Source organism: Mobula hypostoma, chromosome 14 (assembly GCF_963921235.1).
Source record: "Mobula hypostoma chromosome 14, sMobHyp1.1, whole genome shotgun sequence".
NCBI lineage: Eukaryota > Metazoa > Chordata > Chondrichthyes > Myliobatiformes > Myliobatidae > Mobula > Mobula hypostoma.
The window spans coordinates 47,942,433-48,519,148 of record NC_086110.1 but is presented as its reverse complement, the minus strand read 5'-3'; the positions used below and the strand labels follow the sequence as shown (position 1 = coordinate 48,519,148).

At 39.8% G+C, this 576,716-nt stretch overlaps 6 protein-coding genes and 1 long non-coding RNA gene across 13 annotated transcripts; 2 read left to right on the top strand and 5 right to left on the bottom strand.

Moving 5' to 3' along the window:
* Window positions 1–9,143: 9,143 nt before the first annotated feature.
* Window positions 9,144–12,619, bottom strand: LOC134356521 (uncharacterized). Its single transcript, XR_010020378.1, has 3 exons — window positions 12,493–12,619; window positions 9,935–10,281; window positions 9,144–9,525 (listed from the first exon to the last, which is right to left on the bottom strand). It is a non-coding gene; the product is annotated as an uncharacterized LOC134356521 (long non-coding RNA).
* Window positions 12,620–124,005: 111,386 nt separating this feature from the next.
* On the bottom strand, window positions 124,006–221,044 carry dhx38 (DEAH (Asp-Glu-Ala-His) box polypeptide 38). 2 transcript variants are annotated; one of them, XM_063067107.1, is made up of 27 exons: window positions 220,964–221,044; window positions 208,801–209,185; window positions 207,385–207,575; window positions 206,243–206,392; window positions 202,403–202,577; window positions 201,178–201,314; window positions 199,883–199,959; window positions 192,437–192,592; window positions 191,028–191,189; window positions 190,531–190,638; window positions 187,293–187,405; window positions 183,786–183,923; window positions 178,224–178,410; window positions 176,711–176,896; window positions 176,366–176,506; window positions 174,844–174,954; window positions 169,638–169,754; window positions 168,597–168,704; window positions 167,093–167,205; window positions 162,604–162,812; window positions 158,867–159,021; window positions 152,595–152,750; window positions 150,570–150,704; window positions 149,995–150,120; window positions 148,828–148,923; window positions 139,530–139,651; window positions 124,006–128,234 (listed from the first exon to the last, which is right to left on the bottom strand). In XM_063067107.1, the coding sequence occupies exons 2-27, from the start codon at window positions 209,118–209,120 to the stop codon at window positions 128,150–128,152; spliced, it is 3,774 nt and encodes a 1,257-aa protein (XP_062923177.1). In that variant the 5' UTR covers window positions 209,121–209,185; window positions 220,964–221,044; the 3' UTR covers window positions 124,006–128,149. The 2 variants fall into 2 exon arrangements, with proteins under 2 accessions (XP_062923177.1, XP_062923179.1); XM_063067109.1 differs by having other exon boundaries at window positions 201,178–201,296.
* A 39-nt stretch (window positions 221,045–221,083) lies between these two features.
* On the top strand, window positions 221,084–240,882 carry psmd7 (proteasome 26S subunit, non-ATPase 7). The gene is made up of 7 exons (XM_063067487.1): window positions 221,084–221,236; window positions 223,171–223,262; window positions 223,838–223,930; window positions 224,544–224,641; window positions 226,094–226,174; window positions 228,738–228,829; window positions 240,252–240,882. Exons 1-7 carry the CDS (start codon window positions 221,163–221,165, stop codon window positions 240,682–240,684), a joined length of 963 nt encoding a protein of 320 aa, XP_062923557.1. The 5' UTR covers window positions 221,084–221,162; the 3' UTR covers window positions 240,685–240,882.
* A 25,306-nt stretch (window positions 240,883–266,188) lies between these two features.
* wwp2 (WW domain containing E3 ubiquitin protein ligase 2) lies at window positions 266,189–462,591 on the bottom strand. Of its 5 annotated transcripts, none has more exons than XM_063067105.1 (25): window positions 462,526–462,580; window positions 458,641–458,768; window positions 451,602–451,685; window positions 427,535–427,679; window positions 426,437–426,558; window positions 421,312–421,449; window positions 414,442–414,538; window positions 362,713–362,849; window positions 360,494–360,743; window positions 335,197–335,286; window positions 330,530–330,704; window positions 315,981–316,035; window positions 313,269–313,350; window positions 302,152–302,286; window positions 300,696–300,771; window positions 295,526–295,597; window positions 294,483–294,571; window positions 291,124–291,283; window positions 287,607–287,740; window positions 287,181–287,321; window positions 286,520–286,640; window positions 281,014–281,118; window positions 276,181–276,277; window positions 275,742–275,814; window positions 266,189–270,348 (listed from the first exon to the last, which is right to left on the bottom strand). In XM_063067105.1, exons 3-25 carry the CDS (start codon window positions 451,669–451,671, stop codon window positions 270,249–270,251), a joined length of 2,664 nt encoding a protein of 887 aa, XP_062923175.1. In that variant the 5' UTR covers window positions 451,672–451,685; window positions 458,641–458,768; window positions 462,526–462,580; the 3' UTR covers window positions 266,189–270,248. The 5 variants fall into 5 exon arrangements, with proteins under 5 accessions (XP_062923175.1, XP_062923174.1, XP_062923172.1 ...); XM_063067104.1 differs by having other exon boundaries at window positions 462,456–462,576; XM_063067102.1 differs by lacking the exon at window positions 458,641–458,768 and having other exon boundaries at window positions 462,456–462,591.
* A 2,776-nt stretch (window positions 462,592–465,367) lies between these two features.
* Window positions 465,368–473,902, bottom strand: tmed6 (transmembrane p24 trafficking protein 6). The gene is made up of 4 exons (XM_063067485.1): window positions 473,690–473,902; window positions 467,850–467,976; window positions 467,316–467,470; window positions 465,368–465,601 (listed from the first exon to the last, which is right to left on the bottom strand). The coding sequence occupies exons 1-4, from the start codon at window positions 473,900–473,902 to the stop codon at window positions 465,368–465,370; spliced, it is 729 nt and encodes a 242-aa protein (XP_062923555.1).
* A 16,991-nt stretch (window positions 473,903–490,893) lies between these two features.
* On the bottom strand, window positions 490,894–539,040 carry terfa (telomeric repeat binding factor a). 2 transcript variants are annotated; one of them, XM_063067100.1, is made up of 11 exons: window positions 538,787–539,040; window positions 530,188–530,265; window positions 528,823–528,935; window positions 527,388–527,474; window positions 524,500–524,637; window positions 501,592–501,743; window positions 499,326–499,730; window positions 498,510–498,604; window positions 496,362–496,417; window positions 492,750–492,923; window positions 491,501–491,629 (listed from the first exon to the last, which is right to left on the bottom strand). In XM_063067100.1, the coding sequence occupies exons 1-10, from the start codon at window positions 539,025–539,027 to the stop codon at window positions 492,798–492,800; spliced, it is 1,491 nt and encodes a 496-aa protein (XP_062923170.1). In that variant the 5' UTR covers window positions 539,028–539,040; the 3' UTR covers window positions 491,501–491,629; window positions 492,750–492,797. The 2 variants fall into 2 exon arrangements, with proteins under 2 accessions (XP_062923169.1, XP_062923170.1); XM_063067099.1 differs by lacking the exon at window positions 492,750–492,923 and having other exon boundaries at window positions 490,894–491,629.
* A 5,591-nt stretch (window positions 539,041–544,631) lies between these two features.
* On the top strand, window positions 544,632–569,848 carry LOC134356277 (cytochrome b5). Its single transcript, XM_063067101.1, has 5 exons — window positions 544,632–544,849; window positions 556,974–557,102; window positions 558,064–558,087; window positions 559,055–559,089; window positions 566,050–569,848. Exons 1-5 carry the CDS (start codon window positions 544,706–544,708, stop codon window positions 566,141–566,143), a joined length of 426 nt encoding a protein of 141 aa, XP_062923171.1. The 5' UTR covers window positions 544,632–544,705; the 3' UTR covers window positions 566,144–569,848.
* The last annotated feature ends 6,868 nt before the right edge of the window (window positions 569,849–576,716 follow it).

Here is a 576,716-nt window from a genome sequence, read left to right as displayed (position 1 = left end):
GTGCCGGAGACCCTGTCACTGTGGCTCCCTCCTGGTAGGTCGTCCCCCTCAACAGTATCTAAAGTTATTTGCTTATTAATGAGCAGAATGGCCACAGGTATACTCTTCACTGGCTGTACCTTTCCCTTTCTTTCCCTGACATCCACTTACCTGCCTCCTGCATAGAGGTGACTACTCCCCTCTATCACCTCTTCACTCTCCCACATGAGTTGAAGGTCATTGAGCTGCAGCTCCAGTTCCTTAATACGTTCTCAGAGGAGCTGCAGCTCGGTGAACCTGGTGCAGATGTGGTTATCCAGGAGACTGGACGTTTCCCAGAATTCCCACGCCTCACACACAGTGCAGAACACTGTCCCTGGAGCCACTCTCACTGAACTACTAGGCCCTAACAGATGAGGAACGAAGAATTATGAACAAAAGGAGAAACCCACCAGATACTTTACCTCTCCCAGTCCAAGCCTGATGAGACCAAGCCACTCTAATCACTGACCATACTCATGACAATGACTGTTTCGAGAGTGGCCGCTCCGCTTACATTTGCATTATTTTTATTTGCTTATTCTAATGAATCTCGCTCGGTGATTGGTCATAGCCCAACTCTGAAAAACTACCTCCAAGTTCTGCCTTTTTAATCTTGAGTGCGAACCTGATTGAAAGAGTAGATATCTTCACGTACTCCCACTCAGTGATTGCTCGCAGTCCATATATGGAGTGCTCTACATATTTTGTTAAAATGAACTTAAATTTGTTGTTTTAATTGACATTCAAGGTGCTAAGTGACTTGTTATAAATACCCACTGCGTATTGCTCTCAAGGACTTACATACCAGACCTCCTTGAATGTGCTTCCTTTTCTGGGACTTTCTGAGTCCTTCATGTTAAAGTCTAAACCATCGGTAGTAGCCCCCTGTAGAATAAATGACTTTATTTCAGTCTTTCTGCCTTGTCTACCCACATAACCACTAGAATTTTGCTGCTAAAGACCCAATTATATCCAAACCTTCCTTCTGATTATCAGGCAATTTCTGTCTCTCGTGTACCTTTGATGACCATGCTTGCTATAGTGCCATTGAAGTTTCTGCACTCACATTAGTGGCTCTTCCTCACAGCAGGTAATCAGTATTGGAGTATTCCCAAAAGCAGCACAAGGTTGAGGCAGGGCTACATGTGAATAAACAAGTGGAACCCAGACTCTTCCGTACTAAAAGGAAAGATTTATCTCTGGTCACTCGTTCTTGGGTGATTCCCAACGCACTGGGCAACTTACTTCTCTTTCATAGTTTTCTAAGGGAGTGTATTAGGTCTGATGATGGCATTTCCACTCCAGTCTATAGCTACTATGAAAGCTTCGAAGTCTAACACAAAATACTCTGCAGATGCTGGGGTTAAAGCAACACTCACAACACATTGGAGGAACTCAGCAGGTCGGGCAGCATCCGTGGAAATGATCAGTCAACGTTTCGGGCTGGAACCTTTCATTGGGACCTGCTGAGTTCCTCCAGCATGTTGTGAGTGTAGCTTCGAAGTCTAATGGGGGATCCATAGGTGCTGTAGTTGGTGCTTTGCAGGATGGAAGGATAAGTTGTCTGGGATGTCACCCATTCTCTCTGCTATTTGCAGACGACTTCCTCCCTGCCCCACTCTGTTTCAGTCATTATAATTGAGGTATTCTGCACCATCCTTATGGGGCGGTGCAGTGGTGCAGCTAGCAGAGCTGCTGTCTCAAAGTTTCGGTACCCAGGTTCAATCCTGACCATGGCCACCATCTGTGTGGGGTTTGCATACATCCCCATGACCCTGCGGGTTTCCTTACGGTGCTCCAGTTTCCTCCCACCTTCCAAAGGCTTGTTGGTGGGCAGGTTAGTTAGCTGTAATTTACCCTAGTACATAGATGTATGCTAGAATATGGTAGGGAGAACAAAATGGGATTAGCGCAAGATTTTTTGTAAATGGATAATGACTCAGTGGGCTATATGTCATATTCCTGTACTGAGTGACTCTGTGGTTCTAAAACTCATTTTGAACTGTCATCTGCCATAAACTCCAATGAGCTGATGAGATTATCATATTTATTTTGAGTATCAAATGTCAGATATTGTATATCCACGATCTTCCCCCAACTTGAACTACATAGTTGGTACTAAAACTTGAGATCTGTGAAGAAGTAACTAACCAGAAGACAAATGCTATCCTATTAAGAGGTCCGGTGAAATATTCCCTAACAATCAAATATAGTCTTGTATAAGTAGCCTGAGAGCAAATCACTTTCCTGCTCATTTAGTCAGGAAAGTTGCACAAAGGCACCTTTACAAATAGATATGTTATGCACTGTCAGTGATTAACAGCAAAAAAAAAGTAAGATTTGGTTGTCAGATTGTGAAAAATGGTGATAAAACAGACCTCATTGCAATGCAAAGATAATCTGACTGAAAGATCTTTCTTACACTGCAGGCACACATTTATGAGAATCGATTAATGGAGCTCTGTAGTCAGGTGACATTGTCACAGAGAAAGACCCATGAAACCATGAAGGAGCTTACTAGCAAGGAAGAAGAGCTAGTGATGATGAAAGTAGAACTGACTTCACTTCAAGAGAGGTACCACTCCAAAGCAGAAGAGGTAACATTTCTTTCCAGATTATGTAAATTTTAGTGATATCTGGCTAATTTAGAAAGAGGAATCTCAAGAGAATGCTGAAATTTGGGATCATAAAAGGAACAATAGATTCGAGTACTTTTAAAAGGAAAATAACTGTTCACAGACTTTCTGAATGTTGATGAATTTAAAATACAGTGCTCATTGTCCACTGATTTTCAGTGCAGATACAGTGGTGCTGGAAAGTTTGTGAACCCTGTAGAATTTTCTCTGTTTCTGCATAATCATGACCTAAAATGTGATCAGATCTTCATGTAAGTCCTAAAACTAGATAAAGAGATCCCAATTAAATAAATAACACAAAAACGTTATAGTTGTTCGTTTATTTATTGAGAAAAATTATCCAATATTACATGCATTTGTTGGAAAAAGTATGTGAACTTTTGCTTTCAGCAACTGGTGTAATCCCCTTGTACAGCAATAACTTCAACCAAATGTTTCCATTAACAATTGATTGGTCCTGCACATCAGCTTGGAGAAATTTTAGGTCATTCATCCTTACAAAACTGCTTTAACAGTTGGTGGGCTTCCTTGCATGATCTGCTTGCTTCAGGTCCTTCCATAACATTTCTATAGGATTAAGGACAGGACTTTGACTTGGCCATTCCAAAACATGAATTTTCTTTTTTTAAGCCATTCTGTTTTTGATTTTCTCTTGTCTTTCAGATCATTGTCTTGTTGTATTATCCTACTTCTATTAATTTTCAGTTGATGGACTGCTATCCTGACTTTCTCCAGTAAAATGTCTTCATACAATTTTGAACTCATTGTTTCTTCGACGATCGCAAGCTGTCCAGGCCCTGAGGCAGCAAAGCAGCTCCAAACCATAATGCTCCTTCTACCATGCTTCACAGTTGGGATGAGGTTTTGGTGTTAGTGAGCAGCGTCCTTTTCCTTCCAAACATAGCAATGCGCATTTCTGCCAAAAAGTTCAACTTTCATCTCACCTGTCCACAGAACATCGTCCCAGGTCTTTTGCTGTTACCCTTGGGTTCTTTTTCACCTCCTTTAGCATTGCACGTGTGCTGTTGGTGTGATCTTTGCAGGATGCCCACTCCTAGAGAGTGTAGCAAAAGTACTGAGTTTCCTCCATTTGTAGACAATTTCTCTTACTGTGGACTGATGAACACTCAGGTCTTTAGAAATGATTTTGTAGCCTTTTCCAGCTTCATGCATCTCTACAATTCTTCTTCTAAGGTCCTCCGAAAGTTGTTTTTATCGAGACATGGTGCAAATAAACAGAACTTTCTTGAGAAGAGCAGGTTCTGTCGGTAACCAGACTTTGTGTGTCTTTTTTTATAGAGCAGGGCACCTCCAATCTCATCTCATTGATTGCAACACCTAATTCCAAATAGCTTTTGTAGAAGACATTACCTCAGAGGTTCACATACTTTTTCCAACAAATACATGTAATATTGGATCATTTTTCTCAATAAATAAATTAACGTATAATGTTTTGGTGCTATTTAATTAATTAGGTTCTCTTTTCCTAGTTTTAAGAATTACATGAAGATCTGATTACACTTTAGGTCATACTTATGCAGAAATAGAGAAATTCCTACAGGGTTCAGAAACTTTCTAGAACCACTGTAAGTCCTATCCCAAATAGCTTCAGTGGCACCATGAAAGTAGAAGTGCCTCCAAAAGAGCATGAATATGTAGAGATATATTCATCAATACACTCATTTTCTTTATAAACGTCAAGGCAGCTGAAAATATGGGAGATGAACCAATTCCTCTTACCTGCTGCCATCTTGATCCCAGCCTCCAAATCCTAGGTCAACAATTGCTAGCCCAGAGTAAGGATCAGTCTGCCACCTAACATCACCGTGGGTAGATATGGGGTTCAGTGGCATATCATCTCCCATCAAACTGTTGTTGCACTGAAGATTATTATATTAAAGGTATGTGCATTTTAGGAAATTATTTTATATTGTTTTATTAATAAATATGGATTCCTTTAAATTCCTTGAAATCTGCTGATGCTTTTATTAACATGTGTTAATGCTTTAGAACATTATAGGATATATTTATGTTTTTTTGACGGGAGGATTCAGTGTATAGGAGATGGCCTTTATATTATCTACATTTTTGTTTTATATGGGAAGTCAGTGCTCCTATTGTTACACTTATTGAGACAAATAAGCAGCACAGAAACAGCCTGTAGTCCACCGAGTCCACACCAAACAAAAACTTTTACAATAAACCCATTTTATTCTCCATACTTTCCCGATACAAGACCAAAGAGCTGATTAAGGGGTTCAGAAAGGGTAGGACAAGGGAGCAGGAACCAATCCTCATAGAGGAATTAGACATGGAGAGAGTGAGTAATTTCAGATTCCTGGATATCAAGATCTCTGAGGATCTAACCTGGTTCCAAAATATCTATAAAGAAGGCAAGACAGCGTCTACATTTCATTCGGAGTTTGAGGAGATTTGGTTTGTCACCTAAAGCACTCAAAAACTTTGATAGATGTACCATGGAAAGCATTCTGACAGGCTGCATCGCTGTCTGGTGTGGGGAGGGGGGCTACTGCACGGGACTGAAAGAAACTACAGAAAGTTGTAAAATAAGTCAGCTCTAACTTGGGTACTAGACGCCGTAGTATCCAAGACATCCTCAAGGAGCGGTGCCTTAGAAAGGCAGCATCCATCATTAAGGACCCCCATCATCCCATCATTCTCACTGTTACTATCAAGAAGGAGATACAGAAGCCTGAAGGCACAAGCTCAGGGATTCAGGAACAGTTTCTTCCCCTCTGCCGTCCGATTCCTAAATGGATTTTGAACCTTTGGACACTACCTCACTTTGATTAATTCCGTGTTTGCGCTAGCTTAAATTTAACTATTCAATATACATATATACTTACTGTAATTGATTTACGTATTTATTTATTTTTCTATATTAACATTATTGCATTGTACTGCTGTCGCTAAGTTAACAAATTTCACATCAACTGCTGGTGATATTAAACCTGATTCTGATGTTCTTATCATCTTTCCCAGATTCTACCACTCACCTACACAGCATGGCAACTAACAATGGCCAATTAATGTATCGATCAGCAAGTCTTTGAGATGTGGGAGGAAACCCACATGAACATGAAAAATTAACAAAATGCACACAGACAATACCTAAGGTCAGGTGCTACAAGGCAGCAGCTCTCTGAGCTGCATCACATGTCACTGTCAGGGATAATGACTTGGTGTCATAAATCTCTTTCAAAAGGAAAACCACAATCGGACTCAGGAGGGCAAATTTCATAAGGCTTCACATAGTCAGCAGAACCTCCCTGTATTTACACTTCAAAATTGTAGATTTTAGTCTTTTTTGTCAATTTAAATTAATTTCTTTCTGGCATAGGTAGAACACTGAAAGTATATGGGGCACATCCATAATTCAGTTCTATAAACATGTATTTAAAATGAGACTTGGTTTGGCTTCCACTTCACTTCTAAGCAATCACAGATCAAAACAAGAAGCTAGAGGAGTGAGAGAGCTGTGGAACATTTGTGAGCAAGTAATGGTGCTTTCTAAACATAAAAATGCAAGTGCATAGTTTGTCCTTAGGGTGCAATGCACCAGAAGGAGACCACCATTGAAAGAATGAAGGCATTTGTATATGAGGTAAACAGTATTCCTCATTAGCACCCCCAGTTAAATAACAATCTAGGTAAACCAGCCAGTTTTGTTTTAGCATAATAACTTCTTTCCATCTTGATTAAATAGGGTGTCATTTGGATTAACCAGCATCCCTTAAACACAATTCACCTTAAGAGCCTTTTTGGTTTGTTCTCAAATATACTGCTTAATATAATTTACCTTGTAAGAAATATAGATTACAGTTCAATCTAATTTCCATTGCATGAAGATTTCTATTAAAACAAGCTGCTGAATTCCTTTTCCAGCTGTCTGTTCATTGACACTCCAAAGGAGATGTGCATCAGTTGGGCAAAAAGTGAATTCAGAATGTTGTCAACCATGACAGCTTTTATATAGCATGCTATCTGCAGTGGCTGAAATTGCCATATTCATTACACCACATCATGACCACACAGCCACACTTTAAATTGATGTTGAAAAGTGTGTTGGTCTGCACTTCAATGCTTCATTGACGCCAGAGAGTGGTTATTTCCATCTTATTTTTTATCAGGTTTTGTTTCAGTACAGATTCTTGATATTGAAATATTTTGTTGGGTAATTAAGTGCAATGGGAAATTGAGACTGCAGTGTCTCTATTTCAGGAGGGCTCTTCTGGTAATAATTGACTGTGGAAATGTTGTTTGATCTCATTTTATATGGATACTACATTTTCTGCCAATCCAGACTTTTCAACATGAATGTGATTTGTAATAGTGAGATCTAGAACGAGGAGTTAAAATACAGAACTCAATCTTCACTAAGTTTGTAATAAAGGCTGCTTGTACTAAATACAAAACTTGTGTACTAGTGTTGTGTATTTACTATAATTTTATGTGGCTTTCAAAATTAAGAATTCCCAGACTAGTCGACACTTGTTTTATCTGCTGGCATCAGTCATTCCTGATTTGGTTTATGGACCTGTTAATCGTTTTGACATAATCTGTGAGCTACTTAGAAAAAAACTGTTTTGCCAAGGAAATATTGTATATGCTGTCAAATGCTCCAAAGGGGCATTCTACACAGCCTTGGACCACATTTAACCACTACTGGTCAATTGCCTTCATGTGCTTTGCCTTGCAGTTTTAGGGGATGGGAAGTAATTAATGTGTGTGGAATCAGACTTTGAGGTCCCAGTTGCAATCTGATGATGGGAGAGTTACAGCTGAATGAACTAGAAACAGCTAGTGATGAGGAGAAAGGAAAAGATAATGGTGGGAAAATTAGTGTTGATGGGGCAGTGGGGGTAAGGACCAGTTTCAGGTTTGGGGCCAGCGCTGATTAAAGACCCTGGGGCAAATGAAGGCTGGGTGGATGCATGGAAGGAAAAACCACCACTAGACAAGTGAACTGGTATACAATCCATGTCCATGAGCTGTTCTTTTCTGGGAATTCTGCACTTTTTAATTTTCAACCTCGGGGTATTCAGTAGCCACAGTGTTTCTCCATTTACTGATCCTTTGTACCAAACCCTTCCCTCCAGTTTTGACAGCTTAATTTCCATTATGATTATTATTTTCTTCTTTTATCCATCCACATCTGCTGTGTCATTCCTTGGCTTGCACTTTCCTGTTTTTCCTTTAGTTGCATGGCTCATTGGACTGCCAGTATTTTTACTATGTTGTTTGAGTTTTAAGTATATTGCAATCAGTTTATTTTAACTTAGAGTTTTGGATGGGTTGTTTCAGCTTGAGACCTTACGAAAATCCTTGCATGGTGCAAGGTCAGACAGTTCAAGGTTACATCGAGAAAGTGAACTGGTTGTGGCAAATGTTAATCAGTGGGTAAAAGACCAAAAGTAAGTACCCTTGAGATTTTTCATTGGTATTAATGTTTAATAAATGCATAGCTGTTAAAGCAGGTAATTGTTTAATATTCTGATTGCTAGAACAGAGATGAGGAGAGATTTCTTTTGCCAGAGGGGTGGTGGATCTGTGGAATTCATTGCTAAAGACAGCTGTGGCGGCCAAGTCATTGGGTATATTTAAAGCGAATGTTGATAGATCCTTGATTAGTAAGGTGTCAAAGGTCATGGCAAAAGGCAGGAGAATGAGGTTGAAAGGAAATGTAAAGCAGCCATGATTGTATTTTAGAGCAGACTCGATGGGCCAAATGGCCTAATTCTGCTCCTATGTCTTAACGGTATTAAACAGGTTTCCCTTTAACATTACATCGTAAAGAAAAGATGAACGTTTGAATATTAATATAAAACCAGAAAACATTGGCAGAATATACAGGATGTAAGTTATTATTTAATAGAGAATGAGATAGTATTGATATAGCAGACTAGAGTAATCTATGCCTAATTCAATATGGTTATTATGTTTCCTGTCTCTCTTGTATTCACAAGTAATTAAAAAGTTATGCTTTCATTTACAAAAAAACACAGGCAAACCAATGAAAAACTTGGAAATAAGATCAAAGAGCAAACTAAACAAATTCTCCAACTATCAACTGAAAAAGAGTAAGTGCTGTTGTTGGGAACTAAAGATATAAACGTCAGATTTCCCGGTATTGTTATCAGAGTCATTAGTATCATACCAGATCTGTGCTGACTGGTAATACTCCTTCATTTATAAAGTGGAAACAGCCAATTCCTTTATGATCGTTGTTGTTTATTGACTTACAGAGACAAATATGAGAAAATTATTTTTAGCAATTGACTAGATTGATCAAAAGCAGACAGGGCAAACATTACTCTAACTATTAAGAAGTGGAATCGTATTTCTAAGCAAGTAAATATTTTTCCAGGAAGCCAAGGTCAATGATGAGTTTGTGCAAATGTGTTCTTAGAATCACTTTCTCTTTCTTCCTCACATCATATTTTCCTTGTCTTCCCTGCCTTATGATCCACTTGACCTGTGGGCATCTTGGTGACTGTCCTCTACTTAAGGACATATAATGTAATAGCCTCTTAATTACTTTAAATTGAGGTGCACTTAAAATAGTGAGTTCCTCCAGCAGATTATTTGTTGCTCCAGATTCCAGCATTTACAGTCTCTTGAGTTTCTATGGTTACGTCATTCATGGGCAAAAGTAAAGGAGTGGTTTAAGATCAACCATCTTTGCATTATTGGCACTGTGTTAAATGAAGTAACAGAATAAAGCTGTTTACTTTCTGTGTTTTAATATTAGAACTCACTTTATGGTTTGCTTTTACAATTTTGGTATTATTCCAATGTGTATATCAAAGTAGGACATGCTGTAACCATTCAAGAAATCAGGAAGTATCTGTAGAGAGAAAGAACAAAGGCACGTGAGGTTGTCAATCTTTCATCAGAAGCAGGAAAAATTAGGAGATAAAGTTTTTAAATTGCAGAAAAAATGGAATGGGGAGCTTTGTGATTGGGTGGACACCAGGTGAGACTGAAGGCATGTGTGCTGGAACTGGATAGGAGAGTGGATACAGGTCAGGGAAATTCAGAAGGTATGTGTGAGAACATGCAAGCAGAGAAGACAAATGAAATTAGATTATGAAGGCATGCAGTCCTCTTTTATTGTCATTTAGTAATTCATGCATTAAGAAATGATACAATATTTCCTCCGGTGTGATATCACAAAACACAGGACAGACCAAGACTGAAAAAAAACTAACAAAACCACATAATTATAACATATAGTTACAACAGTGCAACAATACCATAACTTGATGAATAAGTCCATAAGCACAGTAAAAGTTCAAAGTCTCTCAAATGTCCCACATCTCACGCAGACGGAGAGAAGGAAGAAAAACTCTCCCTGCCATATCCGACCACAATCCGACTCTGAGTCATCCAAAAACTTCGGGCTCTGATCAGCTCTCCGACGCTGAGTACTGAGCGCCATCACTATCCGAACAATTCAACCTCCTTCTTGGTCGCCAACAGCAGGCAAGGCTGGGGATTTTGAGGCCTAACGACAGCAGCGAACGAGCGTTTCAGAAATTTTTCCAGATGTTCCTCTGTGCTTTCACATCCATCTTCATCAAATCAGAATTGTCCACGGCCCCTATTTAACAGATACAATATCATTTTTCATCGGAGGGCTGCGCACGCGCGGTATGAAATTGAAAATCACCAGGAGAGAAAGAGACTGACTACTGAAAATATGAGCTAAAAGGCAGAAATTACACTGAGCTTTGATGAAACAGTGCAAAGGATTGAAGATGGAGAGTCTAGGGTGGGAATGGGATGGAGAATTAAAGTAACAAGCACCAGGAATAGATTTTCACCCTCGCAGATTGAATGGATGTGTTCTACAAAAAAATCATCCAACCTGGAATTGTTTTCCTGAAAGTAGTAGAGACCAAATGTTATATATTAAATGGGAAGAAATTTAAGTGGTTCATGCTTCATCTGGAAAGAATATTATGGTCACTGGACAATGAGAAGACAGGAAGTATCATATCACTCATGCCTCTGAAATGGAGACTGCATTTAGTGGGAATAGAAGAATTAACCAGATTACCCCAAAGGCAAATGTACATTGTGCTCTTGAAAGGAGTAATTGTATCAATTTTTGGAGGTGTCAGAAACTATGGATAATAATACTTTGATTGTGCAGGCTCATGGAGTGGGAGCCAGAGATGGGAACTCTATCCTTATTCTGGGTGGAAGGAGAGGTGTGAGAAATGGAATTAAGGCATTGCTAACCACGGTGGAAAGTCTGGCTGAAGAGAAAAAAAGACATCTTGAAAGCACTACTGTGGAAGAATGCACAGTAAGAACAGATGTGAGAGAGACAGAAGATCGGGAAATGGAATGGAGGTTCTGCAGAACGCAGGGTGGATGGTAGTCAAAGGAATTATAGGAGTCTGGGCCTTTCCGTGAATAGCAGTCACCCCTGAAATGGAGATGGTGATGTCAAGAAAGGGAAGGAAAGAATTGTAGAAAAGGACATTTTAAAACTGATTATACGTTTGTAAATTACTAGTAAGGATGACAAAAGCTTTGTTTTTTCAAGGGCTAGGTGTGACACTGATGTGTGACTTAAAGTATCAGAAAAGGCTAGCTCACTCACTACCCAGTCTCTCTCTGTCCATACTTCTCTCTGTCTCTTCACTTTTGTGGGTTGCTGAAACATTTCAACATCTACATCATTATGCTTTTGAATCATTTATAGTAGAGTCTTCATTTTTTTATTTTACAAAATGTGTTTTGATAATATAACATGTTTAGATATAATGTGTAATTAGGGATTATTCATAAGAGTTGATCAACTGCTGTAACCATGCTGTAAGTAAAGCTAATAGTATATTACTTGGTGTGGAGATACATCTCTACCAAAGAAGGAGTAAGGTGCTCCTTCCCTCCGCTAGCCCGCAGGGCACCATTGAGCAAGGTGTAGCATCTGCTTAGTCCCCCTATCAGGATCACGTGAAGCCACAGGAGCAGGAGGTGGATGGTTTAATGAGCAGCTGATGCATATCACAAATTCTGGTTATGTGACCACTGATGCCAGGCTGACAATCTCTGAGGAGTATTGATAAAGGCTGGAGTCACCCCTCTTGTAAGGTCACTGCCCAGAAGAAGGCAATGGCAAACCACTTCCAAGATTGCCAAGAACTATCATGGTCATGGAAAGACTATGATCACTTATGTCATATGACAAGGCACATAACGAACAAATGATATTACTTGAGAATTAGTGTAGATAATCATTTATTCCAGTGGCCATGTCATTCAAATTAAAGACAAAACAATGGTCAGTTAAAAATAATCACATTTTCTTGTTAAATATTGGAATTTGAAACTTTGAGCTAAAGTTCTTAACAAGCTGAGATCTTTACATAACACCTTAGTATGAAAATAAAGCAGCTCTGTTGCTCACTCTAAGACCTTAAGCATTTAAAATAGTTTTTTTACACCATAAAGTAATAATGCAAAAGTAAATAAATCCAGCAAAAAACATGAAACACCCTGGTTTCCTTGGCTGCCTAAGTCTAGGAAAGACAACCTTTGGCCCCACCAAACTCATGAGATTGAGGCATTCTTGATCCACCCCAAACCCCGGTTTGTGTGGAGGCTGTGTAATTTGCTACCCTGTTACAAATTAATGCCACAAAATAACAGACATTACACTGCATACGATTAAAGGAATTATATTTATGAATCTTAACTAAAGGGTTAGTAAAGAATAACAAAAAGAAAAGGGCCCATTCTAATTAAACAGTCAAATGTGCACAAGTTGGAGCTCATCTTGAATTTCTCGGTCACTCACACGCTGGGTCTCGGTCAACATGAAAGCACACCCCGCCTTCCAAATGTCTCTCACGATCCTTCTCAAACAAACAGGTCTTCCACTGGAAGGTATGCTACAACCGGTTCTACCCAGCGTCTTCTCTCTCCATCTTCTCTCAAACAAAAGCCCCAAGGCCAACCTTCGTGTCCCTCACTAGAGAAACCTCCCCTTAATTTGACCATCCTAATTGGATGGCACACATTTCTCCTATCTCTTATCTTCAACAATAACCCAAACAAGCATGAAAACAGAACAGAGTGCTCTTAATGAACTGCCAAAATGAAATACATACAGGATAACAGTAAAAATATGAACCAGGGCATTACACTCTCCCCCCACCAAAATAGTCATGTCCTCATGACTTTGAAATAATTTGTCATCTCATATTAATAACACCACTTTCAAAGGAATTTTGTGATGTTAGCACCTCCAATCCATTGTAAATGGTAGTGACATATCTCACTAGGGGGATAGTCGTAGCACTCTGGCCGGCTACATAGGCCAGCCTATCTGGGGGTCTCCTGACTCTTTGAGACCTCTGTATCCCATCATCTATGTCTTCAGTTTCAGATATTTCTTGGGATACATGGCAAGGCCTCCTCCTGTCTATTACTTGTGCCTTCCAGCCGCTCAGGTCCCTCTGATTTCAGCTTCATTCCTAGTTACTCTAGAGCCCGGCCCCCTTCGTAGTCCAGCTGCAAACCTGCTTGTCCACAGATAGTCCTCCACCCCGATTTCACCTGCCTCAGTGTGAGAAGGGTTGGGAATCTCTTCCTCAATTAATGGGGAGTTAGCAAAAGGCAGCATATACTACACCTCCATTTCCTCATCCTCCGAGTCCATATCCCATTCAGGGGCGGGAGCTGGTCTAATCTTTCCTGCTGCTGATGATTCAGTCTCTCCACGTCGCCGCAGAGTCCTCTGACTAGGTGTAGGGTCCAGGTCAGGCTCTGCGTCAATATTCACCTCTTGTCCCAGAGGTAGAAGATGGTTCCAATGGAAAATCTTGACAGGCCCATTCCCATCCTCTGGTTTCACCTAGAAAACTGGTACATTTGGCACCTGACTCTCCACCACATAGGGAGTAGCCATTATGCTTCCCAGGTAGCCCGAAATTCCTTATGAGGACTCGGTCTCCAGGTATTGTTGGGAGAACCTAAATTTTGATCATACCTTCTCTTATTTCCTTGATTCTGCTTGGCAGCCAAGACCTCAGCTAATTCATAAGCCCTTTCAGCTCCATTTTCGTATCAGACACATACTTCAGATAAGTCTATTTATCAGCCTCACTCATGAGGATCTGGTAATACCCACACCTCAACTCCAGCACACTGAACCACGTCACATCACTAGGGCAGGCCAGCGCATCCTCGATTCTCGGGTCTGTATGCTGGTCGGGGACTGTATGCCCGTTCAGAGTCCAATAGTCCACACACATCCATACCTTCCCATTCTTCTTCCTGGCCACCACTATTGGAGACACATAAGGGCTTCTGGACTCAGTGATGATCCCAGCTTCCTTCAACTTCCGCAGATGCTGCCGAACGTCCTCCACCTCTGCAGGTGCCAGTCACCGCGACCTTTCTCTGTACGGGGTGTCCTCTGTCACCCAGATGGTGTGGCAGGTATTCTTGGAACAATCCACATCAAACTCGTCAGTAGAAACTAGCTTCAACGTTTTCTCTATCAACCTCTCTTCCAGCCTCTAGCAACCAGGGAGTCCCCTAAATTGATTGACTCAGCAGTTAACTTCCCTCTTTTCAGAGAGAGTTTCTCCCCGGCTTGTCTCACAGGGACACTAAACATTACCATCACCGGGAAGAGGTGCTCCATTGGCATCCCCCACATGAGGGTGACATTCCGCTCTGAAGTGTTCCTGACCCTCACTGTCATCCTGTTCACCTGTACAACTGAGGGCTTCTGCCATTCGGGCCTCACCAGTACCCCAGGAGGTAAGCATGAGTCCTCTTCGTGGTCTTCCGGAACATCCACCAAGAGGGCCTCGGCCTCAGGCATTCCAGTAAGTTTGGGGGTTTCCCATCACCCTCGCTGCTTCCCCAGGCCGCAACATGACTGGTTTTGACTGGGTGAACAACACAGTCCCTTATTTATGCTCATTATTTAGCCCAGTGTGGCCATGCACTTGCTCAAAAGCAGCTCGGACCACAGGGTGATTGAACAACGTTTTCAGAAAGTTCGCTCCAACTTTCTCCTTGCAGGCTCCCCCTAGTGTCCTCGCAATGGGAGTATTTGTCCCCACAAGAATTGAAGCTTCGCCCTTCTCGACCGGGTCCAGACAAACCAGCATTAATGTATCAAGGAGCTCAGCTACTCACACATCTGCCTCCAAAAACTCCAGCTTCAATGATAAGTAAACATCCGTACTAAGACCCCAGATCTCTAGTGCACTGGGTGGCTTCAGTGGTAAATGTGTCAAATACTAGTGGCAAAATGAGTGGTACAGCAAAGTGACCTGTGACCCTGTGTGAAGTACGGTTCTGGCATAAATACCCTCTAACCGTAGCAATACACTGGAGCTTGGCCCCACTGAGCCTTCAGGAATAGGGTTTTTTGCTTTATGGTGTTCCTCGATACATTGCTGGGAATGTGTTCCCCCTGAGATGCCAGGCCATTCCCTCACTAGGTCTCTTCTAAGTTTCCCAATGGGTCTCTCTGCTTAGATACGCGGGGGCTCACTCTCCAAGGGGTTTCCCGTCGTTCACACTCCTGCCTGACGTGTCTCTCTTCACCACTGTTATAACAGAAAATACCGGCTGCTCCCCTTCTTGCTGGACCAATTCACTTGCACCCCTCTTCTTAGTCCATCCCCTCAGGGTGTCTGACTCCATGTCAGCTTTCTTGTGCGGGGTGGCCGCACCTGTCAATAACAACCGGAACATCTCAGTCTGTGCACTGGGCCATTTACTCGCCAGAGAGGTAAGGGCTGATACCAACTCAGAACTCTCACTCCTCGCTAGGGGACTCATTAGACATTTCAAATCAGACCACACCTTCCTTGGTTGCATAAGTCTAGAGAAGACAACCTGTGGCCTCGCCAAACTCATGAGATTGAGGTGTGAGCCCACCCCAAACCCCGGCTTGTGTGGAGGCTGTGTAATTTGCTACCCTGTTACAAATTAATGCCACAAAATAACAGATATTACACTGCATACGATTAAAGGAATTATATTTATGAATCTTAACTAAAAGGTTAGTAAAGAATACAAAAAGAAAGGGGCCATTCTACAACATTTGTAATTAAACAGTCAAATGTGCACAAGTTGGAGCTCATCAGGAACTTCTCTGTCACTCACACACTAAGCCCTCAGTCAACATGAAAACACACCCCACCTTCCAAATGTCCCTCGCAATCCATCTCGAATAAACAGATCTCCCACTGGATGGTATGCTATGACCGGTTCTTGCCAGCATCTTCTTTCTCCATCTCCTCTCGAACAGAAGTCCCAAACCCAACCTTAGTGTCCTTCACCAGAGAAATCTCTCTTTAATTTGACCATCCTAATTGGATAGCACACATTTCTCCTCATCTCTTATCTTCAAAAATAACCCAAACAAGCATGAAAACAGAACAGACTGCCGGAATGAAATGCATATAGCAAAACAGTAAAAATATGAACTAGGGCATTATAAACAAATATAAGGTAATTGATAAGCTATGGAATATGTTACCTCATATGAAACATCAAGTGAAGATAGGACGAGGCACTTTCAGTATATTATATTTGCACTAAGACTGTTATGTAATTTATAGTAACAATTATTATACAAGAACGAAAATTAAAGTGAACTTTGAGAGGATTAAAGAATAGTTAGTTTTTTTCAGGACACACTTAGGTTCTATATTTGGAATCTGGAGAAAATTAGAAGTAACCTTTATGATTCTTCATTTAAATTTGAACAGATTTGGGGACCTTTTATTCGATATTTTCATTTAATGTAATATATACCCTTCTTGTTTTTTTTTCACTGTTTTTAATGGAGGTCGGGATTGAGGACGTGATTTTAAGTTTAACTCTGTTTGGTTTCAAGTTAGCCCATTGCTTTGCTTTGCTTTTAGTTAGTTGCACGGTGGGTTTTTTTGGGGTTTTTTTTTTCTTTTTTTTCCATTGATATATATAAAATTTAGTATACTATTATGTTATCTTGGTTTCTTATGTTTAAATTACATTGTTTGTAGTATTTTTTTTGGTATTGATACCTTCTGGAATTTTATTATATTTTAACATTGTATTAATGTTTATATGGTTTACCTTTTTGTATACTTATTCAATAAAAAGATTTAAAAAGAAAAAAAGGTTCTATATTTGGCTACTATTTGATATAAACAAGGTGAATGGCTGACGCAAGATACACAGACCTATGATCAAAAAAGAGCAACTGAAACACTGCAGTCAACAAACTACTGAATAACAGAGGATCTCTTCAAAGTAGTCCTAGGTTAGAAGAATAATCTTATTCAGAAAGAGAATTACTATCCTGGAAGAAGTATAGAAACTCGCCACCAGCCATTTAGTCAGATCTAGTTTGTGAATGTTGTACTACCTTGAATCATTGATGTCATCAACAATTGAATAGATTGGTTCTAAAGCCTTCTTTCACCGATTCGATTGAACAACGAATCATTTTAGAATTTAATACTATTCAATGTCCCTAGTACTTATTCAGATCTTCTTGTTTCACAAATGATGAGAGTTACTACCTGGCACAAATTCCATCAGATACAGCATGAGCAGTTTTAGTTTCCACGATCTACAGAAAAACTAAGTTAATCTAACAAGTGGATGACTATACTTACAAACCTTGTATATCTGAAGGTTGCAATGTGTCAAGCTGGAAGCAGGAGGTTTATTCCTCAAGATTATGCCTCATTGAAACATTGTTCAGCTCTTGGGATCCAATATTGTCAATTTTTCTCTCTCCATGAATGCTACTCTAGTTCATCGGTGAAAAAGATGGCACTGAATGCATCACATCATTTGGATAACTTTTGTGATCTTTCTCGATTTCCTTTGCTTGCAGCACTAGTCCTCTGCTTTCCAGTTCTGAGTTATTGAACTGAAATATCAACCATTGTTACTTGACAGCCTGAATCTTTACATCATATTCAGTTTTTATTATATTTCAAGTATTGCCTTTGCACTAATATCTAGAGAGTTTTTCTTATGGGCAGTAAAAGACGCAGTTCGGATTCAAGATCCATTTTATTCTGACAATGGATGCAAGTCTTTTCTTGATCACATATGATATGTATTTAACTTGAATAAATGAAAAGTTTGGCGTGCACAGGAATGTAGCATTCATGCTCTGTGGATTGTAAATTACTTTCATAGTAGCACCATCTAAGTGGAAAAATCAATATGTGGACTCTTTAGCTTTTGATTTTCTGACAAGAGCTATAAAAATGTAATAGCATGAATCAGTTTTCTAAAGATCTTGTAGTATATTTTCACCTAATATAATAACCACAAGATGCTTATTTTTGGTTCTTTGCTTTTAGTTTTCATTGTCTTTGTTTTCTTTATCTTTGCTGTAGTAATGACATTTGCTGTTGAAATCTTTATCACAACACAGCCATCTACAGGAAACAAATGAACGACTGCAGCAGGAGAACAAGAAATTGAGAGTTGAAATGAATGAGAAGAGGATAACAAATGAGAGGCTAAAGGTGAGCTTCATAATTACATAAAGGAACTTCATGAGAATGGTGATGTAGCAGCAGGTCCATGTGAGTGTCAGCTCAAGTCCCAGATGATGTCATTGGAATGCAAAGGTGACACAACATTTATTAACGTTTGAATTGATTGTTTCATAAATAAATGTTGGCTGCAACATTTTCACTATTTTTTGACAACTGCACAGGCCAACCATTTCTCTGAGCAGCAAATTTTTGCACAGCCTGAAAACTATTTGGCACTTTAAATTCTTTTTTAGTCATATCCCTGCTATGAATACTTAGAATGAAAATTGAAAAGTTATATTCTTTTTATTTTATTTATTAATTGAAGGGTATAATGAAATACAGTATAACAAAGAAAACCTTCCACGTTTTGTAAGCTTTTTCTCTTCTGTCTTTATCACAAATCCATTGTCTAGAAACACTGTCTAAATTAATTTTGCATCCAGAAAAAAGATACATCTAAATCTTCATTAGATCATCCAAATGTTCCACTTTAGTCTGTATCTGGATTTATATTTGATTGAATTCATAAGACTGAATCCACATCGGCAGGCAGCTCTAGAAGATAGAAATGTTCCAATGATGTCAACAAGAATTGACAGTTTTTCAAATTCTTTGTTTCTAAGCACATAGTTCAACATGTCAGTAAACATCTTAATTCTTTCTTTTCAAATCTTTTTATTGTTATATTATACAGGAAAAATAACATGAGTACATTGAAGTAACAACACTTACAATGTCTCAAAAAAGACATTATCTTAAAGATTGAAAAACAAATGTCTTAATTGAATCAATCTTAACTTTAACAGAAATGACAAATTTGAAATCACATTATCACTGCGATATTTTTGAGGCAACACTCCCATGGAAGTTTGTAATAGTAGCTGAATTTCTTTTTGTCAGTTATACAACATTCTCCTTTCCAAATTCAAAATCGGTTGTATTTTCGATAGCAACAGGGTCAAAAGCTTGCCATTCTCTTAAGTCACCATCAGGATGTCTATTAATCAAGTAATTACACACATTAAATGAATCAAATAATGGGCATAGTATTGACATCAGAACTTTGAGATGCATGCAGATCTTTCACTTTGTCACTCCAATAAATGATATCGCCAAGATACTGTGACCATAAGTTTTTAATTTTCCTTTTGCATACTGCAGTGCTTCAGTTGTATTCAAACAGGTTTTCTGAAGGAATTTGCAAAGAGATGCTAGATCTTCTAAAACATCGTTAAGGACAGTTAATGCTGCTCAATATGGTGACAGGTCAAAACCTTCAGGCAGTAGTTACTGGTTGGATCATTACCTTCATTAACTTGCTTTTTACAATACTGGATCAAAACTTCGCAATTCCTTCAAGTACCTGGGGGTGCACCTGGATGATAGACTTGAGTGGAGCACCAACTCAGAGGCTGTGTACAAGAAGGGCCAGAATCGCCTCTACTTCCTGAGGAGACTGAGGTCATATAACCATATATCAATTACAGCACGGAAACAGGCCATCTCGGCCCTTCTAGTCCGTGCCGAACTCTTACTCTCACCTAGTCCCACCGACCTGCACTCACCCCATAACCCTCCATTCCTTTCCTGCCCATATAGCTGTCAAGATTAACTTTAAACGACAACATCGAACCTGCCTCAACCACTTCTGCTGGAAGCTCATTCCACACAGCTACCACTCTCTGAGTAAAGAAGTTCCCCCTCATGTTACCCCTAAACTTTTGCCCTTTAACTCTCAACTCATGTCTTCTTGTTTGAATCGCCCCCACTTTCAATGGAAAAAGCCTATGCACGTCAACTCTATCTATCCCTCTCATAATTTTAAATACCTCTATCAAGTGCCCCCTCAACCTTCTACGTTCCAAAGAATAAAGGCCCAACTTGTTCAACCTTTCTCTGTAACTTAGGTGATGAAACCCTGGTAACATTCTTGTAAACCTTCTCTGTACTCTCTCTATTTTGTTGACATCTTTCCTATAATTCGGCGACCAAAACTGTACACAATACTCCAAATACTGTACACAATACTCCTTTGGAGTATGCAGGCCTCTCCTTCACATATTCTACCAGTCTGTTGTCGCCAGTATAATCTTCTATGCAGTAGTGTGCTGGGCCAATGGCATCAACACGGGTGACGCTAACAGGCTCAATAAGTGATTAGAAAGGCTGACTCTGTTATATGAGTCAAACTGGATATACTGTAGGCTGTGGTAGAACAAAGGACCCTACAGAAAATCCTACCAATCCTGGACAATGTTACTCACCCTCTGCATGTCACCTTGGCTGAACAGAGGAGCACTTTTAGTAATAGACTAAGGCAACTGTGCTGCTCCAAAGAGTGCCATACGGGGTCATTCTTACCCTTGGCCATTAGGCTCTATAATGAGTCAACCTGTAGCTGGGGAAGTGGTGACCCCGCCTCCTGTTAGACTGTTTGAGGTAACTTACTTTTTATTCTTTCTATACTTCTCTTATAATATTTGTATATCTCTGCACTTGTAATGCTACTATGACACTGTAATTTCCTTTGGGATCAATAAAGTATCTATCTATCTATCTAAGCATTAACGGCAAAATGCCATTGACAGCTATCTTACTTCATTTAGTGGTCTAAATGATACAGTTTCACATTCTGTGACATTAGCTAATTCTTCTAGCTTTCCTTTTTTAACCAATGACCTGCTGAATTTTGTATACACAGTTCATAGCAGTGTTTCTATATACTGCATAATTGACACTTTTTTCAGTGTGTTGTCTAATCCCAGATCTTCTCTGTTTGCAACGTAAAGTTGCTCAGAAAGATGCTTTATTTCTCTTCGAAGAATTGCTGCCACACCATTATTCTTTTTAAGCATAACATTTGCCCCATCTGACATAAACATCACTACCTTTTGAATATCAGGACGGTTGTTGATATAATTTTTTTATTGCTCCAACAATAGTGGTACTTCTATCATGTTAGTGACTTTCAAAGTACCTATAAACACAGCCTTATAAGAAGTTTCATTTGCCGGTTGAAACTTAAATTAAGGTTGTGGTACATTTACTATTTCAGAAAAGTATGGATTATATTCATTAACACAATTAATTACAGGGTATTTCACAATTATATTAACAGATTTTTAAATTGTATTAGCGTAATTTCAAAATGATATTAAAATTGTATTTAAAAATTCCAGCTGCGCGGCAACAAAGGCTATGTGTGCAGGGACATTTCAGTGAGAGTGCAGCCATGTAGCTTAGAAGGAACAGTGGTTGGGTATAAACCTTTACTGCTTACTAAGGTTGCTATATCACAGTAGAGTCAGACAAGGTTTGAAACTGGACTCTCTTCCGTCTCAGTGTAGTAATTGATCTCATAATTCCTGGAAAAATAACTGTCCCATTTGTCCTCAATTATTGAACCTTGCTAATTTATGTCTGTCATACAGGCATTGCACAGTTACTCAACGGAAGACCCCAGGGTCATGCTTCAGCTCCAGAGGCAACCTCAGGATGAAGAGTAAGTACTTTACTCTGAATATTACCATGTTTCATTTTTTTAAAGCTCAGTTACACATTGAACTTGGCTCAATTAACAAGAGCACTGACATTCAACAGCTAATTGAAGTCCGTTCACTGATGTAATTTCTGAATCTTTACATTGATACCTTCCATATGGCACAGCAAATTCATTTCATAAATAACCCAAGGCTTACAGGCCAAAGAAGCAATCTACTAACAATGAATTAACACAAATAGATTTGGTCTCATAAACACAAGAGATTCTGCAGATGCTGGATATCTAGAGTAACACATACAAAATGCCGGAGGAACTCAGCAGGTCTGGTAGCATCCATGGAATGGATTAAGCATTTGACGTTTCAGGCTGAGGCCTTTCATCAGGACTGGAAAGGAAGGGGGAAGAAGTCAAAGTAAGAAGGTGAGGGAGGGGGAGGAGTACAAGATGGAATTTTGGGCAGATGTTATCTGACTTAATTGTTCAAAATCCAAATTCTAATCTCCTCAAACATGTTAAGACCATAAGACATAGGAGCAGAATTAGGCCATTTGGTCATCAAGTCTGCTCCACCCTTCCATTATGGCTGATTTATTAACCCTCTCAACCCTATTCTACTGCCTTCTCCCTGTAACCTTTGACACCCTTACTAATCAAGAACTGATCAACCACCATTACAAATATACCCAATGATGAATTCCATACATCTACCACCCTCTGGCTAAAGAAATTCCTCCTCATTTCTGTAGAACAGGCCCTCTATTCTGAGGCTGTGCCCTCTGATCCTAGGCTCCCCCACATCCTTTTCACATCCACTATATCAAGGCATTTTAATATTACATAAGTTTCAATGTGATGCCCCCTCATTCTTCTAAACTCCAGCGAGTACATGTCCAGAGCCATCAAATTCCTCTTGATTCCCATAACCACATCCCCATCGTCCTCCTCTCCCTTTCCAGCTATAAAGAATTTTGATTTCCAATGCACAGTGAAAGAAAAGAAAAACTGCAATTTCATAGTGACAAATAATTGTAAAAATTATTCAAATCTCTTCAAAGCTACAAATAAAATTATTTTTTATTTAATTACAGTTAAAAACAATATTAGTGCATACATTCGTACTCTATTTTATTGCTCTGTAAGAAGTTGGATGACTTCTCTAAATATGATGTTGGAAAGGCAACAAAGAACATCTTGAAACAACACACATCAAAGTTGCTGGTGAACGCAGTAGGCCAGGCAGCATCTCTAGGAAGAGGTACAGTTGACGTTTCGGGCTGAGACCCTTCGTCAGGACTAACTGAAGGAAGAGCTAGTAAGAGATTTAAAAGTGGGGGGGGGAGGGGGAGATCCAAAATGATAGGAGAAGATAGGAGGGGGAGGGATGGAGCCAAGAGCTGGACAGGTGATTGGCAAAAGGGGTATGAGAGGATCATGGGACAGGAGGCTCAGGGAGAAGGAAAAGGGGGAGGGGAGGAAAAATCCAGAGGATGGGCAAGGGGTATAGTCAGAGGGACAGAGGGAGAAAAAGGAGAGTGAGAGAAAGAATGTGTGTATATAAATAAATAACAGATGGGGTACGAGGGGGAGGTGGGGCATTAGCGGAAGTTAGAGAAGTCAATGTTCATGCCATCAGGTTGGAGGCTACCCAGACGGAATATAAGGTGTTGTTCCTCTAACCTTTACAGTAGAGGAGGCTGTGGATAGACATATCAGAATGGGAATGGGATGTGGAATTAAAATGTGTGGCCACTGGGAGATCCTGCTTTCTCTGGCGGACAGATCATAGGTGTTCAGCAAAACGATCTCCCAGTCTACGTCAGGTCTCGCCAATATATAGAAGGACACATCTCTCTCTCTCCTTTTTCTCCCTCTGACTATAGCCCCTGCCCATCCTCTGGGTTTCCCCCCCTCCCTCATTCTTTCTCCCTGGGCCTCCTGTCCCATGATCCTCTCATATCCCTTTTGCCAATCAACTGTCCAGCTCTTGGCTCCATCCCTCCCCCTCCTGTCTTCTCCTATCATTTTGGATCTCCCCCTCCCCCTCCCACTTTCAAATCTCTTACTAGCTGTTCCTTCCGTTAGTCCTGACGAAGGGTCTCGGCCTGAAACGTCGACTGTACCTCTTCCTGGAGATGCTGCCTGGCCTTCTGTGTTCACCAGCAAATTTGATGTGTGTTGCTTGAATTTCCAGCATCTGCAGAATTCCTCGTGTTTACGTTAAAGAACATCTTGTCTTTTTTCTGCAGTGCAGGATAGCATTCAGAGATTTCTTTCTGCAACCAAAAGTCTTGATATGATTTTTTGAACCGAGGCTTCAGTTCACAGTCATTTTATAGCAAGATCAGTTCTTCCTCTATCCTTCCTGTAAATTCCTCATTACAACAGTTAAGAAATAGATTTATTAGCCAATCTGAAAATCGGATCAAGAGAAGATCCTGAAATTACTCTGACATGTCTTTATGCAGCTCATCCAAGTGGAAACAGTATACTTGAAGATCATCATCTGATATCTTTTCTTTCTCTTCCACCTCAGAGAGGCTCGAAAATTGGAAAACGTAACAATGCCCAATGTTGCACTTAAATAGGGTTAATTTGGACAGAAGTATCGAAACAACTGATTTGCCCTTGTTAAGATTCATATTATTTCCTTGCAATTGAAGATTGATTTCATTAAACTTTGTGAATAAGTCTGACAAATAAGCAATGTAATGCCTAATATTCTTGAGTTGATTATTGAATGAAGCATTCGAGTATTCAAAGGATTTTATCACAGTTTCAAAAAGAGCATAAAAGTGACTCAGGCAGTTTCCTTTAGAGAGCCATCTGACTTCTGTGTGCACCAGTAAGTCTTCAAACTGTTCATCATCCTCAATACAAAGATCTGGAAATAGTTGAGAGTTGAGAGAATAGGGCTTAATTTTATTTACTGCTGTGATAACAATATTTAATGATTTATGACAAGGTGTTGTCTGTGAATTACACAGTGAATGGTAAATACTTTAGGTGCAGCTTTTTTCAAGAAAGTAATAAGTCTACAGTGGAGTTCTATTATTGATGGTGTCTCTCTGTTGGACAAGGAAGAACGTTGGAGGACAGAATACCTTTCTCTCAGAAACTTGCTCAACAACCCAAAATATTGACTCACCCTTAGTATCTGTTTCTAGTGCCCTTGCAAATAACAATTCTTGAACCACGTTTTCCTCATTTATGAAGTGAGTATAACCAAGAAGCAAAGATTTGTTGACTGGCAAAGTTGATTCATCCAACTGCAGAACAATTTCTGTTGTCCTAAGTAAGTTGCACAATGTGTCTTCCACATTCTCAGACATTTCATCTATTCGTCTTTGAAAAGAGTTATCACTGAGTGGAATTGTGTTAATTATTTGATCTGGTGATTTATGTAATCCATACTCAGAACCTCCATTACTGCTGGCAGAATCAGTTCTTCTCCATTTGTATGGGGCTTTTCAGATTTAGCAATGAAATGTTGTATGAAGCACACAAACCATCACTGTTTTGTTGTGAAGGGCTGGCAAACTTGTTTTGAAGTATTGACCATTTCTGAAAGTTTCACAAAGTGACTGAAAATAAGCTCTTTTTTTGCTTTATCACTGTGTATTCTCTTCAAATATTCAAGCAGCCTGGACAGGTTCATCGCTTTACTTAAAAAAATACATAATTTTTTACACAGCAGACACACTGGTTGGTTGCTTGCTGCTGGCACAAATCCGTATTTCAGATACTTCAAAACATACTGTCTACACTTCTCTATTATTTAATCTGCTTCTGCCATTTTTGTTATGGATTAATAACCATGGTCAATCACCATTTGTTTAAGTCCAGTCTCAGGTGCTGCAATCAATAAGCAGGAAAGTTATGGCATCATGAAAGCTCAGGCAAAAGTTGACTCTCTGCCTGAAGGTACATAAAGTGGGACAGCGATATCTCAGTGAGCTGTGGGCTAGAGAAATGCACTCAAGACTATCTGAAAGGCTGGATTCTGAACTTTACTCCATTGAATACCATAACCTAATTCACAGGAATTATGTCATTATGTGATTAGAGTATGAGAATAGTACTAGCTAACACTGTACTACAGTAGTAAACGACAATAATACGAGGGCCGGGCCCAGAATTAACATGATTATTTCAGTACAGATTTCTCATGATATGCCAAATACAGAAGTGTCACATTGCTTTTCAATGACTATAATGTGCTCCGAGCAAAGTCCAAGAGAGCAGTGAGTTAGCAAGAGATGAAGTGATTACATGATCATTGTAATCAATTATGAGGCACTGAGGATCAAATGCTTATTATAAGTAATTAATTTCTTAAACTAAGCCTTTGATCCCTCACTTGCCCTCCTTGCTAACGGTCCAAGACCAAATGGACAATCAGTGTGATTGCATCTGCTGTAGACCTATTGTGCCAATAGGCAAATTGCAGCAGGTCCAGGTTCTTGCTTAGGCAGGAGTTGATCCTAGCAATGATCAACCTCTCTAAGCACCTCATTCACGGTAGATGTGAGTGCCACTGGGCAATAGTCACTGAGCCACTCTCCCTGCTCTTCTCGGGCACTGATATGATTAAACCAGGTGGGAACTTCTGCCGGGACCAGTGAGAGACTGAAGATCTCCTTGAACACTCCCACCAGTTGATTGGCACAGGTTTTCAGAGCCCTTCCAGGTGCATCATCGAGGCCTGACGCCTTGCAAGGGTTCACCCTCTTGAATGACTTTGGCCTTGGAGACAGAGATCACAGGGGTCACCAGATGCTGTAGGGATTTGCACAGGTGTCATTTTAATCTCCCTTTCTAAGCATGCGTAAAAGGCATTGAGCTCAGCTCATCTGGGAGTGAAATAGCACAGCCATTCATGGTGTCAGGTTTCACTCTGTAGGAAGTAATGGCCTGCAAACCCTGCCAGAGCTGACATGCATCCAATTCTGTCTCTTATCTCAATCAAAATTGGTTGTTCGCTCTTAAAATAGGCTTTGGTAGGTTATGCCTGGACTTCTTGTATAGTTCTGGATCAACCGGTTTGAATGCCACATATCTAGCCCTCAGCAGATTATGAATCTCCTCATTCATCCATGGCTTTTGGTTTGAGTTGTCTGGTATTTTCTCAAAAGCACACACTCATCTACACAAGTCTGATGAAATTGGTGACAACTGTGGCGTGTTCATTCACAAGCCATAGTCACCACAATAGTAGTTTGATATTGAAGACATTTTAAACTTATATGAATAGCTATTATTTTTCACCTCCTCCGCATAATACATAAAAGAAATTCAAATCAGTATGATTACAGAAAAAATAAATCAAATATATCAGTAAACATAAAAGGAACAGGTTGAAACCACAGAGATCCATTCACGTTCTTCAAGACTCGCCTTTGCTTTGTTCTAAGTGCTTAGTTTTTGAGTCTGCCCTCAACTGGAGTAAACTTTTTAAGAGCTATATGTCTAACAAAGCCCAGGATGTAATGACAAAAAACTGCTCACATCCTTTGGTAGAATAAATGCTTAACAGCGGTCTGTAACACAGTTTGCTTGTTTTGAACTTTAACTATGGAGACTGCAGATCCTTTAAACTTTGTATATTCCAAGATGTTAACTTCAACTTAAGAGTGTTGCGTTGCTTGGTTACCAAGAATATAATAATAGAAAATTAGCAAAATAAAAATATTACCACACAATATAGTATCCAGGCATATTCTTTGGAGATAACAGAAAAAGTTTAGGGAATGAAGAGATCAGTTACCTGCTACAGGATATCTCTTAACTCCTCTTATGGACGCAGCGTTAAAGTAGCTGGTCTAGTTAAGTCTTAGGTCAGTGGCAAACCCTTAAATCTTGCAATGTTTCGTGATTGTAACACATCTGAATGGAAAAATAATGTGGTTAGATTTTCTTGTTAGGCACTCGTGGAATTTGTGTTGTATGAATTTTTTTGCACTTAATAATCCAGACCCAAATGTTCTTCAATCTTGCTGCACTTTGCATGATTACTTCATTAATATACCTTCTCATTTCTGAAAAAATAAGGGGAAGTTCAAAGACAAAACTGCTGAAAATGACTGGACGAGAATGCTTGTTTGTAATAATCTTGCACTGGTATCCTAGGAATGAGATTTGACCTCCAATAACCATAATCACCTTCACTTACCGATTTGTTTTTGGGGTGGGGAGTGGGAATAGTGCCTGGCTAAGAGAACCAAGTAAAAAACAATTTGGAGCCTGGAGAAAATTAGAAATGGAGTCATGAAACAAGGTAGTCACAATAACTATTTTCATTCACCCTGCATCCCTATTTTTATTTACTTTACTTGGTCTTGTCTGTGCATATGCCATTCCTTATTCATAAGCCAACTGTTTTCAACTACACACTGTGATCGGCCACCACACTGTTCACCCTCTTTTGTTATTTCTATTTCTGCTGCCTTATTTCTGAAGAATTAGTTGAAGCTGAAGAATCCATGTCAATGACATTTTCATCACAGAAATATTCACTTATGGGTATCAATAGACATTATGGTCAGCCTGGCCCATCTCAACCATGCTGGCCATAAAGTCTCTCCAAACTCCATCCCTTTTGCCCTCCTATCTGAGTACCTTTTAAATGTCCAAACATCCTTTCAAATGTTGCAACAGTGTCTTAACCCTCCAATATCTCTTCTGGCAGCTTATTTCAATTATTCACCACCCTGTCTGTGTGTAAGAACAAAAGTACCCTTCAACTCTCCTTTGAAAATTTCTTCCCTCTCAGCTTAAACATGTGTGCTCTCATTCTAGACTCCTATCTTTAACCCTCAATTTTGTAAACCTCTATAAGATTCCTACATCCCTACCCCACGGCTTCCTACATTACAGTGAGATATAACTCAGCCTATCTAATCTCTCCTCATAACTACATCCCTCCAGGCATCATCTTGTTGAATTTCTTCTGACCTGTCTTTATTTCTACCATGACCTTCCTGTACTGTGGTGACCAGAACAGTTCTGGTCTCTAAATGTGATCAAACCAAAGTTTTATACATGAAGTCCCAACTCTTATACTTAGTGCCTTGGTTTCATACCTTTTCACTACCGTCTCCATTCATATCCCTACTTTCAGTGAGCTATGGGACCCCAAGCAACACACGCAAAATGCTGGAGGAATTCAGCAGGCCAGGAAGCATCTATGAGAAAAAAAGTAGTCGACATTTTGGGCCGAGACCTTTCAACAGGACTAAAGAAGAAAAGATGAGTAGATTTAAAAGGTGGAGGAGGGGACGGAGAAATACAAGGTGATAGGTGAAACCGGGAGGGGGAGGGATGAAGTAAAGAGCTGTGAAGTTTGTTGGTGAAAGTGATACAGGGCTGGAGGGGGGGAATCCGATAGGAGGGAACAGAGGCCATGGAAGAAAGAAAAGGGGGGAGGAGCACCAGAGGGAGGTAATGGGCAAGCAAGGAGATAAGGCGCGAGAGGGGAAAGGGGATGGGGAATGGTGGGGGGGGGCTATTACCAGAAGTTTGAGAAATCAATGTTCATGCCTCAGGTTGGAGGCTACCCAGATGGAATATAAGGTGTTGTTCCTCCACCCCTGAGAGTGGCCTCATGTTGACAGTAGAGGAGGCCGTGGATAGACATGTCAGAATGGGAATGGGACGTGGAAATAAATGGGTGGCCACTGGGAGATCCTGCTTTCTCTGGCAGATGGAGTGTAGGTGCTCGGCGAGACAGTCTCCCAATCTACGTCGGGTCTCTCCGATATACAGGAGGCCACACCGGGAGCACCGGATACAGTAGATGACCCCAACAGACTCACAGGTGAAGTGTCGCCTCACCTGGAAGGACTATTTGGGCCACTGAATGATAGTGAGGGAGGAGGTGTAGGGGCAGGTGTAGCACTTGTTCCACTTGCAAGGATAAATGTCAGGAGGGAGATCAGTGGGGAAAGACAAATGGACAAGGGAGTCACATAGGGAGCAATCCCTGTGAAAAGCAGAAAGTTGGTGGGGCGGGGGAGTAAAAGATGTGCTTGGTGATGGGATCCCGTCAGAGAATTATGTCCTGGAAGGGTCCTGCTGAAGGGTCTCTGCCTGAAACGTTGACTGTACTTTTTTCCACTGATGCTGCCTGGCCTGCTGAGTTCCTCCAGCATTTTGTGTGTGTTGCTTGGATTTCCAGCATCTGCAGAATTTCTCTTGTATAGGACCCCAAGGTTTATCTGGACAACAATGCTCCCAAAGTCCCTGCAATTTACTCTGTATATCCTATTAGGATTTAACCTTCTAAATATATTACTTTACATTTGTCTGGCTTATGTTCCATCAGCCATCACTCTACAGGACAGAGGAAATCAATGTCCAGCTCTATCTTTAAACAACAGTCTTCAATATTTTTGTATCATCTGCAAAAATACTAATCATATCCCATATATTCTCATTCAAGTCACATATATATAACAAACAACAAAGCTTCTAGCACTGATCGCTGCAGTACATGATTTATTCTAGATTTTCAGTCAAAAAATTATCATCCATCGGAACCTCTGCACCAACTTACCTGGCGGAACCTGATCAAAAGCCTTACATCCCTATCTTCATCAACCTTTTTGTCACCTCTTCAAAAAACTTCCTCATATGTGTAAGACATGATCTCCCCTGCACAAAACTCCACTGGCTTCTCCTCATCAGTCCCTGCATTTACAGGTGAACCTTGTCCCTCACAACCTTCTCCAGAAACTGTCCTAACACTGATGTAAGGCTCATTGGCCTATTCTTTCTAGATTTATTTATACTGTCTTGCTGGAACAAGGGAGTAATATTAGCTGTCCTCCTGTCTCCTGGTGTCACAGACATGGCTGACTAATATGTAAAATATTCTGTCAGAACATTCTGTTTCTTTGCTATTCTTAGTGTCCTGGCTGGCCCTGGGAATTTAACCACCTGAATGTGCTCTATAATTTCTAGCACTTTCTCATTCCTGATGCGGATTTTCACTAAACTGCATTTGGTATAAAGGCACTGCTGCTGAGTGACTCACCAAATTATTTCCTCGATAGAGTGTAACTTATCCAAGCTCCCACGTGATAAACAAAACCTCTAGAACAGGGGTTCCCAACCTTGAGTCCAAGGACACCTTGCTTAATGGTGTTGGTCCGTGGCATCAAAAAAGGTCTAGAAGAAGTTGCCAAATGACAGAGGATGTCATGATGAAAGAAATAGGTAGTGAGTGACAGTTCTACTTCTTTTGTAACAGCATGAGTATCTTTGTCTTGTAAATATAGGCAATGTTTAGGGCAAATTTTTTAAGTTGCAAACTTCGCAAAGTAACTAATGACACTAGATCAGTTAATCTCTTTAAGTTGAAAGGATCAGTGCAGAGTTTCCATTCAATAGTGATCTTTTGCTTGGCTGTCTTTTTCAGAGTCCTGAGAGCTAAAAGTATTTGTGAAAGCATTTACCTGAAATGTAGCTGCTTAATAAAGCGGCAGGATTTGTCATTGACTGGTAATTACACCACAGAAAATCAATTCAACTGCTTCTTACTTAAAGGAAATCTAGAGTTTTCCATTATCCAGCTTAAAGGGAAAAATTTAATGCATGACTGACATCCGAAAGGTCACTCACCCTCCACAATGAAATACTTATCAAAGAAAAAAGCCAATTAACCCTATCTCTACTTGTAGCATACAATTATTTTCCATATACCATTTAAATTATTTAGCTGGTGCACAGCGAGAATGGTGTTTGGCAATTTAATTCCAACGGGAAAGCAAAGACATAATTTAGTCACAAAAGATTATGACTGGGAACAGAGCACAAGAACCTTTTTTCTAATAAAGGTTCAGTTCCATAGAAGGCAACAGCTTAACCTATATTATACATTTCAACATTATTTTTGGAGCATAAAAAATAAGCAACATTTTTCTTAAAACCTGCACATACAGATGAGTACACAGAGCCAAAAATGTCCAAGAGTGGCCATTGATTTGTGTGCCATAGACAGAAAAAATCCTTTGCCTTTAACAGCTTTTCATCTGTTTATATTTGCAAGGCCTGGGAAAACATTCAGTTTTTTGAGAAAGCCTCCATGGAGCAACTCTATTGAGTTGCTTGCATTTTACCTGGTTCATATTTATCTCCTTAACAATGAAGCGTTGATATCTTTTCCAACGAACCGCACTGATAAACCATGTAGTTAAAAAAAAAACAGCTCTGACTGATATGGGAAACAGTCTCTGTCATTTTTAGAAGCTCTGCATTATTAGTCCCTTTCAGCCCTGGGATGATATTATATAAAAGCAATAATATTATTGTCAGGCTGTTAATTGTAATGTAACTTGTACACATTTTTAGACATAATTGTGAGTATTTTTTTCCTTTTACTCAATGACGCAGTAAGAGGCCAAAGAAGCAATCCCATTGGTCCCTTACTCTCATGTATCCCTGCAGCTTACTTATTGTCTCTCACACTGGCCCTTCAGCAACCCTTTGATTCTTTGTGCCATTAAGAGAGAAGCTAAAGTAGCCTTTTAATTTATGTGTTTGGGAGGTGTGGGGTAACTACATCACCCAGAGGAAATCCACACAGTCAATGAGGAAGCATGCAGACTCCACACAGACAGCGCCTGAGGCCAGGATGAAATCCACGCCCTGGAGCAATGAGCAGCAGCACCATTTTGCCACAGAGTAAAATTGGATTTGAATATAATCCACTGTTATTCCTGAAAAGATTAAACCAAAGTATCATCCGTGTGAATAAAATCATTTAATTACTGCTTTAGACACATTTCTTAACAATCATTAATACTTTTCTAAATTTAAGACAAAATAATATATATCAGAAGATATAGTCACATAAGTTGCTGCCTAAGAGTCATCTGGTAAAGAATGGAATTGAATAGCCAATCAGCTTCAAAAATTTGATAGACGTCACATTGCCGAAGATCATCCATCTGAAACTTCTGGTAGATACGTTGCCTACGCAAACAAGGACCCTAGTCATTTTTTGCAACAGATTGCTATGGCCAATTTCCTCAGGTGGACTGTACCCACAACAGAGGCATAGCCAGTAGCCACAACAGAGGATATAATATCTAGTCCGTCTATTTTGCTTGCTACCTACCAGAAAAATAACAAAGGCTTTCCGGAGATCTCTTCAATTAAGAAGGATAGGAGACTCATATACTTTGGTTGGTTAGCAGAAAAGCCCTGAGAGACATTCTGACTATTGTCACCAGTCACCAAGATAAGATGTCTTAGATTTACCTAAAGATACAATTTCTGAAATACATCTTATGGAAATATTTGTTTGATGATGAACTTCAATTTTAAAAAATTACAGAAATAAGAGATTTACCTTAAGATTTTTTTCAATAGCCCATGATTAAAATGAGAGGCACAGGGAGAAGGGATGAGCTAAATATCCGGCATTGTACAGACCAATAGCATATTTTCTGTATAAAATACTAAAAACTTCCTCATTTAGGCTTCCTTCAGCCTTGACTCATCATCATGTTACGTTGAATGTACCAACAACCAAAAGTGGTGTCACAAAAAAACCTTGCATTCAACATTAGTAAGACCAAATGATTGATCGTGGACTTCAGGAAGGAGGTCAAGGCAACACACACCAGTCCCCATCAAGGGATCAGCGGTGGAAAGGGTGAGCAGTTTCAAGTGCCTGAGTGAAGAAGGCGAATGCAATGTTGGCATTCATTTCTAGAGGAATAGAGTATAGGAGCAGGGATGTGATGTTGAGGCTCTATAAGGTGCTGGTGAGACCTCACTTGGAGTACTGTGGGCAGTTTTGGTCTCCTTATTTAAGAAAGGATGTGCTGACATTGGAGAGGGTACAGAGAAGATTCACTAGAATGATTCCGGAAATGAGAGGGTTAACATATGAGGAACGTTTGTCCGCTCTTGGACTGTATTCCTTGGAGTTTAGAAGAATGAGGGGAGACCTCATAGAAACATTTTGAATGTTAAAAGGCATGGACAGAGTGGATGTGGAAAAGTTGTTTCCCATGATGGGGGAGTCTAGTACGAGAGGGCATGACTTCAGGATTGAAGGGCGCCCTTTCGGAACAGAAATGCAAAAAAATTTTTTTAGTCAGAGGGTGGTGAATCTATGGAATTTGTTGCCACGGGCAGCAGTGGAGGCCAAGTCATTGGGTGTATTTAAGGCAGAGATTGATAGGTATCTGAGTAGCCAGGGCATCAAAGGTTATGGTGAGAAGGCGGGGCAGTGGGACTAAATAGGATAAAATGGATCAGCTCATGATAAAATGGCGGAGCAGACTCGATGGGCCAAATGGCCTACTTCTGCTCCTTTGTCTTATGGTCTTATGAAAACATCTTTGAGGATTTATACTGGGCTCAACAGATCCGTGCAGTTACAAAGAACGCACAACAGTGGCTATATTGCATTTGGAGCTTGAGAAGATTTGGCAAGTCACCAAAGACGTTCACAATTTTCTGCAGAAATACCGTGGAGACAGACTGTATCACCATCTGGCATGGTGCAACTACTGCACAGGATCAGAAAAAACTGCAAACACGGGGAAACCTGCAGATGCTGGAATTTCAAGCAACACACATAAAAGTTGCAGGTGAACGCAGCAGGCCAGGCAGCATCTCTAGGAAGAGGTACAGTCGACGTTTTGGGCCGAGACCCTTCGTCAGGACTGACTGAAAGAAGAGCTAGTAAGAGATTTGAAAGTGGGAGGGGGAGGGGGAGGGGGAGATCCAAAATGATAGGAGAAGACAAGAGGGGGAAGGATGGAGCCAAGAGCTGGACAGGTGATTGGCAAAGGGGATATGAGAGGATCATGGGACAGGAGGCCTGGGACAAAGATGGGGGGGGGGGGAAGCCGAGAGGACAGGCAAGGAGTATAGTGAGAGGGACAGAGGGAGAAAAAGGAGAGAGAAAAAGAATATATATATATAAAATAAATAACAGATGGGGTACGAGGGGGAGGTGGGATCCGACGCAGACTGGGGGACTGTTTCACTGAACACTTACGCTCTGTCCGCCAGAGAAAGCAGGATCTCCCAGTGGCCACACATTTTAATTCCACGTTCCATTCCCATTCTGATATGTCTATCCACGGCCTCCTCTACTGTCAAGATGAAGCCACAGTCAGGTTGGAGGAACAACACCTACTTCTGGGTAGCCTCCAACCTGATGGCATGAACACTGACTTCTCTAACTTCCATTAATGCCCCACCCCCCCCCATATCCCATTCGTTATTTATTTATTTATTCATTTCTCTCTCTCTCTCTCACTCTCCTTTTTCTCCCTCTGTCCCTCTCACTATACTCCTTGCCCATTCTCTGGGCTTCCCCCCTCCCCCTTTTCCTTCTCCTTGGACCTCCTGTCCCATGATCCTCTCATATCCCGTTTGCCAATCACCTGTCCAGCTCTTGGCTCCATCCCTTCCCCTCCTGTCTTCTCCTATCATTTTGGATCTCCCCCTCACCCTCCCCCTCCCACTTTCAAATCTCTTACTAGCTCTTCTTTCAGTTAGTCCTGACGAAGGGTCTCGGCCCGAAACATTGACTGTACCTCTTCCCAGAGGCGCTGCCTGGCCTGCTGCGTTTACCAAAAAAACCGCAAACTCAGCCAACTCCATCACAAGCACTAGTCTCCCCATCATCGAGGGCATCTTCAATAGGCAATGCATCAAAAAAGCTTCATCCATTATTAAGGACCCCCATTACCCAGGACATGCCCTCTTCTCATTACCACCATCAAGGAGAACATATAGGAGCCTGAAGACACACACCCAACAGCTTCTTCCCCTCGGCCATCAGATTTCTGAATGAACAATGAACCCATGTACACTAGCTCACCATTCTTTTTTCTCTGCTCTCTTTTTAATTTTAGTTATTTGATTTAATTTTTAATATATTTTCTTTAGTAATTTATAGTTTGTTTTGTTATTATGTATTGCCTGTACTGATGCCGCAAATCAACAAATTTCACAACATATGCCAGTGATATTAGACATGATTCTGATTCTGATTCGGACTCCATGTCCCTCCTGAGTCTAGCGGTTAAAGCAGCGGTCAGGGCAACATGATATCATTAGAGCCTGCGCAGGTTAAAATTGCAGACTCCAGGACAAAGGGTGGCAAGCTCCCTCACAATTTATATCGCATCCCTCCAAACCCAAGGCAACCAAGGACGAAGTCAAAATTATCTCTCACAATATATCAGTAATCCACGTCTTTACATGTACATTAATCCCAATAAAGTCCCAGTTTTCATTCCAAAAATAAACAGACTCATGTGTAACCATTAAGAATCAGTTCTGATTTCTCTCTGTACCCCTTATTTTAAACACCAGTTACCAGAGTCAAGAATAAGCCGTAAGGTCAAAGCCTCTATTCATCAAGACATCTGTACTCAATAACCGGCAATAAGATTATCAGAGCCATAGATAGAGCTTACAGGGAGTACCTGCTTCCCAGTTTGAAATGTCTAATACCAGAGGGCATGCGTTGAAGGTGAAAGGGGGAAGGTTTAAGGGGGATGTGAGGGGTAAGGTTCTTACTTAGTTGTGGATGCCTGGAATGCACTGCCTGGTATGGTGGTAGGGGCAAATACATTAGAGGCTTTTAAGAGATGTTTGGATATGTACTTGGATATAAGGAAGATGGAGGCATATGGACATGGTATAGGTAGAAGGGATTAGTGTTTGGGTGGTTTTGATTTGCTTTTTAGCTTGTTTAGCCCGAATGGCCTGTTCCTGTGCTGTACTGTTCTACGTAACAGTCAAAATAACTCCTAGGGATCAAAGGGATTTGATCCCGAATAGGGTAATAAGAAAGCATTAATTAATAATGATGGATGATGAGAGGTGACCTGATAGAGGTGTATAAGGTGATGAGTGGCTTTGATTGTGTGGATAGCCAGAAGCTCTATTCCAGGGCTGAAGTGGCTAACACAGGGGGGCATAGTTTTAAGGTGCTTGGAAATAGGTACTGAGGGGATGTCAGGGGAAATTTTTTCACACAGAGAGTGGCGGGTGCGTGGTGAGTAGTGGAAGTGGGTACAGTAGGGTCTGTTAAGAGCCTCTTAGATAGGTACATGGAGCTTAGAAAAATAAGGGGCTATACGCTAAGGAAATTCTAGGGAGTTTCTAGAGTAGGTTACATGGTCAGCACAACATTGTGGGCTGAAGGGCCTGTAATGTGCTGTAGATTTCTATTTTCTAATAATTTAATAGTTACTATGTCTCTAGAGATTCAGTTCAATCAAACAAAGCAAATTACAAAGATCCAAGGTAAGAGTTGATCATGGTAAATCAGGACAATTCATTTACAGGTATAGTAGTGGACAAACGATAGCTGACATTTAAAGATTTAGTACAACATACACTTTAATCCAATAACAACACAGAGGGATGCGACTTGGCACCTTGGTTCCAGGACAACTCCTAGGGAAGCATCCCTTGATTCTCATGCCCCCTCCTTCTTTTTCCTTGTACCCCTGAAACTTGTTCGCTCTCACACATTCTCATGCATTCTCCTTTGATTCTCCTTGTCATAAACTTATAACAACAGACGTCAATTAATCTACCAAATTTCCCTGTAGGCACAAACCCTATAAAAATTGGCTCAAATGTCACAAATAATGCTGAAGGCACATTGGATCAAAAGAAAATTTTTATAATAAATCTGAAAAGTGCTCTCAACCTCAGTATTTGGGAAATTTTAGAAAACAAAGAAATGAATAGCAAAAGGGAAAGTAGAAAATAGTATTCAATAAGATATACAATAAACTATATATATATATCACCATCATTATGTGCTGTGTCGTATGACATGAGCAATCATGGTCCTCCAGCTGTCTTTAATCTGTCTTTCCATCTGTTGTTCTTATTCTTTTCTCGATCCATGACCATGATTGCTCTTGCAAATTTTTTTTCTACAGAAGTAGTTTGCCATTGCCTTCTTCTGGGCAGTGTCTTTACAAGATAAGTAATCCAGCCATTAGCAATACTCTTCAGAGATTGTCAGGACTTGTGATATGCTTCAGCTGCTCATATGACCACCAACTACCAGCTCCCATGGCTTCACATGACCCTGATCGGGGGTGAGGGGCTAAGCAGATGCTACACCTTGCTCAAGGGTGACCTGCAAGGTCTCGGGGAATGAGGAGCTGGAAGAAATTGGGGATGAGTTGAGAAAGGCATTGGAAAAATAAATTGGAGTAAAAGCTGCTGAATTCTATGATCTGATGACCTAAGTATCAAGGTTTTGGAAAAAATGGTAGTATATACAAATATTTATCATCTTCCACAATAGTAAAACAACTCTGGAATGATTCTGACAAATTGGAAGGTTGCATATTTAGCCTCATGGTTCAAGAAATAGGAATGAAAATTTACAGGGAACTACAAACAAGAGAAAATCTGCAAATGCTGGAAATCCAAGCAACACACACAAAATGCTGAAGGAACTCAGCAGGCTAGGCAGCATCTATGGAAAAAAATACAGTCGACATTTCCGGCCGAGACCCCTCAGCAGGACTGGAGAAAACAGGGTGAGGAGTAAATTTAAGATTTGGAGGGAGGGGAGGGGGAAACACAAGGTGACAGGTGAAACTGGGAGAGAGAGGGGTGAAGTAAAGAGCTGGGAAGGTGATTGGTGAAAGAGATACAGGGCTGGAGAACAGGGAATATCATAGGACAGGACAGAAGGTCATGGAAGAAAGAAAAGGGAGGAGGTTCCAGAGGTAGGCAATGGGCAGGCAAGGAGATAGGTGGGAGAGGGAAAAGGGGGTGGGGAATGGTGAACGTGGGGGCGGGGGGCATTACTGGAAGTTTGAGAAATCAATGTTCATGCCATCTGGTTGGAGGCTACCCAGACAGTACATAAGGTGTTGTTCCTCCAACCTGAGTGTGGCCTCATCATGACAGTAGAGGAGGCCATGGATTGACATATTGGAGTGGGAATGGGAAGTGGAAATAAAATGGGTGGGCACTGGGAGATCCTGCTTCTTCTAGCAGATGGAGCATAGATGCTCAGTGAAGTGGTCTCCCAATCTATGTTGGGTCTCACCAATAAACAGAAAGCCACACTGGGAGCACCAAGCACAGTAAATGACCCCAACAGACTGACAGGTGAAGTGTCAGCTCACCTGGAAGGACTATTTGGGGCACTGAATGGCAGCGAGGGAGGAGGTGTAGGGTCAGGTGTACCATTTGTTCCGCTTGCAAGGATAAGTGCCAGGAGGGAGATCGATGGGGTGGGATGAGTGGACAAGGGAGTCACGTAGGGAGCGATCCCTGCAGAAAGCAGAAAGTGGGTGGAGATAGAGATGGCCAAAGTTACAGAGAATTACATACTGGATGTGGAGGCTGGTAGGGTGGTAGATGACAACAAGAGGAACCCTATCCCTGATAGGGTAACGGGAGGATGGGATGAGAGCAGACGTGTGTGAAATGGAAGTGATGCGGTTGAGGGCAGCATTGATGGTGGAGGACAGGAAGCCCCTTTCTTTGAAGAAGAAGGACATCTCCTTCGTCCTGGAATGAAAAACCTCATCCTGAGAGCAGATGCCCTTTTCTTTCACCTTATCTCCTCACCTGCCCATCACCTCCCTCTGGTGCTCCTTCCCCCCTTTTCTTCCTTCCACGGCCTTCTACCCTCTCCTATCAGATTCCCCCTTCTCCAGCCCTGTATCTCATTCACCAATCAACTTTACAGCTCTTCACTTCACCCTTCTCCCTCCCGGTTTCACCTGTCACCTTGCATTTCTCCCTCTCCTCCCCCCCCCCCACCTTTTAAATCTACTCCTCGTCTTTTTTTCTCCAGCCCTGCTGAAGGGTCTCGACCTGAAACGTCGTCAGAACTCTTTTCCATAAATGCTGCCTGGCCTGCTGAGTTCCGCCAGAATTTTGTGTGTGTTACAGGGAAATACAGGCCACTTGCATGAATGCATTATTACATAAATTATAACAGGCTGTTAGAAATAATAGTGTGGGGACCTACAACAGGGAAATTATATTTCTGTGCTCTGTTAGAGTTTATTTCTGAGGTTGTAACCAGGACAGAAAAGTACTGTACAACCCCTGAGAAAGTGTTGTATTTAGACTTTAAGAATGCCTTTAATTAGATAGCATACAGTTTGTTAAACAGAAGGACAGCACAGGCATTTGGGAATAATATATTGACAATTGGCTAATAGACAGAAAGAAATTTTTTTTGGATTTAGATTATGCAAGATGTGGTGAACCATAGGGATTGTGTAGCAATGCTAGCAGTTCACAATCTGTATCAACTGTGCACCTGTGTGGGGCAGATCAGCCCATGCGAAGAAAATAGACCCGTTGCTTAACGAAGCCTGCCGAATAATCACGGGCACACTACGCCCCACACCCACTAACATCATTTACAGACTTGCAGACATTGCTCCCCCAGTGATCCGAAAACACACTACAACAAAAATTGAGGAAGGTAAACAGAACTTGAATCCACAGCACCCACTACATCATCATGTGCCAGTTTCCAACCGCCTAAAATCGAGGAAAAGCTTTGCTACAGTGGAGGAACTACCACACGGAACATCCCCCCAAACATACAGGATTGACCTCTGGCAACAAACAGAAGCCAGACAATGCAGTGCAAGACCCCACAGAAATGTAACCAGACGGGGCACTGCTTGACAGACGGAAGTGGTGCACTCTCAACAGAGCAAGAGCGGAGTTCGTAGGACAGGAGACAATATGGTGAAGTGGGTTTTAAAGACCAGCAAATCCTGGGTGTGGCGAAAGGGTGCAGAACATAGAGCACATTCTGCACGACTGCCCACTCTCACATGGTTTAGCTGACACTGACCTGCTCAACATCAACCAAACAACACTAGAGTGACGGCTGTCTGGTGTAATAAGCTATGAATGAAATGTTTGGTTGAGCAGACCATGTGTTTTATATTCATGCATTGCCAGGTGGCAGTCTCCTGAACGAGGAGAATACAAAGAGGCTTCAAGGGAATATACGGTAGAAAGGCTGAGCAAATGGACAAGGACATGAGCTTCTGAGTTCCATCAACATTTCGTGTGTTTTGCTTTGGATTTCCAGCATCTGCAGAATTTTATGTGTTTGGGATATCCTTCCTTTCCATTGTGGTAAGTAGTACATCCGACAGGCAGCCAAGCTGCAAAATGCAAATTACTGCCACAGATCTTTAAATATGGCCCAGCAGAATGTTCAAAAGCTTGCAAAAACAGGCAGGTCGGACCTCCTTTTAATATATTGTCTTATTATTTAAAATTAAGAGTTATAGATATTCTATTGTCTCACATACTTGGTTGGAAACATCAGAAGGGTAGCACTGAGTGCAATTTTAATCCTTTGTTCTGTAATTGATGCAGTTTTATTAACTGTCATTATAATCCTCAGATCTGTGTGAAACTAATGCAACAGAGTATTTCATCTCATCTGAATTAAGCCTCTTTGAAGTTAAAATCGAGGCAATTTTCTTGGTCAGAAAACCACACCTGCTTTGCCAAATTACCATATTTTAATAGAAATTTGTAGACTTTGCAATATAAAGAGAAAGCTGCACTGTCCCCAGATGTTTGGCTTAAAGAGTTGTCCTCATTAATTTTAGCCCATACAGATGGGGTTCTTAACGATTGAATGCTCTATTTATTTGGGATTAAAATGAAATATTTATTTGATATGCTTATTCAAGCATGTTTTTTATGTTGGTTATTTTTATTTTGTCTTTTTGTTTGTAATGTGTCGGTTAACCAGAATGACACTGGTGAGGCTCTGTTTCAAACTGCCATGCTGAAAAACTGGAAAAGCTCCTTAGGATATTAGGTTTACAGTGATGAATGAGTGGAACATAATGCAGCATGGCAAAAGTGCTTTGGACTGCAGGCTTTCATGTTGGACCATGTTAAATTGCTGAATATTTAGACATGGTAGCAGATTCACATTACAGTGAAATGTTTGATGAATTTGTGGGATCAAAACCACAGTAAAGTCAAACTGGTTTGAAAATAAAATTCATGATCCAAACCTATTTCTATTTTAGCAGCATCCCCATCACTAGATACCTTTTCCAAAAAAGCAAACAATGGCCACTGCTAACTCATTTAAAATATTTAGGAAAAGAAATTAGTAAGAAATATTACATTTCTTTAGGATCTCCTACATGTCTTTCCCAGGCTAAGGTAGTTGGTTTGTAGTGATGCTTTTGAACTGAAACTTTGTGTGCCTTATGTCCAAATGAAATAACCAGATACTCAACAGTTAGTCACATTTTATAATTCCTTGGCACTATATATTGCATCCCCAATACATGGAATCATTTCTGATAGCCATCAAAATTGAATCTCAATCATGAATAGACTTCTCCATCTCATCAGGGTAGCTGGCTAGAATTGTGCAATTATTATGAAGAATATAACCCTGCGGGTTTCTCAGCTAGTAGTTGGCTCAAGAATATGTTAGAAGCTATCTTTTGACTTCATCTGCTCATGATTTGCTTCAGTGTAGTAGCTAGAAGGAACTATATTCTTCATTAGAATTTTTTTTTTAATTTAGACCTTCCAACTTCCGTAGTTGCTTACCTTTGCAAATGCTATTGAAGGAGTATTCCTGCAATTCAAATATCTAATAGTGAAAAACATTATAATTATATCTTGTGTACAGTTTGCCCATGAATCAGCGGCCATCCATATCTTAACTCTTTCGTACTTTGCAGCTTGTCTTAGAAATAGCACATTAAGAGCAAGCCAAGTAGCAATTAAGCAAATTAGCCTTTGCTGGCACTTTTAGCTCAGAAGTAGATCTTAAATGTAGTTTTATTACTCCGCCTCATCTTAATCTAAACTGATGTTAATTATTTTATGGAATTAGTTTAAGTGCCTTCACTTGGCAAAAAGTTGTAAACTCAGCCAGCTCCATCCTGGGCACTGGCTTCTGCAGCATCCAGGACACCTTCAAAAGGAGATGCTCAAAAAAGACCTCCATCACCCAGAACATGCTCTCTTCTCATTGCCACCATCAAGGAGGAGGTACAGGAGCCTGAAAACACTCATTCAACATTTCAGAGACAGCTTCCTCCCCTCCGCCATCAGATTTCTGAATAACAACACAACCATGAACACTACCTCAGTCCTTTACTCCATCTCTCTTTCTTTTTTTATATATACTTAATATTGTAATTTATCATTTATAATTATTATGTATTGTAATGTACTACTGGCTGCAAAACAACAAATTTCACGAAATATGCCAGCGATGGCAAACCTGATTCTGATTGGGTGAAACATTAAACTAATATTGCCTGCCTGTTCAGGTATACCTAAACAATCACAAAGTGCTATTTGAAGAATTTATCCCTCAGTCAACATCATTAAAACATATTGACCCAGAATCTTCTGCCAGCATCAACTTCCTTACATTCTCTGCCTTCCTGGCCAGATATTCAGACCTGAGGCTATTGGATGGCTGTTTTAGTTGGGGAAGGAATAAGGGTTACAGCCATACTGAGCCAGTAACATTTGGATCAATATGCCTGCCCTATTTCATCCTGGTGCCTAATAGAGATATTGATTCTATGGCAGGAGTAAGCTGCTGCATGTATTTCAGGCTGGGTAATTACCACAACCTTGTATTTTACCCGAGTCAAATATTCAAATGCTACTAGGTCCAGTGAAGGAAAAGCTCATGATCCACTTTGGGACTTCTGCAGTTTATGTACACTCTCTGAATCCAGAGCTTCGTGGTACCTACCAAGATATTGGCTCAGGTTTTGCAAATCAAAAAAAGTACTGACTATAGTCTCACTACGATTCTGGGACAATACCTAGTAATCCATTTCATTGTTTTGTGTAGAACCCTGCTAGATGCAAAGTGTCTATGTGGTTACATGATAACTTTAACAGCATTTCAAAAGAATTCATTAAGAATGAATCCTCGATGATTGCAAGCTAATCTGTCATGATTTTATTAAATGGCAGAACAATTTTGAGGGGCCAAGTGGTCTTCTTCTCCTAATTTCTATGTACTTAGGATGCTGCACACACAAGCAAACCTTTCTAAAGGTTTAGCTACATGAAGGGTAATCATAGAGGTAAAATATTGTTGCAGCTGAAGCTTAACGCAATTATTGGAAGAAACAGAAAGCGAAACCTGGAGCAGTATCCGAAATCTGTTCTTGTAGATCTTGACAACATGATGGCTTGTGAGAATAACTTTCACGTTATGGAAGTAAGATAATAGAAGCCTTTGGAACCCATATCTTTTTAAGTCATTTGGGAATAATGGAACTTTATTTAGTTTCACAGCTTTTCTTTACTAAAATCACCCAGCTTTATGTTGCTGTCTCCTTTATCTGCAGGCTAATGCTTCTCTTGTTCTGCTTTATCTTGTCCTGTATAACCTTGCCCTGCCTTGAGACAAGAGGGTCTCCTCCCTCTTCTTCATAGTCTGCTTTGAAATAAATTAGTTTAAATCCATTCTGCTTGACAATATTTTATAGAAAATGTAAGCAGTGATGATAATGGAAACTTTTGCTTCTTTTAGAAGCTCCTAAAAAATGAGAGTTCAGAATATCTGTGGTTTGTTCTACTTTCATCATGACCCCTACAGAGGATTTTCACTTTACTATCAAGGAAGCTTCCACAGTGGTAGGCTTTAACATTTGTGATTGGCATCAACTTAGTATTTCCCATTAACACCTAGGGGTTGCATGTACTGTACAAAATTACATCCTTTCTTTAAAAACACTCTTTTGTTGCCTTATTGTAAAACAAAGATCTATGGCTAGTAAGTTAATTGGTCACATAGGTGTAATTGGGCAGCCTGGGCTCGTTGGGCCGGAAGAGTCTGTTGTCGTGCTGATCTCTAAATCAAATGAATAAACTAAGCCTTTCCCATTATACCTCTTCTGCATCCTTATCCTTTATGTCAAAGCACATAAGTAGAAATATTTATCTTGTGGAATCCAATATAGAAATATGTTTTCTGCAATATTTTCAGAAACACTGAAAGGGTCTAGGAGCAAAAATAACTAAATTAAATCTATTCAAGTTGGATTAGGTGAGGAAATCTATTTTATCCAGTGCCTACTTCAAGATAATTGCTTGGTGAACATCTTTGCTTAATAATTATCTGGAAGGCAGATGAATGGCAAAAATTACTCTAAATAGGGCAGGCACATTGATACAAATGTGGTTGACCCAGTAATGCTCTGACATACCCTTTCCCAACTGAAATAGCCACCCAGTGTTCTCAGGCCTATAATCCTTCCTTCCTTGCACCCTTAACTCCTGGTGGAGTCGTCGGGGCGCCATCATGACAAGCTTTGCATCAGTCTGTTCCATCTGTCACGGTTGTGTGCCAGAGCCTGGGTCACCACAGATGTTTTCCCTGTCCATTCTTTAATGTTGTCCGTCCATCTTTTCCTCAGTCTACCTCCCTTCTTTTCCCCTCCACAGTTCCTTGTAGAACGGTCTTTGCAAGGCCACTGGATCTTGTTATGTGGCCGTACCAACTCAGCTTTCTTTACTTCACCGTTGTGAGAAGGTCTTCATGGGGGCCAATGTGGTGCTGGATGGTCTTGCGGACCTGCTCGTTTGTGATGCTGTCCAAGTATGAGATGCCCAAGGTGTTGCGATAGCATCTCATTTCCAATGCCTGTATCTTCCTCTGTAGCTCTGCTGTGAGGGTCCATGTCTCACATGCGTACAGGAAGATGGAGAATACCAATGCATGCAGGAGTCTGATCTTGTACTTCATGCTGATGTTGCTGTCCCCCCATATTGTCTTGAGTTTGGATAGTGCAGTCATTGTCTGTGCGGTTCTTGCCAGGACTTCTGGTCTTGATCCTTCATCACTGATGATTACCCTCAGGTATTTGAACTGCTGCACTGTCTCAAGTTTCTGACCATGGACTGAGATGTCTGTTGTGATGGCACCACTGGCATTTGCCATGAGCTTTGTTTTCTCGGCACTTATTTCCATTCCAAACTTTGTGGAGGCTCTGTCAAGATGGCTGACCAGTTTAGCCAGTCCGTCCTCTTTTCCTGCAAGTCCATCAGTGTCGTTCAGTAAATCTTAGGTTTGTGATGTTCCTCCCTCCGATGCTGACTGTGCCCACGTGATCTTCAAGGACAACACTCATGATTCGTTCCAGGAAGACATTGAAGAGAGTTGGGGAGAGGAGGCAGCCCTGACGGACTTCTACAGAGGTATGGAACCACTCCCTGATGGTGCCCTGAGTGAGTACTGCACTGGTTGCCTTGGTGTAAAGCTGATGGATTGTATGAATCAGCTTCTGCCCCATGTTGAATTTCTTCATGGTGGTCCATAAGGCATCATGCCAGACTCTGTCAAATGCCTTCTTGAAGTCTATGAAGATGTGGTAGAACTCTCTCTGGTGCTGAAGGTGTTTCTCACAAAGGGTGCGGAGGTTGAAAATCTGCTCAGTGGTGCTTCTGCCCTTACGGAAGCCTGCTTGTTCCTCGGCAATGATATCTTCTGCCTGAGGTCTCAGTCTGTTCAAGATAATTCTGAGCATTACCCTGCTTATATGGCTGATCAAACTGATGGTACGGTAATTCTGGCAAAGTTGGAGATTGCCTTTCTTGGGAAGCACAGTGATCAGCGACTGAGTCCAAGGTGTCGGCCATTCACCTGTCCGCCAGATCTTATTGCAGATGGTGGTAAGCATGTCTATCGTGGCCTCTCCTCCATGCTTCAGCAGTTCAGCAGGGATGTTGTCAACTCCTGCTGACTTCCCGCACGTCAGTAATCGTACTGCGGCTTCAACTTCTTCACACATGATTGGATAGTCTTCCTCATTGGAAGATTCCTGTATATTCAGCACACTTGGATCCCCTTTGTTCTGGTAGTTGTATAGTTCTGAACAGTACTCTGCCCACCTTTCCATTATTTCCTTTCCTTCTGTGAGAATTTTGCCATTTTTGTCTTAGATGGTGGTCACTTTGGCCTGTTTTCCTTTGGTAAGATCTTTCACTGGTTGTAATGCCTTCTTTGTGTTGTTGTTGGAGAGGCTGTCTTCAATATCCACACATTGTTTGGCTATCCATCTTTGCTTTGCTTCCTTCATTTCCCTCCTGATTTCCTTGTTGATTTTCCTGTATTCTGTTCTTCCCTCTGCTGTGTTTTAATCTTTAATTTCCATAAGACCATAAGACCATAAGACAAAGGAGCAGAAGTAGGCCATTCGGCCCATCGAGTCTGCTCCGCCATTTTATCATGAGCTGATCCATTTTATCCTATTTAGTCCCACTGCCCTGCCTTCTCGCCATAACTTTTGATGCCCTGACTACTCAGATACCTATCAATCTCTGCCTTAAATACACCCAATGACTTGGCCTCCACTGCTGCCCGTGGCAACAAATTCCATAGATTCACCACCCTCTGACTAAAAAAATTTCTTCGCATTTCTGTACTGAAAGGGCGCCCTTCAATCCTGAAGTCATGCCCTCTCGTACTAGACTCCCCCATCATGGGAAACAACTTTGCCACATCCCCTCTGTCCATGCCTTTTAACATTCAAAATGTTTCTATGAGGTCTCCCCTCATTCTTCAAAACTCCAAGGAATACAGTCCAAGAGCGGACAAACGTTCCTCAGATGTTAACCCTCTCATTCCCGGAATCATTCTCGTGAATCTTCTCTGTACCCTCTCCAATGTCAGCACATCCTTTCTTAAATAAGGAGACCAAAACTGCCCACAGTACTCCAAGTGAGGTCTCACCAGCGCCTTATAGAGCCTCAACATCACATCCCTGCTCCTATACTCTATTCCTCTAGAAATGAATGCCAACATTGCATTCGCCTTCTTCACTACTGACTCAACCTGGAGGTTGACTTTAAGGGAATCCTGTACGAGGACTCCCAAGTCCCGTTGCATCTCAGAACTTTGAATTCTTTCCCCATTTAAATAGTAGTCTGCCCGTTTATTTTTTCTGCCAAAGTGCATAACCATACACTTTCCAACATTGTACTTCATTTGCCACTTCTCTGCCCATTCTTCCAATCTATCCAAGTCTCTCTGCAGACTCTCCGTTTCCTCAGCACTACCGGCCCCTCCACCTATCTTCGTATCGTCAGCAAACTTAGCCACAAAGCCATCTATTCCATAATCCAGATCGTTGATGTACAATGTAAAAAGAAGCGGCCCCAACACTGATCCCTGTGGAATACCACTGGTAACCGGCAGCCAACCAGAATAGGATCCCTTTATTCCCACTCTCTGTTTCCTGCAATCAGCCAACGCTCTATCCACGTATGTAACTTTCCCGTAATTCCATGGGCTCTTAGCTTGTTAAGTAGCCTCATGTGTGGCACCTTGTCAAACGCCTTCTGAAAATCCAAATATACAACATACACTGCATCTCCCTTGTCTAGCCTACTGGTAATTTCCTCAAAAAATTGTAATAGGTTTGTCAGGCAGGATTTTCCTTTAAGGAATCCATGCTGAGTTCTGCCTATCTTGTCATATGCCTCCAGGTACTCTGTAACCTCATCCTTGACAATCGACTCCAACAACTTCCCAACCACCGACGTCAAGCTAACAGGTCTATAATTTCCTTTTTGCTTCCTTGCCCCCTTCTTAAATAGCGGAGTGACATTTGCAATCTTCCAGTCTTCCGGAGCCATGCCAGAATCTATCGACTTTTGAAAGATCATCGCTAGTGCCTCCGCAATCTCCACAGCTACTTCCTTCAGAACAGGAGGGTGCATTCCATCTGGTCCAGGAGATTTATCGACCTTTAGCCTATTCAGCTTCCTGAGTACTTTCTCTGTCGTAATTGTGACTGCGCACACTTCTCTTCCCTGCCACCCTTGAGTGTCCGATATCCTGCTGTCTTCCTCAGTGAAGACTGATGCAAAATACTTGTTCAGTTCCTCTGCCATCTCCTCATCTCCCATTACAATTTCTCCCGTATCATTTTCTATCGGTCCTATATCTACTCTCACCTGTCTTTTACTCTTTATATACTTGAAAAAGCTTTTAGCATCCTCTTTGATATTATTTGCTAGTTTCCTTTCATAGTTAATCTTTTCTCTCTTAATGACCTTCTTGGTTTCCTTTTGTAAGGTTTTAAAAACTTCCCAATCTTCTGTCTTCCCACTAATTTTTGCTTCCTGGTATGCCCTCTCCTTTGCTTTAACTTTGGCTTTGACTTCTCTTGTCAACCATGGTTGCATCCTTTTTCCACTCGAAAATGTCTTCTTTTTTGGAATATACCTGTCTTGCACATTCCTCATTTTTCGCATAAACTCCAGCCACTGTTGCTCTGCCGTCTTTCCCGCCAGTGTCTCTTTCCAGTCAACTTTGGCCAGTTCCTCTCTCATGCCACTGTAGTTTCCTTTACTCCACTGAAACACCGACACATCTGATTTCAGCTTCTCATTTTCTAATTTCACAGTGAACTCAATCATGTAATGATCACTGCCTCCTAAGGGTTCCTTCACCTCAATCTCTCCAATCACCTCTGGTTCATTACACGATACCCAATCCAGTACAGCCGATCCCCTAGTGGGCTCAACAACAAGCTGTTCTAAAAAGCCATCTCGCAGACATTCTACAAATTCTTTCTCTTGAGATCCAGTGCCGACCTGATTTTTCCAATCTACTCGCATGTTAAAATCCCCCACAATTATCATAACACTGCCCTCCTGACAAGCCTTTTCTATTTCCAGTTGTAATTTGTAGTCCACATCCCTGCAGCTGTTTGGAGGCCTATAAATAACTGCCATCAGGGTCTTCTTACCCCTGCTATTCCTTAGCTCAACCCATAAAGATTCTGCACCTTCCGATCCTATATCACCTCTTTCTAACGATTTAATATCATTTCTTACCAATAAAGCCACGCCTCCCCCTCTGCCTACCTTCCTATCCTTCCGATACACCGTGTATCCATGGACGTTCAGCTCCCAGAGACATGCATCCTCTAGCCAGGTCTCAGTGATGGCCACAATATCATACCTGCCAATCTGTAGCTGTACAGCAAGATCATCCACCTTATTCCTTATGCTGCGTGCATTTAAGTACAACACCTTAAGACCAGTATTTGATACTTTTTGCTTTGATTTCACTGCAACTTTATTGCACTTCAACTCATCCCAATGGCTACACATTTGCCCCATCACCTGCCTGTCTTTCCTGACATCTTTACTGCTCACTATCTTAGATTTATTTCTGTTATCCCCTTCCTCTGCTCTATCATTCCGGTTCCCATCCCCCTGCCAAATTAATTTAAACCCTCCCTAACAGCTCTATTAAACTTTCCCGCCAGGATATTGGTCCCCTTTGGGTTCAGGTGTAACCTGTCCTTTTTGAATAGGTCATACTTTCCCCAGAAGAGATCCCAATTATCCAAGAATCTGAAGCCCTGTCCCCTATACCGGTCTCTCAGCCAGGCATTCATCTGCCTGATCCGACGACTCTTGCCCTCGCTAGCACGTGGCACAGGTAGCAATCCCGAGATTACTACCCTGGAGATCCTGCTTCTCAGCTTCCTTCCTAACTCCTGGAAATCTCTCTTCAGGACCTCCTCCTTTGTCCTATCTATGTCATTGGTACCAACATGTACCAAGACAACTGGCTGCTCACCCTCCCCCTTTAGAATATTCAGGACCCGATCCGAGACATCCCGTAACCTGGCACCTTCTTGTTTCGCACATATCCAGTATCTTGTTAGTGACCCATGGTTTAGGCTTATGGCAGCTTTTCCCCAGTATCATGCTTGCTGTTTCCGTCATCACTGTGTTAAAGTTATTTGTGGTGGTCTCCAGGTCTTCATCAAGGAGGAGTATTGGTGCAAACTTCCCCCCAACTGCTGCCTGAAATTCTTCAGAGATGGCGGGGTCTTTCAGTTTTTCAAGGTCGAATCTCAGCTGGCGATTTTTTGGCTTGTTGATTCTCCTCAAGCGCACTCTGTTGTTCATCATGACAAGGTCATGGTCACTGCCCACGTCTGCTCCTGGGAATGTTCTGGTCTTCGGTCTGTTCACACCAGATTTGTGCCGTCTTTGCCCCAGGATGTAGTCAATCTGGTGATGTTGACCACTGGGGGCATGCCAGGTCCATCTTCAGGATGCTTTGTGCTCTCCAAGTGGGTTCGAAGGCACCATGTTGTTATAACTGACAAATTCCAGCCGGTGTAGTCCCCTCTCATTGGAGGTGTCATTGCAAGAGGGGCTGATGAGATCCCCCCCCAACTCATCTTGTGCGTCTCTGCCCACCTTGGCATTCCGGTCACCCTGAATGATCAAAATATCTTTTTTTGTCCACCTTGTTGATGACATCTTGTAGTTTCTTATAGAATTCTTCAATGTGTTCATTGTTGTAGTCTATTGTTGGGGCGTAGACTTGTGCCACTGTGATGTTGAATGGTTTTACTCGCAGGCGGATGGTCATGAGCCTGCTTGACACTGGTTGGCATCCAAGGACAGCGTTCTTAATGGATTTGTGACTAGGAACCCTACGCCATTTTCCTGTCTGTTCTCTTCACCACTATAATAGAGTACATGTCCTTCCTCGGTAGGCACTTCTCCAGCGTTCTTCCATCTGGCTTCACACAGCCCGAGGAGGGGCCAGTTGTATCTTTCCATCTCATGCGTGAGTTCCCTGAGTTTCCCTGCTTGGTTCAGCGTTCTTACATTCCTACAGGAACAGGCCTATATATCTTGCATTAAAAACTATAATGCCAGATATTTTCTGCAAGGTGGGGATGAAGCAGGATATTCAGTGGCACAGTGATTAGGTCCTGGCCCTAGAACAACTATGAAGGCTGCAACGGCTGGCAAAACCCTGCCCTTAGTTTTACCAGTTATAAAAGTTGAGGCATTTTTATAGTTTTTGGTGGCTCCAGCATTCAGAAATATCTATTAAGATTGAAGTAATTAAAACATTATATTAATATTTCAGAAATCATAGTCAACTAAAATACTAAAATATTTATGAATAATTAGCAGTAAACTAAAGAAAATTGTGTTGGTGCATGGCCAAGTGGTTAAGGTGTCGGTCTAGTGATCTGAAGGTCGCTAGTTCGAGCCTCAGCTGAGGCAGCGTGTTGTGTCCTTGAGCAAGGCACTTAACCACACATTGCTCTGCAACGACACCAGTGCCAAGCTGTATCGGCCCTAGTGCCCTTCCCTTGGACAACATCGGTGGTGTGGAGAGGGGAGACTTGCAGCATGGGCAACTGCCGGTCTTCCAATCAACCTTGCCCAGGCCTGCACCCTGGAAACCTTCCAAGGCGCAAATCCATGGTCTCACAAGACTAACTGATGCCTATAAATATATAGAAAGAAAATTAAATTTTAAAGTGTAATTTTGCCTCCAAATTTCAAACCTTCAATCAATGGAATCTGTTTTTGTGTCACATCTAATATTACACATGCAAAGTTTGAGTCCAAGCTCAGTTGTAATGTCCTCTGCCACTAGATTTAATGTGGAATCTGGCAGAGGAATTAAGTATCAGACACAAAGTACTGAATGAAATCAGGTCCAAAGTTTCTATATTTGTGTGTATGTATAGGATTAATTACCATCTCAATGCTGAGGTTCACCACCATTAGTCAATGAGATCTGGCCCATTAACTATGTCTCATTTATATGGAGTGTTGTGAGTGATTATATTGACAAACAGGTTTAATTGCAGAAAAAACTTGGGACTATTTTTCTGACACAAGGTTATGGTATTTAACTACACTTCTACTTTTCCTTCATTATCGATCAAAAATGAGTAGTGTTTTCACAGATAAAACAGATTATACAACCATTCCCCGTCTACTGTTTCTTTTTGTGAGGTTTTCTATATTTCTCCAGAAATGTGTCCTCCCTTGTCTCGTTTCTTTCTCATTGTCCATTATTCTTATGTTTCTCGTGTATTTTTAGCTCACTTAACATTCACAATTAATTGCTTTAAAAATTACAATTATTTACTGCAAACCAATTGGAACTGAAAATCCCTGGTTTATTATTGACAGATGAATTTATTGAAATAATACTATTTACATAATGCTTTTTCTTCAACTTTAAGTCTTACATTCGGTAATGTCCCACTTGCAACAATTACAAGCTGAAGGGACTGATGTCATTGCTGTGTAGAAATTGCAACACAGAGCTCCATTTTACTTTGAGATATATCATCCATTTTCAATGAAAAATGAACATGCTTTTAAAAATCAAGGACTTACCATCAAATCCACAATTTTTGCTTTTATCATGATGCACCTCATGCACTGACATTCGGAGGACTGCAGACATATGCAGTGGCATCCAGTGACGTCCATTGCACATTTAGACATCAGGTCTATAAGCTTCAGCCACCCGCATGACACCCTCGGGCCATTCATACAGAAATAAGCTTTTACCACAGCTGAAAAGCCTGCTGAAGTACACCCCAAAAGGGACCTCACTGATCAAGTCTCAGAATGGCCCTGTGAATAACTTATTAGTACTCCTCTCTGATGGGCTGTGCACTCTTCAGTAACTGTAATGGACCCACTCTGCCACACCTCAAAACTTCACAGCCCTCACCTAAACCTAATGTTAATTATCTTCTGCTTGATGCAACAATCCCAACGTCCTCTCCCAATTTCTGAAACATTAACTAACAAACACATCATTCCCTAAGTATTAATGTTTCCAACTTGACAGTCAACTACTGCCTACCCTAGTCTCTCTTTCATATAGTATCAGTACCACTCCACCTTCAAATAAACCCCATTTCTACCCCTAGATCTTAACTTTTTGATTGTGCTGTATTGATAGAAAAATCTTGTGGAAAAAATGAGCTTGCACCTTTCTAGGACTCCCATGAAGATAATGTATGTGGTTCATCACATTGCTATAGTTTCATGAGTGCCAACCAAGTTCTTGGTCCATGTGTGAATGCAGTCCAGATTATCATTTCATATGGTTGACTATATTTGATTAAAAAACAAAATGAACTCAAGTCAGTCTGCTCGAATCAGCAAGGATAATTGTTGGTGCCCATTGTAGTGATCCCATCACTCTTGTTTATCAGTGACAGAGGTGCACTTGAAGGAAAAGAGGCCGTTGCTGGTAAGGCTCTAACCTCGCATGGACAGATAAGGATGCAACCAGGAGAATACGGTCTCATCTTCATCATCAAGCTAGTTGGATTACAAAAATTGCATAGACAGAATTACAGACAGAATTAAAATTTATAAATGTAATCACAGCATGTGTTTTAAAAAATAGTATTGAATAGTTTGAGGAGATTTCTGTTCTTCTGTGTTGGAACCTCCAAAGAAAAATAAAGTGCTGGAGGAACTCAGCAGGTCAAGCAGCATCTGAGCAAAAGGAATTGTCGATATTTCACGTTAAGACTCTATATCAGGACTCAACAGTTTGCTTTTGCTCCACATTCCATATCCTCTTGTGTCTCCATTAGAAATTGTACAGTTCAGCAATATAGAGACAATGGAAGGTCCAAAATTACATTGGCGAGATGAAGCTGTCTGCGTAGAGAAACTGGTACCTTGTCTTAGGGAGCAGTTGCCAAGAAGTAGCATTAAGAAGGAGGGGACTGAGGGCAAATCCTCTGGAAAAACCAGCAGCAGAGGTGTACTTGAAGGAAAAGGGGTCATTGCTGGTAACACTCTGCCTCCAATGGACAGATAAGAATGCAACCAGGAAAATATGGTCTCATCATCATCAAGCTGGTTGGAGGAGGACCACATAGTTAGTTGTATCAAAGACTGCCGATAGATCTAGAGGACAGAAAATGATATATTAACATTTAAATAATCAAGTAGGATAACATTACTCAAACAATTCTGACAAGACACCCAATTAGAATGATTTAAACCAGGAATTCCAACAAAGATGGACAAGGATTGTGTTAAAACTTTAGAGGAAATGAAGATGGAATGAAACACAAATTAGAAGCATTAACCTCTTATTGACATTGTGGAATCCCAAAGGAGCCAAAGACTGGGAAGAATTGCATAGGAAAGGGATCCTCCTCCATATGCTAGAAACCTGAAATAGAAACAGGAATTCTGAGAAACATATAGCAGCAGACAGTGTTTGCAGAGAATGAAAATGGATCTAAATTCAATTTAACTGCTTACCTCTTATTTCCATATATATAAGATACTGCTGCTGATATCTTTAAAAAACATTTTGGTCTGTGTTGAGTTTATTGATCTCATTTAAGAATAATATTGGTCATTGCAAAATCAAACAGAATTTATTTCTTTATCATTATCCAATAATTCTTAATGGAGGCTACATGAATATCTTTTCATTAGCGTTAATAACAGGTACAAATTGTGTATGGGAAGAAAGAGCAAGCAGGTTACTTGAAATGGAAGGTGAAGAAAAGGATTGACATAATGATCACAGAAGTTAAGTTGAACACTTAAAATACAGAATAAAAAAAATAAAGAATTTATTTTCTAGTCTGTAAACATAAAATTGAATTAACTGGGCCAAAAATGTTTTTAAAAAATCAAAAATAATTTATCCATCTGATAATAACTGATTTATCATGCATTTGCTTAGAAGAATGAATTATATTTATAGGTTTAGTGTCAATGTGTTTATCCATCCTTAAAAGCAACTTTGATGAAGTGGTATTATGTATATGGAATATTTGAATAATTCTCAATTATCAGGTGCAATTTTTAAATGCAAGTTAACTAAAGCAGAATGGTTCACAACAAGTATGAATGGGTTCTCAAATCTAAAAACATAGCAATATTTATTTTCTTATTCTTATGGTTTCTGCTTGCTTTATTTCACAGCACAGCCACATTCATTTTATCAACTATCTAATTCAAAGTGACAGGAATCTCCTATCCTACTGCAGCCAGTCCTCCTGCTGTGAGACTGTACTCAAAGATTCTTCTTTCCTCCTATTTTTGCAATTGAGTGCCTTTCCATCTTAACTCTTTCCACAGGGATTGAGCAGCAGTGGAAGACTAATTCTATCTTCTTCAGTTACACAAGTATCATTGTAGCACTTAAGGGGTTAATCTGGGTTGCTCTGCATGATTGTCATCAGTAAGTAATTAAGTTCATTGGACTGTGACCTTCAAAGTCACAGCAGAAAAGTGAAAGACAATTAGAATAGTCTTTTGTCATGGACTCCACTATAAATTAAAGCAAGGCAAACATGACACTGATTTATGGTCTGTAGTTATTTCTTTTAGATTTTCAGAAGTGGATGGTTCTGAAGGAAGTATGAAGAATTCATGTTTTCTCTTCCACTATCACTCTCAACCTTCTAATTATCTTACATTTAACATAGAAGGAGCATTTCACCTTTCTCTATGAATAGCAAAATTTCTTCTGCTTAGTAGGAAACATCAATTTGATGTGTACTTCTAGTTTTGATTGTATACATTTGAAACTATGCAGCATATTTTATTGAACAGAAGTGGACCCTTAAATGTAGTCAGAGCTTCAGTTATTATCAAGGTCAGAGGAATCAAAGGAAGTTGCCTTTAATACTGCCGCTTCCGATTTAAACAATTGCAGTTTTATCTTTGATGCTGCCTTTCATATTTTTATTTAGTTCGTTTGATGTCACTTTGTGATAACTGCATCTCATATCTTCTTCTTTTGAAAATATTCTTCGTGCTTTCAACTTAAATATCTAATTTTTGTAATGGAAACAAATGATGTAATAATGGTAATAAAATATTTATAAAGAAATATGGAAACATTAAGTAAATTCACAGGTTGTGTTGTGTTGGAGAGAAGATGCGGGTTTGCAAGATGTTTTTCTCCTCACGGTAAATTTAGCTTGTGGGCATTAGCGACATGAAGTACTGGAATGGACTTTCAAAGAAAAAATACTTTAAAAGCTGTAAAGTGAATGTAAACTTTAAAATTTTCCATACTAATAGGGGATTGGAAAGTAGGATTCTGTCCATACGATGGTTAATAGAACAGAGTAGTGGAAACAACTGTAGTTAATTACAGATGTCATTTTACATGTTCATATAGCATTTGATTTTAACATATTTGAAGTATTGCTACAATTCTCAACAGTAATTTCTCATCTAATCATTACAGGAAAAGTATCTTGTGTTCCAATGAGAACATTTGAAATTTATAGCAGTACAAGATTATCTGATTAACAAAATCACATACTCTTCACTTTCAATTAAAACAAGATTATTGTCCTGTACTATAATTATAATGGCATCCTTCTTTCACTTCATTTTAACAATGGTATTATATTCAGGAATACCAACAACCATAAAGAACAGTATTGCAAAACTAGTAATTACTGGAATTATAAGCAGCTTTTGAAAAAGTGTTTGAACATTTCCTAGGCTGCTTCAGGAACCCGGATAACATGACAGATTTGTATGATGGTTGGCAATGATCATTGCTGACTTAAATAAAAATATTAATTAAGGATATCCTGTTGAAGTTTTAAAAGGCATTGATCAGATGCACTTGGAATATCGCGAGCAATTTTGGGCTCTATGTCTAAGGAATGACGGAGGGAGTCCAGAAGAGGTTCACAAAAATGATCCCAGGAATGAAAGGCTTTTTTTTTGTCTCAGGAGTTTAGAAAAATGAAGGTGAATCTCATTGAAACCTACAAATATGGAAAGGCCTGGATAGAGTGGATGTGGACAGGATGTTTCCGTTAGTAAGGGAATTTAGCATGCAGAGGCACAACCTCAGAATAAAGGGATGTTCCTTTAAAACTGAGATGAGAAGGAATTACTTCAGCCAAAGAGTGGTGAATCTGTAGAATTTGTTGCTACAGAGGGCCGTGGAGACCTAGTCATTGGGGTACTTAAGGTAGAAATTGATAGGCTCTAGATTGGTAAGGGGGTTAAAGGTTATTGGAAGAAAGTAGGAGAATGGGCTTGAGAAAGAAATCACCCATGATTGAAAGCTGGAGCAGACTCACTGAACTGAATGGCCTAATTCTGTTCCAATATCTATGGACTTAAACTGGAACATTGATTACCAAAAAACAAATTGACAAGCTTTGTTGCTTCTTGTACGTGATGAACGTTTCTAGTCAAAGTACTTGTCTTCGATTGAAATGTTATTACAAAATTATTTGTTTCCTCAGTTCTTAACAAGTGTTTCTCTCTCTACGTTGTAGCACTGAAAGGGAGAAGGTATGGTGATGGGGGAAACTGACAGCTGTGCTGTGATTCTTAGTCTCTGGATTCAATGCAAGATTTTGATATAAAAATGGAAATTGATTTCTCAATATCAGAATCTCAGTAAAAATATATTTACAACCAAGACTGTGTTCCCCAACTACAATCAGGCATAGAATGAAAAGTACTGAAGATTCAGAATTAATATGATAATGAATACTTAACCATGGTTTTGAATAAGGGCCAGAGCTGATTAAAGCACATGATACATCTGAGTGCTTTCATGAGCTCTATACTATTTAACATAAAAGATAATTGAATATTTATTATGGCCACAAGTAAATCATAAAATATCAAAGCTTTTTTTAAGAACAGAGAGAAAAGAATTATATTTATTATTGTTATATTTGGAGCACCAGATTTTTTTCCCATTCCAAAATGCTATTTGGTGAGATTCTGAAATGGAAATGAGCTCAAACTGTAATGGAATCAGGTGATGTATTCCCTGGTCTAAGTGCATTGTCCTGCATACTGTCTGTATTCTGTACAGAAGCTCATCCAATCTGACAATATCTTGACTATAATGCAACCACTTTACATCAACACAAGTAATTGTGCATTTAAAGAGAGACAGTGGATCACATTCGATTTTTAATTAGCAAATCATCCAGTAAACAATGATATAAGTACCTTAGAACTAAAGCAACTGAATGAGCTTGCACTGTAATATCAATAGGCGGTCATCTTTACTCCATTTAATGAATCTTTCCGGTCACTATTAGAATGTATATTCCAGTTTGTGGAAGCTGTAATTGGAAATAGAGACTTGATCATAGTATGATGCACACCCAAATACTGGCATTTATATTTGATACTTTCCTCCCAACATATTAAACAATAACTTCACTAAAATTAGCAGCTTGGTTGAAATTATCCTAATTATTTATGTATATATTGGGGTGCCTAAACTCTATCTCAGTCTTCAATTAAATAAAAATTACTTGTATAATCATATATGCACTTCTTTCCCTGTATCTCTTCCAGTAACATCAATCATATCCATCTTTTGCTGTCTTCACACTCAGAGAGCTGTTGTGCATTCTTTCACCTATATTTATACAACACATCTGCCAGCTCTTACCCACTGGTTCCTCCTTCAGCATTATCAACGGTGGCTCTGCTGAATGTCCATGAGACCATAAGATATAGGAGCAGAATTAGGCCATTCAGCCCTTCGAGTCTGCTCCACCATTCCATCATGACTGATCCCAGATCCCATTCAACCCCATACATCAGCCTTCCTGCCATATCCTTTGATGTCCTGACCGATCAGGAAGCGATCAACTTCCACCTTAAATATACCCATGGACTTGACCTTCACCTCAGACTGTGGCAGAACATTCCAAGGATTCACTACTGTCTGGCCAAAAAAGTTCTCCTTACGACTGTTCTAAAAGATTGCCCCTCAATTTTGAGGCTGTGCCCTATAGTTCTGGATAGCCACCATAGCAAACATCCTCTCCACACCCACCCTCTCTAGTCCTTCCAACATTCAGTAGGTTTCAATGATATCCTCACACATTCTTCTAAATTCCAGTGAATACATCACCATTCCAACTGGTTAATGATTATTTTACTTACTTGGGTGTCAAAATTACGAAGAAACATAAGGATTTATTCAAGAATAATATTTTACCTTTAATTGATCAAATTAATCAAACTTTTATTAAATGGCCCCCATTGTTTCGATCAATGCTTGGTCGAATTAAGGCTATTAAGGTGATTCTCCTACCAAAATTTTTATACTTGTTTCAAGCATTACCAATTTTTATTTCTAAATCCTTTTTTGATATTTTAGATTCTAAAATCTCTTCATATATATGGCAGAACAAAAATCCTAGATTAAGTAAAAAAAATATTTACAGAAGTCTAAAAAGGATGGTGGTTTGGCTTTACCAAATTTTAGATTTTATTATTGGGCAATTAATATCCGATATTTAGTATTTTGGACACAAGGTTTGGATATAACTTTACGCCCACAATGGGTAAACCTGGAATGTAAATCTTTACAAGGATTTTCTTTGACTTCCATTTTAGGGACTTCTTTACCATTTGTTATTTCTAAATTAAATAAACAAATGGCTAATCCAATAATTAAACATACAATACGAATATGGTTTCAATTTCATAAATTTTTTGGCTTGACCCAGTTTATTTTATCAAGCCCTATCAGGTCTAATTTTTTTTTTCAATCTTCTATTATAGATCAAGTTTTTTCGATACGGAAAAGGAAGGGTATATTAAGCTTTCGTGATTTATTATTGGATAACTGTTTCATGTCTTTTGAACAGTTATCTAATAAATATAATTTGCCTAGATCTCACTTTTTCAGATATTTACAAATTAGAAACATTAAATATTAATTTACCCACATTTCCAACCACATCCAATTGATATTATGTAAAAAATTCTAAGTTTAAATCCTTTTCAGTTTAATAGTATTCATTTATGATTTGATTATGAAAATAAATTCGGGTATATTTGATAAAATTAAGATTAAATGGGAAAGAGAACAACTTCATTTACCTAGAGAAAAGGGGGAAAAAATTTCAATTAGTTAACATGTCCTCTTTATGTGCTAAACATACATTGATACAATTTAAGGTGGTGCATAGGGCACATATGTCTAAAGACAAATTAGCTCATTTCTATTCACGTTTGTGATAGATGCCCAATTTGTGATAGATACCACTCTGAAGTTGCTTCCTTGGCTCATATATTTTGGTCTTGCCCTTTCTTGCATAAATATTGAAAAGATATCTTTGATATTATTTCTACTGTTTTGCATATTAATTTACAAACACACCCTATTACTGCAATTTTTGAGTTACCAATGATGGAAGATGGTTACTTCTCCCCATCAGCCTGTCAGATGATTGTTTTTTTAACATTAATGGCTAGAAAATTTACCTTATTGAACTGGAAAGAGGTCAATCCCCCTACTGCATTTCAATGGTTTTCTCAAACTATATCTTGTTTAAATTTAGAGAAAATTAGAGGTGGCACCTCCGACCCTTCAATTAAATTTGAAGAAACTTGGAGACCATTTATTCAACATTTCCATACGATGTAGTTTGACCTTTTCGAATCCTTTTTTTTAAACTTAAAATACACGGATAGAGGAGTGGAGTTAACGACATTAATGATTCTGTCCAATGTAATATGTTAGCCTGTCTTTTTTTTCTATAGTTCTGGGTTTTTTTAGTTTTATTTATCTTAGGTTACTATCACTTAGCTAATTAATGTCTTTTTTTCTTTTCTAATTTGGGGTTTTTTTTTAGATTTTTTTCTCATTTATCCCTCTATCATGTTTAATTATATGTAGAGTTTGGAAAATTTATACATCTGTATTATTACCAATGCTGTATTTGTAATGTCAATTATTAATAATGTAATCCCAATCTCTGTTCATTAATATTGTTGTTATGTTTATAATTTTGAAAATTAATAAAAAGATTGGAGAAGAAAGAAGTTCCAGTGAGTACAGGTCCAAATCTGCCAAATGCTCCTCATAAGTTCATGCCTCCATTCCCAGAATCATCCTCGTGAAACTTCTCTGGACTCCCTGCAACGGCAACACATTCTTTCTAAAATATGGGTCCCAAAGCTGTTGACAATACTCCAAGTGCGGCCTGACTAGTGTCTTATAAAGGTTCAGCATTATCTCCTTGCTTTTATATTCTATTCCTCCTGAAATAAATGCCAACATTGCATTGGCCTTCTTTAATCACAGACACAACTGTAAATTAACCTTCTGGGAGTCTTGCACGAGGACTTCTAAGTCCCTCTGCACCTCTGATGCTCAAACCTTCTCCCCATTTAGATAATAGCCCACACTATTGTTCCTTTTACCAAAATGCATTATCATACATTTCCCAACACTGCATTCCATCTACCACTTTTTTGCCTATTCTTCCAATCTGTCTAAGTCCTGCTGCAATCACATTGCTTCCTCTGTACTATCTACCCCTCCACCTCTCTTCATATCATCCGCAAACAGTGCCACAAAACTATCAATTCCATTATCCAAATCATTTACAAACAATGTGGAAAGTAGCGGTCCTAATACTGACCCCAGAGGAACACCACTAGTCACTGGCCAGCCAACCAGAAAAGGCCCCCTTTATTCCCACTCAGTGCCTCCTGCCTGTCAGCCATTCCTCTATGCCAGTGATATTTCCTGTGACCCCATAGGAGTTTATCTTGTTAATCAGCCTCAGGTATGGCATCTTATCAAATGCCTTCTGAAAATCAAAGTAAATATTATCCACTGCCTCTCTTTTGTCCACCCTGCTTGTTACTTCCTCGAAGAACTCCAACAGATTTGTCAAGCAAGATTTCCCTTTACAGAAACCATGCTGACTTTAACTCATTTTATCATTAGTCTCCAAGTACCTCAAAACGTCATCCTTAATAATAGACTCCAACAGTTCCCGACCACTGAGGTTAGGCTAACTGGCCTATAGTTTCCTTTCTTTTGCCTTCCTCTCTTCTTAAAGAGTGGCGTGACATTTTTCAATCTTCCAGTCCATGGGACCAGGCCAGAATCAAATGATTCTTGAAGGATCATGACCAATGCATCCATTATCTCTTCAGCAACCTCCCTCAGAACTCTGGGATGTTGTCCATCTGGTCCAGGTGACTTATCCACCTTAACACCTTCCAGTTTGCCTAGCACTTTTTCCTTTGTAATAGCAATGGCACTTACTCCTGCTCCCTGACACTCATGGACCTGTGGCACACTACTAGTGTCTTCCACAGTGATGAAAAGTACCCATTAAGTTCGTCTGCCATTTCTTTGTCCCCCATTACTACTTCACCAGCTTCATTTTCCAGTGGTCCAATATCAACTCTCATCTCCCTTTTATTTTTTTATATAACTGAAAAAACATCTAGTATCCTGCTTTATATTATTGGTTTGTTTGCCCTCATATTTCATCTTTTCTCTTCTTATAGCTTTGTTAGTTGCCTTTTGTTGGATTTTAAAAGCTCCCAATCATCCAACCTCCCATTCACTTTTGCTATCATATATGTCCATGGCTTTTATGCAGTCCTTAACTTCCCTTAAATGTCCTTGCTCTTTGTCAGTTCTCTCATCTTCTTTGTCTTGGCTCTTTTTTCCACACTCTTAGCCAATAATACTAGCAATTGTCTCTATTCAGCTCTCAATTCTCTTACTTAATTGACCATGGCTCTTGCAACTTCGTCAAAATCGCCAATTTTCAATTTTACCCGGCTACCTCTGCATTTCTCAATTTCTTCCTTACCAGAAAATCTTTCTAGATATTAATTATTATTGTTCAGAGTAAAACAGTTCACACCATTTATAGCTATGTATATTCGATGGCAATTATAAAGGAACCAGCATATTAAAAAGCAACATAAACCTCCAACAAATGTCTTTCTTAATTGCTAATTTTTGAGTACACCTATTTGCAATTACTAAGGTAAATGCATTTTAAACAAATAGTTGTTTGAAACAGCTTGAAGACTCAAACTGGCTCAAACTAGTGTATAAGATGATGAGAGGCATTGATCATGTGGATAGCCAGAGGCTTTTTCCTGGGGCTGAAATGGCTAACACGAGAGGGCACAATTTTCACGGTGCGTGGAAGTAGGTTCAGGGGAGATGTCAGGGGTAAGTTTTCTATGCAGAGAGGGTGAGTACGTGGAATGGGCTGCCAGCAATGGTGGTGGAGGTAGGTACAATAGGGTCTTATACAAGACTCCTGGGTAGGTACATGGAGCTTAGAAAAATAGGGGGCTATGGGTGACCCTAGGTAATTTCTAAAGTAAGCACATGTTTGGCACAGCATTGTGGGCCGAAGGGCCTGTATTGTGCTGTAGGTTTTCTATGTTTCTAAACTATAAGACACCGTACAGCAATAGAGTACAACATAGAATTGTTTGTTGAACTGAATACAATTGCGTGCCTAATGTATTAAAAATGATGTCCTTGACTATTCTGAAATATAAACTCATTTGTCTGGCGTTAGTATCCTTTTGTTAAATATGGAAGTAGCATAGACTGAAACACATTGTGTTCACCATGTTCTTCAAAATAATAAGCACATGATCTCATGGGGCCAAAGCACTGAACCTTTTCTTAACAATCCCAACCCTCCAGGAGTTAATTCAGTTCCAAAATCACAGTTGGCAATTTTCTTTAAAAATTGGTATAAAATATCGATACAATCTGGCTATATGTAACAATTATGTCTTTACCATTCCATTCTCAGACTGATAAACAATATTTTAGGCAATTACACCTGGTTAGAAAACAATATTGACATCCATCTGGGTTTGCATTGGCTTTCCAAATTATTGAGAACAATCTGATAAATATGTTGCCAAAGAAATACTTCGAAAACACATATTATTCTAATATTTTTCTAATAAAATTCTGTGTAAAATTATTCTAATAATCCAATAGATCTCTGGATGTACCAAAGTCATTAAGAAGGGAAATGGCCCGGTGTCTAGCAATGTAATCAAGAAGAGAACTGCCTATTGGTTTTAACCAGAAACCACATTTCATCTGCTATTGTGGGCCAGGGCTGTCAGAATAAAAGTACAAATCTTGCATCCAACAATATTTGCTGTGTTCTGTTAAGTATATAAATTTGTTAAGAATGACTGCCATGCACAGGTTAATGTCAGGATATAATCTAAACATAGTTTATTCAAAAAAAAACTTGAATGTAACATATAATCTGCAATGTCGTAATTATTTACCTTATTTCTCAAACCATACTCAATCGTCACCTCCTAAAACAAAATCGGATTTATTATTACTGACGTGTGGCGTGAAGTTTATTATTTTGCAGCAGCAGTACAATGCAAAGGCATAAAAATCTATGAATTACAAAATAAAGAGATGGTGGGAGGGGATGGAATAATGAGGAGGCGTTCATGGACAGTTTAGAAATCTGATGGTGGAAGGGAAAAAAGCTGTTCCTACGTTACTGAGTATGGGTCTTCAGTTTCCTGTACCTCCTTCCTGATGTAGTAACGAAAAAGGGGCATGTACCAGATGGTGAGGGTCCTTAACATCAGGATAGATCTACAGAGTCTCTCAAAAGCAGAGGTGGCGGAGTATGCCTCATGATCAACTCTTCTTGGTGCACAAATATATCAATGCTGTCCCAATCCTGCACAACGGACCTGGAATATCTTGCAGTTAAGTGCCGTCCTTTTTACCTACCATAAAGGTTCTCCGGGGTCATTTTGGTAGCGGTATGCATTCCACCTCAGGCTGATGTCAATCAGGCTTTAGATGATCTGAGCACAAAACAGCTCATCCTTATGCCTTCACCATCGTTTTGGGAGATTTTAACCAGGCCGGTCTGAAAAAAATCACGAAGCATTACCATCAACAAATCACTAGCATGCCAGAGGAAACAACACACTGGATCATTCCTATACCATCAGCAAGTATGCCTACCGTACTATTCCACATTCTCACTTTGGGATGCCTGATCCCCTGGCTGTGCTTCTACTCCCTGAGTATAGGCAGAGACTGAAGACTGCAGCACTAGTAGTGAGGACCAAGAAGGTATGGACAAGGGAAGCACGGGAGTACCTACAGGACTGCTTTGAATCGGTGGTCTGGACCGTATTCAGGGATTCGTCTTCGAACCTGGATGAGTATGCTGCAGTTGTTACTGACTTCATTAAAACCTGTGTGGATGAGTGTGTGCCTACAAAGACTTACTGTACATTCCCAAACCAAAAGCTGTGGATGAACCAGGAGGTACGTCATCTGCTGAAGGCTAGATCTGTGGCATTCAAGTCTGGTGATCCAGGCCTGTATCAGAAAACTAGGTATGATTTATGGAGGGCTATTTCAAGGGTGAAGAGACAATTTTGAACGAGGTTGGAGGCAACATCGGAGGCACAACAACTCTGGCAGGGTTTGCAAGACATTTCTTCCTACAAAGTGAAACCCAATAGCATGAATGGCAGTGATACTTCACTACCAGACAAACTCAATGCCTTCTATGCCCACTTTGAAAGGGAGAATACAACTAAAGTTGTGCAGATCCCTGCTGCATCTGATGACCTTGTGATCTCTGTCTCAGAGGCCAACGTTAGGCTTTCTTTTAAGAGAGTGAACCCTCGCAAGGCAGGAAGTCCTGATGGAGTACCTGGTAAGGCTCTGAAAACCTGTGCCAACCAACTGGCAGGAGTATTCAAGGACATTTTCAACCTCTCACTGCTATGGGCAGAAGTTCCCACTTGCTTCAAAAAGGCAACAATTATACCAGTGCCTAAGAAGAATAATGTGAGCTGCCTTAATGACTATCGCCCGGTAGCACTCACATCGACAGTGATGAAATGCTTCGAGAGGTTGGTCATGACTAGGTGAACTCCTGCCTCAGCAAGGACCTGCACCCATTGCAATTTGCCTATCGCCACAATAAGTCAATGGCAGATACAATCTGAATGGTTCTTCATACAGCTTTAGACCACCTGGACAACACTAACACCTATGTCAGTATGCTGTTTATCGACTATAGCTCAGCATTTAATACCATCATTCCCACAATCCTGATTGAGAAGTTGCAGAACCTGGGCTTCTGTACCTCCCTCTGCAATTGGATCCTTGACTTCCTAACTGGAAAACCACAATCTGTGTGGATTAGTGATAACATCTCCTCCTCGCTGATGATCAACACTGGTGCACCTCAGGGGTATGTGCTTAGCCCACTGGTCTACTCTTTATATACCCATGACTGTGTGGCTAGGGATAGCTCAAATACCATCTATAAATTTGCTGATGATACAACCATTGATGGTAGAATCTCAGGTGGTGATGAGGGGGTGAGGAGTGAGATGTGCCAACTAGTGGAGTGGTGCCGCAGCAACAACCTGGCACTGAACGTCTGTAAGACAAAAGAGCTGATTGTGGACTTCTGGAAGGGTAAGACAAAGGAACACATACCAACCCTCATAGAGGGATCGGAAATGGAGAGAGTGTGCAGTTTCAAGTCCCTGGGTGTCAAGATCTCTGAGGATTAAACCTGGTCCCAACATATCAATGCAGTTACAAAGAAGGCAAGACAGCGGCTATACTTCATTAGGAGTTTGAAGAGATTTGGTATGTCAACAAATACACTCTAAAACTTCTATAGATGTACCGTAGTGAGCATTCTGATAGGCTGCTGGAATGGTGGTGGGGGGGGTGTTGCTGCTGCACAGGACCAAAAGAAGCTGCAGAGGATTGTAAATTTAGTCGGCTCCATCTTGGGTACTAGCCTGCAAAGTACCCAGGACATCTTCAAGGAGCGGTTTCTCTGAAAGGCAATGTCCATTATTAAGGACCTCCAACACCCAGGGCATGTCCTTTTCTCACTGTTACCATCAGGTAGGAGGTACAGAAGCCTGAAGGCACACACTCAGCAATTCAGGAACAGTTTCTTCCCCTCTGCCATCTGATTCCTAAATGGACATTAAACCCTTGGACACTACCTCACTTTTTTAAAATATAGTATATCTGTTTTTTGCACAATTTTTAATCTATTCAATATAGGTATCTTGTAATTGATTTAGTTATTTATTATTATTATTGTTATTATTATTTTATTTTATTTTGTTTTTTTTTTCTTCTAGATTATGTATTGCATTGTACTGCTGCTGCTAAGTTAACAAATTTCACATCACATGCCGGTGATAATAAACCTGATGGTGATTATGAAGGATGCCTTTTCAAGACATCCTCAAAGGTGGGGAGGGAGGACTATATCCATGGTGCAGCCTGCATACCAGGCAAAAAAAGAATATCAGGATTGTATGAGGTGACATGTATGTACTCTGATAGTAAATTTTACTTTGGACTTTGATGCCACCAGTCAGATGCCCTCCACTATACATACATCTTAGAAATTTGTTGACATAGCAAATCTCCTCAAGCTCTGAACAAAGTATAGCTGCTGGTGTGCCTTCTTCATGATCGCATCAATATATTTGGGCCCCAGATATTGAAACCCAGGAACTTAAAGATATTAACTCTTTTCACCCCACTGACCCATCAATGAGCACTGGTGTCTGTTCTCCCAACTTCTCCTTCTTGAAGTCTACAATTCTTTGGTCTTGCTGACATTGAATGTCAGGTTGTTATTGCAACGTAACTCAACCAGCTGATATATCTTGCTCCTGTATACCTCCTCGTTGCCATCAGAGGTTCTACCAAGGACAGTGGTGCCATTGGTTAATTTACAGATGGCATTTGAGCTGTGCTTAGCCACACAGTCATGAGTGTAGAGAGAATAGAGCAGTGGGCTAAGCACACATCCTTGGGGTGCATCTATATTGATCGACAGCAAGGAGGAAACATTACTATCTATCTGCACTGACTAGTCTCCCAATAAGGAAGTTAAAGATCAAATTCAAATTCAAGTTCAAGTTCAGTTTATTGTCACTCAACTGTACACATGTATACTGCCAAATGAAACAATGCTCCTTCAGACAACGATTCAAAATACAGTATATATACACACTAGTGTAAAGGCATCCATCAGTCTTGCAAGACCATGGATCTGCGCCTGGAAAATCTTCACTCTCCAGGGCGCAGGCCTGGGCAAGGTTGCATGGAAGACCAGCAGTTGCCCATGCTGCAAGTCTCCCCTCTCCACGACACCAATGTTGTCCAAGGGAAGGGCATTAGGTCCCATACAGCTTGGCACCAGTGTCATTGCAGAGCACTGTGTGATTAAGTGCCTTGCTCAAGGACACAACACGTTGCCTCAGCTGGGGCTCGAACTCACGACCTTCAGGTCACTAGTCCAATGCCTTAACCACTTGGCCACGTGCCCAAGTACATATAACTCACACACATTACACATAAAGTAATATTACCAGACATAAAGTAACAAATAAAAAGGTGCATTTACAACACAAGTTATAAAGTAAACAATTGTAGACATGGGTATAGAGGCCCAGGTTTTGAAGGTTGTTGATTAGTAATGAGGAAATGATGGTGTTGAATGGTGAGCTGTAACGAGTATGTCTTGGTGATCCACAGCAGAGTAGAGAGCCAGTGAGATTGCATCTATGTAGACCTGTTGTGTAGTAGGTGCATTTCAGCAAGTCCGGGTCCTTGCTCAGGAAAGAGTTAATTCGAGCCATAACCAACCTCTGGAAGCATTTCATTATGGTCAACTGGGGAAGAGTCAGTGAGGCAGTTCACTCTGCATTTCTTGGGCACTGAAATGATTTTCTGGCTTTTGAAGCACATAGGAACCTCAGACCAAAGCAGTGAGAGATTGAAGACGTCCTTGAATATATTAGCCAGTTGGTCAGCATGGGTTTCCAGTACCCAGACAGGTACACCGTCAGGATCCTCTCGAAGCATGGTCAGATATCGGCCTCTAAGGTAGAGATCATAGGGTCAGTGGATACTGGAAAGATTCACACAGGTGTCGTATTATTTTCCCATTCAAAAGACACGTAAAGGCATTGAGCTCATCAAGGAGTGGATCATCACTGTCATTTAAGCTGTTAGGTTTCACCTTCTAGAAAGTAATGGCCTGCAAACTTTGCCACATCTGTCATGCGTCCAATTTTATCTCTAGTTTCACTTGTAGTTGCCTTTTCGCTCTTACAATGGCTTCCATAGGTCATGAATGGATTTTTTTTGTAGGATTCTAGATCACCGCTTTTTTAAAGCCACAGGTTGAACCCTCGGCAAACTGTGAATCTCCTGGTTCATCCAGACCTTCTGATTTGGGATGTCCTTCAAGGCACACACAGTTCTCGATGAAATCAGTGACGGCCTCAGCATTTTCACTCAGATCCAAGACAAATCATCGAATATGGTCCAGTCCACCAATTCATAGTAGCCCTATAAACGTTTCTCCACCCTCCTTGACCAAATCTTTGCCATCCTCACCACTAGTGCTGTGGTTCGTAGTCTCTGCCTGCATGCTCAGAGTAGAAGTACAGCCAGGTGATCGCACTTGCCATAGTGTGAGTGTGGGATGGCATGGCAAGCATTCTTGTTGGTGACACAACAGTGGTCAAATGTGTTGGTTCATCTGGTCCTGCAGGTGATATGTTGGTTGTAGTATGTCAGAGACTTCTTCAAGCTGGCTGGCTGAATACCACCCGATGATCGGGAAGGCATCAGAGTGCGTTGGCTCGTGACTGTTGATTACAGTGCTCAGCTCTTCCAGAGGCAGGCTGATGTTGCCCAAGAGTAGAATGTGCAACAGCACTAGAATGATAGCAGAGAACTCACTCAGAACATAGAACACTTGAACATAGATGACACTTAGCTGTCAGATGATCCAAGTTGGGGAAACAGGACCGAGACTGAACCGTCACATCTGTGAACCACGAAGAGTTAATCATGAAGCAAAGCCGCCTCCTCTGCCTTAACCTGGTGCTACTGTCTGGTTCACGCTGTGGACAGTGAACCCCTCAGGATGGATCGCTGTGTCTGGATAGCTGGGGGTGTGCCAGCTCTCCCTGATGTCCCTCTGTTACCGCAGTCTTACTCTGAGGTCTGCAGTTTTATTTTCCAGACATTGTACATTAGCGAACATATTTACAATAATAAATTCATGTTTAGACATACACAAGAGATTCTGCAAAAGCTGGAAATCCAGAATAACACGTACAAACTGCCCGATGAGTGTGAAGTGGTTCATTCTGGTAGATCCAATTTGAAGACAGAATATAATATAAATGGTAAGACTCTTGACTCTTAGAGGAACTGAGAGATCTTGAGGTCCATGTTGAGGACACTCAAAGCTGCTGCACGGGTTGACAGTGTTGTTAAGAAGGCATTTGGTGTGTTGGCATTCATCAACCATGGGACTGAGTTCAAGAGCCGAGAGGTGATTTTACAGCTATATAAGACCTTGGAGTACTGTGTTCAGTTCTGGTCACCTCACTACAGGAAGGATGTGGATGCTACAGTGAGAGAGAGAAGAGGAGACTTACAAGGATGTTGCCTGGATTGGAGGGCATACCTTATGAGAATAGGTTGAGTGTACTAAGCCTTTTCTCCTCGGAGCGACAGAGGATGAGAGGTGACCTGATAGAGGTGTATTAAGATGATGAGGGGCATTGATCGTCTAGATAGCCAAAGACTTTTTCCCCAGGGCAGAAATGGCTAGCATGAGGGGGCATGGTTTTAAGGTGGTTGGAAATAGGTACCAAGGGGATGTCAGGGGTATGTTTTTCACACAGAGAGTGGTGGGTGCATGGAATACACTGCCAACAGCAGTGGTGGAAGCGGATACAATAGGGTCTTTTTCAAACCTCTTAGATAGGTACGTGGAGCTTAGAAAAATGGAGGGCTATGCGCTAGGGAAATTCTTGGCGGTTTCTAGAGTAGGGTACACGGTCGGCACAACATTGTGGGCTGAAGGGCCTGTAATGTGCTGTAAATTTCTATGTTCTATGTTCTAATGCTGGAGGTACTCAGCAGGTCAGGGAGAATCAATGGAAAAGAATAAAGAATCAATGTTTCGGGCCTGGACCCTTCATCTGGACCCACTGATTTATGCTGTGATTTTGAACCTTCAACCCATGTATACTTTATTGATATATTAAATCCTTGAATCCCTAATATTATATGGAACAAAACACTCATTATGTGGTGTTACAGGTAGACAGCATGGTGACGGCTGGCCTTCATCAGTCAAAACATTTGTGTTCTGCTATAGGAGAGAGGCCGTTAGGTTGAAAATACTGCAAAAAGATTTACAAGGGTCTTGCCAGGAATCAGGGGACTGAGTTATAGGGAGAGGTAAAGTAGGCTAGGGCAGAATCAGGATTATTATCACTGACATATGTCATGAAATTTGTTGTTTTGCGGCGGCAGTACAGTTCAAGATATTAAAAATTACTATACCATATGTTATGATAAATAGATAATCATATCTCCCTGATGGTAGCGTTGAGATGGTGAGGGTCTTCAATGATGCATGATGCCTTCTCGAGGCACCGCTTCTTGAAGATGCCCTTGACGGTGGTAAGGATTGCGTCAGTGATAGAGCTAGCTGATTCTACAGCTGTCTGCAGCCTCCATACCAAACGGTGATGTAACCTGTCACAGTACTCCCCACCACACATCTGCAGAAATTTACAAGTCGTTGGTGACATACTAAATCTTCTTAAATTCCTACGAAATACAGCCACAGGCATATCTTCTTTGTGACTACATCGAAGCATTGGGCCCAGGATAGATTTTCTGAGATATTGATGCCCAGGAACTTGAAGCCCCTTGTCCTTTCCACTGCTGACCCCTCAAAAAGGACTACCATGTTTTCTCCTGACTTTTCCTTCCTGAGTCCTCAACCTGTTCCTCAGTCTAGCTGATATTAAGTGCAAAGTTGTGGCGATACCATTCAACTAGCTGATCTGTCTCACTCTATCCATTTCCTCATTCTGTCTAAATTTCTGTCACCAACAGTGGTGTTATGGGTGAATTTAATCATTGGGTGTAGGAGAGATGTATAAAATCCTAAGTGACTAAGTTATTTTAGGATACAATAATGAGGTTACTGCACACAGTCATTTTCAAAGGATTGGGTAATCACAAACTAGAGGACAGGTTGAAGGTGAGAGGGGAAGATTTAATAGGAACCTGAGGGGCAACATTTCACTCAGAGTAAGGTCCATATATGGAATGAACAGCCAAAGGAAGCAGCTGAGGCAGGTATATTAAAAATACTTAAAAGGTATTTAGATTTTTTAAATTAATTATCAGAGATACAGCATGGAACAGGCACACGGCCCTGCAACCCACCTATTCAACCCTAGCCTAATCACGGGACAATGACTTAATCCCTCCACTTTAATTCACTGTTAGATTGAGGCTTCTATTTTCATCCTTTGAATTTTGCTAAGGAACAGTGAGATTTCAGTTTTCTCCAATATTGTCTAATGATTTAAAGATATTTTCTGGCTTTAGTAAGAACACTGAATAAACTTTAATAAAGAAAGGCCAATGGGCAAATATTCAGAACACAAAAAACAAAACCTTGGCTGTATTGACAGAACCCTGCTATTTGTCCTTTTATCAGAACTGTTACATTGCATGACATCTAAACATAATATAAGCACATCACTGAATTCCTGGAAAAGCATTCATCTTCCATCGTAGCTGCTCTCATCCTCTTCCCCAACTCTCCAGTAATAAAAATTGGGATTTGTTTGTAATTCTAGTGCAGGTATTGGATCATGCATATTCAATATTTTGATTATTATTTCTCTTAATCTCAATCTTGGTACCTATTATATGCTGAAACTTCTGTTTTACAAGTGATGAATTTCCTAATTTTCTTGTCAATATTAATTTTTTAATCAAGATTTAATCCCTACTGGTTCAACAGCATATCTAACCATTCTATTCTGCTAAATTGGCTTTGACATCTAATAAATTTTGACATTTTGATTGAGAATGATTGAAGCACAAATATTCAAGATTCCATTTTAGTTAGTTTGGTTCATAAATGAGTAAGCCTTATAAAGAAAGTACCGCATTTGTGGATTGGTGAAGCCACTGAGATTCTGTATTAGATATTCTGGGCATTGGTGCATTTCCTATGGAGATCTTTAGGTAGTCCTCAAGACTCCAGATGCAAATGCACCTGAAAGTGCAGAACTGAATTCTATTCCATGTATTACAACAAGAATTTAGTCATGGGAAAAGAAGCAAAGATAATTTACTATGATTATGCCAGAATGAGTGACTATATCCTAAGGAAAACTGTATAAGATTTTTTTTTGCTGAAGGGAAGACCTGATAAAATTATTTAAAATACGGAAGGGGTTTGATAGAATAAACATAGTGTAGATGTTTTCATTCGTAAGAGAGCCCCAAAAAGGATTCATAAATATTAGAATCTCCATAAAACCAGAAGTGAATTAAAAGGGAAACTACACTTACAGAGTTGAGGCAAATGGAATAGGTACATTTAAAATGCGGGTAGTAATACACAAGTGTTAAACAAATAGAAGGACATAATGATAGGATGAAATAAAAAGGTAGCAGAAGGCTGGTTTAGAGCATGTTTGACCAAATTTCCTGCTTCTCACTTCTGTAATGATATATAACTGTCAGATCTTCAATTCTCTAATCATTCAGGAGTAATATCTGACCCAATTCTGCACTTAATAAAGAATTTTAGAGTCATGCTAGAAAGCAGATTGAGAAGTACTAATTCATAATCTAGGAACTCAATTCTGGTTTGCATCTTTCAAGAGTAATTGGATTTCATACCACTTTATATCATTCCTGTCTACCGTATGTGCTCAACAGTCATGTGTTACACACAAAATTAGATCTATAAGTAATAACCTATATCACAGCTCACCCACAGAATATTACAGAGAAAATTTGAATGTAATTGGAATATATTCAACTTCAGGAGTAGAAGATTAAGATATGGACATCTGTCTCTTGAGAATTTTCTGGAAACCTCAGTTGCACTCTGATTCCAATGTAGGGAGATTCATGCTGTAACATATTCATGTCATAACTAACCCACAGATATTAATACTGTCAGCAAAACCAAACGCATTCTATTTTTCGAGCTCACACTCACTTTGATGATCACAAACCATGAAAAAAAACAATTAGATTTCACAAAAACTGTGACATTTTCTAAATGTTTCATTTGAATATTGCTGCAATTATACCATCTCAGAAAGTGCTCGCATTTTAGAACTGGTGACTTATCTATGCTGTCTATTTTAAACTCAACAAATGATGCTTTCACCATGTTGAGCACTTTAATATCAAACGCCTGCATACATTATAATAATGATGGGCACTTAGACAAGCTGTTAAACAAATCTGTCTGAGTTAATAGCACTCCTCTTATTTGCGACTGCCTTTCATAATTTACATCAAATTCATCCAAAAGCAATAAAGCATCATTTACCTGTAACAAACACTGGTGCAAATCACTTGTAGTTCTATTTAGTGCTGAACATATTATGCAAACAAATCCTGAGCTTTTAAAAGAAACTAATTGTCATACAGCTCTTTCTGTATTATATGATAGCTTTACCTGAACAGTATAAGATATTCATGATTATTCGTGAAATATCAATTACAGAAATATTTTTATCATCATGGACAATTTATAACAGCATAGTGTCAGATATAAGAGAAAGTATGAGGAAGATAAGACCATAAAACATGAGCATAATTAGGCCAGTCGGCCCATCGAGCCTGCTCTGCCTTTCCACCACGGTTGACTTGTTATCCCTCTCAAACCTATTCTTCTGCCTTCTCCCTTTTGACTCCCTTACTAGCTAAGAACCTATCAACCTCCACTTTAAATATATCTAGGCCTTTCAATGCTCGATAACCTTCCATGAAAGGCCTTGATCGAGTGGACGTGCAGAGGATGTACACTGTCTCTTTCCAGATACAATTTTTCATCGGCATTAAAGATATAGACTGTGACTGAGAGCCAAGATTGGATTCGTAAGCCACTTGAGAGCCCATAAGTAGATCAACAGAATGAAGACCATCATCCTCGACCTCAAGGGATAGCCACGACGATGTTTTAGCTGCACAGATAACTAAGTCACTTTATTTTCATACTCTGCACCAAACACAGAAACAGAAAAATAATACCAGCTGGAGTAGGGCACCATGTCCCTCAAACCTGTCTCATAATTCATTATGACCATGGCTGATCTATCCAGCCCTCAAACTCCATCTTTGTGTGTGTGTGCCAGGTTTACATAGACCTCAAACTCATGATCTTTCAAAAAATTAACTACCTCAACTTAGTTATGGATCCAGCTTCCATAATCCACTGGGGTACAGAATTCGAGAGATTTACCACCTCTCTGCATGAAGAAATTTCTACATATCTTGGAATTACCTGTTCACTGTTATAAGCAAAAAAAAAGTTTTTATTTCTGCGTCTGCTCTTTCTATCATAAACTCAGTATAAGAGTTGTTCAGCATGGAAACAAGGCTTTTCAGCCCACCATGATCATTCTGACCATACGCCTAAATCCCAATTACCGCATTAATTTCATTTTCCTCTCTGCCTCGTTCATTCAAATACTTGATTTGATGCCTATTATAGTGCCAGCCTTCAACATCTCCTCTTACAGCTCATTCCAGATACCAATCACTCTGAAAGTAAAATGTTTACCCCTGAAATTACCTTTAAATCTCTTCCCTCTCTCTTTAAACCGATGCTCTCTAGTTTTAGACATCTGTACCATGGGCAAAAAATCTCTTGACTGTCTCCCCTGTGTATGCCTCCAGTAATTGTATATAGCTTTTATCATCTCAGCCCTCAGGCATCTTTGCTCCAGTGAAAATAGAGCCAGCCTATCCAACCCCTGCTTATAACTCAAGCCCACCAAAACGGGCGATATCCTGTGATTCTTTCTGCACCATCTCTACTAACTCACATCTTTCCTGTAACAAATTGACCAGAGCTGCACACAAAACTCCAATCACGGCCTAATCAGCATCTTGTACAACTATAACATGATATCCTAACTGTTGTACTCACTGTCTCAGCTAATGAAGCCAGCATGCCTTCTTCATCATCCTGCTTACCCATGTGTCACCACTTTTGGAGAACTAGGTACTTGTATTCCTAGGCCTCTCTGTTCAGCAACACTTCCCAAGGTCTTGTCATTCACCGTTTAACTTGCCAAATGCATCACTTTGCACTTCCATAAGCTAAATTCCATCTGCCATTCCTTTGCCCATTTTTATAACTGATCAATATTGTGTTACTATCATCGACAATGTTCTTTATTATCCACTATACCATCAATTCGTTATTATGCGCAGACTTACTGATCTACCTACATGAAGACATAGGAAACAGCAGATGCCGGAATCATAAGCAACATACAATATGCTGAAGGAACTCAGCAGGTCAGGCAGCATCTATGGAGGTGGGTGAACCATCAGCATTTCAGATCGAGACTTCTTCATCTGGATCAGTCCGGATGACAAATCTTGACTGAAATATCAACTATCTACTTCCCTCGATGGATTCTGCCTGACCTGCTGATTTCCTCCAGTGCTTGGTGTGTTATTCGACCTTCTCAACTAAATCATTACCATATATGACAAACAACAGATGACCCAGCACAGATCCCTGCACCATACTACAGTTGGCACAAATCTCCAATCTGAAAATCAACTAAATCAATTTTGTATCCAATTGGCTAGCACACTCAGGATCCCGCGTGTACTTTCTACACCAGCCTACCAAGCATGACTTTGTCAAAGGACCCACTTAAGTCCACATGCACAACATTTATTGTCTTGCCCTCATTCGTCCTCTTGGTACATTCTTCAAAAAACTCAATCAAATTCATGAGATGTCATTTCCCATGCACAAAGGCAGTAACAAATTATGTTTAAATCCTTCAAATTAGGTTTGTGTATTTGTACATTACAATCCTTAAACTCAGCAAAACAAAATGAGGGAATACATTAGGGAAAATTGATTTGATTAACTTTGGCATCGCTGAGTCATGGCTGAAAGAAGATCATAGTTAGGAACTTAACATCCAAGAATACACATTGTATCAAAAGGACAGGTAGGTAGGCAGAGGGGGCAGGGTAGCTCTGTGGTAAAAAAAAATGAAATCAAATCCTTAGAGGTGACATAGGATTGGAAGATTCACAATCTTTGTGGGCAGAATTAAGAAGCTGCAAGGGCAAAATGACCGTGCTGGGAGTAAAATACAGCCTCTGAACAGTAGCTAGGATGTTTGGTACAACTTACAACAAGAGATGGGAAAGGCATGCAAAAAGGGCAATGTCATAATTGTAATGGGGGGCTTCAATATGCAGGTAGATTGGGAAAATCAGGTTGGTGTTGGAATCCAAAAGAAGGAATTTGTAGAATACCTATAAGATGGTTTTTTAAAAGCAGCTTGTTGTTAAGCCCACTAGAGAAAAGGCAATCCTAAATTGGGTGTTGTGTAATGAACCAGATTTGATTAGTGAGCTTAAGATAAAGGAACCCTTAGGAAGCAGTGATCATAATATGATAGAATTCACCCTGCAATTTGAGAGAGAGAGAAACTACATGATTTACATAAAACTACATATATACTACAATACTACACTGTATTATTACAGTGGAGTAAAGGGAATTACAGAGGCATGAGAGAAGAGTGGCCAAAGCTGATTGGAAGGGGACGTTAGTAGGGATGATAACAGACAACAATGGCTTGAGGTTTAGGGAGCAATTTGGAAGGCACAGGATAGATACATCCCAAAGAGAAGTATTCTAAAGGAAGGATGAGGCAACTGTGGCTGACAAGGGAAGTCAAAGACAGCATAAAATGAAAAGAGAGGGTATATAATAAGACCATAAAATATAGGTGCAGAATTAGGCCATTTGGCCCATCGAGTCTGTTCCACCATTTCATCATGGCTGACCCAATTTTCCTCAGCCCCAATCTCCTGCCTTCTCCCTGTATTCCTTCATGCCCTGAACAACCAAGAATCTATCAACCTCTGCCTTAAATATACATAAAGACTTGGCCTCCATGACTGCCTGTGGCAAAGAATTCCACCCTCTGGATAAAGAAATTCCTCCTCATCTCCATTCTAGAAGGACACCCCTCTATTATGAGGCTGTGTCCTCTGGTCTTAGACTCTCCCACCATAGGAAATATAAACATAAGCTACCCAATAATATAAAAGAATATACAATTTTTTTCAGATATACGTATAAAGAGTAAAAGGGAAGTGAATGTGGATATCAGACTGTTGGAAAATGAAAATGGAGAAGTAGTCACTGGGGACAAAGAAATGGTAGATGAACTGAATAAGTATTTTGCATTTGTCTTCACTGTAGAAGACAGTAACAGTACGCCAGGAATTCGAAAGTGTCGGGGGGGGCAGAAGTGAGGATAGTTGCTATTACTAAGGAGAAGGTGCTTGGATGCCGCAAGGTCTGAAAGTAGGTAAGTCACCTGGGTCAGATGGACTATGTCCCAGGGTTCTGAAAGAGGTAGCCGAAAAATTTGTGGAGGCATTAGTAGTGATCTTTCAAGAATCCCTAGAATTTGGAATGGATCCAGAGGACTGAGAACTTGCAAATGCCACACCACTCTTTAAAAAGTGAAGAAGGCAGAAAAAAGGGAATCATAGGCCAGTTAGCCTATCTTCAATGGTTGGGATGATGTTAGAGTTCATTATTAAAAATGAGATTTCAGGGTATTTGGAGGCGCTTGATAAATAGGCCAAAGTCAGCACGGTTTCCTTAAGGCGAAATCATGCCTGACAAATCCATTAAGAGTTCTTTGAGGAAATAACGGGCAGGATAGACAAAGGAGAGTCAGTTGATCTTGTTTATTTGAATTTTCAGAAGGCCTTTGACAAGGTGTTGCAAATGAGGCTGCTTAACAAGATAAGAGCCCATGGTAATACAGGAAAGATACTAGGATGAATAGAAGTTTTATGCTCCCTTGTTTAATCCCTTCCTACCAATGTTCGTGATACTTCTCACACTCTTAAACTTTTCGATGATTTTAAGTTCCCTGGCCCCCACCGCTTTATTTTCACCATGGATGTCCGGTCCCTATATACTACATAAACACAAGGAATTCTGCAGATGCTGGAAATTCAAGCAACACACATCAAATTTGCTGGTGAACGCAGCAGGCCAGGCAGCATCTCTAGGAAGAGGTACAGTTGACGTTTCGGGCCGAGACCCTTCGTCAGGACTAACTGAAGGAAGAGCTAGTAAGAGATTCTCTTACTAAGACTAGTCCTGACGAAGGGTCTCGGCCTGAAACGTCGACTGCGCCTCTTCCTATAGATGCTGCTTGGCCTGCTGCGTTCACCAGCAACTTTGATGTGTGTTGTCTGGTATCTGTCCCCCACTTTTCCTTTGCTAAATCGACGACTGCATTGGCACTGCTTCCTGCACGCATGCTGACCTCATTGACTTCATTAACTTTGCCTCCAACTTTCACCCTGCTCTCAAGTTTACCTGGTCCATTTCCGACACCTCCCTCCCCTTTCTAGATCTTTCTGTCTCTGTCTCTGGAGACAGCTTATCTACTGATGTCTACTATAAGCCTACTGACTCTCACAGCTATCTGGACTATTCCTCTTCTCACCCCGTCTCTTGCAAAAATGCCATCCCCTTCTCGCGATTCCTCCGTCTCCGTTGCATCTGCTCTCAGGATGAGGTTTTTCATTCCAGGACGAGGGAGATGTCCTCCTTTTTTAAAGAAAGGGGCTTCCCTTCCTCCACCATCAACTCTACTCTCAAACGCATCTCCCCCATTTCACGCACATCTGCTCTCACTCCATCCTCCCGTCACCCCACTAGGAATAGGGTTCCCCTGGTCCTCACCTACCACCCCACCAGCCTCCGGGTCCAACATATTATTCTCTGTAACTTCCGCCACCTCCAACAGGATCACACCACTAAGTACATCTTTCCCTCTCCCGCCTCTCTGCTTTCCGCAGGGATCGCTCCCTACGCGACTCCATTGTCCATTCATCCCCCCCATCTCTCCCCACTGATCTCTCTCCTGGCACTTATCCTTGTAAGCGGAACAAGTGCTACACATGCCCTTACACTTCCTCCCTCACCACCATTCAGGGCGCCAAACAGTCCTTCCAGGTGAGGCGACACTTCACCTGTGAGTTGGCTGAGGTGATATACTGCGTCCGGTGCTCCCGATGTGGCCTTTTATATATTGGCGAGACCCGACGCAGACTGGGAGATCGTTTTACTGAACACCTTTCTCCGCCAGAGAAAGTAGGATCTCCCAGTGGCCACACATATTAATTCCACATCCCATTCCCATTCTGATATGTCTATCCACGGCCTCCTCTACTGTAAAGATGAAGCCACACTCAGGTTGGAGGAACAACACCCTATATTCCGTCTAGGTAGCCTCCAACCTGATGGCATGAACATTGACTTCTCTAACTTCCGCTAATGCCCCACCTCCCCCTCGTACCCCATCCATTATTTATTTATATACACACATTCTTTCTCTCTCTCTCCTTTTTCTCCCTCCTTTTTCTCCCTCTGTCCCTCTGACTATACCCCTTGCCCATCCTCTGGGTTCCCCCCCCCTTTTTCTTCTCCCTGGGCCTCCTGTCCCATGATCCTCTCGTATCCCTTTTGCCAATCACCTGTCCAGCTCTTGGCTCCATCCCTCCCCCTCCTGTCTTCTCCTATCATTTTGGATCTCCCCCTCCTCCTCCCACTTTCAAATCTCTTACTAGCTCTTCCTTCAGTTAGTCCTGACAAAGGGTCTCGGCCCGAATCGTCGACTGTACCTCTTCCTAGAGATGCTGCCTGGTCTGCTGCGTTCACCAGCAACTTTGATGTGTGTAGCATGAATAGAAGATTGGCTGACTGGCAGGAAGCAAGGAGTGGGAATAAAGGGTTGGATGCTGGTGACCAGTGGTGTTCCACAGGGTTCGGTGTTGGGATCGCTTCTTTTCATATTATATATCATGTTATATAATTTGAAAAATACAGATTGTTCACAGCCTGACTGCAGAAATTCTAATGGTTCGACATCTGACTCACTAAATGATGTTTCAAGATTCAAGATTTTTTTATTGTCATTCTTTAGTACATATGTAAAAGAGAACAAAATGATTGTCACTCTGGATCTGATCAGTAAAAAACACTAATCATAAAAAATACAATGTTTTAAAAATGTTTGCCACTCTTTCTGGAAACTTAACTAGACAGGTTCCTGTGAACTCTTTCAATTCACCATATCCTCAGAGTCCATGCTCCCTTTTTACTTATAGGTTGTCTCAGAGTAACAAACTGGTTCCATTTTTACAGACATCCTTGTCTATTTTGTCCATAAATCAGAAAAAATGTAAAAATCACTTCATATGGTAACCATACCGCCACAGTATTGTAAGGAACGGCATGAGAAGTACATAACACTGATAAGAAAGAACAATTCGTGAAAGTGAAGAGAGATAAAAGGAACTAGTTCTGCTGTTTTTTGGAATAAGCAAGTGAGATTGTTCCTGTGTATGGGTGTCTGTAACCTGGAGATAGTCGGGGGCTGGGAAATGTATTATCGTACTGTGTAACATCTAAAAAACGGGGTTAATAACGGGATGACTGCAACTAGGGGCTTGATGATTGGTATGGACTCAGTGGTCCAGGGGGGCCATTTCTATGCTGACTCTCTCTATAACTCTTAAAATATGCAGAGAAGCCTCCAGTAATATCATCTGAGCTCCACTACTTTTACTCCAGGCTTGAGCAAAATCTAAGGGATCTAGATCCAAGCCTTTAACTGACCCACTAGGGTGTACATTTTTTATGTTCTCCTGACCAAAAGGAACAGGAGTGCCTCCCTGCCTGTGGCTTCCTCCCCTCTCCCAAATGATCAAAAAAATCATTCCAATGAATTTCTGTAGACACCCTCTAACGCTCCCAAATTTAACTGCTGGAGCAGCAACCACACCACCTCTCCAGGATGGAACACAGATACTCAATGGCCAGAGATAATAATCAACACTTGTATTTCAAGGTGCCAAATGTTCCTTACCTGGAGCTAGAAATTGACACCATCGCCTGAGCTACAAGCTACTTTGCTATGGCAATTTACTGCTTATTGATCTCAGAATGCTCTGCAGAGATAGCAGCGAGATTAGTTAAAGGGCAGGCCACATTACACACTGATGCTACTTCAGTATCATGCATTTCATCTTGTCCAGCTTACGATTTGAATAACTGATCGAAAGTAATCTTCTGCAACAAGAAATTTGTTTTTTCTTAGTAAGATGCATTTTCTGTTCACTATCTGGAAAATTCAGTTTGTTTTTATTGTCCTCAGCTCATTTCGCACAATGAGAAGAACCTACAGCAGCACAGGAAACACGAGAAAACCCAAATCTCTTGCTGCCAACTGGACCTGCAATTAGATGCTCGAGAAGAAATACAGACTGGGCCTCAGTGTGGGCACACTTAACCTGTTCAGGCACCAGATCAATTCCATGGAATGGGGTGTATCAAAATGTTGTCTTCTATTCTGAGACAGTATGGTTTGGTGGTTCACAATTCAGAATGATATACATGCAAAACAAGTTTGTATTTTGGTGCAATGTTTTGTGAAATGAAGACAATGACCTTTTTTTCTGTAGGGTTTATGTGTGCAGCAATAAGTCTTGTTCATTATCTAATCTTTATATATTGAATACATGTCCAAGTCAGATTTCAAATGAATAAGAACTCATTTATTAGCAATTAGCTATTTATTAATAATTGGCACCAAGATGTCTACCTGTTTGGAGACCAATTTGATCCGCTCATCATCTATGTTTTAAAATTAGTTTTCAGTTAAAAAAATCTTATTGACTAGGAAGATAGAAAGTATGTTACTATGCTTTGTAGTTGGCATTAAGTGTGGAGATAAAATTGGAACTTTTTTCATTGTAAACAATGCTGTTTTGCACAGTACTGACTTCATGTAAAATGTTTACATCTTTTTCTTGAATGCCCTGTTTGTAGGGCCTACAAACTACAGAAGTTAACTTAAAATATTATATTTTTTCATGCACTGATTGTGTAATAATGAACTAACAATCATAAAAAAACTTGGACCGTTAATAAACAGCTCATAATTTTGTGTGTTTTGTAATTAGATAAATAAAGCATATTTGATCAACTCTACAGATGAATGTTCCCATTTACTATGGTGTAATTCATTGTGTTTGATAAATACTCTTTGCAATAATATAGTTATGAGCCTACTACTGAAAGCAAAACCTAACATTGTGAATGGCTGTGACGCTTCACTCCCAGGTGAGCTCAATGCCATTTATGCTTGCTTTAAAAGAAGAACAAAACTACAGCTATGAGGATCCCAGCATCACCCACTGACTCTGTGATCTCTGTCTTGGAGGTCAACATCAGGCTGTCTTTCAAGAGGGTGAACCCTCGCAAGGCAACAGACCTCAATGGAGTACCTGATAGGGCTCTGAAAACCTGCGTCAACCAACTAGCAGGGGTGTTCAAAGGCATTTTCAATCCCTTATCGCTACAGTCGGAAGTACTCACCTGCTTCAAAAGGGCAACAGTTAAACCAGGGAGAGATGCCTTAATGACTTTCACACAGTACCAGTCACACCTACGATGATGGAGTGCTTTGAGAAGTTGGTCATAGCTAGAATTAACTCCTGTCTCAGCAAGAACCTGGATCCATTGCAATTTGCCTATCACACAATAGGTCTACAGCAGATGTCATCTCATTGGCTTTTCACCCGGCCTTGGATTACCTGGACAATACAAATATCTATGTCAGGATGCTTTTTATTGACTGCAGTTCAGCATTTAACACAATAATTCCTACAGTTCTGACCAAAAAGCTCCAGCAACCAGGCCTCTGTACCTCCCTCTGCAACTAGATCCCTGACTTCCTAACCAAAAGACCACAGTCTGTGTGGATCAGGAATAACATCGCCACCTCAGTGACAATCAACACTGGTGCACCTCAGGGATGTGTGCTCAGTCCACTGCTCTGCGCTCTCTACACTCATGACTATTGGCCAGGCACACCTCAAATGGCAACTATAACTTTGCTGATGATACAACTATTGTTGGCAGAATTTCAGATGGTGACGAAAAGGGTGTACAAGAGCAAGATATATCAGCTAGTTGAGTGGTGTCACAGCAACAACCTTACACTCAGCATCAGTAAGACCGAAGAACTGATTGTGGCCTTCAGAAAGGGTAAGACGAGGGAACACACAAGTCCTCATAGAGGGATCAGAAGTGGAAGTGAGTAATTTCAGGTTCCTGAATATCAATATCTCTGAGGATCTATCCTGGGCCAAACTACAAAGAGGCACAATACAGGCTATATTTCATTAGGAGTTTGGGGAGATTTGGTTTGTCACCAATGACGCAAATTTCTACAGATGTACCATGAAGAGCGTTCTATAACTGGTTGCATCATCATCTGGTGTGTGGCGGGGTGGGGGTGGCTACTGCACAGGATCGAAATAAGCTGCAGAGAGCTGTAAACTTAGTCAGCTTCATCATGGGCAACAGCCTCCATACTATCCAGGACATCTTCAAGAAGTGATGCCTCGAAAAGATGGTGTCCATCACCAAGGACCCCCCTGTCACCCAGGTCATGCCTTATTCTCATTGCTACCATCACCCAGGTCATGCCTTATTCTCATTGCCACCATCACCCAGGTAATGCCTTATTCTCATTGCCACCATCACCCAGGTCATGCCTTATTCTCATTGCCACCATCACCCAGGTCATGCCTTATTCTCATTGCTACCATCACCCAGGTCATGCCTTATTCTCATTGCTACCATCACCCAGGTCATGCCTTATTCTCATTGCCACCATCACCCAGGTCATGCCTTATTCTCATTGCTACCATCACCCAGGTCATGCCTTATTCTCATTGCTACCATCACCCAGGTCATGCCTTATTCTCATTGCTACCATCACCCAGGTCATGCCTTATTCTCATTGCTACCATCACCCAGGTCATGCCTTATTCTCATTGCTACCATCAGGGAGGAGGTACTCACTCAATGATTCAGAAACAGCTTCTTTCTTTCCCTCTGGATGAACATTGAACCCATGAACACTGCCTCTCTACTTTTTTTTAAACTTCTTAAATTTTTTAACTATATATATATATATATTTACCGTAGTTCACATTTTTTCTATTATTATGTATTGCATTGTACTGCTACTGCAAAGACAACAAATTTCAAGACATATGCCAGTGATAATTAAACCCAATTCTGATCCTGAAAGCCACCTTGACATATCTTTATGTTCTGTATCAAAAGCAATAACCTAACATTTCCACTGTTCTTCTTGTATATGGATGTATCACCTTAAAATGCAAATGAAAAATACATGGAATATCATGGGGAGATAGGATGGGGTAGCATGAAATAAATGTAACAATAGTCAAAGAAAATTGTCTTTTGACATGGGAAAGAGCTAACAAGACAAAACTGCACAAGTGAAAGATCACGGAGGTTGAAAGATACAGACCATTACTCTAAACCTGGGAGATGAGGTCTGATGGTATTTATGGCAGATAAATAAAGGTTATCCTGGAAAATGCAGTTGTTCAATTTTGGTGGAAATTTCACATCACAATTTTTCCTGAAGAGAGAGACCAGAATAGACAACCCCATGAATTTTATCCACCTCTTCTTATTCACAAAAAAAGAGAATAGGAAGCATGATATTTACTTTGTCTGCCTTAATTATGTTTTGTAGATGGTGTGCTGACTTAAAATTCAGCTTGTGAACTTACTCCACTGCTTGTTTCTTTCAGCTATACAACTGTGATTCTTTTAACTTCAACAACCACCTAGATCAAAGAAAGATATTATGCCACAATTGTAACTGATTAAAAAGACCAAATCCTCAGGCAGTTCAACAACTCTACTGGTTGTTGAAGCTTTTAAGTATTTTCCTTTACTTTCTGGAAGCTAATCAACTGAGGCCAATTATTTGAATCTAAAGTGGATAGGATGATAAAAATTTGATTTAACCAACTCAGGGTACCTTGAAACTTAAGTAGGAGCCCATTTATTCCGATGACACTGCAACTTCCCTAAAGCATTTTTAGTGAACTGTTATGCCTTTGTTACTGCCAATTTGGCACCAAAATGTAATGCATCAACTTTGATATTAGCAGACAGAATACATGGATGTAATTGAATAACATTTAGGCAACCAATAGCCATGTGCAAACACATATGTACTCTTATAATGCATGGAAGGCTGCACGACAATGCAGTGATGCTAAAACGGGCTAGAGCAGCTAGCCACATAGCTTACCAGTTCATTGTCTCTTGACATTACGAGTCAGATTCACATTGGAGGTAAGATATGAAGACAGACTTCTTACAATGCATTCAGGATCATCAAATTTACCGTGTTTGGTATACATATTTATTAAGACATCACCTTGAAGTAAGCAATATATTAGAAGACACTTCAGATTTGTCAGTTTTATGTACTGTGGACCTCCAATAGACCTAACTGGGCAATCAAACCTACTTATTAAAATGTCAAATGTATTTCTATTTGATGAGTGAATTATTTTTATTGGGGTTAAAATGCAAACTGATGATGGTGAGGAAAGGAGACATGATCTGTTTTGAGTGGCAGATGATATACTGAAAATAATGCTCATATTCCAATTGTTGAATTTGTTGTAAATTAAATGTAACTTTTCTTGAAAGTTATGAGGAAATAAATAGAAAATACCTGAAAACTGAATATAACTTGTAATTATTCTGCAGCACTATTAGGAAATAAAGCTGTATTACTTACCACGTCATACCTATGTTTAAGTTTAAAGGAACACCAAAAGCAAGAAGCAATTAAGTTTAAAGGGAGCACAGAAATCAAAGTCCTGGTGAGTAGACAGAGTACAATGGGAACCTTGACACCTGGTGAGTGGATGAGCATTGTGAAAACCCAGAGACCTGGAGGGTGGACAGAGAAACATGGAGACCCTGAGACCTAGTGGGTGGATGGAGAAACGTGGAGACCTTGAGACTTGTTGGGTGAATGGAGAAGTGTGGAGACCTTGAGACTTGTTGGGTGAATGGAGAAACGTGGAGACCCTGAGACCTGGTGGGTGGACAGAGAAGTGTGGAGACCCTGAGACCTGGTGGGTGGATGGAGAACCGTGGAGACCCTGAGACCTGGTGGGTGGATGGAGAAACGTGGAGACCCTGAGACCTGGTGGGTGGACAGAGAAGTGTGGAGACCCTGAGACCTGGTGGGTGGATGGAGAACCGTGCAGACCCTGAGATCAGGTGGGTGGATGGAGAAACGTGGAGACCCTGAGACCTGTTGAGTGAATGGAGAAGTGTGGAGACCCTGAGACCTGGTGGGTGGATGGAGAAATGTGGAGACCCTGAGACCCGGTGAGTGGACAGAGAAGTGTGGAGACCCTGAGACTTGTTGAATGGATGGAGAAGTGTGGAGACGCTGAGATCAGGTGGGTGGATGGAGAAACGTGGAGACCCTGAGACCTGGTGGGTGGACAGAGAAGTGTGGAGACCCTGAGACCTGGTGGGTGGATGGAGAACCGTGCAGACCCTGAGATCAGGTGGGTGGATGGAGAAACGTGGAGACCCTGAGACCTGTTGAGTGAATGGAGAAGTGTGGAGACCCTGAGACCTGGTGGGTGGATGGAGAAATGTGGAGACCCTGAGACCCGGTGAGTGGACAGAGAAGTGTGGAGACCCTGAGACTTGTTGAATGGATGGAGAAGTGTGGAGACGCTGAGATCAGGTGGGTGGATGGAGAAACGTGGAGACCCTGAGACCTGGTGGGTGGACAGAGAAGTGTGGAGACCTTGAGATCAGGTGGGTGGACAGAGAAGTGTGGAGACCCTGAGACCTGGTGGGTGGACAGAGAAGTGTGGAGACCTTGAGATCAGGTGGGTGGACAGAGAAGTGTGGAGACCCTGAGACCTGGTGGGTGGATGGAGAAACGTGGAGACCCTGAGACCTGGTGGGTGGACAGAGAACTGTGGAGACCCTGAGACCTGGTGGGTGGACAGAGAAGTGTGGAGACCTTGAGATCAGGTGGGTGGACAGAGAAGTGTGGAGACCCTGAGACCTGGTGGGTGGATGGAGAAACGTGGAGACCCTGAGACCTGGTGGGTGGATGGAGAAACGTGGAGACCCTGAGACCTGGTGGGTGGACAGAGACGTGTGGAGACCCTGAGACCTGTTGAGTGGATGGAGGAGCATGGAGACCCTGAGATCATGTGGGTGGATGGAGAAGTGTGGAGACCCTGAGACCTGTTGAGTGGATGGAGAAACGTGGAGACCCTGAGACCTGTTGAGTGAATGGAGAAGTGTGGAGACCCTGAGACCGTGTGGGTGGATGGAAAAGTGTGGAGACGCTGAGACCGTGTGGGTGGATGGAGAAGTGTGAAAACCCTGAGACCTGGGGGGGGGGGTGGGGGAGGTGGTTGGAAGGAGAAGCGTGGAGACCCTGAGACCTGGTGGGTGGGCAGAAGAGTATGAAAACACCAAGACCTGGTGAGTGGATGGAGAAACATGGAGACCTTGAGATTAGGTGGGTGGGTGGAGGTGTGGAGACCCTGAGACCTGGTGGGTGGGTGGAGGAGTGGGTAATCTCTGAGACCTGGTGGGTGGGCGGAAGAATGTGGAGATTCTGAGACCTGTCGAGTGGACGGAGAACCATGGGAACTGTAGTCCCAGTTCTAAAATTACCTAGTGAGCCAGATGCCAACCATCAGGATTTACTGTATTACCTTGGTGATACGGTTGGTGGATTGTTACAACTTTAGGAGACTGTGGCACATGGTTATCTCTTGCTACATTGTTGGTGCCACACTTGCAATTGCCGCAAGTGACTCAAGTTTTCTTGATGCTCAAAGCCATTGCAATTTTATATCATTCTCAAATACAAAACACAAACACCTTCACTACTTTACACTGCTGCTGAGGAAGGAATTATTGGAAGTCCCAGAATGCAAAATGTGAGTTTGCAAATCTGCAATGCATGACGGAACTGAAGACAATCCTCAAAACAAAAAGCCAATTAGTTGAAGCAGAAAAGAATTCTATGATGAGCTGGCAGAAGCAGTACAAACATGCCAAATGTAGCACGTCCCCGAACCAACAGTGCCTTCAATATTTGCTTGGAGTACGTAGGCATTGTTAAGGTTAACAATATTGCAGAGGCTGCAGATGACATCTGAAGAGCAAAATGTGGTGATTCCCATCAGATCCCAAGGATACAAGACGCAAATACCAAAGAGTGTAATAGCTGCCCCATTTTGGTGAAATTGTTGAGAACCCGAAGGGACAGGCCAGCAGAGGTCCAAAATATTTTGAGAGTAAAATATTCACAGTTTTTATTCACTAGACTGCAAACAGATGTCAGAAAAGATAATTGGGGTTTTCACTGGCAGTCTGAGAGATTTGGCAAAACAATGTAAATTAGTGTATGTTCTAGAACAGAATGAAGAGGAGCAGAGGAATAAATGAGATAGTGATGAAAGGATAGAGGTTAAACTCTGTAAGACACACAATCTTACTTTTGAGAAAACATCAATTCCAATTTAAATGGAAAATAGTACTTGGAAACATGATACTTCAGTCAGTTCAACATGCACACAGATATCTTGGGCAAAGCTACAGTAACAACAACTGCTGCATCAGATGACTATTCACCATCAGGACCTGGTTACATGGACATGTTCAACAGCAACCCAGCTACAGCTGGGAAATGAACAGGCAGGAAAAGCACACATCATAATATAATTGCAAAAGGCTGAGGGACCTCTTACTGAAGTCATAGAAATGTTATAGTTTCAGCCTAACCACTGTTTTATATGTACTATAGTTGGCAAGCACACATCAGTTGACAGTTGACAGCCATATATGATTGCAATGAGCACAGGGCGCGAGGAGAGCAGGAGAGGCGGGGTGATGGCGTGGTGATTGGGCATGAGCATGGGGCGCAAGGGGAGCAGGGAGCGCGAGGTGATGGAGTAGCAGTGGGCATGAGCAGGGTGGCGCGAGGGGAGCAGGGGGATGCGAGGAGAGCAGGAGAGGCGGGGTGATGCCGTGGTGAGGAAGTGCAAGAGAGTGAGTGGGTAAGAGAGGGCAAGGGCAGAGGAGAGGAAATGAGAGGGGGGCAGAAGGAGGAATGAGAGGGCATTGAGGGAGGTGTGCGTGGGAGTGCTGAGGGGTTGAGGGGTTTTCGAGTTGAGGTGTTGGGGCAAGGGGGCAAGAGCAGGACAAGGGGGTTAATGAGAGAGGTGAGGAAGGGTGTGAAGAATAGCCAGAGAGAGAGGGGGGGATAAGAGACAGAGGATGAGAGAGAGATGGCTAGAGAGTGGTTGTGCAAGAGAGAGCGGTTGAGCGGGAGAAAGGGTGTGGGAGCAAGAAGGTGAGAGCGAGAGAAGGAGGGCAAGAGCGAGAGAGAGAGAGCGAGAGAAAGAAGGTGAGAATGACAGAGGGAGGGCGAGAGAGAGAGAGCAAGAGGGATTCAGATTAAGAGAGCAAGAGAGAGTGGGTGAGGGTGAAAGAGCAAGAGAAAGCATGAAAGGGGGCAAGAGCAAGAGTGCAAGAGGGGCTCTGGTTAAGGGGGAGGGGGAGAGGGAGAGGGAGATCCTTCCTCATTGCTGCCGCATAAGGCAGAAATCATGCTATAAAAATTCAAACAAATTACTTTTTCTGGGGCCAAATGTAACTGCAGCTGTTTTCGGCTCATACTGCGTCATTCTGGAATTTTGCCTGAAAAGCGATGGAAACACAAATCATGCTTACAATAATGATGTATTTACTGCATCAGGCAGTGCTGGTATGGTCTGACCACTTTATTCTGAAGCAGGCTAAGTGATTGACCACTCTCAGAACAAAAGATCCAGAAAATCTGATGTATGGGATGCACAGGGACTTTAGGTTCAGAGCTGGCTTTCACAGCAGTGAATGCAGCAGGATATAGATGGGTGGCAGGTGAGGTCTAACCCGAGCAAGTGAGAGGAAATGTGAGGGTTTTGCTGATTGAGTGATCAAATTCAAGGGAAAGGACCCTTAACAGTATTGATGTCCCTGAAAGAGCCATGTAGGCAGGGTGGGAGAGAGGTTGTATGATATGCTTGCCTGCTGTGGTCAGGGGATTGAGTATAGGAGTGAGAAAGTGATATTGCATCTGCATAAAACTTTGGTTAGGCTGCACCGAGTACTGTATTGTGTGCGATTCTGATCACCCCATTACAGGAAGGATGCAGAGTCTTTGGAAAGGGTACGAAAGAGGTTTACCTGGATGCTGGCTGGAGTTGAGGGTAAGAGTTTCAAGAAGAAACTGGACAAACTTAGGTTGTTTTCTCTGGAGTATCAGAGGACGTGGGGAGATCCGATAGAAGTTTATAAAATTGTGAGAGGCACAGATAGGATAGACAGTCAGAATCTTTTTCCAGTGGTGGAAATGAGAGGAGGAAGGTTTAAAGGGGGTGTGCAGGGCGAGTTTTTACACAGTGTGGTAAGTGCCTGGTAGGGTGAGTAGTGGAAGCAGATATGAATGTGGGGTTTAAGAAATGTTTAAATAGAGATATGAATATGCAGAAAATGGAGGAATATGGATCATGTGCAGGCAGAAGAGTTTTAGTTTAATTTGGAATTGTGTTTAGCACAGACATCATGGGGGTTGATGGGCTGATTTCTCTGCTGTGTTGTTCTATGTTCTGTGTAATATACTTGCAACAGAACTGCTTAATGTGCAGCAAAGCAATTTAAAAGATCACTTCCTGACTGGTATCCCAACTCACTAATCACTTACCTTCACTCTTCAGACTTCCCACTCACCTGTGATAAACCCAATCTATTCACTACATCTGTTCACAACCCCCACCACCAATCCTCCAAAGTGAATCAATGTCCCAGTCCTTGAGCCACAACCTCTCTCTATTCTAAGATCAGCCTAATCTTTGTTGCTGATCTTGGATGTCAAACCTCTCTAGTGACACCTCACCCCTAGATTTTCCTGTTCTTCTTTGCAATGAATTATCTCATGGGGGCTGCCCTGGATTTTTAAGTAGAAGACTCATGATTAGAACAGTCATTAGTGCAATGTGCTGCAACAAAACTGCTTAATCTACAGCAAAGAGGACTCCCTGATCAGTTTCCAAACTAGGAATTGCAGATTAATGGGGCACTGTGTTCATCGAAGAGCTTTAGGATGAAGATTTAACCTTTTGCAGCACTGGAGACAGATCTAATGATTAGCTTCTGTGTTCTCGACTCCAACTTGGAGACATATTCAGCCAACGTTACTTGGAACACTTTGGAGCACCACATGCCAGTAACAGCATTAGCAATTTTTTTTAAAACAGAGTCACATAGTGTTCCTTAAAAACTTGAATTATTGAGGAACAGAGTCAGATGTTAGGCTCTTTGCCAATTGCTAGATTATTAAACCATGTTATAGTAGAGCAGAATTAGGCCATTTGGTGCATGGAGTCTGCTCTGCCATTCCATCGTGGCTGACTTATTATCCTTCTTAACCCCGTTCTCCAGCCTTTGATGTCCTTACAAATTAAAAACCTATCAACTTCCGCTTTAAGTATATCCAATGACTTGGCCTCTGCAGCTATTTGTGACAATAAATTCCACAGATTCACCACCCTCTGGCTAAAGAAATTCTTCCTCATCTCTGTTCTAAAGGGACATCCATCTACTCTTAGGCTGTGCCCCTGGTCCTAGCCTCTCTGACTATAGGAAACATCCTCTCCATATCCACTTGATCTAAGTCTTTCAATATTTGATAGACTTCAATGAGATCCCTCCTTATTCCTCTAAGCTCCACTGAATACACATTCAGAGCCACTCCTCATGTATTAACCCTTTCATTTCCTGGATCATTCTGAGTTGAATTGAATTGACTCTATTTCTTACATCCTTCACGTACATGAGGAGTAAAAATCTTTACGCTACGTCTCCGTCTAAATGTGCAATGTGCAATTTATAGCAATTTGTAATAAATAGTATGTACCACAGGACAGTCAATACAGCATAGATATACAATTGTGTTAACATGAATTAATCAGTCTGATGGCCTGGTGGAAGAAGCTGTCCCGGAGCCTGTTGGTTGGTCCTGACTTTTATGCTGTGGTACCGTTTCCTGGACAGTAGCAGCTGGGACAGTTTGTGGTTGGGGTGACTCGGGCCCCAATGATTTTATGCACCTATCTTCGTAAATGTCCTGAATCATGGGAAGTTCACATCTACAGATGTGCTGAGCTGTAAAGTCCTACGATTGAGGGAAGTACAGTTCCCATACCAGGCCGTGATGCAGCCAGTCAGGATGCTCTCACTTGTGCCCCTGTAGAAAGTCCTTAGGATTTGGGGACTGGTCTTTTAAGAGACTTTTGGATAGGTACATGGAGCTTAGAAAGATAGAGGGCTATAGGTAAGCCTAGTAATTTCTAAGGTAGGGACATGTTCGGCACAACTTTGTGGGCTGAAGGGCCTGTATTGTGCTGTAGGTTTTCTATGTTTCTATGTTTCTGTAACTGTCTGAGGTGACAGAGGCGCAATTGTGCCTTTTTCATTACACAGCCTGTACGTACAGCCGACATGAGGTCCTCGGTGATGTGGATGCCGAGGAACTTAAAGCTGTTCACCCTCTCAACCCCAGATCCATTGATGTCAATAGGGGTTAGCCTGTCTCCATTCCCCCTGAAATCGACAAGCTCCTTTGTTTTTTGTGACATTGAGGGAGAGGTTGTTTTCTTGACACCACTGTGTCAGGATGATGATTTCTTCTCTGTAGGCTGCCTCATTACTATTTGAGATAAGGCCAATTGATGTAGTATTGTCAGCAAATTTAATTAGCAGATTGGAGCTGTGGGTGGTGACACAGCCATGGGTATACAGAGAGTAAAGGAGGAGGCTTGGGACACAACCCTGAGGGACACCTGTGTTGAGGGTCAGAGGGGCAGAGGTGAGGGAGCCCACTCTTACCACCTGCTGGCAATCTGACAGAAAGCCCAGGATCCAGTTGCACAAGGTGGGGTGAAGACCGAGGTCTCTGAGTTTCTTGTCAAGCTTGGAAGAAATAATGGTGTTGAATACTGAACTGTAGTCCAAGAACAGCATTCTCACATAAGCATCCTTCTTCTCCAGATGTGTAAACCTTCTCTGGACCTTCTCCAAGGCCAGCACATCTTTTCTTAGATAAGAGGCCCACAGTATTCCATGCAGTCTGACTAATGTCTTAAAAAGCCTTGGTGTTACATCCTCACTTTTATATTCGAGTTCTCCTGAAATGAATGTTAACATTGTATTTGCCTTCCTTACCACTGACTCAACTTTTAGGGAATTCTGCACAAGGACTCCCAAGTCAGTTTGCACCTCTGATTTTTGAATGTTCTCCCCATTTAGAAAATAGTCCATGCCTTTATTCTTTCCACCAAAGTGCATGGCCATTCATTCCTCTACACTGTATTCCATCTTGGCACTCCTTGGCCCATTTTCATTATCTGTCCAAGACTCTTTGCAGACTCCCTTCTATATTAAAACTCTATACATCCAGTTACTTTGATTCCCTTATAGGTCTTGAAGAAGCAATTCTAAATTTCTACTACCTTTCTAATAACAAAAACTTTTTTTTAAAGTTTCACTCTGAAATCTTTCAATTTCATATTATGCCCATTTGGCTTCAATTCTCCCACCAGATGAAATATTCATTGAATGTATCTTAATAATTCCTTCAATAATTAAAAACATATCTTCTAAACTCATTGGAATAAATAAGGTTTATGTGATCTATCCACATAAAAACAAACCAAGGATTAAATCAGATGAACATATGCAGCACCTCTTCCATGGTCAATATACCAACTGAGAGTTGGTGCTGATGGTATTCCTGATAGGGTTAGAACAAACATCTGTGTAGCTGAAATTTCAATTGCTCACTTTCAAATTGCTACTCACTGAAGATAAAGGCAACACTTGATAAGCTTTGTTGGTTATTCTGCACCTCCGCCCTTATTTATTTCTGGAATGTCCACAGGAATTCAAATTTATCAGCTTTTAGAGGGGCAACTCAATGTGTCCTTAATGCTAAGGGTAAACACGTTTGCTAATGGTAAACATGCATATGTGTCCAGATCGTCAGATTGCACGTATCTACTCAGATGATTATTGACGCTGGGAGTTGTTTACAATGCTTGCTCCACCTTGCACACAGCCCAGCTTAAAATGTTACAGAAGAACTTCAATGGTAAACAATCTATTACAGCTGGTGAGAGTACTTAAACCTTTATAAACTGATCCTCTGATAGGACTAACTACTGTGTCTGTCCATTACAGTTTGCAACATTGGATCAACCTCTAAGGAAACTATTTATAACTTGTACATTATGAGAGAAGTCACACAAATTATTTGCCACTAACTGCAAGTGTTTCCCTGCTCAGGCATTTGCTGTGTCTCTTTTAACTGCAAGCAGTCAAGGTTAATACATACTAGTTCAGAGCAACACCCCATCACTTTCAGCCTTACAGCTAAATCAATAGCTAACATTTTTCGAGAGCACTTTAGTCAATATACAACACTTAAGTTGTCTGAAAGAAATGGAAGATGCCAATAATCACTACTAATGCGGTTTTATTTCTCAGCTGTCTCCTGTGACACCTTGTTACTGCAGGTGATGGTTACTTATTATAGCAAGCCTCAAAGTAGAACTGAATAAGAGTTATCTTCATTTATTTGATGGTGCATTGAGGACAATGATTTTTTTTAAATCTCCAGCAAGCTTTACTGATTGTACTATCCTCCTGGCCGGCTGGTGACGCAGTGGCATCAGCGCAGGACTTCGGAGCGAAAGCTCCCGAGTTCAAATCCAAGTCGGGTCACCCCCGAGCACGTTTCCCATCTGTGCCGGGTTGAGTGTCGAGCTAGCCACTCGGCCTTGTAAAGAACAAGGGTCGAGTCAGGAACGTTCATATCGTGACCCAGTTAATCCAAAAGGAGACCAATCCTGACACTACACGCCAGACAAGAATGGCTGACTGTCTGATGTGACACACCAGGAAGGTACTATTCTCCCATTTCTAAAAGAAAATCTTAATCTGAAGTTTCTGCTTACAATATTTGATATCAGATACTTATTACAAAAATCAGGAAAATCCATTCCCATTCTGATATCCACGGCCTCCTCTGCTGTAAAGATGAAGGTTGGAGGAACAACACCTTATATTCTGTCTGGGTAGCCTCCAACCTGATGGCATGAACATTGACTTCTCAAACTTCCGCTAATGCCCCACCTCCCCCTCGTACCTCATCCGTTATTTATTTATATACACACATTTTTTTTCTCTCTCTCCTTTTTCTCCCTCTGTCCCTCTCACTATACCCCTTGCCCATCCTCTGGGATTTCTGCCCCTCCCCCTTTTCCTTCTCCCTGGGCCTCCTGTCCCATGATCCTCTCATATCCCTTTTGCCAATCAACTGTCCAGCTCTTGGCTCCATCCCTTCCCCTCCTGTCTTCTCCTATCATTTTGGATCTCCCCCTCCCCCTCCAGCTTTCAAATCTCTTGCTCACTCTTCCTTCAGTTAGTCCTGACGAAGGGTCTCGGCCTGAAACATCGACTGTACCTCTTCCTAGAGATGCTGCCTGGCCTGCTGCGTTCACCAGCAACTTTGATGTGTGTTGCTTGGAAATCCTATTGCTTGAGATTCTGGTGATGCCTTGGGGATTAATGAGTCGCCCACTGCGGTAGTAGAGGTTTACATTACGGATCTTCCCATGTTATAGTGCTATTTGGTTCCTGATAACCATTTGTAACCCAGACGTCAAATAGGCAGCCACAAATCCATCTCGCAGTCACCAAGTGCTTCTCCATGTGTACATAATTCAGGTGTTCTTAACCTTGGGAGGAACTGTATTAGAATTTTCGACAAGCCTTGTGTCCATTTAGAACACATCAAGAGCACAAAATGCAATAGACCAGGTTGCAGGAGGTGCAGGTACATTTTCAGATAACCCACACCCCCAGTGTTCTCTTCACTCACACACTCATCCATCCACTTAATTTCTTCTCCACTTGTTCATCCATCCCATCCCCTCCCCAACCTAATTTCACTTGTGATTTAGCAGCTTCTCACTTCCACCGATTTCACCTGCCCATCATTCCCTCCTCACCTGGTTCAACCTGTCAGCGACCACTCTCTATCCCACCCCCTCCCTGTACACTGTCTTCCTTCCCTCTCCGTCCTGCTGTAGGGTCTGAGATGTCAAATCACACCTCTTGCCCCCATAAACACTGATGGGGGTCATTGGGTTCTTCCAGTGTCCTGTTTTTGCTCCATTCTGTATGCTTTCTTGTTACTCGGAACCAGAATAGATCTCACTTGCAAAAAAAACACTTTGATCTACGAGTACAAATATGCAGCTGAACTCTAGCCTACCCTCTGCCTCTTCCATTCACTATTGTGCACATTTAGACCATGAGACCATAAGGCAGAGGAGCAGATTTAGGCCATTTGTCCCATCGAGTCTGCTCCGTCATTTCATCATGACTGATCCATTTTTCCTCTCAGCCCCAATCTCCTGCCTCCTCCACCACCCTCCCCATATCTCTTCATGCCCTGACCAATTTACTGGCACATCAGAATAGAAACAATGGAAAGTACAGAGCAGAAAAAAACATTGTGCCTGATCCAACTCTTTAAAATTATCCAGTTAATCCAAGCCTATAATTATAGTTAAATCTGCATTCAGTGTCTCATCTGACAACGCTCTGCAAATCTTAACAATTCAGTGCATACATTTAGCTTTCTCAAGTAACCTTTACCTTCTACCTCCATCTCCTGAATCTGTCTCTTCTGCCGCTCGAAATAATTTGAAGATGCTCGAACTTTCCTTTAAACCATAAGTGGCTTCAAACCCTTTCAGGCTGATGCTCATTTAAAGTCCATTTGGTATGGTCCAAGCATACATACATAAAATTTAGGTGAATTGGTACTTCCCAATTTACTGCTACAAATTTAATTATGAATCCACACTAATTACCAACTGATGTTTATTTTTAAACTGTTTTACCTACCCTTACCATTGTTTAATGTTGAACTGATTCAACCAATAGAACTTTCAACATGCTTGAGAGCAGTTAAAACAACACAGTGAAGATCACTAAAGGTGAGCCTACAAGAAATAGCAGCTTTGTATTTTCACTATGAAAACTTCTATGTATGTTAAAACATTTATTGTGAAATTTTGTCCAGCACTAATTGCAGAGAAACATAATTAGAGGAAAGTTAAAACAGATATTCAATACAGCAATTTCAGTTACCACAAATCAGATTAGAACTCAGTCTTTGCACAACCTGAACAATAAAGGAAATCTCTAATTGTTTAACAGTTTAATTGAGAATGCTGTCAATATCAGCTTTGCTGGAGTTCTAGTCAAAATGCAAAGAAGAAATTCATCCTTCCATGAGATGTTAATAATGCCAAATTTAATTTAAAAACCTGTAGAACGTTTAGCTCAACTCCGTTCGAAATATAATGGCAAGAAATGTTTGCAGTACAAGTTTCCACCACACTAGTTGGTGAACTAAATTTGTAATTCTTCACTGTAATATTTGATTGTCATCATTTGTTTTCCGTTTTATAAATTGCGACACAAGGGAGAGAGGTGAGAGTGTGGTGGAGGCAGGAGAAAGAACAAGTATGGATGGGGTGGTATGAAGATAAGACTTGAGCCTTGGGGAGATAAAGGCATAAGTATGAGGGGCTAAGCCAGAGTAAAATTATACCAGGATATGATTTACACACAGACATTCTTTATTATACTAAATTACTAAATATTAAAAAAACTATCATTGTTATGGAATCAGATTGGTTTAGATTGTCACATTATCATTGAAAAATTAATTATGATTATGAAGACACGTAGTCCTCTTTTATTGTCATTTAGTAATGCATGCATTAAGAAATGATACATTATTTCCTCCAGTGTGATATCACAAAACACAGGACAAACCAAGACTGAAAAAACTGACAAAACCACATAATTATAACATATAGTTACAAACAGTGTAACAATACCATAACTTGATGAAGAAGTCCATGAGCACAGTAAAGTTCAAAGTTTCTCAAATGTCCCACATCTCACGCAGACGGGAGAAGGAAGAAAAACTCTCCCTGCCATGCCAACCACAATCCGACTCTGAGCCATCCGAAAACTCCAAGCTCTGATCAGCTCTCCGACACCGAGTACTGAGCGCCATCTCTGTCCGAACGATTCGACCTCCTTCTCCGTCACCAAAAGCAGGCAAGGCCGGGGATTTTGAGGCCTACCTTCTGAAAGATTCACACCACACAGTAACAACAGCAGCGAAACGGGCATTTTAGAAATTTCTCCAGATGTTCTTCTGTGCTTTCACGTCCATTCTCCATCAAATCAGAATTGTCCACGGCCCCTATTTAACGGATACGATATCATTTTCACCGGAGAGCTGCGCACGCGCAGTGCGCTGCCATCTTCTCCTCCCGCCGAATATTAAACAATAATTTAAGAGACAGAAACTAAACCTCTTGCCCCAGAACATTACTCAAAAGTTAATTGGTTCAAGTCCCAGGCTGATGCTCCAGTGCAGTAACAAGGGACTGCTATGCTGTCGGGGATACCACCACCCATTCAGCTCAAGTTGATGAAATAGTACTAAGGGAACTTGTGTAAAGAAGAATGACAGAATTATCCACAGTATCCCAGATAATATTTATCTTCAGCCACCATCACTAAAGCAGATTATGTACGCAAGATTACATCACTGCTTGTGAGTTTGCAGTGTGAAAACTAGCTTATACTCTTCCCATGTTTAATCAGTAATTTTATTTGGACACCGAGGTCTTGGAAGACAGTCTATAGCTACAAGTCTCTTTCTTTCCATGACTCAGGATATGATTATATGAGATCCTAATTCCTGTTACCTATTAAATAGTTAAACTGTATAAACCAAAAGACCAAAATGGTAGTTTAAGGGTGCTTAACATATTTGTACCAAGTTATTCTTTTATTTAATACAACATAAACCTATTGTCTAATGTTCACATAACATGGTAATGTACAGTTGATGGTTTTTGATTTATAAGAACGTGCTGCTACTGGAATCAACTGTTGTTTAATTGGTAAAACAACAGTAAGCACCATGCTTCCATGCAATCAACATCAAATACAATTTTCTGACGCCTACTGATAAATTTAGAAGGCCAAATCTATCCATTCACTCCTTGAACTACCTTGCATAACGCTGGGGAAATGGCCTCTCGGATTCTGATCGGGGTTAGACCTGGTACAGGATCTAAGACGTCACAGATTCCGATAGGAACTGTAGGAAAAAGGAGGAGTTGAATTATCTTTTCAAAAAAATAAAATCACTTTAACAGTGAAGCTGGGCCAGGGCTCCACCTCCAGAGACTGCCACTTCTGTGACTGTATTGCTGCCTATCTGGAAGATAGAGACAGGATTACACACAGGTGACCATTGTGCATTCGGTTCACTCGACGAGAAGGATCTGGACTGAGGCCTGCCATGATCATACTATTAAAAAATACTTTACAAATTAACAGGTTTATTTAGAAACACTTCAACGTTTTACTCATCTCCCTTTGGGGAAATAGTGTATTACTCGGCCTAGAGTCATTGAGTTATATGTCACGGCTACCTTCAACCCAATGAGTCTGTGCCAACCACAGTGCCCCTCCCATCTGGTCCCAGTTTCCTGCATTCCCTCTAAACCCTACCCATCCATGTGCCTATCCAAGTACTTCTTAAATGACACAATTGCACCTGCCTGAAACACTTCCTCTGGCAACTATACATTTCAAGGATAAAGGCCTAGCCTGGCCAACCTCTCCTTATAACTCAGGGCTACTAGACCTGGCTCCATTCTCGTAAATCTTTTTTCCACTCTTTCCAGGTCAACCATGTCTTTCTATTGTACACAGTATTCCAAGCACAGCCTCACAAGTGACTTACGCAACTGCAACATAATGTCCCAACCACTATACTCGGCGCCTTGATTGATAAGGCTATGCTAAACAACGTTTTCACCATCCTATCAATCTGTGATGCCACTTTCAATGAACTTGTGCGTTTGTATACCTAGGTCCCCTGTTCAATTACACTCCCTAATGCCCTCCTATTCACAACGTAAATCCTATGTTGCTCTAATTTTCCAAATTGCATCACCTCATACTTATCTGTAGAGAAATCTATCTTTTACTCGTCAGCACACTTCCTTAACTGATTCCTCTTGTAATCTCTAACAACACTGTCAACAACACCTTCTAATTTCATATCATCCACCAACATTCTGATCAAGCCTTGTGCATTCACATCCAAATCACCTAATAACAAACAACAAGAGCCCCCAACACTGACCCCTGCAGCACACCACGAGTCAACTGCCTCCATTCCCAGAAATAACTCTCAAACATTACCCTCCGTTTTCCGCCTTCCAACTAATTTGGAATCCAACTAATTAGCTCTCTCTCGATTCCATGGGATCTGACCTCCCAAACCAGCCTACTTTGCAGGACCTTGTCAAAGGCCTGCTGAAGTCCAAAATAGACAACATCCATAGCAGCTCATTTATCTTGTTGGTTACCCCATCAAGCACTTTACACTCAAAGCCATGCTGAAACCTCCTCATCAAATGCTAGTAGACCCTGACCCCCAGAATTCTTCCAGTAACTTTGCCACCACTGATAGCCTAGCCTGTAGATCCCTTTGCCTTTATTTCTTAAATCTCATCTTACTTTCTCCTCTCTATTCTTCTTTAGGCAGATCAGCTGTTTTTTAAATAAGTAACATTTCTCTCACCTGTTCATGTTACAGTTTATTTAGCGTCCACCATAACACATCCACCCTCTGCATCTTCCACCTCTTCCATTTCTCAATAACTTAAAACACGATTGCTTTCTAACTTTTCGTGGTTCCGCTGAAAGATCTTCAAACTGAAGCATTTCTCACTCCAGTGAAGCTTTCAATGCGGCAATTTGCTTTATACTGTAAGTTACCAGTAGATTGACTTATCTCAAAAACGGGCTGCACTTCCAAGCACCAGCTGAGAACAAATAAAACATTTAAAGCATTGAGTCACAGCAGTACTAATTGCTTAGAATGGCAATTACATGTATATAGAGAGTCTAGGTTAGGGAATTTACCATTTTAACAATAGTTCATTACCATGCACATTTCAATTTGCATTCTGCATTACTGCATTCTGCTCACAAGGAAGAACACACTTGGAGGTACTGTTGAATTATTGCAAAATAAATTTACCAGTGTACGTTACAAGGAAAATATTCCCCATTTCACTTGCTTGGTAAATTTTAAGAGAAATACATTCAATAAAGATACAAATACATCTAAGAAATTAATACAAATACAGAGCTACAGTAGACCATTTGTTAGATATTCCATATGCTGGAGTTGAGCAACACACACAAAATGCTGGAGGAACTCAGCAGGCCAGGCAGCATCTATGGAAAACAGTACAGTCGACGTTTCAGATCGAGACCCTTCAGCAGGATTCAATGCTGGAGCTGTTACCTTTTAGCCCCAAAGTTTTCGCATGGCAAATTTCCAGTTTTAATCTAACTGCTAAAAATTACAAGGAATTTCACTCAGTGGCCACTTTATTATGTACAGGAGTGGAACCCAGTGTGGTTTTCTTTATTGCAGCCCATTTGGTTCAAGGTTCGACATAGTGTGCATTTGGAGATACTCCTCTGCACACCACTTGTAACACCTAGTTACTTGAGTTACTGTCACCTTCCTGTCAGCTTGAAATATTCTGGACACTCTCCTCTGACCTCTCTCATTAACATAGCATTTTTGCCCACAGAAACGTCGCTCACTCTTTGTTTTTTGCCTCATCCTCTGTAAATTCTAGAAACTGTTGTGCATGAAAATACCAGGACATCGGCAATTTCTGATTTACTCAAACCACCATGGCCAAAGTTACTTAGATCACATTTCTTCCCCATTCTGATGTTTCATCTGAACCTGATGAGTTGCTGCCACACGGCTGACTGATTGGATATTTTGTATTAATGAGTAGGTGCACAGGTGTACCTAATAAAGTGGCCACTAGGCGTATCTTTAGGCAGTAAAATTCTGGCACTCTTGCCTATTTTCATACACCTCCTTCCTAGGAATTATGTCATGCAGCAAGAATAAGTATAATGAAATTGTTGTCATCTGTATAATAACAGTAACTGGTAACTGACCCATGCAGAAAATTTTGAACTTTGCTGTTGTATTTAAACATAAAACTATTTTCCTTATAAAGATAACTTTTCCTATTAATTGCCCTATAATAATTACTAGCTGAGACTTTGATGGGAGAATTTATATAACAATGCAAAGTCTACTCATATGTGCAGTACTATTTACATAAAACAGGACTAGGCCAATTGGGCCTGTCCTAACATGCATTTAGCTTTATGGCTGGTCTGCAGCTCAGGTCAATTCACCAGTTTAAATCTGTATCTATCAATACCCTTAAGCAACAAAAATTTGATAATAGTACTCTTCAATATTTAAACTGAACCAGTGCTCAAACTATATAACAGTGAACTAGCTCCAGATATTGACTATTCTTTGTTTGAAAAATTGATTCTTGATTCTTAAATAGGTTTTGCTTTAATTTTATAACCGATTATTGATTGATCATTTTCCATTATTATTCCATCTTGCTCTCTTTTCCCCAGTGGATGTACTTTATGTACAAGCCTGACATTCCTTTTCAACAACTGCCTTCTTGTTCTTTCCCTCTATTTCTAGGACATAATGAATGGGACAGGGCTCAAACAAGAAAATGTGTATGTGATGCTGTAGCCTCTAAACAGACCAGGAACCCTTGGACAAAACAATGTTCCACAGTAAAGTGAGGATAGTCATTATCTAGGATATTGCAGTCGCCATTCATTCAGCAAGCTCCATAACATTGATGAAGATTTTAACTTCTTAGTGCCATCCCAACTTTGCACATTTCTCTAAACCCTTCATTTTACCTGGACCTGCAGAAGATAACATTTCCAAGGGTGTATGGTCATGTGCTCCATCTCTCCTATGCTTCATCAGCACTCACATGCTTTGGATACCAACTGATATATATGAGAGTTCTAACTGTTAAAATGTATTTCATTAGGTGCAATACTTGTTGCCGGCAGTCGGGAAACAATTAATGGAAAAGTCTCAAAAGCAGAAAAAAAATGCGTAATCAGGAATTTCATCAATATCTCTAAAGATAACAAAAGAAAGTTATCATCCTATCAGAGTGAAATGCCTTCTTTAGAATGGTCAATTTCAGACTTCTAGACATCCATAATATTTCTGTTTAACAAAACATTTTTTTCAGAAACAGACTTTTCCAAGATGTATTTTATTAAATTTTATATCAATTCCCACAACAAATTACATAGGACTTTGGAATCAATCATGCAAAGGTAACTTGAAAACCACAAGACACAGTAAGAATCAAGCAGGATTTACAATTTCCACCTCTTAATCAAGTTTGGATAAGACCTTTCTTAATCATGGGATCAGGGGATTACCAGAATATCCTTAGCAACAGAAGTGGAGAACGACAAGATAACATTTGATGTACTTGGTACTTACTTTGTGCATTTTTACTCTAAATTCCATGTGTTCCTGTGCTGGTCCAAAATTAATAAACCAATTGCAGCTAGTAATTATTATAGGACAATTAATAGGAAAAGTTATCTTTATAAGGAAGATAGTTTTATGTTTAAATACAACAGCAAAGATAAGAATTACAGGTAATTGCTAAAAAAAAGATAAATTCCGTTAAGAATGACTTCCAACGAACAGATTGAAAACCAGAACTCTTGCAGTTGCTGAAATGCACTATGGCTTTGGAAGTCCCCTGCTTTAGGAAAGTGGCTGCACCATTTAGGGTTTTCATTAATACTTCAGCCTGCTCTGAATGAAAATTGAGAATTGACAGTTTTGTGGCTATTATATCCAAAAAGTCAAACCCAAAACTGTAACAAATAAAATAATGTTTCGGACTGGTCACTTTGAGCATGTTCTTTTAAATGGATGAAGTGCAAAATCTATAGTGTGATGGCTCATCACTTCATTAAGCGAATTAAAGGAGCATTTGCTCTGTTGTTAGAATTGGCATAAAACAAATTAATCTGATACACATGCAGATGGGAAAATGGAAAAGGCAAAGGTCACATCAGCATCTTCAACATAAAACAGCTGAATTTTTTTTGTTTCCTCATGATTTAAAATGCCACCCTGGAGAAAGAGGACCATCCATCATGATTATGGAAAATGTCAAATCACCTTTCTGGTTGATCGAGCACTAATTAAATATTCTTTTTCTGTATCTACATAATTTAATTATTGGTAGCACGGGTCCCTGTACAGAATGTAATTAACCAGTGTTAACATCAACTGGTGCCTATGATTTCTCATAAGTAAATGGCAGTTTTCATTGTTAATAATTGGACACAGTTTTACAGGAATGACTAAATAATCCATCTTGCTATCCTCGGGAAAAGAGATTGAAAACTATTAAAAGTTGCATTAGATCAGAAGTACCTAATTGTATATTAATACTGGAATATAAATCACAATTTAGCAAAATTTGAAACACAAGGAATTTTAAGACTGAAACATTCATAATCCTGTTCTATCATTGTCTAATATGCATACAAAATTGTTATCATGCCAGTCACATGAGAAATTAGTTATCGCTTATTAGCAATTAAATGTTAATTATCAATCTTAAAAAAATGTCAACAACTGCCAAAGAATTGCGTGTACATTTTAAAGAGGTCATCAAAGAGTGCACCTTAAGAGAATTTATTTTAAATTATGATAAGATTAACAGCCTGTTCCAGATTGTGCTGGTATGATTCACGAAACCACAGTCTTTTAAAGGTGGCTGGAAGTGATTGTTTAGGTCAAGTGTTTGTTCGACTGACTCCTCTAAGCCAACTATTGCTAAAATCAACCCGGCTGCCAATGTTTCATAATGACCCTCAATCCTATCTCCCTAGAAAGCAATGACACTTTTTCATCTTTTGAAATTGGTTCTTCCTATCAGTATTACACAGATTGCACCAGGTGTATGAATGCTCATTCATTTATTAGAAACAAGACCTGGACTTAGATCATAAAACAGGTAATTTTACCTCAATAATGACTAATAGCGCAATCACTTCCTGCACCATTACTATGATAATTCTATTAATTACCTATGATTTTACTTAATACATTCAAACTCAGATTTTTACAACCTCACTTTTGTATCACAGGTTCCTTATCAAAATAACACCTGGCAAAATCCTAAAGAATTAGTAAGTTAGAACAGTGTTCGAAGCTGCTTACCAAAACAGCCAATAAACACCAAAAAGATTTTCTTATTGACAATAGCATTTCCATAAAGACGTTGCACACTTAATCAAGAAGCATGAACTTCGTTTGGCACACTTAAGGACAGCAGAGGAAAGAAGGGTTCCAAGCTGGAAGTTGAGAGATTTTGAAAATGACACAGTCAAAGGTGTAGCTCCGAAGGAGGAGATGCCACATGACCAGGAAGTTTGAGAAATATTTCCAGATCATTTTGATGTAACAGTAGAAAGGACATGTTAATTATGATTGGAATCCAGATAGGCTGTCATCAGAAGCTCAAGACCCTGGGATTCAGATCAAAAAGGATGGTTAGAAAAGAATAATAATGACACACAAATTCATTCATGAGAGAAGCAAGTTCTATGAAGTTATTTTGAGCTCAAGATTTGGGGAGGAAGGCTCATGAATGGGTAAAGTAAAAGAAAAGGCAAGATTTCATGTGCAAGCATATAACTCATGCCACGATACAAAGATAGGTGGAAGGGCAGGTAGTGTTGAGGTAGCAGGATATCTGCAGAAGGTCTTGGACACAAAAGAAAAATAGGTCAAGAAGTTACAGATGGAAATCGATGAAGGGAATGCACATTGGTAGAAGGAATAAGGGTGTTGACTATTTTCTAAAAGGGGGTGAATTTGGAAATCAGAGCTGTAGACGGACCTGGGAGTCCTAGAGCAGGATTTCCTAAAGGCTAACTTGCAGGTAGAATTGGTAGTGAGGAAGGGAAAAGCAATATTAGCATTCATTTCAAGAGGACGAGAATATAAAAGCTGGGATCCTTTTGGAGTACTGGGGTTACTTTTGGGCCCCATATGTAGGAAAGGATGTGCTGGCATTGGAAAGAGTCCACAGCAGGTTTACGAGAATAGTCCCAGAATGAAAGACCGTATGATATAAGAGCAGAATTAGGCCATTTGGCCCATTGAACTGCTCTGCCATTTCATCAGGGCTGATCCAACTTTCCTTTCGGCCACAAGCTCCTGCCTTCTCCTTGTATCCCTTCATGCCCTGAACAATCAAGAATCTATCAATCTCTCCTTAAATATACATAAAGACTTGGCCTCCAAACCTGCCTGTGGCAGAGTTCCACAGATTCAACATCCTCTGGCTAAAGAAATTCCTCCTTTTCTCCATTCTAAAAGGACATCCCTCTATTGAGGCTGTGTCCTCAGGTCTTAGACTCTCCCACCACAGGAAACATCCTATCCACATCCACACCATCAAAGCCTTTCACCATTCAATAGGTTTCAATGAGATCACCCCTCATTCTTCTGAATTCTAGTGCATACAGGCACAGAGCCATCAAACACTCTTCATATGACAAGCCATTTAATCCTGGAATCATTTTCATGAACCTCCTTTGAACCCTCTCTACTTTCAGCATATCCTTTCCAAGGTAATAGGCCCAAACCTGCACACGTACACCAAGTGAGGCCTCACCAGTGCTTTATAAACTCTCAACATTACACCTTTGCTTTGATATTCTAGTCCTCTTGAAATGAATGCTAACACTGCATTTGCCTTCCTCACCACAGACTCAATCTGAAAATTAACCTTTAGGGAATCCTGCAAGAGAACTCCCAAGTTCCTTTGCACCTCAGTTTTTTTGTATTTTCTCTCCATTTAGAAAATAGTCCACCCTTTCATTTCTTCTACCAAAGTGCATGACCATACACTTCCCAGCACTGTGTACAATCTGCCATTTCTTTGCCCATTCTCCTAATCTGTTTAAGTCCTTCTATAGCTTTTCTACTTCTTCAAAACTGCCTGCCCCTACACCTACCATCATGTCGTCTGCAAACTTTGCAACAAAGTCATCAATTCCATCATCCAAATCATTGACACATAATGAAAAAAAAATCGGTCCCAAAACAGACCCCTGTGGAACACCACTAGTCACCGGCAGCCAGTCAGAAAAGGCTCCCTTTATTCCCACTCTTTGCCTCCTGCCAATCAGCCACTGCTTTATTTATGCTAGAATCTTTCCTGTAATACCTTGGTCTCATAGCTTGTTAAGCAGCCTCGTGTGTGGCACTTGTCAAAGGCTTCCTGAAAATCCAAGTACACCACATCAACTGATTCTCACTTGTCTATCCTGATTGTTACTTCTTCAAAGAATTCCAACAGATTTTCCAAGTAAGATTTTCCCTTGAGGAAACCATGCTGACTACAGCCTATTTTATCATGTGTCTCCAAGTACCCTGAGACCTCACCCTTAACAACCAACTCCAATCTCTTCCCAACCACTACGGTCAGACTAACTGGCCTAGAGATTCAATTACTCTGTCTCCCTCCCTTCTTGAAGAGTGGACTGACATTTGCAACATTCCAGTCTTCCTGAACCATTCCAGAATAGAGAGATTCATGAAAGACCATTACTAATGCCTCCACGATCTCTTCAGCCACCCCTTTCAGAAATCTGGGTGTACACCGTCTGGTCCAGGTGACTTATCTACCTTCAGACCTTTCAGTTTCCCAAGAACCTTCTCTCTTGTAGTGGTAACTTCATACACTTCATGCCCCCTGTCACCTGGAACTTCCGCCATACTGCTAGTGTCTTCCATAGTGAAGACTGATGCAAAATACTTATTTGGTTCATCCACGATTTTGCTGTCCCTCATTACTACGTCTCCAGCATCATTTTCCAGTGGTCCAATATCCACTCTCACCTCTCTTTTACACTTTATATATCTGAAGAAGCTTCTGATATCCTCTTTAATATTATTGGCTAGCTTACTTTCATATTCCATCTTTACCTGCTTAATTGCTTTTTTTAGTTAGAAAGGATTAATGTATGAGGAGGTTATGGTGGGTCTGGGCATGTACTCACTGGAGTTTAGAAGAATGGTGGGGGGGTCTCTCATTGGAAACAACTGAATACAGTATTGAAAGGTCTAAAAGTAGACATGGAGAAGATATTTCCAAAAATGAGAGATGTCAGGACCAGAATAGAAGGGCATCCTTTCAAAAGAAAGTTGAGGAGAAATTTTTTAGCTAGAGAGTGGTGAATCTGTGGAATTCATTGCCAGAGATATCTATGGAGGCCAAGTCATTGGGTATCTTTAAAGTGGAGGTTGATAGGTTTTTGATTAGTAAGGCCATCAAAGGTTACAGGGAGAAAACATTACAATAAGATTGAGACAGAAAGTAGATCAGCTTTGATGAAATTATAGAGCAGACTTGATGGGTTGAATGGCTTAATTCTGCTCTTTTGTTTTACAAAGCAAATTTTGGATTGGTATTTACAAACACTGATTAAAAAATAGATTATCAGATATTGAATGCAAGTTCAAGATTTCCACATAAGCAAGAACACAATGTGATCCCAAGTCAACCATATATCCACCCATGCTACTGCAGTACAACACTGATATTACGCTCAACAAAATGCAGGTTTCATCAGATAGGTTTTCTATAACAGATTCAATTTACCCAATTACTGTCCAGCCAGTCTACTCTCAAACAAGTCAACAGAAGGTGGTACCAATGGTGCTAATAGGCAGCGCCTACTCACTTTTTGTACAGACTAACAACTCCAGACCTCATTCCAGTCTTGACTTCAGACGTGGAAAGCTATTACTTTCCAGAGGCAAGGTGAAGGTGTCTGACTTTAAACTGATACATAAATGTAGCATAGATAAAGTGAAGCTGTTCCCATTAACAGATGACTTAAAAACCAAGTAATCATTTTTTAAAAAATTAACAACATACAAGCTGCATGGGAGGTTCTATTTTCCTCTCACAATAGTAATGATTTGACTGTACTGCTAATGGAAAGACTCAGTCCCTTCAAAATAAGAATTGGATAGCCACTTAGAAGGAAGTGTTTTTCATGCCTGTAGGAAGCAGCAGAACAACAGGATTGAAAGATTTGAAAAGCCAAACAGTCTCCCTCTGTGCTGTAACAGTATTGATTCTAAGGTTATGGCAGCAGGCATACAGTCATGGCTCAGATAGGTCTCAAGCTTCACGTCACATGTCATTCTTACTTGAAAATATATCGTCAGTTCAAAATATTGGAGCACCCTACCTCATGCAGGGTAGGAGCTCAAGATGACAATTTGTCAGCAGCAGTTTAAGGTCCCATTACCTTCCCTGGGACAATTAGGGAAGGACAATAAAAGCCAATTGTAGCAGACGCATCACATCCCAAAGAAAAATGAAAACATAACGGGGATGAAACTAAGTCTGTGATCTATTTGAAGCTAATAATTAATTTTTTGATCCTTTACTGATCAAATTGTATCACTCCAAAGACCTTCCTTCGTCATAAGGTCAGAAGTGAGGACGTTCGCAGATGACTGCACAACGTTCTGCACCATTCGTGCCTCCTCAGAGAGTGAAGCAGTTCATACCCAAATGCAGCCGGACCTGGAGAATAGCCAGGCTTGGGCTGACAAGTGTCAAACAACATTTGAGCCAGGCAATTACCATCTCCAACAAGAGAGGCTGTAACCATCATCCCTTGACATTCAGTGGCATCACCATCACTAAATCTCCTACTATCAACATCTTGGGGGCTAACATTGATGGGAAACTGAACTGGTCTAGCCGTATAAACACTGTGGTTACCAGAGCAGGTCAAAGGCTAGGAATCCTGTGGCATGTAACCTGTCCACCATCTACAAGGCTCAGGTCAGGAGTGTAATGGAATACTCACCACTCACCTAGATGAATGCAGCTCCATCAGCACTCAAGAGCTTGACGCCATCCAGTACAAGGCAGCCTACTTGATTGGTACCCCTTCCACAAGCATCCAATTCCTCCACCATTGAGAAACAGTTGCAGCAGTGTGTACAATCTACAAGATGCACTGCAACAACACACCAAAGCTCCTAAGGCAGCACCTTCCAGACCCATGACCACTACCACCTAGAAGGTCGAGAACAGCAGTTACCTGGGAACACCACCACTTGGAAATCCCCCTCCAAGTCACTCACCATCTTGACTTGGAAATATATCACTGTTCCTTCATTGATCAAAATCATGGAATTCCCTTCCTAACAGCACTGTGGGTGCACCTACACCTCAGGGACTGCAGCGGTTCAAGAAGGCAGCTCATCACCATCTTCCCAAGGGCAACTAGGGATGGGCAATAAATGCTGGTTTAGCTGGCAACGCTCACATGTTGCAAATGAATAAATTAAAAAACAACTCCATAAAGTAAAAAACATCTCTAATGTGAAGCTTTTAAAAATGAGCTAGGATTACACCCTTCAGGATATTCTTTCATTAAGCAACTTGTCCAGATGGATAGCAAGAGAATTAGAGTGAAGTTAATGAGTAATCGAGCAAACAAGCTACATGGGAATAAACGGAGGAATGGGACTGAGGGCTATTGTTAACACCATAGACAAAATGGCCACCTTCTGCATCATAATAAAAAATGTTACCAATGCTAAAGCTTAAGGGCATAATCTAGCCTTCTGATGAGGACTGCGGAAATGATGAAGAAGCTTGATGGTTTTTACAAGGAAGGTTTTTTTAATATCTAACAAAGCTGACACCTCTTCATGAGCAGGGATTGCAAGAAAATAACTTTGCTGAACATTCTGGAGAAAAAAAAATATCCTAGATGTCTAGAAATTTGTCCTTCATAAGGAGAATTCTAGTTAACACTATTTGTAATCTAAGTATCGAAAGTATGGATGGATGTTGAGTTGGTGAGCACTGAAATCAAATACCAGGAATCCTCATGGTCTGCAGGCCCTGAGGATGAGGGCTGGTGATTCTCGGGGTCAGAGGTCTGTTGCGAGTCCGATGGTCGAGGCCAGGAGTTCAAGGTCCCGTGATTGGTGAGTCCTGGGGTTGATACCCAGAGGACAACAAAGTCCAGAAGTTGAAGCCAGAGCTCAAAATCCAGAGATTAACGAGCTTGGGGGACAAAGCCTGAGGGTCAATGCCCCTGAGTTGGTGTGTCCAGGGGTCAAGAGGTCTGCAAGTCTGTGACAGGGACTGAATATCTTAGTTTAAGTAGAATCTGATTGGAGGCCGAATATCTGTAATTCTTTCAGTCCGGGGCCAAGGATTGGAGGTCAGTAGCCTGGAGGTGGTCTGTCCTGGCGTTGGAGGCCTATGTCTGTGTGAGTGGCTGAGTGGGTGAGAGGACATTGTTTAGCTTTGTTGATGTTGTTGCTTGTGTTGTTCTGCTGGACATGGCTGGATCCGGAATGCATGGTAACACTTGCAGGCTGCCCAGCACATCCTTCACTTGTGTTGGTTGTTAACAAAAATGATGCATTTCACTGTATGCTTTGACGTACATTTGATAAGTAAATGAATCTGAATAAATGAAGCCCACAAGGGTTGGCATTGCGGCATTTCAGCGGTAGTAGAGAAGGTAATTGAAAACAACTCTGTCTACATAACACCATTTAATTAAAAGACCGAATCTAAATTGGGAGCTCAAAGTAGGAATAGATCTGTAATTTTTAAAAGTAGTTATACACTGCAAGCATGATGTTGCATTCCATCATGGCAGTACAAATATTTTTTATCAATGAAGTTAGTGGTTTGGTGGCAAAGCAGTGGGCCGGTACTCAAAATGTTCAATGACAGGTGAAGAAAACCTATAACACACAGAAAGAATAAACAAAATATTTATATGTTTGAAAAATACATGGCCATTTATTGATAAATTTACATTGGTTGGATAGATTACTAACTGAACCAATTTGGTTCAATTTAAACAACTGAGTACCCCCTCATAAGATTCTACTTAAACTAAAATATTGCCTTTATAAAGCATCCCAAACCAAGTTACTGCCAATGAAGTACATTTGAAGTTTAGTCACTGTTGCAAAATAGAAGAGGGATAAAATAAAACCTATGAAATGAGAACAATGAGAGAGTGTGAACATAAAGGAACTTGAAAAAGATGTGAAATGCTAGGCCGGAAAATACACCTAGCAAGTCAGGCTGTGTTAATGCAGAGAGAAACGCTGAGACAACATCACAGATGGAGCAGGAATTACCAGTTCTGGCAAAGTGCTTCTGAAGTCAGAGAGTTCAGTTCAAGTTTGCAAGGCTGCAATGTGACCAAACAGAATACAAGATGTTGTTTATCAAGCTTATTTTTATAACATCACAAGAGGCCACAGAATGAGAAGAGGATGGTGGAGGGGTCTCACTGAAGATTGTGAAAGTGGGCACATTTCAGCCTTCCAGCTTCAAAACGAAATGTCTACTTCTATTTCCACAGACGGTGTCTGACCTTCTAAGTGCTACCCAAATTTTCTGTTTTGACATCCATTTCAGAAATTGAACTGAGTTTGAGTTACTTCAGTAAAAAGTCTCTTAAGATTACATTATACTTTTGAGACCAGAATTTTTAGAGCACTTGATAACTTTTAGTTAATTCTATAATAACTTCATCAACCAAAGTAGACCTTCTGACAGGATGGGATTGTTTCATGTTACAGGAACACAGCATTTTATTTTAATAATGAGCTGGAATTAGTTAATCATCTAACTAATTGACCATTATGTAGTAGAAGTTTATGGTGGTTCTAAAAAAAAGGATGAGCAGGCATCAAGATTTAAATCTGAATCTGAATCTGATGATATTTACACTCAGTGGCCACTTTAGTAGGTGCCTCCTGTACATTACAAAGTGGCCACTGAGAGCATGTCATGGTCTTCCGCTGCTGCAGCCCATCCATTTAAACGTTCGACCTGTTGTGCATTCAGAGATGCTCTTCTGCATACCAAAGCTGAAACACGCAGTTATTTGAGCTACTGTCACCTTCCTGTCAGCTTGAACCATTCTGGCTATTCTCCTCATTAACGAAGTATTTTCACCTACAAAACTGTCATTTACTGGATTTTTTTTTGTTTGTTTTTTTTTGCACCATTCTCTGTAAATTCTAGAAATGGCTATACATGAAAATCCCAGGAGATCAACAGTTTCTGAGATACTCAATCCACCCCATCTGGCACAACAATCACTCCACGATGAAGTCACTTAGATCACTTCTCTTCCCCATTCTGATGTTTGGTCTGAACAACAACTGAACCTCTTGACTACGTCTGTCTGCTTTAATGCATTGAGTTGCTGCCACAAGATTGGCTGATTAGATATTTATATTAATGAGCAGGTGTGCAGGTGTAGCTAATAAACTGCCCACCTACTGTAGGCTGAGGGAAATCAGTTTTATAAACTACAAATGAAAAATAGTTCAAATAATATTTCATGACATCTAGATTGATCTACACCTATTGAAATATTTTGAATTGTAATTTTACCACCTATTTGTACACAACATGGTTTTAGACAACAATGTCACCATTATCAGCTTATCTACAATTGAAGCATAAGTAACAGCCACTAGGGAGGCACAGGAGTGCTTACAGGACTGCTTTAAGTCAGTAGATGGGGCTGTATTCAGGGAGTCATCTTCGAGTCTGGATGAGTATGCACAGTTGTCACCAACTTCATTAAAATCTGTGTGGATGAGTGTGTGCCTATGAAAACTTATTGTTTTCAAACTAAAAGACATGGATGAACCAGAAGGGTCATAGTCTGCTGAAGGCTAATTATGTGGCATTTAAATCTGGCAATCCAGGTCTGTATAAGAAAACTATGTATGACTTGTAGAGAGCTTTTTCAAGAGCCAAGACATAATTCCAAGAGAGGTTGGAGGCGAAATTGGAAGCACGTCAACTCTGACAGTGTTTGCAGGCCATTACTTCCTACGGAACAAAATCCAGCATCATGAACTGCAGCAATGCCTCATTACCAGACGAGCTCAATGTCGTTTATGCTTGCTTTGAAAGGGAGAGTAAAACCACAGCTGTGAGGATCTGGTGACCTTTCGATCTCTGTCTCGGAGACAGACATCAGGCTGTCTTTCAAGAGGGTGACCCCTCACAAGGCGGTAGGGCCCGATGGAGTACCTGGTAAGGCTCTAAAAACCTTTGTTAAACAACTGGCGAGGGTACTCATCTTCAATCTCTTATTGCTACGGTTGGAAGATGCCACCTGCTTCAAAAGGGCAACAATTACACCAGTGCCCAAGAGCAGCGTGAGCTGCCTCAACGACTATCGTCCACTCACATCTACGAAGATGAAAGGGTTCGAGAGGTTGGTCATGGCTAAAATCAACACTAATCTCAGGAAGGACCTGGACCCACTGCAATTTGCCTATCGCCACAATAGGTCTACAGCGGATGCGATCTCAATGGCTCTTCGCTTTGCCTTGGATCACCTGGACAACACAAATACCTATGTCAGGATGCTGTTTATTGACTGTAACTCAGCATTAAACACCATCATTCCCACAGTCCTAATTGGAAAGCTACAGAACCTAGGTCTGTGTACCTCCCTCTGCACTAGATCCTTGGCTTCCTAACTGGAAGACCACAATCTGTGCGAATCAGAAATATAATCTCCACCTCGCTGATAATCAACACTGGTGCACCACAGGTGTGTGTGTGTGCTTAGCCCACTGCTCTACACTCTCTAATCCCATGACTCTGTGGCTATGTACAGCCCAAATGCCATCTATAGATTTTCTGATACAACCATTGTTGGCAGAATCTCAAACAGAGATGTGTGAGCGTACAAGAGCAACGTATACCAGTTAGTAGAGTGCTGTCACAGCAACAACCCTGCACTCAATGTCAGCAAGACCAAAGAGCTGACTGTAGACTTCGGAAAAGGTAGGATGAGGGAAAACAAATTAATCCACATAGATGGAACACAAGTGAATAGAGTGAATAATGTCAAGTTCCTGTGTGTCAGTGTCGCTGAGGACCTTACCTGGGTGCAAAATATTGATGCACTATAAAGAAGGCAAGACAGCAGCTATACTTCATTTGGAGTTTACAGAGATTTGGTTTGTCAACTAAAATACTCGGGCACATCTATAAATGTACTGTGGAGAGCATTATCACCCTCTGGTGTGGTGGGGGTGGGGGTGGGGGAGGGGTTGAAGAGACCACTGCACAAGATCGACATAAGTTGTAGAAACTTGTAAAATCAGTCAGCTCCATCATGGTTACTAGCCTCCATAGTATCCAAGACATCCTCAAGGAACAGTGCCTTAGGAAGGTGGTGTCCATCATTAAGAACCCCCACCACCCTGGACATGGCCTCTTCTCATTGTTACCATTAGGAAGGAGGTACAGAATCCTGAAGGCACACACTCAGCAACTCAAGAACAGCCTCTGCCAATTTCGAAATGGGCATTGAACCCAAGAAAACTACCTCACCACTTTATTTTAAATTTCTGTTTATTTTTTGCATATGTATTTTAACTTAACTGTTTAATAGTCATATATAGTTGAAGGGTGAGTTAGTAAGTTTACAGATGACACAAACAATGCTAGTGCTATGAAGGGTGTAGAATGCTGTCGTAGGTTACAATGAGACATTGATAGGATGTACAGCTGGGTCGAGAAGTAGCGTATTTGAGTTCTATCTGGAAAAATGTGAACTGATACACTTTGGAAAGTTGACTGTGAAGGCAAGGTGCAGGATTAAAGGTAGTATTCTTTGCAGTGTGGAAGAACAGAGATATCTTGGGGAGCACGTCCACAAACCTCCCAAAGTTGTTTCGCAAGTTGATAGGGTGGTTAAGAAGGCATATGGTTATTGCAAACACAAGGAAATCTGCAGATGCTGGAAATTCAAGCAACACACATGAAGTTTGCTGGTGAACGCAGCAGGCCAGGCAGCATCTATAGGAAGAGGTACAGTCGACGTTTCGGGCTGAGACCCTTCGTCATGACAGTCCTGACGAAGGGTCTCGGCCCGAAACGTCAACTGTACCTCTTCCTATAGATGCAGCCTGGCCTGCTGTGTTCACCAGCAATTTTTATATGCTATATTGGCCTTCTTTGATGGGGCATTGAATTCAAGAGCTTTGAGGCAATTTTGCAGGTCTATAAAAATCCGTATTGTGTTCTGTTCTAGTTCCCTCATTATAGGAAGGACGTGGAAGATTCTGAGAGGCTGTAAAGAAGCTATAACAGGATGCCGCCTAGATTAGAGAGCATGCCTTATGAGGATTGGTTGAGCAAGCAAGGACTTTTCTGTTTGGAGTGAAAGTTAGAAGTGACTTGACAGCGATGTATAAGATGATGATGCACAGATAAAGCGGACAGCCAGAAACTTTTTCCCAGGGCGGTAGTGGTTAATGTGTGGTGCATAATTTTAAGGTGAATGGTGTAAAGTACGTGTGGGATGTCATCTAACCTCAATCAACTTCCATTGTTCACTCAACTCTCAGCACATTTTCCAAATCTTTCCCCTTAAATGTATTTGTACCATTAGTCTCAATTATCCCCCATGGGAGTGAATTTCATGAAGATTGTACTATTCACTGTATAAATTTCTTCTTAACTCCTATTTAACTCCTTGATTAGTTTTATATACTTGAGACCTCTTGATTTCCTATTTCTCACAAACAGACTGTGTGTTTATCATTAATTTTAAGTCTTTACAATGTCACCCCAAGTTTCCGCCAACCCATTTGATCATTTGCCCTCTCCTGATAGCTTTCACGTTAAGGACAAAATTGGAAACAATAGCTTCTTATGCAATGTAAAATATGTTAAAGTGAATGAACGCTTTTAATTTTCAGTAAGAAGGTTACTGCATTGGATTCCTAACTCATTACTGAGCACAGATGAAGATTAACACAGATGAGAACCCGAGCGGACCATGCACACAAAGATCAAGTCAATGTATAAATAGTCATGAGAAAAGCAATTGAACCATGACCTAGAACAGATATAAATTCATTATGTATTATGTAAATAAATATGTTAAGTTATAAATATGCTAATTAATTTAGAAGTCAGGGACAGGGTGAGGTAGCTAACACAAGGAAATCTGCAGATGCTGGAATTTCAAGCAACACACATAAAAATTGCTGGTGAACGCAGCAGGCCAGGCAGCATCTATAGGAAGAGGTACAGTCGACATTTTGGGGCGAGACCCTTCGTCAGGACTAACCGAAAGAAGAGATAGTAAGAGATTTGAAAGTGGGAGGGAGGGGGAGATCCGAAATGATAGAGGAAGACAGGAGGGGTAAGGGATGGAGCTAAGAGCTGGAAAGTTGATTGGCAAAAGGGATATGAGAGGATCATGGGATGGATGGGAGGCCTACGGAGAAAGAAAGGGGGAGGGGGGAAGCCCAGAGACAGGATATGTAGTAATGATTGAAGACATAAATTAAGTTAGAATCCAGACATAAATTCTTCCTAAACTTCAGTTAGTATCTCAATCAACAAACTGAAGCAAAAGAATTAAAGAAATAAAATCTGTAACTGGTCAAAACCATGTACAAAGGAGGATGTAATTCCCATTTTAAAGCATCCAACAACTCCACAAATGGCAACATTATTTGCATTTAATGTCCTCATAATGATACAGCCTGAGAAATTAAGGTTCATTTAATACATTTCAAATAATGGTAAATAAAGAGAGTAACACAATTCATGCCGGAAGTTATCAAAGAAAACTATGGATAAACAAAAAGACAAAGCTTTGATGGATCTCATGACTGAAAGCCTTGTGTCTATATATTGTGCACTAATTTGTTGACTTCAGTATTGCATGGTTACAAAGATGTTCCTTGTAACTGGTCTACTATAATGAAGACTTAGGATACTGATGGACTTTTACTGCTGTACCATTGAGAGCATACTCACCAACTGCATCTCAGTGTGGTATGGCAGTTGTCCTGTATTGGACTGCAAAGCACTCCAGCGGGTGGTGAAAACTGCCCAGCGGATTATCGGCACCAAATTGCCCACCATTGAGAACATCTACCATAAACGCTGCCTGGGCAGGGCGAAAAGCATTATCAAGGATTCATCTCACTCTAACCATGGACCTTTTACTCTCCTCCCATCCGGTAGGCACTACAGGAGCCTCCGCTCCCGCACCAGCAGGCTCAGGGACAGCTTCTTCCCTGAGGCTGTGACACTGCTGAACCTCACATCACAGCCCTAAGCTGTATTGCACCCATACTGTACTATCTCAGTACTTTTATATTTGTGTGCTGTAGCACTTACTTTTTATTCGCAGTTATTTTTTAAGTAACACTATTCTTTGCGTTTCTGGTTAGATGCTAACTGCATTTCATTGGCTTTGTATCTGTACTCCACACAATGACAATAAAGTGGAATCTAATCTAATCTAATATTGAATCTAATCTAATTTATATTGGTAGCTAACTTTCCAGTCACTGAGGGTCTGACACGGAATTAATTCTGACTTATGTTAAGAGGAAAAGTTACTCAAATTTTCCAGTTCTCCTTTCAACATTTGATTTCCATTGATCAACACTCTAGCTTCATCTGAGCTACCTTATATTGCTGCATTCGGTGAAATACACCAATATGTAGTATCTTCCAAGGACCTGCATAATTGCAATATTTGTCAATTTAGAGATCAGCACTGTTTTTATTTCAGAATTATGCATTGCTGGTGAATTTCTTAAAAAGCAATTTTGTTAAGGATGAACTTCAGAGGTTACAGTTTGAACAGTATCTCAAACAAGCTCCAGCTGAAAGTGTTACTTGACAAATTTGTCAGCCTCCATAACTCCTTACTCCTTTGTGGCATTGACCCAAATCTTACTTACAATTACTGATAAAAGTGAGATTTTATTAGGCTCAGAGTTTGGTGACAATGTCTCATTTCTTTTACATTAAAGCTATATACTCACCTTGTTTGCACCTGTACGAATAAACTTATTGCTGAAGCTAAACCCCGGTGGCATGATGGCCTCAGACCACGTAATCAAGTCAGAATGAAACACTCTCAGGAAACTCCCCTAACGTGCTGACAACAGCGAAGATGCACCACCAGCTCCAGAAACCTTAAAAAAAAACGACTGGAAGTGAAATAGACAATTAAAATTGTAAATGTAAATTTAACAATTCACTTTAAAAATCATAACAAAAACATTATTATAGCCGTAATAACAAAAACGCAACAGCTTATTCTTACTCTCTTCCTTGCAGCTCCAAAATCTCTTTTGAAATGAACAGACTTGGAAACCCTTCTCCAACCACAAACTTGTCCAAATTCCACAGTGCAATTGCAAGGAAATTCCTGCACGCTCCTCTTGCTCCTTCAACTTTAAGATTTCAATGATTAATTATTATGAAACGAAGTGTAGCCTGGCAAGTTCAGAACTTAAATTCACAAGGATGCAAACTTTGCAGCATTAATAGCAAAACTCAGCAAAATCCATACCATTAAGATCCAGTGTTGGCAGGGTCCGATCCATTCTGTAGCCCAATTTTATAAACCTAAATTAAACCTCACCTCAACCTCATTTATGCTAAAGAAATCGATTCTTCATGGCCTTTCTCCAAGATTCTTCTACTGCAGTGAAGCATTGCAGAGACCTTGCCATCTTTCAATTTCTCCCTCAATCCTGGCTTTAGTTCTGAAGAAAATACTTCTTCAAATTAAATTCATTTTACTGACACAAGCTAGTGTTCAAAAGCCAAGACCCAAAATTGATCAACAACCTCAATACGGTGTAGCTAATAATTCTGAACTCAAAAATGCTGTTTTGGTAATCTCAGCCAACCACTCCAGATAACCCGTTCCCTGTGGTTAAGAATAGTTAATAGTTAAGAAAGCACAGCAACTCTTGTTGTTCCTCAGGACGCTGAAGAAAGCTGGTCTACCTGAACAGATGCTGGTGACCTTTTACCGCAGCACCATAGAGAGCATCTTAACATACTGCATCTCTGTGTGGTATCTCAGTTGTACAGCAGCTGATAGGAAAGCACTTCAGCGGGTCATCTCTAGCGCACAGAAGATCATCGGGACACAGCTCCTAGCCCTGGAGGACACCTACAGCTCTCGCTGCCTAAGGAAAGCTACAATAATCTGTAAGGACAATACACACTCATGCAATCATCTGTTTGAACTTCTTCCATCTGGCAGACGTTATAAGATTTTCTATGCCCGCTCTTCCAGACTGAAAAATAGCTTTTTCCCCAGAGCTATAATTGCTCTGAACCAATCGATCAAGCATCATCCATAAATTTGTTATATCGCTACTTTAATACTGGTTTTATGGCTGTCATGCATCTGAGTTGTGCTTTTTTACTGCTGGACGTTGCTTGTACTGGCTGTTTACTTGATTTTATTTATTGTTTATTTATTTTATTTGTTGTTTTATAGCATTGAGTATGAGAGTTGCAAACTCATTGGTGCATGACAAATTGTACTATGCAATGACAATAAAGATACTTCATTTCATTTCATTTCTGATAATTTCATTCCCAAAGCATCCCAAATAAAGCAGTAAGTATACGTAGCAACACCTTGGCCACGATTATTCTAAACACCGGTGCTCCACAAGGTTGCATCCTCCACACACACACCCCCACTCTAATCTCTGTACATTCATGATATATGGTCAGATTCTGCTCTATCTACGAGTTTGCAGATACCAACATATGCAGCTGAATATCAAATAACAATGAGTCAAAGTACAGGAAAGTACAGAGTACAGAGCTTAGTAACAAGGTGTAATGACAACCTTTCCCTCAAGGGCAACAAAAGAGCAGGTCACTGCCTTCAGAAAGAGGGGCAACACACATGGTCCTGTCTACGTCAATGCTATTGAGATTGATAGGGCAAAGAGCTTCAAGTTCTTAGGGATGAACATCACTAATATGCTGTCCTAGTCCAACTACATTGATGTCTTGGCCAAGAAAACTCCTCAATGCTTCTAATTCCTCAGGAGGCTAAAAGAATTTGGCATTCCCTTATCCACCCTTAGCAATTTTTATTGATGCACCATAGAAAGCATTCTGTCTGAATGGATAATGGCTTGGTATAGCAACTATTCTGCACATGACCACAAGACACTGCAGAGAGTTGTTGACTTAGTACATCACAGGAAGCAGCTTCCCCTCTATGGACTCTATCTATGCTTCCCACTGCCTCAATAAAGCAGCCAGCATAATCAAAGACCCTACCCACCCTGGGCATTCTTTCTTTTCCCCTCTCCCATCAGGAAGAAGATTTAAGACTGAAAGCACATTCTACCAGTCACAGGACAGCTTCTATCCCACTGTTAAGACTCTTGAATGGCGCTCTTGTACAATACTCTTGACCTCATGATCTACCTTGTTCTGATTCTCACTTTATTATTTACCTGCACCGCACTTTTTGGTAACTTTTACACTTTATTCTGCTTTGTTATTGTTTCACCTTATTCTACCTCAAAGCACAGCATAGTTGTTTTGATCAGTATGAACAGTATGCAAGACAAGCTTTTCATTGTATAGTGGTACACGTAACACTAATAAACCAATATACTAGACATCAGCCTTCAACAGAAATGCTACCAGATACAAGCCACATCCTCATTCACCTGGTTTCCTCAGGCGCACCAGCATCAGTTCCCTCAATCATTTTTCCATTCTGATCATTTCCAGATCACATGACATAGACCAGGTCACTGGCTTAGATCTCTGGAGCAAAACCACATTATTCCAAGAATGACAATAAAGATGAGTTCTTTAAAATTTGTCACATGTATAATGAAACATTGAAACATTGAAATACATAGTTTGCATCAATAATCAACACCATCCAAGGATGTGCTGGAGGCAGCCTGCAAATTCCAGGTGCTTCCAGCACCAACGTAGCATGCCAACAATTTATTAACTCCAAACTTAACCTGTACATCTTTGGAACATGGGAGGAAAGCGAAGCACCAGGAGGAAACCCATGCACGACAGGGAGAATGCACACTCCTTACAGAGAGCAGCAGGGAGGAAATCCATGCATTACAGTGAGAATGCAAATTCTGTCGGACAGCAGTGGGAATTGAACCCCAATCGGTGATCTCTGGCTATGCTACCATACCACCTAAATATGGAATAGATCAACACAGCAAAGGGAATTTAGAAGATAAACTACCTACCAAACAGAAATGCAGAGAGAAGGCTTAAAGTCTTGGAGAGGAAACATGGAGGTAGAATAGATTTCATTGACAATGGTCCACTATCAAAGTCAAGAGATTTATAAATGCCTATTTATTATTGTCCATTTACGTAATATTAGTGACTATGGCAATCAGTAAGCCATTTGTTAAAAAATACTTGTAGTGCAATTCTGACTTAACATAAGGTACAACACAGATATATTTGTTTTCAGTAAACCAATTCTACATTTATTGGATAAACACATCCACATATTTTCACAATCTCAGTTTCTGAATACAGGATTTGGAATTTATTTTACAATAAAATATTTTTACATTTATTCAAGAATGGCTTCACACAAACATACACAAAATTTCTGATACGGATATGCAAAAAGCTGTACTTTTTATACACAAGAAACTGGCAGCATATTGATGCACTCCACTGTCTCTTTGCATAGTCATCACTCTCCACTACTTGAAATGATGCCTATTTTTACAGCTAATTGTTATTCCTATTGGCCAACTTATACTATAACTATCAATTCTGCTTACTATGACTATGGTACAGCCATATGCTCTTTTTCACCTCTTCCAAATTCTCTTAAAACTGTTTTTGCTTTCACAGTTAGGTTCAGCTTATGATTTTTTTAGGAATGGAAGATTAATAAAGTTTAGTTAAATATAGATTGACTGGCTGCCAGTGACTAGTGGTGTTCCCCGGGGGGGGGGGGGGTCTGTGTTGTTTGCGATTCTTTTTACATTATATGTCAATGATTTGGATGATGGAATTGCAAAATTTGCAGACAATATAAAGATAGGTGGAGGGACAGGTAGTTTTGACGAAGTAGAAAAGCTAAAGAAAGATTTAGACAGATTAGGAGAATGGGCAAAGAATGGCAGATGAAATATGGTATTGGAAAGTGTATGGCCACATACTTTTGTAGAACAAGTGAAAGAGTTGACTATTTTCTAAATGGAGAAAAAATACAAAAAACTGAGGTGCAAAGAAACTTGGGAGTTCTCTTGCAGGATTCCCTAAAGGTTAATTTGCAGGTTGAGTCTGTGGTGAGAAAGGCAAATGCAATGTTAGCATTCATTACAAAAGGACTGAAATATAAAAGCAAGGATGTAATGTTGAGACTTTATAAAGCACTGGTGAGGCCTCACTTGGAGTATTGTGAGCAGGTTTGGGCCTGTTATCTCAGAAAGGATGTGCTGAAAGTGGAGAGGGTTCAGAGGAGTTTTATGAAAATTATTCCAGGATTAAATGGCTTGTCATATGAAGAGTATCTGATGGCTCTGGGCCTATATTCAATAGAATTCAGAAGTATGAGGGGTGACCTCATTGAAACCTATCAAATGGTGAGAGGCTTTAATAGGGTGGATGTGGAGGGGATGTTTCCTATGGTGGGAGAGTCTAAGACCACAAAACACTCAGAATAGAGGGACGTCCTTTTAGAATGGAGATGAGAAATTTCTTTAGCCAGAGTGGTGAATCTGTGCAATTGTTTGCCACAGGCAGCTGTGGAAGCCAAGTCTTTTAAAGCAGAGGTTGATAGATTCTTGCTTGGTCGAGGCATGAAGGGATGTGGGGAGAAGGCAGGAGGTTGGGGCTGCGAGGAAAATTGGATCAGCCATGATGAAATGGCAGAACAGACACGATGGGTCAAGTGGCCTAATTCTGCTCCAATAACTTATGGTCTTATAAGAGTCATACATCATGGAATCAGGCTTTTTGGTTCACTTATCCAAGCCAACAGCCAACCACCAACCATCCACCTAAACTAATCCCATTTTCCCTCTAGCATCAAAATCATGCTCCCACCCCAATTATCTTGCCACCCAGCTGCACTAATGGCAATTTCTGGAAGCCAATTAACCAAATGTCGTTGATATGTGGACGGAAACAAAAGAACCTTGGGCTTTTTTTTGTGACTGTATATATTTCTGCTATCATAAATATATGCACTACAGTATATGTGCTATGTGCTGTCTGTGACTGTTGGTACTGTTTTACATCTTGAGGAACATTGTTTCATTTAGCTGAATGATAATTAAACTTGAACTTGAAAACTCCATACAGACTGCATCCAAAATCAGGATCACACAGAGTTCTCCAGACCTTTGAGCCATATGCAGGAACTGCTGCACCATCATACAACTTCAGTAGTGATTTTTATTAATCCTTAGTAACACATAGAATGCTGGAGGAACTCAGCAAGTCAGGCATTATCCATGGAAAGGAATAAACAGTAGACATTCCAGGTAGTGATCCTTCCTGACCTGCTTTATTCACCGTTGCTGTTTGTGAAATACTGTACAACAGTGATGAGGCCAAGGGCAGTACAAATGGAAGCTAAATGCCATGGAATTTCAATGGGATTTTGCAGACAATTACAGTCAGAGTTCATTTCTTAAGTCACCCCTGCAATACCTGTTGAGATTCCAGTCAAGTACAAATACTCAACTTCAGATTTCTACTATAAAATACCATATACTCCTTATTTCATTTAAGGCAGTGTTACAAGAGATGCACAAAACCAAAACTCTATTGGATGAGAACAGTTGGATGGAAGAACCTCAGCAAAGTTAAAATTTGATGGCAGAGTCAAGTAAATTTAATCTTCTCTCAGTTAACTGTGGCATTCAGACTCCATGCTTATGAAGAGAGGTTCAGAGAAATAGGAATGTTAGAGGAGGATGCAATCCAGTTTACGGCTAAAATTGTGTAATAAATATCAGAATAAAATAAAAATTGCAAATTGAATATTTAAAAAAACTAAATTTAATTTTTTGGGAGTAAAAATTAAAAGCTGGAAAGTGTTTTGAGATATTATTGAATGTAGCTTTAGGAATATACAAGTAGTTTTAAAAAATTAAAAAGTTAACCAAAACATTTGCAAATTTTTAGCTGTCTTTTTTAAAATCACAAGCATTTTGAATTTCAGTTTCAGAACAATCCATCAGAAGACGTTTTGAAAGTACTGTATATAATTAGAGAGCAAACTCTCAAAAGCAAAATGAACTGCATGAAATCTGAAATAAAAGCAGAAAACTCAAGTAACACTCACCAGATAGGCAGCTATCAATGCAAAGAAAAAATAGAATTAACATTTCAGTTCTGCTCTATGCTTCTGTTATCTTGTCTTATTGTTATTTATCCATTATACATTTTTATATACAGTATTGCTCTAGCCTTCTATTCTATTTTTCTTCTAGTTAGTCTTTTCCTCCCTACCTTTTTCTTATCTTAAAACCATTTTTATCTCTTCTGGAATCCCTGTTCCAATAAAAAGTTGATGATTTAAAGAAAAGGGGAGGGCTTTGTGGGAGGGAAGCATTAGATTTATTTTGGTGCAAGTTAAAACGTCAGCACAACAATGTGGGTCAGAGGGACTGTGCTGTCTATGTTCCTCTCTCCAGGTATGTTACCTAACCTGCTGAGTGTTTTCAGCATTTTCTGTTTTTGTTAAATCATCCAAATAACAAATTGAAAACTGGCATAATTCTGTCAATAAAGCATGAAGCTGTATCTCTGCTGCAAAACTATATTTAAAGAACATTCCACATAAAACCTGCCTGGCTTGACAAAGTTAAGAGTAGGAAAGAAAAAAAATAATTGGAATGCAAGTAAATTTTGCTTGCTTAAACAAAAGTTGTCTAATAATAATAGGATACCTAATCGATTCTATTGCCTTTGCAATAGGTTTCAACTACATGAATTTGGAAATTACCATTTATCTCAACCTTCAAATCCAGGATTGATCCGGTATTCTGCCTCATGTTTTTTTTTTGAAGTTCATTCTAATGTACTGAGGACTGTTCATTTTGTTTCCTTTAACAAAACTTGTTTGGATCAGAAGCTCTCTTGTAGATGAAGATGCATTAAAAGACAGTGCAGATAGAAATCTCTTGTACACTAATTCCCCTTGCAAAAGGTAATGTTTTAGATTATTACAATTTGTAATACCTTGCATTGTGTCATTACACATATTTTAATCTGGAAGTAAAATTTCAAGGACTTCTTTAAAAAATTACAAATCGAAGCAACGGGATAAAGAAATAACAGCAGCATAAAAATTAGTAACTCAAGTATCCATTCGAAGTTTCTTCTGTACATCACAAAAAAAGTTAAGTTGCCTCTATTCCCTGGGCACAGATCAACTGCTCAAATCACATGATGACTGCAAAGAGACTACTGTTGTACCAACATCAGTGCACTCCATGGTGATGATAAATATATTCATCATTAATACTTCACTGTAACAAAATGAAAAACCTACACCACATCAAAATTTGTTTTGCTAAAGAAATAGAAAAATCTTGATGTTTTATCTCCCACGGATAATATACAAATATAAATTTAAAGATATGAATATTTGGACAGTTTTTATACAAAAGTTTTAAAAAAATCAAAGTCCAAAGCGTGCTGGTGTATGACGTGGTGTCAGTGGTGTTCCTGGTTCCCTCCGCCCAGGGGTATATATCTTGACTGACCTATAAAACAATTACAAAATCATTATGAATATTTCTTCATTTCAAATTGAAACAGAAAGGTAGATAGAAAAGGTATAAATTAGACAAGGCAAGTCACCTTTAATTACTGGGTTCAAAGTGTTTATAATAATACCTATTTACATGAATGGTTACATAAGGCAATCTTCATTTTCAGTTTGCAGTTCCTGTTCAAAACACAATTCAGGCTGCTCTTTTTATTTCTATTAAATAATCTTGTCTATCAAGTGTCTTTTTGCAGCTTTTCTTTTTGCTTTCCTGCTCAATTTCAATATGCTGTAGGTAACAACATTAAATAAATGGCTAGCATAATACGAAGATAAGAAAACAGATGGGCAGCAAATATCGTTCGTACAAACAATCTCAGCCATCAAAATAGTTATAGTCCAAGACTGATGAGAGAATTAAAAGAGAAATTATTGAGAAGATTTTCTTAACGCAATGCTGTATAATCACATGCCAGCTTCCATATATAAAAGGAACAGGGTAATGGCAATCTTTTCTCTGCTACGGCTCATGGGCATACTTCATTAGGAGTTTGAGGAGATTTACTATGTCACTGAAGACTCTTTCAAATTTTTACAGATGCACCATGGAGAGCATTCTGAGTGGTTGCACCACTGCCTGGCGTGGATGCTCCAATGTGCAGGATTGAAAAGAGACTGCAGAGGGTTGCGTACTCAGCCAGCTCCATTGTAGGTACAATTATCCCCACCACTGAGAACATCTTTAAAAACGGTGCCACAAGGCAGCAGCGTCCATCATTAACGACCCTCACCAACCGGGACATGCTCTCATCACATTACTACCATCAGGAAGGAGGTACAGGAGCCTGAAAACTCACATTCAACCTTTTAAGTACATCTTCCCCTCTGCCATCAGGCTTCTGAACAGTCCATGAACACTTCCTTGTTATTCTTTTTATTTTATTGTAACATAGTCACTTTTTAAAAATATCTTGCACTATACAGCTGCCAAAAAATAACAATTTTCATGACATTTGTGCCCTCCATTGGCTGGGGTTGACCATGGATACTGGGTCCTAGTTGTTGACCTGATACACTAATCAAGGCAGTACAATACAGAGAGTAAGCTGTTGCCCATTCACGTAGCTGATGAATCCAAAGGAACAGCAGAGGCTGATACAGTTCTGCACTAGAGGTATCGCAGGAGCTGCCAATATTGAGCTCAACGCTGGACTTCCTTAGGGACTCCAGCTCCGAAATTTTCCTCAGGATTTACACCCAAAGCCTTCTCTGTGAATGGGTACAGCCACAAGGTAGTGGAGATTTGAGATCAGAGCTTTCCTTCTCCCAGATGAGCTGCTAACCACGTTTGATGAACCTCACCTGCCCAACGTGACATGTCAGCGATAATAAACCTGATTCCAATTCTGATAAAATCTCGTAATACAAGTATTATCTCAAACGAAAGTTCTGTGCAGTACACATTCAGAAGGTGTTCCAGCAGTATCGCTGGCTGAAAGGTGTAATTACAGCACAGCAGTTTACATAGCCAGTTTCCATTATCAATGTGGACACAGGAATTTATAATGAAATTGCTAACAAAGGGTATGCATGCTGACAAGATTTTTATATATTGCTTGTTTGTAAAAATGTGTTTGTAGGCATTGTTCAAATAATTAGAAAATTAGATTGCATCACAATCTAGACGTTTGCTTTGCACTAGCATCAAGCCCTGGATAAACGCTGTGTACAAACAATTCTGTTGTTCTTCCTCCTCCTCTCTACTAAAGATGCTTATAACCTTCAGAACATACAACTTGTGGGGTGTCCCATTTGCAACACTGTTGGTAAAGCGAATCAATGGGGATAATAACCACTTCCGTGCATCTGAGTGTTAAAACAGGAAAAATAGGAAATGTCGAAAATATTCAGCAGCTCAGATCAGTCAGAGTCCAGGATCTATCACCTGAACTGAGAATTAACTTTGCTCTTTTCTTCACAGGTGTTGCTTAACTTGTTGAGTACTTCTAGTATTTTATATTTTGATTTCTAGTATTCACAGTATTTTGCCTCATCTTACATAATGTCTAATTTAAGATTTTTAGCTTCATTATGTTTCTTCATATGTTGGATTGCATATTGTGGTTGCAACATACCTGATGTTTTCCAAGGTTATATTTTATGTTATTTGTGCACTATTTAGTTTATTTCTCAGAATTAAAAATACACTTGGACTAACATCTTAGTCCAAGTGTATTTTTAACTCTGAGAAATAAACTAAATAGTGCACTAATAACATTATAACTTATAGTCTTGCAATGTACTGCTGCCACAAAACAACAAATTTCACAACATACACCAGTGATAATAACCTGATTCAGGTTCTCTATGCTCATCAAGACAAACGACGAAGAGCTTTCAATTGATCTAGCCTATCATTCCCATTACAATCTCCTCCAAAATATTTCCCTACTTCCTTAAGTACTCAGATATTTTTGCCTTCAGAACTCTTCCCCATCCACAATTGCATCCGGGCATCAATCCCGAACCTGACATCAGTTCTGAGCTTGTCGTTTACCAGCTAATAGCTTAACACAACAATGTCCAACAGTGTCATTCAGATGAATCAATATGCTTCTGTGTAAGTTTTCTAATTCATGTAATTTTTCTGCAGGAATTCATACTCATATCATAACTTTTTTGAAAAATATAACCAAAAATTTTATTAGTCTCACAAGAGAACCGATTACATATAATTGGAACATTTGCAGATTACTTATTTTGTGATACTTGTGTGTCTGGATTTCATTACTGGGCTTGCATAGTTGATAATATTTTATTTTACATGCCAAAGATAAGAATAGTCAGCTGGTGAATTGTCAGACACTTCACTGCACATTCTTTTTCTTATTGTTCTTGTGTAGGCATTAACCCATTCGATAATTATAATCAGATGTGAAAGTATATTACACAAGTATTACATTGGATATTCTATCTTATTCATTACCTTATTCAATATCCCCAAATCTGCTGAGGAATGCAATCATCATTCTACCTAAACAAATTATCCATAGAGGAAACTGGTTAGGTTATTTGTCAATTAAGTGATAGGCTCTCATCTAGTTGAAACTTTGACAATGCTGGTGGTGTTTATGTTTATAGCTCTCTTAGCCCTCATGACAAATTTCTCGTTTCTAGTTCTATTCTCTCCTGGAAGTGAAAATGGAAGGATATAGTACTGAGGAAGTGCAATATTGTCAAAAGTGGCATTTTCTTTTGAATGAGAGATGAGTGACTTTATCAGGTCCTGCTGAAGGGTCTCGGACCAAAACGTCGAATGTTTACTCTTTTCCGTCGACGCTTCCTGTTCTGCTGAGTTCCTTCAGCATTTTGTATGTAATTACTGTGGGGCGACTAGCACTAACAGGGCTACACCAATAAAATGTGGCCCATTAACTAATAAGATAGGAGAATAAAAGATACAAAGACATGCTAACCATCAGAAGTAACAGGAAATAATGTGCTAACTTCACATCACTATTATTTCATTTCATTTTATCAGACATTAAACGTTTTCAATTTTGGGTTTCTCAAAGTATTAAGAAGATTTTAAAAAGAAGCATGTTACTTTCCTATGTTTAAAAGTGAACAAAAATATATTGTGAAAGTTATAAACAAATATGACTAGATACAGTATGATACATGTGGCACATGGCCAAGTGGTTAGGGCATTGGGCTCACAATCTGAAGGTCGTGGGTTCGAATTTCGGCCAAGGCAACGTGTTGTGTCTTTGAGCAAGGCACTTAACCACACACTGCTCCAGTCCACCCAGCTGAAAATGGGTACCGGCAAAAATGCTGGGGGTTAACCTCACAGCGTCCTATCCAGGGGCGGGGGGGGGGGGGAGTCTCGTACTCTCAGTTGCTTCACGCCACAGAAACCAGCATAAGCACCAGCCTGATGGGCCACAAGGCTCGGGACAGACTTTAACAGTGTGAAACTCCACAACTGAATTCAAAATGCATTTTAGAATCTTTCAAGAACATATTAAATAAAGGTAGTTAAAGATCAACATACCTAATAGTTGCTCAATGAATATTGACACCAAGATATATGTAGTTTCAAAAAAGATTTTGGGGTTGATTATTGGTCTTATTAAGTCATGATTTCACATAAGGGATAAGAGAGGAATGTGCAGTCAAATAAAACATACTCAGATGGTGATAGCAAGGTAAACATGCAACTTGTAATGCCCACTTATTCTCACAAATAAGATTACAGAGTGAAGAAAATGGAAAACGAAGCAGAAACAGAAACAGAAACAAAGAATACAGCCTCAACTAGGTTCAAATTACTTTGTACAACAGGCTCCATGAAAAGAATAAGTTCCTATGAAGAAACCCACCAACCCCACTCCTACTCATTGTCAGCTACAAATCATAAAAGGAATGGCATCTAATCATGCAATGACACCACCTTTTTGAATAAGAAAGGCCTGCATATTTTTCAAATTATCAGTCAATACTATGTGCTCTAAATTACTGCTAAGTGAAGGAAAAGTGAAAATCTAGAACACCTTTCTTTTCTAATTCACAACTGTTGACTTATTAGCAGATGACCTGGAATAATTTGCCTCACAATTTACAGTAATTACAATTCACCCATTTTCAACACTTGCACAATACTCTGCAATACATTTTGCTCAATTTTTTTATTATATCGGCACTGATAACTGCATAATAAAATCATTTTTCTTTTCACGCATACATGTGAAATATTTCTGCAAAATATAGATATTGTATCCTTATTTGTGTGAATGCCTGGTTAACTGAAAATGCTTGCAAATCCACAAAATGCATTGGGCATGCAATGATTTCACATTTTTTATGCATCATAATTTGGTATTGCATCAATGACCCCTAAAGGTGACCTTTCGCAAAAGAGAGTTCAAAAAGGGACCACAGTGTTTTATATTCAATATTGGGTGACTATGGAATCAGAGAATATTGCTCTTATCTCTCGTGCCAGAAATGGCAGGCTATTATTTCATTCACTTGAGAGAGGGGGGAAAAAGAGGGGAGGAGGTACTGCATTAAAGGAATCTATCAAAACCAAGATGAAAGTCAGTGGAACAATTGTGTTCTCTAAGAAAAAGACAGACAGATCCCCCAGCAATTTTTGTGCTAGATATTGTTTCTATTCAATTTGCTAAATCAAAGTGTCTCTCTCTCATATATATATATACACACACACACACACATATATATATATTTTTTTTTAGGAGTACAACCACAGATGGCCTCCTGACAATAGTAGATAGCCACAATATTACACAAAAATATGCACAAATCCCTCTAATGTTTTTGATTAATAAATTAACAACAGCTTTGTCTCAAGAATGCCACAGAACGTCATAAAATATAATCACAATTTCCAAAGACTGACGAGATTAAAGCAACATAGGGATGAACATTTAAAATATTTACATTAAATTGTGTTAAAACCATACTTCAAACATTAACTCTGCATGCATAATTAATTATATCTTAAGTACATTTTGAATTTTTTTTCATAAGGGTCATGGTCAGAATGATGTGCTTAAAATTTACATCCGAATCAGGAGATTAATATGTTTACATCAAAGCTAAATCAAATTTTATCATTAAGTTTAATCTATTTTTGTTATTTTTTTTATTCCGTTACATTTCCACAAAGAACAAAATGTTTGCTTCCAGACACAATGGGGGATGTTTTGGTAGGAAGCATTAACAGTATTGCTTAAAATGCTTCAAGAGAACTGCAAAATATACCAAATTCCCTGGCTGGCAGTTAGACTATCATTTCTCCAATGTAACTCAGTTTCACAGCTTTATTAAAGTATTTAAAAGCTATTGCTCTCTTCATAGTAATAAACATGAAAATATGAGCCTAATTACCAGAAGGAAAAGCAAGTAAAAATATGGCTATGCCAACCTTTGCTGGGAATCATAGATTGCACATCTGTGCAATTTACCTACTCTGATTACTTTAAATGTACAATAGTGAGGGAAAATTGTAGAGAAAATTGAATATTAAGAATGCTTTATATCTCTCAATTTTAAAAAGAACTGAAGTTATTGGTTTTATCTATAAAGGTATATAGGCTGCTGCCAGCAGAGAACTCCATTTAAACAGATGTCCATAAAACTAATTTTTTTTAAGAGATGTCCTTAAGCTAATTTTAAAGTAACAATAAATTTAGAATTTGTTAATATTGATTTAGTTAATACTCCTCAATAAAACCATTGTTAAGAGCCACAAAAATATTGGTTATGCATGGTGATGGTGGTAGTGGTGGTGTTTGGGGGTGGGGGGTGGAAAAGGAATGATTTGAGTGCCATGGGAATGAAGGAAATCCCTAAATTTGTAATTTTTCATGTTTCATATGTGTCTTAAAGTCACCCTCTTTTCTATCAAAATAGAGAGGTAATTATTCAAGGAAATGGGGTTTTTGAATCCAAAATACAGATAATATTCGTGATTTCAGAAAGAATTGCGAAAACAATCTTGGATGCAAGACTGTTAGAAAGTTACATTTACTGCTTCAACACATTTCATTTAAACCAGAAGTTAAAATAAAAAAAGTTCCATTGGATTCTGTAGACTGGATAACTTTAAAGTATATGCAATAAATTTTCAAAAAATTCACTGGAAAACCAAGAACAATGATTTTAAACAACATCAGCTACCTAAATCAGAAAATCCAAAACAAACATTGTTTTATACAACTAAATTCAATTTGATTAGTTTTTTGAGAAATGTACAAGTGCCTCTACAATATAAATTTTGGAAGTGATGAAACAGCAATAATTAAGTCATTCTTTTCTTTGTTAGGTTCATACGGTAGTCTGCATAACTTGAAGTAATCAGGTTACTCCATATTACATGGTGAAAATGAAATCAGCTCACCTGACATTAACAATATTTGCATTTGAATGTGGGATCATTGGGAAACAACTGAAGGCACAGATTTTTGATTACGTTATTCCAGATGAAGAAATTCCAATCAACATTACTGTCAGCACTCAAATGTCTGAAATTTTTTGGCTCACTGACATATAGCTCTAAGATGCAAATAAATTATTTGATTAATTAGGCTGTATACTGAGTTATTACTATTGATCTTTTTTAATCAAAAATATATCATACAAATCTATGTATTTAGTTGCTATATTAAGGTCACAGGCAGTTCGCATACACATTAAAGAGGATTAATATCTGCCTTTAATTTCAAAATAAGGACATACATAATGTGCAAAACACTAAGTACATTTGCCTTAAGTACAAAGGAAGATTATTGATAGATTAATGTCAGTTAAGTCTTAATTCAATGTGTGTTAAAAAGTTAATTTAATTCCATATCAATGTAAGATGCACTTGTCAAAGAACCGGAAAAAGTATTGTGCTGAATTCGGGCACAAACTCTGCCTAGAGTAACAGTCACAAGAGAGAGTTATATGACCTCAATTAGATTAGCAATGTATTAAGTATAAAAAACAAATCTCAGGACAGTAGAACATTTAAGTGTTCCGGTGTATTTTTACTAGGCAGAGCATGTGATACACCTGTAACAGAATTAGAAAAAGTAATTGGTTGGATCAATATTTATGGTCAGCAAAAATCTTGGTTACTCTGCCAATAGAAAATTATGCTCTGGGTACAAAAATTGTTTTCCTCTATAAATGAATGGCAAATGATGTAAAAAATTATAAAAACAAATATTAAAAAATTGCTGATGCAGTGGTAGATGCAAGTTCATTTGAACATTTAAGAGAAGTTTGAATAGGTACATGGATGAGAGAGATATGGAGGGCTATGGTCCAGGAGCAGGTAGAATAAACTAGGCAGAAGACCAGGCTGATATGAAATAGATGGGCTGAAGAGCCTGTTTCTGTGCTGTAGAGTTCTATAACTCCTTGACATTACACTTTCAGTTGGATGATTATTATTCTTCTCATAAACTATATAACAATTCTCCATATGTAATATATGTTTCTGCAGGTTGAAAAACTTAGATGTCACATTAGCTTACTTCAATTACTATTTTATTTGTGTCAAGTATTTCAGCAGATTCTGGTTTAAGGTTCAATTTCATTGATTTCCTAACATACTGGTTCTCCAACTAGACCAGGGGTCCCCACCCTTTTTTGCACTGCGGACCAGTTTAATACTGACAATATTCTTGCGGACCAGCCGACCCGGGGGGGGGGGGGGCGCGGTAGGGTTGCCAATGGACAAGAGTAGCAGTCAAATACAGTGCGTTGTGTTTACCCAGAGAAAGACTACAATGACCATGAAGCCTTGCGCAGGCACCAGTGCGCATGCATGTACCTGCCGATTTTTTTCTGCAAATCGTTTTGGCAATTCTGTTCGGTGGGGGAGGGGGTATTAATCACAACCAGAATATCGGTGATAAGTGGCTAATACACTCAATTTCGTTTCTAAAAGGGATTATCTAACAAATTTAATATTAAACACCCAGTGCATATTTTCCTCGCATGAATATAGTGATAAGTCAATTATCAGGGGAGGGCGGGGAGCTTTAAGTGTTGAACGAACTTCCAGCTGAAGTGGCAGAAGCAGGTTCGATATTATTGTTCAAAGAAAAATTGGATCGGTATATGGACAGGAAAGGTATGGAGGGTTATGGGCTGAGTGCAGGTCGATGGGACTAGGTGAGAGTAGCTTTCGGCACGGACTAGAAGGGCAGAGATGGCCTGTTTCCGTGCTGTAATTGTTATATAAGTCAATAGCATCATAACATTTTAAGTAACGTTTGGATATTAAACACACAGCACATATTTTCCCCGTATGAACATATAAAATCATTGCAACACACCAATATCGGTGAATCGGTGGGAGCCCTGGGCTTGTTTCCCTGCAACAAGATGGTCCCATCGAGGGGTGATGGGAGACAGCGATACTCGAACGGGGTTCCCTATGTCCAGTCTATTCCGCAATTTAGTTTTCGTTGCATTCATTGCAGAAAACTCCGCTTCGCAGAGATATGATGTTGGAAATGGAAGCAACGTTTTCAGTGCTTTCGTGGCTATCTCAGGATATTTAGCCTTGACTTTGATCCAGAATGCCAGCAGAGATGTTATGTCAAACATACTGAACCGTCGTCATTTGCAAGCTTAAGGAGTTGATCTCCTTCCCGCGCTGACACGGATGATGCGGGGGTAACAACCTCACATGCGTAATGGCTCAACAGAACGTGACAGGGAACGAGAAAAGGTGCAGCTGACTCATCTCGCCAAATCATATCATTTCTCACGGCCCGGTAGCACATGCTTTGCGGCCCGGTACCGGCCCGCGGCCTGGTGGTTGGGGACCGCTGAACTAGACTATCCACTTCCTTGGAGTTTGTAGGAAAATCTGAGTGTGGTGTGAGTGTGAATGAACTGCTAGCAATAGTTGTAGAAGTGGGTTCAATTGTAACATTCAAGAGAAGTTTGGATAGATACATAAATGTGATCCAGATGCAGATAGATGTGACCAGGCAGAAAACCAGGTCGGCATGGACTAAGTGGACCGAAGGACCTGTTTCTGTGTTGTGGGGCTTTTTGACTCTGTGAGTACCAGTGCAGCATTTACTACAGTAGATTTCAGGCTTTGTGCCAAGGCTGCAAATACCAATACCAGAGAACAACTGTTCAAGGTGAGTGAAGGAAGGTTTAGGGGAGATATCAGAGATAGTTTTTTTTGTTTTACAGAGAGTGTTATGTGCCTAGAATACACTACCAGGGGTGGCAGAGGATGATACAACAGGGACATTTAACAGACTCTTAGACAAGCACATGGATGTAAGAAAAATGGAGGGGTTATGGGCTGTGTAGAAGGGAAGGGTTAGATTGAGTGTTGATTAGATTTATATAGGTCAGCACAGCATCGTGGGCTGAAGGCCCTGTTCCAAATAAAACTAAATCTTCTGTTCCCTGGGTTTTTCCGTACAAATAAATTCAGATGGTACAATCAAGTTAATTTATTTAAGAAAAATCAGCTAGGAAATACAAACTTAACTCTAAAATAAGAGATTATATCCTAACATGTTTTTAAAGACGATAGTGCTTCCTACTTCAGAGTGTTCATTCTATTTTCACCTGCAAAATAATAACAAGTATATCTTTAAAAATACTCCTGTGGAAGAATGAGAAATAATGCATCCAGGAAATCCAGTAAGGATATCCTTGTAGGATCTCTACAGCTCCTATTATTGGTTGCAATGCATCTGTAGTTCTGCCCCCTTGCTTGCCTGAAGAACTATCTGTCAAATAAGAAGTTAACTTGAAGTCCTGAGTATCCAAATGGAAGATTCCACAAAGTCTGCTTAAAAAAGGATTTTCCCCAATACATCCTACTAAAATAACAAAAATATCTCCAAAAGGAAAATTAATCACATCTCATTTTGAAGGATCTTGCTCTGGACTAAATAGCTGCTGGAATGATACCTGCAGTTAAAAGTGTCTCTTGTGAAGTACTTTGTGAAACATTCTACACAATAAAGGTGTTAATTGAAACCAATATTACCCCCCCCCCCATGCATTGTTTTTAGAAGCACATTCAATCCCAAACAATTGTTAGGGATTCTGAAAATTACATGTGTACTAGTGAAACTGTGGCGCCCTCTGTAGATAATAGATGGAAAAGATGGCAACAAATAAGAATGTTTTCCAATAGGTGCATTAAGACTAAAAATAAAATTCAATATTTTTCCCCCAAAATCAAGAAAATTTGCAATATGCTGAACATCATGTATAAAAATCTATTGCAAATATTAATTTACTGCAAGCTCTCTGTTCAAATCCTGAAGCCTGTACATGAAATCTCAACTTGACATTTATCTTCTCAAACTATTCTGAAAATTTTGATAAGTCAAAGCAGCAATTTTATGACAACAGATTAGAGTGGAAGAGGATTACGGGAACTGGCGTGTATATGTTTTAAAAAAAACACACCATGTAAGATTTAATCCTCTATTTGAAAATAAAGCTATCAAATGCATTTTGATTGCCTGACATTTTATTTTAAATACTAAATGCTGTTGAGTTGATAAACAGATTACAGAGAAAAATGAAACATACTAAGCAAAAGCAATGTTGTTACATCACTAACACAGGTGAATTCATTTGCAATTGAGGCTGTAATGAAATTTCCATCCATAGCTTACATTTTAAGCATATATGCACATTCAATATTATAAATCTGCTAACAAAACCGCAAAACAACATCAAGAGAATGATTTAGGGGTAAATATAAAATAAACCTTACCTCACACTGTTCAGACTGTTCTTTTTTTCCTGTTCTTCCTTCCGTGCCCGAAGCTGTTCCTGTGCCACAGCCATTTCCTCTTCCATGGATGACAATTCCTCTTTGGCACGTCGACGATTCTCCTTTTTGATTATCATTAAAATGCATAATAATTCAAGGATCATTTTAAAGCACAAAACAGCCATTGCAATATCATATACTGATCTCTGGAGAATAAATATTCAGTGTCTCCCACTTCAATACTTTGCTGACTACAGCACAACTTGTGCATCATGACAGGAACAAGATTGTGATTTTTGAATTTAGTTTAGACATGTAATAAATCAATGCTACATGCTTCTACAATTTACCCAATTTTATTTCATCAAATTTTCTAATATATTGGTTTTAGAAGTGGGGAGAGATTTACCATCATTAAGGATCCAAACCCACAATTAAAAATTATAGATTTTACTCCATTCCAAAATATATGAAACTATTGGTTTAAAGAAATAACAGCAGCCTGCCTGCAAATCATATTCTGCTTTACTTCTTTAACTTGATTTCTCTCCTTTCTATCTCAATGTAACTAGTCCACATCCTATACTGGTTTCACTCCTGCCTGATGGTGAAGAAAGGTAGAACCTATATTCTTAAATTTGAATTCCTTTTCAAATATTGTTCACTAAGAATAGTAGAATAGTTCACATGAACATAAGACATAAGCTGTCGGCCATCTGGCCATTTCAACCTGTTCCAACATTCAACAAGTTTGTTCATCTTTACCTCAGTACTAGTTTATTGCACTATCCACAACTGGATTGTTCTCATACTATATTATTGTCTCTCATTGATATCAATTAAATTACAATCAATGACTTTGGTTCCACAGCCTTTCTAGGATAAAAGAAAAATTCAAAGGGTAGCGAATCTTCGGAAAAAGACACTCCAGATTTCAGTCTTAAATAGCTCATTGAGATCACTGTGAGCCTCAGGAAATGTTCACTCCATTCCAAGATAAAAACAAAGCTGAATGAGAAAATCTGCAGTTGCTGGAAAACAAAGCAACACACCTAAAATGCTGGAGGAATTCAGCAGGCTAGGCAGCATCTATGTAAAAGAGTAAACAGCCAAAAGTTCTGGCTGTCCTGATGAAGGATCACAGCCCGAATCAACGACTATTTTTTCCATAGATGCTGCCTGGCCAGCTGAGTTCCTCCAGCATCTTATGATGTAAAGTAAATGCTGAGCAGGTCAGGTAAAAGATGCGGGAAAGTAAGACATTTCACATTTTAGTCAAAGATCCATTAGTAGAACTATTTCAGTTCTGATGATGGGTATTTAACAAAAAACATCAATTCAGTTTTCTTTTCAGAGATGTCACCTGACTTGCTGAGTATTTCTAGTGCTCTGTTTTAGTTCAGATTTCAATCATATGCATTTTTGTTTCATTTTCGTTCCTCCTGTTACTTATCTGGTTAAACTCCAATGTCAAATTACTATGATATGTCATTGATCTACACAAAGTCATCAAGGCAGCGAAACAACAATGCAGGGACAAGATCCAGACACAAATCTTCACCAACAACACACACAACTTATGGCAAGGCCTGCACACCATTACAGACTTCAAAGATAAGCACAATGGTGCTCCCTACATCGCTGCCTCTCTCCCAGATGAGCTAAATCTTTTTTACACTCGGTTTGATGTCGCCAACACGGAGCCCCCGAAGCGACCTGCACCTTAGTCAGCTCTGAGGCTGAAGTACGCAGGTGTTTCCAAAGAGTGGACAGTTGCAAGGTAGATGTGGAAAGGATGTTTCCCATGGTGGGGGAGTCTAGGACAAGAGGGCACAAACTCAGGATAGAGGGATGCCCATTTAAAATAGAGATGCAGAGAAACTTCTTTAGCTAGAGGGTAGTGAATTTGTAGAATTTGTTACCACAGGCAGCTGTGGAGGCCAGGTCATTGGGTATATTGAAGGTGGAGATTGATAGGTTCTTGATTGGCCACAGCATCAAAGGTTACGGGGAGAATGCCAACGAGTGGAGCTGGGGGGGGGGGGGCGGAGGGAAGAGATCAGCCATGATTGAATGGCAGCGCAGACTCATGGGCCAAATAGCCTAAACCTGCTCCTATGCTTTTTGGTTATGGTCTTATATCAGAATCAGGTTTATCACTCACATATGTCATGAAGTCAGTTGTTTTTTTTTGCAATAGCAGTACAGTGCAATACACTGTCCTCGTTATACACGTCTTCAGACTATGCGGATTGACAGTTATGCAAGGAACCTATTTCTACCAATGTCTCGTTATATGCGTCCAAAACTCACAGCTATGTGAGGAGCACTGCCTTCTCGCCAATACAAGTCACGTGCGCACACCTCAGTCTCACTGTTGGGATGAGAAGCACCACTTTCCCGCCAATACGAGCCAGGTGCGCGCGCCTCACAATCTCTCTCCCGCCACTGTCGCATTGGTTTTGGCAAGGTGTGGATGCGCGATCTTAAACTTCTGTTGGTTTTATATACAGTGCAGTGATATTGCACTTGAAATATTTAACTATGCCTCCTAAGCGTCCGATGTCATGTCCTGGGCCGTCAGCCAACCGGCAGAGAACCGCTTTAACACTTGAAAAAGTGTTGGAAATTATAAACAGCGCAGCATCAGCTGAAGGTAACATAGCTCTGGGACGCTACTGCCAGGAACAGAATCTTGTCTTTGAAGTTCTTTTGTTGCTTGACAATGCGCCAACCCATCCTAAACATTTGGACAGCATTCATCCTAACATAACAGTACGTTTCCTGCCGCTTAACACAACATCGCTGATTCAACCACTCGACTGGTGTGATCCACATTCAAGGCGTACATAATTTTTTTTTATGGCGAACTATCTCTCAGATGCTGCAAGCAACAGACGATTTTGAAAATCCCGGGAATTTACCAACGGTGAGGGAATGGTGGAAAACGGAACACTTGGCACAAATGGTGATGGACATGGACCCACATTTAGAACAGAGTCAGCATTTCAGTTGTTCCCTGCTGTCAACCCTTCTTCCCTACAAGCAAAATTAAAACAAAATGCTGCCAAGCAAACAACCCTCACCACTTTATTCAAATCGGTAACACCTGCCGGCAGTTTAAGAGTTCTGTGAGTCTTCCCCTTGCTGTGCTTGATATGATCCTGACGACCACAACCATCCGTGTAAAGCTGCCCGACACCACAACAACCACTCATTGAATATTACCTTAAATTGATGAAATATAATACAAATGTTGTCTTGTAGTACAGCTTTTGTGTCGTATTGGTACGAAAATGTGAATAAATTACAGATAAAACATACTTAGGAAGCCCTCTGGGACACATCCCTATTTTTCCTATTTAAATAATTATTCACATTATGCAATTTCACATTATGCGTCAACTTCAAGGAACATATCCCCCGCATATAACGAGGATAGGGTGTACATAAAATTACTACAGTAGCACCCTAGCCATATACATGTGGCTAAGACTTTTGTACAGTACTGTATTTCAGTAATGACATGTAGAACCATATAATCTAACATCTGATCTCCTGTCCAAATCAAATTATCTTCATTAAACTTGTTTGTCATCCTGCCTATACAACTTCCCTCCCATCTTCTCAGATGAAGTCAAGACTTAAAACGGGTGATTTATGGAAATAGCTGGGCAGCCCAGTGGAAGACAAAACCACATTCTCTGTAGAGAAGGGATTGAAAAGGAAACTAAGATAGACCGTGAGGGATGGAAGTTGCATACTGCTACACTGATCCCAACAGACACGGTTATAAACATCAGAGGATATTTCCCAGGTTCAACAGATTAGTTAGCTCTGGAAGCCCATAAAAAAGTAATTCAGGTATTGCAGGAACTGGTGCTACTCACAGGATAGGAAGGTAAATTGCAAAATCAGTAGCCCTATAATAAAAATATTCAAAATGGTCCAAGTCGCTTCACAGAGAACAAAAAGTGGCACTGGCATAAATAATCAGGTTTACATGTGCCTCAAAAAAATTAAAATGCACAATAAAAAATTCCTGAAAAAAAGAACTACATTCCAAACAGGGTAGGGCAAAGTACCAGAAATTAATGGTCTGTAAGTGTAGCTTAGCCATATCTCCACCTAGTGGCTAGAAGCCCTGTAAGTACAATGTTAACCCCACCCCCTCCCATTTTTATGTTACCATGTTTATATCTCATTATGGATAAGGATATGAAAGGACTATCAAAATAAGTGATTAAACAAAATGAGATTCAAACAAATCTTACAGAAACTGGATCTACATGTCATAATCAGAAATTTCAGTTCACCAGAATAGCATTGACAATCATAAACCTCCTTCTGTATGCAATATTTCTGAGATATTTTTCATTAAATGGAGCACTTTGAGCACACCTGTCCAAAATGTCAATAATTATATCTGGCAGTGATCCTAACCCCAGTTCCTAGGAACATCTTCCATCTAAAAACAGCAAGCAACACAACACTGATGATTTCTGTCATTAGAACATAAGAAACAGGCGCCAGAGTCCGCTATACCACCCTTCAAGCCTCATCCACTATTTAACAGGATTGTGATTGATCTTATTTTTGGTCTTGATTCCATTTTCTTGTCCAGTCCCCACATCTTCCATTCCTATCATGCCCACAATTTTCACCCAGCCTTAAAATATACAGGGATTCAGAATCCACTACTCTCTGGGAGGCAGCATTCCAAAGAACCACAAACATACAACAGAACACAAGAAAACAGAAGCCATCAGGCCAAGTCTGCCCATGCTTTTAGTATGATTACGGTTGATCCATGCTGGCCTTGACTCCTCTTCTGTACCATTTCGTTAGTCAGAGGGTGGTAAATCTGTGGAATTTGTGGCCACAAACAGCTGTGGAGGCCAGGTCACTAGGTGCATTTAAGGCAGAGATAGACAGGTTCTTGATTAACCAGGGTATCAAAGGATATAGGGTGAAAGCAGGGGAGTAGGGATGACTGGAAGAATTGGATCAGCCCATGATTGAATGACAGAGCAAACTTGATGGGCCAAATGGCCTACTTCCACTCCTATATCTTATGGTCTTGTGGTCTTATTTTACCACACCCATCTATTCCCTAATACATCAAATATTTATCCACCTCCACTTCAAATACTACTAATGATTCAACTTGCGCCACTCGCTAAGGCAAAGAATTCCAGAGAGACACCACCTTCTGCAAGAAAAAATGTCAATGCACCTCAGTTTTAAATGACTGGTCTCTTGTAGTTATGTCTCACCAATGGAAACATCACATAGTGTACACTAGTGGACGCCAACTTTTTTAAGCCCAAGATCCCCTACCTCGGCCTTCGTGAAAGGCAAAATCTACCTACTAAATCGTTTAGAGAAAAAACAACTCAGATTGTACTTCCAACTTGAGGCCTTTTATTTGGGCTAATTGTATTTGAAATACATAAAATGCTTTTGTCAAACTTTCAAATTAATTCAACCAAGAATACACTGTAACTAGCATATCAAACAGGCCATAGCTGTCTTTCTTTAAGAATATTACAACACTTCATACCTTTTGTAGTAACTTCTACTTTGAAAAAGGACCACTGGACAACTTCATGTCCAAAGGAACAACTTTATCTGGGATGGCAAAACCAATACGGCGGAGGGGCTTATACATATATGAACAGAAAAGACAGTAAGTAAAACCCTGCAACCCCAGGGCCCCTCCACCGAATTGGTTTTGCTGTCCCAGATAAAGTTGTTCCTTTGGACATGAAGTTGTCGAGTGGTCCTTTTTCAAAGTAGAAGTTACTACATATGGCCAACTGGTGGCACAATGACATCAGTGCCAGGTTCTGGAACAAAAGTTCCTGGGTTCAAATCCAGTCGGAGCTGCTCCCGAGTATGCTTTCCATTCGTGCTGGGTTGAGTGTCGAGATCACAACTTGACCTCATAAAATAAAGGGAAAAATACTGTGAAAATGTCTGTGTGAGGAGTTGCTCACTCATTCAATCTACATCCCATCGCAGAGTCACAGTATCGTCAGCACAACATGCCCTTCCACTTCAGTTTGTATCATTGGTAAATATGGAAGCCTTATATATGGTTCCTTCCTCCATGTCATTAATGTATATAGTAAAAAAATTGCAGGCCAAAATCAGATCCCTGCAATACTCCACTAATTATTTCCAATCTGAAGAAAGTCTATTCTTAAACATCCAGTTTTTAAGCCATTCTAACTCGCTTCTTCCATTTTATGCACTAGCCTCTTATAGGGCACCTTGTCAACTGCTTTTTGAAATCTAAATACACTACATCCTTTATTGACTCTCCACAAGAAGCCCAGCAAATCTGTCAAACACAATTTACCTTTCGTGAAATATTGTTGACCAGGTGTAATGACATTTGGCTTTCCCAAACGGTTAGCTACTTCCTGTTTGATTTTGACTCTAGCATCTTCCCAATAATAGCTGTTAAATTAACTTGCCTGTAATTCCATCTTCTACTTTCTCCTCTTTTGAAAAAGGTTGTCAGATTGGTTTCCAATTTTCTGTTATCCTCTTGTAGTTAGCAAGTTATGAAAATTTTCAACCAATGGATCCACTATCTCTGCAGCCACTTCCCTTGAAACACCAGTCTGTTGCCCAACAAGTTCTAAAGACTTCCCAATCCTTAACCAACCCCTATCATGCTGCCCAAGTTTCACTCTTGTAATTGGGACTTTTGAAAGTTCTGCCTCATTATTTGACATTAGTCCGCCTGATATCTTATTACAGCAGACCCCAAACACCAGGCAGCGGACCAGTTCCGGGCCGCAAAGCATGTGCTACCGGGCCGCGAGGAAACGATATGATTTGGTGATATGAGTCAGCTGCAACTTTCCTCATTCCCTGTCATGGCCACCGTTGAGCTTGAATGCACGCGAGGTCATTACCCGCGTCATCCATGTCAGCACGGGAAGGAGATCAACTCCTCCAGCTTGCAAATGACGGCGGGCTGAAAAGTATGTTTGACATAACATCTCTGCCGGCATTCTGGATCAAAGTCAAGGCTAAATATCCTGAGATAGCCATGAAAGCAATGAAAACGTTGCTTCCATTTCCAGCATCATATCGCTGCAAAGCGGAGTTTTCTGCAATGAATGCAACGAAAACTAAATTGCGGAATAGACTGGACATAAGAAACCCCCTTCGAGTATCGCTGTCTCCCATCACCCTTCGATAGGAACGTCTTGTTGCAGGGAAACAAGCCCAGGGCTCCCACTGGTTCAGCGATATTGGTGTGTTGCAATGATTTTATATGTTCATACGGGGAAAATATGTGCTGTGTGTTTAATATCCAAACGTTACTTAAAATGTTATGATGCTATTGACTTATAAGTGACTTATATAACCATATAACAATTACAGCACAGAAACAGGACATCTCTGCCCTTCTAGTCCGTGCCGAACGCTACTCTCACCTAGTCCCACCGACCTGCACTCAGCCTACAACCCTCCATTCCTTTCCTGTCCATATAGCTGTCCAATTTTTCTTTAAATGATAATATCGAACCTGCCTCAACCACTTCTACTGGAAGTTCGTTCAACACTTACTTCAAGCTCCCCTGTCCTCCCCTGATAATTGACTTATCACTATATTCATGCGAGGAAAATATGCGCTGTGTGTTTAATATTACATTTGTTAGATAAACCCTTTAAGAAACGAAATTGAGTGTCTCAGCCACTTATCACCTATATTTCGGTTGTGATTAACACCCACCCCCCACCCGAACAGAATCGCCAAAAACGATTTGTGGGAAAAAAATCGGCACCTACACACATGCACAAGCCACGTATGCGCACTGGCGCCCGCGCAAGGCTTCATGGTCATTGTAGTCTTTCACAACATATTTGACTGCTACTCTTGTCCATTGGCAACCCTACCTCCCCCCGCCGACCCTAGTCGGCCGGTCCGCAAGAATATTGTCAATATTAAACCGGCCCGCAGTACAAAAAAGGTTGGGGACCCTGTCTTATGAAACTGGTATTATCTTCCAAGGTGAAGACTGACGTAAAAAAGTTATTCTGTTGTTTCTTTTCTGCTGTTATTAATTCACCAGCCTCATTCTCCAGAGATCCCACACTTACCCTCGCTGCCCTTCTGCCCTCTTGCTGCTTATAAATCATAAAAATCTTTTCTGTTTGTTTTTAAACACTATGGGCGAGTTTTCGCCCAAAATCCATTGTTCTCCTTCTTCTGAGACTTTCAGTCTTCTGCTACTGGATCCTAAAGAGTTCACAACCCACTGGTCTAGCACTTACCCTTGCCACTTTGGACATATCTAGTCTCGAATTCAACATTATCCTTTACCTCATTAACTATGGATTGGGCCTCTTTCTTCATGGAATCTCGCTAATCGATTAGGATAACCCTTGTTGAGCATTATAAACAAGGTGTTTGAATATCTTCCAATATCTTTCAACTATTCCTTGTCTGACCTCTCTCTAAGCTTGTTTATTCAGTCCACCTTAGACATCTCTTCCCTTATGCCATTGTAATTACCTTTACTTAAATTGAAAACACTTGTTCTGACCTAATGGTGTTCATCCTCAAATTGTACTTGGAATTATAACGTACTCACTACATCTTAGAGAATATTTAACCACAAGATCACATATTAATCCTTCATGGTTATACAAGACCAATTTTGAATTAGTCCTCTGCTGAGTTCTAAATGGCTGGTCCCTTCACCTAAATTCATTTTTCCCTGATTTGGAGCCCCTGCTTGGGGGAAATATCTTCATTGCATTCACCCATACAAGATGACTCTTCTTGACCATGTGAACCTTAGCTAAACCACTTCCAAGTAAATCTTTCATTAAAACAGGAGACAAAATTTATGTGTACGGCACTTATTCAATTTTATATCCAAGCTGTTACTGTCTTTTTAATGCATATTAAGTGAAGGTTGGCCAAAAGCCTTTAAAAGTCCATAAAACATAACATCAACTGCAGCTTCTTCTCCTACACTCTCAATTATTTCAGTGAAATCAAACAAGATAGCAAAAAATAATATGTCTTTATACATCTGTGCTGTCTTTCATTATCCCATACTTTTCCACGTCAACTAACTTTTTCTTCGTGCCTCTTAAAGGTTTCATATTTTAACACCATTCCTCTATCATCACAGCCATTTTAATTATTTTTATGAAAATGCATGAATCTTCTTTTATACAGGTAATCAAAAAAAGAACAAATCAATATACAAAACATTTCAAAACATTAAATTGACTGTAAGCCATTAAATTTACCCCAACATACCTGTCGCGTTTTACCAGCCTGCTTAACGCTATAAAACATTGGCCCAAGTTCAGCTAACCACTCTCCATCCACTGCAGTAACGCACTGCATGTACTCCTAGAAAACAGAATTGAATTCATCACATATGAAGTCAAAGTTCAAATATTTTCTGGCAAAAATATATTGCTGAGGAAAAGCACAGATTATATATTCAACAAAGTAGTTGGTACAAGTAAAGCCATCCTACTGTATTCATTCAAACAACCTTGGTGATTAGCATTCCTCAGGTCTTCTATGCACAGCCAACAAGATAGATACCCTGCCAAAGTGGAGATTTAATGTACCAAATTATATGCTGCACTCTTTCTTTGTAAACTGGGAGCAGATTTCCCCTGAAAGTGGCAAAACCTCATGCAGCTGCGGATCTTGTGTGCTTAAATGCCATCATCTGAATGGGCAGATCAAGCCTCACCCATAAAGCTACAGGGATAAACAACTAACATCATGCTAAGCCACACCCCACCATCTTGACCAGTTGCTAAAACAATTAATATTTCTATCACACAGAAACATTCCAAAACTACTTAAGACATAAAAATTATTTCTTTTATGAATTAGCAAGATATCAAAATGCACTTAAAACAATAAAATAAGAAAAAGATTACAAATGAACTTGTTTACTTAATGAAACTTAGCTTGTCCTTGCAGCTGCTCCTGCACTACCTGATTGCATTTTCCAGCATAGATGCTAGGCTATTGCTGCAATGCTGAACTTTGACACTGACGTGCATTCCCAAAAACAAGCCCTCAACAGCAACTAGTAAATTCAGCAATCATGTAGAAATTCTAAACTTGTTGCTGGTTTTGTGAAGAAATATAGAAAATTCTACAAGTAGGTCTTGTTATTTTCCCATAAAATTAAAGCATAGTATCAAAAACAGGACCCTATTTAAAAAAAAAACAAGTATTTACGTAAAAATATAAATTTACTGGGAGATTTATACAGCTTTGCAAATCTTCAGGGTAGCCACAAGATGATATGATGAGATATGTATACATTTCCCTACTGAAATCCCATTCATTTTCCACTGAAATTCACCCAAACCATGAAGGGCGTTACATATAATTTACAGTATTTAAAAATAATTTGTTACTTTTATTCAACAGAAACTGTTATCTTAAGCTTACCTTTGAAGTCATCACCAGTTCATGGTACACAATATAATCTGGTGTGTATCCCATGCCAAAAAGTGAACTAGTTGGATGCAAATGGCAAGGCATGCCTGTTCTCACATTCACATACTCTCCTATACCCTGCAAAGCAAATAATAAGATAGTTACTTCTCATAGAATAGAACAAAAAAATGTAAAACTGGAACAAAATTATCCAAAAAATTATGACATATACAATGAAATGAAAGTAAGAAATAATGAATTTTAGCACCTATCCATTGGCAGATAAATAAGGCATGATTTTTTCATGTCAAAAACTCACACAGTAGATTATTTTGAAGTGACTATACAACAAGCACATCACTTGAGAACAATCATTACCCATAAAGGAGATGTAACTCACAAAATTCTATACTTCCTCCTTATACAGTGCACAAGAGGCCAAAATAAGAAGCAGGTAATGACAATAGTAATAATGCCAAAAATATTACACTGACAAAAGTAAAGTAAAAGAACCAATTGGAGGGATGTGAGGACACAGTCAATCAAAAACTACAAACAGCATACTCCATATCACATAGCTTTCTGACCTTAAGTTTTGCAGCCTGATGAAAGTAAGCTGCACAGATACATTTTCTGATGATATCCCAGTCAGTACCACAGCTTACAATATTCATACGTTGCTGCACCATGATATCCTTTAATTGAGATCGAACTTCTCGAACCTTTGATAAAAGAGAGAGGTAAGTTACCAAATCCAATACAACTTTCAAGACATATTTTTTCCTTTAACTTCCTCTCATGCTTCTTGGCATTCGTTTGTCAACCCCAACAAGCTATCCAATACAAAAATCGCTCCCTGCTGAATCTAAAGGGGCTTTCTCCAGACAGTTACGGGGAACGTACAATTGACCACATACTTTAGATCTCATATCCTTCCGAAAGAATTTCAGTTTTCATTCAGCTTTTCAAGGTAAACAGTAATACTTGGAAATAGATTTTATATAACTAACTTAAATTTTTATTATTTCTGACCATTGCATAAATTAATGGCCAATCAGGTCACTAGCAAGAGTTTAAATATTCAGTACTTTCCACTTGTTTCATTCATAAATTAAGTGCCCAAAGACTCAACTGTAATCTGTCCATTTAGAATTTGGAAAAGTGCCATTTCGCATAGTAGAATAACACTGTGTCCAAGGAAAAGTGATTTCTGCAATGGAAGAGAACCAACAGGGCCGGCTGGTGGCGCAACAACATCGGCGCCAGACCTGGGAGCGGAGGTCCCCGAGTTCGAAACTAGTCGGGTCTGCCCCTGAGTACGCTTTCCATCCGTGCCAGGTTGAGTGTCGAGATCGCAACTCGACCTCGTACAAACAAAGGGAAAATACTGTGAAAGGTGTCTGTGTGAGGAGTGGCGTGTCATACAGTCTCCCTCTCACTCCGCGCCTTGTAAAAACGCCGTGAAAAATCCATCATCACGGACACACACACGGACACGCAGACGCACAGACTCACACATACGCAGGCACACGCCAAAAAAAAGGAAGAGAACCAAGAGGGCTCATAAAAATAGGGCAACTTAGAAAAGGAAAAAATATATATTACTTTAATGACATTGATCCATGCCAAGATATTTACAAATAGGTGAATTAGAAACAAGAAGTCAATTTTGGAGTTGGATGTCAAACTTGAGAGATGAAATGACCAAGATGTAAAACATTTTAGGAATAATAGATGATATAGTAAAAGGATGTGTTTTATTCAAAGGAACCTACAATTATAGCACTAGAAGCCAAGGAACAAAGTTACAAAAATCATGGGATTTGATGGATCTCATATCAACAATATCACAAAGAATCTATGGATATGCTTTTTAGAAATTAAAAAAAAACATGGATGGGGATTTTCTGGTTGAACGTAGGTTAGGAAAATACATTAGTACTTATCTAGAAAAAAAATCATCAATGGTAAAGGACACATATAAATGAACTAAGCACAAATTTTATAACATATCCAGGCTGGACTGTACAAGAGCACCTGTACAGTCCAGCCGGGCTTTCTATGATATTTCTCATATTGCAGTAAAAGAACCAGATCCAATATATAAAATTCATCTGGTTACTTCAGTGCACCCAACTTTTTCCAGATTTCCACAAGACATAGGGGACCATTTTAGCCCACTAGGCCCATATCAGTTCTCAATTTACAGAATCAATTAAAGTTGCTGTTGAGGCAGAAAAATCCAGGACAATTATCCACTTTTAAATAATAGTAGTAATTTGTAAAATTTAGTAGGCATATTTGCTTCTGCAGAAGGGAGTTAGAATGTATTTTTTAAAAAACTAAAGAAAAACTCCTTTAATTCTTATGATAACAGTGCTGCTGTGAACCATCATGCTTTAGCAAGGACTAAGGAATAGTCAGATTAGCAGTCAGTGACAACAATTAGGCGGGTGAGGCTGTTTTACTTCTTAAAGAGCTAATAATGTACAACATACAACTTCCAATTTTTAGCTAGGGCCTTACTGTTTCTGATACAAAAAGAAATTAAATCCAATAACCTATTAAAATGTACAAAAATTAATACAGCAGAAAATCAACTATTATATTACCTTCCTCATGGCTTTGGCGTGAATAAAGTGTTCATTACACCAAATAGTAGAATAATTGTTATTTTTCCACTGCAGGTAAACATTAAGATATGTCAAATGGTCACTTTCTGGCACAGCAAACTTCTCTCTCATCTGATCACTCTCTTCTTCTCGGCCCTGTAAATTTTAAATGCATATAGATCATGAGAAGGAAACACAAGTAAGTAAGATACCAGTTTTTGCACAATGGATGTCCTCATTTCAGAGTTTCACCTGTAAAGGTAAATGAACACTAAAATTCACCCATTTCAGTGACCTTAAAATATTTATTTTTCCAGTGTACCTTGTAACAGTACACCAAAATTTTGAAATAGATAATGCAGCCACTGAAGATGGCCAAAAATACAATATCTTGACAAAGAAGAAAAAACACAGCAATTTTAACAGAACAGTTGCCACAATTGTAATATATGAAATGGAAATAAAATAGAAATAAATCATCGTAGCATTTAACAGGTAGTTTGTGGGTTCTGGATGGTGAAAAGGAAAGCAGGTGTCTAAATTTGAATAGGAAGATGGATTCAGAAACTGCAAGGTTACCTCTCACTAAAAATTAAACAAGATTGGGAGAGAGAACTTAATATGACTTTTGTTAATGAGGGCCGGTCGCGAGTTTTGAAAATGGTTAATTCTTCTTCGATATGTGCCAATCATTGTTTAATTCAGTTTAAAATTGTTCACCGCTATTATTTAACAAAGGAGAGGCTATCCAAAATATTTCCTAATATAGATAATTACTGTGATAGGTTCAAAAATGAAGTAGCTACTTTGTCACATATGTTCTGGTCATGTCCCTCATTGAAATCTTTTTGGAAATCTTTATTTTCTACAATTTCTAAAGCTTTGAAAATTAATTTACAACCTAGTACACTGACTGTTCTATTTGGAATAGTTCCGCATCATATTCAGGGTATTTCATTTTCAAACCAACATGCAATTGCATTCGTTACATTGCTGGCAAGAAGACCTATTTTATTGAAGTGGAAAGATACCTCTGCTCCTACACTAACTCAATGGTTTTCCCAAGTAATGTTATGTCTTAGTTGGGAAAAAATTAGAAGTAGAACTTTTGATCCCCGATTTGATTTTGAGAGAAGGTGGAGCTCTGTTGCTAAATATTATCATTTAATTTGAATCAATTTACACGGTTTCCTTCCAATTTTATGTTATGCAAATGTGATTTGGTGGTTGTTGTTTTCTTTTTTTATATTTATAAATGTTTATAAGATGTATTGTTCCGGGAGGCAGTTCCTAATAGGTTTTTTTTTCTCTTTTTTTTTTGTTTTATAGTTGGGTTTTTGTTTTAGTTAGCTGGGGTTCTCTTTTTTCCTTCTTTTTCTTTTATAAATTTTTTTTTCATTAGCATATATATCTTTTTTTCTTCAGCTTTATTAATTATATATAAACTAATTTGTTGAATATCTGTTTTATAGCTGTAGAAGATTATATTAATAAAATTTAAAAATGAAATGAAATGAAACTGCAAGGTTAAAGGTGTGGAGGAAAAGAGATGCTTGTTTGTTGCACCATGCTATAATCTGAAGTCTAACACTCCATTTGCAAGATAACATGGTCTTAGCTTTTCATTAAGAAATATAAAAACACCATTTTGAATTTAACAGAGGAATAAATTTTCTATTATAGTGGCAAAAAATGGTGAAATTAAGCAAGATGGCCATATTTTAATAAGATTTAACAATCAACATTTAAACTACTAAATAGTCAAAGGACATGAGAAGATCAAACACAAATTACAATAAAATCATTATTTATTAATTTTATTTAAATTAATTTATAAAAATAATCCAGGGATTATTGCATATGACACTCAACCTTGAAGCAGAAGCATGGTATATTTTCAAGTGTGGTAGTATTGTAATTAATGGGCTGTCAGCATCTACTTTTATCCAGACCTAAGCAGAAAAATACTGATTATCCTCCAATTACTTTTCAGGCCATCTCGGGCAGCTATAGCCAGGCACTGAGACAGGGATGTCAGAAGTGAATGAGAGGTCAGATTCTCGCTTCATTGCTGAACTCACCGTTCAACTGACCAGTGAAGGACAAATTAGAAAAAGGAGCCAGAGGTATTTGCTTCTACTCCCTTAGATTTACATCTGAGCCAGTTGTTGTAAGGAGTTCGAATTGGCTCACCATCCAAGAACACAAAAAAATAACAGCAGGAGTAGGCAACCTGCCCTCAAGTCTCTTCTGCCTTTCAACACAATCATGGTTGATCTATCTCAGGGCTCTAATCTTCATCTCAATACTCTGATCAATCAAAAAATCATTTTAAATACTTTTAATGATCTGGCCTCCATAAGGCAGAGAATTCCAGAGACAACCACACTGCAAGAGAAGTAGTTTGTATGAACCTCAATTTTAAATAACTCATCGTCCTTAGGTCACATCTGGAATTTCCAGTTGGCGGACGACTTCCCTCCATGCCCCTCTGTTCCGACATTTGTCCACAACATCCCTAGTCTTGTCCAGCTTGGTCCAATCCTTGATGTTATTCAGCCACGTTGTTCTTTGCCTTCCTCTTCCTTGCTTTCCCTCCACCTTTCCATATAGCAAGTCCAACAAGATGTTATCTCTCTGCGTAACGTGTCCACAATAAGCAACATTTAACTTCATGATCTTCTCCAGCAGTATCCATGGTCTATCAACTTCGGACAAAACCCTCTCATTTGAAACTTTCTCTACCCAGCTGATCTTCAACATTTGTCGATAGTACCACATTTCAAAAGCATTAATTCGTTTCATGTCATCCTTCTTCAGGGTCCATATTTCTGATCCACACCTCAGCACTGACCATACATAAGACTCAAGGAAGCTGTTTCTACTTTGGATGTTTACCTTCTGATTTCATAGTAGATCTTTTAGCTTCATGAACTGGGTCTTAGCCATACCTATTCTCCTTCTGATCTCAACTTCATATCTCCCATCATCTGTCAGACAACTGCCAAGATAATCAAACTTTCGCATCTGTTCAATGCCTTGTCCATTCGCTTGTAATGATACCATCATGAATGAGTCTTTAGTGGTTGTTTTGCTTACCACCATCGATTTTGTTTTCTTAGGGTTGATTTTTAGTCCGTAGTCAAGGCTTTTCTCATTCACCTTATTCAGCATAATTTGCAGTTCGCATTCGCTGTCAGCTATCAATGCGGTGTCGTCCACATACCTGATGTTATCCACCTTCCGGCCTCCGATTAGAATACCTGTCTCCTGATGGTTGCATTCCCGAAAAATCCATTCTCCATGGAGGTTGAACAAATCCGGCGAGCCAACACAGCCTTGCCTTATGCCTCGTTTAATACATGCCCATTGGTGATAGCTCATTTTCTACCCTGACCACCGCTTTCTGTTTCCAATACAAGTTCCTTATTATTTGCACATCCTCCCATCCCAGATCGTACTTGTTCAGCACCTCTATTACTTTCTCGTGTCTTACTTTATCAAGTCCTTTCATATTCAATAAAGCATAAGCAGATGGTCCTTTGTGCCTCAATGCATTTCTCCATGATATTTCCCAACGCAAATATTCCTTCCCTTGTTCCTGAGCCTTTACGAAAACCGAACTGTGTTTCTCCAATTTCATCGCTGATTGTACCTTTCATTCTGCCAAACACTATTTTCAACAGTAACTTGACGCAGTGAGACATTATGCTTATCGTCCTGTGTTCGTTACGTTTTATCGCACTTGGCTTTTCTGGTAAGGCGATAAATACCGATTTGAGAAAGTCCTCTGGAAGATTTCCTGTCATATAACTGTTGCTTAGTAGCGCTAAAAGGTTCAGTAAAAAACCAAATTGACTATATTTTAGTACCCAGTTGGTTCTATAAAATAAGATATAGACTTTGATTTACTCATTACAGATGATGCAAAAAAGATCAAATATTTGGTCGAAATGGAGAATAGATTTTCAGTCTTAGATGACGAGGGTAGCGACATGGCAGTGGAGAACATCTGGGAAGAGTTCAAAACAACAGTGACAGAAGTTGCAGAAAAGACCTTGGGTTATCGGAAAAGGAGCAAAAGACATAAACCTTGGTTCACCAAAAAGTTGAGAAAGTTAACTGAAGAAAGATAAAACATCGGGATAATGAACTCTACAAGGCCCAACACCACTTGATTCAAAAAAAATTTAAGGAAGCGAAAGAGAATTGGATGAATGAACAGTGTGAAGAAATTGAGCAGTATGAACGAAGTCATGATTATAGAGGCCTTCACCAAAAGGTAAAAGATATGATGAAATTAAAGAGGACCATGCCATCAGCTGGGTATATTAAAGACGGTAGTGGTAATCCATGCTATGAAAAAGAAGAGATCACGGACAGATGGGTCTCGGAATTATTTAAAGATAGCAGGATTGAGGATTTACCAGTATTAAATCAAATGACTAATCAACCTAAAATACTGATGTCAGAGATGGAAAGTGCAATTTGGAGTCTAAAAGTCAGAAAGGCAGCCGGTGAAGATAAGATTTCCAATGAAATTCTGAAATCATTTGGTCCGAAGGGAAAAGCGAACCTTTTAAACAACTAGCCCTTTATAATTTTGTTCTCTCTTTAAAGACTATACAACTAATGAAACATTGTCCAAAAAAAGGAAAGGTAACTTGCTTTTTAATGTTTTAATTAGTTTCCAGTACAATTAGGAATATTACAATAATTTCTAAAACTATTGAATAAAGTCTATTTAAACTGTTTTGATGTGGGACGAATATAAAATGGATTCTGACATTGATGAACTGTCATCAAAAGGTTGTCAGAGTTGCCTGGGTGTATGGGCTCTGGGACATTGCCAAGGTCTAATTGTATTTATAGGATGACCCTCGGATAAGGAGGGTCAGCTTGGCTTAGGAGCAAGGACCACACACTTAATGACTTGGGACAGCAGATCAGATTCAGATTTCGTCACCAACTAAAATTCAAACCAAGACCTTGTTGAAGTTTACTTCAAGTAGTTTTGCAATCCACAGAACCTTTAAACAATACAAACAAATACCAGATCCAACAACCGGCTCCTAATTGCAAAGATAACATTATAGAATCATAGTCTTCAAGTCCTTCTCATCACATCTATGTTGACATTCTTGCCCATCTATACTAGTCCACTTTCTTATATTAGGCCCACATCCTTCTATGCCTTACCTTTATAAATGCCAGTCTAAATATCTCTTGATGATTGCATTCAATATCAGTTATTCTCCATAAAGAAAGACACCCCCTCAAATCCCCTTTAAAAATCCTCATTTTAAACCTGTGTCCTCTGGTTTCTGATACCAACGGTAAAACATTCTAATTACCTGCCCTGTCTATGCCCCAAGTAATATTATACCTCTCCATCTAGTTATCCCTCAGTCTCCTTCAAGAAAACAAATTTAACCTATCCAATTTCTCCCCATAAATCAAGCCTTTCCACCCTGGCAACCTCCTGGTGAATCTCTTTTGCACTCTTTCCAGCACAACCATATCCTTACTGTAGTGCAGCAACCAGAAATGCACACAATATTCTTGGTGTCTAACAAGTGTTTTGTGAAGTTGTAATACTTTTACAATCTCCTGATCTATGAAGGCAAGCATGCCATATAACTTCTTCATCACTCTATCTATCTCTATTGCCACTTTCAGGGAAATTGAACTTAAACCCCAAGTTCCCTCTGCTCATGATTATGAAAATTCGATATTAATTCTATATAGTTTATCTAAAAGAAGAGGGTTAAAATAACATGCAGCAAAAAGCAAACAGCTGGAGGAATTCAATAGGTCAAGCTGTTTGATTATTGTTTCAGATTACAGCCTCTGCAGTTTCATGTATTAGATACTACTACTTGAATTCAGGGCGGCATGGTAGCCTAGCAGTTAGCATAATGCAATTAACAGCGCCAGCGACATAGGTTCAATTCTGCCGCTGTCTGTATGGAATTTGTACATTATCCCCGTGACCGTGCGGTTTTCCACAGGGTACTCCAGTTTCTTCCCACCTTCCAAAGATAGTAGGTTAATTGGTCACATGGGTGTAATTGGTCAGTGTGAGCTCGTTGGGCTAGAAGGGCCTGTTACATGCTGCTTCTCCAAATTAAAATAAATAAAAATGTTAATGCAGCCTGTTTAATAAAGACAACGTGAAGAGTAAGCAGAGGATGGTCAATATTGCACCTTTTGGGTAAAAGTAGGTTTTAGCTCTCTCTAAAAGAGTACTGATTTTAGATTCTCTCACATACCTTTGGTCGATAAAAGATAGCGGGCACCGATAGCATTGACACAATGATGAGGACATCAGCACTACAGCTCATGTCACACGACACTATCAACATCTTTGACAGAGCAGGATCAAGTGGGAATTCAACCATCATCCTTCCAGTTGGAGTCAGGCTGCCTAGAACGGTAAAAAAAAACTACATAAAATAGCAGATTAATAAGACTAGTTGGCCCAGTGTCTGGATCACCAGCTGTGATTTCCACAAGCCTGCATCATCTAGGCAAGATGCAGAAAACCAGCATTGTTGGCCCTCTGTAACCAGCAGTCAGTGAGCAAGTGTCATTGCATGGAGGTTTATATCCAGAGCCTTGTCCTCAGAACACAGGAAAATTTTACAGTTAGTAAATCAACTGAAGTGTAGAGCTATGAAAATAATATTAACAATAAATTGTCTGATATTCAGGGACATTTAAAAATAGTTAAAATTAATGTAAACAATTAATAATCTAACAAAGTAATTAAACTTGTACATCTTCATGAAAAGGCAATGAAAATTATAAATAATTTGATATATAATTGGAAATAATAATCATCTTCTCCATTCCTCAGGCTGACACATGCAGTGAAATGAATGAGATCTCTAATTTTAGCCTTCCAGAGAGGCTTCTCCCCTCCAAAATGTTATCAAGTCTCTGCAAGACCAGGTTCTGTTGCTGGACTACAAATGGAGTCAACCAACTGAAAATAGTGGTCAATTTGCTGCCATCTGTTACTGACAGTAATAAAATGGGTCCCTGCAAGTCTATGAGTTGTTTCTGAGCAAATAGTCTAATAAAAGCAATTGCATTCAAAAACACCAATCACTGTCAAGATATGGCCTAGTGCATGATGTAGCTGCTTCCCGTTATCAAAATTAAATGGATAAGATGAAAAAATTGGCAGAGTACTTCCAAAGTGAACACATCTACTTTCTGAGTAATCAAAATACTCAAAAGAAAGCTTGACTGGACATTGTAGTGTCACTCACACAAGAGATTCTGTACATGCTGGAAATCTTAAGCAACACACAATAAATTCTGCAGAAAATTGTGAACACAACCTTGTCCATCACACAAACCAGTCGCCCTCCATCTACACTGACAACATAATCAAAGACTACACAAAGCTTTTCCACTGTATCTCAGTATGCAAAACATTAATAAACTAACAGCAACTCAGCAAGCTCAAAATGCTTTATTTGTACTACTGCTCACTTTTCCATCTTCTTTATCACTGGACTGAGGGAATGTATTTGCTACAGAGTTTTTTAATACATTTCAAGAATTTAGGACCTTTTGTCTCCAAGTCATCTTTCAAATCAAACGTATTCAATTACCAGTAGTGGGAGAGTCTAGCACCAGAGGGCACAGCCTCAAATTAAAAGATGTCCTTTTAAAACAGTGAAGGAATTTCTTTAGCTAGATGATGGTCACTCTGCAGAATTCATTGCCACAGATGGCTCTACAGGTCAAGTAATTGGGAATACTAAAGTGAAGGTTGATAGGTTCTTGATTAGTAAGAGTGTCAAAGATACGGAGAGAAGGCAGCAGAATGGGGTTGAGGGGGAATAGTAAATCAGCCACGATCGAATTGTGGAGCAGACTCAATGAGCTGTATGACCTCATTCTGTTTCTATGTCTTGTGGTCTTATCTTCAGACACACCATTAGGGTAAGAAAGATGAAGTTAGCACTAAGCCAACTCATGATTTCAGAAGTCAGCAATCTTAAGAATCATCTCCTGCACGCAAATACATTGACAGTCGTGGCTTGTAAATCTTACTTGATAGTAAAAGCAAGAACAATGGCTCTTTCATCCACGTGCCGATTAATTTAACTCCTTTACTCACTCAGCTGTCTTAATCCACTGTGATTCAGAATAGTGGCTTGAAAACTGAAGTGTCTCCATTGGGATTACAACAATAGCTCCTTCATTCTAAAACCATACAACTTAGCTCTCACTAGCATTTCAGTTTGAAAGAGATTGGGGAATTCATGCATCCAAGGTTAAATCCTGGAACTCCAATTACATTTGTACTTAAAATCTTCCATAGAGATTTCCTAAACACCAACTGACACATCTAGGTTAAATACAGATCTGGCAGGTTAATGTCACATTTCCAGATCTGCACACCCTTGGCAAAATCCATAATTCTTTAGTTAAACTCTATTTTCCCAAAGAAGTATTAAACGATGCATTCTATTCTTCCGGTAAGATGGCGGTGCGTTTGGTCGCAGGAGCTTCTCCAGGGACAGCAAATGGTGCAAATTTTTATCTTAAACATTTTTCTTGTGATTGCAAGACCCTGTTAGACAATGATAATACAAAATACTGCAACATACATCAAAGTTGCTGGTGAACGCAGCAGGCCAAGCAGCATCTATAGGAAGAGGCGCAGTCGACGTTTCAGGCCGAGACCCTTCGTCAGGACTAACTGAAGGAAGAGTGAGTAAGGGATTTGAAAGTTGGAGGGGGAGGGGGAGATGCAAAATGATAGGAGAAGACAGGAGGGGGAGGGATAGAGCCGAGAGCTGGATAGGTGATAGGCAAAAGGGGATACGAGAGGATCATGGGACAGGAGGTCCGGGAAGAAAGACAAGGGGGGGGGTGACCCAGAGGATGGGCAAGAGGTATATTCAGAGGGACAGAGGGAGAAAAAGGAGAGTGAGAGAAAGAATGTGTGCATAAAAATGAGTAACAGGTGGGGTACGAGGGGGAGGTGGGGCCTAGCGGAAGTTAGAGAAGTCAATGTTCATGCCATCAGGTTGGAGGCTACCCAGACGGAATATAAGGTGTTGTTCCTCCAACCTGAGTGTGGCTTCATCTTTACAGTAGAGGAGGCCGTGGATAGACATGTCAGAATGGGAATGGGATGTGGAATCAAAATGTGTGGCCACTGGGAGATCCTGCTTTCTCTGGCGGACAGAGCGTGGATGTTCAGCAAAGCGGTCTCCCAGTCTGCGTCGGGTCTCACCAATATATAAAAGGCCACATCGAGAGCAGCGGACGCAGTATATCACCCCAGTCGACTCACAGGTGAAGTGATGCCTCACCTGGAAGGACTGTTTGGGGCCCTGAATGGTGGTAAGGGAGGAAGTGTAAGGGCATGTGTAGCACTTGTTCCGCTTACACGGATAAGTGCCAGGAGGGAGATCAGTGGGGAAGGATGGGGGGGACGAATGGACAAGGGAGTTGTAAAATACTGCAAGTCTGGTTAATTATTAGTTCATTGGTGATACCAACAGCGGGGGAGTTGCATGGCCTCGGTTGATGTGTGGACAGAGGCACTAAGGGTGCACTGAAATCCGTGCTGGGTTTAGGCCTGGCTCCTGCACAATGGTTCACCCATCAGTGCTGTTCTCCAGTGTTCACTCCCTGGATGACAGGCTGGATTGCCTTCGACTGCGGCTGACCCAGCGCAAGGCAAGCTGATAAGCCTTCATCTGTGGCTGAGTCACTGCTGCGAGCTCGTTCTTGCAGAAACATGGCTCCAGGATAACATCCCATACGCCATCAAACTTCAGGCCACGTCATTCAGGGACTTGTGACTGTATGTGCAGTTGTAACTATATGTGCTATGTGTGGCTCCATGTACTGATTTCGCATCTTGCAAATTACAGAGGCACATTGTTTCATTTAGCTGCATACGTGTGAATGGCTGAATGGCAATTACATTTGAACTTGAAGGTTCAGAAAAATTTCCGCATAATTTTCTAATTACCTGTATTGTCAAGAGCACCTAGGATCCAGAGTTGGTACATAGAATTCAACATATTATCTTCAGGTGGCGGGTCCATGAAATGAAACTGGAGTAAGTCTTGAACACCAAGGGACTTAAGCAACAGGACCACATTAGCCAAATTTGTTCGCTGGATTTCAGGTACAGTGGTGGTCAACATCTCATTTTTATATGCACTTTGTGTGTACAACCTGTGTGGTTGAATAAATAAATCTATCAATTTGAAGAAAATCAAAGTACATGTTTCTTCATTCACTTTTACCATATGTAACTATAGATTATCTTTAGTTAACAGCATACTTGGTCAAACTTAACATTAATCACAAGAATAAATGCACATAAAACTGAATATTTTTAATTTCAGCAATCTATTAATGTAACAGTTTAGGGAAATGTACAAAGATGTTACCGTAATGTTCACCATGCAATATCTCCATTATGATATATGCAGCAACAACATCATGAGTGGAGCGAGGGAAAGAATTAGTTATTATGGGGACCAAAGGAGTAATCTGAGTGTGGATTACCAGGAATTGTAGGCAAGGTTCTAAATGAATACTTCTTACCTGTATTCCCCAAGAACATTTACATTTTGTGTGCCACAGTTCAGAGGAGACACCGGATTGCGTAGAGGGAGAGCGCTTAAAAGAAGCAAGTGGGGGTAGTTGGCACGTTTTGTGTGCCACCGTCCCAAGAAGAGGCCAGATTGTCTGGAGGGAGAGCTTAAAAGAAGCGAGCAAGGGCAGTCTGCACATTTTGCATGCCACAGTTCCCGAAGAGACATTGGATTCCACATAATTAGGTACTTAGCAAGAACCAATAAGAAGTAGTTAGGTTAAACTGAATGCCCATTGCGGGAGCAGCTATTGTGTGAGTGGGCCAATGCTGGAGTGGGGAGTTGAGAGTTTGATTCATCTAGACTTCAGCAAGGAGGGGAGTAGGCCATAGGTAGATTTCTTTTTTATTATTTAGTCTTTCTTTCTTATTGCACATTTAGAGCACTGGGATGCCATACAGGATGCTCGAATGCACCTCTTGCAGGATATGGGAAGACAGGGTCCAGAGTCCGGGTCCAGGATCCAGTGTCCTTGACAACTACACCTGCAGGAAATCCATCCAGCTTCTCACAGACCATATTATGGAGTTGCAGCTGGAACTGGATGAATTCTAGATCTATATTATAATCCCATTAATGTGATCATACCCTTTTTACTCCTCAGTTTACTCCTCAGTCCCATAAAGCCTCATGTGAAATTTTGAGAGCACAGAGTTTGTATATTCCTGTCAAAATAAAAGGCAAGAATAACAGGTTTATGGAACTTTAGTTTTCAAGAGATAATGAGGCCCAGGTTAAGAAAAAGGAGGTGTATAGCAGGTATAGGCAGGCAGGAACATATGAGGTACTTGACGAGAGTAAGAACTACAAGAGAATACTTATGAAGGAAATCAGAAGAGATAAAAGAGGACAATGATGTTGCTCTAGCCGACAAGGTGAAGGAGAACCCCAAAGGCTTCTACCGATGTACAAAGAATAGCAAGGGACAAAATTGGTCCTCTGGACAATCACAGATGTAATCTATTCATGGACCTCAAAGAGATACAGGAAATCTTAAACAGATCTTTTTGCATCTGTATTTATTCAGGAGAAGGTAAAGAAAGCTTTTGGCACATTGGCCATCATAAATCAAAGTACTCAGAACAGGAGATGGGATGTTACCTTGAAGTTGTATAACACATTGGTAAAGCTTAATTTAGAGTATTGATGCAGTTTCAGACACCGACCGTACCTACGGGAAAGATGTAAATAAGTTTGAAAGAGTACAGAGAAAATTTACAGGGATGTTGCTGGGTCTGGAGGACATGATTTATAAGGAAAGATTGAATAGGTTAGGACTTTATTCCTTGGAACGTAGAAGATTGAGAGGCTTGATAGAGGTATACAAAATTATGAGGGGTATAGACAGGGTAAATGTAAGCAGGCTTTCTCTACTGAGGTTAGATTGCACTACAACCAGAGCTCATGGGTTAAGGGTGAAAGGTGAAAAGTTTACGAGGAATATGAGGGGAAACTTCTTCACTCAGAGGGTTGTGAGAGTGTGCAACCAGCGCAAATGGTGCATGCAAGCTCGATTTCAACATTTAAGAGAAGTGTGAATAGTAGGATGATAGGGGAATAAAAGGCTATGGTGCAGGTGCATGTTGATGGGACTAGGCAGATTAATGGTTTGGCCCAGGCTAGGTGGGCCTAAGAGCTTGTTTATATGCTGTAGTGTTCCATGACTCTATGACTCTAACATGGAATGTATCGAATTCAGGAAAAGATATGTGAATAATCTGGAGCAAGTCAGCATAGATCTATATCAGGCTTTCATAAGAAGCAAAGGACAGAGATAGATAGAGCCATGATCGAGATTTGTGCATCTCTATTAGTCATATGTCAGATGCCAGAAGACTGGAGGATAGTTAATGTTGTTCCTTAATTTAAGAATGGCACCATAGGTGAGCCAGGTATCTACAGGCTAGTGAGCCTCAGAGAAATGAGAAGGAAATTACTGGAAAAATCCTACAAGATAGGATTTATGTACATTTGGAAAGACAGGAACTGATCAAGCATGGCTTTGTACAGAGGGAATCCTGCCTCACTTACTATTTTTGATCAAGTTTTTTGAGGAGGTAACTGAGAAGATTAATGAAGACAGGACAGCAGATATACTTTATTTGGACTTTAGTAGGGCATTTGACAGGCTCCTGAATGGTAGGCTGGTCCAGAAAGTTATGGCACATGGGATACAAAATGAACTGGTTAATGGGATCCAAAAATGGCTTGGTGATAGGAGCCAGAGGAGGGTAGTGAAAGGGTGTTTTTTTTTAATTGGAAGGCTGTACCAGTGGTGTTCTGCAGGGCTCATTTCTGGGTCCCTTGCTAGTTGGGTTGTAACAGAATGAGAAGGCTGTCAATGGGGAAGGTATGATTAATAAGTATACAGATTACACCACAGTTGAGGGTGTGTGGCTGGCAAGGAAGGCCACCTACAGCAGGTTATAGATCAGATGAAATTTGGGCAGACCATTGACAGATGGAATTTAATCCCAACAAGTGCAAGGTGATGCATCTTGGGAAGTCAGAGGTTGGGATATATACAGTAAACGGAAGGGCACTGAAAATGCTGATGAATAAAGGAACCTTGGGGTTCACATACCTCGTTCTCTGAAAACAACAAAACTGGTTGGGTGGTGAAGAAGGCACAGAACATAAAAGTTGGAAAATACCATGTTGCAACTTTCCAAAACACTGGTTGGATGGCACTTGGAGTTTTGTGTCCACTTTGGAAAGTATGTTTTTCTGGAGATTGCAGAGGATCCACCAGAATATTGCCTAGATTAGAGCACATTAGTTATAGGGTAAGATTGGATAGGTTGCATTTGTTTTCCCTGAGAGGCTGAGAGATAGAGGTATATAATATTATAAGAGGCATAAATAATCTTTCCACGGTAGAGGTATCAAAAGCAAGAAGGCACAAGTTTATGGTATGAGGAAGGTTTGAGGAGATTTCACAGAGAAAATGTGCTTTACACAAAGTGGCGCTATCTGGAGGTGGTGGTGTCAGATACAATCGTTACATTTAAGAAACCTTTACAGACACTTAAATAATCAAGCCACAGAAGGATAAAGATCAAAAATGCAAGCAAATTACTTTGTATAATTGGGTAATAATATTGGCATAGATGTGATGGGCAAAAGATCTCATTCCTGTGCTGTAGAACTCTCTGACTGTGGACTATTTACTAGAAGCAAGTATCCATTCCAGTCAACACATTTCATAATCCTAGAAGTAAGAGCACCATTCCTTCATTATCACTGAAGCCAATTCCTGGAACAACCTTTTCTCAAACACAGTTACTATCAGCTCAAGAAGGTAGCTAATTATCATTTCATTGAGAACTATTACAGATGGCACTAAATGTTGGTCTTGCCAGCTTTACCTGTACCTGACGAAAGAATAAAACTTCCATTTAAGTTTAAATACTAGGCAAGTCAACAAAAGTTCATAATCTGTGAGTTGGCCAAGTGTATGTTAATTTGGCAGCAAAGACTGATGAAACTTTTGACGATGTTTTCCATTTTCTTTGATTCAGAGCATCTACTTTTGTCACTCCAGAATAATTTAAAAAAGTTATTGCTTTGTAAAGTTAAACAATTTTTTGAAAATTTAGCATGTCTTGACAATGGCTAATATTCAGATGAAGTAATTTTTTTACCTGCAAAACAATTCTATCATGGGACTGGTACCTAACGTATCCCTATTTAAGAATGGATACCAGTAGACGGCACAATTCAGATTAGGCACAATACTATAATCACAGGAATGTAAATTCCAAATATTATGCAAAGAGAAAATGAAATATTATCTTAAGAACTGGAAATACAGCATATCTGTAAAATTGTACCCAGGGAAAGATTATTTGTTACCGAAAACACTGGCCTGGACCTGTTCTCCCAGCTCGACCTGCGCGCTGATTGGCATTGGCTTGGCTGATTGGATAAATCTGAAGAGCATCCATACCCATTCTTGGGTTAAAGACCTGGATAAGAAGTCAAACATTAAATTAGTGCAATGTATCTTTGAACACCAAGTCATTTAATTTTCTTACATTGTTTTTTTTATATTGTTTCTTCTCCTAACCAGATGCCAGATGGAAAAATATTAAATTTTGACCTGCCAAAACCATAGGAATTCAACTCCAAGTATTACAGAAATATTCCACTGATTATAAAACACAACTCAAATCAGTTTCACATTAGCCAGTTAAGTCAGCCTTTTCTTTCTCCACATACACTGCCCAATCTGCTGCAGGTTTCCAAAACTTCCCTTTTTGTCTCAGTTCTCTGTGATAGCTGGCCTTGTTTCACAGCTTTTACATGTTTCTTTGTTTTTTCTTAACTGCCCTCATTAATCTAACAACCAGATTGCTTCATATTTAGAGCTTCAGCATGGCAACTTCACCTCATTCAGTTACAGATATTCCCTTTCTCCTGTCCATTCCCTTTCCACCCTCTTTGCAACATTGAACTACAGTCGGCCCTCCTTATCCGTGAGGGATTGGTTCCGGGACCCCTCGCGAATACCAAAGAACGCAGATGCTCAAGTCCCTTATTCAACCTGTCTAAATGCGGTGGACCTTAGGACCCAGTGGAACCCCAGACCTTATTTAACCTGTCTCAGTGCGGTGGACATTAGGACCTGGCGGCGGAGCTCTGAATCTGAAATGTTTCTGTTCATGAAAATAATCACGTTCACGATTGAAAATAAAGTGGAAATAATAAAGCGATCGGAAAGAGGTGAAACCCCATCGGTCATTGGAAAAGTGTTAGGCTACAGTCGGTCAACGATCGGAACAATTTTAAAGGATAAAGTGAGAAAGGCCCTGCCCCGATGAAAGCTACAATTATTACTAAGCAAAGCAATGGTTTAATTATTGGGTTTTGGGTTTTTGATCCTCCACATCAACCCGGCACAAATGGAGAGCACGCTTGGTAGTGATCTGTCACTGGATCGAACTCGGCGCTGAAACATACATTTCTTAAGTGTTTTATATACATAGAAAGGTAAAATATATACAATATACTAAGACAAACGTTTGACTAACTGACGCCAAGTAATACTGGATGTACCTGTTCCGAATTACTTAGTAAGAGAACTTGGGGTTTTTTTTTATCCCGATCCACGATAACCTATGCACATCCTCCCGTGTACTTTAAATCATCTCTAGATTACTTATAATACCTAATACAATGTAAATGCTATGTAAAATGGTTGTTACACTGCACTGTTTAGGGAATAATAACAAGAAAAAAAAGTCTGTACATGCTCGAACAACAAGTGCTGGAAGAGCACTTCCGGGTTTTCTCAATTCGCAGTTGGTTGAATTTGCGCATGCGGAACTCGCTGATAAGGAGGGCTGACTGTACTTACTTTTAATTTGCAGTATCCTGAATCAACAACAAACATGATGCCATCCACCGTGAGTGATGTCTCTGCAATGTTTGTAGCAACAATACACTTGCGGATTCCATCTGGAGCCTTTACAGAGAAACATGTTACAGAAATGAGTATCTTCACTAGTCCCAGACATAGTGAAATAATCAGTATTATTTTTAACTTTTGATTTGATGTTGTGGGGAAATTAACCTGCTGTTTTTCAGTCAAACCACAAAGAGAGTTCAAGGGTTGTTTGTCCTTAGTGATTCATAGGCTGTTCGGTACATTAAGAGAAACATACATATTTACATACAACAAACTTTTCTCATAAGTGGATGATTGTGAAATCTTCAAGGCTTCAATTGAATATAATATGGAATAAAATCCAATTATAACTGTTAAGACGTAATTGGACAGTATTTGAAAATCTAACGGTAAAATATATTATAGGGAAGAGGGGGAAAGATCATTGAAATGAACTGACTAAAATGTTTATAAAGAGCTCAAGCAGATTCAATAAGCCAAACAGTTTCTACTTTTTGCCATAACAATTCCATGCTTCAAAACAAAAACACATGTGCAGAAGTCCTCCACATCACAGCATCATCTGACCATAACTTGGTTATTCAGATAGAGATGAGGGTAAATTTAGTCCAGTAAACTGAAAGTTATAAGTCAGGGAGTTACAGTACCTACATTGAATCCTGTTATGAATGTGAGATCACCAAAAGCTGATCTCAATATGGCAGCCCAGAAATATGCTGGCAGGTTGATAGGCTACTGCAAATTAACACAAGGGCAAAAGGAAGCCAAGGGGACTGCTAGGCATTTATAAAAAATCTTAAGTTGTAAGGGTACAGCAAAACAAAGAGAGGAGGAAAAGGGATCTGAATGGCTTTCTTCAGCAACACCGTATCAAATTCAATTGAACTAATGGTGACACCTGCAACACATTTCTAAGATTTTGACAATACAGAGAAACTGAAACCTCATGTACTTTCAGCTCACTTCATGAGCAAAAATACTTATTTGTACCTTTTGAAAAATCTTCGCCTGAAGATCAGAAGGCAGCTGGGAATATATTGGTAACACTGCCAGTTGAGGAGCATTTTCCAGTTCTTCCAGACGTTCAACTATCTGATCACAAGTCACCTACATGCAGAAGGCACATTTTCATTAAAACAAAGCAACTATTTTTGTCATTAACAAATAATCCTCACACCCATTCTCAGATATTAATCATTGAAGTTTAGTGGTTTCATTCATTTCTATTTAGTCACTGCTATTGTAACCCTCACTACACTACTGCCCTCCATTCTCAGCATTAATCCATTTCTGGCCTCTTATGCATCCTCAGGTTTATCATTTAATCTATTAGAGAGAGAATGACTGAGAATTTGGGCAACTGGGCTGATCAGAGACCTTGTTTCTATAGCTTACAAGATTGAGAGTACCCAATTCTGGTTCATCTTTTCCAAGGCAGAATTTTTGTTCCCTCAACTAAACTAACTATCCTAGCCAAAACAATTGTTCTATATGTTCCCTTCCCTCAAAACTTGGGGCTGCTGAAAGACATCAGAAGTAATAAGACATCAAGCGAGCAAGAAGAAACAAATGTTCAGAATAATACCATGATTAGAAAGAAAATACATTCTGTTCAATATAAAATCTGAACTTACTTTTACTTATTTAGAGATTTCACAAAGTAACAAGTCCTTCTGGTTCAACAAGCCCGCAGTGCCGAATTACACCCATGTGATCGATTAACCTCCTTAACCAATACATCGTTGGAGTGTGGGAGGATACCACAGTACCCAGAAGAAACCCACACAGTTACAGGGAGAACGTATAAACTCCTTACAGGCAGCAGACCCAGATCACTGGCGCTGTAATGGCATAACGCTAACCGCCATGCTTCTCTGCCTCCCGAGCTTATACAAAACAATATAGCAACACACATAAAATGCTGGAGGAGCTCAGCAAATCAGCAGCATCTATGGAGGAGAATAAACAGAAAACATTTCATGCCAAGACCCTTCTTCAGGAACGGAAAGGATGGGAGATGCCAGACTAACAACTTGGGGTGAGGGGAAGGAGGGGAAGAAGGAGGAGGTGATAGGTAAAACCGGGTAGGTGGCAAAGGTAAAAGGCTGGACAGGAAGGAATCTGGTGGGAGAGGAGAGTGGACCATGGTAGAAAGGAAAGAAGGAGCAGCAGCAGGGGAAGATGTGTGATAGCAAGTCTAGGTGAATTCATGGTCAAAGAGCTGGAAGGCAGCAGGGATCACAGAGAGGGTCTCACTGAACTCCCAACAAAAAGCAGATTTAAACTTCTTCAGGGTAGTCATCCCTCAAAGAGATCGCAATAGTGCAGCAAATCATAAGCAGAAGAAATTCTGCAGATCCTGGAATTTCAAAGCAATGCACCCGAAATGCTAAAGGAACTCAGCAGGTCAGGCAACATCTAGGAATATGAATAAATAGTCAATGTATCAGGCTAAGACCCTTCCTCCGGACCGGAGAGGAAGGGCAAAGACAGCAGAATAAGAAAGTGGAGCAAGTACAAGCTAAAAAGTGATAGGTGAAGCCAGATGCGTAGGAAAAGTAAAAGACTGGCGAGGAAGGAAACTGTTAGGAGAGGAAAGCGGACCATGGGAGAAAGGGAAGAAGGATGGGCATCAAGGATGAAATGGGAGAAAGGGAAGAGTGAGTCTGGGTGAGTATATGGTCGAAGAGTTGGAGGGCAGCAGAGACCACAGAGCAGAAGCAGTGAGAAAGCGTCTCACTGAACACCCGCCAAAGAGAAGATTTAAACTTCTCAAGGGATATTGGAACTCTGATAAAGAAGAAGAGAGAGATGTATGACATGTATAGGAAACAGGGAGCAAATAAGGTGCTTGACGACTATAAAAAGTGCAAAAAAAACTTAAGAAGGAAATCAGAAGGGCTAAAAGAAGACATAAGGTTACTTTGGCAGTCAAGGTGAAGGATAATCCAAAGAGCTTCTACAGGTATATCAAGAGCAAAAGGATAGTAAGGGATACAATTGGTCCTCTTGAAGATCAGAGTGGTTGGCTATGCATGGAACCGAAAGAAATGGGGGAGATCGTAAATGGTTTTTTTGCATCTGTATTTACTAAGGAAACTGGCATGGAGTCAATGGAAATAAGGCAAACAAGTAGTGAGGTCATGGAACCTATACAGATTGATGAGGAGGAGGTGCTTGTTATTTTGAGGCAAATCAGAGTAGGTAAATCCCCAGGACCTGACAGGGTATTCCCTCGGACCCTGAAGGAGACTAGTCTTGAAATTGCAGGGGCCCTGGCAGATATATTTAAAATGTCGACATCTATGGGTGAGGTGCCGGAGGATTGGAGGATAGCTCATGTTGTTCCATTACTTAAAAAAGGCTCTAAAAGTAATCCGGGAAATTATAGGCCAGTAAGTTTGACGTCGGTAGTAAATTATTGGAAGGAGTACTGAGAGATAGGATCTACAAGTATTTGGATAGACGGGGACTTATTAGGGAGAGTCGACATGGCTTTGTGCGTGGTAGGTCATGTTTAACCAATCTATTAAGAGTTTTTCGAGGAGGTTACCAGGGAAGTAGATGAAGGGAAGGCAGTGGATGTTGTCTACATGGACTTCAGTAAGGCCTTTGACAAGGTCCCGCATGGGAGGTTAGTTAGAAGATTCAGTCGCTAGGTATACATAGAGAGGTAGTAAATTGGATTAGACATTGGCTCAGTGGAAGAAGCCAGAGAGTGGTAGTAGAGGATTGCTTCTCTGAGTGGAGGCCTGTGACTAGTGGTGTACCACAGGGATCAGTGCTGGGTCCATTGTTATTTGTCATCTATATCAATGATCTGGATGATAATGTGGTAAATTGGATCAGCAAATTTGCTGATGATACAAAGATTGGAGGTATAGTGGACAGTGAGAAAGGTTTTCAAAGCTTGCAGAAGGCTTTGGACCAGCTGGAAAAATGGGCCGAAAAATGGCCGATGGAGTTCAATACAGACAGGTGTGAGGGACTGCACTTTGGAAGGACAAACCAAGGTAGAACATACATGGTAAATGGTAGGGCACTAAGGAGTGCGGTAGAACAGAGAGATCTGGGATTACAGATACAAAATTCCCTAAAAGTGGCGTCACAGGTATATAGGGTCGTAAACAGAGCTTTTGGTACATTGGCCTTTATAAATCAAAGTACTGAGTATCAGAGTTGGAATGTTATGGTGGGGAGAAAACACCAGAGGACATCGGTTAAGGGTGAAGGGAGAAAAGTTTAAAGGGAACATTGGAGGGGTTTCTTCACACAGAGAGTGGTGGGAGTGTGGAATGAGTTGCCAGATGAAGTGGTAAATGCGGGCTCACTTTTAACATTTAAGAAAAACTTGGACAGGTACATGGATGAGAGGTGTATGGAGGGATATGGTCCAGGTGCAGGTCAGTGGGACTAGGCAGAAAAATGGTTCGGCACAGCTAAAAAGGGCCAAGAGGCCTGTTTCTGTGCTGTAATGTTCTATGGTTCTTCAGGGTAGGCACTCCTCAAAGAGACTACAAGGAAGACCTGCATTTATGTAGTGGTTTCACAACCTCAGTAAGACCCAAATCAATTTACAGCTGATTAAACCCTTTGAACTGCAGCTACTGGAATCATGTGAGAATTGATTTGCCGACTCATAGGATGTGATAATTATCAGATAACGTGCTTATTTTTCAAGCCATTTTGACTAAAGGATAAATATTAAGGAAGACCCTGCAGATAACTCACTTGTTCTTCAGAATGGATTCTTTCTGTCCTGAGGGCACAGAAAGGATGCCAGTTTAATATGCCTTCTGAAAATCCTGCACTGAAATATCAGACTAGATTTTTTTCTGCTCGACGTTAAACTTTCAAGTGCATCTTAATTTCACAACGTTCTAATTAAAAGTCAACATTAGCACCAGATGACACACAGATAAGGTAGCAAAGGAAGCTTCAGTTTTCACATATCTAGCTCCTAATGCAGGCTTCTGGGAATTCCTTACTGAGTTGATCCTGCACTAATTAGCTCTCTTCACTGATAAATGAAGAATCTATGACATCACATTTAAGGTGCAAGCTATCATTGCAACTTGCATTAAATTGGTGAGGTTAGAATTAAGTCATAGAGCACAAAACATTGTTCTTCATTGGCCAGTTAAGAAGCCTATCAACACTGACATCCTGGTGAATCTCTTCAGCACTTGTTCACATTCTATCGCATCTTTTCTACACTGTGAGTGACCAGAACTCCAAACAATATTCCAAGTGTGATCTAACCAACATCTTGTACAACTGCAACAGGATGCCTCACACTGGTTGTCCAACTTCAATTTAGTCAATGGTTACACTTGAAATATAGTCAGTAAAAAGAACTGCAACCTCTTTGTCCTTCATCAAAGAGGAAGATGAATTGTGTGCGTTGCAGAAGAAGAATATGAATTTTTTATTGCCTTTCCAAAGATAGATGCCCAACTTACATCAATGCATGAACCAATAATGTTTTGGGAATTATAAAAAATCTGGGGGACCCAGATAAACACATTACTGTGTACACAGTTAGCTAACACATTGAAAAAAGTGTTTTGACAAAGTCTGATAAAACATCATCAACCTCGTACATTGACTCTTTTTTCTCTCAAAATATATTGCCAAATCTGAACTTTTTCCAGATCTGTATCTGCAGTAAGTACACAATTTTGCAACTGTTTCATCCACACTCATGTCCTAGGTCAAGATGTGCAACAGTGATCTAATAAACATGCCATGCTTTTTTCTCCAGTTTGGAATTATGCCATGATTTGGTCAACAGATTTGCACAAAGATTTAAGTGAAATTTCAGGACCAACGTTACCAAAGCAAATTTGAAAAATAAATCACAGCATATAGCCATTTTGAACAAAAAAAAGCGCAGATTTTCATTGTGACTGTGTTTTGGCGTTGAATGGAAAAATAGACAATTTTCTCATCAGACTGCAACATGGGCATAACAAGGTCAGCAATCAATCCACCCATATGCCAATGTCAATGCTGCTTTCCATAGGTATAGTAGGACAATATCACTTTCTGTAGTGTCGATGTCCTACTAATTCAGAGAGTTACTTATTGTGATTAAAAGACACCATTTTATGACATTATGAATATTGTCAAGGGGTGAAAGAACTGAAAAAGAAGAAATTATACTATTTTGGAACCTTATTGATGGCTCCCTCACCTCAATGTCTTCTTGACCTGGCATAAATATCAGTATGTCACCTGGAATATTTGACAGATGAATTTGAAGAGCCTGCTTAACTCCTCCTTCCACATAATCTTCTGTGGGGGTCTGTAAAATGATACAGAATTAAACACTAAATATACTAATGTAACACATGAACAATTACAGGTAAAAACAGCCTATACTTAACTTTTATATCTATTCAGACCAATAGCAACAAAAGTTTTGTAAAAGTTTGGTTCTTTGTCAAGTCAGTAGCTCAACCATAAAATATCAAAAATAATCATTACTATAAATGCGTTTAAAACCATTTTATTATTCATTACATTTTTCATGGGAAAAGTCTGGGTTCATAGAAGATATGCAAGACTCCAAAAATAATTATTAATTTTATTTGTGAAAGTAATTGACTTATTTTGTAGATTTTTAAAATGCAATAGTGAAACTGAGCAAGTCAAATCTATTGAGTACTTCATGAAAAGGAGTAATTTAAAAATGAACAGCAGAAAACAATTTATTAAATTTGAAAGATAATGGTGTGCAAAGTGAGAACAAAGGAATTCTTAATCTCATTCTTGGTTGAGAGCAGGAGCAGTCCAGTGTGCTGTCAACAATGGTGCAGGAGACTGTACCTTGGAGTAAAGAAGAATTATCAGAAATAATGGCATGAAAGTTAGTACTTTCAGATCAAAAGATACAGGGAAATTGGGAGAAGAGAATGGAGTCCTTGCAGGAAGCAGAATGGAAGACGTCAAATCTCCAGGCATCTGTGGGTTTGCATTGGACACAGGTCACTAGCTGCCTGAAAGAGTGATCAACTTGCACCTTGTATTTACTCTATTGCCTATTCACAATGTGGTCACTTCCACTTGGGGTAATCAAGGATTAAGCGGCCATTTTGCAAAAAGGCTTCAATTAAGTTCACAATTAACTCAAAACTTTCAATCACTAGTCATTTTAATCTTCCATCTCATTCCGCTCTAATTTCTGTCCTCTCCCTCTTTCATTCCTCTAATGAACAACTTCAAGAACAGAACCTCATCTTCTGGACAAGGCACAGGCTAACCAACACTACAATGAGTTCAACAATTTCAGATATTTAGCAGTTCTAACATTTTCACTTCAGGATTTTTCGAATTTCTTTAGAATTTCAGATAAACATTCTGCCTTTAATCTTTCCCCAGAATGTTAGTAACTTTGCACGATCAGCCCTTTTGTCACTTTATCCCTCACCTTCCACTCGATCTCAGAACTTCTATTTTGTTTTATTCTCTCCACCCACTTCAAACCACAAAACCCATTTTCTTTAAGTCTTCCCACTTTTGATGAAAGGTCATAGATGTAAAGAGTGAACAGTTTTGCTTTCCACAAATGCTGGCTAAACCACTACATGAGCACCGCTTGAGAGAGCCAACATCTACAATGTTATGTTTATGCAGTTTAAGACATTGTATGTAGCATATAGAAATTAATAAACTAAACTACCAACTCCAGTCAAAATTTATAACAGGTATTATACCTTACTGAAGAAAATATCCACCGGAAATGTCCGGCCCGGGATATGAAACACAGGAACATTCCCAAAAAATACTGCAAATTTGCCTGCATCCATAGTTGCCGAGGTAACAATTAGCTTTAGATCAGCACGTCGTGCTACAACCTAGAAAAGGATAGAAAAGGACAGTTGAAGAGAAACAATTATTTTACAAATTTCTACGTTACTATCAATGTATTTAAAGTCATTCAACTTAACATAACTAATAAAACAAGGAATAGAAATTGAAAAATATCAAAGTGAGATACTTAATGTACAAAACTGATAGCAATAAATTGCTTTGCTTTATATGAAATACCATATACACACCTCTCGAAGTAAACCAAACAGTACATCAGTGTTTAGAGAACGCTCATGGGCTTCATCCATGATAACAGCACTATAATGATCCAAATCTGCTTCCCTCAGAGATTCTCGAAGTAGAATACCATCTGTCATATATTTGATGACAGTTTTTTCAGAAGTACAATCTTCAAATCGAATAGCGTAACCCACCTAAGAAAATAACAACATACAGAAGTTCTGAAAAATGACAATGAATAATTTAAAGATTTTAAAGGAAGTGTATTTACAAAAATTAATCAACTTTTTTATTCTTTAGACTGAAGCAATTTCATATCCTAGTTAATGATATTTAATCTAAATTGACCCCTGATCACTTCCTCGGGAATAACAACCCTAGATACAAGGTGAAAAAACTTGAATGGGAAAGTAGACATTTAAAAAGTAAAAAGAACAATCAATCTTCAGAAGGAAAGGAATTGTTGACATTTCAGGTCTATGTATGGTGTTTGACCATTTTTTTTGTTTTGGAATTCCAGCATCTTCAGTTTTGCTATCCTTCAATGAGCTACTGCATCTCAGTATATAGACATGGATGATGGAGTACAGTTGGATGAAGCAGTAGAGGGAGAAATATCATAAAGCAGAGTACAGAAAAATTTTGTTAAAACATATTTTTGGCAGAAGTCTAAAAATAATCTTAAAGTTGCACTTCCAAGTTGCTACCCTTTTAAAAAATATCTCCAAATGAATGTTCTCCTGCTCCAAGAAACCTGTACAAAGATTTAACAATTTCCCAATTAGATTTACCTGTTTTATCCCTTCAAATAATCAACTCAATAGTCATCTCAATTTGAAAACCTGCTTACTGAAAAGGTGACTGCCTAAATCAATGTCCAATTTGTAGAGATTTCTCTTCAAAGAATGGAAGATTTGCAAGTAAGTTATAATCCTTCTTGGAATACAGAATGTTATCACTGGGAAATGTCACCTCTCCATCGCAAAGTTGTTCCTTTGGACATACAAATCCTGCTTCAGGTGTGACTTGACATATTTTATTATTGTGCTTTATCATTTGAATATTTTCAATTTATTCAATGCTAGATGTCAACATCATCAAATTCTCTCATTTTATATTATTATTACAATACTAGCAACAATATAAAATCATTGTTTAAAAAATGTTCAAGTATCTGAATGAAGCACTAGTTCATAACTAGTTCACTCTCATTAGCTGACTTTTTCTGAAGATCTGATTCTATGCTATTCTTCAAGTAAATGTAAACTAAGCATATAAATGTCCTTGAATTACAGATAAGCTTTCTTTAATGTAAGGCACAGCTTGCAAGCACAAAATAAACTTTAAAATTTTTTAAATAACTTTACTTAATGATGGTGCTTTCAATTCTCATTGAGAATATAATACATTGAATGTACTTTTTCATAATAAGTACCATTAAAAAGTTATTGCCATGTATCTCAAGTGTGCATATTGGTATTTTTATACCACACAAAATGCAGACCAAAATTATTTCATTACCTCTTCTCCAAGGTTTACATTCATTTCTTCACTAACACGTTTTGCCACAGACATAGCCGCCACACGTCTGGGCTGAGTACATCCAATCATGCCGTAGTTTGAATACCCATCTTCACTAAGGTACTGTGTTAGCTGAGTGGTCTTTCCACTACCAGTTTCTCCAACAACAATGACCACATTATTATCACTGTAGGAATGAAGGAGAAAATATTTAAATAATGCTCCCAATTGCTTACACCTTCACCAGTTAGGTTTCTCCTGTTAGGTCCTTAAACACACAATAAAAGTCGGTCTGACCACTAGGTGCATTGAGTACTTCTTCACAAATTAATATCCCTCTGCTTTCAGAGAATGGAAGGTATACTTTATGTGTGAACAACAGATCTCCTAAATTAAGCCCAAGAAATGCTAGAAACCTCCAGCATTAGGCCAGGTCAGAATGTCGGGTAGGTCGGGTAGAATGTGAGAAAGAAAGACAGTGTTACTACTCTCTTTGGTAAATCTGTGTCTCAATTATTGCAAGAGCAACAATGATCCTTTGGTTGGAAGTCCAAGATTTTACTGTCAGCTATCAAACTGATAGATTTCCCCAAAACATAATGCATTCAGTTGTCACGGTTCATTTGTACCAATTTATAATTTATTAGACTTCCAAAATAAGACCGTAGACTCAGGAGCAGAATTTGGCCATTCAGACCATCGAGTTTATTCCATCATTCCATCATGGCTGATTTATTATTCCTCTGAAACCCACTCTTCTGCCTTCTCCCCATAATCTTTGATACTCTTACTAATCAAAAACCTATCAACCTCTGCTTTAAATATATCCAATGACTTGGCCTCCACAGACATCTGTGGCAATGAATTACACAGATTCCCCACCTTCTAGCTAACAAAATCCTTCCTCATCTCTGTTCTAAAGAGTGTTCTCGTATTCTGAGGCTGTGCTCTTTGGTCCTAAGCTCCTACATTATAGGAAACATTTTCTCCACATCCACTCTATCTAGGCCTTTCAATATTCGACTCGGTTTTCTAAACTCCAACGAGCATGGGCTCAGGGCCATCAAATACTCCCTATACATGCAATCCTTAGGCTCGGCCAGCATGTGTTCATCTAGGGGAAGGCAGCCTCTGGCCCAGCCAAACTGAGAAGTCTCGTTTGTGTAGATGCTGTGTGATGTGTTGCCCGGTTACAAGTCCGTACCGCGAAGTACCAGACAGTACACCATATGCAATTAAGTGAGTGAACTTTATAAATCTTAATCTGGCTATAGGTAAAGAAAATAAAAAGGGCCCATTTTAATGAAACAGTCTAATGTGCACGTTAGAACCCACGATTTTGTCCAGTCATTTCCCATTGACCTCATCCAAGCGTCACCGACCGTCGGACCCTGCTCCTAGTCCACTCTGTCCAATGGTCTACCAACTCACTCCACTCACGTCTTCTCTCTTCATCTCTCACCAACAAAAAAACCACGAAACCCCTGCTCCCAGACCCACAAGAAAGAATAACATGCCTCTCATTGGCTAACATACATGCCAAAGGTCCCGTTATCTCTAGTGATAACCCAAACATTGCTGCTACAGAGAAACCATTACCTTAGCAGTGAAACACTACATAGAGGACATTATATTAGATTAGATTCAACTTTATTGTCATTGTGCCGAGTACAGATACAAAGCCAATGAAATCCATTTAGCATCTGACCAGAAATGCAAAGAATAGTGTTATTTACAAAATAACTGCAAATAAAAAGTGCTACAGCACACAAATATAAAAGTACTGAGACAGTACAATACGGATGCAATACTGCTTTGTGCTGTGATGAGAGGTTCAGCAGTGTCACAGCCTCAGGGAAGAAGCTCTTCCTGTGCCTGCTGGTGCGGGAGCGGAGGCTCCTGTAGCATCTACCGGATGGGAGGAGAGTAAAAAGTCCATGGTTAGGGTGAGATGCATCCTTGATAATGCTTTTCACCCTGCCCAGGCAGCGTTTATGGTAGATGTTCTCAATGGTGGGCAATTAGGTGCCGATAATCCGCTGGGCAGTTTTCATCACATGCTGGAGTGCTTTGCGGTCCGATATGGGACAATTGCCATACCACACTGAGATGCAGTTGGTGAGTATGCTCTCAATGGTACAGCGGTAAAAGTCCATCAGTATCCTGGGACAGAGGAGAGTTTTCATCATGCTCTGCAGGAAATAAAGGCGCTATTGCGCCTTTTTGATCAGGATGGAGGAGTTCAGGGACCAGGTGATATCCTCAGAAATGTGGACACCAAGAATTTGAAGATTGATACACGCTCCTCTACAGTTCCGTTGATGTAGATGGGGACGTGAGTGTGACTCCTGGCATGCCTGAAGACCACAATGATCTCCTTGGTCTTCTGGGTGTTAAGGGCCAGATTGTTGTCGGCACACCACGCAGCCAGGTGCTGGACCTCGTCCCTGTAGACCGTCTCGTCATCCCCTCTGATCAGACCAACCACCGTGGTGTCATCTGAGAACTTGATTATGGAGTTAGAACCATGTATAGGAACGCAGTCATAGGTGAAAAGGGAGTACAAAACAGGGCTCAGCACACAGCCTTGAGGCACGCCGGGGTTCAGGGTGAGAGTGGAGGAGGAGAGGTTGTCTAACTTAACTAATTGGGGTCTGTTATATCAGCAATGAAACCTTACAGAGTGTTACATACATTAATATTTTCATTCCTGTGCATCTCTTGTGGAATGCCAGTACATCTTTACTTAGATAAGGGGCCCAAAACTGCTCACAAATCACCAAGTGCATCCTTATGAAGCTTCAGTCTTACATACTTGTTTTTATATTCTCATCTTCTTGAAATGAATGCTAACATTGTATTAGCCTTCCTTAACACCGACACAACCTGTAGGTTAACTTTTAGAGAATCATGCACAAGGACTCCCAAGTCCCTTTGCATCTCTGCTTTCTGTTTTTGCTACCTATTCAGAAAACAGTCTAAGCCTTTTACCAAAGTGCATGACCATACACTCCCTTACACTGTATTCCATCTGTCACTTCTTTGCCCATTCTCTCAATCTTTCCAAGTCCTTCTTCAGACTGCTTCTTTCATACTATCTGCCCCTCCACCCATCTATGTATAATCCTCAAACTTGGCCACAAATCCATCAATTCTGTCACCCAAATCATTGACATATAACAGGAAAAGAAGCGGTCCCAAAACTGACCCCTGTGGAACACCATTAGTCACTGTCAGCCAACCAGAAATACTTGGGGAAGGGCAATTTTAACTTCTTTATGTGAAGTGGGATGAATGCAGTGGTAAATATTGAAAAACACAACTGATCTTGCATATGACAAATAAATTACTACTTACTTGTGTAATCCAATTGACTGCAAGGTGCTTTGGAATGCACTAATGAGTGTTAATGGTACTCAGTAAATGCAATGCCTTAATTTCCTTCCACCTGCCTCCCCCCGCAAGACCCTCAATTCCATTTCACCATTATGTTTTTGCTTATGTCAGTCACTATTTATATTTTACTATTTCCAAGGGAAACATTTCGATCAATATTTAGACCCTTACACCCAGAGTTATAGAGACGTTCTGTGTCAGGCCTTATTGGGCAACAAATGCTGCCTATCAGCCTCTATGGACCGTTGCTGGACACCTCCGTTTTTATGACAGGTCAAACCTGAAGCAGGATCAGAGAACCCATTCATCTGAAAAACAATTTCTGGTCTATATGAGCTTTAACATTTTCATTTTAGTTTTGCTTTGCAAATGACTTTGGTTTCATAAACAAACTTCTTTCACACAAACAGATAAGAGAGAAGGATAGAATATGACAGGGACTTACTCTGCATGTACCCATTGGGCCAAATGGCCACCTTGAGTGCTGAATTTAGTAAGAAAGTAATAATGCTGTAAGGATTCCAGTGTCTTATTAATAGCACACAGCAAAAGAAACTTGCTGTCCTTAACTGACATGGACAGGCCCACAGTGATATCATTAATGCTCTATGAAATAGCCTTGGAACCACTAGCCTTAACTGCATAAACACAAAACAATTTAAATCCATCTTTTGTAGAAAAAGAAAACCAGAAAGACAGCCTGGTATCAAATTCCGATAAGATCATATAACACAGCATTGTCAACTTTACAGCCTCCTCACTAACACCTGGAGACTATAGCCAAAATTCTGAGTAACCAACTGTGGTACCAAAAACTCTGTTAAAAACAATAAGCAAATAGGAATTACGAGGGATAAGAAAATCTACACTTCCAAGCATCAGGGAAGAAGATGATACTTGCAAGAATTCAATCACCTAGTCTCAACACATCAATGTAGATATTACTCAGGGCAGCAAATTAAACACAGTGTCCAAAGCTGTTTTATTAATGACTGTTTTTGCCAACTAAAAGTGAGGTCAGAACGTACTCTGATAATTACTGTATTTAACTTTCATTTGTAATTCTTCAAATCATGAAACAGTCCCTACGTGCAAGCAACAAAGCCTAAACATTATCCAGGCTTATACCGTTAAGCAGCAAAGATCCTAAAACTTGGTCAGACAAAGGAAAGGGCCATTTCCATTGAAGTACCTTACTATCTGTTGGATTAGGGTCAAGACTGGCGTTTTATTGTGTTCTACTATGTAATTTTAGCTTTTGTTTACGCTTCCTTGATTGTATGCCTGTACACTTTTAGTAACTTGGCTTTCTAATTTATTTGTTTCATAAATTTCCATAGCTTTTGTCTGCATAGTTGAAGTGTAATTCAGTCAGTACCTGCTTCAAAGGTCCCAAATTGGCTTATAGTATAAAAGGAAACCATGTGCTCAAGCTTTGTTGAAACCAGTTAGTTACAATTTGTTATAGGCAGTTACCGTTACAGCCAGTTACAGTTCCTTTGTTACTTCTCTACTTTGTTTGCTACTGCAGGTTGCCTCTGTCTGACATGTACTATGATGAACAGCTATAACAGCAAGATTTGTGCCTGATCCTTGACTTCCGAAGAACCTTCTAGACAACATTACCTCTAGATCTAATTCTACCTCCCTATAACATTAAATTATAGTTATCAAATACCCCACCAGTAATGGGACATTCCTGATTAGAAACTCACTAGACTAACTTAATAAATACAGTGGCTATAAAAGGAGAACGAAGGTTGTATGTTCTACAGGAGTGCTGACTCCCAAAGCCTTCTCACTACATACAGAAACAGATCAGGAAAGTGACTGAGAGCAAAGCCTCAGAATCATGTACTAGCCTTGTAGGACAGAAATTAAGTGAAGTTTTTAGCCAGTTGTAATTTTTTGGAACTCTGACTTGGAAAGCTGCAGATTAAGAATTTCCTAGTCAAAGAACAAGATATTTCAGCACCATGGAAATCAAGTGATATGGAATCAAACAAGAAATATGAGATGTGATTAGGCCTTACAAAATGAAACAACAGACTCTTCTTATTCTGAACCTAAGAAAGCCATGAAACAGAAAAAACAATGAACGGTCACATTGTCATTCAAGCCTTTTACATTTTACTAATGTTAGTAAAGCATAGAATTATTACTTACCGTATTATATTTAGCAACTGCTCCCTGACAGCAAATATTGGTAGATACTGTCTCTGCTCAAGAATCGATTTCTTCTTTGCAAATTCACTGTTTGCAACATTCTTGTCTTTCATATGGTCGGCAAATTTTTGATCAACTCTATACATTAACAACATCAGAGAAGGCAATTTAGTGTATTCAACAGTAATAGGACAATAGCACAACTATGACTTTTGAATCTTGAGACAACATACAGTCCCACACCACTAAGTTAAGGAACAGCCACATTCCTACAATCACCAGGTTCTTGAACTGACTTACACAATCCTATCCCCACCTTAGCAATACAGCACAATGGACCACCCTAACACTACCATGGAGTCTCGTTACTTTTACACAACAAGGTCTTGTTTTTGTGGTCTTTTTTTTTCCTTTCTCTCTTTTCACTGTCCTGTATGATCCATGTATAATTTAGATTCTGTGTGTTGTTTGTAGCTACATGCCTGTGATGCTAGTGCATGCAAGAAAGTTTTTCATTGTACCTGTACCTACTGCATTTTTACACGATAGTAAATTCAACTTAAATATATTATGTATTTATAATTGCAGAGCTCAGAAGATATATTCCGAATATTTTATTTAACTTGCATATATGAAGATACCACAGAGAAAGTAGACTACATAAGGGAGAGTATATTGAAGTACTGTTATCTCACTGCTGAGACCAGTTTCAGTTGCAGATTAGGTTGTTTCTTCTCTTGGCAGTTAAAAAGCCATAAAGCATGATGTGTGTGAGCAACCACACTGCATTTCCCAAAGGATGTCTGCTGCAAATTCAGAATCACAATTATACTATTTAATCTCTAGGCAATAACTTTTAATTTTCATTTGTTATTTGCATGGCCAAATGTACAATTTGTGAACAACTTACAAAAGAATATTCCTTGACCATCTTTCACTTGGCATTTGTTCCCTTCAAGAAATCTGCCATCCACAAATATAATGTGCTCATAATTTCCAAATCCTTTATGCAATTTACTGACCATAGCAGTATTATTCTGAACTTTTCTTCACTACTTTCTCACAGTTGCAGTCTCCTTCTGTTAGCTTTTACAATCTATTATGACTGAGTTGTTCCAGCAATCCCTTCCAAGCTCTCACTCTTCCATGAAAGCAGAGAGTAAAATTAAACAAATGGAGGAAGGATTTAATTCTGGATTCGATGTACCATGACCTGCAGTTCTATCCAAGTGAACCTTCAGTTTTCAACCTAGACCTCAAAATCATCCAGCTTTGGGAGTCTAAACTTTCAGTAGCTTTACAGCAATCACTTCCAAGCTCTCACTAAAGAAATCTCTTCCATTAAAAGCAGAGAACAAGATCAAACATTCAGCTGGATTTCAAGAATCAAGTTATTCTGGCATGGTTCCAGAGAAATGGAAAATTGCAAATGTCACTCCACTCTTCAAGAAAGGAGAGAGGCAGAAAAAAGGAAATTATAGGCCAGTTAGTCTGACCTCAGTGATTGGGAAGACGTTGGAGTCAATTGTTAAGGATGTGGTTTCAGGGTGTTTAGAAGCACATGATAAAATAGGCTGTAGTCAGCATGGTTTCCTTAAGGGAAAAACTTGCCTGACAAATCTGATAGAATTCTTTGAAGAAATAACAAGCAGGATAGACAAAGGAGAATCAGTTGATGTTGTGTACTTGGATTTTCAGGCCTTTGACAAGGTGTCATACATGAGGCTGCTTAAGAAGGGCAAGTTAAGAGCCCATGGTATTACAGGAAATATACCAGCATGGACAGAGCATTGGCTGATTGACAGGAACCAAAGAGTCAGACTAAAGGGAGCCTTTTCTAGTTGGCTGCCGGTGACTAGTAGTGTTCCACAGGAGTCTGTGTTGGGACCACCTCTTTTTACGTTACATGTCAATGACTTGGATGACGGAATTGATAGCTTTGTGGCCAAGTTTTCTGGATGATACGAAGATAGGTGGAGGAGTAGGTGGAAGTAGCGGCTACAGAAGGACTTAAGCAGATTGGGAGAATCGGCAAAAAGGTGGCAGATGGAAAATGGCGTTGGGAAGTATATGGTCATGCACTTCGGTAGAAGAAATAAAAGCGTAGACCAGGGTAAGCAACCTTAAGCACAAATGATCTTCTAGTATGCGTTATTCATTAATTTGAGGAAAAACATAACTAGATGTATTTAAATGGATAATTCCCATATTTCAAGTTTTTTATGGCATTTATCTGGCCCACCCACCATCTGCTCGTTAATACACGATCGGGCCTACAGAGGCAAAAAGGTTGCCGACCCCTGGTGTAGACTCTTTTCTAAATGGAGAGAAAATTCAAAAATCTAAGGTGAAAAGTGACTTGGAGTCCTTGTGCAAGATTCCCTGAAGGTTAATTTGCAAGTTAAGTCAGTAGTTAGGAAGGCAAATGCAATGTGAGCATTCATTTCCAGAGGGCTAGAATTTAAAAGCAAGAATGTAATGTTGAGTCTTCATAAAGCACTGGTGAGGCCTCACTTGGGAGCATTGTGTGCAGTTTTGAACCCCTTATCAAAGAAAGGATGTGCTGACATTGGACAGGGTTCAAAGGAGGTTCATGAAAATGAATCTGGGATTGAAAAGCTTGTCACATGAGGAGCATTTGATAGCTCTGAGCCTCTACTCACTGGAATTCAGAAGAATTAGGGTGACCTCATTGACACCTACCGAATTTGAAAGGCTTTGCGAGAGCGGATGTGCAGAGGATATTTCCTATGGTGGGGGAGTCTAAGACCCGAATACACAGCCTCAGAATAGAGAGGCACCCTTTTAGAATGGAGATGAGGAGGTATTTCTTCAGCCAGAATGGTGAATCTGTGGAATTCGTTGCCACAGGCAACTACCGAGGCCAAGTCATTGGGTATATTTAAGGCAGAGGTTGAGAGATTCTTGATTAGTTTGGCCATGATGGGATACTGGGAGAAGGCAAGAGATTGGGGCCAAAAGGAAAAATGGATCACCCATGATGAAATGGTAGAGCAGACTCGATGGGCCAAATGGCCTAATTCTACTCCTATATCTTATGATCTTATCATATTTAAATTAACACAACTCTTGCTTTAAATTGTACAACCCTGTTTATTCTACCTACCATCGAGAACTTACTTTTTTCATACATCATAGTCTCTCCCAACTTGTTTTCCTGCTACTGTCTGGCAGCCATTTTGTTTTACCAAGTAAAAGGTTACACATATGAAAGTTATTATTTGGGAAGAAAAAGGCAAAAATTAAAGAAATTTTAAAACATTAAAATTGTATGTGACAGCCAGTGGTGTAGCAGCATCAGAACCAGATGTTGAGGCCAATGGTCCCAAGTTCAAATCCGGCAAGCTCCTTGCATACTTACCATCCGTGCTGGGTCAAGTTAGCAACTCAGCCTTGTAAAAAAAAATCAGTCAAGTGCTATGGAAATAGAAAAAAATGCCACCCAATGTGCCAGAAGGCATGAAAAGGAACAACAGTTGTATGTACCTGTAATCCACGTTCCCATCTTCTTCTACATCTTTATCTTTCTCGTCCACTTGTTTTATGCCCATAATGTCTCCCAGCTTAGTTCCAGCAAGTTCCCAATGTTTATGCTGAGCCTAAGAAAGGAACATCTGCATTAATATATTAAAACTTGAGCCCGATCAATATATTGTTGCACCTTCCATCAGAGCAAAACATATTCCATTAAGTACCTTTATTCACTCAATAATCCATATATCTCATTTGCCAAATTAAAAGCAATATATATTATAAATATATGAGTAAATATTTTGTACTTCAATTTCAGCAATATTACATTATAGTTTGAAAATTCTGCTACTTAACGCTGACTAAGTTGCAAAAGTTCACCCTCCGATGGCTATGAAAAACAGTTAGTGAACATGAGAAATGCTTATTGCTCATCTCTGCTTAGGAAGTCCCTTAGGAGTAACTCGGCTGCAATGTCTCACCAATGGCTAGAAGATGACACAACTTTAATTTTATCCAAGGAATATATCAACCCAAACTGACTGGATTTGAATCCAAATATGAACATCCTTGGCAAAATGTTCAAGTTTCCAGTAATGATCCTTAAGAAATGCAGATGCTTATTATCCCATCAATAAGTACTTCTTTCGTTCATCTTCCAAACAAATTGCCGTGAAGTGGCTTCTGAAAGTTCACAAAGACTTCATTTTGTTTTTTTTTCCTGTCCTCTTCTTCCACAGTGAAAGTAGCCACTAAAAACTACTTAGCAAGCAAGTCTGTTGTTCCTTTTATGTCCACTATAGCTTCAACTTTTAGTTTTTACTGAATCCAATTCTTTTAAATGTTTTAATAGAATTTAAAACAGTTAGGCTTAATTTCCATTAAGTGTAGTTATTTTCTGCCTTTGCACATTATTACTTACTGTATATTCCATTATCCTGTTCTTTTTCTTACCCATTTACCAAGATTTACTCTGAATTCTGACTTTGTCAGATGGTGTAAATTTGTTTTTATCTATTATTTTTGCATCCAGAATTGTCATGCAATCAGAAAAACGTTCCAGGCAAATTCATAAAACCTTTATCAAAAATTATGTCAACTTAACACTGTGTTCCATTGCAATTTTGTTCAAGTGCTCCCATCAGCCAACAGCACGGAAGCTTACCTTCAGTCCATCAAGCATTTAAATAGTTTAATTTACTCTACTATGTTTCTCCCTTTTATGTACCATATCAGATAAATGTACACCCAACAGAGGTACAGAGTGGAATTGTGTTGTACTAATGTTGAAACAGAAAACGGATATTGGTAAAAGACTAGAAAAAGTGAAGATCCTAATAAACTTGTAAAGAATTCAACATTGGATCCTCAATAATTTATAACATTAAATCACAAAGATTAAAGAATTCTTCCTGAACCCAAAGAGAGATAAAACCATTGAAAAGCACTATCCAATGCATAAGGTAAAAATTAATGATTGCTTGATCGTGTTTATCTGACTGTTTTTCTTAAGAGATTGGAGGACAGCTCGGTGATAGCACTGGTGGAAAAAAAGCCAAGGGACTCTATATGAAAATATGAAAAAATGAAAAATGAATATCAAGCAACCATGTGCCTTTCCATAGGAATGGTTCACTTGTTGCGAGATTCAGCTTGGATTTGTACAGTAGATGCCGCTGATGAACATCACAAATCCAAAAGAAGCAGAGGCATTTCTAAGACTATTATTGAACATGATCTGACTGCAGAGTAAATCAATAATGCTGATGAAACAGGTGGTGCTGCTTTCCAAACAAATCCTTAGCTGGAGTAAACAGAAAAGATGTGAATGTTTTTAAACAAAACAAAGATCATTGAATTGAATGCTACAGATGTCAAGTAAAATTGCTTGTTATTGTTAAGTATTCACAGCCAAGGTATTTCAAAAGTTATCACTCATCATTGCATTGATTATAAATCTCAAAGTAATGCCTGGATGGATGCACCTATCCCTGCAGTTTCAGGAGATGCAAAACATGCTCTTTTACCTCACTCTTCCCATCACTGAGGAACTTATCTACATTACTTTCACATGAATTTACTTCTACTTCTTGCAATTTAGTGTACTGCAGGAAAGTGCTGGAAGTATTGATCCAGAGAAAGACACAGCCACAAACTAACTTAAGTCCAAGCAACACCAGTCTTTTTATCAGTTATGTGGAAAACTCAAGGTTTTAGTTCTATTCATGTACCGCTCCCTTACATAATTTTTCTAGTATATTGATGACTCTGTCAGTGCTGTTTTCTACACTCATTAAGGAATCCAAAACTTTTAGCTGCTACTTTCTAACCCGTTCTTATCTGAACAAGGTTCACCTTGGACTCTTCACTTCTCTTTCTAATACCTGTCCCCATCACAAAGAATAAGTTAATCTTAAACACATTGCAAATCTAAACCTATCAAGTTTATATTTCATGTCCTCCTAACCCACTCCTCTAAAGACTGCATTCCAATCTCCTAGTTCCTCCATCACTGACATATCTGTTCCAAATGGCAGCATTTTACACTCAGGTTCTTCTGAATATTTCCCTATATTCTTAATTAGTTTGCCCTCTTATAACAGTCAACGGACCTCATCAATTTCACCCTTCCATTCTTGCTATAGCAAGGGTAGAGTGTAACTGGTCTTCACCTGGTCCTGAAAATCAATTCTTCATTAATCAATCTTCATAAATAGCATTTTGTGATGAGGGAAAATTGAAACATAAAGGTTCAACTATGATCATAAAACAACAGTATAAACCTGCTGTTTTTACATAAATTTATAAAGGTGGTAAATCCCATGACGAGTGAAATAATTCAACACTCTAGTGTAAAAAAGTAATATATTCAATGGTAAACCCTTGGACAGCTATACCAGAACGGTAGGCCTATTGTGCATCATAGCATTATTCTAAATTGAATCTAGAGATAATGTATATAAAATGTATACAGTAATCAGAAGTAAATAAGTCACATTGTGTTTGTCAAAGAGTGCCATACAACTATAAGACATTCACGAGTTAATACCGGAGAATATTTATTTAATAATTCGAGGAGAAACATTGGTTTCAAATCTTGAATCAGTGAAAATGCTCTCTAGTCAAAAGGTTTCTTAAGTACAAACTTTATGCTCTCATTCAAATTACACATTTTGAAAGAATCCATTCCTCTCACCTTGTAACAAGTCATCCCTGCAATTAAAATTACAAAACATTGTTTTGATCCATTTACCTTTTTGCGCTCCTTCTGCTCACGGTGTCTACGCACTAGCTGGCTTCCTTTTCGAGAGATTATTGCCATATCTGATGTAGCATCTTTTACTGGAATCACTGGCTCAGGCTGCACAAAAAAAAACAGAATATGAATTAGGAACACAAGTAGACCATTTGATCCTTCAAGCCTGCTTTACCATTCATCAAGTTCATGGCTGCTCTGCCATTTTCCTCCATGATACTAACATCTCTGGATTTCCTCATATCCAGAAATCAATTGCTCTGCTTAGAATAAAATCAATGGCTGACAACTCATAATTCCAAAAATTCATCACCCTATGGTTGAAGAGGTTTTTTTTCTCTCAGTCCAAAATTCTAACATGGTGACCTCTATTTCTAGACTCTGTAGCCAGTGGAAACATAATCCAAGTTGTCAAACTATGTAGGATTTTGCAAGTATCTGAATCCTGGAGAATACAGCTTTGTCTACTCAATCTAACTTCAAATCAGACTTACCTGTTTGGTAAAGACAATCCGTCCATCCAAGAAGGGTGGCACTAAATTGTGCACCAATAAATGAACTCTCGTTGCATTGTCCTCCTCAAAATCTTCATCCACTTCTAGACGCTGAACCACACCACTGGTTAACATTCTATTTGTTTCCCATCGTTCATTATCCTGCAAAACAGCAATTTGACAACAGGAATTAAATTCTGACATGATCTTAAGTCATCAGTACAATAACAGGCTAATGTAATTAAATGTAAAGGTGCAAACTACTATTCTTGTTTACAAAATATATCTCAACCTAAGTAGGAACCAAACTTGCAATAGATTCCGGTTAATCAGGACCAGTACATTTTGGTCCAATTAAGTGGCTGTTCTCGTTAACCAAAGTTTCATGGAGTAGTTAAAAAGGTACAAAAAAGATAAACTAACTGGGTAACAATTTATATATTTACATGAAATACAGAACAAATTAGAACACCACCAATACCTCTGCAAGACTATGAAATTGTGTATTAGTTCCTAATAGTTATCAAGGAATTCATCCAGAGTATGCTGCAATGTTCTTTTGATTGACTGCAGATGAACAAAATCAGTACAGATACTTAGTGCAGATAATGGACTGCAGTCACACTCCAAACATTCGTTTTCATTGTAAAATTCAAGACGATTGTCGGTACCTTCAAGTTCTTCGTAGTCCCTAACTTATTGAAGTAGTGAAACCATTTCATTTTTACCTCTGGCCTTTTCTGGCATCTCCAAGCCTAAATGCTTGAAACCATGATGAACAAAACAGTTCCAAATTGTCTTACTGCTTTTTTCTTGCCAACTATCACTGCTTTTTGAACACAACACACTCAATAGACACTGTTTAAAAACTGTCCGCTCCAAGCACAGTGCAGTGTCCAACCACACAAGTGAACATGACTGACACTTGTTAGAAGCTGCTCAGCAACAGTCTCCTGCCTCAATTAAGTGGCATAATGTCCCAAATAAACTAATGTAATCCCGGCTATTTTCTCGATTAATTTTTTTTCTCAATCAACTTGTTATCCAAAGTTAGCAACTGCCCTGAATAAACGATGGCCCAATAACCAGAATCGATTGTACTTAAATGAAATGTGAAAGAAAATGGGAAGCAGTTGTCCAAATATTTTACATGTTCCTGGTGATTATCTATAATTTTTCACAAATGTGAATTCTAAAGCAAAGCAAACAGAGAATTCAGCTAACGTCACATGTTAATACCAATGGGATTCTTAAAATATAATCTTAAGCGAGTTTTTGGTTGTTTTATGCATCTTAAAATGGCATATTCTAGAAATCTCCTGGATTAGGACATTTATACATTGTATGATTTTTTTTCTAGATGCTTTCAACAAACTAGGGTGATAGATAAATTAAAATATTATCTGTACCTCATTAATTTGTCTTCTCTGAGCAGATATTCTCTTCTGCGTCTGTTTTTGCAGTAATTGTTCCCGTTTCCTCACATATTCTTCTGAAGTGTATGCCAGAGGATTATGGAAGTCATCATGTCCTTCATCCATCATGTACCAATCTCTATCTGCTTGCTACGGAAATTTCAAACATACATAGAACAATATTAAGATCATTTGTCAAATAAAACTGAAAATTATGCACCTTCCCAATCATCTACTCATCCCCAATCTTTTAAAAGGATTCTGTAAATGGTCTATAATTTCTGTAAATGCAAATTGTGTTGCTTTAAACTTCACAACCACAGGTGGACTATGATCAAAATATGCAAAATTACCAATGGAAAATCACATTTGAAAAACTTTCCAGAAAGACTTGGCAATTTATAATGCACCAATAATTATATGTCCACTGCCAGTTTTTTTGGGTTCCTACAGTTATACTACACTTGATCTTGCATTCAAATCCACTAAGAACATAATTTAAGTGGCATTAAAGCTCTGAGAATCTGGCATCAGGCTTTGATTTTTCAGACTGGTGAATATTACTCACAATCATACTTAATTCACTTCTTTTTTTAAGATGCTGTGCAGCAGTATTATAAATTTTCACAATAAACCCCACATGTTTAAAGTGAGCAAGGTAAAGGGGTGCCACTAAGTCAGAAGCTGAATCATTGAACAATTGGAGAGCAGATTACTAAATATTTACTTTATCAGACCTGCATGATCACAGTGTTGTCTTTCTAAACCTTTCTAATTGCCCGTCTTGAAGAAATCTCTGGCATTATTCAAAAGAAGTATCCTATCCAAAAGCAACCCACAACTGCTTTTTTCTTTGTGTGACATTGCTGACCAAAATATTCAGTAGGTTATTTACTTCAATTATAATTGTGTGAAACTTAAAAATACAATGTTCTCAGTGAGAGACTCGGGCTATCTTGAGGATGTATCATACATAGGCAATTCTTTCTTAAGTCCATAATTTAAAATAATTCTACATACCTAATTTTACCAAGTAATTTTCAGATATACTTTGTTTAAAACTCCTCTCTTTCCATTGAGAAAAAAATTACAGCACAATGAAAGGGGATTAACCCAAAATGCAGCAAATTATACAGACTGATCTGTTGAGCGCTTCCTAGATTTTGTGATTTTGATTTCAGATTTCCAGCATCCATAGTATTTTCTTTGGATTCATGGCATATATTTTTATGCATTGATCTTGCAAGGGCCCCAGTAAAAACAGTTAGCAACTGGTGTTTAAAATGGGAGAGCTGTCCCATGGACTAGTCAATCAATTGTTTTACATATGTATTAGACTATAAGAGAAGCAGAATTGGGCCACTTGGCCCATCGAGTCTGCTCTTTTATTCTATCATTGCAGATCTATTATCCCTCACAACCCCATTCTCCTGCTCTCTCCCAATAACCTTTGATGCCCTGATTAACCAAGAACCTATCAATATCTGCTTTAAATATGCTCAATGGCTGGGCCATCACAGCCATCCATGGCAATGAACGGCACAGATTCACCACCCTCTGGCTAAAGAAATTCCTTTTCATCTCTATTTAAAATAGACTACTCTCTATCTTGAGGTCGTGCCCTCTGATCCAAGACTCCCCCACCATAGGAAATGCCCTCTCCACATCCACTCTGTCTAGGCCTTTCAATATTTGATAGGATTCAATTAGATCCATCCTCATTCTTCTAAACTTCAGTGAAACAGGCTCAAAATCATCAAATGCTCCTTATACGTTAACCCTTTCATTCCCAGATTCATTCTAGTAAACCTCCTCCGATGCTAGCACATCTTTACTTAGATAAGGAGCCTGTGTGGTCTGACCAATGCCTTATAAAGCCTCAAAAACACATCTTTGCTCTTATATTCTAGTCCTCTCGAAATGAATGCTAACATTGCATTTGTCTTCCTTATCACAGACTCAACCTGCAAGTTTAGAGACTCCTGCACAAGGACTCCCAAGTCCCTTTGCATCTCTGATTTTTTAATTTTCTCTCTGTTTAGAAAATAGTCTACACCTTTAACTTACCATAAGATGGCGATGTGTTGAATTGCAGTGGCTTCTACAGAATCAACCCAAGATGTTATTGTCCTTTTTAAACATATATTTTACGATCACAAAACCCTGTTGGACATTAAGAACTTAAGGTATTGCAGGTCTACCCCATCACTGAGTTGCTCATTGGCAGAGAAACTGAAGGAGTTGGACTTGGTGTGGATTGTGCTGCTACCTGCATCAGAGAGGCAGGAGTAGTCGGTGCATGAAAGCTGTGGGGGCTCTAACAGCAAGTGATTGTCTTAGTTGCTTTTCTTATGACTGCAAGACCCTGTTGGACATTGTTAACATAGAATGATGCAAGTCTGAGTCACTGATTTATTGGCAGATGACGGGAGAGCTGCGTAGCCTCAGTCATAGTGAGCACTAAGTCTCAAGCTGCGGTGTTGCCTGTTTAGAGTTGCACATGAGAGGCAGTGAAGTTGGTGCACTCCGTCAAAGGCGGTATGGTGCGGCATCCAAACTAGAGTCTGTGCTGCCACCCAGTGGTCAATTAGAAGACAACAAGCTGTATTATTGTTTGGCTGCAGACCACTCCCAACATTCAAAGACACAGGGTCCTGGACTATATTTTATTTTGTATGACTGTACTTTACTGTTATCTTATATGTGCTATATGTGCCTTGTGCTGTGTGCGACTGTTAGTAATATGTTTTGCACCTTGGTCTGCGAATAATGCTGTTTAATTTGGCTATATTCATGGGTATTCTTGTCTGGTTGAATGGCAATTAAACTTGAACTTTGAACTTTACTTCTTCTATCAAAGTGCATGACCACTACACTATACTCCATCTTTACCCATTCTTTGGAACTTCTTTGCCCATTCTTCAGACTTCTTTGTCATTCTCCCAATCTGTTGTTGTCCTTCTGCAGACATCCAACTTCCTCAACGGTACCTGACCCTCCACCCATCTCAGAATCAGAATCAGAATCAGGTTTATTATCACCGGCATGTGTGCCTTCAGGCTTCTGTACCTCCCACCTGATGGTAACAGTGAGAAAAGGGCATGCCCTGAGTGCTGGAGGTCCTTAATAATACAGTGCCTTTCTGAGACACCGTTCCCTAAAGATGTCCTGGGTACTTTGTAGGCTAGTACCCAAGATGGAGCTGACTAGATTTACAACCTTCTGCAGATTTGTATCATGATCTTCGTATCATCTGCAAACTTGGGCACAAAGCCATTAATTCTGTCATCCAAATTGTTGACACATAACAGCCCAACAGCAATCCCTGCAGATCACCATTTGTCACCAGCAACCAACCAAAAAAGGCTTCCTTTATTCTCACTCTGTCTCCAGCCAATCAGCCAATCTACCATCCATACTGGTATCTTTCTATGGATTTTAATCTTGTTAAGCAGTCTCATGTGCAGCACCTTGTTAAAGGCCTTCTGAAAATCCAAATAAATAACATCAACTGACTCTCGTTTGTCTATCCTGCCTGTTGTTTCTTCAAAGAATTACAATAGATTTGTCAGGCAAGATATCCACTTAAGGAAACTATGCTGACTTTGGCCTGCTTTATCAAGCACCTCCAAGTACACTGAAACCTCATCCTTAAAAACATCTTCCCATCTACTAAAGTCACGTTATTTAGCCATCATTTCTTTTCTTCTGCCTTCCTCCCTTCTTAAACACTGAAGTGACATTTGCAATTTTTCAGTCCTCCAGAACCATTCCAGAATGGTAGACAGAATATAGTGTAGGGAAGTGTATGGTCATTCTAGTATTCTTGAAAGATCATTACTAATGCTTCCACAATCTATTCAGCTACCTCTTTCAGAACCCTCGGGTGTAGTCCAGGTTACTTATCTACCTTCAGACCTTTTAGCCTCTGAAGCACCTTCTCCCTTGTTATAGCAATTGCACTCATTTCTGCCCCTGACACTCGTGAACTTCCAACATATTAATAGAGTCTTCCACAGTGAAGACTGAAGCAATTTATTAAGTTCATCTGCCATTTCTTTGGCCCCCATTACTATCTCTCCGGCATCATTTTCCAGCGGTCCAATATCCACTCTCATCTCTCTTTACTCTTCATATTCTGATAAAAACATTTGACATTCTCTTTGATGTTTTCGGCTAGATTATCGTCATACTTCATCTTTTCTCTCCTTATGTTTTTTTTAGTTGTCTTCTGTGGGTTTTTAAAACCTTCCCAATCCTCCAACTTTTTTGCAACATTATATGCCCTCTCTTTTCCTTTTATGCAGTATTTACTTCCCTTGTCAGCTGATGTTGCCTCATCCTCCTTTTAGAATTTTACTTCATCTCTGGGATCTATCCATCCTGCACCTTCCAAATTTCCCCCAGAAACTCCACCCATTGCTGTTCTGCCATCATCCCTACTAGTGTCCCCTTTCAATCAACTTTGGTCAGCTCCTCTCTCATGCCTCTGCAATTCCCTTTACTCCACTGTAATACTGATACATCTGACTTTATCTTCTCCCTCTCAAGCTGCAGGGTGAATTCCATCATATTATGATCTCTGCCTCCCAAGGGTTCCTGTACCTTAAGTACCTGAATCAAATCTGGCTCATTACACAACACCCAATCCAGAATTGCCTTTCCCCTAGTGGGCTCAATCACAAGCTGCTCGAAAAATCCATCACATAGGCATTCTACAAAGTCCCTCTCTTAGAATCCAAAACCAATCTGATTTGCCCAATCCACCAGCATATTGAAATCCCCCATGGCTATCGTATTGATATCTTATAGCCAATATCTCAAATGCATATGTCAAATTCCCTGGATATACCAGGGATATACCATGGTTGTTAAATGCCCATCATTGAAAGTTGCTCATGAACGTTATTACTAACTGATTTGGCCTAGTCATAAAGGACATGGATGCCCGGCTTTGTATGTGGTAGGTAATAAATCAATCAATGCAAAGAACAATCCTAATTGAATGTATTCCCAATCTACCTTTTGTAAGTCCATCTCTTCTTGACTTGAGAAGACAAATTCCCATCTTCACAGAAAGGATACCCTCCATAGTGTTGTGTAGCACTACCACTGTGTTCAGATCAAAGCAATTATTAAGTAGCAATTCGCATCTGGAAATATGGGACATTGTGGGTAATCCTAACACACTTGTCACAATCTACAACCTTAAGGACCAATATATCCCTGAGACTACCATTCTTATTAAGCCAGAGAACCAAAGCTGATACAAAAGGGCATCCTGAGAACAAGACAAGGCTTGCATAATGACTAAGTACTAAGCTGAAGTTCCAGTACTGACTCTTACATGCACACTAAACAGCACAAGTAGTTGCACAATCCACTAGTTAGATCAAAACTCTGTTGTCCTACATGCAGTCTTGAAGTCTGGTGGACAAGTAAAAGCTGATCAAATAAGTTTGCTGACAATGCAATGGTAGATGGGAAACCAAATTCACATTGTCTCTGTGATGAGTCTGCCCCAGGTGCACTGGTTTCCTCCCACATTCCAAAGATGCACAAGTTAATAGGAAAATTGGCCACTGAAAATTACCCCGTGTCTATCCGAATGGTAGGATCTAATGTGAGTTGGTGAAAATGGAGAGAGAATTCTGTGCTGTATTTCTATGATTTTAAATTAGAAATGGAACAGAAAGTATAAAAGACAAATTGAGCATGTGTGAAATTTGAGGCGGTTCCGTATGGGAAGAATAATAAAAAATATAACTCAAATTGTGCATGACTATAGTATCTTAAGTGTTCAAAGAGATTTGTATATCCCTGTGCAAGAAAAACAAAAGCAATGACTTGCTTGCCTCCAATGCCAAAATGACAAATTCTGACCTTCATTGTAGGGGGAATAGAACAGTCTTGCTTCAACTCTACAGGGCAGTGGTGATATCTCAACTGTGCATAGTTTTGGTGTCCATATTCAAGGACAGATATACATGCATTAAAGGCAATAGACACATATTTACGGAACTGCATGGGATTAAGATTGCATTGGATATTCTCTAGCACAGAGGTTCCCAACCTGGGGTCCACAGAGCCCTCAGTTAATAATAGGGGTCCATGGCATAAAAAAGGTTGGGAACCCCTGCTCTATTGTTTGCAATAAAGAAGCAGCCTTTTTGAAACATTGCAAAACGCCAGGGTAGATGCTGAAAGAGGTTTCCTCTAGCAAGAGTGTCTTGAACTTGAAGAACAAATTGTCAGGAAATGGGATCAACCACATAAGAATGAAATGAGGAGGAACTGCTATTCCCAGAAAATTGTGATTTCTTTTTAAAATGTTCAAACCTAAGAATTGTGGATGTTGAGATATTAAGCATAATTTAAGGCTGAAATAGAATTTGGGACTATAGAGAGAATCAAGGGCATGAAAACCAAGCAGAAAAATTATACTGAGGTCACAGATCAATCACTCATCACTGAAGTTGTTCATAGAATCCAAGAACAGTCCTATTTTCAACCAACAACTTGGGTGCCTAAGGCAAAGCTAAGGAATTCAAAATTATGTTTATTGAAATCCGTATGAGCATTGTTCTGAGTTCCTTCCCATCTCACAAGCTATCTTCAGCAATGTTTTATACACAGAGTGTGTTAGGTGCCTGGATCATGCTGCTAAGGGAGACGGCAGAAGCAGATACAATAGCAATGTTTAACATTTGGGTTGACACGTGGTCACATGCAGGCAGTTCATATTAGTTACAATGGCATTATAGTTGGTGCAGACATGGTGATCCTGAGACTAGGCTGTACTGCACTATGCTGCATTTGACTTTTTTAAAATGAAGCACCCTGTTTCTAAATGCAGTATAAGACCCTTGACCATCTTCAAACATGTAATGAATAAACGGCAGTAAGCATTTACACAATATGAGTGCTGGACAATATTCATTTCTAACAAGAAAATCCAACTATCCAGAGTTAAATTTTCAATGGTATTACCTTTGCCAAGATCTACACTGTCACCATCCTATCACCACTAACTAGGAAATTAGTTGGACAGGCCACATAAATATTGATGCTATAAAAGCATCAGAAATGCTATCTGATTGTAAACGACTCACCTCCTGACTCTACAAAGCCTTTCCTCTGGAAAAGCCTCTGGAAAGCAAAGTCAGGAGTATCTGCACATGTCCAAGTCCAGCATTATTCAAGATCATCCACAACAAAGCTGCCTGCCTTAACGTCATTTTCTAAAGAACAATTAGGTATGGACAATAAAAAAAATACTTTGCCAGTGATTCTATATACCATGTAGCAAAAGATACTTTCTCTCATCATACAAAGAGCATAAGTGGCAGATAGAAAAGTCATCCAGCACAGAAATTAAAAAATAAACAAGTGCTCAATATTTTGTGCAAGTTTTTATTTTAAATTAAAAATGAACCTTACCCTTTGATCTTCTTCCCACTGCCTTTGCTCATCTTCATTCTCAAAATAAATGCCATCTTTACTTTCTTCCCTTCTACCTAAATTGATTTAAGATATTTACAGTTTAATCTAACACAGCAAAACAACAATCAAAGTTGCAAGGCAGGGATTTTTTTTTTTAGCCATTAGTTGATTATATTAAACTTCCAATTCATATTTTCTCAAATTTTCTGCATGCTCTGCACAAAATTCTGTATCTTGATAAGGAAGCATTTCAGATCACTAATTTGGTTGTCTGTTGAACTTAATATCTGCCTTCATTTTTCCATTGAGAAATTCAATTTTTATGATAGTTTATCTTTGTCACCTCACAAGGGATGTTACTGCTCTGAAGAGGGTGCCGAGGACTCACCAGAATGTTACGTTGGACAGAGTGTTTCAAGTATGAGGAGTGACTGGCTTTATTTTCTTGGTGTGAAGAAAGCTGATAGGGACACACAAAGGTGTATAAAATTATGTAAGGCATAGACAGTAGTAAACTTCTCCCTATAATAGAGGTGTCTATAATCAAGGGGCTGCTTTAATGTAAAGAGCAAGAGATTACAGAACATTCAATCATTTTCTTTTAACCTGGAAGTGTTTGAAGTTTGGAATGTACTATCTGAGAGGGTGGTGGAGGCAGAAACTCTCACATGCTTAATATCTAGATTAGTACTTGATAACAAGGCAAAAAAGACTAACTGCTGGCAAATGGACAAATAATAGATGATACTTGATGGTCAGCACGTACGAGGTAGGCTAAAGGGACTGTTTGTGCTGTATGACTCTGTGACTCAGTTAAGTCTCTTGGTTGACCAGCCTTCAGAAATAAATAGTTTGGATCAGTTTCCTTGAGCTTAGAAGAATGAGGGGTGAGAGAGTTTCCACCAGCAGGAAAGTCTTGGACAAGGGGACAAAATTACAAGGGACTGTTCATTTAAAACTGAGGCACGAAGGAATATCTTTTTGCAGAGGGTAGTGAATCTCTGGCATTTTAACCATCCACAATGAGTATTTAAAGTATTTGATAGATCAAAGAAAAGGGGTATTGAGAAATGGCAAACAAGTTGAGGCCAGCATAGATCAGCCACAATCATATTAAATGGCTTGAAGGGCCTAATGGCCTATCCCTACTCCTATTGTGGTGTGTTCTAAAGCCATCAAGGTAAAGATCTCCATTACTGAGACCTAGTTCCAACACAGCTAAAAGTCTGTGAAAAATTAATAAGCTTTTAAAATAACTATTTCAATAACCAGACAAACTCCTGGAAATATACCTTTGCCTTTAGAAAGTCGAGGTGTTGCTCCCAGATGTCTTCTGTCATCAGCCCATTCATTGTATTTATATGATGGCGTCGGTAAGGGTGTATCCTCTTCATAATGGTTCCTTCTAGATCTGAACCAATTAAGACATCTGAATCCAATTACTCAATATTTTTTCTTCACATTCAACTACTTAGCTAAAATTTTTATCTGACAAGGCAGTAAGCTTCTAAACTACATAATAAAGTCTAAGGATGGCATATATATACAAAACATTGTATTTTTGATTTGTTAGGCATTGTAATTATTTGATTAATTAATATATAAGCATTATACTAGATATAGATATTGCAGCAAGTCTCTAACAATGTGAGTCTTTTTAGCTCCAAGAAGTAACCAACAAGCATCTTTAAATCATTAAATTTTTGTATGTCACAGATAAGCATAATCTACACTATCTCAAATAGTTTACAATAAATATCTTTCACCATACCCATGTTTACACCTACGCCAAGGTATCATACAATAAATACTGCATTGAGGAATCCAAAGCTACTGTACATGCAATTCCTCCCAAAGATCCAATGTGTATTTGTGTGATCCTTCCATTGTACTTCCTACTCCCTAACAGCCAAATGAGCCAGCGCTGCCCAGTTGCACCCATCTGCCCAATTAACGTACTAACCCGTACAACTTTAGAATATGGGAGGAAACCAGAGCACCCGTTGGAAACCCATGCGGTCACAAAGAGAACGTACAAACTCCTTACTGATAGCAGTGGAAATGAACACAGGTCACTGAATACGACTATAATATTAATAAAATTCAATAAAAACATCTTATATAGATTTTGTATTAAGCTACACTCCAACTTCACCAATTAACAATGAGTTAGATAAATAGTTACTATATGAGTTGGATTTGAGATCAGTTCGCAAAACACACGATGTACACAGGCTCAAATATTGCTGGTCTATTTGCCTCATCTACCCATAGGGATGTGTTTACTATCATTGATATAACTATTTAAATTGTTAGTTCCTCAACAGTAAATCATTGCTGCAGTCATTACCAGTGTCAGATGCTTTATCAACAGCACCAGTCATAAACAGTAGTATCTCCCCACCACCGCCCCTCCCGCTCTCCCCATCACCCAAGAGGTCCTTCTGGAAAGCTGAAACAGCAGCAGAATCATAGTATTAGAACTTACACTTAAAAGTAGCTTTCTTTTTTACATACCTTTCCTTATCACGCCTATCTGTGTCCCGACCTGAACTTCGATAACTTCTTTCACTTTTATCCAAATCCCTTTGTGAGGGAGTAGGAGATGGAGATTCCCACTGAGATCGATGTGAATAACTTCCATACCCACTGTCATCATCATCCCAGCTAGATCGGGAAGGAGTAAGAGCATCTATAAAACAAGGCAATTTCAAGTGACACAAAACATTAAAATCAGGCCTGTTTCATTTTAGTCTAAGCCACCAAAGTATCCTCTGCTCACATTCACTCTTTCCATATCTTCTAGATGAAAGAGCTGGAGCCAAAGAGCTTATTGTAGCTTTGGCAATGCTGGTGGTAAATATGAAAATGTTTAACAATTTTCCTCTATTTTCCTTTTCTCCCCCAAAGCAAAAGAAAAACTGTTAAATGAACTATTCGAATGCAGAAGGTAAAATCCCTGAACTAGAGCCCTTATGTCCACAGATGTTAAGTTAATCTAAAATACAGGAGGCACCATTAATATATTAGAAAGAGAGCAGAGCTAGCAGTCTGCTGCAAAACTAAAGATTTCTCAATATTTAAGAAAGTCACTGGAATACATCCAGGGAACTAAGAACATTATTAAGCAAAAGTAAACTAAAAGGCCCTTCAATTCATATTTTCCAGTTAACAAGATCATGACTAATCCTGTGCTTCAAATCCACTTTCTAACTTCATCCCCATATCATCTGATAATCTTTGCCCAAATATATCACTGACTAAACAACGGGGTGACCTGTTGGGGCACCCTTTGACAGAAGGGTAGTGCAGTCTGATGTGACCAGAATGAACATTAAATTTTCCTGAATGCTATTGGTATCGCTTTGCTTTGGAAACTGAAGGAGAAAACCTCAGTTTATTAAAGAAGAACAACACATAGCAAAGCATATATAGCTGCTCCTCATTTAACGAACAACATTTTTGATGGCATTATTTCTGGTTTATCTGCCACCCTGTGCCTCTCGTTGTCATTCTGGAGACGTGCAGCCCTTTCATCCCCCGTCTCTTCATCTCTTCTGTTGTTTGTTGTTTGTCTCTGATCCTGGAGTCGTGCAGCCCTGGCCTCATCAGATTCTTGTTCTCTCCCTTTCCTTGCCGCTTCCTGACAACATTTGGCGTCATCTTTTGACCATAATGTCCCCCGTCCCTTTCCACACAGCATAATTAGGCTGACCTTTTTTTTTAACCCTGATGCTGGATGGAAGATACGAAGCAGTAACACCAAAGGATGCTGATTATTCTTGATGATGTGGTTGGCGCTCTCCTAAATGGACGTGATATAGTCACCGCTGTCCTTTGACTGCAGCAAAGGGTCTTATGGGTGTCTCGAAGTATGTCATTACAATAAGATTTAATTATCACTTATTGATGGGTGGCAGTTAGATCTGTCCCAATCCTGCACATGCTGATGGTGGTGAATAGCAGAATGTGACCCTGCGAAATAGAGCTGCCCTGCCCTTTTGCTCCGGTAGGTGTCGCTGTGAGACTGGCCATGCGCATGTGTCGGGCTGTCGCATCCCGATTTCCATTATGGCCAATTAGGTCTCGGGTTAAAAGGGAGCCTGTTCATTTTGGTGAATGAGCAATTTTATACGAATATATAACCCTAAACTTTGCCTGCATTCTGTAAGTTAGCACATTTTAATTCGACATAGCCAAAAAAAGTGCCACTGTAATACACCGTTTACACTATTTGCAGTTCACAAACAAACAGACAGACACAGCATGAGAGTTTTAGTAGTATATCACTGATTTCAGCCTTCAATACATTCAATGACTGAGAGTCTACCACAGTTTGCGAGTTAGAGAATTTCACACACTTACAAACCTTTATCTCATTAGTTCAATCCTAAATGGCAAACTGCTCGTCTCATATTTTATTTACAGGCCCTTCAAGCCGTACCTCCAATTTAACCCTAACCTAATCACAGGAGAATTTACAATGACCAATTAACCTATTGACTAGTACATCTTTGGACTGTGGGAGGAAACCAGAGGACCCAGAGAAAACCCACGCTTTGCAAAGGAAGGATGACATCAGAATTGAACTCCAAGCTCCGACACCCTAGGCTGTAATAATGTTGCACTAATTGCCACACTACCATGGCATCCATCACACCTTTGCCACCTAATTTACCTTCCAATTTTTCTCACAACCTTTTATGACAAAACAAGATCATCTCTCAAATTTTTTGCAAAACTCCAGTGAACAAGGGGCAAGTTTATTCATTCTCTTCCTGGAGTGCAAACCCCCTCAACCCTAGGTAAGTTAGCTTAACTTCTATGTTAGGAAAAATATTAGAGAAAGAGAAAATGTAGATCTCATAGCAACAATTAGGATTTCAAAGAGATAGTCATTATTCAATGTTATTAAATTTCCCCCCTTGGTGATAGCATACAATGGTATTGTAATATAAATAATTTACTTAGGATATAATAATCTACCTTAGGATAAGGCAGTACATAATAGACTGGAAAGGTCAATCACCTGGAATTAAAAGGCAGACCTTAAGAGTCAAAAATGCAATATCTAAATTGGAGGTGGTAAACATCAAAACAAAGGAATAATCTGAACCTTGAACTGGGATACACAGTGTAAGGATAAAGAGCTAGCCAATTAATACTGAGATACCAGGAAACTATTTACCTAAAGAAGTCATGAAACATTAAAATTCTCAACTACAGAGAAATGCAGAACTCAAGTCATTAAAGATATACAAGGCCCAAGACAGGTTTTTAGGTGTGAAGAAAATAACAGATTTAGTGTAGCAGGAAAGAAAATGGAATTGACATCAATGTTACATAAAATAAATAGCGATCAGGCTCAAGGCTTACTGACCTACCCTTACTACATACTTAAATTCTTTTTGCGTCAATACTTCGCATTATTGACAATAGAAAATAGAAATAAACAAATCTGGAGAACAGGCAAATCAACTTCACATGGATATTTGAGAGCTTTTATATTTGTTAAGAATAATAGATTATTTGGAAAATCAGAGTAAAGTAGCAAAAGATCTCGATGTGAAAATATATTAATCATCCTGTCGAATAAGGTCATTTAAAAGGATTTATTCCCAGAGGGCAAAATCTGAAAATAATTAAGTTAAATTTGCATTAAACTTGAGTCTTCAGTTTTCACCATTATTAAAACATTGGATTGGCCACAACTGGAATATTGCACTCATTTCGGGAGATTTCAGTTATCTACAAAAGTGGAGCTTGTTCTAATTGGAATAGAATAAATTTTAAGGGAATTTAATGAGGTATTTAAAAGCCTTGAAAGGTATAGACGAAACAGGAAGAAAAAAAATAAATAAGCTAATTGACAGAAGGGCCAACGCCCTTCAGAGATAGAAAGAGGGTGACAGGCAGAAGAAACCAAGTTGACATGATTGAAAAATTTTTGACTTACATATTCACTGATTAGGGTCTGGAATGCACTTCCAGGGGCAGTATTAGAGGCAGATTTAACTGTAATGTTCAAAAGTATCTGAAGGGAAAGCATTTGCACAGCTATGAAGAAATAGCAGGAAAGTGGAACCAACTGTATTACTCCTACATACAGCCAGAATGAACTCAATAAGCCAAATGGTCTCCTTTGATGGTGTAACCATTCTGTGATCTGTGAATATGGCAGTAAAATCAGACATTAATTACATGAATCATCACTAATGTCTCTTTTCCTAGCCACTCTCATAAGAACATGGAATCTCAAGAAACAGGTCATCTGTTCAACGATACTCGCACTGCATGAAAACTGCACTCACTTCCATATAAAACTGAGACACATCTTTCATTCTGAATATTGCTCACCTTTCAATCTGTGCCTGGGCGTGTCTGGTTCATCCCTTCTGCTGCTTCTGCCTCGATCAGAGCAGCTGTCTCTATAACCCCTCTCACTTCGCTCTGACCTATCTTTGTCCTTTAGTCTAGAGGAATTGGACCTGCTGCACTCGCGATCATCTAGAAAGAACAAAACAAATGTTACCTGGATGAAACTATATCACATTTTTTCCCCATATAAAACCAAACTACTTATGAAACTTGTATTTTGCAGAGGTAACAAAGTAGCAAAGGCTCACAAATGGTTGAAGCAACTGATTATAAATCATCTCCAAATCCAATATACTACAGTACATCACTTATTGGACTGATTGATGAAATGGAACATCCAACATTCAGAATTAAACAACATTGTATAACAGCAAAGTTAGAACATAGTCCAAGCAACACACACAAAATGCTGGAGGAACTCAGCAGGCCAGGCAGCATCTATAGAAAAGAGTGCAGTCGATGTTATGGGCCAAGACCATCCTGTCTCAACCCGAACATCGACTTTACTCTTTTCCATAGATGATACCTAGCCTGCTGAGTTCCTCCAGCATTTTGTGTGTGTTGCTTGGATTTCCAGCACCTATAGATTTTTTCTTGTTTATGATTAGATCACAGTCCATATGATTAGCTGAATTAAGACACTTTGAAATGAGAGGAATTCATAAACTTCAATATAATCGAATTGAAAAAATAAAATGGTACTTGCTACTTAACTTAAATATTCTCAGTCCATACCAGCATATCACCCCAATCCCATCTTGTTTAATTTTGCACATTCACCACTTATGTTGGACTTTAAAGAGCCTCCTGAAAGTCAATAGTTTCCCTCATCCATCCTACCAGTTAAACCTGTTCATAAGAGCAAGTTGACTTCGTCCAGTCCCATTAATGCTACTGGGTATCGAGGTAGACAGTCAACCATCACCTTTCTGAGTGACTGTGCAGTCAAGAGGGGACAAATGGCTATATCCAGTTTTTAAGCACTTAAGTTGAGAGATAGGTTAACATAAATGTTATCAAAGTCCCTAAATGGTAGCAGCAAAATTAGGTAAAATGATGCCGAAAATTTAATCCACCATGACAAATGTACTCACAACACCAATAAAAAGTTAAAAGTTTACCTCTGTCCCTCCTTGATTCTCTATCATGGTCCCTACTTCGATCCCTTTTCTTTTCCTTATCATTGCCTTTTGAAGAAGCATAAACTCCATGTTCTCTGCGATCCCGCTCTCTTTGTCGATGCCTTTCCTTGAATTCTTCACTAACCCCACCTGTGTGTGAGGGTGTCTCCGCACCAGAAGTACGATAATATCTACATGAAAAAGTTCACTTTTTGACAATGCTCACGCGAGTACACTGCAACAATTTCTATTTAAAATTAACTTAAATAATAACCATACAATTATTCTAGCCAAATTTTGAAGTTGAGACAGGATTTGGACTCAATTTTTCTGCCAACAAATACCCAGCTATTATGCATTAATTTTGGCAGTAAGTTTTGGAAAATTTTGTTTATATTTATGCTAAAGATTAAGCACAATCCACTTATTAAGTTAAACCAGAACTAGGTACCAGCAATAAACTACTCACACATAATAGTTAGCAACTGTACACATGCCATATGAAGTTGTCCTGGTCCTAAATGCCAGAGACACTGAGGCAATAGGGGCTTCTGCAATACATGTGGAAATTGACAAAGGTTTTAAGGGTGCGAAGTATGAAGGTGGTCAGACCTGCAAATGAAAAAGCTAAAAAGAACACAACAGTTTGCTAAACTACATGCACTGGATTCAACACCTTTCAAACTTGTCATAGAGTTGTACAGCATTGTTACTGTTCTTGCCTCCATCATCTCCTCTGGCAGCTCATTCCAAATACTAACTACTCCACATATGAAAAAAATTACCCCTCAATCCTTTTGAGCTTCCTCCCTTTTACACTATGCTCTTGGGTTTACCTGCTGTGGGAAACAGGCTCAGGCTATCTACTCTTACCTAACTTCTCATAATTTTATACATTTCTGTCATTCGCTTTCGTTTCCATTGCTCCAGGGAAAAGAGACCAAGTTTATCCAATCTCTCCTTATAACTAAAGCCATTTAATCCAAGCAACATCCTCTTCTGCACCCTCTCTAGCTTAATCACATCTTCCCTGTAAATCGACGACTACAGTGGAACACAAAAGTGCGGCCTAACCAACACTGTACAACTGGCATTCTAACTCTTGCACTCAACACATCAGCCAATGAAGACAAGCAAGCCACACGACATCTTCACCATCTGGTCTCATTATGTTGCCACTTTCAAGGAACTCATATGTACTCCATTGATTCTGAAAGGCAATATGCTATCAAGGTTTCTTCAAGCATTCTGAAAATTTCACATCTTCTTATTCCAGACCACATATCAATTGTGTTACGTTACCATGCTCAAAATCGGAAGGACAGATGCTTTGTGTAAATGTGGACATATAATGAAGCAGAAAACAAAACAATATTGTGAACATTAATTGTATTATATGTAACTGAAGAGTCTTACCTCTCCTTTTTACCAGCTTTGCCAGCTTTGCTATCACTGTCATCAACAGGGGCAAAGTCTTCCTTTCCCTCTTCCCAATCTTTGTATGATGACACTTTGGATTTCTTCTTTTCCTCCTTTTCTTCTTTTTCTTCTTTCTCTTCCCGCTCTTTTCTCTTCTGGGCAGCCAATTTATCAAGCCCCAGTAATGAGGTCTTTGGTGCTGGGGCACGGAAGATATGCTGATCAACGGTGGCACTCTTCTTTTTTATTATCAATCCCCCAATCTGACTGCCAGGGTCACAGCCCTCCAACCTATGAATGGCATCATCATCATTCATGCCGGAAAGTAACAACACGTAAAATCCACTATGGTCTCGTCTTGATGGGATTCAATTAAAGGCCTCTAAAAACAGATTATAAAGATCATTAATGCATAGATACACAAAATTAGTTACAAGATTGCTGCTTTTATTCTACATGAGCACAACTACTATTAAAACTTCAACACTGCATGCTTAGAGATGATAACTGCACTGATTCATTAATCAGTAAAATGGGTTATCCTATATTTTGGAGTGTATCTAAATGCAGATGTACAGAAGATCACATGTTTGCCAGTAATCTAACCTTTTATTCAGGTGTAAGGTCATCAAAGCTTCCCTTTATTAAACTTGACACATTTTATGATACAAAACATTAGCAGTTAATGTAACGCTTTACAGCACCAGCAATCTGCAATCAGGGTTCAATTCCCACTGCTGCCTATAAGGAGCTTGTAGATTTTCCCCATGACCACGTGGGTTTTCTCAGAGTGCTCCGGTTTCCTCCCACATTCTGAAAAGACATACAGGCTAGGGTTGGTAAGTTGTGGGCATGTTTGCGTCAGAAGTGTGGCAACACTTGCAGGCTGTTCTCAGCACGTCCTCGGGCTGTGTTGGTCATTGATGCAAATGACATTTTCACTGTATATTTTGATGTACACACAACAAATAAAACTCAGCCATAAAATATAGGCAGGAGAAAATTAAGGTTCCTTTATAAACTTATGACCCTCAAAAATCATTTTAGCAGTTCAGAATTTGTATGTTTGTTGAACATTTCTCAACAATTTCAGTATATCAAATATATTGTTATGTGATATAGAATGCAACAGTAGAAGTCAAGCTATAAGTGTATAAAATCTGACAGAAATTACAGCCAGAGATCTGAGCCCAGTGATGGTCATCGGATCACTGGAAGGTGTAATTGTACCAGAATGAATGCAATGATATTGCTAGGAATTAATAATTATAGCTAGGCCACATGGTTTTCTTTGAACAATTGAGAATTAAATAAAGCAATCAAAATTGTTGTAAGCCTACGCAATTTCCCCTTGCACAGAATACAATGACTAAGGGAAAATCGACAGATCAAGTCTGAAAACTTCAGGTCAATTAAAAAGATTAATGCAAAGTTGAAAAAAAATTACAACATACAAGTAATAAGAGTCTAGAATTCACGATCTTAGAGTCAGAAATTCTCTTTATATTTAAATATTATCCAGATGAAAATTTCAAGAGATATAAGCTAGAAAGCAATGGGTCAAATTTTAACCTCCTTGATTTTTAATTTGGTAAATAAATTGCTAAATTCGTTAAAAACTTGCCTTGCATACCATTCATACAGATCAACTCATTACATAATACATTGAGGTAATGCAAGGTAAAATCAGAGTGCAGAGTAAAATGCTACAGCACAGAGTAAGTGCAGAGCAGGTAAACAGGAAGTGCAAGGTTAAAATGAGGCTGATTGTGACGTCAAGCGTCCATCTTATCATACTAAGGAAGCATTCAGTAGATTCATAACAGCAGAATAGAAGTTGTACTTGAGCCTGTGATAAACACTTTCAGACTTTTGTAACTCGCTTGATGGGAGGGGGGAATGGGCAAATGTATAGGGGGGATCTTTGATTGATACTGACTGCTTTACCAAGGCAGCATGAAGTACAGACATGGTCCATGGAGGGTAGGGTGACTTCCGTGATATGCTAAGTTGTGGTAAGTTGTGTCCCTTACTCTCTGCAGTTTATGGGCAGATCATTGCCATGATGGATCTGGATAGTTGCTTCCTACAGTGTGTAGATAAAAACTGGTGAGCATCATGTTGTGAATACAGGTGGTCTTTCCTGTCTTGATGCTCCAGAGACGAATGTAGGGCCACGGAGGTTATGTCTGGTGTAGATCTGTTTTGACAGTAAGTGAACTGCAGTAGTTTGAGGTCATTTGGGATGCTGGAGTTAATGCATTTAGAACAATTTAATGTTTAAAAGGTGATGTGGATAAAACATAAACCATATATTATATGTTACGTTCTTCCTGTTTTTGTAATTACCCGAGAAGAATGCTGCAGAACTGAGACAATGATAAAGTAACCTTTCTGTGCTGCACTATAACTGTGTTATTGCATTTTTGCTCCTTAGATTAACTACGACCAACAAGCCAGACAAAAATTATATCATTAGATAAGGTGCAACAAGTCAATACAGTAATTGTGCACAGAGAATGGGATGAAAATGGGATCATTTGAAACATCAATGATCTAGCACTTTGTATGCATTTTCTTTGTATAGCTTAAAGTAACGTTTTTCACATGACCTATTTTAAACCAGAAGACTGAGGCTACGTCCACACTACACCGGATAATTTTGAAAACGCCGGTTTCGAGTAAAAATGACAGGTGTCCATACTAAGCGTTTTTCAAAATATCCCTGCCCACATTAGACAGATATTTGGGCGAATCTCCTCCTACTGGGCATGCGCAGGACACACAGAAAACAAGCGAAGACCAAACGATATACTTGGTGCGCGTTTGTCCAGTTACAGAGTAGAAAAACTTAAAAGGAATTGTTCTTGGCTCTCGCGCAGGAGGACTTAAAACTAAAAAAAAACAAATACTGGAGCGTATGGAGGCAACTGACAGGGAGTTCACGGACAGTATGACCCAGCTGACGAGGAACATTGAAAAGCTGACTAACTCTGTTGCATTAATAAAGCACCTTATTAAATGTATAAAACATGTCTGCATCAGTGTTATCTTGTATTTCCATACAATGTTACATTAGGCTGTTACACATCTATTATCAGAGAAGTACTTGCATAAATAGGTAAACCATCTTCATACAAGCAAGGACAGAAAACAGGGCTAAGTGAGTATACTTATTTATTCAGTAAGCTATGGGTCAAAGTATTTGGTGTGTACATTTCTAACTCTTCTGGCTTCAGTCTCGTTGCCGTCTGTTCTGAAATTGTTAGGTTCTGCGAAGCGCAGAATCAAATATCGCTGTGATGATTGAAGCAACACACATCAAAGTTGCTGGTGAACGCAGCAGGCCAGGCAGCATCTCTAGGAAGAGGTACAGTCGACGTTTCAGGCCGAGACCCTTCGTCAGGACTCTTTGTGTTGTTTGTTGTTCGTTGTGATGATTGTACGCTCTGGTATCAATTGTTTGGCGACAATAAAGTAGTAATAAGAATAAGTAGAAAACAATGAAATGCCGCGCTGTCGCCATCTGTTCCGGCACGTCATGACAGCGGTTTTAAAAAGCTCCAGTTACCCCGTACACACTGCAACGAATGTTAGGTGTTTTCAGACTTATTCACTCTGGAGACCGTTTCTGAAAGTCTCCGTATTCCGGGGCTGAAAACGCCGCTTCAGTGTGGACAGAAGGTCAAAACAAAGAGAAAAAGCTTTGTTTTCAAAATTATCCGGTGCAGTGTGGGCATAGCCTCAGTAATAACTGTAAAACTAATTAAAAGTACAATCAAATTATTTGGTTAAACCCTGAAAGGCAGTCATAAAGAAAATGTCAGGTAAATTTCACTGCCACATGCTATCAGCGTGATGTAGGCAGAGCATTCAGATAAGCTCCAGTAACTCAAGTTCAATCCTCACCTCCCATACTGTCTGTGCAGAATGTGCAGGTTCTGCTTTTGCCTGTGTGACTTATCTCTGCTATCTCAAAGACAATACTGATCAACACATTAATAACCAGAAGCTGTAAATTGTCCTTTGAGCATGGTGGGTGGAAAAATCTGGGAAGAGTTTATGGAATACAGGCATACATTTACTGAGTATGCCACAAGAAAACAAATCTCACGCTTGTATATGGTGGCATGTATGTTCTTGGATATTAAATTTACTTTGTACAAGGAGATGATTAATGTCTGATTAGTGTATGTGGATGCTTGAAGATCAGCATAGACTAGGTGGGCTGAATGGCCTGTTTCTCAGCTGTATGACTCTAAAAAGGAATTCACGGAGGAACCATCACAAACTCCCACAGCCTCCTGTGATTTTTCGACTCTGAGGCTGATGTGAGAGCATCCTTCAGGAGTGTGAAGGCACAGCAAGCACCCGGCCCAGATGGGGTACCTGGCTGAGTACTAAAAACCTGTTCTGATCAACAGGCTGGAGTGTTCACTCAGATCTTTAACCTCTCACTTCAGCAGGCTGAGGTGCTACTCATCTGCTTCAAGGAGGCTTCAATTATCCCGGTGACTAGGAAGAACATGTCACCTACCTCAATAACCATCGCCCACTAGCACTTACATCCATAGTGATAAAGTGTTTTGACAAGTTGATGAAACATTTCAACTCCTGCCTGAGAAGTGTCTTGGATCAGCTCCAATTTGCCTACCAGCACAACAGGTCCACAGAGAATGCCATTTCATTGGCTCTTCACTCAACCTTGGAACATCCAAGATGCATTCATCAGGATGCTCTTTATCAACCACAGATCAGCATTCAATTTTAGTATCACCTCAAAACTAATCAATAAGCTTCAACTCCTAGGGCTCATATCCTTGTGCAACTGGATCCTTGATTTCTTCACTTCAGACCCCAGTCAGTTCGAATTGGAAAGAACATCTCTTCCACAATCTCCATCAGCACAGGTACACCACAAAGCTGTGTGCTTAACTGTGCTCTACTCGCTTTATACCTATGACTGTGTGGCTAAGTACAGCTCCAATACTATATTCAAGTTTGCTGATGACATTACTGTCACAGGCCAAATCAAAGGTGGTGGTGAATCAGCACATACCAGGCAGACTGAAAATCTGGCTGAGCAGTGCCAGAACAACAACCTCTGACACAATGTCAGCAAGACCAAAGAGCTGGTTATGACTTCAGGAGGGGGAACCCAGAAGTCCATGAGCCAGTCCTCATCAGAGGGATCAGAGGTGGAAAGTGTCAGCGACTTTTAATTCCTCAACATTATCGTTTCAGAGGACACAAGTACAATTACGAAGAAAACACAGCAGTAACTCTACTTCCTTAGAAGTTTGTGAAGATTCAGCTTAAGATCTAGAACTTTAACAAGCTTCTTTAGAGGTGAGATGGAGAGTATATTGACTGGTTGCATCAGTGCCTGATATGGAAACACCAATGCCTTTGGATGGAAAATCCTACAAAAAGCAGTGGATACGGCAAAGTCCATCAAGGAATAACACCCTCCACATCACTGAGCACATTTACACGGAGCATTGTCAGAGACAAGCAGCATCCTCACCATGACATGCTCTTCTCATTACTGCCAACACAGGGTAGAAGGTAACAGGATCCTCAGGACTCACACCACCATGTTCAGAAACCATTACCCCTCAATCATCAGGCTCTTGAACCAAAGAGAATAACTTCACTGAACTTCCTTTGCCCATCACTGAACTGTTCCCTGAACCTATGGACTCACTTTCAAGGACTCTTCATCGCCTGTTCTCAATATTTATTGCTTCTTTATTTATTACTATTATTACGTCTTTTACTTTTCTTCCTTTGTATACTTGCATAGTTTGTTGTCTCTTACACACTGGTCATCTACCCTGTTGGGTGTGGTCTTTCATTGTTTCTATTATGGTTGTTGGATTTATTGAGTATACCTGCAAGAAAAAGAATCTTAGGGTTGTATATGGTAAAATATATGTACTTTGGTAATAAAATTACTTTGAACTTTGAAGTTTTAAGCATTTGTTAGGCAACTAATGGCGATGATTAGTGCTAAGCAGGGAAGGGATCTAAAAGAGGATTTTTCTTAAATTCCTAAAATAGAAGAAATAAAGTGCAAGGAACACAGTAATTCTGGGTCAGATTGAAGAAGAATTGATAAGGATGATGAACAAGTTTGCAGGGATGTTTAAATTCATGTAGCCATTTAAAATTGTGACTAAGGATAATTATAGTACAAATCTGTAAACAAATCATTTATTGCTACCGTAAATACCATGTCGTCTTCTTGAACGCTTGTGTAATATTCCTTTTGGAATATTTTAAGCCTAAAATTTCTTTTTGTCTTATTATTTCTCTTATTCATTGCCACAGAGGTCTGTGGAGGCCAAGTCATTGAGAATATTTAAAACAGAGGTTAACAGGTTCTTGATTAGTAAGGGTGTTCAAAGGTTATGGGGACAAGGCAGGAGAATGGGATTGAGACGGGTAATAGATCAGCCATGATGGAATGGCAGAACGGATTTGATGGGTTGAATGACCTAATTCTACTCCTATGTCTTATCATAGAGTCAGAGTTGTACAGCACAGAGATGGACATTCAACCCAACATGACTATGCCAACTTTTTTGCCCATCTACACTAATGCCCTTTGCCCATAATAGATCTGTGTCCTTCAATGCCTTGCCATGCAGTTCTTTAGACTGCAGAACCATGTTTTTTACAGCTCACTCTCCCACAAATGCACTGGACTTCTCTCTATTACACTCTCCTCAAGCACTTCACCACTGGCCTCCCTCCCTCAGGTTATGAAGACTCTCTGGGCTCACTTGACTGATCACGAGCTTCCCATGAATGTTTTTGTAAAAGCAGTGCAACAAGTATTCATCCTGCTCCATAGAGTAGAATCCAGACTGGAAATTGAAGACTCTGCAGCATAGAACTAGGCTCTCTGTCTCTTTACATCTTTCACCCTTCTTTCACTGCGATAAGCTCATACACATTATTACTGCAAACCATGAAGGCACATTATTCACCTTTAATTCAATAATGTCCTTCAGGTGAGGAAATATGCTGTCCTTAGCTGACCTGGCCTCCATGTGAATTCAATGAAGTTGACTTTGTTTTCTGAAATGGGAAACCTACTTTGCCATATGATAATAGTTATGTTGACAACAAGAAAATATAAAACCAGACAGACCGCTTGGCATGAATCTAGGCACCAAATAAAATCATAGTAAAGTTGCTCCCGGCCCAGTCAACCTTGCAAATTTCTTCTCATACACACCTGGGGACTGGTGTCTAAATTAGGAAAGCTGCCCCACAGACTAGTCAAAGCAAGCTTAAAATAGTTACTGTTACTATTCCCCTCAATAAATGCTGCCTGACTTGCTGAGTTCCTCCAGCATTTTGAATGTGCTGTTTTAAACAGTCATCCTCAGAATCATAACTCAGGGATAACATGCCAGGCTCATTCATCACAATAATGGAGTACATTTCATCCCAAGCATACCCACCAGAAACAGTGTCACAGTAACACATAGGCATAAAAGCAACTGGGCCCCTTTAACTCCCAAAGCATTAGATCATCAAACAAGTTCCTGACTCTCACTGACTGAACAGATATATCAGTGCTCCAATACATCGACAACACTTGGAGAAAATACTGAAAGTAGCATGGATAAGTGAGGGACTTCAAAGTCAATCACAAGATGTGGCCCTGTTGCACCAAAACTGGTCAATTTAGTACTGAAGGATGTACAGTAACTCTTATGGATTGGAACTACAGAAGGATGCAAAAAACCAAAAACAGAAACATACATACTTGAACATTCTCACCTATCGTACTGTGGCAGATGCATCTATTCATGACAGCAGTGGTAGAAGGACTAATGTACCTTGCCTGTGGAGCCATAGATTGATTTGTCTCACAAGTACACCTCTACTAAGATGTGTGAACTACAACTGTACTAAATCACAATGGATTTGGAGACATCCAAGGGTGCTGTAAACCATCAGTAACAGCAGAAAAAAAATCAAACAAAATGCTGGAGTAACTTAGCAAATCAGGTAGCATCTATGAAAATGAATAAACAGTCGACATTTCGGCCAAGATTCTTCACCAGGACTGAAAGGAAGTGGAAAGACGCCAGAATAAAAAGGTGAGGGGGTGGAGGACAAGCTAGCACATGGTCGAAGAGTCAGAGGGCAGCAGAGATCACAGAGGAGGAGCTATGAGAGAGGGTCTCAATGAATTCTGGTCTAAGAGGGGATTTAAACTTCTTCAGTGTAGGCACTCCTCAGAGATTACAGAATGGAGCACCAAATTACCTCAAAGAGACTTCACAGGAGTTCAGTGCGAATCGTCTCTTCGACAGGAGTTCAGTGCGAATCGTCTCTTCGACAGGAGTTCAGTGCGAATCGTCTCTTCGACAGGTGTTCATTGAGAATCGTCTCTAACTGCTCCCTCTGATCTCTGCTGCCCTCTGACTCGTAACCATATGCTAGCTTCACCACCCACTGAAAATTTTTCTCTCATTTTAGTCCTAAATATCTCACTGCTTATTTTGAGGCAATGACTCCTAATTCTAAGCGACACATCTGGCGAGCCACCTGCTCTTTACCTACCCTGTTGACTTTAATAAGTTAGTATATTTTAATTATGCATGACAGAGCATTCCACTACTATCGAGCCAGTGGTAGAGTGAGAATATCAAACCTGGTTCAATGAGAGCGTACTTGCCCATTCAGCTGTTAATTACTTTCAAAATTACAAGCAAGCTAATCAATCCAACAACCAATGGATCAGATCGAGACTCAGTAGTTTTGACACATCAGTTGAGGATAGTAGTGGGCAGTCAACAGGAGTCAGCGACAGCTTCAAGAATCCGGGTCGTATTACGATCGAGGAACGTGTTTGTAGACCGGATATTGAACTTTTTACTGTTGGACTTTGGCCATATTCCACCGAGATACAACACTGGGTGGCATGGGAGGTCGTTCCTGCCTGCGGCCATCGAACTTGCAGCTCCTCCCGTGGAGGGTCGGACACCCTGTGCCAATAGGCTGGTCCTGGACTTATTTTCCATCTGGCATAGTTTGCATTTTGTTGTTTGATTGTTTGTGGTTTTTGTATTGCTATATTTATGCTCTATTCTTGCTTGGAGTGGCTGTAATGAAACCCAATTTCCCCCAGGATCAATAAAGTATATCTATCTATCTATCTAACACTCCGAAGAATATTCCCTCCCTCTGGCCCCAGTATGCTAGTGCTAGACTAGACTGAAAGATCAGCAAACCCATTTAGCCAGAACTGCAGAGTCAATGATTCAACTCAGTGTCCTCCAGAGATCCCCACCACCACAGACATCAGTCTGATTCATTTCACATGTGTCACGTACCCCGTGACAGGGATAAAGAAACCAGCAGAAATAGAAAGCACTTTGGAGTCCAGTATTGCTATAAACTAGTAATATTTATTAGTAACTACACAATACAGTAATATCAATGTAAATAAATCACACAGGTTAGCAATGATTATATATAAAAGTAAGTGTGGAATATATATGTATGAAAACCAAGCTTCTTTAAGTCTAGGGGTAAAAAGATACAGTCTTACGATGTTGAGTAAAGTTCAGTTCATGGTATTTAGTTGAGGGGGGAGAGGGAGAGGGTGTGTGTGTGTGTGTGTGTGTGTGTGTGTGTGTGTGTGTGTGTGTGTTTTGAGTCTTCAGGTGAGCTGATGCCATTGATCTTCTCATCGTCCTCCGAAATCCTTTACAAGTCACTGACTGTGAGTTTAACCGGGGGACCAGTTTTCCTGTGGTGGAGCTATCACCCCGGCAAGGGTGGACACATAGACAACTCCCCACCAGTCAACCCCTTCTTCACCGCTGGAATAGCACTTTGGATCGATCCGCCTGATCGATCCTCCAAAACCTACTTTCTCTGCGGGCACAACAATGCTCATTCAGAGTCCAGATCATGTGTCTGAGGTCTGTATCATCTGACCTCCCATTTATTTCACCAGGCTGAGCATCACCTGTCATTCAAAGAGTCCCTCCTTCCTTTGTCAGCAAAGAAGTGCACTAGCAGGCAACCTGTCCTTGAAAGTAACATCAACAATCTGCCTTTGGTCACCACAGCAACCTTCGAGCTGCTCGGTGCTGACTCCAACTCCAAACTCAGTAAAAATCCAGAGTTACTTCCAATGCCATAAAGTGACAGTCCAACCGTTAATCTTCGTCTCTCTCTCTCTCTCTCTTCAAAAGCAACATATCGGTGGTAAATAACTCTCTCTCTCTTCAAAAGCACAGTTAATAGGAGTACTCCAGGATCTCCTCACACATAACACGAGAAATAGTTGAAAGCACTGGCTTATGCAAAGTCTAGGGGACCAAAGGACATTCTGGCTGCAGTGCTAAAGACCCCTATTCCATATAAGATGTGCCTCTATCCTAAACACAATTTGCCCAAAATGAATTTAATCTTGGTTTGCCATGTCATAAAAAGCAGGACAGATGCACCTGGCTAATTGCCCCTCAATCACCAGTAAAGTGATGGACGGTATAATAAATACAACTAGCAAATAGCACTCAAGTGACACTTCAATGGTCAAATATGGACCTAACAGCTGAATTAAGGTGAGAGTAATTGACACCAAAACAGCATTTGGGCAAGTGTGTTGTCAAGGAATGCTGGTAAAACTGAAGCTGGTGCACAGTAGGAAGAAATGCATGTACAGTGCATGTCATAGCTTGCATGAAAGAAGATATTTGTGACTCTTGAAGAACAATCATCCTGGTCCCAGGATATGACTGTAGAAAGTTTTCAGGGAAATGTTGTTAGCCCATCCATCTTTTGCTGCTTTACCAGTGAGAGGTGAGAGGTGGAGAAGTTCGCTAATCATTTCACTATGTTTAATTTTATTCATAACTCCTCAGTAAATGCTTCTATGCAGCAAAATCTAAATCATATTCAGGCTTGAAAGTGGCAAAAAACATTAGCACCATGAAACTGCCAAACAATGATCATCTCCAAAAGTGGAAGTTTAAGATCACCAATCCTTGACATTTAATAGCAACTTTACACACTGTCAGAATTTTGGCGGTATCTTAACTGGATCACCAACATTAAAAACTGACAACTATCTCAGATTAGAAACTGGATATTTTGAAGCAAATGAATTTGACATGAGTGCGATGGAATAGTCTTCATTTAGATACACAGTAGCAAGTATCTTGACTGTTGACTGGATACAGGTCCATCACATGAAAAGCCTTCCACACCTTTGAGCCCATATACAGGCAGCACTGCCAGATGAAAGCAGCATCCATCAGCAAGGATCCACATGATCCAGGCCTGCTACTACTACTACATCGAGGAGGTAGTACAGGAGTTTTAGGTCCCAGATCATCAGGTTCAGGAACAGTTACGACCTTTCAACCACACAGGCTTCTAAATCAGAGAGGTTAACTTCACTCACCACAACACTGATTCCACAATCAATGGGCTCAATTTCAAGGACTCTACAACACATGTTCTCAGTATTATTTATTACTTATTTGTTTATTAATTTACTATGTGCATTACTATTGTTTTTCTTTTGCAGGTTATCTTTAACACGTTTATTGCTTGCCCGTCTTTATGTGTAGCTCTTCATTGATTTGATTGTGATTCTTTGTATCTACTGTGAATGCCCACAAGAAAATGAATCTCAGGGTAGCATATGGTGACAAATCCGTACTTTGAACTTGAACATGTCTGGATGAGTGCAACTCTAAAATCACTGAATACTATCTAAATCAAAGTCCTTTGCTCAAACCACCATTGCAATACAATGGCACAGTCTTGTTCACGCAGACTGCTTTGATAACACCCATCCGTATAGGCCAACACCAATAAGGAGTTCAGGTGTATGTCAATATCACACCTCGCAGGTCGTCCCCACCACCAAATTGTACACATTTCTGACTTGGTTCCTTCATTACCAGTGGATCTAAACTGTAGAACTCCCTCTTCAAGAGCACTGTCGGAGTATCCTCCTCAGAAGGACCAAAAAGGATTTAAAAAGCCGTTCACCATGACCTTCTCCAGGACAACTGACAAATGGCAAATGAATTTAAAACACCAAGCACTAAAGCATCACCTGTACTTGGCTGTTATGTCACAGCCTCCAGGAACAAAAAACCTAATAACATACCCCGATTCCTGTCACGCAGCTTCACATCCCGCATCCGACCGACAGTACAGCCGCCATGACGCTGGGACCGCGGTGGTTGCCGGGGCATCACCGGAAGGGAGGTCACGGCCGCCGGGACTATTTCCGGTGTGTGTGTGTGCGTACGTGTTTTCTCTCCCCTCTCCGCGGCGGCGTTTAATTTGAAAGCAAGTCGGACACAATGCCGGATTCTGTGGTGGAGAAAGTAGTTGTACACCCGTTAGTGCTCCTGAGTGTGGTGGATCATTTCAATCGGTAAGACGGAAAGGAGGGGCGGTCTGGGCCATGTGGTGGTTTGTGCAGCGGCAGTGTAGGGGCTTTTGTTGCTTTTATTGAGCCGCGGTAGGGCGGGATCAAGGCCTTACCCTGCTGAGTCACATTGACAGCACTTGCGCAAAATCCGCTCCCAAATCTCAGTTGGCACTTTACATTGGTAACTATTTTTCTTCGTAAGTACAGACTTTGTTATCATGTACCCAATTGTGCACTGGGTCCTGTACCGGTGGTTAATTTTCAATGTTTGTAAGTTAACTGTTATCCTTTATTTCGGTGCTGGTTTGTGATCCAGCTATTAAAGCCATAGCAAAAGAAATGGTAATTTCTGTATTTATTCTTAAAATGAGGATCTGCCACAGTGCAGTTTGTGGACACTTTTGTGAATCTGCCAGAGTATAATTTTGGGAGCTTAGAAGAGAAATGGGCAATTTTATTGAAACGTACAAGATTAAGATGGTTTGACGGTAAATGTTAAGACAATAAGGAATTGGCCATTTAAGATGGTGACAAGGAGGACATCTTCCCTACAAGGGTTATGAACTTTCACCCAGGGAGTCATCAGGGAAGTGCAGTAGAAGCCAAAATTATATCAGCCAGGATGTTAATGAATGGTAGTAAAGGTTCAAATCCGTATGACCTACCTGTACTCTTCTGACACTCATTGACAGTGCTGAACCTTATATATATTGTGCATAGACTTCACTTTTGCCTCCTACTGAAAACATTAGTTAGTGTTCAAAAGGTAATCAGATGTCTTTGAGGAAATGTCAAAAAAATCCAAGGTTTTCTTTTCAAATTGACTAGGAAAATCACCTTACCTACACGTCACACATGAATTAAAATGAGATGCTATAAATTGATATAACTTTTGAGCGGGATGCAAGTGATAAATAAAATCTTAAGTGCAGATGGCAACTACTCGTTCGTTCATTCGTTATTGACTAGTGCTATAGTGGTCTTTCCGTGACCGTGATTGTTCTAGGCAAATTTTTCTACAGAAGTGGTTTGCCATTGCTGCCTTCTGGGCAAGATGAGTGCCCAGCAATTATTAATACTCTTCAGAGATTGTCTGCCTGGTATCAGTGGTCTTGTAATCAAAACTTGTGACATGTGACTTGTGGCTTCACGTGACTCTGATTGGGAGGCTAAGCAGGTGCTACACCTTGCCCAAGGATGACCAGCAGGCTAGCGAAGGGAAGGAGCGTCTTACACCTCCTTTGGTAGAGACGTATCTCTACCCCACCACCACAAACTGCTAGGTACACCATTTCGAATTTTGCTTTTTGCGTGTGAGTATTAATGTCAGCAAATAAAGTGTATTAGACAAAAACTCTTACAGAAAAATATCTTTTGTATATTATAGGTTTCATTGGAAACTGATTTAACCAATTTGAAGTTTTATTTAAAGATAAGACATGGTAATCAGGCCAATGAACCTGCTGACTTGTACGTTATTGTCTATGGGAGGAAACCCACTCGGTCATGGGTGAACGACGTACCTCTACAGACAGTAGTGAAAGTGAACCCGGATTGCTGCTGCTCACTGCACTACGCAATGTTAAACTGCTGCCACAAATCTTGCCCTATTGCTTTTCCTAAATCAAAGCAAATATAGTAATGTTCAAAATGAATCAAAAATAAATGTTTTGTTTTTTCACCAGTTAAACTTGACAGTAATTTACAGAGCTAAATGAAAGCACTAACAAACTCAATTTCCCATGCATTGTTTTGCATTTAATTCCTAAGCAAGAAAAGTACAAAGTAAGTGCTGTTATTTTCACCATAATGTAGGAACTGGTGATTGTTGATGCTGTGAATAGTATTTATTTTTTATTCTAATAGTATGTTTCAGAGGAATCTTTCAAGATTACAATTGTTTAACTATTTTTATGTTGATTTATTTTAATGCTCAGAATAGGAAAAGTTGGAAATCAAAAACGAGTGGTTGGAGTGCTGCTGGGTTCATGGCACAAAAAGATACTTGATGTTTCAAACAGTTTTGCAGGTAAGAATCAAAGCTAGTGATGAATGAGATTAATTATTACAGATTGACAATCTTCCATTATACCTGTAACTTAATTGAAACAATTTCTTGGGATTAAATTGACATTGTTCTATTTGAGTCTGAATGCCAATAGTACAGTTCCTAAACTGAAGGAGTTGGTTTTTTCTATTGAATACAAAAATACATAAAATTAATCCCAACTTTGAACAATAGGTGACGTACCTCTGTTGTTCAACTGTTTGTATGGTTTGGTACGCATTCACAAGCCAGTAATCATTAATCCAGTTTTTTGAGTGGAAAATTTTTGATTTTAAATTTGTTTGAAGTTTATTTGATAAGCACACGTGAGCCAGTCATTACACTTCCAACAAAAGCAGTTGAAGTAAATTTTGATCATTAGCAATAATGCACATTTGAAATAATTTAAATTTTTGTTGCTTTGAGTTATGAAATTAAAGCACAATTATCTTTGCAGCATTCACTTACTAATGTGGAAAGCAACTCCATAAACAATATGACACAAACAGGAGTGTTTAGGATTTCAAAACATCTTTATTTATTTATTTCCACTCAAGTTCCGTTCGATGAAGATGAGAAGGATGATACAGTGTGGTTCTTGGATCATGATTATTTGGAGAATATGTATGGGATGTTTAAGAAAGTAAATGGTAAGATTTCTGACTTACATGGAAGATAAAGTTTAAACTTTGCAAGCTTTGAACATATTTAAGTTTGCACTAAAAACAACATATTTCAGGCAGCATGGGTTTGCATATTGATATGTAAAATACAAATTATACAGGGATTTTCCCTGAAAACAAGCTTGTCACTTTCTCCTCTCTTAACACTGAAAACTTTTTGCCTTGGTGTAAGCAATATTGAAATATGGAACAGATTATATGTTTCATCAAAAACGAACTGAGCAGCATAGGACAAGGTGGCTTTCAAAAATATGGGTGTCAAATTTGGAGGGAAAATATATTTTAAAAAGAATTCGGTAAAATCTGTTTCAAACCTTCACTCAACCTTGGCTTAGAAAACTAATCAATTAAAATAATTTTAAATATTTTAGTTTATGGAATGTTTTGTTACAAGATTCATTAATATTGTTGCTCAATTTGCAAAAATATAATCAGTTATGCTTTGTGTTCTTCATAAAAGAAATAGATTTTGTTAAGGTATTCTCATTCCCTGTGCTGTTTAATCAATGTTAAGTGTGATGGCTGTTGTTTTAACATCTACTGAACTACATTTTAACGGATGATTATGTACCTGTCTTAGCCAGGGAAAGGATCGTTGGATGGTATCACACTGGACCCAAGTTGCACAAAAATGACATAGCCATCAATGAACTCATGAAACGATACTGTTCTAATTCCGTAAGCTTTTAGGTTTTCCATCTTTTAAATAACTTCAATGTTTGGTGGTAAATTGTATTCATTTGTAAGGCATTTTCTATTATTTAACCAGTTGTTCCAACACGTTTATTATTTTTCTGTGGCTTTGTTGCTTTCCTCTACCTGTGGTGATTTTGTTTTTACCCTATTAAATAACGAAATGCAGCATCCCGGATGTTATTGTACAAATCCAATGTTTAAGGGTGTGTGTGTGTGCTTGCCGCATATGTGGTACTTTGACATTTCAGTTTGAAAGAAAATAATTTCCTATACAATGTTTCACCCACATTTTCTCAATCTGGTGTTCAGTCAGATAAACAATCCTGTGGTATGTCCACCAGATTAACTGATTATCAAACATTCAAAGCCTTAAAGTGCAAGGATTGAAAAGTGTGTTCAAAAATTTATGGATCAGAATAAAAGACTGGCTTAAATTTTTGTTTTAAGTGAGTGTGAAATCAAAATGATCTGATTTAAAAATTGAGATCCTAGTTCATAACTAGGATAACTAATTCAGAACTAGGGAACAGAGATTTAGAGTAAGAAGGGAAAGATTTAAAAGGGATCTGAAGGGCAGCACGCAGAAGGTGGTGAGCATATGGACATGGTTGAAACAGGTGCAAGAGTATTATTTAAGAAACACTTGGATAGGTTCAGGGAATGGTTAGGTTTTTAGGGATATTGGCCAAACACAGGAGATTAGATATAGTTGGGTAGACTACATGGTACAGACTACCTGGGCACAGGCCTTTTATTTGTATTCTGCTTTTCTATGACTGAATGATAATCGCTGGAACATACAACAGAGTCAACACAATTTCACTGAGTTAGTCTATGGACCTGGTTCAATCCTTACTTCAGCTGCTGTTGGTGTAGAGCTTGTACGTTCTCCCTGAGGGATTTCCCTGAAGGTTCAGGTTTCCTTCTGCGTCCCAAAGACTTGAAGGCAGGTTAATTGGCTCTTGGCTCCTGTAAACCACCCTCTTATTGTGGATAAATGGCAAAAGATTCAAGATGGAGTGGATGGGAATATGACAGAATACTTTTTGCTACAGGGCAAATAAGACTAAAGGAAATGGAATAACCTTATCGGCTACTTTCTGTACCTTTAGCAAGATGGAAACAAATTGAAAAAGATCGATTACCAAAAACAATATTGAATTTTAGCCCAGTGCTGCAAATAGTTCTTTCTTTTAATTCAATCTGATTAGAAAAAAAGAATCTAAAATACTTTTTCCTAAGTGTCCTTTCTGAGATTAGTTTGTAACACTTGTAAGTAACATGAAACATGGCCATAGAATAAGCTGTTGACCTAAATTCTGGTATTTCCAACATGACTGATAGTGATAAAAGAAAAATAAAATTGATGTTCTTTAATTGGACTATAAGTTTCAAAGCATTGAGATTGAAACTATTGATTTTGTATTTTTTAAGGTTTTAGTCATCATTGATGTCAAGCCAAAAGATCTGGGGCTCCCTACAGAAGCTTACATTTCGGTAGAAGAAGTTCATGATGTAAGTGCTGCTTCGTGGCTTCTTTAAATATTGTCAGTCATTTTTGTCTCTTCAAAAGGTGAAACCAACTCAAATTTAGGATGTATTCTGTTCAATACCTATGAAAAATTTCCTCATTGATTTCAAAATCCATTCCAATGATTTTTTTTAAACTCTTTGAATCTCTTCACTCAGAGAACAATGAGCCTGTGTGTTCTGATTCCAGATGGAAGTGGATGCCAAATCAGTGAATAATCCTTGATCCAGTGTGAACTGGCATGGATGATTTCACTCTCTACACCCCTACAATCTACAGACTCACTCTTAAAGGCTCTTTACGACTTGTATTCTCAGTATTTTATTTTCTCTGCAGAATGTCTTTTGCACAGTGGTTGTCAGTTTTTGTGTATAGTTTATAGTAAATTTTATTGTATTTCTTTGTTTTTCTATTAATGTCTGCAAGAGAATGAATCTCAAGGTAGTGTATAGTAATATATATGGATTTTGATAATTTTACTTTGGTTGGGGAAATCAGTAGTGCAGAAGGGATACGTGATTTAGACAGACTGTTTTGTAAACCATGTTAAAATCCTTCTGTACATTTATCACCTAGGCTTACACCTAGTGGTTCTTAATGTGGGCCATAGGGGGCCATGCCAGAATTCATAGGGCCACAGGAGTTTATGAATGGGCCGTGATAAGTTTACTGTTTGCATGAAGTGTTACTAAAATATATAAATAAAAAATAAATATTTAATTTAATTGGAGCATTGAATGAAATGAATGGGAAAAGCCATCCCCTTGAGCAACTCATTAGTATCAAGGCATATTGCTGAAATGTCAGTGATGTGGAAAAACAGCTAGTTGCACAATTTCAGGTTAAGTTTGCCCTGCAAATCGATGAGAGCATATTATGTAATAATGAAGCCCATCTGATGACTTGTGTTAGGTTTTTGAATAATGATCAGGCCATTGAGGAAATGCTTTTCTGCCCAAAAGCTTAAGACAGATATTAAAGGTGAAATGAATTTTTTCAAGAAATCAAGAGATGGTCTTTGGAAAACAATATTCCACTGGAAAATATAATGGCTTGTGCAACTGTTGGTGATGCTTCGATGGTAGGAAGATATAGAGGATTCACTGCTCATTTTCAAAATGATGTGCCTGATGTTTTTTTGCATACGCTGTGTGAACCACCATCAGCATTTGATTGGGGAAATAATTGGGAAGACGTTTGCATGACATCCTTGCTGCTGTAATAATGGCTGTCAATTTCATCAAATCAAATGCACTTCAAGATTGCCTTTTTCAACAACTTTGTGAGATAAAACGAATGTATACAGATGGTTTCTGGATAATAGTCATACTTTATTAATCCCGGGGGAAATTGGTTTTCGTTACAGTTGCTCCATAAATAATAAATAGTAATAGAACCATAAATAATTAAATAGTAATATGTAAATTAAGGCAGTAAATTATGAAGTAAGTCCAGGACCAGCCTATTGGCTCAGGATGTCTGACCCTCCAAGGGAGGAGTTGTAAAGTTTGATGGCCACAGGCAGGAATGACTTCCTATGAAGCTCTGTGCTGCATCTCGGTGGGATGAGTCTCTGGCTGAATGTACTCCTGTGCCCACCCGGTACATTATGTAGTGGATGGGAGACATTGTCCAAGGTGGCATGCAACTTAGACAGCACCCTCTTTTCAGACACCACCGTGAGAGAGTCCAGTTCCATCCCCACAACATCACTGGCCTTACGAATGAGTTTGTTGATTTTGTTGCTGTCTGCCACCCTCAGCCTACTGCCCCAGCACACAACAGCAAACATGATAACACTGGCCACCACAGACTTGTAGAACATCCTCAGCATCGTCTGGCAGATGTTAAGGGACCTCAGTCTCCTCAGGAAATAGAGACGGCTCTGACCCTTCTTGTAGACAGCCTCAGTTTCTTTGACCAGTCCAGTCCAACTAATGTTTAAAATAAGTTTCCACAGCTCTGGGAGAAAGCAAGGTTGTTTTTAATTGGATTTTCCACCACTTATCTAGTTGAATGTGGTTTTAGTCAAGCTCTTCACCTGCTATCAAGTTTGTAGCCGTCTTGATGTTGTGCAAAGAGGTGATCTTCAATTATTTTTAACCAAGCTGCAACCAGATAGTCAAACACTTGCTAGTTTGTATCAGTATTTAGGATCTCACTAAATACCCAAAGTAGCAAGATTCAGAGCTTTGAAATAGTTTTATTTTTCATATACACCTGTTCACTGAATATTAGGACAGTTAGTAGTCGACCAAAACAAAACTTTAGCATCTAACGGAGACTATGGGGGGGTGGAGACCACAGAGGTAAATGAAAGTCACAGGTGGACCATGAACAGAAAAAGCTTGAGAACCACTCATGTAAACAACACATCTTTGTGCAGAACTCTGGCTGAATGCTGGTAAATGTATCAGGACAATAATTAGGGCTTTATAAATAAGAAGGGAAATTTTGAAAAAGGTAAATAAGAACATTGAGTGTGCTCACCTGAACCCTCTCTGAATGGCTGTAAAGTTCATTGTTTACTGTGTGGTCTGTCTTCAGGATGGAACTCCAACTTCCAAAACATTTGAACACGTAACCAGTGAAATAGGGGCAGAAGAAGCTGAAGAAGTTGGAGTAGAGCATTTGCTACGGTAAGCTGACATTGTCTGAGCAAGTCTCTTGCTGTTGGGCCAGATTATGGAAATTTTATGTTTTTCTTTCATAGAAATACAAGGCACAGAGGAGGGTCATTTGGCCTGTGTATTCATGCCATTTTGCATCCTAGCTCTTGATCAGTGGACATATGGCTATGAAACATGAAATACTTTTTAAATGTAATGTGGTCTATAAATTATTCCCCTTTTGGGCAATAATTTATAGACCACAATACTTTTTTCTCAGCACTCTGTTATTGTACAACCAATCTTTAATCAATGATCCATTTCCGAGGGACTAAAAGCTGGTCACTGTGAGACAGCCCCTCACATTTTACCCACTTTATCAAATTTGCCTGCAGTATCTTTGGGTCCAAAGAAAGCAACCCCAGTCTGGCTAATTTCTCCACCCAGCTGAAACGATCTATCCTGGTCAAGGTCGGAGTATTTTTTATTTATATTTTATCTGGTGCAATTACATCCTTCCTGTGATATGATCAGAATTGCTTCTGTAATTCTACAATGACCTTCCAGTGGATGCTAAATTAACCTGTTCTTTTTAGACTGTTGTTGCATGAATGAAATCGCCAGAGAAAGTTACTGGTAGATACAAAGCAGCTTCTTTATTCAACAAAACAAGGTACAGCAGGCATCATATGGAGATGCTTTTGGTGGAAAGGTCTGCTGCCCAACATGGGGCTCAATATATATGTGCTAAACACAAAGGACTATTCCACATATACAAAGTATATACTACGTTTCTTTTGAAACTACATACAAACTTCACACCTTCTGATTCGCATCCATCCCACAGACGCCAGCATCGTCTGGACTGGGGTTCACAGCTTTTTAGAAATGCATTGTTTCAAATTAAATCCACAGTCCATTTTCAAGGAACAGAAGACTGGTAACCAAAGCCATCTGCTAAATGTAAATGACCTAAACCCAAAAATCACTAACAGTCCCTCCTCTTGGCCCTCCTGGACAAATATAAATTTGTACCAGCAAAGGCCAACCTAGGAGGATCTACTCAAATAGGGCAGCAAAAATGCCCTGCCTCGAAATTCCCCCCAATTTTGTGTGCCTCAATATCTACCCTAGCACCCTCTAATCTCTAACTACCAAATACTAAGCAGAGAGGTTGTTCCAAAAATTTCAACAATTCTTTAGAAATGCAGCTTCTTTCCTGTGCCTGTTGGCGCTTTCCCTGCAGGCCAATTGCAGCTTAATCACATGCCTTATCTTCACCCTTTCATTCTCAGGTTGCTAAAACTCTCTCTTTTCATGGGCACCAGCAGGGTAAGTGCATGAGGCTCACAGGCCCTCTCATCGACGTACAGGAAGGGCTTGGGGTGGTCTCTATGTCAATGACTACAAGGACCTCTCCCCAGTGGCACCCCCTTCCGAACTGTCCAGTTGATCACTGGCCTGACTGCTGAAAGGGCTCAGCTCATTTGGGTTTACCCCTCATTCATCCTGGGGGTGACTGCCTTCAGATGCTGTGTGCAGTCTGAAATGCCATGGAAGTTATGGAACTTGCTATCTCTGCTTTAACTTAAAATCCCTCCCCACCTATTTTCCAATATCTTTTCTGTTCTATGCTATTAAAATATTCATCTACTTTCAGCAACCAGCCTTCATTACAGAGTACCATCACACTTCAGCATGCTATTCACGGTTTTCCATCATGCTCTCGGTGTCTTCTGCCTTTGCGTTTCCTCCGGGTATGTTTTCGTCAGCTGTGGTCGGGTCTAGTGTGGTCGGCTGGTGTTCCTCTCTTATGTTCTCTGTAATTACGTGGTTACTGGGTACATTTGATCCCCTGCTTTGTCTGTGAGAGCAACAAGAGGATGAGTCATTGCTTTAACCTTAATCCAGTGTTTCCACTGGCTGCCTTGCAGACACAGGTATCATTTGTTAAGAGTACCACCTGGGGGTAAACCCTGGCCTTTCTGGCAGCACCCTCACCGTGACTTGGTTGCCAGGCTGTGGAAGGACTATCTCCTTTCCCCGTGGCTCTCTCTGATCAGCGATGCGCTGCTGTTGTTTCACCCGGTCCTTCAACACTTTAAGTTGGTTACAGAAGTTTTTCACATACTGTGTCATTCTATCCCTGTAAGCCCCAGGCTCCCCGCAGCCCATAATTACCCCATAAGAGAGTCACATTGCTCGCCCCATCAGGGTTGCGCGCAATCTCATCAGGATTCCTGGTAATACATCAACCCGTCTTTCCCGTCTCAGCTATAGCTTTGTTCGGTTCATCCTTTCTTCCATCCCTGAACTCTTGAGGGTGGTAGGGTACGTGGAACCGTTGTCAAATCTCTAGCAGTCAGCACATTTCCTCCATCACTTTCCCCATGAAATGTGCTCCCTGATCCAAGCCCACCTGAATTGGGGTTCCCCACCTTGGAAGGAATTCCTAAACTAGAATCTATTCAGCGGTGCTGGTGGTGCCTGTTGGATTGAGCTTTTCCAAAGTCAGCACCACGCCTTTATGAATAATGGCTGGACTATTGTGGAATACCTGGCAGAATCTGGCCCATGCATATTGCTGCCCACCTAAGGTGAAGGCAAATTGGTCTTGGGACTCAGGTGCTAAGGGGAGCCCCCAAAATCCATTAGCCATATCCACGACTGGAGAAACTTTATGTTCTGGAGTCAGGCTATTCAGGATTGTTGCAGGACCCACCACTATGGGATGCAATCTCGGCACGGTCCTAAGGGCGGTATAGTCTATTGTTAATGGATATGGTCCACTGGGCTTCTTTATTAGCCGTATAGGCAAGTTGTTAGTTGTCGCAGTCTCTCTGAGTATCACCAGGTGTTTTAGTTCCTTCACTTTACCCCGAACAACAGTCAGTGCATCAGTTTTTATAGGGTACTGCTACTGCTTATGGGGTTTACACAGGCCCCCCTCTATTTTAAGTGGGTTCATCTTTACTCAACCACAGTCTTGCTTGTGTCTACCCCACTCTGCTGGGAACTGCTGGCTCCAGTTTCTAATGATTGGGGCAGCTGTGACTATGCTAGCCAGTTTGTGTATTCTATTGGTTGTACATGTTCACTGCCCCTGACTTGTCCATAATTATTTCTCCCTTTCCCAAATCGATAATGGCCCCGACTTCCCTTAGGATGTCTATTTCAAGGACGATACCCTCATTATTTGGACAGACCCAGAAATACACTGGAACTGCACTCCCCCGATTGCGAGTATTTGTGACTCACTCCTTTCTGCCTTCATTGTTCATCCCCCTACACCCCGAATATAAATGGCCTGTCCGGTTGTTGGCAAGGGTAGGTCAGTTATTGATACCGGCCCCTATGTTCACTAATATATTACATTGCCGTCCCCCAACAATGCTGTTGTGTACATCCGCAGGTCACCAGCGCTGGCAGTGGGCCTGCCGCCACATCTTTTTCTGACCTAGGAGCTGTCTTTACTAGCTCTGTGATCTGATTGACAGTCAGATTGGTCAGACTGGGCAGTAATGGGGTGAGAGATTTCGTGTCTGCTGTGACATTCACCTGTTTTTCTTTCCCTTTTTTTTGGGACTCTGCTCCAACCATGTCCCAACAGGCTGCACCTGTAGCATATCAACTCCTTTACCCTCCCATGTCTATTCCAGCAGTTCTTTGCTTCATGCCTTTGTCGCTGGCAAACAAAACAAACTCTCTGGGACATCACAGCAGCTGCATCCACTATAGCCACTTTACAATTTCTCTTGCACTTTCTTTGGTCTATCTCACTGGCCCACGAAACTATTGCAGAGTAGGTCAAACCCACCATTATCCCTAAATCTAAAACTTCCTGGTGGGTTTCGCTCAGGCCTTCCTTCATCATTTTCAGAAAGACTTGGTCGTCCCTCCCTAGATTATCCAACGCGGAATACTCCTCATACACGCAATATTTACATTCTGTATAACCTATAGCTATCTCGTCAGCTCTCTTGAATCACTGCCATTATCGCTCACCAGTCACTCTCGCCTCCCCCCAGTCGCTGCCTCACTTCCACTTTAAAAGAGCGACATCTTTCTTCATTGCGGGTGCTCCCGGTAGTTGCCCATGTAACACCTCACACCTCCTGGGCCATACCGTCCCATATATTCCTCAGGCACTTCACTTTGACCAAAACATGTATATCTTTAGAGTGCATCTGGTGAAATTCAACCATTTCCTCGAGCTTACGCCAGAATTCCGAATTCCCACTTCCCACATGCGACTTTAAGTGAGGGCAACTTAGACAAAATGCTCTGTTTCTCCCCGGGGGTGAAGGACTTATGAATGGTCACAATCAAGGTCAAGGGCTGGCTTGAATCATCAGGATTCTTGACCTGATGTAGCCTGACCTCAGTAGGTGCCATCCTGGTAGATGTATCTGGGTAAAACCTCTCCCTGAGAAACCCCACACTACACAAAATATAAAAGGCAGGTACCAGTTAAACAGCACATACTTAAAATCACAGGGTATGTACTCTGCAATCTGCCCCATTTGAGCACTTGAACCCATGATGCCTGCTGTATTCCTTTGCATCACACTTGCAAAACATATACACTTAAAATGCAGCTCTCTGCCCCCACTCTGGTTGTCCCGAACCATCAGTAACCACCCTTCGCAATTGGTGGCCCCATCTCACCAAATTCACACGCAAAGTTTCATCACTTACATAAACACACATGCATACGCGCACGCTATTTTTATATCTACCAGTTCATCTCCCTGCATTCGTGATACCTCGTGTTCCCGTGCACCATCGACCCGAACATTTCCAAGTGTGAGCGCTAATTTTTAAAAATACTCACCCACTTAGAGTGCTAAGATGGCTGACCACACGATGGTTCACGAAGGCATCCCACTCCTGACACCAAATGTTGCGTGAATGAACTCGCTGGAGAAGGTTACTGGGTAGATACAAAGCAGCTTCTTTATTTGATGAAACAAGGTACAGCAGGCATCATATGGAGACGTTTTTGGTGGAAAGGGCTGCTGGCCCAGAGTGGGGCTCAATATTTATGTGCTAAACACAAAGGACAACTCCATATTTACGAAGTATGTACAATGCTTTCTTCCTCTCACTGCTACGGGCGGAAGTTCCTACTTGCTTCAGAAAGGCAACAATTATACCAGTGCCTAAGGAGAATAATGTGAGCTGCCTAATGACTATCGCCCAGTAGCACTCACATCAACAGTGATGAAATGCTTTAAGAGACTGGTCATGATGACTGAACTCCTGCCTCAGCAAGAACCTGGACCCATTGCAATTTGCCTATCGCCATAATAGGTCAACAGCAAATGCAATCTCAATGGCTCTCCACACGGCTTTACACCACCTGGACAACACAAACAGCTATGTCAGGATGCTGTTCATTGACTATAGCTCAGCATTTAATACCATTATTCCCACTATCCTGATTGAGAAGTTGCAGAACCTGGGCCTCTGTACCTCCCTCTGCAATTGGATCCTTGACTTACTAACCGGAAGACCCCAATCTGTGCAGATTGGTGATAACATCTCCTCCTCGCTGATGATCAACACTGGTGAACCTCGGGTGTGTGCTTAGCCCACTGCTCTACTCTTTATATACACATAACTGTGTGGCTAGGCACAGCTCAAATACCATCTATAAATTTGCTGACAATACAGCTGTTGTTGGTGAATCTCAGATGGTGACAAGAGGGTGTACAGGAGTAAGATAAGCCAACTAGTGGAATGGTGCCGCAGCAACAACCTGGTACTCAACGTTAGTAAGATGAAAGAGCTGATTGTGGACTTCCAGAAGGGTAAGATGAAGGAATACATACCAATTCTCATAGAGGGATCAGAAGTGGAGAGAGTGAGCAGTTTCCAAGTTGCTGGATGTCAGGATCTCTGAGGATCTAACCTGGTCCCAACATATTGATATAGTTATGCAGAAAGCAAGACGGTGGCCATACTTCATTAGGAATTTGAAGAGATTTGGCATGTCAATAAATACACTCAAGAACTTCTATAGATATACCATGGAGAGCATTCTGACAGGCTGTCTCACTGTCTGGTGTGGGGGAGGGGGGTGCTACTGCACAGGACCAAAAGAAGCTGCCGAGGGTTGTAAATCTAGTCAGCTCCATCTTGGGTACTAGCCTGCAAAGTACCCAGGACATCTTCAGGGAGTGGTGTCTGGTGTCTCAGAATGTCAGTGTCTATTATTAAGGACCTCCAGCACCCAGGGCGTGCCCTTTACTTACTGTTACCATCAGGTAGGAGATACAGAAGCCTGAAGGCACACACTCAGTGATTCAGGAACAGCTTCTTCCCCTCTGCCATCTGATTCCTAAATGGACATTAAACCCTGGGACACTACCTCACTTTTTTTAATATACAGTATTTCTGTTATTTGCATGTTTATAATCTATTCAATATACATATACTGTAATTGATTTGTTTATTATTATGTTTTTTTTTCCTCTCTGCTAGATTATGTATTGCATTCAACTGCTGCTGCTAAGTTAACAAATTTCATGTCACATGCCGGTGATACTAAACCTGATACTGATTCTGAAACAACATACAAACTTCACACCTTCTGATTCGCGTCCATCCCACAGACGCCAGCATCGTCTGGACTGGGATTCACAGCTTTTTAGGAATGCATTGTTCCAAATTAAATCCACAATACATTTTCAAGGAACAAAAGACTGGTAGCCAAAGACATTTGCTAAATGTAAATGACCTAAACCCAAAAATCACTCTAACAAGACCATAAAACCATAAGGAATACAAGCAGAATTAGGCCATTTGGCCCATTTAGTCTGCTCTGCCATTTTATCATGACTGATCCGTTTCCCCTTCGACCCCTTTCTTTTACCTTCTCCCCAGGATCTTTCACGCCCTGTCTAATCAAGAACCTATCGATCTCCACCTTATATACACCTAATGACTTGGCCTGTGGCAACGAATTCCACAGATTTGCCACCCTATGGCGAAAGAAATCGTGCTCATCTCCATTCTAAATGGATATCCCTCTATTCTGAGACTATGCCCTTTGGTCCTAGACTCCATAGGAAACATCCTCTCCACGTCCACTCTATCTGTCTTTCAACAGTAAATAGGTTTTAATTAACCCCCCCCATTCTTCTAAATTCCTGCGAGTAAAGGGCCAGAGCAATCAATCGCTCCTCATACATTAAGTCTTTCATTCCCAGAACTATTCTCGTGAACCTGCTCTGAACCCTCTCTGATGTCAGCACATCCTTTCTTAAATAATGGGCACAAATCTGCTTAGAATATTCCAAGTGAGGCCTCATAAGTGCAAAATAAAGTCTCAGCATTGTATTTTATATTCAGAATCAGAATCAGGTTTATTATTACTGGCATATGATGTGAAATTTGTTAACTCAGCAGCAGTTCAATGCAGTGCATAATACCGAAGAGTAAAAAAAAATTTTTTTTAAATAATTAAATAAATTACTGTATACGTATGTTGAATAGATTAAAAAAACAATACTGTATATTTTAAAAACTGAGGTAGTGTCCAAAGGTTCAATGTCCATTTAGGAATCAGAAGGCAGAGGCGAAGAAGCTGTTCTTGCTGTTACCGTCAGGGAGGAGGTACAGAAGCCTGAAGGCACACACTCAGCGATTCAGGAACAGCTAAACACCCTATCAAGTTGTGTGACAACTTCGAACCCTAGCGCAAACTTTCTCAGTGTTTAAGACAACAAAGCCACATTCCCCAGATTAACATAACAAAGACGCCATTTTAATTAGCCTCTGCAGTAACATAAAAATCGAAACCCCCCTTACATTATTTTTTCTGTTCTATATTATGTATTGCATTGAACTGCTAAGTTTTCAAATTTTTTTTTATTGTGAAGCAACATCAGCTTAACCGCAACCAACAATGTCCTAAAGTAAAATGCTTCTTTTTTCTCTCTTATAACAACATAATGAAAGTCAAATGAATGTATGTATAGTAAACAAGCAAAAAGCAAAGGAAACCCTACCACCCCGTCTCCTTTCCCCTTCCCAGCCCTACCCTCCCCTCACCTCTCCCCTCCTGTATGTGCTGTTTAGGTCCTACCACCCCTATATACATGTACATACACATACATACATACATACATACACACACACACACACACACACACACACACACACACACACACACACTCTTAGTCACTTAGTTCAGCTGTCGGTCTCTTCTAAATACAACAGTAATGGTTGCCAGATTTTTTCAAATTCCTTGAGTCTATCCTTGATAACGTATCTTATCCTCTCTAGATGCAAAGTATCCATTAATGCAGCCAACCATTGTCTGAGTGATGGAGTTTCCTCCTTTTTCTAGAACATAAGTATGAGCTTCTTTCCATTAAGTATGCCATAGGTCAGGAGTTGTTGCTGGGTAGCCTGGAATTTATTTGACCTCGCAGAAGTTCCAAAAATTAAAATGGGGTCTGGTATTATCTGAACCTTTAGTACCTTCAATAGGACCTCAGATATTTGCTTCCAATACACTTGTATCCTGGAACATAAAGCATAACTATGTAACAAATTTGCCCGAGGACTTGCACTTCTCACACATTGGGGACACCTCTGTGAATATTTTATGAATCCTTACTTTTGAGTAATGTAGTCTATGTAGGATTTTAAATTGCATTCAACAATGCCTGGCATTGATGGAACAGGAGTTAACATACTCCAAAGCCTCATTCCATATAACCTCCTCTATCTCCGTACCCAACCCCTTTTCCCACTTTTTTAATACTATCCATTGTTGTATGACACTTGTTTTGCATGGCATCATACAGATAGGCGATGGTGTGTTCTGTCCCTAAACATGATCTTAAATGATTATCTAATTTATCATGTTCTGCCATCTCAAAACCGGAAAGATGTGATCTTATATAGTGTCTTAGCTGGAGATACCTGAAAAAAATGACTCTTTTTGCAATCCGAATTTGTCCTGGAGCTGCCAAATGACGCAAAAATCCCTTGTATGTATAGGTCTCCAATGCTGCGTATCCCTAATTCTTGCCATGCATCAAAGGCCCCATCTATACATGGGGGGATAAAAGAGGGGTTGGCTGATACAGGTTCAAGAAAAGATAATGTTCTGAGTTTCAAATGCTTCCCCATTTGTCTCCACATCTTTTTAGTGCTATGGATAATGGGATTGCCTCTATATTTAACCAAATAGGGGACATAATGATTGCCCCTATGGAATATAGTAGGCAGTCCTCACGCTCCATCTACAGCCATCCGGGAGGTACAACTGTATCATCTAACTGCTGCTAAATCAACAAATTTCACATCACATGCTGGTGATAATAAACCTGATTCTGATTCTGCTTCTGAATCCTCTCAGAATGACTGCTAACTTTGCATTTGCCTTCCTCTTCACTGATTCAACCTGCAAATTAGCCTTTAGGGAATCTTACATGAGGACTCCCGAATCCCCTTACGCCTCTTATTTTTGAATTTTCTTCTCTGTTAGGAAATAGTTCATGCTTTTATTCCTTCAACCAAATGCATGAACATACACTTTCCAACACATTCCTTCTACCACTTCTTCGCCATTCTCCTAATCTGTATGAGTCCTTCTGCAGCCTCCCTGCTTCCTCAGCACTACCTGCCCCTCTACCTGTCTTCGTATCGTCTGTAATCGTGGCCACAAAGCCATCAATTCCATCATCCAAATCATTGACATAGAACATACACAGTCCCAACACCAACTAACGGCCAACATCCACCAATTGTCTGTCAATCCTGCTTGTTATTTCCTCAAAGAATTCCAACAGATTTGCGTGGCAATTTTTTTTCCTCACGGAAACCCTGCTGAATTTGCCTATTTTATCGTGTGCCTCTAAGTGCCTTGGAACCAAACCCTTAACAATCGACTCAACTACTGAGATCTGTGTTAACTGACCTGTAATTTCTATTCTTCTGCCTTCCTCCCTTCTTAAAGAGTGAAGTGACATTTGCAATTTTCCAGTCTTCCAGAACTGTGCTAGAAATGGAAGATCATTATCAATGCCTCTACAATCTCTTCAGCTACCTCTTTCAGAACCCTGGGGTGCAGTCCATCTTGGCCAGGTGACTTGTCTCCCTTCGGACCTTCGTTTCCCAAGCACCTTCTCCCTGGTAATAGCAACTGTACTAAATTCTGCTCCCTGACACTCCAGAACTTACAGCCAGTGTCTTCCACAGTGAAGACTGATGAAGAATACTTATTCAGTTCGTCTCCCATTTCTTTGCTTTCTTCTACCCCCTCCCCCCTTTACTACCTCTCCATTGTCATTTTCCAGCAGTCTAATATCTACTCTCACCTATCTTTTATTCTTTATATATCTGAAACAAACTTTTGGTATCTTCTTTGATATTATCCTCTTGCTCTATTATGTGGCCTCTCTTTTGCTTTTATGTTGGCTTTGACTTCCCTTGTCAGCCACAATTGCGTCACCTACCTTTAGAATACTTATTTGGGCTGTATCTATCCTGTGCCTTCTGAATTGCCCTAGAAACTCCAGCAATTGTTGCACTGGTGTCACTCCTGCTAGTGTCCCTTTGCAATCAACTTTGGCCAGCTTCTTTCTCGTGCCTCTGTAATTCCCTTTACTTCACTGTAATACTGATACATCTGAATTTAGCTTCACCCTCTCGAATTCCAGGATGAATTCTATCATGATCACTGTCTCCTTGGGGTTCCTCTACCTTAAACTCCCTAATCAAATGGTTCATACCCAGTCCAGAATAGCTGATCCCCTAGTGGACTTAACCAGAAGCTGCTCTAAAATAGCCATCTTACAGGCATTCTACAAATTCGCTCTTGGGATCCAGCACCAGCTAGATTTTCCCAATCTACCTGCATATTGAAATCCTCCATGACTATTGTAACATTGTCCTTTTGACATGGCTTTTCTATCTCCTGTTGTAATTTCTAGCCCATATCATGGCAACTGTTTGGAGACCTGTATTTAACTTCCACCGGGTTCTATCTATCTCTGTAGTTTCTTAACTCTACCCACAAGGACTCCACATATTCTGATACTATGTCACCTCTTTCAAAGGATTTGATTTCATTTTTTACCAACAGAGCCACGCCACCCCCTCTGCCTCCTTGCCTGAACTTTTGATACAATGTGTATCCTTGTTCGTTAAGCTCCCAACTATAATCCTCTTTCAGGATGATATGCAGCTATTTTATTGATTGACAGAATAGGATCATAATATATTTTGATTTCAGTAATTGCAGCAAGAAGAAAAATTACCTGTGCTTTGAGGATATTATAAAATAGTCTGTAGTTAAAGACCAATTTGTATTTGTGCTCCGCACAGCTGTACTTTCAGTGAATAAAACTCGTGATGCGCCTGCTATTACGATTGGCCAAAAACGGACTCTAAAGTAAAGGTCTTTTTTTCTTTGCTTATGTTGCCATTACAGAGATATTAAAGATACCACAGTGGGAACACTGTCACAGCGAATCACAAACCAAGTGCATGGTCTCAAAGGGCTGAACTCAAAGATTTTAGAGATAAGGAATTACTTGGAGAAAGTAGCCACGGGGAAATTGCCCATCAACCATCAGATTATCTACCAGCTGCAAGATGTCTTCAATCTTCTACCTGATGTTAATTTGCAAGAGTTTGTGAAAGCTTTTTACCTGAAGACAAACGACCAGATGTTGGTGGTGTATCTTGCATCACTCATTCGATCAGTGGTTGCTCTACACAATTTAATCAATAATAAAATTGCCAACAGAGATGCAGAAAAGAAGGAAGGGCAAGAAAAAGAAGAGGGGAAAAAAGAAAAGAAAGATGAGAAAGAAAAAGAAAAATGTGAATCAAAGAAGGAAGAAAAGAAAGACAGAAAATAAATTGTGCCGTGTTTTTTTAAAGAAAAACAGAACTTCAGCAATACTTGGCATCGAGTGGGAATGTTAATACTTCGGCTTTCTGCAATAAAAGGGCCAAAATATTCAGCCGTTGATGTGTTTGCATGGGGCAGTTTTCTGTATCTGTACAATGTACATGTTTAAAATCTTGAAACATTATAAATATTACTTTACTAATAATGTTATTCTAGGTTGTTTCATTTCCATTTGCCTTAAGATACTGAGATGAGTTAGTTCGAAGCTTTTCATATGTTGCCTGTTTCTGGCTGGATACATGTGTCTAAGCAACTTCAGAATGAGAATGAACAAGCCTGTATCAGAATCCTACAACCCCGCTCCTGCACTAAAAATGCATTCATCATTAATTTACTCAGGTTCTTTGAAGATGGTACATGAGTTTTGATAGCAGGGTACCTACATATGTGGTGTACTTAGATTTCCAAAAGGCATTTGACTAAGTGCCACCTGAAAGCCCAAATGTTGCAGAAAATTTGTTAGAATGGTTTGAAAACTGACTGTATGATGAAAATCAGATTTGGAATAAATAGTCCTCTTCAGACTGGGAGGAGGTAACAAATGGAGTCCTGCAGGGATCAGTTCTTGGTCTGCAACTAATTATTTGCATTAAAAACTAAAGTTTACAAGTTTGCAGATTGTATGGATTTAGGCGGAGGGTCACGTGGTAAGGATACTGTGATTCTGCAATGGAATAGCGATAGGTTGAGTAAGTAGGCAAAATACTAGCAGATGGAGTTCAATGTAGGTCAGGCACATCAGTCTGAGAACTCAAGATAGATTATCCAAAAGGAGAGAGACTTCAAATGATAGACTGGCAAATGACACTTAAAGGATTGACGGTGGATATGCAATGGCAAGCATTTAAAGGTTGCATGGATGAACTACAACAATTGTTCATCCCAGTTTGGCAAAAGAATAAATCAAGGAAGGTAGTGCACCCGTGGCTGACAAGAGAAATTAGGGATAGTATCAATTTCAAAGAAGAAGCATACAAATTAGCCGGAGAAAGTGGCTCACCTGAGGACTGGGAGAAATTCAAAGTTCAGCAGAGGAGGACAAAGGGCTTAATTAAGAAGGGGAAAAAAGATTATGAGAGAAAACTGGCAGGGAACATAAAAACGGACTGTAAAAGCTTTTATAGATATGTAAAAAGGAAAAGACTGGTTAAGACAAATGTAGGTCCCCTGTAGACAGAAACAGGTGAATTGATTATGGGGAGCAAGGACATGGCAGACCAATTGAATAATTACTTTGGTTCTGTCTTCACTAAGGAGGACATAAATAATCTTCCAGAAATAGTAAGGGACAGAGGGTCCAGTGAGATGGATGAACTGAGCAAAATACATGTTAGTAGGGAAATGGTGTTAGGTAAATTGAAGGGATTGAAGGCAGATAAATCCCCAGGGCCAGATGGTCTGCATCCTAGAGTGCTTAAGGAAGTAGCCCAAGAAATAGTGGATGCATTAGTGATAATTTTTCAAAACTCGTTAGATTCTGGACTAGTTCCTGAGGATTGGAGGGTGGCTAATGTAACCCCACTTTTTAAAAAAGGAGGGAGAGAGAAACCAGGGAATTATAGACCAGTTAGCCTAACGTCGGTGGTGGGGAAACTGCTGGAGTCAGTTATCAAGGATGTGATAACAGCACATTTGGAAAGCGGTGAAATGATCGGACAAAGTCAGCATGGTTTTGTGAAAGGAAAGTCATGTCTGACGAATCTCAGAATTTTTTGAGGATGTAACTAGTAGAGTGGATAGGGGAGAACCAGTGGATGTGGTATATTTGGATTTTCAAAAGGCTTTTGACAAGGTCCCACACAGGAGATTAGTGTGCAAACTTAAAGCACACGGTATTGGGGGTAAGGTATTGGTGTGGGTGGAGAATTGGTTAGCAGACAGGAAGCAAAGAGTGGGAATAAACGGGACCTTTTCAGAATGGCAGGCGGTGACTAGTGGGGTACCGCAAGGCTCAGTGCTGGGACCCCAGTTGTTCACAATATATATTAATGACTTGGATGAGGGAATTAAATGCAGCATCTCCAAGTTTGCAGATGACACGAAGCTGGGTGGCAGTGTTAGCAGTGAGGAGGATGCTAAGAGGATGCAGGGTGACTTGGATAGGTTGGGTGAGTGGGCAAATTCATGGCAGATGCAATTTAATGTGGATAAATGTGAAGTTATCCACTTTGGTGGCAAAAATAGGAAAACAGATTATTATCTGAATGGTGGCCGATTAGGAAAAGGGGAGGTGCAACGAGACCTGGGTGTCATTATGCACCAGTCATTGAAAGTGGGCATGCAGGTACAGCAGGCGGTGAAAAAGGCGAATGGTATGCTGGCATTTATAGCGAGGGGATTCGAGTACAGGAGCAGGGAGGTACTACTGCAGTTGTACAAGGCCTTGGTGAGACCACACCTGGAGTATTGTGTGCAGTTTTGGTCCCCTAATCTGAGGAAAGACATCTTTGCCATAGAGGGAGTACAAAGAAGGTTCACCAGATTGATTCCTGGGATGGCAGGACTTTCATATGAAGAAAGACTGGATGAACTGGGCTTGTACTCATTGGAATTTAGAAGATTGAGGGGGGATCTGATTGAAACGTATAAGATCCTAAAGGGATTGGACAGGCTAGATGCAGGAAGATTGTTCCCGATGTTGGGGAAGTCCAGAACGAGGGGCCACAGTTTGAGGATAGAGGGGAAGCCTTTTAGGACTGAGATTAGGAAAAACTTCTTCACACAGAGAGTGGTGAATCTGTGGAATTCTCTGCCACAGGAAACTGTTGAGGCCAGTTCATTGGCTATATTTAAGAGGGAGTTAGATATGGCCCTTGTGGCTACGGGGGTCAGGGGGTATGGAGGGAAGGCTGGGGTGGGGTTCTGAGTTGGATGATCAGCCATGATCATAATAAATGGCGGTGCAGGCCCGAAGGGCCGAATGGCCTACTCCACCTATTTTCTATGTTTCTATGTTTCATGTTAGTGAAGTAAAGAGATGGAAGAGTCCTTGAGCATTAATCACAAAAGTCTAGCGGTCAGGTCCAATAAGTAGTAGAAGGCAGCAACTGGCATTTTGTCCTTCATTGCAAAAGAATTGGTGGTTGTGTTGAAGTTATCTGGGTGTTGGTGAGACCTCATCTGGAATTCAGCATACAATTTTTGTACCTTGTACTGAAGGCAGTATGAATGAGAATCAGCAGGCTAATACCTGGGATGAAAGCGAAGAGAGACTGGATAGTTTTGGGCTGTGATCTTAATCAAGCATTTGAGGTTCTAGGGAGTGGAAAATCACAAACACAAGATTCTGCAATGCTCTGTGTATTGCTCAAGATCCAAAGGAGGCTTGACAGAGTAGGCACTGGGACACTCATTATTGAGAGTGTGTGGAACAAGGGGACATAACAAGATGATGAGCTGTCAATTAAACCTAGGTACATAGAAATTGCTTCTTCAAGAGGGTGGTGAGTCACTGGAATTATTTGCTGTGGTGGAAGGTGGATCATCAGGAATATTTAAAGTGGAAGTGGACAAACATTTGATACATTAAGGAAAAGATAATATGGAGAAACAGCACAAAGGAATTGAAGCTAGCGTACATTAGTTTTGGTCACATTAAATGATGGGGTGGGTATGAAGGGCTTGATAGCTACCAGATTCTTATAGTACACTTACTGACTGAATAAAATTAAAGATGGACACAGATCTTAGCTATATTTGACATGTTGACTTTGCAATTAATTGATGATAATGGAGGAAGTAGGATCTTTGGTAAAGAGTCTTTAGCTTGTCCTGCCTTAATCCTTCAATGAAATTGATCTGCACAAAACTTCACAACAGGAAACCAGTTAGCAGCTTCTGATGGTTTCAGTGAGAATGGCTGCACTGGAAAATGATAAATCTCACTCTATCGCAACAGAAGCTAAACTATAGAATAGAAGCTCTGGAATCCGAATTACTTTAACCAAGGAATCGCTGAGACCAATTATGGATACTCTAAATTAAAACTTGCCATAAAAGCTACTCTGAAGAAAATGTTTTGCTACATATCAGTTCTCTGAAGAATGGCAATGTGTACAGTATTAGCATTTACAGAGTTGTGAATGATTGACCACTAGATGAAGAGAGATTGGGTAACAAAGGCCACATATTAAATACATACCCTCACTGTGTGCACCTAGCCATTTACAAACCAAAGTGGTAAATTACAGTGGGATCATGGAGGGAATTAATACAACGTTAACATGTGTTGAAAGAGAGAGCCTTTAGTCACCTGCTGCCTGTAGCTATTCAGTAAGGGGCAATGGACTCAATATTTAAAACTTGTTGCAGTGCCATTTCTGTAAAAGTATCTAATACAAAATAACTCAATGGACATATTCCGCAACAGCAAAGTGGACCCAGAGACATCACAGATCTACAGGAACACGGTAGGAGATACCTTGACCACAGAAAATGTGGTATGTTTTTTGCTCTACAACTTTGATGCAACTTTGTATAATATTTTTTAGTAAAACTGCTCATCCTTGTGCAGAGCTTAATATTATGAAATAAAGTAAATTGGCAAAATGCTGTCATCTATTAATGCGATGAATTTAACTAAACAATTTGCTGGTTATTCATTTCACCTTAGAGAAAGCATATGCTTCTGAAGCCCCTGAATCAGATGGTTAGCCAGCATTTTAAGATGTTATCTGGCTTTGCACTTTAGCACTCAGAGACTGCTGTTCTTTGGATATTTGGTCCTTTGAATGTCATGTTGGAAGGCTACTATCTCAATGAAACAAAATAGCCCATGAAATTATGTGATGAATAGAAGCAATTCTGGAATTCTACCCAATATATACATCTCCTCCAACATCACTTGAAAGCATATATTCAGTGCTATTTCTGAAATCTTGCTATTCACTAAATGACTTGCTTTTCCTTGCAAAACCAAAGTAGTTGTAATTCAGAAATATTTTATTGGCTGTGAAGTGCAGTTTTTGGAAAATCTAGAGTTTGAAAGAGGCACTGTGTAATTGCAAATTTGTTCTCTGTACATGTGTTGCCTTAGCAAGGCACTGCAAAGTATTTCCAGATCTGATGTAGAATGTGATAGTTCAATTTCTTCATTGGAAACCATGGTGTCTTCAATTGCATTCACTGTGGAAGTCTAAAACAGAAATGGAATCACTCAGCAGAAACTCAAATGTTGTCCAATTTTTGTGTGTCCTTTGAAGGTAGACTATATTGTGCATTAATGAAGCAGAATTCAGAATTATTCCAAAAATTCCACCAAAAAATAAGTAGGTTGTAGTATCTTTTATCATATTTTAAGTACTTTGCAAATCATTGGTTCCTATTGCTGTGAAGTGTAGGTATTTTTGTGAATTCTTAACAATATACTATAACTACTTAACTTCCCTATATTACAGAGAATCATAATGCAGCTGACACCCATAGTGAAGTTAACATAAATATGCCCTTCTTCTTCCTACTGGAAGGAAGATGGAGATACATACCTACAAAATGCTGGAGGAACTCAGCAGGTCAGTCATCATCAACGGAAATTAATAAACAGTCGATATTTCTGGCCAAGACCCTTCATCAGGACTGGAAAGAAGCCAGAACAAGAAGGCGGGGAGGAGAGTTAAAAGCAAGAAGATGATAGGTGAAACTAGCTGAGTGGGATGGCGTATTGAAGTAAGAAGCTAGGTGGAAATATTGCAGGACTGGAGAAGAAGGAATCTGACAGGAGAGGAGAGTGGACCATGGGAGAAAGGGCACCAGGGGAAGGTGATAGGTGAAAAGGTTATGGAGAGACAGGTGAGGAATTTAAGAGAAAAAAATTACTGGAAATTAGAGAAATCAATGTTCATGCCAACAAGTTGGGTGGTACCCAGACAGAATAAGGCACAAAATGCTGGAGAAACTCAGCAGGCCAGGCAGCACTTATGAAAAAAAAAGTGGAGTTGAATAAGAGGTGTTACTTCATCAGCCTGAGAGGGGGCTCAATGTAGAGGTAGAGGAGGCCATGGACCAAAATGTTGGGATGGGAACAGGGTTTGGAATTAAAATGGTTGACCAACAGGAAATCCTACCTTTTATGAATGGAGTGATGGTGTCCGACAAAGCAGACCTCCGATCTATGTGGGGTCTCACCAATGCAAAGGAGATCGCATTGGGAGCACCAGATACAGTAAAGGACCCCAACAGAGACACAGGCGAAGCGTTGGCTCACCTGGAGTGACTGTTCGGGGCTCTGAATGGGGGTGAATGAGCAGGTGTAGCACTTCTTCCACTGCAGGGCTGTCCCAGGAGAGAGATAGTGGGAAGGGATGACAGCTACAACGGGTTTCAATTTGTTCATCAAGTAATACGGCCTTTGCATAGAAAAGAATAATTTTGCTTCCAAACTACCCTTTGCTTTAATTTTATACAGGAATATCAAATATTGACTGCTGCATCTGGACATTGTGCAGAAAAAAACTTCAGCTGTTTGCTTTGAAGTCAAATTCTTTTTTCTCTTAATTTTCCCCTTAATATCCTACATACCCCACTCGTTGTATTTGAAAACTTCAAAAATATACTGGAAATCTGAAATTATAAACAAATTCTGGAAGCACGTGGCCTATCAGCGGCGTCAACAGAGCTCTACCAAGAGGGATTTCTGGCAGGTCGGCGGTGGTTTTTAAAAAGAGAGCTTTTGAGAATGTTTGTCCATTGTACGTGGCCTATTAGCGGCATCTACAGAGCTTGAACTAAATAAGAGTACAGAAGGGAAAAGTACAGAGTGGCCATTGTTGGGAGCAGGCCAGTGGCAAGAGTAGAAGCGGCAGGCTTTGGTTCAAAAGAGGCTTCAGCTCAGAAGAGGCATCGGCTCTGTGTAAAGAGTCTGTTAAGGTTTGCTTTTTGTTTTTTTTTCCCCTCTCTTACTGTACCATTTAAATGGCTGTGGTGTGCTCTTTGTGCCGGATGTTGGAGAACTGGGAGACCCAGAGTTTCCTGGGGAACTACATCTGCATGAAGTGCATCCAGCTGCAGCTCTTTGAAGATCTGGAGCAGCAACTGGATGACCTTCAGCTTGTACGGGAGAGCGAGGATATAATTGATCAAAGTTACAGGGAAGTAGTCACCCTGAAGTTGCAGGAGGCAAGTAGCTGGGTGACCGTCAGGAGAAATGGAAATAGGCAAGTAGAGCAGAGCACCCCTCTGGCCATTCCCCTCAAAAACAAGTATACCACTTTGGATACTTTTGTGGGGGTTGACCTTCCGGGAGAATGCCACGGCGACTGGGTTACAGGCACCGAGCATGGGTCCATTGTGCAGAAGGGAAAGAGGGAGCAGTAGTGATAGGGGCCTTGATAGTTGGGAACAGACAGGAGATCTGTGGATGTGAACAGGACACACTGATAGTATGTAGCCTCCTGAGTTCCAGGGTCAGGGATGTCTCAGATCGTGTCCACAACATTTTGGAGAGGGAGGGGGAGCAGCCAGATGTCTTGGTACATATTGGTATCAATGACATAGGAAGGCAAAGTAATGAGGTCCTGAAAAGAGAATTTAGAGAGCTAGGTAGAAAGCTGAGGAGCAGGACCTCCCGGGTAGTAATTTCTGGATTGCTGCCTGTGCCACTTGCCAGTGAGGGTAGAAACAGGATGATTTGGCAGATAAATGCGTGGCTGAGAAGCTGGTGCAGGGGGCAGGGGTTCATATTCTTGGATAATTGGGATCTCTTCTGGCACAGGTATGACCTGTTCAAAAGTGACAGGTTGCACCTGAACCCGAGGGGGACCAATATTCTCATGGGCAGGTTTGTTAGAGCTGTTGGGGAGGGTTTAAACTGACTTGGCGGGGGGTGGAAACCAGAGTGAAGGGACTCAGGAAAAGATGGATGATAAAAAAGTAAAGATAGAGTGCAGTCAGATTGTCAGGAAGGACAGGCAGGTGATGGGACTTAGTTGCAGCCAACAGGCTGAGTGTCCTGAGGATTGGGAAGTTTTTAAAAACCTACAGAAAACAACTAAAAAGATCATTGGGAAGGGAAAAATGAAATATAAAAGTGGATAGTATAAGTTTTTCAAGTATGTTAAAAATAAAAGAGAAATGAGAGTGGATATAGGACCGCTAGAAAATGAGGCGAGAGAAATAGTAACGGAAAATGCATGGTCATGCACTTTGGTAGTAGGAATATGCGGACTATTTTCTAAAGGGGAAGAAAATACAGGAATCTGAGATGCAGAGGGACTTGGGGGCCCTTGTGCACAACACTGAAGGTTAGCTTGCAGGTTGAGCTGGTGGTGAGGAAGATAAAGGCCATGTTAGCATTCATTTCAAGAGGTCTAGAATACAAGAGCTGGCATGTGATGCTGAGGCTTTATAAGGCACTGGTGAGGCCTCACCTTGAGAATTGTGAACAGTTTTGGGCCCCTCATCTTAGAAAAGATGTGCTGGCATTGGACAGGGTCCGAAGGAGGTTCACAAAGATGATTCCAAGAATGAAAGGGTTATCATATGAAGAATGTTTGATGGCTCTGGGTCTGTACTCGCTGGAATTTAGAAGGATGAGGGGGTGATCTCATTGAAACCTTTCGAATGTTGAAAGGCCTAGAGATTAGGTGTGAAAAGGATGTTTCCTAGGGTGGGAGAGTCTAGGACAAGAAGGCACAGCCTCAGGATAGAGGGGCGCCCTTTCAAAACAGATGCAGAGAAATTTCTTTAGCCAAAGGGTGGTGAATTTGTGGAATCTGTTGCCACATGCAGCTGTGGAGGCCAGGCCGTTGGGTGGATTTAAGTAGAGATTGATATATTCTTGATTGGACATGGCATCTAAGGTTACAGGGAGAAGGCCGGGTACTGGGGTTGAGAAGGAGATAGAAAAATAGGATCAGCTACGATTGAATGGTGAAGCAGACTCGATGGGCCAGATGGCTTAATTCTGCTCCTATTTCTCATGGTCTTATGGTCTTAACATCATCTTCCCCAAGATGAACTATTTATTGAGGCACCTTTTGCTCAGTTCTTGGGACTTTACCTACACTGAGGAATCGTGATTAATAACTAGAATGGACCCAGGGTGATTTCATGAGTCGGAATGTGGAGCTCCCCTGACAACAGTGGCAATTATGTCCCCTGTTGACAGCAACAATCAAATGCAGACTAAGAATTGTGAGTCCTGAAATCTTTGTAAATTACTAGTATTTAGTGTGGTTTATTTATATTTTCTGTTTTATGGTAATAAGTTAGGCTTAAGGTACTTTGTTGTGCTTGTATGCTTATTACCACAATTTCCTGGACACTCGAACCGGTTTGGATCTTCTGGGTCGGATCAACCCAGCCCATTACATTTGGGTAAAGAAAACAAACCTTTTTTTAATGTTTATAATATTTGTGCAGCAACATTCACATTCCTGGAGGATTTCAAATCACCTCACATCCAGCTTGTCACATTTGAAGTTGTCAAAGGCATTTTAATGAAAAGTTACGGCCTATTTATACACAGTTGGTTTCAAACAGCAACAAAATAATATCTAGCTAACCATTCTTAATTTATTTGGTTTGAGAATGAATTACAACACCTTTTCTCTTTGAACAGTAACATAATATTGTATATATTTACCAAAGCATACCACTTTGATTTAAGACAAAAGCAAAACCCTGCAGATGTTCAGACAGGATCTGTGGGAAAAAGTAACAGCTGATTTTTTTGTTAATTATATATTTTGTACTTTATTATATATTATCAAAATGGGAAAATGTTACAGATTCCAACCATATACAGGAAAAGGGGGAATAGGTGGGAAATTTACAGAAGAAAAGCCAGAAAGATTTGAATGCATGTAATATATAGAATAAGGTAGATGATCTTCACAAGATCACAAGACAAAGGAGCAGAAGTAGGCCATTCGGCCCATCTAGTCTGCTCCACAGCTCCCCCATGAGCTAAACTATTCACCCATCTAGTTCCAATTTCCGGCTTTTTCCCCATATCCCTTGATACCCTGACTAATAAGATATCTGTCAATCTCCTCATTAAACACCCTCAATGATCGGGCCTCCACAGCCATATGTGGCAACGAATTCCACAAATCCATGACCCTCTGGCTAAAAAAATTTCTCCTTATCTCTGTTTTAACTGGGTACCCTCTAATTCTAAGACCATGGCCTCTTGTCCTGGACTCACCCACCAAGGGAAACAACCTTTCCACATCTACTCTGTCCAACCCTTTCAACATTCAAAACGTTTCTATGAGATCCCCTCTCACTCTTCTATACTCTAATGAATACAATCCAAGAGCCGACAGACGCTCCTCATATGTTAGCCCCTGCATTCTAGGAATTATCCTCGTAAATCTTCTCTGAACTCTCTCCAACATCAGTACATCCCTTCTAAGATAGGGGGCCCAAAACTGCACACAGTATTCCAAATGAGGTCTCACTAATGCCCCATAGAGCCTCATCAACACTTCCTTACTCTTATACACTATTCCTCTTGAAATGAATGCCAACATAGCATTCGCTTTCCTTACCGCCAATCCAACTTGATGGTTAACCTTTAGGGTATCCTGCACGACGACCCCTAAGTCCCTTTGCACTTCCGATTTTTGAATTTTCTCCCCATCTAAATAATAATCTGCCCGATTATTTCTTCTTCCGAAATGTACAACCGTACATTTGTCAACGTTGTATCTCATCTGCCATTTCTTTGCCCACTCTCCTAAACTGACTTAAGTCTCCCTGCAACCTTTCCGTTTCTTCAACATTTCCTGCTCCTCCACCTATCTTGGTGTCATCCGCAAACTTGGCCACAAAACCATTTAATCCATAATCCAAATCATCGATATACATCGTAAAAAGAAGCGGCCCCAACACCGACCCCTGCGGAACACCACTAGTAACCGGCAAGTAATCAGAATAGGATCCCGTTATTCCCACCCTTTGCTCTCTGCCTATCAGCCAATGCTCCACCCATTTCAATATCTTTCCTATAATTCCATGAGCTCTCATCTTATTAAGCAGCCTCATATGCGGCACCTTATCGAAGGCCTTTTGAAAATCCAAATACACAACATCCACAGCCTCTCCCTTGTCAATCTTATTTGAGATTACCTCAAAAAATTCCAATAAGTTGGTAAGGCAGGATCTTCCCTTCATGAAACCATGCTGGCTTCGGCCTATCTTGTCATGCACCTCGTGGTATTTCATAACCTCATCCTTGAGGATTGACTCCAATATCTTTCCAACCACCGATGTCAGACTAATAGGTCTGTAATTTTCTTTTTGCTGCCTCCTTCCTTTCTTAAATAGCGGAACTACATTTGTGACCTTCCAGCCCTCTGGAACCATGCCAGAGTCTATTGATTCCTGGAAGATCATTTCCAATGCTTCCACAATCTCCAAAGCCACCTTCTTCAGAACCCTTGGGTGCACCTCATCCGGGCCGGGAGACTTATCTATTCTTAGTCCACTTAGCTTCCCAAGCACTTTCTCTCTAGTTATCTTGACTGTACCTAATTCTATTCCCTGATACCTCTGGCTATCAGGTATATTGCTCATGTCTTCCACAGTGAAGACTGATGCAAAATACTCATTCAGTTCCTCCGCCATCTCTTTGTTATCCATTATAATTACTCCAGCATCATTTTCAATCAGTCCCATATGTACCCTTGTCACTCTTTTACTCTTCATATATTTAAAACACAGTAGCACAGTTAGAGATTGGTAGGTACGGTATTGTGGGCATCACAAAGTTGTGGCGATTAAAAGATCATACTTGGGAGCTTAGCATCCAAGCAGACACATTGCATCGAATGGACGGGCAGGTAGGCAGAGGGGATGGGGTAACTCTGTTGGTAAAACATGAAATCAAATTCTTAAAAAGAGGTGAAGTAGGATCAGAAGCTGTAGAATCCTTGTGGGTAGAATTAAGAAGCTGCAAGGGTAAAAAGAACCTGACGGGAGTTATACAGCATATAGGCCATCGAACACTTACCAGGAGGTGGCGCACAAATTACAGTGGGAGATAGAAAAGGCATGTAAAGAGAAAAATGTTACAATAGTCATGGGGGATTTCAATTTGCATGTAGATTGGGAAAATGAGAGAGGGAATTTGTAGAATGCCTATGAAATGCCCTTTTAGAGCAGCTTGTGGTTGAGCCCACTATGGGATTAGCTATTCTGGATAGGGTGTTGTGTTATGAATTAGATTAGGGAGCATAAGGTAAAGGAACTCCTGGGAGGCAGTGATAATAATGTGATAGAATTCACCCTGCAGCTTGAGAGGAAGAAGCTTAAAGTCAGATGTATCAGCATTACAGTAGAGTAAAAGGAACTACAGATGATGAGAGAGGAGCTGACCAAAGTTGATTGGAAACGGACACTCGCAGGGATGACTGAAGAACAGCAATGGCTGGAGTTTCTGGAAGCAATTCAGAAGGTGCAGGATAGATAGATCTTGAAGAATAAGTATTCTAAAGGGAGGATAACACAACTATACCTGAAAAGGGAAGTCAAAGACAGCATAAAAGCAAAAGAGAAGGCATATAATATAGCAAAAATTAGTGTGGTTAGCACTTTTAAAATCCATCAGGTGGCATTGAAAAAAGCCATAAGGAGAGAAATGACAAAATACGAAGGCAACATAGCCAATAATATAAAGGAGGATACTAGTTTTTCAGATATATAAAGAGTAAACAAGAGGAGAAGGATGATATCAGGCTGTAGGAAAATAATGCTGGAGAGGTTGTTATTGGGGACAAAAAAAATGGCAGATGAGCTTAATAAGTATTTTGCATCGGTCTTCACTGTGGAAGACACCACTAGCAGTATGCCAGAAATTCAAAAGTGTTAGGGCGCAGAAGTGAATATAGTTGCTATTACTAAGGAGAAGGTACTTGAGGAGCTGAAAGGCCCAAGATGGACTACAACCCTGGGTTCTAAAAGAGGTAGCTGACAGATTGTGGAGGCATTAGTAATAATCTTTTAAAAATCACTAGAAAATTGCAAATGTCACTCCACTCTTTAAGAAGGGGGGTAGGGCAGAAGAGAGGAAATTATAGCCACTTACTCTGACTTCAGTGGTTGGGAAGATGTTGGAGTCCATTATTAAGGATGAGGTTTCAGGGTATTTGGAGGCACATGATAAATTAGGCCAAAGTCAGCATAGCTTCCTTAAGGGGAAAATCTTGCCTGACATTCTTTGAGGAAATAATAGGCGACATAAACTAAGACAAATCAATGGATGTTGTTTGCTTGGATTTTCAGAAGGCCTTTGACGAGGTGCCGCATATGAGACTACTTAACAAGGTAAAAGCCCGAGGTATTACAGGAAAGATATTAGCAAGATAGAAGATTGGCTGGCTGGCAGGAGGCAGAGAATGGGAATAAAAGGGACCTTTTCTGGTTGGCTGCCAGTGACTAGTGGTGTTCCGAAGGGGTCAGCGTTGGAACCACTTCTTTTCACATTATATGTCAATGATTCAAATAGTGGAATTGATGGTTATGTGGCCTAATTTGCAGAAGGAAAAAAGGCATCAACCATTTTCTAAACAGGGAGAAAATTCAAAATTCAGAGAGGTAAGGGGACATTGGAGTCTTCATGCAGGTTGAATTGGTGGTAAGAAATGCAAATGCAATGTTAGCATTCATTTTGAGAGGACTAGAATGTAAAAGTAAGTGTGTAATTCTAAGGCTTTATAAGGCATTGATCAGACCACATTGTGAGTATTTTGAGCAGTTTGGGGCCCCTTATCTAAGCAAAGATGTTCTGGCATTGGAGAGGGTTCAGAGAGGGTTACAAGAATGATTCCAGGAATGAAAGGGTTAACTGTGAGGCACATGAGATGGCTTTGGGTCTGTACTTACTGGAGTTTAGAAGAATGAGGGAAGGGGGGAAGGATCTTATTGAAATCTATAAAATATTGAAAGGCCTAAATAGAATAGATGTGGAAAAATGTTTCCTATAATGTGGGAGTCTAGGACCAGAGGGCAGTCTCAGTATAGAGGGATGTTAAATTAGAACAGAGATGAGGCAAATTTCTTTAGCCAGAGGGAATAAATCTATGGAATTTCATTGCCACAGACAGCTGTGGAGGCCAAGTCACTAGGTATATTTAAAGCAGAGTTGATAGGTTCTTGCTAAGTCAAGGCGTCATAAGTTAGAGAAAGAAGGCAGGAGAATGGGGTGAATAGGGTAAATACGGGGTCTCACGACTGGCCACTATTTGATATGCCAAGGACGAGGCCTAGAAGACTAGTGCACCTTCAGGGTGCCGGCTTTTCGTGGTTCTGGAGGCAGGAGGACTCGAGGTCGGTGCCGCCGCCTGGTGCATTGTGGGAGATGGAAGATCGAAAGCAGCAAGCTGGCTATGTGGCCAGAGACCCAAGTTCTCTGGGCACAGAGCTCAGAAGAAGTAATGCAACAGACTTTTAACATTGTAAATCAGTGAGTTGTTTTTGTTATGTCTCCCCTCTCGCTGTGAAACGGGGTCACCTCTTTTCCCTTATTAGGGAGAGAGAGAGAACCTGTGGTATGTTGAATTGCCGGGTGAACAAGTAGCCTTTGGGGTACTGCAAGTCTGTGTCTTTTTTGATGCTTTGCTGCACGCTTGAGTGCTCGCTGGAGAGTGCCGATGCTTTTTTGTTGGTGGGTGGAGGCCGTTGCCTTGCTGCTGCTTATGCGTGGGAGGGAGGGGCTGAGGGGTGGGGGCTTTGGGGTTCTAACATTCAACATCTCTGACAATAAATGTACCTTTGAAACCTATTGAAATCAGCCTCTATAGAATGGAGGAGCAGACTTAATGAGCCAAATAGCCTAATTCTGCTCCTATGTCTTATAGTTAAGTCATTCAATACGGCATCTGAAGGCAACATTAGACAAACTAACACTTGCTGCATATTGTACTGACCTTGGTGTACAAACGTTTATATATTGTACTGAGCTTGGATTATATATTCCGATCCCAGAATTGATGTTGAACTCATAACATAGGCAGCAATAGAAGGATAAGAGGGAAGAGGGGTGGGTGGGTGTGTGTGTGTGTGTGTGTGTGTATGGGAAGGGGGAGGGGTTTAAATGAAGAGAACCAAAATAACTTAGTAAACTGGGAGAGACTGTTCACTCTATCTCACTATCCTACACCAGGCACTAAAATTGAGCCTTAAATCATAAACACAACTTTTGTCTAATGGGCCCCAACAGTAAAATTCTACCCTACTCCTCAGCACAAGAATCTAGTCCTCTAGTCCTGTAGATTTGGAGACAAGAGTTCAACTTCACAAGTAAGAGCTGATAACACTAAATTTAATGTTTGATGAAATCGTTAAAAGAACCGAAAACATAGACTTTAAGAGATTTTTGTTCAGTAAACAGTCAAGCTGAAGTTTCAAGCATTTTCATGCTACTTATATAGGTTAACAGCAGATGGCAGCATTGTTGTGGTTATCCACATACTTGCAACTAATGAAATACAGAAAATGCTGTGAACACCATCATTCCAGTTAATGCATTCTGGAGAGAGCAGACAGAAGCCTGTCTGACCTGCTCAGTGTTTCCATCTTCTTCTGGCTTTACTTCAAGTTGTCCTGTAGTTTTGGGCTTCACTGCTTTCTGTTTCAGCTGTGGAATATGATTGTGCACACAACTCTTTCATAACTACATGTCAAATTCCCATTGGCTACAAACAATTTCAGTTTAAATAGTGGCTTATTCATTACAAAAACTCTTCATTGGTATTGTGAAGATGTACAAGACCCTTCAGAAGAGATTAAATTGCTTTCATTCAGCTTGTATCTGAAATACCCTTTCTTGTATGATCATTAGAGCCCTATCTAAAGGCTCTAATATGCAATCCAGTAAAACTAACCTACAATGGCAAGATTCCACTGTGATGAAGATACTTGCTTCAGCATTATTAGTTTTACCTGAACCATATTGTCAATTTTCTCATAAAGAAATCAGCAACAAGTAACTTGCCAGCTTCTTAACTGATGCCTCCTCTTGGGGCAAGACTCTTGCTACATTTAGAAGGAAGTAAACTTCACTGAACTCTTTCCAATAGCATTTTCACATAGGTGGAGTAAGGTAACATTCTGAACAAGGACAGAGCAAGATGTGCAAGGACAACTTACAATATAGCACTTTGAAGTACAGTGCCTAAGCCTTAGCTTTGATCGAAATCCTGCAGAGAAACATGCCTTCTGATTCATTAACACAAAATTCTAAGGGACAAAAAAACAAAGAAAAAGGGCAAACACGAGGAATTCTGCAGATGCTGGAAATTCAAGCAACACACATCAAAGTTGCTGGTGAACGCAGCAGGCCAGGCAGCATCTCTAGGAAGAGGTACAGTCGACGTTTCGGGCCGAGACCCTTCGTCAGGACTAACTGAAAGAAGAGTTAGTAAGCGATATCCATTAGCACACTGCAAGCAGGAATGTAGTAACGATTAGGTAGCCTGATAACTGAGAGGGAGAAGCTGGTCAGGTCGTAGGAGATAACTCCCTAACTTGTCTTCAAAGTAATGCCATGACGTCTTTTACATCCATCCAGAAAACCGAAGGGAGCAGCGGCAGCACACCCTCACTGCTGAGTGAAGTGCCACATCTTTCTGGCTCCGGTGCAGAAGGAGTAACAACACAGTAAGAGTTGAGGCAGGTGAAGCCAGTATAAATATCCTATTTTTACAGGAAGGGCATCGGCACCTAGCTCCTTTATTTGATCACAGTTCATTACCTTCACTGTTTCACTTGGTTTTGCTGCTTTCTGCCTTAATACATTTGCTGAACAAAAATACTGTATATCTGTCCTAGCCTTGAAAATTTCAACTGGCCCAGCATTTACAGCGTTTCAGGCAAGGGAATTCCAGATTTCTGTGAAACAATGTTTGCAACTTATTTCCAGATCTCATTTCTAAACAGCCAAGCTCCAATTTTAAGATTATACTCGCTTTTTCACCATCATCATCCCGCTTCCCCATACCATGTGCTTCTGTGTGTGCATGCGTGCGTCTGTGATGTCTTTTTCATGGCTTATACAAGGCGCGGAGCGAGAGAGTGACTGGAGACTGTGTGGCGCGCCACTCCTCACACGGACATTTTCGCGTATTTTTCCCTTTATTTTACGAGGTCGAGCTGCGATCTCAACACTCAAGCCCGCACGGATGGAAAGCATACTTGGGAGCGGACCCAACTGGTTTCGAACTTGGGAACATACGCTCCCGGGTCCGGCGCCGATGTCATTGCGCCGCCAGCCGGCCCGAATTTCAATTTTTAACAACAGTATGACGGGGCTGACTTCTTTCCACCTAAAAACCCATAATTTTAATTTATTTGACTTCATTGTGAAAACCAGACAGGTTCCATGGATATCTGTCTCACCAAAGGCCAAGTATGAAAATTTTATTTGCAAAATATTTAGTAAAGTGGCAGAATATTACTCACGTATATTACCCAGCAAGGGAGATGAGGCTGAGTACAGGGCTACGGTAGGAAACATTGTCACATGGTGTGAGCAGAATACAGTAGAAAACTTTGTCACATGGTGTGAGCAGAATTATCTGCAGTTTAATGTGAAAAAGACTAAGGAGCTGGTGGTAGACCTGAGGAGAACTAAGGTACCGATGGCCACTGTTTCCATCCAGGGGGTCAGTGTGGACATGGTGGAGGATTACAAATACCTGGGGATACGAGTTGACAATAAACTGGACTGGTCAAAGAACACTGAGACTGTCTACAAGAAGGGTCAGAGCCGTCTCTATTTCCTGAGGAGACTGAGGTCCTTTAACATCTGCCGGACGATGCTGAGGATGTTCTACGAGTCTGTGGTGGCCAGTGCTATCATGTTTGCTGCTGTGTGCTGGGGCAGCAGGCTGAGGGTAACAGACACCAACAGAATCAGCAAACTCATTCGTAAGGCCAGTGATGTTGTGGGGATGGAACTGGTCTCTCTGACAGTGGTGTCTGAAAAGAGGATGCTGTCCCAAGTTGCATGCCATCTTGGACAATGTCTCCCATCCACTACATAATGTACTAGTTGGGCACAGGAGTACATTCAGCCAGAGACTCATTCCACCGAGATGCAGCACAGAGTGTCATAGGAAGTCATTCCTGCCGGTGGCCATCAGACTTTACAACTCCTCCCTTGGAGGGTTAGACACCCTGTGCCGATAGGCTGGTCCTGGACTTATTTCATAATTCACTGGCATAATTTACATATTACTATTTAACTATTTATGGTTCTATTACTATTACTTATGGTGCAACTGTAACGAAAACCAATTTCCCCCGGGATCAATAAAGTATGACTATGACTGTGACTTCATTCAACAAAGAGGTCAGATGTAGGGTATATTGTTGTAAAACACTTGTTGAAACATCGCTCAAACTAAAGATGTAATTGAGAATTATCAAAGTGTAAAACAATGGGATATCATCTGATTGACCAGCTTCAGAGGTCCAGAGTTAGAATAACTACGTAATGATCCATTAAATAATGATCTAAACCTTCACTTGGGAATGCTGCAACTCAGCAGTTCTTTTCTGAAAAGAAAGTCTATGCTTGTTTCGGATTTACGGGGTTAGAAAAGATAGAATTCAAATCTCTTGTAACAAACCACATTCTTATCCAACTTACAATAGTGGTGATGTACTGTATATTCATGATAATAACAAAAAAAATCTGAAATAAAAACAAAACTACTGGAAAAGCAGATAAGCAAACCACTTTAGAAAGGAAAATGGTTAATATTTCAGATCTGGGACCCTTCTCCAGAACTGCGAAAGAGAGAAAAATTATAAACACAAGCGATTCTGCAGAAATCCAGAGTAACAAACACAAAATGCTGGTCAGGCAGCATCTATGGAGCGGAGTAAGAAACAAATCAGGCTAGCTCACAGAAAAGATATGGGAAGACAATGGGAACAAAAGAAATTTCTCTGATAGGATGAATGTGGCTGTTTGGGAGCTGGTAGGGAGGGGGAAGAGTTGGGCTCCTTTGTTTAAGTAGTGTGCTGCTAACGTTTTTGAGGGTGGAAAATCTTGTTTGGTCCAGCCTACTGGGTTACTCAGGAGGCCAGAATGTATGAATGAAAGACGGAGCATTATCGTGGGCAAAATGTAATTTAAGGATTACATTAAAGATTTAAACTTAGAGAAAAGCAAATTACTAAAACTGAGATATTACCTTTGCTGGGTTTTAATATTGAAACTCTTCTCATTTCAGCATTTGGTTATCAGAAATAACGTACATCCAATTAGTTGCAATAAAAACCTTCTAGTCACCTTAACTTTATTTTTTTGTTTCTCTGTATTACCTCCGCAATTCACTTGCTGTCTGACACTCTGCTTCACCTTGGTTCAATCTACTCTGGAACAACATCACCATTACTCAGTGACTGATGGAACATGATGTATATTTGCAATTCAGAACTCAACTCTAGGACATGGTTCTGAAGGCACTACACAGGTGCCCAGAATTTTATCAGCACAGCTACCAGCCAACCATAACAGAATTACTTCGAACTCCAGTATAGAAACAGTATATTTTTTAATGCGATAGAGTTAGTCAGAATAAACCAACCACAGTAAATTGTGAAATATTTGAAAACGCAGACATGTGAGTCGTCAGTAAGATTATCTTATGCTATAAGATTGAGCACCCCTTACCTGAAAATCCAAAATCCAAGATTTTTTGAATACTGACATGACGTCACAAATAGAAAATTCCACAAGGCACTGGGCCGGTTCCCAGGCGATGCACAGGTCTGCGCACCGCAGACAGTTCTGAGAATTGACCTCACGTATGTAATGAACAGAAGTTATTGGAAAATAGAAACACTGTATAAAGTGAAAAATAAAGATCTCAAGCATGTATTGAAAGTGTGGATTTATCAGCGTTGGAGAGAACACATGCTACTTCATGGTCTCTCGATCACGAGACAAAGAAAGATCAATCATGACGAACTGAAAATCGAAAGTAATTGTTAATATTCAGCAGGCTGGTTGTAGAATTTTAAGAAAATGCATGGCATTACATTTCTGAAGATTTAAAAAAATTTTAAAGATAAAATGTCTACTGATCATGAAACAGCAGAGAAATGATGAGTTTGTCAAGATCGTCACTGATGAAAGTCTAACACACAAAACAAGACAACATGCTAATTGTTTTTATATCTTTACATAAAATCTTAAAAAAGTCAAATACAAATACTGTACTAATAAGTCAAAACCTGGCATTGTAGGTGGAAAATGAAAGCCTGACATTGTTTGTTGTTTTTCAACAGATTGGAGAATTCATCTGGTGAGGCTTTAGATCATAAGACCATAAAACATTGGAGCAGAATTAGGCCATTTGACCCATCGAGTCTGCTTCGCCATTTGATCATGGCTGATCCAGTTCCCTCTCCTGCCTTCTCCCCACAGCCTTTCACACACTGACATCAAAAATCTATCAACCTCCTCTTTACACTCAAAGACCTGGCCACCACAGCCATCTCTAGCAACATATTTAACAGATTCACTACCCTTTGGCTAAAGAGGTCCCTCCTCTTCTCCATTCTAAATGGATGTCCCTCTATTCTGTGGTTGTGCCCTCTGGTTCTAGACCCCTCCACTATAGGAAACGTCCTCGCCACATCTACTCTATTGAGGCTTTTTAACGTTCGATAGGTTTCAATGAGATCCCCCTTCATACTTCTAAATTCCAGTGAGTACAGGCTCAGACTCATCAAACACTCCTCAAATGATAAGCCTTTCAATCCCAGGATCATTTTTGTGCACCTCCTTGTGAACCCACTCCCATCTCAGCACACCCTTTCTTAGATTAAGGGTCCAAAACCACTCACAATATTCCAAGTGAGGCCTTACCAATGCCTTATAAAGCTTCAGCATTACGTCCCTGTTTGTATATTCTAGTCCTCTCAAAATGAATGCTAACGTTACATTCGCCTTCCTCACCATCGACTCAATCTGCAAGTTAACCCTTAGGAAATCCTGCACAAGGACTCCAAAGTCCCTTTGCACCTCAGTTTTTTGTGTTTTCTCCATGTTTAGAAAATACTCTATGCTTTTATTCCTTCTACAAAAGTGCATGACTGTATTCCATCTGCCACTCTCTAACCATTCTCCTCATCTGTCTGAGTCCTTCTGCAGCCTCTTTTCTTCCTCAACACTACCTGCCCCTCAACCTATCTTTGTATTGTTTGCTAGCTTGGCCACAGTGCCATCAAATTCCATCATCAAAATCATTGACATATAACGTAACAAGAATACCAACTGTGGAAAACACGAGTCACTGGCAGTGAATCAGAAAAAGTTCCCTTTAATCCCACTCTTTGCCTCCTGGCAATCAGCCAATACTCTATCTATGGTAGTATCTTCCCTGTGATACCATGCTGACTACGGCTTATTTTATCATGTGCCTCCATGTATCCCAAAACCTCATCCTTAACAATCAACTCCAACGTCTTCCCAACCACTGAGGTTAAGCTAACTGGTCTATAATTTCCTTTCTTCTGCATCCTTCCTTTCTTAAAGAGTGGAGTGACATTCTTAAAGAGTGGAGGAAGACAATCTGTACTGTTTTCTCCAATACAGGTATAGAATCACAAAGATTAATTCTATTTGTCCTGTCTACATTGAAACATTCAGTGAATTGTGATGTTTACGTCAACAACCAACACAATCAGAGGATCGTGCTGGAGGCAGCCTGCAAGTGTCACCAAGCTTTGGGTTCCATTATAGCATACTCACCCCAACCCCAAAGTTTTGGGAATGTGGGAGGAAACCAGAGCACCCTGAGGAAACCCACACGATCATGGAGGGAGCGTACAAATTCCTTATACACAGTGGTGGGTATTGAACCCAAAGAATGTCCGTGGCACTGTAAAGCAATTATGCCAACCACTACTCAATTGGGCCTCACACACATTCTCTCTCTTTTTAACTCCCTGTATCTCTCTCTTTTCTTCCCTCCCCCTCTGACTCTCCCTTACTCTTTCTGATATCCTTTCCCCAGTCTGATAACATCTAATTTTCCAGGGCCTTTACCGCATTAAAGGTGTAACACTGGGAAGGAAGGAATATTTCTTGAAAGGTTAAGTTCCTGTTGCTGTGGGAACCAGGCTGCCAACTTTCCACGGAGGATCCAAAACTGCAGGCCCCTGGAGGAAGCCAAAAACAGCAGCTGGAAAGACAAAGGCAGCAAATGGAAGTTTGAATGCAACTTCCTTGGAAGATTCTTCTTTCCCTCCTGGCACAAAGAATCCATGGACACTACTCACTAGAAGTCAGTGACACACAGTTCTGTTCATTATCTGATTTCTTCGTTGGCTGTTTTGCTTCTTGGGACAACCTGAAATTGTCCCACTTTCTCAGATGGAGTGATTAAGGAGTGTCTGAGAGTCCATTTTGTTTTTCTTTTATTTTTAAAAATAATTTTTTAAATTCAATTTTCAAATTTGATTACATGAAATAATAATAACTTCCCTCCCCCTTCCCCCAATACATACCCCTACCTAAAAGAAAAGGAAGAAAAAGAGAAAAAAAAAGACTGCCTGGATATAGGAAGGTCTCCACATGCTCCATGGGATTCGAAATAAATTTAATACATGTATTTGTTTCTTTCCCCAAAGGACAGAGTCCATTTTGTTAATCTGCCCCCTCTCACCAATTACTGGAGTTTACCCATATCTCTCAGACCATTCAGCCCAGTTGTTCATACTTGTCCTTTCATAGCAATCATTGAACTCTACTGAATATTGAAAGGCTTAGAAGAGTGGATGTGGAGAGGATGTCTCCTATAGTGGTGTAGTCTATGACCAAAGGCCACATCCTCAGAATGGAGGGACATCCCTCTGGAACAGAGATGAGGAGGAATTTCTTACACCAGAGGTCGGTGAATTCAAGGGATTCATTGCATCAGATGACTGTGGAGACCAGGTCATTGGGTATATTTAGAACAGAGGTTAATAGGTTCTTGTTTAATAATGATGTCAAAGGTTATGGAGAATGGAGTTGAGAGGGATAATAAATCAGTTATGATGGAATGGCAGGGTAGATTTGATGGGCCCAATGGATTAATTCTGTTCCTATCTCTTTTGGTCTTTCATCCACAGGAGTCTTTTCGTTTCCCTCTGTCCCCCTTTCTTCATAATATGTCAACTAAAGCTTCAAATTAATGGATCACAGCAGAGCAATGCAAGGTGTCATCTTTGAAAAATTTAAGAAATTCTGTAGACGCTGGAAACCTGGAGCAACATACATGAAGTACTGGAGGAACTACACAAGTCAGGCAGCATCTATGGAGGGAAATAAGCAGTCAATGTTTCTCTCCTGGCACAAACAATCCAAAGACACTGTTCAGCAGAAGTTGGTGGCACACATTTCTGTTCTTCATGGACACGGCCTGATCTACTGAGTTCCTCCAGCATTTTGTGTGTTGCTCTATTCATTATCAATGCTCTGAGACCCTTATCTCACCTGAAATGTCTCAGTCCAAAACATCAACCGTTTATTCTTCTCCAGAGATGCTTCCTGACTTGCTGAGTTCCTCCGGCATTTTGTATCTCATTATTCATTGCTCTCACCAATCACCCAGCACATCCACAAAGAGAACCACCGAAGTATCCATCAAGGACCTCACCATCCTGGCCATGCTCTCTTCTCGCTACTACTATCAGGGAAGAGATACAGGAGCTTTGGTGCCACAGCACCAGGTTCAGGAATAGTTATTCCCCTTCAAACATAAGGGAAGAGTTACAGGAGCTTTGAATACGTATGTTTCTCATAAATTCTACTGTATTTCTATATTTTCATGTAAATGCCTGCAAGAAATTAATCTCAGGGAAGTATCTTTAAAAATAAATTCACTTTGACTTAATCTCATTACCTACCGAACCTACTGAGGTTGAGGTCCTCTTGGAGGTATATGTGCGTGAGTGAGAGAGAGAGAGAGAGAAATGTGTGCGTATCACAATGAGTGAGAGTGATTGAGACAGAGTGTGTGTGTGTGAGAGAGAGAGAGTGTGTGTGTGTGTGTGTGACAGAGAGAGATGTGTATGTGTGAGAGAGATAGAGGTATAAGAATGTGTGTACGTGAGAGAGGAAAGAAAGAAAAAAATGTGAGAAAGAGAAAACGTATGTGAGTATAAGAATTCTGTATGTGTCTCAGCACATTTTTGCTGCAGTAGAGTGAGATATGGGATAAGATGAAAGAAACTTGGAAGGCCATGTGTGAGGGAAGAATTAGATTGAACTGAGAGTAGTTTGAAAGAGTTGGCACAACATCATGAGCTGAAGGATCTATACTGTACCGCACTGTTATATGTCCTTAAGACTTTTCCTGCTCTCACCTGAGCACGAGGCAGTCTCCTGCTCGAATATAAATCCCTTCTGCTAATCATCGACAAACTCAGTGATCACTTCCAGATTCAAAATACCAGAGCTAAATGAATATCACACCATCTCATGTCTTACTGACTGGCCCAGACTGAGCATGTAATGGATAAACAGGTCTTACCATAATGTGGGGGGCAGAGCAGTCATTCAGTGTCCACTGGGAGAAAGACCTGTGTTTGAGACACAGTAAGTTAGCCCTGCTATTACACAGCAGTACCCCACAATCACAAACACAAGAGATCCTGCAGATGTTGGAAATCCACAGTTACACACACAATTACTGGGGGAACTCAGCAGGGCAGGCAACATCTATGGAAAGGAATAAAGAAATGACATTTCAGGCTGAGATCTTTCAGGACTGGAAAGGAAGGGGGAAGAAGACAGATTACACTCATCCCCCCCCCCCCACACACACTTCTTATTTCGGCTTTCTCCCCCACCTTTTCCAGTCTTTGCCCAAAATTTCAACTGTTTATTCTTTACTAGTTCAAGAACAATGCCAGGTATTCTGAGCGCAGCATAGCAAAATGTTCTGTACAAGTTTAACAAAACCTCTCTGCCTTTTACCTGCCTTCTGAAAATCAATCCAGAAGTAGTTTAGTTACAAGTTAATGGCCATATTAAACTGCATTACTATTTCTATCTATTATGAATTTGTATCCCCAGATCCCTTTGCCCCTCCAACTCACTAGACAATTCCCTGGATTCTGTATGACTCCAACCTTGATTGCAAGTCCAATATGCCGCATTTCACTGAAGGCCTTTTAAACATCCAGAAGTATTAGATCACACCTTTGCTCCCATCTATTGTCTGTTACTTATCAACGAATTTAATACAGTAAGCGTGAAACTCTTGAATACAATCAGTGCCAGCTATTACATTTTTGATAGAGGATGTTTTCCTATTTCATCTTTGATTAAAATACAATTCAAATATAAAATAATTATAATTATATTTTAAAAATATAATTAATATACATAAGCTAAATCCAGAACTGTTTCTATTATAAAATATTGAAATCACAGTAGTTCTCAACCAGTCCAAAAGTGACACTTCGCACTAAAAATACACTAAAATTGAAAACATATATCTGAGATGCAATGTTGAAATCTTTATTTTTTATTAGACAAACTCGCAATATTTCCTCAAAAACTGATTTTACTTTGCAATATTTCAAATCAATTATCATTTATAATTTTAAAAAGCTTCAATTTTTTAATCAATAATCAATTCATTTTGATTCAAAAATAATATTACAATTCTTGCTTAAAATTCAAACTTATATCACAACATCAATTCAAAAGCTAGAGATATTGTGTAAACCTCAAATCAGAAATCATTGTCTCCTGAAAGTCAGTAATTAACTAATATACAGGCTCAGTATAGTGACTCTTGCACCACACTTCATTCTTGTATCGCTAAAAATAGCACGAAACGTCGACCACATATTTGGAACATACATCAACAATTACATTCATAAAACTTTTATGATCTTTGCTATTATTTCAGGAAAACAAATATACACTTTTTTTTACACAATAGTTTCTCTATTTTGATAAAAATAGTCATTTTACAAGAGATTTTATTCTGCTTTATTTGATTATACAATAGATTTAATTAAAATACTGAATTTTTTTTTACTAAAGAGTGCAAAGTTAATCTAGCAGAGCTGAGCCAAAAGGTAAAACTAAGCCAGTCTTTTATTGGCTAATTTTTAATAATATATTAACAAAACACAGTAAGTTTGGAAAAATTAGAAATAAAATTTACTCAGTTTTATCTTTAGATGCCACAGCCATCACATTTCTCAAATGGTTAGAAATGCAGACTAAACATTGAGAATGTTATTAAGTATGAGTCTTAAACTGATCTTAGTAATCCTCTTCTGCCATCACATCTACCACTTCTAATGAAATATAATTTTGAAAAACCATGATTTCAAAATGTGATTGCCCAATAAACAATTTCATGATATGGTTTATTAAATTAACCTTCACCTGTAACTGAAGTCCCACAATTCATTGCTGAAAATAAAAACAATAAAGTATTTTAACTAATTAGTGGAATATTGAGAGAAAATGTCTATCAAGTTCTGCAAGCTGATGCTATAATAAAATGTAATATATGTATTTTTAAAAGGCAACCATGTTGGATAATTGCTTGTATAAGTGTGCTTGTAAAAGTTTCTAAGCACTGTGCCAGAAATACAACATCTGCTGCTGGTCTTCATGAATCATCCTTGTGTGTCAAAGCAAATTACAAACCTGTAATTTATTCTGCACATTGTCTCATAGTTATAAGTACTTACTTTAAAAAAAATACACAAATTAACTAAAAAAAATAGAAAAATCACAATTGCAATTATTGTTGATTCTGAAGAAATGTTTTACATTCATTCTTGTGATAAACAGTTTCTTCATTATTCACACATCTGCTTGAGTTTTAGATTATTTTTCATAACTTGGACATTATCCAGTTAGTCTCTGTGGACTTGTTGAAAACTCAATTAATACATTAATGTGACATTACCTACTAAAAGAGAAAAATGCTTAAGAACAGAAGTCACCTCTGGTTTCTATGGCTTGCTATGGCATGTCCCTAATGATTCCCATGGTCTATGCCTGCAAGATGTTTGTTGTCTCTGTGCCTATTTGCTTTAAAGATAGTCCAGACAAACAAACACCTTGGTCCTCCAGGGTTGTGCAATGGTCAAAGATTTGTCTGATTGCCAGGGATAAAAGTAAAAAGGAAACTACTTGCATGAAGACAGAGCTCTTGACACCCAGAAAAAAATACAAGAGACAATTGTTTTTTTTTCAGGAAAATGTGGATAATGTCCAAAACAGGAAAGATGGCAGATGAGAAATCACACCTAAGGTGTTGGTGACAATACATAACAGAATCAGGAAGGTTAACAACAGCATTGGGAGAAACTCTGCTGCATACCTGATGGGACGATAGACAACATCTCAAAGAAGCAAACGACAAATTCTGTCACATTAATTTTATAAGAATGCCCTGCTTGACCTAAAACTTGTCAAGGTTGCGAAGAACAGCAAAGCAGAGATGGGGGAGTGGGAATGATGAACACTGTCTCTGTACCATGAAATTCTAGTCTACTGTACAAGAGACACACAACATTATGATGTCAACAAACTAATGTTCCCAGAAATACAAAAGCCTTTCGTACTGCTGTAGAACAACAGGTTTTAGCAGCATGCAGTCCATGTTGAAGAGGCAGGACAGTATCGAGAAATGGCACAAAATATCAATGATCAACAAACAGCAGCCAAGCCTGGTCAGACTGCAAACAGAAGAGTAGGTTTCACCAAGTACGAGCCCTGAAGGGAAAGGTTCTTAACATAAAATCCCACAGGTTAAAGGTCAAGTGCATTGAGCAGTACAGCAAGGCATACTGAGAGATCAAACACCATGTAACAGTGGACAAACACTGCATTGATAGCCTGGCAGCACAAACTGTACCTGTACCTAACATGAAACCATCTACTGTCTCAATGTTTTATCAGTGGCAAGCAGCAAACGACACTCCTCAGCAATAGAAAAGATCATATTGTGATAATGTATTCTTTTAAAAACAATGGGGAAACTCCTGATACAGTTAGTAAATTGCTCAAAATAAATGCTTAATAAGCAGTACCTGCCCCTAGGCCCAGCTTTCAAACATCAGTCTGAAAAACTGAAAAGGTGCAAATGAGTGAACCAATGGGATGAAGAAGCAAACATTTAATGTTTACATTAACTGGTATGATATTACACTTTCATCAGTGCCTATTAAGACGACGTATAAGATCACATTCCAGCACATATCAGAAGTAATTGGTATCCAGTAGAGAATGAGCCAGTGTTTAGAAAGAGCACAGACCATATCATTAATCTACAAAATATAACAGATCTAGGCTCAGACAGCAACAGCATCCCTGCATAGGTTCCACAGACTCTGAGAATACTTTAACAACATTTACAGGACTACCATGTGGACCAGGGTAGATGGGATCCTTGGTTGTATAATCAAATTAACTAAGTTAACTTCACATGAGGTGCTGATCAGCTTTGAAGACAAATCAGACCCAGTGCCCGAAATTCTCCTCAATACTGCCAGTGCAGAGTGATATACAACAGAAGATATGTCAAGAGATACTGGATGGACATCCTTCACATTCCTCGAAATCTCCGCAGATCACCTCAGTGTCCCTTCACATGTCCCAACAGCACATGCATGAAAGAAACAACTTACATTCAACCAGCAAATGAGAATAAAAATTAACTGAATAAAATACATTACGACCTTAAGAATGATGCACCATCATCAGTATGGATGTGGAATTGTTACTTGTAATGCAGAAACATTCACATACTTGGACAGTACCATCTGATAGGATGGTGGAACAAGCAAAGATATTCTAGAAAGATCACAAAAATATCGGGAATATCTTCAAAAGCTCAAATGTAGTCTGAAGAGCATCAAACTACAATACCCATTACCAACGACATTTATCAGTACTTCGCTGTGGGGCAGAGTGCTGGGGAATAATGGAGTCTTACATGTCCAAACTGACCCATTTGTAGAGCCTGCCTCCATACCTTTTGGCCCAGTACAATATTAACCAAGACCTGACTTTACAGTGCGGCCAAGATGTCAAAAGAACCATAGTCACTGAGAGAACTGTGAATTATTGGGCTATGTGCTTCAGAAGAAAGATGATTCCACATTAGAATAGCAAAAGATGAGTACCCAAAAACCAGTGAAAATGGAGCCACTCAAGGACAATGTGCTGCAAGTTGTAGAATCTAGTTGAAAAACCTGATGCAAAGCTGGAGAAACCTTGAGAGACTTGCCAGAAACAGACAGAGGTGGAAGAGCTTTGTTGAGCTGTAATGGACAATAAGTCACAGTTCATTTTTACATAAGCCTATGATAGATTCAGAGAAAGGACCATGCATTTCAATTATGAATGCAATGTTATATGTTATTCATTACACTTATTGAGTGCTAACCAATGAAAAAGCATTTTTGAAGATCAATTAAAGGGAAATATGGAAGTAAAGTTAACAAGTCCTTCATGGTACACATGGTCTTCTGAATGTCTAATGAGGCTTCCTTATTCAATGTTTCCTCTGAAGCTGCAAGCATTTATTACTCTTGACCAAAGCCTTCTGTTTCTTCAATAGCATACAGTAACTTCTCCTTTAGTTGCTCATAACTCTTGTAAGGAGGGAGGTCTAGACGATTGAAGCTGCAAAAAAAAAGACAGCACTATTCACTTACTTCAATCATATTTCATTTTTCATTATTAAGACCATAAGACATAGGAGTAGAATTAAGCCATTCAGCCCCTCAAGTCTGCTCTGCTGTTCAATCACAGCTAATTTATTAACTTTCTCAACACCAGTGATGATCTTATATTACACATTCTAAACTTGTACATATTTTTGTGAACAGGAAATTATTTTTTAAACAATATTGTTTTCTTAAAAATTAATTCTCTAGGTCAAATCTTCCTCAAGAACAGGTAAAGAACAAAACAATACAGCTGAACTGTAAAGAACTTGAGGAGTTTGTCAAAATATCAGCTTTCATCAATTCAGCTGCAATTTTGATGATTTTAACAGGAGGTAAAGAAAATAGAAAATTATCACTTGAGTCAAAAATAGTTAAGAGCAATTAATGATTGAGCTGTTTGCATACATCTTGTCAAATAATGAACTAGGGTTACAGTAACAAAGTGAATGCATCACAGTGACTGCACTCAGTAGCTTGGAGAACTGATCTGTAGATATGAAAGCCCACCACATCAACTGAGGAATTTAAATTCAGTTAAATAAATAAATCCAAAATAAAAACTTGTGCCAATAGGTGTGTTCATGAAATCATCAGGCTGTTGCAAAAAAAGGCATCTGGTACACTAATGTCTCTTTGGAAAGGAAATCTGGCACATACGCAATGATAATTCTCACATCCCTGTTTGTTGCTCCAAACTAAACCCTGACACGACAAATTAGTTCAAGGGCAATTAAAGAACGGACAAAAAAAAACAGCTTGCTAATAGTAGCTGGAACCCATAAATAAATAAAACAAAAGAAGGGGAAGAAAATATGATCTTCGTTTTGTGGGAGTTGGAGCTGTGTGATTGTCTAGCGATAATTTTAACAACTTGGCCACGCATGAAGTTCTAAGTCGTACTGCAATTGAAACAGTTTTATAACTTAAGTCTTTATGAACATAACTTCGTCTTTGAAGTCAGTTTTTATCCCTGGCAAACACAGACTTGACAGCTGTTTCCAGCTACAAAATGGGAGTAGCCAGGAAAAAAAAAACCTGCAATAGATATCTGTTCAATTTACTTTGGGAAAGTGGGAATAATGGTTAAAAATAATAAAGGAATCAGATTATGAGGCAAAAAGAAGGTGTTTATTTGTTAATTTTTAAATTGTGCCTAGCAAGAGAGGGTGTTAACATTAAATGAATAAAGCTGCTTCTGACATTTAACAGTTTTATTACTCTAATATTAGTGGTTCTTTTGGCAATCAAGTGAATAAATTGAAAACTCATTACTAACTGTCCAGCTGGGGACATAAACCTACATCTGAAGTGAAGCCAGTTAAAAACATTCAGGAAATTTGGAGAACAGTGAACAATGAGAGCACTGAAGATTCCAGCATTCGTTAGTGTTTCTTTAGAAACACTGTAAAACTGAATATTAAAATTTTAACCATTTTGATCAAACACAGGATTTACTATACTGATGTACTGCACTAGTAATCACTACAAAAACTTGCCATTCCCTGTAATGGCAGAAATATTAATGCAATCAAACATACAAGTCAGGAGCAAGCAAGACCATTCAGCCCTTCCAGTCTTGTCTGGCTGATCTGAATGTCATCTCAAATCTGCATTCCTCTCAACCCCAATAACCTTTCACTTCACTGCTTATCAATTATCTCCCTACATCTGTCTTAAAAGTATTCCAAGACTTTTATTCTATTACCCTTTAAGGAGCAGCTGTACATCAAATGCGTGCACAACTGTGTAAAACATACGACATACTTAGTTTGAAATAACAGCATTTTAGTACAATCTATAGAACTTATAAAAATGAAGCTCACAGTCAGTTTCAATTGAATGACTGGAATATTTCCTTTTAGTCCACACTCTGTGTTGAATATCTAGGCAAGACACTGAAGTGCTGAAATCCTGAACTACAGACCAGTAATTTTCATTGCCACTTGGGCAGTTTGCAGTCTAGTTAAACCGATCTGTGCTTTTCAGTCTATTTCTTTTCCTTCATGAGCTCTATCTGTTTCCATTTCTTAACATAGACCATTTACAGAAACCCTCTGTTTGCATCATCTGCCTCCAAACATAGTCATAGTCATACTTTATTGACCCAGGGGAAATTGGTTTTCATTACAGTTGCACCATAAATAATAAATAGTAATAAAACCATAAATAGTTAAATAGTAATATGTAAATTATGCCGGGAAATAAGTCCAGGACCAGCCTACTGGCTCAGGGTGTCTGACCCTCCAAGGGAGGAGTTGTAAAGTTTGATGGCCACAGGCAGGAATGATTTCCTATGACGTTCTGTGTTGCATCTCGGTGGAATGAGTCTCTGGCTGAATGTACTCCTGTGCCCACCCAGTACATTATGTAGTGGATGGGAGACATTGTCCAAGATGGCATGCAACTTGGACAGCATCCTCTTTTCAGACACCACCGCTGTCTCAAAGTTTTATCAGTCAATTTTCAATTCTAAACTCAATAAACTTCAGCTGATTGAAAACTATATCTCTCATATTGCTCTTTGTATCAAGTTCCACTTAGCATTTACCTATCAGCTCAATGGCCTACCTTAATTCCTTAACCCTGAGAACAGAAGCATCCCTTCTTAACTTGGGAGGGACCAATGCCCTCATGGGCATGTTTGCTAGAGCTACTGGGGAGGCTTTACAGTAAGAGGATGGGAACCAGAGTGTTAGGTCAGATGACGGAGCATTTGGTATAAAGGTAGATGCAATGTGCAGAGTGTGAGGAAGGATTGGCAGTGGGTAGGGTATAAATGCAGTCATTTGGATGGGTTGAACTGTGTTTATTCTAATGCAAGAAGCATTAAGAATAAGATTGGGCACCTCCTTAGTGCAAAAGGTTTAGGTGGGGCAGAATTTTTTTTTTATATATATCCACGAAGTGCTCCTGAAAATGTCTGCAGACAGAACTAGAGAAGAGGCCATAATGGATCTAGTACTAGGCAGTGATCCTGGTCACGTGACTGAACTCTCAATGGATAAATATTTTGGAACCTGTGACCACACTCCCTGACCTTAGCATAGCATTGTACAAGGACAGGACAGGCAATATGGAAAAGTATTTAATTGGGGGCAGGGTTAATCACAATGGTATTACACGAGAACTTGGGAGTGTAAATTGGGAACAGATACACTCAAGGAAATGTACAATGCAAATGTGGAAGTTGTTTAGGGCACATTTGCTTGGGGTTCTGTACAACACTGTCCCAATGACAGAGGGAAAAGATGGGACATTGAAGAAAACATGGTTGACAAAAGAGGTGGAACATTTAGTAAAGAAGAAGAAAGGGGCACACTTAAGGTTTAGGACACAAAAATCAGAAAAGGGAGTCAGGAAGAAGCTTATGAAAGGACTTAGAAGAGCTAGAAGGGTCATGAGAAGGCCCTGGATAGTAGTATTCAGAAAACCACAGGTATTCTACGCATACATGAAGGACAGGAGGATGACTGGAATGAAGGTAGAACCACTCAGGGATAAAGGATAAAGGGGCATTCTGTGTCTGGAGATGGAGGAGATGATGGAGAGGGGTCCTTCAGTGTACATCAAGGAGAAAAACCTTGACCAATAAGAGGTCATCGTAGAATAATCTAATGTGCTGGACTTTGTCAAGGTTAAGAAAGAAGCCGTTTTGGAAGTTTAGGACAGGGAAATCTCCGGGACTGGTTGGAATCCACCCCAGTTACTAAGGGAAGTAAAGGATGAGATTGCTAGGATACTGACAATGATCTCTGCATCCTCCCAGCCACAGCAGTGGTACCAGAGGATTGGAGGATGGCAAATGTATTCCTTTGTTCAAGAAAGGTATTAGGGATAATATTAAGAAATAAAGGCCAGTGAGTCTTACGTCAGTGATGGGCAAACTAATGCAGAAGATTCTTAGTGACAGGAATTGCAAACATTTTGAAAAGCATAGTCTGATTAGGGATAGTCATTATGGCTCTGTGAGGGGCTGATCATGCCCCACAAACCTGATTTGAGTTTTTTGAGAAGGTGATGAAACAAATTGATGAAGTAAGTGTCGTAATTGGTGCATATGGATTTCAGTAAGCTGCTTGACACGGTTCTCAACGATGCATGGAAACTTCGTTGCTTGGATTCAGAATTGCCTTGCCCACAGAAGGCAGAGGGTGAAAGTAGATGAAGTGTAGTATGCCTGGAGGTTGATGTATAATGGTGTTCCACAGGGGCTCTTCTTGACCCCATCTCTTTGTAATTTATATCAATGACTTGAATAAGGAAGTGGAAGGTTAAGGTTAGTTGGCAGATGGCCTGAAGGTTGGTGGTGGTGTGGACTATATAGGTTACATTGGGATATAGAGAGAATGCAAAGGCAGAGTACAAGGTTAATAGAAGCATTTTTAGCAGTGTGGAGGAACATAGAGATTTTGGCGTCTAAAGTCCACAGATCCTTCGAAGTTGTCACACAACTTGATAGGGTGTTTAGGAAGGTGTATGGTGTGCAGGCTTTCATTAGTCAGGGGACTAAGTTCAAGAGCTGTGAGGTAATGCTGCAGCTCTATAAAACTCTGGTTAGACCACAATTATAATATTGTGATCAGTTCTGGTCCCCTCATTATAGGAAGCACATGGAAGCTTTAGAGAGGATTTACCAGGGCGCTGCTTGGATTAGAGAATGTCTTATAAGGAAAGGTTGTGTGAGCCAGTGCTTTTCTCTTTGCAGCAAAGATGGATGAGAGGTAACTTGATAGAGGTGTATATGAGGTATATAAGAGACAGCCAGTACCTTTCTCCCCAGAGTAGCCATGGACAACACCAGAGGACGTCAATTTAAAGTGAGTGGAGGAAAGTTTAGGGAAGATGTCAGAGATCAGTTTTATTTATTTATTTTTACACAGAGAGCGGTAGGTGCCTGGAATACACTGCTGGAAGTGGTGATAGAGGCTGACACAATCAGGACATTTAAAAGATTATTAGATAGGCACATGGATTTAAGGGGAAAGGCTGTGTAGGAGGGAAGGGTTACATTGATTGTGGAGTACAATCGACAATCAATGTACAGTAGGTCAAAGGGCCCTGTACTGTGCTCTACTGTTTTACGATAGTTAACTTGCTAACTGACAGAGGCCAATTCTGGCATTTCTGTTCTTCAAGACTCTGTGAGTTCAGTCAGTGATAGTGTTTCTACTATTGTCGTGGTGAGATATATTAATACCTCCACAAACAGCTCATTGATGGATAAAATTGACACAGTCATCCAGTTCACCAAATAAACTGTAAGCTTCACGTGTTTTAGGATGTGCATTGTCAAACAATCTTATCATCCATAAAAATATTTCTCAAGATCAACTCAATATTACTTACCAAGTGTGACTTCTTGGAAGCCAACTATCCTTCCCAACCTTATCGATGCAGAATTTTTGAGGCCCATTGCTCCCTAAAGTAAAATATATGTTGTTTGAATATCATAATTATATCAATATATTTCAATGTCAGATTATCAAAGACACATCTATTTTGCTTGATTCCTGACTAAGTCTAAATCATGGCTGTACCAACACAAAACACCAGCAGAGATCAAGATAAACTCCAGGTTGTTGGAGTATTAAATGATTAAAGAGTACTAAATGTCTTAATATAATAAAAATTGAGATAAGAAGTCGGATGGTTACAATCTTGATGCAGGGCCACTGGTAACAATGTTTTGTGTTTTTTTTTACCAGTGGCCCTGCATCATTTTTTTTTTTTTTTTTTTTTTTTTAAAACATAAAGTAAAACTGGAAACTGTAACCTAATTTCTTACCTATTAACTCGGCAAAACCCCCAACCGGCAGGCGACATGTGCCAGTGACAAACTGCAACAATCTGATCCTTTTCTCATTGTCCATGTCTTTTACAACCTGATTACAGAGATCAACAGAGGATGGAAGTAACCACACATATTCAATAATGGCTTCATATTCATAGCAAATTATCTGCATAATTATCATCTCTATTTGCATTTTATCACCAGAGGTTTTGAAAGATCTGCTAGCTTTACCTGATGCTGGTCAAGTCCCACTTACTGAAATTTTATCAAGGTCATACAAAAAACAGAAAATGGTACTTTATGCAGCCTGGTCCAGTTAATTTTATTTCAGGTTTTCCAGCATTTGCAGTTTACTTTTTTATTTTAAAAGTCAATTACAAAACTGTGCTTAAGTAACTGAACTGTAATATCTAAATTAGATTTAATACATTTAGCCACAGTTCCAAATACTAAACAGCTGATTGGTCGTATTAATGCAGTTAAGATGTTTTTTTTGCCAAAATTTTTATATGTGTTTCAGGCATTACCAATTTTCGTTCCTAAATCTTTTTTTGATAAAGTCGACTCTAAAATTTCTTCATTTATTTGGCAGAATAAGAATCCGAGACTGGGTAAAATACATTTACAGAAAGCTAAGAGAGATGGAGGTTTAGCATTACCTAACTTTAGATTTTATTATTGGGCTATTAATATTCGACATATGAAATTTTGGTTACTTGACCGGGATATACTATCTATTCCTAAATGGGTAGCATTGGAATTACAATCTGTTCAGGGTTATACACTTGGTTCTATTTTAGGTTCATCTCTTCCTTTTGATTCGAAACGCCTTAAGCAGGTCTCTAACCCGATCGTTAAATATGCTTTGCGTATTTGGTTTCAATTCAGAAAATTTTTTGATATTAATCAATTCGGGTTAGCGATTCCTATTTTAGGTAACATATTTTTTCCTCCCTCTTTTACGGATCGCGCTTTTCAAACTTGGAAGACTAAGGGTATTTTACGGTTTTTGGATTTATTTTTAGATGGTTCCCTTATGTCTTTTGAACAATTATCTAATAAATATAACCTATCAAGAATACATTTTTTTAGATATTTACAAGTTAGAAATTTTCTAAGTACTATACTTCCTTCCTTTCCAATGCTTCCTCCTATATATATTTTAGATTCGATAATTAACCTTAATCCATGTCAGAAAGGTGCATCGGCTATGATTTATAATATTATTATGAAACTCAGGAAAGCTCCATTTGATAAGATTAGGGTAGATTGGGAACAGGAATTGGGGCTTACCATTTCTGTGGATGATTGGGGGCAGATTTTACAATTAGTTAATACTTCCTCTATTTGTGCTAAACATTCCCTAATTCAATTTAAAGTGGTGCATAGAGCACATATGTCCAAAGATAAGTTAGCGCGTTTTTACTCGCATATTAATCCTTTCTGTGATAGATGTTCGGGGCAGATAGCCTCTTTAACTCATATGTTTTGGTCTTGCCCTACTTTGGAAACTTTTTGGAGAGATATTTTCAATATTATTTCTAAGGTATTAAATATAGATATCTCTCCTCACCCTATTACTGCTATCTTTGGACTACCTAAAATTTCTAGTAATCTTTCCCCTTCAGCCCGTAGAATGATTGCATTTCTTACTTTAATGGCGAAAAGATGTATTTTACAACATTGGAAAGAGCTTAATGCTCCAACTACCTTTTTTTGGTTTTCTCAGACGATTTTATGTTTGAATCTGGAGAAAATTAGAAGTAACCTTTATGATTCTTCATTTAAATTTGAACAGATTTGGGGACCTTTTATTCGATATTTTCATTTAATGTAATATTTACCCTTCTTGTTTTTTTTCACTGTTTTAATGGAGGTCGGGATTGAGGACGTGATTTTAAGTTTAACTCTGTTTGGTTTCAAGTTAGCCCATTGCTTTGCTTTGCTTTTAGTTAGTTGCACGGTGGGTTTTTTTTGGGGGTTTTTTTTTCTTTTTTTCCATTGATATATATAAAACCAAATACTAAACAGCGATAGAAAATAGCCATTCTCCTCAATTTATAACTTGTAATTTTCATTATAATTTAATTAGATTAAGAAGCATATAGTTAGAATTATGTTCCCAATCTTATACCTGTTACAACAATTCCTTAATTATTGTATACCAAAGATAATTCTTTGACAACTGTTGAAATGTTCTAGGATTATGAAAATAACCAGGTACATAAACATATAGTGCAATAAATCTAGTTTCCAAAGAAAATTAAAGAAATATTCCCTCTAGAGAATAACATCATTTTATTTTAAAATAAAAGAGAAAAAAAAAACTCTTCCTCAAACTCTTCCTCTTGCAACTTATTCCATATACACACCACGCTCCACTTGAAAAGGTTGCCCCTCAGGACCCTATTAAATATTTTCCCTCTCACCTTAAACCTATACCCCCTAGTTTTAGACTCCCTTACCCTAGGAAAAGGACTGTTAGCTTCCACATTATCCATGCCTCTGCTAATTTTAAACACTTCTATAAGGTCACCACTAACTCTCCTCTATTCCAAGGATTAAAGACTTAACCTGGCCAAACTCTTCCTATAACAGAGACTCTCTAGTCCTGGCAAAATAATCACAATTTTTTTCTGAAATCTGATTAAAAAAAAGTAAACATTTGAATCATTTAGTACGAATCTTTTAGTAAATGCATTGTTCAAATGTAAAAGCAGATCAGCAGCATATTAAGAAAAGATTAAACTCAAATCCTACAGAAGATGTTGTGCGAGACAATGTGCAGTGGATGTGATCTACACGGATTTCAGTAAGGCAGTTGACAAGGTTCCACACGGTAGGCTTATTCAGAAAGTTAGAAGGCATGGGATCCAGGGGAGTTTGGCCAGGTGGATTCAGAATTGGCTTGCCTGCAGAAAGCAGAGGGTCATGGTGGAGGGAGTACATTCAGATTGGAGGATTGTGACTAGTGGTGTTCCACAAGGATCGGTTCTGGGACCTCTACTTTTCGTGATTTTTATTAACGACCTGGATGTGGGGGTAGAAGGGTGGGTTGGCAAGTTTGCAGATGACACAAAGGTTGGTGGTGTTGTGGATAGTGTAGAGGATTGTCGAAGATTGCAGAGAGACATTGACAGGATGCAGAAGTGGGCTGAGAAGTGGCAGATGAAGTTCAACCCGGAGAAGTGTGAGGTGGTACACTTTGGAAGGACAAACTCCAACGCAGAATACAAAGTAAATGGCAGGATACTTGAAAGTGTGGAGGAGCAGAGGTAACTGGGGGTACATGTCCACAGATCCTTGAAAGTTGCCTCACAAGTAGATAGGGTAGTTAAGAAAGTTTATTGAGTGTTAGCTTTCATAAGTCGAGGGATAGAGTTTAAGAGTCGCGGGGTAATTATGCAGCTCTATAAAACTCTGGTTAGGCCACACTGTGTCCAATTCTGGTCGCCTCACTATAGGAAGGATGTGGAAGCATTGGAAAGGGTACAAAGAAGATTTACCAGGATGCTGCCTGGTTTAGAGAGTATGCATTATGATCAGAGATTAAGGAAGCTAGGGCTTTACTCTTTGGAGAGAAGGAGGATGAGAGGTGACATGATAGAGGTGTACAAGATAATAAGAGGAATAGATAGAGTGGGTAGCCAGCGCCTCTTCCCCAGGACACCACTGCTCAATACAAGAGGACATGGCTTTAAGGTAAGGAGTGGGAAGTTCAAGGGGGATATTAGAGGAAGGTTTTTTACTCAGAGAGTGGTTGGTGCGTGGACTGCACTACCTGAGTCAGTGGTGGAGGCAGATACACTAGTGAAATTTAAGAGACTACTAGACAGGTATATGGAGGAATTTAAGGTGGGGGTTATATTGGAGGCAGGGTTTAAGGGTCGGCAAAACATTGTGGGCTGAAGGGCCTGTATTGTGCTGTACTATTCTATGTTCTAAGTTCTATAATTAAGCAACTTATCTGGAACTCTGATCTACACCCCTGCCCTCACAATCCCACTCCACACTGGCATCTGTAATGTCTGGAATTACAATTTTCAAAATGCATTACCTATTGATAAGTGTACTGATATAGGGCGAATGAGTGTAATTTAAAAATTAAGAACAATTTATGCATTAATCATTCTTTCAGAATAGTATTTAGGTTGGCTGTATGCTAAAAACATAAACAACAGACTGTTTAACATTATCCGTGATCTGGGAAGTTATGGACTTGCCAGTTAATACACAAAGCAACCACTCTGTGCAAGGATTCCAAAAAAAATAAGCTTCATTTATGTTTGCAGCTAGTTTCTCCGAAATATAACCATTAGTTGATATTGTGTTTCATGAAGTACAATATTCCTTTTGGGACACATCTTTACATTTTTACTAATTTTTGAGTTGATATTTAATTTGCCCAAATCTCATATTGTACTGCTTTCCTGTAGTCCTCCATAAATGTTGCTGCTCTCAAAGTTTGCAGGTTTTCTGATATTCTGGGTTTAAATTTGCATGCTGCTATTAAACATTTTAAAAGATGTGCCTAACTGGTCAACTTACCTGTGGGGAAAAGAAACAACTAAGGGAAGTTAAATCTGCATGGAATATCTAGACAAGATGCTCAGGAGATGTCAGCTGGTATCACAGGAAAATGGGCAAAATTGTGGAACAATTCAATTCTCTAAATTCCTCAGCAACAAAAGGCACAGACTTAAGTTATGATAGTGTAAGCTTGCTTTGATGATCCTTACAAACAGCTTGCCAGCAGCTGTTCTAACACTGACCTATACAAAATAAATTGTCAGTCCTTTTTGGTCTGACATGGTTAGGATAACTCACCTGCCAGAACCACTGGATTGGCTTGCTATTCTTTGTATAATGACGATAGATGGTGTTCTTCTGCCAGTCAGATAAGTCAATTTCTTGCATTCCACATAGCATTAGCTGTAAGTAGGAAAAAAAAATTACCATCTCTGATGAAACACAATTGTCGAATAATTGGATATTGTTATGGTACAAAGATTTTATGCATTTTAATGCTTTGAGTTTTGTATATTTTATTTATTACAAAATAACTAACAATTTTAATATTACTTGTGCTTAACTACACACATAACTATTTACTCTAACACAACTGAAACTCATTAATCATATCTATTTAATTCAAACAACTTATTAAGCAGTTCAGGACACATGGGGTGGTGTTTCAAATGTGACATGCTGATTTATCTTAAAATCACAATAAGAGGAAATTGTGGATTACAAATCAGCCTTATTGATTAACAATTGCTTTGATGTTGATCTTGAATAGCTAACGATGAAAGAACAGAACTTTTTAAAGAAAGCATATTAAGTAAATTCAACCGTTTATAATAGCAATATGTTATTAAGAACAGTTCTGTTGAGAAATATGGACAGTACATTAAAAGTACTTGGAAATCGATTGTGTTTGGAACACAATATGAAAGTAAATAAAAAACTCTGAATAAGGAGTAAGTGGGAAAGGTAAAAGTGATGGGAATTGAATTTATTCATTAATTGCAAAAAAAAACAGTAGAACAAATAATACATGAGGGGAAAATTCTACAAAATAAAACAGTATTATAATTAAACTGAGGAATGTAAAATTAAAAGGAACTATAATATATGGGATGTAGTAGTGTTACATCTTAACAAGAAATGGACACAGCCAGGAATGAGAGAAAAGATTTAAAATATCATGTAAATCATCTAATTTGAATAACATTTCATACAAATACCTCAGTAAAAGAAACATACAGATTATCTGTGCCAGTAACGGTGAAAACAAGAACAGCTCAGATGTGCACTGTTATTGAGAATTGTGAGGCTTGATTCTGCTCTGCTTTTGCACATAGATACAGATGACAACATGAACCTTGACACTGGTCCAGCTCCTCCAAGCTTTTCTCCAGCTGGAAGATGTCATCTGAAACTGGACACCCAATAATATCAGGTGCCTCAAATTTTCACTTGAAAAGAAAATTATGCATGAATTCAGTGATTTTCAGGGCCTGATTTGTTCACACTAAATATTAAAAGATTTATACGTTTTCTTAGACTATATCAATGAACTTGGAAGAATATCTGTAGATAAATAGGCACTGATAGAACAGGCGTACTACCAGATACAATGTCTAGGTTGTCTCTCTACAGAAAATTCCAGCCTAATGGATCTACACTTAAATAACTTTGCATTGAAATGTTTTAAAACTGTAATATACAGTATATCTGTAACTCTGCCTACACTTTACAGAAACGCAGTATCAATTTTAATTAGTACATGCTTGTTTAAACATGATTGAAAATCTAATAGTGACAGCAAAGTAAGAGAAAAAACCTAATTGACTGGTGTGCAGTTTTTTATTGAGATACAGTGCTAGGTAGGCCCATCGAGCCACACCGCCCAACAATCCCCGGTTTAACCCTGGCCTAATAACTGGATACAATGACCAATTAACCTACCAACCAGTCCGTCTTTAGAATGTGGGAGGAAACCGGAGCACCCTGAGGAAACCCACACCCTCACAGGGAGAACATATAATCTCCTTACAGGCAGCAGTGGGAATTGAACCCTGGTCACTGGTACTGTACATTGTGCTCACCACTACACTACTGTGCCGTTCTTATAAATATATATAAACATATATTACATATTTATATATTACATGTTTATATATAAACACATTAGTGGCTTGATCTTTCATTTTAATATACTGTACAGGAAGTACACTACTTAATAACTACATTATCTTTTTCTATGCACATCATTCACATGGAGAAAAATAAATAAAATTTACCAGAGGGCTAAAATTCTTTATCCCTGGAATGTTATTTCTAGGATTAAAATCATAGCCTTTTAAAGATGGCAAATTAAGATATCAATTGCACTTCATGTATTTATAGCCCCCAGGAAATGCTACACTGAATTCTAAAGCATTAGCGACTATACCCAGCAGAGTCCCAGCTGAAGTGAATTAAGATCTGATGATGCAAAACAAATACAGATCTTAATTGAAAGGTCAACAAGTAATTTATACTTCTGGTGAATGGAAAACTAAGGAGGTGAAAGAAACCAATCTTCGAATGCATTTTTAAACTAACCAGTGTTACATTCGGACTTCCTAGGGTTGCGGTGGCTGTCATTAGCCTTCAGCACCCACTATGTTGAAAGTTCTGGCCTAATCTGGATAAAAATCCAAAATGAAATGAAATATCATCAAATACTAACAAAGTCCTCCAAGTGGACCACAATCTTGTCCGGGGTTTGGGGGTTTGCGTGCCTCAATGACCTGGAGGGCCATGTTGGCTGGAGTCAAGGCTTTATACTTTGGTTCTTGGTAGGGTCACCCATGTCAAAGGGTAGAGGTCAGACTAAGTGATCCACCAGTCCTCCAGGTTCGGGGGTTCAGCTCAGGGTCAACAACCCTAACCAGTAAAACAGCAATTAAGAATCCTTCCACATTTGAGTGCAACTGTTTTCTTGAGTCTCCACCCAAATTATGCATGACTGACAGTGGTGAAAACCGAGAGGAAGCTACTGACATGATGAAGGCAGCCCTGAAAACGGCCAGAGATGGAGGACCAGCATTGCTGCCCTAAACACCAGCAACACAGTGGGCAAATCGAACTGACTAACAAGGTAGACCCTATCTATTTGCTAGTGTAACTGCTTTTTCCGAATGTAATTCTAGGTGAAGGTGAATGAGGGAGAATACCTCAATATCCAAAGAGAATGTTGCACATTTCAAGAGGTAAAAATTGTCTATAATGTATCTGAGACCGTTTCCACCCCTCTACTCCTCCCATCAGGAGCAATTATATATAAACTGGACTATGTTGACCAATTGGACTGACACCAAAAGCTACATACTTCTTATTCCTTTGTGTCAGGATTATTTTTCGCCATGGTTATTCACTCTTAATGTTATTAACACATTATTCATTTTCTGGCACTCATCCTGAACATTTAAGCCAAAGAAAGGCTGAATAAGCAAGGATTGTTTTTTTCCAAACAGAAGAGGTTGAAAGAATACTTAATTATAAGATGTATAAAAATATTAAGGGGCTAGATATCCCTTTAATGGAATAATTTCTGACTGTATTTCTATTAACATAGAACACATAGTATGTCCCACTATTCATATCAATCTTATTCCTCACTCAGCTAATTTATTTATAATAAAAATCAAAAATGTGGAACACACTGCAGGTCAGGTAACATCTGCATAAATAGAAACAAGTATTACAGGTCAAATGCCTTTGTCTGGGACTGGGAAACCAAAAACAAATCTGTGTTAAGTTTCAGAGAAATTGTACAGGGATGGATTAGATAAAGGGAATATAGCAGTTGTGATATGACTATCAAATCTCTCCTCATTCTGTTACGCTCCAGAGATGAAGGGTGATTTGACAGAGGTATACCAAATTATGAGCTGCAGAAATAGGGGAAATGCAAACAGGCTTTTTCCACAGAGTCTGGGTGAGGCGAGAGCGGGAGGCCATGGGTTAAGTGTGAAAGGTGACTTGTTTAAGGGGAATACGAGGGGAAATCTCTTCACTCAGAGGGCAGTGAGAGTGTGGAACGAGCTGCCAGCTGAAATGGTGGATATGGATTCGATTTCAACAAACACTGAAGAGAAATTTGGATAGGTACAAGGATGGGAGGGGTATGGAGGGGTATGGTTCCGGTGCAGGTGGATGGGACAAGGCAGCTTAATGGTTTGGCATGGACTAGATGGGCCAAAGGGCCTGTTTCTGTCCTGTAGTACTCTATGAGGCCAGGTTTATCACGAGTCATCCATTCAATTTAACAGTTTATTCATTTTTTTAAAATACCTTTTCAGGATCAGGGCATTTCTGGCAAGACCATTATTTATTGCCTACCCTAAGTGCCTCTTCGGTGAAGCACTTTAAACAAGCCGCCCTCACATTTAAGGTACTCCCACAGTTCTGCTGGATTGAGAGTTCCTGGATTTAGAGCTAGCAACAATGAAGCACCAGTTATATATTTCCACGTTAGAATGCTTGGAAGGGAACCTGTAAGTAGTGGCTGTTACAGGTGCCCACTGACCTTGCCCTTCTTGGAGGTAGTAGAGATCTGGAGTTTATGAGGTTGTGTCAGAGTAATTTGGGCAAGCAACTACAGTATATTTTGTAAATTATATGCACAGCAACTACTGTGTAATAGTGGTGGAGGGAATTAACGTTTAGTTGGTTGATAGGATGCAAATCAAGGGGTCTGCTTTGTCTAGGGCCGAAACATCAACTCTTTATTCCTCTCCATAGATGTTGCCTGCCCTGCTGAGTTCCTCCAGCACCTTCTGGATAGTTCTGAGTTCCACATGTTTTCTTGACACTGCACTCATCCAGGCGAGAAGAGTATTCCATCAAACTTCTGACTTTTGTCTTGCAAATAGCGGAAGGCCCTTGGGATGTTGGGATGTGTCACTTGTTTAAGAATAGCCAGACTCTGATCTCCTCTTCTCATCACAGTTTTTGCGTGGCCAATCCAGTATACTTCCTGGTCAATGGTGACCCACTTGGATATGCTGCTGAATGTGACTGGTAGGCGGTTTGGCTCTCCTTTTGTTTGGAGACTGTTACTGCCTTGCACTTCTGGAGTGCAAATATTGCCACTACTTACCATCCCATTCCTGACTGTTGTTGTTCCAAGACATTTGAAAACTAATCAAATTAATTAAAACAGATTTATTATTTTCTTTTTCTATAAAACACACAATTAGAAACAACAAATTAAAGTAAATTTGCTTTCTAACCTACAGAGAATCCCCAATGAAATTACTGAGATCTCAGACCTTGGGTCTAACCAAGCACAGGATCTGAATGGTGAGACTGTGTTCTACTCTGACACTCCACATAGAATATCTGTCGCTCTGTAAGTGAACAGTTAATGCATCAAGGCCAGGACTTCCCTCCACTGTATGGCTAAGCACTGGTGGTTACTTTCAGGAAGGCCATCAGCAGCCAGAAAGATTCAGTCCAATACAAAACAATCTGCAAGTATAGGACAACTGCCTGCTTCAGAGGGGAATCCAAATAGCTAAGGCATCCTTTAAATCTTCAAATCTTCAAATATAATAATCTATTGAAGTAAAGGAAATAGAAAGTAGAATTTAATTTTCAAACTGTCAAATGGATTGTTGAGTGAAAAATAAGAGCATCAGCCCCATGGATTTGAGTGCTGCCTTTAAAACTTGTTTGCTACAGAGCTATTGAAACAAGTATTTGTTTCACAGATGGATTAATTGGTTTCCACTGCATTGATCTTACATTAGATTAAGTGAGTATGGCTGCAGACTTTTACCTCTAGTTCCTTTTCATCAAAATACCGCAGCCATTCTAAAGGCACCACCTCATTGAAACCATCCAAGAAAGCTTTGGTTTGTTCCTCAACTCCACGGGTGAATCTCCAGTCGGTCAGCAACCTAACAAGAAAGCAAGCACAAATGAACACGGGTTCCTGTAAATATTTGACAGTGACTAAGGCAAATTATGTCTACTGATGGGTCTTGGCAGCAGTGGATTGAAAAACAGCTTTACATTTACTGGAATCAGCTCCACTGCCAAAGAGAGGAATGGCATAGAGATAGTTGTGATGGAAAATGAAGCAGGCATGATTCTATGAAAATCTTCCAAAATAACACATTGTTTCAAAAAACTGGCATCTAAGACATTGCAGCTGGCTTGCTTCCAATTTGGTGTTCCTAATATTCTTCTCTTTTGTTAATTTATATATTTTTCTTTGGACTAGAATATAGAAAATTGAGTCAAATATATAATGATTAACAGAAAAGCCGGGCAGATAAGAAACCAAACTATATAAAATAATGCTGATTTGATGCAATATGTATTTTTTCAATACAGCATATTTTACATTGTATCTAGTTTAATTCTCCCTGCTGATCTAGAAAAATGAAAAACAAAACTTTCCAAACTAAAATCCAAGATATAGAATTATAGTTAACCTCATATACTCCTCCTTATTTTCTTCAATGACCATAATATTTTCTCCATCTTTCTTCAGCTCATGAGTTGTTACTTTCCCCAATATTTCCATATCCTGTGCAAAATACAGTTCTAAGCCGCACTCTTCTATATTGTTTTCCCTGAAAGAGAAAAGTATTAAACGGATTTTTTTAAAAAAGCACAAGGATTTCCATCCCCTCAATACTGTATTGATTTCCCGTTTCCTGAATCAATTACAAATTTTTGCAATACCCTGCCCTCTGTGAAATTATATCCAGATATATTTTCCTGTAGCAATCAAAATAGAAAAACAATATTCTAATAATTTCTGCAAATTTTATGGTACATGAAAACATAGTATCAATAATTTTGCAATCAGCTGGTCTGTTTGTTCACATAAAAGCTAAATAATATCAAATATTTACTTGATCCACAGCAGAGAGTTGTAGAATTCTGGATCAATTGATTCCAAGTCTTTCATGGTGGGATTCTTATTCAACATTCTTTTATAAAATGGCAAGGTGAATCCTGTATCAATAAATTTACCATGGTAAAGTGCCTAGAACAAAACAAAAACTGTCACTTTTTTAATAATACAGGTCAAAGAAAAGTGCAAAGCATTCAGTTTCCACCAGGGCTTCCAACAAGTGTTCCCAGATCCCTTCTGAGATTCTCTCATGCAGTAGTCAAAGCTGCAATATCATGAGGCTAGAATGATGGCAGATGAAAACATTTAAGATTATGGTAGGGAGACTAAAATCATGGATTTTTAAGAAACCTGAATTGAGGAGATGAAGGTATCATAGAGAGTTGGAGCTTTTAAAGAGATTGAGTTGACAGATAGTATTGGTGAATGTTTTGGTAATAAAGGCATGGATGATGGTTTTGGTGATTTTGGCAATTGGGTGAAGCTGGAGAAGGTATTATTATAGAGGTCGAAATAGAGGTCAAAAGCTCGTTTTCAGATCAGCTATGACAACTAGGTTCTAAAATGCCTGATTCAGGTTTAGATAACAGACAACTGAAGAGAATGTTTGAATCAATGACTATGGAAAAAACTGGTCTTCCCAATATTTATCTGCTAAAATATTCTGCTCATTCAGTAATGCATGTCAAGTAACGAGTCAAGTAGGCTTAGCTCATTGCCGGTAACCAACAGGAACACAAGAAATGCAGCTATGATCTACGGAAAGTCATCAAGGCAGCGAAACAACAATATTCAGACACAACTCTCCACCTACAACACACGCAGCTTATGGCAAGGTCTGCACACCATAGCAAACATCAAAGCTAAGCGCAATGGTGCTGCCAACATCGCTGCCTCTCTCCTAGATGAGCCAAATCTTTTTACGCTCGGTTCGATGTTGCCAACACTGAGCCCCCGAGGAGAGCCGCTGAAGTGACCTGCATCTTGGTCATCTCTGAGGCTGAGGTATGCAGGTGTTTCCAATGAGTGGACAGTCACAAAGCTGCGGGACCGGACGGCATCCCGGGGTGAGTACTCAGGATGTGTGCAGCACAACTGGCAGCTGTGTTTACAGACATTTTAATCTCTCCCTCTCCCAGTGTAGAGTGCCCTCCTGCTTCAAAACATCCACCATTGTCCCTGTACCTAAAAAGACCAAGGTAACATGTCTGAATGGCTGACGTCCTGTCGCACTCACCTCAATAATAAGCAAATGCTTTGAGAGGCTGGTCGAGGACGACATCTGCAGCTTGCTACCACACACACAGGACCCCTGACAATTTGCCTACTTACACAACCGATCGACAGATGACGCAATACCACAGCTCTGCACACTGTCCTTACACATCTGACAGGAAGTCCAGGATCGAGCTGCTCAACGCAGAGACCTCGGCCTTCACCCCGCCTTGTGCAGCTTGATCCTGGACTTCCTGTCAGATTGCCAGCAGGTGCTAAGAGTGGGCTCCCTCACCTCTGCCCCTCTGACGCTCAACACAGGTGCCTCTCAGTGCTGTGTCCTAAGCCACCTCCTTTACTCTCTGTATACCCATGACTCTGTCGCCACCCACAGCTCCAATGTGCTAATTACACTTGCTGACAATACTACATCGATTGGCCTTACCTCAAATAATAATGACGCAGCCTATAGAGAAGAAGTCATCACCCTGACACAGTGGTGTCAAGAAAACAACCTCTCCCTCAATGTCACAAAAATAAAGGAGCTGGTTGTGGACTACAGGAGGAATGGAGACAGGCTAACCCCTATTGACATCAATGGATCTGGGGTTGAGAGGGTAAACAGCTTTAAGTTCCTTGGCATACACATCACCGAGGATCTCACGTGATCTGTACATACTAGCTGTGTGGTGAGAAAAACACAACTGTGCCTCTTTCACCTCAGACGGTTGAAGAAGTTTGGCATAAGTCCCCAAATCCCTAAGAACTTTCTACAGGGGCACAATTGAGAGCACCCTGACTGACTGCATCACTGTCTGGAATGGGAACTGTACTTCCCTCAGTAGCAGGACTCTGCAGAGAGTGGTGTGGATAGCCCAGCACACCTGTAGATGTGTACTTCTCATGATTCAGGACATTTACAGTGACAGGTGTGTAAAAAGGGCCCGGAGGGTCATTGGGGACCCGAGTCACCCCAACTACAATCTATTCCAGCTGCTACCATCCGGGAAATGGTACTAACAGCTCTAGGACAGCTTCTTCAACCAGGCCATCAGACTGATTAATTCGCAATGATACAATTGTATTTCTATGTTCTATTGACTGTCCTGTTATACATACTATTTATTACAAATTACTATAAATTGCACATTGCACATTTAGATGGAGACATAATGTAAAGTTTTTTACTGCTCATGTATGTGAAGGATGTGAGAAATAAAGTCAATTCAATTCAATTCAAGAATATAAACTACCGAGGAAAGAGATGATGGGTAAACTTGTCAAGTTCACTGGTAAATTGAAAACCTGTTGATACAAACATGATGCTTCAGGCTTTTGAACAGTTGACAAACAGATAAAACAAATCAATCACAGTCCCAGGATAAAGAGAACCTCGCCATTCACATAACATTGTGGCAGCCATGAGATGATCATCCAAGCAGTGTTCCCCATAAATAATTTACAAAAGAAATACATTACAATACATAACTTTGTAAAGTAAGGCAAAGTATGTCTAGAGACATATGGTTTGGTATAACAATCAATAAGGCATCAGTAAAGCACTTGAAGAATCAGAGGATTGATTAAAATAATTAGGGATAACCCCAAATGAAATCATTACAGTCTAAGCATACTCTTTAATAGATTTGGTATTTAAGAAACAAATTTAGTGTAGTTCACCATGGAAGACAGTGAAGACAAGTAAAGTGGAAGGCAACATTCACAGTAACTTGCAACTTCAACTTTGCTGCAGGAAGCCTGTCATTGGACACATATTTTTGATGATGGAAAAGCATAGAAAGATCAATCCAGTTCATTTGCAATACAATTATAGTGCTTGTGCTAGAAGGCATGTATGTGATTCACAGCTCCATGGTATTATCTCACCTGAAATAGAAGGATGTGGATTCAAACCTCACTCAGGAATTTGATAAATAATCTATCCTGTTAATCTATACTGTTACTTTGCTAGCTCATTTCTTTGGACCAAAATAATCCTTGGCTTTATCTGAAGACCAAAGAGGTCATTGCAGGATCCCAGTCTACATTCAAACTACTTAATTACTAACAAAATCTATTTCACCAGTGCTGTGCAGTGCAGAAATTGTTACTTAATTTTTAAACATTACAACAGTGCTTATTGGTTGCAATATATTGTGGGGTGTTCTTAAGACATAAACGTCACTACACGGGTTCCACTTTGTTTCCAAACTATCAAAACATACAAGTTCCATGCATAGTATTTTGAGCATAGGCATGTATTTGTGCTAGATTTTAGTTACTTCTTTCACAGGACTTACCATTGCTATGAACCTCCCAATAAAACGGAAATAGGTCAGGTGATCTGGATTAATTGATGACGCAGGGTTTATCTGCAAACAGTAGTTGTTTTTTCCAGCGTATTCAAACAAGCAGTACATTGGATTGAGAACTTCATGGGAAAGCAGGAAAAACCATTCTCTATGGAATAATAATAATAAACTCCAATAATAAATGTTGAAACTTTAACTAAAATTGTGTCAAAAGCAGAACTTATCCTTTGATATTCAAATATTAAAATATATTTGCATGAATTGTTTTTTCACCACACTTCTGCATCCAAAAATTAATAGCTCTTCTCTATTTTTGATGCATATAAACTGCATGTTATCCGTATCTTTACTCAGAAACAATGATTTGTCTAATACTGCAGCAATTCAACTGACAGAGTTCTCTAGTAATTGCTCCAACTTATGTACAATTGCAGAAATAGTAAACAAATTAAAAGCTCAGAAACTCTCCCTCTCCATTATACATAAAGCCACTTTCACAGTTGACAGTGAATAGCAAGCACCACAGATTCCCATGTCAGATACAAATATTTAAATGAACAGCAAAAGTTTTTCTCTGCATTAAGGATAAGTCCGTCTTTATCACAGAACAGTACCCTTGGAACTCGAGAGAGATACAGGATGGAAATTGGTCATCCAGCCCACCAAGACTGCATTGACCATGAGACACCCACTTACACTAACCTTAAATTGGTCCCATTCTCTATACGTTGCATCAACTCCCCAGTGTTGTAATTTCATATTTTGCATATCCTGAGCTATGCCTCAGTTAGGTAAGATTCAATATTAATTTAGAGTGTGTTGGTGCTCTGGCTCCATATTCAAAGGAATAATCTTATGTACATAGGATTACTGAGTAAGTAAATTCTTGTGCTATCGCCTGGCTTGGTATTGACTTTAGAACGCTGTTTTCCACCTTCATGTCACTTCAATACCACTGCATATGTTTTACTTAAACTAATGCAGGTTTAAAGTAGATGATTAAGCTAATTGGTGGAACTGCATATCTGCTCATTTGTGCCGGAGTCTCACACAATTTCCCAATTTAGTCAAGTTTCCAAGCACAGCCAATGGAAGGGAAGACCAGAGATAAGATTGTTCTGTAGGAATATCCATACAGTGGCTCAATCTGAGGCATGGAAGGTAGTCACCGTACAGGCTGTGTTCGGTAAATAGCCTGTTTCAGGCAATATGCAAAGTGAACACAATCACTTTCCATTTCTCAAAGGATTAGCAGAAATTAAAAACTGATTTGATTGCAACAATAATTATTTTTATCTTTGATCTGGTAGAATTGTCAAATATAAAATTTTCCATCCTGCTCATCTCTTGATAGGATGAATTTATATATATATCCACATGCTTCACATTACTGTCAACAGAATAGAGTTACAGCTTATCCGCTGAGCACAGTTAAGTCATGGAGGAACAAGGAACCACAGCATAAAGACAAGTGAATTCCACCGATGCAGGAAGATTCTCAGCAGCCTGTCCGTGGTTCTACCCTGTGGTAGAACAGCATGACGTAACCTACCATAGGGTAAAACCACTGGTAGGTCACAGAGGAAAGAGGCTGCATGAAGAGATGACGGGAGCTCAAAATAGTACAGATACTCCATCCACCAAGAAAGATAGCAACTTTGAAAATATAAGTAAAATAAGCAGTCCCAGAAATGTGGCTCACATTAGAAGCTGCACTGTTAAGGAAAACATACCATATTGAATTCTGCACAATTTCTCTTCTGATGACCAGTTTAAATTAATAAATAACAGAAACAATATATCAAAAGATATTTACTTTTAATATTTTACTTTTAATTGCAGCTTCTAATTATGATTTCATTAGAGTTTCATGCAACAAACCACCAGCAAGAATTCAGTATGCACCTTGGAATTTTAAAATAAAATTAATATACGGTGTATTCAAAAACAAGACACGTAAAATCCATCAGCAATTACTGCAGTTTGGAAAGTAAATTGTTTTTTCATCAGTTGGTATGATGAATCAGAATCAGATTCACTATCACTGACATAATGTATGTTATGAAATGTGTTGTTCTTCAGCAGCAGTACTGTGCAAAGACATTTTGCATGTTATTCAAAAAAAAGTCCTTGAAAATTAGTTTTCTCTCATCAGATTGAAACACCTTATCAGGCACCAGCATTTACCAAATTTCTTGCAATATGTTTTGAGGTAGTGTTCATCAGCTTTCATGTAGGTAAACACTGTAAAACAATGACTTGACTTTAAATATCAAGTGATACTGTAGAGTTACGTATTATTTGACAAGAATTATTAGAAAACTGCCCAACACTAAATGTATGGGAAAAAATTAAAATATAGATGCATAGTTAAGAAAAATGATGCAACACTTACAGTGGAGCAACAAACAACAGTTAATTAGGAGGAAATATTTTAATAAAATAATCATGTCAGTGACTGTAAGCTTACTTTCAGAAATCAAAATGTATGAATCGCAATTAAACATGATATGTAAATATTCCACATCTTATAAGCATTCTTAATTTACTTTGCAATACAGTAGAAATTCAATTATTCGCCCATTGACATATAATTCCTTAAAAAACCAGAATGTACCACCTCATTAATCTGCTTTGGGTTATACCTGCCAGGAAAGGGACACACTTAAATGTTTAAAAGGCAAGGAATGCAGCATCTTGGAGAATTAAAGAGGCATTCATCAGAGCTTAAAAGGAAATGTACACCTTGTTTATGATTGGCTCCTTTAAGTAAGAGCCTTGTGATTGGCAGTAGGTGAACATTTTGTTACGGCGCCAAATAAATAGTTGCAAACAGAATTCAGAAACTGAACTGCAATATGAAATTTATTAATTCTTTACGTGCAAGAGACTAAAGTTAAATATGAGCATTTACACTTAAACTTCATCAATCAGAAGATATTTGAATTGAGTGACGAGTGTGGATTTTACTGAGGACTGTCTGCTGGCTTCACACATCACCTGGGTAGTCCCAATACTATCACTTGACTGTCCAGAAAGAATTTACTGAACAAAAGTCTCCTGGACCCTAAATGGCAAAAGGGAACTTTTGTAAATTCATTGGATCGTATTGGTGGGTCAGAAGCCCCGTCATGAAATTGCTGAGAAAAATTCTGAACAACAGTATCACTTGTCCAATCTGTCATTTTACAATGCACATGAATGACCACAACACTGTTGCCCCCTCTCATTACTACATACTGTACTATACTATACGCTTTAGCCTGTTGTGACTCCAAAGGGAAAGTGATGCCAGCCGTGCCCAGTTGGCAGGAAGCAAATGTTACCCAACTGTGGGAACTACTCACCTTGCTATACCTCCATAATCCAAACCCTCCTCTCCACGCATTATTATGTACAATCGACGGCGCAAGTCATATGGCTTCATATTCATTATCTGCAGAGGAAATTTTTTTTAAATGAAAGATTGCTCAGAAATTAATTTCAGGACCTTTTATCTGTCACCTTATATGTACAATAAATATGCAAAAAGAGTGGCAATTTCATTTCAATTTCTTGTCTAATCTAAATTCAAGAATTCTATTTTCCAATGAAGACCTAAAAGTATAATGTTTCAGAGAACGCACATTTCTGCTTTCTCTGTTATTAAAAGTAACATATAAAGAACTATAATAATGATTATATTGTCATGATTCCACTTATCCACACAATAATGGTATTATTTCTTTCCCTAATAGTTTAAGAGTATTATTGAGCCCAATGAAAAAGGGGAGTAGAATGGCTACAAAGTAAAAATTGTGGATTGTAAGGAGAGTATTAGTTATCTTGGCAAGAGTTAACCAGAACATAAATTTTCAGGCAGTTTTCATCAGTTGAAATCAAGCCATGGCTAAAAGTAAATAGAGATTTTTGATAAGCCAACTTGAACCAGATGTGAGAAAAAGAAAACAGTAAAAGGAACTTCTCTCAGACTATGTATCTGAAGGACCATATCTGAACATTTTACTTTAAAATGCAATTATAGTCACTACCTGATTGACTCCTCAAACATATGTGCTATTCTACTCAGCCTCTCGGTGAGCAAGACAACATTTTCCAATATCAGGTACACAACATGTTTTATTCAATGGCTCTTGATGTAACCTAGCCGTTTCAAGTTTCAAGCTCATCATTGTAATGGTCACCAGATTAGTAGGCGGTGGTGAGATGAGGCTGGTTAAATCTGTTTGTCGATTCTATTCAAGTGTACCTGTGTACTTTCAAATACACAACAATACCTACATGCTAATTTCGAGGTACTTGTAAGAAAATAAGTCCAGATTCAGCTCACATATTTAATTTTGTATGCACCCTTCAATATCAGATTTTGATACTTAAAATAGTTTGTTACCTGTTGAAAGGAATCCTCAAATAAAGTTTGTCTGGAGACACTGATTTTAACATGACTTGGTAATGCATTAGACTGAAAAAAAAACAAATAACACTTATCAAAGATACATTAATTAAACCATAAAAATTCCATGCTGATAGCATACAATAAACTGTTCTGTTTAACCACCACCCTGCGACCAGACATCGTCCTAGTGTCTGAGTCTACTAAGCAAGTGGTGCTGCTGGAGCTGACAGTCCCATGGGAAGATAGCTTGGAAGAGGCCTTTGAAAGGAAGCTCTCCAAGTACGCAGGACTGGTCAGCAACTGTCAGCAGGCTGGATGGAGAGCGAGGTGTCTCCCAGTGGGGGTTGGTTGTAAGGGATTCGTAGCCCGTTCTTTAGTTAGAGCCTTCAGCATTTTGGGCATCGAGGGAGAGAGGAAGAGGAGAGCCATCCACAGTACCACCGATGCGGCAGAGAGGGCCTCAAGATGGCTGTGGCTCAAAAGAGGGGAGCCATGGAGTCATAAGTAACTAGCCATCTGGACACAAGCTGGGGTCTGATCAGCCCCGGCTGGGTCACCTGGAGGAGGTTGTATGATGTTGAAAGACCCGAAACACCCGATGATTCCAGGAACATCACTGAAGTTGTGTCCAGAAGCATCAATAGATGTATGTCCACAGGACCACGCAAATTTTTCTGCAGCACCTCTTTGGGACAGATGATATTTATTAGATTAGATCAGATTAGATTAGATTAGATTCAACTTTATTGTCATTATGCTGAGTACGGATACAAAGCCAATGAAATACAGTTAGCTTCTGACCAGAAATGCAAAGAATAGTGTTATTTACATAATAACTGCAAATAAAAAGTGCTACAGCACACAAATATAAAAGTACTGAGACAATACAATACGGATGCAATACCACTTAGCACTGTGATGTGAGGTTCAGCAGGGTCACAGCCTCATAGCCTCAGGGAAGAAGCTCTTCCTGTGCCTGCTGGTGTGGGAGCGGAGGCTCCTGTAGCGCCTACTGGATGGGAGGAGAATAAAAAGTCCATGGTAAGGACTTGATAATGCTTTTCGCCCCGCCCAGGCAGCGTTTATGGTAGATGTTCCCAATGGTGGGTAATTGGGTGCCGATAATCCGCTGGGCAGTTTTCACCAAACGCTGGAGTGCTTTGCGGTCCGATACGGGACAACTGCCATACCACAATGAGATGCAGTTGGTGAGTATGCTCTCAATGGGACAGTGGTAAAGGTCCGTCAGTCTCCTGGGACAGAGGTGAGCTTTCTTGATGCTCCACAGGAAATAAAGGTGCTGTTGTGCCTTTTTGATCAGGATGGAGGAGTTCAGGGACCAGGTGAGATCATTAGAAATGTGGACACCAAGAATTTGAAGCTTGATACACACTCCACTACAGTTCCGTTGATGTAGATGAGGACGTGAGTGTGACTCCTGGCATGCCTGAAGTCCACAATGATCTCCTTGGTCTTCTGGGTGTTAAGGGCCAGATTGTTGTCGGCACACCACGCAGCCAGGTGTTGGACCTTGTCCCTGTAGGCCGTCTCATCATCCCCTCTGATCAGACTAACCACCATGGTGTCATCTGCGAACTTGGTTATGGAGTTAGAACCATGTAGAGGAACTAGCCAACCTGATACCTCTAGGGCATACTGCTTTTATCCAATGTTCCACTATCTTCTTTTTGAATGCTGATCAGCCCAGAGGCACTGTCTCCAGCTGACAGTAGAGGTGCACGTTAATTGGCGGATATCAGTAACTCAATGTACATGCAGTAATTTATTTATATACCACATAGGGACACTCTGGCCATCCCCGAAGGTGTTGGTCAGAACCTCTAACATACCTTCGTAACAAGCACACCAGATGGGTCCTAACTAGCTGTACAAAACTCTGCTAAAAGTAGCAAGCTCCTTCAGGCCCCGAGGCTCATTTGTTTTCAAAAGTGCCAAAAGACTTTTGAGTTGTCAATTTTGTACCATTGTAGTAAACGATGCCAAAATCTTAACGGTTGAACTCTCTACATATTGGGCTGACAAGGTACAATGTAATCAAAACCACTAAAAAGATTTTAATAAGTTTTATTTATGACAAGTGCACCTTAAAAAATTGGGGTTCGACTTATCTTTAACGATGTAAAGTGACTTGTTTAGCCACGTGACGTTTATCATATCCCTTATAAAGACGTAGAAAAAATAACTATCGCAAAGAAAATTTTTTTAGCATTATACTCGTATTTAAAATGCCACGTACATCGAACATGATCTGTATTTTCAAGTGACACTAATACATTTGTGGTCTCAGTTCCAATGTCAGAGCTGGAAGTGAGTTATTGGCCAAACTAGCAGATGAGGGCAAGCCCATCCCCAACTTGCTCTTTTGCATTACCTAAAACCAAGGTTTTATTTATAAGATAAAATGAACCTGAATATGAAATTCTCAAGTTCCATTTCCATCTCGTGAGCTGTAATACGTGTGTAAATGTAAATAACATATCAAGGAGAGATTGGACAAACTTGGGTTGTTTTCTCTGGAGAACTGGCTGCTGAGGGGCAACCTGATAGGAGTTTATAAAATTATGACACAGATGTAGATAGGGCAGATATTCAGAGTCCTTTAAGCAAGGTGGAAATGTCATACACTAGAGATTGCAAACTTAAAGTGATGGGGTAAAGTTTAAAGGAGACATGAAAGACAGGTTTTGTTTCACACAGGGAGTGGTAGGTATCTGGAACACACTTCCAGAGGAAGTGGTAGAAGCAAATGCAGGTTTAGGAGATATTTAGACAGACATACGAGCAGGCAGGGAAGAGAGGGATACAGACTGCATACAGCTGGATAGGATTAGTTAGAGCAGCATCGTGGTAAGTGCAGACAGTGGGCTGAAGAGCTTGTTGCCTGTTCCTGTGTTGTGCACTGTTATGTTCTCTGGTCTATCTGAGTAGCTTAGAAACATAGAAAAACTACAGCACAATATAAGCCCTTCGGCCCACCATGCTGTGCCGAACATGTACTTACTTTCGGAATTACCTAGGGTTACCCATAGCTCTCTATTTTTCTAAGCTCCATGTACCTATCCAGGAGTTTCTTAAAAGATCCTAATGTTTCCGCCTCCACCACCATTGCCGGCAGTCCATTCCACATGCTCACCACTCTCTGCGTAAAAAACTTACCCCTGACATCTCCTTTGTACCTACTTCCAAGCACCTTAAAACTGTGTCCTCTTGTGATAGCCATTTCAGCCCTGGGAAAAACCCTTTGACTATCCACATGATCAATGCCTCTCATCATCTTATACACCTCTAATCCTCCGTCACTCCAAGGAGAAAAGGCCAAGTTCACTCAACCTATTCTTGTAAGGCATGCTCCCCAATCCAGACAACATCCTCGTAAATCTCCTCTGCACCCTTTCTACAGTTTCCACACCCTTCCTGTAGTGAGGTGACCAGAACTGAGCACAGTACTCCAAGTGGGGTCTGACCAGGTTCCTATATAGCTGTAACATTACCTCTCGGCTCTTAAACTCAATCCCACGATTGATGAAGGCCAATGCACCATATGCCTTCTTAACCACAGAGTCAATCTGCGCAGCTGCTTTGAGTGTCCTATGGACTCGGACCCCAAAATCCCTCTGATCCTCCACATTACCAAGAGTCTTACCATTAATACTATATTCTGCCATCATATTTGACCTACCAAAATGAACCACTTCACACTTATCTGGGTTGAACTCCATCTGCCACTTCTCAGCCCAGTTTTGCATCCTATGAATGTCCCACTGTAAGTTCTGACAGCCCTCCACACTATCCACAACACCCCCAACCTTTGTGTCATCAGCAAATTTACTAACCTATCCCTCCACTTCCTTATCCAGGTCATTTATAAAAATCACGTAGGGAAGGGGTCCCAGAACAGATTCCTGAGGCACACCACTGGTCACCAACCTCCATGCAGAATATGACCCATCTACAACCACTCTTTGCCTTCTGTGGGCAAGCCAATTCTGGATCCACAAAGCAAGGTCCCCTTGGATCCCATGCTTCCTTACTTTCTCAGTAAGTCTTGCATGGGGTACATTATCAAATGCCTTGCTAAAATCCATAAACACTACATCTACCGCTCTACTTTCATCAACGTGTTTAGTCACATCCTCAAAAAATTCAATTAGGCTCATAAGGCACGACCTGCCTCTGACAAAGCTATGGTGACTATTCCTAATTATATTATGCCTCTCCAAATGTTCATAAATCCTGCCTCTCAGGATCTTTTCCATCAGCTTATCAACCACTGGAGTAAGGCTCACTAGTCTATAATTTCCTGGGTTATCCCTACTCCCTTTCTTGAATAAGGAAACAACATCTGCAATCCTCCAATCCTCCGGAATCTCTCCCGTCCCCATTGATGATGCAAAGATCATCGCCAGAGGCTCAGCAATCTCTTCCCTCGCTTCCCACAGTAGCCTGGGGTACACCCCGTCCGGTCTCGGTGACTCATCCAACTTGATGCTTTCCAAAAGCTCCAGCACATCCTCTTTCTTAATATCCACATGCTCAAGCTTTTCAATTTGCTGTAAGTCATCCCTACAATCGCCAACATCCTTAATGGAAGGAAACCATGAAGGTGACACAGATTAGGTATGAAGAATTCAAAGTCTGTTTTTCCCAATATAGTAAAGGAAGGTATGTGTGTATATATTTACATCAAGAGATTAATGTAAAGTAATAGCTTATTTGCTATTACCAATTTTTAAAACTTCTGGCTCTGTACCTTTTCTCAAAACAACATAATTTCAATTTTTTAAAATTTGGCTCCAATTTTGTTTTTATACATAATCTCTTTTCACAACTGTGCTATTCCTTTGCTGAAAAGATTGAATAAATATCTGATTTTGATATTTTTATGGCACATTCTAAACCTGTGTTTAACAGAAGAATGTTTCTCATTGTTTCATCCAGCAAAAGTCTTGGTTTGAGCTGAGTGATCTGATAAGGGCGAGTCTCTATAGAAAAATAAATTAGGAGCAGGGTGTAGTTTAAAATTGTATTACGACAATTATATATTTGCAGCAATTTTCTTCACAATTTATGTGTTGCCCTTCAATTTACAAGTACCAAATTTTTAAAAAAATCTTTTCTATTTCTTAAGAAACTTTGTACTCACATGGCAGAGAAAACGGAATTGGTGATATTTCCATCGAAAGCTTCGGTCGTACGCTGCTGGAGACCCATTTCTTGCACTGTGAAGTTATTAAAAAGCTTATGTTTGCACTGAGGTCAACTTATTTTAACCACAACAAAATTGGATCGCAAGGCAATTAGTGATTCAACAATGTATTTGGAGATTTATTGAAGAAATAGTACCTAACTTTGAACTGTATTTCTAGTGACATAAAATATGATTTATGTAAATACCATTTTTTATGAAGTAAGGAATGGGTGTATTCAAAGTACAAGCACGCAGTATGTTTATTGAAAAATTTGTCAAATATGTCCCTTTCTGATAACTGGTTTTGGAGCACAATGAATTCAGTTATTAATACAAAATAGTCCTGCTTCTTCTTTCCAGCTTGTCTAAATACTAATTGGTAACAAAAATTAAAGGGCTCTCTCAGTAGATAACCGCCACTCTCCCCAAAAAGCTGGGAGTCTCAATTTCAGATACATTATTGTAAGGGACTCAATCACTTGAATCATCTTAAGTTTGCTGACAGGATAATTGACTCCAGCTTCTAAAATGTTTTATCATATCACTACTCAAACAAAAAAGATATTCTTTTGCTACTAGTCTTCATAGCTGGCAGCAGTGAGTAGATATTTCCTTGGGTCCACAGATGAAGGAAATAAAAGACTACCTATTGCAGAAGAAATAAGGAAAATAGGCCACAGGAACCTCAAATTTTTCCTGATGTATGGTGACACTTTTAAAAGCAAAGATATCACCATGATATATAAACAACAATTTGTTGGTAGTATTTTAATAGTTCTTTCTCTGAAAATTGAAATAAAAGCATTGCACAAAGCAGAAGTCGACATCCGAATCATTAGTTTAGAAAACATATAAAAGAAAGGTAGGCTTTGGGACTTCAGTATGTTTTAGTGTTTATTCTCTAATACAACTTGGTATACAAATCAAAACCACAAAAAGCTATTATTTTTTATTTAGCTCATTAAAAGATAAACAATAAATCCAACAGTTTTCAAGTTTGATGATCTGATTAATTCATCAAGGAGAATTCATAAGATCTGAAGTTAACTGGTAACTTCAACGTGAATAAAGATTCTGATGTTCAAAATTGACTTTTCATTGAAGGAGTTATGACCTAAAATTGAATATTCTTCATATGAGTACTGAGGTGACATTAGACCCCAGTCAGTATTAGTCTTTAGATTTCTTCAACACAATTAGATTAATATGACCAAGCAATCCTCAACCACAGCACACTTATCAATTTTATATTAGTTGATATTTGCCATCCGTTGGTCAAATGAAACTATGAAGACAAATGATAAAAAATAGATTAATACAATTTGCGCTAAGTAAAATGTTAGAAACATAACTTCCCATATTTTTGACAAAGTGTAAAATAATGAAAAATCTTAAAGGAAAACATATTTACCTGGAGGTGGAATCAAATCCAGTTCGAGGATCTTTAAAGGTGGTGGAACGAGAGTTATGGTCCACAAAATATCGAACCCCTTCATTTGTGTACTTCATCTCCCAGCCAGGAGGCAGAGGGGATTCTTGGATCATCCTTTGAAAATGCAATTTTAACCCGTGTTATAGGAATATCTCATTTGATAGATGAACTGAAATACTCATAGTGATTATCAATTACTTTCAGGTTTTACGAATGTGCACCGGAGTACTGTAAATTCCTTTCTTTTTGAATGATTCAGTAATATTGTTTTCCCAGAAAGAACTATTGTTCACTGGTAATGATCAAGGATGTGATGTGAACTGAAGACCTGTTCCTCCAGTCTCAAACTATCAAAGATCCTCATTAAGAATTATGGTAATATTTCTGTACTGCTTTAAAAGGTAAAGAAGCTTTTAGAAAATGAAGATTCAAAACTGTCATAAGTACTCTTAATTTTAACTTAAAGCACTTTGGGGAAAATAATTTGAAGCGTTAATATTCATGGAGGCAATTTATTCATAAAAGGTAAGAGAGGGAAAAAGTACATTATGGTGCTTGAAAGAGATGTTCCTGAAGACTTAAAGGAACTATTTTGTTAGGGTTAAGGAGCGAGGAGCTATTGAATTGCTGATAGCATCTATGGGCCACCAAGCAGTGAAAGGAAGACAAAGGAGAAAATTTGCTGAGAAATTAGAGATGGACAAGAACTGCAGAGACTAACAAAGTCAGATTATTCTCTTATTGATTAGGATAATGCTAAAGTAATGAAGAAAAAGGAACTTCTAAAATGTGTAAAGGTGAACTTCTTGGTTTGTATTATTTTGTCGGTTTCAGCCTGAAATATGGACAATCCCTTTCCTCCCACAGAGGTTGCTCAACACACTGAGTTCCTCCAACAGGTTTCTTGTCATTTTTAGTCTAATCCTACACAAATCCTTTTCTGTTTTACTTCTCCCACATTCACTATAGTGTACCAAGTTCCTAATGGACTTAACAGCAGATGACGCTTCCCCTCTCTAAAACCAGGGATTACAAACTTAAAATAAGGTGTCAGTCATTCAGTGCAGAGCTGAGAAAATAGTTCTTCACCCAAAGGGTAATATATCCTTAGAAGAGAACTGCAAAGCATTATATTCATTTTTCTCCAAGATCTTATTAATAGTCAATGATCTAAACATTAACTCCTTTTCTCCCCCAGACTCCACCTGAGCTACTAACTAGTTCCAGCTTTTTCAGTTTTATTTCAGGCATTGACATGGTACACTCTTACAACTGAATACTTTGCATCAATCTTCCCCAAGGGAGAGAATTTTGCTATAAATCCAGTAGAAGGGAGGTAATCATCATAACAGTTGGGTATAAAATTGATTGGAAGGTGTTTGTTAGGTTGGCTATGCCTGAAGTAAATTAGTCAGCATTTTAAGTTTTCAAAGGAAGGGGGAAGAGCTTATAAAATGGCTTGACATCATTTTCTAATATCCCAAGTAAAAGGGGAATAGTTAAGAGCAAAAATGACACTTGTTCGAAACTGGGAGCAAAGATATGCCAGAAAAAAAACACACTATTCAGTTTAGTGATGGCGGTGGAGAACTATTTACAAACAATAACTAAGGAAAATATGACGTGGAAAAGGTGAAGGATCCCAGCCCTGAAACATTAACTGTTTATCTTTTCACTGGCAATGTCTAGCATTTTTTTTATTATGGACAGTTAGATATTTGAAGAAATCTGAGTTACCAGAAAAAAAGCATAGATTTGTGTATTGTCTAAATCCTATCCTCCCACAAATGCTGTCCTACCAAATGAGTTCCTCCAACAGATTGATTGTTGCTCCAGATTCCAGCAACTGCAGTGTCTTACGTATATGTAGATTTCAGAAAAGCACACTGAGTTCAAGTAGAAACAAGAGAAAATCTGCAGATGCTGGAAATCCAAGCAACACACATAAAATGCTGGAGGGACTCAGCAGGCCAGGCAGCATCCATGGAAAAAATTACAGTTCACGTTTCAGGCCAAAACCCTCAGTAGGACTGGAAGGAAAAACGCTGAAGAATAGATTTGAGAGCAGGGAGGAGGGGAGAGAGAAACGCCAGGTGATAGGCGAAACTTGGAGGGGGAAGGATGAAGCAAAGAGCTAGGATCTTGATTGGTGAAAGAGACAGTAGGCCATGGACTGAGATGAGGAAAAACTTCTTCACACAGAGAGTGGTGAACCTGTGGAATTCTCTGCCACAGGAAACAGTTGAGGCCAGTTCATTGGCTATATTTAAGAGGGAGTTAGATATGGCCCTTGTGGCTAAAGGGATCGGGGGTATGGAGAGAAGGCAGGTACAGGGTTCTGAGTTGGATGATCAGCCATGATCATACTGAATGGCGGTGCATGCTTGAAGGGCCAAATGGCCTACTCCTGCACCTATTCTATGTTTCTATGGAAGAAAGAAAGGAGGGGAGGGAGAGGAGCACCAGAGGGAGGCAATGGGCGGCCAAAGAGATAACATGAGAGAGAGACAAGGGGATGGGCAATGGTGAAGGGGAGGGGGGAAGGTTTGGAGGCATTACTGGAAGTTTGAGAAATTGATGTTCATGCCATTAGGTTGGAGGCTACCCATACAGAATATAAGGTGTTGTTCCTTCAACCTGAGTGTGGCCTTATCCTAACAGTGGGGAAGGCCATGGATGGACATATCAGAATGAGAATGGGGAGTGGAATTAAAATGGGTGACCCTTGGGAGATCCCACTAGTTCCGGCAGATGGAGCGTAGATGCTCGGTGAAGCAGTCTCCCAATCTATGTCGGTATCACCAATATACAAGGGGCCACACCGGGAGCACTGAACACAGTATATGACCCTGACCCCAAAAGACTCACAGGTGAAGTGTTGCCTCACCTGGAAGGACTATTTGGGGCCCTGAATTGGAGTGACAGAGGAGGAGTAGAGGCAGGCGAAGCTTACAAGGATAAGTGCCAGTGGGGAGGGACGAACGGACAAGGAAGTCACGTAGGGAGCGATCCCTGCGGAAAGCAGAAAGTTGGGGGGGGGAGAGGGAAAGATGTGTTTGGTGGTGAGATCCAGTTGGAGGTGGTGGAGGTTTCAGAGAATTACGTGCTGGGCGCAGAGGCTGGTGGGGAGATGGGTGAGGACAAGAGTAACCCAATCCCTGGTAGCATGGTGGGAGGATGGGGTAAGAGCAGACGTACATTTAAACTAGCATGGCTTTTCTTTTTTTGATGAGGTAATGATGAAAGATGCTGGAGGAAATGCATTAGATGCCATAAATGTATACTTCAGAAGCAACATTCCCTCTCTCTTTTTTTTAAACAGCTGCACAGACCAACCACAGCCCCGAGCAGGAAATTTTTACACAGGCTGAAAACTGTGTTGCACTTTTTTTTTTGTAATGTGCATTCTATGAACATTTAGAATGGAACCGAAAAATCCACGTACTTTTGATTTCACTTATTAATTGAAGAGTTTAATGAAATAAAGTACAACAAAGCAAGTTTTGTAAACTGTAAACTTAGATGGTGTCGGCATTCAACAGGCTGGTGGTTTATTAACAATGAGCTACCAAATTCTAACCTGTGATTATTATTACAATTTGTAACAGTGCTGTAAATTGAAACATTGACAATATAAATGCTTCAAAGTAAAAATTATGGTATGTTTATTATTTAGAAAATTTATGGATTATATTCAATAACATTAATTATTAACAGGGTATTTCACAATTAATATTAACCTAGATTTCCAAATTATACTAACATTATATAAAAGAAAAAAACAGCTGCATGGCAACAAAGGCTATGTGAGCAGCAGCATTTCAGCTACTGCGTGGCTACACACCTGCTCAGCTTAGAGGGAACAGTGTTCAGGAGGCTTCTAGCTCATGAACAAAAGTGATAACCATGGACTAAAGGGTGGGTAGTGCGGATAAGAAACTGGTTCAATAACAAAGGCACGGTAAAATGACTTTTTTTTCAGTCAGTGCTTCCCAAGACACTAATCTGAATGGTTTAGATTTGAAAATATGACAAGTCACGAGAAAGATAGCGATCAAATACAAAGGACACAGATAGGCTGGCAATATGAGCGACTAGGTTAGACGACATACAATACAGAGAAATGTGAAGTGATGCATATTTTAGAAAGAACAAGGTAAGACGAGCAGGAAGCAAGTATGCATAAGTCTGATCTGCATAAATCAGACATATTCAGAACAGTTAAAAATAGTACTCGACTGCATGAATAACTTTACAGACACTGAATTAAAAAAGCTTGGAGATGGCCTAAAACTTCTATATAAAGAAAACTTGGCCACAATTGAGGTATTGCATCCAATTATAGTCACCACACCTAACAGAAAAATGGAGACTTATGCATAAAAGATTTACTAGAATGGTTCTAGGGATGATTTTGGTTATCAAGAAAACGTGGTTGTTATTCTTGAAACAACGAAGATTAAAAGGAGATATGAAAGAAATGTAAAAGTTTATGAAGGGTTTACATAGGATAAGTAAAGAGGCAATGTTTCACACCGAGCGTAATGCATACATAGAACAAGCTGCCAAAGAAATGTTTGAGGCAGGTATTAAAAGAACATTTAAAATACATTTGGACATATATATGGATAAGAAAGGTTTGGAGGGATATGGACCAAACATGGACCAATAGGATTAGCTTAGACAGACATCTTAGCCTACATGAATGAGTTGAGCCAAAGGGCTATTTTCACATTGTATGATTCTATCCATAGGTTCCTAAAACTGCAAAGCATCATTTACATTTTACTTACCCCATATTTGACAGGTTATGCATTAATATATTTATTATTTCTCACCTTTTAATAATTACCTTCAATTCAAGTGTTATACATTACAGTTTAAGAGGTTCTAATTAAGACATTGTTCAAATACTGCTAATCCCTAACTCCTGAGGGCTCAAGAAAAACAGAATTAACATGGGGGGGTGGGTTGGGAGCATACGCAGAACTAACTTGCTATTAAGTGCATAAAGACATGTTGAGATCAGAAGGCAAGAAAACAAAAGCTCCAATTTGTATCAGGCCTTTTTTTGACTTCAATATGTCTCAAAGCAATTTTCAGTCAATTAAGTACTTGTGAAGTATAATCACTTTTGTAGAAAGGGAATGTGATCACCAGTGTGTGCACAACACACTTACGCAAGCAGGACTAGATATCTAAATTTCATTAATGCTGATTATGGAATAGATTCCTTAAGGTTGTCATGCCCAGGGCTGGTAGTGAGGATAAGCTCTCACTACCTATTAAATACTCCCAAAAGTGTGTATCTCAAATAGCCTTTAACAACCAAGACCAGATCCTGGCTTTCATGTTGCCTTAGCTACTAAGCCCCGGCAGAACCATTTCTATTGACAGGAGAAGGAGCAAAGGCGGTTACTGGCACCTTAAAAAAAATCTCTACGGGCAGATGGGGCTCAATCAGCCATGGTAGGCAGCTGATCTAGGAGAAGGAAAACTCTGATCTCAAATCACCGCTGCCTTGCAACTATACCCGATCATGGGGGAGGCTTCAGGAGTAAACCCTGAGGAAAAATCCAGAGCTGGAGTCCCTAAGACAGTCCGACGTCTGAGTCCAACATTGATTGGCAATTCCTACAATGCCGCTGGTGCCAAAACTGTATCAGTCTCTGCCATTCCTTTGGACTTAACAGCTGTGCGGAGAGCAGAGCCTGCTACATGGGCAACAGTTTGCTCTCCATATTGTACTGTCTGAACTTGTACATCATGTAGACAACTGAGCCACAACATCCATGATCAATCCCAACCAACAGAGGGTCTCAATCATTTACAGAATATATCTATTAGAACATCTGAGAAACTCCCTACACTTCCTGAAAATGGTAACATGGGATCTTCTACATTCACCTGTAAAAAAAAATAAGCAGCTGGACAATAATGGCTAGAAAAAAATATACGCAGTTTCCTTTCAGAAATCTGCACCAAATTAACGCCACAGTGATTAAAATTTATTACTTTGTCAATTTTATTTCATTTGAGAATATTGACTTATGACATAATGTAAATTATGCTGAAAGCCAAAATTAAGAAGAGTTTTAGACAGACTAACTCCATCCAGCAGACTTTCTCTGTGCACTATATTACTGTATGCGTCGTTGTTCAGAATGACATGTTGACTTTATTGCAGTGCTTCCCAGCCAATCACTACATTTCGACTCTGCTCTATATCACTCAATGGTTTGTTTGTTTCGTGACGTACCTGGGCAAACACCTCAGTGGTGCATGCCAACCAGATATTTGATTGTGTAATGCTTTAGGGGCGGAACAATTCTGTACTCACCCAACGTACATACTTCTTATAGGCGCACTGGTAGCAAAATTATCACTCTGCTGTCAAAATGGTGGTGAAGCAATCCCACAACACCTAACTATTTTGATAGTATATTAAATAGTGCCAGTCCCTTTTAAGAAAACAAAAGTGAAAAGAAGACAAAGGAACAAATCTGCTGAGACATTAGAGATGCATGAGAACTGCAGAGACAAATGAAGTCAGATTATTCTGTTATTGATTAGGACAATACTAAAGTAATGAGAAGAGGAACTTCTAAAATGTGTAAAGGTGAACTTCTTGGTTAGTATTATTTTGTCAGTTTCAGCCTGAAATATTGACAATCCCATTCATCCCACAGATGTTTGTCGTCTCTAGTCTAATCTTACACGAGTCCTATTCTGTTTTACTTTTCCCACATTCACTAAAGTGTACCAATTTCTTAATGGGCATAACAGGATATCTAAGCAGTTTCCCTGTGTTTGTAGTGTTCTGACTATAAGAAAGTTACAAATTTTGACTCATTAATAATATTTTTTCTAGATTAAAATGTACATAGAAGAAAAAAAGTAAGTGACTCAAACACCATTAACTTTGTTAACCCAAAATGTTGTTTGACTATTTGCAAATGAGTAGCAATGGCTATGAAATAGTTTTGCCATGCTGTCATAAACTGCTGTTTCTGTTCATGCTGATCCCTGACAGGCAATTTGAGATAACCATGTATTTTTTGTTCATAATTACAGCAAATTGGTCACCATTGGCTGGCTGTCAAATTGAAGTCTTAAACTGACTGAACACACATTAAGAGTATATAGTTTGTTAACTGAGACATTGATCTCATATATACAACTATTTGCTCCAATTGGTTCAACTTTTCTTAGATAATTTCACGAAAATAATTAAAACCAATGAGTATCTGATACTAATTTTGTTTTAAAATTTCACTTCTCTTTAAAAATACTTCTGTTTCCCTCCCAACAAAGATAGACATCATCCATGGCAAACAAGAGTTCCATTTTGTATCCACACAGACTTGTTTTCATTTTCCTATTCATTTTTTCCTCCTCTTTCAGTCACATTAACTCATAACTAAAAAGCCAGAGGAAATACCTGCAGACTGCAGTTACTGAACGTAGCCAGATTCACTAGCATTCAAATCCTATTGGTTTAAATATGAGTTGAATATTCAGCCGCAACTGAACAAATGCCAGTTTACTTCTCCTCCAATTTCTAATTTTCCCCACCCATTAAAGGCTGCGGATCCATCTGGGATATGGATCCAAAGGTATCATTACAACCAAGGCGCCACATACCCACGTCTGATTACATCAATCAATAAATATTAAAAATGTTTAAGTTATTGAATATATAGAACATAAAGGTAGTATTGATTCCTGTTTCTGTTTCAATTTTTTTTCAAACACATATCACAGAAGAAATTAACTATCAATGACAGCACATTTCAAAAAAATGTTAAAAGGTAACCAAATAATTGAGTAAATTAAATCAATTTTCAAATTGAAATATGATATTTTCAAATCTGTCCAGTTGACAGAGCAATGAGGGCAGATAGAAAGCAAATGACATGTAAAAGCTGTGAAAGATAGGTAGGAGCTACAGTAGAGAACTGTAACCAAAAAGAAGCATGTTTAAAATGCTCAACACATCAGACTGTTTGGAACCCGCACATTTATGGCAAAATTGTGGTGTTTGGGATCTGCCAGCAGTTCGCCACCTGCACACAGTCATGTGACTCCACATGGCACCCAGCAGCACAGCACAAGCCTGAGTTCCCTAGCACTTACATCACTTTTATCTATACCTGGCACAGAAACAATAAGTTCTTTCATTTGGTAAAAACAGGAACTGCTGGAAACACTCAACAGGCCAAGCAGCAACTGCAGTGAGAAGGCAGATTGATGTTTCAGATCCATGATCTTTCATCAGAACGAAGAAAAGTCTGAAATTAAATGCATTTTAACTTGCAAAAGATAAGGGGTGAACAGAACAAAAGCCATCTCTATGAAGGGGTACAGACCAAGAAAGATTTGTGAATAGCACCAGTGTTGGTAATGGCTCAGATGAAGTGGTGCCACCTCATTATTCACACCAGATCTGTCTGGAGAAGACATACATAGGAAATGAATGGGAATCAAAGGTGAAGCAGCAACTCACTATATGTTTTACTGAGTCTACTATATGTAGTGTTGACAGTGTGGTCATTTCTACGTTGCAGAAAGCAAAACAAAAATCAGGTGACCACATTGCAGCACACACCTATTCATTCACAAGGGTGACCTCTCACATCTGTCTCTGCCCTCTTACACCTGTAGTATTAACGCCAATTTCGTCTCCGCCCATATTTCCTGCCCAAAATGCAGACTGTTTATTCTCTTTTACTTCACGTTTCCATCAACTGCTGTGTTCTGTATCCCACAAATCAAGTATTTGCTTGTTTTTCTTTCCCCTCTGCTTTTATTTATCTCTTTCTATTTGCATCCCCTCCAAATAGATCAGCTGTGATTAATGAGCGCCTCGGGCAGTACCAAAACCACATGTGATATTCAATCTCTCTTGGCCTCCACCCAATTACATAGATTCTCATTTTCTCACTGTTCCTTCCCACTTCCCTTCCCTTTGGAACATACTTAGTTTCCAACTTTTCATAATTTTGATGAAAGCTTATCAACTTGAAGTGTAACTCTGCTTCTTTCACCCAATATAGATACTGCCTGAGGTGGTGCTTCCAGCATTTGTTGTTATTATGAGGGGTTTTTTTTTTTTGCTTTTGAAGGCCATTAATTTGAGTGGACAGGTAAAGCTGTGTAAGGTGCTTTTCACCTTTTTAATTAATTAGGTTTGCTTGAATGTTATTATTATAATTTAACTGACATCGAAGTTTACCTGATAACAATTGCTAAAATGTTTAAAGTTAAACTGTTTTAAGATCATTTTTAAATGCTACTGAACATTCAGTAACACAAAGCCTGGTAAAGGGGATGTAACTTTACTGGCTGTCAAAGGTCTTTATGGGTGATATTTAATTAGGCCCACCCAAGTGATGTAATTATGTCAAAAAGGCCCACAACTGAGATTCAGTCGAGCAAGCTGACATTGGAGGACCTGCAAAGTTTTCTCTAAATAAGCAGTGATCATAAGCGATGAGCAATGGCAACAAATTCAAGTACTGCAGATTATTAAGAATGTTTAGTGCAGATAATTAGAAGACTTGGCACAGGGTAAATTAAACACATAATATGAGGAATATTAATGTGGCTTTCATTTGCTATGAACACAAGGAGTGAAAATGCAGGAACCAGACAAAATCAGCTTTACTGTAAAAATGCAAAGCATTTTTCAAACAGTACATAGAAACAAGATTAATGTATATCTAATGTAAAAATCTGTAAAAATCTGCTAAACCATACACCAATTCTTTTCTAAAGGAATCTTACTCTGAGCAGGATCTAAATATTTGAGTTTAAAATTAAGAAATCCATTTTACAGCTCATTCCTCATGGATTTGTAGCTGGTTTTCATACAAATCTGAATGAATTTTGCTAATTAGCAGAGACTCTATTAACATAGAAAATAGGTGTAGGAGTAGGCCATTTAGCCCTTCGAGCCTGCACCGCCATTCAGTACAATCATAGCTGATCATCCAACTCAGAACCCTGTACCTGCCTTCTCTCCATACCCCCGATCCCTTTAGCCACAGGGGCCATATCTAACTCCCTCTTAAATATAGCCAATGAACTGGCCTCAACTGTTTGCTGTGGCAGAGAATTCCACAGATTCACCACTCTCTGTGTGAAGAAGTTTTTCCTCATCTCGGTCCTAAAAGGTTTCCCCTTTATCCTCAAACTGTGACCCCTCGTTCTGGACTTCCCCAACATCAGGAACAATCTTCCTGCATCTAGCCTGCCCAATCCCTTTAGAATTTCATACATTTCAATCAGATCCCCCCTCAATCTTCTAAATTCTAAATTATAAGTATAAGCAAACTGGTCTTGGTATGCTTTTCTTACATGCTGATTAAGCTGAAGATCACCACACTTTTATTTTGAAGATCTATTTCTCTGTTCTAGTTTTGCACACAGTTCCTGTGGTTGTCAAGAACGGAACTTGTAACCAATAACCTCCAGTGCTGCTTGAGGCCATGTGCCAGGAGGTGCTCAGGAACAGCCTGGTGAAGGCTATCCAGTTGATTTTCCTTGTCTCTTGCCAGAAGGTGGCTAGTTTAATCATAGTAGTCTACATACGACTCACTAATGCTACAGAATCAGTAAAGCTCACAAATGGTAATGATTGTGAATTAAAGTTGGTATAACAATATACACATAGATGTGCTCCAGTGTGAACTGTTATTGCTGCTCGTTTACATTTCACCTTAATTTGCTCCTACGTTATACTCCAATATCAAGTGTTAACCAGGGAAACGCAACCAAAATATAAACATCTCATTCTTACAAAAGCAGAGGAATGAGAGGAGCTTTAAGAAAGGCAAAGATTAAAGAATGCAAAATGGTTCTTAATTTTCCCCAAAAAGGTATGCTAAAAAACAAGTGAAAGTGTTAAATTTGGCTGTAGTGAACTAAGTATTTCCACATCTGGTCATTAAAATAGAATGCTGAAAATCATAATGAATAATAACAGTTTTGAAATTACTTTGAACAGGAAGAAGTACCAGTTGGCTTCAAAGAGTTCATCAAGTTTCACCACAATGTCCTTCACCCTTATTTTAAAAAAGATTAGCTGCACTTACCCTTGAGTTCGTGGATCCTCCCACTGGGTTGTCCTTGTATTGTGGTTAACAAAATAGACTCGTCCATTATCCTGGCGTTTCTCTGGGGGTAAAGGAGTGAAGATGAAGTTTTTATTAATTCGACATTATAAACAATGCAACTTTTTAATTCTGTTGTTCTTCATTGATTCCAAATTTATCAATTAGATATTTTGATGTGTTCCATTAATTTAAATTGAGAGGATCACATTGTGGTCAATAAAGATGGAGTAATAGTGAAAAGATTTTTTTAACTGATCTGAGGTGAGTAGAATCATATTATTAATGTTATGGATTCACATGCTGACAGTCAGACTTGTCTCTCACTGCAAGATCTGTGTCATAAATGAACAGCAAGTTTGTATGCATACCTTAATAAATGTCTGTCTGTCTCAGTTTCTGAGAAACCAAAACTTTTCCAGCTGTGTCACTGAATACTACAGGCCTTGAAATTCACTGAAGGTTTATAACTGTATTACTTGTGGCCCCTTTTTAAATCACCACCTCCGAGAAATCTTACAAAAAGTACATTTGTTCAGAAACTGCAGATGTTCTCAGCTAACAATAAAACATTTTGTGGCTGTAGAACGTCAATGAACTATTCTTTACCGTGTGAGGAAACAGACATTTTACCTGGTTAAAAAACAAATCTTTTTTTTTGAAAATTAGTTTGAACCATCATAAAAAACTAACAGCTCCTTATAATCTCCAGGCAATGAATGGATTATTGTATATGCAGGAGACCTGCTTCTTGCCACCCACTCTGTGGTTTGTCAGCCTCATGGAACATGTATGTTATTTGTCACTGTGAAAACACTATTGAACTAAATAAACAATTCAGCCCAGTCACCAGTTAGAAAAAAAATTACATTGATTTCAACACACTGTGCAGTCAAAATGTACTTACACAGATAAAAAGATTTACTTTTTAACCTTCATGCTTTTAATTAAAACAAATCAACACCAAATGAAAACCAGTACAGCTACTAGTACTGAGAACCCTTCAATTGGCTGAAATATTTTTGAACTACTGTACTCACTAAGAAAACCAGTTTTTAAAATTACAAATACAAAGGCTTTTTAGAGTCAGGACTTATGAAATCCTGTTAACTTGCAGAAACTTGATGAAGCATATTAATCAGTTTTCAGCAGGGTTGCTGGACATGGCAAAATGAAGTCACCAATGATTTAAGGAAGAGTTGAGGGAAAAATACAATAGACACATGTTATGTAACTTTTCCTAAGGTTGAAACTCTTGCTACTGATTTACGAAGTAGCCCCGTTACTGGCAAATGCGACATCCCCATTTGACCTAAGGGAGAAGCTATACACCTATGCTTCAGATGTAGATCAGGATTAAGTAATTAACTTCCTTTGAAGACAAAACAATACTTTTTGAATTACTGACAAGAAGTTGATGATAAAATTTATATTGCATTGAACTTTTTAAGTCTACTGCATTAGACTTTTTTTGCATTAAAGTAGGCAAAGATCTTTAAATCAAAACTAAGATAAAACCAAGAGTAATATGAGGCCCAAATTAGATATTCTGGAGAGGAACTTAAAGTTTGTTAATAAGGTGGTATCGATGAATTAGATTCATTGGGGTAAATATTTTCAGAATAATTCATCACATCATCATATCATAATGATAATCTGCCAGTTTGCCAAGATCATGTAGATCACTACATCATCATTACAAATAAACATTTAGGTATATACATTCCTGCGTCATGATTAGATAGATCCACATGATTCTCTCACGTGAAGATCATTTGCTTATCATAGATTTTATAAAGTACCCAACTTGAAGTGAGGTACTTCCCAAAGACTGGGAATGGCAACCTTCCTTAAAGTGCTGCTTCTTTTTGAAATTTCAAAACTAACAGAGGATGGAAGCTGAAGCTATCAATGAAAAAAAACACATGACTATTCAAGATTCTAATCTTTTTTTAGTAACTCTAATGCCATTATCTCTGGAACAAGGTAATAAATTTTGCACAAGAGCTGTAAGTTCACCTATTGTCCTACAATACAACAAAATGTAAAAATGTTGGGGAAAACGGTAATCACACAGTTCTTAAACATTAATTCTACTATGGAAAATTCTGGTACTACTTCTCCCGTATATTATGATCAAATTTTCCCCCAAAAATATTCAAGCTCTGTGGTGCTTGACAATTACAATGTTCCTGAACCACCCTCTCCCCACCCCACCCCTCCCTCATGGCATACAAGGTAATGTGGTGGCAGCAGTTATAAAAAGAAATGCTTTTTTTGTTACGGTACCTTTTAATTTTTTATAATATTGTTTACCATATTAGGACAAATATTTAATAATCATTAATACTGCATCCAGTCTATGCAAAGCTAATTACTTCAAATTAGCAGACAATCTAAATCTTAATCTATAATGAAAAGGTTGAAATGAAAAGTAAAATAAGACGTAGCAAAAAATTTAATTAAATAAAACACATTCACTTGTCTTTCTTACACTATTGAATTTGAAATGACAGATTATAATTTTAGTCAAATTCCCTACAGCACAAACATCTATCACTGAACTTTAAAGCATTTTACTGTTTAATGATTAGAACATTCTCCTTGCTAATGACTATACAGCAAATGGATTAATAGTTCATAGAATTGAGAAAGCTCAGCTCAAACTTTCAAGCAACATTAATTTCTTCTTACCCCAACCAGCAGGCAGTGAACCAAGTGCATCATTGTCGGCAGAGACTCCAGAAGGCTATAACAGAAAACAGATAAAAATCCAGCACATTGTTACTTGAGAGAATGGCTAAGATACTTAAGACAACTATATCACGACCTACTGTAGTAATCTGTAGATCTCCCAACTTGTCTCTTCCTTTTTGTTTAATACAACAAACTTAGTAGCTGCTGAAATCTTCATCTTTCAAATATACGTTATGAAAGCTGTTTTCTAAAGCAATTGTGCCCACTGCATATAGTGCATGGAGATCCAACCAGAGAATTTAAAACTTCTTCACAGATCAATTATAAAACACTAACTGTACCAATGCTAGACTGACACTGTTGGCTCAGGCAGCAGAAATTGCACCAGTGCTGCTGTGCGTCTCTCTCTCTCTCTCTCTCTCCAAGTTCTACACACAGAAATCACGGGCTGTTCTAATGAAATCATTACCGCATGGTGTGTACGCCCAAGCTTCCTGCCTGAAGTGTGTGTTCAACCTTTCTCAATGTGGTGTTAATGTAAGCAGTATTCTGCTATGTAAATTAAAACTGAGGGGACATTCATGTTCTTTCCAGACAGACGCCCTTCTCTCCTATGAATGTTTTATTCATACTCACAAAAGCACCTTTATTCAGAATGTAAATGAATGGCAATGAAGTGGCTGCTCTGCCCCAACCAAGCTGAGCCGCTCAGAGTAAAGGAAACTGATCATGACTAATGTTTGGGTATTTACATTACTTGCATAGTGCTGTGCCAAGAGAATTTGGCATATTGTCTGGGATGAGCCATTTTGAACTGCTTTTAGAAGATATTCAGCAGAAAAATCATTAAATTTGTGAATTCTCATCCATCAATTTTCCATTAATTCCCCAACACATGTTAAAAGTCATTATAAACAATGTAGTTCATCGCTGTTTTTTTCTTTATGACTGTGAGGAAAGAATAATGGCACTCATTTTGTTTCTCAGATGTCTGAGTGTCTGTCTGTCATCCAAATTTCCAACTTGGATTTCAAAGAGAAAATGAAGCACATTTATGTCCCTTTCAGGAGTTTGCAAAGAACTTTATAGCAAATTAACTAATTTTGAGACTGATCTCTGTTGTAGTATAGGCAGCCAATTTGTAAAAGTCAAAATGTTGAAACATCCAGAAGAACGGTTTTCGTGATGCTGGTTAAATATTGGCCAAGTAACATGAGATAAATTCATTTGCTATTCTTTGAAATGGTGCCACGTCATCCTTTACATCTACCTAAGGGAGCAGGTGGGTCCTCAGTTAAAGAACTCTTTGAAAGAGGACACTTCCAGCAGTGCAAGATCCCAACAGTTCTGCACAGACATGTCAGCCTGTTCTCTCCGTACTCAAGCCTTCACAATGGTACATGAACCCAGAACACGGGCAGCCTCTACATTACTGGGACGGGTTGGGGAAAGGTCAGTGTTCCTAGCGAACAGTCTGTATCATGACTGTCCATAACATGAAGCTGTGCCACCTTTGCATCCGTCACAAAACACAAGCTGGAATAAATTCCAGAAGAGTAAATTTTATTTTACTTCTCAAACTTTTGAGTAATGACCTGTAAATTCTATGTGGTAAATTTCCATAGCCAAAATCGTCACCTGTCTTCTGATTCAAAAGCAAGTGTGCTACCAATTGTATAAAGGCTGAAACGAGAATCAATCAAACATGCCTGCCTCAGCAGCATGCACATGGTCCGTGCCTCTAGAACAGCAGATCAGATCCATTTTGTTCAACCTGATCTTCCTAATCAATCATGTTCGCATATTCCTACACAGAGGAAAATACAGTACCAACCCAAATTGCAGGAAAAAACCCCGACTCTAACCCAAACATTTCAGCAAAATTATTCTCTTAGTAAAAACTTTCACATCAGGATATTATCCTTCTTTTATATGGAAATTTCACAATTAAGCTGTTGTCATTTTTTTTTACACACACATTCAGAGAAATACTGTTGAAGTAATTTTACCAAGTAAAAGGTTAAAATGCCACCATTTAACTAACTTGGGCAGTTCCTCCATAAATACAAACTGCAAACTATTGCAATAGCTCTGCCTTTGCCAGAATAATGTTGGAGTTGTGTTTTTTTTCTTAAAGGAACTTCCAAAGGATTGCAACTGCCAGTGAATGTGATTCATGGAATATATGACATCTGAGGCACAGCACCTGCTGTTTGTTTTATACAAATATTACAATGAAATTAAAATGTTTTTTCGATGTCAGGCAGAAAAAAATTGTAATAATCATTTCAAATTCAAATTTTAACTATACTACGAACATTTGTCAAGATTTTGATGCTTTGAATTACATGAGAATCATTCAGGGGTTCCCAACCTGGAGTCCATGGACTTTTTGCGTAATGGTATTGGGCCATGGCATAAAAAAAATGGTTGGGAACCCCTGTTCTAAGTGCAGATAATTTGGAAAAATCACTTGGTGAAATATTGTTCTTGCTCTTGCTTTTTATTTCTTCTGAAGCCATGCCAGCACTTAGGGTGTTCAGATAGAGAGCCATTTTTTAAAATGAGGAGCAGGATCAGGTGGCATTTCTGCAGTTAGGTTATGGCAGTCCTCGGCAGCCTGTGGCATGGAGAAGTAATACTTTGTCAGGAACTCTCAAAATCAACACGACCTTAACTTGTTTTGACAGTAGTTCCTTCAGCCAGACACCACAATTTGCTATTCATACTTGCAGAGAGTAGTCATTAAGTAGCTGTTTGCAAGGCAGATCAGCACATGGCTTTCTCAAATGACTTCAACAGAGAACAGAAAAATGATTTGAGACTTCTTGTGACTGGTTTCTCCCAATTCTAGGCTGGTATCTTCACACGCTGGGTTTAGGCTATTAGAACACCTACTTACAGAATTCATTAGTAGCACAGGGCACTCTTCCAATTCATAAAATATGATCAACAATCATAGGATTACATCGATTTCTTGAACTTCTGGTGATTGCACCCCCCTCCCTTCACCATTCCTCATTCCTGTTTTCCTCTCTCATCACATCTCCTGACCTACCCATCACCTCCTTCTAGTGCTCTTCTCTTTCTTCCATGGTCTTCTATCACCTCCTATCAGATTTCCCCTCCTCCAACCCTTCATCTCTTTCACCAATCAATTTCCCTGCTCTTCACCTCACCCCCTACCCTGGTTTCACCAATCACCTTGTACTTCTTCCTCCCCTCCCCCACCTTCTTACTCTACCTTCTTATCTTTGTTCTCCAGTCCTGAAGAAGGACCTCAATCTGAAATGTTGACTGTTTACTCTTTTCCATAGATGCTGCCTGACTTGCTGAGTTCCTCCAGCATTTTGTGTGCGGTGCTTATCATAGGAACAGTATTGTGAATGTTTGTGTATGGTTCCCTTCGAGAAGATAACATTAAGTAATCTGCTAAACCTCAAGCAAAGTAAAATATTCAACTTTTGGTCAAAAATCAGATGGTAGTTACAAGGACAAATGGATATCTTTACTTCCCGGCTTGATGCCCCTAAGAATTCTCCGAGTTACTGGCTGGACCTAAAAGGTCTGCACAAACTTAACACCTGATGGCAGCTGAGATCCAAACACATGAAATACACGTCAAAGAAACAGCTTTCTTCTGGGGTGGTTGCCTGTTCATTGTTTCACTGTTGTTTACAAAACCCTACTAAATATACTGTTGAGGCATGACAACTGACAAAACAATTATTGAGTAGACAACAGAAGTTCTGAAACAGAGTGTCCTGCCATCATGATTATGTGTTTAACATCATTTAATGGATGATAATCCATTTGAAGTATGCAAAGGAACAAATCTGGACCTGTCGCTCTGATAACAGCAGCAGAAGGAGTGAGTTCAACACAACCAGAAATACAAAGGACTAGTTGTTCTAACAATAAATTCAAATTGCACACAGACCCTATGGATATTCAGTTCCTGTCACAATCTTCACCACACCTGCCACTCTGCATTAAACAATTGAGATCAATGAAATATGAATAACATTACTTCCAACCAACCACACCGAACAGAGCAAAATCCTTAGCAATTTCATTTCTCACCAGTGATCAGATTTTATTTTTTAAAAAAACACTTTGGTTTCCAACAATGTTCACCCCTAAAAGGTCTCAATAAAATTGGTTGAAGTCTGGTGTGGCTCATATTGGGATCCTTAAGATTATTCTGTTTAACATTTAAACACCCAGGTATTTGTCAGACCAGTTACTGAGGGCTGTTTATATTAATTTATTTTCTAGGACAATGGCAAAAATTAAATCAGGAGAAGATAAGCAGTGGATAATACTGATAGCTTGAGGGACACAGGCTTATTTTGCACTGGTTGTACCACTACCTGGCCTCAACAATCTGTGGCTAAGCTGCTATTGGAGGGCAAGGACAGAAGGCGTTTCAGACAAGCATCTGACCATCAGAACCTTTCATACCACCATCCTTTCAGTGCCTCACAAGCAAAAATCAAAGCTGGATTCTTTTTTTTAAAAGGTTCACCCCACTTTATATAGGCCTTGTATTCTGTGCAAAATGTTAATACTTATTCAATTCACGAAACAACCAGGTCAGCATTCAGTCACTCAAGTGTAATTAGGTCTAAGAAGGATTGTTGCCAAGCCTAAAAGTGAAGAGATTCTTGAGTTTTCACCACCCATAAGCCTTCTCTACTCACTGTAATTCGGGTGCTCAGAGTTAAAAATTAAGCTAGAAATTTTAAAAGCTGAAAGTCAACAAAAATCTGGCTTAGCTTTTTTGTTTAATAAACTGGCTTTAAATGCGTCAGTTCCATCAGTATCAACTTTTCAATATTTCAGATTTAATAGAAATGTCACCAAAGGAGGTCTGACATTGGCAGTTATTTTTGAACATTTCTTTCCAGAAGCATAAACCAATGTGTTTCAACTTATAGCTGAATAAATGGCTGCTGTCAAAGGACTTCGAATTGCTTTTGAATGTCTCTGACCATCACAGAGATATTTGAAAAATATAAACATACAAATTTTATTATTAAAATAACAAAGGTTCTTAAAACACCTTAAGTGCCAGAAATTAATTTTTAAAAATCTGAATAAGTAAAATATATAAAACTGAAAAACATATCTTTCCACCTGTGGTTGATAATCCTGCAAGCTGTTATCTCACCTCGAGTACGTAACTGACTTCTAGTTTGGACAGACAAGAATGGAAATCAGTAACTTACAGGCTCATTCACTGAAGTTAGTCAGGGGTTCTCTGTAGATCTGGCTAAAAATCAGTGGATTCTATTCAAGTTTCATAAATGATGTTTTCTAAATTCCCACAATTTCTTTTTTAAAATTAAGGCATGGAGGAAATAAAGTCAAAATAGTTTCTTTTGTATTTTGCCAGCATCCTTTATGGTTTACGAGCAGATATTATTTAAAACATTCATGACAAGAGCAGTGAAAGTAAGAACAGATTTTGTTAAAATTCAGATATTTCAATATAATCTTTCCCTTCTCTTGAAACTGTTTTACAGTGAGTTTGATGGGGAAGGAGAGAGAAAATGAAATAGAAAATTAATATAGTTTTCAGCAAGTAGAAAAAATTAAAACCTTCTTATTGAGCTACTTTTAACAAAGTTTAGTACTAAAAAGATAGCATTCGAACTTGGTACAAAAGCACAAGAATGGAATTTTTCACTTGCTTTTGCATATACTACAAGAGGAATACATCCCATGAATATTGTACTTACTAGTGTTTACTAATAATTAGCATTAATTTTCAGCAAAATACCAATCTCAAAAATAAAATGCAACTGAGGGGAAATTAGTTATGTGGAACCTTGGATCTCAAAGAACAATTTTCAAGTTGGTAATAATAGATGATAGCTCTTAAAACCTATCTACTTCAAAATAATATATTCTAGTGTTCCTCCAATTCTTTGAGACATTTTCAGATTTGTTGGCTTTCAGACTTCACATCATCTATTCTTACCTAAAAAGCCATATTACTATGATGATTTTATCAGTGAAGAATCTATTTTGATTTGTGTATCAGAGAAATGGCTGATTTTGAGCCAGAGAAACGAAGTAGAACCCTGGGCTGAATCTCCCATTAAGAAGCTGGGCACATACTAGGTACAGTCATCTCCCCCAACATGGCAAATATTCCATGAGACTAGTAAGTAAACAGTAGAATCTGAATCAGGTTTAATATCACCAGCATATGTTAACTTTGTTAACTTTGCAGCAGCAGTACAATGAAATACATGATAATACAGAGGAAAAATAACTGCAAACTACAGTAAGCGTGCGCATGTAGGTACAGTGGCATGCAAAAGTTTGGGCACCCTGGTCAAAATTTCTGTTACTGTGAATAGCTAAGTGAGTAAAAGATGACCTGATTTTCAAAAGGCATAAAGTTAAAGATGACATTTCTTTAATATTTTAAGCAAGATTACTTTTCTATTTCCATCTTTTACAGTTTCAAAATAACAAAAAAGGAAAAGGGCCCAAAGCAAAAGTTTGGGCACCTTGCATAGTCAGTCCTTAGTAACACCCCCTTTGGCAAGTTTCACAGCTTGTAAACGCTTACTGTAGCTAGCTAAGAGTCTTTTAATTCTTGTTTGGGGGATTTTCGCCCATTCTTCCTTGCAAAAGGCTTCTATTTCTGTGAGATTCTTGGATCGTCTTGCATGCACTGCTCTTTTGAGGTCTATCCACAGATATTCAATGATGTTTAGGTCGAGGGACTGTGAGGGCCATGACAAAACCTTCAGCTTGTGCCTCTTGAGATAGTCCATTGTGGATTTTGAGGTGTGTTTAGGATCATCAGTCATAGTCATACTTTATTGATCCCAGGGGAAATTGGTTTTCGTTACAGTTGCACCATAAATAATTAAATAGTAATAAAACCATAAATAGTTAAATAGTAATACGTAAATTATGCCAGGAAATAAGTCCAGGACGAGCCTATTGGCTCAGGGTGTCTGACCCTCCAAGGGAGGAGTTGTAAAGTTCGATGGCCACAGGCAGGAATGACTTCCTATGACGCTCTGTGTTGCATCTCGGTGGAATGAGTCTCTGGCTGAATGTACTCCTGTGCCCAACTGGTACATTATGTAGTGGATGGGAGACATTGTCCAAGATGGCATGCAACTTGGACAGCATCCTCTTTTCAGACACCACCGTCAGAGAATCATTATCCTGTTGTAGAAGCCATCCTCTTTTCATCTTCAGTATTTTACAGACGGTGTGGTGTTTGCTTCCAGAATTTGCTGGTATTAATTGAATTCATTCTTCCCTCTACCAGTGAAATGTTTCCCATGCCACTGGCTGCAACACAAGCCCAAAACCCCTGTGCTTAACAGTTGGAGAGGTGTTCTTTTCATGAAATTCTGCATCCTTTTTTCTCCAAACATACCATTGCCCATTGCGGCCAAAAAGTTCTATTTTAACTTCATCAGTCCACAGGACTTGTTTCCAAAATGCATCAGGCTTGTTTAGATGTTCCTTTGCAAACTTCTGATGCTGAATTTTGTGGTGAGGACACGGGAAAAGTTTTCTTCTGATGACTCTTCCATGAAGGTCATGTTTGTGCAAGTGTCGCTGCACAGTAGAACAGTGCACCACCCCTCCAGAGTCTGCTAAATCTTCCTGAAGGTCCTTTGCAGTCAAATGGGGGTTTTGATTTGTCTTTCTAGCAATCCTACGAGCAGTTCTCATGAAAAGTTTTCTTGGTCTTCCAGACCTCAACTTGACCTCCACCGTTCCTGTTAACTGCCATTTCTTAACTGCATTACGAACTGAAGAAATAGCTACCTGAAAACACTTTGCTATCTTCTTATGGCCTTCTCCTGCTTTGTGGGCATCATTTATTTCAATTTTCAGAGTGCTAGGCAGCTGCTTAGAGAAGCCCATGGCTGCTGATTGTTGGGACAAGGTTTGAGGAGTCAGGGTATTTATAAAGCTTTGAAATTTGCATCACCTGGCCTTTCCTAACAATGACTGTGAACAAGCCATGGTCTTAACAAGCTAATTAAGGTCTGAGACTTTGGTAAGAGTTATCTGAGAGCTCAAATCTCTTGGGACGCCCAAACTTTTGCATGGTACTCCTTTCCTTTCTTTCACTCTAAAATTGTACAAAACAAAAATATATACACTAACACAAGGAATTCTGCAGATGCTGGAAATTCAAGCAACACCTTGATATATACACTGATCTTGCTTAAAATGTTGAAAAGAATATTTCATCTTTAACTTTATGACTTTTGGAGATCAGTTCATCTTCTACTCACTTAACTATTCACAGTAACAGAAATTTTGACCAGGAGTGCCCTAACTTTTGCATGCCACTGTATATGTGTATGTTTGTGTGTATAATATATAATATAGTTAAATTAAATAAGTAGTGCAAAAAAATAGAAAGCAATGAGGTCGTGTTCATGGGTTCAATGTCCATTTAGAAACCAGATGGCAGAGGGGAAGAAACTGTTCCTGAATCGCTGAGTGTGTGCCTTCCTACCTGATGGTAACATTGAGAAGAAAGCATGTCCTGGGTAATGGGGGTCCTTATTGATATATACTGCCTTTTTTGAGGCACTACTCCTTGAAGGTGTCCTGGATGCTATGGAGGCTGATGCCAATGATGGAGCTGACTAATTTTACTACTCTCTGCAGCTTACTTCAAACCTGTGCAATAGCCCCCTTCCCCATGCCAGAAGCTGATGCACCCATGGTACATTGGTAGAAATTTGAGAGTGTTTTTGATGACATACCAAATCTTCTCAAAATCCTAATGAAATATAGCTGCCATCCTATCTTTTTTATTGCTGCATCAATATGTTAAAATAGCTAATTATAACACTAATATTCAAAAATTTTCTGATTTCTGCTTGTAGATTATGGCTGCCAGCATGAAGTAAAAGAAATATGAAAGTTCAAGTTCAAGAATGTTTCATGTCATTTCCAGTATGGAAGTGTAAAGGAGAATGAAATAATTGTTTCTCTGGATCTAATGCAACATTTTTTAAAAAGCACAAGAAGATAAAGAACACAATAATTAAAAAACACAATAAATATAAATATATAAGATAGGTTATATAGATAGATTGACTGTACATCCATAAAGTGATAGGAGGCACAGGAGTGTCTCTACACAGGGTGACTGACAGGAAATGACAAAAAGGTGGCTGGGGATGTGGAGTTAGCGGACGGAGATGTTGTTCAGTCTTACTGCTTGGGGAAAGTAACCATTTTGGAGTCTAGTGGTCATGTTGTTGATGCTACTTTGCCTCCTCCCTGAGGGGAGTGGGACAAACAATCCATGAGCAGTGTTCTACTGAGCTGGAAGACTCGTATAAAATCAGCTTGACAACTCCACATTTTTCTGTTGGAAGGAAACTGAAAAACCTACAAAACAATTTTAACACAACTTGAACATGGGAATCCAGCATCAAGCTGCAGTCTTCAAATCAGTCATCTCTAAGCTATCACAATTTCCTCTGAATTGTCAGGTAGAAGTACAGCAACAATGAGTCAAACCATTCTTTGGGAGTAAAATTAAACTGTAATCGTTCTTTATTTACTTTTATAATACATCCGCCAGCTGGTGGCGTAGTGGCATCAGCGCTGGACTTCGGAGCGAAGGCTCTCGAGTTCGAATCCAGCCAGCTCCCTTGCATGCTTTCCATCTGTGCTGGGTTGAGTGTTGAGCTAGCAACTCGGCCTCATAAAAATATGAAAACCTGCTATAAAAATGCCATGATGACGGCATCCCGACGATTCCGGCTGGTGTTAAGAGCTTTCTTCTTCTTCTTCTTCTATAATACATCTGTTCATTTTCTCTCAAATACAAAATTGTATTCTTCCCTTTTTTCCTCTGATGCTTCAACAATTTGTCATATGGGATATTTGAAGAAATGCAATATCACAAAATCCTGACACAATTAACTGTTGGGAATACTGAATATAATGAATACAGCTATCTTACATCTTTTAAAAATAGTAAAATGTCTGATGAAATTACTGCATTATTTTATAATGATGGGATTATATAGTGCACAGGAAGCTTCATAAGACATCTGCTCAGTATATTTACACATGAACAGTGACCTCATAAAATGAAGATTAAATTTAAAACAAAATGCATAAAATATGAAACTAAGTGATTAAATTTGATTCTAAATGTTTTTGAACATCTTAAGGAAATAAAATATACCTTGAAAATTCACTTCTATTCTCTTGTATGCTAGAGATTTCCCAACGAGAAACAAAAAACTAGAGGATTTATTTCATTTGTAAATCAAAGAAATTAATATGTTTTAAAAATCTGTGACAATGGTATAGTAGTGAGAAAGTGCAAAGAATCAATAAGTAGAAAAGGAATTAAATTATTACGACTCAATGATTCTATTGAGAAAGCAACAAAAATAAACGATAGATAAATTAAAGACCAGCTAATAGGAGGGGGAGTAAAAGCAGGAAAATTATATTTTTCAAAATACAGTGACATAAAAAGTTTCTATGTTGAAATGCATGTATAAAACTTCATACCATGAAAAATTATATTAGTTTGCTGTAAAAGGCACTGACTTTAAACAAAAAAAAAACAAATCCCCTTTTTAAACTAATTTATAAAAGGAAGGAAAGTTGTGTCAATAGATAAACAGATTCTATGTAGAAAAGAAGAAATTTATTCTTTTCTTCAGCTGAACCTCCTGAAGACTGCGAGGATATTAAGAGCTTTCAATGTCTTTCTAAGTATAACCAACAACCATAGCATTGATGCTTTTGTTGGCTGCCTGTCATAATGACGTGAAGTACAACATCATCTGGATGGTTTAATTTCTCCACACTGAATGTCAGAATAAAATGTCTTCACCAAAAATCTGGAACTATTTTTAAACTGTTGTTATTATACTCACTTAAACCACTTCTTTAAAAAAAGTATATAATACAGTGCAGAGTAGGGCTCTCCGGCCGTTTGAGCCACAACGCCCCAACAATCCCACAACCCAAATTAACCATAATCTAATCATAGAACAATTTACAATGACCAATTAACCTACCTGGTATGTCTTTAGACTGTGGGAGGAAATCGGAGCACCCAGGTGTTCCACAGGGAGAGGTACAGTGACTCCTTACAGAGTGGTGCTGGAATTGAACTCCTAACTCCAGAACGCCCCGCACCTTAATAGCATCGTGATGACTGCCACACTACGGTGGCACTTCGTTATCTTATTCTAAAATAAAACTGTACAGAAACAGGCCCTCGGCCTACCACGCTCACACCAACTCTCAAGTACCTATCTATACTAATCCCATTAGCCAGCATTTGATCCTTGGCCCTCTGGGACTCAAATGCTCGCCACGATACCTCTTAAATGTTGTGAGGATACTAACCTCCCACTGAGGCAGTGTGTTCCAAATTCCAACCTCTTTCTGTAGGGAAAACTGCGTCCCCAGATCCACTCTACCTCACACCCAAAGCCCTTGGACTCTAATTTTATATACCTTTATCAAAAGACTGAATGATATTTTTATAAAAAATCATAATGAATTGCATGGTAGACACAAAAGCCTATTCAGTGGTCAATAAAATAATTTGGGGGATGTTAAGTAGGCTAAATCATGCTGTGTGCTTTCCTGTTGGTGCTAATATCATGCAAGAAGATCCAAGATCCAAAAGGTGTGGTGGAGAAGAAACCATCTTCACAGATTAAATGACATGATGGAACCATCCAAGACAGGTCAAAATATCTATGATCCCTCATAATGGGTCAGATGTGGAGAGAGTGAGCAGTTTCAAGTTCCTGGGTGTCAAGATCTCTGAGGACCTAACCTGGTTCCAACATATTGATGCAGTTATAAAGAAGGCAAGACAGGGACTATACTTCATTAGGAGTTTGAAGAGATTTGGTATGTCAACAAAAACTCATAAACTTCTATAGATGTACTGGGAGAATATTCTGACAGGCCGCATCACTGTCTGGTATGGGGATTGAGGTGGCGGGGGGGGGGGGGCTACAGCACAGGACCAAAAGGAGCCGCAGAGGATTGTAAATTTAGTTGGCTCCATCTTGGGTACTAGCTTACAAAGTACCCAGGACATCTTCAAGGAGTGGTGTCTCAGAAAGGCAGCGTCCATTATTAAGGACCTCCAGCACCCAGGGCATGCCCTTTTCTCACTGTTACCATCGGGTAGGAGGTACAGAAGCCCGAAGGCACACACTTAGCGATTCAGGAACAGCTTCTTCCCCTCTGCCATCCAATTTCTAAATGGAAATTGAACCCTTGAACGCTACTTCACTTTTTTTAATATATATTATTTCTGCTTTTTGCACCATTTTTAATCTATTCAATTTTCATATACTGTAACTGAGTTACTTCTTTATTTATTTTTTTTTCTTCTATATTATGTATTGCATTGAACTTCTGCTGCTAAGTTAACAAATTTCATGACACATGCTGGTGATAATAAACCTGATTCTAATTCTGAAATAAATAAAAACACCAGCAAAAGTTGCAGTGGGGTGACACGGTAAAGCTAAGTGCACAGGATAGGAATAAGACAACTAAAACTAAATGAAGGAAGAGAAGAGCTGAGAAATGTTTTGCCAAAGTAAAATTCATAAGGCATATTGACCAAGAAATGTTCACAAATTAAGGAGCCAGATACAACAAAGAGTGAGGAGACGCTCACTTTGATTAATGATAAAAGTAATGCCATGAAAGGGTTGCATATTGAAGAAAATCAATAGTTGTTTGTTATGTCTCCCCACTCAATGGGAAAACAGAGACACCTTCTTCTCCCTTATTAGGGAGAGAGAGAGCCTGTGGTATGTCATATACCGGGTGAAATGCGAAGTCTTTGGGGTAACTGCAAGTCTGTGTCTCTGCTATGGCTTTGCTCATGCTTCAGTGCTCGGGGGGGGGATGCCGATGCTTTTTTTTGCCGGTGGGAGGGGGATTGTTGCTTGCTGCCGCTTACGCGCAGGAGGGAGGGGAGCTGGGGGGGGGGATTTTGGGGTTGTAACATTCACCTGTAGTTCATTCTTTGGGGCACTCCTCTGTATTTGTGGATGTTTGCGAAGAAAAAGTATTTCAGGATGTATATTGTATACATCTCTCTGACATTAAATTGGATGTTTGAAAATTGATGGAATAAAGATACTGAAAAGGCAAGAGGTTGTAAAGAACACAAGAATGGTACAGAACAGATGGATCTCCTTGCAATCTACCACAGGTAAAGTCTTTGCTCAAGTTGTCCAGACCTGCCCCTTCAAGTGGCCAAAATGTTACTCCATGTCGCAGTCTGGATTCTGCTTATCAAAAGATACAATGGACACGTTCTTCACTCTTTGAGAAGGAAAATGAAAGTAGAACGATTTGAAATCCATCCATAAAGAGGTACTATGAAGAATCTTTTCCAAATTAGCTACCCTCAAAATATTCTCCATTCTATGCCTGCAACATGGAGGCATATAGGCCATGATTCTAACCAGCAGATGTACTACAGACCTAGAACTAGTGCAGCCTGTGATCAAGCAAACTGTATGGCTTCATAATTTTCTTATCCATCTTTCTCAGTGCAATGTTGCACCTCGCTAGAACAAGCTTCCCTCTGAAGTAGAGCTAAATAACAGGTTATATGAGAAACCGTTCAACCCCTGCTATGTCCACACTAGAATCAACTTCACAGCAACCTCAGTCACTAAGCAGCAGTATGCTGATGATGCTTGTGTACGTTCACAGGCAGAGACCAAACTCCAAGTCATTGCCATTTTGCCAACTGAAATACATGGGAATGGGCAATATCCTAAACATACATAAAACAAAAGTCATCTCCCAACCACTTCCCACTGCAAAACATTGCCCAACCATCACTAGCAATACAAGTTGTTTATGAGCTCTGGAACGTGTGACTGCTTTCCAGTATCCTGAAGGTAGAAACGAGTGATAAAATTTCCCCACAACCCCCAATGCACAGCACAGACTTTGGCCAACCGAAAAAATAAATGCTCAAAGGCAAATAGTAAGCAGAATGTATCCCTGTTCTCTTCCCTCCTATATGCCCCCCGAGGTTTGGATAACTTACCGTAGGTAAGCTTTCTTTATCAATAATTATATTATAAAAGGCTAATGTCCACAGTATTACACCAGCAAGGGAAATATTAGGAGATAATATACCTGAGACTATTCTCAATCACCTTTTCATGCCTTGGAGCAACTTTGGTAAAGTCTGCCAGCAAATACTTCTCATGAACTAAAGAGTGTGGGGTAGCAGCCCAAAGGGATTAATGAGTTATAATAGTTTTTTATAACAGAATACATGGTTATATAGTCTATTGTTACATTTCATCAAAATATAAATTATTGTATATAATTATTTATTCTATATAATCATGTTACAATATTATTATAATATAAAAATATTATAAATATACAATAATTTATCAAAATCAATAGATATTTGTAAAGTGATCAAAAATGAAAATAATGTATTTGTTTCATTGAGAAAGGGATTTTAAAACAAAGCGAACATGTCAGCTTACTTGGTATAAAAACCTTTGGTTGAAATGTTGCATAGCTCCCTGCAACTGATTTCTTTGGGATTGCCATTGCTCAAAATTTCGAACAGATTCAGCTGTTGGACGCTGCCACGTCGTTGTCCTAGTGTTGTGGTCCACATAATAAAATCTGCCACGTTGATCTACTCGCTTTTCCCAGCTTGTAAAAACAAAATCAAAGATTAACACAACATTGTCAAACCAAGGTAGAATGCCCTGCAAAGAAAAGACACTGCAGCAGGTCCTACTAACCTGTGTCTTTAGTATCAGAAGCTTTCGCTGCTACTTTCTTTCAAAGTTTGAAGAGTTTGCCAAGGGAACTTTAAATTGGCACATAAATTTTGTAATAATAGCTGATCTTATTAGCAAAATGGAACAAAAAACATCTTGGATATCTGTAATCAGATGGGCTCCAGAGGGAATGCAAGGGTAAAGACTATAATAGGAATGATCATTATTGCATCAAATGAGAACTGCTTGGAGTCTTGTATGGAAAAAGATTCCCATGTTCCTCCAATAGTGTCCTCTTGAGAAACATTGAATTTAATAACTTCATCACTGATGGCTGTGACTTCGGCTGCCAAGGCCTTAATGTCTGCAATTCCTAATCTATATTCCATATTTCTTCCTTCCTCTCCCCCTATAAGATGCTCTTTAAAATTAAACTTTCTGACCAAGTCATATGTCCTAATACCACCAAATGTGGCCCAGTGTCAGTTTACCAGATAATACTTGTTAAGTGCTTTGGGATATTTTGTTACATTAATGGCATTGGAAAGATATGTTGTTTATTGACACAAAAATAGACAGTATCAATTAATATAAATTTTAAGGTGAAGCAGGAAAGCGATTGGTCCTGAGAATCAAAAACCTGCACATGGAAATCTAATACAAAAGCAGAAAATGTTGGAAATGTTCAACAAAAAAAGGCAACATCAGTGGAAGAGTAACAGAAGAGAATTCCAACCTGAAATGTTAACTGTTTCTCTTTCCACAAATGTTGTCTGACCTGGTTAGTGCTTCCTGCATTTTTAGTTTTCATAAGAGACTAGACAATGGGGTGACCCATTGGGGCACCCTTTGAGAGAAGGGTAGTGCAGTCTGATGTGACCAGAATGAACATTAAATTCTCCTGAATGCTATTGCTATCTCTTTGATTTGGAAATTAAAGAAGAAAAACACAGCTTATTAAGAAGAAAGACGCATAGCAAGACAAATATGTAACCAGAATGAACATTAAGTATCCATGAAGTAAATTTGAAGGAATCGGGCTTGCTGGGTTGGGTCTGGAATTAAATGTCTGATATAATGATGGTTTTGGCCTTGAATAATCACAGAAGGATTCCATTAATTCCTAGTTGGAATGACTTCTTTGGCACCAAAGGATGTCATTTGGAAGAGGCAATTGTATTGTCTGATGTTCTTCCTGGACTCGTTTGCAATAGGTTCATCATTGCTGTACAAATCGAGGAGTTCATTAGGTAGAGGCTGCAAATTGCCTATCCTGACCTGTCCCTTCATACAGCAGAAATTTGTGGTTTCTCCAGTGAATAGGAAGGCACGACAGTCAGGGCGTACTGTGGTCATCAAACCAACATCAGCAGAAATGTGACGGCATGCAAGTCGTGCATTTTGCCTTGCCCTTTCTCTGTCGAGGTATTGTTGGCAAAAACAGCCATTGTCATCTTCAGCAACTGCAATAATTACTCTGTGCCGCATATTCTCAAGTTGATCTTTCCTTTTCTCCTCTGTCTCTTCCTCTCTCCTCCTCCTCTGCCTGTTTTTGTCATTCTGGAGACGCGCAGCCCTTTCATCCTTCGTCTCTTCATCTCTTCTACCATTTGTTCTTTCTCTCTGATCCTGGAGTCGTGCGGCCCTGACCTGATCGGATTCTTGTTCTCTCCTCCGTCTGTGCCTATAGTTGTCATTTTGGAGACGTACATGCCTGTCCTCCTCTGTCTCGTCTTCTCTCTTTTTTGTCCTGAGTCTCTGATCCTGGAGTCGTGCGGCCCTGGCCTCATCTGATTGTTGTTCTCTCCCTCTCCTTGCCGCTTCCCGACGACGTTTGGCGTCATCTCTTGACCAGAATGTCCCCCTTCTCTTTCCACACAGCAAAATTAGGCTATCCATATATTTTTAGCCTAATGCTTGATAGAAGATAGGAAGCAGTAACACCAAAGCCTCTAAGCTGCCGGGGCTGGCCGTGCGCATGCGTTGTGGTGTGGCGTCGCGGTCTCCACGGAAGGCGGAAGTGGCTCTGTGAGCATCGTGCTGAGGCTGGCCGTGCGCATGCGTTGTGGTGTGACGTCACAGTCTCCATGAAAGGTGGAAGCGGCTCTGTGGCCATGCGCATGCGTCGGGCTGTGGTGTCCCGATTTCCATGATGGCCGATCGGGTCTCAGGTGAAAGGCAGCCTGTTGATTTTTGGCGAATGAGCAATTTTATACGAATATATAACCCTGAACTTTGCCTGCATTCTGTAAGTTAGCGCATTTTAATTCGATTTAGCCTAAAAAAAGTGCCGCTCTAATGCACTGTTTGCGCTAATTGGAGGTCACAAACAGACAGACAGAGCATGAGAGTTTTAGTAGTATATAGATTACAGCTGCTTGCTAGAGCATGGAAGAGACAAAATCTACATTAATAAAAACTTAATATTGTATGTAATGATACACTTTAAACTTAATTATTATAATGTAATAAATGTGGATTTTTTGCTTTTGCCACATAAGAATATGAAGATCTGCAGATACCAGTAGCTTGAGAAATCTATTTTACTTAATGCTAAAACAAAAGGACGAGGGATCATTTACATTTCTAATTTGCTTTAAAATTCAGTGTATTTCATTCTTTATTGTAAGCAAGATTTTATTTTCAAAACCACTGCAGCACAATCTTAATTTTCAAATCTACTAACTTCTTTTTCTAACCTTTTAATCAATATGTAGGTCATGTTAGCAAAGTAGAGCATACAGTGAAGACTAAGATGCATGGGATCCATGGTCATTTGGATTCAGAATTGTCTTGCCTACAGAAGACAGAGGGTCGTGTTCGATGGGGGCTTATTCTGGCTGGATGTCTGTGACTAGTGACGTTCTGCAGGGATCCATAAAAAACGTGGATGCGTGGTTAGTAAGTTTGTCAATGTTACAAAGATCGCGGCGTTCTGGATAGAAGACTGGCAGCAGGATACAGATGAGTTGTAGTTATGGATGGAGTTTAACCGGCCAAATGTGAAGTGTTGCACTTTGGGAGATCAAATATAAAAGGATCGTATACTGTTAATAGCAAGACCCTGAACTGCATTAACGAGCAGAGGGATCCCATGGTCCATTGCTCCCTGAAAGCATCTACACAGGTTGACAGGATAGTAAAGAAGGCATATGGCATGTTTGTCTTTATTAGTTGATTTCGAGTTGGGAAGCTATGTTGCAGTTTTATAAAACTCAAGTTAGACTACATCTGGTGTATTGAACTTAATTCTAGTCACCCCGTTTTAGGAAGGATGTCAAGGCTTTGGAGAGGGTACAGAAGAGATTCACCAGGATGCTGTATCAGAAGGCAAGTGCTATAAGGAGAGGCTGGACAAACTTGGGTTATGCTCTCTGGAGCTGCAGAGGCCGAGGGGAAATTTAATAGAGGCTTATATAATTATGAGAGGCATAGATAGAGTCAACAACTAGTATCTTTTTCCCCAGAGTTGAAATGTCTTCATATCAGAGCGCAGGCGTTTAATATGAGAGGGGATAGGTTCATGGGCGATGCCCAGGACGAGTTTTTTTTTTACTCTAAGTGGTAGACGCCTGGAATGCATTGGTGGTGCAGGCAAATATGAACAAGGTGTTGAACTAGTACTTCGATAAGTACATGAAAGTGCAGGAAATGGAAGGATATGAAAATTGTGTGTGCAGAAGGGATTAGTTTAGTTGGGCGTTTAGTTAGCTTGGCACAAAATTGCGGGCAGAAGGGCCTGTCCCTGTACTGTATTGTTCTACGTTGAAAGCACAATTACTTCACTCCAATCACACTCAGTCTCAACCATCATCGAGAAAATGCACAGGAAAATGGAGGCCAGCTGGTAACTGATTATTTTGGTTCATTCTGAGAAGATCAGCAACTATGTATTAACCAAAAGCACCCCAAGCAAAATCTGGCAGCTGAAAACAATGTAGCAAATATCTCTGATACTAAACACAGCAAAGAGAAGCAAACCCAGTTATTCTGTAACTTAGAAATGGTGATTAAAACATTCAGTGAAATAAGATGATGGTTGCATTCAATATGTACTCCACTTAAATGAAACGCTTGCATCTAAACAAAGTCAAATTTATTGGGGCTTGGGCATGGGGTACATCAACCATACTTGGGCTGAGCGAGGGTTAAGTTTCTGACAAATGCCAGCATACCGATATTTTTGACCAACGATCAACAATGTGGCTGAAGGAGGTGTGTGTGTGTGTGTGTGTGTGTGTGGTGAGGATTCAGAGAGATGCTCAATTTCCCATTTAATTTGATAATTGTTTTCTAAAACAAGGTTTTATTAATAGATTGATTTTACAGAAGGATTTCAATGGCAAAACAAATCTTGAAGTGAACATTTTTTTTCAAAATAAGACACGTTTTCAATTAAACTCAGTTTAGCTGGAACATACCCTGGAGGCAGAGGTCTCTCCCACGTGGTGGTTTTGGTGTTGTGGTCCACATAATATACTCTTCCAGTCGGAAGCACTCGCTGTTCCCATCTGTAAGAAGAACCACAGGTCAAAAATAATCCAGTGTTAAATGGCTTTCAATAGTTCTTATAACAAATCTATATTATTGCTACAGGAGACAGATCCTGGTCCGAGACAGTATCACTTGTTTAACAGGAGCCCAGAGCTAAAGTAGAATTTTACCCTGCTGAAAAACAGGCACTATATGGAAATATTATATTTTTAAAAATTCAAATTGATTTAGATCAATCACTCATCCCTTTCTCTCTCAGGGAGTAGTTCGTTTGAAGAATAGCAAAAAAAATATATCCTTTCCAAATGAATGGCTGGTTTCTTCCAGCATTTCAAACTTGACAACCTATTACCTTGTCGACCAAAATAAACAAAATTATCATTCATTCTGATATATGAAGATGCTCTAATAGAAGCCACTGCTTGACTTTCACTTAAGTGAACAGTTAAATCAAACCAGTCCTGGAAAAACACAAGGTACATCATCAGAATCAAACACAAAGGAACAGGTCATTCGGCCTCACTCCTCCACGTTCACCAGTAGGGATCCATCACCCAATGCCCAAACAATTCATGTGCTTATCTCATCATTTCTTCGATGCTGCGAATACTCTCTCAGGCAGAATATTCCAGGTACTTATCACCCTCTAGGTGAAGAACATCTCCCTCATAGCTTCCCTAAATCTCTTCCCTCCTACCCTAAATCGATGTCCTCTGGTTTCTTTTACCACTGATGTGAGGAAAAGTTTACTGCAGCCCACCCTATCGATACACCTCATAAGTTAAGATTCCTCAATCACGCCCTTCTTAACATCCTTCTGTATAAATGAACTGTTCCAGTCTATTTATTGTAGTTTAACCTAAAAATGAAGGCTATTATACATTTCACAAAGTTGTAAGCTGCTACTTGATTTGCCAAGTTTCTGCAATTTCCAGCATCTGCAGAATCTTGTGTGTAAAAGCTGTAAGCTGTGTCCTTTCGCGGAAAATTTCTTTTGTGCTAGATCAACCATATTTCTTATTTAGCATCCATTTTATTTCTAGACTTAAACCTAAAATGTAAACTAATTAAAATCAACCTGATAAATTTGAGTAAACTGTGCAGCTGGCTAAAGAAAATGCATCTTGTTGAATATTTCAGCAATCATTTATGAATCTTGTTAAATTTTCTCCACCAAAGTGCTCCAACTAAAATCCATTGGTTTTTACACAATAATGAACTAAAAGATATTCTTAATCTTAATATAGTTTTAATAATCTTAATTATTCTTAATCTAGTTTGTCAATCATATTATGTTAGTTGTTAAATAAATGCCAATATTGTGCATAGATTGTGTATGGTATTTATTCTCAAGCATAAAAAACGAACAATCACACAATATAGCCTCTGATTCCAAGAAATGTCAAATTCTAATTTGCTTTCAAAATCTTTGCACTTAAATTCTTTATTGGACTCAAGAAGAAATTATTTTCAAAACCACGGCAATGCAACTTTAATAATCAAGTCCATTAGCAAAGTGGAATAATCCACAGCCTTTCAAACGGCATCACTAAACAAGATCAAGATCGACTATTTTGGACTGAAACGTCAATTTCCCTACCTACCTCCCTAAGAAGAATCAATTGTCTTCACTACAATAATGGGTTAGAGCAAATATCTCCAATCATCACTCAGGATGTTTTCAAAACATTTTCTCTAACATCCTCTGATTTTTTTTTCTCTCGTCTCACAAGAGCCTTTGATTCCGTCAACTCACAGGAACTATGAAGAATTCGGATGTTCTCAGAAAATCATCTCCATTCTACATCTGCTACATGATGGAACGCAAACTATAATTCCAACTGATATCTACCAATCCTAGTGCACAGCACATCATCATTACAACCTATTGCACCTCAAATTCTACAACTTCCAGCTGGAGATGTGCTAATCCACACGATGAAGTGACTGTTTAATATTCATTTCTTCTGCTGCAGATCTAAGATCATTCCAACCTCATTCAACAAGCTCCAGTGTGCAGAGCTTTCAGAATCTGCAAGTCATTGTTGATTCATTCACAGACATATTCGAGAGAATGTGCATAACACACACAAAACAAGATGCATCCGACAGCATGTCCGTGTTGCAAAACACCTTCCCAGCAAGGGATTAGGAAGAAAGAGGAAATGCTTCAAAGCCTTTTAGGAATCTCTGGCCTATACTAAAGAAAATGACAAAGCATTCGATAAGGCATTCAGAACCTCAGTCTCTTGTCTGCTCTCTTAAATCAATAGAAAATTGCTCTCAAGTGCTTTTTTTTCCCCAGAAAGAACAAGGGAGTTATCCTTGATGACTGCTGTTTGTGGGAGTTGCTTTATCCTAATTGACTGCCACACTTCCTACAAGGCAATCGAGACTGCATTTAAAAAAAACTTCATTGGGTATACGTTGGTGCACAAAGAACACAACAAAAATGCAGGTTTTATCTTCCCCTTTGGTGCTGCATCCCTGAGTTTTCACTATCCGGTTACAACCCCCTTGTTCAGTCAAAACAAACACTATGTGTCTTTAAGATACACATCAAAGTTGCTGGTGAACGCAGCAGGCCAGGCAGCATCTCTAGGAAGAGGTACAGTCGATGTTTCGGGCTGAGACTCTTCGTCAGGACTAACTGAAGGAGGAGCTAGTAAGAGATTTGAAAGTGGGAGGGGGAGGGGGAGATCCAAAATGATAGGAGAAGACAGGGGGAAGAAGTTTAAATCTTCTCCTCGACGGGTGAAGAAGTTTAAATCTTCTCTTCGATGGGAATTCAGTGAAACCATCTCTCACTGCTCCCCATCTGTAATTTCTTCGGCTCGTCAACTTTTCGACCACATTTTGCCAGTTCTTGGCTCTATCCCTCCCCCTCCTGTCTTCCCCTATCATTTTGGATCTCCCCCTCCCACTTTCAAATCTCTTACTAGCTCTTCCTTCAGTTAGTCCTGATGAAGAATCTCGGCCCGAAACGTCGACTGTACCTCTTCCTAGAGATGCTGCCTGGCCTGCTGCATTCACCAGCAACTTTGATGTGTGTTGCTTGAATTTCCAGCATCTGCAGAATTCCTCGTCTCTTTAAGATGTCCCTTTAAAATTCTATCACTGAATTGCTGAATATATTAACTCACTTTACTTAAAGCATTAATAATATAAACCACATATTGATTCATTTTAAGATTACCAAATTTGAGGTCAAAATGTATTCCAGACTGGAAATCCTTCACTGAAAGGCTTCTTGCTTGAAAACCAGCTTTCTAACACTAACAGTTTGTTAATGGTACCATGCATGGAACTGAAAACTTCCTTGTCTGTGAGCATAAAGGACTACTGTACGTCAATCCAAATTCCGAGTACACCAAACACTACTTACTATATACATATTTCTGGGCTGATAAAATTCATTTGATATGGTTTAAGACATACGAAATAATAAATTTGCCCACGATAAACTGAACTAATATTTTTTTCAGAAACTTTATTAATATCATGTCCCAAATTCCAAACAGTTGTGAAAATGAGCTACTTTTAATGAAATACAGGCAAAAATATTGAAAATATTCAGCAGGTCAGGCAGCACCTGTGTTGAGAGAAAGAAAATTAACATATTGGGTTGATCTCCTCCAATCAGAACTCTTCTTCCTCTGATATGAGATAATTACTGGGTAGTATTTTCATTTATTTCAGATTTTGAACATCTGTAATATTTTACTTCGCTTTATAGATATGCTAGCTTGCAAAAAGTTCCAAAACTAAGGTTGCATTGTGTGAAACTTTGTTGCTGAAAAGTTTGTAGCTTCTCACTAAAGATTATTAGCCCAAATAATCATTTATAGGGAGGAACATCAGAAAAGTGTTTCATTTATATATGGATTGATAGCCTATACTGAACTGTGTTTTAATTTAGCTAATACAACTTACAAAAAAAAACACGAGAAAGTCTTGCAGATGCTGGCAATCCAAAGCAACATATACAAAATGCTGGAGGAACTCAGCAGGTCAGGCAGCATCTATGGAAATGAACAGATAGTTGAATAAAAAGATAGGGGGGGGATGGGTGCGAGGCTACTTGGAAGGTGATAGGTGAAGCCAGATGGGTGGGAAACATCAAGAGCTGGAAAGAATAATAGGAGAGGAGAGTGGACCATCGGAGAAAGAGTAGGAAGTAATAGGCGGCTGATAAGAGGTAAAACATCCTTGGCCATGGACCAATATACTGGAATGGGAATCGGAATTAAAAATGTTTGCACACTGAGAAGTATGGGAAATGGAGGTGTGAGGGCAGCATCTATAGTGGAGGGAGGGAAACCCCGTTCATTAAAGAAGGAACAGAAGGCTGCATCCTGGGAACAGATGCAGTGGAGGCAAAGAAACAGAGAAAAGGGAATAGAATTTTTACAGGAGATAGGTTGGGAAGAGGTATAGTCAAGATAACCATGGGTTTGTAAAAGATGTTGGTTGACAGTTTGTCTCCAGAGATGAAGACAGGGAGATCGAGAAAGGGGAGGGAGATGTCAGAGATGGACCAGGTGAAATTAAGGTCAGGGTGGAAGTTAGAGGCAAAGTTGATAAAATTGATGAACTCGGCATGGGTGCACGAAGCAGCACCAATGCAGTTGTTAATGCAGTGGAAGAAGAGTTGGGGAAGATAACCCAGAAGGCTTCGAACAGGCGAGCATAACTAGGACCCATGTGAGTGCCCATGGTTATCCCTTGAGTTTGGAGAAAATGAGAGGAGCCAAAGGAAAAACTGCTCAGTGTGGGGACCAGTTCTGCCAGGCGGAGAGTGGTGATGGAGGGGCATTGGTTGGTACTTTTGTCTTTGAGGCCTCCTTGATGGGGACAGAAGTATAACATACTACTACTACCAAAGGTTCCCATGGTAACTAAAGTGCTGCCAATTAATTAGCAGTATGAAAAAAATATTGCTAATTACATTGGCAGCACTTTAGTTACCATGGGAAATTTTAGGGAAAATAAAACATCTTAATATGGCAATAGAATTTGTCATTTAACTATGTAGCATTACTAATGGGAGATTTAAAGTGCAAGATGACAGTTATGTGACATGAGTATGAATGACTTTCAATGGTTGATAAAGAGATTTGGTTACCTACACTGTTGTAGTCTCAGGACAACTTTCAATAAATCTCATTCAGAAGACCAACCATATTTGTTTAGTCACAGTAACAGTTAATGCATAAGTCACGATTATATAACATTGAACAGCACAACACAGGAACAGTGGCCCTTCACCCCATGAAGTTGTGCTGAATTAATTAAATTAGTAATCAAATGTCCAACTAACCTGACCCCTTCAGCATACAGAGTGACCATATTCTTCCATTTCCTACACATTAATTTAAGTCTCTTGTACACCTTCATCATCTTTGCCAGCCCAGCAATGCATTCCAGGCACCGCTACCGCCTCTCACCTTAAATGCACGCCCTCTGGTTTAGACATTTCAATCCCAGGAAAAAAAAGATACTGGCTGTTTCTTCCATGCCTTTCATAATTTTTTAAACCTCTATGAAATCTCCCCTCAGCTGCTGCTGCTCCAGAGAAAACAACCCAAGTTAGTTCAACCTCCCCTTACAGCAAATTCTCTAATCCAAGCAGCAACCTGTGAAAACTCCCCTGCACCCTCTCAAAAGTTTCCACATCCTTTGTATAAAGGGCAAGCAAAATAGAATGCAATTTTCCAGTAGTGGCCAAACTAGAGCATGATAAACTTGCAAAATTAACTTCCGAACTATTGAATTCAATTCCACGATTACTAAAGATAAGCAGCCATATGCCTCTTTTACAACTCTATCAACCTGTGTAACCACTTCCAGAGAGCTATGGATTTGGACCCCAAGATCCCTCTACAAATCTATCTAATCTGTTACGGGCCTTGCCATTTACAGCGTTTAGTCTCTTTACCTTTAATACACAAGCACAACACTTCGTATTTGACCACATTAGACTCCATTTGCCATTTCTCAGCCAAAATCTCAATAATTATTGCTTGATTTATTATGTTTTTCCTTTTGTTTCCTTTCTGTATTTTCACCGTTCGTTGTCTTTTGCACACTGGTTGCCCTTCTTGTTCTGTTCAGTCTTTCATTGATTTTATTATGTTTCTTTGTGTTTACTGTGAACGCCTGCAACAAAATAAGCCTGAGGGTTTTATATGGTGACATATATGTACTTTGATAACAAACTTACTTTGAACTTTGAATTTTCTTTGATCTTTGAAATCTGTAACTGATCTACATCTCATTGCAGCTTTTGCTAGTCTGCTATGATATTCACAACACCACCTTCTCACCTACCATCTACATTTTCATCCAGATCATATAAAATATATGCATATATATTACAAACAGCAGAGGTTCCAGTAAATTGCCCTGCATAACACCATCAGACATAGATCTTCAGCCAGAATTAGTCCCATCGACCACGATCCCCAATCGTCGACCGACAAGCCAATTTTAAATTCAAACGGGCAATTCACCATGCATCTTAATCTTCTGTTGAACATCCCAGGAGGGGCCCAATGAAATACCTTACAAAAATCCATGCAGGCAATATCTACAGTTCTACCATCACCTATCACCTTCATCACCTCCTCAAAAAACTCAATCAAATAATTAAGACACAAGCTTCCCTGCACAAAGACAGGCTGACTGTCCCAAATAGATTATGATTTTCCGGTATAAAGGAAACAAACATGTGTAGGACAGGACAGTAAGAATGGCCTATCCATCTGTCCATTCCCTCTTTAGATCATTAGTTCAGTAAATACGCTGGCACATTGATCAAAAACCTAGACAAGTCCGCGAACCATACTGGCTAGTCATTATCGGGGCAGATGACCATCTGCAAAAAAAAGTATACAAAAGCCCGAGAATACTGCAGAAAGGGGAAAAGAGATTTAAGTAATCCTGCTAGAATATATGGGGACTGTTTTCCAATCTTTGAAGCACAAATTAAATGATTGTTTTTTACCAGTTAAAAAAATATTGAATGACTTGAGTTTCAAATTCTTCTCATTAAACTCTCCAAGTCAAATGGTCTTTAAAGTATTGTTATGGAATCCATCAAACGGTGCAAATAATTCACTTGAACATTCAAGCTCATTGCACTTACTGTTAATTTCTAACTTTTAAACAATTACTTATTCTTAGCTATTACTACTAATACTGCTGTTAGTATTACCAGTGTGTAAGAGACTCAAGATTCAAAGATTCAAAGTGCCTTTATCATCAAAGAATGTCTGTTATACAATATTGAGATTTATTTGCTTAGAGGTAGCCACAAAGCAACTTCAACTTCCACTTTCTGATGTGAATATTTTCAATAAATGATAGACCTACATAATTCCAAATTCAATAATTTGAACTGACAACAAAAACTAATTTCAATGCCCAAATATGGACACATTCAGCCTTTTACCCTTGCAGCTTTCTTTGATGTATGCCAAGGAGCAGATGTGAAAAGAGAAAATAGAAAGAAAGAACATATATATAGTACAGCATCATTCTAAACATCAGTAATATCTAAAGTTCCACACAGCCAATAAAACATTTTAAATAATGCTCCCATTAATTTATATATGCTGGGGATATAAAGAGATCTGTATTCTATTGCAGTTGGATTTATTTATCGCTGAAGGAAAGAAGAACTTCAAAAAGTACAGGAGCCAGGCTGCTAAAATAGATACATTGTAAAGAAATATCTTTATAAAGCACTTTTCACAACCTCAGAAGTGTGCTCAATTATCAACTAAGATTTTGAATTCACACCACTGCACTGTGACTAGGAATTTTCAATCTTCTAACTCAAGAGACGTGCTACCACTAATATATGACTTACAAAAAAGAATTTAGTAGGCTCCTATTTCTTATGATTATGCCACTGAATTGGCTCCACTTATTTCCGTTATGAAATAAATTTAGTTTAATGTTACTCAGAACTTCAGAGATATAGAATCTGCTGTATATCTACCAATAAATTTCACAACATAGAAGCAAAAAACAGAAGGTTTCAGATGTGCATGCTGCTCTGAAAAGAAAACTGCTTTGTTAGAAAGAATAGAAAAGGCAAGGGAGAAGTTTGACTTCTGATTAATTTTTTGTTGCTTGTGTGTCCCTGGAGTAAGAAAGTCTCCTTATCCAGCTTTAACTACTGCCAGTGATCTTGACACACCTATTCATAACCAAATATAGTGAAAACACACAGCTGGTGGAATAATTGGTCATTGTCTATTATCAAAATGTCATTAAAGAATTACTTAAACATCAAAGACTTAAATTTCTTCAGCAACCTTTTCAGAGAGAAGGGTACTTTACATAAATTGGCAGTAATCATCACTAGACCAAGGGAGTCTGCAAAAAAAAACTTGCATAAGACAGCCAACAATCAATATGTCATAGACTATGGGGAGAGCAAGGCTAGGAATTCCAGAGATTAAAACCTTAAAAAATTGTGGCTATGCTCACCAAAGGTGGGTTAAATAAGTGGAGGCATAAAGTCAGAATAACAGGGAGCTCTTGGAGTGCTGGAATTAAGGAGGTTACAAGGATGGGAGGAATAAAAAAGGGCTTAGGAGAATATGAACACAATTAAAATTGACAAAATGGTGGACAAACGTTGAAAATGGTCAGGTGATGAATGAACAAAAGTCTGTCTGAATTATCATGGGGCAACAAGATCTGGATACTAAATTAGGGTGCATTATTGTAAATATGTGTAACTTCAGTTTTTACAGCATTGGGGTAGAGAGGGATCATTGGATCCAAGTGCAAAGGTGGACAAATAAATGGAGTGGTAAAGAAGAGGCAGGTATGATTACCTTTATTAGTCGAAACATTGAGTTCAAGAGTCAAAGAGTCATGTTGCAGATTTATAAAATTCTGGTTAGGCCACATGTGGAATATTGCATTCAGTTCCGGTTGTCCCATTATAGAAAGGAATTGGAAGCTTTGGACGAGGTGCAGAAGAAGCCTGTCATGATGCTGCCTAGACTGGACAGCATATGCTATGAGAAGAGGTTGGAGCCGCAGAGGCTGAGGGGAGACTTAACGGACATTTAAAAAACTATGAGGGGCACAGACAGCATCTTTATCCCAGGGTTGAAATGTTTAATACTAACGAGCATGCCTTCAATATGAGGGGTCAAAGTCCAAAGGGGATTTGTGAGGCAAGTTTTTTTTAAAATAAAGATTGGTGGGTGCCAAGGAAGCACTGGCAGAGGTGGTGGTTGAGACAGGAATGATAGAGGCATTTAAGAGGCTCTTAGGTACATAACTATGCCAGTGAATGGAAGGGTATGGAGCATCACATAAGGGATTAGTGTAATTTGGCATCCTCAGCTTAATTAGTTTGGCACACTGTAGGCCGAAGAGCCTGTCTTGTGCTGTGTTATTCTATGTGCTACGTGCTATTCTGTGTTATTCTATGTGTTATTCTATGTGCTACGTGCTATTCTGTGTTATTCTATGCGCTATGAGCTATTCTGTGTTATTCTATGTGCTATGAACTATTCTGTGCTACTCCATGTGCTATTCTATGTGCTATGAGCTATTCTGTGTTATTCTATGTGCTATGAGCTATTCTGTGCTATTCCATGCGCTATGAGCTATTCTGTGTTATTCTATGTGCTACGTGTTATTCTGTGCTATTCCATGCGCTATGAGCTATTCTATGTTATTCTATGTGCTACGTGCTATTCTATGTGCTACGTGCTATTCTGTGCTATTCCATGTGCTATGAGCTATTCTGTGTTATTCTCTGTGCTATGTGCTATTCTATGCTCTGTGAAACAGGGACTCTAGGATTTCTCATGAACTGCAGTAACAAAAAGGTAATCAATGTTATTCTCACAAACATTCAGCAATTCATATATAAGCACAGGCAAACAGTTTGAGATACAGGGGTTGCAGTTGAAACACAAGACAAGCAGGAAAATAGTGTCAGGCTACCTTAACAATGCAGAAATTGATAAGCTAATATATACTTGCTCTTAATTCATATGTACGTATGTATGTAGAATTAAAGAGTGATTGAATGCTGAAGTACTCATGAGGAGACACACAAAGTAATACCACAAAGACAAAATCAAGTTGGAAATGCAAAATCCAAAATAAAAACATAAAATACTGAAATTCCAAATCAGTGTTGACAGTATCGACTGAGAGAGAGGCAGAGCCAAAGTATTAAGTTGAAAAGCTTTCACCACAGCTCAAAGTCAATGTCGAGTCTATTGTGTGTTGTACATCTGGTGATGGTATTATGCTGAAAAGTTGCAAAGAATAATTCACTGAGTATTAGGATTAGTGGAGCAGAAACTCAAGCAAAGGGGAAATTTTATTCTGGTTCTGGAATGGTGAGAGGTAGTAAGAATGAAAATATGGGAAATGGAACATCTCCTTACCTGCCCATCACCTCTCCCTGGTGCTCTGCCCCCCTTCTTCAATGGTCTACTGGGAAATGGAACAGTTGAGGGAGCAGGCAAATCAATAGTAAAGGAAAAGAAGAAAATATACTGGAAGCACTGATATAGAAGGCAGTACATCAGAACTTATGCGATAAGAGATGTTGAAATTGGGAGAATGGATCAGAGTCCTGATAGGAAACAGGGTAGTATGAAGAGCTGTCAAATGTAGGACTGACACCATAAGCTGACGAGATAAGCATGGAGCCTCTCCCGTGAAATGAAGATAGAAAATTCAAGAAAGGGAATAGTAGGAATTTGGAGCAAAGGTGCTAAAATTCATTTGAGGTTTTCTAATGGTAAAGGGAGCATCAGTTCTACAGGTAACCAAACAGAGATCCTTCTAAGACTAATTATAAAAACAGAGGTTTCCAGTGTCAGACAGGAAGTCGACAACCTGAGAAACAGTAACTCTCACATACATACACTACATAAAGGAACACTGATTTTTAAACAACAGTAATGTGTATGAGCTCTGCTCTGGATTTAGAGTATTGGTTTCATAATAAAATAAACAGTTCTGTGTTGTAATAATTTAGAATTTCCTGAGTGACAGAAACTACAAGCTCCCTTTTGAACTCAACGTAACACTGCAATGAGTTACTTAAAAACCTTCACTTACATAAATATCATTTTTACTGTGTGGATAGCATTAGTTGTGCTTTCCTTTTCAAAGGAATCTCATTTCCCATGCAAAATTAGTTTTAAAAAATGTAGAATGAAATCATCTCACAAATTGGGTCTACCCTAATAATTCTGCAAGATCAGCCTGGTAAGCGTATTGTAGACAATGTCCCATGTGACATTTCAAGAATCAGATGGGAAAATTACAACAATAACATGGCACCCCAACTTTCCAAGTCTGTGGAAAAAATATCAATAATTTCCTAAAAAGCAGTGGCCAGTTACATCATGATTCAATTTACTTTTCAGATCTGTACCACTTGGCAACAGAGGAGGAACTGAGATGGACATGGATTCAAGACCAAAAAAAAATCAGCTTCCCAGACTGAATACCCTTCGACACTGATGTGCTCAACTCCCAATAATATCCTCTTGTAGCATGCAACCTTTTTCCTTAAAATCAATCATATCTTTCATTTTGTTATTGGTAAACTTTTTAAAGCAGCTTCTACATTTATGTCTGGATCTTTACACCATTGCAGAGGGCAGTACTGATTCCTTTGGGGCCTCACTGTTTGCAGCACTCCTGTTATCCTTTGAGCACAATACCACCTCCCATGGACCTGATCAGCGTTTATTTTAATGTTTGTTTATTTATTAAGATACAGTGTGGAATAGGCCCTTCTGGCCCTTCAAGCCCTGCCGCCCAGTGACCCCCATTTAACCTCAGCCTAATCACGGGACAATTTACAATGACCGATTAACCTAACTTGTATGTTTTTGGACTGTGGGAGGAAACCATGGCACCCAGAGAAAACCCACACATTTCACAGGTGGGCCTACAGTCTCCTTACAGAGGAGGTCTGAATTGAATTCTGAACTCCAAGGCACTGAGCTGTAATAGTGTCGCACTAACCACCATACGACTGCCCTTTTGAAGCAATACTCAATCAATACTGCCTTAATATCAAGACAGGCAAATGTATTACACCTCTGACATGTGCATTTGATGCACATTTGGACTAAGGCTATTGTAAGAATCAGCCCACCTAACCCATGCCAACCCATTGTGTAACTCACATATTTATCCAAATATATCTTAAATGTTGTGAGAGTCAGCACTATTTAGGCATGATTTTTTCAGTATGTCAGCTGGTCTGTTCCTTAGTCTGTGGGACGGGTCTAATTTATACACCAATCCACAGCTGTTCACAAGCGGTATTCTGCAAAGGTCCAAGCTTGGAGAGATTTGCCAGGTCCAGATCATTCCGGTTTCATCCATTCCCTGTTTTAGTGTAGGAGTTTTGGTCTAATTCAGCTGTTTGCCAGGCTGCCTCAGAGGGCAATTAAGAGTCAACCACATCACTGTGGATCAGAGGCACATTTAGACCAGACTAGGCAGATTTCCTTGTGGCAGTGAAAATAGCAATATGTCATGCTTATCTTTATATTCTATGCCCCATCGAATGAAAAGCTGAGGCCCTATGCTGCAACTTTACAAAACACCAGTTAGAGCACACTTGGAGTATTATGTGAAATTCTGGTCATCACATTCCTGGAAAATATGGTTGTACTGGAGAGAGTGCAGAGGAGGTTCATCGGGATATCACTTGGATTGGAAGACACTAGATACGAAGAGGGATTGGATAGGCTAGGTTTGCTTTCCCTGCAGCGAAGGAAGCTGAGGGGTTGACTCAATGGAAGTATATAAAATTGTGAGAGGCATATATTGGGGAAATAACCAAAACCTTTCCCAGTGGTGGATGTCTCAAAAGCCTCAGGTTGAAGGTGAGAAGGTGATCCTTAAGAAATTTCAGGGGAAAGATCCTTTATACCAAGAGTATAAAACAGAAACTCGCTGCAAGAGAAGATGGTGGAATCCGATATAATCACAAATGTTTAAGAGACACTTAGGCACTTGGATAATCTCTAAAGAGAGCAACTGGGATTTGTGTAAATGGGGTAAAAAGGTCAGCATTAATATGGGCAAAAAGACCTGTAACAGTGATGTAAAATTCTATAACTCTGTAAAGGACATCAATGAATCAGATGGGATTTTATATTAATCTGCTTGCTTTAGTCCTGGATTATTTACTAATATAAAACTCTTCAGCTGCCATGGCAGGCCACAAACGTGTGTCTTTGGATCCCCAGCTTAGTAGTCTGATAACTTGACAGCTCTTAACGTGATCACTCCTTATCATTTTCTATACTTTCTCCTTTATGTTGATTTCTGTATTCTGTTAAGATAGATGAAAAGTATTTAAAGTTGAACTTTACATACAGTTACAAGAAAAAGTTTGTGAACCCTTTGCAATTACCTGGTTTTCTGCACTAATTAACCATAAAATGTGGTCTGTTCTTCATCACAATAACAGACAAACATAATCTGCCTAAACTAATAACAAACAAACAATTGTACTTCTTCTCATCAATACTGAGTACACCATTTAAACAATCACAGTGTAGGATTTAAAAAGTATGTGAACCTCCGGGGTAATGCCTTCTATAAAAGCTATTTGGAGTCAGGAGTTCCAATCAATGAGATGAGATTGGAGGTGTGGGTTGCAGAGGTGCCTTGACCTATAAATAAAAGAGAATGTGAGTCAGGTTACTCTCAGAGCCTGCTCTTCTCAAGAAAGATCCGTTTATGTGCACCATGTCTCAATCAAAACAACTTTCAGAGGACCTTAGAAGCAGAATTGTAGAGATGCATGAAACTGTAAAAGGCTACAAAAGCATTTCTAAAGACCTAAATGTTCAGTAGTCCACAGTAAGAGAAATTGTCTACAAATGGAGGACATCCAGTGCTGTTGCTACTCTCCCTTGGAAAAGTCGTGCAAAAGACACTCAAGATCACAACGTGCAATGTTGAAGGAGGTGAAAAAGATCCCAAGAGTAACAGCAAAAGACCTGCAGAAAGCTCTAGAATTTGCTATCAAGTCTCTGTTCATGTGTCCACTATAAAAAAACACTGAACAAGAATGGTATTCATGGAAGGATACCACGGAGGAAGCCATTGCTCTACAGAAATAATACTGCACATTTCAAGTTTGCAAAAGGCCATCAGGCCACAACACTTCTGAGACAATGTACTGTGGACAGATGAGACAGAAGTTGAACATTTTGGCAAATGCACACTGCTATGTTTAGAGGAAAAACAGAACTGCACATTTAACACCACAACCTCATCCCAACTGTGAAGCTTAGTGGAAGGAGCATCGTGGTTTGGGGCTGCTTTGCTGCCTCAGAACCCGGACTGCTTGCAATTATTGAGGGAACGATAAATTCAAAATTGAATCAAACCATTTTACAGGAGAATATCAGGGTAGCAGTCTGTCACCTGAAGCTTAATATAAGTTGGATGATGCAATAAGACAATGATCCAAAAGACAAGAGTAAATCAACAACAGAATTACCTTAAAAGAAGAAGATTTGTGTTTTGGAATAACCAAGTCTGAGTCTTGACCTTAACCCAATTGAGATAATGTGGCATGACCTGAGGAGGGCTGTTCATGCATGGTATCCCAGAAATATTGATGAACTGAAACTGTTTTGTATGGTGCAATGGTCTAAAATTCCTCCACACTGTTCTGAAAGTCTGATCAACAGCTAAAGGATTTGTTTGGTGAAGGTTACTGCTGCTAAAGGAGGTTCTAGCAGTTATTAAATACAAGGGTTCACATTATTTCCAGCCTGGACTATGAATGATTAAACAATGTGTTCAATAAAGACATGAAAAGTACAATTGCTTGTGTGTTATTAGTTGAGGCAGATTGTGTTTGTCTATTAATATGACTTAAATGAAGATCAGACCACATTTTATGAGTAATTAATGCAGAAAACCAGGTAACTGCAAAGGGTTCACAAACTTTTTCTTGCAACGGTATCTTCTACCCATGCACACATGGTTTTGGTCTCTATTAGGACTACTCTTTCTTTGGTAACCCTATTTGTATATTTGTATATCTCCTTCTACTTCAACATTTTATTTCTTTTTATCAATTTTTGTTTAATTTGCTTAACATTCTCATTTTTGCATTATGAAGCAATAACATTCCACGTTACAATAAAAGCCATAATGTGAAAATAGGGAAATATAACATTCCTGCTCAAATAATGTCTCCCCGTACTTTCTGTTGAGTTGTCATTAAAGGAAAGGAAAAACCTTTGATTGTTCACTTTCTGAAAACCTGTCCTAAACTTTCAATTCTTGATGAGAAATTCCTTGACAAATCCTTCTAAGTGTGTATTTCTATTTTCTGATATACCCTATCCTCGTTATATGCGTCTTCAGACAATGCGGAGTTACAGTTATGCGAGGAACCTATTTCTACCAACTTCTCCTTATATGTCTCCAAAACTCACAGTTATGCGAGGAGCACTGCCTTCCCGCCAATACAAGTCACATGCACACGCCTCACAGTCTCACTCCCACCAGTCTCGTATTGGTTTTGGCAACGTATGGATGTGTGATCTTGTGCTCTTAAACTTCTGTTGTTTTTACCTACGGTGCAGTGATTTTATGCCTCCTAAGCGTCCAATGTCAAGTCTTGGGCCACCAGCCAAGCGGCAGCGAACCGCTTTAACACTTGAAGAAAAGTTGGAAAGTATAAACAGGGTGGCATCAGGTGAAGATAACACAACTCTGGGATTTTAAACGCAAACAACAGGAATTCTGCAGATGCTGGAAATTCAAGCAACACACATCAAAGTTGCTGGTGAACGCAGCAGGCCAAGCAGCATCTGTAGGAAGAGGTGCAGTCGACGTTTCAGGCTGAGACCATTCGTCAGGACTAACTGAAGGAAGATCTGGGATGCTACCCTGCGCAGTTGCGGGCTACGATAGCTGAGTTAGGCATCACACCAAAGCAGGTGTTTAGTGCAGATGAGACCGGGCTTTTTTGGAAGCGTATGCCGAAACGCACTTACATAAGTAAGGATGAAAAAACTGCGTCAGGTTTCAAGGCAGCAAAGGATAGATTGACTTTGCTTATGTGTTCCAATGCCGAAGAAGACTCTAAGATGAAGCCTCTCTTAGTTTACCATTCATTAAACCCCTGTGCTCTTAAGGGTTTGAGTAAGAAGCCTCTCAATGGAGCGTGGAAATCAATTTGGGCGGAGTGTGTGCACACCCTCAAGGGGTTTCCTGCCTTCACTGCAGCTGTCCAGGATTGTGTGGCCCTGGGCCGTAAAATTGATGAGGAAAGATTCTCAGATCTCGAGACTGCTGACATGGTAGAACTCCTGGATTCTCATGATGAAGAATTAAGTGTGGATGACCTTCTGCGTTTAACTCAGACCGAAGGTGATAATGATGAAGAAGAAAGTGTCGAGTTGCAGGCGAAGGATTTTACAGTGAAGCAACTGGCAGAAATTTTTAAGTCTGCGGAACACTTGGCACAAATGGCAATGGACATGGACTCAAGTTTAGAACAGAGTCAGCATTTCCGTCATTCCCTGAAGTCAAGCCTTCTTCCCTACAAGCAAATTTATGCTGAGAAACAAAATGCTGCCAAGCAAACAACCCTCACCACTGTCTTCAAACTGGTGTTATCTCCTGCTGCCGGCAGTTCTGAGAGTTCTGTGAGTCTTCCTTCACCCCTTGCTGTCCTCGATGATCCTGATGACACACAACCATCCACCTCATCCAGGTAAAGCTGCCCGACAGCACAACAACCACTCATCTCCCAGAGCGAACACACCTGCCACTGTTAGTGAGCACTGTACACCCTCGTATGTTAACTTTCTATGATTTATTATGTTGAATATTACCTTAAATTGATGAAATATAATACGAACATTGCCTTGTGGTACTGCTTTTGTGTGATATTGGTATGAAAATGTGAAAAAATTACAGATAAAATATATTTAGGGAGCCTCCAGAAAGCATCCCTATTTTCTCCACTTAAATAATTATTCACATTATGCGTTTTCACATTATGCGTCGACTTCGAGGAATGTATCCCCCGCATATGACGAGGATAGGGTGTATATGATTTTGCCCTTCCATGCCTTTTTAAAATGTTATCGTAGGATACCACAAATCTGTTTGTTCAATAGCAAAATATACAATTTTTATGCAATGACTGAAATAACATACAATAAAATTCACTGAAATAAAATGTAATGCAATAATTGGAGATAAAATGAGCAGTGAAAGTGAAGATAAATGTAATTATGGTCCGTTTCTTTTATAACATTATATCAAAAAGCAAGTCATTTGGCGGCATTATACTTCAATGACTGAAAAATCTACTTACAAAAACTTAAGTGTGTCATGTGGTCATAAAGTTAAAATTGTATCATTTTGCTAAACGGACTTGGGGCAGAAATACTATATAATATTGAAGATTTAGAATTAACATTTAATTGGATGGGGTCTCATTTTAGTACACAGATACAAGTGAAAACAGAAACCATTTTGAGATGATGTTATTGTAATACAATAATTCAATGAATAACCATACTGCATTATGAGAAGTAAACCTCCCTCTTCATCAGTTGATGATCATGCTTCTCATTCATTCCAAAAAAAAGATCAAAAACTAGAGCTCTTAAAAATCCAAAGTAAAACAAAACCTATATTGAATTCATAGAAACATAGAAAACCTACAGCACAATACAGGCCCTTTGGCCCACAAAGCTGTGCCAAACATGTCTCTACCTTAGAACTACCTAGGCTTTACCCATTGCCCTCTATTTTTCTAAGCTCCATGTAGCCATCCAGGAGTCTCTTAAAAGACCCTATCATTTCCACCTCCACCACCACCACTGGCAGCCCATTCCATGCACTCACCACTCTCTGCATAAAAAACTTACCCCTGGCATCTCCTCTGTACCTACTTCCAAGCACCTTAAAACTATGCCTTCTCGTGCTAGCCATTTCAGCCCTGGGGAAAAGCCTCTGACTATCCACACTATCACTGCATCTCATTATCTTGAACACCTCTATCAGGTCACCTCTCATCCTCCGTCGCTCCAAAGAGAAAAGGCCAAGTTCACTCCATCTATTCTCATAAGGGATGCTCCCCAATCCAGGCAACATCCTTGTAAATCTCCTCTGCACCCTTTCTATAGTTTCCACATCCTTCCTGTAGTGAGTGACCAGAACTGAGCACAGTACTCCAAGTGGGGTCTGACCAGGGTCCTATATAGCTGCAACATTACCTCTCGTCTCTTAAACGCAATCCCACGGTTGATGAAGGCCAATGCACCATATGCCTTCTTAACCACAGAGTCAACCTGTGCAGCAGCTTTGAGTGTCCTTGGACTCAGACCCCAAGATCCCTCTGATCCTCCACACTACCAAGAGTCTTACCATTAATACTATATTCTACCATCGTATTTGACCTACCAAAGTGAACCACCTCACACTTATCTGGGTTGAACTCCATCTGCCACTTCTCAGCCCAGTTTTGCATCCTATCAATGTCCCGTTGTAACATCTGACAGCCCTCCACACTATCCACAAAACCCCCAACATTTGTGTCATCAGCATATTTACTAACCCATCCCTCCACTTCTTCATCCAGGTCATTTATAAAAATCACAAAGAGTACAGGTCCCAAAACAGATCCCTGAGACACACCACTGGTCACCAGGTCGATCTCAACATATTCAAAATTATCACATAATTTTTCATTAAAAGCAATCTAAGTTATCACAGAAATATGCAACTGGATCAGACCATTTGGATACACGAACGTTCAAAGGTCAACAGGTAGAAGTAGTGATTTCCTAATAGCTACTAAGCATTCCCAGATTGATAAATGATGCTTCACTGAAGGAAAACATTTGATCCAAATAAAACAGTGCTAGATATTGCACCAAGTCCCAACACACTAGACCACTGCTACACTATGATAAGGAATGCCCATCATTTCTTCCTGAGACCGCATTTTGGCAAGTCAGATCACTTGTCTGTACTCCTGCTACCTGCACACAGACAGAGCCCACAGGGCAAGGCTCCAGAGATGGAGACAACTGAGAGGTGGTCACAGGAGACTGAGGAACTGTTACAGGATTGCCTTGAGTCAGCTGACTGGGCTGTGTTCAAGAACTCATCTGAGGACCGGAATGGCACCAGGGTCATCACAGTTGTGGATGAGTGTTTTCCCACAAAATCATTTCGGGGTTTTCCCCAATCAGAAGTCCTGGATGAACAATGAAATTCAGAATCTGCTGAGCGCCAGATCAGAGGCATTCAAGTCTGGAGATCAAGAATGCTACAACAGTGCAGGTATGATCTCCGGAAAGCCATCTCTCAGACAAAGTGGAGATTCCAGACGAGACTGGAACCAACGAGGGATGCTATGACAGTGTTCGAAAGCCATAACCTCCTACAAAGCTAAATCTTGTGACATGGGGACAGCAGTGCTTCATTTCTAGATGAGCTTAATGTCTTCTATGCTCGCTTTGACCACCAGAACAGGGAGGAACCATCGCACACCCCTATGTCTCCTGATGATCCTTTGGTCTCAGTATCTGAAGATGACGTGCAGGCTGTATTTAAGAGGGTGAATTCAAGGAAAGTATCCAGTCTGGATGGAGTGCCTGGCCGAGTATCAAAGACATGTGCTGACCAACTAGCTGGTGTATTCACAGATATCTTCAACCTCTCATTCCAGCAGTGTCTGGTACCCACCTGCTTCAAGCAGGCTTCAATCGTACCAGTGCCCAAGAAAAGCGTGGTAACCTGTCTAAATGACTATCACCCAGTGGCATTTACACCTGCAGTGATGAAGTGTTTTGAGAGGCATATCAACTCCTGTCTGAATAGCGACTTGGATCTGTCCCAATTTGCCTACCAAAGCAACAGGTCTACAACAGTTGCCATCTCATTGGCTCTTCACACAACCCTGGAAAATCTGGACAGCAAAGTTGCATGCATCATGATACATTTTAATCAATTACAGCTCGGCATTTAACACCACCATACTCTCAAAACTAATCAGTAAACTCCAAGACCTGGGCCTTAATACCCCTTTGTACAATTGGATCTTGGATTTCCTCACTTGCAGACCCCAGTCACTTCAGATTCGCAAAAAACATCTCCTCCACAACCTCCATCAGAACAGGAGCACAACACGATGTGTACTTAGTCCCGTGATCTACTTGCTTTACACCCATGACTGTGTGACTAAGTACAGCTCCAATACCATATACAAGCTTGCTGATGACACCACTGTTGTGTGGTGTATCTAGGGTTGCCAACTGTCCCATATTAGCTGGGACATCCCGTATTTTGAGCTAAATTGGTTTGTCCCTTACAGGACTGCCCTTGTCCCATATTTTCCCTGCTAAGGTACAGCATTCCTATGAAACCGTTCGTAAGCCGAAATGGCGTAAAGCAAAGGAGCAATTACCATTAATTTATACGGAAAAACTTTTTGAGCGTTCCCAGACCCAAAAAATAACCTACCAAATCAGACCAAATAGCACATAAAACCTAAAATAACACTAACATATTGTAAAAGCAGGAATGATATAATAAATACACAGCCTGTATAAAGTAGAAATAATGTATGTACAGTGCAGTTTCACTTAACAGAAACGGGAAGATTAAGCCAAAACCGATATGTAGAAAAAAAATCGGCACATACACGCATACGCACGTCACGCATGCACGCACACACGTGCCCCCACAAGGCTTCATGGTCATGGTAGTCTTTCTTGGGGTAAACACAAGTGTCCCGCATTTGACTGCTACTTTTGTCCCTTATTTGGGAGTGAGAAAGTTGGCATCCCTAGGTGTATCAAAGGTGGAGATGAATCAGATTACAGGAAGGAGATTGAAAATTTGGTTGAGTGGTGTAATAACAACAACCTTTCACACAATGTCAATAAGACAAAAGAACTGATTGTAGACTTCAGGAAAGGGAAACCAGTGCTCATCGGAGGATCAGAGGTGGAGAAGGTCAATAACTTTAAATTCCTGGGTGTCACTATCTCAGAGGACCTGTCCTGGACATATTATTGAAAAGAAAGCACAACAACACCCCCACTGGCTCAGGAATCTGCGGAGATTCGGCACGTCATTGAAAACTTTGGCAAACTTCTATAGGTGCGTGGTGGAAAGTGTGCTGACTGACTACATTACGGCCTGGTATGGGAACACCAATGTCTTTAAGCAGAAAATCCAACAAAAGGTAGTGTATTCGGCCCAGTACATCATGGGTAAAAGCCCTCCCAACAAATGAGCACATTTACATGGAATGTTGCCATGGAAAATCAGCATCCATCATCAAAGATCCTCACCACCCTGTCCACGCTGCCATCAGGTAGAAGGAACAAGAGCCTCAGGTCTCGCACCACCAGATTCAAGAACAGTTACTACCTCTCAACCATCAGCTCTTGAACAAAAGGGGATAGCTACACTCATCTAAGGATTCTTTAAATTGTTATATTGATGGATATTATATTGTATTTCATGCTCAATATTTATTGCTATTTATTTGTATACTTTGTTTACATTTTATAGTTCCTGATGTTCACAGTTACTGTCCTATAAGTTTGCTAAGTAAGCCTGCAGAAAATGAATCTTAGGGTTGTATGTGGTGACATGTACGTACTCTGATAATAAAATTTACTTTGAGCATCCAATTAGTCTCCCTCGGATCCTAATCCTTCCGTCACTGGATGCAAATTTATTTTAATTACATTATCAAATATATTTGTGGTTATGAACCATTCTATCAGATCTCCTCAAACCCTTCTATACCCTGCAAAGAGGAGACTAACTTCTGCTGCACACCTAACAAGGTGTGTGGTATTGTTTTATGAAACCTCCTCTGCACGCTCTCTCAGCCCATAATACTCATCCTGAAATATAATGATCAGAAATAGCTGGAGATAGAGTCAACTCGTGCTTCATAAATGTTTGGCATTATTACTGCACTTTTACAGTAAGTTTGCACCCTATGCTCCTATTTAAAAACCTAGGGTCCATGTGGCTCTTTAACAGCCTCCTCAACTGGTCCGGACACCTTCAAAGTTTTGTATAGATCTCTCAAGAAATTCCTGGTCCAAAAGTGCACCCTTTCCTCTCTTCACAAACAGGAGAAAATCTGCAGATGCTGGAAATCTGAGCAACACACACAAAATGCAGGAGGAACTCAGCACGCCAGGAAACATCTATGGGAAAAAGCACAGTCGACATCTCGGCCCAAAACGCGACTGTGCTTTTTTCCATAGATGTTCCTTGGCCTGCTGAGTTCCTCCAGCATTTTGTGTGTGTTGCTCCCATATCCTCTCTTCATTCTTCTTACCAAAAGGAATCTCAAATCCCTGTATTATTTTCCTCTCTCACTCATTACACCCTCATGAGGTTTGTTACCATGTTCCTTATTTGTTTATTTATCAAAATTTTACATGAGGCCTCCTGGTTATCAATATATAGCAGAAAACAACGGTCCTTGTAAACTGTGCTGTGACTAAGCTAGTTTTAGATAGGGGAAGTTACTGGGTGTTGCGGCTCGCTGGGCCAGAAGGGCCTGTTCCATACTGTATCTCTAAATATAAATAAATAAACAGGCAAAATTTCAGTTACCCCAATGCCAAGCCAATAGAACATCACTGAACAACTCCTTCCAATCAGGGTCAGAGCATACTGATGCAAAAAAAAACTGCTGATGCAACAAATTTGGTAATAAAAATCAGAAAATACTGTGAATACCCAGGAGGCAACCTGAGGAGAGTTATAGCAGCATTAATGCTTCAAATTAACTATACTTCATGAGAACCCCTGTACTTTTGACAGAACAATAAATCCATGTCACCCTCCACAGATGTTGCATGACCTGCTGAATGAATTGTTCAACAATTTTTGAAAATAAAATCGGTTTTTATGGTGACTTGGCTTGTCACCACAAATCACCACCCACAGTCTCCGCCCATTCCCATTCAAGTACCTCCCATACCAATCGTCACTTAGGCAAGGTCTTGGCAGTGAGTAGATCCCATACCTCATTGAACTGACTGCCATGCCCAGACACCCGTAACAGATTTTAACAGACAACAAAGCTATAGATGGTGTATTGGGTTCTATCAAAACTGAGTTTTTTTAAACAGTATTAAAATTTATGTAAAATATATTAAAAATAGTGTTAATATTTTAAAAGCATGCTTAAAAAACATATCAAACCTCTTACAAGCATTAAAACTTTTAACCTAAAATGGTAAGAAAAAAATTCCATTCCAAAGATCCCCAATGAAATGAAGGGGCTCTCTAAGCCCATGTCAGCTGTGACCAGGCAGAGGACTTAAGAGATGAATCCTCAAGAGTGATACTGGAGAAGCCATGAGAGATTGAACTCAAATGCCTCCATAATATCGCCTTTTTAAATTTTTAGTCACCCACACCTCCTCTGATGATCCTAATTTCATTCATAAGGCCATAAACAAGCCAATCCAAAGCCTGAAACCCAGATTATCTCAACTTTCTGCTGGAACTGTTTAAAATTAGAGTAACATAAAAACTAGTGACCATAAAATGCAATTGTAGGAATCAGGTTTATTATCACTATCTTACATGAAGTGAAGTGTTTTTACGGCAACTGAGGAAATAAGCAACTTATTCAATCGTGCCTTTCAGGAAAAGAAAACTACCATTATGGTCCAGTCCGGTTTATTTGTGACTCATTGTCACACCTCGCTATCAGGTGTGGATAAGCATACCCGATGAGGGTCACCAGTTGAAAACAAAACAGATGGTAAGCCACCACAACACATTAGTGCAAGGGGTTTTATTCAGTGCCAGGTGGAGAAAGTGCAAAAGCCGCCCAGGAGTTGTGCAGCAAAAAAAGAAGCTACAAATAGACAAAAGAGAACAAACACGTACAAAAATTTACAAATACACAGAGGCTTTCTCCATGACACACTTTGCTTTAACTTTCCAATTTAACTATTCACCAGTCGTCAACTCCAACCTCCACACCTACCTAACAACACCAGACTGAGGGTTTTAATCTGCCTCTGCCTGGCCAAGAAGGACCAGGAAATTCTACTGTTGGTCTGGCAGGGGGGTGGGAGGAATAATCATGTAACCAGTCCATAGTAATTGTTCCAGATGCAGAATTGGAACATTTTAAACTGGAGTTCTAACATCCTACAGTTTTATTCCACAACAAATACCTTAGTTAAACTCATAGATCAGTGTCCACATAATATAAAAGATGAATATAAAAGAATAATGCCTCCCCACCCGTGGTGTTGCCTGTGTTGGGTATAGTGCACCTGCTCCCACTAACCCAGGCATTATTTTAGGACGCCCAAACTGTCCCTCGGGTCTTCTAGGGCCATTCTGCTGTCTATAAACCAGTGAGTGAAAATAACTGAAGCTGTTTCAAACCTAGAATAGATGTGTCTGTGTTATTGTTATGAATCATAAACCAGTACAGCACGTTAACTGAAGGGATTGTTTTGATTAGCCCAGCTAGCAACTGTTTTACTGTTGGGGTGTGTAAATGGTGAACTCGCAAGAACTGCAGAACGGGAGGGCAAAGTGTGTGAACTACTGGGGAAACTAGATTGGGGACAGAACGAGAAGGAGTGACGAGCCGGGCAAAGGGGCAAGATTAGCGGGAGAATAAGCTTTGCCAACCTGTTCTGTCACACTCATGTACAATACCAGTGTGCTTTATTATAAAATGCTCACTAAAATGGCTGAACAAACCAATCATTTACACCAGACTCCAACACAGGAGAAGTCTATGAAGATCAGTCCCGCCTTCTCAGACAAACTAGGTGTGGGCAATAAATCTCAGCCTTGCGAGCAAGATATACACTCTCAGAATTAACTTTTTGTAAGTATTTAAAAGAAAACTAAGTACTTAATCAACAAATATCTGAGCACACTGTTGAATTCAAACTGTATATAGAAGTATTGTTCTGTAACTGTACAATGGAGTATTCACAGTTTAACTGGTTAAAATTCCTCATATCCTTTGAGTAACGGTTTTATCACCCAGTGGCTGAGTATAACATGACTGCTGACAATTTTCCATTCAGTAACCAAACCTATTAATAGAGGAGCTGTTTATTTCCCAGTGAATGGTAAAGTCTGCGAATATTTGCTTAACGAAAAAAAACTTTCCAGCTTCCTTACCCAGGAGGTAGCGCTTCCAGGTTTTGGACTAGTGCCTGAGACAGTTCTGTCAGGGCAGAACCTTCTTCTGCCATCTGCCTCACAGCAGATGAACTCATGGAACTTGTAGAGCCAGTGGTCGAAGAACTGGTGACTGAGGCTGAGGGAAGTGCTTCAGCAGAGGGAAGTGTAATGGCAGGAGGAGCTGCAGGACTTGATGCATTATTCTGGTAGCCATTGTCACTTCCGTTTGAAGTAATCCCGCCATTCACTGAAATCATATTAAAATAAACACACTGGTTGAATGGAATTTCCTAGCAATCAAGTTTACAATAAAATTACATGTTGAAAATAAATGCTTTAGACATTTAGTGCTACGTTCAGTGCAGTTAACGTTTACTAATTACTTCTTACCACCTTAACTGACAATTATGACATCAAAGGCAAATATTAAGATTTTGTGAAAAGGCCATAATTGTGCTGTACTTTGTTTTCAGTAATATATTTTTGCTTCTTGCTGATATTATTAAGCAAAATTAGACTTCAACTCTTCCCTCCAATGTGCAAGCTCTCCACAATGGAAAGTCACTGGTTTAGACAATGCATTGGAATTCTGTTCATCTGATGCACGGCAGAATCACTTGTACAATAACATAATTTCTGGATTAGTGTTACTTTATGCTTTTTGTTTGGTTTGAGTATTTTAATAAAATAAAAAGGAAATGTGAGCACTGTTACAACAAAATCAACTTACAATATGAATTCATAAAATGAAATCAAAGGTTTAGCCATGGGAATTCACATGGGTCCCAGCTATGCCTGCCTTTTTGTCAGCTACGTTAAACTATCACCCACCACCCCTTGTACGTCTTCCTCTCCTCCCCCCACCTTCTTATGCTGACTTCTCGTCTTTTTTTTTCCCCATGTGAAGAGTCTCGACCCGAAACGTCAACTGCTTACTCTTTTCCACAGATGCTGCCTGGCCTGCTGAGCTCCTCCAGCATTTTGTGTGTGTTACAATAGTTTTGAGGAAATTTGTCTAAAAGTCAAACGTAATTGAATATATATAGAGGCGCCGTTAGTCTCATGAGACCATGGATTTGCGCCTTGGAAGGTTTCCAGGGCGCAGGTCTGGGCAGGTTGTATGGAAGACCAGCAGTTGCCCATGCTGCAAGTCTCCTCTCTCTACGCCACCGATGTTGTCCAAGGGAAGGGCATTAGGACCCATACAGCTTGGCACCGGTGTCGTCGCAGAGCAATGTCTGGTTAAGTGCCTTGCTCAAGGACACAACATGCTGCCTCAGCCAAGGCTCGAACTAGCGACCTCCAAATCACTAGACGAACACCTTAACCACTTGGCCACACGCCAACACAATTCACGTTGTAACTGAATAAATCAATGTCATTAACATGTTTAATTCTTATCTAAGAATTAATCGTCATCCAGAAGTTGAATGCCATCTAGGCTGCCACTTCATTGCAAAACTGAGAGCATGCTCGACTCTGTTGGAGAAACTACATTTTGAATGTCCTTATCTGCCTGTCATTTCAGGGAGATGTAAAAGATTCCACAGCACTACTTTAATTGCAAGGGAGTTGTCTCCAGTGTCCTTGCCAATATGGAAAGCTCAAACAAAATCACTAAAATGTGAACACATTTTTGAGAGTGCTTTTATATACAGATTTGTCACATTTCTAACAATACAAAGGTTTCAACACTTTCAAAGCCTTATTAGCTTTAAAGCATTTTGCAATCACCTCAGACTATAACAGACACTACAACAACATAACATTATCAGGTTATAAGTGCATTAAATAAAATCCAATTATATTATTGACAATGAACAAGCCAAGAACAGCATAACTCGATTCTTTTGTTTTTGGTGAATTTGTTAAATAAATTTATTTTTTAAACATGTATCAAATCCCTCAGTATAATGGAAAATACAATGCATGGATAAAGTTATAAGAATTATTAAACCTACTTTGTGAATAAGAAGTTGAAATAGTTTGCAATTAAATAGCTTTAACTTTTTCCATTAAAAAATATGAATACTTATCTATAAATACACATTTCTTCTTGTAGACTTCTTTCCAGAAAGAAGAATAATGGGTTGGCAATTATTAATCAGACTTTACTTAATAAAAAAAATTATTTAATTTCATTACAATAGCAGAAAAAAATTATCAGCACAGTTCACATAAGTCTGGAAAAGACATGGAATTTCAACAGTACTTGCCTATTCCGCTTTGGCTTGAGAGATGTGAAGGTATCCTGGATGCATGTTTTTGTTTATCGTCATTATCTACCCCATTCACTGTGTTATCCCCAATAACTACATTACCTTGCACAGTACCAGCATTCTGGCCAGAAGCCCTAAAAAGAGAAATAGAAAACATCAGAACTTCATGAATGATTTTATCTCATGCACATCAGAAGTCTAACTTTTAACTTCCCTCAGATCTGTGCTGCTGAACCCATAAACAAGAGTTCCAACACAGAATATTACTTTATCTAAAGTCAAGTTTTCTGCAAAAGGTAACTAATCAAAAATAGAGATACAACTCCTGAAAATCCTCTTGAAGTATATAGCATGCAGAGCTGCAAAAACTGCTGGAAGCAAGGAAGAAGGGATGGATGAAAGAAGGGCTTTCTTTGTCAAGGCATATTCGTACAGGACATTGAATAGTCAAGTCTCTTCCTTGAACATCAGTGAGGAACAGTATTGCTAGAACATCCTCAATGAAACCCGACACTAGTAACCATTACAAATGCAACCTCCTAGGAGGCCAAAACCTCATTGTCCATGTCTATGAAGGCCATTGGGCTCCTTCCAATTTAAAATTGCTTTCTCAATTTGCCACAGATCCATAAGAATGGTTATTAATAGTCTCTTTTCAGAGAAAGCTCAATATATTTCTTCCTATCCCAGCAATAAAAGGCAAGGAAAAGCAAAAGGCCTTGCTAGAACTACATGCTTCACCCTTGAATGGAGTGCTACCGACTACATACAAAACTCAACGCGGCACTACGTTCAAAAGGGTTTGCATTTCCTCAAAAAGTCATGTGCTAGTCATCCACTAGAAATTAAATAACCAATTTCTGGAAAGAGTAATAATTCCTCCAACATGAAGAAGAAATTCCTCCCCATTCCTACCCATAAAGCTAATGTCCTCTAATTCTATATAAATCCACCACAGGAAATATCTTCTCTGCATCGATTCTGTCGAGCCCCCTTTGGATTAGGTGAAAAGGTACAAGGAAATACCATTTTATATGCCATATTATCTACCACTCAGAGATTATGCAATAAAGGAAAATATACGATGTAATGTTAGGTATAAAAACACTATCAACCACACTGCTGACTACTGCCTCAACAATTGCACCCTTAACGATAGAGTCATCAATCCTCCATAGAGATAAAGATATCTAACATATGTGGAATTAGCTTTTGTTTTTGGGTTATCTATGTCAATATTTTATTAATACAACAAATTCTGGATAAGATCACACAATTTCATTCCTTTGAAATAGTGCAGATTTAAATGGGTTGATTAAAAGAAACTTAACAGTTGTTTCCCTTTAAGGAATCTAATTATCAAAAGTATGCAGAGTAACCTCATATTTTGACTTTATACTATCTGATGATTAAGTTCATTTTGTAAGCTATATTCTGTTCTGTAACTTGTCAATGAGTTTGTATTGCAGTGTCCTGAAATATCTGAGCTCACTTATTTCACTATTGCATTTTAAAAATATATACAAATTGCCAATAAAAATTGTTTAATTCCTCGCGGGCTTTTCTTCATCAAAAAAAAAAGGATTGGGACTACGGGCTTCTTCAGGACTGTATCAATCTGACTTTGTTTCATTCCTTGATTTTAACCAACCTGAGTATTTCATTCCTCATTACGTATTCTAACTCCCATGCTTTAAAAAGTAAGTAGGCATTAAGTTCTTAGTCTTCTGCCACCAGATGGAGTATCAATAACAGAAGGTTTACTGTTAAGAAAATTACACAGCAATCCTCATTCCACCTTGCCGAGGTGTAATTATGCTGGTGAATAGCCATAAATTTATTTGACACGCATAAACAAACAAACAACATAAATCATCAGCATTCATCTGTGAATAAATTATGTTTCGCCTTGTACAGACAAGTGTAGTTCAATTATAGTTCTAAAAGCCAAGAAAAGTTATTTTGGATGCTTCATTTTCTGCGTTTATTTTCATCCTACTATAAGTGACCCAGTTTTAACCTAGATGTTCTCTTCAGCAACACTATTAACCTCAAATATTCCAAAATGATTAAACTACACTATATCTATATACTACTAAAACTCTCATGCTCTGTCTGTCTGTTTGTCTGTTTGACCTCCAATTAGCACAAACGGTGCATTACAGCAGCACTTTTTTTGCCTAAATTGAATTAAAATGCACTAGCTTACATAATGCAGGTAAAGTTCAGGGTTGTATATTCGTATAAAATTGCTCATTCCCCAAAAATCAACAGACTGGCTTTCACCCCAGACCCAATTGCCCATCATGGAAATCGGGACGCGACAGCCCGACGCATGCGCACGGCCAGTCTCAGCAGCAACACTACCGGAGCAAAAGGGCCGGGCAGCTCTATTTCGAGGGGTCACATTCTGCTAATCACCACCATCAGCATGTGCAGGATTGGGACAGATCTAACTGCCACCCATCAATAAGATAATTAAATCTTATTGTAATGACATACTTCGAGACACCCATAAAACCCTTTGCTGCAGTCAAAGGGCAGCGGTGACTATATCACGTCCATTTAGGAGAGCGCCAACCACATCATCAAGAATAATCAGCATCCTTTGGTGTTACTGCTTTGTATCTTCTATCCAGTATTAGGGTTAAAAAAAAATGGTCAGCCTAATTATGCTACGTGGAAATGGAAGGAGGACATTATGATCAAGAGATGACGCCAAACGTCGTCGGGAAGCGGCAAGGAGAGGGAGAGAACAACAATCGGATGAGGCCGGGGCCGCACGACTCCAGGATCAAAGAGTCAGGACAAAAAAAGATGAGAGAAGAAGAGACAGAGGAGGAGAGGCATGCACGTCTCCAGGATCAGAGACAAACAACAAACAGCAGAAGAGCTTAAGAGACGGGGGATGGGAGGGCTGCATGTCTCCAGAATGACAACGAGAGGCACAAGGGTGACAGATAAACCAGAAATGATGACATCAAAAGTGTACTTCGTTAATCAAGGAGCAGCTATATTTGCTTTGCTACACGTCGTTGTTCTTTAATAAACTGAGGTTTTTTACTTCAGTTTCCAAAGCAAAGCAATACCAATAGCATTCAGGAAAATTTAATGTTCATTCTGGTCACTTCAGACTGCACCACCCTTCTCTCAAGGGTGTCCCAATGGGTCACCCTGTTGTCTAGTGCAATTATAAATTTGATCAACCATAAACAGTGAAACAATACCACAGTCTACAATTTTTTGCATGTCAAAGATAACAACTTACTTATTGGCCTGCTGTGACCACATGAATATCAATGCATGCCATTAAGACAGTACAGGATGTAATTTTGCGGAATATACCAGGGAAAGTGAGACAGTATCTTGGAGAAAGTGACCATAACATCACTAATTTTCAAGGTAGTGAAGGATGGGGATAAAAACGGCCCAGAAATAAAGGTTCTGAAATGGAGGAAGATCAACTTCAATATCATGAGATAGGACATGGCCAATGTAGGCTGGAAGAAGTTACTTACAGATACAGGTAAGATGATGCAGTTAAGAAACCCTAAATATCAAGGGATATGAAGGGGTGGATAAAAATGGCAGTCTATAACAAGTATAGAGAAGTGTACAGCCATTCAGAACTGCAGGAAGTGTTGGGAAGTGTTGGGATATTTTTTAAAAACTAGAAGAGCAAAGAGGATGAACAAGATTAATGAAAAACATAAACATTTTAGAAGTATTTTTAGGACAAAAGGAGAACTAGGAGAAGAATAGGGCCTTTTGGATATCCATTTCTGGATAGCAGTACAAATAGTTTTTACCTGCATTCACCAAGCAGAAGAGCAGGTAGTTTTAGCATTCAGAGAAGGAAATGTGAAATTCAACAACACCTTACATTAAAATGGAGATTTATTTCCCTTAGAGACCTTAATGATGGATAACACCTCTGGGGCTGATGAGATACAGGGGAGGAGTTTGCTCAAGCACTGACAGAGATTCTTAAGTCTTCACTGGTGAGGTTCCAGATGACCAAACTACAGCAAATATAAACACGAGGAAATCTGTAGATGCTGGAATTTCAAGCAACACACATAAAAGTTGCTGGTGAATGCAGCAGGCCAGGCAGCATCTCTAGGAAGAGGTACAGTCGACGTTTCGGGCCGAGACCCTTCGTCAGGACTAACTGAAAGAAGAGAGTAAGAGATTTGAAAGTGGGAGGGGGAGGGAGAGATCCAAAATGATAGGAGAAGACAGGAGGGGGAGGGATGGAGCCAAGAGCTGGACAGGTGATTGGCAAAAGGAATATGAGAGGATCGTGGGACAGGAGGCCTAGGGAGAAAGAAAAGGAGAGAGGGAAGCCCAGAGGATGGGCAAGGAGTATAGTGAGAGGGACAGAAGGAGAAAAAGAAGAGAGAGAGAAAGAATGTATGTATATAAATAAATAACGGATGGGGTACAAGGGGGAGGTGGGGCATTAGCGGAAGTTTGAGAAGTCAATGTTCATGCCATCAGGTTGGAGGCTACCCAGACGGAATATAAGGTGTTGTTCCTCCAACCTGAGTGTCGCCTCACCTGGAAGGACACATTTTAATTCCACGTCCCATTCCCATTCTGATATGTCTACCCACGGCCTCCTCTACTGTACAGTCCTTCCACCTGTGAGTCGGCTGGGGTGAAATACTGCGTCCGGTGCTCCCGATGTGGCCTTCTATATATTGGCAAGTCCCAACGCAGACTGGAAGATCATTTCACTGAACACCTACGCTCTGTCCGCCAGAGAAAGCAAGATCTCCCAGTAGCCACACATTTTAATTCCACGTCCCATTCCCATTCTAACATGTCTATCCACGGCCTCCTCTACTGTTAAGATGAAGCCACGCTGTCGTCAATAAAGAGCATCCTGATATATGCATCTTTGCTATCCAGATGTTCCAGGGTTGAGAGAAGAGCAAATAAAATGGCAGCTGCTGTGGACACGTTGTGACTGTAGGCAAATTGGAGTAGACCCAAGTCCCCTCTCAGACAGGAGTTGATATGTTTCATCACCAACCTCCCAAAACACTTCATTACAATGGATGTAACTGCTAATGGACGATAGTCATTGAGGCAGACTACCACGTTGCTCTTAGTTACGGGTATAATTGACGCCTGCTTGAAGCAGGTGCGTACCTCTGACTGTCAAAGCGAGAGGTTAAACTATCAGGGAACACTCCAGCCAGTTGATCAGGACAGGAGTTTAGTACTTGGCCGGGTACCCCATCTGGGTTGGATACTTTCCGTGGGTTCCCCCTCCAGAAGGACGCTCTCACGCCAGCCTCAAAGACTGAAATCAGAGGATCGTCGGGGGCTGTGGGTGCTCATGATGGTTAAAGCAAATATAGAAAGTACCGAGTGCATCTGGGAGCAAAGCCTTGTTGTCACCGATGTCACTTGGTTCCACTTTGTAAGAGGTGATAACATTGAAGCCCTGCCACAGCTGTCAAGCGTCATTCAGTAATCTAAGTTAAGTCTGGAATTGCCCCTTCGCACGAGATGGCTCTCTGGAGATCGTACCTGGACCTCTCATCTCTTTCTTGGTCACCAGACCTGAATGCCACTGATCTGACCGATTTCGGCACTTCTCACTGGGGAAGACTGAACAATTTTGTGGGGGACATAGTCGTCTATGTCCGTTTCTATAAAGATATACAACTAAGTTCATCATTTTAAAAGATTTAATCTGTACCCAGAGCTACTTAAAATCAAAGTATCATTTTAAATAAAAATAAATGAATTCTAAGACAAAATTTTCACAAAATATTGTTCTGACTATGCAACTGATATACAGAAAAAATGTAAAAGAAATGTGAGTTTCTTTCTCAGAGCAATCTAACTTGCTGTGGGTGGATTAAACAATAAGCAACATAATTGCACTGCTGCACCATGCTGCCCTGCAGGCCATGTGGAGGGTGACAGGATGAAGAAAATTAAAAATTATATCTGGAATCTGCATTTTTCTTAGTTCATCATTTGTTTTTAGGCTTGTTGACACATCAGGTCTTCAGCTCCATCACAGGGTCTAGCACCCAATATATCCGTGGATCTCACCTGGTCCCTGAGCTCCTCCATCCTGATCAAAAAGGCGCAACAGCGCCTTTATTTCCTGCGGAGCATCAAGAAAGCTCACCTCTGTCCTGGGATACTGACGGACCTTTACCACTGTCCCATTGAGAGCATACTCATCAACTGCATCTCAGTGTGGTATGGCAACTGTCCCGTATCGGACCACAAAGCACTCCAGCGGGTGGTGAAAACTGCCCAGCGGATTATCGGCACCCAATTGCCCACCATTGAGAACATCTACCATAAACGCTGCCTGGGCAGGGTGAAAAGCATTATCAGGGATGCATCTCACCCTAACCATGGACTTTTTACTCTCCTCCCATCCGGCAGGCACTACAGGAGCCTCCGCTCCCGCACCAGCAGGCACAGGAAGAGCTTCTTCCCTGAGGCTGTGACCCTGCTGAACCTCTCATCACAGCGCTAAGCAGTATTGCATCCGTATTGTACTGTCTCAGTACTTTTATATTTGTGTGCTGTAGCACTTTTTTTATTCGCAGTTATTTTGTAAATAACACTATTCTTTGCATTTCTGGTTAGCTGCTAAATGCAATTCATTGGCTTTGTATCTGTACTCGGCACAATGAAAATAAAGTTGAATCTAATCTAATCTGATCTAATAGGCAGTCATACAGAGCTCAGGGGCCAGATGCACTTTGTGGAACACCCATTTTCATTTGAACGTGATCATTAAAAAGGTAAGTGTAAGTGATGTTGTTTTTGATTTTATAACTGGATACAGTGCGAATGAGGTTTGACAATTGAATGTGCAAATACAGTTGCAAGAAAAGGTTTGTGGACCCTTTGCAATTACCTGGTTTTCTGCATTAATTACTCATAAAATGTGGTCTGATACTCATTTAAGTCACAATAATAGACAAACACAGTCTGCCTAAAATAATAACGCACAAACAATTGTACTTTTCATGTCTTTATTGAATACCTTGTTTAATCATTCACAATCCAGGCTGGAAGAAGTATGTGAATGCTTGTATTTAATAACTGGTAGGACCTCCTTTAGCAGCAATAACCTCCACCAAATGCTTCCTGTAGCTGCTGATCAGACTTGCAAAACAGCGAGGAGGAGTTTTGGACCATTCCTCCATAAGAAACTGTTTCAGTTCAATATTTCTGGGATACCTTGCATGAACAGCACATTTCAGCTCATGCTACAGCATCGCAATTGAGTTAAGCTGTAGACTCTGACTTGGCCATTCCAAAACACAACTTTTCCTCATTTTAAACCATTCTGTTGTTAACTTACTGTTGTGTTTTTGATCACTGTAGTCCCGCTTGGTGGCGCAATAATATCAGCGCTGGACTGCGGACCGAAGGTTCCCGAGTTCAAATCCAAGTCGGGTTGAGCATCGAGCTAGCAACTTGGCCTTATAAAAACAAGAATAGCTTGCTACGGAAACACTGTCAAATGACGGTGCCCCGATAACTCCACTGCCGAGTTAAGGGCTATTCTTCTTCTTCTTTGGATCATTGTCATGTTGTATCATCCAGCTTCTATTAAGCTTCAGATGATGGACTGATGCCCTGACATACTCCAGTAAAATGTCTTGATGTTTTACAGGAGAATATTTTAAATTCATTGTTCCCTCAACAATCGCAAGCTGTCCAGGCCCTGAAGCAGCAATGCAGCCCCAAATGACGATGGTCCTTCCAGCAGGCTTCACAGTTGGGATGAGGTTTTGGTGCTGCTGTGCAGTGCCCTTTTCCTCCAAACATAGTAGTGTGCATTTCTGCCAATAAGTTCAATTTTTGTCTTAGTGTCCACGGAATATTATCCCTGAAGCCTTGTGGAACGACAAGGTCATCTTTTGAAAACTTCAGACGTACAGCAATGTTTTTTTTGAGGACAGCATTGATTTCCTCTGTGGTGTCCTTCCATGAACACCATCCTTGTTCAGTGTTTTTCTTATAGTGGACACATGAACAGAGACTTTAGCATGCCCGAGAGGTTTCTGCAGGTCTTCTGCTGTTACATAGAAACATAGAAAATAGGTGCAGGAGTAGGCCATTCGGCCCTTCAAGCCTGCACCGCCATTTATTATGATCATGGCTGATCATCCAACTCAGAACCCCGCCCCAGCCTTCCCTCCATACCCCCTGACCCCTGTAGCCACAAGGGCCATATCTAACTCCCTCTTAAACATAGCCAATGAACTGGCCTCAACAGTTTCCACTCTCTGTGTGAAGAAGTTTTTCCTAATCTCGGTCCTAAAAGGCTTCCCCTCTATCCTCAAACTGTGACCCCTCGTTCTGGACTTCCCCAACATCGGGAACAATCTTCCTGCATCTAGCCTGTCCAATCCCTTTAGGATCTTATACGTTTCAATCAGATCCCCCCTCAATCTTCTAAATTCCAACGAGTACAAGCCCAGTTCATCCAGTCTTTCTTCATATGAAAGTCCTGCCATCCCAGGAATCAATCTGGTGAACCTTCTTTGTACTCCCTCTATGGCAAAGATGTCTTTCCTCAGATTAGGGGACCAAAACTGCACACAATACTCCAGGTGTGGTCTCACCAAGGCCTTGTACAACTGCAGTAGTACCTCCCTGCTCCTGTACTCGAATCTTCTCGCTATAAATGCCAGCATACCATTCGCCTTTTTCACCGCCTGCTGTACCTGCATGCCCACTTTCAATGACTGGTGTATAATGACACCCAGGTCTCGTTGCACCTCCCCTTTTCCTAATCGGCCACCATTCAGATAATAATCTGTTTTCCTATTTTTGCCACCAAAGTGGATAACTTCACATTTATCCACATTAAATTGCATCTGCCAAGAGTTTGCCCACTCACCCAACCTATCCAAGTCACCCTGCATCCTCTTAGCATCCTCCTCACTGCTAACACTGCCACCCAGCTTCGTGTCATCCGCAAACTTGGAGATGCTGCATTTAATTCCCTCATCCAAGTCATTAATATATATTGTAAACAACTGGGGTCCCAGCACTGAGCCTTGCGGTACCCCACTAGTCACTGCCTGCCATTCTGAAAAGGTCCCGTTTATTCCCACTCTTTTCTTCCTGTCTGCTAACCAATTCTCCACCCACACCAATACCTTACCCCCAATACCGTGTGCTTTAAGTTTGCACACTAATCTCCTGTGTGGGACCTTGTCAAAAGCCTTTTGAAAATCCAAATATACCACATCCACTGGTTCTCCCCTATCCACTCTACTAGTTACATCCTCAAAAAATTCTATGAGATTCGTCAGACATGATTTTCCTTTCACAAATCCATGCTGATTTTGTCCGATCATTTCACCGCTTTCCAAATGTGCTGTTATCACATCTTTGATAACTGACTCCAGCAGTTTCCCCACCACCGACGTTAGGCTAATGCTTCCTTAAGCACTCCAGGATGCAAGAGTGCAGACCATCTGGCCCTGGGGATTTATCTGCCTTCAATCCCTTCAATTTACCTAACACCACTTCCCTACTAACATGTATTTCACTCAGTTCCTCCATCTCACTGGACCCTCTGTCCCTTACTATTTCTGGAAGATTATTTGTGTCCTCCTTAGTGAAGACAGAACCAAAGTAATTATTCAATTGGTCTGCCATGTTCTTGCTCCCCATAATCAATTCACCTGTTTCTGTCTGCAGGGGACCTACATTTGTCTTTACCAGTCTTTTCCTTTTTACATATCTATAAAAGCTTTTACAGTCCGTTTTTATGTTCCCCGCCAGTTTTCTCTCATAATCTATTTTCTCCTTCCTAATTAAGCCCTTTGTCCTCCTCTGCTGAACTCTGAATTTCTCCCAGTCCTCAGGTGAGCCACTTTCTCTGGCTAATTTGTATGCTACTTCTTTGGAATTGATACTATCCCTAATTTCTCTTGTCAGCCACGGGTGCACTACCTTCCTTGATTTATTCTTTTGCCAAACTGGGATGAACAATTGTTGTAGTTCATCCATGCAACCTTGGGTTCTTTTACACTTCCTTCAGCATTGCATGTTGTGCTCTTGGCATGATCTTTGCAGGATGACGACTCCTTGGGAGGATAGCACAGTACTGAATTTCCTCCATTTGTAGACAATTTCTCTTACTGTGGACTAATGAACACTTAGAACCATAGAACATTATAGCACAGAAACAGGCCTTTTGGGCCTTCTTGGCTGTGCCGAACTATTTTGCTGCCTTGTCCCACTGACCTGCACCTGGACCATATCCTTCCATACACCTCTCATCCATGTACCTGTCCAAGTTTTTCTTAAATGTTAAAAGTGAGCCCGCATTTACCACTTCACCTGGCAGCTTATTCCACACTCCCATCACTCTCTGCGTGAAGAAGCACCCCTAATGTTCCCTTTAGACTTCTCCCTCTTCACCCTTAACCCGTGTCCTCTGGTTTTTTTCTCCCCTAGCCTCAGTGGAAAAAGCCTGCTTGCATTCACTCTATCTATACCCATCATAATTTTATATACCTCTATCAAATCTCCCCTCATTCTTCTACGCTCCAGGGAATAAAGTCCTAACCTCTTCAACCTTTCTCTGTAACTCAGTTTCTCAAGTCCCGGCAACATCCTTGTAAACCTTTTCTGCACTCTTTCAACCTTATTAATATCCTTCCTGTAATTTGGTGACCAAAACTGCATACAATACTCCAAATTCGGCCTCACCAATGCCTTATACAACCTCACCATAACATTCCAACTCTTATACTCAATACTTTGATTTATAAAGGCCAATGTACCAAAAGCTCTCTTCACGACTCTATCTACCTGTGACGCCAAAGATTTGGGTCTTCAGAAATACTTTTGCAGCCTTTTCCAGTTTCATGCATCTCTACTTCTTCTAAAGTCCTCTGAAAGGTGTTTTAAGACCATAAGAGATAGGAGCAGAATTAGGCCATTTGGCCTATCAAGTCTACTCCACCATTTCATCATGGCTGATCCAATTTTCCTCTCAACCCCAAACTGCTGCCTTCTCTCAGTATCCCTTCTCGCCGTGACGCTATATTTCAATTGAGGCATGGTGCACATACACAGATCTTTCTTGAGAAGAGCAGGCTCTGTCAGTAGTCTGAATTTGTGTGTCTTTTTTGTAGTACAGAGCACCTCTACAACCCACACCTCCAATCTCATCTCATTGAATGGAACACCTGACTCCAAAAAGCTTTGTAGAAGGCATTACCCCAGAGGTTCACATACTTTTTGAAACTAGACTGTGATTGTTTAAATGGTGTACTCAGACGAGAAGAAGTATAATTGTTTGTGTGTCATTTGTTTAGGCGGATCGTGTTCATCTATTATTGTGACTTCTATGAAGATCAGATCACATTTTGAGAGTAATTAATGCAGAAAACCAGGTAATTGCAAAGGCTCAAACACTTCATCTTGCAACTGTATCTAATAATGTGTTCCTGATACACATTAAACATTCAACTGTCCACTACATTCTATGTACGGCTTTATCTATATTTCTCCGTTCACAGAAACAGGGTTAAGACAGTGAATATTCTACTCTTGTCCCACATTGTCATATCAAGAAATATCCAATTTCTACAAAGAGGGAAACTAAAATTCTGTGTTTGATAATGTTTAGTAAGAAAAAAAAAGAAATGGGGAACTTGGTAGGACAAGTTGAACAGCAGGCAACTAGAAGACATCTATGAACAGATGTCTGAATTTCCCAGAGTCAACTAAGAACACATATTGCATGTGTTTAATAGGTAAGCCAGAAAATTTCAGGTAAAATGGGAAATAACTTCAGACTTAATGACACAAAGCTTGAAAGAGAAGTCTGTTTACAGACAATCTGTCCAAGTTTTAAGATAAATAGAAACCAGCCGAAGGCTGTTAAATTCCACACCACATGGAACAAAAAGGGTCTTTGTTGAACATGTTTTTCTATTTTACAGATATATTTTCAGCACCTTCATTTACAAGTCTTAGTATTCAGTTTTTCCATGCAACACTGGTGACACTATATCAGTTCCAAGGATTTAGCAGTTCCACACAATTTCAATGCTCAAACTTTATCTACCCTAACTGCAAATTCATTTATGATAAGTCAAAGAGTTTGTCCGGACTATCTAATGTTTTAATAAATGGAGATAAATTTGCAGATTCTTACACCAAGTTTCAAAGTTTCACAAGCTTAAAATATTTCAATAAGAGTATTTGATTATTTTACACATAATTACAATCAAAATCATAAATCCTTGATGTGAATAGCATAAAGTTGCAAACAAATGTTATGAAAAATGTCTAGAAAAACATTTATTAATTTAAGCAAAACATCATTTTAAGATAACTTTAACCACAACTTCACCATATAATTCCATGTCCTAAGCCAGCTAGTGAAAATGTTTTTATTTTCCTTCTTCCCAGATTGATCATTGATCCACTTCTTTCTAAAACATTCTTCCTTTCCTAGAGTATAGCCCATGAACATAAAAACAGACAAAATAACAGGATTAATTTATACGGGCCCTCAAATCCACTATATTAATAAAGAGGATCATAACTCATCTCTACTTAAGACCCCTCCGCTGCCCTGTTCCTGCAACCCATGGTTCTCATTGTGTCAAATACAGTGCCTTGAAAAAGTATTCAACCCCCAACTCTTTGTTCACATAAATTGAGTATTTCAATCATGGATTTTGATTAATTTAACTGAGAATATTTATTTGTGAATCACATGCTTCTTTCTTTCATAGTCGAGCCCAAAAAACATAGAGAAAATTGTAAAGCATGAAAAACTAAAAATTCAAAACCTGAAATGTCAGCAGTTCAGAAGTATTCCTCCTCCTTTGCACTATACTTGTTGAATCATCTCCTGCAGCTGTTACAGCTAGGAATCCTTTTGGACAAGTCTCCATTAGTTTTGCACAACATGATAGAGCAAGATTTGCCCATTCTTCCTTGCCAAATTGCTCGAGACATGCCAGGTCATTTGGGGAGAGGCAGTGGACAACAATCTTGAGGTCTTTCTAGAGATGTTCAATTGGTTAAGGTCAGGACTCTGACTGGCCCACGCACGGGCATCAATTTTCTTCATTTGAAGCCACACCATAATTGCTCTGGAAGTACGCTTTAGGTTGTTGTCCTGGTGAAAGACGAACTTCCTCCCCAGATTAAGCTTTCTGGCAGGGGCGAGCAGGTTTTTAATCCAGGATCTCTCTGTACTTAGCAGTGTTCATCCTCCCATCAATCCTGACCAGATTTCCAATCCTTGCTGCAGAAAAGCATCCCTATAGCATAATGTTACATTCACCATACTTCACAGTTGGGATGGTGTTACCTGGCTGCTGCACAGTATTAGATTTACCCCACACATACCACTTGGTGCTGAGGCCAAAAAGTTCCACTCTAGTCTCATCCGACCACAAGATTTTCTACCACATCTTTACAGTATCTTCTAAATGATGTTTGCAAAGCCTCAACAGGCAAGGATATGCATGTTTCTTTTTAGCCAGGGCTTCTTCGTTGCCACTCTTTCATAAGTTCTATTTTTGTGCGGAGCTGTGAACTTTATCTCCATTTGCAGCCACTGACTTCTGCAGCTCGTTCAGAGTGACTGTTGGTATCACAGTTGCCTCTCTTCCAGACGCTATTCTTCTCAGACGACTAAGTTTAGAGAGGTGGCCTGACCTAAGCAGAGTGGCTGTGGTTTCATTTTTTTTATTTTTCATGATGCACTGAGTTCTGAGTATGCAGTATGTTCCTTTGAGATGGTCTTGTATCCTTCCCAGATTTGTGCTTCTCAATTATTGCCCTGACTTGTCTCCAATGCTTTTTCTCTTCATTTTGGTTTGGTCTGTTGAAAATCTATCATACTGTTGGACCTTACACAGAGAGGGGGTATTTATTCTTATGAATTCATTAAAAACAACTAATCCTTAATTTTCTACATCAACAAATTGGGTAAGTTAGCAAGGTAATACAATATATTGCAACTGTGGAAAGTTTGTGTGGAAATTACAAAGAGGATGAATACTTCTTCAGCATCACAATTTTGGCTTTTAATTTTCAAAAAATTATTGACAGCTTTTGGAATTTTTCTTTTGATTTGACATGATGCACAATCTTTGGTAGATTAGCTTAAGAAATCCTATTTCAATATATATTAAATTTTGAAAATGAGACAGTAAAATATAAAAATAGTTGTGGGTGCTCAATACTTCTTCAAGGCACCATATTGACCAACTTGCACGAAACCAGCAACTGTACACTTAGAGCCCTCGAAACTGAAAAAAAAGATTCACAATCCTCTGAGTGTAGAAATTCCTTAACAGTACAAAGCAGCCAACCACTTATCTTAAGATGTCCCATTGTTCCATGTGTAACAGAAGTAATCCATTTGGTTCCTCAAGCCTGCACCCTACCACTACAGTCTTGCAATAGTCCCATATCCCATGATTTTCTCAATAAACAAAAAAATCATTAATCACACACTTCTAAAAACTAAGCAACTGAACCTCTACAGATCTTTTATGTTTCAAAGACACAACATCCTCCGGGTGAAAAAAATAAACCCTCATGACTGCCCTTATTTTGAGGACACAAAACCTGGTTTATGCAATTCAGCCAAGGAAAATATCCATTCCAACTGTACCTGCATGAGAGAATGCAAGAATCTTGCACCCATTAATGAAATCCGTTTGATTCTTCTAAGCTCAAGACAGTACAGGACTAGTTTGCTTAATCCTAGAATTTTTAATGATTAAAAACAGAAACTGATGGATATACACAGCTGGCCAGGCAGCACTTTGCAGACTTGGCACTTCAAGTCAGTGACCCATCATCTACACCAACCCGTAAAGATAGACGTGCTTCTCTCCTCCACTGATTCTGCTTGCTCTGGTGAATATTTCTGTTCTCTTTTTATTTCACATTTTCAGAAGTAATTGGCTTTATTTTCTCCCTATAACATTTAGCATTTAACTAATGCAAATGGGCACTACAAATGTGGAAACCAAGTCGAGAAGTGGCAGTCCACTGATCAACTATAATGAGTATGATTACTGACCTCAAACCTGATCTCATCCAAACTTGCACAATCCCAGAAGAGCATGATCAAAAACAAACAAAATGGCTGATGTTTTTTTTACCCTTCCTAAAGTCACTTTTCTCCAAATTTCCCATTGGATTCACCAAATCCTAAATTAATTTGGGTTAATGACCTGGAAGTTTATTATTAGGATGACTCACAAGCTAAAAACAAGTGCTTACAGTTAACTCTTGAAATGTTCCACCTCAGATGAATCTCTAACCACAAGTAACGTCAAAGAATAAATTCAGGAGGAGATGGATTTGTCGTGATTATCCAAGTCAAAGATTACCAAATGCATTGCTCAGAACAAATGCATGACTGACACCAGCCAAAATAATGCAAGGGGTCATCTCTAGGAGACATGGTAAAGAACAACAGATTAAGAGATACAGGATTGCCATTGCCTTGCTGCGCTGGCATTCGCTCATGGAAGCTTTATGTGGCTTCCGAGGTATGAAGTAGACTGAGTTAATAACTTTTACATTTTTGATCTCTAACTTTGGTCTCCATAGACTGAGAAATTCTTTTCCATTCCAAATCTTTCATTATTTTAAAAGCCCCATCATTCCATACTTGTTCTTCAAGTGTGCATCACAACCTGGTATGGAAGTTGTCCTGTCCAATACCGGAAGAAGCTGCAGAAGATCGTGAACACGGTGCAGCACATCACACAAACCAATCTTCCGTCCTTGGATTCACTTTACACCGTACGCTGTTGGAGCAGTGCTGCCAGGATAATCAGGGACACGACCCACTCAGCCAACACACTTTTCATCCCTCTTCCCTCCGGGAGAAGGCTCAGGAGCTTGAAGACTTGTACGGCCAGATTTGGAAACAGCTTCTTTCCAACTGTGATTAGACTGCTGAACGGATCCTGACCCGGATCTGGGCCATACCTTCCAAATACCCGGACCTGCCTCTCGGTTTTTTTTTTGCACTACCTTACTTTCCATTTTTCTATTTTCTATTTATGATTTATAATTTAAATTTTTAATATTTACTATTGATTTGTAATCCAGGGAGCGGGAAGCGCAGAATCAAATATCGCTGTGATGATTGTACGTTCTAGTATCAATCGTTTGGCGACCATAAAGTATAAAGTATAAAGATTCTTTTTAAAAAAGAGGCAGAGCCTGTTGACCTTTGTGATAGCTATAGCTTTTCATTTCTGATAGTACCTCTGTGATCCTTTCTTGTTATCTTCAAAAAGACTCTATTATTTGCATAAATTAGATACTGATCAAGGTTCTCCACCAACCCACAAACAATCGAAACAATAACCCATCTTTCTTATTCTTCTAACCAAAATGCACTAGCTCCTATTTGTCTAGCAAAATTCACTTATGTGCTTCTGTAGATTTTTAACACCTGACTGTATTAATTTTTAAGCACAAGGCCAACCACGAATTCCTCTGCAGCAATATCTTTGCTTCTCCCTGGATGCAGTATCCCTCACATTTGATATAGACAAGTGCAAATCTATATTACAGCATTCCTGGTCTACAAATGTACCATAGAGAGTGTTCTGACTGGCTGCATCACTGTCTGCTACTGGAGGGGGGCGGGGGGCGAGGAGGCTACAATACAGGATTGTAGTAAGCTACAAAGAGTTGTAAAGTTAGTCAGTTTCTCCATGGGCACTGGCCTCCGCAGTATCCAAGACATCAAGGAGCCGTACCTCAGAAAGACGACATCCATCATTAAGGACCCCCTCCACCCAGGACATGCCCCCTTCTCATTGTTACCATCAGGAAAGAGGTACAGAAGCCTGAAGGCACGCACTCGGCGATTCAGGAACAGCTTCTTCCCCCGCCGTCCGATTTCTGAATGGATTTTGAAACCATGAGCACTACTTCATTATGTTTTTATTTCTGTTTTTGCACTACTGATTTAATTCAATGATTTGATATACATATATAAACTTACTGTAAGTCATAGTATCTTTTCTATATTATCATGTATTGCCTTGTACCGTTCTCACGAAATTAACAAATTTCACAACATATGCCAGTGATATTAAACCTGATTTTTGACTCTGATCTGATTCACTGTTCACTGACAAACCTACTGACTGGATGCACTGAGAGCCCTGTTGATGCTTAGGAAAGATTTACCAAGACAGTTTACAAAAATGATCCAAAGGGTTTTAGTGGTGCATAAGGTAGTTAAGAACCAAAACCAAGTTTTAAAATGTCTTGTATTAGTGCTAGCAATGCAGCAAGAGGTAGCCAAATTGGACCTGAATATCACTCAAAAATGATATCCACAGTTCCTGCCAGGCTGTAATCAAACAGACCCGGCATAGGGAGCTAAATTCACCAATCCAAGCTCCAGACAGTGAGTAGGCATCAAGTAACATAGTGTTGTGACTCAACCCACACAACAACTCTTTTTAAATACCTCTGGCATTCAGACAGTTAAAATCCTTGAAAAGTATTGCAATTTTAGAAAACATTAAAATGAAGTAAAATGAGTTAAGATAATTTAATTTCCCATTTCCAAGAACCCTCCCTTTGTCTGGGCTGATCTATTGTAGAATTAGAAAGGTGCTTTCAAAACACAAAGCTGGGAAATCCCACCTTGTGTGGATTCTACTGCTAGCTTCATGAGGAGTCCAGAAACTGAGCATAGTGACAGACGTAACTCTGTCACATAGTAAATCTGGGTAAGTCTGTCATTTACTTCATTTTGAATAGCTGGTCACCAGCTGTGCTCTTCAGATGTGTTGGCCACAGATAGGAAGATTTACTGCAGTCTTTTCTAAAATAATATTCAGTCTGAATTTGCAAACCAAGGAAGACTGGCAATTCACAGCCTCGTTTGAACAAATTGGAGCACAAAGCACCAAAAAACTATTTTCAGGATATTTTGCAGAAAAATTTTCTTTTGCAGAAGCAATGATTTTAATGGGGAGAGGTTTACCTGTGTCAACAATTGTTTACCTTTGTATTGATGTATAAAATAAACTGGATAGACAACAAAAAAAAAGAAATTATGAAAAGTAAAATTTATTTTCTCAGTGATTTTAATGTTCAACTATCTTCATTAGTTGCTGTCTGCATCAAACATCCTCAGATCAGAAACAGAAGATAGTTGAAAAGCAAAATTCAAATGCTTCACTTCAAAAATTTTTCTTATACAATAAAAGTGCATTCTTCTATCATAATCCCATATTTGAGGAGCAAATTTGCACACTGCCATGCTCTTTATGCTAGTTTATAAAACAATTCTGTTATCAGTCAATCATAATTGTAAGTCAAAAACAAGGGTGTGCAATTAGTTAGAGAGCCTTATCTACTAGTTCTGTTTTTTAAGTTTATTTTCTATAAACTGGAATCTAATATGCTAAACTTTGAGAAGGTAAAATAATCATAAAATGCACTTATAGTTAAAGCTCAAAATTGGAATTTTTAACCCATAGAAACCATAGAAACTACAGCACAGAAACAGACCTTTTGGCCCTTCTTGGCTGTGCCGAACCATTTTCTGCCTAGTCCCACTGACCTGCACACGGACCATATCCCTCCATACACCACCCATCAATGTATCTGTCCAATTTATTCTTAAATGTTAAGAAAGAACCCGCATTTACCACCTCGTCTGGCAGCTCATTCCATACTCCCACCACTCTCTATGTGAAGAAGCCCCCCGTAATGTTCCCTTTAAACTTTTCCCCCCTCACCCTTAACCCATGTCCTCTGGTTTTTTTCTCCCCTTGCCTCAGTGGAAAAAGCCTGCTTGCATTCACTCTATCTATACCCATCATAATTTTATATACCTCTATCAAATCTCCCCTCATTCTTCTACGCTCCAGGGAATAAAGTCCTAACCTATTCAACCTTTCTCTGTAACTGAGTTTCTCAAGTCCCGGCAACATCCTTGTAAACCTTCTCTGCACTCTTTCAACCTTATTTATATCCTTCCTGTAATTTGGTGACCAAAACTGAACACAATACTCCAGATTCGGCCTCACCAATGCCTTATACAACCTCATCATAACATTCCAGCTCTTATACTCAATAGTTTGATTAATAAAGGCCAATGTACCAAAAGCTCTCCTTACGACCCTATCTACCTGTGACGCCACTTTTAGGGAATTTTGAATCTGTATTCCCAGATCCCTCTGTTCCACTGCGCTCCTCAGTGCCTTACCATTAACCCTGTATGTTCTACCTTGGTTTGTCCTTCCAACGTGCAATACTTCACACTTATCTGTATTAAACTCCATCTGCCATTTTTCAGCCCATTTTTCCAGCTGGTCCAAGTTCCTCTGCAGGCTCTGAAAACCTTCCTCACTGTCCACTACACCTCCAATCTTTGTATCATCAGCAAATTTGCTGATCCAATTTACCACATTATCATCCAGATCATTGATATAGATGACAAATAACAATGGACCCAGCACTGATCCCTGTGGCACACCACTAGTCACAGGCCTCCACTCGGAGAAGCAATTCTCTACTACCAGTCTTTGGCTTCTTCCATTGAGCCAATGTCTAATCCAATTTACCACCTCTCCATGTATACCTAGCGACTGAATTTTCCTAACTAACCTCCCATGCGGGACCTTGTCAAAGGCCTTACGGAAGTCCATGTAGACAATATCCACTGCCTTCCCTTCGTCCACTTTCCTGGTAACCTCCTCGAAAAACTCCAATAGATTGGTCAAACAGGACTTCCGGTAGCGCTCATGGAGTGAAGTCGCGTTCTTGACTCGCTCCATTACCTCTGAGTTTTTTTCTCTATGGTCAGCTATACTTTAATTAACCATTAAGGCATCAACTCTTACAATACTTTGAATTAAACTGAATTCTCCGACAACTGGATGGAACTTAGATCTGCTATGTCTAAGAACGGGAAAGACGGCAAGGATGGTAAACCTCCGGTTAAACCGAAAGGTATGGATTTCCCTCCGACTGAATCACCGGTGACTTTGAAAGCTATATCGGAGTTAATTCAGAGGGAAATTTCAACCTCTGTTAGGGAGATGATTCGTACGGAAATTGCAGGCTCTGTTATGGACCTGATTCATACGGAAATCTCAATTAATCTCCAGAAAATTGCCGATTCAATTGACAAGATGCAAACATCTATTGCGGAACATCAGTCGGCTATATCTGATCTTCAAAAATTCGCGCAACAGAGTGAGCTTAAGATGGGGAAAATCGAAGAAACAATTAATGTAATGAAGAAGAAACTTGACTTTCTGACTTTTAAAAACTCTGACTTGGAATCTAGAATGCGACGGCAGAATTTACGAATGATCGGGGTGCGGGAAGCTGTCGAATCTAACAACCCTATGAAGTATTTTTCTCAACTTTTAAAAGATGCATTCCCTACTGTATTTCCTGACCAACCACCGCTACTGGATCGTGTTCACAGAATCCCATCATACTCGTCTAGGTCAGATAGACCTAGGCATGTTATCTTACGTTTTCATTACTTTCAAGACAAGGAGAGACTGTTTCGATTTGCTCGATCTAAAGGTTTCATTGATTTTTCGGATCTTAAGTTCCGATTCGTGGAAGATTTTAGTAAACCAATCTGGGACCAACGGGTTCGCTACAGATCTGTGATGTCGGAATTCTATAAGATGGATTTAAGACCAGCGCTGCTGTACCCTGCACGTCTAAGGATTCGCATGTCAGATGGAGCCTTTCGTTTTTTTGATTCTCCATCGGATGCCCAGAACTATCTGGATCAATTTTCACCTTCAACATCTTAATTGCTATTTTTTTTTAATTATCTCCGTTGATCGGAGGCTGTGAATTGGTTGGTTTTAACTTTTTCGTGCCCTATTTGGGCAGAAAAGTTTATTTTTGATTTTTTAATATGGTTGCTAAACTTTCTTTTCAACTGCGTCATTTCTTTCTTTTCCCAGGGGATTCTGGGTGGTTACTTCCTTTTTGTCATCTTACGTATTTCCTGTGTGGCCTTAAATTTTGTAGTTTTTTTTAAATTTTATTTTGTTTTGCTTTTTATAACTAGCTTATGTCAATAATCTTATTTTTTCTTGTTGTTGTGCTTATTCCTGGGTTTGGGGTTTATTGTGGTTTTTTTTTAATATATATTTTCTGGCTTTTGTTCTGTTGTGTGTGTATTTTAATTGAGTTACCTTTTTTTCTACTTTTTTACTGTTTTACAATTAGCTGATCTTTTTCATATTTATACCTTTTTTTTAGGGAGCGTATACCGGAAGTCATGGGGGTAGTTTTAGCGCTTGCTTCTTTCGGGCGGGTCTGCTTTAGATTTTGCCTTGAGGTCTTGGGGCGTGGGGTGGCGGGAGGGGCTTCACGTTTTAGTTTTTTTCTCTTTGGGCTATATACATTATTGAAGTACTGGTTGCGTCCTTTTTCCCGGTATCTTTTGTATGTTCTGTTCCCTCTCCGGGTTCGTGGGTCGAGCCTATCATCAATCCTCCTTGTTGTGGGTTGACTTTAGGATTTATGGAGTCTATTATTAATTTTGTCTCCGGGAATACTAACGGTCTTAATCATCCTATTAAAAGGAAAAAAGTTTTTAAAGTGTTCCGGAGACTTAAAGCACAAATTTTATTTTTACAAGAGACCCATGTACGGAGGGGGGACAGACTACGTTTTTTTAAATTCTGGAAGGGACAACAATTTCATTCGAACTCCAATGCTAAGATTCGAGGCGTCTCTATTTTTATAGATTCCTCAGTTACTTTTACACAACAGGATATTATTTCTGATCTGAATGGTAGATTTTTATTGGTTAGTGGTTTACTATTTAATAAAAAAGTAGTTTTGGTTAATGTTTATGCTCCTAATATGGACTGTCCGGAATTTTATAAATCATTGTTTAATCAGTTTCCGAATTTGAATGAGTTTTCATTGATCTGGGGTGGAGATCTTAATACCTGTTTGTCTCCAGCTTTGGACCGTTCGGCTCCTTTACGGACCTTACCTAATAAATCTGCAAATTTGATTAACTTTTTCCTTTCTGATTCTGGGTCGACGGACATTTGGCGTTTTCTGCATCCTCAGGAAAAAGATTTTTCCTTCTTTTCACATGTTCACCATTCCTATTCAAGAATTGATTATTTTTTTATTGATTCTCGTCTTATTCCTTCAGTGATTAAATGTGATTATGATTCTATAACCATTTCGGATCATGCTCCACTTACGCTTTCTATTAAAATTATGGCCAATTTACCAAATAATAGACAATGGCGTTTTAATTCGCTGTTGCTTCAGGACTCGGACTTTGTTAACTTTATGAATGAACAGATTGAGCTTTTTTTTACAATTAACCATACAGAGGATATTTCGGTTAACACTCTTTGGGACGCTTTTAAAGCCTATATTCGGGGTCAGATTATTTCGTATTCTGCTGCTTTGAGGAAGAAACAGAAGCAGGAGGAGATGACAATTGTGGACAAGATTAAGGAAATTGATAAGAAATATGTTATGGCTCCTTCTGAGGAGTTATACAAACAAAGAACTGAACTTCAAATGGAACACAGTTTACTACTCTCGTCCTCGATTGTAAACCAATTAAAGAAAACAAGAAGTGACTTTTATGTTCACAGTGACAAAATTGGCAAGCTGCTGGCTAATCAATTGAAATCTAATTATGTTAAATCTCAAATCAATCAGATTTATAATCAAAATGATCGATTGATACTGGATCATGTGGGGATTAATCAAACCTTTTGTGATTTTTATTCTTCTTTATATCAATCAGAGTCTCCTCGAGATTCTAAATATATGAATGATTTTTTAGATAAGTTAGACTTCCCTCAGATTTCACAGGATATGTCTTCTTTATTAGATACTTCCATTACAATGGATGAGATTAAGAATGTTATTTTTTCTATGAATCTGGGGAAAGCTCCTGGCCCGGATGGGTTTACCGTTGAATTTTATAAATGTTTTGCCTCTTTATTGATCCCTTGGCTCTGTAGGGTTTTTGAGGCTTCTCTGAAACTTGGTAAACTTCCTGAATCTTTTAATAGAGCATCAATTTCTTTAATACTAAAGAAGGATAAAGACCCTGCTCAATGTGCATCTTATAGACCAATATCTTTATTAAATGTTGATTCTAAAGTTTTTTCTAAGTTATTAGTAAATAGACTAGAAAAAGTACTTCCTTCTATTATTTCGGAAGACCAAACGGGTTTTATTAAAGGTCGTTATTCTTTTTATAATATTCGTACATTGTTAAATATCGTTTATACTCCCTCACAAAATGTTCCTGAGTGTGTTATTTCTTTAGATGCCGAGAAAGCTTTTGATAGAGTAGAATGGCCTTATTTATTTAAGGTGCTTGAAATGTTTAATTTTAGCTTGAAATTTATATCTTGGATTAAACTGTTATATCATTCCCCTGTAGCCTCGGTTCGTACTAACTCTTTAAACTCACCTTTTTTTCCTCTCTTTCGAGGTACTCGACAAGGCTGTCCTCTTAGTCCCCTATTATTTGATATTGCATTAGAACCTCTTGCAATTGCCATTCGAGAATCTTCAAATATTACTGGGATAACTCGGGGATTAAAGTCCCATAAATTATCACTCTATGCTGATGATTTACTTTTATATATTTCTAATCCTGAGAAATCTATTCCTGCTGTTTTAGAGTTATTAGCACAATTTGGTTTTTTTTCAGGTTATAAATTAAATCTTAGTAAGAGTGAACTTTTTCCGATTAATAAACATCTTCCCTTATATTATAAATTTCCATTTAAATTGATTAATAATTATTTCTCATATCCTGGGATTAAAATTACTTGTAAATACAAAGATTTATTTAAGTCTAACTCTTTACCATTAATAGACCATATTACTCAACTTTCATCTAAATGGTTTCCCTTATATTTAACTTTGATTGGTCGTATTAATGCAGTTAAGATGTTTTTTTTGCCAAAATTTTTATATGTGTTTCAGGCATTACCAATTTTTGTTCCAAAATCTTTCTTTGATAAAGTTGACTCTAAAATTTCTTCATTTATCTGGCAGAATAAGAATCCGAGACTGGGTAAAATACATTTACAGAAAGCTAAGAGAGATGGAGGTTTAGCATTACCTAACTTTAGATTCTATTATTGGGCTATTAATATTCGACATATGAAATTTTGGTTACTTGATCAGGACATACTATCTATTCCTAAATGGGTAGCATTGGAACTACAATCTGTTCAGGGTTATACACTTGGCTCTATTTTAGGCTCCTCTCTCCCTTTTGATTCGAAACGCCTTAAGCAGGTCTCTAACCCGATAGTTAAATATGCTTTGCGCATTTGGTTTCAATTCAGAAAATTTTTTGATCTTAATCAATTCGGGTTAGCGATTCCTATTTTAGGTAACATATTTTTTCCTCCCTCTTTTACGGATCGCGCTTTTCAAACTTGGAAGACTAAGGGTATTTTACGGTTTTTGGATTTATTTTTAGATGGTTCCCTTATGTCTTTTGAACAATTATCTAATAAATATAACTTATCAAGAATACATTTTTTTAGATATTTACAAGTTAGAAATTTCCTAAGTACTATACTTTCTTCCTTTCCAATGCTTCCTCCTACATATATTTTAGATTCGATAATTAACCTCAATCCATGTCAGAAAGGTGCCTCGGCTATGATTTATAATATTATTATGAAACTTAGGAAAGCTCCATTTGATAAGATTAGGGTAGATTGGGAACAGGAATTGGGGCTTACCATTTCTGTGGATGATTGGGGGCAGATTTTACAATTAGTTAATACTTCCTCTATTTGTGCTAAACATTCCCTAATTCAATTTAAAGTGGTTCATAGAGCACATATGTCCAAAGATAAGTTAGCGCGTTTTTACTCGCATATTAATCCTTTTTGTGATAGATGTTTGGGGCAGATAGCCTCTTTAACTCATATGTTTTGGTCTTGCCTTACTTTGGAAACTTTTTGGAGAGATATTTTTAATATTATTTCTAAGGTATTAAATATAGATATCTCTCCTCACCCTATTACTGCTATCTTTGGACTACCTAAAATTTCTAGTAATCTTTCCCCTTCAGCCCGTAGAATGATTGCATTTCTTACTTTGATGGCGAAAAGATGTATTTTACAACATTGGAAAGAGCTTAATGCTCCAACTACCTTTTTTTGGTTTTCTCAGACGATTTTATGTTTGAATTTGGAGAAAATTAGAAGTAACCTTTATGATTCTTCATTTAAATTTGAACAGATTTGGGGACCTTTTATTCGATATTTTCATTTAATGTAATATTTACCCTTCTTGTTTTTTTTTACTGTTTTTAATGGAAGTCAGGATTGAGGACGTGATTTTAAGTTTAACTCTGTTTGGTTTCAAGTTAGCCCATTGCTTTGTTTTGCTTTTAGTTAGTTGCACGGTGGGTTTTTTTTTGGGGGGTTTTTTTTTCTTCTTTTTTTTCCATTGATATATATAAAATTTAGTATAATATTATGTTATCTTGGTTTCTTATGTTTAAATTACATTGTTTGTAGTATTTTTTTTTGGTATTGATACCTTTTGGAATTTTATTATACTTTAACATTGTATTAATGTTTATATGGCTTACCTTTTTTGTATACTTATTCAATAAAAAGATTTAAAAAGAAAGAAAGATTGGTCAAACATGACCTACCACGCACAAAGCCATGTTGACTCTCCCTAATAAGTCCCTGTCTATCCAAATGCTTGTAGATTCTGTCTCTTAGTACTCCCTCCAATAACTTACCTCCTACCGACGTTAAATTTACTGGCCTATAATTTCCCGGATTACTTTTCGATCCTTTTTTAAACAATGGAACAACATGAGCCACTCTCCAATCCTCCGGCACCTCACCTGTAGACACCGACATTTTAAATATTTCTGCCAGGGCCCCTGCAATTTGAACACTAGTCTCCTTCAAGGTCCGAGGGAACACCCTGTCAGGTTCCGGGGATTTATCCACTTTAATTTTCCTCAAGACAGCAAGGACCTCCTCCTTTTCGATCTGTACAGTTTCCATGATCTCACTACTTGTTTCCCTTAATTCCATAGACTTTATGCCAGTATCCTTAGTAAATACAGACGTAAAAAACCTATTTAAGATCTCCCCCATTTCCTTTGGTTCCGCACATAGCCGACCACTCTGATCTTCAAGAGGACCAATTTTATCCCTTACAATCCTTTTGCTCTTAATATACCTGTAAAAGCTCTTTGGAATATCCTTCATTTTGACTGCCAAGGCAACCTCATGTCTTCTTTTAGCCCTCCTGATTTCTTTCTTAAGTATTTTCTTGCACTTCTTATACTCCTCAAGCACTTTATTTACTCCCTGCTTCCTAAACATGTCATACAACTCCCTCTTCTTCTTTATCAGAGTTGTAATATCCCTTGAGAACCAAGATTCCTTATTCCTATTCACTTTGCCTTTAATCCTGACAGGAACATACAAATTCTGCACTCTCAAAATTTCTCCTTTGAAGGCCTCCCGCTTACCAATCACATCTTTTCCAGAGAACAACCTGTCCCAATCCACGCTTTTTAGATCCTTTCTCATTTCTTCAAATTTGGCCTTCCAGTTCAGAACCTCAACCCTAGGACCAGATCTATCCTTGTCCATGATCAAGTTGAAACTAATGGTGTTATGATCACCGGAACCAAAGTGCTCCCCTACACAAACTTCTGTCACTTGTCCTAACTCATTTCCTAACAGGAGATCCAATATTGCATCCCCTCTAGTTGGTCCCTCTATATATTGATTTAGAAAACTTTCCTGAACACATTTTACAAACTCTAAACCATCTAGACCCCTAACAGTATGGGAGTCCCAATCAATATATGGAAAATTAAAATCCCTTACCACCACAACTTTATGTTTCCTGCAGTTGCCTGCTATCTCTCTGCAGATTTGCTCTTCCAATTCTCGTTGACTATTGGGTGGTCTGTAATACAATCCCAGTAATGTGGCCATACCTTTCCTGTTTCTCAGCTCCACCCATAAGGACTCAGTAGACAAACCCTCTAATCTGTCCTGCCTGAGCACTGCTGTAATATTTTCCCTAACAAGCAATGCTACTCCCCCACCTTTCATTCCTCTGCCTCGATCACATCTGAAACATCGGAACCCTGGAATATTAAGCTGCCAGTCCTGCCCCTCCTGTAGCCAAGTTTCACTAATTGCTATAACGTCATAATTCCACGTGTCAATCCACGCCCTCAACTCATCCGCCTTCCCCGCAATACTCCTAGCATTGAAATATATACACCTCAGAAGATTTTTACCACCACTCACAACCTTTCTATTAGTGGATTTGCTTGAACTTTTAACATCATTTATTTTCACCCCAGCCACACTGTCAGCTCTGGCACTCTGGTTCCCATCCCCCTGCAAATCTAGTTTAAAGCCTCCCCAATAGCACCAACAAACCTCCCTGAAAGGATACTGGTCCCCCTGTAGTTCAAGTGTAACCTGTCTCTCTTGTACAGGTCCCACCTGCCCCAGAAGAGGTCCCAATGATCCTGAAATCTGAAACCCTGCCCCCTACACCAGTTCCTCAGCCATTTGTTCATCCTCCAGAGCATCCTATTCCTACCCTCACTGGCATGTAGCACAGGCAGCAATCCTGAGATCACCACCCTCGAGGTCCTGCTTTTCAACTTCCCACCAAGCTCTCTATACTCACTCTCCAGGACCTTCTCACTCTTCCTTGCTATGTCATCGGTACCAATGTGCACCACGACATCTGGCTGATCACCCTCCCACTTCAGAATGTCATGCAATCGATCAGAGACATCCTTGAGGCAACAAACCATCCTGGATTCTCTGTCACGACCACAGAACCTCCTATCTGTACCTCTAACTATCGAGTCCCCTATCACTACCGCTCTCCTCTTTTTCCACCCTCCTTTCTGCACTGCAGAGCCAGACTCAGTGCCAGAGATCCGGCTACTGCAGCTTGTCCCAGGTAAGTCATCCCCCCCAACAGTATCCAATGCGGTATACTTGTTGTTGAGGGGAATGGCCACAGGGGAACCCTGCTCCGCCTGCCCTTTCCTCTTCCCTCGCCTGACAGTGACCCAATTTCCTGTCCTCTGCTCCTTTGGCGTAACTACCTCCCTGTAGCTACTATCTATAATCTCCTCATTCTCCCGAATGATCCGCAGGTCATCCAGCTCCTGCTCCAGTTCCCTAACGCAGTTTGTTAGGAGCTGCAGCTGGAGGCACTTCTTGCAGGTGTCATTGTCAGGGACACCGGAGGGCTCCCTGACTTCCCACATCTTGCAAGAGGAGCATTCCAACATTCTGCCTGGCATTCTCTCTACGCTAGACAATCTGAACAAAAAACTTACCGGAACCTACCCTGGCCTCTGCCTGTTCTCACCAAAGCCTGTCAAATTTGTTCTAAAGTAATGTTTATTTCAGAATTTAATAGCTTTAAAACACGGCAAGTCGTATGAGAAATACAAACCACATTACATCAACATGTCAAAATCAAAGCTTTCACTTCTTACAAGGCTGAGAAATTTCATACTGGACACCAAGAATTTGCTCTCTTCAGAACAATGCTACATTGTGTATTCAATACACACAGACAGCTTTGAACAACAACTGCAGCAATGGTGTAACAAGGTTGCATCTTCAGGTGAACAAATACAGGCTGTTGTTTGAATTCAAAAACGCCATTACCATATCCCCAAAAATTTCAACTATGCCTCGAAAAAGGCAAAATCAAGGATATATTTTCTGAACTGAGAGTGCAGTCCATAACTAGTTGCAAATAAGAACATTTACTGTATATAATGAGGCCATTCATCTCAATCTGTCAGAAAAGAACTGACCGCCAGTTCCACCTTCCAGGACCAGGTTCACACACTTCACGTTAGAGCTAGCCCTACCAGTCTCCAGGAGAAAAAAAAATTCTTTCGTTATACCGTGATCCTTATTCAAATTACTTTAAACATGTGCCTCCTCTTTTTTGACTCCTCTGTTAATAAAAATAAGATCCTTGCACTTATTCTATCTACACCTCTTATTTCAAGTGTAATTAATTCTCTATTCAAGAAGTACTGTGCCAAAGAAAACAATCTGAATCTATATAAGCTTTCCCCACACCTACTATTTACTGTTCCTTGCAATATTATCATAAATCTTCACAGTACCTTCTCCAAAACAATCACATCTTTACCTCAAAGTGGTGATCAGGCCTGTCTTGTAGTCCCAGTCTGTGGTCTAATAAACTTATGTGTCATTCAAAGTTCAGAGTAAGTTTATTATCAAAGTACATACATGTCACAAGATACAACACTGGAATTCTTCTTCTTGATGGCATTCACAGTTAGTCTAAAGAAACACCAAAGAATCAATGAAGAACTGCACACAAGGCAAACGAACAACCCACGTGCAAAAGACAACAAAAAGAAACAAAAAAAAACAAAATAATAATTATAAATAAATCAGCAAGATATAAGCGAGAACATGAGATGAAAAATCCTTAAAAGTGTGTTAATAGGTTGTGGGAACAGTTCAGTGTTGGGGTGAGTGAAGTTAGACCCTTTAGTTCAAGAGCCTAGGGACTGAGGGGTAATAACTGTTCCTGAATCTGATGGTACGGGTCCTGAGGCTCCTGTAACTCCTTGCTGACGGCAGCAGAGAGAAGAGTGCATGGCCTAAATGGTGGGGGTCCTTGATGATGGATGCTGCTTTCCTGCGACTCTCCTCCTTTTACATCTGCTCAGTAGTGGGGAGGGCTTTACCCATGATGGGCAGAACCTCCTTGCTTATATATCTATGCCTTTGTAACTACCTTAAACATCTGTAGATCTATGTTCCCAGGACCCTGCAGTGCCTTGGAAGAGTATGCAACCCCCCCACAAGTATTTTCACATTTTACTGCCTCATTTTCTAAATTTAAAATATATTGAAGTAGGATTTTTTGAGCTAATCTACAAAACATTGTGCATCATATCAAATCAAAAGAAAAAATAGAAACCTGTCAACAACTAACTAAAAATTAAAAAACAAAATTATGAGGCTGAAAACGTATTCATCCACTTCGTAATTACTACACTAACTTTCCTCAGGCGTAATATACAGTACTGTATTACCTTACCAACTCACCCAATTTGTTGATGTAGAAAATTGGAGGATTACCTGTTTTCAATGAATTCAGAAAAATAAATACCCCCTCCTCTGTAAAGTCCAACAGTATGGTAAATTTTCAAGAAACCAAACCAAAATGAAGACAAAAGAGCATTCAAGACAACTCAGGGAAATGATAATAGAGAAGCACAAATCTGGGGAAGGGTATAAGTCCTTCTCAAAAGCACTGAACATAACTCAGAGCTCAGCTCAGTGTAGTCCATGGTGAAAAAGTGGGAAAAAAAATATGAAACTACAGCCACACTGCCTAGGTCAGGCTGTCTCCCTAAACTTAATCATCAAAGAAGAATGACACTTGTAAGAGAGGCTACCGTGATGCCAACAGTCATTTCGAGCGAGCTTCAGAGATCAATGGCTACAACTAGAGATGAAGTTCATGGCTCCATAATCTCAAAGGCCTTGCACAAAAAGGATATTTATTGAAGAATGGCAAGGAAGAGCCAGAGCTAACAAAAATATATATTCTTGCCCGTAAAGACTTTGCAAAGCATCACTGTGAAGGTGTAGAAGAATATCTTGTGCTCGGATGAGACTGAAGTGGAACCTTTTGGCCTCAACACTAAACAGCACGTGTGGTGTAAATCTAATACTACGCATCAGCCAGGTAACACCATCCCTACTGTAAAGTAAGATGGAGGTAGCCATGGGGATGTTTTTCAGCAGCAGGGACTGGAAATCTGGTAATTATTGGTGGGAATTTGAATGCTACTAAATACAGAGAGATCCTGAATAAAAACCTTCTAGCCTCTGCCAGAAAGCTCATCTTACAGCAGGACAACTACCCAAAAAAAATTGCCAGAGCAATCATGGGGTGGCTTCAAATAAAGAAAATTGATGCTCTTGAGTGGGCCAGAGTCCTGACCTTAACCCAAATGGACATCTTTGGCAAGACCTCTAGAATGGTGTCCACCGCCACTCCCCGACTAACCTGCCACAGCTTGAACAACTTTGCAAGGAGGAATGGGCAAATCTTGCTCCATCACATTGTGCAAAGCTGATAGAGACTTATCCAAAAAGACTACTGGCTGTAATAGCTGCGAGAGGTGGTTCAACTAAGAACTGAGCAAAGTGAAATGAACATTCTTGAACTGCTAACATTTTAGTTTTTGAATTTTTAGTTTTTCATGCTTTACAATTTTCCCTGTTTTGGGAGTCCACTGTGAAAAAAGGAGAATGTGATTCACAAATAAAAATTCTCAGTTAAGTTGATCAAAGTTCCTGGTTGAAATACTCATTTATGTGCACAGGGGTTGGTGGCTGAATAGTTTTATAAGACACTGCATGGTGCTCCACTCCATTTATTCATTATTGCCCCCTTCCCAACTTTTTGTGACATTTTTCTTCCCACCAAGACCTACTTTTCATGTTCACTGTCAACTACATGGCCAATTTTTCTATTATCATAAGAAGCATTTGGATAGGTCCATGGATGGGTGGGGCCGAATGCAGAAAATTGGAACTAGCTGGGTGGACAGCAAGGCTGGCATCCAATGGTAGGGTCAGAGGGCCTGTATTGTTCTTCAACTCTATCTGACTACTCTCTTATTCATGACCACCGTATTTACTTCTCGATCATGAATGCACATCGTTGAGAAGCAAACGACTGAGTACTGCGGCTTGTAGCAGCTGATTGCTAACAGCCTTCCATCAACCATTATCATTTGCTTCTTGTCACTGAGCTAACCTTGCATCCAATCTACCTCTCAACCATCAGGCACTTGAAAGAAAGAGGATAAATTCACTTGCCCCATCATTGAAATGTTCCCACAACCAACAGCCTCACTTTCAAGGACTCTTCATCTCATCTTCGTGATATTTATTACTTATTTATTTATTATTATTATTTCTTTATTTTTGTACTTGGCTGTGTGGTGCCAAAACAACAACCTCTTACTCAATGTCAGCAAGACCAAGGAGCTGATTATGGACTTCAGGAGAAGAAAACCAGAGGTCCATGAACCAGTCGTCATCAGGGAATCAGAGGTAGAGAGGCTCAGCAACTTTAAATTCCTCAGTGTTATTATTTCGGAGGACCTATCCTGGACCTTGCACGTAAGTGTAAGTACCAAGAAAGTACGGCAGCACCTCGACTTCCTCAGGAGTTTGCGAAGATTCGGCCTGACATCTAAAACTTTGACAAACTTCTATAGGTATGCAGTGGAGAGTATATTGACTGGCTACATCACAGCCTGGTATGGAAAGACAAACGCCTTTGAACAGAAGATCCTACAAAAAGCAGCAGATATGCAGCATCGACACAAAAAGCTTACACCCCAATCTCACCCATTTGGCGGGGCCAGAGGTCGTCTTCCCCAGACTTGCACAGCCAACAGAACCGGAGGGTCACACTTACTTATTTCCTCTTCTTTTTTTTTTTGGATTTGCAAAATTTGCTGTCTTTTGTACACTGGTTGAATGCCCTAGTTAGTACAGTCTTTCACTGATTCCATTATGGTTATTATTCTATTATGGATTTACTGAGTATGCCTGCAAGTAAATGAATTTCAGGGTTATATATGATGACATACATGTACTTTGATAATAAATTTACTTTGAACTTTGAACAAGGAAGTTAAGTTTCACAACCAAATATTGTAGGTAAATTATTTACTGCAATTTGAAATTATGGATGCCTTTTAGTGTCAAGATTGCAAATATCTACGTTTTTCCAACTCCAATCTACTTCTATTTTTCACTTGACAAAGACTACTCAGCACCTGTAGCTCACCATATAGGTCTAAGACCATCATTAATAACACTACCAAGCCAGCTGTAAGAATACACAAGGCATGTAATAACAACTCATCTTTTTCTTTAGAAGTAATTTACTTAAATGTCTCTACTGTCTTGTCAGAATAGAATAATACAAGATAATTTAGCAAGGGTCAGCAATGTGTTCTTGAGCATAAAAATATGTCTGTAAGCTTTGTTTTTTTTTGCATTTTAGAAATAGAGTCCAAGGGCAAGACAGACAAATTATATGAAAATGCTTACAATGGCAATTCTGGGGAGAAGATTTTGCTGCAAGCTGGGATTGAAATATTGAAATAAACAATTGTTTAGGAAAGCAAATAGAAATAATATAAACCAATATAAATTTATAGAAGATTTATTGATTTTGTTTATTTTACAAACAGATCGGATTTTCTGTCCCAGAGTAATTTTAAGGATAAACAAAGTAATATATGGATAAAACTGCACCTTTAACATGAATGAACAATGATGATTTTGCTTTATTTTACAAGTTATGGTTTAGATCAGCAGACATGAATCTTAGTTATCATGAAGAAAATGTGTACTTGGTGACAGAATGGCGGAACTTGTGAGAAAATATACATTAAACAAAATGAAAAAGGAAAAGTGGGATAAAAGGACTTTCATCCATCCCACTCTGAAAGAACTAGATGTTCTATGGTGCAAAATGATCAAGCTGAACGATTCATCTACAGTACAGATGAATCTGTCAAAAAGATCATATATCGATCAGTAATCAATCAATTTAGCAGGATATAAAGAGCTATTTTTATCAAGATCAAGTTTGAATGCTGAAGCAGAGACAAGTGTACACTCTGCTAGGTAGTGCAAAATGTTTTGAATTACTGATTTAAGCAATATTAAAAACGATGTGAAAACAAATTTCTCAAGGCAGAAGAAAGCAATGCATTTCGACAAGAAGAATGAAAAAACTGCTTAAGATTCCAACTAAGAAAAATCAACCTGCAATGTCCCTAATTATTATAAATTAGTATAAGTTCAGGAAGGTTTGTAAGGGGAATGGAGTAAGGAGAAGGGCTAAGATAAATGGAAGAGTTACAAGTTTGCTTGTGATGTAGGTGTTTGGAGGTGTTTACATAAAACCATAAGATATACGGGCAGAATTTGGCCTATCGAGTCTGCTCCACCATTTCATTATGGCTGATCCAATTTTCCTCTCAGCTCCAATCCCCTGCCTCCCTCCCGTGTCCCTTCATGCCCTGACCAATCAAGAATCTACCAAACTCTGCCTTAAATATGCATAAAGACTTGACCTCCACAGCTGTCTGTGGCAAAGAATTCCACAGATTCACCACTCTCTGGCTAAAGAAATTCCTCCTCATCTCCATTCTAAAAGGACTCCCCTCTATTTTGAGGCTATGTCTTCACTGGAAATAGTGAAAATCAGCAAGGACAGAGCAACTGTGAGTGAGGTATACGCAGTCAAAATTTAAGAGCTGTTGATGAAGTGACAATAATCAATTGGTAATATGCTATGTAAAATCAAATTAGAAAGAAGAATGAATATTGCTTATGATTAAGAATTAATCAGGAGAAGAAATAAAATTGAGCATTCTGGGTAATTGCAAACTTCACTGTTTGTGCCCAGAGTCTTAAAGTACTTTCAGTTCCACAAAATTCATCAATCACTCTATCTCCTACAATTTAAAACTTAGCTCCAACTCACCTATCTCAATTACTGGTTTCAAGCTTTGTCATTAAATTTATTTTGCTCTTTACAAAACCCTGATTCACTCTAAGCTCAATGGGGATTCAAAAAATAAGTTAGTAATATAGAGCAAGTGCCAAAAACAACTCCAACCTTCTTGAAATGCACCGACGGAAATTTTGACTCATTGTAGACTTAATGTTCGTTAGGGAGTCTGACAACATAGAGGAAGTGATACAGAAATAGAACTGCATGCAATATATATATGGAAAGTTTCTAAGAAAACATTGAAATTCATATTTTCTCTCTGTTGTAATAGCTCCTAGACAAAAGATATGTCCACGACAGGATCAGTGTTAGATTCACTTTTTGAGATCAATAGTCTAAATTTTATGTACACTTTAACATTAAACAAACTTCTTTGAGATATTGGTGGAAACAGCCATTTTTTGGAGAAGCACCTCCCTTCCTTTGTAACTAATGAATCACATCAACATGAAGATTGCAAATAGATACTGTGCTCTGCATCGCATTACGACAGGGTGGCACATCCGTTACTCCTGCTGCCTCTCAGCAGCTCAGCAGTTGACACCAGTGCCTCAAACCTCACCGGACCAGAATTCAGTCCTGATCGAGGGTGTTGTCAGAGCATGACGTTTTACTGTGCAGGTTTCCCCTCGGTGCTTTGGTTTCATTCCACATTCCTGAGACATTCAAGTTAACTGAATGGTAGAAAACACCTTACAGAACAAGGTAACGACAAAGAAATCAAAGGAAAATTGAGTAGAAAGTAAGAAGGGAGAAATTAGACTAATAGGATTGCTCCCCTGTGAGTCAGCATAGTAACCGATAGATTGAGTAGCCACCTTATAAATTCATGCAGTTATTTAGCACAGTTGACCAAGATGTCTTGTCTAAGCTAATCCAAGTTTCTGTGTTTGGCCCATATCCTTCTAAACCTTTCCTATCCATGTATCTATCCAAATGTAATTGTAATTGAACTTGCCTCTTTCACTTTCTCTGGAAGCTTGTTCTATATACCCACACCCTCTCCATGAAAAACTGTCCTTCCCTCTAACCTATACCTTCTAGTTTTAGTCGTTCACCATTAAAAAATGATTGTGGCTACTCACTCTATCCATGCCCCTCGCAATTTATAAACCTCTACAAGATCATCCTTCAAACTCCATCATTCCAGGGAAAAAAGTCAGCCCAACCAATCTCTCCTCATAACTGAAGCCTTCAGGTCCAGAAAATATCCTTGAACCTCTGGCCTGCATATATCCTTCCTATAGTGTGGTGATTGAACTGCACATAATACTAACAGTGGGTTCTAACCAATATTTTGTACAAAAGTAACATGTCGTACTAATTTTAGTTCTCACAGCTAATGAAGGCACACATGCTATGCTCCTTCTTCATCATCCTGTTGCCATATTCAGGGAACAATCTGCTAAGCAACATCTCCAAGAACCCTGCCATTTGCTGTGTATGCCCTGGCCTGATTTAACTTCCCTAGTTGCTTCACTACACATTTATGAGAGTTACATTCTATCTGCCATTCCTTTGCCCACTTTCTCAGCTGATCAATATCCTGTTATTGATCAATAACCTGTCCTGTATGCTCCAATGTTGCTGTCACCTACAAAAGTTTATAACGAAAAACTCAAAAGGAAAATACTGCAGATGATGAAAAACTAAAGATAGGAAAAGTAGAAATACTCAGCAGATCAGGCAACATCTATGGACAGAACAAATTCAGTGTTTCAGATTGATGACCTTATGTTGATATCCTCTCAAGTTTGTTAATTACAGATTAGGACTTAATATTCATCTGTAATAGCTACATAGCCAATCATTGGTGTATATAATTTTGGCATATTTCCAATTATCTACACCAATATATAACTATAGATCACCAATCTTCCCTAATATAAAAATCTGTAAAGTATAGAATATGTCAAAGGAGTGTGATGAGAAGCAACTATTTTGGTTTTTAACTTTTCAGCTTTTTTAGTTCACATTGCTCACTGGATCTTCTCCAGGATCACACTACTACATGCTCTCCAGAGCTGGTTTTAAATCAATGATTAACAACATAACTACTGTAGTCATATATATAGTTGCGTTTTAGGAAATTTCACAAACTGTTATAATTTAATTGCTAACAAAACAGTGAGGTGTTTCTTAATACTGGGGTATGCCATGGTGTCGAAACAGTTACACATACCCTGATTTTAGTTAAAAACTTTAGTACAACACTAACAAAGAAAGCTAATGTATAGGACAAAGCAGTACTATCAAGTGCAAGATTAAATGACAATGAGTTTACCACCAATATTTCAATAAATCAGCAAGAAGTAACTGCCTGCCAAGATCCAATGAAATACCTTATGAGCTGAAACATCCACAAAACAAAAACTGCAATATACTGCATTCAAAATAATAAATAAATGCATGTCAGAATTTTGTCTTTGTCACAAAAGCTGCAAACAGACTTAATGTGGTTTAAAATATGGTTAACGTTTGCTATGGGGAAGAAAAGATTTTACGCAAAATTGGATTTGAATGTGCTAATTTAGCAGACTTGTACATCCATGTCACATCCATTTCTGATAGGGGACAAAAATAAAAGATAAAACCTGTCTATATATTGCATTTCGTGCTTAATACCAAAATATTTCACAGACAATGAAGCTACTTGGATATGGGGAAAACAGCAGCCAATCTGGGATCTCCATGAGCATACAAATAGTTTCCGAATCAGATTTATTATCAGCGTCTGATATATGAAATCGGTTGTTTTGCAGAAGTAGTATAGTGCAAAGACATTAAATTATCATAAATTACAAATTAATAAATAATGCAAAAGAAATAATAAGGTGGTGCTCATTTGTCATGGACAGTTCATAAATCTGATGATGGATGAAAAGAAGCTGAATGTAATCTTCAGGCTCCGGTACCTGAAAAGAAGGCAGATAATGAGGACCCTTAATGGTGGATGCCACCTTCTTGAGGCACTATCTCCAAAAGAAGTCCTCGATGGCGGGGAGGGTTGTGGCTGTGATGGAGCCAATTGAGTCTATAACCCTCTGCAGCCTCTTGCGATGTTGTGTATTGAAGCCTCCATAATACACTACAATGCAACCAGTCGGAATGCTCTCCACAGTACAGGTTTACCCCGCCATCCAAAGGTAGAGCGTTCCTATGAAATGGTTCGTAAGCCGGAATGTCGTAAAGCGAAGAAGCAATTACCATTTATTTATATGGGGAAATTTTGTGAGCCTTCGCAGACCCAAAAATAACCTACCAAATCATGCCAAATAACACATAAAACCTAAAACAACAGTAACATATAGTAAAAGCTGGAATGATATGATAAATACACAGCCTATATAAAGTAGAAATACTTTTCCACAATCATTACTGCACTGATCTCTGTATCGAAAATCTCACGCAAGCACCGTCGGCAGAAAATCTCACCCAAGTGCTGTTGGCAAAAACATGGCGCAAGCACTCTCCAGTAACCTTTAAGCTATGAAGCTGCCAAATCATCCCAAATAACACGTAAAAATACACAGCCTATATAAAGTAGAAATAATGTATGTACAGTGTAGTATCACTTACGGGAATTGGGAAGACAGCGCCAAGCACACTGATGATGGTGTGTTAGACTGAGTCGTTGCAGGCTGGGGTGGTGCGGTGGCCCCCACCCTCCAGGCCACCAACCAATACCGATCCGCGAAGCATGCAGGGGTGCAGCGGTAGCCGGGAGGCACACAGCACATCTTTAAGAAAAAAGCCGAAACAAACATGCTAATTAATCAGGTGCCGCCCAGCACGTAATTGTCGGCCCAGATCAGTGCCGATTTCCGATTGCATCGTCTCTGATCTGGGCCGACAATTAGGTGTCAGGTGGCACCTAATTAATTAGCATGTTTATTTCGGCTTTTTTCTTAAAGATGTGCTGTGTGCCTCCCGGCTACCGCTGCAATCTCCGCAAATCGGTATCTGTCTGTGGCCTGGGGGTTGGGGTGGTGGGACACTGGAGTGTCGCCTGTTTCCATTAGGGCAGGCAGGTCATCTTCTATCTCTGCCCACCTCGATGTCGAAGGTCGAGGTTCGTCGCCTGCTGTGGCTGATGTGGAAGGCTTGCTTGACTGCTGAGCCTCGCACATTTTTCTATCACACAGCTCTTTGTAAGGACTCAAACCATCTTGCAAATATCCCCTAAACCTACGTACCCATTCAAAATTAAAGTCGTACTTTATCATTGCAGCGAAAATCTCACGCAGTTGCTTCATGTTCAGTTCGTTACTGCATTCGGTTTCGATTGTTATCCTTTTTTCTTCCAATTGCATCAGCTCTTCATCTATCAGATCTTGGTCATCTTGGCGAAAACCTCTTCAACATCATGTTCGTCAACTTCCACAAGCCAAACGCACTTTGTCCTTACTTCTTTCGCCACGATCGAAACGCTTAATTATGTCTAGTTTTACGCTAAGCGTAACACCCTTATGAGCTCTTTTATGCTTTTCCGATACCATAGAACTCATCTTGCAAACGGTGGCTCACAGGCACGTGTTTAAGCAATGCCGGCGAGAATGCTGTTCCGAACCTGGGGGAGAGCAGCTGCTCGGGGCGTGTGCTGCCTTTTATCGCGCGCTGTTTTTTTTCCGTAACAGTGAAAACACCTTCTGAAAGCGAAAACAGGGTAGTAATGTAGGTCTTTCGTAACAGTGAGGTTTCGTAAAGCGAACGTTCGAAAAGCGGGGGACACCTGTACATAGAGTCACAGTCACATACAATCATAGAACATCACAACACAGAAACAGGCCCTTTGGCCCATCTAGTCCATGCCAAACTATTCTACCTAGTCCCATCAAACTGCACTTGGGTGATAGCCTTCTATACCCTCCCATCCATGTATTTATTCAAATTTCCCTTGAATGTTGAAATCAAACCTGCATCTACCACTTTTGCTGGCAACTCATTCCACCTCCCTTTGAGTGAAGTGCTTCTCCCTCAGGTTCCTGTTAAACATTTCACTTTTCACCCTTAACCCATGACCTCCAGTTCTAGTCTCATCCAACCTCAGTGGAAAAAGCCTGCTTGCATTTACTCTGTCTGTACCCCTTATAATTTTGGTATACCTGTGTCAAATCTCTCCTCATTCTTCTATGCTCCAGGAAGCAAAGTCCTAACCCTGTTCAACCTTTCCTTATAACTCAAGTCCTCAAGTCCTGACAAGATCCTTGTAAACATTCTCTGCACTCTTTCAATCTTATTGACATCTTTCCTGTAAGTAGGTGACCAGAACTGCACGCAATACTCCAAATTAAGCCTCACCAATTTATTATACAACTTCAAAATGACATCCCAACTCCTGTACTCAATACTTTGATTTATGAATGCCTACGTGCCAAATTCGAGTCTATTTGTGACACCCCTTTCAAGGAATTATGGATCTCTATTCCCGGATCCGTCTGTTCTACCACTCACCATGTAAGTTCTACACCATCCAGGGCATGCTCTCTTCTCACTGTTGCCACCAGGTAGAAAGTACAGGCACTTTAGGTCCCACACCACCAGCTTCAGGAACAGTTGAGTCGCCGCCGGAACGGCTATTGGTTCGAGTCGCTGCCATCGGAGGGGCCACTGGGTCCCGATGCTCTTGGAGATGTTATCGCAATTCTGAGATTTATGGATTGGGCTGCAGTTCATATTGGCCTCTTTCAGTTCTGTTTTTTTTCATGTTCTTGCCCATTCTTTCTTATTGCTGATTGGTTGGCTGGGGGTTTGAGCAATCTGTTAGTTTTTGTGCGAGGGAGGGGATCAAGTGTGTTTGGAGTTTGCAAGTTTTTGTTTCTTTTTCTTTTCATGGGGGGGAGATTAATGTCTTTCTTTCAACTACTTCTATGGTTTTCTATATTCTATGGCCATCTAGAGAACAGACAAATCTCAGAGTTGTATTCTGCATACATACTTTGATAATAAAATGAACCTTTGAATTATTACCCTTCAAACATTGGGCTCCTAAACCAGTGTGGATAACTTCACTCATCTCAACTGTGAATGGGTTCCATAAACTATGGACTCACTTTCAAGGACTCATAACCCATGTTCTCAGATTTATTTTTTTTTTATTTACACAGTTTATCTTCTTTTGTACATTGGTTGGTTGATGTCTTTGCTTGTGTGTAGTTTTTCATTGATTTTATTGTACTTCTTGTATTTTATTGAATGCCAGTAAGAAAATGAATCCCAAGATAGTATATGGTACCTTGATAATAAATTTACCTTTTAACTTATAAAGGATTTCCAATCGCTGGTCTTGAAAATCACAGATATAGCCCTCAGCAGACTGCAATCCTCCTGGTTTGGGAAAAGTCTCAGTATATTCTCAAGAGCACACACTCATCCATACAGGTCTTGATAAAGTCAGTGACAACCGTGGCGTATTCATTCAGATCTGAATATGGTCTAGTCCACTGATTCACAGCAGTCCTGTAAATGCTCCCCACCTCCCTTGACCATAACCATTGCCATCCTCACCTGTGCCGTGGTCTTCGGTCACCGGCAATATGCCGGGGGCAGAAGTACAGCCAGGTGATCTGACTTGCCAGAGTGCAGGTGTGGGGTGGTACAGTAAGATTCTCGACGGTGGTGTAACAGTGATCCAGTGTGTTGGCTCCTCCGGTCCGCAGGTGACATGTTGGTGGTCATTTGTCGGAGACTTCTTCTCAATGGTATGGTTGCAGTCCTCTGCAATGATCAGGACGGCACCAGGATACAACATTACATGACTGCTGATGATGGTACTCAGCTCTTCCAGGGCCAGCCGACACAGGTGGAAGCTGTTCTGGACATCATGAAATCTCTTTGGCTTCTCTTTGAAGGTGTCACAGGGTGTTTTACAGAACGTCAATCCAAAACCAATCATATGCATTCACAAGAAACAAAAAAAAGATGATTTATGGGTGCACATTACTGCCTAATAATAGTTGTGTCTAGAAAATAACGTGTTCTGAGGCCAACAAGGGAAAAGCAACACACACAGAATGCTGGAAGAGAGCAAGAAAAACAGAGCAACTGAAATACTTCATTTCACGCGTACATTACAAGTTCCAAACAAAACTAAGATGGTTATTACACAAGAATTCCCATGATCATTAGGATCTTTTCTGGATCGTTAGGATCTTTTCTGGGGAAGGTTTGGCCCGTAAAAAACTGATGGGTTTCACCTGAAACTGAGAGGTATCTTTGCGCACAGGTTTGCTAAAGCTGTTGGGAAGGGTTGAACCTAATTTGGCAGGGGAATGGGAACCAGAGTAATAGGGCTGAAAATGGGGCAGTTGGTATACAAGTAGATCAGAATCAGAATCACAATCAGGTTTAATATCACTGGCAAATATTGTGTAATGTGTTGTTCTGCAGCAGCTGTACACTGCAATACAGAATAATAAAAACTGTGAATTAAAGTTAAAGTGCAAAAACAGGAGAGAAAAAAGGAGTGAGGTAGTGTTCATGGGTTTAATGTCCATTCAGAAATCAGATGGCAAAGGGGAAGAACCTATTCCTGTACTATTGAGTGTGTGCCTTCAGGCTCCTGTACCTCCTCCCCGGGGGTCCTAAATGATGGACACCGTGGAGGCTAGTGCCCATGGTGGAGCTGAGTGAGTTTACAACTTTGTGCACCTTATTTCAATCCTGTGCAGTAGTCCCCCACCATACCAAACAGTGCTGCAGCCAGTCAAAATGCTCTCCACTATGCATCTGTAGAAACTCGCGTGTCTTTGGTGACATACCAAATCTCCTCAAGCTCCTGATGAAAGAGATTTGGTACCTCCTGCGTTAGGAGTTTGAGGAGATGCATTGTGTAGTGAGACTATTGAGAAGGGCAGGCAGATCATAGGGAATAATTGCAGTAAGTGGGATGCGTGAAGTGTAACATGGAGGCAAAATCAAAAAGGGTGATGAATACAGGACGGAAGGTGTCATGCTTGAATGCACGCAATGCACGGAATAAGGTAGATGATCTTGTAATGCAGTTAGGGAATGGCAGGTAAGATGCTGTGAGCTGAGGCGTGGCTGAAAGAAGATTATAGTTGGGAGCCTAAGATCTAAGGATATACATTGTATGAAAGGACAGGCAGGTAGACAGAAGAGCTGGGTGGCTCTGTAGGTAAAAAAAATTAAATCTAATCCTTAGAAAGCGGTGCCATAGGATCAGAAAATGTAGAATCCTTGTGAATACAGTTAAAAACATCCAAGAGTAAAAAGACCCTGATGGGAGTTATATACAAGCTTCCATACAGCAGCCGGGTTGTGTGATACAAATTACATTGGGAGATAGAAAAGACATGTAAAAAGGACAACGTTACAATAGTCATGGGGGATTTCAGTAAGCAGATAGAGTGGGAAAGTCAGGTTAGTGCTGGATCCCAAGAGAAGGAATTTGGAGAATGCCTATGAGTTGGCTTTTAAGAGCAACTTGCGGTTGAGTTCATTAGGAGAAAGGCAGTTTTGGATTAGGTGTTTTGTAATGAACCTGATTTGATTCGGGAGGTAAGGTAAAGGAACCCTTAGGAGGCAGTGGTCATAATATGATAGATTTCACCCTGCAGTTCGTGAGGGAGAAGATAAAGTCAGATGTATCAGTATTACAGTGGAGTAAAGGGAATTGCAGAGGCATGAGAGAGGAGCTGACCAAAGTTGACTGAAAGGGGACACTAGTAGGGATGATGGCAGAACAGCAAAGAGTGGAGTTTCTGGGGGAAATTTGGAAGGTGCAGGATAGATAAGATTAGATTAGATTAGATTAGATTCAACTTTATTGTCATTGTGCCGAGTACAGATACAAAGCCAATGAAATGCAGTTAGCATCTAACCAGAAATGCAAAGAATAGTGTTATTTACAAAATAACTGCGAATATAAAGTAAGTGCTACAGCACACAAATATAAAAGTACTGAGACAGTACAATATGGGTGCAATGCTGCTTAGCACTGTGATGTGAGGTTCAGCAGGGTCACAGCCTCAGGGAAGAAGCTCTTCCTGTGCCTGCTGGTGCGGGAGCGGAGGCTTCTGTAGCGCCTACCGGATGGGAGGAGAATAAAAAGTCCATGGTTAGGGTGAGTTGCATCTTGATAATGCTTTTCATCCTGCCCAGGCAGCGTTCATGGTAGATGTTCTCAATGGTGGGCAATTGGGTGCCGATAATCTGCTGGGCAGTTTTCAACACACGCTGGAGTGCTTTGCGGTCTGATACAGGACAATTGCCATACCACACTGAGATGCAGTTGGTGAGTATGCTCTCAATGGTATAGTGGTAAAAGTCCATCAGTATCCTGGGACAGAGGTGAGCTTTCTTGATGCTCCGCAGGAAATAAAGGAGCTGTTGCGCCTTTTTGATCAGGATGGAGGAGTTCAGGGACCAGGTGAGATCCTCAGAAATGTGGACACCAAGGGATTTGAAGTTTGATACACGCTGCACTACAGCTCCGTTGATGTAGATGGGGATGTGAATGTGGCTCCTAGCATGCCTGAAGTCTACAATGATCTCCTTGATCTTCTGGGTGTTAAGGGCCAGGATGTTGTCAGCACACCACATGGCCAGGTGCTGGACCTCGTCCCTGTAATCCCAAAAATGAAGAAGTATTCTAAAGGGAGGATGTCACAACCATAGCTGACAAGAGAAGTCAAAGACAGCATAAAAGCAAAAGAGAGAGCATATGAAATAGCAAAAGTTAGTGGGATTGGAAAGCTTTTAAAATCAACAGGAGGCAACTAAAAAGCCACAAGGAGAGAAAAGATGAAATATGAAAGTAAGCTAGCTAATAATAGAAAAGAGAATACCAAGTGATTTTTCAGATATATAAAGAGCAAAAGAGAGGTGAGAGTGGATTTCAGACCGCTGGTAAAAGTCACTGGAGAGATAGTAATGGGGATAAAGAAATGGCAGATGAACTTAAGTACTTTGCATCAGTCTTCACTGTGGAAGACACTGCATGCTGCAGATTCAAGAGTGTCAGGAAGCAGAAGTGAATGCAGTTGCTATTACTAAGGAGAAGGTGCTTGGGAAGCTGAAAGGTCTGAAAGGATATACCCTAACCAAAAGCCAAGGATAGACCAGGAGATTCAGAGGTCTATTGACAGTTAGATCTGTGGCATTCAAAACCGATGATCCAGAACTACACAAGAAGTCAAGGTATGACCTAATAAAGGCTATTTTAAGATCAAATAAAAAATCAATTCCAACTGAAGTTAGAGACAGAATCAGATGCCCACCAGCTCTGGCAGCATTTGCAGGTCATTACTTCCCACAAAGCGAAAACTAACATGTGACTAGCTGTGATGCCTCACTCCCAGATGAGCTCAACACCTTTTATGCACGCTTTGAAAGGGAGAATAAAACTATAGCTATGAGGATCCCTGCAGCATCTGGTGACCCTGTGATCTCTGCCTCAGAGGCCAACATCAGAATACCTTTCAAAAGAGTGAACACTCACAAGCCATCAGGCCCTGATGGTGTACCTGGTAGGGAACTGAAAACCTGTGCCAATCAAATGGCGCAAGAGTTCAAGTACATCTTCAATATCTCAGTGCTGCAGTTGGAGGTTGACACCTGCTTCAAAAAGGTGACAATCACATCAGTGCCCAAGAAGAGCAGGATGAGCTGCCTCAATGACTACCACCTAGTTGCACTCACATCTACTGTGATGGAGTACTTTGAGAAGTTGGTCATGGCCAGAATCAACGCTTGCTTAAGCAAAGACCTGGACCTACTGCAACTTGTCTATAGCCACAATACACCTACAACTAATGCAATCTCAGTGGCTCGTCACCTGGACAACAGCAATACTTATGACAGCAGACTGCTGTTTATTGACTACAACTCAGCGTTCAACACAATCATAATACCCTCAGTTATAATCAACAAGTTCCAAACCATAGGCCTCTGTACCTCCCTCTGCAACTGTATCCTTGACTTTCTCACCGCGAGATCACAGTCAGTGCAGATCGGAAATAACATCTTCTTGCTGGCAATCAACACTGGCGCATCTCAAGGATGCCAACTTGGCCTACTGCTCTACTCTCTCTACAGCCATGACTATGTGGCTAGGCAAAGCTTAACACCATCTATAAATCTGCCGATGACACAACTATCATTGGCAGAATTTCAGATGGTGAATGTGGAGAGCATTCTAACTAGTTGCATCACCGTCTAGAGTCCTAGACCATTGTTCCAGAGACACAAATGCAAATCTCTTCTTGGCACCTGGAGAGTTTAAAAACAAATAAATAATAAAAACTGGTCTCTTCAATGGATTGTTGTAAAAGAATTGATTCATTAAGGTCCCTCAGAGAAGGAAGTCTGTCATCCTTACCAATCTGGATTTTGTAATTCCAGACACACCAATGTGATTATGTCTTAATTGCCAGCACTATCGTCATCCATTAGCCAATTCAAAAAATGCTGTGATATGAGAATTAATGTTGTGCCCCATATAATAACAAATTATCAAAAATTTCCTTGCCAATATCTAACAGAAGGGAAAATACAATGCCAAGTAGTTTCATCAAAATCTGCAAAGCTCAGTAGCAACTTTAACAGTTCATTTTGGGAACCTTTACCTTCTGTATCATATCACCATGCTGATGAAGATTACAGCTCTCTGTCTGGACCTTGAATACAGAGTTTCCACATTTCCTTTTTTAAAAACATTACTGAAAGTAACAAATATTCAGACAGAACACGTCATGGTCTCTTAGAATACAGCTTTTCTTGGCTAGCAAACACTCTCACAGTCTTTCCTAAGTAGAAAAATCTCAGAGAAAAACCATACTGATTAAATTTATAAACAATTTAAACTTTGATAAAGACACTATTGCCAGCATTGATATTTTAACCAAATTCTAAAATACTATATCCATTTATATTCCAATCTGGTGAATTAGTGTGTTTTTCCCTCTCTGATGTATAATTGACAGCTAATTATGCAGCTTCTGTAGACTGAGTCACTGACCGAATCAAATCGGATTTGTTGACTCTCAACAGCTATCTGTCGCAAAGAAAGTTCCGTATACTTCCATTCACAGATTTGCACTAAACAGGAGGTTGAGCACTCCTTATCTGCATTGTTTAAGGCCAGAAGTGCTTCGGATTTCAGATTTTCTTGGATTTTGGAATACTTGTCTCTTATATAATGAGATACCTTGGAGATAGGATCCAAGCTTAAACACGAAATCCATATACAGCTTATACATATAATCTGAAGGTAGTTTTATATTTTTAATAACTATCACTCCCTCAGCTGCCCAGGTAGACAGTCAGTAGCTGTTTGGCATTGCTATCATTTCAGACTCTGAATTTATGTGCTACCGATAAGCAGTCTTTGTCTTACACTTGTTCATCACACATATGAACAGATACAACTGATTTTCATCAGCGACAATCCTGGCAAACTCATCAATGAATTTCTCTGATGCTTCATGATCAGCCGGCGCTTTATCACCACAAATCTTTTAAAATGTAATGCCGTGTCTTTTCTTGAATTTCTGCAACCAGCCTGCTGAATATGCACAATTATCCTCAATTTTCAGTTTCCATGATAGACCTCTGCTGGTTTCAAGATCAGTATACTGTTAAGTGGCATATGTTCATTCTGACGCTGACAAATCCACTTTTTCAATACACAATCGAGATCTTCATTTTTCACTTTATACAGTGTTTTTCTACTTTTCATTAACTTCTGTTCATTACATATCTGTGTTGCGCATAAACAGAACTTTCCCAGTGCCTTGTGAAATTTTCTATTTATGATGCCATGCACTCAAAAAAAAATCAGCGATACCTGAGGTTTTCAGATTTTGGAATTCTGGATAAGGGGTGCTCATCCTGTAACATGTTTGGGGTCCAGTTTTATCCTACAATTTCAGCTGTGGTTTAGTTGATCTTCTCTAACGTGACTCAGAAGGTTCAAGGTTCATCCCATTCCATAGACTAGGCTGATGTTCCATAGACAAAAACCCTGGCTGACACTCCATGTACAGTCCTCAGTATTTTCTCTCAGCTAATATGGACATCACCACCTTCAGTGTGCCAGCACAGCTTACAGCCAACTAACGAAAAGGGTGCTTGAAGATCGAGATCCTAGTTCCAGCATAAAACACAACGGCAACACACACAAAATGTTGGAGGAACTGAGCAGGTCTGATGGTTTCTCTGGGTAGCATTGATGCCTGGCTTTCTATATACTTCTGAGAATTAAATTACTTACACTAGGCAACTCAGGACTCTGGGGCAATACCACTAACACAAAATTCTCCAAATCCAATAGCAGGATAAGCACATCAGTATCAGCATGCTCTCCCAGATCAACCATCCATTGAGGCCTTAATTACTATCAGTCTACTCCATTGGGTAAGTCATGTCTCTCATATTTCCAATACCTGTTTCCCAAAATAGCCACACCATCTTGACCTCTAGTATAGGAAGAGATAATCAGGTGGACAGAGGATAAATTATATTCTCAAAGTCTCCTTGGCACTGATTCCTACTTTCAAGGTTGCACTAATAACATTGCTAAAACTAGCTATTTAAGACCATAAGACTTAGGAGCAGAACTAGGCCACTCAGCCCATCAAATCTGCTCTGCCATTCCAATATGACTGATTTATTATCCCCCTCAAACCCATTCTCCTGCATTATCCCTGTAACCTTTGACACCCTGACTAACCAAGTATCAATTAATTTCTGCTTTAAATACACTCAATGACTTGGCCTCCACAACCATCCAAGGCAATGAATTCCACAGATTCACCACCCTCTGGCTAAGAAATTCCTTTTCATCTCTGTTCTAAATGGACGTCCCTTTATTCCAAGGCTGTGTCCCCTAGTCCTTGACTCATCCACTTTAGGAACCATCCCCTCCATATCCACTCTATTTCAGCCTTTCAACATTTATAGGTTTCAATGTCATACCCCCTCATTCTTTTAAACTCCAATGAGTACAATCCCAGTGCCATCAAATGCTCTCATATATTAACCCTTTCATTCTCGGGATCACTCTCATGAAACTCCTTTGAATCTTCTCCAATTCCAGCACATTCTTTCTTAAATAAGTTGCCCAAAACTGCTCACAATACTCCAAGTACGGCCTGACCAAAGCCTTATTGAGCCTCAACATCACATCCTTGTTCTTATACTCGAGCCCTCTCAAAATGAATACTAACATTGCATTTGCCTTCTTCACCAATGACTCAACCTGCAAGTTAACCTGTAAGGAAATCCCGCACAAGGACTCCAAATTCCCTTTGCACCTCTGTTATTTGAATTTTCTACCCATTTAGAAAATAGTCTACACTTTTATTCCTTCTATCAAAGTGCATGACCATACACTTCTCTACATTATATTCCATCTGCCACTTCTTTGCCCATTGTCCCAATACGTCCAGGTCCTTTGCAGGTTCTCTGCCTCCTACTTGCCCCTCCACCTATCTTTGTATCTTCTCCAAACTTGGCCACAAAGCCATCAATTCCGTCACCCAATCGTTGACATATAACATGAAAAGAAGCGGTCCCAATGCCGACTCCTGTAGAACACCATGTCATGGACAGCCAACCAGAATAAGCTCCTTTTATTCTGACACTTTGTCTCCTGCCAAACAGCTAACCTTCTATCCATGCTAGTATCTTTCCTGTAATAGCATGGGCTCTTATCTTGTTAAGCAGCCCCATGTGCAGTTAGTCCATTACTTGGACGGATGGCAAGGAACATGAAAGATTGCATCTAAACCTTACTGACGTAAGCTTGTTACCCACTGTCTTCCAACAATCATAATTATCTGAAGAATCCTATCTTCATCGCACTCTAGCACCATGGGATGGGTGGGTTCCAGACTCCAGTGACATGGGCTGTGTGCTATGAGACCTCCAAGCATGAAGTAAGGAAAAGCCACCTCCAAAACATCATTCAAAGCTTTGACAGCCTGAAAAGTTCTACTCCCAGCTTTGCTCTGAGGAATTTTTAATAGCTTTTAAATGCCTTTGGCATTCAGAGACGCTTGTAAACTAGCAAAAATAAAGAAACTCTAAAAATGTGACTATTAAAAATAACACTGTTCATAATAATGTAATTAAAAATTTAAAATCAGAACTCCTTTTTCAAAAAAAAGGAAGTTACTAACCCCTTTCCTTTTTATCTGCAGCTGTTTAATCCTCCATTGCAACTTAAGGAGATTTGGATCCTATGTAATCTGGTACAGGTTCTAACAGACAATTCCCAGAGAAATACCTCAGGATCACAAACCACGACGGAGCTTCATTGCCAGACTTCATGGCAGTGGAGCTTCTGCTTTTGATAATTCTGGTTTGCTTCCATTCATTGTATATGCTCTACATTTATGAATCAATTTAGTTGTTGGAGATGTGCCTTTATACTCTTCGCGATTTATTTTTCCTTTATTTCTCCCCTTCCCTCCCTATTTTAAATGTAATGATACACTGAAGGGCTACTGTTTGCCATAAAGGAAAGATTAATAGGCTAGACGTGAATTCTTGAGGTTAGAAGAATGTGAGGTACAAAATGTTTTAAAGGGCTTAATAGAGTAAACATAGTGTTGATGTCAGTTGGCTTGGTTTTCCAGAACCAAAGATCAAACCATTCAGAACAGAGATGAGTGACAATAGTTTAACCTACGATATAATTATTCATGACAGCTTAAATCACTGAGAACACTCAAGACATGGATCAGGAGATTTTAGATATTAGGAAATCTAGAAATGTGGTCTAGTAAAGAAAAATCGGACTCAGTTAAAAAATAATCAGCCATACTTCTACTGAATAGCAGAGCAGCCAAAAGAGCCCACAATGACTTACCCCAATTCTATTTACGTTCTGCGCCCACATAGCAATTACTACTATTTAGTACTCGTAAGGCTGTCAAGCTGCTGCAAGAAAAGTATTACAGCTAAGTGCAATCCTCACTTCCCTGATCACTTACGCTTTTTTCCTTCAATGGAAACTACTGAATTTCTATCAAAGACAGCAGTGCAGTTTGGTTTAGCCTCCATCCCAGACGTCACAGCCAAACGGTGAACCATCCCTGCTGTCAAAAACCAGCCGCTTTTATTGACTGCCAATGTACATTTTGTGAAATAAAGTTATCCTTGCAACGTACAACCAGCTAGCTTCAGTCAATCTAATGTAACAACTACAGAACTCAAAACTTTGCTGGGTTATATAGTTTAGATAATTATCGAATTAAAAGATTAAGGCTTTACTTTCTAACAGTTTTCAGTATATTTGACCTTATAATCACTTTCCCTGAGATTTGAATCTTACAGCTAAACTGCCATATCAATGCAGCAAATGACAGCTGTAAAATGTAAGCAATCAATTCTGTTCATTGACTCTACTACATTCTTAATGAAACTAATGCATCTCAGGTACCATCTTAAACCAACTAATATCAGTTCCCTTCACAAAGTTTATTTTAACATAAATTGTAGAAAGATAATTATTTCTGCAGATGGCAAATAACATGATGTTTATCTCACACATTCACTCAAATAATCAGATTATAAAATATTGCACGGATAAATAAGTAAATTTATTTTAGAAATATAATCTGCTTCATTTCCATTTTCCATAGACTTCTTTGAAGAAAACATTAAATCAAGGTGAAAGGAAAATAGAAGACAAAAATGTAAATTTACTTCACAATTCCATTATCAACTTTCTTTGAAAATCTGGATAAAACAATAATGCTTCTGTAGCACATTAGGTTGTGCACGGAATTTTGGTACACTTTGTCAAAGCAGTACTGCCTCCTGCTCCACATCTCCAATTCCTCAATAACTATATGCAGAATACTGCAATAGCTACCGTAAACAAATACTGATTCAACTCCATTTGTCAGGAACATAATCAATTTATATGAATTGTCTGCTCAAAGTTAAAACCGCCTGTACACATAACTGACTAACCAGATATATACACTAACATACATTTTTTAAGGTTAACTCGGGGGGGGGCGGGGAGAAGCTCTGGGAAGAAAAAAATAAAGTTATTTTTAAGTCCCTTACCGCACTCTGTCTGGAGAATCACTGGTACATGACAGTGACAATTTTGAATCATTGTCTTCACTTGTGCTCTGATGAATTCTACTATTTTGTTGGAATTCTGCAGAAGAAATATCAATACGTTAAAACCAGCAGACATAATAAGCAGTTAATCATAATCTTGGCAAAGGGCACTTCCCAGCTCAAAGCTACAGCTCAGAATAAACTACTTCCAGCTGGCTCTGAAATGATTCAGATTTACTTAGTTTAATGCATGCAAATCTTTTCAACTTGTTAAACCTTTAAACCACGCATGGTTTCTGTTGCTTCAATGCACAATGTACTTCAGACCACTCATTTATAGTCAAGGAGACTGCAAAAAACATACCAACTGGGTGTGAAGTTTACTCATTATCTCTGAACAAAAATACTTAACAGGTTTTGCACATCAAACATACAAAAGTACTCTTTATATTGTTATTAGAATGACAAATTTCACAAGACACTGCTATCAATGCAAGCAGTGAAGAGTAATTCAGAAATTTTCCATAGGAATTTTCTCATGCCAGGGTTGGTATCCTAATGGTGTATAAAAACTTGTACATTTCATGAACACAAATTCTAATCTAAATGGCTAATCTTATTATCAACTATTCCAATAATTTATGAACTCAAAAGATACCCAAAATAAATATTATAATCAAAGGTCATAGTGAGAAAACACAATGTTATCTAAACAAAGCCCTGCAAGCCAAGACACAAACATTAAATATAAGCTTGTGTAATACAAAATATTGTGCAAGATATTTTATACTTTGGACCAATTAGAAAAGGAAAAGAAATTACGTTCCTTCTAAGAGAAAAACTTGAATAGTTCATAAACTTAACTGCCAAAATTAGCATATAACTTTTTAAAAACCCATTGAATTTGCCACTGTGGAGAATATCTTCCTTTCATAACAACGTGGGACGGAGAAGATCCAGTTACCAGTATGTTCATTGTTCTGAATACATCAGGACTTCAAAAAAAATATTGCAGATATTTATGACCGTATTTTGTTGGCTAGCCTGGGAATTACGGACTATATTCATTAAATGGTTCTAGGCATTCGTGTTATTTCAGTTCTCCACAACAAGAAAAGGAGCTGAGAGCATACACTCTACAGGATAAAAACAACTTAATGCCAGTTTTATTTGACTTGCGGAATGGAGAAAAGTTACTTACCCAAAATAAAACGTTAAAAATACTATAATGCAAATCTTGAACAAATAAATCCTTTAAAGATCTTCTTAAAAATAGATTGCTGTTGCCAATAATTTTAGAAGCAAGAGTTGTACACTGGTGCTTTAGAAACGACTGACAGACAATGATTCTATTACTGTCTCTCATTTGCCTCCATTACAATGCAAGGTTATTTTACTAATGGAAAATCTAATTCTTGCAAGAATTCAAAATTTATTTGCTCTAGGTACCACAAAGTAGTAACATAAAAGTGCTCCAAAAGAAAGATACTTAATTTGCTGGAAGTCTGAACTAAAAATAGAAAATGCTGAAAATACTCAACAAATCATACAGCATCAGGACACAGAAAAAAACAGAAGTAATGTTTCAGGTTTTGATGGTTATTCTATGTTTTTTGAAGCTTCAAATGAAAATATGTCCTGTAATTTCTGGTTTTAGCATGAAGAAATAGTTTCTTCCTGCAGCTTTCAGCATTGAATGCCTAATGATAGAAAACACAGACTCTTGTTTAGTCAAAAGAAATCTTTTTATACTGCTTCACACCTTTTAAAGCTTATCTTTATTTTTCACTTTTATATACTGTAATATAACAAAGCAGAAACTGACTATCATTAGCATACATGGATCAGAAACTTGATTCAAATTGTGCTCGGATGTTTATACAAGGCTTTCCCATTAGGATATCACTCAAAACTGTTGCAAAGAAAATAACTAAAACTTACATAAATTGATTTAATTAAAGCACCAAGGGATATCTTTAAAGTCTTTCATTTTTATGACACAAGAGTCAATGAACTTCAGTTTTAATATATAGAACTTTCAAATCTGACTGAACAAGAGAGCTCTCAAATGGTCCGGTGCAAGAAATAATATTTTTCTATTGTTGGAAATGAGACATCAGTACCAATTGTGATTGAGGAGCCATTTGCCCAACCAAGGGCTTTTGACAGGAGATGGATATGATATTTGTCCATTTTGTGGAGAAGTAGATACTGTGCATTGATATCATGAAATGGATTGACAACAAGCAGCAGAAAAGATAAGCTGGGAGAATTTTAGGACATAGAGCATAAAACAGCACAGGCCCTTCCTCCCACTTTATTTTGTCAATTTAAATAAACCTACTGGGAAAGATCATAAGACAAAGAAGGAGAATTAGGCCATTTAGCCTATCGAGTCTGCTCTGCTACTCAATCATGGCTTATTTATTATCCCTCTCCACCCCATACTCCTGCCTTCTTCTGGTAACCTTTTACACCCTTATTAATTAAGAATCTATTATTATACTTATACTTCCCTAGACTATATAACATCTGCTACCTTCTTGCCTATTCTCCAAATCTAAGTCCTTTCGTAGACATCCTACTTTCTCAACACTATCTGCCCTCCACCCATCTTTGTATCACCCACAAATTTCACCACAATGTCATCATTTCTGTCACCCAAATCATTAACATACAACCTGAAAAGAATCTTCCCCAACACTGAACCCTGTGGAACACCAGAAGTCACTGGCAGCCCATGAAAAAAGGCCCCTTTATTTCCACTCTGCCTCCTGCCAGTCAGACAATCTTCTAACCATGCTAGTATCTTTCCTGTACCATGGGCCCTTAACTCACCGAGCAGCCTCATGAGTGGCACCTCATCAAAGCCCTTCTGAAAATCCATGTAAACAACATCCCCTGACTCTTCTGTCTATCCTACCAGTTATTTCCTCAAAAAAAAATTCCAACAGATTTGATAGACAAGATTTCTCTTTAAGATTCAATGTGCATTCATTATCAAAGAATGTATAAGTTATGCAACCTTGAGATTTGCTTGCTTCACGGGCAGTCACAAAGTAAGGAACCCAAAAGAACCCAATTCAAAAAATTAAGACCAACCCCCTGAGCCACAGAGAAAGAAAAAAAAATCACGCAAACAGTAAAAGTGTGCGCAACAACAGCAGCATTCAGAACCAAACTGAGTCCTTAAATCCAAATCCCTGGAGCAGCCCAGAGTAGGCCCAAAGCCTCGGTATTCAGTTCATCATATTAGCAGGGCAACTCACCGCAAAGTTCGCAGATGCAAAGCACAGCAGCCAAGGGCACCCTCACAGCATTAGCATCGCAGGGAGGGGAGCCCCCTGACTATCTGGGCTGTTATAGTTAAGGAAACCACGCTGACTTTGGCCTATTTTATCATGTGCCTACAAGTACCCTGAAACCTCATCCTTAATAAATGGACTCCAGCATCTTCCCAACCATTGAAGCCAGGTTAACTGACCCATGATTTTCTGTCTATTGCCTCCCTTCCTTCTTAAAGATGGAGGGGATGAGAGAAGATAGTCATGGAGGAATGTGCAAATAAGGATGCTAAAAAATTAGAACCAATCAAATGGAATTTTTTGTGCAATAAGTGCACATATAACAGAAGCTGTTTATTTCAGTTTACAGTCTCTAAAAACCTATCATAAGGATGTTTTTCAGCCCAATAACTTTGCTCATTAGGAACTCATGATGTAAATAATTTGAACCTTTAAACCTATTCCACAATTCAGTGAGATCATAGATGAAATGTGACTCAATTCCACACATTAGCCTTTGTGCCACAACCCATAATACATTGATTAAACAAAAAATCTATCCATCTTAGTTTTAAAATTAAGAATCTAGTACAGGTGCACATTCCTTTATCTGGAATTCTGAAATCCAAAAAGCGCTGAAAACCAAAAAGTTTTTTTCGCCAACAGCTGACGTCACTTAGGTGTGACGTGGCAGCACTAGCAGAGGCCGCCAGACGTCAGTTGTGGCTCAGCGCTCGTACTGGGTACACGTGCATTTGCTGTCCGCTGATATTTTGTGTTCACTGGTGACTTTGTGTTTAATTTCACCGTGAAAATGTCAAAAAGAGCTGCAGGTACCCCTGTGGGTAACAATGAGAAAAAGAGAAGGAAGCATCTATCATTATCAGTAACGCAGAAAGTGGAGTTATTGCAGAAGCTTGATCGTGGTGTGTCTGTGCTGCATCTTACTGAAGAAAATAGTGTCGGAACTACCACTGTATATGATTTAAATCAACAGAAAGACAAGTTACTGAAGTTTTAAAGTGACAGTGATGTTCTACATTTACTTCAATAAGTCATTTACCATGTGTTTGATTCGGTTCGTTTGAAGCTGTATATTTTTATGTTTTATTGAATGTTTTTGTTGGAAATAAAATTTCTTCTCGTCATTATTCCCTAAACAATACAGTATAACAACTATTTTACATAGCATTTACATTGTATCAGGTATTATAAGTAATCTAGAGATGATTTAAAGTATACGGGAGGATGTGCGTAGGTTTGGCGTGCTGCTGGGTCCTAAACTCCACCGCACTAAGACAGGTTAAATAAGGGACTTGAGCATACATGTTTTTTGGTATGGGGGCGGGGGGTGTCTGAAATCTGAAAAATTCTGAATTCCAAAATGCAACTGGCCCCAAGGAATTCAGATAAGGGATTGTGGACCTGTAGTATCCTGCTCGTTTCAGATAATCTTCCACTCTATATTTAGAAGTATTTTCTAACTTCACCTCCAATAGGCTTGGCTCTAATAATTTTTAGAGGTGTCCTCCTTTTTCCAGATATTAAAGATAGGTAGAAAGTGACAAACAATCACTTGTTACAAACAATAACAAGTTTGCTATTTTGCAACTATAATCATGTCACCAACTAAATTCCTGGAATAGAATCCCAGTTGTATAATTTCTGATTGTAACTCGATACCTGTAAATCTGAATATTTAGGGAGAAAACTTTGTCATCTTCATACTATATAGTATTTTAAATACAGATAAATATTACAAAATGTTCCATGAAAACATGACCAACTAAAACTTTGTTTTTGAGCCACATTCACAAAGAGGCAAATGCAGGGTATTCAATATAGGAGAAAACAGTAAAGAGGATTGAAGAAGACTTCTAGAGTGGGGTTCAGGCAGGTAAATGTTCAGCTGCAATGGTGCAGATTCTGATATACTGTTCAGAATGAGAAGATATTTAGAAATGGAAGTGGATGGGAGAATGATATAACAAATGTATTTAAATATTCGGGTGAGAATTTTAAATTAGTCTGAAGGGCAAGAACAAAAACCAAAATAGGTCTGTGAGATCAAGGATTATGAGTGTGGAGAAGTTGCTATGGTAATAGGCAGCATAATTAGAATGAACTGTGAATTTTAGAGGATTTAAGGCCAACCAAGAGCCTTCAGTGGCAGAGGATTTGGAAGAAGCTATAAATTGTTTTGAAGGGGATACCAACTTAGCAGCTCATGCTTACCAGTGAATTATATGTAAACAAAATGATTCAGTCTAGAACAGCAGCTAAGGAAGTTGCTGCCAAGTTTATTAATTTCAAAATGGAGAACAAAGATGATAGCGGTGGTCTCCTAATGACTGAAGGAGACTATGGCTCTGCCATTGCAAAGAAATTTGCTGATCTAGGTACATAAAATTCTTAAGTCCAGAAATCAAAACACTGGAATTTGAATTGTTAATTTAAAAAAGGCATTTTTAATAAATACAATTAAACTTAAAATACGGATACAAATTGAGAAAACAATGAATCACAAACATAAAGAAATTCACAAAGCCACCATCTGGCTATCATTTTTGGGTGACTGGAAGAAAAGGGGCCTTGAACTTAGGCTCTTTATGAATCTTATCCAAAAAGGTAAAATCAAGATATCTCAAATCCACATTAGTGCCATTTTTCCATTATTGAAGCTAACTGGTGCAACAAAATATTGCTTTCTATTTTTCCCTTTAATTCTAATTTATTGATTTCATCTTAGTAATTTTCTCACTTCTACTATCTTAAATATCTTCTCCATTCTTTATCAAACATTTAAGAATGTTCTGCAAGACATTTCTATACCGAATACAATTGTTAGAAATTCATGCTTACCAGTGCTATTTTTTTTCTACAGGAGGAAACTTACATTTCACATTCTAATAACATTAAGCAATTAAATATTTGCTGGAATTAAATTTGAGAAGCAATACTGCAACATGTCATTAATGTACTGAGAATATTTCATATGGCAAGACTCATATATATTGTCAACAAAATTCAACTAATTGTATTTTGGAAAATTTAGAAATTATGAAACTGTAGAACTTTACATTTTAGTAATTATCTTGAGTTTTGAACATTTCTTTAATAATTTTCTTCCAGTTATTAAAATTTGACATTTTATAAACACTGTTGAAAACTGATTATAAATTACAAGTATGAAATTTTCATGATATATATTATCCAAGCAAGTTTTGCTTCCTTTAAACAGATTAAAAGACTTTGTTAGCACCTTTTAAAATATAGCATATTTTAAAATATTAAAGATATTAATTTTCCAAATCAATGTTCATCTAGAAAAAGTCATCAGCAAATAAACATTAGTCAGATTAGAGCTACAAGTAAATTCAATAAATGCAATCTTGCAACCAAAACACCATATATTATAAACATTTTTGGAGGAAAAACTTACCAGTTTTAATACTATCTTTATGAAAAAACTTATGTTCTCAGTAAAAAAGTGCAAATCAATTAAGGTGTATTAAGTAATTGCTGATGTATGACCCATCACCCTCAATCCGAGATTCAGAATGAACCATGTGTGTGCAGAACTTACTTTCTGTCATGGTTGTGCCATTAGGCAAATTTCCCAAGTCAACACTAAGGCCATCCAGGCAAACAGTCAATTCACCACTGCATACAACACTACTTTTGTTCCCCATTTGAAGGTTCAAATTCAGCTGAATGTTCTCCACTGTGAGCAAGAAAAAAAGAAAGATTAATTGACTCAACTTGTTGTTTCTCTGCCATGCGTGAAGACAGAAAATACTGTTGCAGCTTCATGTCACTAAGTTTCAATAATAAAAATCCATTTCTAAAAAAAACTGAATTACTTTTTTTTAAGATTAAAGCTAAATGTATACAGACAGATTTTCCAAATATTCAAAGCAGTACACTAAGAAATAATGGAAATTGATTGGTTTTATTAATTTTTGTCTGCATGATTGTTTCATGCCATGCATTAAATCCAAGGATAGCTAGATAACCCATTGAGTTGGCTTGCAATGGTGTGGTTTGGCACATCTAAAATCCCTCTCAGGGAGCATCTGATTTTGCTTTTGGTCCTCGTTACAAATAAGTTTTGACTGCAGAGTGTTGCACATGTCAAGACAAAACTTATTTACAGAAGGCACTAATCCTGGATTGTTTTACTAACATTTGATAAAGCCAACAAAACACATTTAAAACGCTTCTACATTCAGTCTAATTAACCCTTGCATGTACTTAATATGTATTTTATGTTAAAGATAGCACATAAAATCAAAACACGACAGACTATGTGGACTAAATTGCTTTTATTATGTACTTAGCTTCTAATGTATTACCCATCAAAATATTTCTAATATCTAAAGCTACAATTCCAGCGGATATCATATTAAATATTATTCTTGAAACCTTCTTCCAGATTTTCAAGTGTTAATACCTTGACAAAAATACAGATGTACATTATTTAAGTGAAACATTTTGTTCTATATAGTCAGGAAAAGTGCCAACTTGTCCTAAAGGCAATGATTTAGATTATTTAGAGTTCCCCAGCCTTAGGGTATCATGTGATATTTATTCATATCAGGATGTAAATAGTTACGATGTATTTAACTAGCAACTGGCACCAGAGTTGAATACAACTCTGGCCTTATCCAAGAGGGATTAGGTTGGGATCCAACAAAATCTCCTTCCTCTAAAAATCATTCCCATGTCCTCATCCAACCAATGATCTTCTTCAGTCAATCAGGAACTGCCCTGAAATACACTTTTGCATTCAAAACATTAATCTAAAACATCAAAGTAGGATAATTTAGCAGCCTAAAAGTTAAATAATTAAAAAGAAACCCAAAAAAACTGATCTACCCATTTAAAAGGTGGCGATATTTTGCTGAATACTATCCTCCTCTCCCTTGTGTGTACAATTATCTTCAAGAAAGAACCTCAATGGTTAAATGAAACAAATGGTTAAACTGAGCAGAATGGATGAGATGGTGCAGTTTAATCCTGGTTTGTGTTGAGTTAGTCAATTAAGCAAGAGAATGCATGGGTGTTAGAATCTGCTGACTGTTACAGGAAGCAATGACAGGATACCAATACCGATGGGTGCCGAATCCAACTCATTTATTATATACCCTGCAGAAAATAGCTTGCCAATATGTGATCTTGAAAAATGAAACTTGGATGATGGCTTTGACCCAGTGTATATCACCACCAGGAAGTGAAAATAAACGGGAAGACCAAAGGAAAACAGTGTTAGAAAAGGGGAGGGGAAAAGATGAGGATTTTGGAAATGCTCTGAGGAAAGGGAATACTTTCTCTACTAATGTTTATTCTTAGAATTCCCAATGCACAATAGTTTTTTAATATCAGCAGATTTTTTAATTAAATTATCAGAAATGAAACTTGCAGAGAATTACAATGAACATACAGCACTGGAGTTAACCATTTAGACCAGCAGATCCAAGTAAATATTGATTGAGCAGAAAGAAAAAAAAAGGAAAGACTTTCATGAATGATCAACCTCAACTCCACCTTCACAGACTAAATGTATGCTGAAAGAATCTATTGATTCTTTCAGTACACATTTATCAATCGTATATAAACTCAATGAGTAGTCATGGTGGTGGATGAAATGCCAATTGAGTGATTGTTTTGTTCGAAATGGTACAAAACTTCTTAAAGCAAGTTCCAGAATTTGGGGTCAGCAACATATTTCCAAATCACTGGTTCATACATTTTAGTGGTAGTGTTCCCATATGCCTGCTGTACTTGCCCATCTTTGTGGCAAAGGTCTCTGTTAAAGTAGCTTAGGCAAGTAACTGCAGTATAGTTTGTCAATGTTACACATGGCAATCAATGTGTACCAATAGTTGATAAAATGCTAGGGGATTTTATCCTGCTTGGTATGTAGCTTTTTGACAATCACTTCCCGTACCTAGCAAGCTCTACTCCCCAGACTTCACTTATACAGCAATGTGAGCATGTGAATATGCACAATTTCAGAAGTGTTGGCCACTACATAGTCGTAGTGAATTTGTTTGCAACCCAGCCCTTACTGAAACATCCCACTAATCTCAGCAACAAAATATAATTCATCTAAAGAAAAGTTAAATTTGGAACAATATGTCCCTCCACAACCATTTCCCAGAGAATAGTTGGAACTATTTTAGTGTCTTTTATTTCATTAAGTAAGCCAAGTTGTATTTATACAATAACAGAGCTTGTTTAAAAAATAATCTGGAGAAAAACACCTTTATAAATCAAACCAGGAGATCCATTCTGGTTCAATGCAGAGTGCAAAAGCCATTTCAGCCCCATGAAAAGGCTTCTGGCTACCCACATGATCAATGCTCCTCATCATCTTACACACCTCTATCAGGTCATCTCTCATCCTCCGTCGCCCCAAGGAGAAAAGATCGAGTTCACTCAACCAACTCTCATAAGGACATAGCTCCAAGAACATTCTCATCCTCAAGAATGGTGTGGTATAGAATGCAAATACCAAAGGCAAGATGGGAGCATTTTCAATAACATCTGTCGCAAGTAAATGATCAACCTTGTTTTCTTCCTGACATCCCTACAGAATCCTGCCTTCAGCCAACCCAATTCACTCCACAAGGTATCAAGAAGCTCCAATGAGCACAGGATTTAGCAAGAGCTAAAGTTGTGCATTCAGATAACATCCCAGTTGTCATCTGGGAGAGCTGTACCCTCCAAGCCAAATTGTTCTTGTGCAATTACAGCATTGACATCTGCCCAACTATTATAGATGATTCACACACTTAGAAAAGTGACTGAATACCAATCAAGTGAACTTTCTTGTTGCCTTGATGATCAGTAGGTTGTAGAATTTCATAGCTCTATTATACATCACTTCCACTACTTGGCATTGCAATTTCACTGGGTTCAACTATCATTTTAACGATATCTAACGAATCAATTGAACTAATTTCCCTGGTTTGACCGTAAGTGTAAAGGGGGAAATATGTAAGCTAATAGATTTTGGAAAGAATTTCATCTTTTGCAGCTGATCTTTTTACCAACCGCACGTCACACATGTCCAGTTCAGAGTCACTTTATCTATCCTGGACCATCCCTCCAATTATCAAATAGTTGAAATTGATATGTCTGCAGTGACAGGCATTAGCCTTAAAAATGCAGGTTAAGAAAGGTTTAAACATAATATCCCAATGAGAGAATGAACTGTAGTGATATACAAACTACAATGATAGTCAATACCGGAGAGCTATCAACTTGAATGCAGACAAATATTATTTCAGTCGGTTAGGCTATTACTGGTTTTAGAAAGGTTACTTGATGAAAGCAAACTGATCATTCTTTGATGTTTACTTGTACTGCAGTTGGAAGGATAGTGTTGATTTGTCAAAGGAGAACCAAAGAACCAACAGTCAACCTGGATCATACAGGCAAAACTGGTTTTATGTGTAGTAAGCTAAATGTGTGGTTATGTCTACTTCTGTTACTATACTTGTAATATTCACTGATAATTAAATATTGAAGTACTGTCTACATCTTACTGAATCATCATCTTTGAAATTTTCAGGATGAGCTAAGAAAGGAAAAAAGCTATCCTCCTAAGAGACTCCAAATGCCCGGAGTCAACCCTGAATATTCACAACTGCACCAACTCCATTTCTGGTGGAGCTCTTCTTCTAGGTTTTGGCGCATTGGCTGAAAGGTGCGATTCTGTGAGTGTTATGGTTTCTTGCAATTACCTGAAAAATCTATGGATTATGTTTTCCGATTTATGCAGCATTCCACAGAGAGTTCTGCAAGCACAAATGGGTCATGGTTGATCTTGAATGTATCAGAATCCGGTGCCAAGATCTATAGTGGGTAACCCACCCAATTTCATTCTTATCAAATTTTAATATAACAGCATTTGATATAAAAGGCATCTCAGAGAGCAGTAGAAAGTCAAAATCATGAGCCACAGCCAAAAGGAGTGGTGGATTTTGTAAAAGGGAAGATTTAATAACATACAGTCCTGATGCAAAATTATGGCAATTTCTTCCCCGCTGCATCACCCCACAGATGCTGCAGCTGATCAGCTGCTTATCAAAAAAGTGTATTTTGGATCACTTCTCAGTCCTCTAAGCTCAAAAGGCTGGAACAAACTCAACAATGGGACAAACTAGCCATACCTAGAATCGATCAGTTTGTAAATAATGCAGTCTAATAATTTCTAATTTCTCTCTAAATGGTTAAGTTGTAAAGAAGGAAGATCTTTCACTGCTTCATGAAACTCAAATTGGATTCTGCACTGCTTTGCAGCAATCTCCAAGACGTCAGGCACACCTTCACAGCTGCCAACACCAATACCGTGAAGACTCGGGTTTCCTCTTCAAGTAACCATCAGCAAGTCCTGCATCATAATCGCCTCTTTGAACGCTGATTTGTTCATGCCCAAACTATTTTCCAGATATTCCAAATGCAAAGTGCATTCTTAAGTTTTCTTCATTGGTAAATGTAATTAGTACACAAATATAATAGCCAATAATATCTCTTGTTCACTGTTTTTACCTAAACTCATTTGATAGGACCAACCGGGCTGGTACTTACTGCCTATTCGCTAAGTACCCTTAAGACGCTAGCAGATATTTACTTAAAAGTAATCAAGCAAAATTTAAATCACCTTTGTGATCAACAAAACTGTGCATAAATTAAAAACTCACACTTTCCATTGTTCTTCTTTAAAATGTCACAGACATCGATCGACACATTGCCAAATAGTTCATTTTTCATGGTATGACTGTTCCATACTTTCAACTCCAATCGGCTCTGTGGTGTTACATTCCTGAATTTAAAAAAAAATAGAATTGGAAAATCTGAAGAATCCCAAGCAGATGGGAAAATTTAAAATCACCATGAAATTCCAGAGCTGGTGTTTATATTCTAATTATATCTTACATGAAACTTAAGATGCCTAAAACAATTACTGAGAGAATCTATTACAGAACAGAGAGAACATAGAATAGACAGCCCACAAATGGACCCTTTAGCCCAAAATATCCATGTGAGCATGATGCCAAATTAAATTAATTCTTACTGTCTGAAGATCATCCATTTCTGTTCATTTCTTGCATATTCATGTTTTATCTAAAAGTTTCTTGAATGCTACTATCATATCTGCTTTCACTACCACCTTAGTGTGTTCCAAGAACCTCTCTCTCTCTCTGGAAAAAATAGACTTGCCCTACAGATCCACTTTACACTTTCCACCCTCACCTTAAAGTGTATGGGGGAAAAGATTACAGTTATCTATTTCATCACTGCGTCTCTTAATTTTATAAACTTTTATCATGTCTCCCCTCAGCCTCTGATGCTTCAGGGAAAACAACACAAGTTTGTACAACATCCCCTCCTGACTAATACCCTCCATTCCAGGCAGCATCGTGGTAAACCAGACACCTTTTTATTTCAGATTTTTAACAATCTCGTTCTGATCTTTTGCCCCATCTGGCTACAGTAAGATCACAGACATACCAATCTCAAACATGGAACGATCACACTCTAGCAGTGGATGCAATTTGGAAAGCAACAATGAAGAATACTGACAGATGTGACTCAGCCTCCTCTCAGACTTATGGTGACACGGTGGAAGACCAGGACATGTTTACCTGCAAATTGGAGATCACCAGGGCTTTCCTTTGAGACTGCTAACCACATAGCTGGCTTAATTTGGCCATTAAATCCTTTCTAATTTCACTAGCTGTAAAAATATATTAAGATTTCAAATTAACTCAAATTAGTAAAAAAGGAAATTTTCTTACAAAGTCAATGTCTCGTTCCACTGTGGATGAAGATTGCCATTTCGCTTCCCAGTCTTCTTGGCTTCATCGTGCAGAGCATCAACTGTGACCTCAATGTAGCAACTAATCCTCGTTGGTTTGGGGACTCTCAGTTTAGCTTTTAAAACTAAAACAATTTTTTACATGTAAACAACCTTTCTTTCAAAGAATAACTGAATTAAGAACAACCAAGTATTTAAAATACCTTGCACTCAGTTCCAATGATCTTACTAGAAGCATTCAAAATTAAATATTGAGTGTTCAGATATCAAAATGAAAACCCATATTCACTTTTTTAAAATTAAGCATTAAGATAAATTAGTGTACCAAAATGAGTGATTTTAAAAATAATTGAATAATTCAAGATAAACAGACAACACATGAAAATATTAGAGTTTTCCTATGACATGGGCCAAACTAAAACAAACTATCAAGAGTACAGTATATCAGTGTATTATATTGTAAAGTCATGGGATTATAGTTCTTAGCCTGTGGTCATACAGTGCAATATGATCTCATCCAGGCAATGAGTTTACTTTTAAACTTCAACTTTAATTAAGCCCTTTATGCATATGGTGCACATTACATTGACACAAGCAGTGCTACAGATGCTGGAAATTTAGAGCAATACACACAATGTGCTGGAGGAACTCAGCAGGTCAGGCAGCATATATGGGTGGGAAGACCCTTCATCAGGGTCTCAGCCCGAAATGTTGACTGTCTATTTCCATCCATAGATGTTGCCTACCCTACTGAGCTCCTCCAGCATATTGTGTGTAGTGCACATTTCATATTGTCTTGAACAAGGAAGAATAAGTATTTTAAAGAAACCAGCACTCAGCAGAGGCTAGGCAATTTACTGTAACAACAAATTGGCAGAGGAAAGAATAATCTGAAAATTATGTCCATGTAGCAGCCAACAACTAGCTTCACAATGACACTGCTGGATGTCTCCTAGTAATGTCCTTGATTTTAGCTACAAGTAGAGCAAAGAGAACAAAGGTAAAATGCTAATTGCTCTTTCACACTGAAAAGTTAGCTATATATTCAATGGAAAGCAAAACTCAATGAAAAACTGTACATTGGTGCACAGACGTTATACCAACAAGGTGAACAGCTCAATATGAGATCATCATTTGAAAAATATACTCTGAGTACAATCCATTCCACTAGTAACGATTTCACTGTCTGGGGTTTAACAACTTTGAGCTCAATGAATGCCAAGTAAAACAAAAGTTGTTGAAAAACATGGAAAGGGCGAAAATGTTTTCATCATAAGGCGCGAGGTAACTTAAAAAAAAGATTTGAATTGACATCAACTAAATTTTCTAATTCTGTTGAAACAAGCAGCTTCAATACTATTCATTGACAGACTTTCTTCAGAAACTATGAATCTTTTGCAAAGGGAAGAAAATGAACCATTTGCCATCTTTAATGTCTGATAAAGATTTCACTTTATTTTGATTGCAGCAGCGACACCTGGTGTTCCATTTTGATAAAAATTCTGCTGTTATCCAGCAGATCAAAACACAATGCCAGCTGAACTGCATCAAAGTCTTTGGTACTGCACTACCTTCAGATTATGTCTGACTTCAATACCCTTATGTTCCCAATTCAGAATTGGAATAACCAATGCTCCAGCTAATTCCATGTGTTATTGAACTAATATCAGGTATATGTTGATGTAAGCTTGGTTCTAGAGTTGCCCAAGGAACTGCACCTTGGCCCCTCCTATTCTCTTCCCTGTGCAGACGCTTGACAACATCAAAACCAAATATCAAGTTTCATGTGAATGCTACAGTTGCCCACTTTGCCTCACCACCTCCTCGCTAAATCCCTCCACCCATGATCCATTACGGTACTTCATCCTGTACTGAATGAAAAGAAAATTCCCAGTTAAATATTCAGAAAAACAAAGCAATTGCTACTGGCATCCTCGATTGATTTTGTTTCTTAATCATCAACTACCCTCTTTCTACCATTATCTGAGGACAAAACAGACACACAAACTTAACGATGTAGTTAATTCTACAGAATTCCATTTCAACTCACACTAAGTCTCAATTCATCTGTGCTAGCTGACTGAGTCCAGCAAAATTCAGTTTGAAGGCAGTCACCCTGGCTAGCAAAACCCTCTGTGGACATTTCCTTCGTTATGCTTAATCTTCTCCAGCCAAAACATCTTTTTGGTTTCTCCAAGTTCTTCTCTATCTTTCACTTTCTCTTTTGTTTCCTCAACTTTAATGGCTTCATCAGTTGCACATGCCCAAAGCTCTAAAATTCTCTCTATCTACCTCTTCTCCAAGGTGTTCTTTCAGATGCATCTTTGGCGAAGCTTTGGTCATTTACCTTAATATCCTTTTCAATGGCTGGGTCTACAAAACCGTTCGGCTCCTGAACCAGCATGGACAACTTCATTCACCACTTACAATGAACTACTATGACCTACAGACAGGATGTATAGGATGCCATTGTTTACTGAGCCAACTAATGTTTTAATGGTTATATAATGAGCAAAGATACTCATTCCTTCAACATCAGCTTCGCACTGCAAGAACAGTAGTTTAAACATGCCATTAAAAGCTGGGTGGAAATTAAGGATTTCTCAGTGGATAGCAGAACTAAAGGGACATCCTGGTTAAAACTAAATGGGTCAGTAGTTTAGATGCAAACAACAGGAATTCTGCAGATGCTGGAAATTCAAGCAACACACATAAAAGTTGCTGGTGAACGCAGCAGGCCAGGCAGCATCTCTAGGAAGAGGTACAGTCAACGTTTCAGGCCGAGACCCTTCGTCAGGACTAACTGAAGGAAGAGTGAGTAAGGGATTTGAAAGTTAGAGGAGGAGGGGGAGATCCAAAATGATAGGAGAAGACAGGAGGGGGAGGGATGGAGCCAAGAGCTGGACAGGTGATAGGCAAAAGGGATACGAGAGGATCATGGGACAGGAGGTCCGGGAAGAAAGACAAGGGGGTGGGGGACCCAGTGGATGGGCAAGAGGTATATTCAGAGGGACAGAGGGAGAAAAAGGAGAGTGAGAGAAAGAATGTGTGTATAAAAATAAGTAACAGATGGGGTACGAGGGGGAGGTGGGGCATTAGCGTAAGTTAGAGAAGTCGATGTTCATGCCATCAGGTTGGAGGCTACCCAGACGGAATATAAGGTGTTGTTCCTCCAACCTGAGTGTGGCTTCATCTTTACAGTAGAGGAGGCCGTGGATAGACATGTCAGAATGGGAATGGGATGTGGAATTAAAATGTGTGGCCACTGGGAGATCCTGCTTTCTCTGGCGGACAGAGCGTAGATGTTCAGCAAAGCGGTCTCCCAGTCTGCGTCGGGTCTCGCCAATATATAAAAGGCCACATCGGGAGCACCGGACGCAGTATATCACCCCAGCCGACTCACAGGTGAAGTGTCGCCTCACCTGGAAGGACTGTTTGGGGCCCTGAATGGTGGTAAGGGAGGAAGTGTAAGGGCATGTGTAGCACTTGTTCCGCTTACATGGATAAGTGCCAGGAGGGAGATCAGTGGGGAGGGATGGGGGGGGGGAATGAATGGACAAGGAAGTTCTCTATTCCTCTTCTCTCACAGCTACCTGGACTATTCCTCTTCTCTCACAGCTATCTGGACTATTCCTCTTCTCACCCTGTCTCTTGCAAAAACGCCATCTCCTTCTCGCAATTCCTCCGTCTCCGCCACATCTGCTCTCAGGATTAGGCTTTTCATTCTAGGACGAGGGAGATGTATTCCTTTTTTAAAGAAAGGGGCTTCCCTTCCTCCACTATCAACTCTGCTCTTAAACGCATCTCCCCCATTTCACGTACATCTGCTCTCACTCCATCCTCCTGCCACCCCACTAGGAATAGGGTTCCCCTGGCCCTCACCTACCACCCCACCAGCCTCCGGGTCCAACATATTATTCTCCGTAACTTCCGCCACCTGCAACGGGATCTCACCACTAAGCACATCTTTCCCTCCCCCCCCCTCTGCATTCCGCAGGGATCGCTCCCTACGCAACTCCCTTGTCCATTCGTCCCCCCCCCCATCCCTCCCCACTGATCTCCTTCCTGGCACTTATCCATGTAAGCGGAACAAGTGCTACACATGCCCTTACACTTCCTCCCTTACCACCATTCAGGGCCCCAAACAGTCCTTCCAGATGAGGCAACACTTCACCTGTGAGTCGGCTGGGGTGATATACTGCGTCCGGTGCTCCCGATGTGGCCTTTTGTATATTGGCAAGACCTGACGCAGACTGGGAGACTGCTTTGCTGAACATCTACGCTCTGTCCACCAGAGAAAGCAGGATCTCCCAGTGGCCACACATTTTAATTCCACATCCCATTCCCATTCTGACATGTCTATCCACGGCCTCCTCTACTGTAAAGATGAAGCCACACTCAGGTTGGAGGAACAACACCTTATATTCCGTCTGGGTAGCCTCCAACCTGATGGCATGAACATCGACTTCTCTAACTTCCGCTAATGCCCCACCTCCCCCTCGTACTCCATCTGTTACTTACATTCTTTCTCTCACTCTCCTTCTTCTCCCTCTGTCCCTCTGAATATACCCCTTGCCCATCCTCTGGGTCCGCCCCCCGCCTTGTCTTTCTTCCCGGACCTCCTGTCCCATGATCCTCTCATATCCCTTTTGCCTATCATTTGTCCAGCTCTTGGCTCCATCCCTCCCCCTCCTGTCTTCTCCTATTATTTTGGATCTCCCCCTCCCCCTCTAACTTTCAAATCCCTTACTCACTCTTCCTTCAGTTAGTACTGACGAAGGGTCTCAGCCTGAAACGTCAACTGTACCTCTTCCTGGAGATGCTGCCTGGCCTGCTGCGTTCACCAGCAACTTTTATGTGCGTTGCAGTAGTTTAGATGTATTGCATTGCTCCTCTGCTGGAATATTGCTCATAGCCCATTACTTTTTATTATAACAGATGCTATCTAACAGGAGCTTAAACAACCCACCTTAACCCCCAGAGGGGTCAGAATTCTGTGATTTTATACTCTCCCTTTTCCAATTCAAAACACAATGTCCAATTAATACTAATAAGAACCAAGCATCAGATTATTGAGCAAAGAGGGCAAGATATTTCAAGCTTCTCAGTAAGTTCTCATGTGAAACCTTCTGAGGTCTAGATTGCTTGATAGATTGATTCTGCAGACTTCAGAGTACCTTGACCAAGCCTCCACAATTTCTACAACTGCCTGAGCACCCACACATCTTACAGATACTTCCATTTCAGCATTAATATATACTGCAACTGGAATACAGGGACCTTTAATTCTCTTTTGGGCAGTGAACCCTCCCATCATGCCAACTGTTCACATATATTCCTACCCAATTATTTCTTGGTTTTAACTACATTGCTGACTAGAAGCAGCTTGTCTATTTTGAGCATAAAGCGTAAAAGCAGATATTCAAGAACAGGGATTTGAGGTCTTATGAAGATAATGCATTTGTGAATTTACTTACATTGTAGCAATTAGTCTGTGTGCTTCATGTGCGTGAACAATATTAGATTTTTTTAGAAAGAAAGAGACACAAATGAAATAATAATTTGCACCATATAAATAGCACCAAAAGTGATATTAATGTACAAATATCTTGCCTGAAATCCACAAAGCAGTAATGCTAAAGAAATGAGTAGTTGCAGAGTTTCCATCATATGGTGATCTGACCACTTCAAGGAAGAGCTATGGCCTGTCAATGTACCCATTCCATGTTCATGAGCTGATGAAAGCAAACTGCACAGGCCACAAGGCAGTGGGGAGGGGTGGCAGTGGTGGAGATTATATGCATCATCAATCAATGCAGTCCCAGAAAAAAACACACCAAACACCTAGTTGTCAAAAGAACCACTTCACTCTGAATTCCAGCTGCAATTAACATTCAACACAATTTACTGCAAAAATCCAACGTAAAACCCTCAGTAATTGGTTATGTAACCACAAAACTTCAACAGAACACAACTATGTAAGGCAAAACGAATAGCTCCGTTATTTAAAAAAAAATTTTAGTACCAAACTGCAATCCAGAGAGTCTCAAATCACTAAATTATATAACTTCAGCCAAAACTCAGTTTTCACCACAAATATAACCACTACTTGTCATTTAATTTCTATTTCCCATTTCTCCCTAAAAACTCTCTTTAATTCTTTAATTCCAGATGCCTTGGTGACTCTCAGCAGGTCACTTAACTGATAGTCATTCTGAACTTGAACTATAGAGTCATGGGTGATTGATCCTGCCTCCATATGACAACCATCTGCATTATCTCAACTGTGATCGCTGAATTGGAAAATTGCCAGTTCCCTTTCCTAATGGTAGAATGTCAAATCCATAACCACTAGGTTAGCTGACGTGGATCATGTTCTACATTTAGGTGTATTATTTGCTGATTTAATGAGCTCCAATGGGAGATTGAGTTTTGAATCTTTAAATTCTCCTACATGCAGGTTCGTAAATTAGTCTATATAAACATCTACTAGAACAATTTTATAATGTTTAGTGGAAACAACTGCTTTCACTATATCGTAAGTTTCTGCTATTAAAACATAGATTTTCTGCAGTTGAGGATATTGTGACATTATGGGTTTCTGTGGTTTGATCTATAATTGCAAACACATACCTCAAAGAAAACAAACGTGTCTCATTTCTAACTAGAACTACATGAAAAGATGACACTAATGCAGGCTGACCAATGTGTGCCTTTTTTTCCTGAAAACATTTTTAATAACACCCTTTGAGAGTAAAGGCTGGCAAGAATCAGGAAAACCAAATTTCTAAAAATTGCTCAGCATAGTAGTGCATAATACATTTTGAAATGGAAATACACTATAGGTGGTTTTTGGAACTCATAAAAATACATTATTCCATACTGAATGTTACTTTAGATTGGATCTGCTCATGAAATATAACAAGACCTATGCAGCTGACTAAACAGCAATACAAAACCTTCTAGAAAAATGCCTGCACTTTGAAATTCTAGCATCCATACATAAAGCAGTATTTCAATACTACAACTAAGATGTCAATCACAATTTTGTTCCTACAAGCTCCAGAGATTATGCATGATTCATATTTCTATCAAATGTAAGGAAAGTAGTATAATAAAAAGTGTATTTTCTATTTGTAAGATACTCAATTTCCGTTCCTTATCAGTATCTTCAGCTCCAATAGGTTTTTCTTCCTGTGTAATTTATTACACAAAGAATCTCAAGCGAAAGACAAGCAACATGACATTAGGGAGCTCAGGTCTGCAATCATCTACTCCACCTGCAGATTAGCTTATGGTGTCCATATTGGCCTCATTAGCAACCTTAGAACCCAGAAAACTTGAATGGAAGTGTGTCAATTTCAAACATGATAGACTTTCTAAGGCAGGAGCTCCCAACCCTTCCTATGCCATGAACTCCTACCATTAACCCACTGGTCCATGGATCCCAGGTTGGGAAGCCCTGTTCTAAGAAGAAGGTGATTGGTGGTATTAGACACATGCACGATGGACTGAATGCTTTCCTATGTAAAGCTTCGAGACTTTATTACTCTGGAGATACAAATAATAACACAGATCCAAACCCATGCAATGCAAGAACATGAACAAGGAAGGTGTGCTGAAAATAATTTAACAAAAAAAATTACGTGTAGGCTTTACTGCAATATATAAACTAAAAAGTCTTGAAATTTACCATAGTCCGTTCTTAAACTGTGTGAACAGCAAACATGCAAAAAGTCTAAACCTCATTCCGTCATCAGAATCAGAGGATTATTCCAAAATAACTAGCATCTAATATCCTCCTGAGTATTAATGAATGTTAAATTAAAACAATTGGGACCACAATAAAACTCTCATTGTTTATATTGGCATCAAAGTTGTAATCCACCAGATGGCATCTCATTAGATTACATTTCACCACAATGCCATTTTTCTCCTGCATATATCTCACTCTTTAAATCTCTCATCTATTATTAAAGTTGACTGAGGTTAATTATCATCCTGCAGCAGAAACTTGACAAAAACCATGAAGAACATATGTGAAAGGAAATGGCAATTTTAAAATTATCAGCAACTGATCTTTACTTTTAAAAATAAAACGAGTTTCATAGGAAGCAACTAGAAATTTGATTGTTAGCACTATTATTGAATTTAATGTTTAATAAAACTGTTACAACATGGGTCAAATCAGTTCATATAAAATAATGATGTTAACTATATGTAGTAAATTTGTTTTTGGAAAAAACTGACCTGTTTAAGTTTATTTATTATTGAGATACAGCATGGAATAGGCCCTTCCTGCTCTTTGAGCCGTGACGCTCAGTAACCCCCGATTTAACCCGAGCCTAATCATGGCACAATTTACCATGACCAAACAGTACATATCTGGATCGTGGCAGGAAACCAGAGCACCCGGAGAAAACCTAGGCAGTCATGGGAAGAATGTACAAACTCTTTATAGGCAGCAGTGGGAATTGACCTGGGTCGCTCGTACTGTAAAGTATTGTGCTCACCATTACGCTACCATGCTGTTACATCTAAGCATTTTATCTATGTGCTATGTAAGCTGGTTATATCATCAACTCAGGAGATGATAATCAATAGATGTAAATATAATCTTGCTGTACACCATCTTATTACTTTTTTTATTTATTGTGACACAGGTGACCCTTCTTCTCTGCTTTATCAAGCACCTCCTCTCTATACACCAAAAGCAGAATTTCCAAGTGGCCAACCATTTTAAGTCCTATTCTCATTTCTGTTGTGACATGTTGGTCCATGGCCTCCTCTTTTGCCATGATGAGGCCACCCTCAGGTTGGAGGAGCAACACCTCATGTTCCATCTGGGTAGCCTCCAACCTGAAGGCATGAATATCAGTTTCTCCTTCTGATAGTTTTTCCCCATCTTCTAGTCCCTACTCTGGCCTCTTACCTCTTTCCTCATCTGCCTATCACCTCCCCCCACCCCCCCGGTGCCCCTCCTTCCCTTTCTTTCATGGTCCTCTCCTATCAGATTCCTTCCTCTTCAGCCCTTTTTAATTTTCCCACCCACCGGGCTTCACCTTCCAGCTGATCCTCCTTCCCCTCCCCCCACCTTTTTATTCTGGCACCTTCCCGTCCTTTCCAGTTCTGATGGTCTCGGCCTGGAATGTCAACTGTTTATTCATTTCCATAGATGCTGCCTGATGTGCTGAGCTCTTACAGCATTTTGTGTGTGTTCCTCTGGATTTCCAGAATCTGCAGAATCTCTTATGTGTGTCATGCCATGCTGGTTTGCACAACATAATCACAAGAATCCCCTTTCTTCCCTCTTATTTACCTCTATTCCTGAAATATATTCTCTTTCATATGCCCATCTATTCATTTTTGATTATTCTGCCATTTCCTTATTCTCAGACAATTCACACAGCCAATTAACTTAAGACATTAATGGAATGCAGGAAGAAGCCTACACAATCACAAAAAAAGAATATGCTAAATCCACACAGGCAGCACAGGAGGTCAGGATCATACCTGGGTCACTGGAGCTGTCAGGCAGTAAGATTTTGCCACATAGAAAATACAGGTCATCCATCCTTTTAAGTCGCCCTATCTAACTACAGATTCACCCGCTTATCAATCATAGGTGCTAAAGGGAGACTGAAAAAAATAGAAAAGATAAAACTCATGGTTGAATCACAGATTTGGAAATTGCAAGCTATAAAAATAAAACTAGGAGCATGTTTTACAATACAACTTAAGGGATATAGATGAAAAAATTATAAAGTGTGGATCACAATAAGGAGGCCATTCGGTCCAAATGACCAGGCTGTTCAAAAATGAGCCATACAGCTTCCAGGAATTGGTCCACAGCTCTTCAAGGACACACTGAAGTACATTTTAAAAGTAATTAGGGACTCTGATCCTACCACCCTTGAAGGTAGTAAGTTCAAACTCCGAATATCCTCAATGTAAATGCATTTTTCTTCATCGTCTCTCTAATTCTTCTATTGATTACTTTAAACAAACACTCATTAGTTTCGATCCCTCAGCCAAGTGGAAAAAGGGCCTTTCTATTTAATACACTCAACTCCTCATAAATTTAAACAGCTTGTTTCCTCCTATCATCCTTGTACCAAAGGAAGCAAGTTACCATATCCAATATTTCCTCAGTGCTACTATTTTTCCACTCCAAACAACAGCATCCTTTCTCCCTTTTGCACCCTCTCCAGTCTCATCCCATCTTTCTTGTAATGCACGGCAAGAACTAGACACAGTATTTACACCGTGATCTAACTAGTTCTGACTCTGGCGTAACCTCCTTGTTCTTATATTCTTTGCCCAGTTAATAAAATAATGCAACCGTAATGCCTGGTTAGTAATACATAGATCTCTGTTTCATGGTCCCTTTGTTTCCTCTATTCTCCTCAATATTTATCATAATATCCCCTGCTGTGTTGCATTATCTTATACTTTGCTACATTAAATTCCACCTGGTAACTTTTCTGGTCCAATTCATTGAACTATATACAAATTCTTGTAGCAAAAGTTTTTTAACTCACTTTCAACCGCATAACCAGTTTTGTATCAACTGCAAACATTTTCATTTTGTCCCTCTTGTAACTTGTAAGCTTTCACATCTTTCTATAGTATGCCATATGGACCTTAGTCAAGGTCTTGCTAAATTCCACAAGGACAACATTAGACACACTGCCCACATCACTCTCAGTTGTTACCTCACCAAAAAGGTTAGTAGGGCATGACCTTCCGTTAACAAACCTGTGCTGACTGACCTTGATCACTCTGTGGCATTTTAAATGAAGGTTGAAAGTACCTTTAGAATTGATTTGAGTAATTCACTCAACACTTCAGTTAACAAGCATTTAATCATTTCATTTATTTCTTCCCCCCATTGTCCACCATTTGCAGTCGTCCAAACCTCTAGTACCATCCTTGAAGATTGAAAAATCATTATCAGAGTATCCACAAAGTCCTTCCTTGTTTCTTTTAAAAGCACGGAGCATATTACATCCAACCCCAAGTTTCTAAGTCCATTAATAATACTTCTCTTACTACATTTATGCCAAACATTATTTCACCTTTGTCCTGAAAATGGAAAATCAGATTACAGGTGTCCCCCGCTTTTCGAACGTTTGCTTTACGAAACCTCACTGTTACGAAAGACCTGCATTAGTACCCTGTTTTCGCTTTCAGAAGGTGTTTTCACTGTTACGAAAAAAAAATTCAGCGCGCGATAAAAGTCAGCGCGCCCCGAGCAGCCGCTCTCACCCGGATTCGGAACTGCTTTGCTTTAACATGTGCCTGTGAGCAGCCGTTTGCAAGATGAGTTCTATGGTATCGGAAAAGCCTGAAAGAGCTCGTAAGGGTGTTACACACGATAAAACTAGACGTAATCAAGCGTTTTGATCGTGGTGAACGAAGTAAGGACAACGTGAGTTTGGCTTGTGGAAGCTGACGAACATGATGTTGAAGAGATTTTGGCATCCCATCACCAGGAACTGACAGATGAAGAGCTGATGCAATTGGAAGCAAAAAGGATAACAATCGAAACCGAATGAGTAATGATAAAGTACGACTTTAATTTTGAAAGGGTACGTCGGTTTAGGGGATATTTGCAGGATGGTTTGAATCCTTATTAAAGAACTGTGTGATAGAAAAATGCGCAAGGCTCAGCAGTCAAGCCAGCCTTCCACATCAGCCACAGCAGACGACAAACCTCGACCTTCGACATCGAGGCGGGCAGAGATAGAAGAAGATGAGCTGCCTGCTCTAATGGAAACAGGCAACCAGATGTCACCCCAGTGTCCCACTACCCCAACCCCCAGGCCACGGACAGATACTGATTCGCGGAGAATGCAAAGGTAGCTGGGAGGCACACAGCACATCTTTAAGAAAAAAGTCGAAATAAACATGCTGATTAATTAGGTGCCGCCGACATGTAATTGTCGGCCCAGATCAGAGACGACGCAATCGGAAATCGGCACTGATCTGGGCCGACAATTACAGGCGGCACCTAATTAATTAGCATGTTTGTTTCGGCTTTTTTCTTAAAGATGTGCTGTGTACCTCCCAGCTACAGCTGGACCCCTGCGGTCTTCGCGGCAATGTATTGCTCAGTGGCCTGGAGGGTAGGGGGCCACTGCACCACCCCAGCCTGCGACGACTCAGTCTAACACACCATTATCAGTGTGCTCGCTGTCTTCCCAATTCCCGTGATACTACACTGTACATACATTATTTCTACTTTATATAGGCTGTGTATTTTTACATGTTATTTGGTATGAATTGGCAGCTTCATAGCTTAAAGGTTACTAGAGAGTGTTCTTGCCAACAGCGTATCCGTGAGATTTTTTGCCGATGGCGCTTGCGTGAGATTTTCACTACAGAGAACAGTTCAGGCAATGATTGTGGAAAAGTATTTCTACTTTATATAGGCTGTGTATTTCTCATATCATTCCTGCTTTTATTATATGTTACTGTTAATGTAGGTTTTATGTGTTATTTGGCATGATTTGGTAGGTTATTTTTGGGTCTGCGAACGCTCACAAAATTTTCCCGTAAAAATAAATGGTAACTGCTTCTTCGCTTTACGACATTTCGGCTTACGAACCGTTTCATAGGAACACTCTACCTTCGGATGGCGGGGGAAACCTGTGTTCCTTTTGTGAAGACAGCTTTAGTTACTCTAATAAACCCTGTTTTTGGTTATCTTTTTGTTCTTTAGAAACTTTCAGCACATCATTGGATTTTATTGTATTTGGCGGTACTTTTTTCATGCGTATTTCCCTTTTAAATCGTTTCCTACACTTCCTTCACTCATCCAGACATTCTACAATGTTAAGCTCTGTGCCTTACATAACTTCCCCATTCTTCTCCTTATCGTTCACTCTTTGCACGGGATCATCAGTCTCTTTGTGGGAATGGGTTTACACTGAACCTCTCTCATAACAAAGAACGATCTACCTACAAGTAGCTGTTTCCAATGCACATTTCGCAAATTGCTTTTCAGTCTGGTAAGACTGGCCTGTGCCCAACTTCAAACCTTTACCTTTATTTCCTTTGTCATTTTTCCAAATATAATTGAATTACTGTAGCTACTACAAAAATGTTCTACCCACAGACACTCCTTTCAACTTTCCAATTCTATTCCCCAAAACTAAATTCAGAACTGCCTCCCTTCTTTTTAGGCTTGCTACATACAGAATATAGAACTTAGAACTGTACAGCACAGAAACAGGTCCTTTGGCCACTTACATCTATGAAAACACAATGCCAAATCAAACTACATCTCTTCTGCCTATACATGATCAATATCCCTCCACTCCAAGCATATTCATGTGTCTAACACCCTCTTAAACATCACTATTTTATTCTTCCTATGGTATAATGCAACTAAGAAATTCTGTGCCTTTGATGCATTTACAATTACCATATCTCAGAAATCCAAGATTCTATCATCCTCTTCGGGTTGCTCAGATGTGTAAAGTACACTTCCAAATGTATGATTGTTATTTATTTTCCCTTTAAGCTTAACCATACAGTTTCAGTTGATGATCTTTCTAATAAGTCATCCTTTCTCATAACATCTCATAAGACCATAGACCATAAGTTATAGGAGCAGAAGTAGGCCATTCAGCCCATTGAGTCTGCTCCACCATTCAATCATGGGCTGATCCAATTCTTCCAGTCATCCCCACTCCCCTGCCTTCTCTCCATACCCTTTGATGCCCTGGCTAATCAAGAACCTATCTATCCCTGCCTCAAATGCACCCAATGACTTGGCCTCCACAGCTGCTCATGGGAAAAAATTCCACAGATTTACCACCCTCTGACTAAAGTAATTTCTCTGCATCTCTTTTCTAAATGGACGTCCTTCAATCCTGAAGTCGTGCTCTCTTGTCCTGGACTCCCCTACCACGGGAAATAACTTTGCCATATCAAATCTGTTCAGGCCTTTTTACATTCGGAATGTTTCTATGAGATCCCCCCCCCCCCCCATTCTCCTGAACTCCAGGGAATACAGCCCAAGAGCTGCCAGACGTTCCTCATACGGTAACTCTTTCATTCCTGGAATCATTCTCATGAATCTTCTCTGAACCCTCTCCAATGTCAGTACATCATTTCTAAAATAAGGAGCCCAAAACTGCACACAATACTCCAAGTGTGGTCCTTCCTTCTTTAAATTTCCCTAAAAGATATTACACCATTTTTCACTTCTAAGGGAAATTATGCAATGCTCCAAGTGCTTAACACAGCAAAAGATCTGAAGTGAGAACAATAAAGACTGTAATATTGATGTGACTCGGACACCGTTGTAGATTGAACAACCTCGTTTATTCACCAGACTTCCATTTTTTCAAACTCTTTTCCACGTCCTGACGTCATACGCACTCTGACGCTACAAATACTCACACAATACGTTACATCCCCCTTCTCAAGATTTTGTTTTACAACACTGTGAATTACCAAAACAATGCCTCTAGGTATGCCCTTCTTACAGTGCAACAACCATGACATAAACTAAAAAAATCTTACTTTCTTGTACCGTATTCTGCATTGTATCTTACAATACTAACAGCAGTGTATTACCTTTTACTAACATAGACTAATAAACCTTTTAGTTCACACCTTGGAACTTATAACATGTGTGACTTTGCCTCAAACTGTGTGAGACTGTATGTATGTCTAGTCTCTGTATCTAGCTGGAAGTTTGACCTGTCTCCCAGACCGTGTGTGATACAACTGTGACTGTGCTTGTCCTTCATCCGTGTCAGTCTCTCGAGTGTCCTCTGTGTTTTTGGGGTCTGCATCACTCTTGGTGTCGTTTGTTTCCGTGTCTGTATCTGTGGAAATGTCCTGTGCATCTGTACATGGAAACTCCCTCTCGCCTGTCTTCAGCAGATGCTTCCTGTTCCTCCTGTAGATTCTTCCATCTGGCATGCGAACTATGAAGGATCTTGGTTGCTGATGTCTGTTCACAACCACAGCTGGTTGCCAAGTGTCTCCTCTCTGTATTCTGACATTTTCACCTGTATGCAGATCTGGCAACTGTCATGTATGTCTGTCATAGTCGCTCTTTTGCTTTATTTGCTTGTCATGTACTTGAGCATTACCTTCAGGAGTCAGTAGAGTTGTGGATGTTGGCAGTCTGGACTTCAGACGACGTCCCATCAACAGCTGCGCAGGAGAGAACCCCTCACCCTCAATCGGTGTGTTTTGGTATTCAAGCAGAGCAATGTAAGGGTCACCGTTGCTGCTTTGTGCCTTCTTGAGCATGTTCTTGACAGTTTGTACAGTTCTCTCTGCTTGTCCATTAGACTGAGCGTGCCCTGGACTGGAAGTAACATGTTGAAATTACCAGCTTTCTGAGAACCCTCTGAACTCACCACTGGCATACTGTGGACCATTGTCACTAACGACAATATCAGGAATCCCATGTCTTGCGAATGTCGACTTTGTTGCGGTAATGACACCTCAACTGGACGTGTCACTTAACTTGGTGATCTCCGGATATTTTGAATAGTTGTCCACACAAAGCAGATATTCTGTACCATTGTAGTGAATGAGATCTGTGCCAATCTTCTCCCATGGTCTTCCTGGTAGTGGGTGGGGAAACAGAGGCTCTCTTGGATTGCTGTTTTTGTTTTCATTACAGACAGCACACTGAGACACAATGTCTTCTATCTGAGTTGACATGCCTGGCCAATAGAGAATGTCCCTTGCTCTTTCTTTACATTTCACTATCCCCAGGTGTGACTCATGAATTCTGCTGAGCATTTCCTGTCTCATTTGGTTTGGTACGATGAGTTTTGCCATTTTAAATATTAGTCCTGATGCATAGCTGATTTCCTCTTTAAATGTCCAGTATTTCTGCACTTCCTTTGGAACATCTTTCCTTTCTGCTGGCCATCCATTCATTGTAATGTCTCTTAGCATTTGCATTTCAGGATCATCTGCAGTCGCTTTCCTGAACATATTCAACTTCTCCTCAGAGATGGGTAGCTGAGGTGTGACCCAGTTGACCTCCAGCTCTCTTCCTAGCAACTCTTCCTTTTGCTCTTTGAGGTAAGCACGGCTCAAAGCATCAGCGATGTACAGTTCTTTTCCTGGCTTATGGGTGACTGTGAGAGTGTACCTCTGTAGCCTGAGAAGCATCCTTTGCAGCCTCATAGGACTTGGTGGAGTGGCTTTTTGAAGATGCTCTCAAGTGGCTTGTGATCACTCTCAACCTGAATTTCTTTGCCATATACATATTGGTGGAACTTCTCACACCCATATAAACTATGGCAAGTAATTCCTTCTCGATTTGAGCATATCGGCATTGGCAGTCCGTAAGTGCTCGTGATCCATACGCCACAGGCCTCCCATCCTGCAGTATAACAACTCCTATTCCTTCCGAGCTGGCATCCACAGACATCGTCACTGGTTATTGACATCATAGAACTTCAGTACTGGTGCATTGGTAACCAACTGCTTCAATGTATCAAAACATTTCTTTTGTTCGTCTTCCCAATGCCATTCAGTGTTGCTCTCTAGTAGCTTTCGGAGTGGAGTGCTGACCTCTGATAAGTTGGTAATGAATTTGGCAAGATACTGTATCATGCCCATGAACCACAATAGTTCTTGCTTGTCTTTGGGTGGTGGTAGCTGTACCACAGCTCTGACCTTGTCATCATCTGGTTTTAGCCCATCAGCACTGAGTACATGACCTATATATTTGATCTCTGTAGTTCTGATCTTACATTTACTTTTGTTCAGTTTTAGGTTGTACTCACGTGCTCTCTCCAGGAGCTTCCTCAGTCTCTGATCATGTTCCTCAATTGTATCACCCCATATCAGCAAATCATCAGTGATGTTGACCACCCCATCCAGGTCTTCAATCATTTGCGCCACGGACCTCTGGAATACCTCTGATGCAGAAGAAATCCCAGAAGGTAGACGCAGGAAACGATATCTCCCTATGGGCGTGTTGAAAGTGCATAATTTGGAAATTTCTTCATCCAGCTTGATCTGCCAGAAGCCTTGATTTGCGTCTAATACTGAAAAGTATTTTGCATTAGGCATGCGGGAGACAACCCAACCTCTTCAACCGTGAGCAGCGGATAGTGCTCTCTTTTGATGGCTTGGTTGAGATCTTGTGGATCCATGCAAATCCTCATCTTTTTTCCCTGACCACTGTCACCATACTATTCACCCAGTCGGTCGGTTCTATTTGTCTTGTTATGACTCCCATCTGCTCCATTCTGTGTAGCTCCTCCACTACTCGATCCCTGAGAGCTACTGGAATCTTTCTTGGGGCATGCACAACTGGTGCAATAGTTGGAAGGGGAAGGGGAATAGAGAAGGGGGATGAAATTGTAAAATTAATCTCTTGTTTCAGTTCCCCGATTTTCATAATTTTCTTCCTACAAATAACCCTTCTCACTGATAAAACGTAGGGTCTGCGTTTCAAGCATATGATATTGCTGAAGAAGCGCGACTTTTTTTTACACTAAAGTAAATACAGATACGGTATCAGTCCACACAGTCATAGAGCTCTCTTTAGTTCCTTGATGTCTGCAGCCATGTTTCCTCCCTTCTCTCTCAAACATTGACTAAAGAGTAACTGGGGTTATTCCGGCAAACGAAATGTGCAACCAACTGTCCATTACCAAGCATCAGCAACAAACCAACACCCAATGCCAACCACCATTGCCATACTAAAGGAAATTGAACCATCACTGCTGAAGTCAGCAGGAGATGGCTGAGTGTAACTGTGAAAGAGTAGTCCCAAACCCATTCCTTAACTATAGCTGTAAACAGCAGACCGCTGATGAAATATGTCAATTCCATTGACAGCAGGTTCACTAGGTACTTTGAGCTGGATGTTGAAGCTGGAGTTTTAAAGTCAAATGGAATCAACCCATCGAATGAATCAAGACCAAATGCTCCAAAGCAGACACTTGCAAACAGGTAGTAGACTGTGTAGAATACCAGCAAACAGAGCAGCAAGTTCCGCAGGATAGTCTTTGTTCCAAGGACTCTGTCTCTGAAGGCCATTTAAAGAGCTAAAGAATTCTGAATTGCGCTGAGACTTATTCCTTCTCGTTCTTTTGGCTTCACGGTCCTCGGCCGAAGGAGAGAAACAGTGCTGACCACAGGACGAGTTGACAGCAGAGGAGTTAATTCTGGATATCACCAACCCCAACAACCGCAGATCCCAAACTGTGTAGCTTGCCAGTAGAATTTAGCGAAGGACAAAATAGCACAGAAAACCTCTCTCTGTTTTCACCATCAATGTCTGAATTCAAATAACAGTTGCTTAGTCGTTATGATGTACCTGACAGAGAGAATGCAAGATCCGGAATTAGAATGCTCTATTATGATGTCACAATAGTATCCAATGGGCAGATAGAATGTTTCTGGAATAAGTAATTATTTTTAAACATATTGTTATTTCATTTGTTACTATGCACTTCTGAAAGCTGTCATACTTTACTGCCTTCTATTTGACTTATACATTGCTACTATTTTTTTCCCCAACTCACCTGAATTAACAGCACCTGCCTGTTGTAATATTGAAGTGACTCGGACACCGCTGTAGATTGAACAACCTCGTTTATTCATCAGACTTCCATTTTTTTAAACCCTTTTCCACATCCTGACGTCATACGCACTCTGACGCTACGAATACTCACACAATACATTACTAAGACCACAATCTCTGGCTATACACTCATACTGACCACAATGCTCCATGGAGGCAAATTAGTTTAATATTTTCAGCTGAAGAGAAAAAAAAAATCAGTGCATTGTTCAATTCTTCTCTGCTATGAATAATAACTGACTAGAACCAGAACTTCATGGTCTATCCCACAGGATCTCATTACTGATTTAAGAAGTCGTTTTCAGATATATTCAAGGGAAAAATTTACTGCGTGCAGTGGTCCCAAGCAGCAACAGAATAAATGATTTGTTAACCTAATTGGGTGGTAGCTGCTGAAAAGGGACTGCTGACCAGAATAAAAGAAAACTCTTGTTTTCTCCAACAGAAAAGCGCAATGCAAGAACTAATAGCCTAAATCCTAGGAGTATACAAACATATCAGATGAGCTGAAACTCCTAAACTTAGGGAGATTTTTTGAGTAATTCAAATACAAATTCAATACCACTGTGATGATTTGGATATTGCAGACAGCAGAGAAAGGAAAAAGCTTGGAATTAAGCTTGAAACGAGAAACCCGCAAAACACAATGAATCGTTCTCTATGTTAGCATGACTTTGTACATAGCGCCATCTATGGAGATCATAGTGTCAAGGATCATCGCAGAGTTTTCACTGATGGCAATGCACAAAAGGAGAGAAAAAATCAGACACATAAATGTGATTTAAGGGAAAAGATTCCAGAACATTTTGAAAGAATATTCAATTTTAAATGTTATTCTGAAATGAGCCCCTATTCTTTCAGGACTACAAACGGGTCAGCAGTACTTGTAACACACACCCAAAATGCTGGACGAACTCAGCAAGCAAGGCAGCTATGGTAAAGAGTAAACAGTCAACACTTCGGGCCGAGACCCCTCTTCAGGTCACCTGAAATGTTGAATCCTGAAGAAGGGTCTCAGCCTGAAATGTTGACTGTTTACTCTTTTCCATGGACACTGACTGGCCTGCTGAGTTTGTCCAGCATTTTGTGTGGGTTGCCTTGAATTTCCAGCACCTGCAGATTTTCTCAGTTGTAAATTTACTCACTTTTTAAAAAATCAGTACAGGCCCAACCGCTCACGATGTACTGACCTTTTAACCTCCCTCAAATATAATCCTCCATTTTTCTTCATAAAGTTGAAAAAAAATCACCTCACATTACTGATTCAATGATGACTGTATTGGTAAAGATCACAATACTGCAACTTGGAAGAACAGCAGGATGCCACTAGCACAAACCTCAAGAGTCTACAGGTTTTTTTTAATGCCATGGACCCCTACCTTTAACCAAGGTGTTCATGGACCCCAAGTTGGGAACCCCTGCTCTAGACCTATGTAATACATCATATATGCAAACTTCATAAGATAATACTTTTCATTGTTATATTGATACAGATTTCAACCCTCTCTTTCTTTTTATATACATTATTAAGAGTCTGGGTGCTTTAGGTCTAGGTAAGGGGCAAGGATTTTGACACAGCAGTGAAGTGTGTGACTGCAGTGCATAGCTACTTGATCACTTCCACTTGGTAGGGTCCGTAGACTCTAAGGATTCTGTGAAGAATCGTTGATTTGGTTGCTGCATTTTGGTTTCATGGGTTCTGAGATTACCGTCTTTGGACCAATGGGGGAAACTATAAAATCTTCAACACAGGTTTCACAGAGTTCCTGATGAGGAATGTTTTCCACTGGGTTTCAGCATAATCCCAATGCAGAGACTCCAGATTCTCATAAAAAATGATCATTCTTCACTTTGAATAATCATGGAAGAGGAATTCCCATGAGTCAGTGGAAATGGTGCATTCTTTTAAGGAAGCTTTGAGTGTACCCTTGTATTTTTTTTCTACTCCCCACCTCGTAAACTTCTTACCTAATAAAACTCAGAAGAGTTTAGGTCAGGCATCTGAATGGTATGGTCTTCCCAGTTAACAAATTGAGTACAACTAGCATCTCAATCCTGGAGACAATGTCCTGGAAACAGATACCAATGATAGTTTGCTTTGGACAATTCTACAGAGACAGGCTCTGCAGCATCTTTCCAGTGCCTGCTATAAGTATTGCAGGTCTCAGAAGCGCATAATAGGGCAGGAATTACTGCTGCCTATTAAACTTTGTTTCTGGTCTGAAGAATTCACCTTTGTCTTCAACATGCTACACAACCTTTTGTTGACTGAGGAAACATTGCTTCAAAGTCAAGACCTCAGACCTGGCACAAAACTGATAGTACACTTTACAGCCTCAATTTCCAGATGGCAGTTGGAGTGGATGCTTAAAGTGGTAGATGAATAGGCAGTTGAGTAGATTGTTTTGGTCTGAATGGTGCCTTGACTTTTGACTGCAGCTGTAATAACATTCAATCAAATGAAAGGTTTCCTGCACATTCTGCATTTACGCTATGTTAATAATGGAGAGGCATCAGGGAATCAGAAGGCAAACTAGTAACTGATGATTATCCACCTTCTGACATGCTTTAAAGACAAAGTTTCTACGCAGTTTGTCCAGGTAAAATTCTTGCCAAAATAAAAGCCAGGATGTTTATTCGGAACTTTGTAATGGTGAACATCATATATTAGATTCTTTCCTTTCCTTAAAAGTTGATTTTTAATGTGGAGTAGATAACACTGGCAACCTCAGTATTCATTACTAGTCCTCACTTCTCAAGGTACTGTACCTCCTGAAACAGTGGATTCTTTATTCAAAGATATTCGTAGTGTGCTGTTGAGCAGGGTGTTCCAGATTTAGATCTAGCAAGTATGATGAAACTGATTTGTTTTCACACCATGATAGTGTGACTTGAAGGGAAACATTCCAATATCCTGTCGTGCTTGAAGTGCTGTTTGAACATTCATTCTATTCCATTACAATTCTGGATACTTTATCACTGGCAAAGGGTTTTGGAGTGTGGGATGGGGCAGTAGCTGGTTGTCAGAAAATCAGCCACATCTCATCAGACAGCCAAACTCTGACTTGATCTTGTAGCTACAGTATTTATGTGATTTGTTGACTGTGATCCCCAGGATGCCAGTGGGAGAAAGAGGCGGGGGGGGGGGTCATTGTGTGAGTGTAGCCATGGCAAATATACTGGAGTTATGAAATCATAGGTAATAAATATTAACTAAAATGAAAACCAGTCATCAGGAAATAAAAACTGCTCACAACTTCAACATAGAGGCTCACAAGCAGACCCCTTGGTTAATGTTAGGGATCTAAAAGAGGTTGGGAAGCCCCACAGACACTTTAATGTTGTTGAAACCAAATCATTGGGTGTGGGATATTCTTATTTCTATTTCTATACTATTGAAACAATGCAAAACAACACAGTAGATGAATGTTCATATTCATGAGTTGTCATTGAAATTTTCAGGTTGAGATCAGGAAAGACATTATGCGTCCACCTTCTGTATTATTACATTGTTAAAGATATATCCCTGCCACTTATTGCACAGTTCAGCACAGCTCTGTTTCGTCACTTAATATTCTGGCCAACTATATACTCAGGGAGCCATCCCTCAACACTATAGGAGGTATTTTCTGGGTGTCTGGGAGTTTGTGCTTAGAAGTTCTTGAACCAGTCACCAGTACTGAGTATCCAAAATGATTCTGTTAGCTGGGACATGCTACCATTGTAAATATGAAATTCTGCCAAGTTACCTGCAATGTTAAACTTAAGTACGTGATTACAGACATTGAAACTGTAGTTAATTGATTATTGTCATCTCAGTGTTTAAGATGTCTAAAACATTATGTCAGGACAGGAAAACTACATTCTCTCCAGAAGATCTGATGTGTTGAATTAAGATTTTTATATTACCAGCTTCAGTGCCTGTCTGGTGAGTTAGTCAGTCACAACAGAAGGTAGGAAGGTGTTCCACAACAGTAAAACTATTCCTCCACCATTAATAAAATGCTGCTGGAACACAGCAGGCCAGACAGCATCCATAGGAAGAAGCAGTCGACGTTTCAAGCCGAGACCCTTCGTCAGGATGAGGGTCTTGGCCCGAAACGTTGACTGTGCTTCTTCCTATGGATGCTGTCTGGCCTGCTGCATTCCACCGGCATTTTGTGTGTGTTGCTTGAATTTCCAGCATCTACAGATTTCCTCGTGTTTGCCTCCACCATCAACATCACCCTCACCTGCATCTCTGCCTTTTCACACACGTCTGCCCTCACCCCATCCTCCCACCACTCCACCAGGGATAAGGTTCCCTTTGTCCTCACCTATCACCCCATCAGCCTCCGTGTCCAGCACATAATTCTCTGTAACTTCCACCATCTCCAACAGGACCCCACCACCAAGCATATCTTTCGCTCCCACCCCCCCACTCAACTTTCCACTTTCCACAGGGATCACTCCCTACGTGATTCCCTTGCCCATTCATCCCTCACTGATCTCCCTCCTGGCACTTATCCTTGCAACAGAACAGGTGCTACACTGTCCCTACAACTCCTCCCTCACTGCCATTCAGGGTCCCAAACAGTCCTTCCAGGTAAGGTGACACTTCACCTTGGCATCACCTACTGTATCTGGTGCTCCGGGAGTGGCCTCCTTTATATCGGTGAGACCCATCGGAAATTGGGAGTCCGCTTCGCCGAGCACCCCCAGAAAAAGTGGGACCTCAAATGACCACCCATTTCAATTCTACTTCCCATTCGCACATGTCAGTCCATGGCCTCCTCCACTGCCACGATGAGACCACACTCAGGTTGGAGGAGCAACACTTTATATTTCATCTGGGTAGCCTCCAACCTGAGGGCATGAATATCGATTGTGTGAACTTCTGGTAATTTCTCCCCCCCCTCCCCCCCCGCTTCATCTTCTTCATTCCCCATTCCCATTTCCCTCTCTCACCTTATCTCCTTACCTGCCCGTCATCTCTTCACTTCATCCTTCCCCCTCTCCCAGTTTCACCTATCACCTACTACCTTGTACTTCTTCCTCTCCTCCCCCACCTTCTTACTCTGACTTCTCCCCTTCCTTTCCAGTCCTGATGAAAGGTCTCGGCCCAGAATGTCAACTGTTTACTCTTTTCCATAGGTGCCGCCTGGCCTGCTGAGTTCCTCCAGCATTTTGTGGGTACTACTTTGGCTCCAACATCTGAAGATTTTCTCGTTTGTGATTTGACTGTCAATCTGTACGGCAATCTTAAGGAATCTATGGATATGGACCCCAAGATCCCTCTGTTCCTCCACACTGCTATTAACCTTGTACTCTGCTATTAACCTTGTACTCTGCCTTCAAGTTCAACTTACCTAAGTGCATCATTTTGATACATTAGCTGAAATTACTAAATTGATTCATTAGTTATGCCACCCCAAAATTGTTATCCAAGTCAAAGTTAGTAAATAACCAATTCTGGACTTACTTTTTAAGTTCAATTGCGACTTTTCCAATGCTTGATCACCTCCAGTATTATTAGAACTGGCAGTTGCCATGACATCACACCACTCTGGAAAGAAACAAACGTTTACCAAACACATTAAAGTACAAATTATTTTTGCAAATATATGCATTTTTTGTTATAAAAATTACGTAACATACCTCAAAAGTTCTATCCAGATATACAATCTCATTACATTTACAGTCAATTCCTACATAATTATTTTCACTTGCTGCAAGATGAAGCATTTATGTGATAACTATCCCAATGCCTTGAAAAGGATATGAAAAGTGTTCCATAAATATAAGCATCTCTCAAAACTATTTACAAATCTCTGTCAGTTCCTATCCCACTTCTAAAGATAAATACATTCAGTCTTGGTCATAAATTTCAAAATAAGCATGTTTACCATTCTACTGTTATATTACAAGTATACAAAGAATTGTTATTTTAACTAAATGACAATTCATCTACAAGTGCTCCTGGCTGTTATGCATACAATAAAAGGACTACAAACAGGTCCAAAACAGGTGATAATTGAATACAAAATAATTTCCACCACATTCAATTCATTTCTGTCACGTAACCCCTTTTTGCAAAGTCACATTTAAGGAGCCCTGCATGTATCAGTGGTGCTGAGGCTGAGATGGTTGAGAGCTTCAGGTTCCTTGGACTAATCCATCACTAATAGTTTGTCCTGGTCCAACCATGTAGATGCTGTGGCCAAGAAAGCATACAAGAGTGTCTGCTTCCTCAGAAGGCTAAGGAAATTTGGCATGCCCCATTGACCTCACCAATTTTTATGGAAGACATCCTTTGACCCGCACCAATTTTTAAATCAAAGGTGTCCTATCCAGTTGCATCACAGCTTGGTATGGCAGCTGTTCTGCCCAAGACTGCATTAAAAAATGCAGAGTTGTGGACACAGCTCAATCCATCACAATACCAGCTTCCCCTCTGTCTACACTTCCCTCTTCCTCATGAAAGCAACCAGCATAATCAAAGGCCTCTCCCACCTGGTCTTCTCTTTTCTCCCCATTTCCTTCTGACAGAAAATAAAAAAAACTTGAAAAAATACAACATCAGGCTCAAGGGCTACTTCCATCCCATTTTTGTAAGACACTTGAATAAACCTCTTGTACAATAAAGATGAAATCTTGATCTCTCAATTATCGTGTCATAACCCTTCCACTTCAGTTATACCTGCAATGCAATTTCTCTGTAATTGTAACATATTCTAAAATGACATTGCTTTTCCTTTTGTACTACTTCCTTTTGTTTTGAAATGATTTGCATGAAAAATGCAAAACAAAATTTTTCAATGTGTCTCAGTATATGTGACAATAATAAACCAATTTCCAATGTATTATTAATTATAAACCAGGTAAAACTCAGGTAACTAAGAAAATTGTTTTACTTTTCAATTAATCCCGGTTAGCCCAATGTAAAACTGATGGGGAACTCTACGCTCGTGCAGTGATTACTCATGGAATTAGTAAAACTGGATTATCAATTATTGATCAGTTAAACAAAACAAATCATGGTCAACACTGACAAACTTAATTACTAGATGAAACAAATAAATCAATAAATGCAGACAATGCATTTGACGTTTCTGGTCTGCTTCTCAAATATAGAATTACAAGTTAGATGTCACATAAAGAGGTGACGTGAGGTGGCATGAGGTGAAGTGATGGACATCACTGTATGGGGTTGGGTAGGGGTGAAGGAAACCATTGAAAAGTATTGTCAACCTGAACAATTGCACCAGCTAAGGCAATCGGTTTCTGAAAATGTTCAAAACATCTGGTGATACTTTTAGTAGAATTATGTCCATACAGAAAGAAACAGCAGCAATTTGCCAGCAATTGGCATTGGATCTGCCTAGAAGGGCAAGTCCAGCTCCATTCCGAGATGTATAACATTCTGATTTATCAGTAGTTCAATGTTCCCACAAAATTACTGTGTAAGACTCCAGTTATTCCCTACTCAACACCAGCAGTTCATCACCATCTTCTTAAGGGTAATTAATGAGCTTACTGTCCAGCTGCAGCAATTTACTGCCAGTATAATTTGGATGGAAACTTGGCTCAGCATTATTAACTCACAACGGAATGGGCACATTATTAAGCGAAGTTGAATACTATCACTAGATGATAACGCAGAAGCTACTTAAGTTAATTTTGCACAGATAATGCTCTACAAAAGTTTGGGTGGCAAAGAGATTGGTTATCCAAGACAGTGATTTTCACTTCTCTATTAAGCAACAACTATCTGATGGCATGCCAAACCACTTCAGTACCCTACTTTAACATGGGACTCACTAGTAATGGAAAAAATGCTGCCAAACAGTCTACTTGATTAAAAATTGGCAACATGCTTACAAGGTTTTCCCAATGCAAAACTAATTTTATTATATCACACACAATGCAGTTTAAGAATTTTTTTAAAAAATACCCTTTGCTTCCTGGCGCTGAGCGATCTATTTCATATTTTCAGTATTTTTCATCTTATGATACTCTTCCATTTTTTAAATCTTGATACCATCTTTGAAATTATATTTGATTTCAGAACACATGCTTGGATCAGTTGGTCGACCTCTCAGCACTATAAAATTCCAACATTCAAACCCTTTTTTGGGTTGGTAAGTTGAGTAGGTATTTCAGTGCATTACTGAGAAGGCTGAGTAGTACCATCACGTGGAATGTACCAGAAGTGAGGTCATATCTGTTTATACTGCTGAACGCATCATAGAATCTTCTGAAAAAAAAGTTCTAAGTCCACCCAGTATTTTCTTCTGCCTTCAAACAAGAGAATTAGAAGAGAAACAAGATCCAGTTTCCTTAAACTGAAATGTACAGTGCCTCTTTGTAAATTAGGAATTACCTAAAATCTCAAGTCAATTTGCCGTCCTATGTGGTATAACAGTTTGACACACACAGGCAAGAGCGTTGAAACCTTATGACATCACAAGGTACATATGTCATCTGCAGGTTTACCTAACTAACTGCACAAATCAAATGTAGATTACCCAAAAGATTCTACCTCAGGAACAAATTAATAAAATTATTTATTTTGATACTCCAGAAAATTAGCTTCCCTTTACAAGCAAGTAATAAAGCATTCCACAGAGTGAATCTTTCATGAGGAACATAACCTGTACTTTCTTATAGCACCTTCTGGCAACTTTAACTTCAAATTTTTCATCCTGTGCTTTGAAAAACTCCAGGATGCAAAGTATTCCCAATACCAAAGTAGCTAAATACTGATGGTCAGACACATTTGAAAGTAAAGAAACATATTAAGACAGTCAAATACAATAATTTAAAGCATTCAATAAAGAGTGGAACACTTTATTTTTCTCCATAGACTTCATGACCCTATTTAGATGAACAGTGTGACCATTTCTGGTCAGGAACATTATTCCTGGTGCATCAGATCATTTCTTCAATATGTCAACTTTCCCCTACTGGACAGCGACAAAGCATACAGACAAATGTTAACATCATGAAACTGCTTTGAAAGTTGACCCCATCAAAATAAATCTTACCTCAGAAATATTATCAAGATGGCATAGAATTATTTTGTTTATTAGCATTATTCTCTGAATTAATATTGCCAAAATTAAATTGTGGCCATTCTTATCATTACTGCTTACAGGACTTGCCACAGCAAAATAATTGCCAGGTGAACATACAAAGCAGTGAAGCAACCACTAGAATACTTTGCTGCTTTTATAATGTAAAGTTAGTTAGTGATTAATTGATAAATATATGTAAGTTTGCTCTATCCTACTCCAAAACTTATGAACTTAATGATCAATGCATTTTTAAAGTCTGATTCCTAATAATTACTGGCTACTTCACAGTCTACAGTTTAAATTGAATTTTGAAAAAAAAATTTGGTTTCAGTTGAGTCACAACTAAATTCATGTTCTAAGTATACTTAACCATGCAGTACTTCACATAATTATTTGAAACATTATCATTTTTACTATCAAGTTATTCTGGAGTAATTTCAGGCGGCACATTTTGGACAGCAATTATTCACCTTTTTCAGGTTTCTGCTATTAAATAGATGATTACTTTCCGTTTAAAGTATTTATAGGGCACCTTTAAAACACAAGCTGTGACTCATTTTCCCAGAACACAATGTTTGCTATCTGCCTCCCTGATGCTCCAAACTTATCCTCTAATGCAACAAACTCAATCAACTTGCAGTAATGAGCAAAACATTGCTTGAAACTGTGAGGGTAACTATTTGGTGTTCCAGTGTACAATACATAATGATATGTTTGTTCTTTCACAATTATGTCTGTCGGCAGTGCTCATGCCTCAGGATCAGAAAGCACAGATCCAAGTCCCTGCTGGGAGATCTAATCAAGAGGTTTTTTTTTTCATCTTTAAAGTCCTAATTTGAATTCCAATCTTATCCCACATTATCAAAAAGGTTCAACAAAAATATTGTGACAATTTGTTAATTCCTTAAAATTATGGGGGACATTTTTTTATGAGAAATTGGCAAATAGAATACTGAGTCAAACAATCAAGAATAAAAATCGAGAAGTAATATTCTTATCATCCCCATGTCTTTCATGTATGTTACAGATAACTATCAGGCACATATTGTGGCTTAGAATAATAGTAAATAATCTTAAAATCCTTAACCAAGAGATCCTTCTGATTCCAAAATTGGAGTTCCCAAATTCATCACATATCTGATACACAACAATTCAAGAATGTTCTTCCGGTCAAGATGGTGCCAAGCTATGGTCTCCAACAAGGTCATAACTTAACAAAGTTGATTTTGTTTAGGTTCATAGGAATGGTTTTGGGGCCAGAGAAGGGAGTTATGGGTCAGACTAGGCTTTAAGGACATGGCTGAGGAGAGTTAAGGGTCAGGTTGGAGTTAACCCTCCGCTCTACATTTGAAGGCCAGAGACAACATGTACAAGGATACATGGATGGATGCTGGGCCAGTAAATGCTGTGGATAACGGCCAGCGAGGACGAGGGCGATGCCTTCCCCTCCTCCCACAACAAGGCAAGGCCAGGCGGGATCAGAAGTCTGTGTGAGCAGGTCATGAGAGCCAGTGATCCCTTAGTTACACAGGTCAGGAGTCTAAAGTTCAAGGCCTAGAGTTCAGGGTCTCATAAGCCGTGAGTCCTGGGGTCGAATAAAAAGATCAAAGCCCAAAGGTCAATCTGAAATTTAGAAGTCGTGGCCTTATGGGCAAAGGCCTGGGTCTACAAGCCTGCGAGTCCACTGGAGAAGTCAGTGGCCCAAAGTCTGCAAAGCCAAAGGATGCCAGTGGCCTGGAAGCAGCCAGTTCTTGGGTTAAAGGACTGCGTGTGTGTGTGTGCGTGTGTGCGTGTGCGTGTGTCTGTGTGTCTGTGCGTGCGCGTGTCTGTGCGTGCGTGCGTGCGCGTGTGTGTGTGTGCGTGTGCGTACGTGCGTGTCTGTGTGTGTGTGTGTGTGTGTGTGTCTGTGTGTGTGTGTGTGTGTGTGTGTCTGTGTGTGTGTGTGTGTTGATAGATATGAGGGAGGGGAGGGAAAGAGGTGTTTTGCTGTTGTTCTACTGAACATTATGGGCATGCTATGTCAGTGCTGGAATGCGTGGCAACACTTACAGACTGCCACCAGCACACCCCTGGGTTGTGTTGGTTAAATTTGACGGCATGTTTCGATGTACATGTGATAAATAAACTAATCAGTTTAAATTCTAAATCTTCTGTTTCTGGGGTTTATTAATCTTAAACAATGAAAAATTAAGTTGCTAAGAATTCTCTCAAGAATAGTAAATTTTTTGTTTGGATAGTCTTTCAAAGTTCCTTCAAACTTTCTGAGTCTGCCAAGGTTTGCAGGGAACCCATGCACACAGCTTGAAAACAACAGATCTAATTAAATTGATCATTCCAACTGTCACAAGGGCTTCTCAGCTCAAGTGTGCTTCTGAAAATATCTATCATACATTCAGAGATAACAGTCTCACAGGTTAAATAATGACTGTTTATTCCTCTCCTGGCTTGTTGACTTTCTCCAGTATTTAGTGAGTGTTGCTCAAGATTTCCAGCACCTGCAGAATCTCTTATAGTTACCATTCATACATTTCTTCTCATTAGAAAGTATTTTACAATGAGCATAAATTACAGAAATAACTAGGGAACAAAACAAAAGCTGCAAGCTCACGCCATTCATTTCTCTGCCTTAATTAGGAAAAGTAAAGTCTCAACATTTTGACATTATGCGGATAGATGTGATAATCTTTAGTTTTCTGAGGTTGTAATTAGCAGAACAGATCAAAGGAACCAGTGGGTGAGTTCTTACTGGACTTTCAGTGTGCCTTAAAAATTATACCATGCAAGAGATTGTCAAACAAAATTAAGAGTATAAAAAATAGACAAACGAGAGAAGTCCAATCACAAACAAGAGAAAATCTGCAGATGCTGGAAATCCAAGCAACACACACAAATGCTAGAGGAACTCAGTAGGCCAGGCAGCATCTAGGACTATCCTGCCAAAGGGTTTCAAGCCCGAAACGTCGACAGTACTCTTTTCTTAGATGCTGCCTGGCCTGCTGAGTTCCTCACCAGCATTTTGTGTGTGTTAAACAGGAGAAGGATTCAGCCAAAGATCGCAGTTCATCCAATCTTACCCTCAATATCACTCTCCAGCTGTTTCCCCAAATCCAGACTTATGAAAAGTTATAAAAGTGAGAAAAGACATGGCAGATGCCCTGTAGCAGAGTTAAATATCAGCTTGTTCACTTTGGATCCAAAAAGAAAAAGACAGATTGTTACCTGAGTGAAATATTAGAAAAGAGGAGATACAATGAGACCTGGCTGTCCTTGTACACCAGTCATTGATAACAAGGATTCGGGTATAAAGCAAGCAGTTAGGAAGACCAGGGTTATTGGCCTTGGTTGCAAGAGAATTTCAGTAGAGAGTAAAGGTGACCTGCTGCAGATGTAGAGGGCCTTAGAGAGATCTAATTGGGAGCTGTGTGTGTAACTTTGGTTCCATACCTGAGCACGGATGTCCTTGTCATGAAGGTAGCACAATGATGATTTATAGAGGAGAAACAAGAAGTTGTACAGACTGGTATCGAGAACAACAATCAACCTGACGGAGGATTTAGTGGGTCCAGCAGTGTCTGTAGAAGGAAAGGAACTTTTGAAGATTTACTGAACCTGAGTAATTCTTCTTCACAGAAGTGAAGACCAATTCTTTAAATACATTCAAGAAGGTAGATGTATTTCTTAAGGCTGGAAAAGATTACAGAATATAAGGAAATACTTGAACAGGGAACTGAAGTGGATGATCACCATGATCATGCTGAATTGCAGACTCAGGCATATTCTTGTTCCTACTTTATACGTTTCTCCTTTACAGTTTAAATGTCTGCCAGTCTCCATCTTGAATATATTAAATGACTCTGCTTCACATCTCTCCAAGGTACAGAATTCCAAAGATTCACCAAATCTTCTGAGAGATAAAATTCCTCCCCATCTCTGTCTTATACAGGTGGTCCCTCATTCTGAAATTATGTCCCTTAGTTTTAGATAACCCCATTTAGACAAAGCATCTTTTCAGCATCCAAATAAGAAAATCAAGGAAGTACAGATACTGAAATTAAAAAAAAACAACAGCAGATGCAAGGAACGCCCAGCAGATCAAGCAGTATCTGTGGAATGAGAGAGTTAATATATCAGATTGAAGACCCATCAAAACAGGGAAAAAGAGGAAACCAAAGATTCATTTCACAGATTTTAAACTTCTTGATTGAGTTTTTCTCTCCAACTGCCCTCATTGAACCATTAGTTCATCAACAGCTTATGGCCAGAACAATCTTGGCCACAACCTATCCAAAACAGTTCTTTGGTTTCATCCATCCCTCATCCCCTTTGCAACTTAGCCAAACTTGTTTTCTCCCTTTCCTAGTGCTAATGAACTTGCATCAAAAGCTTTCTACTTCTATATTCCCCCCAACCAATTTCCCCCGGGATCAATAAAGTATGACTATGACTACAACTATGACTATATTCCATAAAGCTTGGATTAAAGACTCATTAATTTCTGATGGCAATCCAAAATTGTTTCCCCTTCATCAACTTTGTTTAGTCCAAAATTCCCTTTCATGGTGACTTTGCTTGACTATCTTGTGAAATTTTAAATGTCCTGGTTTAACTTTCTTAATCATGCAGCTCTGTAATTTCCCCAATGATGAAAGTTAAGCTCAGTAGCTCCTAACATCCTGCTTCCTATCTCCCTTCTTGCTTTAATTATGGAGTTATATTTGTAATTTTCTAATCCTCCAGGACTTCCAGGGAATTTTTATATACTACAGCTACTGCATCCACTTCCTTTTGAGCCTTGGGCCAAGAAGTCTTGACAGCATTAAGCCGCATTAGTTTAACTTACCATGTACTTTTTTTTTCTCTAGCAACAAAGACTTTATATTCCTCACTTCTTTTATCCCCTTAATTATCTTCCATTATTATTTTTAGATCTATCCTCCAGAATGAGATGGTTGGTTAATGGAGAGAAAATAGAGGGGAAGAATAGTCATTTTCAAGTTGGGAGGTTGCAATTAATGAGGTGCCAAGTAGATAAGTGGTGAGGCTCCAATAAAGATTAGGCTTATTTGTCACATTTACCTCAATACACACAGAGAAATGTGTTGTTTGCGCCATCATTCGCCATGTGCTGGGGGCAGCCCACAAGTGTTGCTACACTTCCGGCACCAACATAATATGCCCACAACTCACTAACCCTAACCATATGTCGCTGGAATGCGACAGGAAACTGGAGCACTTGGAGAACAGACAAACTCCTTACAGACAGTGACAGGAATCGAATCCTGATCAGTGATCGCCGGTGCCGTAAAGCGACTGCCTTAAATCACTATGCCACCATGGCATGACCTCTGAAATTAATTTGAAAGGCGTAACACATATATCCGAGTTTAAATGATGATAACCAGGCAGGAGACAAACCATAAAGCCAGAGAAGCCTCTTGGGAATAGAGAAAGACGAGGGAAATCAGTCAGAATGTGACTATCACAAAAGGATTTGATCACAAGAATAAAGAAGTGTTGCTGGCTGTCCATCATATGCCGTGATAACAGCAAAACCTATGCGGGAGAGTTTTTAAAAAGTGGAAAAGCTGTTGCACTGGGACAGTCCACTCTCGGCCTCAGAGGCCTGGGTCCAGTGGTACAAGTAATCATCACAAACTGGGGTCCTCCTTGTTTGCAGTGGATACCTATGACTACCTCCATGCCTCATCATGCCCTTCACTCTCCACGAAGCATTCCAGAGCCGCCTTCGTGGCTGCCCGACCTCACTGATCTCATCCGCCCAGTCCACTGGAGCAGATTTCACATGCTAGGGCAGGCATATTTCACTGAGGTCATGAGGCCTGCTGGTGTTGGCAACCCTCGCTTGCTTTAGCCCACCTGCATTCCAGTATGTGCTGCTACTGCATGCAAACAGCAAATAAATGCTACAGCAATTATAAGGGACATTGGTAACACCAATCCAGGAAATATTATGCAGCAGGCTGTTCTCCACATACAAGGAACCATACACTTGTGATACAGAGAATGGAATGAAGAACGGGCACCAGGTTGTTTCCTGGCATGGTTACGTGGGTAGGTGGGAGGGAAATTGTCCTTAACACTGGAGGTTAAGCAAGGTACCTTCTGAAGTTCAAATAATGAAGGATAATCTTATTAAAATATCCTGGAAAATGTTTTTACAACACCTTACAGGACAGTTGTCCAGTCACTAGAGTTATATATAGTGTCACAGTCTCGAAAATTCAGCAATGAGATGGGGAAAATTCTTCATCCAAAGAATAGCAAATCTTTTAACTTCTCTACCAAAGCAGTCCGTGAGTTCAGTTTATAGAAGGCCGTGATCATTAGTACATTTAAAGAAAGACTTATGTGGATCAAACATGATCTTAATGATGGAGTAGATACAAGGGACTAAATGGCCTATTCTCACTTCTGTTTCTTGTAGTTTTAATAGCTATAGGTCTACAGATCTCCTTCAATAAGCTTTGCTAATTTTAAGCAGCCATGTTCTTACCTTCAAAAAAAATCAGAAGCTTTAGAAAATTCATCAGACCTGAGAAGAACTTTTTGCTACACCTGAATATCCAATTGTATTTTCCCTAGCTCCTCCAAGGAAGGACAACTGAAACTTAAAACTTGTTTAGAGAAAGAAATGAAACTACATAAGAGATTCGGTTTTCATGCATTTGTACATCGCTCAATTCCAGGCAATATATTTGGTCCTACAATTAGGAAATCAAAGTTACACACATCTCTTGTTTCTGAGGGAATTCAAGATCTTGAGGATTAATTGGGTCCTCGGCTATGAAGAGAACCGAAGGAGAAACTGAAGATTTTGAAAATCAGATCAAGACCATACTGAGTTAAGTAGAGCATTGCTGTTGCGCAGTAGTGTGCTCAAAATATTTTAAACCAAAGGATATATGACGACTGTAGAAAATCATTAAAAGGATTCCAATAAATGTTGTAATCTGCACTCTAGACACTGGAATTTTCAGCCACTGTGTCATTTAATGATAGGTTAATTAAGAATTAACTAGAAAACAGAACGTGGAAGTAACCAGAATTCCCGAATACACCACCCTCATATGCAAGTTAAAAGTTCAGGAAACACGGAGATGACTGACTGACTGGACACTGTTTCTACATACACACACCTAACAGAAACGCGATTGTTATTGTTTTATCACAGATTGCTGATCTCTCACTCACTCAAACAGACGCGTGCCCAAATCTACTGCCTACCTAAAAGTACATACCCTGTGAAAAATAAATTAACTGATTGTGTGCCAAGGTCCAAACTGCCACCAGCTTCAATTAATTTTTCACCTCAATTGGAAAGACCCTCCGATCTTCCTTCAGCTGTCGCTTCCACTTCCGCCTCCTCCAATACCGTCATGCGAAACAGTCAGCTGACCGGAAGTACTGCCGTGGCGTAGTGACAGTGCGGGCGCTCGTAAGGACTGAGGCGGAGAAGTTTAATTGTGACTTTATGTTAATTTGGGGAGCGTTAAATCTCACTAGTTTGGAATGAAGCTTTCCCCTCTACTTATTTTAAATGTAACAGATATTGACGTTCCCTATATTTGCAACATAATATAAACAAAGTTAATTTTGAAATCACCTTATACACGTCTTTGGGTTGAGTTAACGCGTTTCTTAGTTGAATTGCTTTGGAAGTGCAGGCTCTATTACATTGACAACATATCAGCAAAAGAGAAATCTGGTTTCTCGCCGATGATTAACAGAGCTGAAGTATATTGGTCAATCTGTCCAGAAGCCTTTAAATTGTGAAGTTTTGTCAGGTACTATTGATCAATTGGAAACAGTAAAATAATAGGATGCAAATACATTTCTATTCGTTTAGGTCCCCAAATCAGAAGACAAATGTTTGTCAGATTTTAGTAATATTGGTTGTGATAAGAATGTTGATAAAGGCATCAGAAGACTTTGATGATCTTCATCAGTGGAATTCTTGACATTCACCTTTTTAATGCGATTTGGTCTTCGTTAGGATTCTGGTTAAGATGGTAGTAGAAATATTCATTTGTGGACAGTTCATCACTCAAAACATTCTGTAAAAGTTATTACTTTCTAGGATAGATGAGGAAATTAAATCTCCCTCATATTAGAATAAATTTATTATGTGCCTGTCAACAGTCATAATCTGAGTTACTTCCAGTCGTAATCTCACTTTGGAAAGTGAATAATGTAGATTAAGGGAAAATGCAAGTGCGAACTTGTAAAAAATAGTCTTCCCATTTACAATCTACCACATGTTTGCAATGATCTTTCTGATGATCATAGGTCATCGACCTGAAACATTGACTTCGTTCATCTCTGTGTGGCCTGCTATGTACAGTGGATTCTGGTTAATTGGGTCATCTGTTAATTGGGGCAGCTGTTTATTTGGGACAACACAAATAACAAAAACTAATAGAGAAAATAGCCGGGATTCCCTTCATTTATTTGGGATGCTGTGCCACTTAATGGGGACAGGAGACCTTCTGAACATTTTCTAACTAGCATCAGTCATGTGCACTTACTTGGCCGCTAAACAGTACACTGTGCTTCATGCAAACAGTTTTAAAATAGAATCAGTTTTGTGTGTCAATTTTTGTCACTGTTAGTTGGTGAGAAATAAGAAGTAAGACAATTCAGAACCGTTTTGTTCACTATGGTTTCAAGCATTACCATCTTCCAGTAACAAATAGTGCCACAAAATGTGACTCTTCGCGTGCAGTTCCAATAGGAATCATCAGATATTCCCGTTTGGTACTGCAGCTGAAATCCACAGTCACAGCCACGGGTTCTTCAGTAAACAGCATCTTTTCAAGATGTTTAAAAAATCTATCCACACTCAAAATCGACAAACCTCAGATGGCAGACTCAGGTTGCAAGTGCAATTCCCCTTTAAGAAAATAAAGTGGGGTTGCTGTGCCTGTCTAGAGATGTGATTCAAACACAGATGCCTTAGATTTCCACTCACAACCATTCTGATGGCAAATGTACAGTCTCTGGGAACTAATTGAAAACTTCAGAGCAAGATTGCTGTAGCAGAGGGACATCAGGGACTGCCATGTACTCTCCTTTACAGAAACGTGGCTGGAAGTAAAAATTAAACAATTTCACTGCTTCAAAAAGTTAGGAGCTATGAAGAATTTGAAGGTATTGACAATCATCTTGAATGCTGGAATTAAAATGAAGACTTGAAGGATGCAATTGGTGACAACAATGTAGAAAGGCAGTCCATTACCTGTACTAAGTGTCTGCACTAATTTTGTTCATTTACAGTAAAAAAAAACGTGACAGCGTACAGTAGAAGAATTCCTCTGTCATTAACTATTAGAAACACAGTTTTATAGTATTATACTAGTATTAGTAGTCTTCTAATTTGTTCTGTATTTCTTTTAATCCCAAATTTATTACACAATTTGTCTTTTATATATGATTTTAATCATTCCATGGCACTTTGGCTAATTGGAGCAGCCACTTAATTGAGCCAAAGTATACCTGTTCCAGTGTGTCCCAACTAACCAAAATCCACTGCAATTACAAACTTTAGTGAGGAAGTCATTTGCAGAATGCTTCTCCAGTAAACCCTTTAGTAAACGGGTCTCTAGCATGGAAATTATTTATTAATGAGATTTTTTAAATAATCACTTTCAATACTGTACTGTGCATACCCAAGGAGAAAGTGGAGAATTGAACTGATTCATGGTCTAACAGATGAGAGGTTTAAAAGTTCAGAATGATGTTATTTACAGAAGTTCAATGAGAAGGAGTAACACATACAGAATGCTGGAGGAACTCAGCAGGTCAGGCAGCATCTATGAAAAGGAATAAATAGTCAGTGTTTTGGGCTGAGACCCTTCAATGGGGAGGAGAAACTTTTAGCTTTTGTCATTGAGAGAATAAAGCATCAATTTTTCATTCCTGCCTTGAGCCATTTTGTAGTTTCCAACCTGAAGGCAACAACATTGATTTCTCTAACTTTGGTAACCACTCCCCTCTATCCCCACACACCCTCACCTTTCTTTTCCCTTATTCCTCTGTCTCCTTTATCCAAAAACAAACCCTAAATGAAAGGACAGAGCCAGAATAAAATTTGTTTGTAAGCTATTTAATCCAGTCAATTTAGCACCATTACATTTCTTAAATAAGATTGTGCTTAGCATCTGGGCTTTTCACCTGCAGTGATGTCTCTCACAGCAAACAGCTGCTTCAGAAAGTAAAGCTGTGAAACACCAGATAAAACAATGACTACACTCTGGATAAATGACCACCAGTACACATAATTGTTGAGTGCAAGTGACGCAAAGTAATCAGCTCCTTTATGCATCCTGGCAAAGTTATAGTATCTCCACATATGGAAAACATAGATCTGTATCTGGATAGTTGCATCCTGTGGGGAAAATGTTGGGCGTAGAAAGAAAGATTGTAAATTATGTACAAGACATATTTTAAAACAATAATTAATGTAATGAATAGATGCCGATATAAAAGTAATATAATGCATAAAATATCACATAAAGAGTTGAACATAGATATATGTGACATAAACACTTTTGCAATACATAAAAACTTATATCTTGCTAAAAACAGTCTGTTTCTTGCTTTTATTGTCTGCATAATTTGTGGGATTTTTTTCTGTCTGTGCATTGGGTGTTTTTTTTAAATGGGATTCTTTCAGGTTTCTTGCTTTGTAGCTGCCTGTAAGCAGACGAATCTCAAGGTGTATAATTTATGCATACTTTGATAATAAATGGACTTTGAAACTTTGTTTCTGAGATAATAGTGACACCAGTGTCCCAATAGTGAGAGAAGAGGGAAAGGGCCATTGCAAGATATGCTTGAGATTGTGGTAATAAATTCTGAAACTACTAAAATCTGTTTAGCTAAGCTTCTACATCAGTATTGGGAAGCGTTGAACAGTTGCTGCAGCTCATGTTGCAGAGGGTACACTAATTGCGGAGGAAGTGAATGTCGAAATTGCAGGATGGGATGTCAAATGGAGTTCAGCTTTCTTGAGATCCGGAGTCAAATGATCCTGTTTGCACCAAATGTGGGCAGAGTGAGCAGGCCCTTAATGAGTAAGTGCCATTTGATCATTGCTATTGATTGAGCATACACTAATTGGCTACTAGCAGGTGAGATTGCACTTGTTATTCTTTTTTTTTTTGTGGACAGGACTATTGCCATTAATCTGAATCTCTCTAGCTGTTAGATTTGATGAAAATCCCTAGAGCACTGCAATGTACTCTGAAAAACAGATCTTATCAGTCTGCTGTTCCATATTGAGGCAATTTGATGCTTTATTAGTCCACAAGATCGAGTAGATCATAGAGGTGTTATAAACAGAACACCTTGATTCAGTTTTTTTGAGATTGCATTTTTATTCCACGTGCATATGCCAGTGATAATAAACCAGATTCTGGGTCTAATTCTGTATGCTTGTTCAGCTCCAGATTTCTAGATTTTGCAGATATAATCAGGATTTACAGTCTATTTTAAAAGTATGATGATGAGACTGCTGTAATGATAGAACAGCTCAGCTACAATTTGAGACAATGGACCAAATTTCCAATAATGGTCCTGGTAGATTCTCAATGAATTCATACCACTAATCAAGTAGAATTCTTGCTGTGTGTTTACATCCTTCATTCCCTCAACCAACAATACCAAAATATGTTCAGCAATTTGATTACTATATATGGTATGGAATCTTGCTCTATGCCACATTTATCTACATTTTTCAAAGTAATATAACAAAAATGATACTGTTAATACCTCCAGGACAATGTCTTAAACAAGCTTATCTCATTAAACAATGCGCTTGCCAAATTTTTTGCATTAAAATTGCTGTTGTTTCCTTTCGTAATAAATATCCGGTTGCCATTGTTCACCAATGTGAGGCTTTTCTATTAAAATTGTCCTAGTTAGCACAATTTTACTGCACAGTTACACAACTCAGCAAGAAATATACAACCTCAAATAATCACGGCAATAAAAAAAAATCAAACTAAACTAGAATCACAATAACAACATTCAGCTGTAAAGAAGAGGAGTAAGTTAGTATAAATACTCATCAATAACATTATCTGATCAATGTTTCTAACCTGAATCGCTGATACAGTGTCATTCAGATGAACATTTACTTTATTGACTGTTTTCTTTTCTTCATCAAAACCATCATAGTAACTTCCAAAACTGATAAAGATCTGCTTCGATCCAAAGTGTGAAAAAAAGTTATTCAAGCAAAGTTGATAAAAACCTAAAACAAAACAAATTATGATAGTTCATTAAAGAAAATCGTAAGGTTACATTTGGGTTTATACAATATCTTTAAACTACTTCAAACAATGACAAATTTGCAGGTGTTCACCTAATTCTTAGGCAAAACTTTTTATGTCGTCAGTATAACCTACAATACAGTGAAAATAAAAGGAGTATGGGAAACCGGAATCAGTTTGAGGAGCCCAGGGGATATGGGGGCCCCAGTTTATCGCATAGGAGTGCAGTACTAATGCCCTGCAAGTTGAAAGACGGCACGGGAGTTAGGGCTCCGGTAAATTGATTGGACTGCAGGAGCCAGAACAGAATCATCATCTGCTCACTGATAACATTCCGTAAAGTAAAATTGCAGAGCGTACCTGTTTGTTCTGTTTTGAAGTTGATTTGTCCACTTGTTTCACTGGATGTGTCTATCAAATACCCACTGGGTGCATTAACCGTGGCAGTGATAGTTCTGTCATTCTGTAACCCGGCTACCCATTGAACCTGGGAATAAGATTTTAAAAGCGTTGCTTCCAATTTAGAACATGTTTTATTACATATTGTATTATACTGCTTATAGATTAAATAATCCTTCAAAATACATGTCAGTTGTTAGTAAATCTCTGAGGACCTAACCTGGTCCCAACATATCGACGCAGTTATAAATAAGGCAAGACAGTGGCTATACTTCATTTGGAATTTGAAGAGATTTTGTATGTCAACAAATACACTCAGAAACTTCTACAGTTGTACCGTGGAGAGCATTCTGACAGGCCACATCACTGTCTGGTATGGAGGGGCTACTGCACAGTACTGAAAGAAGCTGCAGAAGGTTGTAAATTTAGTCGGCTCCATCTTGGGCACTAGCCGACAAAGTACCCAGGATATCGTCAAGGAGCAGTGTCTCAGAAAGGCAGCATCCATTATTAAGGACCTCTAGCACCCAGGGCATGCCCTTTTCTCACTGTTACCATCAGATGTGAGGTACAGAAGCCTGAAGGCACACACTCAGCGATTCAGGAACAGCTTCTTCCCCTCTGCCATCTGATTCCTAAATGGGGAATGAACCCTTGGACACCACCTCACTTCTTTTTAAATATATATTTCTGTTTTTTGCATGATTTTTAATCCATTCAATACATGTATACTGTAATTGATTTACTTATTTATTTATTATTTCATTTTGGTTTTTTTCCTACTATATTATGTCACTTGCCGGTGATAATAAACCTGATTCTGATCATGAATGGATCTGAGTTTATTTATTTATTGAGACACAGTGCAGAATGGGACCTTCTGGCCCTTCGAGCCTCACCACCCAGCAAATCCCTGATTTAACCCTTACCTAATCACAGGACAATTTACAATGACCAATTAACCTACTAACCAGTGCACCTTTGGATTGTGGGAGGAAACTGGAGTACCCGGAGAAAATCCATGCTTCTCAGGGGGAGGACGTACAGACTCATTACAGGTGACATTGGAATGAAACTCCAAACTCTGACACTCCAAGCTGCACTGGCCTTGTGCTAATCGGTACGTTCCCCTGGCATCCATTGGTGTTATTCCATATTTCACTGACTTACATGGTTCACCTACTCAGAACGTAAAAAGATACAACCTCATAGTATCACACATGTGGAAAAGAGTCAACATTTCAGGCTGAGACTCTTCCTCAGGACTGGAAAAAGAAGATGAGAAGTTTGGGTAAGAAGGTGGGGGGAGGGGAGGAAGAAGTATAAGCTGGTAGGTGATAGGAGAAACCAGGAGAGGGGGAGGGGTGAAGTAAAGAGCTGGGAAGCTGATAGGTGAAGAGATAAAGGGGCTGAAGAAGGGGGAATCTGATAGGAGAGGGTAGAAGGCTGTGGAAGAACAAGAAGGGGGGGAGGGGAGCGCCAGAGGGAGGTGTTGGACAAGAAAGGAGATAAGGTGAGAGAGGGAGACAGCAATGGGAATGGTGAAGGGGTGGGAGGTGCAATTAAATCGATGTTCATGCCATCAGTTTGGAGGCTACCCAAACAGAATATAACGTATTGCTCCTCCAATCTGAGCATGGCCTCACTGCGGCAGTACAGGAGACATGTCGGAATGCGAATGGGAAGTACAATTGAAATGGGTGGCCACCAGGAGACCCCACTTTTTCTGGCGGATAGAGCGTACGTGCTTGGTGAGGCAGTCTCCTATTCTACATTAGGTCTCACCGAGATACAGGAGCCGCACTGGGGGCATCAGGTACAATAGGTGACCCCAACAGCCTCACAGGTGACGTGCCGCCTCACCTGGAAGAACTATTAGGAGCCCTGAATAGTAGTGAGGTAGGAGGGGTAGGGGCAGTGTGGTAAACCATATATATATGTTGTAACTGGGTTACCTGCCTGGACACGCCCTTCTGCTGACTGCTCCTGTGGCCTCTCCCACAGACCCCTGAATAAAGGCGATTGTGCCACTGCTCCTCTCTGTCCAGGGCAGATACTCAGCATAGTCGAGGTCACACTTCACAGCTAATAAAAGCCTTTCAGTATTTACTCTACTTCCAGTCTTTTGGAGTAATTGATAGTGCATCAGGCAGGTGTGGCACTTGTTCCACTTGAAAGGGTAAGTACCAGCAGGGAGATCAGTGGGGAGCAATGAATGGACAAGGGAGTCACGTAGGGAGCGATCCCTGTGGAAAGTGGGAAGTGGGGAGGGGTGAGAAAAATGTACTTCATAGTGGGATCACATTGTAGATGGGGGGAAATTATGGAGAATTATGTACCGGATGTGGAGGCTGGTGGGGTGGTAAGTGACGACAAGGACCACTACCCCTGGGAGAGGGCAAATATGTGCAAAATGGAAGAGATGCAGGTGAGGGCAGCATTGATGGTGGAGGAAGGAAAGCCCCTTTCTTTGAAGAAGGAGGACATCCCCTTCATCCTGGATTGAAAAGCCTCATCCTGAGAGCAGATGCGGCAGAGACGGCGGAACTGAGAGAGGGACATTGAATTTTAAGAGTGACGGGTGGGAAGACATATAGTCCAGTTAACTGAGAATCAGTGGGTGAATAAAATAAAGGAACTTTCCTTCTTCCACCATCCATGCTGCCCTCACCTGCATCTATTCCAATTTGCGCATGTCTGACCTCACCCCATCTTCCCGCCACCCAGCCAGGGATTGAGTTCCACTTGTCCTCAACTACCACCCACCAGCCTTTGCGTCCAGCACATAATTCTTCATAACTTCTGCCACCTCCAACGGAATCCCACCACCAAGCACATCTTTCCACTTTTCACAGGGATCGCTCCCTAGACGACTCCCTTGTCCATTCATCCTTCCCCATTGATCTCCCTCCTGGTACTTACCGTTGCATGTGGAATAAGTGCTATACCTGACCCTCACTGCCATTCAGGGCCCCAAACAGTCCTTCCAGGTGAGACGACACTTCATCTTGTGAGTCTGTTGGGGTCATCGACTGCATCCGGTGCTCCCAGTGGGGCCTCGTGTTTATCAGACAGAGTTGACATAGATTGGGAGACAGTTTCACCGAGCACTGCCACTCCGTCCACCAGAAAAAGCGGAGTCACCTGGTAGCCACCCATTTCCATTCTACTTCCCATTCCCATTCTAACATGTCAGTCCATGCCCTCCTTTACTGCCACGATGAGGCCACATTCAAGTTGAGGAGCATGACTTTATGTTCTGTCTGGGTAGCCTCCAACCTGATGGCATGAACATCAATTTCCCAAACTTATTGAAAATGCATCCCCTCCCTCCCTTCAACATTTCCATTCCCCTCTCTCACCTTATCTCCTTCACTGCCCATCACCTCCCTCTGGTGCTCCTCCCCCTTCCCTTTCTTCTGCAGCTTTCTGTCCTCTCCTATCAGATACCCCCTTCTCAAGCCCTTTATCTCTTTCACCTATCAGTTTCCAAGCTCTTTGCTTCACCATCCTCTCACCTGGCTTCACCTATCACCTACCACCTTGTACTTCTTCCTCCCCTCCCCCAGTCTTCTCATCTTTTTTTCCCAGTCCTGATGAAGGGTCTCTGCCTGAAATATCAATTGTTTACTCTTTTCCGCAGATGCTGCCTGACCTGCTGAGTTCTTCCAGCATTTTGTCTGTGTTGCTTTGGATTTCCAGCATCCGCAGATTTTCTTGTCTTTGTACTTCATAGTAGACTCGTTTGTGGAGAAAAAGCAACACGTAAAATAAACCAAATTATTAGTGTGGGCACGTTGCCTGACTGGCTGAGAATTTTCACCATTTGTGTTTCAAGTTTTCAGCATCATTTTGTTTTTCTATTAAAATCCCATTAAATAATATGGAATAATGAAGGAAATGAATTCAAATCCTAACAGGCCGATTTGAGAATTGGAATTAGTTTTTTTTAACATTATGTTGGAAGTCAAAATCAGTAAAAGAGACCACAACAATGTAGGATTTCATAAAATCCCAATCAGGCCACTGCAGAATATTTGGAAAGACAATATGTCATCTATACTAAATCTAGCCAATGTGTTACTCCAATTCAGCATCAACGTGACTGATTCTTAGGCGACCTTTAATCCTGACCAAGGAGATTCCATTTTACCAAATGCTACACAGAGTAACAGCAAAAAAAAGCTGCAGAGGGTTGTAAATTTAGTCGTCTGCATCTTGGGTGTACCCTACAAAGTTCCCAGGATATCTGCAAGGAGTGGTGTCTCAGTACATTATTAAGGACCTCCAGCACCCAGGGCATGCCCTTTTCTCACTGTTACCATCAGGTAGGAGGTACAGAAGCCTAAAGCAATTCAGGAACAGCTTCTACCCCTCTGCCATCTGATTCCTAAATGGACATTGAACCCGTGAACACTACCTCACTTTTTGATATATATTATTTCTGTTTTTTGCATGATTTTTTAATCTATTCAATATGCATATACTGTAATTGATTTACTTATTTATTACTTTATTATTTTTTTCTTCATCTTCTATATTATGTATTGCTTTGAACTGCTGCTGCTAAATTAACAAATTTCATGACACATGATGGTGATAATAAACCTGATTCTGATTCTGATTCTGAATCTTTGGGCACAATAAAGGTAGAAACATACCAGGCAATCCAGCAAAGCCTTTCTTATTGATATCTTGAAGTAGTGACAAATTTTGAAAAGGTGTTCCACAACTGTCAAGCAACAGCCAAAACTATTCTTATATATTGAAATTTTTTTTTAGGCGTGTCGTACCAGACATTCAGCCATTCTGTGTGTGTGGTGTCAGGATTAACCGGGTCATGTTATGAATGTTCCTAACTCGACCCTTGTATTTTTTATAAGGTCGAGTGGCTAGCTCGACGCTCAACCCAGCACAGATGGAAAGCATGCTCGGGGGTGGCCCGACCTGGATTCGAACTCAGGAACCTTCGCTCCGGAGTCTGGCGCTGATCTCACTGTGCCACCAGCCGACCATATGTTGAACTGTGGCCTTTGGATATACATGGACTAAGGAACCAATATAATTCAGGATTATAATGGGTAAATTCAAGTCAGATAAAAACATTAAGGTGATTGGTTACAGGTTACTGTAATAATTAAAGCTATTTAACATTTAAGAATGATAGATATTTAGATCAGAGTAAAATTTTTAACCATATCTACATAATCTGGTGACTTCAGCTTCCTTTCAGTACAACTACTACAATGGCCTCTACCAGTCAAAATTAAATTTTGTTTATCCATCTGCTGTCCATATAACAAAGAATAAATCCAACAAGCATCCCATTAATCCCGTTTCATTCATTGCCAAAATGATGCAAAGTGTCGGTAATACCGCCAAGCAGCAAGGTAATCCGAACATGGACAAAAGACCTGAATTACAGATGCAAATTAAAAGCAATAGCTCTTAATAACAATGCTACCTGTTACCAGCTATAGCACTGATAAAACAGAGAGTTCCCATATTTCCACTAACTTCAACTTAATAAACAAGAGAATCTGCAGGTGCCGGAAATCCAAGCAACACACACAAAATGCTGGAGGAACCACTGAGCTCCTCCAGCATTTTGTGTGTGTAACTTCATCTTTATAACCACTTCTATATAATAATGTTGCTCATGCGTGTCTCAGCTAATAATTATTTTTACATGATATGATCGAAGTTAGAACCAAACAATCCACTAATCCTCAGTCTCAAAATGTGTAAGTGTTTTTAAATTTAAACACTGACATAGTAAGAAATGAATTGCAAATTCCTACCTCATAATTAAAATAAAAGTAACCTTTTTGTTCCGCATACTGCCAGAGACACTCCTGTCCTCCGCCTTCCACAATGACAGAGAAGTCATGCTGATTGGCACCATGAAATACATCAGGTTCACTTGAACCACTCGTCGATTCAGATTTTTGACATCTCCCACTTAAAAGCAAAATAACACATAGACACACATGCACAAAGCTTTGTGTGGACATTTTGCTGTTATAATTTCTGGAGAATTCCAAGATGCTGAAAACTTATGGCTCAGTAAATGATTAACCCTGTTATCTAATCTTTGTTACTATTAATTCTACTTAATGACCTTCACATCTGTGCAATATACATTTTTAAACAAATAATTTTCAAAATAATTGTAAACATATAACCTACGAAGAAGCAGACATTATTTTTCAAAATATTTTGTTTGAAATATGTTGCTTATACAGAGCTATATGTATTTTGATTTTTAAATACATCAACTTTGTGTATGTTACTCAGTGGTGACATTGAACATGACAAATGCAAAACTTTTTGAACTTCAAGGTCTTTTAGAGTGTGTATTACAAGCTTATGTTTTACCTGCACACTGAATTTAGTTCAAACATACCATTCATTTATATGGCCAGATATATACAATTTCATATATTTCAATACAAGTTTCAAAATTTAAAATAACAACTTTCAGGCTTGTTTTGCTATATAATTTGAGCTCAGTCATACTTTTAAGAAAAAAATAACATCTGAAAATTGAAGACTTATGTTCTATTAATCCATGTTCATGATGATTGGTTTACTATTGTCATGTGTACTCAGATAGAGTGAAAAACTTTTGTTGTATGTAATCCGGACAAATCATTCTATGCCATAATTCATCAAGGTACTACAAAAGGAAAACAGTAACAGAGTGTCAAATAGAGTGGTGTTAGCATTACACAGAAAGTGCAGTACAGGTAGATAAAGTGAAAGAGCCATAGCAAGATAGACTGGGAAATCAAGAGTTTATTTTTAATGCAAAAAGGTCCATTCAACAGCAGGGTAGAAGCTGTCCTTGAGTCTGGTGGCAAAGGCTCTCAACCTTTTGTATCTTCTGTCCTGTGGAATGATTGAAAAGAGAGAATGACAGGGGCGTGAGGACTTTGGCTGCTTAACCATGGCAGCAAAAGGTACAAACCTTTGCAGCTGTAAAATTTCCCTTGGGATCAATAAAGTATATCTATCTATCTATCTAAACCGATTCAATGGAGGGGACGCTGGTGTTTGTGACAGACTGGGCTGTGTCCGCAGTTCTCTAAAATTTTTCATGGTCTTGAACAGAGCATATGTCACACTAAGGTGTGATGAGTCCTGATGAAGGGTCTCGGCCTGAAAAGTCCTCTGTTTATTCTTTTCCAAAGATGCTGTCTGGCCTGCTGAGTTCCTCCAGCATTTTGTGTGTGTGTTGCTTTAGATTTCCAACATCTGCAGATTTTCTCATGTTTGTGATACATCGGAATAAGTTCCTTTCTTTGGTGCATCTGTGAAAATTGGCGAGGATTATTGGAGACATGCCAAGTTTCATTAACCCTCTGAGGAAGTAGAGAAGCGAATGTGCTTTCTTGGCTATTGAAAAGCACAAGTGGCCAAAGTAACAAACAAAACAACATGTCCTTAGGTTCTCAGATCAGTTTGACTTGGTCAGTATCCCTTAGTGCTCTGATCTAGTAGTGCTGCCAAAGGTCCTGTCAGGGAGCAGGTGTGAGTGCCATTGTTATTACAATGGAAAAAGTGCTGGGCAAACTGAAAGGTCTTAAGGTGGATAAGGCACCTGGACCAGATGGACTACATCCCAGAGTCCTCAGAGAGGTTGCTGAAGAGATAATGGATGCATTGGTTATGAGCTTTCAAGAATCACTTGATTCTGGCATAGTCCCGGGGGAACTGGAAGATTACAAATGTCACCCCACTCTTTAAGAAGGGAGGAAGGCAAAGAAAGGAAATTATAGGCCAGTTAGCCTAACCTCAGTGGTTGGGAAAGAATTGGAGTCTATTATTAAGGATGAGGTTTTGAGGTACTTGGAGACTAATGATAAAATAAATCAAAGTCAACATGGTTTCTGTCAAGGGAAATCTTCCCTGACAAATCTGTTAGAGTTCTTTGAGGAAGTAACAAGCAGGGTGGACAAAGGAGAGGCAGTGGATGTCATTTACTTGGATTTTCAGAAGGCATTTGATAAGGTGCCACACATGAGGCTGCTTAACAAGATAAAATCCCATGGCATTACAGAAGAAACACTGGTATGGATAGAGGAATGGCTGACAAGCAGGAGACAGTGTGTGGGAATAAAGGGGGCCTTTTCTGGTTGGCTGCCAGTGATTAGTGGAGTTCCTCAGGGGTCAGTTTTGGGACCGCTACTTTTCACATTGTTTGTCAATGATTCAAATAATGGAATTGATGGGTTTTATGCAAATTTTGTGGATGATTCGAGGACAGGTGGAGGGGTAGGTAGTGTTGAGGAAGCAATGCGATTTCAGTAGAGACAAATTGGAAGAATGGGCAAAAAGGTGGCAGATGGAACACAGTGTTGGGAAATGTATGATAATACATTTTGGTAAAAGGAACAATAGAGTGGACAATGATCTTAATGGGGAGAAGGTTCAAACTTCAGAGGTGTAGAGGGACTTAGGAGTGCTTGTGCAAGACTCCCAGAAGATTAATTTACGGGTTGAGTCAGTGGTAAAGAAGGTAAATGCAATGTTGGCATTTATTTCTAGAGGAAGTGAATATAAAAGCAGGAAGATAATCCTGAGTCTTTATAAGATACTAATCAGGCCGCACTTGGAGTATTGTCAACAGTTTTGGGCCCCATATCTCAGAAAGGATGTGTTGTCATTGGAGAGAGTCCAGAGGAGGTTCACAAGGATGATTCCGGGAATGAAGGGATTAACATCTGAGGAGCGTTTGGCAGCTTTAGGCCTGTACTCACTGGAATTTAGAAGAATGTGGGGACACGTCATTGAAACCTATGAAGGACTAGATGGGATGGATGTGGAGAGGACGTTTCCTATGGTGGGGGTATCCAAAACTAGACGGCACAGTCTCAAAATTGAGGGGTGACCTATTGGAACAGAGGTAAGGAGGAATTTTTTAGCCAGAGACTAGTACATCTGTGGAATGCTCTGTCACAAACTGCGGTGGAGGCCAAGACTGTGCGTATATTTAAGGTGTAAGTTGATCATTTCCTGATCTGTCAGGGCATCAAAGGATATGGTGAGAAGGCAGGTGTATGGGGTTGAGTGGGATCCGGGATCAGCCATGATGAAATGGCGGAGCAGACTCAATGGGCTGAATGGCCTAATTCTGCTCCTATATCTTATGGTCTTATGGTCTAAGGTAAGGGGAAATTAGAAAAGGGTGAATACAAAGGAAGTTGTACTTGCAAATATAAGTGAATAAAATGTTAAAGGCATTTCACAAATAATTCTTTGCTTATTTGTGCTAGATTCTGGGAGAGGGCAGATGACAAATCATATTGGTTTTGCTATGGGAACCATTTGTGCGCTCTGAACAGAAGACACCTTATTTTGCAATAAATTATGTCTTTTTTCATTTATATAGGAGACTAAAGTAGTGACATTTATTAGCAATATATTTTCAAATAAAACTTTTTCAATTCCATATCTTACATTTGATAACGTCATTGCTTTAAAAACTCAATGTTGGCAGTAATATATTGGTAACAATAGAAAATTGCTGTAGAGAAAGCCAAATAATCATAAATCAACCTTTTTTCTGAGTGGATAAAAATACCAAGTGCTGTGCCACAGAAATTCACAGTGGGGGTGAATTTCGTCTAATTTTATGCAACTCTCGCTTCAGCTAGTGGCTTAATATAGGCGGTGATAGCCCCCGGCCCCGCCAAACTTTAGAAATCTCTTCTGGGTGGATGCTGCACGATGTGTCCCCTGTTACAAATCAGTACCCCGAAATAACAAACAGTGCACAAAATGCAATTAAACGATTGAGTTTTATAATTCTTAATTGAACTATATGGTTAGTAAAGAAACCAAAAACAGGCCCATTCTCATGAAACAGTCTAATGCGCAATGTTGGAGCTCACTGATACGGCCGTTCGTCCATCATCGACCTCCTCTGATCATCGCTGACCTTCGGAGCCTCGCTCCAAGTCCACTCCATCTGGTGGTCTACCGACTCTCTCCATTTGCGTCTTCTCTCCTCATAGTCATAGTCATACTTTATTGATCCCGGGGGAAATTGGTTTCCGTTACAGTTGCACCATAAATAATAAATAGTAATAAAACCATAGATAGTTAAATAGTAATATGTAAATTATGCCAGTAAATTATGAAATAAGTCCAGGACCAGCCTATTGGCTCAAGGTGTCTGACTCTCCAAAGGAGGAGTTGTAAAGTTTGATGGCCACAGGCAGGAATGACCTCCTATGACGCTCTGTGTTGCATCTCGGTGGAATGAGTCTCTGGCTGAATGTACTCCTGTGCCCAACCAGTACATTATGTAGTGGATAGGAGACATTGTCCAAGATGGCATGCAACTTCGACAGCATCCTCTTTTCAGACACCATCGTCAGAGAGTCATCACTCCCTGGCAAAAGACCGCGAATTCCCAGCTTCCAGACACACAAGAAAGAACAACATCCCGCTCATTGGCTGACATGCCCCGTTATCTCTAGTCATAACCTGAACATTGCTGCTACCTAGAAACCATTACCTCAGCAGTGGAACATTACAGAGAAGCCATTGCATTAGCAGTGAAACCTTACAGCGTGTTACATTTATATAAGTGACTTACATGAAGGCACCTAAAATGAAATATGCTGATAAAGATGATAAAACTAAGATGTGAAGAGAACACAGAGGATACAAAGAACGAATAAATGAAGTATAATATCAAAAGTTGTAAATTTTCCCATTTATGGATGAAAAATAAAAATAAATATTGAAATGGTGAGATTGCATAACTCAGTTGCAGAAGGATTAGGCTATCCTAATGTCTGATTCACAAAGGACAGCAAGTAACTTGGAAAGCTAGCAAAAAATGTTATGCTTCAGTTCAGTGTTAAATGCTTTAGTTATGCAGCACAAAAAGAGACCATATTTGGGGTGTGTGTTTTAAATGTTATTGCTTTGTGAATCATTCATTGGAATAGCCTGATCCTTCTACATTGGAAACAGTTCAGAGGTTTATGAAACTGACACCCAGAATGGGTAGATAGTGTTGCGAGTATGGTTTGTATCTAGGCATGTACCTGCTGGAGCTTGGAAGAATAAAAGAGAATGAGGGTGTGTGTATATCTTGGTGGCTGTTCACAGGGTGCACGTGAAGAGGATGTTTCCTCTTGTGGAACAAAATGGAGTTTTAAGATGAGGTACTTTCCTCTTAAAGGGTTATGAGGCTTTGAAACTCTATATCTCAAAGGACAGTAGAACCAGTAATGGATTTTTTTAAAGTGGAAGAAAATAAATACCTGAGAAGCAACAGGGTAAGTGGTTGTGAATGATGGGGGGGGGTGGGGGGGGCAGGGGCGGGGATAGAATTAAAGTTACAGTGAAATTGACTTGTGTACGTTCTTGTGTACAGCCGCTCTGAAATGATATCGTGTTTGTAAGTAGGTACCATGCACAATCCTGATTTGATGGAGACAGACGTGAGAAGCACGGACGAACATCTGGAGAAACTTCTGAAATGCCTGCTTTGCTGTCGCTGCTACTGTGCAATCGAGAATCTCCAGAGGGGAAGGCCCCAAATCCTCGGCTTTGCCTATTGCCTGTTGCCGGGGCTGGGGCCAAAGCGCTCGGCAGAGATGGTGCTCGCTGCTAGGTGTCGGAGGGCTGGTCGGAGGCTCAAAGTTTTCGGACGGACTCAAGAGTCGGCTGTGGTCGGGTGCTTCCAGGGTGCTGCATCAGCAAGTTTGCGGTGCTGGAAGTTCGTGGCAGGGAGAGTTTTCTTCCTTTTACCGTCTGTGTGAGATGATGGGACTTTTGAGAGACTTTGAGACTTTTTTTTACCGTGCCCATGGTCTGTTCTTTATCAAATTACAGTATTGCTTTGCACTGTTGTAACTATATGTTATAATTATGTGGTTTTTGTCAGTTTTTTAGTCTTGGTTTGTCTTGTGTTTCTGTGATATCATTCTGGAGGAACATTGTATCATTTCTTAATGCACGCTTTACTAAATGACAATAAAAGAGGACTGTGTGTCCTCATAATCTAATCTAACTGTACTTCCTGACTCTAACCTGACTGTACTTCTTGAGAAGGCTCCAGTTATTCAATGTCTAAAGTACTATGCTGCAGATGTTCTACATCTCAGTGGTGGCCAGCATTCAGTTCTATGCTGTAGCCTGCTGGGGCAGCAGGGTGAGAGCAGCTGACACCAAGAAGATAGATAAGCTTGTCCGGAAAGCTGGTTCTGTTCTGGGGTTGGAACTGGATTCCCTGGTGGTTGTATCTGAGAGGAGGATGCTGTAGAAGCTACAGAGCGTTATGGACAACCCCTATCACCCCCTCCATGACATACTGGACAAGCAGAGAAGCACCTTTAGTAATCGACTGATTCCACCGAGGTGCACCACTGAACGCCACAGGAGATCCTTTCCCCCTGTGGCTATAAGACGACACAAATCCTCCTCCTTAGGTATATAAGTGTATGGTTTCATTGCACATCTGTATTTTGCACTATTGCATTTTAATGCACATTTTGTATTCATTTTCGTATCTCAATGCTTCCATTTTGTATTTTAAAGTATATATTTCTGACTGAACAAACTTGCAACAATAATTTCCTTCAGGACAAATAAAGTTTTATCTTAATCATAACTGAATGGCATATCTAGAATTAAAATTTGAAGCTTTTGTTGAAATTTATTGAGTATAGCTAGCATATTTTTCAAACATCAGACTCAGCATTTGCAGTAATTTTCTTTTATTCATCTCATTTTACTTAAGGAGCATTCTGTTGTTTACAAACCAGTGGTTACATTTACTAATAATTACATTAACATATACCTTTGGATAAAAATGCTTTTTAGATGTTTTAAAGGCCATACTAAAATATTCAGTAAATCCATATCATTATGGCTAGATCTGCACACCATCATAAACTTCAAAGTGAAACACACTGGTGCTACCAACATCAATGCCTCTCTCACAGATCAGCTAAATCAGTTTTTACTCTCGGTTCAATGTCATCAACACTGAGCCCCTGAGGAGATTAAATTAGATTAGATTCAACTTTATTGTCATTGTGCCTTGAGTACAGATACAAAACCAATGAAATGCAGTTAGCATCTAACCAGAAATGCAAAGAATAGTGTTATTTACAAAATAACTGCGAATAAAAAGTAAGTGCTACAGCACACAAATATAAAAGTACTGAGACAGTACAATACGGATGCAATACTGCTTAGCGCTATGATGAGAGGTTCAGCAGGGTCACAGCCTCAGGGAAGAAGCTCTTCCTGTGCCTGCTGGTTTGGGAGCGGAGGCTCCTGTAGCACCTACCGGATGGGAGGAGAGTAAAAAGTCCATGGTTAGGGTGAGATGCATCCATGATAATGCTTTTCACCCTGCCCAGGCAGCATTTATGGTAGATGTTCTCAGTGGTGAGCAATGGGGTGCCGATAATCCACTGGGCAGTTTTCACCACACGCTGGAGTGCTTTGCGGTCCGATATGGGACAATTGCCATATCATACTGAGATGCAGTTGGTGAGTATGCTCTCCATGGTAGAGCCACCAATGCAACCTGCACTTCGGTCAATCTGAGGCTGAAGTACACAGGAGTTTCCAACGAGTGGACAGCCGCAAGGCTGCGGGACCGGACGGCATCCCCGGGGGAGGGTACTCAGAATGTGCACAGCACAGCTGGCTGGTGTGTTTGCAGACACTTTTAATCTCTCTGTCTCCCAGTGTAGAGTGCCCTCCCGCTTCAAAACATCCACCTGACCCAACAGACCAACGTAATGTGTCTGAACGATTGCCGTCCTGTCGCACTCACCTCAATAATAAGCAAATGAGATGAGAGGCTGGTCAAGGATTACATCTGTAGCATGTCACCACCCACACTAGACCCCCTACAATTCACCTACCAACACAACCGATCGACAACTCTACACAGCATCTTTACACACCCGAAGAAGGATGTTTATGTGAGCATGTTGTTCTTGGACTACAGTTCAGCATTCAACACCATAATTCCCTCCAGGCTCAACATGAAGCTCAGAGACCTCGGCCTTCACCCTGCCTTGTGTAGCTAGATCCTGGACTTCCTGTCAGATCGCTGGCAGGTGGTAAGAGTGGGCTCCCTCACCTCTGCCTCTCTGCCCCTCAACACAGGAGCCCTCCAGGGCTGTGTCCTAAGCCACCTCCTTTATTCTCTGTATACCCATGACTGTGTCGCCACCTTCAGCTCCAATCTGCTGATTAAATTTGCAGATGGTACTGCACTGAGTGGCCGAAATCTCAAATAATAACAAGGCAGCCTGCAGAGAAGTTATCACCCTGACATAGTGGTGTCAAGAAAACAACCTCTCCCTCAATGTCACAAAAACAAAGGAGCTGGTTGTGGATTACAGGAGGAATGGAGACAGGCTAACCCCTATTGACATCAATGGATCGGGGGGTTCAGAGAGTGAACAGCTTTAAGTTCCTCGGTATACACATCACTGAGGATCTCACTTGATCTGTACATACCGGCTGTATGGTGAAAAAAGGACAACAGTGCCTCTTTCACCTAGTTGGCAGAAGAAGTTTGGCATGAGTCCCAAATCCTAAGGACTTTCTACGGGAGCACAATTGAGAGCATCCTGACTGGCTGTATCACTGCCTGGTATGGGAACTGTATCTCCCTCAATCGCAGGGCTTCACAGAGAGTGGTGTGGACAGCCCAGCGCATCCGTAGGTGTGAACTTCCCATGATTCAGGAAATTTACAGTGACAGGTTCGTAAAAAGGGCCTGAGGAATCATTGGGGACCCAAGTCACCCCAACCACAACCTGTTCCAGCCGCTACCATCTGGGAAACGGTACTGCAGCATTAAAGCCAGGACCAACAAGCTCCGGGACAGCTTCTTCCACCAGGCCATCAGACTGATTAATTCACACTGGCACAATTGTATTTCTGAGTTATATTGATGGTTCTGTTGTATATCTTACTGTGCATACTATTTATTACTAATTACTACAATTTACACACTGCACATTCAGGTGGAGATGTAACGTAAAGATTTTTACTCCTCGTGTATGTGAAGGATGTAAGAAATAAAGCCAATTCAATTCAATTCAATTTTCCTTATAATGCTGAACTCCATCAACATTTCTGAGTAACTGTCATAACTTTGATTAGAATCCATAAAAGGAACATATTACTTCAAAATATTGAAAGTATTTTCATTTCCAAATTTTAAAAAGCAGAAATCATTGAAAATTCCAGAATTTGAAGACAAAAGAATAAAAGATGTATTTAATGTTTGTTGCATTTAATTATAACATAGAAAACATTTACATTTTCTCAATGCATTGCAAACCACAATGCTGCACAGGTGCCTAGCTCACCAATCACCAACATTCCCACCAGATCATAAAATTTATGCAAATCATATTACAAGAATTGGAGGAACTCAAGTCAGGCAGCATCCACAGAGCAGAATAAACAATGTTTCAGTAGAGTCCTATCATCCTGGCCCAAAACATTGACTCTTTATTCCTCTCCACAGATGCTGCCTGACTTGCTGAGTTCCGCCAGCATTGTGTGTTACCCACATCAAATCTGTAGTTCTCTGTGCCTTGGTGAGTCCTGATGAAGGGTCTCAACCCAAATCATCGACTGTTCATTCCACTCCATTGATGTTGCCCGACTTGCTGAGTTCCTTCAAATTTGTGTACGTGTTGCTCAAGATTTCGATCATCTGCAGATTCTCTTGTGTTTATGATCAGAATCAGGTTTAATATCATCGGCACATGTCATGAAAGTTGTTGTTTTTGCAGCAGCAGTACAACACAATAGATAATCATACAAAAACTGTGATTTACATTATATCTACACACACTCTAAGTACAGAGGTACATCCATAGCCTAGGCTCTGGAAACTGCCAAACAATGGCTAACAGCTCTGGCTACCACACCACTGAGGTACTGAGATACACTAAGGGCACAAAGGCCAAGTGAATAAATGCACTCTTCTCCAAAGAACCAGGAACAGTATTTGCACAGTTCCAGAGCAACAACATGCCAATACCTGAACCAACCAAAACAGCAACTGAGGAGTACTAGAAAAGTATATGGGAGAAAGAAGCATCACATAACACCAGTGCCCAATGGCTGAAAGACCTATAAGCAAGTCTGTGCAACCAGTTACCATTACAGCAGTAGATGTCCAGCAACAGGTCGCTAGAATGAGGAACTGGACATTATTGGGGCCTGACATGGTCCACGCCTATTGGCTGAAGAGTCTAACAGCATTACATACACGGCTGGCAGCTCAAATGAACCAGCTGCTTGAAGCAGCCTCCCACCCTGATTGGCTAACTCATAATGAAGGATCCTCTCAAAGGACCAACACCATCAAACTATCGGCCTGTAACCTGCTTGTCAACAACACGGAAGCTCCTATCAGGCATCACAGCCACCTGAGCTCTGCTCAGAGGGGTATGGTGATTAAATCAGAGGCTCTAAGCACCGACAAAGCTGTCATGTGAGACTCCAAGATCAGGTAAACCTGGATCGACTACCAGAAAGCACACAACTCAATGCCCCACACATGGATCCTGGAATGCCCGTCTCTGTACAAGGTCAACAAGGCACTAAGGACCTTCATTAAGAATTCAATAAGCCATTGGAGGACAATGCTAGAAGTTAACTCAAAGGAAATAGCACAAGTGACCATCAAATGTGGAATATACCAGGGTGATACACTATCTCCTCTGCTGTTCTGCATAGGCTTAAACTCCCTCAGACAGATCATCTCAAAGAGTGGATATGGGTACAGGTTCAAGAGTGGCGTGACCATCAGCTACCTCCTGTACATGGATGACATAAAGCTGTATGCCGGAACTGAAAGAGACACTGATTCACTAATTCACCAGACAAGGTTGTACAGCAGTCATTTGGACTGGAAAAGTGCAGCCGGATGGTAGTGACAAGAGGCAAACTCTTCAAGACTGAAGGAATCAAGTTACCTGAAGACACATACAGATGTACAGGACAGCTACAAATACCTGGGGATCCTGCAGCTGCATGGAAGACATGATGAGGACACAAGGAAGGCTGCAAGATCCAAGTACCTTCAAAGAATGAGACAGGTCCCAAAAAGCCAGATGAATGGGAAGAACAAGATCAGAGCCATCAACACATTTGCCTGCCTACCAGTCATCAGATATCCAGCCGCGGTAGTGTGCTGGCCAAGGAACAAACTGGAAGCAGCTGACATCAAGACCCGGAAACTGCTAACATTATGGAGGATTTCATCCAAAGTTCAACGCCAATGAACTGTACACCTGCTGGAATAAAGGACAGGGACTTGAAAGTGTCAAAGCCACAGTCCTGGAAGAAATTTGAAACATCCATGTCAGGAAGATGGCCCCTGAGGATGACCTACTAGGAGAATATCTCAGACAGCAGGCAGGGGATATGGAAATGGAAGTGGGTGAAGCAGAGCCAGAGGACTAGAGGCCATGGCAGGACAAGCCACTGCACGTATGTACCATCGCCAGATATCAGAGGTGGCTGACGTAAGAAAGTCCAACCAATGGCTGGAAATAGCAGGGCTGAGAGAGAGCTCAGAGGCACTGCTCATGACTGCACAAGAACAGATGCTAAGCACAAGAGCAATAGAAGCAGGAGTCTATCACACCAGACAAGATCCAAGATGCAGACTGTGCAAGGAATCTGTTGAAACCGTTCAGCACATAGAAGCAGGGTGCAAAATGCAGGCAGGGGCAGCATACACTGAATGGCATAACCAAGTTGCAGGAATTGTGTACAGGAACATCTGCGCTGAGTATGGATTGAACACTCCTGAGTTCAAATGAGGGACACCCGAGAAGGTAGTGGAGATGGCAGAGCTAAGATCCTGTGGGACTTCCAGATACAGACTGATAAGCAGGTACTAACTAGCCAACCATCAAGGACAAGGAACAGAAGAGTGCAATAGTAATAGATGTGGCAATCCTGAATGACAGTAACATCAGGAAGAAAGAACGAGAAGCTGGAGGAATACCGGGGCTTGAAAGAGCGGATAGAAAGGATGTGGAAGTTAAAGCTAGAGTAATCCTGGTGGTGATAGGAACACTTGGAGCTGTGACACCTGGACTGGGAGAGTAGCTCCAACAAATCCTGGGAACAACATCTGAAATCTCAGTCCAGAAGAGCGCACTACTAGGAACTGCACCAAACCCTCAAGTTCCCAGGTCTTTGGTAGAGGACCTGAGATTGAGGGGAAAACACACATATGCACCACACGTAAGGGGTGAGAATTAAAAAAAAATTAAACAGTTTAATTAAATAAGTAGTGCAACGATAAAAAATTTAAAAAGTAGTGAGTTGGTGATATTACAAGATTTACTTTTTTGGGACATTTGGATTCATTTTAATTACATTGACTAAAATGGCTCGGCTGGGAAGCTTTGTAGGTTTCTTTATAATAACATTTAAAATTACAGGGAAATAGATTTGGTTGGCAGATTGACATCTTTCTTTTATGGAAGCTTGTATGGCGTATAGCTCCAGGTTTGTGCTCCAAATATGTTTTTTTTTGTTAGTAGGGTTTTTTTTAGTTAGCAGTGGTTCTTTTTCCTTCTTTCTTTTTTCCAAAAAAAAGCTTTAACCTTTTGTTTTTTCTTCTTATTATTGATATATTGTTTAGCTTCGTTGATAGTTTAACTCTTATTGTATATATTGATATGTTGACTTGATTACTTCAATGTATTTTTTGTTGTTGTTGATTTTCAATAATAATTAATAAAAAGATTTTAAAATGCAATGAAAATTACAGGGAAATACAATATTTATTCAGGTACATTATCATTCACATCTAGCTACAAAAACTGGCAGTCGGACTGCAGTCTAAAACACAGATGGAGAAAGAAAAATTCCAAGCAGGAAAACTGAATTTAGTTCATGTATATTCATGACTTATCTACCATAACATGAAAAATACATAGCTTATAACCACTGCAGCAATGTGATTGTACAAGTGTAAAATATGCAAGTTTGCACAATAGATTTTTTTCAAAAAAAGATGATTAAAATGATATATATTGTGAATTAATCTGAAGTAGTATATTAATTTACACCTTAGCAAATGAAGCAGCATATGCACACATACAGCAATACACAAACAACATTCAAATATGGCCTGTTAAATGGCAAGTAACAGTACTGCCATAAAATTTCCAGGTAACAGCCATCTGCAAAGCATCTAACCAGCTTCCTTTGGTATTCAATGGAATTACCATTGTTGAGACCCCCCCCACACACACACACACACACACACACACATTATAGGGTGTCGCCATTGGTCAGAAACTCAATTGGATGTTTTATCAATAGTAGTTACAAGAATATGCTGGAGGCCAGATATACTGCTACATGTAACCCAAAGCCTTGCAATATCTGCAAAGCCCAAGTCAACAGTGGAATCTCAAATTAGTTACGGCAGGTAAATTCAGCTTCAATTCAAGCAGCTCTACACAAGGACAAAGTAGTGTGTTTGAAAAATACCCCAAGCACACATCAGTAGTGACAGGAGATTTCATAGAGGAATAGAGATGAGATTCTGTGGACACAGTGGAGACACCCAGATGATATGTTGCCTCCCATGTGCCAGGGTCAGGGATATCTCAGACTGGGTCCGTGGCAGTCTAAAAGGGGAGGGTGAGCAGCCAGAAGTCTTAGCACATATTGGCAGCAATGACATACTGTAGGTAGGAAGGGTGAGGAGGTCCCGAATAGATTTTAGGGATCGAGGTAGAAAACTGAAAAGCAGGACCTCCAGGGTAGTAATCTCTAGATTGTTGCCTGTGCCACTCGCCAGTGAGGGTAAGAGCAGGATGATGAGGCAGATGAATGCATGGCTGAGGAACAAGGACAGGGGTTCACATTTCTGATCATTGGCATCTTTTCTGGGGAAGGTACGACCTGTACAAAAGACAGGTTACACTTGAACCCAAAGAGGATGCATATCCTTGCGGGCAGGTTTGCTAGAGCTTTTTGGGAGGGTTTGAACTAATTTGGCAGAGGGATGGGAACCAGAATGATAGGGAGTTGGTTTACAAACAGGGTCAGTGCGTAGTGAGACTGCTAGCAAGGAGAGGCTGATGACAGGACAAAAATTGCAGTTAAGGTTTGAGTTGCAATGTAAAAAGGGGAACAAAATCAAAAAGGGCGATGAATACAGGACTTCGGGTCTTATACTTGAAAGCATGTAGTATACGTGATAAAGTAGATGACATGTAGCACATTTACAGATTTGCATGTATGATGCAGTGGACATCACTGAATTGCAGCTGAAAAATTCAGAATTGATTAGACAGCTTAAGGTGAAGGAACACGAGGGGACCAGTGATCATATGACAAAATTCACCTTGCAATTTGAGAAGGAGAAGCCAAAGTCAGAGGTATCAAGTATTACAGTGGAGTAAAGGGAATTACAGAGGCATGGGCGAGAAGCTGGCCAAAATTGATTGGAAGTGAATACCAGCAGGGATGATGGTAGAACAGCAATGGCTTGAGTTTCTGGGAGCAATTCAAAAGGTGCAAAATAGATAAATCCCAAAGAAGAGGTATTCCAAAGGCAGGATGATGCAGCTGTGGCTGACAACAGATGTCAAGGTCAACATAAAAGCCAAAAAGAGGGTATATGGTATAGCAAAAAAAAAGTGGAAAGTTAGAAGATTGGGAAGCTTTTAAAAACCAACAGAAGGCAACTAAAAAAAAGTCATAAAGAAGGAAAAGATGGAATACAAAGGTAAGCTAGCTAATATTAAAGAGGATACCAAAGGCTTCTTCAGATATATTAAGTGTAAAAGAGGCAAGGGGTAGATATCGGACTGCTGGAAAATGATGCTGGAGAGGTAGTAATAGGGATCAAGGAAATGGCAGCCGAACTGAATGAATATTTTGCATCGGTCTTCACTGTGGGAGACACTAGCAGTATGCCGGAAGTTCAAGTGTCAGGGGGCACTTGAATGAGTGAGTGGCATTGCCATTACAAGGAAGAAGGTGCTTGGGAAACTGAAAAGTCTGAAGGTAGATAAGTCACCTGGACCAGATGGCCTATACCCCAGGGTTCTTAAAGGGGTGGCTTAAGAGATTGTGAAGGCATTAGCAATGACCTGTCAAGAAACAATAGGTTCTGGAGGACTGGAAAATTACAAATGTCACTCCACTCTTCAAGAAAGGAGAGAGGCAGAAGGAAGGAAACTATAGGCCAGTTAGTCTGACCTCAGTGGTTGGGAAGATGTTGGAGTCAATTGTCAAGGACATGGTTTCGGAGGCACATGATAAAAGTGGGCCAAAGTCAGCATGGTTTCCTTAAGGGAAAATCTTGCCTGACAAATCTATTGGAATTCATTGAAGAAATAACAAGCGGGATAGACATAGGAGAACCTGTGGAAGTTGTGTATTCGTATTTCAGAAACCCTTTGACAAGGTGCCACCCTTGAGGCTGCTTAACATGTTATGGTATTACAGGAAAGATACAAGCATGGATAGAGCATTGGTTGATTGGTATGAGGCAAAAAAAATGGAAATAAAGGGCATCTCTGCTTCAACACTACAGAAAGACTTATTAGGAGGATGGGCAAAGAGGTAGCAGATTGAATACAGTGTCGAGAAGTGTATCAATGTCAGTCATGCACTTTGGTAGAAGAAATAAAAGGGTTGACTATTTTTGAAAAGGAGAAAAAATTCAAAAATCTGAGGTGCAAAGGGTCTTGGGAATCCTCATACAAGTTTTCCTAAAGGTTAATTTGCAGGTTGAGTTGGTGGTGAGGAAGGCAAATGCAATGTTATCAATAATTTTGAGAGGACTATTAATTTCAAGAGGCAAGGATGTAATATTGAGGCTTTATAAGGCATTTGTGAGGCCTCACTTGGAGTATTGAGCAGTACTGGGTCCCTAACTTAAGAAAGAACGTGTTGACATTGCAGAGGGTTCAAAGGAGGTTCACAAAAATGATTCTGGGATTCAAAGGTTCATCATGTCAGTGTTCGATAGCTCTGGGCCTGTACTCATGGAATTCTGAAGAATGAGGGGAGGAAATTGCATTGAAACCTATCAAATGCTGACAGGCTCGATAGAACGGATGGAGTAGATGTTTCCTATATTGAGGGAGTCTAAGACCAGAGGAGACAGCCTCAGAATAGAGGGACGTCCATTTAGAATGGGGTTGAGATTGAATATCTTTAGCCAGAGAGTGGTGAATCTGTGGAATTTGTTGCCACAAGCAGCTGTGGAGGCCAAGTCATTGGGTATATATAAGGCAGAGATTAATAGATTCTTGATTCGTCAGGGTATGAAAGGATATGGGGAGAAGGCAAGAGTTTGGGTCTGAGAGGGAAATGAATCAGCCATAATGAAATGGAAGAGCAGACTAAATGGGCCAAGTGGCCTAATTTTGCTCGTACATCTTAAGGTCTTATTATACATTCATTCCCTCCAATCCCTGCAGAAATGTGGCTATTGTGTGAATTATTTACCAAATGTGCTGTGGTCATTCAGCTAGGCTACTCCAACAGAACTTTAACCAGCAAGGACAAGAGCAACAGACTTCACCATAAACAAGTGAAAATCTGCAGATGCTGGAAATCCGAGCAACACACACAAAATGCTGAGGAACTCAGCAGGCCAGGCAGCAGCTAGGAAAAGAGTGTGGTCAACATTTCAGACCAAAACATTGACTGTACTCTTTCCCTAGATGCTGCCCTGCCTGTTAAAAGTTACTCCAGCATTTCATGTGTGTTGCAAAAGACTCCACCTGCAGGTTTCCCTCAAGTAGCATAGCATTCAGATTTGTAAACTCTGGAGCTCTTGACTTTGCTGTCTTGTGGAAGTTCCTCTACCAGATGAACTGCAACTGTTCAAGGAACAAGCCCATCACCAATTTTCAAGGACAATTCAGGACAGGCAATTAATGTTGCCCTTACATTGATGCATAGAGCCCCAAATAAACCAGCTGTGTCATTTCCTACTATTACAGTTGGTGATAAAATACAAAATCTCTTCAAAAACAGAAGAGAAACAGTACCAAGTTACGGTGGAGGGTTTTAAGATTTCCTGAGGAACAAAATTCAGCCTTTTTATGTAAAACTGCAAAAGATCACAACTCTCGAAAAATTACAACGAAATTGATGTGTGGTTCAGCACTTTTATTGTCTGATGATGAATCTTGAAATATCAAGTGTACTCAGCACATTTACATTAAGTATAACAAGTCAGATCTGGTTCACAATATTAAAACATCTTTAGCAGGGGTAGTATATTTCACTGAAAGGAAAGAAACCTAAAGCTTCTATTTTTCTTAATTGGTACTGTTGTCAGATCTTGCAGAGGTTTATGGATGAAAATATTTGCATTAATGTACATACTAAACACACAAATATCTTCAACAAACCATGCTCACATGAAATAAGGAGACAACTGAGCAGATTTTACTTCTTTTCGTTCCTATAATAAATACAAAAGTTTATTTTCCCATATAATTAAAAAAACAATACTTTTTACAGTTTATGTATGGTAAATAGTAAAACTCTTTAAAGAGCCAATTTTTTCAAGTCATTCCAAGCCTTTGCATTGTCCTCCACCGATCTTTAATCATGACGCTAGTGCGGTCACAAAATGGATAATGCTTCAGGATCTTCAGCCAGTTTCCTGCTCCAAACTTTTGTACACCCTGTTTAATCCATTCACTTTCTTCAACTGTCCATTTCTGGAAAATAATTTAAAAATAAACCAAAAACATTCAGGTGGCTGGATATAAAATTCCTAAGTACTGACTTAAGGTTGGGATACTAATGATGAGTCACTTTTATGACAACCCTAGCCACACAATCATATGTGTAGAGAGAATAGAGCAATGGGCTAAGTATGCATCCTTGGAGTACATCTGTGCTGATTGACAGCAAGGAGGAGATGATATTATTGATGCTCACTGATAGTGGTCCCCTGTTGAGAAAGTCAATTGTAGCGGGAGGTTTAGAGACAGATTTTGAAGCATTTTGATTAGCATTCAGGAGATGATAGCATGGAACACAGAGCTGCAATCAATAAACAGTAGTAAGACGTAGGTATTGCTCTTGTCCAGCTAGTCCAAGGCCAATTGGAGAGTGTCTGGAAGATTACCTCTTCCTTGGCAACGTTAAAGTCAGAGACATCAATGGGGCAAAGACCAAATAAAAATCAAACCCAAGGTTATCTGAGCCATGAGATTTTATCACACAGTTATTAAATAAGCTGTACATTCACAGTAATGCATATGTTTTGACATCATTTAGTATAGATTTCTAGAATTACAAATTTCAACTCAAAATATTAAAAAGTTATTTATTTCTGAAAGCCAATTTAATTTTGTGCCCATGTTAATACTAAATTTAATACTAAATAAGGGTGGCAATAGGTACTTATCTTTCAAACTGAGCAATATTCTACAATATGACCAAGTCGACAGTGAATCAAGCTGTTGGGTTGCTAATAAACAGTAAAAGAATGATCATTTAAACGTTCATTTACCCTGCAACCATCTCAATCACTACAGTGTATTAATTTGTTCATACTGCTCATTTTCATAATTCTAGCATCCAGACGGCGCAAAGGCCTATGTTAACAGCAAAACCTGAACAAAAGATGGGTTGAGGTTGGAACTAATGCCAATTGCTTACCAACACATTAAGCATTTAAATACAACAGTCTAAGCATAATCTATCACTGATAATACAAGCAGTTTTACACTTGGGTGGTGGGGGGAGGGTTGTGATAAGCAGCATTACCTCTTCCGTGATTATCCCTAACACTGGCAGCCTGCAAAGCTGATCAGGCCTTACTTTACTCACTGTAGACTGATGACTGCTCAAATTCCATCTACAAGTTTGCAGATAACGCTACCACTGTGGGACAGGTATCAGGCAAGAACAAGTTGGAGTACAGGAAGAAGATGGAGAACTCTGAGACATGGTGTTAAGCAACACACACAAAATGCTGGAGGAACTCAGCAGGCCAGGCAGTATCTATGGAAAAAAAAATACAGTTGGCGTGTCAGACTGAGATCCTTCGGCAGGACTGGAGGAAAAAAAGATGAGGAGTAGATTTAAAAGGTGGGGGAGGGAAGAAAAACACAAGGTGATAGGTGAAACCTGGAGGGGGAGGGGTGAAGTAAAGAGCTGATAAATTTGATTAGTGAAAGAGATACAGGGATGGAGAAGGGGGAATCCTATAATCTTATAGGAAAAGACAGAATGCCAAAGAGTGAAGAAAGAGGTGGGGAGGGGGGGAGGCGCACCAGGAGGCGGCGATGGCCAGGCAAGGAGAAAAGATAAGAGAGGGAAAAGGGGATCAGGAATGGTTCGAGAAATCGATGATCATGCCGTCAGGTTGGAGGCTACCCAGACTGAATACAACAAAGCATTCCTCTAACCTGAGTATGGCCTCGCTGAGACATGGATTGACATATTAGAACAGGAATGCGAAGTGGAACTAAAATGAGTAGGCACAAGGAGATCCCGCTTTTTCTGGCAGATGGACCTTAGGTGCTCGGCAAGACAGACTCCCAATCCACGTTAGGTCTCACCGATATACAGGAGGGCATGCCAGGAGCACCGGACACAGTATATGACCCAACAGACTCACAAGTGTCGCCTCACCTGGAAGGACTGTTTGGGGCCCCTGAATGGTATAAGTGTAGGGGCAGGTGTAGCACTAGTTTTGCTTGCAAAGATAGTGCCAGGAGGAAGATCAGTGGGTAAGGGTGAATGGTAAAGGGAGTTGCATAGGGAGTGATCCCTGCGGAAAGCAGATGGTGGGGGGGGGGAGGAGGAGATGTGCTTGGTGGTATGATCCTGTTGGAGATGGTGGAACTTACAGAGAAGTATGTGCTGGATACGGAGGCTGGTGGTGTGGTAGGTGAGGGCAAGAGGAATCCTATCCCTGGTAGGGTGGTAGGAAGATGGGGTAAGAGCAGATGTGCGAGAAATTGAAGAGATGTGGTTGAGGGCAGCATTGATGGTGGAGGAAGGGAAGCCACTTTCTTTGAAAAAGGAGGACATCTCCTTTGTTCTAGAGAGAAAAGATTCATCCTGAGAGCAGATATGGCAGAGATGGAGGAATTGAGAGAAGGGGTTGGTGTTTTTACAAGTAACAGGGTGGGAAGAGGTATACTCCAGGTACTGAGAGAGTCTGTGGGCTTTTAATAGACATCAGTAGATAAGCTGTCTCCAGAGATAGAGACAGTGAGATCAAGAAAGGGGAGGGAGGTGTTGGAAATGGACGAGGTAAATTTGAGGGCAGGGTGGAAGTTGGAGGCAAAGTTGATGAAGTTGACGAGATCCACGTGGGTGCAGGAAACAGCACCAATGCAGTCGCTAATGTATTGTAGGAAAAGTGGGAGACAGACACCAGTGTGGGCTTGGAACATAAGACTATTCCACGTAGCTGACAAAAAAGGCAGGCACAGCTGAGAACCCATGTCAGTGCCCATGGCTACACCTTTTGTTTGAAGGAAGTGGGAGGATCCAGAGGAGAAATTATTAAGAGTAAGGACAAGTTCTGCTAGATAGAGGAGAGTGGTGTGGAGGGGAAACTGGTTGGGTCTGGTGTTCAGAAAGAAACAAAGAGCTTTGAGGCCTTCCTAGTGGGGGATGGGTGTATAGGGACTGGACATTTATAGTGAAAATACGACGTAGAATGGGAGACGACTTCACCGAGCACCAGAAAAAAAAAAACAGGATCTCAGGATCTTCCAGAGGCCACCCATTTTAATTCCATTTCCCATTCCCATTCTGATATGTCAATCCATGGCTTCCTCTACTGTCATAATGAGCCCACACTCAAGTTGGAGGAATAACACCTTGTCTTCTGTCTGGGTAGGCTCCAACCTGATGGCATGGATATCGATCACTCAAATTTCCGGTAATGTCCCCTCCCCCCCCTTCCCTCTCTCACCTTTTCTCCTTGGCTGCCCATGGCCTCCTTCTAGTGCTCCTCCCCCTCTCTTCTTTCTTCCATGGCCTTCTGTCCTCTCCTATCAGAATCCCCCTTTTCCAGCGCCGTATCTCTTTCACCAATTTAACTTCCTAGCTCTTTACTTCATCCCTTCCCCTCCAGGTTTCACCTATCACCTTGTGTTTCTCTCTCCCTTCCCCCACCTTTTAAATCTGCTCATCTTTTTTTCTGACGAAGGGTCTCAGACTAAAATGTCAACCATACTTTTTTCCCCCATAGAAGCTGCCTAGCTTGCTGAGTTCCTCCAGCATTTTGGATGTGTTTCCAGCATCTACAGATTTTCTCTTGCTTGTGACATGGTGTTAAGACAACCTTTCCCTCAATGTAGTAAAATAAAAGATCTAGTCACTGACTTCTGGCAGTGGGGTGGAGAACACACCCTGTCATTTGTCAATGTTGCTGACGTGGAGAGGATTGACAGCTTCAAGTTCCTAGGTGTAAATGTCAACAATAGCTTGCCCTGGTTCTACCATGTAGACACTATGGTCAAGGAAGCACACCAGCACCTCCACTTATTCAGAAAACTTAAGGAAATTTGGAATGGCGTGGTACACCCTCAACAATTTTTATAGATGCACTATAGAAAACATCCTATCCAGATTCATCACAGCTTGGTGTGTCAACTGAAAAAAAAATTAGAGTTGTGGACATAACAAAAATCAGCCTCTCTTCAATGGGAAGTCTATACTTCCCACTGCCCCAGGAAAGCAGCCAATGTAATCAAAGAGCCTCCCATCAATCTCATTTTCACTTTGCCTCCATCCCCTCCATCAGGCAGAAAATAAAAAAAAGCTTGAAAACAAACACCACCAGGTTCAAGGGTTGCTTCTATCCTGCTATTATAAGGCCTTTAGAACAATAAAGATGACTTCTTGATCTCTCAATCCTCAATCTATCTTATTTGTCTCTTGCACTGAATTTTCTCTGCATTATCTGAAATACTGTATTCTGTTAATGATTTTCTCTTTGTAATGCCCCAATGCATTTATATACAGAATGATCTGCATTGAAGACATGCAAAAGTTTCTCCACTGTATTGCAGTACATGTAACAGTAATAAATCAATTGCAAAAACCTTCTCTCTGACAGTCATCGTATTGTTTATGACTTAATTTGCAATTGATGTAGAAACCATTAAGAATTTCTGCAGTACTGTCATCAGACAACAAAAAGCAGAAACGAAAGGAAAATTATCAGAGAAGTAACCACTAGTCAAATGGATGTGCTATAAATTACAAAGCAAATTTTAAATATGAGTATTTAATCAAACTAATCAACTCAATGTAGTCCATTCCTGATGCTCATATTATTTGCTACAGCATATTAAGGAAATTCAAAATGATTTAAGACTTGCAGTTCAATTCAGTTTATAGGAAACTGTGCACAAACCAACTTAAATTTTCAGGATGTTATTGTAAATCATTAATTTTTCAAGGTAGCCAACTTACCTGACGTTTGCTTGAGATTAAAAAGTTACTCTCTGTTGGTGAGGTTCTTCCATTCGCTGTGTAAGAAAATAAAGTAGATTAATAATAGCCAGTGTGGGAACTTTTACATGCAAGACCATAAAACATAGGAGCAGAATTAGGCCATTTGGCCCAACAAGTCTGCTCTGCCCTTCAATCATGGCCGATTTATTTTCCTGCTCAACCCCGTTCTCCCGCCTTTGCTCCATAACTTTTGACACCTTTACTGAATAAGCAACGTACAAGAACATATCAATGAGAGTTTGTTGTTATTTACACATAACGTTGTATGTCTAAGTTCAAATTGCTTTGCATCCTGTGGGTTGCTAGAAATGCAGACCTGGATAAAATCATCTTTGTGAACATGACAAGCAACTGTCTTCTTCCTTAGCTAATCAGTTGAAGTAATGAGTACAAGTACCTACAGTAGGTAGGTACTAAGGAAGAAATATAATTTACTTATATAGAAAGACAACATGCAAGAGAAAGGAGAACTGTTCATTGAGAGAAAAGTGAAAAGTATACAGTTTAACTTCTCAAAAAAAACTTCAAGAATGTTCAAAACTTGAACAATTGTAACTCTGCATAGGTAATAGTTAACTTTCAGTGCCAGTGTTTTTTTTGGCAGTGGCAAGACTAATTGAGCCTTTTCATGAATAAGATTCAAATTTGAAAAGCTGGTGGATATAATTGGAATTCAATGAGACAAGTGTTAAGTGTTGCACGCTGGCAGGACAAACCACAGTAGGACCAACACAGTGAATAATAGGGCTCTAAAGGATGTAGTAGAATAAGAGAATCTGGGAAAACAGATCCATAATCTTTGTAAGTATCATCAGAGATAGACAGGATCATAAAGAGAGCTTTTGCCACACTGGCCTTCATAAATCAAAGCACTGAGTATAGGAGTTGGGATGCTATGCTGAAGTTGTACGAGAAGTTGGTGCATCATATGCAGTTCTGATCAACCTACAAGAAAGATATCAATAAGCTTGAAAGAATACAGAGAGAATTTACAAGGATGTTGCTGGTTCTTGAGGTCTTGAGTTATAAGGAAAGGTTAGAATTTTATTCCCTGGAGCGTGGGGGAATGAAGAGAGATATTATAAAGGTATACAAAATTATGAGGGTTATAGATTGCATGCAGCCTTTTTCCCATGAGGTTGGATAAATTAGAATTAAAGGTCATAGGTTTAGAGTAAAAGGTGAAATATTTAAGAGGAAACTGAGTGAGAATGAGCTGTCAGACATACTGGACCCAAGTTCAAGAATTTTGAATAGGTACACGGATGAGAGAGGTATGGAGGGCTATGATCCAGAACCAGGCAGAGAAACAGGTCACCATGGACTATGTGGGCTGTAGGGCCTGTTTTTGTGCTGCAGTACACCATAATTCTAAATTTATTTTGTAGGTTCTACACAAATATTAAATTCAAGATTTTTCTGTCAGAAGCTAATAAACATTGTTTTCATGAAGCTTCAGTGTTATTCTGATAGTTAATGTCACGACAAATTATTCAGCTAGCCAAAACCTATGATATTCAAACATTTATGGACATGTAGGAGTGTTTTGGTAGTCAGTATAATAACGGTACAATCAAACTGCACATACCATGAATGCTGCCTTAAGCTGGAGATTTACAATTTTAATAAAAACAAAAAAAAATGCTGAATCTAAACATCGCCTTTTTTCTGCTTCCCTCATAAGTGTTATGATCAAATTTACGTACATCAAGGTAACACCCCAACAATCTACATTTACCTATCTTCAAATATTTTACTTGCACATTATATATACAGCTAGGAGGCAATATCCATAGTCAAACCCAACCAATAGAGGACCTCAAAATATTTTACTATTTTCTTCTTAAATACTTTAGAGATCTGCTTGAGAAATATTTTGGAGACTTACAGTTATTCTCCTTGGTAGTGACTTCTGCTGTGCTTTGGATTTCTGTGAAGATTGTCTTTACTGTTGGTATTTGACAAAAGATTTGCTATTTTCCCCTCTCAATTTTTTTTAAACTACAAACTCAAGTCACTCACACCTTACAAGTCATATTTAACATCAAGAGGTAGCTTATCCTTCACAGTGAAGGAACAATATTCACAAAGTACTTTTTTACTCACGAACTGAAAGCTTTCGAGGTACATCAAAAAGAAGCTCTTCATCACTCCATTCTTCCTTATCCTCAACTATATTAGGATGATTCAAGTACTTTTGCCTAATTAGCAAATTGAAGACAATTGGACATCAATCATTACCAAAAGCATTGCTGCCCAAAGTAAAACCTTCCCACGATGTAGCAAGTGACAATATTATTTTTTTAACCACTTTTCTTCCCCAACCTTATCCCCATTATATTAAATGTCCAAAGAAGAATGTAAGCAATATATTAGTGCTTGCATTACAACAAAAGTGAAACAGAAACCAATGATTGGGTTTGATGATGTAAGCAAAATAACACTAATGCCTATTGCAGCCAGTTAAATTAATATTTGGAATACAAATTGGATCTATCTGATGGTGGCTGAGCTTAAACCATTTACACAAACTTTCATAGGAGTAAACACGATGCAGAGACCGTTCCAAGTTATAACATGGTCAGACATTTGTACACGTCCTTGGGAAAAGCAGTAAAACTGGCCAAAGGTGAGAAACTCTAGTTGGCTGGGGTTCCCTTTCCTCAATATTGTCTTACGATCCCCAACAGTAGAGTTTATATGTGGATACTGAGGACAAGGAGGCCAGGGAAAAAGAAAAAAAATTACCTCTCATGTCTCCAAGTTTAAATAAGCTCAAAACTTTTTCAGTCTGAGTTGCAGATACAACCCAAGGTATCAGAAGGCTATATAAATGTTATTCCAGCTGAAGTCAGTGACAGGAAAAAGGGCAAGAGAAAGTTTAATACAAAATTTAGAGTTCAATTGTTGAACAATACTCACCTCTTGGCTCTCAGGCTGGTTTTTTGACTTTCAATTTCTTTTAGAGCGCTATTTCCATTGCGCAGCTTAATGGGACACTCTCTGTTATGATTGATTTCTCTTCTGCCATCAGGTGTGGTATCAACACATTCCACCTCATCCTGACTGTCAGGCTCCATAATAAACCGAGAAACAGCCTGTATGCAATTTGCATTTGGCTTTTTGAATTGTTGAATCTCCTTTGCCTTAGTTTTCTCCTTCATGCTTCTTATCCGCTTTTGCGTTTCACTATTTCCACACAGTTGAAAATCCAACCTATCCAAATTTTTAAACAATGCCACTGGATCCACTGGTGATTTATGAAGGACACAGAATGCAGTTTGCAGGGCTGTGAAACTGCAAGGGAGGCCAGGCTGAGCTTCCACTCTGGAAATAAATTAAGAGTATCATGTTATCAAATACAGTTTCTCGGGATTTAAATATTTAAACATACACATTTAGACAATCAAAAACTATCAATTTTACTGTCACCATACATTTGATTGATAATCTAAATTAATAATCTAGCCAAGTGAACCAAATGAAACATTGCTAGATTTGCTGATGAGAAAAATCTAGCTAGGGTGGCTATAGAGGCCTGGTCAGTAATTTTTTTTTAAAAATTGAAGTCACATTACAACTGTGCATGACGCTAGTGAGACCATAATTGGATTAATACAGTGGTGCTAGAAAGTTCGTGAACCCTGCAGAATTTTCTCCATTTCTGCATAAATGTGATCAGAGCTTCACGCAAATGCTAAAACTAGATAAGGAGAACCCAATTACATAAATAACACAAAAATTGTTATACTTGTTCATTCATTTATTGAGAAAAATTATCCAATATTACATGCATTTGTTGGAAGAAAAAGTATGTGAACCTTTGCTTTCAGTAATTGGTGCGACCCCCTTGTATAGCAATATCTTCAACCAAATACTTCCAGTGACCGGTGATCAGTCCTGCACATTGGCTTGGAGGAATTTTAGGCCATTACTCCTAACAAAACTGCTTCAACTCTGGGATGTTGGTGAGCTTCCTTCCATAAACTGCCTGCTTCAGATTCTTCCACAACATTTCTATAGGATCAAGGTCAGGACTTTGACTCAGTCTTTACAAAACACAAATTTTCTTCTTTTTAAACCATTCTGCTGATTTACTGTTCTCTTTCCGATCATTATCTTACTGCATTACCCAACTTCTATTACACTTCAGGTGACAGACTGCTACCCTGACAATGTCTTGATAAAACTTTTATATTTGTTGTTCCCTCAACGATGGTAAGCTGTCCAGGCTCTGAGGCAGCAGAGCAGCCCCAAACCATGACGCTCCTTCCACTATGTTTCACAGTTGAGATGAGGTTTTAGTGTTGGTGTGCAGTTTTCCTCCCCTTTTCCTCCACATATAGCAATGTGCATTTCTGCCAAAAAGTTCAACTCTTGTCTCATCTGTCCAAGGAACACTGTCCCAGAAGCATTGCAGAACAACCAGATGGTCTTTTGCAAACTTGAGACATGCAGCAACGTGTGTGTGTATTTTTTTTTTTAAAAAGAGCAGTGGTTTCCTCCATGGTGTCCTTCCATGAACACCATTTTTGTTCAGTGGGACGTACATCCCACACACAATGTAGGGGTAAATGGAATGAGCTGCCAGAGGAAGTGATAGAGGTGGTAAAATTTTCATGCTCCCTCTCTATAGTCATCAACTTCCTTGTAGTTTAGATGTCAGCCAGTCTCTTCCTCAAATATGGTCACCTTTACAATTCTCTGGGGAAAAGAATTCCAAATATATACAACTCAGAGAATTTATTTTTCATCTCCACTGACATGGGCAAGCTTTCATATTGAAGCTATAATGCTAGTTTCAGATACCCTAAATAAGGGAATCTAGATCCACCCTGTTCATCCCCCCCACCCTCCAGACAATTGCATCTTTCAATAAGCCTGTCTATACTTCCAACCTACTCAAACTTTTTTTTATTTACTGAATCAACATAATGAACCTTTCCTGCATTGTTTCCAATGCAAACAAATACCTTAAATACAAAGGATAAATGTGAATGCCATATTTCCTTGAAGAAACTCTCAGCAGCAGTAACCAAAAAAAATTCTGATGCAGACCGAGATTAATTCAAGAATTTTGCACTACCTGTCTACTACTCCTGCTCTATATGGTGATCACCCATGCCACTGCCTGAATGATTAAACTGCAACACAATAGAGAAAAAGGTGAAGAAAATCTTCCAATGACCTGCTTGAACATATAAAACATTTATCCTCTGCACTTGATGAGCATTTATTCCCATCAGAAGGCTGCAAGTTCTGATGTGCTGCTTGATTAGAGACCAATCTCACTTCTTCATTTTGGGCCTCTGGAGGGCTTGAAGTAGATTTCTTTGCACTCTGAAAATTAAAAAAAAACTATCAATGTTTATTCTTTAGTTGCTTTTGTCAAGGAATCGACTTGATGTATGAAAACTTTATAACCAGATTATTCTACCTACATGAACAATTAATTTTATAGCCCTGTAGAATATTGTTTATTGCCACCATAACAAACTAATAAGAGAACTAGGATAATGTTTTCCATTTTAGTGTTATTTCCAATACCACCACTACAACCATCAATTCTTTTGTAGTCCTTACAAAAAGGAAATGAACAGAATGCTTAACCATGCCACTGCAAAGATTGCTATCTGCTAGAGATGTCAGAACAATTTGAAAACAAGTAACACGGACATGTTTAGGAGGGAAAAAAATGATTTGAGTCAGCAGTAAGACATAACCTAGTAGTTCATTTATACTCCAGTGTTTGAAATGGCAAAAGAAAATGGAAATGGGCAATCTTCTCAGTAATTTCAGAGTTTATAAAGTACACACATAGAAGTGATCTTTCAATATTAATACAAATTCATCAAGACCTCTTGAGCCTTGAAATAACTGGACACCTGATCTCAGCCCAGTCTTCAGCTCAAAGCATTATTTTCCACCACTTCAGCATAATCTTGTGCTGTATATCACAGCACTGAGTTTGCTGGGAACTTAGGACTATCCTAACATGCACAAACATTCAATAAAAAATTAGGAAAGTTTAAATATATTTTTAAAAGTTAAGCAGCATGTAAAAGTACATTCATATACTAAAATTTTAATCAAAAATTGCAGCTAGCTTCAATGGTATTGTTTCATTTTACTTCACAAGTAATTTGCCCATTCACTTGGGCAAGGATTGGGGAATTGGTGCCCTTTGTATTACAGTGTCGGCTCAACAAGCAGACCTGGAACTGGAAAATCTCTAGGACAAGATTATCTGCCCCATTGGAGTCTATGAGAAATCCACTGGAGCAGCAGAGAGGCAGCCAGTACAGGTGTCCCCCGCTTTTCGAACATTCACTTTACGAAACCTCACTGTTACAAAAGACCTACATTAGTATCCTGTTTTCGCTTTCAGAAGGTGTTTTCACTGTTACAAAAAAAATCAGCACACATCCTGAGCAGTGCTCTCCCCCGGATTCGGAACTGCATTCTCGCCGGCATTGCTGAAACATGTGCCTGTGAGCAGCCGTTTGCAAGGTAAGTTCTAAGGTATCGGAAAAGCCTAAAAGAGGTCATAAGGGTGTAACACTTAGCGGAAAACTAGACATAATTAAGCGTTTCGATCGTGGTGAATGAAGTAAGGACAACATGAGTTTGGCTTGTGGAAGCTGACGAAGATGATGTTGAAGAGGTTTTGGCATCCCATGACCAAGAACTGATAGATGAAGAGCTGATGCAGTTGTAAGAGGAAAGGATCACAATTGAAACCGAATTCAGTAGCGAAAGTGAAGTCGTCCAGGAACTGAACGTGAGGCAACTACATGAGATTTTCGCTACAATGATAAAGTACCACTTTAATTTTGAAAGGGTACGTCGGTTCAGGGGATATTTGCAGGATGGTTTGAGTGCTTACAAAGAATTGTATGGTAGAAAAATGCGCGAGGCTCAGCAGTCAAGCAAGCCTTCCACATCAGCCACAGCAGACGACGAACCTCAACATCGAGGCAGGCAGTCATAGGAGAAGATGAGCTTCCTGCTCTAATGGAAACAGACGATGAGATGACACCCCAGTGTCCCACCACCCCAACCCCTGGGCCACGGACAGATACCGATTCGCAGAGAATGCAGCAGTAGCCGGGAGGCACACAGCACATCTTTAAGAAAAAAGCCGAAATAAACATGCTAATTAATTAGGTGTCGCCCGACACATAACTGTCGGTCCAGATCAGAGGTGATGCAATCGGCACTAATCTGGGCCGACAATTACGTGTTGGGCAGCACCTAATTAATTAGCATGGTTATTTCAGCTTTTTTTCCTTAAAGATGTGCTGTGTGCCTCTCGGCTACCGCTGCATTCCTGCATGCTTCGCGGATCGGTATCAGTCGGTGGCCCGGAGGGTGGGGGCCACTGCACCAGCCAAACTCTGACAACTCAGCCTAACAAACCATCATCAGTGCGCTCCGCGCTTTCCCAATTCGGGTAAGTGATACTACACTGTACATACATTATTTCTACTTTATATCGGCTGTGTATTTTTACGTGTTATTTGGTATGATTTGGCAGCTTCATAGCTTAAAGGTTACTGGAGAGAGTGCTTCTGCCAACAGCGCTTGCGTGAGATTTTTGCTTCAGAGAACAGTGCAGTAATGATTGTGGAGAAGTATATAGGCTGTGTATTTATCATATCATTCCTGCTTTTACTATATGTTACTGTTATTTTAGGTTTTATGTGTTATTTGGCATGATTTGGTAGGTTATTTTTGGGTCTGTGAACGCTCACAAATTTTTCCCATATAAATAAATAGTAATTGCTTCTTCGCTTTATGACATTTCAGCTTATGAGCCGTTTCATAGGAACGCTCTACCTTCAGATAGCGGGAAAACCTGTATCTGCATCAGCAACAATGTAAAAGATGCTGCCTTTGATACAAGCCTGTGCCAGGACTGGAAAGAGTTTTCAAGTAGTTATAGAGAAGGACCGCAAGTTAAAGTGCTAAATTGTGTGGCAAGGCAAATTTTGACGCTATTAGGCAGGAACTTGCAGAAGTTGACTAGAGGGAAATCCATCAGGATTAGAGTGAGGCTTTTAAAAGTGAGATTACAGGGCTCAAGGTCTGCATGTTTCTTTCAGAATGAAGGGCAAGGCAAGGTTAGCAGGAGTAGGGAACTCCGAATGACAAGAGATGCTGAGACTCCCGTCAAAGAAAATTAAAAAAGACATGGCTCAGATACAGGTAATTGTGATCAAGCGAATCCCTGGAGGAAAATCAAGGATGCAGAATTATATGAAGAAAGCAGGACAGAAAGGGGGCACAAGATAGCTTTGGGAGAGAAAATTAAGGATAATCCAAAAAAAAAAGATATTTTAATTATATAAAGGTGTAAGTAATAACTAGGAGGAAGAAAAAGGTCCCCTCAAGATCTAAGTGGATATCAATGTGTGGAGATGAGCAAAGTACTCAATGAATATTTCTCCTCTATTTTACTGTGAGAAAGACAAGACGACTAGGAAACTTGTGAAAGTTAATGGGGATATCTTGAAGATAGTCCACATCATAGTAGAGGAGGTACTAGACATCTTAAAATATGAAGGCAGATAAATCACTGGGGCTTATCAGGTAACCCAAGAACACTTATGGGAAGCCAGTGAAGCAATCGAGAAAGCTCTAGCTGAGATACAAGCTTCATTGTTGGCAATGAGTGAGATGCTGGAAGTCCAGAGGATTAGCAAGGTTTTGCCTTTATTTAAGAAAGGTTGCAAAGAAAAACCTGGCAACTATAGACCAGTGGGCCTAACATCTGTGGTAGGCAAGTTATTGGAGAAGATTCGAAGGAATAAGATATGCATGCATTTAGAAAGACGGGGATTGATTGGGGATAGTCAACACAACTTTGTGCATGGGCTATCTATGGAATTTGATTTTTCTTAAATGAACTACTCAAAGGTCAATGAGGTCAAGGCAGTGGGCATAGTACACACAGACTTCGAGGAGATTTCTGTTGGTAGAGTGCTCTTAGATTGCATGGGATTCATAGCAGCTAGAGAACTGCTTACAGAATTGGCTTGATGGCAGAAGATAAAGAATGAAGATAGAGAGTTGTTTCTCGAGCACAGTTCTTTTCTCAGGGTTTGAAAATCAAGAACTCACAGTCAAAGGTTTAAGGTGAAAGGGAGGATATTTAAAAGGAACCTGACGGGGTAACTTTTTCCACACAGAGGTGGGTATGCATATGGAAAGAGCTGCCAAAAGAAGTGGTTGAGACAGATACAATAATAACCCTTAAAAGATATTTGGGCAGGAAGTTTGATAAGTGTGAGTCACACACAGGCAAATGAGAGCAGCTTGATTTTTTTTAATGTAGTAATCCAAAGGTATACTCTAGTTTTGCTTTGATCAGCTTGGATGAATTGGGTCAAAGGGCCTGTTTCTATGGTATGGCAGAGGTCCAGGCACAACTGAGAGATTGGGATGCTGCCTTCAGATCAGCAAGAGTTGCACTTTCCTGCATAATCAGGAAGGCAAAATGGAATTGTTCAGAGAATATTCAACCATTTTCTGTTAATCAGTGTCCAAAAAAAACAAATTAAATTTATAAGACATTGGAGCAAAATCAGGCCATTCAATCATGGCTGATCCAGAGTCCCACTCAATCCCATATATCTGCCTTCTTCACCAATCTGGAAACGATCACCTTCCACCTTAAATATACCCATGGACTTGGCCTCCATGCAGAAGGGGCAGAGCATTCCAGAGATTCACTACTTTCTGGCAAAAAAAAAATTCCTCTTTACATCTGTTCTAAAAGGTCGCCCCTCAATTTTGAGGCTGTGCCCTCTAGTTCTGGATTCCCCACCATAGCAAACACCCTCTCTGCATCCACCCTACCTAGTCCTTTCAACATTCAATAGGTTTCAATGAGATCCCCTTGCATTCTTCTAAATTCCATTGAGTACAGGTCCCAAGCTGCCAAAACCTGTAAATTAACCTTCTGGAAGTCTTGCATGAAGACTCCCAAGTCTTTCTGCACCACTGATGTTTGAATCTTCTGCCCATTTAGATAACAGTCCACGCTATTGCTCCTTTTACCAAAATGCATTACCATACATTTCCCCAACACTGTATTCCATCTGCCACATTTTTGCCCATTCTTCCAATTTGTCTAAGTTCTGCTACAATCAGAACTATTACCCTTCCACCTATCTTTGTCTCATCCACAAACTTTGCCAAAGCCATCAGTTCCATTTTCCAGATCATTGACAAACGATGTGAAAAGTAGCAGCATACATCAAAGTTGCTGGTGAACGCAGCAGGCCAGGCAGCATCTATAGGAAGAAGCGCAGTCGACGTTTCAGGCCGAGACCCTTCGTCAGGACTAACTGAAGGAAGAGTGAGTAAGGGATTTGAAAGCTGGAGGGATTTGAAAAGTAGCAGTGCCAGTATTGACTTCTGAGGAACACTACTCAGGGCAGCCAACCTGAAAAGGCCCCCTTCATTCCCGCTTGCCTGTCAGCCATTCCTCCACCTATGCCACTATCTTTCCTGTAATGCCATAGGATTTTATCTTGTTAAGCAGCCTCATGTGTGGCACCTTATCAAACGCTTTCTGAAAATCCAAGTAAATGACACCCACTGCCTCTCCTTTGTCCACTCTGCTTGTTACTTCCTCGAAGAACTCTAACAGATTTGTAGGGCAAGATTTCCCTTTACAGAAACCATATTGACTTTGACTCATTTTATCATTAGTCTCCAAGTACCTCAAGACTTCATCCTTAATAAGAGACTCCAACACTTTCCCAACCACTGAGGTTATGCTAACTGGCCTATAATTTCCTCTCTTTTGCCTTCCTCCCTTCTTAAAGAAGGGAGTGACATTGCAATTTTCCAGTCCCCTGGGACCATGCCAGAGTCAAGAGGTTCATGAATAATCATGACCAATCATGACCATTATTCTCTTCAGCAACCTCTCTCAAGACTCTGGGACATGGTCCATCTGGTCCAGGTGACCTAAAGGCCTTTCAGTTTGCCTAGCACTTTTTACTGTGTAATAGTAATGGCACTTACTCCTGCTACATGACACTCACAGACCTCTGGCACACTACTAGTGTCTTCCACAGTGAAGACAGATGCAAAGTACCCATTGTTTATCTGCCATTTCTTTGTCCCCCATTACTAGCTTACCAGCATCATTTTCCAGTGGTCCAATATCAACTTTCATCTCCCTTTTAATCTTTATTTAACTAAAAAAAACTTCTGGTATCCTGCTTTATATTATTGGCCTGTCTGCCCTCAGTTTTCATCTTTTCCCTTCCTATAGTTTTTATGCCTTTTGTTGGATTTTAAAAGTTTCCAAATCATCCACCTTCCCACTCACTTTTGCTACCTCTAGGCCTTTTCCTTGGCTTTTATGCAGTTCTTAACTTCGCTTGTCAGCCATGGATGCCCACCTCTGCCATTTGAGAACCCCTGCCACTGTGAAATGTTGTAAAATAAGAAAACATGAAAATTTCCAAGGGTAAAGAATACATTTTATAGGAACTGTATATAATATAGATATTTAAAAAGTTAAATTAAGTTAGTGCAAAATGAGAAAAAAGTGGTGAGGTAGTGCTCATCGGTTCAACATACATTCAGAAATCAGACGGCAAAGGGAAAGAGGTTCCCAAATCATTGAGTGCCTTTGGCTCCTCTACCTCTTCCCTGATGGTAGCAATGAGAAGAGGGCACGTCTTGGGTGACAGGGATCCTTAATGATGGATGCCACCTTTTTGAGGCATTTTGAAGGTGTCCTGTACGTTGTAGTACTAGTGCCCATGATGGAGTTGACTCGAGATTACAACTCTCTGCAGCTTATTTCAGTCCTGTACAATGGCCACCCCCATACCTGATGGTGATGCAACCAGTCAGAATGCTCAACAAGGTACATCTGCAGAAATTTGCGAGGATCTTTGGTGAGCGGATGAGCTTAGAGCGTGGATCAGCACTTGGAGCTATGATATTGTAGCCATAACAGAGACTTGGATGGTGCAGGGGCAGGAATGGCTACTTCAAGTGCCAGGCTTTAGATGTTTCAGAAAGGGCAGGGAGGGAGGCAGAAGAGGTGGGAGCGTGGCACTGTTGATCAGGGATAGTGTCACGGTTGCAGAAAAGGTGAAAGTCATGGAGGGGTTGTTTATGGAGTCTCTGTGGGTACAAGTTAAGCCTGATTTATACTTCTGCGTTAACTCGACGCAGTAACCTATGCATTTATACTTGTGCATTGGTGTGCCTGTGTCACTCTGCAATTCGCGCACATCATGCATGCGCACACACCTGCCCGTGCGAGGCTTCATGGTCATGGTAGTCTTTCTCGGGGTAAACAAGAAGTGAGCGTCTTTTTTTCGTAAAAGCGAAATGTGTCCTCCATAATTTCGGAGGTCTGTAAAGCTTTATGGAAAGCATTGCAGCCACTGTTCCTTTCCTGCCCTTCAGTCGCCCAATGGGAAGCTATTGCAGCGTAGGAGGAAGGATGCTATCAAACGGACCAATCACAGTTGTTGCGTTCTGCATTGCCGCGACGCGTAGTTACATTTTGGGAGAGGTGTGCATCAGGCTACGGCGTAGGGATCCGCAGCAACGCAGTACTTACGACGTTGCGTTGACGCATAAGTATAAATCAGGCTTTTGGAATAGGAAGGGTCAATAACTCTACTGGGTGTTTTTTCTAGACCACCAAATAGCAACAGGGACATCGACGAGCAGATAGGGAGACAAATTCTGGAAAGGAGTCGTAATAACAGGTTTGTTGTGGTGGGAGATTTTAATTTCCCAAATATTGATTGGCATTTCTCTAGAATGAGGGGTTTAGATGGGGTAGAGTTTGTTAGGTGTGTTCAGGAAGGTTTCCTGACACAGTATGTAGATAAGTCGACAAAAGGAGAGCCTGTACTTGATCTGGTACTGGGAAATGAACCTGGTCAGGTGTCAGGTCTCTCAGTGGGAGAGCATTTTGGAGATAATGATCAAAATTCTATCTCCTTTACCATAGCATTGGAGAGGGATAGGAACAGTCAAGTTAGGGAAACATTTAACTGGAGTAAGGGGAAATATGAGGCTATCATCCAGGAGCTTGGAAGCATAAATTGGAAGCAGATGTTTTCAGGGAAACGTACAGAAGAAATGTGGCAAATGGGGACTCTCCTGGGGGCGCTAGATGGAGTAGGTCACATTTTGGCTTTGCCCTCCATTCATTTTTCAATTTACTTACCACCCCTTTACTATCTATATCAAAGTGTTTACAACACTTTTATATACTTGAACTCTGAATTTTAATCAATGGAACTGACTTCCAGAAGAAAGGTATTAGCCGAAGGCAAGGAAACCGGTAATGGAAATGGAAGGAAAGGTATCTCTGAATAGCCTAAACAGACTCAACTTATTTAGGAGGCTATCTTGAATCTCTTGGATGAAAAACTTGATAAAAAAAGATTTACTATTTTGGAAGTATTGTTAAAGGAGAATGAAGATAGACTGGTAGCACTTGAAAAGGAGAACGAAAAACAGCAGCGGCAAATTTCAGAGCTTACTGAAGCTGGGAAACAGATCACAGGTTGAACTCTTTGGAAAGGAAATTAACTTCGACCACTCATACATTGGAGCAGTATAAAGGAAAGATTACTGATTTGGAGAGTTGTAGTCGCAGACAGAATTTGCGAATAATAGGACTCCGTGAAGACGTTGAGAGCGGGGATCTTACTAAATTTTTCTCTCAATTCTTAATGGAGGTCTTTCCTTCTCTTCCTGTACTTGACCGTGCGCTTCGGGCGCTAAGATCCAAACCATCGAAAGAGTTAAAACTGCACCCTGTAATTCTTCGATTTCACTGTGTGAATACTAAGGAGCACTTAATTCGAATTGCTCGTCGGAAAGGAATTATTGAGCATCAAAATCTTAAGTGTTGTCTGGTTGAAGATTATTGTCCTGAGGTAATGCAAAAAAGATTGTGTTTTAAGACGGTGATGTCAGAATTATATCAAAGGAATTTCTGACCCGCTTTGCTATCTCCTGCTCGTTCAAGGGTTGTTCTGCTTGATAAATCGTTTAAATCTGCGGATGAAGCACAACAATTTCTCGAAGATCTAAGTTTGAGCACAGATATCTAATTTCTTGAAGATCAATGTTTGAGCTTGGATGTCTAATAAATTTACCGTTCCTTTATGTTTGTATACATCTGGTTTATTAGTTAATAACCAGCTTATAGATTTGGGCATTTTAACTTTGTAGAACTTGGTCCTTGGGTTGATTCTACTCGTACTTTGTTTTGACGTACCGATGTTTATTATGTTTCTATGTTAAAGTTCCTTTCTTTTTCCTTTATTGCTTTACTTTCTTTATTTTTAATTGTTCGCTTTCGAAAATTATTAAGACTCTGACTTGGTGATTATTTCTTTTTTTGTTAAATATTATTAAGATTGTATTCTGTTTCATTTTTTAAGACGTTGTCTTTTAAAATGGTCTGCAAATGGCTGTTTTTTTTTCTTAACGTGTTTGGCATTCCTTTTGTAATGTTTTGACTATGGGCGTTTTTTTTTTACTTTTTAAACTTGGAGACTTGCCCTAAAGAGAGGTGGGGGTTCTTAGATAGTTTTCTGGCTGTCGACTAGCCAGGTTTCGGGTCTTTGTGGGTAGGGGGTGGGGCTATTTTTAGTTTAGTATTTTTCTCTTGGGCTGAATTGATACTACAAAAATGTCTGTATTGTCATAACTTTCAGTTCCTCTTTAAACTTTTTTCCCCTCTTCCTGATTCATGAGCTTCCTGTGCAATATGGTTAACCCTTTACATACTACATGGTTTATTTAAGGAAAATCGATAACATTATTTTCTTTCATGAAATACGAATGGTTTGAATCACCCAATTAAACGGAAGAAGATTTTTAGTTTTTCATAGACTGAATTATCTTTGCGCAGGAGACTCGTGAGGAAGGAGGATAATCAACTTTTTTTAGGTTTTGGAAAGAAAAACAGTTCCACTCTAACTCATCGACTAAGGTGAAAGGTGCTTCTATTTTTATAGACTCCTCGATTTCATTTGTTCACTATGATACAATTTCAGACCCATATGGTAGATTTCTATTAATTACTGGTTTACTTTATAACCATAAAGTAGTTTTGGTTAATATCTATGCACCAAATACTGACTATCGTGAATTCTTTAAGCATTTATTTGTATCTCTTTCCAATTTAAATGAATATATGTAAATAATGGAAAAGATTTTAATTGTTGTCTGAATCCTATGATGGATAGGTCTGCGCCCAATCAGGTACTTCCAAACAAATCTGCTATTTTCATTAATTCCTTTTTAGTTGACTCTGGAATTTTAGAAATTTGGAGGATTCTATATCCTAATGAAAAAGAGTTCTTTTTCTTTTCTCATGTATATCACAATTACTCTAGAATCGATTATTGATTCTCGATTAGTTTCGTATGTCACTGCCTGTGAATATGATGCAATGGCCATTTCTGATCATGCGCCTTTGAAATTATCAATTAAATTAACTGATGTAACCTTTAGTAATTAATGATGGCAGTTCAACTCTATTTTGCTTCAGGGTTTAAATTTTGTTAATTTCATTAAAAAGATTGCCTTTTTCTTTTCAACTAACTCAACGGAAGAAATTTCCAGTGGGATATTATGGGATACCCTTAAGTATATATCTGAAGATTTTATTATTGGGCAATTAATATTCGATATTTAATGTTTTGGACACAAGAGTTGGATGAAACTCAATGCCCACGATGGATGAACCTTGAGCGTAAATCTGAACAAGGGTTTTCATTGGTTTCTATTTTAGGGGCTGTGCTTCCCTTTGCATTTACTAAATTGAATAAACAAATGATTAAATTCAATAATTAAATACACAATACGAATATGGTTTCAATTTCGTAAATTTTTTGGGTTGAATAAATTTATCCTCTCAAGTTCATAGACAGTCATAGTCATACTTTATTGATCCTGGGGGAAATTGGTTTTTGTTACAGTTGCACCATAAATAATAAATAGTAATAGAACCATAAATAGTTAAAGTTCTATTATATCTAATTTTTTCTTTCAAACATCTAGAATTGATCAAGCTTTGCTTTTATGGAAAACAAAGGGAATAACATGTTTTCATGATTTATTCATGGATGACTGTCTTATGTCTTTTGAACAGTTGTCTAATAAATATAATTTGCCTAGATCACACTTTTTCAGATATTTACAGATTAGAAACTTTCTGAATGTTATTTTACCTACCTTTCTGATATCACATCAAACTGAAGCTACAGAAAAAAGATTAAGTTGAAATCCCTATCAGAAGAGTTTAATATCATTTATTTATGTTTTAATCATGAAAATGCACTTATAGAAACATAGAAACATAGAAAATAGGTGCAGGAGTAGGCCATTCGGCCCTTCGAGCCTGCACCGCCATTTATTATGATCATGGCTGATCATCCAACTCAGAACCCAGCCTTCCCTCCATACCCCCTGACCCCTGTAGCCACAAGGGCCATATCTAACTTCCTTTTAAACATAGCTAATGAACTGGCCTCAACAGTTTGCTGTGGCAGAGAATTCCACAGATTCACCACTCTCTGTGTGAAGAAGTTTTTCCTAACCTCGGTCCTAAAAGGCTTCCCCTCTATCCTCAAACTGTGACCCCTCGTTCTAGACCTCCCCAACATCGGGAACAATCTTCCTGCATCTAGCCTGTCCAATCCCTTTAGGATCTTATACGTTTCAATCAGATCCCCCCTCAATCTTCTAAATTCCAACGAGTACAAGCCCAGTTCATCCAGTCTTTCTTCATATGAAAGACCTGCCATCCCAGGAATCAATCTGGTGAACCTTCTTTGTACTCCCTCTATGGCAAAGATGTCTTTCCTCAGATTAGGGGACCAAAACTGCACACAATACTCCAGGTGTGGTCTCACCAAGGCCTTGTACAACTGCAGTAGTACCTCCCTGCTCCTGTACTCGAATCCTCTCGCTATAAATGCCAGCATACCGTTCGCCTTTTTCACCGCCTGCTGTACCTGCATGCCCACTTTCAATGACTGGTGTATAATGACACCCAGGTCTCGTTGCACCTCCCCTTTTCCTAATCGGCCACCATTCAGATAATAATCTGTTTTCCTATTTTTGCCACCAAAGTGGATAACTTCACATTTATCCACATTAAATTGCATCTGCCATGAGTTTGCCCACTCACCCAACCTATCCAAGTCACCCTGCATCCTCTTAGCATCCTCCTCACTGCTAACACTGCCACCCAGCTTCGTGTCATCCGCAAACTTGGAGATGCTGCATTTAATTCCCTCATCCAAGTCATTAATATATATTGTAAACAACTGGGGTCCCAGCACTGAGCCTTGCGGTACCCCACTAGTCACCGCCTGCCATTCTGAAAAGGTCCCGTTTATTCCCACTCTTTGCTTCCTGTCTGCTAACCAATTCTCCACCCACACCAATACCTTACCCCCAATACCGTGTGCTTTAAGTTTGCACACTAATCTCCTATGTGGGACCTTGTCAAAAGCCTTTTGAAAATCCAAATATACCACATCCACTGGTTCTCCCCTATCCACTCTACTAGTTACATCCTCAAAAAATTCTATGAGATTCGTCAGACATGATTTTCCTTTCACAAATCCATGCTGACTTTGTCCGATCATTTCACCGCTTTCCAAATGTGCTGTTATCACATCCTTGATAACTGACTCCAGCAGTTTCCCCACCACCGACGTTAGGCTAACCGGCCTATAATTCCCCGGTTTCTCTCTCCCTCCTTTTTTAAAAAGTGGGGTTACATTAGCCACCCTCCAATCCTCAGGAACTAGTCCAGAATCTAACGAGTTTTGAAAAATTATCACTAATGCATCCACTATTTCTTGGGCCACTTCCTTAAGCACTCTGGGATGCAGACCATCTGGCCCTGGGGATTTATCTGCCTTCAATCCCTTCAATTTACCTAACACCACTTCCCTACTAACATGTATTTCGCTCAGTTCCTCCATCTCACTGGACCCTCTGTCCCTTACTATTTCTGGAAGATTATTTATGTCCTCCTTAGTGAAGACAGAACCAAAGTAATTATTCAATTGGTCTGCCATGTCCTTGCTCCCCATAATCAATTCACCTATTTCTGTTTGCAGGGGACCTACATTTGTCTTTATCAGTCTTTTCCTTTTTACATATCTATAAAAGCTTTTACAGTCCGTTTTTATGTTCTCTGCCAGTTTTCTCTCATAATCTTTTTTCCCCTTCCTAATTAAGCCCTTTGTCCTCCTCTGCTGAACTCTGAATTTCTCCCAGTCCTCAGGTGAGCCACTTTCTCTGGCTAATTTGTATGTACTTCCAATAAAATTAAGAATGAGTGGGAAAGGGAACTTCAGATATCTTTAACTACAGAGAAATGGGAGAAAATTCTTCAATTAGTTAATACTTCTTCAATGTGTGCCAGATATGCTTTGATACAATTTAAGGTGGTTCATATGTCCAAGGATAAGTTAGCTCGTTTTTACTGCCATATATATCTGGTTTGTGATAGATGTAATTCTGAGGTAGCTTCTTTGACACATATGTTCTGGTCTTGTCCTCTTCTAGAAAAATATTGGAAAGATTTTTGATATTATTTCAGTAGTTCTGCGTATTGATTTACAACCTCATCCTATCACTGCAAGTTTTGGACCACCAGTGATAGACTCTAGTCATTTATCCTCGTCAGCTTGTTGTTTAATTGCATTTGTTACATTAATAGCCATAGGATCCATTTTACTTAAATGGAAAGATTCCAATCCCTCTACTCCATTTCAATCATTTTCCCAAATGATAGCATGCCTAAACTTGGAAAAAATTAGGAGCAGTACAATGGATCCTTCGGTTAAATTTCAAGAAACTTGGAGGTCACTTATTCAATATTTTCATATGATTTAACTTGACCCTTTCTGAATCCTTTAGAGTAATTTTTTGTTTGTGTATAGAGGAGCGGAGTTAACGACAAATAATAATTTTAGCCAATGTAATATGACAGCCCAATCTTTGCTTGCTTTTTTTTTAAATTTAGTTGTTTTTTTTTAGTTTAGGGTTTTTTTCTCTTTATAAAATATCTTTTTCATGGTTAGTTATTAAGAGATTGGGAGGCTAAATTACATTTGTTACTTGGAATCTGTGCTTGTACATGTTAACCATTATTAATGTAATCCCAATCTCTTTGTATCATTATTATTGTTATGTTTCTTAATTTTGAAACTTAATAAAAAGATTGAAAAAGAAAGAAATGTGGCAAATGTTCAGGGGATATTTGCATGGGGTTTTGCATAGATACGTTCCAATGAGACAGGGAACGGATGGTGGGGTACAGGAAGCATGGCGTACAAAGGCTGTTGTTATTCTAGTTAAGAAGAGCTTATGAAAGGTTAAAAAAAAAACTAGGTAATTATAGAGATCTGGAAGATTACAAAACTAGCAGGAAGGTGCTTAAAAATGAAACTAGGACCTGGGGTAAGAAGAGGGTGTTTTGGAACAGGAAGTTAATATATTTCGATCATGATTACCCCCCAGCGGTCCTACAGAAACGGAAGGAATATTCCGAAGCGAAATGAATATTAAAGCAAAAAAAGATTAAATTCCAAACCCCTTCCCACTAAACTGAGAGTATTTTACGAAGGAGGGATACAGCTATATCAGACAGTGGAAGAGGCAACTACAGACATGAAGAAGAGGACTGCCTGTTAGCGTGGTCAAACCAAGGGAAAGTCTGGCTGAGCAGTTATCCCGACCTGCTTGGGAAATAGTAAGAGAACTGAGAAAGCAGGGGACGGGAGGAGGACAAGAGGATATTAGAAAGAGACTGTGGGTTCTCCGAAGACAGCCCTCACCTCCTCCAGAAGAGCCATAAGGTTTGGCTAACTTTAAAAGTGCTGATAAACTAAACGGAAGCAAAAATAGACCGTGATATACCTACCTCAAGAAATACGTATTATAACATGGATTTTATATTACTCAATTTACTTTATTCATTCATTCACTCCTTTCACCCCCCCCCCATGAGAATATATATAGATATGGGAGGAATACACAGGGAAATCATTTCTGTGTAACTGGCATAGATTTTTTTAAACTTACTTTTATAGGTACTGCAGCAGGGGCCCTCAACTCACAGGTAGGAGGGGCTATCCCCCACGGCTAGACGTTTCCCCTAGCTCAACCCAGGGTCATCTGGAGATCCCAGCCTTGGAATCACACCTTCGTTACCTTTTTGTTTATTATTCATGTTTCTTGGTTATTTGTTCAGAGAGTAGATCGATTAAGTTATATTCTGCAAATTTCAGTGATAATACTAACAGATAAATACATGTGGCCAATGTCAATGGGCTGTTAAATTCAATCAAATGAAGTAAAATTCTATCAAAAATGAAAAAAGAACAAGCCCATGTAGTATATTTATAGGAAACTCACAAGTGATAATGAGCATGGAAAATAAAAGAGAATGGGCTTCACTAATTTGTTTTTCTCCTCATATAAATCAGGACATAGAAGAGGAGTTGCTATTCTCATCTTAAGCAAGCTAAATTTTGAAAAAGTATTCGAAATGGGAGATAATGAGGGCAGATTTATTCTGTTAAGGGAGAATATAGACGGAAATCTAGTTACTTTATTGAATATATACGCACCCCCAGGAAGTAATATTAGTTTGCAGAAAATAGTTCGGCACAGCCAAGAAGGGCCAAAAGGCCTGTTTCCGTGCTGTAGTTTTTCTATGGTCTTTTTTTCTAAAATTACTAATATTATGGTAACGGAAACAGTCTCTTGATATGTGGGGGAGACTTAAATTTACAATTACAACCAAAGCTAGACTCTTCCAGTAGAAAAACTTAGGAAACAAAGTCCTTACATACACTCTTTTTGAGGATGTTGGTCTAATTGATACATGGAGGGATCTTTTCCCCGATAGAAGGTATTACACTCATTATTCTGCCCCCCCATTCCGTATATACATGAAAAGACTATTTCATAACATTTGGGAAAGATAAAGACAAAATAAACACCTGTGGAATTGGGACAATAGATGTAAATGACCATGCACCTATATATTTATCTGTTGATTTTGACCTACAACCAAAGAATACTATTTGGAAACTAAATACAAGCTAACTCAATGATTTCTATTTTAAGGAACAAATTAAAAGAGAAATTGGTCTTTACTTAGAATTCAATGATAATGGAGAGGTTTCACCTCCCATTCTATGGGATACTATGAAGGCTGTCTTAAGAGGGAAAATTAGAGCGGTACCTTCATATAAGAAAAAAAAAGGAATAAAACATTGAAGGAATTACAAAATAAGTTGAACGAACTAGGAAAAAAAACACAAATTGAGTTTGGCATAGGATACACTAGAGGAAATTTTAAAAATTAGGAATGAAATTAATAGTTTGGCTACACAAGAAATTAGAAAAAAAATTAATGCTTCTGAAACAGAGACACTATGAAAGTGGATCTAAATCTATGAAAATAGTGGAAACTGAAAAAAAAATAGCAGAAAATACAATCCATAGAAGTAGGGATCCAAGAACAAAAGTGATAAAAAAAAGCTAAGTGAAATTCAAGAAGCTTTTGAAATGTTTTACAAAACTCTATATTCCAAAGCTCCAGGGGGAAGCATAGCCCAGACTGACATCTTCCTTAATTCTTTAGAGTTAACCACTTTAAGCCAAGAACAACATAGAACAATGACTGCTGACATAACTGAAGCTGAACTAAAAACTGCAATTAGTAGGCTTAAATTAAGCAAGTCACCAGGATCAGATGGATATACAGCATAGTTGTATAAGGAATTTAGAAGTGAGTTAATTCCTGTTTTACTCCCCACACTGAACTGGGCTCTAAGAAAGGAACAAATGCCACCCAGCTGGAAGGAGGCAATAATCTCAGCTATTCCGAAAGAAGGCAAAGATAAAATGGAATGTGTGTCATTTAGACCAATATCTGTTCTTAATGTGGATTATAGAATATGATGGCCAAACGATTAGAAGAGTTTCTACCCACACTGATACATAATGATCAGACAGGCTTTATACAACAACACCAAACACAAGACAATATACGAAGGACACTTCACATTATGGATCATATAAAAAAAACAAAACTGAAGCAATAGTGATAAGCGTGGACGCTGAAAAGACATTTGATTCGGTTAATTGGAATTCTCTTTACAGAGTTTTATATAGATTTAGTCTACATGACGCAATTATTAAAATTATACAGGCACCATACGACAATCCTACTGCAAGGATTAAAATCAATGGATACTTATCTAATAGTTTTACCCTAGAAAGGGGCACGAGACAGGGTTGTGCATGGCCACCGCTACTCTTGGCATTATATCTGGAACCATTAGCTCAACACATCAGACAAAATGAAGATATCAGGGGAATTACTATTAAAGGGACAGAGCAGAAATTGGCCTGTTACGTGGATGACATTTTTATCTATCTAGGGCAACCAACATACTCTTTATCTAAATTGATGCAATCCTTTGAACAATATGGCCAATTATCAGAATACAAGATCAACATAGATAAAACCCAACTACTTTCATATAACTATAGCCCACCAAGAGAAATTGAAAGAAGATATCCTTGGGCATGGCGAACAGAGTCTGTCAAATATTTGGGCATCATTATCAGAATGCAATTATCAGCCTAGATATATAAAAAAATTAAGGAAGATATAACAAGATGGAACCTAATTCCTTTTCTTGGTCTCAGTTCAAGGATTGAATCTATTAAAATGAATATACTGCCCAGACTACTACATCTCTTTCAGACCCTACCAATAGAGACTAACCAAAATCAATTCAATAAATGGAACAAGATGCTATCAAGATATACATGGCAAGGTAAAAAGCCTAGGGTTCATCTCAAAACTTTGCAATTAGCCAAGGAAAGGGGGGGGATGGGGCCTACCTTCCCTTAGAAATTACTATTTTGCAGCACAGTTGAGAGCTGTGATATGCTGGTGCAATCCACCATATGACGCTCAATGGAAATACTTTCCATCCCCATACAGGCAATTTTGGTTGAAAACAACCTACAAAGTTACATAAATACTATTGATAACCCGTGGGTGAAATGGACTCTTAAAATATGGAAAACTATTATAAAAGAATATAAACTGGAGAGATATTGCAATTCTTAAATGGTGTGCATATGACTCGGATTTTACGCTGAACAAACTGGATGTTAGATTTAAGGACTGGACAGCTAAAGGAATAACAGCTATTTGCAATATAATGAAAGAAGGAACACTGTTCAGTTTTGAAATGCTCAAAGTGAAACACTTATTAGAAAAACAAGACTTTTATTGATATTTACAGATGCGACAGTATGTTAATAGGATGGTTAAAAATGCAACCAAGGCAAGTACATGTTTGATAATTTCAAGCGTGTATAAGGGTTTGTCAAATCTTAAAACTCATTCGACTTCGTGCATTAAAACAAAATGGGAGAAGGAAGGAGGGATAATAATATCTGAGGAAGAACGGACAATAATATGGAGGTAACAATGGAAGTGTACTGGTTCATAGAAATGGAGGGAGTTCAGGTGGAAAAACTTGTTAAGATATTTTATTACACCCTCTCAGAAATTCCATTACGATAGTACCCTCCCTGTTTGCTGGAGAAATTGTGGAAATCAAAATGCAAACCATTATCATATTTTCTGGGAATGCCCCGTTATCAAAGACTATTGGAGTGGGACACACAATGTCCTGCAAGACATCTTCAAATGTGAAATATCCTTAGAAAGTAAGACTATATATTTTGGGTACATACCTCAAGAATGGTTGAAAAGAGATAAATATTTAATGAATATACTGCTGTGGCTGGTAAAAAGACCCTTACCAGGAAATGGTTACCACAGGAGAGCCCAACTTTAAATGTATGGATGGAAATTACATCCATACATAAAATGGAGAAGGTAACAGCATCTGTTAATCATAAGTTGGAACCATTTGATTCATACTGGGAAAAATGGTTTAACTACATAACACCTCATAGGCCTGATTTTATTCTCACAAGTCAACGAATATGTTGCAAAAAAAAAATCACGCCCTACTTTGTACATAGTTTTCTTCTTTTGATTGTTCTTTCTTTTCTCTCTTTTCTATAAGTGTATACCTCAGACAAATATTATGTGGAGATTTGTGACAAATATGACTATATGATATATATGTACAGTATCTGAAATACATCTTATGGAAAATTTTGTTTGATGATGAACTCAATAAAAAATAAATTACAAAAAAAGAGAATGAAATTAGGAGCCAGAAGGGGCCATGAGAAGGCCTTGGCAGACAAGATCAAGGAAAACCCCAAGACATTCTACAAGTACACGAAGAGCAAGAGGATAAGGCGTGAGAGAATAGGACCAATCAAGTGTAACAGTGGAAAAGTGTGTATGGAACTGGAGGAGATAGCAGAGGTACTTAATGAATACTTTGCTTCAGTATGGCGATTGTAGGGATGACTTGCAGTGGACTGAAAAGCTTGAGAATGTAGATATTAAGAAAGAGGATGTGCTGAAGCTTTTGGAAAGCATCAAGTTGGATAAGTCACCGGGATCGGACGGGATGTACCCCAGGCTACTGTGGGAAGCAAGGGAGGAGATTGCTGAGCCTCTGGCGATCTTTGCATCATCAATGAGGATGGGAGAGGTTCCGGAGGATTGGAGGGTTGCGGATGTTGTTCCCTTATTCAAGAAAGGAAGCAGGGATAGCCCAGGAAATTATAGACCAGCCAGTCTTACTTCGGTGGTTGGTAAGTTGATGGAGAAGATCCTGAGAGGCAGGATTCATGAACATTTGGAGAGGTAGAATATGATTACGAATAGTCAGCATGGCTTTATCAAAGGCAGGTTGTGCCTTACGAGCCTGGTCGTTTTTTGAGGATGTGACTAAACACATTGATGAAGGTAGAGCCGTAGATATAGTGTATATGGATTTTAGCAAGGCATTTGATAAGGTAACCCATGCAAGGATTATTGAGAAAGTAAGGAGGCATGGGATCCAAGAGGACATTGCTTTGTGGATCCAGAACTGGCTTGCCCACAGAAGGCAAAGAGTGGTTGTAGACGGGTCATATTCTGCATGGAGGCCAGTGACCAGTGGTGTGCCTCAGGGATCAGTTCTGGGACCCCGACTCTTTGCGATTTTTATAAATGACCTTGGGGAGGAAGTGGAGGGATGGGTTAGTAAATTTGCTGATGACACAAAGGTTGGGGGTGTTGTGGATAGAGTAGAGGGCTGTCAGAGGTTGCAGAGGGACATTGATAGGATACAAAACTGGGCTGAGAAGTGGCAGATGGAGTTCAACCCAGATAAGTGTGAGGTGGTTCATTTTGGTAGGTCAAATATGATGGCAGAATATAGCATTAATGGGAAGACTCTTGGCAGTGTGGAGGATCAGAGGGATCTTGGGGTCCAAGTCCATAGGACACTCAATGCTGCAACACAGGTTGACTCTGTGGTTAAGAAGGCATATGCTGCATTGTCCTTCATCAATCACAGGATTGAGTTTAAGAGCCAAGAGGTAATGTTGCAGCTATACAGGACCCTGGTCAGACCCCACTTGGAGTACTGTGCTCAATTCTGGTCGCCTCACTACAGGAAGGATGTGGAAACCATGGAAAGGGTGCAGAGGAGATTTACAAGGACGTTGCCTGGATTGGGGAGCATGCCTTATGAGAATAGGTTGAGTGAACTCGGCCTTTTCTCCTTGGAGAGAGAGGATGAGAGGCGACCTGATAGAGGTGTATAAGATGATGAGAGGCATTGATCATGTGGATAGTCAGAGGCTTTTTCTCATGGCTGAAATGGCTTGCATGAGAGGGCATAGTTTTAAGGTACTTGGGAGTAGGTACAGAGATGTCAGGGGTAAGTTTTAAAAAAAATGCAGAAAGTGGCGAGTGCGTGGAATAGGCTGCCGGAGGCGGAAATGATAGGGTCTTTTAAGAGACTCCTGGATTCATACATGGAGCTTAAAAAAAATAGAGGACTATGGGTAAGCCTAGGTAGTTCTAAGGTAAGGACATGTTCGGCACCGCTTTGTGGGCCAAAGGGCCTGTATTGTTTTCTATGTTTCTGTGACATCTAAAATCTCCTGAAACTCAATGAAATATAGCCACAGTTATGCCTTCTTTGTAACTGCATCGATATGTTGGGCCCAGGATAGATCCTCAGAGACATTGATACCCAGGAATTTGAAAATGCTCACCCTTTTTACCTCTGATCCCTTGCTGAGGACTGGTGTGTGTTCCCTCATCTTATCCTTTCTGAAGTCCACAATCAATTCTTTGGTCTTACTGACATTGAGTGCAAAATTGATGCCACAACCCCACTCTACTAGCTGCTCTACCTCACGCCCGTACACCTTGTCATCATCTGAAATTCTGCCAACAACAGTTGTGTCATCAGCAAGCTTACGGCTTGCACTTGAGCCACACAGTTGTGGGTGTAGAGAGAGTAGAGCAGTGAGTTAAACACACATTCATGGGTCGCACCAGTGTTGATTATCAGCGAGGTAGAGATGTTATTTTCAATCTGCAGGCTATGGTCCTCCAGTGAGGAAGCAGAGGATCCAGTTGCAGAGGGAGGTACAGGGGCCCAGGTTTTGGAGCCTTATCACCAGACCTGTTGGAATGGTTGTGTTAAACGCTGCAATATGATCAATAAACAGCAGCCTGACATAAGCGTCAGTATTGTCCAGGTGATCCAAGGCCACTTAAGAAAATAATGAGATTACATCCACTGTCGACCAACTGTGGCGGTAGGCAAATTGCAATGGATTCAGATCCTTGCTGAGGCAGGAGTTGATCCTAGCCATAACCAACCTCTTGAAGCACTGATTGCTACTGGACAATAAGGCAACTCACCCTGCTCTTCTTGGGCACTGGTATGAGTGTTGCCCATTTGAAGCAGCTGGAACTTCTGACTGTAGCAATATGAGATTGAAAATGTCTTTGAACACATCCGCCAGTTGGTTGGCTCAGGTTGTCAGAGCCCTACCAGGTACACCACTGGGGCCTGTCACCTTGCAAGGGTTCACCTTTTTAAAAGACGTTCTGACGCTGGCCTCCGAGACAGAGATCACAGGGTGGCTGGGTGCTGCAGCGATCCTCATAGCTGTACTTTCATTCTCCTTTTGACAGTGAGCATTAAAGACACTGAGCTCATCTGGCACTGAAGCGTCACTGCCATTTATGTTAGGTTTTGCTTTGTAGGAAATAATGGCCTGCAAACTCTGTGCAAGTTGATGTCCCCAACTTTCCCTTTTACCTTGATTGGAATTGGTCTTTTGCTCTCGAGTTAGCCCCCTGAAAGTCATACCTGGCCTTCTTGTATAATCCTGGATCACCAGACTTGAATGCTATAGACCTAACCCTCAGCAGGCTACGAATCTCCTGGATCATCTATGGCTTCTGATTTGAATATGTACAGTATGTTCTCGTAGGCACACGCTCATCCACACAGGTTTTAATGAAGTCAGCGACAACTGTGACATATTCATTCAGACTCGAAGATGGATTCCTGAATACAATCCAGTCCACCGACTCAAAGTAGTCCTGCAAGTACTCTTGCACCTCCCTTGTCCATACCTTCTTGGTCCTCTCTACTGGTGCTGCAGTCTTCATGAAGGAGTAGAATTACAGCCAGGGGATCAGACTTTCCTCAGTGTGGGTCTGGAATGGCACGGTAGCACTCTCGATGGCAGTGCAACAGTGGCCCATTGTATTGGCTCCTCTGGTTCCACAAGTGATATCTTGGTGATAGTTATTTAGAGACTTTTTCAAGCTGCCCTGGTTGAAATCCCCCAAAATGATGGAGAAGACATCTGGGTGTACTGTTTCATGCCTGTTGATTACATTGTTCACTTCATCTGGAGCCTGTCTGACATGGGCCTGAGGTGGGATGTGCACCACTACCGAGATGGCTGAAATGAATATTGTGAATGAACACTTATAGAAAACAAATAATTGAAATACCTTGCAAATTTCTGAAGCATATTACACCAAACAACAAAAGAAATTAATCAGAACACATACGAGAAGAAGAAATGGCTCCGAGTTGCCAATCAGTGTTTCTGCAAAGCATAACATTCTCCTTTTCAAAGTGCTGTATGATAAGAGGTCGAGATCCGGATGAGATGAATTCTTTTCTTTAATGATTTTTGAAAGCAATTTCTGAAATAAGCAAATGAAAACAATTAAAAATCAAATTATATGCTAAGCACATATTAAAAGCACAATTACCACAGCTGCACTTCATTTTTACGTGTTGAATATTCATTATTTCATTATGTACATTATTAAGTGGATTCCAGTTAATTGGACCATTTGTTAATCAGGGCAGCCAAATATTTGGGACAACTCAAAGAACAAATAAATTAAAATCGAGAGAATAGCTAGGTTTCTCACTGTTTATTTGGGACACCATGCCACTTAACTGGGACAAGAGACTGCGCGCATGTCGCGTAGCATTATGACACTACACCATGCTTAGAGTGAACAGCTTTTAAACAGCGTCACTTGCATGTATTTGTGTTCAAAAGGCAGCAATTTTTGTCACTGACAGTTGGCAAGTAATACACAGTAAGACAATTCAGAACTATTTTGCTCACTGAAATTCCAAGCATTTAGGCTTAGAGATGCCAGAAACAGCTGTGAGTGAAAATGAAACTATTTTACTACCTCTACAAGTTAGGAAGTATAAAGAATTAAGATATTGATAATCATCTTGAATGTTACAATGAAAATGAAGATTTGGAGGATGCAATCATCGAAAGCAGCCCATTATCTGCAATAGGTGTCTGATTTTGTTCATTTACAATCAAAAAATCATGGCAGCGTACACTGTACAAATTCCTCCTTCGATAACTATAAGGAACTATAACTACACAATTTTATAGTACTGTAGTAGTTTTGGTAGTGTTTTAATATGTTCTGTATTTCATTTAAATAAACAATTTGTTACTCAATTAAACCATAGTTTGCATTTTTATCCCTTTATTACTGTTTCCATTAACTTCAGCTAATTGGTGCAACCGCTTAATTGGGCCAAATTGTTCTGGTCCTGATGTGTCCCAATTAGCCAGAATCCACTGTAGCTTGGAGTTTGTTCCATTATCATCAACTCAAGCCATGGCAAAAATGAAGCATAAACTGGATTGAATCCTTTACAAACGTAATCTTGGATAGAGATACACAGTTATAATTGATTTAACTCTAGTGTATTACATGGAAGAATCACAATCTCCTTTAGTACTTCTCCACCATTACCAATTACGTACTTAGTCAGACCAACAATTATCAATGGCCTACACTTAGGAGACTGATAAAGAGTTTTTCAAATAGTTCCTATTTCAGTCTCTTGCTGACTGGAATGTAGCTGGTGTTATTTGCAATTTTCTAACCATCTACAAATAAGGGAGCTCTATTTAAAACTGCAAAGAATGTGGCAGTTAACACAGCAAGCCTTCAAAATTTACTGAGTGGATTTCAAAGAAGTTCAGATCCCTCAGCATGGGAGTTGATGCACACAGGGACAACAATAGTAGCGTTACACAGTATTCATAACATTCATCTAGAGACACAGAATAGCCAACTGTCACCTCAAAGATGAGTAACTTCAGACTTTTCACTTAGAAGACTACAACAAAAAAAAATCAATGAGATTGAAACCAATGGGTCCAGTATTACAGAGATTCCAAATGTTGGTTAATGGCTTTGCCTAACCAGAGATGGTAACACAAGCATTTAACAGACTAACATCCGGTTCTGGCAAAGCTTTCATTAGTTTTTGTTTGGAAGAAACAGTCCATCACTTTTCATAACTTTTCATAACTAGTTGCTATAGTATTTTCAGTGTGGCCTCTTTTACATTGACAAGATCAATGGTAGACCAGGCAACTGATATGCACAATTGCAAACTTGGGTAGCCTACAACCCAATGGCACGAACAATGAATTTTCCATTTTCAGGTAACCCACTTCTCACGTTCCTTTCCCACTCCATGAAGTCCATTTATGTTTTCTCTCCTTTTGCTGATTGTTTGTAGACCCATATGGCCATTACTCAGACTCCTATTCAACTGCGTTTCTTGTCTCCTACTGTCTCACCTTCCAGGCTCTGTCTGCCCATCATCCCTCCTTTGTTTCCACTTATCAACTTCCATCCTCTGCGTGTACCATCCTCTCCCTTCCTCCACCTGCCTATCTGCCTGTCACCACCCCCCCCCACCACTCCACCTAACCAGTTCCGCCATACTTGATTACACAGACTTTCCTCCCTCCACACTCTCAGTCCTGATGCCTGGTCATGGCCACCTTTTTACTTCCACAGAATGAATTCCTCAACTGACTGAATTCCTCCAGCAGCTTTTTAAATCCAGAAATCAGAGTGGAGTTGGTGCACAATGCTTCCACTCTTTGCTCAACTACTGAAAGGACATTATCAGCGCTTCTACTATTAAGAGTACAACACACTACCATTCTTTGAGCATCATTTCGAAAGACTTATCCCTTGCTGTATTCCTCTCCATGATCAAAAACATGTTATAGATTAACCCAATGTGGGTTAACCCAGTATAGATTAACCCAGTGTGGCCACCTCCTGCACCTTTTGAAAAACTGTAGATTTGTGTTTTGGCATATCCTTCAAATCCAAGCACATTGCCTGACAAACCTTCAGATTCATGGAAAAATTGAATTGCATCTTACTTCACAATAGATTCAAGAAAAATATTTCACATACTATTTAAGCAAGACCATGGGAGTTATACTTCTATTCCTTCTTTCCTGCTACAAATGTATACAACCATTGTTATCAGGGTGGAAAAAATTGCAACAGCGAAAGACCAATATAATATAATGCCTGCCACAACACCAAGAAACCTTATTTTACCACCCCAGGTTAAGTAATTACCCCAAACATACCTGGTCAATAGTATCCTTACTGCAAGGTTGTTCCAAAATCTTAGATGCTTCTTGAAAACGGTTATTCTTAATAGATTCAACCACAGCCTTTAGAGAGGACCAAAATGTTACTCATGGTGCAGAAAAAAACTTACTAATTTTGCAAAAGCTTTGACTCCCAATCATCTCAACATGATACATGATTCATGATCATGAACTACAATTTAGGAAAATCAATGGCTACTACTCCTACAGCCCATCTTGTACAGGTGGAAAGCAGAAAATCAACTTCAAGGAGTTAACTGTGGCAACACCATTGTTGTCTTTGTAGATTTTCTGCATCCCAAGAATTACCCAAGAGGCTCAGATCCGCTGTACATCATCTTAGCATCCTTTCAAATAACACCTGAAATATTCAGATAATACCCATTTTTCTTATTAATCTTGGCAACTATTTTAAATTTGATGAGATTGAAATGGCTGACTGCTGGACTTAGCTGACTAATAAGTAAATGCTTTCTTCAAAGCCTTGTAGTGGATTAATTAAAATCAGTAAGCCAGGTATGACTAAAAGCTATTACCAGAACACTTCCTTACTACAAATGTTCGGACATTATTAATTGTTACATTTATACCACATCTTATTTCAATGCCTCAGAAATATTTCACAGCTGACTACTCATAGTTTTAGAGCACTACAGCACAGAAACAAGCCTTCTGGCCCATCTAGTCTATGCCAAACTGTTGTGGTCCCACACGTGGATCACAACCATCCATACCCTTCCACTACATGTACTTAAATGCCAAACTTCTCTTATATGTTGAACTTGAACCTGTATCCACCACTTGTGCTGGCAGCTTGTTCCACACTCTCACCACCCTCAGAGCGAACAAATTCCCTTTCACGTTCCCCTTCAATATTTCACCTTTCAGCCTTAAACTATGACCTCTAGTCCAGATTCACCCAACCTCAGTAAAAACAGCCTGCTTGTATTAACACCACTCATTCTCCAGGGAATGAAGTCCTAATCTATAACTCAGGTCTTTAAGTCTCAGCAACATCCTTGCAAATTTTCTCTGTATTCTTTCAATCTTGTACCTTTCCTGCAAGCAGGTGACCAGGCTGCACGCAGTAGTCAAAATTGGGTCTCCCCAACACCTTACACAGCTTCCATATAACATCCCATCTCCTGTACGCAATACTTTGATTTCTGAAAGTTTATGTGTCAAAAGCTCTCTTTTACCACCCCATCTACTTGTGACACCACTTCCAAGGAATTATGGAACTGTATTCCCAGTTCCCTCTGTTCTACTGCACTCCTCAGTGCCTTACCGTTCACTATGCAAGTCCTGTTTTGTAAGGCTACAGTGTAATAAGTTATATCAGTCATTCTGTTGTACTAAAAACTCACACACGACAAAAAAATTGAATTGGTAAAAAAAGTGCTGAACTAACCTGCTGCACCAAAGCTCCTCTGGTCTCTTGGAACAAAACCTCATCCAGTGATAACTCTGTTTTCATTTGGTCCAGAATTGATAAAACAGATTCCAGTGGAAAGGTATCTTTCCCTGAAAATCAAAGAATCACACAATCATGATAGCACAGAGTTGACTGATTTGTTCTTCAGATTTGTGTTAGGCTTTCAGTAAAGAAACATGGTCATCCATTTCTCACTCTTTCCTAACCCAACAATTCCTCCAAGTGCCCTGCTGTAATGAACCCCACACACTAACTATACAGTTGCTGCACCGTGCACCACCAAACAGATGCACTGCATTTATTTGTCAAGAATACCATTTAGGTACATCTCCAAAACCATGAAGGCCTCCAGCATCAAAATAAAAGGATCTGGCACAGATTTCTTGCCAAATCACACACCATCTTGACCAGATATGTCAATGTTTTACCACTTCTTCATTGTTACTAGATCTCCACCACTATCTGTAAGCAGTATGCACATTCTACCCTTGATCCCTTGGGTTTCCTCCCGGTGCTCCAATTTCCTCCCAGAGTCCAAAGACATACTGATTGGTTGGTAGGTTAATTGATCATTGTACATTGTCCCGTGATTAGGCTAGGGTTAAATCAGGAGTTGCTGGGTGGCGCAGCTCGAAGGGCTGGAAGGGTCAATTCCATACTGTAGCTCAATAAATAAAACCAAAGGATACCATAGAGGTATACTCATCTGCAGTTTATTAACACCTTCTCAAAGGAATGAGTAGTTATATCTCACAAACAAGTATAGAAAAAGATCTGAAATCTGTGGCCTCTGGTTCTCAATATCTTCATTAAGGGGAACAGTTTTCCTATACTGTTTAGACCTCATTACTCTGAAGTCCAGAGTTTTCATCTCAATCTTTTCTGTTCTTAGGAGAAAAATTCCACCCTTCAATGAAAGTAGTCTCACATTTCTTAAGGATTCACAGACTTCCTAAAATGTATTGATCAAAACTAAACAAGACTCCAGTTGTGACCAAACCAGTAATAAAAGTTAATTGTAAGTTCCAGTGTTCGAATACACTATGCATTTTGTTATGAACCCTAAGATCCTTAAAGTTTTTATTAAACCATTAATCACTGTCCTGCCTCCACTCTTGAGCATAGTACTCTTTAATTTAACAGGGCCTCTCCTCATTTGTTGCTGGGATGTGGATACTGATGTGGCTGAAAGTCTGAGAACTTAATTAAAGCAATGCGTTGGTAACAAATTTGAGAGCTTTATGAGAACAAAGTCAGAAAAATATTTCAAGAAGTATTATGATAACATCAAAGTCAGAAAAAATAACTAACATTGAGAGCCTAGATAAGTACATTACTTACCAAATTTGGTTAGAAATTGTATTGTGAGCAGTTTCTTTCCAATCTCCTCTGTGTCGATGTATGGTCGATTAAGGACAGCTATTATTTGAAATAAAGTAAAATGTATTATTTTATTAAATAAAAACCTGATTTTTAAAATATCTTTTGAGCAAATACACAAATTTACAGATTTTCCCCTTCAATCATTCTATCAAAATCTATATTCTTTATTTATCACTCTAACAGAAACAGCTTTTCCTGTTCACTGTCTTAACCACTTAACCACTGAATTTTGAGCACGTCAATTTGTTCCAAAGACATCAACTACAGCCTGCATTTTCTCTTCAGTTATACATTTCTAAATCTCCTCTCCATACTCCAAAGTTTTAACATTTTTCTTATAGTGTGACTAGAACTGTGGAAAAAGTGAACCACTAGTTAAAACAGAAATTCACCAACACCTTCAGTGTGAAAGAACAGTCCATAAGGCCATATAATGTAGGAGCAGAATTAGGCCATTTGGCCCATTAAGTCTGCTCCGCCATTTCATCATAGCTGATCCCTCTCAGCCCCAATCACCTGCCTTCTTCCCATATCTCTTCATGCCCTAATCAAGAATCCATCAACCTTTGCCTTAATGATTTGGCCTCCACAGCCAGCTGTGGCAACAAATTCCACAGATTCACAACTCACTGGCTAAAGAAATTCCTCATTTCCATTCCAAAAGGATTCTGAGGCTGTGGCCACTGGGCTTAGAGTCCCCCACCATAGGAAACATCCTCTCCACATCTACTGCATCAAAGCCTTTCAACATTTGATCGGTTGCAATAAAGCCAACCCTTCATTCTTCTGAATTCCAGTGAGTAGAGCACCATAGCCATCAATGCTTCTCATATGACAAGCCTTTCAATCCTGGAATGAATTTCGTGAACCTCTTTGAACCCTCGCCAATGTCAGCACTTCTTTTCTTAGATAAGGGCCCAGTTGTAGGCCAATTGATGCAAATTACATTTGAAAATCAAGTTCTTAAATAAGGCACGAAACTTATTGTCTACCATGTAGCAGTGCTCTAAATTTAGACTACCGACTGAAAGCAGAAGACAGCTAGGAGGTAGCACCAACGTCCAAATTCATGCCAGGTCAACATCCTCAGGGTCTAAGGCAGGGGTGGCCAACCTTTTACATTCCATGTGTCAATTTTTTCACACACGAGTTCAGATGCGATTTTTTTCACACACGACTTCTATATTAACATATCTTCACAAGAATTGTGGGGGTACAAGAGTTGTATGGCGCATCTGAATTCGTGCGTGAAAAAAATTGATACATGGAATGTAAAAGGTTGGCCACCCACCCCTGGTCTAAGGTTTAGGTCAGTTATGTTGGACAGCTCAGATCCAATGCACACCAGCCCCAGACTTTCAAATCTATTCTGAGCTCTCTCATGTGAGATTACCAGGCAGACAGAGGAAAGGATTCAATATTGTGTTCAAAGGCTCCTCAAAGAAATTCAACATCCACTGACTTCTAGGTATTTCTGATCCATAATCACTCAATGTGAAGAAGTCTTCAAATCCCAGCTGATAAAGGCAGGTGTTTGCCTATCTTAAGTAACATTCCAGTACTTTCAAGGATTACTTTCTTTACAGTTCTTGTATCCTACCATTATTCACTTGCTTTGGTCACCAGCAAATGCATTCTCAGAATCAGGTTTATTATCACCGGCATGTGACGTGAAATTTGTTAACCTAGCAGCAGCAGTTGAATGCAGTACATAATATAGAAAAAAAAATAATAAATAAGTAAATCAATTGCAGTATACATATATTGAATAGATTAAAAACCGTGCAAAAACAGAAATAATATACATTTTAAAAAGTGAGGCAGTGTCCAAGGGTTCAATGTCCATTTAGGAACCGGATGGCAGAGGGGAAGAAGCTGTTTCTGAATCGCTGAATGTGTGCCTTCAGGCTTCTGTATCTCCTACCTGATGGTAACAGTGAGAAAAGGGCATGCCCTGGGTGCTGGACATCTTTAATAACGGATGCTGCCTTTCTGAGACACTGCTCCTTGAAGATGTCCTGGGTACTTTGTGGGCTAGAACCCAAGATGGAGCCAACTAAATCTACAACCCTCTGCAGCTTCTTTCAGTCCTGTGCAGTAGCATCAAGGCCACAACAACAAATCAAGAATATCACTGGTAAAAAGCTCCTCTGTTCTTCAAGTGGATGTTTGAAAGCAAAGGACGGTACTGTTATCATGGAAAAAGGATGAGATTATGAACAGATGGACTGAATATATTCAGGAATTGTTTGAAGATGTTCGAGGCGAAAAACATCGAAGGTCCAAGTATTTTAAAATCTGAAATTTGTAAAGCAATAAATAAGATGAAGAAAGGTAACAGGTCCTGATGAATTAGTAATAGAACAAATTATCACCCTTGAAGATTATCGAATTGAAAAACTTACTGATTTAATCAATGACATTTATGAGACTTGAATAATACCAGAAGAGATGAAAAAAATCAGTATTTATCACTCTTCCTAAGAAACCTGGAGCAATAGAATGTGAATTACATAGGACCATAAGTTTAATGAGTCATATCACCAAGATACTTCTAAGAATTTGGTGACAAGAGCTATAAGTACGATACAAGCTGAAATAGGTAAAGTACAATGTGGTTTTGTGAAAGATAAAAGGTACAAATATTGATGTTAAGGATACTATCAGAACGAGCTATTCAAGTGCAAAAAGATTTGTTTGTTATTGACTACACAAAAGTATTTGATAAAGTGAAGCACAATAAGTTATTTGAAAACTCTAGATCTAGATTCGAAAGACCTCCGCCTAATTAGAAATCTGTACTGGGAACAAACTGCAGCTGTAAGAATAGATGGAGAAGTGAGTCCGTTTATGAAAATCAAGAGAGGCATTAGACAAGGGTGTGTTTTCTCCCCCGATTTATTTAGTGTATAGTGAAACAATATTACAAAAAATAAGAGACATCTTGGGAATCAAAGTTGGCGGTGAAAACATCAACAATTTCAGATATGCAGATGACACTGTGTTAATTGCAAGTACGGAGGAAGAACTACAAAACTTAATTGATATAGTTGTTGAAGAAAGTGCAAAGATGGATCTATCTATCAATTGCAAAAAGACAGAATGTATGATGATATCCAAAAAGAAGGAGAATCCTATCTGCAGGCTGAGAATAAACGGGGAAGACATAAAACAAGTACAGAACCTTTTGCTACTAAGGAAGCTGGGTGACATCAGTTGGCAGGTGCGACGTGGTCACCAAAAGAAGAATAGGGATGGTGAAAGACACCTTTATGAGAATGAAGAGTATACTGACCAATACTAAACTAGGCATGACAACCCGCCTCAGAGTACTGAAATGTTACGTTTATCTAGTTATGTTATACGGCTCAGAATGTTGGACAATATCTAGTAACATGAGGAAACGAATTGAAGCAGCAGAGATGCGGTTTTTGAGGAGGATGCAAAGAATATAATGGACGAAACGATTATCTAATAATGATGTCATGAACAGAACAAGAAGAGAAACAAAATGAGAGATCATGAAAACTTCAACGTAACTTCATTGGACATGTGATTAGGAAAGAGGAGTTAGAATGCACGGTAATTATGGGAAAGATTGAAGGGAAGAAAGCAAGAGGAAGACAAAGACAAATGATGATAGAGACAGCAGCCAGAGAACTGGAAATGAATACCAATGAATTGATCCACTTGACCCGAAACAGGAGTGCGTGGGCCATGGCAGTCAAAGCTCAATCTGGGCATGGCACCTGATGATGATGATACTACAAACTTTCAAACGCTCAGGAGATAATTGAGCAGATGTGTCCACAAATCAAGATAGCATTTCAGGTCAGGTATCCTTCCTCAAAAAGGAAGCATTCATTATTAAAAATCCTCACCATCCAGGACATGCCCTCATCTCATTACTACCAATGGGGAGTAGATACAGAAGCCTTTTAGGAACCGCTTCTCCCCCTCCACCAGATTTCTGAATGGTCCATGAAAACTACCTTGTTATTTATTGCATGGACTGTATTGCTGCCACAAACCAACAAATTTCAAGACATATGCCAGTGATAATGAACCTGATTCTGATCAGAACTGAGAAAGAGAGAAACCACTTAGCCTAGGTCACAGAATTATCTATTGAACATGGAGACAGGCGGAATGAAAGGGAAGAATGATACATTAACACATTACAGTTACCAAGAAACTTTTATGAAGAATCTCAAATCCAAAGTATCTGTTTCATTTTCCACAGATTCTGCCTGACCTGCTATTTTTACTTATTGACATACAGCACAGAATAGGCCCTTCCAGCCCTTAGACGTGCTGCCCAATAACCCCCGATTTAATCCCAGCCTAGTCACAGGACAATTTGCAATGACCAATTAACCCAACAGCATATCTCTGGACTGTGGAAGGAAACAGGAACACCAAGAAGAACCTGACACCGTCACAGGGAGAATGTATAAACTCCTTACAGACAGCAGTGGGAATTAAACACAGATTGCTGGAATTGTAAAGCATTGTGCTATCCACTACATCAACCTTTTTTGCACCGCGGACCGGTTTATTATTGACAATATTCTTGCCGACTGACCGACGGGGGGGAGGGTTGCCAACGGACAAGAGAGGCAGTCAAATACATTGTGTTTACCCCGAGAAAGACTACCATGACCATGAAGCCTTGCGCGGGCACATGTGTGACGTGTACGTGCCGATTTTTTTCTACAAATTGTGGTTTGGCAATTCTGTTCAGTGAAACTACACTGTACATACATTATTTCTACTTTACATAGGCTGTGTATTTATCAGATCATTCCTGCTTTTACTATATGTTACTGTTATTTTAGGTTTTATGTGTTATTTGGTATGGTTTGGTAGGTTATTTTTTTGGTCTGGGAATGCTCAAAAATTTTTCCCATATAAATTAATGGGAATTGCTTCTTCGCTTTACTCCATTTCGGCACGAAAGGTTTCATAGGAACGCTCTACCTTAGCAGGGGAAATACGGGACAAGGGCAGTCCAGTGTGGGACAAACCAATTTAGCCCAATGTACGGGATGTCCCGGCTAATATAGGACAGTTGGTAACCCTGGGGCAGGGGTGTTAATCACGACCAGAATACACTATAGGTGATAAGTCAACTATAAGTCACTTATAAGTGGGCAATACACTCAATTTCGTTTCTAAAAGGGTTTATCTAACGAATTCAATATTAATAACACAGCGCATATTTTTCTCGCATGAATATAGTGATAAGTCAATTATAAGTTACTTATAAGTCACTAGCATCATAACATTTTAAGTAACGTTTGGATATTAAACACACAGCACATATTTTCCTCTTATGAACATATAAAATCATTGCAACACACCAATATCGTTGAATCAGTGGGAGCCCTGGGCTTGCTTCCCTGCAACAAGATGGTCCCATCGAGGGGTGATGGGAGACAGTGATACTCGAAGGGGGTTCCTTATGTCCAGTCTATTCCGCAATTTAGTTTTCGTTGCATTCATTGCAGAAAACCCCACTTTGCAGAGATGTGTTGGAAATGGAAGCAACGTCTTCAGTGCTTTCGTGGCTATCTCAGGATATTTGGCCTTGATTTTGATCCAGAATACCGGCAGAGATGTTATGTCAAACATACTTTTCAGCCCACTGTCATTTGCAAGCTCGAGGAGTTGATTTTCTTCCCGCGCTGACATGGATGACATGTGCGTAATGGTTCAACAGTGGGCATGACAGGGAATGAGGAAAGGTGCAGCTGACTCATATCGCCAAATCATATCGTTTCCTTGCGGCCCGGTGGCTGGGGACCACTGCACTGCGCTACCATGCCATTCTAGCATAGTGTTCTTGTTAGCCTGATTCAACCGACACTATTATTTCACCCAAACAACAGGAATTCTGCAGATGCTGGAAATTCAAACAACATACATCAAAGTTGCTGGTGAACGCAGCAGGCCAAGCAGCATCTATAGGAAGAGGTGCAGTCGACGTTTCAGGCCGAGACCCTTCGTCAGGACTAACTGAAGGAAGAGTGAGTAAGGGATTTGAAAGCTGGAGGGGGAGATGCAAAATGATAGGAGAAGACAGGAGGGGGAGGGATAGAGCCGAGAGCTGGACAGGTAATAGGCAAAAGGGGATACGAGAGGATCATGGGACAGGAGGTCCGGGAAGAAAGACAAGGGGGGGGGTGACCCAGAGGATGGGCAAGAGGTATATTCAGAGGGGCAGAGGGAGAAAAAGGAGAGTGAGAGAAAGAATGTGTGCATAAAAATGAGTAACAGATGGGGTACGAGGGGGAGGTGGGGCCTTAGCGGAAGTTAGAGAAGTCAATGTTCATGCCATCAGGTTGGAGGCTACCCAGACGGAACATAAGGTGTTGTTCCTCCAACCTGAGTGTGGCTTCATCTTTACAGTAGAGGAGGCCGTGGATAGACATGTCAGAATGGGAATGGGACGTGGAATTAAAATGTGTGGCCACTGGGAGATCCTGCTTTCTCTGGCGGACAGAGCGTAGATGTTCAGCAAAGCGGTCTCCCAGTCTGCGTCGGGTCTCACCAATATATAAAAGGCCACATCGGGAGCACCGGACGCAGTATATCACCCCAGTCCACTCACAGGTGAAGTGATGCCTCACCTGGAAGGACTGTTCAGGGCCCTCCAGTTCCTCCAGCGTGTTGTGGGTGTTGCTTTGACCCCAGCATCTGCAGAGTATTTTGTGTTCATGACCAAGAACTGATAGATAAAGAGCTGATGCAATTGGAAGAGGAAAGGATAACAATCGAAACCGAATGCAGCAGCAAACGGACCGAAAGTGAAGTTGTCCGGGAACTGGATGTGAAGCAACTGCGTGAGATTTTCGCTGCAATGATTGCAGAAAAGTACGACTTTAATTTTGAAAGGGTACGTAGGTTTAGGGCATATTTGCAGGATGGTTTGAGTGCTCACAAAGAAGTGTATGATAGAACAATGCACGAGGCTAAGCAATCCAGCATACTGTCGTTTTTCATGCCTTCCACATCAGCCCCAGCAGACGACGAACCTCAACCTTCGACATCAACGCAGGCAGAGATAGAAGATGATGATCTGCCTTCCCTGATGGAAACAGCCAACGATGAGATGACACCTCAGTGTCCCACCACCCCAGTGGTCACAACCCCCAGGCCGCACACCGATACATTGCCGCGAAGCATGCAGTGGTGCAGCGGTAGTCGGGATGCATCCAGCACATCTTTAAGAAAAAAAGCCAAAATAAACAAGCTAATTGATTAGGTGCTGCCCAGCACTTAAATGTCGGCCCAGATCAGAGGCAATTGCCGATTGCATCACCTCTGACTTGGCCCAACATTTAGGTGCCGGGTGGCACCTAATTAATTAGCTTGCTTATTTCAGCTTTTTTTCTGGGTGCGTCCCGGCTACTGCTGCACCCCTGCATGCTTCACAGATCGGTATCGGTCGGCGGCCTGGAGGTTGGGTACCATGGCACCACTCCAACCTCAGACATCTCAGCCTAACACATCATCATCAGTGTGCTTGGCGCTGTCTTCCCGATTCTGGTAAGTGATACTACACTGTACAAACATTATTTCTACTTCATAGGCTGTGTATTTTTATGTGTTATTTGGTATGATTTGGCAGCTTCATAGCTTAAAGATTACTGGAGAGTGTTTCTGCCAAGAGCACTTGCATGAGATTTCGCTACGGTGGACAGTGCGGCAATGATTGCAGAAAAGTATTTCTACTTTATATAGGCTGTGTATTTATCATATCATTCCTGCTTTTACTATATGTTACTGTTATTCTAGGTTTTGTGTGTTATTTGACATGATTTGGTAGGTTATTTTTTGGGTCTGCGAACGCTCACAAATTTTCCCCATATAAATAAATGGTAATTGCTTCTTCGCTTTACGACATTACGGCTTACGAACCGTTTCATAGGAACACTCTACCTTCGGATGGCGGGGGAAACCTGTAAACCAAATTATTTAATTTAAACACAGACCAATTTGTTTCTCTCTCTCTCTCTCTAAAGAGTAGGAAAGCAGAATTATTTTGTCCCTCCTCTAATCCTGTCTGACCTGATGAGTTTAATCCAGCCTGTGAAAATTTTCACGGATACTTGTCTATAGCTTAATTGCTTCTACTTAAACTTTTAAAAGTCCTGATGAAGGGTCTCGGCCCAAAACGCTGTTATACTCTTTTCCGTTGATGCTGCCTGGGCTGCTGAGTTCCTCCAGCATTTTGTGTGTGTGTTGCTTGGATTTCCAGCATATGAAGATTTTCTTACGTTTTAAAAAAAAAGTTTTATTCTGAAACACAACCGAAGAGTGATGCGCGAACGCAGCAAGTTCACCAATAACTAACTTATTAGGTTACACTTCCTTAAAAAGTTTAAACTACATTTTCTGGAAATAGGTACATCCCTCTTATGAAAGGTGTCGGGCCTGGACTTTTAAGTTTCTCCTTCCAGGATGGTCAGCTGAGTTTTTCCAACGTTTGTTTCCCCCACGGTTTACTTAAAACTGACCTTGTCCCCGTTTGTTAATCTGATTTTTTTCTCACCCGTTATCACATTTAGAATGGCGCAGAATTCTTCGTACTCGCCGTCTCGAAAAGCCTGGACTGCACAATGGAAGTTAAACTCCAAAATCCAGTGGTTCACCAAGCGCTCGGGACTCCGGAGATCAGCTTCAGTTCCGCCAGACGACGTGCAGTTTGATCTTATCCCTATTTCAGATTCCAGCACACCTCCAGTTGACCCTCTGGGCTGCAACTCCGATTTCCTAAACAATCGCCCCGCCATTTCGCACTTAAAATTAAACGGAAACTGTTGGGCGTAGCTCTGGCGTCACAGCCTCACCATCCATAATGCATCGCGCCACCGACCGGAACAACAAACCGCCTGGTTGTGAAGGGATAAAGCTACCATTTGCTGCAGGAAGAGACTTCGGTCAAAATCATATACTTCTTCCCCTAACTTAGTTCCTAGGAATGCTAGTTTATTGATAGCACACAGCAAACAGTGACTGAGAGCGCAGACATCCCATCCTGCAAAAACTCATTTCAGGGAGGTAGCACCCCCGCAACCCCATATTCCGCCCCCCCCTCCGCCCCATCGACCTCCAAGGGTGTATGTAATATTTTGTTTAGTGATTTTTGTCTAATCTGTAAACCAAGTTGGGTATATGCAGAAAATAGGACATTAAAATATGTACTTACATTATATTATGCTTATTCTATTACAACTTTAAGCAAGTCTACAGGGAGTTTGGCCTCAGGTAGGACATCAACAGCTAGCCAGATAGTTTAAGTCAGGGGCCCCAACCTCTTTTGCACCGCGGACCGGTTTAATATTGACAATGTTCTTGCGGACCAGCCGACGCGGGGGGGGGGGGTAAACGCGACCGGAATATAGGTGATAAGTCAACTATAAGTCACTTGTAAGTGGCTAATACACTCAATTTTGTTTCTATAGGGGTTTATCTAATGAATTTAATATCAAACACCACATATTTTCCTCGCATGAATGTAGTGATAAGTCAATTATACTAGTGGTCCCAAACCTCCGGGCCGCGAAGAATGCAGTGGTACAGCGGTGGCCAGAAGGCACCCAACACATCTTTAAGAAAAAGCCAAAATAAACAAACTAAATAATTAGGTGCCGCCCGGCACGTATATGTCAGCTCAGATGAGAGATGACACAATCGGCAATCGCCTCTGATCCCGGCTGACATTTACGTGCCAGGCGGCACCTAATTAATTAGCTTGTTTATTTCTGCTTTTTTCTTAAAGATGTGCTGGGTGCGTTCCAGCCACCGCTGTATTCTTCGTGGCCTGGAGGTTGGGGACCACTGAATTATAAGTCAATAGCATCATAACATTTTGTTATGTTTGGACATTAAACACACAGTTCATATTTTCCTCATATGAACATATAAAATCATTGCAACACACCAATATCACTGAATCAGTGGGAGCCCTGGGCTTGTTTTCCTGCAACAACGCGGTCCCATCGAGGGGTGATGGGAGACAGCAATACTCAAAGGGGGTTCCTTATGTCCAGTCTATTCCGCAATTTAGTTTTCGTTGCATTCATTGCAGAAAACTCCGCTTCGCAGAAATATGTTGGAAATGGAAGCAACGTTTTCAGTGCTTTCGTGGCTATCTCAGGATATTCATCCTTGACTTTGATCCAGAATACCGACAGAGATGTTATGTCAAACATACTTTTCAGCCCACCGTCATTTGCAAGCTCGAGGAGTTGATCTTCTCCTGTCCTGACATGGATGATTCACCGGGGATATTCACAAATGGGTCACGGACCCATTCCTTTGCACGTCTTGGGTCACTGATGACCTCGCGTGTGTTAAAATTCAACAGTGCGTGACAGGGGATGAGGAAAGGTGCAGCTGACTCATCGTTTCATATCGCCAAAGCATATTGTTTTCTCGCGGCCTGGTGGTTGGGGACCACTCTTAGCACGAAGAGAGGCCAATCAGGATGCTCGCTCTCCCTCTCAAGAAATCTATTTCCGGGATATTGTATATAATTTCTGGGCGTCAGGGAGCCACTATGGATATACGGGAGACTCCTCGAACTTCTGGGAGAGGTGGGATGTCTGAAAGCGATTTGTCATTTCCATCCTAAACTACGCATACATTCAATGCTTCCATTCTTTGGAAAATTCGAAGCCTACCTACTGCTAGGGGAAATACATTTTATAATCTTCATAAATATGATGTTTATTAATGTGATTTACTCAGATTATAATAATTTATACTGCAAGATAATGTTTTCTTACTAACATTCAATTAAGTTTAACAGACATCCCACCCTGCAAAAACTCATTTCAGGGAGGTCTCAACTGGAAGTCTCAACCTCATAGCAGTCTGTGTCAATGAATTTGTTAATTTTGCAAGACTTCAGATTTACAGAGACAGCTGACCTCTGAATTCTGTCTTAATGTGCCATGTTCACAATAGCTGCTGTCTTGTTTGATGAGCAGGCATAGTTTTTTGCTATTTCTGAATCAGGAAATATTTTCCTGAATAGTTTGCCTGTGTGCTTACACACCTGGAATGGCAGGTTATGCTCAACAATGAAAGATGTAAAGTACACCTCAGCTCTAGTGACCTTCTCTGTCAGACTTTCGTTTTCTGCTGAAAAGAACTGTGAAATACTTGAGCAGTTTTCCCTGCACTTAGCCTCCCTAATATGTTGTGGTCCCTAAAAGAAATAAAAGCATAAGGTGTATCCCTATTACAGGTGTGCGCCGCTTAACGTCCATTCGGACAACGTCCGATAGCATATATGTACGTAGTCACACACACATATTGCCTGCAATAGTCGGGATCAGAACTTACTTTTTTACATCAAAATGGGGGATTTTAAATGAATGATTTAGAAGTTCTGTATCTTCAAGTTCAAGTTTATTGTCATCTGGCTGATTGTCCACAAACGAAACAACCTCTGTCCGGACCACGGTGTAGCCACAATACATATATCACGCACATCACATAAAACAATATATTACTATATTATTTAATAAAGTGTAATTCAAAATGCATATAAAGTGCCCAGCACAGGTAAACAGTTTGCTGTCCTAATGACGAGACCTCGGTGGTGACTGGGTATTTATTAAAATCAGTTTTTCTTCTGAAAACGGCTGCGCTTAAATCAAGGCCATTGCGGGCTTCGATGTACCTGTAAGTGGAAGTGTTTCAGGAAAAAAAAACCCAAAGAATTTACTTGCTGCGAGCACATTTGTAAAGATGTCTTTGCGGATGATTTTGGAATTTCGTTCCAATTTAAACTCTGCCCTAATCCCCTTTAAATTGACTGTAAAGCCCGCCCACAGAGAAAACTAATAGAGAGACCAATCAGGATGCTCTCTCTGTCTCTCTGTCACTCGTGCTCTCTCTCTCCCTCTCCCTCCCTCCCCCTCTCTCCCTCTTGCTCACTTTCAAAAAAGTCGATTTCCGAGACATTGTATATAATTTACGGACATCAGGGAGCCACTGTCGATATGCGGGAGACTCCCGGAACTTCCGGGAGAGGTGGGCTGTCTGGTTTAAGCATTACACAAAGCACTGGAGAAGTTCAGTAAGTCAGGCAGCATCAGTGGAGGGAAGTGTACAGTGGATGTTTCAGATCAAGACCTGGAGTCCAAATGAAGGGTTTCAACATGAAATAGTAACTGTTCATTTCCCTCAAAAGATAACATATGAACTGCTGAGTTCCTCCAGAATTTTGTCTGTTGTTCAACATTCCAACATCTGCAATCTATGTATCCCAAGTTCTAAGCATCGTCCTCTTAGGTCATATTGGTCAGTAAGATCCAATAATCCAAATCCTATTTCTTAAATTGGTTTCTATTCCATTTTCCTCTCTTATTCTCCATTATCCTTAGCACCCCTAAATTTCAGAAGTCCATCTGTTCTTGGCCCTTGATCGTCCAAAATATTCTGCATGGAATTTAAACTGGATTATTATAGCAAAGAATTCAAAAGATTTATAAGCTTCAGGGCAAAAATTCCTTCTCAGATCAGAATGTCAAATATAGATCACCCTGTGGATGTTGAATCTGGATAAAGTCACTCAGAGACCATATAAGTACAAACTCTTTATTCAAAGTACCCGGGGCTTACTCAGTCGTTTAAACAGTCTGTCTGTGACTGTTCCTACCAGATCCACCAACTAACTCACAATACCCCTTACAGAAGAGATATGTTCATTCAGATACCCCCCACACATACCAAGCTGGAGTCAGACAGTACCGAAAGACAAATTACAGAAAAGGTGTAATGGCCCCAATACACAAAACAGACTGGAGCTGCCCTATCTCTATGCATGACTGCACAAGAAGATAAGCATCCTGAAACCCTAGCTAGCTACCTTCAAGAAGAAATATGGCTCAGCATTGAATAACAAAATTAGCACATCTGTTGATCATCAGTGTTTTTATTCAGAAAAACAGGCTGCTATTGTTTAACCAAGTGTTAATGCTTTTACATACTTTATCAACCTCTTCTGGATGCCATGCTCTGAGATTTAAACTTGCCTTGCCAAGTGAAAAACCAACATCACATCTACCTTGCAATTTCCCTTTAGTACTTTAAAAATATCAGTATAATCACTTTTCATTCTTCTAACATCCAGATCGAATAGGCCTATTCCGTTCAATCACCTGTTAAACTATCCCTTCGTGGTTCCCGGTACCTTTTGTCAAACATCATAAATATATCTTACAGTGACATATGCAACATCATTATTGTGATGCCACAATGTGTGTTTCAGAGGTTAGCCACTGCATATTTAACGGATTGTTCATGGAAGCTATTTCCACTAAAAGTAGTGAAAAAGGACTCTCTGAGCCAAGGCCTTTTAGATGAAGCCTGATGTTACAAATGCATTTACTAAATAGATTACCAAAAGAAGTGTTTCGCAATAGACCTTACATTGATATCTGAAGATATAGCAAATATGTGTAACTAGGAAGTGTATATTGATACAAGCATGGGGAATGATAATTTCCCCATTATCTCTACAATGGGAAGAGATGTGTATCAGAATTTCTAGAGGAGGTTAGTTTCATGTTTGTAATCTGCTTCAATTTGTTTCAAACCGAATCTCTTTAAACTCCAAAGAAAGTAACGGTACGGACACGCTTTCCTTATGATTGTACCTATGTGCTAGGCCCAAGACAGGTCATCTGATATGTTATGCACAGGAATTGAAAGGTACTGCTTGCCTCCATCACTGATTCTCCCAATGTAGACTGCAGCATGTTTGCTCCCCTTCCCCTTACTGAAGTCAACAATCAAGGGGCTTTCTAAAATCTATAGACAACATCCATTGACCTAACTTCATCTATCCCTAGTTTCTTCAAAAAAAAATCCAGAACATCAGACCATGATGTTCCTATCATGCTCTGACTATCCAAGTGATAATAGATTTTGTCACTCAAAATTCCCCATAGTAACTTCCTTATAATTTAACTCAGGCTCCCCAAGATGTAGTTTCCTCGCCTTTCGTTGGAACTTCATCTATAACTTGACTTGCCGTCGCTTCCCGTACCCAATACACAAAACCAGGAAAGAAAAGTCAGGTCTTTGGCATCCCTTAATACTATTTCAGATGTGAACGTCTACTGAAAACCACAATTGTCGTTTATTAAGTGGCTTAACGTGTTTTGTGAAGGCAGTACAAAGAATACTTTCCTTTGTGTCTTGGAGTAACTCAAACTGGAGATTATTGACGTAAAATTTGATCCGTCAGGACAGGACCGCCTATTCAGCACACCGGAGGGCGGAGAGCGCATCACGTGAGCAGACCGGCGCTGCTCCTACGGCCTCGGCGCGAACGCCTGATGTTAATGAGCAGCGCGATGACGTAATTGGCCGTGGGGTGAGGGGTGACGCAGCGCCTGTAGTCGAACCCGGTCGGTTGGGGAAGTGTAGCCAGAGCTGGGTGAGCTGCAAAATGGGGGAACAAGATAATAATGTTGATGCTGAAACAGAGGTGAAGTATTATTCTATGGAAGAAGTGAAAACTCATAACAAAAGCAAATCTACGTGGTTGGTGATACACGACAAAGTGTACGATGTCTCAAAATTTCTAGAGGAGGTTAGTTTCATGTTTGTTATCTGCTACCAGGCCTCCCATTCAATTTCAATGTGCATGATCGACTTTGTTTTTTTTTAAAAAGCGAGTTTTAACATGTTTGCTGATGTAAATGTGCATTCGAATTTTGAATATTAGAGCAGTTTTTTAAATGGTTTACATTCAAGTTTTAGTAGAAACTTGTAAAGCAGGTTTAACTGTTCCTCGCAATGATCCTCTCCGTTATGCAACGATTGTGTTCAACTGTTAGTTTTTTTTCCAGTATATGAATGGAATTGTAATATGCCTTTTTTGATGTATCTTTTAACACACAGTGCAACGCAAGCTTTGGACTTAGCACAGTAATAGAACATTACAGTGCCGTGGGCCCTTATGCCCACGGTGTTGTATCAACCTTTCAACTTAACATCGTGAAGCTTCCCTCACCCATCGCTTTACTACATTTTTCTTTCATCCATGTGCCTATCTAAGAGTCTGTTAAATCTCTTAACACATTCGCCTCTACTTCTAGCCCTGGCAGTGCATTTCACACTCTTCCAACTCTTTGTTTTAAAAAAAAGTACCTCTGATCTCTTCCCTATACTTCAATCACATTAAAATTATGCCTTTTGGTATTAGCCATTTCCACCCCTTGGAAAATGGTGCTGACTATCCACTCTATCATGTCATCTTTCAAACAAGAGGAATTCTGCAGATGCTGGAAATTCAAGCAACACACATCAAAGTTGCTGGTGAATGCAGCAGGCCAGGCAGCATCTCTAGGGAGAGGTACAGTCGACATTTCAGGCCGAAACCCTTCCTCAGGACTAAGAGTTAGTAAGAGATTTGAAAGTGGGAGCGGGAGGGGGAGATTCAAAATGATAGGAGAAGACAGGAGGGGGAGGGATGGAGCCAAGAGCTGGACAGGTGATTGGCAAAAGGGATATGAGAGGATCATGGGACAGGAGGCCCAGGGAGAAGGAAAGAGGGGGGGACCCAGAGGATGGGCAAGGGTATAGACAGAGGGAGAAAAAGGAGAGTGAGAGAAAGAATGTGTGTATAAAAATAAATAACGGCTGGGGTACAAGGGGGAGGTGGGGCATTAATGGAAGTTAGAGAAGTCAATGTTCACGCCATCAGGTTGGAGACTACCCAGACGGAATATAAGGTGTTGTTCCTCCAACCTGAGTGTGGCTTCATCTTTACAGTAGAGGAGGCCGTGGATAGACATGTCAGAATGGGAATGGGATGTGGAATTAAAATGTGTGGCCACTGGGAGATCCTGCTTTCTCTGGCAGACAGAGCGTAGGTGATGGCCTGAACATCGACTTCTCTAACTTCCGTTAATGCCCCACCTTCCCCTTGTACCCCATCCGTTATTTATTTTTATACACACATTCTTTCTCTCACTCTCCTTTTTCTCCCTCTGTCCCTCTGACTATACCCCTTGCCCATCCTCTGGGTTCCCCCCCCTTCCTTCTCCCTGGGCCTCCTGTCCCATGATCCTCTCATATCCCCTTTGCCAATCACCTGTCCAGCTCTTGGCTCCATCCCTCCCCCTCCTGTCTTCTCCTATCATTTTGGATCTCCCCCTCCTCCTCCCACTTTCAAATCTCTTACTAACTCTTCCTTAAGTTAGTCCTGACGAAGGATCTCGGCCTGAAACATTGACTGTACCTCTTCCTAGAGATGCTGCCTGGCCTGCCGTGTTCACCAGCAACTTTGATGTCATCTTTCATCCTCTTTTGCTTTAAAGAGAAAAGTGTCAGCAATATAGCATGGAAGTATAATTTAGCCCACTACATCCATGCTGAGCAGTGGATTAAGTATTTTGCCTGTAGTCTTCAAAAAATAGTCTAATCAAGAGCTTTACCTAGACAGTCAGCTTTTAAATATATAATCTCACAAAATGAATATCTTGCGTCTTTGTAAATAAAATTCTTCAGTTTCCAAAAATATTCCATTTCCGTATGTATCTTTCCATTCCCATTTCGTCATGCAATACAGGCATGGGTCCTTTGGCCCACCCAGTCCATACTAGCCACGATTTCCATCTGAACTTGTCCTATTTGCCCACATTTTACTCATGTCCTTCTAAACCATTCGTATGAATTTTCCTTTAAATGTCATTGATGGACGTATCTCAACCACTTCCTTTGGCATGTCATTCCATATACTAGTCACCCTCTGGGTGGAAAAAGTTGCCCCCCCACCCCCATGCTCCTAGTAACACTCTTCCTTTTCACTTTAAATCAGTGCACTTTAGTTCTTGAAAGATGGGGTTAATGCACATAATCTATGCTGCTCGTGATTTTATACACCCCTAAGGTTACTCCTTTCTCCTTTTTTCTAAAAAAAAATGTCCTAAGCTACTCAACCAATCTCCATAACTCAGTCCCTCAAATCCTAGCAATGCCCTCTTAAATCTCTGCATTCCTTCCTGCACAATGGCATTTATTTTCATTTATAAAGATGAGAGGGAAAATATTTGAAACAGGAGTATGATGTGATTGTCCAGGATGACCTATCACCTTGGATACCAATCTAACCAGTTCCCTTTTCTTTATATTAACCACATTCCCTCTCCACTCTCAGTCCTGATGCTGGGCCTTGACCCCAGATGTTAACAATTCCTTTCCTTGCACAAATGTTGCTTGACCCTCTGAGTTTCTCCAGTAGTTTGTTTGTTGCTTTATTTTCCAGCATCTGTAGTCCCTTGTGTTTCCTGTGTTACCATGTGCCGGATTATGACGAAATGCCAATTGGTCATAATCCTGTCAACAACCTTCTCTAGACTGACTGCAGGGTTTATAAAACAATTGTTTCCAGTAGAAAATTTTCATTCCTCTGGTATTTGTATTGCTCAATATGTAATAGTTACATAACTGGACTTCTACATTATGGGTTCCAGTCAATGTCCAAATACCTGTCTTCATTTATTCATCTTTCATCCTTTACGTATCACTTGTAACATAAAGTACCCTGTTCCAGTGCTTTTTCCAGGTAGTTTACTGACAGAGTTAACAGTTAAAAATAGACATTTTTAGAATAGTTTAGATTAGGTTCAACTTTATTGTCATTGTGCCAAGTACAGATACAAAGCCAATGAAATACAATTAGCATCTGACCAGAAGTGCAAAAGAATAGTGTTATTTACAAAATAACTGTGAATAAAAAGTGCTACAGCATACAAATGTAAAAGTACTGAGACAGTACAATATGGATGCAAAACTGCTTAGCGCTGTGATGAGAGGTTCAGCAGTGTCACAGCCTCAGGGAAGAAGCTCTTCCTGAGCCTGCTGGTGTGGGAGCGGAGGCTCCTGTAGCGCCTACCGGATGGGAGGAGAGTAAAAAGTCCATGGTTAGGGTGAGATGCATCCTTGATAATGCTTTTCGCCCTGCCCAGGAGGCGTTTATGGTAGATGTTCTCAATGGTGAGTAATTGGGTGCCGATAATCCGCTGGGCAGTTTTCACCACCCGCTGGAGTGCTTTGTGGTCCGATACGGGACAGTTGCCATACCACACTGAGATGCAGTTGATGAGTATGCTCTCAATGGTACAGCGGTAAAAGTCCGTCAGTATCCTGGGACAGAGGTGAGCTTTCTTCATGCTCTGCAGGAAATAAAGGTGCTGTTGCGCCTTTTTGATCAGGATGGAGGAGTTCAGGGACCAGGTGAGATCATCAGAAATGTGGACGGCAAGGAACTTGAAGCTTGATACATGCTTCACTACGGCTCCGTTGATGCAGATAGGGACATGAGTGTGGCTCCTAGCATGCCTGAAGTCCACAATAATCTCCTTGGTCTTCTGGGTGTTAAGGACCAGGTTGTTGTCGGCACACCACGTGGCCAGGTGCTGGATCTTGTCCCTGTAGGCTGCCTCTTCATCCCCTCTGATCAGGCCAATCACCATGGTGTCGTCTGCAAACATGATTATGGAGTTAGAACCGTGTACAGGAACGCAGTCATAGGTGAAAAGGGAGTACAGAAGAGGGCTCAGCACACAGCCTTGAGGCACGCTGATATTGAGAATGGAGGAGGAGAGGTTGTCTAATTTAACAGATTAGGGTCTGTTAGAAAGTCGAAGGTCCAATTGCAGAGGGATGAGCTGATAACAAGCTAGCAAAGTTTGGTGATCAGCTTGGAGGGGATCACAGTATTGAATGCTGAACTAAAGTCAATGAACAGCATTCTGATGTAAGAGTTGGGGCTGTCCATGTGGGTCAGGGCAGAGTGAAGTGCCGTGGAAATGGCATCCTCTGTAGACCTGTTGGTGCAATAGGCAAATTGATGGGGGTCCAGGGTACAGGGCAGACAGGATTTCAGATGTGATAGAACCAGTCTCTCAAAGCACCTTGCAATGATGGGGGTGAGTGCAACTGGGCGGAAGTCATTTAGCCCTGTGGCAGCGGAATGCTTTGGTACTGGCACGATGGTGGCAATTTTGAAGTTTGTCGGGACAACTGCCTGGGCCAGGGACAGATTGAAAATGTCCGTAAAGACCCTGGCCAACTGCCCTGCACATACTCTGTGAACCAAAACATGTTAGGAACTTCAGTTTTAAAATAAGTCTTGGCTCTTGAGGTAAGGGACTTCTTTAAAATTCCATTTTATCTTTCTATTGTTATGTTTTCAAATGAAAGGTAAGTGCTGAATGTTGTATAGCATAGAATTTTGTGGTAATTAAGTAAGAAGTGACATTTCATAGGTCGCAATTCCTCACTCAAATATTGCTTCACCCTGTGAGTTCCTTCAGCAGTTTGTGCTTCCAAATGTGACCTTTATAATATAAAAACAGTTAGTATTAGGAATGTATACCAGATAAAGTTATTTTCATTTGATATTTGTAGTTCTTCATTCAGGTCATTCACACTGTCCGGATTGTGTTCAGTCCACCGCTTGATTTGGAAACTCAATGTTTTGTAATTTAAATAAATTCACAGGGTGTATGGGATGTCCTAAGGTGAAGGGGCTTGGTGTGTCCATTCTGTGGCAGCTGATTCATTTTTGGTCCACATCGGACACTCAGCTCTCACCAGGTAACTGTTTGCATGCTACGGTGGCCACACCCCAAGACATCACTTCGACTGGCAGGGTAAACCAGGTGAGGGAAGCCGGTGGGCCTCATACCTCTGCATGCCTGTCCTAGCGTGGAAAGACAGTTCTGGCTGACTGCGCATACAAAATCATTGGTGTGATCTAATGGCCAGGAAGGTGGTTCTGCAAAGCTTTGTGAAGATCGAAGAGCATGACAAGACACAGAAGAAGTCAAGGTTATGCTGTAATTGCTGCCTGTACTACTAGACCTGGACTTCTGAGGTCGAGAGAGTGTAACTCCCGCAGTGCAATGGCTCCCACACAAGTTTCGAAAGTCATCATTGGATTTGACGGACAACCATTCATCAATTTCGGATCTCATTTTTTGTTCAGCTTGTATATTGGATCCAAACTTGTTAAGAAACTGGAAGAAATCATTTAAAATTCTTGAAATTGTCATAGGTAGATCAAAGAGGATAAGAAGAGTCATAAACACGAGAAAATTTGCAGATGCTGGTCCTGGCCCGAAACGACTACTGTTTATAATTTCCTTTGATGCTATCTGACCTGCTGAGTTCCTCCAGCATTTTATGTGTGTTGCCTAGGAAAGAAGTAATCATCTACTTCCTAAAAGGTTCCCATTCTTGCCTCCTAATGGGGTTCCAGCTCTGTTAGTCCTTAGTGTTCCTCCTCATCTCCTTAAGACCATAGGAGCAGAATTAGGCCATCAACCTGTCAAGTGTTTTCCTTCGTTTGTTCATGGCTGATTTTTTCCCCCTCAACTGCATTCTCCTCCCTTCTCCCCAAAAACGTTTGACACCCTTATTAACCAAGAAGTTGTTCCTGCTCTCTTCTAAAGAGACACCCTTCTATTCTGACCCTGGTCCTGGACTCTTCTGATACTTGGTAGGTTTTAAGTAGCTTCTGGCTCTTCCACCCCCCCCCCCACCCCCCCAATTCTTCTAAACTCCAGCAGGTACAGTCCCAGAGCCATCAAATGCTCCTCGTACATTAGCCCTTTCTTAGATTTGGAGAGTTTCGGGACTTTATCTGAGAAAGGATATGCTGTCATTGGAGTGTGTGGAGAAGGCTTACAAGAATGATCCTGGGAATGAAAGGGTTAACAAGAGGACAGTTTGATGGCTCTTCGTCTTTCCTTGCTAAAATTTAGGAGAAAGTGGGGGATCTCATTGCAACCTATCAAATATTGAAAGGGCTAGATGGAGTAGCTATGGAGAGGATGTTTCATGTGGTGGGAGAGTCTAGGACCGGGGACGCAGCCTCAGAATCCAAGGACCTTCCTTTAGAACAGAGTTGATGATTTTTTTTTTAGCCAGAGGGTGGTGAACCTTGACTTCATTGCCACAGATGGCTGTGAAAGCCAAGTCATTGGGTATATTTAAAGTGGAGGTTGATAGGATATGTAAATATGTCAAAGATTATAGGGAGAGGGTAGGGGAATGTGGCTGAGAGGGGTAATAAATCAACTATGCCCAAATGGCGGAGCAAATTCAATGGGGCAAATGGCTTAATTCTGTTCTGTGTCTTAATGTCGTCCATACACCCTATGTTTACATTTATTCCATTGTTTATCAAGTATTTGTCTGCTTCTGCCTTCAAAGTGTGTTTGTTGTATTTGCTTCCTTAATTTAGGTAGATAAACCCAAAGGCTTTACTAATAGCTTTTAACAATTCTCAGTGATGGTGCTGTAGCTGATTGCCCTATAGTTTCCTCTTCTCACCCTGTCTCTTGCAAAAACGCCACCCCGTTCTCGCAATTCCTCCGTCTCCGCCGCATCTGCTCTCAGGATGAGGCTTTTCATTCTAGGACGAGGGAGATGTCTTCCTTTTTTAAAGAAAGGGGCTTCCCTTCCTCCACTATCAACTCTGCTCTTAAACGCATCTCCCCCATTTCACGTACATCTGCTCTCACTCCATCCTCCCGCCACCCCACTAGGAATAGGGTTCCCCTGGTCCTCACCTACCACCCCACCAGCCTCCGGGTCCAACATATTGTTCTCTGTAGCTTCCACCACCTCCAACGGGATCCCACCACTAAGCACATCTTTTCCTCCCCCCCTCTCTCTGCATTCCGCAGGGATCGCTCCCTACACAACTCCCTTGTCCATTCGTCCCCCCCATCCCTTCCCACTGATCTCCCTCCTGGCACTTATCCGTGTAAGCGGAACAAGTGCTACACATGCCCTTACACTTCCTCCCTTACCACCATTCAGGGCCCCAAACAGTCCTTCCAGCTGAGGCAACACTTCACCTGTGAGTCGACTGGGGTGATATACTGCGTCCGGTGCTCCCGATGTGGCCTTTTATATATTGGCGAGACCCGACGCGGACTGGGAGACCGCTTTGCTGAACATCTACGCTCTGTCTGCCAGAGAAAGCAGGATCTCCCAGTGGCCACACATTTTAATTCCGCATCCCATTCCCATTCTGACATGCCTATCCACGGCCTCTTCTACTGTAAAGATGAAGCCACACTCAGGTTGGAGGAACAACACCTTATATTCCGTCTGGGTAGCCTCCAACCTGATGGCATGAACATCGACTTCTCTAACTTCCGTTAATGCCCCACCTTCCCCTTGTACCCCATCTGTTACTCATTTTTATACACACATTCTTTCTCTCACTCTCCTTTTTCTCCCTCTGTCCCTCTGAATATACCCCTTTCCCATCCTCTGGGTCCCCCCCCCTTGTCTTTCTTCCCGGACCTCCTGTCCCATGATCCCCTTTTGCCTATCACCTGTCCAGCTCTTGGCTCCATCCCTCCCCCTCCTGTCTTCTCCTATCATTTTGGATCTCCCCCTCCCCCTCCAACTTTAAAATCCCTTCAAGCAACACACATCAAAGTTGCTGGTGAACGCAGCAGGCCAGACAGCATCTATAGGAAGAGGTGCAGTCGACGTTTCAGGCCGAGACCCTTCATCAGGAGTAAAATCCCTTACTCACTCTTCCTTCAGTTAGTCCTGACGAAGGGTCTCGGCCTGAAACGTCGACTGTACCTCTTCCTATAGATGCTGCCTGGCCTACTGCGTTCACCAGCAACTTTGATGTGTGTTGCTTGAATTTCCAGTATCTGCAGAATTCCTGTTGTTTGCCCTATAGTTTCCTATTTTCTGTCCCTCCCACATCCTCCCATCCCCACCGAAAAGAAGCAGCTTCATTTACTGTTTTCCAGTCAAATTCAACTTTACTTGAATCTCTGGAATTTTTGAAAATTTACACCAAATATCACAAAAGTTAGGAACTGGTGCAAAATTGGGTAAGATAACTATGTGCTTTGTTAAAAGCCTCCATTTATACTATGTCTACCACTTGTCACTAAGTCAGTATTTTCCTTTTGATTTTCTGTTACTCACAGAAAACCTTTTTCTGTATGTCTAGTTAAGCTTGTCACTTCGAAATGCCTCAAGATTTTTGACATTATTTAGTCGGCTGGTGGCGCAGTGAGATCAGCGCCGGGCTCAGGAACAGAGGTTCCCGAGTTCGATCCAGTGACAGACTGCCCCCGTGCGTGCTCTCCATCCACGCCGGGTTGATGTTGAGCTCGCAACTTGGCCTTGTAAAATAATACTGCGAAATGTTTGTGTGAGGAGTGGCACCCCACACAGCCTTTCGAACTGCGCCTTGTAAGGCGTGAAAATGCCCAACGCTGGCCTCTCAGGTCTGAGTCGATGTCATTATCATCATCACCATCATCATCATTAGTACTCATGATTGGGTGGAAAAATAGAATTTAGGCTAAATTAATTATTTGAACACTTGTCTATCAAATTTTCTATGTTAATACCACTCACAATCATATCAAATTGAACAATTCCAAATTTTAAATGTGAACTTTATCTGGTAAGGCTGTCAGGTTGTCAGGCAATGTAGTTGCTATGAAAGATGATGTGTGGCCTGGGGCAGATTAGCCATGATATTGAATGGTAGGACAGACTTGAAGGGCTTCTAATTCTTTTCACTCCTTTGGAAAAAGCAAAAATACTCTAATGTTCAAGTACAAACGAGGAAAATCTACAGTTGCAATGCACACAATATGCTGGAGGAACTCAGCAGGTCAGGCAGCATCTATGGAAGAGTACTGTCAACGTTTCAAGCTGAGACCCTTCTGCAGGACTGGAGAGGAAGAAAGGCTGTGGAGTAGATTTAAAAGGAGAGGGGAGAGAGAAACACAAGGTGATAGGTAAAACCGGGAGGGGGAGGGGTGACGTAAAGAGCTGGGAAGTTGGTTGATGAAAGAAACAGAAGGCCATGGAAAAAAGAAAAGGGTGGAGGAGCACCAGAGGGAGGCGATGGGCGGGTGAGAGGGAAAAGGGGATGGGTAATGGTGGAGGAAGGGAGGTGGGGGGCATTACGGGAAGTTTGAGAAATTGATGTAAACGCCATTAGGTTGGAGGTTACCCAAACAGAATACAAGGTGTTATTTCTCTAACCCGAGCGTGGCCTCATCACGACGGTGAAGGAGGCCATGGGTGGATATATTGGATAGGAAGTGGAATTAAAATGGGTGGCTGCTGGGAGATCCCGCTTTCTCTGGCAGGTGGAGCATTGGTGCTCGGTGAAACGGTCTCCCAATCTACATCAGGTCTCACCGATGTACAGGAGGCCACACCAGAGGGAGTGCCAGGAGAGACGAATGGACAAGGGAGTTGTGTAGGGAGCGATCCCTGTGGAAAGCAGTAAGTGGGATGGGGTGGAGGAAAAGATGTGTTTGGGAGTGAGATCCCATTGGAGGTGGTGGAAGTTTTGGAGAATTATTTGCTGGACATGGAGGCTGGTGGGGGTGGTAGGTGAGGACAAGAGGAACCCTATCCTTGGGAGGATGGGGCAAGAGGTACTGAGGTGAAGTCCTTTCTCATAAGCTGACTACAGGGATCGATCATAGATACGTTGTAGAAGATGCTGTAAACTGCAAAGTTCAAAGTAAAATTTGTTATCAGAGTACATAAATGTCGCCACGAACGACCCTGAGATTCTTTTTCTGTGGTTGTACTTAGCAAATTGAGAGAACACTAACTGTAAACGGGATTTGTAAAGGAACGAATCTGTAAACAACAGCAAATGCAGATAATAAACAGCAATAAATAACAAGATAAGAGTCCTTAAGTGAATGTAGTTGTCCTCTTTTGTTGGAGAGCCTGGTGGTTGAGGGATAGTAACTGTTCTTGAATCTGGTGGTGTGAGTGCTGAGGCTCTTGTACCTTCTACCTGATGAAAACAGTGACAAGAATTCTGGGTGATGAGGATCTTTGTTAATGGGTGCTGCATTTCTTGGGCAATGTTTCATGTAGATGTATTCAATGGTTAGGAGGGCTTTGCCCGTGATGTACTGCGCCAGATCCACTATCTTTTGCCCAAAGGCACTGATGTTCCCATATGAGGCCATAATGCAGCTAGTCAGCACACTTTCCACCATACTTCTATAGAAGTTGGCCAAAGTTTTCGCTAACGTACTGAATCTCAATTCCTGAGGAAATAGAGGCGCTGTCGTGCTTTCTTTGCAGTAATATATGATGGGTCCAGGACAGGTCCTCTGGGATAATGACAACCAGCAATTTAAAGTTACTGACCCTCTTCACCTCTGTTCCTTTGATTACTGGCTCATTGACCATGGTATCCCTCTGGTGAAATCCGCTATCAGGTCCCTAAGCCTTATTGACATAGAGAGGCTGTTCTGATTGTTGCCAAGTTTTCAATCTCCCTCTTGTATGCTGATTCATCACCCCTTTTGATACAGCCCACAGCAGTGGTGTCATCAGCAAACTGGTATACGGTGTTGGAGCTATACTTAGCCACACAGTCATAGGAGCAAAATGAGTAGAGAGGAGGCTACGTACACATCACTGTTGTACTCCTGTGCTGTTGGAGATTGTGGAGGAGATATTTTTGCCGATCTGAACTGACTAGGGTCTACAAGTGAGGAAATCTAGGATTCAATTGCACAAGGGGGTATTGAGGCCCAGGTTTTAGAGTTTACTAATTAGTTTAGAGGGGACGATGGTGTTCAGTGCCAAGCTGTAATCAGTAAAGGGCATCCCAAAGCATGTGTCTTTGTTGTCCAGATGTTCCAGGGTTGTGTGAAGAGTGAATGAGATAGCATCTGCTGTAGACCTGTTGCTTTGGTAGGTGAATTGGAGCAGCTCCAAGTCGCCACTGAGACAGGGGCTGATGTGCCTCAACACCAGCCTCTCAAAACAATTCGTCACTGTGGATGCAAGTGCCTCTGGGTAATAGTCATTTAGACAGGTTACCGTGCTCTTCTTGAGCATCAGTACATTGAATCCTCCTTGAAGCAGTTGAGTACCACACACTACCAGAGCAAGAGGCTGAAGATACCCGAGAATATTCCAGCCAGTTGGCTGGGACAGGTCTTCATTCCTCAGCCATGTACTCTTAGTACTGCATCAATGTAAATAGCAGCTTGTTTAATCTAATTGAACTTTTGTAATGTCAAATTAAAGACTGTACATTTTATGCATAATATATTTAGTCATTGGTAAAATTGTTTAGTTGCGCATGCTTATTAGTGCATTGAAATTTCTGATGTTTCCTGCACACAAGTGCTCATTGTTGGTAACTGTATTCTTTAATCCCATTCTTGGAAGAGATTTTGCTGTCTAGTCACATTTCACAGGTTCTCCAAATTATCTGACCCCCCCCCCCCATTGAGTAAATGACATTCCATTCTCACTTTCTTTGCTGCTGTGGTGTAAAGCCTATTATGTTTTTTTAACCTAATTCAATTTCCGTAGTTCTAGCACAACTACTTGGTGTAATTCTAATAAAATACTAACTCTACAATGCTAACTTATTATGTATTTAAGAAGCTATTCATCTGTAGCCTTACAGTGATCCAATAGATTCTTTTGCCCTTGAAAAGATCATGTTGTAGCTGTTGAGTAGTAGAAGTTTAAATTCTCAAGGATCATCAGTTTGACAATATAAATAGAAATTAAAGATGGAATAATTATCAATAAAAAATGCTGTAATTCTGAGGGACAACATCATGTTGTAAATGGTTTATTTATATCAAACCACACAAAATCCTTCGAGATGCATTTATGAACTGCATGCACATTTATTTTCATTGTAGCATCCTGGTGGAGAGGAGGTGCTGTTTGAACAAGCTGGAGGGGATGCCACAGAAAGTTTTGAAGATGTGGGACATTCGTCTGATGCCAGAGAGATGCTGAAACAGTATTTCATTGGAGAACTTGATTTGGTATGGAATACAATTCATCTGACAACCTGAATATATTGAGTTTTTAATTGACTTTCCACTTGAAACTTGAAGTTTCCATAAATGTCTGTCTTTTACCAGTTAATTTTATTAATAACTACCAATAATCAATTGAGATTGATGAAGTCAGTTTTCTCCTTGCTTAATCTGTGTTTTGCATGAGAATGTTTAGGTTAATTACTTATAAGCAATAATCTTTGATTTTGAACTTAACTTGGATTTGGTCGTGTTTGGCCAAATGCTTGCAAGGAATTGCCTGCACTTTCCCTCTTGCATGCTGGCATGTTCAGGTTTCCCACATGAATGTGGAAGTCTCATTCTGGCTTAGATGCAATGGTGATTTTCTTTTCTTAGCTATTTTTCTATACTCTGCTGGAATCTACATGGAATCCAAGATCGCTCTGGAGCTGGCTACAGACAAAAAATTTTCAGCTTTTACTTAAAAAAAAAATCCTCTAATCATGAGCCCAGATCCATAAATCCTTTCATTTGAAATAATACTATAGTTGGGATATAGAAAGCACAAAATGCAAATCACATTTTTCTTAACTAATATTACTTTTGTAAATTCATATGTTTGCTTCTATTTTAAGTTTTTTTGAAAGCTTCTCAGTGTTTTGTAATCTACTAAAATGCTGAAAACATTAACAATTTTAATAAACTGTGAAATTTGGGGTCTGGCTTTGTCTCCAGTTATTCAATGGGAGATCTTGTCTTACCATGTATATCAAAGGCATTTCTCAAGGGCTTGGCACCATACGTGGCTTGTTGCCTAGTTCTGGGACTTCCCTAGCCACAAAAGGTATCTTTACAGACGTGAACAAGATAGTTGTGTATTTAAAATGTATAAAAATGAATTATTTCCAGTGTTTTATGTTTATATTAGATTTACAACATGTTTTGTTGCTTGATTACATGTATTTAAAAATGTTTTGTTTTTTAGGCTGATCGAAAAGACGATTCTAAGGTAAGAAAAAAGACTGCAGTCATCGTACTGATGATCAAATTATTGAAACTAGTTCCATAATTTATTCAATCTCATTTAAATTTATAATTGGTTTGTAGGATTTGCCGTCGTGTACCATGACAAATGGCTTTTTCTGTCATTTCCTATTTCTGTTGAAAGTAAGCAGCAAATATTAGAATAAAATAAGGTGAAAGCAGGTCCTTTGTTCCACCAGATCTGTTATGACCATTGAGCATCATTAACAATAATCGTATGCTAATTCAATTTATATTCTCTCCATGTTTCTATCACTCACCTCAGATTCTACCCTTCACCTACACAGGAGGATCAATTTACAATCAACAATTAAGTTACCAACTCACATGTCTTCGGGATGTGGGAAGAAACCAGATTACCTAAAGGAAATCCACATTGTCACAGGGAAATGTGCAATCTTTAGATACAAAGTACTAAATGTCAGATTGAATATAGGACACTAGCTACTGTGTATTATCAAAAACGTATGCTACTACTTCAGTTGAAATTTAATATTGGCATCATTTGGTCATTGGTCACTTTTTGCTATAGTTCAGTGTCAGTTGGAAAAGTTGAAGCATTTTTATGAAATTGCCATTTGAAAGATATTTATTCTGACAAAAGCTGCTATTCGTTTTTGAATAAAGGATGTATGATATATTTGTGCTAATAATTTTAAATGTCCTTCAAAGTAGAGATCTTCCCTTAAGCTATTGTTCTAGTACTTTTAAAAAGATATCATGCTGGAGCAAATGTCTTGTTCTGAAATTTAATCAGTTTCTACCCATTTGGTTCAGGAAATAAATTAATCAGACTTGCATCTATTGACATAACAGGGTTATCTTGCTTCCAAAGGCATCTTTTATGCAATCCATTTTAGTGGAAGAAATATTTTTCAGTTTTATAAGGAATTTCATATGAACATACTAAATATTTTCCCTTTTCTCTGCAGGATGTGTTAATTACAACATCTACAAGCCAATCTAGGTACGTTGGGTTTAAATAACAGTTAAAAACATTACAAAAAATTTAAAAGTTGCCTACTCTTTGTAATGACAAATACAGATGGTATTTCTCAATTAGATAGTAGTTGGGAATACCCTTATGAAAAGTGATGAGTAAATCAAAACTTGTGAGGTTGAACTCCACCTCCTCATTTTCATTGAATAAGGACATTTGCTGCTTTTACTTTAGAAGATAGAACATAGACTAGTACAGCACAGTACAGGCCCTTCGGCCCACAATGTTGTGCCGACCCTCAAACCCTGCCTCCCATATAAGTCCCCACCTTAAATTCCTCCATATACCTGTCTAGTAGTCTCTTAAACTTCACTAGTGTATCTGCCTCCACCACTGACTCAGGCAGTGCATTCCACGCACCAACCACTCTCTGGGTAAAAACCTTCCTCGAATATCCCCCTTGAACTTCCCACCCCTTACCTTAAAGCCATGTCCTCTTGTATTGAGCAGTGGTGCCCTGGGGAAGAGGCGCTGGCTATCCACTCTATCTATTCCTCTTATTATCTTGTACACCTCTATCATGTCTCCTCTCATCCTCCTTCTCTCCAAAGAGTAAAGCCCTAGCTCCCTTAATCTCTGATCATAATGCTTACTTTCTAAACCAGGCAGCATCCTGGTAAATCTCCTCTGTACCCTTTCCAATGCTTCCACATCCTTCCTATAGTGAGGTGACCAGAACTTGACACAGTACTGCAAATGTGGCCTAACCAGAGTTTTATAGAGCTGCATCATTACGTCGCGACTCTTAAACTCTATCCCTCGACTTATGAAAACTAACACCCCATAAGCTTTCTTAACTACCCTATCCACCTGTGAGGCAACTTTCAGGGATCTGTGGACATGTACCCCGAGATCCCTCTGCTCCTCCACACTACCAAGTATCCTGCCATTTACTTTGTACTCTATCTTGGAGTTTGTCCTTCCAAAGTGTACCACCTCACACTTCTCCGGGTTGAACTCCATCTGCCACTTCTCAGCCCACTTCTGCATCCTATCAATCTCTCTCTGCAATCTTTGACAATCCTCTACACTATCTACAACACCACCAACCTTTGTGTCATCTGCAAACTTGCCAACCCACCCTTCTACCCCCACATCCAGGTCGTTAATAATAATCACAAAAAATGGAGGTCCCAGAACAGATCCTAGTGGGACACCACTAGTCACAATCCTCCAATCTGAATGTACTCCCTCCACCACCACCCTCTGCCTTCTGCAGGCAAGCCAATTCTGAATCCACCTGGCCAAACTTCCCTGGATCCCATGCCTTCTAACTTTCTGAATAAGCCTACCGTGTGGAACCTTGTCAAATGTCTTACTAAAATCCATATAGATCACATCCACTGCACTACCCTCATCTATATGCCTGGTCACCTCCTCAAAGAACTCTATCAGGCTTGTTAGACACGATCTGCCCTTCACAAAGCCATGCTGACTGTCCCTGATCAGACCATGATTCTCTAAATGCCTATAGATCCTATCTCTAAGAATCTTTTCCAACAGCTTTCCCACCACAGACATAAGGCTCATTGGTCTATAATCACCTGGACTATCCCTACTACCTTTTTTGAACAAGGGGACAACATTCGCCTCCCTCCAATCCTCCGGTACCATTCCCGTAGACAACGAGGATATAAAGATCCTAGCCAGAGGCTCAGCAATCTCTTCTCTCGCCTTGTGGAGTAGCCTGGGGAATACTCCATCAGGCCCCAGGGACTTATCCATCCTAATGTATTTTAACAACTCCAACACCTCCTCTCCCTTAATATCAACATGCTCCAGAACATCAGCCTCACTCATATTGTCCTCACCATCATCAAGTTCCCTCTCGTTGGTGAATACCGAAGAGAAGTATTCATTGAGGACCTCGCTCACTTCCACAGCCTCCAGGCACATCTTCCCACCTTTATCTCTAATCGGTCCTACTTTCACTCCTGTCATCCTTTTTTTCTTCACATAATTGAAGAATGCCTTGGGGTTTTCCTTTATCCTACTCGCCAAGGCCTTCTCATGCCCCCTTCTTGCTCTTCCCAGCCCCTTAAGCTCCTTTCTTGCTTCCCTATATTCCGCAATAGACCCATCTGATCCTTGCTTCCTAAACCTCATGTATGCTGCCTTCTTCCACCTGACTAGATTTTCCACCTCACTTGTCACCCATGGTTCCTTCACCCTACCATTCTTTATCTTCCTCACCGGGACGAATTTATCCCTTACATCCCGCAAGAGATCTCTAAACATCGACCACATCTCCATAGTACATTTCCCTGCAAAAACATCATCCCAATTTGCAGCCCCAAGTTCTAGCCTTATAGCCTCATAATTTACCCTTCCCCAATTAAAAATTTTCCTGTCCTCTCTGATTCTGTCCTTTTCCATGATAATGCTAAAGGCCAGGGAGTGGTGGTCACTGTCTCCCAGATGCTCACCCACTGAGAGATCTGTGACCTGACCCGGTTCATTACCTAGTACTAGATCTAGTATGGCATTCCCCCGGTCGGTCTGTCCACATACTATGACAGGAATCCGTCCTGGACACACTTAACAAACTCTGCCCCATCTAAACCCTTGGAACTAATCAGGTGCCAATCAATATTAGGGAAGTTAAAGTCACCCATGATAACAACCCCGTTATTTTTGCACCTTTCCAAAATCTGCCTCCCAATCTGCTCCTCTGTATCTCTGCTGCTACCAGGGGGCCTGTAGAATACCCCCAATAGAGTAACTGCTCCCTTCCTGTTCCTGACTTCCACCCACATTGACTACATTACCCACCCTTTCTGTAGCTGTAATTGTATCCCTGACCAGTAATGCCACCCCTCCTCCCCTTTTTCCGCCCTCTCTATCCCTTTTAAAGCACTGAAATCCAGGAATATTGAGAATCCTTTCCTGCCCTGGTGCCAGCCAAGTCTCTGTAATAGTCACTACATCATAATTCCATGTATGTATCCAAGCTCTCAGTTCATCACCTTTGTTCCTGATGCTTCTTGCATTGAGATACACATATTTCAGCCCTTCTACCTTACTGTCTTTACACTGTTTATTCTGCTTCTCTTTCCTCAAAGCCTCTCAATATGTTAGATCTGGCTTTACTCCATGCACTTCTTTCACTGCTCTATCGCTCTGGGTCCCATCCCCCTCGCAAATTAGTTTAAACCCTCCCGAACCATGCTAACAAACCTACCTGCAAGGATATTGCTCCCCCTCAAGTTCAGCTGCAACCCATCCAATCTGTACAGGTCCCACCTTTCCCAGAAGAGATCCCAATGATCCAAAAATCTAAAACCCTGCTCCCTGAACCAACTCCTCAGCCACGCATTCAACTGCCATCTCCTCCAATTCTTACCTTCGCTGTCACGTAGCACTGGCAGCAATCCTGAGAACGCCGCCCTTGAGGTCCTGTTTTTCAGCCTTCTGCCTAGTTCCCGAAACTCACACTTCAGGACCTCATCCCTCTTCCTGCCTATGTCGTTGGTCCCAACATGTATCACAACTTCTGGTTGCTTTCCCTCTCGTACCAGGATGTCGTGCACCCGGTCAGAGACATCCCGGACCCTGGCACCCGGGAGGCAACAAACCATGCGGGTGTCCTTCTCACGTCCACAAAATCTCCTGTCTGCTCCCCTGACTCTGGATGGCAAAGCATTGTATTCTCTGGAGAAGTGACCAAATTGCAAAATTTGAACATAGTAGTCTACCAGCAGTGTGCTGGCAACAACATTTGAAACTTTAAAAGTATTCAGATAGTTTTCACCATCTGAGTTTTAGCATGAACAAGTATACTGTATGCAATCAACTATGTCTCGTGACATTTTCTCATACTTTCCCATATGTTCCCCTACCATGACCAACATAAAAAAAACTCAGAAAATTATTGTCCTAACAACTTGTCCTCAACAATGGAATTGCCAAAAGCCTTCATATCTACCTGAGAGAACATCAGTAATTCAAAGTGGTGGTCTCTTTAGATCAATTTAGATGGCTGTAGTGTGTGTTTGTCCATCGTCAACGTCGATGACCTCGACACCATTATGATGGTGTTGAGACTAGCGTGTGATTTGGATTTAAGTGAGGGAGATTTGCACAGTGTCAGCCTCACTCTCTCTTCCCAATTCCCATCTGGATCCAATGGCAAGACAAGAGTCGAGATGGCTGGAGATGGGACTAGGCACAGTGGATGACCAGGACATCTTCTGTGTCTTGTCCTGCTCTACACGTTCCACAACACTTGCAGAGACCACCTTCTTGACTGTTGGACCTTCCATTGGTCTCGTCCGCTCAATCCGCTGGAGTCTGTCTTCACATGCTGGGATAGACAACTCCCTATCTCACCAGGGGTTTGAGACCTGTCGGCTACCCTCACCTAGTTTAGCTGGCTTGTCGAAGCTGTTGCCTGGGATGTGGCTGCTGTCGCATGCAAACAGCTATGGGGAGCCACAGGTGAGAGCTGAGTGCCGGGTGGGGACCAGAGGTGGACTTAACCACCTTGAAAAGGATGCGACATGTTCCCCCACCAGAGGTGCTACCCCTCCCTGACACCCCATACATCTATTCATATTATATATATTTTTCAGTGAGATTTCCAGTCAGCCTTTAACATATTACAACACAACTGATAAATATTAAGTACAAAACACAAAGGAACAGTATGTACTTAGAACATAGAAAAGTATAACACAGGAACAGCCCATAATGTTGTGCCAAATCAGCTAAAAAGCAAAGCAAATCAAAAACTCCCAAACACTAATCCCTCCGACCTACACCATGTCCATATCCCTCCATCCTCCTTCCATCCATGTCCCTATCCAAACTTCTCTTAAAAGTCTCCAATGTATTTGCCTCTTATCATCATACCAGGCAGTGTATTCCAACCATCCACAACTTTGAGTAAAAGTCTTGCCCTTCATCTCCCCCTTGAATCTACTGTCTCTCACCTTCAATGCAAGCCCTCTGGTATTAGACTTTTCAACCCTGGGAAACCATACTGTCTATGCCTCTCATAATCTTGTAAACTTCTATCAAATCTCCCTTCAGCCTCCAACACTTCAGAGAAAACAACCCCAGTTTGTCCAGCTTCTCATGATAGCACATGGCCTCTAAACCAGGCAGCATCCCGGTAAACCTCTTCTGCCCCCTCCAAAGCCTCAACAAGTAGGTTGACCACAAATGTGTGCATTACTCCAGATGTGGCCTAACCAGACTTTTATAAAGTTGCAACATGACCTCCTAACTTAGAACACAAATGCCTTGACTAATAAAAGCAAGCACACTATAAACCACCTTATCAACCTTTGTAGTGACTTTCAAGGAGCAATAAACTTGGATCCCAAAATCTCTCTGCTCAGCGACACTGAGAGCCTTGCCCTGAATATTGTACTTTTGCCTTGCATTTGCCCTACCAAGGTGCAACACCGCACATTTATTTGGGTTAAATTTCATGTGCAATTTCTCAGCCCCTATATCTGCAAATGATCTATATCGTGCTGTATTCTTTGCCAGTCTTTTACGTTATCTTCAAGTCCACTAATTTTGGTATCACCTGCAAATTTACTAACCCATCCATCTACATTTTCATCCTGGTCACTTGTATACTTTACAAACAGCAGAGGTCTCCGCACAGATTGCTGCAGAACTTCACTAATTACAGACCTCCGGTTCGAGTAAGTCCCTTCAACCACTACTCTATGTCTTCTATGCGCAAGGCAGTTCTGAATTCCAACAGCCAATTCCCATGCACCTTAATCTTCTGGATTAGCATCCCATGAGGGACTTTGTCAAATGCCTTACAAAAATCTATGTAGACAACATCCACTCTCCTGCCCTCATCAATCTCTTTTGTCACCTTGTCAAAAACTCAAGCTGCTGTAAGGCACAACCTGCCACGTACATAGCCATGCTGGATCTCCCCAATTAGGCTATGGGTTTCCAAATACTCACTGTAAGTTGTTTATTGATGGCAGAAAAGAACACAAATTCAGAAAAAAATATACAGTAGATTTTATGTGGATTAATAAAGTAGTTAAGTGATTAGATATATCACTTTTAATTTTGAGAAATAATCAGTTTGGTTGATAAGTTTAAAGAATATATACAGAGCGTTAATGATTGGTCAAACCAAAATAGAATAGTGTGTAAGGATGAATCAAACATGATATTTTAGCAACATTATGTACTATTAAATACAGAGGAATACAAGAACTTGAGGAGTATATAACTTGCATTTTTAATAATGGAATAAATTTGAGTAAGGATGGGTGACTCTGGAATTAGTCCAGAGAGTATGGATTTTAAAAAAATCATCACATTCATTTATTTAAAAATTATTATGGAATGAATGATATTAGTTTAAATAAACCTTGATAGTCATGGTACAGGCTTAACCTCAAGCTAAACTGGCATTTCCCTGAGTTGGATTTTCCTTATTTCCATGATGTAACTTATGTGTGTTTTGTTTTGGTTTTTTTGTTTCATTTCTCCATCTCATCTACTGATTCACTCATTCAAGCAAAGTTTCTGTGCTTACTGAAAATCCCAGTTTGGAGAAAGAGTAGTTTCTCTTCTTTCAATTCTAGATCAGCAGTAAGCTTTGGGATTCTTGTTCAACATTCATTTTGAATGGAATTGTTTGTCTTCCCTGTCACTTGTTTTGCTGGGATGGGATGGCAGTTTACTGCTGAAGTATCTGTCAATATATTTTTTTTAAGAATGTTCCTTTCTCTACGCTCAATAGGCTTTGGCCAAAAAGATGTTGACTTGCAGACACTCTAAATATCTCTTTCAGAAAAGAATAAAAAGATCTGTAACAGCCAATTAATAAGCAGATTATCTTTATTTCTGTGCATGCCTGCACTGGTTTAATTGTTATCAAAGTAAAATTTATGGGTGATGTTATATAATAGTTTGAATTACTAGCAATGTTTTCTCTTCCAGTTGGTGGACAAATTGGCTTATTCCTGCATTTGCAGCTGCTATTGTAGGACTCATGTATCGTTTCTACCTTTCGGAGAACAAAACTTCATCCTGAAGATTTCCATTTTAAATTAACTACCTGGGTGTAATGAAGTGGTGGTGGACCAGAAACTAACTGACTGGTGCTGGTAATACCAATGTGCTCAAGATTTTACCAGTAATTGGGTGTTATTTAATTTCTGTCGAAACTTGTATGAATTTTTTTTTCCTATTCTATGCACCAGTTAGTGAAGTAAATGCAGTATGCAATACCAGAGTTTTATACAGAACATACAATATTAAGCATAATTCAATTTTAAGCATTGTTTGAGCCCTGTTTCAGACTTTTCAGGAAAATTGATCAATTTTATCAAGAAAATCATTGAAGAATTCATTTATACTGATGTTGCAAATATCTGCCCATGTTGAACTCCTGATAAATGTTACCATCATGCACATAAATAAATAATTATTGTAGTCTTTGCACGAATTAGTTTCATCTTCCCTTGACAAAAATCATTTTCCTTGAACTGTCTATCACTTTTCTATGTAAAAGATACATATGCTTGAGGCATATTAATAATTTTCTCAGTTTAGTAATGATTTCACAAAACACTAATTTTATGGAGCTGGTAATGTTACATGAAATGCAGCTGAAAATCTTACAGCCTATATTTTCCTTGTTCTCTTCACCTTGAGGGTGACAAATTCAACGCAAGTACAATATAATGGATAAAACTCAAACGTGGGCAGGATTTGGTTCAAGCAGACAAAGGAGATATTATTAAAAGATAGCTGATCTATTTACTCATTGACCTGCAAGGATAAAGTAACTGTTATGATTTACTTTGATTTTTTTTTTGGAGGTACACTGTTCCACAAAATGGAAACAATTTTACCTACTATTTCTGATTGGTTCTTATTCCTTAAGGTGAATTTGAGTTGAGGGCAAGTGCAAGAAATCCTGAATTGCGCTTTGTAATATTTAATTTCGTCTCTGTTCTTTTGATCTTCTGTTCATTGGAACTAAATTGGTTCCCTATGACCAGTCTTGTACCTAAATTCTGTAATTACTGATGTGAATCAATGTTGGTGATTATTTTTGCATGTTGTATTTCAGATTTTGTTAACCTTAAATGTGATAACAAATTTGTTCTCATTATGTGAATCTTATTAGTGTGCATGCAATTTGTATGTCTGTGGTATTACAGGGGTTTGATTTGTATATTCAGACTATATTTCTAACTGACTATCCTTGCATCAATTTTCAATGATGTCTCAGAAACTGACATTTCACAAAAAACTGCTAGCTGACTCTTGCATTACTAGTGCACACGTTTTTAAAATTATCACCATACCGCAGTGTACGCAGTAGTAATTTAGCCTATTTTATCTAAATTCTTCACAACATGAGCTAATGAATATGATGTCTTCTACAATTATCCTGAAAGGCATTTTCACTTATTCTTTAACTTACTGTAATAGCTTCTGTAATGTAATCTTGAAATTCTGGATTTTACTTAATGTCAAAATATCCAGATATAATGTATTCTGTTGCTACCATCTCTACTTATGCAACATAATCTATGCCTACTATACATCGATGAATGTTGAGTGAGTGCATATAACGTTTGCTAACCACGAAATCTTTATTGCGTTCATTCCTTAGAACCAAACACAGAATTTATTCTCATATGGCCACTATGTTGAGTAATATATGTATCAATGAAGAAGTACTCATCTATCAAAATAAACTTCCTTTAATGTAAAATGATTGGTAATAATCAAGTTACTAAGATTAAATATGATTTATGTTATATGCTTTCTTGCATTGAGCACGGTCGATCCATTCCTGCACTTTTGTGCTCACTCCCCCATAATGCTAGACTCCCCTGTAGTTAAAATGTCTGCAAATGCATTCAATTATCACTTTCAGGTTCCTTCAGTGCAGAGGTTTTAAAATAATCACAGCTCTCTGAAGACATTTCTCTAAGTCTTAATATACTGCTGAGTTCTATGCACCATTCAAAAGTAGAAATATCTTGGCATCCTCCCTGTTAATTCTCATGAGAATATTTTCTTTCAATAGATTATCTTTTGTTCACTTAAACTATAAAAATATTGTCATTCTACTGCTATTTTATTTTTTAATCAGTCACTGTACATCTAAGTGAAATTTTAACATGTTAGTTTTTTATGGTTTTGAAGATCAAGTCAAAAATTTTAAGACATTTACAAAAAAAATTACATCAGATTTGGAAGAGCACTGCCATTTGCTTTTAAACTCTACACTAAACTAATATGCAAGGAATGCCTTATACTTATTTTAAAATCTGGTGCAGAAAATAATATGCACGTGTTCTTTAAATTTTGTACTTGTATTTGGATATCTCTGAACATCACTCAGTAGTTAAATACTTAGCTTTTTTAAAATATACATCTGCTTTGATCCAGATTTACACTGACCAATGGTATTTGTTTATTTTAATGTAAACATAATTCCAAACTTCGTGCTAAGCTTCCTTAATAAACCTACCTTCCCCCCCCCCCCCCCCGCTCCGGAATCTGTAAAATCAATTGTTAGTAGTGTTTCCTACTAAACCACATGTGAAATGACCATGACCCACAATTTTGTCTTTACACTTGCATCTTTTCCTAAATGGTGAAAGCAAAAGAGCCAATTCTCTCTGTCAAAACAGTGATCCATTGAGACCTATTGTCTGTTCAGTTATACTGCTAACTTGATCAGTTAACCTTGCAATTTAGTAATTAAATCTGGAATACAGAATTATTTTGAATCAACTTCTTGTAGGGTAAACTCAGGCTTTATTCTTAATCGTCAAAATAAAGTTCTCCAGGCAATATTTGTGCTATATACTATTATAAAAATTGATTATATTGACAATAGTCCACCTACAAATTATTTTGAAAGGTTCTATGAACTAATCCCAAAAATACTGCTAAAAGTATTTATTGTGCTCCGACCCCAATTTGTTACACTGTAAGTGATGGTCAGTTGAGAATTGATGTTTATGTAAATTTCAGAACTTTTCATTTCTTGCAATTGTAGAAATTTTCCACAATTAGGTCAATTATTTCACAACTGCTTATACACAATGTGCTTTTTGGGAAGAGAACTCAAACAAATAAAATGTTTAAATTTATTGGTCCATATTCACATTAACTACAAATTTATCTATTGTCAGTTATTGTGTGAAACCTTTGAAGTACAAATGTACAATTTTTAATGTTAAAATCATTTGAGGTCAACATTGTTTATCAAAATATGAAGAAATTTAATGTTTTGTCCTTGTAATACTTTGATATTTCAAATGAAAATAATGAGTCTTTTTCTGTTGTATTGGAAGAAATAATGAATGCTCTTTAAGTAAATTCATACATTTGTACTGTATTTTCAGTCTATAAAATGTTATGAATTAAGCTGATTTGAACTTAAATGCATTGAATGTACTATAAAATTCACAGTGTATTTACATAATTTCCTGCATATCTGCCTGTACTGCAGAGGCTTAACATTTCTCCCTAACTTGTATTCTACCAGTTAAAGCCATTGAGTTACATAATTGAGAAATGGGACTTGTAGCCCAAGAGGTCCATTTCAGAATTGGAACGAGGTTTAATATCACTGACAAATGTGAAATTTGTTAACTTAATGGCAGCAGTACAATGCAGTACGTGATAAATATGGGGGAAAATAATTATAGTGAGTTAATATGTACAAACGTATATTAAACAGTGCAAAACATAATAAAAAGTGCGGTAGTGTTCATGGATTCAATGTCCATTTAGAAATCGGATGGAAGAGGGGAAGAAGCTGTTCCTGAACCACTGAGTATGTGCCTTCAGGTTTCTGTACCTCCTACCGGACAGTAGCAATGAGAAGATGACATGTTCTGAGTGATGGGGGATTCCTAATAATGATAATAACCACCTTTCAGAGGCATCACTCCTTAAAAATTATCTTGGATACTACGGAGGCTGGTACCCATGATGGAGCTGACTAATTTTACAACTTTCTGCAGCTTCTTTTGATCCTATGCAGTAGAACCCCCCCCCCCCCCCACCATACCAGACAGTGACACAGCCTATCATAATGCTCTCCATGGTACATCTGGAGAAGTTTGAGTGTTTAAGGTGACAAATCAAATCTCCTCTAACTCCTTATGAAATATAGTCACTGTCTTCCCTTCTTTATAGCTGCATTGATTGTTGGGACCAGGTTTGATCCTCAGTCTGTGATCCAAACTGTCAAAATATTCTCTACTGTACATTTATGGAAATAGGCAAGAGTCTCTGATAACATACCAAATCTCCTCAAAATCTTAATGAAGTAGAGCCAGTGGCTCACTTTTTTTCGGAGTGGCGCAGCAGCGTAGTGGTTAGCACAATACTTTACAGTACCGGTGACTTGGGTTCGATTCGCCACTGTTGTCTGTAAGGAGTTTGTACATTCTCCCTATGACCATGTGAGTTTCCTCCAGGTGCTCCGGTTTCATCCCATAGTCCAAATACGTAGTGGTTGGTAGGTTAGTTGGTCATGGTAAATTGTCCCATGATTAGGTTAGGGGTAAATCGGGGGTTGCTAGTCAGTGGGGCTTGAAGGGCCGGAAGGGACCATTCTGCACTGTATCTCAATAAATAAACAGAATCATTGCCTCAATGTGTTGGGCCCTGAATAGATCCTCTGAGATGTTAATGCCTAGGAACTTTAAGCCGCTCACTCTTTCCACTGCTGAACCCTTAATAAGCACTGGGGTGTGTTCCCCTGACTTGCCCTTCCTGAAGACCACAATCAATTTCTTTGTCTTGCTGATGTTGAGTGGGAAGTTGTTGTGACACCACTCAATCAACCTATCTATCTCATTCCTGTATGCCTCCTCAATGACATATGATTTTACTGACAACAGTGGTGTCATTGGTGAATTTATGGATGGTGTTTGAGCTGTGTTTTGCACATTGTCACAATTATAGAGAGAGTGGTAAGCACACAGCCTTGAGGTGTTTTCACTGACAGGATGAAAAGTAAAAGCTGATTAGCACTGGTCTGTTAAGGAGTTCAAGGATTCAGGTGCAGAGAAAGGTGGTTGAATTTAGTTGGCAAGATCTCACCACATGGGTATAGCAAAATCTACATGTATTAACCAGTGGATTCAAGATCCTGAGTATAATCCAGGGAGTGGGAAGTGCAGAATCAAATATCGCTGTGATGATTGTACTTTCTAGTACCAATTGTTTGGCGACAATAAAGTATAAAGGACATTAGTCCAGTTACTTCTCAGGAGAGAATGGGCAAGAATGTGATGCCTGCAGCAAACTACCTTTGTCTGTTGTTGACCTATAAAGTAAGTAAATACAGTTTTTTTTCTTCTTTTCTTGGTCCCTTCAACTCAATATTGTCTGGAGCAGCAGTGTTATGAACAGCAAAATATTGATAGACCCTGTCCATAAGACAAAGCTGACAGTGAATTTGTTGGGAGGAAAGTCTGTCAATAATTTGTGGAAGTAATTGATTAACTTTACAGTAGTGGTAAAATTTGAATTTCATTTCTAATACAAGGCAGTGATGCTCTTTGTTTAACCAACTCTTGCTTGGATCTGCCAATTAAAAAATTCAGGTAAAAGATTGCGGCATGCTACTGTGCTGAAGGACTTGGGAGTGCTTGTTCATGAATCGCAAAAGGTTGGTTTGCAGCAGGCTATCAAGAAGGCAAACAGCCTTCATTGCTAGAGGGATTGAATTAAAGAGCAGGGAGGTTATGCTGCAACTGTACAGGGTACTGGTGAGGCCACACCTGAAGTACTGCGTGCAGTTCTGGTCTCCTTACTTGAGGAAGGATATAATGCCTTTGGAGACAGTGCAGAAGTGGTTCACCAGGTTGATTCCAGGGATGAGGAAGTTAGATTATGAGGAGAGATTGAGTTGCCTGGGACTGTACTCAATGGAATTCAGAAGGATGAGAGGAGATCTTAAAGAAATATAAAATTATGAAAGAGGTGGATAAGATAGAAGCAGGAAAGTTGTTTCTATGGGTTGGTGAGACGAGGACTTGGGGACATAGGCTTAAGATTCAGGGGAGTAAATTTAGAATGGAGATGAGGAGGAAGTGCTTTCCCAAAGAGTGGTGAATCTGTGGAATTCTCTGCCCAATGAAACAGTGGAGGCTACCTCAGTAAGTATATTTAAGACATGGATGGATAGATTTTTGCATTGTAGGGGAATTAAGGATTATGGGGAAAAGGCAGGTAGGTGGAGATGAGTCCATGGTCAGATCAGCCATGATCTTATTGAATAGCGGGGCAGGCTCGATGGGCCAGATGGCCTATTCCTGCTCCTATTTCCTCTTTCTTATGTTAAGGATACCAGGATACCATGAAGTCTCCAATCTAGTATAAATTAGTTTATGTCTAACTTTTGGCTGTTGAGTGATAAACATACAGCTCAAACAGCAGATTTTAGTCATGATTGAAAGGTAAATATTTGCGTGCACACCTAAGAGAAGACTGTTGTTGAAATTAAACTATTGGTTCTTTGTCATTCAGCTATGAGGGACAGGACTCCTGTTCAATATCGTCACTGAAAGAGGGTACCTTTGAAATTGCCTAGATTGTGCACAAATTACATGGGGTTTTAACACAGCTTGTTTCAAAGAAAAGAGTGCTCCCAACAATTTTAAACTTATACTTAATTGGCAGGCACCCAATTGCTTACTACTAGTAGTACCTGAAGCATTTTTATGTACAAAAGAGAGGAAGGGCTGGAGAAACTGGGGTGTTTTCTCTGGAGCATTGGAGGCTGAAGGGAGACATGATAGAAGTAAATAAAATCATAAGAGGTGTAGATTGGAAGAAATATCCGTCAATATTTGAAGTACAGCAGAATATCAATCAATTTGTGGGAAATGGGTTGAGCTTGTTTTAATTGACTACTTGGGTTGATTTGAAAATAATTAACCAGATACATTCACTTCAAACAGAATGGACATATTCTTTGAACCATGTGCTTTTTTAAAAAAATTGAATTTAAAATCTTTGTGGCACAGAAGGTCACTCAGCTAACTGCCTGTGTCAACACATAGCAGAGCAACCCGGTCAGGTCTATTTCTCCTGCAACAAAGAATAAGTTGCTGGAGGAATTCAGCAGATCAGGCATCGTCTGTGCATAGGGATAGTTGTCGTTTTGGGGCAAGACAGATGCAGTGTCTCCACTGATACTACCCGACTGCTGAGTTCCTAGAGTAGTTTCTGGTCCAGATTACAGCAAATGGAAACCCTTTTCACTTGTCCTAATCCTCTGATCTTTACTGATTGCCCTTCAAAATGTTGTCCCTCCAGTGCCAGGGTGAAATAATTGAAGACTGCGAAGTAGCTAATGTGCCTTTATTTAAGAAGGGCAGCAAGGACAAGGCACGATTACCCTGTATTTGGAATGGCAAAGACTAATTAACAAAAGTGAGCATAGCTTTGTGCATGGGAAATCGTAGAAACATAGAAAACCTACAGCACAATACAGGCCCTTCGGACCACAAAGCTGTGCTGAACATGTCCTTACCTTAGAAATTACCTAGGGTTACCCATAACCCTCTATTTTTCTGAGCTCCATGTATCTGTCCAGGACTCAATGCCTTATGGAAGTGCTAGTCTTAAGTTACAGGTAAGAATTAAAGCTCTGTAAAGTACAGGGTTATATTAGTGTATAATATTTTGTAGCATTTTACATAATCCTTTCAGTAGTTTCATATAATATCTATTGGCATTTTACTTGTAGTGGTTGCATTTACAGTATTTGTGATGCTTGCTAGCTGTGAACAAACTTTTAAAGGATTTCTGGGCTGTGCTACTCTTGAGAGTTGTTGCTAGCTTTATCCCATTGAGGTAGGTTCAGACTGATTCCAGGTATAGAAAGAGACAGCGTGAAAACAGTTCCATCGAGTCCAATTGATCATTTTATTGTAATACTACATCTGTCCTATCTTCTAAACTTTCCATTTTGTCATTAACTCTCCACAGATTCTACCACTCACCTACAATTTACAGCAGCCAAATAACCTACCAACCTGCAAGCTTATGGTATGGAAGGAAAGCCAGGCAATCAAAGGGAAACATGCAAACTCCACACAAACAGAAACCAAGAGGATTGGTATAAGAGATAACCATTCATACAGATATCTGTGCTCACTGAAATTACCGAGGTGATCTGATAGCAGCCCACATGGAATGCACTTACTTTCTTACTATCTATTACACCATTGGTGTCTAGGGCAGCAATGAAGGTCCTCCAACTCTGGCAGTGTTCAGGGCTTCCTTCATCATGGCAGTAGCTTCTTCTCAGTTTTCACCACTGTCAGTCATGCAAGTCTGCAAGTCATGCGAATTTTAGAAGAATGCAGGGGGATCTTATTAAAACCTATCGAATGTTGAAAGGACTAGATAGGGTGGATGTGGAGAAGTTGTTTCCTATGGTTGGGATATCCAGAACAAGAAGACACAGTTGCAAATTGAGGAGTGACCTTTTAGAACAGAGTAGGATCTTTTTTTTTAAGCCAGAAAGTAGTGAATCTGTGGAATGCTCTGCCACAGACAGCAGTGGAGGCCAAGTGCATGGGTATACTTAAGGCAGAAGTTGATAGTTTCCTGATCGGTCAGGGCATCAAAGGATATGGCAAGAAGGTGGGAATGGGGTTGAGTGGGATCCGAGATCAGCCATGATGGAATGGTAGAGCAGACTCAGTGGGCTGATGGACTAATTCTGCTCCTTTGTCTTATGTTCTTATGGTCCAAGTCCAAAATGGAGATTCAGGAATACCATCACACTCAGATGTGGAAGGATTCTTCATTGCTGTTTCTGTAACAATTTTGTTTTACCAGACAGGGTTGTTAGCCTGAGCTGAACCCCTGAACCTGGAGGACTGGTGGATCACTCTTGGTCTGGCCTCTACCCTTTGACCTGTTTGGCATGGGTGATCCTACCAAGAGCTTGTGTATAAAGCCCTGACTCCAGCCAGCATAGCTCTCCAGGTCATTGAGGCACGCAAGCCTCCAAGCCTGATGATAAGGTTGTGGCCCTCTTGAAGGAGCAGAATTCATACGCATAGTTTCTTGTGGAACTTGAGAAACTATGTGAATGATTCACTGCTTCATCGTTCTTTTGGAACCTTTCCACATGCAATGACTGGAATTAATGATCAGATGGTAAAAGAGATTTATGTACTATTCTGGCTATTTTAATTAATGAGCCCTGAATTTTTTTTTACATAAATTGTAAAAATTTAATGGTGCACTAAACCATATTTACTGCTTATTTAATGTTGTGTGGGGATTGTCATTCTCTCTTGTTATGTTTTGTAACTCCAAAACTAATCAAAAGAAAAACACAGGGAACCTGGGGGTAAACATGTGTACTTTGTTTTTACTTCAGTGAGGCACACACTTATGATGTGGTGGCATAATGACGTATGCCATTCACACACTTTTACATACAGTAAAACCTGTAATGAATGATTTAAACAAAGAATGCTTAATCAAACAATATATTTACAATATTACTCAAATATTGCTGAAATATCAAATACAAATTTCTAACTTTCATTTTTTTTTTCCTCTGTTCTTGATTTTACTTTAATCTTGTATGTTTTGATCTTAAAATTACCTTCTGAAAAGCAGCCACATGAGAAAATTCCATCAATGTGTTTGGCAGCTCAGCTTGATTGATTTCACTGCAGAACACAAAAAATCCACTGGAAGTGAGACATAACAGTACTGAAATTTGGAAAGGGGAAACCCTTGCCTCAGAAATCAATAGATCCTTCTGATCAACTGCTAAGAGGTCAGCATGAAATGCTGGTTGCATTACTGGTAACTGCAAAATTGTGCCTATTTGTATTTAAAGTTTTGTAATGGCAGCTTCAAAGGATTGCACATTACCAATTCTTCATAAGATAACTTCAGTCTGCTATATTTTAATTGATTCAATACATCATTTGTGTGTTTTGCCACCTCAGAACCAGTTCTTTGGTTCTGAACTGATAAGACAAACTGGAATTTCTCTTCATTTTCTAATGGGGTTAATGCTGTCTATTAAATTTGTGAGTTCTATATCAAATCATAATTCATGATTTAAGGTGAAGCTAGGCATAAGGAAATGATTAGAGAGATATGAAATAAAGAAATGAAAAGGGAACACTGGGCTAACTAGAGTGCTGAACAGGCAGCAGGCTCAGGACGCACAAGCCAAATGCCCTGTACTTTTGTACAACAATCTTGTGATTCTATGATTCATTTATCACCCAGGGCACTATTCCAGATCATTTTCAGTATAAAGGCTAATTTAGTTTCAGAAAGCAAGATCTTATGTACTGCAAGGACTGACATAAGGGAAAAGTGTTCGAAGTATGTTCAAACTAAATGAAAGATTTCATACTTTGTGAATTATAAAGCAACGAAATACGTAATTTTTCTTTGCCCTGATGGTGCTTGGATAAATTGAAATGCTTCACTTATCATCTGCCAGCTTGTACTCCCCTCCCCTCCCCTCTTACTCTGGCTTCTTTCCTCCCTTTCCAGTCGATGTTTATTCCTTTCCATAGATGCTGCCTGACCTGCCGAGTTCCTCTAGCATTTTATGTGTGTTG

Excerpts from the sequence above, each read along its gene's own strand:
- psmd7 (XM_063067487.1), top strand. The coding sequence starts at position 221,163 with ATGCCGGATTCTGTGGTGGAGAAAGTAGTTGTACACCCGTTAGTGCTC. Across the intron at positions 221,237-223,170 it reads GTGGTGGATCATTTCAATCG|AATAGGAAAAGTTGGAAATC; the intron begins GTAAGACGGAAA and ends TTTAATGCTCAG. Across the intron at positions 223,931-224,543 it reads GATGTTTAAGAAAGTAAATG|CCAGGGAAAGGATCGTTGGA; the intron begins GTAAGATTTCTG and ends TACCTGTCTTAG.
- tmed6 (XM_063067485.1), bottom strand. The coding sequence starts at position 473,902 with ATGTCCACACAAAGCTTTGTGCATGTGTGTCTATGTGTTATTTTGCTT. Across the intron at positions 467,471-467,849 it reads CTTCAAAACAGAACAAACAG|GTTTTTATCAACTTTGCTTG; the intron begins GTACGCTCTGCA and ends GTTTTGTTTTAG. Across the intron at positions 465,602-467,315 it reads ACACTGTATCAGCGATTCAG|GATGCAACTATCCAGATACA; the intron begins GTTAGAAACATT and ends TTTTCCCCACAG.
- terfa (XM_063067099.1), bottom strand. The coding sequence starts at position 539,027 with ATGGCGGGGCGATTGTTTAGGAAATCGGAGTTGCAGCCCAGAGGGTCA. Across the intron at positions 530,266-538,786 it reads CATTCTAAATGTGATAACGG|CTGTCCTTAATCGACCATAC; the intron begins GTGAGAAAAAAA and ends TTCAAATAATAG. Across the intron at positions 499,731-501,591 it reads TGTTTTATATGTTCAAGCAG|AGTGGAAGCTCAGCCTGGCC; the intron begins GTCATTGGAAGA and ends ATTTATTTCCAG.
- dhx38 (XM_063067107.1), bottom strand. The coding sequence starts at position 209,120 with ATGAATGATGATGATGCCATTCATAGGTTGGAGGGCTGTGACCCTGGC. Across the intron at positions 176,897-178,223 it reads ATGTAAACCTTGGAGAAGAG|GTGGGTTACGCTATTCGATT; the intron begins GTAATGAAATAA and ends TTATTTTCTTAG. Across the intron at positions 174,955-176,365 it reads TGGATATTTTCTTCAGTAAG|ACCCCCACAGAAGATTATGT; the intron begins GTATAATACCTG and ends ATCATTTTACAG.
- wwp2 (XM_063067102.1), bottom strand. The coding sequence starts at position 451,671 with ATGGCAACTGCCAGTTCTAATAATACTGGAGGTGATCAAGCATTGGAA. Across the intron at positions 294,572-295,525 it reads TTGAGGATTCCTTTCAACAG|ATAATGAATATGAAGCCATA; the intron begins GTAACAAACTAT and ends TTTCCTCTGCAG. Across the intron at positions 287,741-291,123 it reads TTGGGAGGTTCATAGCAATG|GCACTTTACCATGGTAAATT; the intron begins GTAAGTCCTGTG and ends GTTTTGTTCTAG.
- LOC134356277 (XM_063067101.1), top strand. The coding sequence starts at position 544,706 with ATGGGGGAACAAGATAATAATGTTGATGCTGAAACAGAGGTGAAGTAT. Across the intron at positions 557,103-558,063 it reads TCATTGGAGAACTTGATTTG|GCTGATCGAAAAGACGATTC; the intron begins GTATGGAATACA and ends TTTGTTTTTTAG. Across the intron at positions 558,088-559,054 it reads ATCGAAAAGACGATTCTAAG|GATGTGTTAATTACAACATC; the intron begins GTAAGAAAAAAG and ends TTTTCTCTGCAG.